The sequence below is a fragment of the Alligator mississippiensis genome, chromosome 8 (genome assembly GCF_030867095.1).
Source record: "Alligator mississippiensis isolate rAllMis1 chromosome 8, rAllMis1, whole genome shotgun sequence".
NCBI classification, from domain to species: Eukaryota; Metazoa; Chordata; order Crocodylia; family Alligatoridae; genus Alligator; species Alligator mississippiensis.
Window position 1 is genome coordinate 77164641 of NC_081831.1, and position 488252 is coordinate 77652892.

A 488252-nucleotide genomic window follows, 5' to 3' on the forward strand; every position below is an offset into this window, starting at 1 on the left:
AGTTTGACACCTCTGACTTTCAACTAATTTTTGTTCCTTTCTTGCCAGGAAAGTGGATATTCAAACTAAATTTTCTCATGATAAGCTGTATGTAATCTGTGTAGTTATGGAATGCTTCTCTTTAATGTCACAAATCAAGAGCAGATGTGCATTGTTCTAATAATGTTCTTCTACCAATTAGTTCCTGTGCAATTAATAGAAATTCAGAGGAAACATGTCTCTAAAAAGCATAGAGCATTTTTACATGTGCCCCAGTGGTGAAAGGCAGGTACTTTAGTTAGAGTGGCTCCAAGAGCCACTCTAAAGTCCCTGCAGCATCTCATCTATCAGGATCCCTGTGCTTCAAAATGGCAACAGGAACACTTTAAAGTTCATTGGATGACTCTTATTTAAAGTGTCCTCACCGCCATTTTGAAGCATGGGGATGCTGATACACAAGATGCAGAGGATGGCTGGAACATTTCCCCTTCCCTTATCTCCCCCACCAAAGGGCCAACCTGTCTTTTTTCACTATCAATATTACCTAGGGCACTTACAGAAAGCCGCATAGGTTAGATAAATTCCTCCTTGGGCTTTTTTAATGTCTGTACTTGGCCAGTATGAAAGAAAACTACATTTCTGTTGATTGATGAGGTCCAGTGAGAGAGATCAACTGCAGTTAAAAGTGCTCATTCTGTGCTAGCTCAGACAAAGTTACTGGATGCCAGCCTTGTAAAGTGATCTCTTGTACTTGGTACAGAAGAGTGTGTATGTGGTAATCTGTCATTTGAAGGGCTGTGGAAACCAAAAACCTGGAGTTATTTAATGTTGTTTTAAAAAGAATACCCAATGAAAAAACTAACAACTTTCCCTCCCCCCCAAGATATTTTAATAATCAAGTACTTGGGATTTCTGGTGAGCGGGGGAAATAACTATGATCTGTGTTATTGTTTATTCCAGATAGAGAAAAATGTTCCAAAATCTATTCAGAGGTTATGGTGATAGAAAAGTTAAAGGTATTCATTCTCTTCACTTACAGTCATTCAGTTTCTCTTGGAAGAGTCAGTGTTCTCCCAGGAGAAACCATGAATGTACAGATATTATATATATATTATTTCTCCCAGAATAAAGATGGCTACTCCAGGAGAAAAACAAATAAACAGGTTAAATCATGTCCAGGAGAGTTTCTTCTGGGAGAGCAAATTTCTGTACAACTGTTGCTTTGCTCAGAAGAGAATGTAGTCCTCCAACATCCCCTCCACCTTCCTCTCCCCTTTGTTCATGGAGACTCTGAACTCTGGAACATGTCCCTTCACCATCTCCACATTGTGCTTCAGGGAAACTGGCTGACCATGGGCAGTCTGGATCAGCCAATCAGAGATGCGCTATGCACTGTTGCTATCTGTCACCAGGCAGACCAAGGGAACCCACAGAGCACACTGAGCTTTTGCACCCACTCCCCAGCTCCTAGGCTGCGCAGTGTTAGCACTGAAAGCTCTCCATTTTACAGGGCCTCGACATATGAAAGTTAGTACATGTGGCTTTGGGAAAATTTCTCTACCAAGAGAAACTTGGGAGAAATTATTTCAGATTACTTAAGTGTGTATGCAGCCTTAGTAGCAGCTTCTGGATAAGGCAGTGCAACACAGGACTTTTTTATTGGCTACTCTTTTCAATGAGACTGAAAAACAAGCCCCAGAAGAATGCCAGGCTTCTACAGTTAAGTGTTAGTTTCAGTCAGGGAGAAGAGAACGTTATGGGCTCTTTGGCAAGGTGTCTTACAGGTAGGGAATGCTTCACAAGACCATAAACCACAGGATTCACATGACCTACAACTGGACTTTTTAGACTGGTGTAGAAGAGATGTTTGCTCCATCTGGGGAATGAAAGGTTGATGTTACTGAGGGACCTGTGTAATTCCTATCCCTACTACCTCCATATGTGCCCTCTGTTTGTTGTATTCCTAGTGAACAACTGCTCTAGTTTCCTGGTATAATGTGGATAGACATTTTTGCCATCCCTACAATAATGTGCTTCCTGCAGCCAATATGTGCACAGAGGGAGGCTTTTGTATTGCCAACAGGATGAGTTGGGACTTCTTTAACCCTCTTCCCCTCCCTGCCATTAAAGGTATAGAAGAGATAAGGGGATCCAGAAGCTGGATGGAAGTGGCGTGTGGCAAGTCCGTTCCTCTGGGAACACTAGAGATGAGATATTTATACCAAGTGCTGCCTGGTTATGTGGCCACTAAAAAATAGTGGATAGTGGAAACATTGGTTCCTGTAAAATAACAAGGGTACAGCTCTGCTTGTAGGCCAATTCAAATAACAGAAGGAAAATCTGCAAGAGAAACAAAACACATTGTTTGCAGGATAAATGGTTATATGCTGTTATGAAGGGAGAGAGAATATATAGTTAATACATTACCACAGCCTAGGAAGAATGGAGTGATTGTATGAAACTGTTGCAAGGTCCTCTACTCTAAGGTAAAATTACCCTCAGAAAGTGAGGAGTAACTAAACACTGGTGTGAGTTACACTGGTGTAACAATTGTGTATCAGCTTTCCAAGTCTTTTTCATTCCAATGTAAATGTTTGCTCAGTGCAAACTGACTCTGCCACCACTTTGTTGTTGTCTACTGAGGACAGCTAGCCTGGGAGAACTGATCCTGCTTCTGCTCCTGACTCCAGAATGGAGAGTGTATGACTCCACAAGAATTGTTGTGTGTCTATCTCAATGCAGTGAAGGGCAAGAAAGGTTCCCTCCATGTGTTCCCCAGGGCGCACACTGGTCAAAAGTGTGGGGGAGAATTGAAAGAACAGTGTGGGTAAATTAAGAGTATTTTAAACTGAAAAATAATAAAGCAACCCCTTAGGATTTCTTTAACAAATACCTATTCTGAATAGAAAGGAAAAAGGGCAAGTAAGTAAAAACAAGTGTTTTACTGGCTTTAAACTCAAAACTTCTCCTCACATCTGTCAGAAGAAATCTCTGCATCATGTTCCAAAGTAATTACCTAAGCACAGGTACAAGTTAGAGTGTTTGTTGCATTGTTTATTGGCATCTCTAGCCAGTTAAAAGTCTTAATGTAAGTGTGCCTTCAAAAGTACCCCCATGTGTCCAAGAGTTTTGGTCCCTTTTGGACGGGGGGGGGGGGGAGGGCTTTTTTTTAGACTAATCAAAATAAATATGAATACGGAAACAGAGAAAAGCCCTGATCCTGAAAATACTGTGTCAGACCATGTCAGAATATTTAACCTGCCCTATTATGTTGTAAAAGAAGTGCAGCACTCCTGCTGACACATCATGACATCACGTAAAAAAATATAAAGAGCATTATCCCCTAAACTGAACCAATGTTCAAAACCAAACTTCCAAATTGGACACAATGTTAACATTTTGAAACAAAATTAGAAACAAACAAACCCTCCCCTTCCCCTTTTCCAGGTGTTTGCAGTGTGTGGTATTTCAGTAATTTGTACATAATAGATCGTTCAGATTTTAAGCCATTCAGAGCTGAAATCTCTTGCATAAATTGTGAAAGAATTAACTCTTTAAGGGCATCGATAAATATGATATTGTAGAAAGCACATACAGAGCAGAGCAGATGAAGGTGATTAAGCCCAGGATTGTACACTCCCCAAACACAAATTCTGTTGTTTGACTTCCATTTAGTAACATTGAGGCAGTTGTGTTTGTTCAAATTTTAATTATAATCATTTCCCCTGTCTGATATTTTCTTTCATTTTTAATACATCTGATTAGTTCTTTAGGGCCTCCCGCTTCACTTCCTACGTGCAGATGAGAGCTGAGATACTTCAGAGCTTCAATACATATTTTTGGGATTGTTTAAAAGGTAATTCCTTTAAGGTATTGTGCATTAACTGATAATCCACCTTGCTTAGCGTGGCTGAAAAAGGACTAGTTGTAGGATAAAAAGGAAAGAGAAGTCCCATAAGTGAGAGAGTCGAAGTCCCACATTAAGGCTAAATTTTTAACTTGCAAATTATGCTGGGGAAAATATGGATATGGCTACATGACATGACATAATTATTTCTGAGAGGCCCAAACTAGCTGAGGATGTACAAGCTTACAGGCTAGGATCTTCATGATGCAACCTTGCCTTATGTAGAAATACCCATGCTAGATCTGCACGTTCTCACTCCAGAACTATAGAACCAGGAGTACATGGTGATACACTTGGGCTATTTAGCTATTGTGAGAGGCAGGGTTTATTAAGCCTGGCATAGCATGGCTATCTGGCTTTTAGTGCTTAAGCTAACTCAGGGTTGTTGGTTGTAGCCATGTTAGTCAAAGGACATAGGCAAGCAAAGTTCTTTGAGTAGATATGCTATCTTTTATTAGACCAACTAAATAGTTGGAAAAACTTCAATTCAGGGAAGGGTCTTTAAGTAGATGTGGTATCTTTTGTTAGACCAACTGAGTAGTTGGTCTAATAAAAGACATCACAGCTAGACCAACATGGCTACAACCAAAAACCCAAGAACTTCACTTCATAAATCTACTGGATGCAAAAGTTAATGGACTAAATATAGACATTGAATTTATGACATATTACAACCTGCAGGTCATCTGATGACCCCAGGTACCTGCCTACAGCAGGCCACTTTCATTCCTGCACACATTCCCCTTGCTTCCCACTCCCTCCCCTCCTAGCTCTACCTATTGTATTCCAAACTACCACTCATTTGCATTTTCACAGACCTACTTATTGTAAATTAGCTTCTTGTCTACCTTGGAGAACTCATAATACCAGCAGAGTCTCCCTATGCCTGAAGAAGGGTGTTTGTACCTGAAAGCTTGCAAAGAACATTTTTTCCAACTATTTAGTTGGTCTAATAAAAAATATATCTACCCAAAGAACCTTGCCTGAGCTAACTCAGGATTTGTTCATGACACTGCTTTGTACCATAGAGATGTATCCTGTATATAAGGCATGTAATGTGCCGACCCATCAACTATTATGTGTAGCAAAAGATAAGACTTTCAAACGCTACTATTGCTTTTTGCATGTCTGTTTTCAGGTACACACATTTAGACCTTTAAATGGGATCTGATTCTTTAGACAATAGCTGAGCCCTTTGAAAACCAAGCCCCTTTGACATACGTCAACTTAGGCATCCAAAAATGGAGGCATACCAAGTCACTAGTCACTTTTGCAGATCTTGGACACATCACTTTGTGCTTTTGATGGTGATGTGCTTTTCCATATGGCAATGTATTTGTGCTATCAGATCTCAAAAGAGGTCAGTGCTTTGAGACTGTGTTTGGAGCCAAATGCACTGTTCTCCAAATGCTACCTACTGAAAAATGTTTATCTCAAGCTGGTATTTCTTGGCAGCATTCACTGTAGCTAACATTGCTGAGAGTCTGGTGGCCTAATACCTTATGAACAGCTCCTCCAGGTTCTGATTACTCAAACTACGAACATGACTATGTGCTTTTCAGTTTCTGGCAAACCTAAGGATTTAGCTGTGCATCTTGCTATGTTTTAGGCTTTCCGTAAGAAAGGTTATTTTGGTATGTTTCCATTTCTAATTCAGCCAAAACCAGTAAGTGAGGTTTCCTCTGGTAAAACTTTGAATCTGACAGCCAGATCAAGTGGTCATGCTGTTACATTCTGGATACACATCAAATGAGGACGGACTGTTTCTACTGAAAAGAAAAGAGCAAACTCATATCATTACCCCGATTGAAAGCTCTAATTAAGGCTTATTGTTAAATGTTATGGTGAAAAGCAGCCAAGAAAGAAGATGTAGCAACAAATTGGCTTAGTGGATTTCAAAGAAACATAGGCCAAAATATTATAAATGGACCACATCCCAGCAATGGGAAAACTGAAAAGAGTGGGAGGTTCATAAAGGTGCGAACAAAGTAGAAAAGCTTTTGTCATCCAAGTAAACCCTACTTTTAGTATGTGTTACACTGAATGTGATTAAATAACGGCAAGGGTCATGAGTCAAAAAGGGCATGTGCATATGTCCATGTCTGTGTGTATGGGTAGAGCAATGGATAAAAGGATGGAAAGATATGCAGGACTTGTGCTGGAATTACCAAATTAGACTTTCTAATTCTGCAAAAGAAATGGGATCTGATGAAATTGTAATGAGCCTGTCTCATCATATACTATAATTTCTTCAAACAAGTGGCTGGAATGTTTTATTTTTAGGAAAAACACTGTAAAGTTGGGTAAAAGAGAAATTTTGTAACATATTTTAAGGTATCAGTTCTGAATACCTGTAAGAAAGCCCTTTTCAAGTCCCTTGCAGAAAGGTGTTATCTGGCAGCTTGCTCTCATGAAAATATCTTATGGAAACCAATGGTCAGGAACAGTTTACCCCGAAGAGCTAGCAAACAATGTCTACTATACTCCGTGTGGAGGCTGCCAGTTACCATAAATCAGTGAGATGTATCATGACCTGAAAAATATCATCTAGCTCACATCTAATGTAGTAAAACAGAGAAAAAGAAGTGCCCTCTCTTGCATCCTTTCACTACAGGACATGTCACCCACTGGAAAAGTGCTGAGTCCATAGATAAATGTGAAGCCTGAGTAACAAAAATAAAAGACAAAGAATTGCGAAGGCAGCTTGTGCACAACGCAGTGGCATGCAATGTAGGGAGACAGTAAATGAAAGTGAAAGCATACCCAATCAAGTTCTTTCACTTCCCCATTTCCCTACCCTGTTCTCTCTGCAGGACAGAGACTAGCTTTAATAATTTAATGTGTAAAGCAACAAACAAACAAGGTTGAACCATAGGAGACAGTTACGGTGTCTCTTGTCACATTGTCCCATCTTGTTCTATTTGTTACTACTTATTAAAAACCAAAAAACCCTCAGGCCTACTGAATCATATGCCTAGCAAAATGTATTTCTTAGCTTTGGCAACTCTGTTTAGTCAGAGCTCCTTCTTGGGACAAATGCCACATTAATACTTTGCTCTATTTTCTTTTGTGGGTACAATTATCCCAGCTTCATTTTTGCAGAAGAACTAGAGCAGGCTGAAAAGGTTGCAAAAGCCCGATAAGGATTACCCTGGCACGTATGCGGCGGTAGCCTTCTAGGGATCTCTTCAGAAGCCCTACTAGAAGGGAGGTACTAAAATTATGACTTGAAGCAGCTGGCTCATGGCATGTAGTCCTGAAACAACTGTCCTGATTTGGACAGGCTCCCATGGGGGAGGCTGAAATCCTGAGATCACAATGGGTTTGTCTATCTCACATCAGTCATGGGAGCCATAGTCCTGCATTCAGGGAGTGCGAGGCAGAAGAACATAGGGCTCCAGGAGGGCACCCAGGGAACCCATGCTTGTCCCTGTTTCTCAGCTGCCCGAGGCCCACATTGCTACAGGAGCAGCCTCAGCATTTAGCAGCTGCTGCCCAAGGAGAACTACAGGTAAGACACTACCCCCTCCCTCCCCCCCATCCCATCCAGTGCTCAGAATAATCCCCAACTCTCCCCTTTCCCCTGGGCACTGGAAGAGATCACTACTTCTCTGCATTGGAGGCCCATGATTAGACACTGCAGACAAGTCTGGAGCAGCCTCAGTGCATCAGTGAACTTCAGTAGGTGGAATGGAGCATGCAGTGTCCTGTCCCTGCAGAAAGCCACAGCTGATGCAGAGATACTTAGCATTGCCTCCTGGATTGTGACTTTTGAGTCTTGCCTCTTAAAGTTGCAACACATCCTTGTCCACAGTGCTATATATATATAACATTTCCCAAAGAGTCTCACAGAGCCATATGTTTTAGATTATAAAGTGTAGAGAACCCAGAATTTGGGCTACATTTTTAAAAAGAGCTTCTTTCCTGCTTGGATGTCTGGATAAAATGGCCAGATTTGGCAAAGGTCAGGTCCCTTTGTGCTCCTTTTGACCAAGATACTAGTCTCACTTGAACACCTGGCCAGTTATTTTGGAATGGGATTTTCAAACTACTCGGCTCCAAGTCCAGCATTCAGATAGATTCTCATTTATTTAAAATGATTATGGCCTAAGTCTGGAGTGTAATATATTCTTTCAGGGAACGTGAATCCAAACCACATTGCCTGTTACTTGAATCTAAAATGAACAAACCTATCAAAGGAATGGGGTTAACAAAAAAACTCGTATGGGATCTAACTTCTGAAATACTAGTTTAATTTAGCCCTTACCTGGTTGGGGATCATGTTCAAGTACGCATCTTGAGGTGAGTGCTTCATGAGAATTCCCTATTTGTAAGCTCAGCCATGTGCTAGAGGAATTGATCATATTTGTGTTAGTTTTTTGGCAGAACATCTAGTACGGGAGAGGATTTGTATTATCTGTTTGGTTTGCTTTGATGCTCTTGTTCAGACGGTTGTAATTCTACTGAAATGTCTTGTTGTTGGTCACATCTGCGTGTCTCTTAGGAAATTTATAAAATAATCCAACATGACAAAGTATGAAAAGGAATTAAATGGAATTTGTTTCTGAGACCTATTTTAAGTCAGATGTCATCCAGTACTTTTAACTACTAGATTATCTGCACACAAGTGAAAATAAAATCAGCCTTGATTCTCTTTTCACTTCTGCAGGCTTTCTTTTGGTTTCACCCAGTCGACTTGAGTGCTGTTATTTCTGATTTACACTGTTCTGAGTGGAGGAGAAGGAGGAAGCGAATCAAGCCCACTAATTTTCATAGGGGTCGCAATTACACCTGCAATAGCATATTTAGAATATCTGGCAATGAGCATAACAGAAAGCTACACGGTTCCTATGTCAACCATTTTTTCTATTGATGTTGCATGCCATGGAGAGCAAATTGAACAAAATGCAAAATGGTTATGAGCTGGTAATCCAAAATAAGGTTGTCATCCTTCGAAAATGTAGTCCTGCAAGGAAATTGTACTCTTCTGTATCTGTTTGAATATGGAATTGTAAGAAGAGTGCCACAGCCACAGGGTGCTATCGAATGGAAGTGGGGGGGGGGAGGGTGTTTTAAAATCTGTGCAATAAAGAGTTATTTTGGTCTTAGAGATAGACAGAAAAGGGTCATTCTGTTTGAGGGAGGATTTTGTTGTTTCAAAGTTTGCAAAATATTTTTCAAAACTTGCACATGATCTATTGACTTGACACATTTCCTGGTTATTGTGTTGCTGCATCTGACTTTTAGGAACGCAGAGATCTGAGAGCGCTCAGCTAGACGTCAACTGACTTAGTGCAAAATTTCAGAATGGATTCATATGTCTCTAGGGTGTTGAGACCTATGGAAGACATGCAGAAAAAATTGAAAGTGATGACATGAACTTGTGCCCTCTTCTGCTTTGTTTCAGGGAGGCATCCACACTTTGTGTCTTCAGGTTAATGTGGTGTCATGGTTGTGGCTGTTCAAAGACATTTGTGGATTAATCAAACGAAAGCTTTGCTTGGCCTTGGAGTTTGGGAGCTGGAATGTGACAAACCTGAATGACAAAAACAGAGAAACCAGGACAGGCAGCCTCTTCTTCTTCACAGGAGTCCTTGAATTTCCATTCCTATTATTATCTTATGATGGTGACAGTGGGGATTGGAGGTTCTGGAGGTTTGCTTAGGAATGGGGCCATGGGAAATAGTTGCATGAAAGGAATAGAATCAGCTTGCTTCATGGGGGATACTCAAGATGGACAGGAGTATGTAGTAGAGCAAAAAATCAGCCATTTTCCTTGTAAGAGTTAGTTGTTATTTTGAAACCTATGGACATGGCTAGGAAATAATGTCAAATCAAAAACAGAGTTAATTCAGCTTGGTGCAAAGGCGAATGAATGATGAAACACAACTGAGTGGCTTTATGTAGAAGAAGTTATATATGCGTCACACACCCCTGATTATGAATCATAGCAAAAATGTACACTTATAGCTTCTATTAAAATGTTTTTTAATGAGTTACTGGATGATATAAAAGGGCAATGGAAACTCTCATCTCTTAGGAATATGAATCCAGACTAGGCTACTCCACATTAGTCTGGAATTTGTTTAGTAGTCTATGTAAAAAGTGGTTCTGGACCTTACTAGATAGACACCTATACTGTAGATTGCTTGTATGATGTATGCTAACTCATACTCAGGTTGGCAGAATCTACAGCGCGATTGAAAAGTGAACAAATAATGAAAGCTGATTTTCTTCTTCATTTTTAGAAAGAAATATTTCATGGTTGTAGAAGCATTGGTGGCACAGCGTTGAGGGTATTTACATCCAATACATAAATAAAGGAATTAATTCCCTAGGAATGTCATTCCAGAACTTTTAGCTAGCACTAAAATTTATGTACATATTTTAGGAAGATTAAAAAAGAGAAACTTAATCAGATTTTATTCATCATAGTTATAAGAAAACTCCACTGATGATTGTAAGAATGAAAATAAAGTATTTCTGTCCATAATTAGTATAGTTTAACTTACTTTAAAGATTCTGCCTTTGATTTAATATGTCAGTTAATTAGGTAAAATAATTACTGTTTTGTATTAAATAGATATTCTAGGCATATAGTAGATGGTAATGAGAAAATTTAAGTATGAGTATAAATGCTGTGGAATATTCTTTTGCTCTGTGCTAGTACTAGATATAATATTATCCCATCACTTTCCTTTAATGGTCTCAAACATACTTTCCTCAACCATTTTTTTTCTTTCTAGACAGTGGCACTTTTTAACATTGCGTAATAACATATAGCCAAAAAAGGGGCAGAGAGGAAATAGCTCCAATCTTCATAAAGGAAGTTATAGGAAATATAGGAAATATTCCTTTTGGGCAGCTCCAATCTTCATATAGGAAGTTAAGAAACTAAGTACATGTAAGAATTAGAGGGTCTCAGCATTTAAAAGGAGTGTGTTAACTTCTGACACTCCCTTTCTATTCTGGTTTCAAAAAGCAGAGTTATTTAGTATTATATTAGCATCTTTTCTGCTGCATGGTCAGGCCTTAGCTATCACTTCTCTGAGGTGTCTCTATCCCTCAAATAGAAGCAAGCCTGAAGAAAAGTGTCTTTATTTAAACTTCCAAGGTAAAATCCCAGTCCTACTGAGGTCAGTGTCCAATATACCATTAAGTTCAATAGACAGGGATTTAAACTTCCCAAGTTTTCAAGAGGACTTGGATTTATATTTAGACTTTGGAGTTGGTGATTATCTTCACAGTGGAAGTTTGGTATCCTGAATAGGCTCAGCTCCAGGTTCAGACACCTGAGGAAGCATAGTGTGGTGCCTGAAAGCTCATTAATGCCCCTACCAATTACACAGTTGGTTCAATAGAAGATATTGCTCACAAAAATCCCTGCCTTCTGTGGCTCAGTCCACCCAATATTCAAACAAAGAGTAAAATATCCCTAGACTGCTGTTTCATAAGATTTGCCATTCCCCTAGATAACAAACTGATGACCTTGTCTAAACTGGGTTTAGAAAGGTTTTAGGTGATGTGTTAACAGCCTAACAGCTGAGGTGGGGGGAAGGGGACAGATTTTATTTGAAAGAAGCATTAATCCGGTTAGGTTGAAGAGTTGGAGCGAGTTTAGGCTCAATCTCAGCTAGTTTTACAAATATTAAAGTCGCAGTGTCTCGTCAAAATTAACACATTATAGCATTTTCTGAATCCTAGAGTGGGACAGACCAGAGCTGTTTGAAGCAGTAGTTACTTCCATTTCAAAATCTAGGAGAAACTCTGCCATCAGAGAGGATGAGTTTCATTGAGGTGGTGGTAAAGAGAGGCAGTTCCTTCCTGCCAATAAGCAACACCCGCTTCCCATTTTTAATGTTAATTGTGCCTCTCTTCTTGTCACAGCAAAGAGCCCTAAGGAAAGTGGTTGTAAAGACCTGGGAGCTAGCCTTTCAGTTTAAAGTGGCAACTACATGAAATATGCTAAAGGATATTTTTGCATCAAAACAACAAAACATAATTTTCTGTAGATTCATATTTCTACAATGCTAAAGAAATGGATATGAAGATATTTTCTTAAATTGTATATGTTTTAGCTACAGTCTGCAATATATACCTAATGCATATACCTAATACCTGAGCTCTTTGTGACTTTTAATGCAATACAGCTTATGTAACATGGATCACAATCGACTTTGTAGAACAATATCATATATCCTGGTTTTGTCTTTATTTGCTTGCTTGTGTGCTGGCGGGTGGGCCTTTAGCAACTTTACATTATTTCTTATCAAGTACTACTTCTGCTTTTCTGACAGGATCACTACCTGCAAGGAAGATTATTTTTATTAAGATGAATTCTGTCCCCTAAGACATCATGTATGCTACTTCTGTAGATCTTAGGACTTTTCAGCCTGTCAAGTTCTTTGGAAGGACTTTGAATATAAGTCTGATAAGCACACCAGTGTAGCTGCAACTTTTAAACAGAGCACAAAAGTGTTTATTTCAACAGGAAAATGTACATGTATGGTGGCTTATATTAATAGTGTAAGACATCTGGGTACTCTTTATAGATTTCCTAACCCAGAGGTCTTGAGAACTGAGTCCTCAAGTGTATTTGAGTGTCTACTGAAATAATCTTTATCTTCACTACTGCACAGATGTGCTTTGCATAGAACAGTAGGTGACTTTCTACTGCTACATGGATGAGGTAAATGGAAGGTATATATTCCGGTCCAGTGAAAAAGAAATAAAAGGGAAAGTTTACTTTGAACCTAGTGTGCAATATCAGTAATATTTTATTATTTTGAAAAAGAGACTTGGGGGCTTACTTCATATGTCAAGAATTTTATTCCTATCTGTGAATGTTTCCTTGAAGGAAGATAAGCAGCAGGAAGTCATGAATGCAGTGAATTTGCCACAGAATAAAGTGTGTGTACACACACACACACACACACACACACACACACACACACACACACATTTTTAGTTTCTTTTTTTTATTTCAAATTTCTGATAAAGAAAAATGGAAGGGGAGGAGGAAGCAAACTTTTGCCTTTTAGAAAAAAAATGAAGTCTATAATGAGGTAGAAATGAATACAGAATTAATAAAACATAGGTAAAAAATATTCAATATGTGGCTGCTGCAGAAAGGGAATTTTTGTTGCTGAAAGTTTCAGTGTCAGCAAAATTGTATACAAAACTGGAACAAACTACAAAACAGAGTGCTGCTTCTGCTTCAGCCAGGATGCTATGGTAGGAAAACACTTAGGAGCTGCAGTTGGTGCAGCGTTGTATGCTATAGTAGAGGCTGGCTATTAAAGGCTAGTGGGAATACTTTATTTGTCTATATATGGAGGGAGGACTTCTTTTTCTTCCTTACTATTTTTATTTCACAAGATTTCTACGTGATGAAGTTGTTTCTGCACTTCTCATTTTAACCCTTTAGTTGCAGTCCAACCCATGCAGTATTGTTTCTCTCTCTCTCTCTCTCTGTCTTTTCAATTCCAAAAGGTCAAATGACATGAATCAGACACAAAAACAGTATGGTTAAAACCAAAAAGTGTAATAATAAACTTTGGTCCTTTTATTTTCTTTTTCTTTTTTTTTTTTTTTTTTTAGGACTTTACAATTTCAAAGCCTAGAAATGTATTTTAAAAATGAAAGATGAAACTCACTCATAATCACCTGATTGCAGACTCTGAGGTTTTAAGAAAAACCTCAAACAATACAAAACTTTGATAAAATCATGATGCTGGCAAAACTGTATTAGATTCCCATTATCACATTTTGTAGTACAATAGGGATTTGTGTAGTCAAATTCAGTAGCTCATAAAATATAACTAGAATCTTGTGAAAGCAATTAAAAATAGTCTGGGTTTCTCCATTGTGTACTGCATTCAGGTAGAGCCCTGTCTTCAGAATTCATTGCTAGAAGTTATTTTATAAGCCCCTGTTAATTTGGCCTCTGTCATAAGAAAACTGAGTCCAAAGGAGTATCCTTAGAACTAGTGGGGAATTTTCTGTGTAAATGTTTGATTGTTTCGAGGTTTTTTCAGTATAAAATCTTGTTACAATGAAAGATCTTGCTGACGTTTCAGTTTTCCTGTAGCAAAAGCCAAATGCACCAATTTTTGGTTTGAGGTGAAATCATCCCTAGTGAAAGCAATTTGGTTTGTCAGACTACCTCAGTAACATTTCATCTGGGTGTACTTGGCACCGGTCTGTGTTGACGCCAGATTTATGACTCAGATACCTTGCTCCAGGAGGAATCAAAGCCCCAGACTGGCCACTGCTTCTTCCTTTCATTAACAGACACATTTTATCACTACACAAGAATAACAGATAGGAATAACGCAAGCAAGGCAAACAAAATAACTATCCCAATTCTATATCTACCAGTCCCAGGGTTCACAGAGGGCAGGTACATCTGGCCAGTATGTGAGCTTCACCCCATGGTTCTTTCTTGAATATCAGAAGTCAGCAGCCTGGAGGTCGAAGGCCAAGCCCTCTCCCCACCCCCAGTCAGGTGGGTGAAATGGGCTGGTGGTGTGCCCTCTGTCCATGGTGGCTTTGGATTCCCCTCTTGGGGACCCTTTGCTGCTCTGAAATCCTTCCTTTTATATTCTTCTTCTCCTCTAACGACTCTCCATTCCTGGGCATCATTGATTGGTTTCCCTGTGGTTGTCATAGTGTCCACATTCTGTCTTGTCAACATGTTCCTTTGTTTCCCAAACCCATTACATGCACACATCTTAATTTGGTCATTTACTGGTATCTTAATTTTGGCATGCCCTAGCCTCCTAATTTGGTCTGTCTACCAAAACCAGAAATCCCAGGGATTCTGCAGCTAGTCACTGTGGCCTAATGCCATGTTATCTCATGTTATGGGTATGCTGTTCAAATTTCACAGCTTATGTCCACCTGGCTGTTGGCCTGAGACACGGTGTCTGCCTTGAAAGAAGCTTTGTCACAAACAGACTTCCAATAGAAACCAATTAACTGTTGCTGTTCCCATAGACCATTGTTCTAATACACATCTACTTTACCTACAAGCTAATTTCTAAAAGCAAAACTCTAAATATAATTTTCTAGCTATCAGTCTGTTTGCCTGAGCTACCTCAAGGGACCTATTCTTCACTATGTCCATACACCCATTTCTGTCTGTGGGCCCTATCTCCTTCGGTGCACTGCAGTCCTAACCTCTGGCTGAGTCACTGTAGTGTATAATAGGATTCTTCTGACCTGTATTGTATGAGATGTCATCAGTTCAGGGAGAATCAGATCTTTCTGAATCAGTGAATTCAGCTAAAATAAATGCACCTGAGCTGAAAGGAGATGTCATTTTGTTTTTTGTATTCTGTACCTTCTGAGGTAAAACAAGCTCCAAAGCTGCTCTGAGGCAACTGCCATTTTGTGTTTCAGTTTGGATGAGAAAGACTTCAGTCAATTATTATGTTCCTGGTCTCTTGAAAATCACAGTCCTGATTCTGATGATAGTGGCTGGCTTTTATGCCTCTGTAACTCCATTGACTTCAGTGTCTTTGTTCCTGATGCATGCTAGCATGAGATTAACGTTAGCCCTGCATTCTTCCATCTCCGTCTGTTTCCTCATTTTGATGCAAGTTTAAAGGGCTAGGAAAAATATTCAGATGTTTGTATGTGTCTCTGAAAATTTTGAAGTTCAGCCATCTCTGGTTAAAAAAGAATGATTGTTTTGGGGGTTTGGAGGAACGCATAAAAGAGTGGGTTAAAGAGAATAACAGCAATATATCATGAGATCAGACAGACTTTTAAAACGAGTCTTTGGAAGAAGAAACAACTTCCTCCTGCTGGGTTTTTTTTAGATGTTTTCTCCCTCGTTCCTACATATAACATTCAAGATAACAAACTGATTCCTTGTTTACCAGGAGGGTAGACATGATGTTACACCAATGTGGGCATGTATTAAAGTTCACATTTGAGTATGCACAAAAAGAAGGGGAAAATATTGAGTGGTAAGGTTGAGAACAAATGTTGAAGTGTCATGAAGATGAGATAAAGATTAAGAATGAATATGGCCAAGGCAAGAGTAAAAATCTTCAGAGAACCAACGACCCTTTGGCTCCCCAGGGCAGGGTAGATCAGGGCTCGGGGGAATCTTGGCCAGGGAAAACCCTCTGAGGCAGAGGTTCCCCCTTTGTGGGCTGGCACCTGGATGAGGCTCTTCAACCCCATGTGGGCTGGGTAGCAGGGGTTAGGGGTGTGTGCTGGGCAGCCATCAGGGATGGCCCTGCTCAGCTGGGCTCACAATGGCCAGCAGGCTGAAAGGCTGCTGTAGCACCACCCGCTCCCCACCCCCTCAGTCTTTTGGCCTGGCCTAATGCAGACCTCTGGTGCCTTTCCCAACTGAAAACTGAACATCAGTTCAGTTCATTATTGCTCCAATCTATGCTACTTAGAGAAACCTGTGAAGATTGAGTAAATTCTGCCTCAGGCTTTCTGACTGTAAGTAATTAGTCATAGTGACTGAAGGGCATCTCTTCAAAAACCCCATTTTGGGGAGTCTTGGCTTTCCTGCTGCTAAGGCTTAAATTCTAACAAGATGCAAAAATACAGAAATTCTTAGGCGGCTCTGTTGAACAATATGTGGCAGCTAACAAATTTTACTTCACCACTGTGGTTTCAATGTCAGGAAGTCTAAGGCTGTGTGTAGACGAAACAAGGGGCATGTGTGCATGGCCCTTTAAAGTGGGTTAAATGCTTTTGCACTGCTTTAATGGCATCAGTGTTTGCACATGTTGGCAGTGTATTGTGCAGTAATTCCAGTTGCTGTAGCAAATTTGGCAGCATAATGCGCCTTAAATGACTTGAGGCGCAGCAAACTAAAACTCCTCTGAGGAGTTTTAGTTTGTTGCCCTACAGCCATGCAGCAAAGCACCAGCCTCCATGCAACTATGGGGCTCTGTAGGAAGCCCATGCAGGCAGCCTTGCAGCAGCCCAGGAAGGCAGGCTCCACCCAAGAAAAGCAGCGAGCCTGATTTTTTTTTCCCCTCTAGAGCCTGCCTGCCTGAGCTGCAAGGGGGCCCGGTGCTTCTCTCCATGGCTGTGGTGCCCCCTGGGACTGCCTGAGCCTGTGGGTGGGTGCTACCTGTTGGGGCGGGGGGCACAGCTGCCATGGAAGGAAGCACCACTCCCCCCCACAGCCCAGGGACTGCTCCACCCACTGGCAGCTCACCCTCCCCTCCCCCCTGCCAGAGAGGCAGGTAAGTTTGGGTGTGTGCATGACATGGGGGGTTTAAAGGGCCCTAAATTGAAGCAGTGTTTTTAAAAACCCACCGCTTCAATTTTGGGCTCCTGTTTTGTCTACACACGTCCTCTTGTACTAGTTAACTTAATGATAACTGGCAAGACATGACTCTTCTGAACAGTGCAGTTTACATCTCCTATTTAGCTCATGATAGAGGTTCTAAAGTGATGAGAGTAAACCAGGGTGTGCTCTATAAGTTCAAGGAAAGAACACCATAATCATGCCCATTTATCTGACTAATCAGATAAATGGGCATTTTGGTGTTTCAACCTGCTTTTTCATTTCCCAACTTTCAAACAAGATCAGTAACTAAACACATTCCTGACACTGATGTCTGAAAATGACTGCAGCACTGAAATATATTGTAAATGTTCTTGATCAGATACCTGATAGGGACTAAGCGTGCATATCTCTCATTAGAATCAAGCTCTCCTTATACCCTGAACTCCACCATGCTACAGCAGGAAATTGGTTAAATGTTTTCAGCATGAGAAAACAAATTAAAACAGAAATAAATTCTACTTCTTTAAATCTCCTTTCTGAGCCTATCAAATTTTCAAGCTCTCCTGTGCATATTTCTTCATGCTCAAATATCACCCCTCTGCAGGCAATATGTTTGCATAGGCAAATAATTGTTTTTTTTAGCTCTTCCTTTTTTATGTGCTATTCTTTATCCCAGGAATCACATACAGCATTCCTCTGTTTATATAGAGTTCTACAATTCTAACTCCCTGCTATCTTGGTCAGATTTCTCAGGCAAGATGAAAGGAGATGACTTGGGAGAATATCTACATTATTCAGACGAATAATCAGCATAAACTGCCCAAACTGTTCAGTGCCTCTTCAATTCCTTCAACTACTGCACTAAGATAAATAATCCTTCTGCTGTAGATGGAAGATCACTAATCCAGAAAAGATAAAATAGTGGGAAAGGTTCTAAGATAAAATATATGCTGACCTGAAACTCTTCAGAATTACAATTGAATCCTTATTCAAGGTAGAAATACAGCTGAACTATTTTCCTCATTGTGTGTTCCTATTACTAAGGTGATAACTCTTATAGCTTTGGTTTGGGAAATATGATTGGTCTGAAATTTGCCATATTTATTGCAAATTCAAGGTAGAGTTCTGTAAATCATGAAGAAAATGCATTGGTTTTGAGAAGCAAACTCATTAAATGACTTTCCTGATTTAGACTTGTTTTTCTATTGTTAATTCCTTCACTTCTGGGTAAAGAATGATTTGTTATGACATCTCCAGCTTTTCCAAGCAGTCAAATCTACATGAGTAACTCATATACTCAATATTGTTGAAGGCATAAGATTGTTATTTGGCAAAGCGGACATGTTTACAAATGTATACATGCATTTCTACATGTGCATGTAAAATCTGACATTATGAATTCCAGTAGGAAGTATGGGTCTAGCCTACCCACAATTGTGCCACTAGGAAAGATTCAGGCACTAAGGGTGCAGACAGAAGTGCAGCTCCTAGCTATGACTCAGAATGATGTTTGCAAAGTGTTCTGAGTTACAATGTTACCCCAAACCAAACAGAAGTTCACTGTTGGTTCCAGGGAGGTAGGGTATCAAGCTGCAGGCTGGTTCCCATAGCAATGACCAGGGCTCTTTGCCAGTGCTTGCTGTTTTCAGAATAGGAGGGGAAAAGGCAGTGAAGGGAACCTGTTCTTGGGGCTCCCCAGCTGGTGCTGATGGGTGGGGTGGGTGAATTGGAGGCCCTCCACCTCATGGGGGGATCCAATACACCTGCCCCACCCTCCAGGGGAAGCTAAAAATACCCCATACTGAACTCCTTCTGCTCCCTTTCCCCCCTCCCATTCTGAAAACAGTGACAGGCTGGGAGCTCTGCAGACACAAGTTACAAAAGACACTACATTTTGAAATTTTATCTGATACCTGATGCAATAAGGGGTCAGATTTTCACCTGATTGGCCATTTTTAAGCTGTCTGCAGCCGTGCACTTGTGTTTGGTCACAGCTATAAACTACTTTCTCTGGCCAGATTGGATGAAAATTGTCACTTCTGTCTGTATCCTAATTTTGGCTGGTAGCAAAATAGAAAGAAAAAAGTATTCCTATAGCTGAGGTTTGGCAGAGACTTTTCTCCAGTGCAAACAGTAGAGAGCTGCAAAGTTTGAAAACTTCAACTATATTGGGGTGGGCAAAATAGTGGATGTGGCCTGCAGTGGACTCCATTTCCCAGCTCCTCCAATTGGGCCAGTCTCCATGGAGACTCTAGAAGCAGCAAGGCCATGATGGCTCCATGCGCTGAGAGTCTCCATGAAGACTGGTCCAAGCGGCACTGGCAGGGTGCACAGGTATGTGGGGAGCTGCTCCAGGGCCAGGGCCGGAAACAGCTCTGGGCCCATGCTGTCACTGCAACAAGATCCTGAGGCAAAGCCATGATCTGCTGCCTACACGCCCCTGTGATGGGCATGGGTTCTGCAGGCAGGGGCACGCAGGCTGCAGATCACGGCTTTGCCCCAGCTCTGCCCTGTGCTGTCACCGCCACAAGATCCCAGCCATGGTTCCAGCCCCAACCCTGGAGCAGCTTCCCACCCAGTCACACACCTTGCCACCACCTCTTGGGCCAGTCACCATGGTGACCCTGGGAGCACGGGGCTGTCATGGCCCCATGCTGTCATGGCTTCCCTGCTCCTGGGGTCTCCATGGACCGGCCTGAGTGGCACAGGCAGGGGCTGCTAGAAAAAAGTCTGCCTTGGGCCCAGTCAGGCTGGGCTTTGCCCACCTCTGAGCTATATGGACAATAACAGACAGTGATACTACACCTAATGAAAAGGCAAAACTGTGGGAGTAGTCAGTACCACGCTGCACGGCATGGCAATTACTATCAAGAAAACAGTTGTTATGTCACAGGGCACTAGGGTTGTGTGAAACAGCACCATTTTGTTTCAACTTCCATTTTGCCGTTTCAATGGGACAGTGTTTCATTTTTAATTTTGTTTTGTTTTGAAAGCACTCTGCCGTTTCACTTTGTCAAAACTGTTTCACTGTTTTGGCGCTGTTTCAATGTTTGCCCATAGGCTATAATGGGGAAGCACAAAACTTCCTATAACTTTGTAAGTTTTTGACAGAGTTGGATGAAAACAGCAGAGATCTTAGCCCCTCCTGAGGGCATGAAGCATACCAAGTTTCAAGGAGATAGGTGCAGGGGTTTCTGGGAAACTACTTCAAAGTCTTGAAAGCAAAACTCATGTCACTTGCAAGTGTGAAGGCACAGGAGGGTGAAAACTGCAGGCATGGTAGCCCCTACTAACAGCATGAATCCTGCCAGGTTTCAAGCATATAGGTACAGGGGTTTCTGGGAAACTGTACCTCCAGCTGCTGACAAGCAAAACTCGTGACATGTGTGACTGTGTGTGTGTTAAGGCACAGTGGGGTGAAAACTGCAGGGATGGAAGCCCCTGCTGAGGCCATGAAGCCTGCCATGTTTCAAGGAGATAGGTGCAGAGGTTTCTGGAAAACTGCATCTTGAAACAGCCAGCAAAATTTCACACAGCCCAACAGGGCACCAATATCCCACCCAAAACCTACACTAATAATGAAGTTCTGGACAGTGTAGACCACTTCTGTTATCTCAGCTCAACTCTTACCAGCTCACTTAGCCTTGATAGAAAACTTGATGCAAGAATCATCAAAGTCTCTGTCACCTTTGCCAAACTTACGTCATGTGTCTGGAACAAGCTGTTAACCCTGAACACAAAAGTGTCCGTCTATCAGGCTTGTGTCCTCAGTACCCTCCTTTATGGCTGTGAAAGCTGAGTCACGTACTCCAAGCGGGAGTGGAGACTGAACAGCTTCCACATTCGCTGTCTCAGAAAAATCCTTGGAGACACTTGGGACCAATGGATCACCAACAACAAGATCCTTGAGAGGATCAGTCTACAGTCTTTGCAGACTGTGCTGGAAATTTTCAGGCTTTGCTGGCTGGGACACATGGAGTGTATGGCTCATAATCATCTGCTGAAGGCTTTGCTCTGTGGTCAATGCAAGAACTGCCTGTGGTACAGAAGAAGGCCAAAGCTCCAATACTACAACAAGGTCAAAGAAGGTCTCGTGAAATTCAGGATTTCCACCAACAAATGGGAGAACCTTGCCCACAACCGCTCAGTCTGGAGAAGCCAGGTCAAAGCTGGTGCAGTCCCCAGCAGAAAGCCCGGGATGAGGCCTGCAGGTGAGCCAGGAAGCAGTGTACGCATCAACCTCCATCTGATGAGTGGACCTGTAACCACTGTAGGAAGGCTTCCCAGTCAAGTATTGGACTCTTTTCCCACACTGCTGCCAAGCACCATTGACTTGACTGACTTCATCGTGTTTTCTTTCATCTGCCAAGATGATGAGGGCCATATAAGCCCACCTGAATAGTGGAATGTGTGTTAGCTTGCAAGGCCCTCATAGATGCATTACAAAATAAGACATTAATGTTAAAAGGGGTACAAATGGACAAATATTGGCTTAGAAGCATCCCTTTTTTAATGCCTTAATGTTTTCATGTTGGATAATTTGCAATGAATTTTGAAAAGATCTGAGACCAATGAGCTCAAGACATAAAACAATTTAATTAGGTAAGAGACTGTGAGGTGATGATGTGAAGAGACTAATGAATTGCAGAATATGTAATTAGGTCAGTTGTGCACATGGGGACATTTAAACTATCGACCAGTTTTAAAGTTCAGAGTGTCTGCAAAGAGGAGAGGATAGGTATTCTAATAGTATGGGGGGATAAGCTTTCACATGGGACATTTCAATTTCCAACCTTGTTTGGTTAAAAATTATGGAGGGCTATCAAGGGATCTTTGAAGCACTGCAGAAGCTCTACTAGAAGTGGACAGAGAATAACTTCCACCATTTCAAAATCAGTGTTGCAGTATCTTTTAACTAAGATTTTCCCAAACCTACTTGGAAACATATTAGGTTCAACATCAAGCTTATTTAATATATTTATTTTAAACAGCAAGCTTGCTGTTCTTTGGAACATATTAGAACTGTTTTAATTTGGTCCTGGGATCTTAGAAAACTGGTATAGACCGAAATGAATAAATATGCATTGTGGGGATAGAAAATATGTCTAAGTTTGAGCAAACGGGTTAGAAATTGAAAGTCTGTTGTTCTTCTAAATGCACTAAACTGTTTTAATTTGGTCTTGAAATCTCTGAAGGCAAGAGCAAATCAAGGTCAGTGAAACAATGAGGAGAGATGTGTCTAAACCACAATAAACTGCTTGGGAATTGAAAGAGTATATTACAATGAGACATGCATTGCTGAATGACTCAGGAGGGCTAAGAACGGAAATCATTAATCAAAAGGGAAGTTTTCTGCTTCATTGCTTTTAAGTGATGGTAATGCAGGTATTCCGATCTCTAGATTGTTCTTGTGGTATTGACACAATGGTAATTAACGACAGACATAAACTTCCTTCTATTTCAATGTCTTTAGGATCCCTTATCCTTGGTAAGGAACAGAATGTCATGGCAAAACATGTATTGTTCTATACTTCCAAGTGCCTTGCAGTCCAATCTTTATATACATCTTTGTCTAACCAGAAGTCTTTTTGTCACATGTAAATTAGATCAGAACAACGAATGTCTATATGAAATTAAAATAAGTGGCTGGAGGAAAGTGTGTTATGAGAGAATGAGTGCTGAAAAGATAGATAAAACCATACATTGGTGCCATAAGAATCCCAGTAAAACCTACTGATGCGATTCTCTAGGAAGAAAGCAAAAGGAGACGTTTATATGAAGATTAAAATTGCCCGTGAGTAAAAGAGTTCTGCGCCTTGGAATTAGTGATGAAAGGATGGCAAAGAAGACTGTTTGGTATGCAATAACAGTTCAAACAGTCTTCTACATTAATCTTCTGTGTCAGCCAGTTCCTTGATACCACATCTCCAGAGCAATCCTCTGCAGCATGAAGATATACACTCACAAGGAAAACTGCAACACAGAAAGGAACAGATCAGAAGGAGGGAGAGCACTCAAAAAAACTCATGTAATGAAAGTAAATAAAGGAAAAAATAACAAAGGGAAAATTAGAGCCTGCTTTCAACAAACTGATTTTTTGGGGGGGGGGGGAGGGGAAGAGGGGAGGAGGGAGGGGAAAAACATTTTTCCTGCTACCAGAGTTGGGTGCTTCCAGAAAGGGTAGGAGGAAATATTAGAGATAACGTCTTATCAATATTTAATTTCACAGCAGGACATTCACAGATAGATTCTCTTAGTTCTTCTCTTTTTTTATTTTCTTGTAAGAAGATTTGCAATGCAACAAAACGTATTCCTCCATTTTAAAAATACATCTCCCTTGTCCTGAAAGATAAGCCACTGTAGAATATTCTTTTATACTTGAAATCCCCTCTGACCATAATTAGCAAGTACACAGTAGCCTAATATAGCTGCATGCATTTCTAGAAGTATTATTTATCATTTCACTCAACAAGTGGAATTTACTGTACTTTACAAGATCCCAAAGGATACATTTCTTTTTTTCCCCTTCAGAAAAGGGCAGTAATGCTACAGCCTGAATAACAATCCTGAAGACTTCCTTCGACACGCATCTTTGACACAGCTCACACATACTGCTCAAAGGTATCTATTTACTTCTGCATATTGAAAACATGAATCTCACCACCAGGATTAAAAGCCAGAACTGAGTCTGCATATAGTTAGGTAAACCTGACTCTTTATATACATAGGTACATTGGAGGTTCCCATATTGACATTAAGTACTCCTGAGAAAAGTACACATACCTTTGCCCATGCCTTTATGAAGATTTGGTGTCTAAATCTCATGCTTGCCTGTTACTAGTACTTCTGCATTTTGCAGCAATGCATTTAGCTTTCTTCTTTCATCCTGACACACCTTACTTTACAAAGGTTACTTAGAAATGTTCAGCAGAAAGAGGTTAGGGTTAAATTGGTCCAGTTCACAGACTGTTCTTAATACAAATAGATTTTTAAAAAAATGTTATACATCAGAGCTGGGAATTTTTGGTGTGAATCTCCTGGGGAATTTTTTTTTTTTTTTTTTTTTTTTTTTTAGGGTGGCCACAACTATTTGTATATTCAGGTCAAATTCCTGGCTAGTTTTGTCCATGCTAAGAAGAAATGAACATTTCTGAAATGTCTAAGCAGTTCATTCAAGAAATGTTGAAATGAAGTTTAAGGAAAAACAGGTTTAGATTTAGCAAGTGTTGTCTGAGGAGGCAGAGCTGCTGCCACATATCCTGTTTCCCACAGTCCACAAGACCTTGGGTTTAATGCCCTTCTCTGCCAGAAAGCCTTTGAACTTTCATGAAAATGTCCCAGCCACTGGCACCGAGGTATTTAAAGGAAGTTTCAGTCTCTGCTGCTAATGCTGTGCTCCATGTTGCATAGGCTACATACATCATCCGTGAAACGGATGTTGTCTCTATAGCCTGGTAGTTGGGGTCCTCTCTTGTTAATCGGAATGGCACCTTTTCAAACTGGAGAGAAGATATGGACCACAGTAAATTTCATCTGAGGAGTGGGATTTCCTTCTCTCTCTCTTCCTAGCTCAGTGAATACTTTAAGGAATAATCATTTTTTGAAATGAAATACTGAAAGAGATTTAGTCTTAAATGATCAAAACCATTTTTTGGTTCAAGTCCCAGACCAGAAAATCATCACCTTGCAATTTAAGGATACCAAATCTAAAGGTATCTCAAAATGCGGCTACGTGGGCCAGGCTGTCCTCAGAATAAAAGAAAAAATGCTATAGGAAGAGACATACTGATGTCCCTTTTATACAGTGTTTGCAGCTCTAGACCTGGAGAAACAAGGGGGCTGTTGCAGTCTTTTGTCTTTCCTCTCATGGAACAGGCATACGGCTTAATAGTCAAACTCTAGTGACAGGCCAAAGCTACTGGAAAACAAGATTGTCCATAAGATGGCCCTCTGCCATGGTAAAGCTTCTGAGATAACCTAGCTATTAGTGGGTGTGTGGCAGTCCAGACCAGGCCTGTGGGGCTGTACCCAACATGGGGCATTGGGGGTTCATATCTGGGTGTGTGGCAGCTAGGGCTGGGCCCTGTGGGGCTATGCCCAAGCATGGGGGTTCTCCTGGGCTCAGTGTCAGGTCTGTATGTACATCATGGGGTGCTTCATGATGGGGTGCAGGAGCACAGCCTTGGGAGTCAGCTGCCCAGGTCCTGGGGCTTGCGCAGGGGAAACAGAACCCCCTCTCTGCCCACTACCTACCTGTGGCTGACAAGGCTGGAGGCAGGGGGTGGGGTTGGGGAGAGGGATTCTGCTGGCTGAGATCTGGGAGAGCTCAGGGTTGAGGTATACTATACACTTGGCTGGAGCAGCTGAGCATGAGCTGAGTGCTAATATGCCTCCTGTGGGGGGGGGCGGGAGGGTAGCCGGGGGCTGCAAAGGAGGCTGGGATACTGAAGGACAGCAACTTAACTTGAACTTATAAGAGATCTGGTACAGAAGTTCGATTCACTTGTCTAACCCAAAACAATTAGATTTGAGTGCACATGGATTGATCCAGGACTATCTTAGACCAGGTTCCGCCATTTTGAGACCAGTGTATGTGCATTGAACTTCTGTACAGTTATGGGTTTAGATTGATTTCTGATCACTTAGTGTAATGTCTGTACCTGGCCCTTGTCTGGTGGCAGTATCCCTGTGATACAGCAACGCACCCAGGGTTTTCCAGCACCTTCCACTAGCACCCTCCAGGGCTGGACTGGACCATAATCTTCTAAAACATAGGAGGTCCACCAAGAAGGCAAAACTGAGTCCATCAGTGCTTTTGCTGAGGAATTCCCAGAGGTACCTAGCATCTCTGTTTGCTTGAATCTAATTCTATTGCAAGAGAGAGCTTTCCACCTTAAAATATTGCTGTCATATAGTGAACTGCCTGACTATTGGGCATATTCAATGGTTATATCTCTACTGAAGCATAACCTGAGTACTCCTCCCAAAAATGTCATGTATAAATAGAATCACTATAAAACATTGCAGGCATGTGGGTTTGCAGAAGAGAAGATCACTGTGCCCCTCTGGTTTCCTGAATGTTAAAAGTCAATTATATCAACCTATCTCTGTTGTTTCTGGATCATTACACATTTTTCCTTTGGCTAAAAAACCCTTGTTCACAGAATGTCTAATTTGTGATCCAGTTACTCTAAATTTCTTTTAATGCTTTCCTGAGGTTTGGAGTAAGCAAATGTTACTGTACCATTAATTATTATTACTGTGTTGTAAACAGTCCATTTTATTTCATATACACTTTTATTTTGTATGTAAATGGGATAGATTGTTATTTAGAGCAACAAGTCCCTTAATCTAGGGTAGTTTTCAATCTTTCCATGCTTTTCCTAGCAGTCTACAGCCATTATTTAGCAATACACAAAGAACCAGGTTATTAGGTATGATGGCGCTGAACATTGTATAAGACCCTAGATATATAAGAGTCTTAAGATATATAAAAATAGTGTAGCTTTGGGACCTTTTGCCACTTATTGGGGTTATGATGCAGAAATTGAGTGGTATAGCATTAGTTTCTGCAAGCAGTTACTCTCAAATGTAATATTTGCTGCTGTGAGTATTATTATAGGTGCCTGCAATCTATTAATTTTGCATGAGGTTCAACATGATGCTTAAGAACTTTGTGATCTTGAATAAAGATGTTTGTTTTCTGTGTAGCAGATTGGGATCATTTTTTAAAATGCTATTCTGTATTTGAGTTAGAAAAAATTGAGTTCTACGGGTATTCTCTTTCCATGCATGTAACCTTCAATTACAGTTATTCTGAAATGAAATTATACCAGGAGGGTTTATTAATAAACCTACTGAGGTTTGAAATACAGGTGACAGTCTTCTCATAGCTTATTGTCAAAGTAATCAAAAATGTTTTCATTCATGTAAAGATATATTGTGATTACTGTATTTAAAAAGAGTACACATTGAGCAATTCCCGTGAAAATTCTGGGACCCTATACATTTCAAATCATAAGAATTAAGGCTCATATTTACCATTCATATTGTTTGCACTATAGATTTTACACAGATGTATCAATTTGAGCTCTTTGCGTAAGTATGATATCTTTCATTAGACCAACTAAAATAGACAAATTCTTTTTTGCAAGCTTTTGGATGCAAATACCCTTCTTCAGGTAGAAGCATCCTCTGCCTGAAGAAGGGTGTTCATACCAAAATCTTGCAAAGAAGAATTTGTCCAACTATTTTAGTTGGTCTAGTAAAAGATATCAGATTTACCCAAAGAACCATGTCTGCCTACATCCTTAGACCAACATGGGTGCGACAACACCCTTGATTTGACTTCATAATCCTAAACTACAGCTGTCCCTTTTTCATCCATATTTTGAATTTGGTCTAACTTATTGTAGTATGTACATGAAGCTCTCTCTTTATTCTGTTTAACTATTTGGCCTTTAACTTCTTTGTGAGCGAATTAGGATTTATTGAATTAATTTCTCCTTTTCTTTCACTCTCCGTCCCCAAAACTGTTTAAATAGTGAATTGTGTAGTGCTGTTGGTTATTCTCTGGGTATTGTAGTGCTGTTGGGTATTCTCTGACTTAGTTTCCCCACTAGTAAAATAGGAGACAATCCTATTGACCTATTCTGTTAAGTACTTGTAGGATCTACTGAGAACTAAGTGAAGGTGATGGTGGTAGGGTAGATTCCCTTTGCTTATTCTCCTGAAGAGACTTTCTTAATTTTCCTTCTGTGTTTAGGCTGCATTGTGATGTCCTCTAGAGTAGGTATTCAGTTCCAAACTACTTTAGAGCTGTTGCTCATTTGTCCAAGTACTATTGGCTCTAGCATGCGCTTTTCTTGCTCGGATTTCTGCTCCCTGCAGCACTTTATAGTAGACCTTAATTTTCACTTTCAGAGCTCCCTTCAGTCACCCACATACTCCTGATATCTGCCCACTTCTAATGAATATGAATGAAATGAAAAGCAATCATTCATAACTTAAAATAATTATTACAGAGCCTGATAGAAGTGGGAAGGTTTATATAAAACACTGTAAAGTATATTTTTAAGAACCTTCTCTGTAATTCTTTGAAGAACAGATGTCAAAATGAGATGCAGTAATTTCTCTGAGAAAGGGAAATTGTATTAAATTAGAGGAATAAAACTCACGAGAGGCAAATACTTAAATTCTTAAATTAAATTTTATACACTACTGTGCAGATGAATGGTGCTGGTTGAATTATTCATTCTGCATATCTCTGGACAAATTTAAATTTTTTATGGTGAGACGTGTCATGATTTGATAGGTTTATTTCTGGATTATTTATAACTGTTTACAAGGAATTTGGATGACCACAAATAAGATAGCACAGCTCTTGTCTGACATTAAATTGACCCAAATAGTGGCACAGCATACCATGATGTGTTTCAAAGATCCAGTTTGCAGTTCCCAAATTTTACAAGTAAAACTTTATTTTCTTTCTTTCTTCTCATGCACAGTCTCCCATAATGAAAAAATGTGAAGAGTAGTATGCTCAGTTTCTGTGGTACAGACCCACCATAACACAGTGGAGGAGAAACCAAAGCAACATCAAAGGACGTTAGGACGTAGGACCAAAAGCAGACAATGTAAATCACTGGGTTGTTTCATTTTCGGGTCCTCCCCCATAAGCCCCCCTCACATATACCAGTATTTAAAACAGATTAAAATTACTCATTATTGTATTGGTATTTACTGAGAAAAAATGGAAGGCTGTAAAATCACAATCCAGGGACATTAAATTCAACCTGAATGTAACAGAAGGGGTGAGCTAGTATTTCTATTAAGTTATTGTCCACCATCTAAAACTGGGAGAACATACAACTACTTGATGCTAAAACTTTACCTTGTCCCAGTGAAAGTGAAAAAAGAACACAGTTTAATTTTATTATTGATATACACATAACTTCCATTTGTAGTAATCTGTTAAATTGCATATGCTATTTTATTATTTTCTAATCTGGAAAAAATAGCACAACAGAAAACTCTCAGTAATTCCATATATCCAAAGCACAGGTAAATCATAGGGAGGGTATGAGGTAGGGCATGCACCCCCCCCGCAATGGACTGCCATCAATGCCACCGCCAGCTTCTGCAGGCACTCGCCACTTACTCCCACCGCCACTGCTGCTGGCTTCTGCGGGCAGTCGCAGATTGTCTCTCACAACCCTTCCTCCCCCCGCAACTGGCTTCTGCAGGTGGTCGCCACTTACCACCCTGCCACCAATGCTGCCGATGATGCCACCCACAAATTGTGGCCCCCTCCCCACTTTTGGGAGGTACCAGTCATTCACGATCCAAAGTAAATACAGTGGAGCAAACAGACATCAAGACAAAAATAACTACACAAATTATAAAGATGTAAAATGTAGGGTTATAACTTAGCCTAACAAAGAAGAGTTTGAAAAGCCTTGTTTTAGCAGCATCCCTTCCCTCAGCATTCACTGTTACAAAGAAAACAGTCTGTAGGTCATGTTTAATACAGGCTAAAAAATTCTCTCTCAAACTGAAACCTCACATGCAATTTGAATGTAAGAAGCTGGTTAGTAGCTATTTCCTTTTGTGTCATCATGGTGGCATTTAGATATTTCAGTGGTAGATAAAACATCACATCTTGATGTCTGGTGTCAGCATGTGGTACCAGTTCCCCAGTAGCTAATGTCTCATAGTGGTTAAACTGTGGAATGATACTTTGAAGTGCAAACAAAATAAGTCTGGTTTTCAGAGGTTTTGAGCACTTCTTGAGAACCTGCCTTCTGCCTAAAGCAGGTAAATCACACACAGTGCCATGTCATCTAATTGCAATTAAACTTTGCTACCAGCAGTTTAACCACAATTGGCTGACACAAGGCTGATTGAGATAACTCTTAAGTCTGTACTGATGTAATCTGTCTGCTTGCAATCCACTGATTTCAGTGGCACATCTGGGTGTTCAGCACTGCTGAGTATCAACCCCTTCCTTGTCAGCTACAACAGAGATGTGTGGTCTTATTTCGGGTATGTTCAAAGATGCACTTACTATCTTTTGCTTAGGCTGATCACATGGAAATCCTGGAAATCCAGGACATCATCTGACTCCCAGTCAGACTGCGCCCCACACTCCTACACCCATTATAATTCCCAATAGGCAGCTGGGACCAGCCTCTGAAATCCAGGACTGTCCCAGCTAAAACAGAACATCTGGTTACTCTACTTCTGCAGGATAATTTCAGCCCACAATGGAAAATAGACAGGAAGCAACATTTGAAGACTTCTTGCATTCTACCACTGTCCCAGTCAGTGATCTTTCATTGAGAGCCAAAAAAAAATTAATTTTAAGAAAAGAAAATCGGAGGCCATAGCTGAGGGGAGATGTAACTTAGCTCTCTGCAATGACTGACATCCCTGACGTCTCTAAAGTGAATTCACTTTCTGCAGATATGAATCAGAGCTCCTACCTGAGGGACTTACAGTGCCTGTTAATGCCAAATATCTTAACTGTTTTTTCTATTATAATCAGACATCTTTGCCAACTTCACAATCTCCTTGTTTCCTCACTCCTCCCCCCCCTCCCCACCCCCGAGGATTTGCAGGAGGCATCTTTCCCTCTCTGTGCATAGTCTCTTAGGTTTGGCCAGTTGCCACGAGGCTTCTGCTATCAGTTCGGTTTCATCTTAGTCTGTTTTTTATTCTTTTCTGCATCTGTGTCAAGATCTGATAAAACTGCCTCTGCCTCCTTAAATGCTCTGACTGCAGAGCCTTACTTTTGCATTTGGAAGACATTTGGAAGGGTGCTTCACTTTACATAATGCTTTTGGGACTCCTATATGGGATGCTGCATTTCTCCGTGCCTCTTCAGATGTAATTCTGCTAGGCACTGGAGTAATGTTGACCCTGAGTTAGTAAAGGTTTTGGTGCTCTCTTTCTTTTTTTTTCTTCTTTAATTATGGGGCCTTTGTCCTTGAATGAATGCAAACCTGCATAATACTTCATGGCCTAGTTCTTTCAGCTTGGGTTGAATTAAAAAAAAAAAAAAAAAAGTGCCTTTGGACCCAGTACTATTCTCATTGAAGTCAATGGGATTTGCATGGGATTGGGCCTGTGGCATCTATGATTCACTCTTACTTCAGTGATACTTCATTTAACAAAATGCCTTTGGCTAAGTCACTTTACAATTATTAAAAAAAGGGCAGGGGGGGAAACCCTCCACAATGAAATGATTTATGGATATAAATAGCAGTAAAATTCAAGCAAAAAAAAAAAAAAAAAAAAAAGAGAGAGAGGAAAAAATGAACATGGAAAGGCCAAAAAAACCCCAGATAAACTATAGAGGCAGTAAAGGAGAGTGGAAAGATATTCATTGAGAAGAGATTTTCTAAAACTTTTTTCAATAATATTTTTTGTAAGTCTACAGTGTCTTTTTTTCCCTAAGTTGTTCTTTCAGAGTCTTCCCCAACTAGCGTGGTCCCCTATCTCGCCTCATTCTTGCTGTCATCTGAATTTAATTCTAAATCTCCCCCTTGGGAAACGTTACTCTACAATATCATAGTAGAGTTAAGGGATGCTATCGTAGAAAATAAGTCTTAAATAATAACCTGTCCCCAGAAGGGAGAGCAGGAATAGGGGAGATGCTGTGACACAGGGTGGCTTAATAAAAAGAGAGTGCAAGTGAGCACATTCGGTCCCCATTACAAGAAAGAAGGGACAGGACCCTTAAAGGAGACACCAGACAGGCTGGAGGGCATGCCCATGACAGCAGTGTAAAGGAGGCAGAACTGCTGCGGCTGGGGAGAAAGCAAAAGCTCTCTGGCTGGAGCCGGAAGAGAAAAGACCCAGGAAGATTAAAATATAACAGGTGAGATAAGCAGGGGCACCTGGAGAGCAGGGCCAGCTAGGGTGGAGCAGGGAACTTCACAGGCAGCATGGCACCTGGAACAAGGGGAAGGTGTGAGCTCTTACAGGGGTGTGAAACCTGCTCAGGGAGATCTCCAACCTACCATTCCCCCATGGCCCTAATCTATAACATAAATATGGTTCTACTCAAAAAGGGATGCTGGCATTAGGGCTTCATTTTTATAGTGTCTTAAGGGATCTGCCCACCAAAATCTGACTCTCAGCCCTGGAAAATTACCCTAGATCCTTTCACTTCATGTACCATTGCTAATAGGGCAGTTCTGTATGGCAGATTAAGCCCTCAGAAATAGGTCTACTGATCCTCTTGACTTCAAATGAGCCTCTGATTGACCTCTCTGCAAAACCCACAGGTTGCACTGAGGCCTGAACAGTTCTAATAGATGGGAAGTTGAGTTAGCAAAAGGCTCCTCTGATGCTAAAATGATATCAACAACTCCTCTCTGAACTGCACCTCATGTTCAAGAAGAGTCTGAGTAAAATAGCAGCAAACACTTCTGTCACTGATTGTACCAGATGTATCTCTGCAGAGTTCAAGAGGGCCATTTTACACCTCTCCAGCTAGACCTTCTCACAGTAGACCTGCGGCCCTGCTGTTAATTAGCTGAAACCATTTTCTCCTTGTTTCCAAGTGCAGTGTTTTTAAGCATCTATGAGATCACCTAATTAGGGCAAATCTCAAATAGTCAGTAATCCACACTTCATCCAGATGAGCATCTAAACATTTGCATGGATATTCACGTTTTGGATACAAATATTGTAAGATGAGTAGGTATGAAAAAGTATCTGACGTGCAATATCTGGCCATACCAGGCACATAGGAAAGTGGTGTCTGCTATGCCCCTATCCATGCCAAACTTAATCATTAGCCATCTGCAAAGCATGCAGGCTTACATTTTTTTACATTGGCTGCAGAGTTCTGTGTGTCTAATTTGAGGTAATGTAGTAGCACCTAATTGGAAGAGCTCTCTGAAAATCAGGCTCCTGAAGATAGATCCTGGAAGTTGAGGCACCTAGAACCTTCTGAAGCCTTCTGAAAATGTAAATCCAAGCATCACTCAGGTTTTCCCAGCTACTAGCTTATATTTGCCTGGTTTACTCAGACAATCTCTCCACATATTCCAAATTAAAAGGGGAAATGCTGGGGTTAACTATAGAGGAACAACCCTATTTTATCTCAATAGTAGGCTAAATCTTCACTTTGAAACAGTGGGTTCGATGAGCTTAGGATTTAATTTACTCTGAATGCAGCTTGTTTGGTTTTAAATCAACTGTTCATTTCCAAGGGCAAGGAGAGATTGTAAACACAGTTACATTATCCTTTTGCTGTTTTAATTAAAATAAAGGCTCCTTCATTCAGTCTGTTTGCAGCAGTTACAAAGATTAATTTTCGAACAAAGATAGAGAAACAAAAAAATAGAAAAAGGAAACAAAAAAGAGAAAGCAGGGACAATGAGATGAACTTTATCTCTGGTTGTTGGCCAAGTCCTATTGTTCTTTATCCTTCTTCTTCCCTCTTGGGTATATCCAACTAGTCTGTAGCAATCACAGATGTTGACAGATTGGCAGAAGACTTCTGGCTCACTGACATCTTTTCTTATTTCAATGTCAGCTGGCTATAAACAATTTCAAAGTCTCTTTAGGTCATACAAATATCCAGAATTATTGTCTTAAATAGCCTTTCACTTAAGTTGGGTTATAGTGCTGGCCTGGGAAGTTTTAGAACCTGAACATAACAGTGGCCTCTCAGTCTATGACTTGGTTTTTTTATTGCAGAGGAAAAGAAAAAGAAAATTAAAACAGGTTTGAATATCCAGGGGAAACCTGGAAGTAAAATCATAGATGAAAAAACAAGCAATTTGTTGTGTCCCTAAATTATTATTATTGATCTTTTTGTAACATCCAGTAGACTCAGTCAGGTTCAGGGTCATATGGTGTTCAGTAGTATGCAACCACGAAGCATGGCTTGCATTCTAAGAGAATGAAAGACAATGATGATTTTTAATATACATTTGATGTACATATATATTTATACATGTGTATATGTAGCTGGCAGCAAGTATATTCTGTGGGATATAAGTTACGTTGCACAGCCCATTAGAAACTTTGTTCACCAATCTCACGGTACTAAGCCGGTACCATTCATTCAGTCTAGATAGACATGTATGAGTGGTGGGTCTCTCCTGGATTGATGGGGTCTGGTTGCCTATCCCTGGCTGTGCAGGCTTTATAAATCAGACATAAACCTCTGTTAGAGCCATGACCCAGCTATGGCACAGCCCATGCGTTAGGGCTATCTAGAATGCCCATATTCCTCAGCTTTCTGCCAGGAAACTGCCTGGTGATTAGGCAAGTTCCTTGCCTGTCCTTCATCAAAAGTTTATTGAACCTAGTGAATTTGTGGCAAATATTTTGAATTCATGTACAAACCATCCTTACTTCTATCTGTATTTTTCACAGCAATAGACATGTTGTGTGTTTTAAGAATATACATGGAATATATATTCCACACAAATTAGATTTTTAACAGACATATCCTTTTGAAATCATTGGTTTATTCACTTGTCAGACAGTTTATGCAACTGACATTTCCTTGAAGCTTGACATGTCTTCTTGTGAACATATGAGAGGGAAGACTGGTCTAGGAGACAAACAACAGGTTACCTTTGAGTTCACAACATATGCTTATTTTTATAAACTCCATGTTAATTTGAGGTAAGTAAACTACAGATTATAAGACGTCCTAGAACATCTTGAGAACATTAAGAGAGCAGATGTGTAGTTCTGTACCATGATTCAGGAAAAAACCCTCAAATATTTACTTAAACCATCTCAAATGTCCAAATGAAGTCAATACAGCTACTTGCATTCTTAAAGCTAAGCCTCCCTCCCTTTCAAGAACCTTGCTGGGTCTTGCCTTAAGACCTTTTATTCAAGTGGTACCCCTCTAGTTACCTGTGTAGTTTTGTTTTCTCTGGGCACATCTAAATGTACAATTAATGGGATTCAATAAACTTTGGCACGATATATTGCTCGTGGGCACTGCATTTACATGTGTGCCCAGCACCGCAGTACACTGAGCTGGGTTGGAGCAGCTGGCAGGGTGCTCAGAGAGTCAGTCTGTGAGCTGGGGGCTGCTCTGCTCTGGCTCAACATGCTGCAGAGGGGCTAGCTGGGGCACGAGGGTGCTCCACTGCAGGGTTGGCCAGTTGGTAGTCCCCACACTGAAGCACCCTTGTGCCCCAGCGAGCCCTGGCAGCATCTACACATGTGGTACTTCACGTTAAATCATGTTGCTGCAGGATAGTATTTGTATTTAGAAGTACTAACCTGCAGCAGAGTTAATTAGTTTACTGCAGCCTAATAGGACCACACGTGTAGATGTGCAGACTTTAATGCAGAGCTAATTAGGCAGCTCCACAGTAAACATCTTGTGTAGACATGCCCACTGGGTGCATCTATATGTGCACTTTACTGCAGAGTAGATTAGCTCCACGGTAAAGTGTCACCATCTACACAAGCACCAGTATTAGGAGATAGTAAACTACTTAACTCTGCTATAAGATGGTACTGTAGGGGACAGTATTATCTTATACAGGAGTAATGATGTGTGATTAAACACATATGTAGACTGTGACAGTGGGCGTAAGACTCCTTCCTGACCCTCCTGCCCAGCCAGCCCCTGTGTTGCCTGACACTGCCACCCAGAGCCTGGGCTGACCCCATGCCAGCCCGGGTCTGTTCCATGCTGGCTTAAATTGCTGCTACACAAGGCACATGTGCAGATGCTGCACCTGGGGGCAGTTTACCCCAGCTCAAAGTGCTGCAGAGTATATTGCTTCACCTTAATTGCTTGTGTAGATGTATCCCCTTTAACTTCATGGGACTAACTGATGATTGCACAATGGATTGTAAACTGATCAGAAAATTTAGGCTTGCAGAAAAAGGTTGTTTATAGAAACCATCATAGAGTTCTTTAAAGCAGTGCTTCCTTTTATCTTCCTGCTGTTGATTCCTCATTGCACCATTTTTAGTGGTCCATTACATTATTAATACATTTCATCCTGTGAAACATGTTCTTATTTAACCAGTATTTAAAAAGATAGTGCAAGCAACTTACTGTATATTTTATTTTATTAACACAAAATTACTCTGCTGTGAAATGAAAAACAAATAGCGCCTAGATTTAAGATAGTTATAATGTTATTAAATGTTTATTATTTTAGGTTGAATTTTATTATTTCACATTTACCAGTAAATTAATTTGTGTTAACTGATATGTATGAGATCCAAATCTTCATGAAAGGTTACTTATTCCAAGCTTTGTTTCACTATTCTATCAGTGTATCACTAATTTAATTAACTTTTAAAACTTCATTAGTCTCTACCCAAGTAATTTAGATGGTCATATTTTTTTCATCTCTTGGAAAAGATTATGGTACAAATGACAATTTTATTTTTCCCATCCAGAGTCCTTTTGAATAAGACATTGAATTCAGCTGGGTTCCATTTTAGAAAATGACTTTTTGTGGCAGAAAGTTTGTGAATTTCCCCTCATTTATGAACAGGTGGTAGACTCTATGGTCCACTGTAGTATTGAAAAAGTTATCTTTGGGACCGTATCTGTTATCATCGCTCATTTGGACATGTTACAAGAATGCAGATACACTTTTGTGTGCACACCTGTTGGGGAATTTTGCATAAATACGTACATGTAAAACCCTGACTTCATGCATCTGAAAAGGTTGGCCAATGTCACCATTGGCTTTACTCCTCTATTTATCTCTCTCTGTTTTACTAATACCCTAGTGTATAAGGCATCTTCTGCTCTTTGAATTCCCTTTTGTTTTGTTTTCTAGAAGTTTTGATGAAATATGAAGCAATTACATTTTACTCTTGGACATTTATCTTTTATGTTTGAAGAAGATTGTGTTTTTCTGGATCAACAGCTTTTTTCATAATCCAGATATATGGAAGTTATGTGTTGCCTTCAAACTTTTCAAACCTTATCCATAAGTCTATAGGAAATGGTCATATTTCTCAAGAGATAGTGAATGAAATATTCTTCAAATTGTCCTCTAATGTAATTATTTCGGTTTTTTGTCTAATATATTTGATATGTTTTTTAATATTCCAAATCCCACAAGATTGAAAAAGACCTGTAAAATATACTACATGCATTTATTCTCTACTCTAAGTGGGACATTGAATGAAATAACTTTGTTTGAGAGGACAAAAAATAAGAATTCAGACTGCCAGTATGATTTTGATAGACCTGTTTAAGAATTTTCAGGGGAAATACATTTTTCATCAGAAAACATCAGTTCAAGAAAACCAAAAATTTTTGCTGGAAAAAGTAATCTTTGACCCTTTCTCAATTCAAAATAAATAAAGAAAAAATTTAGAAACCAGTTTCGTTGGCTGTTTGCTCCATTTAAACATGATGTAAACAAAACTGTATCACCAAATCCATTAGATTTTCAGGTAATTAAAATTATCTTTCCCCAGCATTAGCCTTCAATATTCCTCCCACCCATATGAGAATCCCATTGCAGGATTATCCTAATAGACAAATCCACCAGTCTGTTTAAATAGTGTATACTCTAGAATACATCCTGCCCCGGATTATATTGCTTCTAGGTGGAATTGGAAAAGAATGGCAGCTGTAGCTTGTTCAATATGTTTATTTTATGCATTTAAAAGTAGGGGGAAATCAGGTTCAAGGAAGACTCAGGAGGAAGGAGGTATGTAACTTGATAGATTTGGCAGTAAGTGGGGAGCAGGAAATCACAAATGCTTTATTGGAAGGTCACAGAGCAGAATCGGAACCAGACAGTGGGAGAACATAATCCTAAGTAATGTTTTGACCTCAATGTCTGTGACATTTGATGATATAAAAACACAGCACCGAGCCTGTGCATCTCTGTTATCCATATTTCAGTGAGTTCTAGCTCATAATGATGAAAAATAGCAGCAAAGGGGGTGGAGTGAATGATGTTGGGAAGAGTATAATTGGTTCCTAAGGAGCAACATAAGATATGTATGTTGAGACAAAGGATTAAAAATTAAAGGGATGAATGCTGGGTTCATCCAGATACAAAGTGAAGCAAAAGACACGTTAAATGTGTGAAACTTTCCAAGAAACTCCATAAAGTTCAATGCAGCAAACGGGGGAAAAAGGGAGGAAAAAAACCCACATAGATTTAGTAAGGGAACAGGTTTTTAGTGAATGTCAGTCAAAGTAGTGATTCCAGGTGGTGTCGAGCTGCCTGAGATACCTCTAAACTAGTTAGCTTGGGCCCTAACTTGTTTCTTTATGGGTTTCTTAAACCCTAGCTCAGAGTGCATTCATTTACCTCTGCTTTTGGATGGATTTTGAAGATACTTCTTTTATCCACATATAGACAGTCCTGTGATCTAACCTTGGAAGCCCATTGCCTTCCTTCTTGAGAGAGCTTTTAGGGACTCATCTATTGTGGCTTTTAAGACAATAAAGCTCTATGAATTAATATATGTACCTACTAATTGGTTCTTTACCCAAGGCATTTCTGGAAATAAGGGTGTACATTAAAAGCTTTCTGGAGGTATGTCCAGCACAGCTCAGATTTAGGGACCCAGGACAAGCCTTTTAAAGGTATTTAGCTGTTTAAATACCCTTAAAAATCGAGGGCCAGGATTCTTCAGGTTCACCAAGATGTCCAAAAGTTTATATTATGGATTTGTATGGGATGGGTTGGATAGGGATGAACCTGCCTGAGGAAAGGTTGGACTAGATGAACTCAGGAGGTCCCTTCCAGCCCTACTTCTCTCTGGTTCTGTTTCAACACATGCCTAATTTTGAGTAGTCCTTTTAATTTCATTTTGATCACCCAGATGATTAACTAAAGTATGAAGTTAAAAGGGTCCAGTTGCCCCTGAGGAAGTACACTGATGGAAGGTGCTCATGAGCACAACATATTGGGTCTATAGATTATAATGCTTTGACCCATCACCAGTGTGATGCTACAATTAGCAGAGTAAACAATACACTAGCATGCATCCACCAATACATCTCAAGCAAAACTAAGGAAGCGATTCTCCCACTCTACTCGGCATTGGTGAGGCCACAGCTGTAGTACTGCATACAGTTATGGGCGCCACACTTCAAGAAGGATGTGGAGAAGCTGGAGAGAGTCCAGAGAAGAGCCACTCATATGATTGGAGGCCTGAAGAGCAAGCCATACGAGGACAGACTGACAGATATGGGACTGTTCAGCCTTGAAAAGAGAAGACTTGGGGGGATTTGGTGGCAGCTTACAAATATATCAGGGGAGAGCATCAGGGACTAGGCGAACAACTATTCATCAAAGTGCCCCAGGGGAAAACCAGGAGCAATGGTCATAAACTCCTAGAGGATCATAAACTCACCTGACTCCAGCTGTCTTTCCTGCCTAGTGCAAGGGGGCTGAACCCAATGATCTCACGATGTCCCTTACATCCCCTTACAATCTATGAATTTATGAAAAAAAGGTTTCAGAACGGATATAAGGAAAAACTTCTTTACGGTTCATGTGACCAGACTTTGGGATAGACTCCCAGTGGAAGTGGTGCAGGCACCTAACGAGATCTTCAAAAGGAGACTGGATGCACACCTTGCTGGGATTATTTGGCCCCAGCGGTCTTTCCTGCCCAGAGCAGGGGGGCTGGACGCGATGATCTCACTATGTCCCTTCCAGACCTAAACTTCTGTGAATCTGTGACCCTGTGAAAGCCATTATGGCCCAAATACGGTGTCCGTGAACCTGTAAGTGGCAATCAAAATCAAGTCATCTTTTGTAAAAGGAGCTCATGATGGACTTCCACTACATCCTTTCAAGTCAGCACCCTTGCCTGTCAGTCCCATTTGCTAGTAGTTTGGAGGGTAGTCTTTTTCTTTTTTTCATGCTGTGTATAGAGGATAAAATTAATCTTTTCCTCAGCAACCCCATTATCTTGGAACATCACTTTCTTTACTTTGTTTAGCATTCTTTGCTTTATGTTTCCTTTGAAAGATTAATGTATTTTATTTCTTTTCTGGCATATTCTGTTTGATCTCCTTAGCCTTTTAAGAAACCTTTCAGTCTACATATGAAATTGGTCTATGCATATAGAACATTTTTGGGGGAGTGGAAAGGGGAGTTAGTTGAATTTTTATTATTACTATTTTAAACATATTCTGCTTCTACAGATGAGATATATTTATTCATATAATTCCCATCTTCTCATGTCTCTAACATTTATCTGTCTCCAGTCATTACCTTCATTTCATGGCTATTTATGATCATATAATCAAGGGCCTATCAATATATCCTTTATAAACTTCTAAAATAAAAGTTTTTTGGCTAGGAAAAAATAACTGCAGCCTGAAAATTGGCACAAAAACTCTGTGTGTCTGACTAATGTTTTTTTTGGAAATAAATTAGATATGCTGTTTTTAAATTACAGAAACACAAAGCCCAAGACTTCCATGATTCTTATATCTTAATCACCTCTCAGAAATGAAGTATTGTAGGTATAATAATAAGTCTCTATTTTAAACTAATTACTTTTGGTATTTTTTAAAAAGAATGATGGAGGCACTTCATTTAGAAAAATTGCTGTCATGCTAGCAATAATTTATCAAAGTATCTACTAGAAGCAGAACTCATTTTTTTTTTCAATAGCACCTTAATACCTCTACCAATTCATGGCTGTGCTGTGCTAGCCACTATACAAATAATAAGTGAATAACATTGTAAAAATGTATGACTTTGACAGCATTTTTAATCAAAGTAGATTCCGATATATGGTATGGAGGAAGCCAGTATCAGTAGATATATATATATACAGAGAGAGAGAGAGAGATAGCTATACATCCATATATATATCCATCTATAGCTATATCTAAATCTATCTATCTACTGATACTGGCTTCCTCTGTACCATATATTGGAATCTACTTTGATTAAAAATGCTGTCAGAGCCATACATTATTACAATGTTATTCATTTCATATGTATCTATAGATATGTATCACTAATATACATATATGCATCACATATAACTCTATCTATCTATCTATCTATCTATCTATCTATCTATCTATCTATCATTTTTACATAGGGGAAATTGAGACCAAGAGGGAAATGAAGGGATGTGTCAAGGTCATCTGTCAGGACAGTGGCAAAATCACCCAGTGATCTAACCACTTAACAACTCTACTTTCTCAATGGCATGTCCCAAAAGGTTTGTGAAAACCCAGGTAGGAGAGAGAAAGCATGGCAGAACACCATAAGATGCTTCAGGACAGACTGACGTACAAAACTCCTAGTCAGTACTGTTACCCAATGATCCTTCTCTCTGTGCCCAATCACATGGATTGGATCTTCTGTAGACCCCGTTACACAACCTGGGTTTATAGTTTTGTCCACAGCTTAGAAAGATCACCTGTGTGGGGATTTCATAGATTTCATAGACATTAGGGCTGGAAGGGACCTCGGAAGATCATCGAGTCCAGCCCCCCGCCCAAAGGGCAGGAAGTCAGCTGGGGTCATAGGATCCCAGCAAGATAAGCATCCAGTTTCATCTTGAAGGTGTTCAATGAAGGCGCTTGAACAACCTCCGGTGGCAGGCTGTTCCAGACCTTGGGGGCTCGGACAGTAAAGAAATTCTTCCTTATGTCCAGCCTGAAACGATCTTGTAGTAGTTTGTGACCATTCGTCCTCGTCATCCCTTGGGGCGCTCTGGTGAACAAACGTTCCCCTAGATGCTCGTGATCACCCCTGATAAACTTGTAGGTGGCCAACAGATCCCCCCTGAGCCTGCGCTTTTCCAGGCTAAAGAGCCCCAGGGCTCTCAGCCTGTCATCGTAGGGTCTGCTTCCCTGACCCCTGATCATGCGCGTGGCTCTTCTCTGGACTCTCTCAAGCTTCTCCACATCCTTTTTGAATTGTGGAGCCCAAAACTGGACGCAGTACTCCAGCTGCGGCCTCACTAAGGCCGAGTACAGGGGGAGAATGACGTCCAGTTGGGACATCAGTTGGGATGGAGATATGCTATTACAATAACAGGAATTGTATTATAAGGCATACAGTTATTTATACACTTCTTCCTTCCAGCTTCCTTTAGAAAGCCTTGTAAAAGTGTAGAGAGGGCATCGACATTTCTTTCCATCTTTCTGCATCTGTCCCTGCTGCAGCCAGAATCATGCAATTTGTCGGTACAAATTGTACCATAAGGGAACCCATGTCTTTGGAGTCGTAACATTTTTACTTAATGTAGTTACATTGGAGATTGTTTGTTCCTATTTAAAAAAAAAGGCTACTAAAATAAATGAGAATCATGAGACCTTATGGCACGTCTTACTAGTAGCCTTGGTGGAGTGGAAGCAATAGAGACATGCTTTCTATAACCCAACCTACATAATCCAGGAGTAGGGTGGTACTGAAAAATTGTGTTTTTTAATGCAGCACTCCTAGCTGCAGTGATGGCTAGGGGTGGACTATGAAAGGTATATTTGCCATAGCAAGCTGTAGCATTGAAAGCTATTGAAGCAAAAGGGTTGTGTGCATAGATGCTCATTGATATGAGTAAAAGATTCATATTTTCACTTGAAAAATAGGAGACATGGCTGCAACTTTCACATGTTCATGTGAAAACAAAATGGTTGTTTTCTCAGACTAACTTTGCTTCTTGGATCAAGAGTTATGGAATTTTGTCTTCAAAGCCAGATGAATTATCTATGATAAACTCTTCCAATAATGGCAGAAATGCCACAGACAGACATTGCAGATCATGAGATGGGTGATAATACTGAACAGAATCAGTGAAAGTAATTTGTAAATAGCTATCAAGTTGACACTCCATGCTAAATGTATCCCTTGTGTATCTCCAGTGAAATCAGTGGAGTTGCATCAGGGTAATTTTGGCCTAATTAGTTTATTTATGAAAGAAAAACTACTTTTCTTAATTAACATTTATTATTGCTATGTTTGTATGAAATGAACATAAAGCATTTAGAATCAGACATAAATGCCAGATGCAAACCAGAGAAATAAATTTATACACAAGATAAATTTCACATGTAATTTGCAAACCTTCAGTATGCATGGTAGCACTACTATCGCATTTCAGTTATTGCTTTTCCATTTTGGCATTATCCAAACCCTGATTCAAGGGACTTTGGATCAGGATCCCTCTACATTTATTCATAGCTGTCCAACTAGAAATACATCACAGCTGCTAACACTGTTTGCATTTTGCATTGTGCGCTTCTTGCTTTTATATATGTTAGACTGTTGGAGCCAGATTCTCAAGGGGATGCTGTCAAGGATCTGGCTAATCCTACTGATCCCAAGCTGCCAGCTCCAGTGCTACTCATTATCAAAAGGGACCTTGCTTCATTGTAGGATTCAGTGCAGGTGATCTCTGTCCTAGCACATTCGCCTGATGACAGAGAGGTAAAGAGTGGTTAATACAGGAGTGGTACAGAGTGGTTAATGCAGGAAACAGTTGTGATGACAGATATTTCCAGTACATGGAGTGAATTTTCTATGGGACATCACAGAGCGTTTCACATGGTGTAAAGTAAAGCTAGAAGACCAGAGAATTAGTAAAAAATCTACAACATATGAACACTCACAAAGTCCAAGTCACTGGTACCTATTCAGCTAAGATACTGCTACTAGATTATCATAGATACTGCAAATGAGCTTTTGAAGATATTTGAAAAAAATAAATTGTTGATAAAGCACTTTCCCAGATGCAGTTAAGTAAGCCCAATAGATTTTAATTAAACATTCACATGGGTTCAGCAGCTATTGACAGTCTCAAAAATACCAATATTTTTGTTTCAGTCCTTGTAAATAGAAGTGTTTTCCATTAGTAATTTTAAGCAGCTTTATTGAATGGAAGCTGTCACTTCATTTCCTTACACAAGCAGATGTAATTTCCATAGCATAGAAATATTGTTATGTCAATATTATTTAAAAAAAAAAAAAGATTTTAAAGGCCTACTTTTAATTAGCTGATGCACTAAAGGAAATCTAGTAAAGCTTTATGGGGAACAAAAGGTTAATTTCCTATCCTGTAGTACTATCTTGCTAATACCTTCCATAATCCTTCAAATTTTGACTCCATTGATTTTAAAAAAAGAATAAAAATAAAGAATCTTGAAGCAGCTTCTGCAAAGTATAGTCAAGATTCATATTTACACTATATGCTAATACAGGCTTCAGTTGCAAAACTGATACCAGATCCCTGTACAATGTGCCATCAAAATCCTTCACCTCTTCTTTATGTCCTGCTTCTTGCTTTCTTGGGCTCAGTTACCAGATGAGGGATGGCATAGTCCTTGGAGATTCTGAGTACTACCTTCAACAGCTCTTGCTTTTAAATCAATCTTACCTTCTGTAGTGGGGGTTAAGAAAGCAATGACATTATGGATGTTTCTGTGGACTCCATTTCCCATGTCCATTGACTATCTTCATCTTAGGAAGAAAAAACCCCCCAAACTTCCCAGTGCTGATTGACAAGAAAGTTGTGTAGGTCAATTTAGTAAAGTCTTCAAGAACCACTATATGTCAGTATTTTCTAAATCATTGTTTCATCTGCTGAATGTCTGAAGGTCCCTTACTAAGCCATCCAGAGCAAGAGATCATGCACTATGTGTAGATCAGCTGTGTGCAAGTCTTCCACTGTCTTCACTGGGATCAGGGCAAGATCCTTATTAACTGGAGGATAAGAATTTATGGAGAAAGTTGCCCAACTTACACCAGCTGAACTCAATAGAAAGACTCTCATTGACTTCATTAAGAGTTGGAACAAACCTCGTAGGTCCCATCTTTAAAACTCCAAGGCAGGAAAGTACTTGCCTAAATCCTTTGCCGAACTGAGATTATAACAACAAACAAAAAATAATGACCGTCTTTTCTTCTCTCTTTTTCTTTCCTCACAATTATGTCAACCATTTTATATTAGCCTACTTATAATTTTGACTTTATTTATATTGCTGATGGCTATCAATAGGGTATGTGTGTGTATGCATGGATGCACTATACATTTGTCATACTTGATATAATTCAGATTTATTCATGTTATCATCTTGGAAAGCACCGAGCTCCTATGGAAATGAATAGGATTTTTCATGTTTTTAAAAGAAATCTTAATTGAAGTCAATTTATTTATTGACTTCTAGCCAGTTTTCATTTCACTGTATAGTGCAGCTTTCTAAGCTAATTTGAATAATTATTTTCAAGTAACAATTCATGGACACAGAACCAAATGCTTTGCTAAACCCAGTATTAAAAGATTAAATGCTTATAAAGATCTTTAAAACCTTCCGAGGAACTTCCTTTTTTTCAATTCGTCTGAAACATTTTTCTATTAGATCCCATAGTGGGAAAATACATTAATAATAGTTATTAACTAAGGGACTGGTCCTCCAACACTATTTTATACATGTGAGTTATCCCACTGAGAGTAGTAGAAAGACTTTTCTGTAAAATGAAGCATGTGAGTTAAGCTATCCTTCCGTTTCATAAAATCTACTCTAAACAAAGTTTTCTCTTGCAAGAATTGATCTATTCCAGTAATCACTGTATTCTTTAAAAAACACTGAAATCAGAGGATTTACTAAAACCCAAGACAAATGTAATGTCTCTCAGTTGCTGCTGATACTTCTAAGCTAGCATTCAGAATTATGCACAGCAAGCTACTGGACTGGAAGATAACATGTGTCAGGTCTGTAACTTTCAGTTAAGTATCCTTTGAAGAAATAAACCAGTTGAAATAAAACTAAATTAAACATCATATTCAATTTCTAGAGGCTTCAATCATGGAACATCTGAGGGTCAAGTAAAGTTCAATTTGAAACTAATTATGAAAAAAACCCAGACCCAAACCCCAATGAAAAAGGTCTCAGAGAAGGGTTAAATACCGAACATGTTATTATTTGAGGAACAAGGCATCAAATTCATCTGGGAAAGGAAAAGGAAAGAGATATCACAAAAAAAAAAAAAAAAAAACACCCAAAAAACTGAAAGCTGACTGTGTTTTTCAGCAAATAAATTTCAGCAATCCATAGAAGAGAGGGATTGATGTCGTTGCTCCGGTTAACTCCAGACATTTTTCCACCACTACCAGCGGGGATCCCCACTAAAATCGATACAGCAACTCTGATGAGTGAATCAAACATGATTTGACCTTGTGATGGAATGAATGACACCCGAGTCAACCAGGCTGGATATAGCTAAATAGTAGGTTATTGTAGTCTGTTTTCCTTAACATCATCTAACTAACTACTCTGAAACAAAGAAAATGGGGGCAAGTACCCCTAGTGTTTCTATTTGGGACAAGAAAAACTATAGAAAATTTCAGTGGACTGTATTTATTGAAACTCGGTGGGTGCGTTTACACATGTGCTTTGCAGCAGTTGACTAATTAGCTCCTCAGTAAAGCATCACCATCTACATGTGCTCCCATATTAGTGCATAGTAAATGAATAAACTTCACTGCAGGATAGCACTATCCAGGACAAGTACTATCCTATGGCAGAATAATTCACCCTACTGCAATGCCCATGTAGACGGTAACTGGGGCTGACTGGGGGATGAGGGTGCTACAGTGTAGGGGCTTCCTGTCACCTAGCCCCACACTGCAGCACACTTGTGCCCCAGCCTGCCCCTCTGCCACCCAATGCCACCACCTGGAGCCCAGGGCTGATCCCCCAGGCCCCTTGCCAGCCTGGGGCTGCTTTGCTACAGCTCAACATACTGCTCCTGGGAGAAAGAAACTGTGCCAGAGTTTATTTCTTTGCCCAAATGGCACATGTAGATGTGCCCACTGAATCCCAATAACAAAGTCTCCAATGGGTATCTTTTTACATGGCAAATACTCAGATACTAGAGCAGTGGACAACCCCAAGATCAATAGGAGGACAGGACCCCACTCTACAGGAAAGGCAAAATCATTCTGAAGAGAAATTTTCCATTTTGTACTCAGCAAAGTCTCTAATGTGAGCAAATAAGCTATGATCCAATCCCACAACTAAGAGTCAGCTTCTTTACCTCCTAAGGAACTTTAACAGGTGTTATCAAGCCCTCCTTCAAAACATGCTGGAGTGCTTTTCCCTTCTTGAATGACTTGCCATCTCCTTGCTTGGTTCGTACTTTCTAGCCATCAGGATTCTAGCATCATTTATTTAGGACTTGTCATGGTTAATAGGCATGTCTAGAAGACATATGGTACCCCTCAAGCACATGAGATAGAAAAATAGTGTAAACACTTTGAGAATAGTGTGTGCACATATGTTAGACCTAGGACATGAAACAAAAGAGAAGGTTTTCGGTCACACAAGCTATCTAGTTTTGGTATAAGCCTATTAGAGAACAAAGTAGCTCAAAAGATTGAGCTCTGGGTGGGAAATCCTAAAAAATTCTGATTCTGCTTCTCACAAAGACTTGCATGTTGACCTCTGACAAATGATTTGATCTCAAATCTGGTTTTTTAATTTGTAAAAATGGAGATAATCACATTTCACTCACAGGAGCACATTGAAGATTAGCTGTTAATTGCATGCATGCTGTAAATATAGCACATACTAAGTATTATTGCTGTGAATAATGATGCGTCATTCTAACTTTTCTCTATTGCTGTGCTTAGTTTATTAAACGACACTTTAAGTTTGGCACCTTGGGTTGTATAATATGTTACAGGAGTGCCTGTCTGGATTCTCTCTCTCAGAATCCAGGCATCTCTCCAGTAAGAACACAGATAAAGATTTAGAGAGAAAAATGAAAATATTCCTCTCCCTGAACCAAAACAGTTGTGGTAAAAATCACTAATGTGAGCAAGTTATGATACTTGTTGGTCTTTATTTATAAGGTTTATAAAGGGGAAACCTTAAAGTTCCCTGCTGTGCATTGTAAAACTCAATGTTCTATTCCCGCACACGAAATGCAATTAAAATGTGGGACATAGTATTCCTAGTTGTACAGTAATTAAAAATGGTTTTTCTGGCCCTTTCATCACATGGTTGGGAATGTTCATTGGCTGACTCACTCATGTCACCTTTAAAATTATTGACCTCAGAAGGCTGAACTTTCCGGGATAACATTGTAAGGCTGGTTGATGCACACACTGGTAGAGCACATTTCTGGTAGATCAACAGTGCCTGATAATTTCTTTTCCTCATTTGAAAAAGGAAAATAACTACTGTGTTTAAGTTGTTTTGTTCGACACTATTTGGTCTTGTCAGTATCTAAAAAATAATTTCTTATGGCCAAATCATATTATCTGATCTATGATATGTGTCTCCAATAAAGAACTTAATTGAAGTAATTAGGGCTTAATGTAATCTGTCACCTGTATATTTCATGCTATTTATAGGGAAACGGAACTGTTTTTGTCAGAGAAGCCTGCTGAAATGCCGGGGAAAAAAAAGTACTTGTCAACGTGAATAAACTCAAGAGCACGTCAGAAAATCTGTTGGTGTTTTAATTTCATATTTCTTGGATGAAGAGAATGGGCACCTTTATTTGTTAAAGTAGAGGTTTTGGGGTACCTTGTATAAAATTGTCTCTCCTGTTCTTTTAACGACGAAGAGTCCCAAGGCAGAAAGTCAAGGTAAACATCAGACTGGGACTCAAATGCAGCATTCAGTTATACCTCTGTAATCGCACATAAATTAACAGTGTCATTTTGGCTGGAGTTTTCAAAGGAATCATCAGATGTTGCCCTGCTTCATTTGGCTTTTTTTTAATATTGCAGTCTGAAGGAACATGGCACATAAATGTTATCTTCCCTCCAGACCTGTGTTAGTATGGTTCAGTGGCAATCCATTTGCTAGCTTCTGGGCTGTTCATAATAAATATTCAAAATCTTTTGACTTTTCCATTGAAAAGTTTTCTTGAAAACAGAGTAAGCCACTGTAAAAGCTATGAGAAACCTCTCTTGATAGGAAAGCAAAATACTTATTTTTCAAAGATTGGGGAAAATACCACACAAAACCTGGCAAACGAAGAGTTAAAATCCTGCCTAGACCAAAAAAACCCCCCCAAAAAGTCCTGTAGCTTCAGCCGGTATGGGAGCCATCAAGGTAAGAAACTCAAGCATCACTGAAAATCTGTTTTCCCAGAGGGCAGAACCAAAACCAGCAGCAGAGAAAGAAAGTTTATCCTAAATTGCATGTATCATTGGACTCTATGGGCATCTTTACACATGCTTTGGGGTGGAGGGTGGGTGGGGGGGTGGGGCACTTTATTTAGAGTGGATCTAAGAGCCTCTCTAATTAAAGCATTTGTAGCATCATGTGTATTTAGTGTTCCGCGCTTCAAAACGGTGGCAGGAGTGCTTTAACGAAAATTTGTTCAATAAGCTTTCGTTAAAGCACCCCCTCCACCTTTTTGAAGCACAGGAACAATGAATCCATATGACTTGGAGGCTGCTCAAAATTGAGCCTTCTCCAACACATGCTAATTAGCATGTGTCGGAGGAGACTTCTGGCACGTGTATAGATGCCCCACATGCCTGATTCCTCTCTTGATGGAGGCATTTCCACCAGTGCAAATGTCTGTATGATGGGATGGCATCAGGATGGTATAGCTTAGGGGCAGGCTATCTACAATTGATGCCAGAGAAAGTAGTGGTGGTCTGCCTGTGGACCAAGCTGTGTTATTTCAGCTTGCTACTTTCCAAAGGCTGCCAACCACTGGTGTAGCCTTTTATACCCTTTTAGGAGTATAACCATCTATACAACCCTTTAGGTGTAACCATCTATATAAGGTAAAGTTAAATGTAACCATTGATGTATGATGCAGGGAAGTAGGGAATGGAATCTGTTGTTATTTTTCATATGGAAAACATTGTACTTTTCTTTTTCCCCTCTGGATTTGGGTGAAGAAAGCCTTTACCAGATGAGACATGAAATCAGATTTTTTGGCTTCAGCAGTAAATCAAAGGGCTTTATTACACGTTACACTGTGATCCACACACATTTTGTTGGGTGTTAGTGCTAGCTTGAGTTAGGAACAGTTTAGGCCAGCAAGGTGTAAGTATTTCTACCCACCCCCCCCACCACTCTTCTGGGCTCCCCTCCTGTCCCCTGCTTCCCCTCCCACCTGCGGACTCCCGTAATTCTCCCCCCTTCCCCATGAGGCAGGATGGACCTATGGTCTGACCCAGTAAATGGCAGTTTTTATGTTCTTATGCACATGGTGTATTAAGGCTATTACTGTATTAATCAGGCCATTACTGTGAGCCCATTGATTTGTTCTTTCCAGTAGCAATTTTCCTTCCTCCTTCTCCTTTCTCTTTCTTATACTGATCTTAGAAAACAGCAGAAAATCTTGGGAAGTGTTCCTCATGACCTTAGGCAAAATGGCTTGTTTCTTTATGTTTTGCATTATTTAGGCAGAGCTAAAGGCATTTTACACATCTGTTATGAAATAACCTAGAATCAAGTCATTATTATGATTTCTGTGACATTAGCAGAACGTCAATTTACTTAAGGTAGTTTTGTCTCTGTTAAAGTAATTTAAGTCATGGACAGGCATTCCTCCTGCTTGTATTGGACAGTTAGTCTAACCTGTGATGAGCTGGGCAGTCGTGTTAGGGATCTGAGGAACATGTGCTGGGCTGTGAGGCAGGTGACCTCAATTCAGTTTCTGGCTCCACTATTGAACTCCTGGACCTAGAACTTTGGACAAGATTTCAAGTGTATTTAAGCACCTAAAGGTGCTGATAGAGGCCTGGGGGTATTTTCAGTAGTGTTTTGGGTCTTGTGTTGTGTCAGGGTTGGTGGCAGGTTTGTAAAGAGTTTAGATCACAAATTGCATAGGGTAATTCGGATAGGGTGATCCTGCCCCAGGCAGGGAGTTGGACAAGATGACTTCTGAAGGTCCCTTCCAGCTCTGCTTCTCTATTTCTATGAATTTCCATGGAGTATAATTTGTGTATCTGAAAGTTCCTGATCTACTTCTTGTCTGACTTGTCTGTCTGTGTATGTTTGAAGTTCTCTGTGGTATTAGCTCTCTGCCCTCATCTATTCATATAGTGCCTACTATGTTATGAGTACCTAGCCCCAGTCTCAGTGGTCCATAGGAGAAGTATAATTATTCTGTGGCTAACTTGTAGAGATAGTGGAGATGAATGCAGTTTAGATTCCTTTCTAGGATGATTGGTCCTTGGGCCCAGACAATATTTCTGAAAAGCAAAGTTTGCTTCTTGTGATGGACCCAAAGTAATCAAAGTAGATGTTTTCAAACTATTTCTCAAGGGAAAGATACCCCATGACAAACCAAGACTCCTGCTGTGTCATGTCTACAATAAAGTATCACCCATTCTACTTAACAAGGAATTTACCTTGGCTTGGTGGTGATTATGACAGAGTATTTTAATTTAAATAGTTAAACATATGAATAAATTCCCAGATTCTAAGCCCTCCTCTCAGAAAGGAATGTGCCCTAGCTTTTATTTCAGACTAAAGGGGAAACATTTGTAAGAAAACCTTGATAAAAGAGCAGCACATCACTAGCTAGAAGACCTAAAACATCCTTTTGTCCTGTCATCTCTTACAACATTATTACAAGTCATTGGAGGAAGTGCATCAAGGAGTGAAGTATAGCACATCCTCAGTTAATCACCTGTATTTATGGGATTCCATCATTGGCTTCATTCAGACCCATCCAGGAACCTTGGACAACGACTAGGAAGAGGTTCCTTTCAGTATGAATCAGCTTGGGCATGCATCTGTTTTTCAGCCTTAGCTAAATATTGCTGTCATCTAAGACATCACATAACTCAAAAGTTAACATTAAAGAGATATAACAATCACATTTCTTAGATTAAGTGTCACTGCTTTTGCATCAGTTTTCTTTTTCAATTTTTCTTCCTCAAGATCTAATTTTACCAAAATATAGAACAAAACCAAAATGAATGTCAGAGCCATCTCTTTATAACTTTCGGGATAGCAGTGTCTGACAAGTGAGATGACTAAAGTTACTAGGCAGTGTTCTCAGATTTAGACCATCATTATGTGATGTATAGATTTATGTTCAGACACTTAAATCTATGTCAGCTTTAACATGTTTGGTATAAGATGCATGAGAACCCAAAATAATATGGATCCTCATTCTCTGATGGATCTTATTTAATTGAAAAGTTTTATATATATATATATATATATATATATATATATATAAATATATATATATATATGTTGGAGGGGCTTTTCAAAGCCTTTCAGAACTGATGTGTTCGTCTTTCATTTGATGTTAAACTGAAGGAATCCAAAAGACAGCAAAAAAATGTTATATGGTTGCATTGAAAAAAAATGCCCAGAAAAGGTAAAACAGAGTGATCCCAAAGGTATTTTGACAAATACATCTACAATTCCAAAAGGTGGTTTATCAGAAATTTTTATGATGGGTTTATTCACCCTCTAACTCCAAGTTCCAGAAAAGGAGTTAACGTTGTCTTTTATATGCTTTCCCCCGCACCCTTCCGAACAAGAGAAGCAGGTTATTTCATTACAGACCTTAAATAAAAGACTTTATTACTTTACCTCTACCATATTGACATGTTTTGTTACCTTAATGTAGAATCCTCACCTCCCTGCAGGGAGTTTGACATACTCCAAGTGCTATATTATGAAGTTATTCCTAGAAGAACTCCTAATATAAAGTACTCCTACTGAGAATAGAATAACAGTCGGTGAATTAGTCTTCTGCTACAACCTACAGTGGTTCCTGCAAGAAAAAAACAACTCTTAACTTCTGCTGTGGGGAAGTAAATGTGTTCTGCCTTAGATGAAAATGCAGACTAGATATTTATCTATTGGCATTTTTCAGAAATGATACACAAACCATTCATCCACCCCCTTTCCAGTTTCTGTCTGACTACCAGAGTAATCTTTGTAGTCTTTTCCTGCCACCCGTGTCCCTCTTCTCTCTGTAAGTTCTATTGAAACTTTACCAAAACCTACAACTTTTTCCATCAGCACCAATGTCTGCCTCCGTTTTGTCACAAAAATTTTGAAACAGGTATCCTTCTTTCTTCCATGTTATATCTAAATTTCTTTGCTTCTGCAATGACAATGTAACAATAATTTGTTCCTTATCTTTCATCTAAATGTTGAAATTACTCATCTCCCATTTGATTACTTCAGTCTTCTAATTTCTAGCGCTTCTGATATCCACACCATCCCTCCAGTCCTTCAGAAAGACAGCTCCAAGATTATCCACTTCACTCACTATTTACATTATGCCCTGCATCATCTTTGCATTGCTCTACTACTGGTTTCCCCTTGAATATAGCATCATAGAGAAACAGGGGCATGGATAAGAAATTTGACCATGTCTCAAGCATTGTACATTGTTAGAAATGCCCTCTGTTGATTTCCAGTTCTGTTTTGCTCGAAATACAGTTCAGACTCTGTGACTTTTTCACAGAGTAAATAGGAGATGCTTTACCAAGTAGAGGACAGCAGATGATGCTGTTCTTTGCGTGCAACTTATGTATGCTATCTTGTCTTCATGCTGTTCTTCATATCCATTTGCCATTTACTGATTCATATCTTGCCTGCTTAGCCTGTTTTTTTTGGGGGGGATACTCTTCACATTACTCTTGCTGAATACATAGCTGACAAAACCACCCCAATCTAGACTTGCCATCGTTCTCATGCATTGGCTTGAGGAGCCTCTGAAGAAGACTATTTGCTTCCCAATAGCCATGTCAACTGGTGGTAAAATAATAATGACAAACTCAATCCAGGTCCTACTGTAGTTACTGGGAATCTGCCACGTCATTAAATAAGGGAAGTTATATAGAAGGAATAATGTCTGCAGACATTAGCCACCAGAAACCTAAAAAATATTTTCATCCCTCTTACATCCTCCATTTTTGTCCAGAAAGCGCACAAAACACATCTCCAAGATGCCCACTTCACTGGTTCCTCTCAAAATGTAGCATTTACAGAATCTTTACCAAAAGGTGTTTTGTGTTGCTCTTGTCAGGTTTTCTCTTGCATTGCACTGGAGAAATAACTGCTATTTCAAGATTTCAGTACAATTTTAGGGGTGAGATATTGTCCAAACCAAGAGTGAAACGATGCTGAAGCTTTCCCTAAATTTCACATTCTCCACTTGTCACTTCTCAGGTAAGCGGGGAGATACTGTAACACTTCCTTTTTCTCTCTCTCTCTCCCCTGTTTGTTGTTGCTTAGCTTGGTTTTGTCCAGTTCAAAACTAAGTAGGAAATGCTATTAAATTCTAATCACTTGGTTGAACAAAAGCCTGCTTCATAAATCATTCTTTAATAGCCTGTCTAAAATTTCTTTAGGGTGTTACAGCTGCATTGCAATGTTGCACAGCCAGTCAGATTCTAATTATTGAAATTATACAGCCAGCAGTTAAACCAGTAAACAACCCCGCACACAACGGTACGGTAATCCTGTGTCCGTTGGGCTCGTTCCCATTGTCTCCAGATTTTGTCATAGCCTTATCCGGTTGTATCATTTGCACGGTGTCACTGTTGTATTTGAAATTCCTGGAGAGGACGGCTTTGACCAATGGTGAATAAGCAATCTCGTTAGATCGCGCAGCGGTGGAGTGTGCATGAATATATAGATTATTTAGCAAAGAACATGAAGCGAACATACAAATGATTTTTTTTTCAATGTAAAGCACATTACAGCAACTTTTAATAGTGAGGAAAAAAGAGAAAGGCTAATGATGCTTTTACAGCCTGCATATTTTTTTTCTGGGTCATTGTTTTGTTTCCTTGATTATGTTATTTAATGCTAAATAATACAAGGTACTGTATTATCATTATTGCATTAGGTTAGGGAGAAGGAGATTTGTAGCTACAAAGTTCCTGTCGGAAAAGATTCTCCCCCTTCTGCTGTAGTCTCTCCCTCCTCTTTTTTTCATATTGTTTTCATATTTATATCACAAGGTTTGGCAGCCTTACAGTTCCACTCTAGGAAATGGTTGAAATATGGAGAAATCCTTCCCCTTATGGTATATAAAAACTTCTGCGCCTTCTAGCATCTAACTGTTAGCATCAAAGTTTCCCTTTAATAACCTACGATGCATCCTAAGAAAATGGGGAAGAAAACCACAGAAGGAAGGCGATCAGGAAGACAGAAGGTAGGACTGGCTATGTCTAGACGTTTGCACTATGTAATTAGGTGTATTGATGAGTTTTCCTTTCTTCGGGAATGTTTTAGTGACTGTTTCATCATGAGCTCTTTAGGATATTGCTCGTACTTTCTGTGACCTGCTTATTGGACTGAATTTCAGTTTCAGTCTCTCAGTCACACACTGGCTACAATAAACTCAGGCATTATCAGTTTTATGGGAGACAAAAGCTATTGAACAGAATGTGGGTAGATGGACTGACAGGGAAGTAGTACATTCTCATTTTTGTGGAGACCTATTTAGAGACAACAACCACTTCAACATATTGAATTTAATAATCTGGCTCAGAATATACATTTTCAGGGCTGACAAATGGGAGAGCTCTCTGTCGCATCCTCGAAGGTCTTGTAACAGAATTGTTGGTATGCTGTTTTCTCAGTAATTGTGTTGAGTAACAGAAAACTATGCTGCTGTCTCTATGGAGACAAGATTACTGTACTGTATGTGGTAGAATCATAAACGACCAAGTTTTCCTTTAAACATTTTCCTTTCTTCTCTCTCACCAGAAAGCAGATAAGTTAGTGGGTCTCAATCTGACATCTGGCACAGCACAAAATGTCCCTCAGTTGTCACGTTTTAGCCAAGCAGGCCCTTGAATTAAAGATAAGGTAGTCTTCATCTTGGAGATAATGCAATAAAACACCTTCGACTGATGGTCTACTATCACTTGTGAAACATTAGTGTCATCCACTCATTCAATTCAAGGGTGCTTTTAGTGTGGATGAAAGCTATGATGTGAGAACAGAGCTTGAGTATCTGGGATATAGTATAAACCTACTATTAAGTGACCTTTACCATTTTTATTTAAAACCTTACAGGTAAAAGAGTACTAACAATTTAGATACAAAATGAATGCCATGAAATCAAAACCGTTGAAAAGCAGAACTTTATTTAAAAACCTATCACCCAAGCTTTTTGAGACAGATAAACGCAACGCAAACTGCTTTACAGATGATTTCACCAAAAATGAGTCAACAAGAAATAATCATAGTTGCCAGTCAGCAAATTCCGTGCACAACATTTAAACTAGGGCCACTTGACGCTGGTCTCTTGAATGTGCAGTCAGTCCTTCTATGTCTACCAGAGTGCTTAGACATTCAAGGTGTGTTTTGCCTCCATTTTGTTTAAAACCTTTTTATTCCTAAACATCAATAAGGATGCTTACCTAATTTCAAACTTGATTCTGGAGCCAATTAAAAAAAATTTTGCCTTGAAGGCTTCTTCTGCAGAGAGTGTTTTTGCCTCTTTTGGGAATGTAGAGTTGATAGGAGAAGGTAGCCTTGTAGTTACAGTCCTGGGACCCAAGAGACATGGATTGAAATCCTCCTTTCTTTGTGACTACAATGCCTCAGTTCACTGTCTGTCAATTAGGATAATGATACTTTGCCTGCCCAGTTTGTTAAAAATGGAAGCTCGTCAATGCAGAGACTGTATGCATGTATGTTGCAAAGGGCCCTACATTTTGGTAAGAGCTTGTTTGCACTCCAGTAATATAAATAACAAAGATTTTGACAGGCTTGAAGTCGATTGACATCAATAGGTTTTGAACTGGATCCTAAATGTAGCTGCTTTATATTGATTTTATGTACGTTTACACAATATCTCCTGTTATCACCGTTTGGGTAATGTAAGACTGTCTAAGTTGCTTACAGTTGGCTCATTTGGCCAACAGCTATTTATCCAATATTTGTGGACAGTTAAACCTTTCATCCCCTCTCAACTGCTCTGTGCTGTGCAGTAATTTAGCTTTATGTTAGATATGGCTGGGAAGAGAAAAGCACTGAAGCTGATGGCTAATAGTGAAGATGAGTAGCAGCTGTCAATTCAGAGTTCCTCTTTGAAGCTGTGAACTTAACTGGTAGCTGAATTTTGATTCACTGCACTGGCATGGGTAGGAAGGTAATCTTTCCATCATGAGGAGTATCCAGATGTCTCTGTGAACTAGCCACAGATGTAATGTAGCCAAAGTGGTCCTTTTCCTATTGAGATCAACGGGAGGTGACAAATGGCTTGCGTTGTTTGCATGACTTAGGCTAGGTGAAGACATTCAAAAAGCCCAAGGCAGAATCAGTCTAAGTTACACAGTTTTCTGTAAATTTAGATTGGTATGAACAAAACACACATTCACCCTGGGGGGAGAAGGGGATGGGGTGCAATCTCAGACCAGGTGCTGCCATTTTTAAACCAGTTTAGTTTGCTAAACTTCTTTTCTGTTATGGATATAGACTGGTTTCCAATCACTTATACCAGTAAAAGTGCAAAGTCTGTACATGGTGCTAATGGCTGTTCATGTTAGCCATAAGGATCTCCAGGGGCTTTGACTGTACAGTTACTGAAGAGTAACAAGGGTGACAAAAAAGCTGGATATCTCTGAACTGGAGCTAGGGAGTAGGTGTCCTACCTATGCACCTCAATCATTGTATGACATTGAACAAGTCACTTAACCTCTGTCCTACCGTTTTCCCACTGTGAAGAAGGTTTAGTAGTTATTTGCCTCTCCTGGAACATTGTGATCTGTAATTATAAAAAGCTTGGAGATCCAGAGGTGAAAAGGGTACAGAAGTGAAACATGGTGAGGAATATTTTTTGTTGTTAGGACACTCACCATCAGCCACTACCATGGCTACAAGGTCAATGGGGAAAAGGAATAAAATCAGTTTCATATCCTTGGTAAATCACTCAGGACAAATGGATTTCTTTCAGCAGGACTGGAAAAAAGAAAAGAGCCAGATGTGTGATGACCACAGGTTTATCTTTGCCCAAGATTCTCCAAAGTCCCATGAGGTTACAGGTGAATAGCAAGCTGCACATTCATGAACCATTTCTATTGGTATGAATGCAAAATTCTGCTGCAAGAGTCCTGCATAGACTGAGGTCGTAACACATGCTTGGGAAGTCAGCAAGTGTATGTGATCATCTTGAATGCATCCGAGTATCTCAAACTCAAGAATTTTGCCCTTGATCAGAATTTGGTAATCTGCTGCCTAGGTAGGCAGAAACTGAGGCCAGATGACATCTAGCAAATGATTCAGTTCCTACACCTCAGCTGAAATCTGACCAGGGTCAGGACAGGCAACATTGCAAAAAAAATTCCCAACACTGTGAAAGGCATCCTGAACACTGTATTACTGTAGAAATTGGCTGCATTTCTTACAACTAGAACTACAAAGCAAACCTATTTATTGCCACCAGCATCTTAAAGCAGAATGTTTAATGGATCTCAAACTTGCAAACAATATTTGTGTCTGAAGATTTTAATGGGCCCATTCCAAAGGTACTAAAGTCAATGGAGTTTCTCATTGATATCACAAGGATTAGGATCCATAATGAATGTCCCTGTACTCAGTCCCTCTATTGTATGGATGCCTGGAGGTTGCTTCTCTTATGTTAAATCATTGAATGTCCATTTTTCATGAGTCATCTCTCTTGTTAAGGGTCCCAAGCAAAACCTTCATGGGCTTTTGCCTCTCAGGAAAAGGAACACGTATCTGAAACATAGATGAAATGCCTTGGGTTTTGTTAGAGAAGACAGTGTTCAGCCTGCCTAATAGTCAAACATTACTGCCTTCCTTGCCCTCTCACCCTCAATTCCATCTTCCAAGTGAAAGCCTGCTGACCTAACAAGGGTAGAAGACAGCCAAGAACCAGCAAGCCCTTCTAAAGCAATCTATCAGTTATCGATTTTAATAGATGTTCTTCCTTGGTGACTGATTTTCTTTTGTCAGTCATGTGCTGGTACAGTTGCCACCCCTGTATCTCGTGCCAAGAAATACAGTTTTGCTGGCAGCTCGGTTCTGCTCATACTTTAGTATTCTGTGAGATAATTTCTTCCACCGATTGGTCATTGACCAGGCTTATGAATTAGCAAGTGCTTAGAGGCTTTGCTTTAGGTACCAATGAAAACAAATGATGTGAAAAGCAGTAGGATGCCTTTTTGTTAGTGCTCCAACAGAGCAACTCAGTTGCACAGAATCCGCTATTCAGAAGTAAGTATTTCTACAATGTACGACAGAGAAAAGCCTTCTGTCACATTTAAAATATAAATTAGATGCTGGCTTTGAAGTCTGGTCAGATAGGACATAGAGGCTTGTTTGCTCAGGTGTAGAAACATAATTAGCCAGTGTTCCTGAGATCTTCTGTTAAGGTATTATTAATGCTGTCCATTAAGACTAGGCTCAATGTGGCATGTGGAGGTCTGCATTTTGGTGTATGATAGATGCTCGTGCATTTATTCAGAGTTAAATCTAACAATTTAGTTAGACTTAATGTGCACACTTACTCAGATGAGAATAATAGGATAATAAATCCTGATTTAAAAGACAGAGGGCTTGATTCTGCCATATGTTGATATTTTCCCATGTGCAAAATGAGTGTAAAATGGTCTGGTAGGATTTTACACTGCATATAATTTGTAAATTTTCATGCGAGCTATAATATCAGGCTGGTAATGTTTTTGAAGTATGGGTCTTTGGAAATTTTTGAGCTGGATGATAATTACATAAGGAAACAAATGAGAGAGACTAACCCTAACACAACATAGAGCGTTTATACACATGCCCTGGGAATAGGGTGAGTTAATTAGAGCACCTCCCAGAGCCACGCTAATTAAAGTGTCTGGAGTGTCTTGTGTATCAGCGTCTCTGCACTTAAAAATGGCAGCAAGGTTGCTTTAACTAAAGTTTATTTGACAAGCTTTAGTTAAAGCGTCCTCCCTTTCCCCCCCCCCCCCCCACGACCATTTTGAAATATGGGGATGCTGATACACAAGATGCTGGAGTCTGCTGAAGCACAGTAATCAATCGAGCCAGCTCCAATGCATTGTAATAACAGCATGTTGGAGCAGCCTCACTGCTCATGTATAGGGACCCATTGAAACAAAATATGAACTCATGTTTTCATGTTTCCATGCATACAATTGCACACAAATGCTGGTATTTTTATAGCAACTACAATTGCATGTACATTTGCAGAAAACACTTGCTCAAGGTATGGTCTTCAATTTTTGCACACACAGTTATGCACTTTTAACAAATGTGGCAAAAGTCTAAAACAAAAGGAGCTGCTCACCTTGGGCTGATTGTAAGTAAAATTAAAATCAAAATTGTTTAGGGAGAAATTGTAGAGACCCGTATGAGGTAGTGAAGTATGCTGAGCTTGTGCACAGATGATTGTGATATATTTTAAGCCAGTGATTCTCAATCAGAGTCTGGTGGCATACCGGGATGCCTTGCGATCCTTTCAAGGGTGCTACAGGTACACCATACTGTTAACACTGTTAGGTATTCAAACATAATACACAAGATAAACCCAGAGATTTCAAATAGGAATCCATAGTGTCAAAAACTTCCTGACCTGTTGTAGTCTTTCTGAGATGTTTGCAACAAAAGAATTGCTCTATTATTTTTCCGCAGTCAAATAGCGAGTGAAAATTACAAGCCACTATTTTCCATGGGGTGCTTTGAGTCTATCAAGGGGTAGCTCGAGTGTTAGTAAGTTGAGAATTGCTGTTTTAAACACTGATCTCATTTTGTAAGTTTTCCTTCCTCTGCGTTGTTCTGTCTTTGAGAGCTTGGATTAATTAGTTAAAGTACGAGCAAGAAGTACAGGGTTGTTTAGTTCTGTATGGATCAGTTAGTTTATTTTATATGATGTCTCAGAATTACAATTTCTCTTGCTGACTCAGAAGTTTGGCTTCCAAAAACATTACTCTCATTTTCGAATTTAGATACTTACTGTGATATATCAAATAGATTCTGATATATTGTTGGCTTTCCTCATTAACATAGGCTGGGTCAGGAACCAGCGTCTCTAATCAAGGTTGCCAACTAAGGGTTTCTTTTTTTTCCAATATTGCATTACTGCCAGATAATAAGTATTTAGTCCATTTCCTGCTATTCCTCTTGATTCAGAAAAGTGACAGTGACACATATTTGGGTTTGTCTTTGTTGGGTTTTTTTGTTCTGACCATGAAAACTTCATTGAATTTTCTCTAATGATGAAAAGAAAGGTCTTTGAAGAATTGCTTTCCAAATGCAGAATTTTATCTTTGGACTTGACAGCTACAGTTCGCTTTAGCAATGAGCAGTCAGAATGTGAAAAGGAAGAGCGGCTAGTGATATGGAGATGGTCCAGCTGTCCTCCTGAGAAAATTATGAGGTGCCAGGTGCAGTTTACTGCATTTTAGAAGATATCAAGACCCTTCCAAACATAAATTCAATTAACAACTCTTTTATAGATAGCAATCAACAACAGTTTGTATTTGGATGTTCAGAGGGGCCTAAAGGAATTGTGTGCTAACACCCTAAAGGAATTGTGTGCCAACATCCAATTAAAAAGAAAAAAAAAATCATGCAAAATACTATATATAGGCCTCTTCCTATTATTCTCTGCTTGTGGATATGTTCATGTTTATAAATTCCTCTAATTATTGTCCTTTCTTTTGTATTGTCTATACATTCAACCCACATTTTTCTTATTTTTTACTTTATCTCTTGATCCATCCTTTTACCTTTATAATGTTCTTTCATTCCGTCTTTTTTTCCTTTTGCACCCATAAGGTAAATCTTTTCTGCTCCCTTTCTGATTGCTTTCTCTCTCTACATTTGCCTTCCTTTCCATCTCTTCTCCATTCTCCCCCTATTATTTTAAAATATCCTTTTCCTCTTTTCTCCATATCATTCCTCCCATTGCCTGAGTAGCTCTCACCCTTCTCACACTCTCTGATTTTCTATATCCTATTTTATTATACTCAAAAGAAGATAAGTACCCTATACTGAGTATTATGGCACCATTTTCAACTATCCTAGTAAAATTATTGTAGGGTAATTGAAAACAGCTGCTTCTCTAGTTATTACTGAGTGATATTTTTTTTGGTGGGGGGGAAGGGAGTGAAACACTTCCATTTTCAGGATGAAAATAAAATAAAATATTTTGATCTAGAAAATAGTATAAATCAGTACAAAGTAGTAGCTGCCCTTACAATATTTTACCTTTTATATATTATGTCCAAATATCATGCATCATGTACTGTAATTGTTGGTATGGCAAGAAATAATGCAAAACTAATAAAAGTAAAATGACATAGGGAAAAAAATCCTTTCTGAAACTGTCCCTAGCCCGAGACAAATTAAGGTGGGATCAAATCCCTCCAGGATTTGGCCCGCGACACACACAGCCTAAAATTCCTTCTTGAGCTTTGTGTCCCAAGGATTTGTGTCCTAAGGATTTCATTTGAGGACTGCTAGGAGAGAAATGCAAAAGTGAGTGGCACAATAAGCTAACAGAGCTTTTAACAATGTCATTAATTTTGTAAACACTTGCTAAGTGGGTGGCCAGCAGAAAAGCCTCAACCCTCTCCACTGGCAGACGTAAAAGAATAACGGATCACACTGTTAAAAATGCTACGTTTAAAAATATTGTGAATTCCCCTCCTCCTGTTTCCACTCAGTCCAAATCTTAGGTTGCTACTATATCAGCAGCAGCAGCAGATGAAAGAGAAGGTATTCTGGCAGGATGTAAATCATGAGATCATTAACATTTCAGTCCAATTTCTCCCCTACTCTGTGTAATAATCCTAGCAGAGCTGATTGATGGGATGAAGGATTCTCAAGATTGATGATATGGGTTATTCCCCAGTATTTCCTCATTTTCTTTCCTCTTGTGTTAATCCTAGTCTCTGGTAGCTACACTTAATCAGTTTTGCTGTCACTCTTAGTGCTGTATTCTTCTAATATCAGATATTGTCATTTATATCTCTGGGTAGAAGTAGGTTAAGACTTACCATTTCCTGTACATATCTCCTAATATATAAGCATAAATAAAAGCTGCAATGAAAATATTAACATCTGGTGTTCCTATTGGCTTTATTCTTTGAATTGCGACCTTTCTCTATTGTGTTCCTATTGGCTTTATTCTTTAAATTGCGACCTTTCTCTATCCCTAATATGGCCCCTTTCCTCCTTATAGGGGAAGTAAAAACTACAGTGAGTATTTCACTGTTTAAAGTAGAAGTTGAGGGACTAGGGAATTACTGAATTCTTTCGGCGGGGTAGGGGGGGAGTCTTTTGTAGCCTCCTAATGAGGTGCATTTCTTTCCCATTCTAGGAAAAATCTGGGTCTCCACGATTCTTCTCTATGTCTATTAAATTACTCTGAACAATAAAGACACAAGATTTTTCATTATTTTATTAGGTTGCAATTTGGAAACGTCATAGTCAGTTCGTATTGAAGTCTGGGCTGATTTGTTTGGTTACGGTTCTTTGTGTTTTGAAATAAGCAAAAGTAACATTTTCATCTGCATTTGGATTCACTCAGAGACAGTCTATTTACTACAGATGTTGCAAGGGAGAATTGAGGGAAGTTCAATTTTTCAGGCCCAGAAGATTGATTTCCCAGCTGGGTTTTTTTGCAAGTACTTTGTATAAATAGGTAGTTAGCCATTTTAGTCCAAAGTCAGATAAAAGGCAGGGTAGAGTTGCACTGGAGACTAACTGAATTGGAAATGTATAAGCTTTCAGTCAGATTCATCCAGTGAAGTGAGCTCTTGCTCACAAAAGCTCAAGCATCTCTGATTCAGTTACTCTGTAAGGTAAATTTCTACCCTTTGTGCAAATAGATATATTTGCTTTATTGAAACAATGTATTGAGGAATGAAAACATTATTTTTTTCACATCCATTTATGACAGAAGAACTTCTGCCAGTTCTTGATTCTGTAGGTCATTATGTAATAGTGGAACTTGGACTCAAATGCTGCATGTTTAACTTCCATCAAGTAGGCACACACTTACACTTAAGTGCATTTATAAATTTTTGAGGGATTGAGGCTCTGGACTGAGAAATTGAGGTCTTTTCTCTGAGTCAAACGTAACATTTCTAATTAGAAGCTGCACTATTTTCCTGTAAGGTAGTCTTGTCTTGTCTTGCTAAACTCACAGATGCCTAACTTTATAGGAAGAGCTTTAAAACTAAGAAACTTCATCCTTTATAGTGTTGCTCATCCGCTTGGTTTATGATACCAACATAAACTGGGGAACATACCAAATTTTCAAGTCTACCTGCTAAATTGGACTATTTGTTCTATGAAAGGCCCCATAGAAGAAAAATACAATGGTACATATATCAAAATATTTGATCATTATCCATAGTTCTATAAAGTATACTCAGTTTAGGGTCTAGTACTAGGCTACTTCACAGGGGTATGCTAGTAACCTTGTAAAATTATGGTGTGGAACCCTGGTTACAGAAGAGCAAAGCTATTAAAAATACCACTACCATGAAGGGATGTTTCAGAGGATTTTCAATACTGGTAATAGTTCCCTTTAGAGATTATTAGTATCTGTAACAGAGCACAAGGTGTGCTCTGTTACTTGCAGAGGACTGAGCAGCAGCAAGGCAGTTTGCAGCTGGCTGCAATCCCAATTCAGCACAACTGCCTGATTGGGGGAGGGGGCCCAGCTGTGCCCTATACCGAGCTGGGCCCTGAACAGCAAAGGCAGCAGTATGCTGCCAGCAGCCAGAGAGACACCATTGGCTAAGCTGCTGCTCAGAACAGCTTGGAGGTAAAGGAGGAACTATGGGGATGGCAGTTCCTTGTCCTGGGTATGACAGAAAACTATACCCTGTTATGGGAGGATGGCCTGGAGGGGCTGCCTGTGGCAGGGTAGTCCTTGAAAATGTGAGGCCAGTCACCTCCCCAGTGAAAGGCAAGTATGGGGTGCCTTCTAACCCAAGCCCCATATCTCTGGTGGGTAGTAAAACCGAGCAGGCAGGGCCCAGACTCACAGATGAGTTCTGAGGCTGCACATAAGAGCCAGGGGTGAGGCTTCAGGGGAGTGGGGTCCTGAGCCCTGAGGAACTATGAGTAGAGCTCCTGGGGCAAGGGGATAAGGGATTATAGCCCAGGGAGGCAAGGGGATGGGTCTTGGAGCCCTAATCCCAGTAGTATGGGCTTGGAGCTGAGAGTGGGGCCTGGGGCTCAGAGTGTTGCTTGGAGCCCTGAGTTGAGATGGGGGTTGGAGCCCCAAGAGTAGATGGGGCTTGGAGACTGAACAGGTATGGGCTGGGAGTCCTGAGGGGAACTGAGCTGGGAGCCCAAGTGAGTGAGTGGCTGGGTGGCCAGATAACTTAGCTGGGTGTCAGGCCATGGAACATCTGCAAGACACTGTGACTATGAGCTCCAGAGGGGAGTTAGAGTCCCGTGTGGGACTCTGGAGCTTGGGTCCCAGTGTGAGGCACTGGAGGAACATCTGTGAGGCATGGGACATAGTGAGGGATGGTCAGAGGCATGTACATAGGCCCTTGTCACCAAGGCCAGTAAATGGGCAGCCTCCCACCGGTTTAACATCGTATAATCACTAACATCAAAGCGTGGCAGGTTAGGAAGGCGGGTGGTTAGCCCTAAGACAAGCAGGCAGGCCAACGACTGACTGGTCCCGGGACTCCCACTTGTTACAATATCTACCCACAGTATTGCAGCCTTAAGCTCTCTTCAGGAGCAGTCAGACTGTGTGTAGTAACCTCACTGGGGGTCAAATAGATCTGTGGTGGAGAGAGCCAATAAAAGCCTTTCCTCAACCTAGAAGTGTTGCATAAAGTCTGCACTGGGATCACAACAAGTGGAGTCGGCTCTTCATTGTCTGCTTACTGTGAAAAGGGTCTCTGGGCTGAGAAGATTGTTCCAGGATTATAGTAGAGGGCCGCAGGTCTTGGTATGGTCTAAACCCCTACATCAGCCCATAGTGACATCCTTTATCCTGGATGTGGGTTAGATTTCATTCCACCAGCTTTGCTGACTTCATCCATGTGGCTGAGTAAATATTACTGTTGGAGGTACTGTCTTCTCTACAGATATTGCTATCTGGAATAGGCATCCTTGTCTACTTGCTTGACTGTACATCATATTCAAAATCTCACCTGAAAACCTTTCTTTTTCCCTCTGTACCTTTACATTCCACTCTCCTTCCACTCCTTTGCCTTTTTGTTTCATTCTGAGTCATTATATTCACTGAAGCATTTTGCAATAGGGCCTGCACGAAACAAATGAAGTTCTGTTGTACCAAGTGTCACACCTCTATTCAGTATTTTATTGTAACAGAAACAGAGACAGGCTAGGAACTCCTGTAATTTTTTATCAGAAATGATGTTCTTATACATTCTTGCAAGACGTAAGCATAGATCAATTGTTAAAGCTTTTGGACTAGTCAAGCAAAATAGTTTAAAGAAAAAGAAAAAAATTGAATGTTACTGTCTTAGAACCATGCCTCTTGCTTTAAAAACAATAGACAAAGTACACTAATTAGTTAAAATATTTATTGGTGGTGTAATATTATAACTATGGTAATTAATGTGACATGTACTGACACATAATAAACTGTATTCCAGGAATGTCTCTGATGACAGAAAAATGTATTCAGGCTATAATGAGGGTAGCTTTGTAGACAGTCATATCTATCCTGCACCATTTTGCATGTAGCTCTGAATGGTATCAATTTCATCTTCAGTAGTTTTATTTGACAGAGTAGAAATTGGTCATGCAACTGTGGATATTACTCTTTTTAAGAGGTTAAAGGTTTCTTGAGATGGAGGAAAATGAGATTCGTATTTAATGTTGCATGGGAAGGCAGCACTTCTCAATGAGACAACAATTCTGGACGACTAGTGTTTAACAGTGCTTTGTTATTGCTACTTGACTAGCATTCAGTCAAGGCATGACAGCTTCTCACACATGTCCCTGGCACTCTTGCAAAGCCAGATTGCTAATCACTGGTATAATATGTAATGGCAGCACTGAATACTGAATTTCTTGCAGCACCCATACACAAGTACACATGCTGATAGCCTAGATGAGAGACTTTCTGATTAAGATAAACACTGCACAGAACATAGACGGGTCCTTTGCTTCTGCACAAGCTTTACGTTAAGGCAGTTAGTAATTCTGTCAACTCCAAAGAGACAACTTGGGACAACTGCTCAAGTTGCAGTAAGGGAAATTTAGCTTAGATATTAGGAAGAATTTTCTCACTAGGAGGGTAATAAAACACTGCAACAGGTTACCCAGAGACTTTGTGGAATCTCCATCCTTAGCGGGTTTTAAGACCTGGCTAGATAAAGCCTTGGCTGGGATGATCTAGTTGGGGCTGGTCCTGCTTTGACCAGGGGAGTGGACTGGAGGTGACCTTCTGAGATGATTTCCAACCCTATTTTTCTGTGATTCTATGAACTTCTGGGCTTAAAAGTAGTGCTATTCAGGACAGTAGGTCAGAACATTCAGTATCTTGCAGAGTCAAGCCCTCAACTATAAAGGATGTGAGAAGCCCTCAGTTGTACCAATGTTAGCAACATATAGCCTGTTCCCACACTATTGAAGTCAGTGACAAAACTCCCACTGATGACAATTGCAAGGCTGGTGCCCTTTGTCTTAACATATGCATTATGGGTAACACAGAGGTGAAATGTTATAAACCTATTACTTCCCTTTCCCCCCCACAAATATGTCCTAGGTTTCTTTGGTCAGGACTCATCCCTATATTAGCATCTGAACTTACTGTTATGTGACAACCTCTGCAGGTGGTAATGGGGTCACACTCCTACCCTTGGCTCTAATTGTATGTCTTGAGCCAAAGGTAAGAGTGTGCAATGGTATTAAGGGCCACTGTTTCTCAACAAAATCCATAATGAGGCATTGGTTACAATTAGAATGGTCGTCAAAAATATTTCCAGCACATTTCTTAATATTTTGGATGGATGTGTTTTTGCGGTGTGTTTTAGTAGCAATGATCTGTGCAACAGAATAATATGGATTTCAGAAAAATGCTTGGAAATTGGATCTCACGGGGCAGGGCGGGGGGGAGAGAGTACCCACAGTTTTGTGGTAGAGGGTGATGGGGGAGTGGGTGATGGCTACATGATTGATGGCAGATTTTAGTATTCCAGGGAGAGATTCACAATTTATTCAGCTGAAACAGGAAAGCTTTTAGTCAAGGAGGCAGATGTTTGTTGATGTATGTTTGTGAGGAATAACTACTGAAGTATTTCATCAGGCAGCCACTACGTTTGATGGATCTTTGTCTTCCACCGAGCTGCTTCAGACTGAAAAATAGCGGCAGAAGCTAGCTTCCTGCTCTTGACAGGTGGTTCCCGTGTCGTCTCTGTAGCCACAGGTGTCTGTATCAGAAGTGGAAATTTTTTTTAAAGATTGATAAGAACAAAAATATTGGCATAGCTAAACTGCCAGATATAGCATTCAAATCCTCCCCAAACAAGCTTTTGCTAAGTACACAACAGTGACTCTACCACAACAAACATTTGCAATGATATTTTTTTTTCTCGCCATAGATGAAAAGAGTGCTAATGAGCTTTTGATACAGTGCATCATAACATCCTTTGAGATAGCATGAGTAGGACACCATTTGTTTGGGAAGAAGTCTGCATAAAAAAAAAATAGCCTTTTGTTTGTTAATTGAAATAATTTCTGTACGACAGAATATGTACAAATGAGCCTGCAGGGTTCCATAACTGTGATGAACAACAGTTTTTTAAAATTTACGTTTAATGTAAAAAGAAACCTGTGGTGATATCAAACCAGAGATATGGAAAACTCCTTATACACTGAAGAGACCCAGGAATAGCTCCAAGTCAAGTGCCCAAAAGAGGGCCAGTCACAAAAAGAGCATAAGTAATAGAAGGGGCCAAATCTTAACTACCTTAGGATGGAAATTTGGTGCAGGTACCTATGACTCATTTAGGAACTCCCATTTTCTCAGTTATCATCATTTTTACAAAACTGAATCTGAAGAGTCTGGCACCAAGGGTTGCAGAAGGGTAATCCCTTAACCTGAGAACCAGCCTATCTAAATTTAGCTCCTGATTCTACCTTAGACTTCCTTTGTGATATTGGGCAAGCCATTAGGGTATGCTGATGCTGCAACATGCGCAGGGATGCCAGGGATTTAGCTAGCCTGGGTAAAAGTTGCAGTGAATACATAGAAACTCAGTGCACAGTATCTCCAGGAGGAAATATGCAGGGCCCTCTGCAGGCTCGCACAGCCTTCGCTGCCTTGTCTCCACTGACTAGGTTAAAATGGGTGCAGGTATGCTTAAGCCTGCTGCAGCTACACCTACCGCATGCAGTGAAGATATACTTTTGGCATTCAGAAGTGCTCAGTGCTGAAACACCCCCAGCGTGGCAGCTGCGGCCGGATTTTCACACCATGCTAAGCACCCAGGGTGCCGAACGGTTCTGAAAACCTATCTCTGATGTGGCAACTGAGATGGACATTTTGGTCCCAGCTACTTTTTGCTGAACCATTTTGAAAATCATGGCACAGAATCTCCCTGCACCTCAGTTTCCCATCTGTGAAATGGGGATGTTTTGAGGGCCAATTCATTTATGGCTTCATGGTACCACCATGGTGAGCCAGACCCTCCGCTACTCCCCTGGGGTCAAAGGCGAGATGGTGAGAGGATACCTTGTGTTTGGCCAGATGTTTGGGGAGATGTCGTATTTAATGTATTCATGAATCCATGACTTCTGCTGCTCATGCTCTCCCACAACCAGGGGATTCCCTCGGAAGCAGACTCTGCTACAACAGCTCTGCCTGTGCCTTGTTTTTCTTGACAGTTTAAACGACTAACCCTTTTCTAACGTGCTCATCTTTAATTAGTGCTCCGGGTTTCAGAGCTGACAGCTCCACAACTATATCAACAGTGTGGTTCAAACATAAGGATGATGCAAACACATTCCAATCACAGGAGTACTTTTAATAGACATACACCATATGGTTTCGTAACACTGATGATGAGTTTAATAGGGTGCAGAGCTGTGAAGGATTGACAGTTTTAGGGTTACTATACTTCTTCCTGCATATGCAACATATCTTAGACGATGTGACACAGCCCTGGTGCCGCCTCATTTTTTTCTGCCATCTGGGTGTTTTTATTGTTGTTGCATCTTCATGTGCTTGAGTTGTGTGTGGGTTCACTCCCCTTCCCCCCCTGTGATATTACATGTGATATTTTGGCTATCCCGCACACAAGCTCCCTTGGGAAGCAAAGCAGATGAGAGGTACTAGAGAGATTGCGGTGACATGGTTGGTCTCTCAGCCTGCATAGCTATTAGGCTACAGGGCAAGGAAACATGGCCATAGCATGCACCTTTGCTGCTCTCCTCTCCAAGTTCTTGGTAGACTTGGCACTAAATGGTCCTATGAGCTGTAAAGTCACTGCAGTTAGGCTCATCCACAAATGAGTCAATCTAATGCCTTCATCTGTGTAGCTGCAATAGTAGATGAAGACAGTCTACCCTTAATAATTTATATCTACACTTGCCCACTGTCATTCCTTTGATACAACTGAACCCATGAAGCAAGGACTTAGCAAGGCTTCCTTTGTAGAGACCCCTGTGCTCCAGCTAGCATGCTGTTGCCCCCACCCCAGCTTTGCATTCACGTGTGCACTGTGTACACATGTTGCCTCCCATCCCAGTTGCCCCCCATCCCAGCTTTCTTCTTTCACCAGTGGATCTAGACAAAGGACAAGTCTTGAACACCCCCTTCACCCACTCAGCAGAGGGCAGGATTTTCCCTTTTGCATCCCACTACTGTTGTATTTCTTTTCTTTTCTTTTCTTTTCTTTTCTAGTCAGAGCTTGATAAAACTTGCAAGTAGAGCTAGGGAGAAATAAATTATTAATAAATGCAAATAAAATCCAAGGTCTGTTGTTGGGGCAGAAATATATTACAGAAAGCCTGAGAGCCACAGGAGGGTTTAACCAAAGAAAATATATTACTGAAGTCATTATCAACTATAAATACATGGGCCTGAGGATGGACTCTTGGTATCTAATTTTAGCCTTCTAGAATATTTACTGATTATGGTCCACATTATGCTGAATTCATAGACTAGTAAGTAGTTGATTGCTTACTCTGAACGGATTAACTACAAACAGCTTTAGCTAGTTTTGTCTGGAGTTGTGCATTTTGCTGACATCACTACCTGATGTATAATCAATTTAAATTGTTCCATCCCTACAGAACTTAGGACTTTAACCTAGTCCTTTTTTTTCTGTTAGACTGTATTTAAGAAACTTTCACCTCTGCCTTTTGGATTTATGTACAGGAAGGCAAGTACTTGCAGATGTAGGATTCTGTTTGGATGCATTTTAACTTCACTTTCCAGATTCTGGCAGGCAAAGGTTGGAGAGATGAGCAAACAAAAATAGTTTGTTTGACCAAAAGTGTGCTTATAGGCAGCTGAAAATACTTAATGTTCAGTTTGAACTCAACTGAAACTTGGGTCCAAAAAAGGAAAAAGCAAGTTCGTGATATTTGATGTGGATATTTTCTAAATGAAATATTTCAATTTTACATTTTGAAGTGGTATTTCTGGACCAAATTTAACTAACTGAATTTCAGAATATTTTAAATTAAAAAAAGAGCCTCAAACCCCACACTCAGTGAACCTTTCTGTTTTAGGTCAAGCAAAATATTTCCTTCTATCTGAAAAGCACTTCAGGGTGGGCTGCATGTCAGCCAGAAAACAAACCTTGTTGTTTCAGGTTAACACAAACCAATTATCATGCTGATTTTTTTTTTTCCAATTCAGCCAGCACACCAGAAAAGCAGCTATTTGTATGGGTCTAGGTATAAGACTCCTGCTGAGGGTTGTGCAGAGAGGACAATCACAGGAAAACTTTCTAACTGACCTCAAGAAGAACAGAGGAGGTCATTCCTCATTCCAGCTCTATACCATAAAATCCCTGGAAGGGGAAAATAAGGAGTATAAGGTGCATATATGGAGGGGTAAGGAAGCAAATGCTTATTCATACATGCAGTCTTCTGCTTACTGGGCAGGAGATTTCAGCAAGCTAGAAGGCAGGTCAGAGAGAGAGAAAGAAGAGTGCACTTGTCTTTGAGGCTCTGCAGGAGCTGTCTGAAGAAAACTGAGCACTAGGAATGAACTGAAGAAAGCTGGAGTTGGCCTTTGAGTAGTAGTGCTTGACACAGTTTCTGGATGACCTCAGCTATAAGTGATGACTTTGTGTAGCAGCAATTGTGTGTCAAGACTCTTCTTCCATGCACTCCTCTGTCCTGTTGGCCTTGGCTCTTTACCCATACTACGTTCCTGCTTGCCTGCCACTGGACTCCTGATGTATCTGAAGCTATGACCCTTTCTAGGCTTTCACATAAAGTAGGAAAGTTCCATCAAGACCAGAAGGCCTTCAACTAAAAAAAAATCAAAACATGCTCATCCCCCTCCCCAACCCGCCCCCCAAAATCATTAAGGAATGGGGTCTACAAAATGGTGTGTTTTCTGAAATAGCAGGAGTCAATCACCTCAAAGCCACCCAACAAAAGAACAGAAGAGTCCAAAGAAACCCCACACTCAGTGAACCAGATTGAATGAGGTGCTTAGCTTACACTCATCTGGGCAGACAGTTGGGATCTGGTCTTTCACCAACACTTCCTTTGGCTGAAAATATTTTACAGCTTTTTCTTATTTCTAGTGCTTTCTCCCCCAAATCCAGCCAGTTCTGCAATATGCTACATATATATTAAAAAAAAAATCTAAAGGAGCACCAACAGACCTCAACTAAAGGAATATAAGAAAGGAGGCTTTGCAGTCTAGTGAGGAAAGAATTGTCCTAAGAGTCAAAAGCCTTGCTCTGTCAGTGATACCTTGTGAGATATTAGTCACTTCCCCTCTCTCTGTATCTGCTTCCCTTTTCTTCCCTGCTGATTCATTTGCCTTCCTTGTTTAATCAAAAGTTAAGTTCTTCAGGGCAGAGATTGTCACTTCACACTGTAATACAATAGGTTCCTCATCTCTGTTGTAGCTTCCAAGTGCCACAGCAGTAAAAACCATACTATAAAAAATATTAAAGTTAAGCCGGTATAACACAGGAGTGTGCTTGTGCATGCACACACACACACACATGAAAGTGAAATGGGTGAAGGAGGAGAAAAGGTGGAGATACAATTATCATTTCAGTCTATGGAGTAATGTAGGGAGACTTCAAAATAAATCACAAGGAATTGCTGGAGAGCTAAAGTCTGGTAGTATTCTGGATCAGTTTGTTATAAAAGGTGAGAAAGAATGAGAGCAATTAAGATGCTTAATATGAAAGTGTAGGTGGGCAAAGAAGTGGGCTGAAGAATGTCAGCTTCGTAGTGCTCCCAAGGGTGTATGACTGTATATGATTAGGTTTCAGGTGATTAATATTTGGTGGGGGGAGGAGGGACGGGGGAGAGAGGGATGGGTTTAACTTAAGAAGAGCTGTAGGGGGGTGTTATTTTCAGGTGTTGAGAACTGGCCAGACACTTCTCCCACAGTAACCAGAAGCAAGATCAAAGGGAGTGAAGTTAAGACTATTACTAAACACATCTGAATATCCCACCCTTGAGCTTTCCCATCTGAATATCCCATCCCTTTATATGGATTGTAGCTTCAGCTGAATTGAGTGTAAATGGCAGCAGGGCTGTTTATAAATAGGATCTTTCCCAGGAGGCATCAGGGGCTCTTTAAATATTTCTCTAGTGATTACACAAAAGCAATTTCCTCCTGTCTGGATGGGCATTTTCAGGGGGTTATAAACAGAGTGCAAGAAGTGGCATTAGTCGGTGCATTCCAATGAGTAGAGAGTAATTCAAAATCTTGCTTGATGAATATGCACAGAGGATTTTATCAATATAATCACCAGTCTTAATAGCTAGCCTGTGCCTGCACACTGGGTATTTCCTAGTGTGTTATAGATTAGTTATCAAAAGGGTAAGATAATGTGGTCTGTTAACTTGATGACATTTATAAATGACTCTATTGAGAGTGTACGCAGGAAAACAAAATGTCAATTCTTCAAAATCTAATGATGGCAAAAAATACCATTCCCAAAGGCAATTTTAGGTTTCTCTTCACATTTAGCCCTGCATAATGACAACATTTGACCTGACAAGTAATAGCAGCTGTTCTTTGCAGGCCAAAACAATGCAATATTCTCAATATTGACCATCTTTGCTTTGCAACCAGGTGCCTCTTCTCTAAATGAGCCTTGACTGTCCTCTCTTTTTAACCTACCTGTGCTACTTACAAACATACAAGGCCAGATATTCAGTTGGTGTTAATCAGGGCTTTTAGTTGTAAGCGCTGAGGCTCTGGCCCTTAGAACTCTCCTCTAAAGGTGACATAGGATGAACCATTCTCTCAAAAGTACTCTGAAGCCTTCAAGACTGTGCACCTCTCTTCCATTTTTTTTTTTTTCTTCTGTAAGTGACTGTTTGTAATATATGTCACTTAAAACACAGGTGAGAAAATGACCAAATAACACTGCTTTCGAGTATCTTTGAACATCATCTTAGCTTAAAATTTCAAGAACATGTCAAACCCCTGTTCTCAAGAGTGATGGAGGCACTTGCTGTCTAGGTTGCATTGGAAGGTGCGCTACTTGGGTGCCATGACAACATTCTCCTTTATGCAGTGGGAGTTTTATGCACCAAGATAGCATAACACAATGATAAAGGTAAAGATGGCCACAAACACAGAATGGGAAAATCCAATCACCACTTTTTTAATTGTCCCATTATGGCCACCAAGTGATGTACACTTTTAACTCATAATTTCAGCTCAAAGTAAAAAAAAAAATAAAAATATAATAATAATACTTGATAGTGTCCCATGGATTTTTTGAGCCTGTTTCTCCGTGGCCCTCCATTGCTCAGTAAGAAACACCACTGATGTGATTTTCCATCCTTTTTGTGCAGATTAAATGACCACATCAGCTACCAGAGGATCAGGCCACATGGGGTGCCTGTGGATGTGAGGGGATGCTGCTACAACTCATTATAATTACAGCACATCAGAGCAGACTCAATTAACTGAGTCCACTGGAGTGTGCTAATTATCATGCTTCAGCCAGCCTCCGTGTCTCGTGTATTCAACGGGGGTGCTTTAACTAAAACATGTTGAACAAGCTTTAGTTAAAGCACCCGCACCACCATTTTGAAGTGCAGGATGCTAAATACAGGATATGCTGTGGGTGCTTTAATTAGAGTGTAGAGAGCAGCTGTAATTAAAGTGCACACCCTTCCCCTAGTCCCCAGAGTACATGTAAAGATGCCCACTGTGTTTTCACAAATGTCTTCCCGCTATTCTGTGTGTTTCCACTGGAAAGTCACAGAATAAAGAACCCAAAGGGAAGGAAAATAAACCTCATGTTCAGAGCAAACACTTACTGCTGCAGTGCTCAGGAAGGAATATATACCCCACATTGTCCTGTCACTTAAGTACATTATGATTATCTCTCTGACCTTCTATTATAGCATCAGGTTCATCCTTTCTTGGAGATGGATAACAATTCCCTTAAAACAAGCAAGTTCTATGCAGATGGGTTCCAGCAATTCAATGCTAATCCTGCAGTTAGGTGGTAGATTCAATTTTGGAGACCCATTTAACTTGCCGGCTGTGCTGTTTTCCTAAGTGACCACAGGCCAATCAATTAGGTCCAGGTCCTCAAAGCTATTTAAGCACTAAAATCAATTAGATTTAGATGCCTAGATGCTGCACTTTATCTCCGCTCCCCATCTGTGTGTGTCCTACCCTATGTCTGAGGTGTGCTGAAACAATTAATATATGTATCAGTGTGAAGTGTTCAGATGCTCCAGTGCTTGGATCCACAGAATATCTACTGTAGCTAGAATTGGACTGCACTGATTTATATGAGCTGAACTGCTGACTCTGGCTAGTCTGCGCAGTGGAAATGGATTTTGTAGCTTCTCTGGCTAAGATGTAGGACTGCTGTACGTCACAGAGCTGTCCTGTGCTGCCACTGGAAATGTTTCATGCTGGAGGCAGTCTTTACTTGAAAGTGGAATGCAAAGGGAAAGCTCATTTTGGCTCTCCTTATTCATTCTAAAGATGCACCAAGGCAAATATAGAGTTATTAGATGCACATTTATTGGAGCCAATAACATAAATGTTTTTCCCTTCTTAATTGAAGCAGTCTTGCAACAACTGCTGTATTTCATGTCAACATCCACTCATTCCTTATTCTTTCACAGTGATTGCGTTGTTGAAAGATGTACCCTTTCATTCTCCATCTAATCAGTGCAGTTTTTCCTTGTGATTGATCATATTGGCTAAGTACAGACATTCAAAAAGCCCTGGGTAGAAGTGCTCTATCGCACTTTACTTAAAGTGCTTTAAGTTAGAATGGGAATAAACTGAACAGACACTGCCTCCCCCTTCTCCTCATCCTGACCCTAGCCTCTTGAGAGCTGCAGCCAGGAGCTGTAGTGGCCCAGATTTTCACCATGCTAAGAACTAGGGTCTGGGGGAAAAGGAGTCCCCCCCCACCCCTACCCCGACCATGAGGGGTCCCTCTTACAGTTTCCTGACTGGGGTCTTATGGGGGGACCAGGCCAGGTCCCTGTGCCAAGGGGACCCCCCCCTTACCCCCTCCAGACTCCTGGCCTACTCTTGGCTGCAGCTACGAAGAGGCTGGGGTTGGGGGGAGGAAGGTGGGGGACAGGGAGCCTCCCTGTTGCACAGATCTAACCCAGTCTCTCCAAGACCCCAGGCACCAGCAAGCTGTGAGAGGGCAGGGCTTTCAGCAGTGTGGCTCCCTTCCCTCACCCCCACCCCCACCCCATCTAAGCCTCCTCACAATGACAGCAATAAGATATAGCACAGGACTGCTTGGCTCATCTTTTCACTGGCTCTCTACTGCTTGGACCCAGCCCAGCCTGGCCCAGCCCCCACCAAAACAGGAGCCCACAAGCTTGGGTGGGGAGGGGTGTCTGCATGGCAGAGAGGCTGTTTCCCCATCTCCCACCCCACCCCACCCAACTGCACAGGGAGGAGATTCAGCCTTTTTTTGTCTCCTCTCTGTGAAGCAGACCAGCACCAGTTAAGACTAGCAAGCCACCCAGCAAGGGCCCTTGGGCCGGCATCAAAATGCAACCTACATCGAAGTGTGATGTACGTGGTACAGACATTCAAAAAAGCGTTGTCACCTAAAGCGCTTTACTCTAATACCACATCCATCAAGGGCTAACTTTAAAGTGTTTTAAAACTGGTGGATCTCACTCTAAATGCTGCAAATGTCTGTTCTGTTATGGCTTTAAAGGACTATTTGTGTGTTCAATGTACATTAAATGTCACATCTGTACCTAGCCATTGTCACCGATGATAGTGGTGCTGACATGTTCTTGGAAGGCACTCCTGTGATTAGGTCCATTTGGACCTATTACCAAGGTTGTAGGGGTTATACCAACCTACATTCCATCTTGTGATATTCCCTTGTTACATATTAACCATCTGGCGTGGTAGAGGCTGCCTCCTAACAGTTTTTCATAACAGCTCTCGTGCCAAATTTCTGTTCCCATGGAAACTATTGTAAAAGTGCTTTAAAATTTGAAAGGTGTTGCATTTTATGCCTGTAATGGGTGATATTTCCATTTTCTTAAGCCTTTCTATTTTCTTCCTTTTTATTGCTAGTTACTGGTGCCACCTGTCCTGAAAATTGCAAGAGGGAATTTGGTCATCATTTTTGGATATCAAACCCATGTCTCGGTTTTCACTTTTTCTGTGTTGGAATCAGAACTGTTAGGCTATTTCAGTGTGTCACATAAGAACCAGTACATTGATGGAGTACAGGCAGGCAGGCAGAGAGAATGGTATTTTCAGATGAATGTGTTTTATGTGGGGTTTTTGAGGGAGATTATTTTGAAATAAAAAGGCTGCTGCTACCCTCCGCGATTTGATGGGGGTTTAAGAAGTCCAAGAAACTGTCTTGATGGCGTCTCAAGCACATACAAATTTCAGGACTTATGACAGAGCTAGTTAGTCTGCAGTTGCTCAAGTTTTTTAAAGCTGTTGACATCAGATAATTGTTGTGAGCCACCGCCCTCTCTTTGGAAAACTTGTAGTATGTTTTCTGTTTCAAAATGAACTGCCTGACTGGTTTTTTTTCTTAGGTGTTTGTAGAGAGTTATTGAGTAGGACAATCATAATAGGAAAGATTCACCTCTGTGCTGATAGACTGAATGGTACTAGACCATCACCCGGATCTCACTTAGTAATAGATCCTGCTGCAACAGTTTTCATGTACGTGGGTGAATGTATGAATCTAACTTCTAGGTGGAACAGGAGTAACTTCTAGGTGTAACTTATAGAACAGGAGCAGGCTAGCCGCAAGACCCTTGCAAGTCAGTAGTGAAACAGTTACTACTGTAATGTAAATCATTGTATATAGATTGTTTTAAATAATAAAGAGATGTTTCCACATCACAAGGCTATATATATTATATGACAGATATGCAGGCTCTAAGTATTCCAATATGCCTTCTATACAAGAAATATATATCTCTAAGCAAAACACATGCCCATGCTTCCCTGCCCCAGTTTCATCATTGCTCTTGAGCATCTCTGATCAGAGCTGTTTCAGAAATACAGGACATCCCACCCCACACATAATCACTGCTTTCACTCTAGTAGCTAACTTTCTGCTTTCAGTTTGTCTCCTCTCTCACTCAGCCTAAAATGAAGGACCCCTTATAACTCTTGCAACTTCCAGTACACTTGGTCAGGCCTCACTGATCAGCCTACTCAGGTGATTCTAGACCCCTGTGTAAAATGATCCACTGGCTAATTATTGGCTTCTCTCTAGTCTCTGCATGAGCATGTTCATTATTATTATACCTCTGGTGTTCCAACATGAAAAAACAATTTGCTCTTAGGTTTTATCTAAAGGTGTGCTCCATTTGATCAGACAACCATTGAAGTTTTATAGTGATTATTAGCTCTGTGTCTCCACACTTTGGAATATCATCCCAAGATGCTCAGGCAGAGACTAGAGAGAAGCAAACAAGTTCCTCATTCAGTATGGAGTTTGCAGTCTGGCAGTGATGCACAGAGCAAGTCTCCAATCTCACACAGATTTCATAAGTTTTGCGAGGGCAGATTTCCCAAATCACCAAATTTGTATCTCTAACTAAAGGTCAACAACTGCTCCTTAATCTGTTCTGAAGCTGGGTTTGATATATGGCTGAAGGTCAACCTGATATAATTAATTATTAACCTTTATGAAATTTGTACAAACAGGGAAAAATATGTTTCTAACAGCCCCAGAGTAAAATTTAAGTGTTTTGATATCCATCAGAAGATTCAAGACTATTTAACTCTGCTTGGGATGTAAAATCAAGGGTTTCTTCTGCGTGTCTGGAAAAAGTGACCAAATTAACATGTGTGAAATTGCTCATTAGGCACTTGATCCAAAGCCCTTGGAAAGACCCCCTGCTGCCTTCAAAAGACTTTGTATCAGTCTCTAAATGTGCCTGATTTCTTGAACGAGATATGACATTTGGAATAACAGGTGCACATAACTAAATAACTGCCCAGGCTGTTTTGTAACATGAGGCTTAAATAACACTGCAACCTGGCATGGTGTTGAGGGAGGAGCACTGGAAAGGAACGTCAATGTAAAAACACAATGTACCCCTGTCCTTGGCCAGGACAGAGGAGAAAAGCATGGTATGGTGCCTGCACTTTGGTACCTGGGAGGCTCCATCCTCTAGCTGGTATATGGACCATTCTTCAGTCTTTGTTGGAGCTCACAACCTGCCTTTTCCTGCAGACATGACCTACCATAGATACTGCAGGTGGAAATGCATCTTCCCTCTAGCATGCTTTTCATTTCCACAATGCCCAGACCTTAGTCACAGCTGTATATGCAGGAAGCTGATCTCACCTCCAACGTAGCCCTTTAAATCAGCAGTGGTGACAGTCACATGCCACCTGCACCACAGACTTTGTCTACCACCCTTTAATACCTTGTCCCAGGCACGGTTCTTGCTCTTTCTCCTGGTTCTAGCACTCCTGCAATCTGTTTCTGGGGTATGAGCTCCGATTTTATTTTTCCTACCTGGCTTGATTCTGAAGTCTGGCTTCTAGAGTTGACGCTAAGCATTGGATTGGCTGCTCTATCCCACTTCCTGTCATTTTCTGCCTACTTCCTTTCAGAGAGTGTGGAATACACAACTCTCTCTCTCCTTCACCTCCCTATTGCAATCAGAAAATCTCCAGAGGTCCTACATGGCCATTTGGAGTTTGGATCTAGAGGGCACAAAATGGAGCCCACTTTATTCCCTAAATGAAGAGAATGACATTTGTCATTGAAAATACAGGAAGAATAAGCGTAGGAAGAAAATGCTGGTTAGCCTTCACCATGACTCAGATCTATTATATTTTTTTCCAATGCAAATCATGTAAAATACGATGGAACTACTCACGTGGGAATTTCCCCAAGAACAGGGGAAGGGCACCTACCCATTAAATGGAAAAGCAGTGATAGTCTCATCACATGGTGAAAACTGGCAACATTACGTCTGAGCAATTCAGTGGTCTTCATCTGAAATTTAAATTATTAGGAGACTCTGTAGACTCTTTCCACTGTGGCAGTAACTGCTGCTGCAAGAAAGGAAACAAGTTGGGGGGAAAATGTTGGAATAAAAAAAGAGTTCAGAACTACTTGGTAATGTACAAATGTATAGGACGCTCATCCAAGTGTGACAAGGAAATTAAAAATAAGGGCGGGGAGCAGAATAGCCCAGGTTAAGATTAAAAATAGAGCAGATTCTCTGGAATAGAACAGGACGATATATTGTCATCACAAAGCCTTGCTTAGAAAGATTAAGAGAAGGAGGGGGCTAGGGGTAAAAATCAACAGCGGTGTATTTTGTGAGTTAGCAAAAATATCTGCATTGGGGCTTCCTTTTAAAGTAGCCCGCTGTTCTCACCAGTTTCTATAGCCATGTTCTGTTCTGATCAAGTAATCTATACCCTGCATACGGTAGTCTTCATACTGCACCACTCGAGTGTACCATGTTGTATGCAGACCATATCTTGCTAATGATGGCATTGACCTTTGCTGACCATAAAAAAGGTGTTTTGTTATCAGAGGAGCCTTGGTGGTGCCCACACCTGCTCCCGGGGTGTTACACATGTTTCTCTGAGCTCTGTATTACCTGATGGGACACTTGCTTAACAAGTATGTGTCGGCACAAGTAACAGGAACAACGAACAAAAAAGCTGCTAGGCAAGATTTGGGGAAGAACTGATTTGCATGGAGATAGTGACTGTAGTATTTGATTCTACTCTGTTCTCGGTTGCTAAGAGTAGAGGTGAGTCTTTGAGGGCAGAGGGATCTCACAACAGGACTTGCTCCCATATGGGAAAGTGGAAATAGTCAGCTTTCCTTTGATTTCTTCCAGCAGAGATTAGCATTTCTCCTGTGCATCATAGAAGTGGCTGGTGGTTGCATCTCAAACACAAACCGTATTATGGGGGGAAGGGTGGGGATGCCTGAATAATTCAAAATGGAGACTGTTAACCTTCGCAGGGCTGTAATCCTGTCCAGGAGCATTCCTGACCTCAGATGTCCATGCTATAAAAGGGGGAAGCAACACAGTTACTCATGCTCTGTCTGCCCTAACAAACACTCCCAGAAGAGATGTGCCGTTCTCCAGTCCTGCCCTTCCCATCTCTGGATTCCTGGAATCTATTTGCTTCCTTCCATGTCACCTGCAGCTAGGTCTTTGTACATGAGGGTCAATGGTCAAGTGGTGAGAGGTGCAGTGGAGAGGACCCTATAAAAGTAATGAACAGAGAACCCAGCTTTATGGGCTGCTTTAGGGAGAGTCAGGTACTTACCTATGAAAAAGCAGCAAGCACAGAATAAATTCAATTTTTTGTGCTCATTTGGTGCTGGCTATCAGAACTTTGACCCCAGCCCTGCAAAGGTTATACACATGAGCTTAGTTTTACCCATTTCAAGGAGTTCCCCTGGTTGCAAGGGTCCACATATCATTCCTTGCAGGGTTCAGGCCATAGTTTGCAATAGGGCTCTGCAAAATTTCACCGTGTTTCATTTTGAAGTTGTTTCGATGTGTTTCGAGCTCAAAACAGCAAAATCAAAACTAAACAAAAAGCATCGAAACAGCTTCAAAATGAAATGTGGGCACTCAAAATGTTCTGAAAGTTTCAAAATGCTTTGAGTTTTGAAGCAGCCCGGTGGTGGGAGGCAGGGGGGTGCCAGGGCTGTACCCTGAGCAGTTCTGCAGCCCCATGTAGCTTAGCCTGGCGGGGAGCACAGCCCTGGCAGAGCTGATTGGAGCACATCCCTGGCTCTCTCCACCTCCTGCCACTGGGCTGCACTCTGATTGGCTCCACCAGCACAAATGGAGTGCAGCTGTCCCAGGGGTACGAGCCCCCAGATCTGTGAGCTGGATGACAGGAAGCTGCTGCTGCCAGCAAGTGTCACAAACTTTGCTTTCAAGACTTTGAGGTGCAGTTTCCAAGAAGCCTCTGCACCTATCTCCCTGAAACTTGGCAGGCTTCATGCCCTCAGAAGAGGCTACCATCCCTGCAATTTGCATCTGAGTCAGGCAACAAATTACAATGATTTCGGCGTTTTCATGATTCCTCATTATAACCTATGGGCAAAATGCGAAATGAGTTGAAACAGTGAAACAGTTTTGTCAAAACAAAATGGGACAGTGCTTCAAAATGACAAAATGAAACACTGTCCCTTTGAAACAACAAAACAGATGTTGAAATCAAAGGATGGTGTTTCTCACAGCCCTAGTTTCCAACAGATAGAACCACATAGTAGGAAGGAGAGTTATGCTATATTCGTAAGGGAAAACAAAATCAAAGGAAATTCTGGCAGCAAGATGGAATAATGAGGGCACTACAATGTACTTAAAATGATTGCTCTTTAAATTTAAAGGAACTATTATTCAATTTATGTTTGGAATACAATTTGTGCAATGAAAGCCTGGCCAAAAAGCCAGCTTTCAGCACACATGAACTGGGGATTTGGCCCATTTTTAATTCATAAGTGATATGAATATCCCTGCATATTTACCTCCCACTCTTTTTAGCATTTATACATGTTTAGTATAATTATCATAATTGTAGAAATTAAAGACAACCTTTAAGAATAGTATATTTTTGCTTTAAAAAAAAAGTACTATTCTGTTGTAGGGAAAGGCAGAAACCTAATTTGGAAGCAAACATCAGGAAGCGTTTTTCTATTTAAAAACAAAAAATCACCATGCTGCAATTACATAATCACAAGCATAAGTATATGACAAATAGTTTGGAATCAGTTGTGAGTAGAAACCACTACCAAATAAGAAATAACCACTCATGAGTAGAGTGTCTAATTGCTTTTCTCCCTGCCACTCCCTGTTGGTATAGAATTAGGGACTTCCACCAGCTATTCCAAACTGGGAAGATACAAAAAGAAGCAGAAAAAAAAGGCAATAAAGGATAAGCTTGAATTACTGTGAAAATGCAAAACTATTTGTTCATAATCTATTGCCTTGGCTATTTGATACAAGGTGCATCGACATGTGTGACTAAATTTAATGCACATTAAGCTAATGCACATTAAGTGGTTTTGGCAGGCATCTACATGTACAGGGGGTTGATGCTAAAGTTAGTGGCAAGTCCCTGTAGCCCTGCTATGTGCCCCTAGTGACTGGGCAGACCCAGCACTAAAGTTAGTGCCTGGTCATGTCTACGCGTGTGTTAATGTGCTTTAACTAACTGCACTTAAATTTGATACGTGCATTTGCACGTAGCAAATTTAGGTGCAATTAGCCTAATTTCACCATTTTGAATGTGCTTTAAGGGTGTGTACATGTAGATGGACGCCCGTAACAAGCATAAAATTGAGCTAATGCAGGTTAATGTGTCTCTTGTAGACATGTCCACAGAAACATTGAGGGTTTTAGGACTATAGTCTGATTTCAGCTACCCTGGGGGATTTCCAAAAAGAAACTAGCCCCAGACCTCCTCTGTAACCCCATATACCTCTTCCCTCTTTCCTCATCCCCCAGCAAAGCTTGTGAGTACAACTTTATGCATTCAGTTGAAACCAAGGGACATATAAGTGTGTACTTAAAATTAAGCCCATGCTAAAACTGTTCTGATTGGTGTACTGGAAACTGGCTTACTGGCTTCCTTTCATATTTAACTGAGGCAGATGAAGACAAAATGCAGCATGAGAAGGAACTTTGGGTTTTGGGGGTTTTTTGCTTGTTTTTTTTATTTCTAGGGAAGCATTAACAAGAATCTTGACCTCTTGTATCCTTTCCATGATAAAAGAGGATAGCATACACACACACACACACACACACACACACACACACACACACACACACATATATATATAGATATAAAATGTATTTATAGGAATTTGGAGGGGCAGAGTGGTTCTTATATTGTAAAACTTTTCTAGGTGTCTGTTTTAGTGGGCCTATTGCAGCTGTTTATTGCATGTCTATCAGATGTGATTCCATGTTTTGGAGGAGCTGTGTTTAGATGGGCATATTGTTGGAACAAATCTATTTAGCTCTGAAGTTTCAATGAACATACTTGGCCACATGCAGTAGCATATCTAGGGAATCTCGCCTGTATCCCCTTGCTTCATGCATTTCTCTGCCCCTGAACTGCAAGGCTGCAGTGCCCAAGCTGCCTGCTGCCTGCTTAGCCCTTCCTGCTGTCTTGCACACATTTCATTTTATTTTCATTGTCTGTGCCAAAAGAAGTGAATGCAGCCAACAGAGAACCTGCACAAACAAATTGTTGAGTTTTTTTTTGTGTGCTTTCACTTAAAATAATCTCAGGTGCTGTTATTGTCTTAGGCTAAAGAAAAATCAGGTATAATATATGATTTAAATTTACAGAGTTCTGGGAACTGTGCAGGGAGCTATGCAAAAAATCTAAGAAATGTTATATGAGACTGAGGTGATGCAGATCTTGTCCTTCATTTCAGTGCAAAGGGTTTCTTGTTCCCTTTGAGATCCAAGACTGAATGGACGTAAAATCACAAAGCAAAACTGATTTAACCACTGAACCCCACCTGGATTTGTTTCAGAACCTTGAAAAAAGGCAAATTGGGCATGGTATTGGTGCCAAGATCACAAGATGAGCCAGCTTAATTTGTAACTGGATGGTAGCTTCAAATTTGTACAGAACCCAAAGTGAGATGAGCGGTGTCGTCTTTGGACAGTTTCATGCATCCTTGTCTGCACAGTGAATTTTTGCTATCTACATTATAATATTTTAGGATATTTGATGCTTTTAAATATGAATGATGGACTGAGCAACTTGGCATGTGGTAGGAGTGAAGCTTTCAAAATAAGCCTTTTATTTCACAGAGCTGTGAAAACTGTGGCGCTTCCAAAAATCTCTTATTGTGCATTTTCCCCCCTTTTTTGAGTCTGGACTGTGGAGAGAATTAAAAAGTCCAGTGGTGAAATTTTTTTGCTCTAGCTATTTCTTGCTTCTCAGTCAAGTTGACTTCTTAGATGATATTGAACAGAATACTTATATTATCATGGGAGAGCTTATATTTGGCAGAAATAGTAGCCACTGCCTCTGCATCACTGTCATTGAAACCACATCAATTAGTTTGTGTCAACACCCTTTTGGGGCAGGGAGAAGGTGTGGGGAGAAAATCTTTTAAAATTTTTGCTCACCCAAACACAGCTATAAACTTTTTACTGTGAGTTCAATTTCTGCACCAGATTGCAGAAAAAATATTAACCTTTCAGTGTCTTTTATTCCTCCCCAAGCTGCATTTATTTGAATGGATTGCTTCGTTGCTGGCTGGCTTGGAATGCTCCGTAAGCAGTTGGTGGTCTCTTTGCTCTACCCAGCTGGGGTAACAGCAAAATTTAAGCCTGCATTTGTCAGACAAGCCTACAAGTGCGTGTTTGAGCCTCTTGTGAGCAACTCTCATCAACTCAGCTAATCTCTCTAATGTGATGGAAATTACTTTACCTGACAAACTCTGCTTTTGGCAAGGTTACTAAGATTAAAAGTGAGTGAATGTGAGTATAGGAGCAGAGCTTGGAAATAAATACTCGTCTAAATAGTTAAATAGTAGGCCTGTGCGAAGCTTCGGTTGCTGATTCGATTCAGAGGAGATTCGGCCCAATTTGGCGGCTGAATCTCTGAATCCAAAGCAAATCAGGAGACCCATTAATCTTTCCAAATCAAGTCAGAACCTCCAATTTGATTCAGAGACATTGCATGATTCAGTCATAGACACAGCTTTATATGCTTTTTTGTACTTCCGGTCCCCGGAGCACAAGGGGGGAGAGGTGGGGTCCAGCCCCCAGTTTGGCGACTGGTGCTTTCTGGGTCTGGGGGGAAATACGGGGTCCCCCTGCAACAGATCGCTGAGCCAGGGAGGCACAGCAAGGTGGTCTGCCACCGAGCATGCGGGAGACCCCCCGCACTCCCATGGGATGGTCCATCCCTCCCACTATCTCCACGTTCACGAGCTGCACCCAGTACCTTGAGGTACGTAGAAAAACAATAAAGCTGTGTCTATGGCTGAATCACTGATTCTCTGAATCAGAATTGAATCTTCAGATTCATATTCAGCTGAATCGAGTCAGGACAGTGATATGAATCAGCGAATTGAATCACTGTCCCCCAAATCTGAATTGAACACTGCCTGCTTCACACACCCCTATTAAATAACCACTTGGGTAAGGAAGCATGAGTAGAGTGACTTGTTTAACGGACTGGGTTAATTTCAAGGATAGATTTTTAAGGTGAAGCATAAAAAGTGCAGACTTTGGGTGCCTCATTTCTGGGAATAGACACTAGAAGCAGAGGATGCAGCCACTCTACTTGCTGCTTCCAACCAAATTCCTGGATGCATTTCTGCAGTGGCTGAAGTTTAGGATTGGAGACCACTCTAACCATGCCCCCTTCATGCCCAACTCTAGGCCACAACAGAATGTCAGGAAGCCCTCAAGACTCCCCTTGAGAAAATCACTGAGCTAGCTGACCAGTTCTGGTTCAGGCACCTCAGTCCTACATGTCAAACATCTTTGCTTGGTGCGTAGGAAAAACTCCAGATCAGTATAGGTAGTCGGTCCTGTACCTGCTGCAGAGACATTCAAATTTGAATGTGCTACTCTCTTCCTTTCAGTTCATAATAACTTATATGTATTTCATTCTGGTCTAACATCGTTAGTGCTGGTGTATCAGAAGACAGGCAGAAGATGCACCATTCCACAAGCAGGAGCATGGATGTGAAATGCTTATCTGAGGGGCAGTTAGAAATAATGGATATTTAGTGTAAGACAATGGATGGCTTGAGCCCAGAAGTGTTTGATCACTTCTGCTTTCAATGCTCACTTGATATCTGATTCTCTAAAGGAATATGGAATTGGATAATTTTAAATAAAACCGATTGAAATCGGTAATTCCTATTTCTGTCTCTGGTAAAGACGGGGGGGGGGGGGGGGGATCAAAACCAAACCAATCCTTACCAATTATTGTGAAAACAACAACAAATAAAAGTCTCTCCTGAGAGAATTTGAGAGGTCTTGTAGGCCAAGCATTGAGGATGCAAAGTTTGAACTTGTCATTTTTATAACGTTTCTTCTTGATGCTTTATTGTAGCTTCATCTTGACACCTATGACCTTAACAAAACTAAGCAGTGCCTATTTCTTCTATTCATTAGCTCTGTGTTCTCAGAACTCTTGCAGCTATGGTATGGGAATTAGTTTACTAATCTCCAGTGAAGAAGAAAGGAATTGAATCCATTTCTGTTTATTCGGTCTTGTAGTGCTAAATTTTATCCCCATGGCATTATATTCCTGTGGCATTTTGCAAAAATGAAATAATGGCACCCAGCATACACATTCTAGCCATTTTACTCTGTACACATAAAACCTCAAATTGCCTCTATTAAGTTCTAGCATATTAAATTACAGTTCATGATATTAGTTTAAATGTATAACAGATAAAGTACAAGCATTTTCTTGCTGAGGTCAACTGTGTTTGTTTGGTTTCTAGGTTTTACATTACAAATAATAGGCAATATAATTTAAGCAAAGCCATCTTGCATTGTTCAGGTTTCTGCACATAACTCTTAATAGGTCTATGCTCCATACTAAAAGGGGCTCAGCACTGCCTGGAGGACACTCAACTAGTATTGCAATCCATGTCAAACGAGAGCGCTTATCAGTCCTCAACCTTTTGTAGGTCTGGGCCCCATAATTATTAATATAATTAATTATTCATATTGCAGTCGCATGTAGGGATGGATCCTAAACCAGATCCTGTTGTGCTAGACACAGTACAAGCACTTAGAAAAGTTGCATTGGTTCGGTTTCGAAAGTTCTTAAAATATTTAGAGAGTGCATTTCAACCTCTGAAACTCCTGAGAGAAAAATGCTCTTGTTCCAAGTCATCTCAAAATATTAATGATGTTGCACTGCCATTAACATTAATACTTTGTCTGTATATAGAGTTTTCATTCAGTGACCTCCAAGCACTTTACCACAGGGGAAAATAAGCCCTGATTAATGGGAGGGAGAAGGGTGGGTGAATGAGGCGAAAGAAGGGAGAACTAGCAGGACATAAATTAATCTGTTTCTGAGGTGAGGTTGCTAGCGGTCACAAATATTTGTGACCGCTAGCTTTTCTGAACTTCTGCATCTTAATTTTCCAATTTACCTTTTAGAAGGCATGGTCCAGGGTGTGTTAACCCCAGCCTCCAATTTATGCTTATGCTCTGATTAGGAGGGTTCAGCACTCTTCTTCATTTCCATCCGTCTCATTTCTCTGCTGCTTGTCTATCTACTGTACAATGTGGTGTTACTAGGTGCTGGAGGGAGAGAGAGATTGTTGAACACTAGAAACTTTGACCATCTATCCTTCTCAGTTAAGCTTATGTCCTTTGCTCTTGGATGGTGAAGCCATGTGAAAAATGTGTAGCCTCAGGGGGGAAAAACAATCTGTAAAATGAAAAATTTTCTTGTTTCTTTGAAAAATCAGGAGGACTTGACAACAAATCAAGCTGAGATTGCATTATTTCCTATCTTACATTGTTACTATAATCCTATCTTTGACTCTTCAGGCTTTTTTGTCTACTTATATTAGGACTGCTACTCCTCTGTCCAAGACAGGTATGAATAAACATACAGACTGGTGGATCCAGATGTGCAGGCACATACAGTTTGTGGTGCCACAAATCTATTTGCATCACCACAAACCACACACCCAGCATGTTAAACCATGTGCAGCACTGCTGATTTGCAATGCTGGGCAAAATTTGCTACTGGGATTTCCTGGTAGCAAAAAAAGCCCCCTGAAATAAAGAAGCGGTGCAAAGCACACCAAAGTGGTGTGCACTGGCACAAATGCAGAGGTGGAGAAGCAGGCAGCTCAGGGCATGCTGTGAAGCCCCCTGCCCCCTGTGAGGCACCCTGCACCCTAACCAGCCTTCCCAACTGGCTGGGGTGCAGTGTGTCTCATGATAGGGGAGCAGATAGCCCTGGACTGTCCCCTGTCTCCGCATGCTTCAGTGCAGGGTCCTTGCTGCGGAGCCCCTGTATTGAGGCATGTGAAGCCCCAGTCTCAAGGCCACCTGCACCCCAGCCATCTAGGAAGGTACACAGTAGCTCTTCCTGTTGGTAGCCCTTTGGTGAGGCACCTTGTGTCTGCAGCACACAGAGCAGTGGGACAATGTGTCCCACTGCAAAGCACACAGGTAGGTGCATGCATTGGGGCACAAAGTGGCACAAATTTGTGCTGCTACTATTTGTGCTGCTGCAGCCACGTGCCCCTGCTCATGTGGACATGGCCACACAGTGCAAACTGAATGCCAAATTGATATGAAACGTTACATTTGTAATCTCTCCATCGTGCCAATATAAAAAGCACAAGGCAATTGAAAATCAGACCTCAGGTCTCTTTTTGGTTGTTGATCAATTAACTCTTAATCAATACAATGGTGTGTGCAATTATCCCTGAAAAATCCATTTGAACACAGGGAATATTTATTTTGTGATTGTTTACAGCTTAGTTTTATATGATCTCTGTGAACTTATACAGTCACATGAAATTGAATTTAAAAGCTAATTAGTAGTTCACAGCAATGACCAAAAGCATTTACCATTTCTGCTTGTAAAAAGTCAAGTCTTTCAGTTGGGAATTTCTTTATTAAACATGTATGTTACATTTAATATAGTATATTAATATTATCTATCTATCTATCTATCTATCTATCTATCTATCTATCTATCTATCTATCTATCATAGTTTATACCTATACTGGATATATTATATTATATACAGTATAGGTATTAGAGGTGCGTGAAGCTTCGGTCGCCAATTTGATTTGGAGAAGATTTGGCCTGAGTTGGAGGCCGAATCACTGAATCTGAATCAAATTGGGAGACTAAAAAAACCCTCTGAATTGATTTGGAGCCTCCAAATTGATTCGGAAAAGGTTCAGAACAAGATTCGGAAGGCAGTCTTTCAGGGGAACAGAAACTGAGAAGTGGGAGTGGGGGGGGGGGGAGGAATGGGGACTGACATCTGTAGCCAGCCAGTGACTATGACCTTTCCCTGAGTCCCCTTCCAATCACTGTTCTGCGGGAGGGACGTAGAAACAGCATATAAGCCTCTATCTGCAGGCTTTCTGTCCCTCTTGTGAGCTGTTTCTGCCTGAGCAAAAGAGAGGCGGGCAGCTGGCCCAGAAACAGGTGGGTGGGCAGAGAGCTAACTGGCACCAGGAAGGCCCCCTGTCACAGGCTACCATCCCTGTTGTTTTCATCCAAATCTGCCTTAACACATACAAGTGACATGAGTTTTGCTTTCAGTAGTTTGAGGTGTAGTTTCCCAAAAAACCCTGACCTATCTCCTTGAAACTTGGCAGGCTTCATACCCTCAGAAAGGGCTACTATCTCTGCTGTTTCTATCCAAATCTGCCAAAACATGACAAAGGTATAAGTATTTCAGTAATTCCCCATTATAGTCTATGGCCAAATTACCAAACCTCTCCGAATCAGTGCCAAATCTTCCAAAGCTGATTTGGCCAAATTTATTCAGGACAGTGATCCAAATCTCCATATTGAATCACTGTCCTCCAAGTTGGCCAAATCTAAATCCAAATCCAAACCAAATATTTCCCTATTTGCACAGGCCTAATAGGTGTGTAACCTTTAGGCATTTTGAAACCCACAGACAGTTATGAAGTGACTAGAATAGTTTGTCCTGCACACAAATTTCATAATGGTATACTTATTACTAATTATTAGTATAGCTATTTCAGTCAGGACTGTAATTGTACATTACTGGATCATTCAGTGTGGTAGGAATTTTATCGGTAGATAAGAGTCGTATATCAATATAACCTACTTGCTTTCCAGTGTCAGAATAAGCTATGCCGTGCTGTGACTACTTTTATAATATGCATAATATGCTATACAGCTTTTGCATGCAGAAAAGAACTTCACTGGTCTTAATTAGCAATCAATAAAGTTAAAAGAAGATTAGACAGACTAACCTAAGGGTGTGGACAGGCAAAGCAATTATGCAAGTTTTAAATTATACTGGTTTATCACAGATCATGCTCAAAGCAATATAACTGTTTTGTGGTACCATCTAGTGTCATTGTAGGAAGGGACAAGAAAACAATTACATTAGTTCAGCTGACAGTCTCTCTCCAGCTCTAAGCTCCTGCCCCTTTTAAACTGTAATTGTATATCTGTCCATAAACAAACTCTTTATATAATTTGCTAATACAATGTGATCCTAAAATTTAAAATTCAGCAGTGTGACATAGAGACATCAGAGTCTAGTATGTCAGGGTTAGTTGTACGGGCTAGCAGGAAGTTGATAAAATATCAGAGGCCAGTGCCTGGAACACACATTATGCTTTTGCCCATACAAATGATCAGAAACTGGTTTATACCCATAACAGAACAGAAGTTCAGCACACAAAAAAGTGTTTAAAAATGGTGGAACCCAGTTTAAGATTTGCCCTCCCCACCTACCCAAAGGGCAAAATATGCTCTATTTTCTACCAATCTAAATTACGCCACTTACAGAAAGCCATGTAACTTATGTCAGTTCCATGTCAGGCTTTCTGAATGCCTGTACGTAGTTTAGGAGTACAAAATAATCCCTGAACATCCATGCTTAACTGCAAACACAGCTGTAGTCTCCTTGGACATTTTTACACATGTACTAGGGGTTGGGGAGAGGGGGTGCTGTAATTAGAGTGGCTCCTAGAGCTCCTTTAAATGAAGCGCTCAGAGCGTCTTGTGTATCAGTGTCTCCGCACTTCAAAATGGCAGCGGGAGCACTTTATCTACAGCTCGTCAAATGAGCTTTATTTAAACCAACCCCACTGCCATTTTGAAGTACGGGGATGCTGATATGTGAGACGCAGAGGCTGGCTGGAGCGCATTAATTAGCACACTCCAGCAGACTCGATTAATCAAGTCTGCTCAGACGTGCTGTAATTACACCGCATCAGAGCAGCCTCTTTGCACTCTGTGGAACTGCTCACATGCATAAATATATTCATGTGTGTGTTTTCAGGAATGGGACCATTACACTGTATGGTTACGTCAATGCAAAGCCCTGAACTTGTTTGACTTTAAACTGTTAAGCCTGCCTTATTTTTATCTGAGTAACAAATAGTATACGGGTGCTGTGCTAATATGAGGCAGAACTGTATTGCTCCGATCACAGCAGTCCTGCCTCCTGGGCTGGGTAAGCGTTCTGAGTCTGGAGTATCTGATTGTTAGCTGATAATAAGGCACACTTCTATCTAAAAATCCCCACTAATTAAAATGCACCAATCAATATGTTTTTTATCAAAGACTAAGCAGAGGTTAGGCCAAGGTCTAATTTGGATACAGAACACTGAGTAACTTTATCTTTTCACTGAATAGGAGAAAAATTCAGTATGTTTTGCTGGAGGCTTTCTTTTCTTTTGTTTGTAAATAGATTATACTTTCTTAGAAAATATATTGAAGACAAAAGCTGAAAGATTCACTCAGCCATCTTAAAACAAATATCACATTCTTCTCCAGAGGACACACGGAAATCCCACTGATTAACTAACAGGATTTATCTGCCCCAGTGTGTCCTCAGGGGGTAATGAAAGTATTGAAAAAGGGTATCCTACTAGCCTTGCTTTAAGAAGAGTTGGAAGAAAAATGGATTTTCCATTAAAAAAAACCCACAATTTAATTTCCCCCCCCTGAAATAGAAAGGAACCAAAAAAAAAGATGGATTTCAGAATTCTAGAAAACAATTTTTAGTCCATTTAAATATTTTGCTACAATATCATCAGACTATTTATCCTCATTCTGTCCTCTTAAAACTTATTTTTAAACGTGTTTTGTATTTTTTAAATGAGTATACTTAAAAAAAAAAAGATATGCTTCAGTCCAAAAAAAGTAAAAAATCAGTTGATCAGTTTTTGTCTTTAAAAAAGAAATCAGAACCAACCTGATCCTACAATATATTGATGGCAGTAGGACAAAAGTTTTGGGAACCTCATTCAAGAATCTCTCTGAGGTAATGGGCAGTCTTCAAATGATGTCAACAGATGTAATAAAATCAAAGTCCGTGTTCTTTAGGATTAATTGTTGGGCTCCTGCATCTTCAGCCAAATGCTGATGGATTTTGGGCTTCCTTTAGTGTGGCATCAGGTATCAACTTCCAGATTTATGAGCCACTGTCTGGTATTATCACTCAATGGCCACGTCTACATGAGCGGCAGATTTAGTACTTGCTTATGCATAACAACTATAGGAAGCATACATAAATGCATAAGCAAGTACTGAATGACTGCACAGTAACTGGCATTAATGTACAGTAGTATCCCCGCATGGTTTTTTTCTGACACTACGGTGCAGTAGCTCGTTACTACTGCGCAGTAGCGTTGTGTCACAGTTAGTACCCAGCAACGCTACTGTGTGTTAGCAATGAGCTATTGTGCAGTAGCGTCTTGAGTAGATGCACCCACTGTGTCGATTCAGTCTACCCTGTCTGGGCATTTGTAGACTGCAGCTTTCAATCGAGTGCTGTGCTGTTTGTTGAACATCACATTTACACAGGGGGTTGTCCAAAAAATTCATCCTGTGATGTGTTGTTTCAGAGCATCCATCTCCAGATCTCAGTCTGTTCAGCCTGACCTACGCCTCTCTGTCAAGGTCATGCGCAATGGGGGACTTATTTGATGTTGGTATAAAACACTATAGTAGCAGGTCTGGCAGTGACTACCTTCTTGCAATGTCTCCTGTGAGTGCCTGTAAAGTGAAACTAAAAGTCACTACTAAGGCAATCAGACTTTCGATTTCTTTTAATAATTTTTTTTTGTGAATTATCATTGACCATTTTGTGATAAACAACACAAACTGCTGGGTTTGGAGCTGTTTATCACAAAATGGCCAATAATAATTCACAGAAATATATATAATCTGTCAAAAAAATGAGGTTGGCCCAGGAGCACCGTTAAAGAAATGTCACTGACTTCATTTTCAGTGTGAGCGAAACCCCACAATCAATACAGCCTACCTCTGTTGTTCTCAAACTGCAGTCCATGGAGTGCTTGCTTGCGGTCTGTGCAACACTGTCTAGTAGACAAGGAGTCAGCACTCTTAGTTTCTAGCTGACAAGCAACATTTAAAAAGCAGCTAAAATTAGGTTGACCATACGTCCAGGTTTAGTCGGGACAGTCCTGAATTTTGTAGGGCATCCCATCTGGTTGGTGATAATGGAAACAAAAGTCCCGGCTTGGCAACACCACACCTGCACTGCCTGGCCCATCTCTTCCTGCGCAGTGACTCAAGGCAGGGCGTGGGGTGTGCACTACCGCTCCTGCCTGGAGCGGGGATTAGCTGGGGGAGGGAGCAGTGTCCCGGATTTCCTTAAAAATAATATGATAGCCCTAGCTAAAATAAATGTTTCCTTTCCACTTAAGTGATTGCTGCAATTGCAACAGGGGATATTAAATAGCCACAAACCCCAGCAGTCTTTCCTGCCCAACTTCAGGGGGGCTGAACCTGATGATCTGTAAGGTCCCTTCCAGCCCCAAACAACTATGAAACTATGAAGCAGAGGAAGAAGAAACGTCCCTGAGGTAATCTCTGTGATGAACTGTCTCTCAGATTGGGGGTGGGAGGGAGAAAAAACTTCGGAGCTCGTGGACTCCCCTTTCAGTTGAAGAAACTGTACATAGAAAGCTGCAGTCTGAAAACAGCATCTGCATAGCGCAGTCATTGACTTCATTGAAACTCCACTCCCACCTCTATCATCGGTGAGATCACTACAGGATCAGGACCTGAGCGATGCACAGTGGACTTATCTTCGCCGTAAGAGCAGAGAAACCACAGCTCTCGCTGACATTGGTTAGAAATGTGGCTGATGTTTCTGAAAGCAGAGCCATACTGACTGGTGTATTCCCCTGCCTTGGCCATCTATCTTGTACAGTCGGTAGGTATCTACGGGGCTCATTTAATCAATCTTAGCTCAAGTATAATGGGGAGAGGGTTGTTCAAAGGCAGAAGATAGAATCCCAGGTTGGGGAAAAACTGCAGTCTGTAAGATTAAACTCGACCCACTATCCATGACAGAAATCTCCAGTCACAGGTGTGCATACATGATTTCTTCAACCTATCCCTTCCTATATATCATAGGATTTGACATCAGCTTTTGCATTTGCATTTTCCCCGCTGTCGTTAGCTGGGTTCTGTGAGCACTGGATGCTGTGAATCATTAGCTGACCTACTTTTTATCAGCTTTTATCTGGTGCCTTCTGGCTTTATCTGAAGATGAACTTTTCTCTCTCTCTCTGCTTAGTTATCAAAGATGTTTTCCCCAATATATTAGCAGAAACCAGAGGGACAACAACAACATCAAAGGTAGCATATGTTTCTTCTTTGTTTTGCCAGTTTTAGTTGCCTTTGAGCAACAGTTTGACATGTCAGTGATGATAAGGCAAGTTTTAAGCAAGATATTACAAGGAAAGATATTTTGGGGAAAATGGAAGTTTGGTTTCATAATGAAGGCTCAGTGTGAGGGGATGCTTGTACAGAGCCCCAGAAAAAGGTCCATCAGTACTGAGCAATATGTAGCATAGGTGCTGACTTTTATTTTTGCTGGGTGGGGGGGGCTTAAGATGATGGAGATGGACATGTGGAAAGTTTTATGCATTTCAGGTGACAGCCCTTTTCCCGGGGGGGGGCAGGGCCTTCGGGACCCCACGTACTCGGCACCTCTGATGTGTAGGATTAAGTCTCCAGGTAGCAGTATTTCATATAGTAGATGTGAGCAGTGTGTGATTGAGGTGTCACTTTCCCCTGTAAAGAATCACCTCCCTTTTATACTGTATAGTATAAAAGGAGCTAGTAGTTCAACCTACACTTAATCCTGTTTTTACTTGCTGATCGGTTTGTAAAAACTGAGTTGTTTAGCCTGAAATTTTCCATGTTAGGAAATGCATTAAGTGGCATTTTTCAAGACAATGTCAATCATTTCAGAGAATGAGGTTGGTAGCAAATAGGTCGTTTTGCCCGTAGTTTTTTTTTTTTTTTTTTTTTAAAGGTAGTGCCTTTGTGCTCAGGAACAGTCACTTAAAGTTTGGCAGAGATACCATCTTTGTTGTTCTTGTAAAATATATATATATATTTGGCTGAGTTAAATGTTTTAGAGAAAAAAATAATCTGTTTGATAGAGGATTTAGCTGCCATTTTTCTGAAGCTATAGTTTGCAGCATATGGGACAACAGGGGCTGAAGAAGATGGTTTCTCCTCTGCTTTGAATGGTCACCTGCAGGATATGGGGAGAAAGCATACTTAAATGGATATGGGATAAGAACCAGACATGACAGGGAGGGATGGCTATGGAAGAAGGAGAAGGTTGGGGAAAAGAGGCTGGGAAAGGAGAGAGATACTTTCCAGAGTGGGACTGGAAAGGCAAACAGACTTGAGCTTAGGAGCTGAAGGCAAATGAATAGACTGGGACTTGCTGGGCAAAGAGACTGGGAGCCCAGTGAAAGAATAGGCTGGAGGTAGATACTAGGAAGCCAGGGGAGAGGAAGACTGAGTTCAGATCCAGATACACGTTATGGTATACTCTTTTAATGGCATGACAACATATGTGCTAATTCCCCGACGCCTCCCCACAAGACATCTGCCTCTTTCGGCACACAGGAAGGACAATATTCATTTAACAACAAACTATTCAACTTTTGTTCTTGTTGTTCTGAACATGGCTTTCAGCACGCTATTCAAACCTCGCACTGAAGACAGAATTATTATATTTCCTCAAGGGCTTTTCTATAGCACTTGTCACTATACTATCTAAATGCGTGTGCCCAAGGATCTGAACTGAGGTGACACGGACAAACTTACTTCTGGCATTTCCTAACTTTTGAGTGCTTGAGTTTGCAACCTTAATGTTCTCTAGCATCAGGTTTTGTGTGTGATATGCTGAAAGCTGTGATTTCATTGCATTGATAAACCTCCATTTAGAGCAGGTAACAGGATTTACAAGCCTACTTTTGTGACCTGTTTATATTGTATATACACTAGAAACCACACAATACTGTATTGTTTGAACAAAATGTTGCACATAGTATATGATTGCGCTGGTAACATGATTAATATGGCTGGAAACTTACTGTAGAATGATGAATAGCAGTAGAATAGTAAGTGAATAGTAACAGCTCCCTGTGTACAGATATTTTTAAAATGAACTTTTGCATTCTACCCAAGAGAAGCATTTTATGGTAAAAATGTCACCTATCCAATCCTCAAATTGAGTTAGCGTGAATGTAAATTAGTACAAGGTTGGCATATTATACTCATAATGTATTTTAATTTTCTCCCTCTTGTGTGGTGAGCAGTTGGAAGCACCCAACCAGGTACCTCTGTGTCATTTTGCTGAAATAAGTGCTACCCCAGGGGGTTAATTTGGCTCTTCAAAAACTAATTGACTAGTTTAGAAGCTAGGATGCTTTAGCAGCGCTCGACTGAGAACCTTCTTTGTCTACAGGCTCCCAAATTTAATAAATTGATACACCCTGGTGAAGACTAGAAAACTAGTTGGAAGAAATGATTAATTCCTCTCACTTTGTGTTGTGGGAAACTTAGGAGCGCGGCAGATTTGTTGCCACTCTGAAAGCAAAAGTAGCACGTAACTTTATAGTTGATCTACTCTTAACAAAGCATCTTTTACTAGCATTACCCAGGTGAATCTTCCAAAGAAAAGCCATGCAACATTTATTGTGTTTTTTTTTAAGGCAATTCTTACTGCCTCTGGAAATTTTAATATTTTGTTTTCTAGAACAGAGGCAATGAAATGGAAACTTGCAAGTTATAATTTATTTGCATATTATAAAAGTTAATTATAAACATTGATTAGCCGTTCTGAGAGAAGAATCACAAGGCACAAAATTAAAAACATATTATTTCCAGAGGAATATGCTTTGGTAAAATAATCTTCCTGAATTAAAGCCAAGATATGAAATACTGTATAAGTATATCCATGCTGCACTAGACGTTATGAAATTGCACAGAAAGAAAAGCTCATATTACTGCAAAGGAAAAAAAAAATCCTACACTGTGGTTAATATTAAAAGAAATTAGCTTATTAAAAACTTTCATTGAATATAAATGACATTTTACACTTGTAAAATATCTTTCATCAATAGATCTCAAAACATTTTACATGAATTAATAAAGTTTCAAGTCCTCAAAGCTACATTAAGATTGTAATCTGTCTCAGAAGGGACTTTCTCACTATGTGTTTATCAACTGTGTTACACGTCTGGGTCCTGATTTTCCTAGGGGAATCTAGCCACTATTGTAATACAAATAAAAACTATTATTACCATAATAAAAGTAATTATAAAAAATCCTTCTGAGCAAGGTAAATATTCTTCCATTTTTCAGTAGAGAAAATATCCAGGTATCTCCTGACTTCCAGGTTGCATTTCAACAGACGATCAAAATCCCTATACCAGGGGTCAGTAACCTATGACCTATGGGCTGAATCCAGCCCGTGGAGCATTTTATCTGGCCCAAGTACATGAGGCTTCAGAGATATTTGGCAGTGGGTCCCTCAGCAGCAGTCACATTTTCCTGGCCACCACAGGTAAAAGAGCAGGCTGTGGGTGCTCTCCCTTGCAGCTACAGTGAAAGGCAGTGGTGGCAGCTAGGTACCTGCCCACCTGCCTGCCCACCTCTGACTTGTACTGGCTTAATCCAGCCTGTAGCCTTACAAGGTTGCCAACTGTTGGCCTATACAGCTGTAACCCACTGGTTACATATCTGCTCATGGGCCTAATTCACAAAGGGCAGGATAATATGGTTCTAGTATGTGTCTAAGCTTGAAACACTAACCTCAACTGTCATGATTCAAACTTTTAGCTCTAGAGGTACCTGATCCAGTACCTAGGGTTGACCAAGGTGGCAGTAATCACAGATTCCAGTTGTTCTAGGCCTCAGATGACTGTAGAGAAGTTCCTTTGTCCAGGAGGTATATGTAACCCACAATTATCTTCTACACCTGCCACACAAAGGATGCAAGTGTCTTACATATCCCAGTTCCAGTACCTTGCACTTTGATCCAGTGCAGCAATTCCTATGAATTAGAGCTCAGCTCCATCTAGTGCAGTAGTTTGTCTGGCAGTGTTCAGTAGCAGATGCTTCAGAGGAAAATGGTAAGAATCCCACGAAAGGCAAATGCCTGGATAATCTATCCCTCATATCGAGTCTCATCTTTCTGGTTTAGTTAGTCTAGTTGCACATTGTGTGAAAATAATCTGTTTTTAGCTTTTGAATTTCTCACGTGGTGAGGTCACTGAACATCCCCTTGCTCTTGTACCTTAACTACCTTCCCCAGATCACTCATTATATTGGATATTCCCCCTTTTCCCTCTCTTTCCCAAGGTAAATCATGCCAGCTTCTCTTCAGATGAGTGTTTTCTTCCTGCTTCGAATATTCTTACTGCTCTTCTCTGAACCTCATCTTGTTCTTTGCACTTTTTTTAACTACTGTAAGATAAAAAGATGTACACTAGCAGCTCCAAAGGCCCACAGTTCAATTGTAAATGTCATTCAAAGAGTTGTTAGAGCAAAGGCTGAATGGAAAATTCTCTACTCCTTCCCTAAAGTCAATGGATGGTTCCTGACAATACCCTGATACTCTAAGACCTTGACACTTTAATCACTTAGGTGTTACAAACTGGGTTATGGGTAGCTGAGGAGTGTCACCTGATAATTAGGTGAAGTTCAGGAACTAAATCTACCGGAAGCCAGGAGCCAGTTGAAGTCAGGGAGCACCATGAGCCTAGCTTTTAAAAGCTGGAGCTGGTGGGCTTGTTTCCTCTGAGATTGTTTGCTCTGATGATTGAGGTCTGCGTGGTCTTGGTTTTGGCTCAGAGTTGGCTGAGTTTAACTCCACTCTGTTTAACTCCACTTGTGCTAGAAGCTTGTTGGTGGTCAGAGGTGGCATTGAAGCAAGGAATATTGAGAAGAGTGTTGAAGCAATGCTACAGCCTTGTTTAACTCCCATTCTAACCTCAAAAGGATCTGTGATAGATCCGTTATTGGGAAGCACTGGTCACATACTGTCATGGAGCAGACAGACCTTAAGCATTGAGCTCCAGTATGCTGCTGATGCTCTAGTGCATGCTCACTTGGAAGCAGACCTTCAAGCAATCGTCCACGTCTTCACCGAGGCATACAAGAAAATGGGACTGACACTTAACATTCAGAAGACTAAGGTCGTTCACCAACAAGCTCCTAATGAACAATCCTCATCTCCAGTAATCCAAATCCATGGTGAGAATAGTGTTAAATATTTCCCATACCTCGGAAGCCATTTCTCACAGAAGGCTGACATTGAAAAAATCCAACATGACTTCAAATGTGTAAGGGCAGCCTTTGGACACCGGAAGAAACAGGTGTTTGAAGATCATGATATCAGATCCAAAACCAAGCTCATGCTTTATCAAGCAATCATGATTAAATGGAGCTTAAACATGGACAACCTATAGGAATAATCTAAAGTTGTTGGAAAAGTACCATCAACATTGGTTGTCGAAGATCTTCTGAATACAGTGGGGAGACAGATGCACCAATGGTACCTTCCTCCTGTAAGCAATCACCATGAGTATTGAGGTGATGATCATCCAACATCAATTTTATTGGGCCGACTATGTCATCTGGATTCCTGACTCCAGAAGCAAGTTTTATTCTCCCAGTTCATCCAAGGTATATGCTCAAGAGGAGGTCAGAGAAAATACTTCAGGAAATCCTCAAAGCCAACTGAAAAAAATACAACACTGATGTCAACTCATGGGAAATTATCACCCATGACCATCTCAGATGGAGGAAGAGTCTGATGAAGGGAGCATAGTACTTTGAAACCTCACAACAACAAAAGGAGATAGAAAAGTGGGAGCAACAGAAACAGCGTCTCATGGACCAAATCAAGAATCCAGCACCACCCACCCCATATAGAAACACATCTGAGCTCCACTAGAGTCTGTCAGTCCTGGAGAGGCCTCATCAGCCATCTTTGGACACAAAGATAAAACAATTATTGAAGATGATCATCCTCGACTGTGAGGGATTGCTGAAATAGAAGATTGTTACAGTTTCTCAGTTAGGACTGGATGGACCCAGGGCACTGATCCAGCTTTGCTGCCAGTGGAACTTATTTCCCTGAAGCCTTAGAGGAAGGATTGCTCTGACCATTAGATTGGGACTGGATGGACCCTGGGCCATGATCTGAGCTCAATATATTCAGCATATATGTGGCATTTCTTCTGGGAGTGTTTCCATTGATTTCAAATGACTGTTTAAGTTGACCAAAGTCAAACATATGTCATTTATAATATATACATATAGTGGCAACACATGTAGAGACAGGGCTCAGTAAGGGATTAGGGAAAATTATAGAGGTTGCACCTTTGGCAAAAAGTGATCCTCACTAATTGTTACTCTGCACAGCCATAAGCTCAAGCTCTCTTCTGATACTTTTTCATATTTATTATCATTCAGATATATTTTTATTCAGAATACATTGGTATATATTTGTATGTATTTGTATTTGGATTCCTGTTCAAAAAAGCTGACCTGTTCAGAAAGAGGGCTTATGTCCCGTTAATGTGCCCTAGGGATCTGGCAGCTAGGATCTGGAACCAACTTCCAAGAGAAATGGTGCTGGCTCCTACCCTGGGGGTCTTTAAAAGGAGGCTGGATGAACACCTTACCGGGGTCATTTCACCCCCGTACTCTTTCCTGCCATGGCAGGGGGTCAGACTTGATGATCTGCTCAGGTCCCTTCCGACCCTACTTCTATGAAACTATGAGTGTCAATGGAAAAATGAAAACTAAGCATTCACTGGAATGTTTTTGAATCAGAATTACTCTGTACAAGGCAAATTCATACAATTTGAAGTGCTTATTTGATATCTGTATGGGACACTGCCTGTTAATAGGTCAGGAAGAATTGTCTGAAAATTATCAAGACTTTTCGTTGCATTAATAAATCTGCTTTGTGCTGTAGAATTCATTTAATGCATTTGCTTGCTTACATTAGATAAGCAAGAATGTAAAGGGTGATGGCTGAGATACTCTGTGGGACCATATTCATCAGAAGAATAACAGTGAAATATTCATTAAGTTTAGAAACGCTGAAAAAAATAAAGATTCTTGTTTGCTAGCTAAATGTTAGATAAATATCACATATTTTGTGTAACTATTACTGAATTTCCTTTCCCTAAAAAAAAATCAACATTCTAAAAATATCAAACAGGATAATTACAAAATATAATTTGCATGTAAATACTGTATTATAAAGAGCCCGGTGCAGTGTTTTAGAGGGAATTGTTTATTGTCTAACCAGAAACAAGGAAGTTTAATAGTTCTTAGCTATTACCTAGTGAGTCTTTTCCAAGGAACTCAAAGTGCTTTACAAAGCATCATTATTCTCATTTTATAGATGGGTACAGTAAAGCCAGGATGGATAAAATAGGAAGGCCAAGAGTAAAATCCAAAACTTAATTCTTGAATCCCAACCCAATGTTTTATACAAAAGCCTCTATCCTACAACCATCAGAAACAAAACTCCATGAAGATCAACAGGTACTTAATGGGACCCAACTCTGTCTTCACAATACACATTTGATAATGTGCACATGGATGGTATTTGAATTCAGGGGTCATATACTTAACTGTAAAATTAAGCATGTTTACTAGGTGACTAGGCTTTACAAAGTACAGTATTCCAGATGGAGGTGGCAGGAAAAATAAGTGCAGTATTTTGGGGCTCTAGTGGAGATGACATCCAAGCCCCCACAATTGAACCAGCTAATTCAGGCATGGCTCTACTCTATACTGTGCCCTCTCCAGTGGACTTCATCTTTGCTAATATACCCTTGAGTAGGCTTGTGATTGTTTGCAACCTCCCTTCCTCCTTTTCTGATATTTTTAAAAATAATTGTGCATATGCGATTGAACTTGTGCTGCCGAACTTGGAATCCATGGCTCCTTGCTGAATGTTTGAGAGTGAGATAATTTAGAGTTAATGGCACCAAAGGCCATTTGTATTCTTTTGAATGCCATAGCATTCATTTCCAAGAGTCACTCAAAAGTGTCCAATCTGAGATGTCTTTAAAAAACTCTGATTTTCAGAAGGCAAGGCTTTGTGTGAGGGACACCTTTTATTAGACATACTGCATAGTTGAGAGGGGCATAGGCAAGCTTTTGAGTGCCACTGTACCCTTAAGTCTCTAAGGAAAAAAATAAAGCAGACAGCTGCACTAAATAATAGATAGGACAAAGGCTTGTGCAAAGCTTGATATGTAAATAAAAACAGGATATAAGAGAGGCTATCAAGTGGCTAACAGACCAGGGGAATGGAGGAGAAAGGATAACCTGACAAGTAGAAGAACAAGACCATTCAAGAGGACCCATGATTAGTGGGAATCAGATAGGTTATAATGGGCCATTAGGTAAACATCTACATTAAGTCTCTGGTTCTTAGTGTCCAATACGCTAATTAATTTTTGTTCCTAGGTTCAACTTTTGCAGGAGTTTTGTAAATATCTCTTGAGAATGAGGACTGTGAGGTCAGAAAGGGAGTGTGATTCTGCAAAAAAAGTTCTTTACCGGTGTTCTGGTGTCTCTGCCCTTTATCTTTTTACTATGATTGTTCCTTCTGCTGCACAGTTTTGTTTTTATTTTTGTCAAGTTTCACCCACAGAGTTTCCCAGAGGACATTTAGAGCACTTTATGAGGTATAGCACATTTTGGGTAGATGTGCAGAGGATCTGTGTGTAACACGCACCCACCAGTCGGCAGCAACAAGCCTCCGGTTCAATTTGGGGGTCTAAATATATTTTACCTTGGCTTTTGTTGCTGCCAGCCGGTGCCTGGCAGAAGGGTTACATGTGGGTTCAGATGGGTCCATCCTGGGGGATGTTGATTATTGCGGCAGTAGAGATGACAGGTTTTGCATATCTTATGAAGGCAGGGTTGGGTCCCATTAAGTGCCTGTTGATTTGAAGGGGGGTTGCTTCTGATGATGAATTGGTTGAGGTTTTGGGGAAGTCTGAAAGTCAAGAGTGGGGTTGAACTATGGTGGGGTGCTGGGAATGTTTCACCCAAGGGCTCGTCCATTCTGAGTAGAGTCTAACAGATGATCCTTCTTACCGGTTCATGTCTGAACTGCTAAAAACCAAGGCTGTGCAGTCAATGGAGGTTTTCTTGCAGTACTTTGCTGCAGGTTATTTGGCTGGCTCTTTTGAAGATATACTCTGCCTTTACCCAGCAAGGACACTCCAGTAGAGAAACAGTTTTCAGTTTGATAAGGTGGGTGTCAGAGCAGATGCAGTGGTGTCTGAGGGTCTCACTGTAGATTACAGCTTTTTTCATGTTTGGGGTGATTGCTAGTTTTCTGTTGCCTGAGGGGTTTTTTATGTAGTCATTTTTCAAAAGGTGCCAAGTATCTGCTCTGTGAAAACTGAGCACTGTCTCAAGTGGGCCATCCAAAAAAATGAAAGTACCTAAAGCCATGAGCCAATTTGAAATCTGAGGTCACTTTTCTGCTTGGACAGCCCCTTGATAGCTGATCCTATCCCTGGCTGCACAGCCTGCTATCAAATTTATTTTGCAAGTTTTTTACTTCATTTTACATTGTCTAAAAGTACCTTTCTTGGACTCTAAAGTGACCATTGTCAGATGCAAATGAAAATATTCTAGAAAAAACAAAAAGGAGTTTTCTTTTGCAGGTATACGAGTGGAGAGATGGCATGGAAATGAGATTGTTATCATTTAATTCATTTCAAGTAACATCCTTGTCTAGTTTTAAATGGTTAACCTACACACAAGATTAACGGCACCTTCCCATTTTGACACCTTTATTAGAAATAATATTGTAATAGATGAACAATAATAATATTGGTAATCAATGTGGCTTTGCACAGCTTGACTTGCAAATGATTAGATTGCTTTTATCATATAGATGTAATCTGGAAAATATCATGGAAGAAGAAAGGAAATATAATTAGGCAGCCTGAGATGCTTTGTTCAAATGTCACACTTTTAAAATAGAAATGCTGTAGAATTACTCACTTTTGTCTACAGTATGCTTTGAAGTCTATTATTTTGCCTGAGCAAAAATTCCCTTGGGTAACTCATATTCAGCAGGTGAAGTTTAGTGCAATGTGTTTGCTGGTGTAAATTAGACGAGATAAAATTGATCAGAAAATAGGCTGTGCAGCCATCTCATGGGAGATGTACTTAACTCATCAGGCTGCCTTTGAGTGGCAGAAATAAATCCCAGCTGAGGAGTAAAGGACTTGTGACCCAATAACATACTGCCTGACTGATCTTTTTTTTTTTCCCCCACAAGACCAAGCTTAGTTGTCTTGCAGTCCTTCATGCATGTGCTTAACTCCTTTCAACCCACTGATTTCACAGGGAACTACTCCTGGTCCCCACTTCTGCTTCCACTGAAGATGACGGAAAAACTCTTTGACTTCAGAAATGCATGCTCAAGTTTATAATAGTAGTTCTCAATCCCCACTACAGAAAGGATGTGGACAAATTGGAGAGAGTCTAGCAGAGGGCAACAAAAATGGTTTGGGGGCTGGGGCACATGATTTATGAGGAAAGGCTGAGGGAACTGGTTGTATTTAGTCTGAAGAAGAGAAGACTGAAGGAGAGATTTCATAGCAGCCTTCAACTACCTGAAGGGTTGATCCAGAGAGGATGGAGCTAAATTGTTCTCAGTGGTGACAGATGACAGAACAAGGTGCAATGATCTCAAATTGCAGCAAGGGGAGTTTCGAGTGGATATTAGGAAAAACTCTCTCACTAGGAGGGTAGTAAAGCACTGGAACAGATTACCCAGAGAGGCTGTGGAATCTCCGTCCTTGGAGGTTTTTTAAGACCTGGCTAGACGAAGCCTTGGCTGCGATGATCTAGTTGGGGATATTCTTGCATTAAGCAGGGGATTGGACTAGATGACATCTTGAGGTCCCTTCCAACCCTAATTTTCTCCAGCTCTTTGATTAAATGGCTCTGTGCTTTAGTTCCCCATTTGTGAATTGCAGGATGTACTGCTTCACTTTCCAGGTGTTTAGACAGTTAACTAAAGCAGCAGCTCTATTTCTTACTATGTATTTGCCCATCTACTAGCATAATAGGTCCTCACCTTCACTGAAGCCAATTCATGTTGTTGCAGTCACCGTGTGCCTAGCTCTCTTGATTTTAGTATCAGCCTCATGTTATTCAGTGTGAAAAGTCCCAGCTTCTGGAACTATGTGATTGCATCAGAATATCTGCATTTTAAAGTATGTTTCTAGTATTTTCCAGATGCAGAAAAAAGCAGAAGACAATGAAAACTATCTAAAGTCAGAAGGCAAAGGAGGGTGTTTAGCTTTTTTTTCAATGTCATGTTAATGGGAGGGGAGGAGAGGGGGAGAGGGTTTCAAGTAATTTTTTTTGCATGTTTGGGGTTTGCCAGACTATAATTTTGTAAGTTGCAGATGCTAACAATTTTGAAGGCTTGGGTCCCAAAAAAGTAATTGCAGCTACAATAGAGTCAAAAGCACTGCTCAGAGCCATGAAACCAAATGTAGGGAACTAGTGAGAACAAGCAGTGCTATTGGTTATGATATGCAGAGTAGCACTTGAAAACTGACTTAATTCCAGATGCATTTGATCTGGCCTCCATTTTCCTCAACGATTGCTGACCTTTTTGATTTCCTATAGGAAGAAAGTTACCTTTGGGGTGCACTTCGTTTAGGGAGGCTAATGACATTTTAAAAGAACTGCATATTTCAAAGCATGGAGTCTTTTTTCTAATAGCAGCCGTTTTTAGTTGAAAAAAGAGTTCCTTGTTTGCTCCAAGGTGTGAACTCCCAGCCCAAGAGCTTTCAGAGAACTTTCCCTCCTCTTCACATATTTACAGCATAGTTTGACTAATGAGGTCTAGAGTGTCTGGGATGCTGTGTAAGAGTATGTGACCCTGCAGCACCAGTTCATATAAGTGCTCAAAAATTTGCGTGCTTATTTTGTAACTGATTCCACATGGGGTCATGACAGTTGGTCAGATACTCATGCAGTCCTAGCTCCCTGGAGTCAGTAGGCATTTTGCTTATGTCAGAATGGCATGATGACACCAAAGGGGTTTCTCACAGAATCAAGTCCCAGGTGTTTATGTAGGGCCACTTACTGCTCCCTTACACTGAAATTAGTGCATCACTCCATGAGAGGTCAGTGGTCCACTTAAGTTGGTAGCCCAGTGGAATAGAAGGATTTGGGCACATCAGTTTCTAAAGTCAAGAGCACACAAGGGTATGACACCTCTGGCATCACACATTGCCACTTTTTGATTCTTCAGCCTCAATAACTGTTTGCAGGTGGTTTTCTCAGCTGTGGAGTGAGGCTTGAACTCCCTTTGGAGCTGTAGTGTGATACTTTTAGTCACTCTAGCTAAGTACAGACACTCAAAAAGCCTGAGGCTGAATTTATTTAATCTTCATAGGTTAGTCTAAGCTGTATAGATTGAACTGGTAAGCAAGTGAACACACATTCACTTTGGATTCCAGAAATGCAGGCACATGCCTGCAGTGGCCCAGGCCAGAAGCTAGAGGGTGCTAAAGCATGCCTCTGCTCAGCTGGAGCAGACAGCTTGGGTCAAAGCTAGCCTACCCACTTTGCAAGGATGCAGAGGAGGTGCAAAGCATCCTGGGATGCTGGAGGACTGTGAGTTAACTTGAATTGGGAGGGGATCTGGGACAGAATTTCAATAAACCAAATTAACTTAAATCAGTTAAGTCTGATACTGCATCTACCCAGGTTTATCTTAATCTGGTTTTGGCCATTTTGAAAGCAGTTTATGTGCACCGAACTTTTGGGCTAAGTAGAGATGCTCAAAAAGCCTGAGGTTGAATTGATTTAGTCTTCACAAGTTAGTCTAAGCTGTGTATATTGAAATGATAAACAAGTGAACAGGCATTCACTTTTGATTGCTGAAATGCAGCAACATGCCTGCAGTGGCCCAGGCCAGAAGTCAGGAGGCACTAAAGCACACCACTCTGCTCAGCTGAAGCTTTCATCCTGGGATGCTGGGGGACTGTGAGTTAACTTGAATCTGGAGGGGATTTGGGACAGAAGCTCAATATATTGATTTAACCAAAATCAGCTAAGTTTGATGCTACATCCATCCAGGTTTATCTTAAACTGGTTTCAGCCATTTTGGGAGGGTTTTATGTGCACTGAAGTCTGGTTTGGTTACAGATTTGAACCAGTTTCCAATCACTTATACTGGTTTATGTGTAATTTCTGTCCCGAGCCTGTGCCACCATAGTCTAGGCAAGGACCAGCTCCACTAAAATCAGTGGGACCACTGTTTTTGAAGACATTATTAGCTCTGTGATGAGGACATTGGAATATTGGCCCCTGGCCAGTATGCCATGTTTACTGGGGCCATGCACATTCTGCATGAAACTATAAGATCATCTGCCATCAGCATAAACACTAATAACTAAAAATAATATCTTATTAACATTTAGTTTTCAAGAAAAAATAGAGACAGACAGCGTGTGGGTGTTTGCATGTGTGAGACATGGAACATTCAGAAGTTTGAAGTTCAGCCAATTTGATGGGGGGGCAGGGGTAGGATTTGCAGAGCTCATTGCATTGACTTGCAAGACAGTGAAGTATAATACAACACTTTCACCTGTGTCACAGGTTTTCCACTTTGACCTTCTGTGAAAGGAAGGTGTGGGTACTAAGTAAATAAAGAGGAGAAGGCCAATTCTTTTGATTTGGTGGAGTAACAGCAATTTACACCACATATTCATTTGGTCTATGTTGCTAGGGAATGTAAAGATAGCCAGGTACTATTCTTGAATATGCTGGACTAAAACATACCTGGCATAACTGCATTGCTAGGTGTTCACAGCCAGCCTGTAAGGGAACTGAGTGAAAATGTGAAGGTGTCAGAAATAAAACTTAAATATTTAATTGTAAATAGACCCTAATTGGAGTAGCATTAGCTTCCTTGGAAATGGGGAATTCAGTAACATTCTACCCATTATTACCTGGGATAAATGCAGGGTAGCTCTGATTAAACTTCTAGCAAAATAATTATTTCAGTTTATGGTCTTGAAACGGGTGACAGATTTGTCTCTTTCAAGTGAAACTGATGTGTTTTGTGTTGTGCTCTCAAAAGGCCAATAAACCTAATTTGTTTTTCTAGATCATCTTTTAAAATTAAGAAACAAGAAATGTGGTGTTTGAGAAAGCTAAGTTTCAGTCCCTGTACTCCCAGGCATGAAACACAGGAGTACTATCTAGTTGCTGAAGATGAGATGTATTATTTTCTTATCATCAGAACTACAGGCATTTCACATGCACAATAAAAGATTATCCCACTGTGTATTTGAATTCTTGACATAGCTGTATTAATAGGGCAGAATTAATAAACCCTCCTTTTCAAACAATAGAGTTGTTCTAGATGTGCACTACTATAAATGGGAGCAGAATTGAACACACTGGTGAGCCTGTATTCTAGAAGATCAGCAAAATTTGTGAAATATTGTTGCTGAATCAGGGCAGTGGTAGAAAGACAGTTTGCTGTCTCCTAGCAAAGATGTATGAATATAATATTAGAGAACTCAAAACCATGACAGTTTCTGAGGAAGGCGAGTCAGTAATTCTTTGAGGTCTGTCAAGAGAATCTCTGTAGAACTTTTCTGATTCTTCTCTGGGTCTGTATACGTACGTACACCTCTGTGTGTGCGTGTCCCCGATTGCATGTGTATGTGCACGCGCATGCACGTGCAAACACAGAATGAATTCCAGTATGCACACACCATGCAATATGAAAATAACCAATCTGTAATTATATACGTAATGGTTATAGTTTATTTAGATATACAGAAACTTCAGCTGGTTCTTTTTCATTTTGTCACTATATATATTTTTCCTTGGTTTCCTGCCACTTTATGACTAGCATTATGACCACCATATTTAGCTCGATCAGCCTGGCAATTTGAAGTAGCACAGAATTACAATGTCTACAGAAATGGGCTGGCTTTGCTATACTCCAATTGCTCTTTGCATAGACTGGTAGCATTTTTCATCTTCATCACTGTGTTCTCAGGACAATGTTGTGAATTGTGACAGCCCATGAAAATGGCTCTAGTAGGTATCCCTGTAATTTTTAATTATTTTTTTTCTGACAAAAGTGCTCTTTTTGATGGAAAAAAAGACAGGGCTCCTATGGTAGTCCTCTTTCTTGGTATAGCCATTGATCTGTTTTCTAATTTAAAGTGTGTGCATGCAAAAAAAATAAAAATGTTTGGACTCAAATCAGTGACTAGAAATAAGGTTTCGACCCTGCAAACATTTCATACCTACAAAGCACCTTGGGGTGTGGACACACACACTAACTTTCTAACAGTTAAGCTGACTTAACTCCTTTAAGTTGACTTAACTGTCAGAGCATATGCGCATATGTGGAGCAGAGTTCACTTAAATGCAGTGCAAGATACTATACCATATATTATCTTGATTCACATTAGTTAAGTCAACTTATCTCACAAGATGGCTGCCACCATGTCAAGGAGCTGTATGTGTGTATGCTCCAATGAGACTTAAGTGACTTAGTACGTGTTTATATACCCCTTGAGCTCAGGAGACTGGTTATGTGCAGGGGTGTGTTCAGGGGCGGTGAGGTGGTGCAATTGCATCCCCCTTCTGCCACTGTCTCTGGCTGATCTGGACACAGAGCCCCAGAGCTGTTTCTGCCCTGCTCAAGCCATGAATGGGCTAAGCCAGGGACGGTGGTGGCGGCACAAAAGGCGTCTTTCCATGTGCTCCAGGTTGGGGGTGGGAGTGTTTTAGTTAGAGCGGCTCTTGGTAGCCACTCTAATTAAAATGCTCACAGCATCTTGTATATTCATCATCCTGTGCTTCAAAATGGCAGCAGAGAGTGGGGGTAGGCTTTAACTAAAGCTCATTCTACAATCTTTAGTTAAAGCACCCCCACCACCATTTTGAAACATGAGGACTCTGAATACATGCGACACTGAGCCTGATGGAGTGTTTTAATTAGCACACTCCAGCAGACTCAATCAAGTCTGTTCTGATGCATTTTAATTAAAAAGTGTTGGAGCAGGTGTTAGGCACGTGTATAGGTGCCCAAAGGTTCCTCCTTCCAGTGCCTGCTTCTGGCCAGCAAGAGACATCAGTGGTGGTGGGGACAAAGCAGGGGCTGGAAAGAGGAAACTGTACCTCTGCTGCTGTCCCCAGCTGAACCCAGCACCCCGCACTCTTGCTCCCCACAGCATCCAACTGGAGCAGGGCAAGAGCAGCTCTGAGGTTCCCACTGCCTTCAGGTCAGCCAGGGACAGTGACAGTGGTGTTGGCTTTGGGGGGGGGAGGATGGCTCCCCAGTGTGCCCCACCAAACCAAGGAATCCAGCCATGCCTTGCTCCATCCCTGAGAGGAGGTATGTCACACCCAATTTGTGTAAATCCTGGCTCTGTGCATGGTACTGTGCATAAGGCACTTTGCAGGATAGGAGGCTAAGTTAGTTGAAAAGTTCTACCATCGATATCTGTAATGAAAGGCCCATGGTAAGGAAATTGGGATGATACCAAAAAATACTTGAGATCACTTTTTAATTACTGTGCAGACCTTCTCAAGACATGCATTATTCATGGTGGAAGAAGCCAAACCAAATGAGCAAAATTCTGCTCCCTGAATATTCCTCTCCCTTAGTGACTGCATATGTCTTACTGGATCCAAACCAGCCTCAGGATACCATAGCATATCTTACACATCTTACCCTACAGGCATTCTTAAATATTTGTTACAAATTAGAGTTAAAAAGAATGCAGGGGGAAGGGGCTGGGAGGTGGGGGGGGGGGGCAGGGGGAGGAGAATGGAAATATTCTCCCTTGCAAAGGGTTCTGCCAAGACATACTTCAAAGGGAATGCAGTGTAATATGATTTGAACTAAACATAGACTGTGAATTCCAGCCTTTTTATACTCCTGTTGCTGCTGAAAAAATCCATCATGTTTAATAGAACGTTATATAGAAGTGAGTACAGATATCTTTGCTTCTGGTTGTGTAACAATGACTTAGGGAAAGAGAGAAGCCTTATTCATTTTAATACTCTAAATGCTTACAAATCAATATCTAAGTGACAAACGTATTTCAGGTCTACCTAGAGCTAAATAGCTAGATTGAGTGAAATGGAAGACAGGCAGTCTCTGGAAACCTAAATTCACATTATATAAATATACATGTAATATATAGTGTCCAATAACATCATTCACTGTGCAGTGAATGGCCTGAGGTCAATATTTAAATAGTGCAAGAGTGATGCTGTAGCTGAAAATATGGAAGAGGCAAGGATTTCTTAGGGTGATATATTTTATTGGCTCACCTATGTATTTGGGATAAAGTTAGACAAGCTTTTGAATACAAGACATAACCAAAGGATGAATTGGAGGAGTGATCTGAGGAAGAATGTCTTGCATTGAAAAGTATCTCTAACTTTATGACCTCTTGAGGTCCCTTCCAGCCCCTAATGTCTATGAAATGTATCCCAACTACATAGCTAGTCCAATAAAATATATCAATCTAAGAAATCCTTGCCTCTCGCATATTTTCTGGATCATCATGGCTACAACATCACCCTTGCATTATTTAAACATTGATCTCAGACTGCACAGTGAATGATGTTATTGGACATTATATATTACATTTTTATTTATATAATATAAATGTATGTTTCCAGAGACTGTCTTGTCATTTATCAATTAAAAAAAAATATTTTCATAATCTAAGCCTGTACAAAAGAGAGAAAAATAGCTGCTTTTGAATAACACACACACACACACACACACACACACACACACACACATACACACACATAAGCTAGTACTTTTCACTAACTTTGTGGCTTACCTTTGCACCTACTTTAAAGCTCCCTTAAATATATAAATGTAAATGAGTCAGGCCTTATCTGTCTTGTCTCAAAAATGGAAAAAAGAGAGCTTAAAATACAGAGTTCAAAGACTCAGCCAAGATTACAGGCTTTTAGACTTTTTATTCCTGTATGGCCTCTCTCTCTCTCTCTCTCTTTCTGTATACTAAATTATAGGCCAGCAATTAGTTTAAAGACATTCACCTGCTTTTTGGCTACACGTTGTCCTTAAAAATTCCCCTTTCACCTCCTACCTTGGCTCTAAAAATAATTCTGCATGCAGGTGGAATACCTTGCATAAATGCTTTGATGGCTATTATTTATTAGTTTTAAGGAGACACTTTCAAGAGTGATAATGAAGTAGTAAATGAAAGAAAACTAGCATTTCTTTTTAAAATCACAGAATCACAAAATACAACATTTTGCACAGGCTTGCCCTTTTTAGAGCATCTTTCTAGCATCAAAATTGCATATATTATTGAATATGATAGTGAACATTTCACACAACCTCAGTCACTATGCCACAATAAGAGCCTGCATGGATCACATGCAGAAAATCCGTTCTTTTTATACCAATGTTGGAACTAAAACAAAGACCTTACTCTGTTAAGAGCTCTCAGTGTTTTTGCTGAACTTCTGGCTATTTGAAAGCTGTAGCAATTATAGTTTCTGCATCCTGTTTTGCATAGTCTAGTAAGTCTTACAGTTTTGTCATTCTATTGTTTTTAACATCTGGGATCTGTTACATATTACATTTTACCATTAGATTTCCTCCCTTACAAAGTTTAGTTAAATAATATTTTAATGTATAAAGTGAAGCCCCAACCCAATTCAGCCAGAAGAACTGAGGATTACGTAGTGGTGTTATTTGTGTTTGGTAACACACAGAGCAGTAACTTTCCCAGGAGAAACTGAATATTTGTATGTGGCTGGAAACCCAATCAAGCCATTGTATGAGGCTCTGTATGTACCCAGAACAAAAATATAGACTATATTGTGAACAGCTGACAATTTAAAGTTATTGTATGAATGCCTATGGTTAATGAGCAACACTTTCATGACTGGTTGTGACCTAATTCTGACTGTCACAAAATGGTGCTATTTGAAAATAGGTAGAAAGTAAATGTTCTACTCAACCCTACTTCCTTTTTCCTGGCACAGAAAGGGCTGTTCTTATCTTCTTTTTCTTTTTTAACTTCTTGTTGCATGTCTTATTCTTCTGGACCATTAAACAGAAATCTTCTGGAATGAAATTTCTCTATATGTGCTATTGTTTAAATTTAAGCATGTTTTCTTTCAGACTGGTTGGAATTCATTGCAAGGCAGACCTGCATCGGCATGACTCAAGGCCTGTGTGAACAGCTAGAAGAGAGTTTTGTGAGGCTGTCTTATACCAGGGATTTACTTTTTCCACATCAAGACAGAACAACTGAGCTTTTGAGGTTGAGGTGAGATCCTTCTTCTTTTCCTGGTCAAAGACTGCAGTGTGCTTTTTTCCCAAGCATAGGGCAAGTACATTAAGGTAAACCCCAGACTCCATGTTGACTTCCTTTACATGCACATTGAGTCTCTTACTCCAATGTTGAGGGCTTAAACCAAGATCCCAAATTTTAACTAAATGAAATGGCTTCAGGTAGGCCTATGCCTGTGGATAAATGGGGGTTTAAGATGTTAAATCTGCTGGGGCAGACATTGTCTGTCTTGTTCCTTGCTCAAATGGGGCCCAGCATAATAAACTCCTGCCCCTCAATTTAGGCTATGTGATAACACAAGTAAATAAGGAAAATGAATGTAAGATGTTTTGGGCATTTTAATCATTAAAGACAGTATAAACTGCTTTATGTTATGATAATTAAATCAAATGCCAGGCACAAATGTCTTTTAAAAAAATAAAGCTGAGATGATTGATTGTTTGATGTATTTCCCAAACAAAGATTGTACATTGTGGTGGGAGATTTATGAATACGTTACACCAAATCCCCCTTTTTGCAAAAGAAAGTAATGGTGACAGCAGGTCATAGCAAAGTAATATCCAAGTTATAAACAACATAAGTTCAAGAAGCAATATGTTGGATATGAGTATTGATTATCCAATATACTTAGCTTAAAACAAGGCAAGAGAAATTTTTTATTTCTAAATATCAAATGTTTAAATCAACCGCTGCGGATCTCATGTGATTACTTTGACGTTTTCTTAAATGACAGTCAGGGTTGCTGTCTAGAATACAAAGGAATTACCATTCTTCTAGGGTCAGAACAAAGAGATTATAAATATCTGAACTAAAGGCAGACTGTGATCATGGTGGCAGTGTTGATTGTCTCCATTGTCCTAAAATATACATATTTTTGGGTTTTTTAGAGGCAGAAAGAAAGGAATCCCTTAGTTAGAGGAATAACAAAAGGAAACACTGAAAAATACATCCTGCCTTAGTGCGTCAAGCTGCCAGAGAAGGCTTGCCACCTCAAGATTTTTTATTTTTTTTTACAGACAATCAGCATTTTTTTTTTTACTGACAGCTGAACTTTTTTCCTGACATATGTTTTATATAATATAAATGTAACCCTTCTACCAGACTCTGGACAACAGTAGCAAGGGCTGGGTTCAAATTTAGAGGTTTAAAGCCACTAGAAAATGTTGGTTGTGAGTAAACATTTTAAGATTAGCAAAAAAATCTTGAGTTAGCAATGTTTTTTGACTTCAATAATGGTTCTATACCCAGCTGACCCCACCCCACAGGTCCCCTACCTACCCTGATGCTTACCTTGGGTCCCACACCCTGACACCCCTGATCGCAGTGTTCTGCTCCCCTCATCCTGGCATAAACACCTGCCCAACACCTCTTCTCACCTGCTGGCCACACCACCTTCTTCCTTGTACCTTTGAGGTGTTAGAAACAAGGAATGGCCCAATGGATACGTGATCAGAACATGGCTGGAGAGAAGGGAGGGGATTCCTGCTCAGGCATCAGGTGGTGCTACTCTGCTCTATCTGTCCAGCAAGCTTATTTTTTCTTAGTTGTTTAAAAACGGCTCCATTCTTTAATGGACTTTATGGACAAGCATTTGTTTCCCTATTTTTTACAGACTGCCCATACATTTACAGATAGTTAACAACCCTATGCTTGAGATTTAGCTCACTTCTGTGCTCATGTGGTCATTAGTTTGCCTTAAAAAAATTCATACATATCGAGCACAGTGCACAGTATTTACTTTAACTAACCTTCACCAGCCGTTTGAAAATGTCTTATGTGAGAGAATTGAGAGAGACAGTAATTCCACTGTTGTCATTCAAGGCTAAATTATAACCAGGGTCCCAGGATTACCTGAATGCTTTATGATCTCTGAACCACACTGAGCTCTACGTTAGCAGAAGCTATCAAAGGCCCTGGTGCAACATCCCCAGCAGCTCCATGTGCTAGGCAGTCATTAAACCATAAATACCTATCACTCTAGAACTCATCATTCTTGATGATCCGCATTTTTGAGGGGGCAGGCAAAATGCCAGCTCTGAAATGCAAACTGTTCATGAAGGAGAGTGCTTTTGAGAAATCTCCTGGGCAGATTTACTTCAGAGAAAAATGTTTTTGAGATTATCAACATATCCTCTTTTCATGTTTACAAAAGTTGCACATTTATGAAGTTGAAACAACTTTTTATTTAGCAACTTTAATTTAAAAAAGCAAACAGAGAAAAGCCAGATAAGCATTTAATAGTTATTGGAATGAAAAAAATTCAGTTGGGCCCCTGCCCACCCCCTACATGTTTTTAAGTTCATCAGTTTGTGCATAGTTTCAAGATACTGATTAAGTACTGAAAGATATATAGGAGAAGTAGAGTTGGACACAGAGGTGTCCAATAAGCCTTCTTGTGTATGGAAAGTTATGTTGGTTAATAATGGGACAGAGGACTGGACCTTAGTTTGGCAGAGAAAAAAAAAGGTGAAATAAGAGGTATTGTAGTTCTCTCTTGTAGTATATGTTACAGTATTGTAGTATGTAGTATTGTAGTATGTTACATTTCATATGAATGGTAGTTGATGCCATTGCTATTTTAGGTCCCAATTCTGCCCTGAGATTCACACAAGTGAATTCCTCATCATTTGAAATAATTAAGTCCTCTGATTACATCTTTATAACAATAAGAGCACAGTGTCAATGATTCTGTTCTTCTGTGAATCCCTGATATGATTTCTAATAATTAGAATTGCCATTAATTTGACTATGATGTCAGAAAGATTGCTACAGAATAAAATCAAATGATTTGAAAAAAACTATTATGGACAGTTAGTTTCAAAGAAGAGTATACAGAACAAGAAGAAAGTATTTGAAAAGAATGGAGTTGCTACATCATGTTATGTTCATAATAAATCCTAAATGAGTTCAATGAAACTATTTGTGTTAATAAAGTCTGGGTCATAGTGAGTACATGGAACAAATTTAACCTCCATTTACTTTGGTGGCTCTAGCCATCAGTGTTTGCCTTGCTCAGAGTGTACCTGCATGTATGTGACTGTCAGGTGGGAGCAGTAAAAATGTGAAATGTTAGCTTTTGATGTAATTTGGGACTAGGATGAATTTCCCAAGGGATGAAAATTCTGAATTGTACTGTGTTTGTGTTCTTTATTATGCATTTGTTTGTAGTATAATAGCACCTGCAAGATAGTGACAGCATGTAGGTAGGCACAGAACAATCCAACTTTGGCCCACCAGAGCTCACAGCCCAAAATGGGTGGGTGAAGTGGGGGAGGAAGAAGAACTGATAGGTGAAGGGCTTGCCCAAAGTAAGTGTGAGAGCCAGGAATAGAACTCACAGCTCAGGTTTTCAGCTGCTGGATTATATTGCCCATTTTATTCCTTCTTTATCTTCTAATATAAGACCTGTGTTTAAAATGTCCTCAATTATATGGATTTATCAAAAAATAAATAAATAAATAAATAAACACAAAACAAACAAAGAAAACCCTTCAAACTCTCCAGTACAGTAATCTGTATGGGAAATATTATTAGCCCCAGGGTTATCCTGTCAGATAGTGATTTGCTGAAACTCAATGTGTGAACGTATTTTGTCATCTGTAATCTATGAGGCAGATGTGAATCTGGCCCTCAAAGTAGTCTGCTGCTTGTGAAATATCTTTGGAAAACTCCTTAGCTTTGTGTGTCAATCTATTTGGTGTGAAAACGATGAGATTTTATTTCATGTCAACCATATTTCATACCTTTGATTAGGAGAGTACATAGTACTTACGCTAATGAAGTGCTCCTGCATAGCAGGACTAACGTGCCATGTTCAAGCTATCCTGCTAAACTCAGCTTAATTAGGAGTTTTCATTTACTCTCTTTTGTTTTCCATGACTGCAATTTTGCACAGGAGAGAATCAACTACATGAATCAGTAATTATCTTTTTTCTGTAAATTAATTGGGAGAAAGCTGGTGTGGCTAATAAATATGTCACTTTTCATCAATAATAACAATAATAATGGGCTGATATACATGGAAAAGAAAATATTTACCACAGAGCCTATTGATAACTGGGATCATGAAAAGCCATAGTTTATACAACCAAATAACAAGTAATAATGTTTGGTTAAATAACTGAAAATTGCTTCTTTTTATGCTTTTTTCAAGGGTTATTTGCTCCAGAAACTATTCAGATATTAATACAAGATCTGGTTTTCTGTCTTATCACTCTTCCCTATGACATTAATATGGTCCTTCCTTTCCTTCCTTGTTCGTGTCCTTGTGACAAGCTGGTCATATCTACATGTACAATTAATGCACACACACAAACTTTGAAGCATATTAATGCACCCTTATGCACCCTCCCTCCCCCGTCTCCTGGACCACATCTATAAATGCCTATAGTTTTGGAAGCGACAGTCAAAGAGGGATACTTCATTAGGATTCTGATTCACAAATTTTAAAACCAAAACAGGATCATTATAATCTGACCACCTGCTTAACACAGACCACTTGGCCCTGAGCAGTTCTGAACTTCCTAACTAACATCAGTGAATGAGACATTGAAAAGAAAGATATTATGTTATCATTTCTCATGAGCTTTCCCTACACTCAGTGAGGTTGTGCCTGCTGAATTAGGCATTTCCCTTGTCCACTTGGAGCATAGAAAAAACACACGCTTAAATATTTGGCCCTTTGGAAAGGCAGATGCATTTTTGTGGTTTTTATAAATGAATTGGCTTCCTGCTTATGGACTTTACTAGTGAAGAAGCTTTTTGCATCAGTGTCACTCTAAAGCCTGCTGCATTCCTCACCTCACAGCAGCCTAAGTTTCTCTTTCCTTGAATTTTATGAAATGCATCTTAAAACACCGCTCCTCCAGCTAAATCAAATACCAGCTGACCCCAGTGCTCCACTTACAGTCAATTTAAGTTTAACACAGCCTTTCAATCCCTGTTGGACTGATGTGTCTATTCTTTAGCTTAACCTTTGTTATTGAAACTTATACATTGCAGGATGCTATTTCCTTCCTATTATAACATGCCAATGTTAATGGAGTTCTTCTATGAAAATTTCATTGGCTAAAATTAATATAGGCTTGACTCCATTTGTACGTGGTTTCCCATTTCTACAACCTTTGTTGTATGGCAAAAGCCACTGTTACAGTAGCTAATTTGGGTTTAGTCATATAGCTTAATGGCTGGAAAGCTTCTCTGTGGGCACATCTATGTATTCATTAAAGCGCAGTAGTTACTGTGCATTTATTTTAGTACTTGTTTAATGAAGTCCTAACTGAATGCACAGTAACTACAGTTACTGCTTAGTAGCACTGGCACATGGTTTTTTAGTGACACTTGCTGTGGAGTAGCCTAATACTACTGTGCAGTAGCATTTTAACATGGTTTTTGCCCAGCACGCTACTGCACAATGTTATTAGGCTACTGTGCATTAAGCGTCTCGTGTAGATGAGTCCTGTGTAGGGTTGCTTGGGACAGACTCTGCAAAGTCAGGCTCTGAAAGAAGTACATTAGATGCATGGGTTGGACTTTGAAACTCTTTCAGTCTCAGATGAAGTATCAGATTCACAGTCAGCAATAGTGTTGATTTGGGAATATAATTTCTGTGTCCCCAGTGTTAAGTCATGTCTATTTGGGGACTGGTTATTTTATTGACTTCAACAGGAGTATGATCTTGATCAGTGGTTTTCAACCTTTTTCTGCCATGACTCGCTGCTGGGAGCGAAGTATGGTGGCAGAAGTGGTGGCCCAGGGGCAGGAGAGTTCCCGGCACACAGCGTGGCTCATCCTTTGTGTGCAGTGCCACTGGCATTGCCCCTGCAACCCTCATTTGGGTCATGACCCAAGGTTGGGAACTGCTGATATAGATCCATTATGTACTTCATGCAAATGCCTCACATAAAATCAAACTATAAAGCTGCATATTTTTATTTCCAATTGGTGGCATATTAAATATCTGCAGATATTTTATTCTTAGTATACTTTTAAAACCATTGATATTTAAGCTGGAAATAATTTGGCTATCAACTTCTCTTCTCCCACCAGTACTCTCTAAATGCCAGTACTCTTTGCCAAGCTGTTTCTTATGTTCCTGTGCTGCTAGTGTGCTTTCTTTAGACGGATTGACTGAGAGAATATTTTTTCCATCCTACGTTTGCCACACAGATTTTGTAACAGAATAACAGAACAAAGCTTACATTCCAGTCAAACTTGATCTGAGTGAGGTTTTTCCTTTTTTATTTACCTAGTTATCTCTTCATTTTTCTTTTCTGCCCTTGTTTGCTTTTGTACCATTATTTTGATATGCACATAATTAATATCACGCACAAAATATACATACATAAAAGAACAATAAAACAAGTATCTTGTGTGGACTAGCTAGACAGAGAGATGGGTTTCTTTTAGTCTGACAGACAAATAATCCTAGTACTTGTTTTTTAGAGAGTGTTATAGGAGCGGGCAGATTCTGCTCCTCCTACAGGGCATCTAGGTGGACTTGGGAACTCGAGCGTGATTCCATTCCACCCTGTTCAAGTCCTCGAAAATCTAGTCACTCATTTTATAATGCACCATCATCTTATCTTTAAAACCAAGTCATGGAAAAAACAATGAGGAAGAGGAGGATTCACCCGCTTCTGGCATTAATGATGTTTCAAGGAGTTGAGCGTGATGAAGTAGAATTTCACTTAGACACATAAGTGGATTTAGGTGCCTAATAGATAAAATAGAATCTGGCCCTTGTGTATGTGTGGGAAGGTTCCACATATACCCTCTAATCACAATGTAAAAGATTACTTTTTCCAGCCTAGGTATTTTTTTTCTTTGAAATCCTGATACTTGGTTTAATTATCTATTTTGCCTTCATTTTTCAGCAGCAGAGAATAGACCAGAAGAGCATTCAATAACCATCTATGAATTGATTATGAGCTCTTCAGCTAGGCCAAGGCAACACAGAGATGAAAAAAAAAATTCAATGTAAATCCAATTTAATTGGATTTCATTTGCAGAGGCTATCAGGTCATATTTTTATTGCATATGAAATGCATGAAAGTCAAATAAAGGTTTTTGATAACTTATAAATAAGTAAACATAGCACTTACATTAGGTCCCAACCCAATGAAAAGAACAGGAACAATAATAGAAATCTGCTCCTCTTAACAATCAATTAACAATTAGAGAGATGCCATAGGTTATGATTAAAAATAGATAGAGCCTTGTGCACACATATATATAGGGGCCATTTCTAATGGATTGTTTGTTTCTCTGTTTACGAGAAAATTAATGGCCTTGGCCTTTTCTTACTAAAGTCAATAGGAGCTCATTCGGGACCCAAATGGCTCCTTATCAGATGGTGCTAGATAGTTGTGCTATTCATTAGATCTTTTTTGTTCTGTTCTTGTATTCAACCACGTGTCTTTTTTAATAAACCATAAATGCAGAACTGGTGGCATGAATTCAATTTTTTCTCATTTTTGCAGGGAGCATAGGCATGCACTGGTAAGAGAAAAAGGATATGAAACATTCCAAGTTGGATGTGAGCAGATCTTCATGTGAATAAAGCACATTTTATTAAAGCTAAGCTTATTTCTTTTTTCTTTTTTTTTTTCCTTCAGCTAGTTCTCCTTGCTGTGCGCTAGGCAAGCAGCTGGCATTTTAATAGTATTGCCAAAGTAATCAGATGTATGGCATTATTTTTTCATGCACTTTAAAGGTAGCTCTACCCTGGAATAAGAGTGCATTACGTCTAAAGCTGGTCAGAAATGCTTTCTTAAAATTCTCTCCCTGCAAAAATATCTTGAGAAAATATTGAAAGCTTTTAGTTGAACATTAGACATTTCAATTTAGAAATGTCATAGAGATGCCTCGTGGGGTTTATTATTCTGCTGCCTCCTGTCGCCATCCTTCTCTATAGGTGAGATTACCCCTTTCATGAAGCACCCTGCTTTTCCCATTTATTGACTCCTGAACCACCGAATGCATCACAGACTGCATGCAGGTAGGGAGCACAGGTTGTCAAGAAGAATGAGGAAATGAGACATCTGAAATAAGAGTCCTGTGAGGGGAAAAAGGATTTCTGAATTATATATATTAAATACATATTTGGGGAGGAAGGGAGGAAACCATTTCTACCTGCTTAGCTTCTTCACAAGAAGCAAAATTATTCACAGAAATACAACTTTTCCCCCATTTCAATTAAAATTTAGTTTCAAACAAATGCCCAGTCTTCCATGAAAAAAGGTACAATAGGGGTGGGGGGGAAATCATCTAGATCATTTGTGATATATTCTTTGATTTGGCAGATTATCCAACCATTTCGCACATTTTACAGTGCTGTGTCTAAAATTGCTCCGGGTTTGATATTTACAGTGTCTGGCTACTTGTTCACCAGCTTATAACTTTTTTTGCCCTGTGCCAAGGAAGACTTTCCTGGACTTGTAACATTCACCTTCATGAAACAAACTACAATGTAAGGTAGACTAACTGTAAATGAAATAAGTGAAACTAAACAGAATCTAAATCGAAGCTTCTGGGATAATCTGTTTACTTTGAACAACTGCCTCCAAGCTTATTTGACATCCAGGCATTTGAAAGAACCTATAGGTCATTAAGAGCTTCAGAGTATCTCAGTAGCTATTATTCTTCTAAAAAAACTACTCATCTTATAAAAGGAAAAGGTGAAGAGCACTCTGGTTATGTTCTGCGGCAGTGCTGTCCGAAGCGTTTGGTCAAGGCTACTCTTTTGAAGCGGTAAAGAGGAAAGTAACAATAGCTATTGCATTTTCAATATACTATTAAGACAAATATAAAGAACAAAAAAACAGTTATATACCAGATCTGAATAACCAGGAATGCCAATGGGGGAAGCAGGGGGGGAAGTGACACTAATAGAAATCAAATTTTCTCTTTCACAGGTGATCCCATTTCTAGCAACTAGCACCACTTCATAATGCTGTCACTGAACTCATACAGAAAAGTGTTTCAGAAAGGCCTATTGAAGCTGTCTGGGAGAAACCGATGTCACACACTATGAAGATTTGGTGAGCAATTAAAAATCAAGACACAAAGCAAAAATTGCATTTGAGACTTGAGGGAGGGCAGTTGAAATAACATGCACATCAGGCATGCGTCTGATTCTTTATAGACACTGACAAAAACCCCACTGTCTTCATTAAAGCACAGTTCAGGATTGGCTGATCTCAAAGCACTTGACATCATTATCTCCATTTTACAGGTGGTGAAACAAAGGCACGTGGAGTTGATTGAACTCATTTGCTCATGTTACCAACTAGGCAATGGCAGAATCTGAGCACTCAGACTTCTGAAAACCAGGAACCAAATGCTTCACGTAGTGCCCGCACAACTTGACCGCCAATGGACATAGGGTAATGCTTACATCTTGAGATGTTTCAAGTGTCTGGGACCCCAAATCTTGAACGTTTTAATACATGGTTGTTACTTTAAGTGGTTGAGAGAAAGGTGGACTGTCTCTCTCCTTCAGCTCCTTCCCCTTCCATTCTTTGCACTATAATTTCCCCTGATACTTTCAGATGAGCCTTTGCTTTTTGTCCCATTAAGGCAGTAGTAGGGTAGAAGACTTCAAAAGTTAAAACCTTGCCCTTTGCTACCTGGCATACTCTATTTCTGCATACACAGTCTATTAGAGGGTTGAACACTTACTTCCCTGATCAAAGTCCCCTTCTCCCCCACCTCCTGCATGTGCCACTTCTCCATCATCTCTACTTAGCTACAGTCCCAAACCCTCTCACTTTATATTCCTCACTCATTCAGCCCCTCATTTCTTTCCCTTTTACTCCTAACAAGGGTAGAACTGAAACCAGCATTGAACCTCACCAAATCTCTACAAAGGGTCCAGCATCTTTCCCCTGTTGCCACCACAGTCACTTGGGCGGATGCTGTCTAGAAATCCTTGTGGTTAATCTGTGCTTCAATGTGAATACTAATTGATTGCTGCACATAACTTTTCTGAGATGCTGAGACCAGAACTGCACACAATATTCAAGACATTGGCACACAATTGATTTCTATAGTGGCGTGATGATGTTTTTCATTTTGTTTTCAATTCCGTTCTTAATGAGGCCCAACACTATGATGGCTTTTTTTGGTTACCACTGCACACTGAGCTGATGTTTTTTTGACAACTATCAATAATAACTCTCGGGTCTCTTTCCTGAGTCATAACAGCTGACAAACCAGTCCGATTTTCAGACTGCTGGTGAGCCACATGCTCAATATCTGTCTCAGTTTGGCAACCAAAAATGAAGGCACTCAAAAATCACTTGTCATCTCTGAAGGTGTCAGTCATTATATTTGTCATGTTATTTTTTGCATCCTTTTTTGTCCATGCATTTGATCTGTTTCTTAGTACTCCTCTCTCAGACAATTTAAGAATATTGTGTATAAATAAAGATCATGGCTATGAATATGTAGATACTTACAATATAAGGAAGTTCACCTTCGCTTAGTCCTTTTGAACTTGTGGGTTTCTAAGGTAGTAAAATACTTCCAAGTTGACATTTTTGGTTGTTAAACTTCTGGGACCATTAATGTCTACATTTTAATACACATCTGGTCCATTACTGTTATTTATGCATAGCATCAACTCTAATGATCATATATTTTATTTGACTATACCTCTGCTTTCCTCAGAATTAACACTATGATTCATTTTAACTGTAACAGATTAATGGGTACCTAATGAAATGCATAATTCACTTAGATTAATAATGAGAATTAATACAAGTAAACGTGTGCATCACAAAGTAAAATCTTCTCTAGCTGAAAAGTTATGCTTTGAGAAATGGTTCTATACATCATCTTTTATCATGAAATCAAAGAAACATAAACCTTAGTAATTGTTGTTTGGTACAATAGGGCATAAGGGAGGAATGAGAGAATCAAGGCTAGGTATTATCTTAACTGCTCCCACCTTGTAGCTAGTTAGCATTTGGCTTAGCTAATTAAAAGATAAATCTTCCCATGTTGTGTCCAAGTTTGGTATAAATATGAATTCATTGTATGCAATACTTAAAAGAAGGAAATAGATTTGTTGAAATGCTAGCAGGTGTGAGTAGCTGGTAATATATGCTCAGTCCTGTCTTCTGATATGAAGCAAAGCTCTTGGAAAATTATTGCAGGCCTTGATCCAACTCCAACTGAAGTCAGTTGGAATTGGATCAGGCATCTGTTCCATTTGCAAGTGTCTATATATGCATTCTGAATTTCTTTTGCTTCTATTTCTGTCTTGTATCTTACCCCTCTAGCTGCTTATTCTCTCTGTACGTTAAATAGATTTGTTTGATAATAATTCATAACTCCCCTTTTATGACTCGGCAGTCTTTTACTAGATCACCACAATGATATTCCAACCCAGCCCTGATTCTTCTATTGGATTCTGTCTCTGCGGACTCCTGCATTTGAGTAAACTTCTGTTGAAATCAGTATGAATCCTCCTGCCCTTGGACATCAGTGCTAGTGTATACCAAAATAGAGTCTAAGGATCATTTGACTCTTCACTAAGATGCAATTTCCTGAGTAACTACACTATTTAGCACAACAGCACTCATAACACACAGCACAGGGACTAAAGAATGCTATATCCTCTTGAAACAGCACAGAGAACCTAGCCAGCAACCAATCTGAGATAGAATTTGACATAAGATTTAGACCTTGATTTTCTTTCACTCCATAATTGGTAGCTAGGAGTGCTAAATGTTTTTTTTTTTTATATTTCATCTGCAATATGAAGGAAGCGTATGAAGTGTAGTGCCTGATACTTTTTGTTTTGTATCGCTTTTACTATTTTATGTCCTGGCTTTTTGTGCCCTTAGGTCTATTATTTCAAAGTGGAGCTTGGCCATCACTTTTCCAGATTTGCCACATTTTGACATGTTCTTCACAAAATAAGTAGAAAAATGTCACGATTTTTTTTTTACTAGCTTTACTTTACAGGATCACAGCCCCAGTGAAATGACTAAATGCATGGCTTGTTGTGCCTTTACATTGTAGTTCGAAAGCCTGTGTCCTGTTTGCTATAAACTGGGCACGTTTACATATTCGTTAATGAAACCATAATTACAGCACTTTAAGTTTAGTATCCGTAATAATACGTACTAACTTAATGCACTTTAATTAGGCACTACTGTGCAGTAGTGCCAGCTCATGCTTTTTTGTGACACTAATATGCAGTAAACTTAATTCTACAGCTCATTAGAGCAATAGCATGGTTTTTGCCTGCTCTGCTAATGCACGGTACAATTAGCCTACTGTGCATTTAGTATCTCGTGTAGACACTCCTACTGTCATAGGAAAGAAATTACTTGGATGTCCTTCAACGGAAGAAAGAATTGCCTGGATAATAATTCAATAATAGATTTTGACATCTGGCACTATATTTTAAAGATGTGAATGACACTATATGGCCTAATGCATGAGATTATAAGTCAAGTTCTGGGTCAGGACAAAACAGGTGGACTTTGAGAGTTGTAGTTCTCAGAGGTATGATGGGAATTGTATGTTGAAGCCAAGCATCCTGGGAAGGAATTTCAGAATATCTATGAAACAGTCTTCCCTTAGAATTGAATGAGGTCTTCTGTCGAGTCACAGAAGAGAAAACAAGGAAAATGCAAGACCCAAAATGGTTTCCTACATTTATAGGCCTATGATGCTGCCTAGGAAGTGCTAGAAAGAAATTAACTTCAAGAGGCAATAAAAGAGGTTCCTGATAGAGGCTTGGTGAACCCACAAGTGCTTGCGGACCCCACATTAGAGGATGATGAGTCAACTCTGTGGTGAAAGCAAGATGAAGACTGTTTAGTTCAGAATAGGAAAACTGGAATAGATTTGAGTGTGCACCCTTTCATTGTTATTGGCTGAGAGCTTCTAAAAAAAAAATAAAAGTTTTCAGGACAGTGACTAAGTTGACTTGTAATAAAAAAGACAGAAAGCATGGAAGAAAGGAAGATCTGTTGCTAATTTAATATGAGAAATGAGACACCAGGTCACACTATAAGATTGTAGAAGAGCAGGAAACAGAACGGAGATATATTGAATCCAGTTCAGTGCCCCAACAAAAAGAACATTCTCTCTTTTTTACTACTTATCCACTTATTTCTACCTGTTAGTGGCCAGTAGCATATTAGCCTTATTGGACACATCTGATCTCAAATTGTCACTCAGTGGAGTGAGGCACTAAGGGTATCACCTCTGTACTGTGCCAGGGAAAGTTACATTGAGGTGCACCATAGCTGCTCCCCATCTACTATCTCCCAGAATGGAAGTAATGCAGATGCCTAAGGGCCTAGATACATAACATGTGTACACTGGTATGACCTACTCTGGCACCTGTATAGAAAAGGAGCTGATGCATGACATCATGTGTAATTTATTAGAATCTAGTATAGAGTTACCCTGGGAAAAATTGGAGGTAAAGCTATACCGGACTAAGTGTAGGTGTCATGTCTCCACTTCAATCCTAAGGTAACTCTTTGTTCAATACTATTATCTGCCTATTGTAGCTGTTCCCACTGGCAGAGCTGGTCATCTTTCCACTCCAGATACTACTGCAACTTGCTTTAGTGTAGAAAACTAAGGTAAGTTATCTCAGACTTGATGTGTCATGCTTCTAAGCCCTTGATTTGGTGCTAGTTTTGCATGAATAAGCTTAGAAGGTCTATAGTTTCAGCTCTTTATATATCTAGCTCTATATTAAAACATGTATAGGCCAGATACAGAAGTTACACACAAACTAGTCTATGTGCTCAGAGATTAAACTAAACCTATAACCATACAGAAGTTCGGTGCATGTAGGCTGGTCTAAAAATGGTGGAACCTGGTCTAACATAGACCTGCATCAGCTTACAATCAAACTTAATCAACTTAGTTTAGATCAGTGCATTGAACATCTGTACCAGATCCCTGAACAATTCAAGTTAGATCGCTGTCCACCAGCATCCTAGGGTCCTTTTGAGTCCCCCCCCCCCCCCCCAAATAACTTTCCCTCTCACAGGGAGGCATGCTAGTGCTTGGCCTGCACTTGGCTGCTCTGGCTGAATGCCCAGCAGACCCCACCCCCAAGCCTATGACACCTATGGCCCCATGAAATTAAGGAACAAACAGCATCATACACAAAATATCTGTAAAGTAGTCTTTACCATTACTTTAACATGCCTACGTTTTTATCTATAGCACATGGTATTCAGTAACGCAGTGAAAATGAGTGGAAAATAGAAAGATAACTGTTTCATAATGAAATTGTTCTGACACATTCATTTCTATGTTGTGTGACATGGTCATATGTTAGGAAGTGATACATATTCATCTGTGTGTCTGTGAACAAACTGCATTTACATTTCACTGGCAGAATGCAGATACCAAACAAATGCAGATACAGAACAAACAGAAATGCAGATACAGAAAAATCAGCAGTGGTGTAATCATCTCCAGTTTTTCTTTATCACCAAAAATTACAAATATGAAATAGCTGAATAATGATGTGTTCAGTTTCCGCAACAGACAACCCAGAAAAATATTTGTCTTATAGCATCTACAGCATGCAACTTTTGTAGACACTGGTAAAGGGATAGATGCAAAGCCATTCTATCTTTATACACTGTCCCTAGGCCTCTGAGCACTTGAGAAACTACTGGCTGGAAGGATGGCTTGTAGTGGCAGCAGTGTGACCTGGGCAGGCTGTTCAGTGGCAAGAGTGGGGGCAGATGCTCTGCAGAAGGAAGGATTGGGCCCCTTGCAGCTCCAGCAAATGGCAGGTGGTGTTACGAAGTCAAGGAGCCCCCTTTTCCCTGCCACTGCTGCATGCCTCTTGCTGCCAGTTGCCACTTGTGCTTGAGCTCTGAGGGCCCTGATCCTTTCTTCTGCACCACCACTGGCCAGGCTGCCCAGCATGCCATGGCAATCCACTCTGGGGCTGTTCTGGAAGCCTAGGGCTGGGCATAAGGGAGGGTCCTCAGTGACATGGCAGGGGGTTGGCGGCATGCTTGTCCATGCCTAGTAACCAATCAGGGGTGGTCTAACTGTTCAGCTGTGCTTAGCAGCCTCTAGTACCATGGGGAGCCCACAGGGCATGCTGGGAGGCATGCAGAAATTCCCCTAACCTGTTGGCCTTGGCCAATGCAGCCTGCATGCCCCTTCCACTAAGGGTGGATATGTGTCCTGTTCACTCCCAGTCTAACCTTGGCCACTTACAGAAAACTGTATAAGTTAGATTGATTCCTCCTTGGGCTTTTTGAGCATTGGTACCTAGCCATAGTGTTTCTGGTCAAGGAAGTGGCATGCTTGCCTCACTGGCACACTCTCTGCTGCACTATCTAGTAGTGTAGGCATGCCGCAAGATCCTTTTAGAGGTTCATTTAGGGATACATTATCCCTTATTGAAAACATCATAAAGCACGTTAAAGAAATGCAATACAGCTCTCCTGGGGTGCTGTAGCTCTCTTCTGTACGACATTGCTTGCGCATTCTGGAATCATTAGAAATCAGCCACCAAATCAATGGCTCTCATTAGAAAGCAGTCTTTTTGCTTAATGCCATTAATTTAATCTGTTTAGAAATCCCTATTAACCATTAGTCAATTAAACTCATGACAGTTATATAGATTAGATAAACCTGCACTGCTATCTCAGGGAGCTCAAAATAGATTAAGTGATTATCATGTAAGATTTCATTAATTAAAAGAAACAATTTAGATACATTGTACCCTACACAGCTTATATGAGAAAGTATCTGACTGACAATAATTATAAATATACCAACTTCTATATAACCGCTGTGTAGTTTGGCAACATTTTTGTGCTGTTGAGTCCATGTATGACCTACATAGAATTGAAAGGAAATGATTTACTGAGGAAGTTTATTTCTCTGAAACAAATGCATTATCCCTAAGTCTGGCAATCAGGCTTAAATAGGTCAATTGTGTGAAATTATAATTGATGTAGCCTGCAGTCCTTTACTTATTTTGAATCTCAAGGTACCTGTCCATGGTTACTGGAGTAATCCCAGTACCGGGAGCAGCTTGCGTTCACATTTAAGATGTTAGCTTCATCCAAATGTTATGGTTGTAACTTTGAAGCACACAACAAAGTAACATGTACCACAAGCACCGGTCAATTTGTGGAAGACTATTATTCTCAGTGGTTAGAATCAGGGCTCTGCCATCTTGCACAGATCACTTAAGAGAGAGACCTATAATGAATCTCCAAAACAAATAGTCCCAAACTTGGGCAAGTGTGAATTTGACTCCTGCTGCTATGGATTCCTGTAAATCTTAACATCCTGTCTCCTATTTTATAAGGGTAAGTATGATTAGACCTCTCTTAAAGCACCATGTAAATCTTGGACATAATGGGCACATCCAGATGAGCATGGATGTGCAGTATGTGGCACCACGGATCCATCTGTGGTGCTGCACACCCTGCACATGCAGGCATACCCCATGCTACTAATTTGCAGCATGGTGGGGGAGTGTTGACACTGGAAGATCCCAGTGTCAGAAAAACCCCACACCTTTAAAAAAGTGGGGCGAGACACATGGCAGCAGCATGAGCTGTTGGAAACGGGAGCCTGGCCAGCTGGAGCCATGCTCTTGCTGCCAGTAGGCTTTGTGCCATCGGATTGCCATGGCTGCAGCCCCTGGAGGCCCTCAGCATCCCAGGTAAGGCTGCTGGTGCCAGCCCAGGTGCCGGCTTCCCTTATCCTACCCAGGGCAATGTGCCATGTGCCAGCGCACATGTGCATGGACATTTCCCAGGGACAAGCAGCAGCAAATATGTGCTACTGCTGTTTGTCCCCAGGGGAATGAATGTTTTCACTCATGGGGATGCGCCCAATAGGATCAATTGTGAGCCAGCCTATGCTCACATACAAGATAGGAGGGAAGTTTAAAGCACCCCCTGTTTGTGTTGACTTTTTTGGAGGTGCTGAGGAGGAGTGAAGTGAAGGAGCAAAGGAGAAGTATCAGAATGACCCAGACCATGAGCAGTGCAGTAATCTCGTCATTGAGATGAGATGGTTCCCTAGAAACTGGGCATCGATTGGGCTAGGATTCTCCAATCCTATGCATGTTATTTGCCTAGCTCATGGAAGGGGAGTAAGCATAAATAAAATAAACAGTTTCTTCATGACTCTCCTTGCTTCTATTGGAAAGCCAGCCTGCGAAGCAAAAGCTATATGCTGGAGGAAGGCACATTTGAACTGCATAAGAGCAAATGGATAACGTGACTTAAGTTTTTACTCCTCGTCATTTATTTTTCAAATAATTGTTTCCCCAATCTCCTCTGTTTTGTCCTGCAAACACTTCAGTTTTTCTTAACTCTGCCCATGCGAGTCAATGTAAACATGATGGTAAGTGCTTGTAGGCTTGGACCTATTTCAAAGAATCATAGAAAATTAGGGTTGGAAGGGAGCTTCTAATCCTTCCAAATTAGGGTTGGAAGGCATCCGATTCAACCCCCTGCTCAAAGCAGGACCATCCCCAACTACATCATCCCAACCAAGGCTTTGTCTAACCAGGTCTTAAACACCTCCAAGGGTGGAGAGTCCACAACCTCTCTGGGTAACCTGTTTTGCATTTTAATACCCTACTCATGAGAGTTTTTCCTAATATCCAACCTAAGCTTCCCGTGCTGCAACTTGAGCCCATTGCTCCCTGTTCTGTCATCTGCCACCGCTGAGAACAGTCCAACTGCATCCTCTTTGCAACCCCCCTGCAGGGAGTTGAAGACTGCTCTTAAATCTCCCCTTCAGTCTTATTTTCTCCAAACTAAATAGCCCCAGTTCCCTCAGCCTCTCCTCATAAATCATGTCTTCCAGTCCCCCGTACCATTTTTTGTTGCCCTTCGCTGGACTTTCTCCAATGTGTCCACATCCTTTCTGTAGTGGGGGTCCCAAAACTGGATACAGGACTCCAGATGTGGCCTCACCAGTACCAAATAGAAGAAACTAATCACTTCCCTTGATAGTAACCATCATTTCCTTGCAAGGAATAATCATTGCAATGAATAATCATTTTCTTACAATGGCTGAGCTAGGGGAGTAGGTGGTGGATGACTCCAAAGAGCAAGGTTGTATTACTGTTCTTTAAGAAATGCAAACAGCCATGGAGAATTATTAAAACAAAAGGGAATGGAACCAAATTGCTAGAGAAGCCTCCAAACTTCAATTTTGCTCCCAGAAAATAAGAATAGCAGCTGTTAAGGGTATAAAAGAAAATGGAGTTGTTGTATTCAGGCATCCTTGCCATCGCTGGAGAGCCCAGATCGTTCCCAGATTCCGCCTCAATTCTGCCAGCAAGCTTCCTCAGTTAAGAAACCGTGAACAAAACAAGAAGGACGCTGTCCGTAAAGACAATGTAAAAGAAACAAAGGCAGCAGCAGATGTCACTGTATCTCCAGCTCCTTTGCTACAGTACAAGCAGCTCAAATGTCTTTCAGGCTTGAAGAGCTGCAGCAGTCTGGGGGAAACCTCAAACTGTTCACTATTCTAGTAGAACCCTGCAGTTAGCTTTTAGGCATTTTTTTCTAGATTTCTTGTCTTTATATTGATGGCTACTGATACACTATCTTATTCCTTTCTACTGCATTTTCTGAATTTCACTTTTTTTTCTTGTGAATAGGTTTGAAAGATCAAACAATCCTGAAAAGGCGAGTCTTTCCATTAAGCTTTCCTTTTTTAGTTATGCTGCATCATTATAAAAGATGGATACACCAAATGCAGCTTTTGCTAAGTAAGAGAAACCTAACAAGCAAAGCTAGATTTGCTAAGAACTGCTCCTCAAACCCTGGTGATTGTAAAGATAAAACAGAATGGATAGGCTGTAGCATACAAGTATGAGATTCAAAATCCTTGGCATCTAAATATTCAATGCAGTTCTTCAGGAAACATCTTTATTTTTCATATTTTCATCTAATTTTTTTTAGAAAAGGGAGTGGAATATTTTCTCTGCACATAGTCACACATTCAAAGATTAAATAGACTATTTAAACCATCCCACCATTCTTCCAATCAATATTCATAGACTTGCAAGGGGGAATTAAAATATATATCAGTTTTGGCACAGTTGTGTTTACCACTAATTTGTGCTGAATTGTTGACATTACTCAGTGAAATCCCTTTGAATAAAATGCCCTCTAATAGTGATGCTTGCTACAAATAATTTTAATTTGGCATTCCCAAATTAACTAAGCAGTTATGCTCTAAATCGGAATTTGTTAGCTTTTGCAGTATGTTTGCTTATTATTAAAAAAGTCTGCCCTTTCTCTTTTCTCCAAGTACTTTTGCTTAGTGACATTTTTTTATTGCAGAAAAGTGTGCTGGGATGCACTGCTACAATTGAATTAATTTGAAAATAAAACCACTAAATTGCTTATTCGGGCCAGCTCTGCAAAAGACCTAGATGCTACCATACTCCACGTGGTAGCACTTACCAGTCATTTTTCAGTGCCTTCTGATATCCACGGATATGAGTTAGGCATCTAGGCCTGTGCTGTGTATAGGTTGGACTTGGTACCTAAAAATGCGATGTATAGAAATCAGCATCCTGAACAGGAAGCTACTTAAACTCACCACTAGGACACTGGGTAGAGCCAAGGCTGGTGGGATTTTGACTGGGATAAGCTGATGCTGCTCTTCTGCTTAGACTCATACTGGGTGCATCTACACAAGACGTTTACTGTGGGAGTTTCCTAATTAGCTCTGCAGTAAAATCTCAGCGTAAAATCTTAGACCATAGTAAATAAATGCTGCCATAGGTTAGTACCTGTAAACACAGGGCCCTGCCAGCATAAACTGCTCTGACCTGGCTCAATGTGCTGCCGTTCCAGGCACTTGCAAACGCGGAACTCAGAAATAATAAACTCTGGTGCAAACTGCATCAGAGTTTATTATGTCATGCTAATTGTACTGTAGATGTGCTCACTGCTTACCAAATAGAGATTTTAAGGAGTTTTTTCTTCTAAATGTGATTGGCACAGGCTATAGGGTGGTTTTTTGGGTTTTTTTTTTTTTTGCCTTCCTCTAAAGTGTAGGGCATGGGTCCTTTTGCCTAGGATCTCCTGAGTTATATATTAACCATCTGCGTACTTCCCTGTTGCTGCAGTGGTACGGCATTGGCAGTGCCCTTGTCTCCTCTGCTTTCACCAGTGGCTTTCATCACTTATGTAATGATGTAGCCTATAACACTAACCAGTATGCTCACATACCATGTTTTGTGCACCCACCTGGAGACATGCTGAGATCCCCAGACCTCCTTATCTATCCTCTGGCAATGGATAAGGTGCAGGAAACTCTTGAAAAGAATCATCACATGGATTATGTGTAGGAAACCATTGCAAAACGGATGGCTGAGTGGAGTCACAATTAGGACATGTGGTAGCATAAGAATAAGGAGCTCAAACTGACTTACACTGAAACCAAAGACAATGATGGGACCTCCAGAAGGGCTCTTGCCAGCTCTCCATAGCATAAGGAGCCAGGCAAGTTTTTGTCCAAATGATGGTGCCCACATCAAGCCTCCACTTTGTTGCAGAGCACCTAGGAAAATAAGGCCAACCAGGGCTGCAGGTCTGACTGGCCCCCAATCTCAAGTTAAAGCTGGAGTCTCTTTGTAATTGAAGAGGCAGACTGAGAGGGTGCTGCAATGGGAACCCATCCTGACTGCTCTGGGAAGGGGGCTTCAGTCGGTAGTTCCTTTTCTTGGGACGCAAGAATTAATTTGAGTAGTGTTGTATATGCAGAAGAGTATGAGGAAGGGTTATAGATTATTATTTTAAGTTTATTGCTCAATAGATACCTCCAAGGTGGGCAGGGGGTACACTGAGAGGTTGCTGGGCTGGATGCCAGCCTGACTGCTCATCCTCAAACTGATTGCACTGTGGGGCATGGGGTCCTAGGAAAGGGTTATGGGTCTTTTGGTTTCAATTTCTATGTAAGAACTCCTCATCCATGGCAGCACTTGTCAAACATGAAAGTGCAGCTCTCCTACCTCACAGTGGGTGCATCTACACGTGTGCTTCTCTGTAGAGTTGACAATTAGCTCTGCAGTAAAGAATCAGTGTCTACATTTGCATCCGTACTATCGTATTGTTGTACTGTCGGGGACAGTGCGATCTTACAGCGAAGTCATTTACTGCATAGAAATGCATGCGTGGATGGTGAATGGGACCATAGCAGGTTGAGCTGGGGCAGGCTGGCAGCAGGCTCAGGGGGTCAGCTGCATGGCTGCACATTTTTGGCACTGCCATGCCCTGGCCAGCTGCCCAATACCACCACCCAGAGCCGAGGGCTAACCCACCCCAGGCCTGATCCATCATGGCTCAAGCTGCTGTGGTCCTGGGCAGCCCTGAAGACACTGTATGCAAGAGCAGCTGACTCTGGCACAAACTCCCAGTTGTCTTTCCCTATGATCTTGTGAGGTCCCTTCCAGCCCTTACAATCTATGAAGCTATGACAAAACTGTTCCAGTTTTTTAAGCCTTATTAATAGCTCATGTGTGTTCAGGAAAAAGAACTCAGGAAAGAGCACCCAGTGTTCAGGCAATGCTCATAAGGTATTTCAGGAAGTACTCCCTGAAACTATTAAGGAAATGTGCCCGAAGTATAACATCCATAGCCACACGTGCAAAGGCATTTAATAATGAAAATGGAAAACACACTTCAAAACCCAGGCTTGCTCATGTAGCACCACAAGGCAATCTTAATCCTGTGCCCCTGCGGGTTGTCATATTGGAGAGGCTCTTGCTGGCTATTCATAATGTTCTAAAACAAGAGCTCCAAAAAAGGCCCTTCCTGGCTCTCACAGATACTGTGCAATGCACCAGCATACATTTATAGCATCAGGTGAGTGCTCTCAGCAGCCTATAGACTGATCATGAGACAGCCCCATCTCCTTTTCCATCTCTGCAGTCACGTGCAGTTCTTTAAGCAACTGGTAAACAGTTCATTTTTAAGGGAATATCTTCACTGCTTTCATGGTGCTCATGCACTCCCAAGCATGCCTGCTCCTCTTTAGAGATAAGCCTTAAATTTGGAGACAATTGTGTGTATAGGGCAACTGCACTGCAATAAATGTTGGCACTCTAAGAATGCTCTCAAATGCTGTGAGTACCTACCTCAGACTAATCACTGAGACTGTTTAGAGACAGCAAATTAAAAAAAAAGAACAATTAGTCTCTTAGCTTCCCAAAAAACCTCAGCATATTCATCCAAGTAGCATTAAGATACACATTTTATAACCGTGCTGTGTTAAATCCATATTTCATAAGAAAGCTATTTCACACACTGCCGCATAAAGTCAAATTCTTTCCTATTCTTCTCCTATTGCCCACTTTGAGATCTAGAGTACAGAATGGATTGAAAACTTGCCCGTCCCTTTGGATGCCTCCCATACATATTTCCCTAATCTTCAAATTTCCAATCTATTCCAACATCTGTTGCCAGTGCCACTTTTATTTGAATGCTAGGTCACCCTGGTTTCTGAAGGCTTAAATGTACTTGTGATGTCTGAAAATGGAAGGCCCTGTCATAGCCAGCGCAGCACTCCTCCACAAGGTGATGAACACCTGATAGGATTGGGCCCCCAGACATCTATCTCAGTTTGACTCTTTTTTTAAGAGTGACCAGCAACCTTGATTTCTTAGTCTGGATCCCTGCAATGCAGAAAGCCAAGCAGTCTACATGTAAAGTGAAAGTTATGTTTCTGTCAATTGATTTGAGCTGCTAACTGGAAAACAAGACTTCAGAAATAAAACCGAGATGCATACAAGGGAAAACAGAATAATAAATAGTAATGCATTGTCAGTGCCTTAAACATCCTCTTTCAGTTGTAAACTCCCCTCAGCTAATTTCTCTGATATTATATGGGCACATCTACATTTACAGTTAATAGGAAGCAATAAACTCCACTGCAGTTTGAATGGGAATTTATTGCTTCTGAGCACAACATTTACATGTGTGCCCAGGACCGCAGCACATTGAGCTGGGGTGGAGCAGCCCCAGCTGGCAGGGGGGTGCCAGAGGTCAGCCTGCCTGAGCAAGGCTGCTTCAAACTAATTCAACGTGCTATGGAGGGGCTGGCTAGGATTTGAGGGTGCTACAGAACAGGCAGGCTAGATGGCAGGCAGCTCCTGCGCTGTCGCATTCTTGTGCCCCAGCCAACCCCATCACCATTTATACGTGCACTTTGTTGCACATGTTTACTCCACTGTAGGTTAGTACTAGTGTTGGGCAGTACTATCCTACAGCAGAGTTAATTAGTGGCCTAATAGCACCGCACATGTATATGGTGATTTCATAGATTTCATAGACATTAGGGCTGGAAGGGACCTCGGAAGATCATCGAGTCCAGCCCCCCGCCCAAAGGGCAGGAAGTCAGCTGGGGTCATAGGATCCCAGCAAGATAAGCATCCAGTTTCATCTTGAAGGTGTTCAATGAAGGCGCTTGAAAGACCTCCGGTGGCAGGCTGTTCCAGACCTTGGGGGCTCAGACAGTAAAGAAATTCTTCCTTATGTCCAGCCTGAAACGATCTTGTAGTAGTTTGTGACCATTCGTCCTCGTCATCCCTTGGGGCGCTCTGGTGAACAAACGTTCCCCCAGATACTGGTGGTCACCCCTGATAAACTTGTAGGTGGCCATCAGATCACCCCTGAGCCTGCGCTTTTCCAGGCTAAAGAGCCCCAAGGCTCTCAGCCTGTCATCGTAGGGTCTGCTTCCCTGACCCCTGATCATGCGCGTGGCTCTTCTCTGGACTCTCTCAAGCTTCTCCACATCCTTTTTGAATTGTGGAGCCCAAAACTGGACGCAGTACTCCAGCTGCGGCCTCACTAAGGCCGAGTACAGGGGGACAATGACGTCCCAGGATTTGCTTGAGAAGCATCTATGGATGCAAGCCAGCGTTTTGGTCGCTTTACTAGCCACAGCATCGCATTGCAGGCTCATGTTCATCTTGTGGTCAATGATGACCCCCAAGTCTCTTTCTTCCATAGTGCTAACCAACATAGCACTGCCGAGCCTATAAGGATGCTGCGGGTTTTTTTTCCCAAGGTGGAGAACCTTGCATTTATCGGCATTGAACACCATCAGATTCTCATCCGCCCACTTGCTGAGCCTGTCCAAGTCAGCCTGGATCATCCGCCTGTCTTCTGGTGTGGATGCTTTGCCACAAAGTTTGGTGTCGTCTGCGAACTTGGCCAGTCCGCTTCTGACTCCAGTGTCCACATCATTAATGAAGATGTTGAACAGTATGGGTCCAAGGACAGAGCCCTGGGGGACACCACTGGTCACAGGACACCACGATGAGTGACTTCCATCAATTACTACCCTCTGGGTCCGACCCCGGAGCCAATTTTCCAGCCAGTGGATCGTGGAGGACCCAAGGCGACAACTGGCCAGTTTCTCCAAGAGGCGATCATGGGACACCAGATCGAAGGCTTTTTTGAAGTCAAGATATATGACATCAATCTCATCTCCCTTGTCCAGGTGATAGGTCACCTGGTCGTAGAAGGAAATGAGATTGGTCAAGCAAGACCTACCCGCAACAAACCCGTGCTGGCTATCCCTTAAGATGTTGGCGTCGGCCAGTCCATTAAGGATGGCCTCCTTAATAAACTTTTCTAAGATCTTCCCCGGGATAGAAGTCAGGCTGATGGGCCTATAGTTAGCCGGATCCACTTTCCTCCCTTTCTTGAAGATAGGCACCACGTTGGCCTTCTTCCAGTCTTCAGGCACTACACCAGAGCGCCAAGAGTTTTCAAAGATCTGCGCTAGAGGCTGGGCTATGATGCTCGCCAGCTCCTTGAGTACCCTGGGGTGAAGATTGTCAGGGCCGGCTGACTTGAAGGTATCCAGCTTCTCAAGATGTTCCTTCACAAAGTCAGCATTAATGGAGGGCAGGGGATCACCCTCACCCGGACTTCCTGGCCCTGTAGCGGGCACGGGCATCCCATGGGGCTGATGAAAGACTGACGCAAAGTACCTATTTAATAGGTTGGCTTTTTCCTGGGCGTCAGTTGTCAGTTGCCCCATCTGGTTCAGCAGGGGTCCACCGTTGCCCCTGCTTTTCCTCCGGCTCCCCACGTATCTGAAAAAGGACTTTTTATTGTCCTTGATGCTCAAAGCTAGCTGGAGTTCAGTTGCAGCCTTGGCTTTCCTGGTCAGCTCCCTTCAGGACCGGACCAGTGCAGAATAATCCTCCTTGGAGGTGACTCCCATCCTCCATCCTTTGTAGGCCTTTCTTTTTAGCCTCAGGATGTCTGCTAGGTCCCTGGAGAGCCAGGGGGGCTGCTGTGCCCTCTTGCTGCCTTTCCTCCGAGATGGAATAAACTTAGTTTGTGCATTGAGGATCGCTCCCTTGAGGAGCAACCACTCTTCTTGAACTCCCCTCTCCCTGCGGTCACGGTCCCTTAGGGCCTCACTGACAAGCCTCCTGAGCTTGTCAAAGTCGGCTTTCCTGAAGTCAAGGACTTGCGTGTTGCTGACTGACTTGCCAGCTTTTTGGCGGATGGTGAAGGTGATCAGCTCGTGGTCGCTGTCACCCAGCTTCCCATCGATCACTAGGTCACCGACTAGGTCATCCCCAGTAGCCAGTACCAGGTCGAGCAGCGCTTTGCCTCTCGTTGGCCCATAGACTTCTTGAGTCAGGTAGAGGTCATCCACGCACTAGAGGAAGCTCTGCGACCGCTCAGATTTTGCTGAGCGATCCTCCCACGAGATGTCTGGGTAATTGAAGTCACCCATGACAAGTGATGCTTTACTGCAGAGCTAATTAGTCAGATCTTTAGTAAAGCATTTCATGTGAATGTGCTCCATAAGGAGTAAAGTACTGCTTAAGGTGAGTGAGGGTATCAGGGATCATTATTAAGGTATTTTTTGTGCACTTCCAGAATTCACTCAAGATTTTCTCTAGGAAATAAGGAGGGATCACCTGCATCCATGAAAATCAATGGGAATATTAATTTCAGTGGAACTGGACTATCACCCAGATATTCTAATGGGGTCAAATGCAGAAGTTCCATCACAAGAAAACTTCTGGTGGGTGAAAGGATCAGGAGCAGGAGCAGAGTAGGTACTTAAATGAGATTAGTCAGTGGCAATTTTTTAAGATACATCAAATGAAAAACAAATTAGAACCCTTATGATTTGAAGCCAAAAATAGGGCACCATGAGCCATGGAGGTGGTTATGCCAGATGGTTCGAAACTTCTTGTGATTTGCTAACTGACAGCTAGGGAACTCATGCAAAAGCAGCCGTGTCTTTGATCTCTGCCTCACTCACTATAATGATGAAGCAAAGATTAAAGCCATATTCAATGTTTGCTTAAAGATCGACAGATGAAGGCCTCTTGGATTGTAAAAGTAAAAATAAAGCCTAGCAAAACCACAGCATGACCTTTATCAGTCCCATCCGTTACTGACCTGATTAAAATTTAGGCTTATCGGATGGTATGCTTGATTTTGGAAGGTTTTTCTTTTTTAATGCACACAAAATAATATACCATATTTTCTAGCATATAACATGCCACCCCCAATAAAACATTAGGGCTGTGCAAAATTTCACCCAGCATTTCATTTTGAAGTTGTTTCAATGCATTTCAAGCTCAAAACAATGACATTGAAATAAAACAAAAGCCTTCAAAACAGCTTCAAAAAGAAACAAGGGAACTCGAAATGTTTGGAAAGTTTCCCACTATAGGCACCTCCATCCTGCTTTAGATCTGAGCCTCATCCTCTCTGTGGCTCAGTTCCCCCATGTGTAAAATGGGACTAACAGGACTTCTGTGAGGTAGGGAGGCAAATACATGTTCAGACTGTGAGGTCCTCAGATCCTCTGGCATTGATGGGCCATAGAGGTACCTTACTTTTATTTTATTTTATTTTGCACTTAGGATATATATAATTGATGATGTTTAAACCTTATTTTATAAGGGACCTATAGTTTCAATTTGCAATGAAATCAATGCGTCTGCCACGTGCCTTTTGGAGAATGCAAGACTTAATTACAAATCTTGCTCAGACACGTGCCTGTGAAATTTAGCATGTTAATTGTCCGCTTCAAAATAATGTTTCCAATCAGAAGCAAATTATTCTTAGGTATCTCCATAGAACATTACTATAGCAAGTCACTCTCTTACCAGGTTATTAATCCAGAAAGTGCCTTGCAAGTAATAGAGTGAAAATGTTGAAGTATAGCAGATTCCCCATGTCAACATATCTCTAGTATATGCTGCTTAAAATATTAATCTTTTATCTCTGAATCTAAAGAGGCAAGTGCTCATTAAATAGGAGGTTTGGATGAGTAGTAGATGTGGTTAATTAGTAAAGTGTGACTTGTTTATGCTTCCTGAAAAATATTTGAATGGGCTCTGAGTTAATGATGGTAGGGAATTAATTGTTAATTAGATATATATAATCTTGTTATTTTCATGTTATGATTCAGAACTTTGAAAATTCAGCCCCAGTGAATAAGCTGAAATGTAGTCCTATTCTAGCAAAGGACACAGGTACGTTGGGTTAGTGCCCAAACTCTCCAGTTTCCCTAGAGTGGTTCTTTTATTGGCAACTTGAAAAGCAATTGTACTTCATAAACTTGTGCGTACACTCTCTTTCTCCATAAGGCAGGCTGCTCCTAGGATTTCGTAGAGCATATCTCTCTCCTGCAGACTCTAGTTCAGTGATTCTTGGGGTTGCCACCAGATCCTTTTAAAGCTGATGCATGCTATTAGCACTGTTACATGATTCACAAGATAAGCCGAGAGATTTCAACTAGGAAACCACAGCGTCAAAAATATCCTGGCCTGTTGTGGTCTGAGTTTTTTGCAGCAGAGTTGTTACATTATTTTTGTGTAGTCAAGAAACAAGTGAAAACTAAGAGCTGGCATTTTCCATGGGCTGCTTTGAGTCTAGCAAGGTTGAGAACCACTGCCTGCATGGCCACTTCCACTGCCACTATAATTATGATGTGAATTAAGGATGGGGTCATATGACCTAGCTGGGGTCACATGACCCCAGTGCTCTTTCCTGCCCAAGGCAGGGGGTCAGACTTCATGATCTATTGAGGTCCCTTTGGACCCTAAAAACTATGAAACTATGAAAGGATCCCCACGTGGCATGGAGACAGTATGAACTGGTAGGGTTTCCTGTGTCAAGTCTCAACACTTAACTCGATTAGATAGCTGCCTTAATACAAAAAATGAATGTGGAAGATCCTGAGAGCTGCAAAAAAAAAGCCCTTTGTTTTTTCCACTGATATGGAGATTTTTTTTTTCCATTAGCTTAAGTAGAATGTCCCTATTTAATAGCACTGAACCCTTGCACACCAAATGTAGATGGCAGTACACTGGAATTAAAGCTGTAATAGCATTTGTTTTGGAAAGTTTGCTGAAAACTTTGGAATTCTAGGATTTAGTTCATAAGATGTGAAGTCTGAATCATTTTCTTCGGTGATATCCTAAATCTTATGCTCAAAAGTGTGTTCTAATTAACATAATTTCATTTTAAGATTATGATTGCTGTGTTGCTTTAATGTCTACTATATTCTCAATTTAATGCTTGTTTCATTTTGAGAATTCTACCAATTTGTGAGATTTTCAGCCCTTAAAATAGATTTTATTGGTACATGCAGTATTTCTCAGTGGGAAAAAAACCGTTACTAGAGGTGGCTAAATATATATACATATTACTGTTTTACTGGCTTTACACAGTTACATATTTTGAAATTTCCTGATATTATTAGCCATTGAAAGGAGTTGGCCCATTCTATGAACAAATTAATTAAAATTTTTAACAAGCTCCTATTTTGAAACCTGTGTATCTAGCTTTCATATCACACATATTTAAGCTGTTTAAGAGTCTTCAGGGGCTGAGGTCTGTCTGGGAAGCACCATAAGTATCTGTTTCACCAACTTTTTCCTGTAGGCAGAAGTCCTTTCGGTCTTTCCTAGGAGCTCCTCAACACATTATTTTAATAGGATCATACGTGAGCCAAGCACGGTGACGTTCCAGTGGGCCTGGCTTATCACAGTCCTCCCAGAAACAATTCCATGTTCACAGTAAGTGCTCTAACCACTGGTCTGTTTTGGGGCAATCATTACTTTGAAAGTAGTGATGGGCAGCCACCTGCCCTCATGAGATGGTTTAGGCCTATGACTATGAGGAGAATAGAGATACCTTCCTGCAGCCTTGAGTAAGGCCTGTTTAGGGTGGAATCTAAGACTTGCTCTGGTTTTCAGTATTTCCTAGTGGCTTGAGTGGCTATGTGATGGGAGTGCGGACTTTAGGGGGCTCCTTGTTTCATGCATGAGCTGTTCTGGATCCTGTTCTGAATCATAGGGCTGGAAGGGACCTCAGGAGATCATCTAGTCCCACCCCCAAGCATGCCTATCTAAGTCATCCCAAGCAACATACCTGACTCTTCCTGTATCGTGAACTTAAGCAGCACCTTAACTCGGGGTTCTGGATTCCATTCCAGGGGCCAAAGGCCTTAAAAGCTTTGCACTTGTGTGTACAAACTAAGTCCTTTATTGAATCTGACTCTGAATTTGGAATTTCTGGCCAAGGTCCCAGCACCATAATACTCCAATATAAACAAGTCTTCAGCTTGATCTCAAAGACCTTCTCCTGGGAGGGAGGTGAATTGAGAGTATAATTGAATCATTAGACTCTGCAATTCAGTCATGATTAAACTTTGTATGCCTCAGCCAATATTAGGGTGAATTGCCCTTTAGGTCATGGTGCTTTTCCCACTGAAGCAAACCTGAGTTTTGCTGCAAAAAAACACTGAGACGTTTGGCCCTCAGATTGCTTACCAGTAAAAAATTCTAATTAGCAACGTACACGTGAGATTTGTACCTTGCATGTATTATACTGAAGAAGAAATAAATATGGGATTAGAGAAGTTGCCAACCCATAAAAGCTGGGAAATGGAGATTTGTTTATGGTAACATAAGTACTCTTTTTTTGTCTCTCTTTTTGCAAAGTGGGGCAGTTCTATTATTAAAAGGATGTTTGTCAATGTACAACAGAATATGCTTGCAAAGGTAACATCTCAATTCTCACACAGTGTTTTAAAAAGGATTCCATTTATCAATACATTTTTACAGCAATTTAAAATTGGATATATGAAAAAAAGAACCCCAAGAAGTCCCTGTGCCAGAAAAATGTCAGGATATTTTAATTTCTCCGTCCCAGTTGGAAAAAAAAAGTCAGTGATGCCTAAATCTAAGTTTTGCTTTGCATAGTGGGCCATATTTACAATATGGAGTCTGAGCTTAACTAATTTAACAGTCAATTTGCCTTTTAAATACTGTGTTGTGCCTTCTGAGATAAAGGATTAGTTGACATGCCTGTGTAAAGATAGGAGAAAATTGGTTTCCAAATTGGTGTTTAAATTACACAGGGTCTGAATTTCCAAAAGAACTACCAAGAATTCCAGGGAGGAAAGTGTCACAAGCAACAATAAAGATGCTCACTTATAAAAAGAAAATGGAAACAAATGAAGTGGCTTCATGGAGACATGTTATAAAAAATAGAGTGAAAACTTGGAGTGTTTAGAATATGGATGAATATGTTGATGTCGTTCTAACTTTTACAAATTATTGAAGTTACGAGTCTGTGGGCCTGAATGCGTTACTTTTCTGCAAGCAACAAAAATGCTGCTTGTGCTTTTATTAAATGTCTACAGTCATTACAGTTCTTCAAGGCTTATTTACCATTGATTAGGAAGCAACATGATGAATCATTGTGAAGAATTCACTTTATTTTTAGTGCTGTGACTAATAAGGTTACTTGACAGTAGCAACTTGATTTAATATGCTGAAATGTCAGGACTATAATTTGCCCCACCTTTTCTGCTGCTTATAAAATAGAAATGAAATTTTTAAAATGCAGTCGGGTCCTTTTGAGTTTACAATTTGATTACTGTATTTCGGTTAAATGAGTTCAAACATTGCCGAAGGGTTCAGGCATTGAGCATAGGAATTTCAGAATATCACTCTACATGCAGTAGCGGTAAACGGGCCTTTTAGGATTTTCTTGCAACAAACCTATGACCTCTTGACTTGAGTTTAAGAAACAGCTGCCGATACTCAATTGTGGGCAGGATGCAATATCCCTAAAATGACCCATCACAGCACATCTGGTCGATAACTTGGAGATCTTTACTGATACACAGTAGCAAGCAAGCAAGGGCTCTCACCATCCACTGTGCCCCAGGGATGCACACGGGAAGACAGACGTCTGGCCAGCACGCAATCGTCTTATGCAGGTTTACTGCTTCAGTTTGTGGTGGTATCACCTGGAGGAAGTTGCCAAGCAATGAACGCACCTTTTCTTTGTTTCTCTCAAGTGTTATACCTTTTGTCCATTTATTGCGTACCTACCTGGTGCTCATTCATTGGTGGTCCGGTCTGATGTACCCTGTCCAGCCAATGGAGGCACTGTTCACGTGCGTTTCATGAAGCGGGTGTCAGGTAATCATATAGCTGGAATCTATCCATCCCTAATTGGGAGTTTTAGGTACCAAAATAGGTTAATCCCTGTAGCTGGGGATTAGGTACCAGGACAGGTTAATCCCTGTAACTGTGCTCTTGTTTTTTGAATGCAAGGCAGATGGCGCCACTTCTCGAGGTTTGTTAGATGCTGTCTACTCCAAAAAACCCCCATCTCTGTCTCTGGAATGTGTGAGAACTGCCTTGTTGCAAAGCTGCTCCCCTGCTAGGCTGTGAGAGGCTGATTTTGCTTTCTAGCATGCTAGTTAGCCACACTTATATTGAGTAACAAGTAATAAGCACTAAATAAGAACTCTTACAATCTTTTCTCCAATGCCTAATGAAGGGTGTTTGTGCCCGAAAGCTTGCAATTAAATATATTTTTTTTTTTTGCAAAAATCTTGCTGGTTTAATAAAAGATATCACCTCTACTACGTGTCCTGATTGCCTAAATAAGCTAAAATTCTAAAAAATTGAAATTAGCCATCATTACCTACCTGTGCTCTGACTGTGCAAAGTATGAGACTCTCATTTGGAAAAACAGAAAAAGGCAGCCCAGTGTTTATGCCGTCTCTCCTGTATCCTGGAGAGGAATCCTATATTGCAGCTCTACCTGTGTTCTTGAGCATCATCTGGCAGTGTGCTGGGTGAGGCCTGCTCTTGTCTCTTCCCCTGAAGCTGGTAAGTACTGTATTTTCTTGTATCAACACAACCCAGAATATAATACATGCCTTGTTTTTCAAAGGCAGAATGGAGAAAAAAAGATCTTCCTTTGTAATAACTAACTGAGTAGCAGCAGCTAGGGGCAGAGCCTGCTCTTTGTTCTGTTCCCTGTGAGTCAAGTTCAGATTTTATTGTCACTTTTGCCTAAAACCAGCAGCAACTGGTTATTACCATTTCCCCCCACATATAAAGCACACTGCACTTTCCAGAAGCTGGTTGGGAGGAGGGGTGGGGGGGAAGATAAAGTACGTGGTGTATGCCAGAACATGTTGTAATTCTCACATTTTCTTCATTAGGGGTACAGAAGGGTCTATGGACTCTCAAAAAGGGAAAAGGAAGCAGAGAAAAGATATCTCTCTACAGCTGAGAGTTACTTTAGCAGCAGAATTTGCTCCCCTTGCTTCTATCTGTCTAGGCATTTATATTCCAATATATTAGAGCAGTACCTACCCCACTCCTGATCAGTTATTGCTTATCCCTACAACTCTGTATTACAGGGAAATTGTATCCTCGTTTTATAGTTGGGGAAACTGAGGGAAAATGATTACGATGACAAAAAGTCACACAGGAAGTGTGTAGGAGCACTTGAGTCCAAATCTTTTTTCTAGTGGCCATCTTTCCTTCCCATGATGTATTTGTTTCACAACTATTACCAGACTGAGGTAAAGCTGTTCGTAATGCTTCACGGTGTTAAATTATAAAGGTCATAGTGCCTGTCCTGTTGAAAGGACTGCAATGTCTGTGTAGAGGTGTAGTTTGTACTGCACCAAGAGAAAAATAAATAGTAGAAATGGGTATAGACAGGAAGGAACCTAAGTGTTTGGACACTGAAATAACATTACTGCTTTGGTAAAAGGGGCCTGCATAACTATCATTGAAAAAAGTCCCATAACCCATAAATATTAATTTACAAAAGTGGCCGTGCAAAGATCAGTAAGATGCATGAAGTTACCTCTACACACTAGGATTTACAAGATCAAAACAAGGCTGAAAAAAGCTAGGATTATTTAGTCTGGAGAAGATAAGATTGAGAGGGGATTTTATTACCATTTTCAAACACCTGCAGGGAGATTATGAAAAAAATGGCAATAGAGTTTCTTGATGGCTGAAGGGGACAGTGCTAGGAGCAATTGCCTCCCAGTGCAGAAGAGGACATTTAGGTTGGAGATTAGAGGGAACTTTCTCACTAGGAGGGTGATTAAGCATCAGGACAGACACCCTAGAGATGTTGCAGGCTTTCCATACCTGAAAATTTTCAAGAGCAGGTCAGACAGACATGTGGCTGGGATGGGTTAATTCAGGATGATCCTCCCTTTACTATGGTCCTATGAATCAGCAAAAAGAGCAGCAGAGAAAGTGAGAGGTACAGGCAAGGAAGAACTGAATTACCAGAAGATAAAGGAGAGAGCTGTTCAAGAAAGTAAGAGCCGAGAAAGAGAAGACTCTTGCCCAAAGAGGGGGATTAATCAGAAGACACAGGTAAGAGGATGGTGCTGATTGAGCAGTGGGGGGACACAGACTGATAAGCCTCTGGGGTGAGTTTATAGGACTCTTAAAATGGAGCTAACAACTTTAAAGGATCCTGGAATGAAAGATGGGCTTGGCGGAAGCCAATGGCTCCATTTCACCATCTTCTGCTTTCTCCTTCTGGACGCAGACTTTCTGCACTTGCTGGCACACCGAGATGTATCCTGTCTTTCTCTCGCAGAAATCCGGAGTATCAGAAGGTTAGGAGGACCTCAGAGTTTTATCTAATCCAATCCCTGACACAGGCACAGGCCTCTTTATTCCTAGACCACCCCAGAGAGATGCTTCTCTATCCTCATATTGGAAACCTCCTGGATACAGGAGATTCCGCAACCTCCCCAAGCAGCTTGTTTCACTGTCGCATGTCTCATTCACAGTTACAGAATTTCCTCTTGGGTTTAGTCTAAATTTGCTTTCCTGCCGTTTAAATCCATTGCTGCTTTTCCTGCCTTCTTTGGCAAGGGAGAATATTTTTTTTTTCTTCCTTCTTTATGGCAACCTTTCAAGTATTTGAAAACTGCTATCATACTTCCTTTAGTCTCCTTTTCTCCAGACTAAAGCCATCTAGTAGTTGAATAGACTGTCACTATATATAGTGCTTCTGTTACTTGAACCCAACTTTTTTTTTTGTGACTGCGTCATATTGATGAGTCACGCTGAGTTTGAGATTCACCATAACCCCATATTCTTCTCTGCAGTGCTACTATCAAATCAGTTATTCCCTGTTCTGTATCTGTGCATCTGGTTTTTCTTCCTTATGGGTGAAACTACACATGCAATTAATGTGATACAATAAACTCTGGAGCAGTTCAAGCTGAAGTAAACTGCTTCCAGGTGCAGCATCTATACGTGCATGCGGGACAGCAGTAATTTGAGCCAAGGTGAAGCAGGCCTCCGGCAGGCTAGGCTGACTGGGCATAATTTATGCTCCCAGTCAGCATCTACACATGTATTTCAGCACAGTAAAATATTCCTCCATAAGATAGCACTGTCCCTGACAGTACTGTGCTATGGCAGAATTAATTAGTTTACTGCATCCTAATACTGGCGCATGTGTAGACTGTGATGCTTTACTGCGGAGCTAATTAGTCTGCTCCACAGTAAAGCATGCACGGTAGATGCACCCTATATGTAACAATTCTATTTATTCTGGTTGAATGTCATTTTGATTGCTATAACACAGTTCTCCAGTTTATCAGGATTTTAATCCTACCTTTCACACCTCGCATGATCTGTACATTTCATTAGTACGGTCTCTATTCCTCCACCCAAGTAATTAATAAAAATGTTAAACAATGTTGGACCTAGAATAGGCTCCTCTGGCTGACCTGAGACCTTCTGCTAATCAAACATCAATCCATTATTACTTACTCTTTGCTTAGAGTTATTCCACCAATTCTGTAGCTGCAGAAAGGTCATTCTGTCTGGCCTGTATTTCTATGCTTGCTTATGAGAATGTTGTATGGGACTGCATCAAAAACCCTACTAAAGTCTGGACACATTATGTCCAGCACATTCTTGTCATTCATCAAGCCAGCTACCCTGTCAAAGAAAGAAATCAAGTTGGTTTGGCATAATTTGTTCTTGGCTTTATGTTGGCTGCTAGCATTCACTCCTTCAGTCTCCAAATGTGTACAAATAGACCTCTCGTATAATCCGTTTTAACACCCTCCTAAGTACTGAAGTCAATATGGCTGGTTGTCTCTATTTCTCCAGGTCCTCCTGTTTTTAAGATGAGCACACAGAATGAACCTTTCAGTCCTCCAGGACTTCACCTGTCATCTGCGACTTCGCAAACATTATTGCCAATAGCTCCAAGATTTCTTCAACTAGTTCCTTCAGCCTCCTGGCACGGCTGACTTCAATTCATTCAACTTTTTCAAAGCTCTCTGATGTGCTTTTTCCTCCCCATGCTCTGCAGCCCTTCATCTCCCTAGCTTATATTCATTCTGCTACCCCTTTCATTACCTGGTCTTTTTCTTCACACAAAGACAAAAGCAAAGGAGACAATGAATAGCTTCACCTTCTTATGCCACATGCTGCCTTTAGGAAAAACCAGCGGTAGAGAGGATTATTTTAAAATAAAACCAATTTGTACAAAATTAACCTTAAAGGCCAGGAAATGGTACACTTACCAACACACACGTTTTCCTTTAGCACGGTATAAGAGCACTTAGGGGGATTGCTACAGCTTAGATTCCTACAGTCCTCATTAAACATGATTGTTGCCGTGATTTCATACAGTAATTTGAACCGTAGGTTTGTGGCCTGTATTTGAAACTGTGGCAAACCAGTTTTAAGCTCATGAGAAATTTTTAGTATTTTTTTTAAACCTCAGCATTATACCAGGAGCCAAAACCAGTATATGACAGGGAAGAATGTGGCCCCTTGGATTCTGATCTGGGATCAGTTGCTTGCTTTGGCATGAGCACTTACCACTCCTGGCTACTCCAAAAATGTCCTTTCTGCAGCCCTTTACCCCCTGCTCCCAATTATCCAAACCAGAAGTTTGTCAGGTATCAATCCTCAAATATTTCATTTAAAAGTTATTTCTGAAGGCCATACTTAACAGGATGTTTCTTTTTAATTTTGTAAAGATTGAATTTTGTAAAGAGTCTACTTTTCATGCTTATAATTGATCCTCATAGGGATTTCTGTTAGACATTGTGTGTTAGGAATTCAGCCTGAAAGACTTTTGCACTGTTTCTCTGCAACACTTAGGGTTGCTCCTACTTTCTCCCAGCTTGTCAGGGAAATAAATGTAGCAGTTGCAATGCATACGGTGGTGACACTGCTCTATCCAACCCTAATCCCCAAGGCTGATTCTGAGTCTGTAACATCATGCTGCTATTCATTTTGGATAGGCAGTGCGAGGGCACTTGCAATAATGGCTAAACCATGATTATGTGCTTGTATTATCATGGCATATATCACGTCATATACCATGGCCTCAGTGTGTTCATAGAACAAAGAGTCTCTGCCCAGGAAAGTTTACAAGCCCTTGTGTAAGGCAACAGACAATAGATGGTAGAAGTGGGGGAGCACACATGAGACGGTGTGGGTCAGTGTGGTAAGCTTTGTTCCTGATGTACCATCAACCTAGCTGCCAGGTTTTTTTTTTTTTGGAGGTGTTTATGAAAAGGAGAGTTGTATGTGAGGATTTTGAAGGACATTGAGGGATCTTTGTGGATGTTGCATTCCTCCTGAACATGAAGGTTAGCGTAGGAGAAAGCACAAAGGCACTTGAATGTGAGAACCTAGAAAGAGGTCTGAGTCAAAGATGACACCCACTATATGGGCTGGAGATGCAGGCCGGGCAGTGGTGGTGCTCACAGTGATACAGAGAGGAGGTAACTACTTTCACTATAAGAGAAATGTGAACACTTCAAAATATTCATTCGGTTTCAGAAATAAACTTTTTGAAACTTCCCATGGAAGGAAGATTAAAAAAAAATCTTTTAAATGCTTCTTTAATTCATTAAAAAAAACCCAAAATCAAAGCCATAACCTGTTGGTTATCTGAAGTGTTGAAGTCCCTGCCTCCTTTGGGACAGTCTCCTGCTGCAGAGCTCACCCCTTAGAGTCGCAACTAGAATTTAGATGTCTGTCTGCCAGGGTCCTAGCTCTGTGGCAGGGACCCCGGAGGCCCTAAGAGTTTGTCTTTGAGACAATGTCTATCAGTTGGAGGAGTACAAGAGATTGAGCTTGGTTCCAGCAACCCCCACCTGTGTTCATTTGGAAGATTTGGCTAAATAACATGCGTCTGTGAAACACTCTGATTCCCCCCCCAAAATGACATCTCTTGGTGTAGCATCCTCGAGGTCACTTTCCAGCCAGCTGTAGGAGCAGGGAGGGTCTGGGGTGGGAAGGAAATTATGAACTCTGCCTCAGCTGTGTGGAAGTGGAGCTGACAACTAGACATCCTCAAGAAGACAACGGAGAAGGAAGCAAAGGCAGCAGGAGATGGGTCATGGCCTCTGTGGACCTACACTCACCTATACCAGCCGTTCAGTCCCAGCGGGTAAACTGAAAAGATGACAGATCAGAAATATCCTATTTTTTTCTCATTTTCTCCTCCTATTTAATTGCACTAGGGTGCTCTGCATTGCTAGCTACTGTCAGTTGCCTGGATGAACCATGCTGTTTCAGCTGAAACTCTCCCATCCCGTGCTTTTGTGGAGTTTAGCTCATGGTATTAATGTTCACAGCTATGCGCGGAGATTTGTCACTGAATTCCCATTAACCTTAATAGGTGCCACGTAGCTAAATCCCCACGTGCCACACTGAACACTAAACTTCCTTTTAACCATAGAGAATGTCAGGCAGTGAATTCGCCATGTGTCATGCTGGAAACGTACCCCAAGATGTTGTTGGTAAACAGGTTTTCATGGTTTCCCAGAAAATGCCCTGTTTGCGTTCCCTTCAGAGGTAGCAGAAATAGCTCCTTAAATAGGTAGTCACTATGGTAACTGTTTTAAAATATTGAAACAACATAAAATACACAAATCATTATAGTGTGTAACTTACTGCTGGCCTGATACTGCTCTGATGTATACACGTTTTCATGAAGCAGTCAGATTTTCATCATGAATATGTAAAGTGTGCGTAAAAGCTTGGGATATTTTTCATTAGGATTTCTCTCTCTCTCTCTTTTTAATCCTGAAATATTTACAAGTAGGTCTGCTCTTCTTTTGTGAAAACTGGTTTACGGTGAAGGACAGGTAAGGGTGTGTGTTTTAAACCTGACCGCTTAGCTGCCAAACAAAAGGACCTGAGGTGCTGCACACCAAGTTTTACTGGGCATTGTCACTGCATGTCTGGCTCTTTTAGGAAGCCTTAACAAGTATCACCTGCATCTGATCAGCTACCTTTCTGCCTAGACTAATCAAGTGGTTTATAGATGCCACCTGGAAAAGAAAGCTACAGAAAGCAAGGGAGGATTTTGTGTCAGACTCTGGAGAAGTCTTGGAGTTTCTGAAATATGCTTTGGTCGGCTTTGCTCTGCATTTGTGTAACAAACTCCGTCCCAAGGAGGAAATTTGGATCCAGACTTGGTGTGGTGTAAAGTCACTTGCACCTTGACTAAGGGAGACAGCCAGCAGCCTGTGGACTTCTACTGTCCCCTCTCCTGGGAGCTTTATCACTCCAAACTCTTCGTGTCATGAGGTAGGCCATGCTTTTTGTCAGACTGACCCTGTTAATCATTTTTGTCTTATGCTGTGCAGGTACGATCTGGGGGCTTCAGTGCATGTGTGAAGGGCCAGTCTGTCTGTATTATTCTCTTTGTGGTAGCATTGCTCTGATTTACCATTGCCTTCTACTCCTCCTAGGGGGTTAACAATATTTCCATCAGATGCAATGAGACGCAAAAAAGAGTCTTTTTTTTTTTTTTCCCTGGGGCAATATCTGGAGTGTTATGCCAGGTAGGGCCTCCTCTTCATCTTCTTCAGCCCAGGTATTTGCCTATGAAAAGTTGAAGGGTGTTCTGCCCTCCCGGTGCCAACTGACTTGCCTCTCAGGCAGCATTTGAAAGGGCAACTTGGGGGAGAGAAGGGACCAGGAAATCAAGTGCCAAGGAACCAAAAAATTATGTATAAGAGGTAATCTGCTCAAGTGGATAGATTGGGACCTTCAGGGAGTGACTGGTGGGAATGAGGGGTTGGGGTTGCACTTGCCTGGTGGTGGCAGAAAGAGATGAAGCGGAATATGTCAAGACCCTGAATCTCGAGAGACTTGACAGCTCCCAAGCCGTGAGGACACTGAGGAGTTGAAAGCTGGCCCCTGAAGAAGGAACAAAAGTGGGGAAAAAGGCATGAGCTGCAGGTAGAAGTAATCCTAGTACAAATAGCTGTGAGTTGAAGGCAGGGTAATGCTTTTTCTTTTCTGTTCCTTTTTGTTTCTGATATTCTCTACCAGAGTGAAGAAGCGAGAAAGCTGTAACCCTTAAGAAGCTCTCTGATATCTGAATGCCAAGTGATATGTATCATATGGCGCGTTCAGAAATGGCTGTTCTAAAAAAACCCCACAATGACAAAAACTCCCTTTGTAAGAACAAAATGTATTATGTGTATCATTTGGACATCCTCATGGATGCTATAGATTGGTTCCTTCTCCACAATGCTCAGCTCAATTGTGATCCATTTTTCAATCCTTTTTGTAAGCAAAAGTAAAAGGCCTTTATGATTCAGTCTCTAGTAATCAGTCACACTCTTCCTTCTAACCCCTTTCAAGAGCCTGAGAGTATGAACTAAAACAGGACTTGTGTTTAAAACATCTTATCTTAATAGCTTATTCTCTTCTGAAGTGTCAGAAAACCTTTATGAAGTGTGCGTGTATATACCTCAAGCTTCAGGGGGAGTGGGAAGCAATGAGGTCTTTTGCAAGGCTTTTTTTAAAGACACCTTTTCCTGAGTGCCAAATCTAGCAGCTACATTTGACTCTCATTGCCCATTCTGAACTATTCTGACATTTGTGATTTAATGGCTAAACTGCTTTTAAAGGTGATTTTAAAATAATTGCTTTGCAAAGCAGATGCTACTTTGAATCGTCCTAGTGAGCTCTGTTGTGCTACTGGAAGAAATGGAGTTACTCTAGATTTACGTTGGTACAAGAGAACCGTCTCAATGATATTACACATGTGAGGGGAAAGGATTTGGGTTTGTATCTGTAACCTCAGGAGAGTCCTAAATTTCCAATGAAAAAAGTAATTAAAACTTGCACCATTGGTGAGATGTGCTGCAAAGGACTTAACGTTCAAAACCCTAAATGGTTTAAGGAGATGTGATGAAAGATATTCAATAGACGTCCTCCAGAGTATTGTTTTTAGAACATCAATAACATGAGTGCTGCAACTAGTTCATAAAAAACGCTTTACAGTTCTTCCAGCAAACTCATGCTTGTCATTCATCTTTTGTGCTGCTGTTCCAGTAATCTAACTCAGGCGTCCCTCAGCATAGGCACACGCTTGACAGTATCTCATCTAACAATTTTGTTACACTCATACAATTGAGGTAATTTAATTTCAGAAGAGGAAAACTCCTTTGAGTTGAAGACCACTGGAAATTCCTCTTCTCGCCTTTTGTCCAGACCGGTCAGGTTGTTTTTGTTTTTGTTTTTTTTAAGTTTCTGGGCCTCCCAAACCTAGACCATGGCTTTTCTCCCTCCCCACAACCATCTTTCCCATCTTTGTCAGATGGTTTCAATGATGATGTGCGAGTAGCTTCCACCCCTTGGAGCTATTATTTCAAGCTGTCTACAGACTCAGATGGTTATCAGGTAACTGTCTGATTTAACTAAATCAGGTTTTTATTTACCTATACGAAGGACAGATGCATCTCTATCTACAGATGCATCTTTACGAAGGACAGATGCATCTCTATTTACAGATACATGCTTTATTTACAACTGCTACAATTGAGAGTGGAGGTTATGAACTCCAACAACCTAGGCCTATATCCTAATGGTTTTTGTATCTATAGGTACCCTCATGTTTCTCCCTCCTTTTTTGCATGGACGCAACCTGGAATCCCATAGATATGATTTAAAGTCGGCCATTGTGGAGTTCATTTGAAGAATGTCAGCCATTTGGGAGTTCAAAAACTGAAGTAGCTTGAGTTCATGTGTGAATTTAACATTTGCTTCTATACAGTATTCTGGAGAATGTGGGCCACCCCTCCTCCTCCCCTCCACTCCTGCTATTTTGTTTTGGGATATACTTTTATAAAATTCTCCATCTGGCCTTTTTCTAAACCTGTTGTATTGTCACATTCTTCTTGGTGTTTAAATTTTGCATGGGAGTAAATGTTAAATCTTAAGAAGACATTTTGGTGAACTTTATTTCATGCAAGTTTCTGCATAGAGGTACCGGCAAAGTTGGGGGTAAAGTTGTGCAACCAGGAGGACAGGGTTCAGAAAGAATCCATAGAGGCTGGGCTACAGGTGGATATTGTACAGTGCCTTGCAATGAGAGATTTAAGACTTTGAGCTATTAATGCCAAACTGAGAACTTAAGAGGTCCCGTGGTTGGGATAGCAGGAAAGAGTATGTTGAAGCATCAAGTTTTAGATTAGATGGCAGGAAAACATTGATGAGGTTTATAGGAATTGAGACCAAAACTGACCAGATCATGGACCAAACCGTAGCAGTGAAAATGATGGAGTAATAGGAGTTATTGAAGTGCTGGATGTTCAGGTGGAAGCAGATGAGAGAGGCAGAGACCACAAAAGATCAACCACCATGCCAAAACTATGCTCCTGCAAGCTGTTCTTAATCCGTTCTTATTTCTGTGGTCAAGATGGCCCCAGGTTTTCTTATCTTGCTGTAAGTATTTGTCAACCACTCCCAGAGGCTTTCCTGTTGCATGCTGCATGTGGTAGAGGTCCCTTGTCCGCTAGGTTGTTCCAAAATCTTCTTGCCAGTCCCTGCAACATTGGTTCTGTTAGCTCTGTATTAGGAGCCCCCTTTCCTTTGGAGCCATAGCTCATGATATTTTTCAGGGGATGTGTGTATGTCACGTGGCATCCATTCAACAGCAAGTGTTGGTGGATATTGCAGCTACTCTATTGACTGGTGGTGCATTTTATCTTGTGGCTGTAAAGACCAACGTTAGACTTGCAGACCTGGCCACAGTGGTCACAGGTGTATGTGGTGTTAGGGGCTACATTACTGCCAGGCTGTTTTCTTCAGTCATGCATCTGTTGTAATTTGAGCGACCATTTCTTGTTGTGATGTTGGACTCTGTGATTTGAGAAGGGAGTGCCACTTTCTCCTGTCTCTCTTGCTAAGGCCTGCCAAAGCAAAGCTTTGGGTCGATTTCCTGCTTGCAGGCATCTTTGAAGTGCAATTTTGGGTGCCCCACTCTTCTCGCCTCACCCTCCCCACCTATAATTTGCCGATACAGGATGTCTTTTGGAATGCGCCCATCTTCCATCCTGCGACGATGACCAAGCTAGCATGGGTGCTGCTGTTTGAGGAGTGCAGTGATGATTGACAGGCTGGCTTTGTCAATGTGTTGATGATTCTGTCTTGCCCCTCAATGTCAAGGATGCACCATAAACAGCATCAGTAGAAGCTGTTCAGCTTCTTTTCTTGATGTGCAAATGTTGACCATATCTCACTGCTATACATAAGGACATTGAGGATGCAGACTTTGTACACAAGCATCTTAGTTTTGATTGTGAGTTTTGTATTGTTCCAGACTCACTTGGAGAGCTTACTGAAGTGGTAGCTATCTATGCACATATGCGTGAATGTATGTATTAGATTCTATATCTTTCCCTATCCAAAAGGCTCCGAGTGGCATAACACACTTGGGCTGCTTTCTCCACCTCCACCTGTTGTATCCCTGCAACTTATACAGTCCCTTTTAGACCAGCAATCCTACCTTCAGGAGAATAGAGTAGAGATCTTGCAGAAGGAAGCGGGAATAGGATCTAGACACCCAACTTCTCTTGTCCTCACCAGTGATGGACAGGCATTGCCACAGGGCTCCTGTGGATTGCAGAGTCCATCCTGTGTTATGTTTAAATCTCACTGACTTACTTAGCAGTATATATGAGGCATCATATGACAAACTGGAAACTTATAAAAGTGTTTTCTGGACCACTGATAACTTGAAACTGTCCACACTTGGCAAATACTTTGGCAAATACTTGGAGTCGGAAAGCTGTTTGGATGGTCATCCATGCTTTCAGTCTGCTCCACATACTGTAACCCTTATGGGACCTATAGCTTCAGGGATCTATTGGCTATATATTAGGAAATAGTATAAACTACCAGTTCTGCAGTCAAGAAACTCTGTAAAGCCTCCAAAGTGAATCCTATGTTAATCCAGACTCCACATAGTCTGCTTAAGCGACTTGTAAAGAGGTCTCCTGAGTACAGGTTAGCTATTAACTTGCTGCAAAACTCTGCTGAATTCTGTTATCGCATGCATCCTAATGCATCTTTAAATGCACTTAACTCCAGCTCAGATAAATGGTAGAAATAACAAATGTCTTTAAAACCCAAGCCACAGAAAAAAAGTCTCTAGTTACTCCACACCAGATGATGTTTTAAGTGCACTTGTTTTGGAAAGCTACCTACTTTACAAGTGTAAAAGCCAGATTCTGGAGTCTTATCAGACCTCAACCTCTGATTAATTTTGGTGTGGTGTGGCACTTAAGCATGTGATTAAATCTAAGTCATTAAGTAGTCGCGCTGGGGAGAAAGGAAAAGAAAAAAAAAGATAAGGTTATGCCTGAGCGCTATGCTGGACTGGACCCACAGAGTGCAGCAAGATTATTCCTTTCGTAATTGTTAACTGCCTACATTTGCTGGTGTCAATCACTTCCTTTCAAAGGCCACAGAATATATATTTCATCCGCAGCCCTGTCGTCTTTGAGCAGGTTTTTCGGCTGTAAACATTAATAACTAGCTATAGAAAATTCATTACTAAGAGAATATTTACAGTAGGGGAAAATTGTATGCGGATACAATTGTTCAAGCTGCACGTTCTGCAGAAAGCTGCAAACGTTATGCCATTGCAGCTGTAAATGTTTGCTAATCAGCTTTACATAACCAACAAGGACTCGGTGCCTTCTCTCATGTTTTAAACAGTGGACATAGGTGCTCTAGCTGTAAATGATTACAGTGGCTTGCAGGAGAGCACATTACATGTACATCGGGGGAAATATGGAAGCTTGTTTTCCTTTGCCTGCTATCTATGCTACTGCAGCTGCCTAAGGCAATAATTACACAGCCACCAGTCTTAATTCATCCCTGCATACTCCGTGTGTGTGTGTAGACAAGAAATTACTTCCTCTTTAGGCTTACTCAGATTCTCTCATGGAGGGAAGAGGATGGATGAGAACTCATGACACCACTGCGGCTCTTAAATTGCTCAAAGCAGAAGCAGGTATCGAGCTATTTTGGAGTGAGTTAAGGTGATGGTGGTTGACACCTGGAACTGAGACACCAGATACATGAAGCTTATTGTCTTATACTGCAAGTTGGATTCAGAGCAATGTAACTGCAGGCAGCTCTGATCTGGTCTGCCCTGAAAACCCTCTAGTGTAATTTAGCAAAGTAAATTCACATCAGTGTGATTCATTTTTCTTCATGCTAATGAGGGTAAGCCGTCTCTTAGCATAGCCATAATGCATAGCTGACGTCATCCTCGTGTCAAAGACAGAGGCAGGGGAGGGGAGGGGTGACATAAGCAGTCTGGATACTTTCCAAGTTGCCATGTTCCAGGGGAAAGAAATATTTTACTCCAATGTGCTGCCAGTGATTCCAGTTCAAATTAAGTTGTGGGCTCCACTTACTTCCATGAAAGTAACAACTTAAAGGTAGGCAAGCATGGCTGCAAAAATCTGTGGAGCAGGGTTGGCCTATTACAATCGCCTCCCTACCAGAAGCAGTTCAGAAAATGCTGTTTATTAATGCTTTGGAACTACATTCCAAAAAAACATTGATTTTTTTTTTTTTTCCTTCCCTTTTCTTTTCCCAACTACTGGCGAGAGTACATTACAGAAATTTGTTCATACCTTGGCATTAAAGCAAAACAATTAAATATCAGCTTTTCTCCATGCAGCTGCAGCAGCATAGGTAAGCAATTTGCTGGAGTGGGTTCACATTTATTATTCTGTATGTACCAAAATATGGTTTAAGTAACTTGCTCAGCATCCCATAGGAACTCTATGGAGAAGACAGGGGTAGAATTCAATTCTGGATAGCATTCAACTGTCTTAAAAAGGATGGTCTCCTGGTTCTTTTTGCAGTTCCCTGCCTCATTCATTATGCACTTTCTAGTGTCTGTAGCGAACAAGACAGGAGTTCAGCAGAGTGCAGTCTCACTCATTTATACATCCTTGATTCATTCTTACAATGCAACCCACTGAAAGAGGCAGGGAACATAGTATGTGGTTATGTGATAAGAGCATATTATAATGTATAGGCAATAGGTACAGAATTAAAAGTGCACCGGCAAACTACACTCTGGCTTCCCATCATTTTTCAAGTGCTTGGTATTGTCTATATGCTACACTTTTTGCTAGAGCTGGCATAGAGCCATACTGGCCACAGATGCAGCCCCCTGCCGCTCCCCGCTTTTAGTTTGCAAACCAGCATATACTACTGTGAATGAAACAATTTGGACTTATTCTCATGACTCCTTTGGTATTACTCGAATATAACCAGGAGTCTGAAGTCTTTGCCTAGTGGGATGGCAGGCTGCCAAAAGGCAAAACCAGTTAAATTGCTTCTCCCTGACTTTTGCAAGCAGACACCAGTCCTTTGAGAGACATACCTTGCTTCTGCCTAGCACCACAATGTATAGAGGAGCAATATGACAGTGATTTCCATATCTGTTCAAATACCACTAAAGAATGCAGCTACAGGGGACAGGGGCTGTTTACTAGGACCCTCAGTCCCTGGCCTGAGTAGATTTTGGGGGGGGGGGGGGGTGAAGGCAGTTGCAGTATGATGTAGCGTCACACACCCATGTTTGGAGCAGCACCAAAAGCCAAGAGGGAGAAAATTTCAGCATAGGAATGGGTCGATATCTTCCCATGCCTTGGGGCTCACAATAGGATAACTATAGCTCTTCCTTTATCCTCTGGTTTTATTACTAACTAGCAAATTGCCCTTCAAGAATGACGGGGGGGGGGCAGGGATGGAGTGCCGCCACCCATCATCCTGCGCCACCAGCACCTCCCAGGAGCAGGGGGCGGGAGTCTTCATGCAGCTGCCACTGCTGCCACTGCTCTGCATCTGGCCCTACACTACACCCCTCCGGCTCCATGATTGGCCATGCACCAGCCACCCTCTTCTCCCCCCTGCTCCACATCTGACTGGCCCGCTCCCCTGGAGCCACACCCCGGCCACCATTTTTGGTGCAGCACTGGCTGGAGCCATGCGCCTCGAGCGTTATGGACAGACAGACACATAGACAAACACACGGACAGATGGACTAAGTCCTTTATAGATATAGAATTGGATCTTAGATATTCAACGGCCTTTCTCTCTGACTGGGAGAGGTTGTTATGGGGGTATTTGTTGTTGATTATTTCCTTGTTCATTTTTTTTTTCCCTGAAGCAGTCAATATAGCAGTTGAGGTTTGACTTTCATCCACTGTGAAGTGTCCAATCTGATGGGGGTTTTTGGATTTTTTTGGTGTTAATCCTTTCCTTGATATTGTCACAGGATGAAGTGCTGTTTTGTTTTGGTTGTGGAAATATTCCTTGAGATGGAGGTGGTGGGGAAAAAAAATTGATAGTTCTCCACATTATAGTATCTTATTAGAGGTTTTTTTTGTTTTTTTTTTGTTTTTTTTTTTTTTTTTACAGCCAGAAATGAAGGCATTTAGAGAAAATAGATTTTTCCACTTTGGTAAGTGTGTGCATGGATGGATTGATAATATTTGAGGGGTGACTGGTTCCTTCAGATTCATCAGATATTTGGTTGGAGCACTGTATGGTATTGGTGGTGTTTCTCTGATGGTTGTTTAGTGGCTGGGACAGTTATTCCTGTAGTGACTGGTTCTATTTCTTCTTTTTATTTTGGATGAATGGCCAGCAGAGGAATGAGGAGTTTGCTACTCTGTGGTTTCAAAGAGGTCTCCAATGGTAATCTAACCAGGGGTGGCTAGGGAGGAAAGAAGTCATCCAGGAGCCATGAGGAGAGGGTTGGCTATCTTTGAGAGGAACAGTGGGAAGGGTTAAAGCAAAAATCATGTGGGGAAAGAAGACAAAATCCTCAACAGTTTCGTTAGTGGGATTTTATAGTGATCCAAAATGACCATCAAGGGCATCTAGGATTTAATGGCCAGCCATCCTCACACTTTGGGTGCTAATTCAAAATAAATGACCCAATATGTCACTCAGTGCCTTTATTAAAAATTGCATCCAAAAATAAGGTTTTAGGAAAAAATGTTTAACTGCTCTACCAAGATTTCATTTTTTGATTAATGTCTAAAAGCTTTACTTGCAGTAACTGAGCTATGTTTATTGCTCTTTCAAAATATTAAATACTATGTGTAAAATTTGCACAAATTTCACTTTAAATGAGGATTAAATGTATAGGCTTGGAAGCTTAATGCTTTTATTACAATTCAGTGAAGGAGTTTCTATTGTAAATGACTATGCAATCATTTTATGCTCAGTTCATCAGCCAGGAAGCCATTGTGCTTTTATTAGAGTCCATCATCAAAAAATGCAAATGATATTAAATAGATTTGGGGCTGGTAGAAATTGGCTTATGTGCATTTGTGTCAATGGGGATTTTTGTAAATCACTTCTTAATGATACATCACAGCAAAGGCTTGAGCCTAATTGTTATTTAAACCAAGGTGGCCAAAGGGATGCCAAAAGTTCTTAATGTCAATTGGAATATGCTGTGATAAAATGATGCTTATTGTTGTTCCAAAGGGCTCTGTTGGGTTTGTGTCCAGTCTCTTTTTTTAAAATTAATTAATTAATTAATTTAATTATTTATTTTAGAAGGTCTCCAGCAGAGGCAACATTATCACGTTTGTGTGCAGAAGCAATCTTATTGCTGTATTTGCGTGTGTGTGTAAATTGCCTAACGCAGCAGTTCTCTTGTGCATAATGTGCTGCTACCATAGTACAATATAAATTACACTCGTGACGCAGCCAATGGTCACAAATTGTGTGCATCTCATAAGTCATGTTCAGTAAAGTAACTAGGGGTGGGTGGGAGGGGCCACCCCTGTGCGCCGTCTTGGGGGACAATTCTGGTGTCTCTCCTATTGCCAAAAGAAGCCATGCCCCAGAAGCAAAAGCCGCTTCCCTGTGTTGCTTTTGTAGCAGCAACCAGGTATGTGGACTCCCTGCTGCTGCTGCTGTTGGTTTAAAAGCAAGAGCTTGGGTGGGTAGAGCTCATGGCAGCAGCAGTGCAGCCAGGGACTCTCCTGGAGGTCTTGGTATGTGTAAGACTCCTGCACCCTCCACCTCTTGAAGCTGTGCTCTTCCCCCACTCCCCTGCAAGGCTGGCCCAAGGCACAAACCCTACTTGTTACACCTCTGGTCATGTTTTCCTTCAATCTCTAACCCTTGAGCCCTATTATTACTTGGAAATCTCAGCTCTTCTTAAAAAGAATAAATTTCTAGCCCTCATGACAGCTAAAGGAAGTTTTGAAACTTTCTGGGGGCCCGTCTAATCTTTTAGCATGTTAGAGTTGGCGTATGCTATATTAACTTATAACTATATGTCAAGTATTGGAATATGGGGAAGTGGTAATTTCACAACTTCAAATTTTGAGTAGACCTGAAAATGAATGATATACTTCAAATGACTCTGTAAGCACTCATTTGCAGCTTGTTTCCTTGATTCTTAAACAAGATCTGTGCTTCTCTTGAAAGAGAAGCGAAGGTGGGAAAAGGAATTTGGATTCAGTCAAGCATAACAGACCTGTCCTTTTTGTGCCATTCGCTCAGTCCAGACAACTTTTTAATAAACTTTTAATAAAACAGACATAATCTGATATCAACCTATACATGCGTGGTGCTACAAATAGGATTACACATACGTGTGTGTGTGTGTGCGAGTGTGTGTGGTCACATTATGGATTCATTCCAAGGTGCTGAATGTATAATTATCAATAAGATGATCCATAACCACATGGAATAATAAATCTCTCCTTGCAGGCACTCAGAGAAGTGACAATATGACATTCCCATCTTCCATCTGACCAGACTAATCTTACTTCATATCAGCACTTCCATTAGAACAATCATTTTAGAGCAGAGAGGGTAGAAGCATTCATATCTGTCATTTTTTTCCAATTTGTGGCATGCATAATCTATAATTTTTGAGTAATGGTCCAGGAGCCGCAAATAAAACACTGCCACAGTGATAAACATTACCCTCTGTTTTCTGAAGGTTTGAACTTTTGGCTATTTAGTTATTTCATGGGTTTTTTGGTGTTTTTTGTTTTTTAAAGATACTGACTTACCAACAAGTGTAATTGTCTGGGAACACCATTTTACATGTGATTGAGTTACTTAGAAGGTCGGGAGAGAATTCCAGGATTGAGGAATAATGTAACTTATCAAGCTAGAGAAACAGATATTGGTTCTATATATCTTCTTGATCCATCTATTCTATATTGGAAATATTGGTATGACTTTACCAACAGATGTGAAATGAAGATGTATTCATTTCTTAAACACAGACATGAAACAGAGGAAAAGCTCTAGGGTCTCTTGAAATGAGAAGAAAGGCATATCTTTAGGGATCATGTGCAACACTGACTTGTGTTTGGTAATGCAAATGAAGGCTCCAGCTCTGAATTTCTGCATGCTAAGTCTGTTGGGATCTGTGCAGTAGTTCCTACTACAACCCTCCCCCCCCCTCCCCCCCCCCCAAAAAAAACCCCAACAAAACAAAACAAAACTTGGATGGAAACGTCTCCCATCTAGCACAACCTTTTAATTTAAAATAACCTTGTTCTGCTTTGGGATGTAGCCAAGACTTTTCTAAATACCCTAGCCCAACTGCCAGCTAGTTCTAGGCATCAAGTTGGGGGGCTGCAGACCCAGGGTCAGGTACTTGCACAATCTGATGTGGAGAATTTGACTACATCTCAGGACATCTCAATGGTACATCACAGCAAAGGGTTGAGTTTAATTGTTATTTAAACCAAGGTGGCCAAAGGGATGCCAAAAGTTCTTGATATAAATTGGAATATTCTGTGATAAAATGACAGTGACCTGATGTCTTAGAGATCCCACCTGGAATAGGCATCTTGTACTTCCTATGCTTCAAGTTGCCATTTCCCCTATATAGGGAGTAGAATAATTGAGTTACAATGTGGATTGTGACAACATGCCAAAATTAAATACAAGTGAACTCTTCAACCCTAAAAACAAGAAGGAGTCTACCTCTCCAAGAACACTAAGACACAAAACCATACACCATGGAAGTCATTGTTATGTGTGCGTACAAGAAATAACCCATAAATACAAAAGCAAATGAAATTTCCACTATTCAAAAGCATCACACTGTAGCATTACCTAGGAATTGTACTAGATTGTATGTCATTGGGTGCTCGTGTCTCTGATTGACTGAAACAGAGCTCAGTCGCATACAGCTGTAATGAAGGATACAAACTTAAGACAAATTGTATATGATTTGTATTAGATGCTGGATTAAACCTACTATAGTTTCAGCTATAACTCTGTTTTCAGACTTCGTAGCTTTTGAGATCACAGTTTTCAGAGATGTCTTCTTTGCTTTGAGGTGGTTACTTGAGGTAGGAGTGTGAAGGGTTTCTGGCTCTTGGTTTGCTGTAGATGTGAACGAAAAGCCCCTTTCCTTTACCTTCAAGAGAAATACTATTCAGAGCCAGGTGATTTCTTTAAATGACTCAAAGTGGTCTTATGCCCAAGTATAGAACTCTTTGCTTTGTTGCAAAGTTTAAGGTCTGAAACAAGGATGAACTGCTTGTCCCAAACTACCTTTGCCTACCTGAGCTTTGGGTTTCACCCCATCTCTCTCTACCTCTGGTCTGTGAAGCTAACTTGGTTGATACTTCCTTTCTGAAATGATGCTACACATGCACTGCAGCTCACAGACCTAAAGGCAGAAGAGCAGGTTCCTTGCCCATCAGCAAAGGCCTATTCGCACCCTAGCCAAATACATATACTCAGCTTTGAAAACACAAACACACATTTTCTCCACATCGTAGCTATGTTTTGACTAGGAACCGCTGCTACATATATTAGCTGCTCATGTAGCACATTCTCATGCAGGTGTTTAGAGGTACCATGAGTAGTAGGCTCCTCCATCTTCTCAGTGACAAATAATTCTGATATTGCCTGCTTTAAATAAGCATGTCCCTTTCTCTGCATTTAATCATTAAGGTTAGCTTTCCTCCAATAAAATATTTAGAACTGGTGGCTAAAAATGGATGGTTTCTAGACTCGGTGAACTGTAATTTGACTGGTCATTAGTATGTGGTGTGGTTTGGAGGGGTTGGGGTTGTTTTGGGGTTGTTGGGGGTTTTTTTGCACTTCATCTTCTTTCCTGTACCTAGGAAAAAATGGAATTAAATGTGTTGCTACTTTCTCCATGTTGGGTCACTCTCAGCATTGATGTCACCAAAAGTACAAAAACTACGTATGGTATATGTATATTCTTCAGTGTCAATTCTGTATAATTTATTACAGTTGTGATGGTGAGTAGCATGTTTATTTCAGGTGCTTGCATAGTAAATTAGTGTAATGGTTTTCCTGGTCTAAACATGAAAATCAGTTGCTACAAGAAGCTTTTTCTAATATTTGCATAATAATAATTCCTCTCTGCCTTTTGCTTTTGTCCATTCCTTCTATTTGTTTTTAGGAAGAGGAAATGTATAGCCTCAGTCTTACTGTGTCCAGGGTATCTCAATTATCACTGCAAAAGTCACCTTCCTCCTTGAATTCCTTAGGTCTTGTCAGTCACAGGTCTGTATAATATTACCCTCCTTACATCTCTGATTGCATCTTCTCTTTTTCTTTGCCAAGCATATTGTTTATCTTTCTGTCCTGTTTCTGGGATGCGTGTCTGATCTTCCCTATATTCCTAATGAATTCCTCCATTATGTCTCATTTGCTCACTGCATGTCCCACATTGTTGCTCTATAGATTATAAATTTCGTATATGCCAAATTATTCCACATGAAGAAAGGGATAGTATTCCATATGGCAGATACTTAATATATTCCTATCTGTCCAGGAACCCTAGTGAGGGACCAGAGTGTCATTGCAATAGGCACAATATAAACAGAGAACAAAACCAGATCCTGCCCCAAAGAGAAAAAAAGCAGAGCAGAGAGCACAAGGGAACAGTGAAGCGATATCTGGCAGCACTGGGGGAAGTGGCAGAAATGTTTTCAATGGAACCTTTTGAAGGCAAAAATTGCCCGACCAGAATTTTTTACACAAAATAATTCTTGTTTTGTTTAAACTTTCATTGAGAATAATTGTCCTTCCCCAGGATTTAGTTCCTAGACAAAACCACAATGACTCCAGCTCTCTATTCAGCAGAGTACCCTAACCAGTTGAGTATTGGCTAGTCTCCTTTATTTCCATCTGTTTCCATGTGTGTTGGAGGAGACAAGGGAGAATTAGATGAGTCAGTTTTATCCCGATAGAGAATAGAATCAAATGTCAAGCTTCCAACGTGCATCAAATGGTACTGGTTTTCCAGCTCTTTCAGTTCAGCATGATGACAACAGTCAAGCAACTCATGCCATGAGACAATTGTTAACTTTTTCAGTGAGCATCATGAAAATGGAGTGTTAAGTGCAAGAGGAAAGGCACTGAGTGTCAAAGGCTGCTGAAGTGGAGGATGGAGTGTAGTAATTCCTAGCTAAAGCCTAGAAGTCATTAGTCTTTTCACTCCACTTGAGTCGTTCTCAAGGGGTTGGTAGTTCATTTTGAGAGGGTGCAGGATGGAATTAGAGAGGAGCACCAGACAGTGGCTATAAACACCACATTCAGCAAGTTCAGTGGATGAAAAGGAGAAGGGGGGTGAAGGGTGTAGCTGTTGGAGAGGCACTTGGATTTTTTTTTAAGGTCAGAGAGATTTAAAGTATGTTTGCATTATGAGAAATGAGACTATAAAAGAGAGAAGAGCTTGAAGGAGATTCAGATATGGCATGTAGTTAAAAGGAAGGTGAAGGTGCATTTGTGGGAGGAGGAAAAGGAAAGGAGAAGGACAAGTTGTTGTGTTAGCACAAATGCTTCCTGTACAGTATCTTGCCATTTTTTTCCAAGAAAATTTGAGCAATTTGCATAAGCTGTTGTTCTATTGTAAAGATTGATCAATTGACAAATGCAACAATATCTTGCAGCTATTCCCTTTAGTTATCTGACCCAATTGGAACCAGAGGCCAAATTTAGACATGACGTAAACTTCACCGTGTGTGGAGTTATGCTGGAGTTGTCCCATTTGCTCCAGTGGTGGTTCATATCAGTGCTTACATCGGTCTAATGTAAGATTACATAATACCAACACACTACTTCAGAGTTGAATTCTCCAGTTCTGAGCCCTGTTATGGTCAAAGATCTATCTGTGTGAACTCTTTGCATAGACAACAACTTCCTTTTTAGATATAACTTGTGCTGATTAGATTTATTTGCTAATTTATCCTTGTTAATACTGATGGGCTGGATTTCATATGCAGGTCAGGTCAACGAGTACAATTCTGCAAAGGGTTCACTAGAAGGTTCATTAAATTATATGAGGTATGTACAACGTTAAGATTTCATGGATGGCTAAATAGCATCATCCTGTTGTAATGAATGGGGAACACTTTCACTAAATTCTTAGAGGGTGGAAAATAAGAGGTATAAAGGACAGGAGGCCCGGTCACATAAACATAATCCTTCAGTCTAGACTCGCGCTATATACTCTCTCACCTCCCTAACAAAATTCAGTAGGACACAGTGAATATTGACCTCTTGCACTCAATTTTATCTTGGGGATATGTCAAGCTGTCAGGTGGAACTCCAAGGCTATATGGATTGACATGTAAAATATACAGAAGAAAGGTGACTACAAGAACATCTAAGTATGAAAACTAACCCCGAGTGTGTGTGTGTTAAATTTCCTCTGACAAAAGGTATCTGCAGGTTACATGACATTGGGTCTGAATATTGGCATCTTGGCAATGGTCCACTATAGATAATGATTATTAAAGCTTTTTTGTTGTCTCACTTGATTTTTGCCATTATCAAGGATCTCTGCAGTAAATCCTAATGGGCTAGTATTTGGCCAGGCCTCCCAATGGAGAAAGCATTCAGAGTTATTTCTCAAATTCTAGTTTCTAGCAAAGAAATTCTAGCATTAAATCACTTTTTTAAAAAAAAGGATAATTTGGTGTGAAATACACACACTCTTCCATGCTGCCTGAAAGCTGGAAGGATCCCCCTGGCCTGTCAGTTTGCTTTGTCTTCCAGAGCTACATGGGAATTGAGAAAAGCTATTGCCAGTTGTTCACTCCTTTACTACAGCTGGCCCAAAAGCCTCCTGGCCAAATAAACCTGGCCAAAAAACATCCTTGGAATAGGATGCAGAGTGGAGATGAGGAGAGATGAGGTATTGGAGAAGTCATTCACTGCCCCTGGCTCCTTCTCCTTCCTCCACTGGTGGTGATAAAGTGAGTGTCACCACACTCGTCTGTCAGGAGCACAAGGGCTAGAAAGCCAGCAACAGACTGAATGATCGATGTCAATAAGACTTTGGGTACCCAAAATAGGGCCTGTAAGGGCATTCATAGATGATGTAATTGGCTGTCTGAGCTTGAACACCACAGCTACAATCATCATTGCTGGACAAGCCCCAAGACTGCATGCTTGCCTTAAACTGTCCAATGCCTGTTCTGAGATGGTTAAGAGCAGACCAGACCCTGTGGGGCAGCTGCCAGCCTGAGGAGAGGATGCTGGTGTTGAGGATGAAGTTCTTTAGCTGTGATTCTTGTGCAGCATATTGCCTGCTCCCCTATGGGAGGTCCATGCTGTGGATGACATGCCATTTGCAGATTTGATGAGTTTATTGGCTTGAGTGAAGAACGGGTTCCAAGACTTCAAGTAGTAGCTGGTTTTCTACCTTGCAGCTACTAGGTTGGAGTGCAAAGGATGGTTGGATCTTGGGCTCTGAGGCTTAGAGCCAGGGTAGCAGCTTGTCTCCAGATGTTGAGGGGAGAGGGAGGGAAAATGCCTGAAAGAATTGGTAAGCTATCAACTGGAGTTGGCATAAGGCATCCAGTCATGGTCCTCATGATCCTGTTAAGGCTGGAAACCACTAACTTAGCATGCATGTTTTGGCCTTATACTGGTGTACAGTACTCAGCAGCAGCATATTCAAGTGCCAAAGTGGAGGTGTGGAGTGTTTGCACCCCAGGTGGTGCCAGCAAGGCAACAGATAAGAGATCCTCCACAATTAACTTAGTCCTTATCAAGGACCTCTTCCAGATGCTGGCAGTAGGGAAGGATCTGGTCCAACCTGGCTCCTAGAAAAGTGATGGTGTGACAGTGTTCAAGTGTTTGGTCACCCGCTACTGGTGCTACACAAAAGGCCAAAGAGTCAGTGGCAGTGTGGCCTCTTTCCCTTGTGAAGACATCTGTTTTAGTTCTAAGAATTCAGAGGTATGCTATAAGTTGCAGTTTGTTCCACTTCATGGAGAGGTACGTGGTTTTCTAACACCCTATTTGTTGTAGTCCAAGGAAGGGGCCTCTTCTAGTATTATTTTACTGTGGGAAGTTTTGGATGGAAGCAGACTTAGCTTAATGAGTTAATCCCGTAGTTACCAGATGGTCTTGGAAAGATGCCCAGCTACACGCAAGAAAAAGAGTTTACCCATGGTCCTTTAAGAAGGATTGAATCTGTCTCAGTCTTTCAATAAACTGAAGTAGCTCTGAAATACTATTGCAGTATGAAACAACCTTACTCTTGAATGTCACATTAGAAAGCTATTAGAAATAGAATTTCAGCTAACAGTATTGTAAGATTCCCTGCATTCAGCCATGCTGATAAAGCAAGAACCCTGTTGAAACAAAGAGAAAATCATTATAAGCCACTTTCCTCTTTATCAGCATCTCGCTGAATCTTCTTTATAGTGGACTGTACTTGAACATGACTACTCAAATCCAGCAGATCATGGTTGTCTCATTGGTCTTAATTTTTTTAATAATAGACAGGGATGTCTAGAGTGGAGAAGAAGTAGAATATGAATTAGTATTACTTTAGAGCTATTGCAGGCATATGCCTGAAACACCATTTCCTGGAGCACAGAGAAGATAACCAACCCCCATTGCCCCTTCCCCTACCCCCCCCCACCAAAAAAACCAAAACAGGAGTGATCGTTATATTCCTTTTATCCCTCTCTTATGTATCTTTTACCACCTGTAATATTGCTATCCAATTAGTACTCATAAAGACATGCTCTTTATAAATGTTCTGTGGCTCATGCCTGCACATTTCAAAGAAAAGGTGCAGAGGAAAGTTAAATGGCTAATGGAAGCCAGATAGACTGAAATTATTATTAACTCACACATGGTGTTGAGAGAGAGTTTTCTTCAGCAGAGCCCTGGAAATGTCACCTTGGCTAAGTATGGACAGTCAAAAAGCCCAAGGCTGAATCGATTCAATCTTTGTGGGTTAGCTTAAGCTGCATAAATTGAACCAATAAGCAAGTGAATGCTGGCTTAGAAATGGTATTTAAAGGTTTGTTTTTTGGGAAATGGCTTATAGGTATAGACAAATGAATGAAAAGGGATCAAGATGGGCAGCAGGAGTTAACTGATTTCTAAGAAGCTCGGGGCTCACACACAAATTTTCTCATAGCTCTGAAAACAGACAAGCTGTCTCACACAACAAGGCCAATGGATACACATATACCCTAAAAATTGAGGGGTCATGCTATAACATGAGATCACAGCCTTCGAGGCAGACAGGTTGTCTAACACAACAAGGACACACAGTCTGGGAACCAAGGGAGTATATACCATACTGCCCATAATACAAGATAAATGACACCAGCTACAAAGTCCCAAAGCTGGGGGAGGGGGGCTGAGTCCCAGTTCTGGAGCAACAGACCAAATTAGGAGAAGGCCTGGAAGGCTATGTGGACGTGTGACTACACAGAGGAGCCAACCAGCCACAGATGAAGAGTCATCAAAAGGAAGGAGAATACAAAAGCAGAGACTTGAGAGTAACAAAGGGTCCCCCCTTCTTTTTTTTTTTTTTTCTGTCCCTCCCTTTGTCCCAACCCTCCTTCTCCCTGAGAGGGGTCCCTGTCACTGTCCCCCAGGAAGGGTCCCCGAGACCACCATTGACAGAGGGCATATGACCAGCCCATCTGATACACTCCACTGGGGGGGGGGGAGGAGGCAGGAGTATGGGCCTTGGCATCCCACCTCCAACATGCTAACATCTGATGCCTAAGAAAGAGCCTCAGAGTGAAGACTGCATCCTGTCCAGATGTACTTTGACTCTGATGACAGCCCTAGGATTTGGTAGATATATAGAATTGCTTAATTGTTTGTATTGCTTCCTTTCTGTTATCACTGTGTATCAATCAATTTGCCTATTATCAAATGGAAAGGTTGTGCTCAGTCTCCCCTGGAACAAGGTATCTGTATCCTAAATTCAGAGCTATCAGTGAACAGATACTCACTTTTGATTCTGGAATGCAGCCACATGCCTGCAGTGGCCCAGTCCAGAAGCCAGGGGGTGCTAGAGAATGACTCCCTACTCCACTGGAACAGACAGTTTGGGCCAATGATAGCCTGCCCACCCTGCGGGGGGGAGGAGGGGTTGTGGGGGAGGTGCAAAGCATCCTGGGATGCTGGGGTATTGTGAGTTAACTTGAATCTGGAGGGGTTCTGGGTCAGAAGTTCTATAAATCAATTTAACCTAAATCAGTTAAGTTTGATATTGCATCCATCCAGGTTTATCTTAAACTGATTTCAGCCATGTTGAAAGTAGTTTATGTGCACTGAACTTCTGTTGTGTTACAGATGTGAACTGGCTTCCAATCACTTGTCCCAGTTTATGTGTAAATGCTGTCCATAGCCCTTGTCAGCAACAGCAATATGCTTTTCCATTTATTTAACTATTACTGGTTGTGTTGCCAGGTGAGAGCTCTGCCTAAGCACCCATCAACATAGCCCTCTCTTGGCATTTCCCAGCTTGAAGGATGCTCACACACCTCCAAAACACAAGGGAGCGGAGAGGCCAACACAAAGTTAACAATATTAAACCTTTTGAAGAAGGCTAATAATGGGGTCTGGCTCAAATTCTAGAGGATTTGGGTCAACTTTTCATTTATTAGATGTTTTGTAACATCCTCAAAAAAGTCCTTCTGTACATGCAGAAACAAATCCTACCTATCTTCTGAGATGCAGCAGAATATATGTTACAAATATAATAAAGCTAGTCTCGTTTTATGGTAGAGAATAAGGGAATGGGGCAAAGGGGATCCATTTTATGATTCTTTGCCATATGTCTCATTTTTTTTAAAGTACTTTAGCCTTCTTGCTAGCAATACCGTGGACATTTTGACTCCCATCCTTTATGCTTCAAGGCCAAAGTGTGCAGGAGAGAGGCAAGTAGAATGTCCTATGAAACGAAAACTGCAGTGGAGAAAATGAGCGAGGGCTGAAACTAATAGATGAAGAAGTGTTACTCTAATCTTTTGCAGGTTGTCACTGCGGTAATGTGAATTAGACCTTCAAATTAAACCTCTCTCTAAATGGCTCACTCTTTGTCTAGTGACACTGTAGTGGTTTCAGTCCTTGGGCAGCTTATGTTCTCTCTTCATCTGAAATGTGCTTGGGAGTCCTGACCTTTTCATTTCAACTTCATATTTAATTTGATGGCTTATTGCTTACTGGCAGAAGGCACTGTGATGATTTCCTACCATCTTGATCACACTTGCAGACCTTCTTTTACAGTAAAATAACTGCAGAAGCATGAACACAGTAAGACTTTTTTTTCTTCAAAACATTTAATCTGGCTCTTCTTTTCTGAGCTGTTTACCTTTTCCTCAGTTGAACTACTTTGCTTTTGTATTCTAAAAATAGCTGTCGTGACAGTTTGCAGAAAGCAGCCAGGCTTTTGCAAACTCTGAAATCCATCACTGTTTGCGGTTCAACTGACGTGTATTATCTTACCTGTGCATTCTTTGACATGGTCTGTGTTTGAGCACCTTTTGCGATTGCTATTCATGCTGACATGCAAGTTTTCAGGTGCCAGTATTATTTTAGTATATATCATTTTCAAAGGGGTGTGAGATGAGACCTTGTTCTCAGGTGTAAAACAATGAATTGCTTCTAAAGAGGAATTTATTCATAAATAAATATATAGAGATTGATACAGATGTATTAAATTATGTCAACAGGCAGCCTGCATCCATTAAAACTATCAACTGAACATATAGCTGGCCTCTTGTCAATTTTGCTATTTCTACTAAATGTCTTAATTTCTTTTAACCAGGTGGTCTGGTTGCTGTGGCAACTTTCTCTCACTGTGTGATGCAAGTTGTCTCTCAGCTTTTCCTTATTAACCAAAAGTTGCTCGTGATACTCTCTGCTCTGGTGATTCTGACAGTGTTTCTTTGCAAGCCTTTCTGTTGGGAAGTCTTTCTAAGAGAGCAAAGGGCAGAAAAACAAACAGGGATGCTTCCAAACTTGATGTTTGGCAATTCCCCAACCTGATCTTGATCATGTCAATTTTCAGCAATGACTGCAGTGAAATTGCTACATGAAGTAATCTAAAAGTACAATGTCTAAGATTGCCAAGTGTCCTGCATAACAATTTTTTGACAAATACAGTTGCTCTGCAGCTCAGTCACCCTGAAAAGGAAACAGCGATTGCATACCCTGGTAGTATCTGTAGACTGGCTCTTATCTCTTAGATCTTCTTACAGAGGGCACTTTCCATGCACGTGTATATATCTGGCATGGAGGATGGATAGGTCACTGCCACAAAAGTCTCCTTGACCCTAAACCAGTGGTGCTTAACCTTTTTGGCCTGCAGGCCGGGTGAGGAGTTCCTATGCTGTCCATGGGCCGGATCTGGCTGGTGGTCCAGATCAAACTTGGGGTGGTTGCAGCAGAGTCACATCTAGCAGCACAGAGGAGGGCAGGGGGTATCCTGCCTCCAACCTGGGCCTGTGGGGGGAAGGGGCATGACTCAGCTCCAACCCAGCCACATGGGGAGCAAAGGGGCTTGGCCCGGCCTGGCAAGGGGTGGGAAGGGGCTTGATCCAGCCCCAGGGGAAAGGGGGCATGGCCCAATACCATCCACCCCTATGCCATGTCCCTAGCCCCAACTTTATCCAGCTGTGAGGGCAGGGGGAGGGAGTGTGACCTGGCCCCAACCTGCTACATGGCACTCCAGGTTTGGAAATTTGGCAGAGGGGGAGGGTGACCACATTTATTCCCACTGCTCCCCAACACTCAAATTTCCTGATCTGTGGGAAGCCCCACAAGCTGGATACCTATAGAAAGTTGAGGTTGGAAGGACCTCAGGAGGTCACATCTAGTCCAACCCCCCAATCAAAGCAGGACCAACCCCAACTCTATCATCCCAGAGAAGGCTTTGTCTTAAACTCCCAAGGTTGGAGCTTCCACCACCTCTTGGGGTCACTTGTTTCAGTGTTTTACTACCCTCCCAGTTATAACATTTTTCCCAATATCTAACCTCAACTTCCCTTGCTGCAACTTGAGCCCATTGCTCCTTGTTCTGCCATCTGAGAACAGCCCAGCTCTTTTGAACACCCCTTCAGGTAGTTGAAGGCTGCTATTAAGTCCCCTCTGTCTCCTCATCTCTACTCTAAATAAGCCTAGTGCCTTCAGTCTTTCCTCATAAGACATGTGCCCCAGCCCCCTCACCATTTTTTTTTGGCCTCCACTGGGCTATCTCCAATTTATCCACCAGTCACATCTGGCCCCCAGGCTGCAGGTTGAGCACCCCTGCCATAGACCAACAGCTTGCTACATCCTTTGAGTTTGACTATACCTTGTACAGGTCTGTGGGCAAGGTCATGCATTCCTCTGCTGTAGGGCCCTTTCTGGGAAGTGGCACGTGTTCTGGGCTAACCCCCCAAAAGGTGTTCAAAGAGTATGAAGCAAGTGGGAGATGAACTCACAGGGAACCTTCTTTGGGAGCACTGCGAGTTTGAGGACCTGTAGGAAGGCCATGGCCTGGAGCCTCCATGAAGATGTATTCGACTTGGAATGGACCCAAGCATCTAAAAGCATGGGCTTCTACTACCATGAGCTAAAGCACCAGCTATGACACCTTGCCTGAATAGACAGGAACATGGAGTCTCACTCCTGAAACTCGACAGTGTATAGTCTCCCTAGAGGTTACCCAGGGCAAGAGTATAACACCTATGCAAAGAAGCAAGGTACCGCTGTTGCAGTCCTTGTCAGATTGTGTCCCTAGGGAACACACTTCTCATCTCACCCAGGGAGACTGATGAGGAGTGTTTGAGGGCAATCTCCTGGAAGTGATAGTAGAAAAAGCTGCAGAGACCTGAGAGAAATTGCAGGCAAAGAGTTTATGGAACAAATATTGTTGCAAAATGCAAATGACAATTGGTAATAAAACTGGAGTAAAAGAAGGACTGGAGATGCTGGCAGTTTTATGAAAGGGTCTCCATTTGTGGTACTGAGTTTCCCCATGTGAAACTGCTCTTTCTCTAAGAACTGTAACAGCAAATTTAAGGCACAGCACAAGTAATAGCTGCAAAATATAGACAGATTTCCCAGGCAGCCAGAAAAATAACACCGTATTGAGGCAGCTGGTCAGTCCTTTTCAGCACCAAAGGCCAAGTTGGAGAGCATGGGGACAAAATGAATATATATCATTGTTATATACTTGATAAACCAGACATTTAATACTAAGAAAGCATTTGTGGGGAAAATGCTGTAGGATGATGAATAGACTATAGAGAGCAGTGACATGTACCAAAGGGGCTTGTCCCTTTTTTTGTCTTTTACCTAGAGAAGGGAAAAGGTTTAAATATCTATAGCAGGGGCGGGCAATTATTTTGGGCGGAGGGCCGTTTATTGAGTTTTGGTGAGACATTGAGGGCCGCATGATAGGCAGCCAGGGAAGATAAATATTAATTTTCTAAATTTTTTTTTTTTTTAGGGTCCCCATGGGTCAGATAGAATGGCCTGGTGGGCCGTATCCATCCCCTGGGCCACATTTTTTCCCACCCCTGATCTATAGTGATTTATTTGTAATCTCTCACCCTTCCTTTGTTGCTGTGTTTATTACTTGCTCAGTCTGAACATTTTAAACAAGATAAAAGAAAATGGAAGAGATCTTTTGATGAGAGTCTTAAGGAATGCTTTCTTTTCATGAGATCTAGATTTCACTTTCACATTGTAATGCATCTGGCAGAAGTTTAACTATCAGATAATTACAGTTGTACACAGTACTCCTATTCATTTGTTAAACATGTAAGTTGGAAGGATCAGGGTATTGTATTTTTTTAGTCTAACTTTCCATTTGTAATGCATAATTGGGCTTATTGTGGTTTTGGGGGTGAAGGGTGTCCACTGTGTGCTCTCTAATGTAGGAATCCAAGCTGGTATGGACTGTTTTGGGCTATTACAGCAGACACTAGGCATTAGGACACTTATTTTCACCTAACACATTTGCTTCTGATACATTTAATCTACAGGGAGAATGTGTTTTGTTTTACTGTCAAGACTTTATCATTCCTGAATAATGTGAACTTATTAAAGCCACACAAGAGTGACACAAATAATCCCAAATCAGTGTTTGATAAACTCTCACTGACTTGTATTACTTGTATTCTGTATATGCCTTGTATGATGCAGCAATGCCTTTTTTAAAGTATTGCCAAATCATGACCATGCTCCAGGTCCTGAAGTTACATGGCAACTTTTAGCTTTAATTTTAAAAAAAAATCTAGCCATTGAAGAAGTGCCCTAGTTACTGTAATTCAAACCAAACAAGGTCAGAGAACCTTAAAACCTTAAAACCAGGAGTGGGCAATTATTTCAGACGGAGGGCTGCTTACTGAGTTTGGCAAGCCATTGAGGGCTGAATGACAGGCAGCCCAGGGCAGATGAATACTAATTTTCTAAATATTTTAGGGGCCCCATGTGCTGGATAGAATAGCCTGGCGGGCTGCATTCAGCCTGCGGGCCACATATTGCCCACCCCTGCTTAAAACCCTCTCAGTATCTTGTGCTTAGGCACAAGTTCCCTTGCCAAATGAAAGCAGTTGCCTGTATCCAACTGCCCAGTAGTAGCCTTGCCCAGAATATCAGATGTTAAAATGGTGAAGCTGTGGGCACATTTATGCTAGGCAAAGGGGTGTCTTCAGCTCATGTAGACCTACTTGAACAGGTTTTAAAACTAGCCATCTTGAGTACCAATAACTTTGTAGCCACACAAACGAAAACATTAGCTGCAAACATTGCCTGGGACCCCAGGTACAAACTTGGGCCGTTCACCTGTGTTGAACTCTATCCTGCTCTCGGCAAACAAGCAAGGTCACCGAATGCTAGTGTGAGACTGTCTCAGCAAGATGCAGCCACCCCTGGAATTTTAGGTGTACAGATTGCACACATAGGAAAGACTGGCACTTGCCTATTCTGGCTCTCTCACTAAGCACTAGTATTTACCTACTTTATTTGCAATGTGGCAGTGTAGATTTCTGTATGTAAAGGATGCAGGGAGCTCTCAGACTCCATTTTAAATAAGCAGTAGCCATCTGAAGCTTCTCTAGGACTTTATGATATAGCCACCCATGTCACATCCCCAGTGGTCTTAGGGAGGGATGCCCAGGCCCATGCCCTGCTCATTTGCTCCTCTGCTTGGACATACCAAAGTTGGAGGCACTCTCAGAATCATAGTATCAAAGAAAATGAGGGTTGGAAGGGACCTCAGGAGGTCATCTAGTCCAACCCCCTGCTCAAAACAGGACCATCTTCACCCGTATCATCCCAAAAAGCAGGTGGTGAGGGTAGCATCATGCATGTCCCCCACCGCCACTCTCAAGAATCCTCTCCAGTGTGGTTGGGAGTGGTGGCAGGGGTATCCCAACATCAGCTTCACCACCGTATTTCTGGGTTTGACGTGTATGAGCAAGAGCAGGCAGGGTGGTGGGATGGGTCACACTCTTGAACATCTACCTGATAAGACCCTGAGAAAGTGGGCAGTGAGGAGATGAAGTGGCCAAGCGTGGTTGCCAGTCATGCTATTGCATGACTAGAATTCACCCCAATGGTTCTTACCTTCATTTATTTTTTTAAAGACTTTCTAAAAAACTTGACCCAGTCATCATCCCTCTCATTCGGCATGTGTGTGTTTTGGCTGACTGCTCGACTTTGAGGTGGAATTTAATTAAATGCTTTGGCCTGTGGGGGCCTTTTGAGCTTTTTTGCAATTTACATTTGTAAAGGTTTGATTAGGAACATGTTTCTGGGATGGGGTCTGAAACCTACAGCCTTTTGTACTAAGCAAAGTTCAAAGACACAGTCAATTGACATATGTCTCTCTTTTTTGCAAACTGCTTCATTACCTGGGTGTGATCCTGACCATCTGTCACTTAATGCCAGCCAAGTACCAGCTGCAGTCATGGCATAGGTTCAGTAGCCTTTAGTATGGTACCTGCTGCTGAAAGCTCTGTTGCCGCTGCATTGGAAATCTAGAGTCCGGATGCCACAGCAGTCAGAAAACACAGAAGAGATGACACACACATTTTGGAAGGTCGACTGGGCCAGAGTTGCCATTGGAGTGGTAGCTGCAAGCACCTTGAAGGTCAATATTTTAATCATACATCCTGTTTCTAAAGGCATAGAAACATATTGTGTATAATCTGAAATCCAATGAAAAAATGAGCTGCATAGAGATGGCTTCCCTTTCCTTTTGTGGATGTACATTGAGGGGGTTTCACAAACTTTCATATTCCCCTAAGTAAAAAAAACTAACAACAACAACAAAAATAAAGCTTCACTTTGTAAAATAAGTCACATGCAACTTTAAGTTATACCATTGTAAGTCTTCACTGTGTTTCAGATAATTATAGAAACAAGTCCAGGTTTGTTCAGAAAACCAACTGGAGCAGATTAGGAAGTTTGAGAACTACTCACTCATGTGATGGAGATGTGAAGTCAATTGTGTTAACACAACTAATCTTTGCAGGTTGTTTATAGGGTATTTGGAGCAAAATTCCCTCCCGAGATGTGTCTAAAAAAAGTTTTGTAAATCAGGTTCATCAGTTCAGATGTTCCAGTAGCTCATGGAAGATAAACCCCCTGAAGTTTACTGCTGCAAAAGAGTCTGCAAAACCTTTAGGACTATTATCCCTGTGTGTTACCTTTATTCTCACTGGGGATGTTACAAAACGTTTGACATGAGAGGTTGACCTATAGAATATCCCTTAACAATTCCCCTGATAGTAACAGACCTTTGGCTCAGGGACTTTATGAAAGTGTCAAAACACTTGAGGAAAAATCAAGAACCCTGTTGTGGCTGTTTAATGGATGCTGTATGAAATACAACCTGAAATACAACTTTTACCCAATACAGTAGCATGAAAGGGGGATGGAGGTCACAGCTGCACTGGTGCCTATAACATATTGAGTCATGGCCTAGCAGGGTTTTGATCTCCGGATAGAGAATTACTTCTTAAGAAGTTAGGGCTGTTAGGTCAGGAAAAAGCCTTTCATCCCAGTCTGCTGGACAATTTCATCCCTTTTGCAGTGTCTTAAACCCAATCCTGCAAAGATGTACATGTTTGCTTAACTTCATAGATCCTGAGCTGTTCCTCAGCAGCCAATAGGACTTGACATGGCATGTGACATTAGATGCAGGATTGGGATTGTATTTGTGGTGTTTTCCAAAGACTTGTGGATCCAACAGAGTGCAAACAGCTATGCCCAAAGGAGTTAGGTGCTCCTATGAAAAATGAAACTGGAGTTGAAATATTTTGGCAGTTAAACCTCGTTTTTGTTGTTGTTCTGTAATGTCATGCTGCTCTAAGCTGGCCCGTAACAAATCAGTGGGTGTGTCTATATGAGATGTTTAATGCACAGTACCCTAACAACACTGTGCAGTAGCCTGCCAGGTAAAAACTGTGCTAATACGCTACTGCGCAGTAGTATTAGCCTACTGCATAGTAAGCATGACTAAAAAAAATGTACACTGGTGCTACTGCACAGTAACTGTAGTTACTGCTCATTTAGTGATTACTTCATTAAGCAGGTACTAAATTGAATGTGCAGTAATTATTGCACTTTAATGAATGTGTAGTCGCTCCGAGTATAAATTAACAAACATTATCACTTACTACTACCATTACCACCACCATCGCTACTCCTACTAATACCCAACTCTTGTCAAACACTGTTCTGGTGTTATCCACTAAAGGATAACATGTTTTTACAAGAGAAGGATAATTTAATACTGCATGTGTGAATGCAAAGATGAAAAGCACACGCCTACTATAGAAATGAACAGAAATATGTTGAAGTACAAATTGCCGTTGAAATGCTGTACTCCCGTTAGGTATAAATAGTACTATGGCATTATTAATAGATGCCAAGTTGTCTAGTATTCTTGTTCTTTCCCCAATATCCATGTCTCTTAAACATGCCTGAAAAATCCAGTTAAAGTGGCCCTTTTGAAAGAACAAGATCTATGCTGAATAGCCTGAAGTACATGGCACTTCTTTGAATACTCTTCTGAAGAGTGATTTAACCCTGCTATGTTCATTAAGGACCTGAATCCAAGTTTGTTACTAGTTATCAAAACTCTCTTACTGGAGTTTGGATCCTATCCCGCATTGGTTCACTCTGTTGACACTTCCCTTCTTTAGCAATGTTTGTGAACGTACCAAGAGTTGGGGTAGCTGGAAAAGGTTAGGTGCTAGGAGGTGGGCTTGTGGGGCCAAATGGAAAAGGGCTTGGATTTGGATGATAAATCTAAAAGGCAGGCGTTAGAGTAGTCAGGGGGAGAGGAAGATTTTGGGTGGCAAAGGCAGCGGTATTGTTGTAAGAGAAAGGAGTAAAAAAAAAAAAAGGAAAGCTGGCTTAAGTAAGCATCCAGAAATACAGGCCAGGGAGCACATGGCATAGTAGCTATATAAGAAGACCTGGCGATGGATCATTCCATCACTGTTTTTAAAAACATCCCCAGGCCATATCTTCACCGCAGTCCCACTGAAGTCAATCCAATACTAACTTCTGTATCTTCTGGTTGTAGACAATTAGAAAGAGAAAACATCTTTATCCATCTCCCGCTAGATCTTTATTACCTACACCACAGTTCCTAGTAACTTTACCCATGTCTTTTTTTTCCAAAGTCCTGAGCAACCGGGCTTCCATCATTACCCGGGGACTGGTCACCTTGCATTTGATAATATCATTATGCTGATGCAGTAGCCTAAATTCTCTCCTATCTGGTATTCATACCAAAAAATGCTTAAAGTTTTCATTGTATTCAATAGTTGTTAGCAGTATGCTTGGTTCTCTCTCTCTCTTTCTCTCTAGATATGTAGATGAAAGAATGAATAATATAACCTTGCCTCCATACACGTTTGCATGAGGATGTTCAGCATGGGTATCACTGCAGACATAATTATTTGTGAGCTTGAGCAATTCAGAATAGCAGCATTTAACAAAGCTGTGAACATGTTCTCTATTGCCTCATGCTTCTCTAAGGGAAGAATGGGTAGAGTAGCCATGACCCTCCCTTGGTTTTCAACAACTGCCCAAGGCAGTGAGAGGGGAACCCAGATGGCATCAGGCCACAATTTATCTTGCTTATCAATAGCTCCTATTTTTTTTTTCCTTTTTTCTTCATGAAGATGTCATCACTTATTTTCTTTTCATGGGTAGAGATGCCCCCTTATATAGTTGGGTCAGATGCATTGTATGGGATTTAGCCACAGAACACACTGGTCTTACCTTGGTCATGACTGGATGCTATGAGATTGCACCCAAGCACAGCGGTATGTGTAGGTATGACTTCTGTAATTGGGTCATATGTTTGCATGTCCATACATGTTGTGCTTGGCCTGAGACTACTGAAACTCCAGTTCAGATCAGTCTGTTGACAAAGCACTGGAAGAGGATAGGAGTATTAATAATGTCTTCCACCGCGGGCTTGAACTTCTGGCTACCTTCCACAGAACAGGAAGCTATTTTTTCTTCCAAAAAGACAGTGTCTCTCTAATGCAACCTGGATTTGGGCAGGTCCTAGCAATGACAAGTCTAAACTGTTTTCTGCAATTAAGACATTTTGGACTTTCATTTAGCACAGTCTGGGAGCAAAGTTGTACCATCAGCTAATATTGAAGGTTCCTGGACCCCCATCAATATGTTCTTTCCTGAGAATGTAGTGTCCATATTTAAAAGCATCATTCCATGAGAAGTTTCCCTAAAATTGGAAGAGAATATATCCAACCTTGATGCATTTTGCCCTGGGATCAACCACTTCAAAGTCCAGAGACCTTACTTGTAAGTGACCCTTCTTCTCAACTGAGGTACATCAATCCTATTAGTACCTGTTGAATGTCACACACTGAAACCGCTTCAGTGTGTTAACAAAATAATGTAAGGAACAAAGGTAGCATGTCAAAGAGCTACTTTTAGAGTGTTTCTAAAATCTGTTCATTGTCTCAGACGTATTAAAACCCCAATACTGTGAATCATTGCAGTGAATCAGACCAAAAAACCATACAGTCCATTGGTTCACTGGTTTATTTTGCAAGAACTGATGCTGGATAATCTATTAGGTTTTGTTGTTCTGTAACACTGAATTTCCTTTAATTCTTTTCACCTGTGAAAAAAAAGTTTGATTTCATTCCATATTATGCTTAAACAGGTACATTTTAGAGTCAGAATGGTGAGTGATTAGTGGGTAAAACTCATTAAAATAGTCTGGGTTAGAAATGAAGCATTATCTTCATACTCTTGTAACCCTTTAGTGTCAGTTAAAGGGCTCAGAACTGAGAAACCTGAACTGAACTCTCTTCCTCCTCACCCTGTCCAAGCATACCTCACATGGACCAAAATATATGATGAATAATCTCTGTGTCCACTTTGGCTTTTCTACATATCGTCTTAACAAAGCATTTTAGTGTCTGCATAACACCTTCAGTCAGTTTGCAGTAGCTGCCTTTGGATTACAGATTAAATTTGGTTTTTTGGGGTTTTTTGCCTAAACATTTCCTAAAATGTGTCCACTTAAAATCTTCACATACCAAAACTACCAGAAAAGCCCAAGGGCCCTGCACAGCATACTAAAAGCAAGGGAAATGAGGGTGCTGGCAATGTTCTGCCTTCCAATAGAAGAGGACTAACTGGTCAATATATGTTCAAAAGATCCAAGGAAGATTACTATATCCTTGCTGCAAAAATACCCAGAGTTTTAAGAATGTCATAATTGTTCTAGTTTAAAACTTTGAGAATAACATTGGAGGAAGGGTTGAAATGTATGGGCTTTATTTGTTTTAATTCCCTTAACTCCTGATTTATATAACCTCTTCAAATAATTTGGCTCTTTTATCCTCTCCTTTCCTCGATGGGTCACGTATCTTTGTATCCCTTCTGAAAATAAGAGGGGTAATACAAAAGATTACAACCTGTGCGATACTCCAAAGGCAAAAGTTACTGTACGATTGCAATTTCCTATGAAAGAAAATGCTCTTGCACTCTCAAAATCCACTTCGATAACAAACTGCAACTCCTGTGACAGTGAATTATACTGATAGCCAAATAATCAAATAGGACAGCCATTTGACAGTTGAACCTTTCTGCTGGTAAAGTGGTCTCTCTGGAACACAGTGCAAAGGTTTGCTTGAATTCTGGCATTTTCGCCTTCAAAATGGGGGCTGGGGTGGCATGGACACCAAGGTGCATGGTTGACAGCCCAGAGGTCACAAGTTTGAGGTCATAGCAAAGTGCTCATGGCATGGCCCTGTCAGATCCCAATGAATCTGCAAATTCTGCTAAATGCCTTGTTACAAGGAGAAGAAAAAGGAACGGTAGGCCTTCAAAATATTTTTTTAAAAACCCCATTGCTCTGTAGCCTTGACATTTAACTGCCTAAATCAGCCAAGTATCTTTAATACACTGTTTTAACAGAACAGAGTTCAGTCAGTTTTTTCTTCTTTGCTTTATTTAAAAAAACCCAAAAAAACAAAAAAAACTGGTGAGCTGGTCTACATGATGCTTTTGACGCACTGTGCAAAAGCCTGATATTCAAATACTTGTTTCCTATGGCTAAGAGAAGTTTGTTTATTGAAATATAACCCTGTTGTCATCCAGGCTTTCCAAGGTTTTGGGGACGAGCCGGTTCCATTATATCAGGATAACAACCCTGAGGACACAGAACTGCAATGTGCCTGGAAATCTGCTAAGTTACTTAATGCTGTAAAATGCAACTAATGCTCAGGACTGCAACTGTGTTCCTTAGGGCTGTTTTTTCTTTTTTACCTTTTTAATAAGACTGAATCTTTTTTCATGAATGCTAGCAGGATCTGGAGTGTGATAACATTGGAGTGAACATTATGCTTGTAAACCTATAACACTGTTAGTAAAAGGTTTTATGGGTTAGAAATATCGCTATGAGTTGAAATTCTAACACTAAGTTTTCTAAAGGCATCTGGGAGATGTGGACACCACATTCCTATTTACCATGAGGGCAGACATTGTTTTAAACAACTTTGAAAGTCTTGGCCAAACCCAGAATCATAAATTTGGGCGATAGTGTGTACTTAAAGCTCCTCAACGGATGTCACCTCCATCAGCAGGTGGCTTTGCTTTTGGTTTTTGTTTTGTTTTTTCAGTTAAGCAGTTTGGTATCCAGACCACATTGTACACGTGCCGTTAATTCCTACTGTACACGTTGCCGATTTTCTAGGGTACTGCCCTCCCAGCTCCGGTGCTGTCTGCATCAGCCCAGCCCTGTTTGTGTGCCAGATTAATTCAAGGGAACACAACTTTCCTAAGGCACTCAAAAGCAGAGCACCTTCCTCTGACCCCTCATATAATGAGGGCTAATTGGACCCACAATCAGCCACTTTGAAAGTGTTCTGCAGCTGTGCACATTTCATGGCATGGCTGTAAAGTGCTTTCAGGGGGCTGATCATAACAAATGTAACTTCTGTCTGCACCCCTAATGGCCAGACAGATGGGTTGCACTCTGTATATGGCTAAAGTCTATGAGTCATGTAACTGTTGTATAACTATGGCCTTATCCCACCCCTGCCAACTTACCTTGTCTTTTTATCTCCCTGCTTTTATTTAAATTAACAGAATGACAGAAGCGTTAGAAGAGAGAGTATCTCTACAGTGACTGGTATTGCAAAACTTTGGAACCAATGAGGTCTTTGTTCCTGTAATATATACAGTGTGCTCCAGCATGTGCATATTTGACAAATGCTCAGTGTGCTTAATTACATAACAGAGTATCTGTCTCAATTAGTTACCTATTGCTCCCCTCCTAACAAATGTATGTTATCAGCATGCCAGCTAAGTGCACAGCATCTTTTTGTCCCACAGTCTACTTTGTGTAACCTCTTTGTACTCTTTATAACTGAATAATTGAAACCAAGTGGGTTCTGTCAATTTTGAGATGGTTAGAGGCATGAGGCCCACTCAAGAACAAGATAAGGAGACTTAATGAGGTACAATAAGTTTTGTGCAGGTGGATTTTGCAGTTTAATGAGCGCTGTTTACTTTGGGTTCAGGTTAGTTCATAGTCTTTCTTCAGTTCTGAGGCTGTGTGCTTAAATGAAATACACTGTAGGCGTGTCTACACCTGCAGTTAATGCGACTGAATAAACTCTGGTGCAATTTTAGCTGGAGTAAACCAATCCAGATGTCACCATCTACACATGGGTTTAAGCACAGTAATTTACTCCACATTCAGATAGTACTTGTGTTAGGACTACCTGACAGTGAAGTAAATTAGTCTACACTGGCCTAATTGCCATGCATGTGTAGATGGTGATGCTTTACTGTGCATCAAATCAGTCTACTGTAGAGTAAAGTGCATGTGTAGATGTGCTCACAGTGTGTGTGTGTGTGTGTGTGTATGCACACACACATGTCCACAATGTTCATACAAGATTAGCATTACAAAACTTCACTGGGAAGAGGGAAGTGTGGAAGCTTCTCTACTCTATCTCCTAACACCCCAACACCATTTTAAACCACTCCAAGCTGACCAAAAATAATTATATCTGCTTCTCCCTGACATTTGCTCATCCTGCATTTGTTAGGAAGGCTTACTTGCATGGTGTAAGTAGCACTCTAACGTGATGGTGCATCTTATTACCAGTCTCTTTCCTCGTGCTCATTCTATATTTTTCCATTTCTCTGTTTCATTCCATTCCTCATAGTTCTCTCCTTGTATCACTATAACCCATTTTTCATCCTGTTTGGCATTTATATCTTGTGAAAAAATGTTTAAACATTTTACTGTTTAATTTTACTGTGTCAGACCAGGAGACACTTCTTCCATGTGTTACTACATTCTTGCTTTTGACTTTACTAAGCTGTCATTGAATGCCTTTTTTTAAACCGACTTTCTTAAGAAAATGTATGGCACTAGGAAGATTTTGAGATCGGAGAGATTGAAAGAGTAGTGTCAGACATGATCCTCTGTAAAAATTATTTTGCTTTAACTTATAATATGCTTTAAAACAAACACTTTTAATGATGTTGCAATTACTATTTGCTATAACCCATCAGTTATTGCTATAACCCATCAGACTTTCTCACAATTAATTTTTACAGGACTAGGAGTTGGACAATCAGATATTTAAAAGGTGGGGAAGGCAGGTTTTTGAAAGCAAATGTATGTAAAAGATGATTAAACTGAGTTCCATAAACACGTATGTACCTAGTTTTAATCACAGTGATTGTTTTACTGAATTTGATTAAACTAGTCACGTCAGCAAAGTTTAGCAAACAGTTATGCACATGCTCAAATCTTCTCAGAGGGTTTTGTGTGACTGCTGGAAATGGTAGTATCTAAGGAGAAGGCACTGATTCAGAGTCTGTTGAAATTAATGAGTCTTAACATTGAATTGAATGGCAAAATAAAACACAGCCTGATACTTCAGATGTTCATAGCAAAGTAACCACACTGCTGTATTTTTCATCTTCTGTATTTCTGTACTAGAAATGAGAGAGATGACAAATGAGAGCAGACACTGCAGTTTACACAAGGGTGACTGCACTGAATATTCAGTGCTTCTTAGTGGGCAAAAACTGTTGTCTTTCACATTTTTCTGCGTGTGTGTGTGTGTGTGTGTGTGTGTGTGTGTGTGTGTGTGTGTGTATGCATGCTAAGTTATATATGTCCTACTAGGGATTCATTTTTTGCTTCACTTTCTATGATCTAGTGGGATATGGAAAAAAATGTTGAGAACAAGCAGACTTGAGGGCTTTTAACTGTTTTTATTTTAATTTTTTTTAAGTACTAAGGGTAGGTAAACATGTGAAACTTGCATTGACCTTAGACTGACAGATCAATTTTAAGTGCTGAACTGTACACAAGTTCAGGAGGTTAGACTGCAGAAAAAAATGGCTGCCTGCTCTAACCTATTTCACCCATATGTGGACTTAGACTAACCAAGACTCAAGGTGGGAAGGTCCTTTTCCACCCCGTTCCCTCCCACCAGAGTGTTCAGCATGGCACAAAGTGGCACTGCACTGCAGCTCCTGGCTACAGCCAGGGGAAAGGAGCCCCCCTGGCTGAGCTGCAGCCCACCATGGGGCTGGGTCAGCTGCAGGCACAGAAAATCACCCTCCCTTTCCCATCCTTACCCCCCTCCTTTGTCCCCTGGCCAGGCTGCAGCTTACAGCTGATCAGAGGGAGGATGTGGGACTGAGATCAGAGGCTATCACTGCCTTGGGTCAGTGACAGCCAAGGGGGTAGGGCTGGCCTGGTGCTTGGGTAGAGCAGACAAGCTCTGCCCAAGGCAAGCACGCCACCCTGCAGGAGGCTCCTGGGATGCCAGTGAATGCAACCTAGCTTAATCCCCACTGGGATGTGACACGGATATTCAAAAAAGCACTCTAACCTAAAGAACTTTAAATCTGATAGCGCCTCCATTGAGAATTAATTTAAAGCATGATCCACCATTTTTAAAGTGCTCTATAAGCCATGAATATCTATTTTGTTATGGCTATAGTACGAATGTCTGTTCTTTCTGCATTCTTATAGCATAATAGGAGTAATGTCTATACCTAGCCCAAGTTGTACGAACAGTATATGTCAATGCAAGTGCAGACTTAAAGAGCAAATTTATATATGGGGGAAAAGACTGACGGAAGTAAATGTTTTCTTGGAATACCAGTAAGCGCAGGTTTTGTTTTTTTTTTCTGATATGACTTTGTTCAGTGCTTCTCTTTCTTCTTTCCAAAACTGCTAAAGCAGATTTAGACTTACATAAAGGCTTGTGAACAAAGATCAGGTTTATGGCCACATTAGCAAAAGAGAGTACCAATGTGGCCATAGCAGAAAGGAACTCCTCCCCTCTCCAGAAACTCAGTTCAGACTTATGAGAAAAACCTTGGGCGTGAAAACTGCATGAACTGGATAGAAAAATGCCATAATATTCTGCAGGAGATGCATTTCTATACAGTGCAACAAAGTTTTATTAACATAACCTAATATAATGTACTATATTTGTGTGTGTGTATATGTCATACTTGTCAATATATGCTACGAGTGGATATCAATTGTCCCTGCTCCCAGGCTGTCATCATTTGCCCATTTTATTTTTATTATATATAGTATATTTACATATAATACCAAATATATTTATATATAATAAAAATAAAATGGGCAAATGATGACAGCCTAGGGACAGGGACAATTGATATGCACTTGTAGCTTGTATTAACAAGTATGAAATGTCTTTATAGTCAAAATTCAAGTATTGACATTTTTCATAATCAGTTCCAAGCGATACCATTCAGCTTTCCTCAGTAAAACCACTGGTTGTTTACACTTCAAAAAATAAAAGACGCAACATTAGAAAACGAAGGTTGCAAAAATCATTTAGGAAATGGAAGAAATAGAGGGGCCTGCTCAGCCTTCCCGCAGACGTCCTTCTCTTTCCTGAGTCTGCCAATGAATTGCAGCATTGCACAATACAGCATCAACAATGCAGTGGAACTTGCTGGTTTCCGGCAACTTTTGATATTTCATAACTCTTGTTGCATGGGAACAAAAGACCTTTCAAACGTTTTTGCAAAAGGGTTGTCATCTTGTCTTTTTTCTAGTTTAAAAGCCTGTGGCTTTTGATCTGGGTCTGCTGCCTGCAGCCAAAAGTGACTCTCTAGTACAGCCTGGACCTTAGGAACCTGACTGTCAAAGCTGAAGAGTAAGAAATCTCTACAAAATATTGTGGCTTTGACAAAACAGCATACTTTGATTTGGATGTTGCATTTCCTACCCCCTTTCCCTCCCTCCCCCTGGCTTCATTCTGTGCACAGGCTGAACAGCGTTCAGTGAGCAGCTGTTTCACTTATGTCTATGCGTTATTTAGGGCATAGTTTTAAAATCCTAATCTAAGGACACTATTTATTTACCTTCCCTGCCAGCTTTTTTTCTCGCTCTTATCAATGAAGCATGAGTGCTTTACCAAAATTAAGAGCATTCATCTTCACAACGCCTCTGTGAGGTTAGGTGGGCAGCCTATCATAAACAAATATTTGTGTATCCTATTTCCTCTTCCAGATACCGTTCGTATATTCTTTTCTAGGTCAATATAGGTCTAGAACTGCTTGTGAACCAGATCTTTTTTCCCATGAGAAATTCTGGCCTCGGGAGGGAGAAGCACTTGTTGTGAAAGGGAACATAACCCCAAAGCTGCAGCAAAGACCCATTCTCCTAATGTACGTAGAATTGTTGAGAAATTCTCGGTGTACTTTTAAATTTAGATTGAAATAGCAACTAGAACATCTATCATTATGTATCAGCTCAATAGTACTAAATTTTAAGCAGAATTGATGCATCCCCAGGAAATGTTTCCATTTCATATAAAACACATCTGCGCATGAAACCATTGACTGATTTGTTTTATATTCTTCCTCCTCCAAACATTTCTTATCCCAATTCTTTCTAAATAGGCATTCTGCTTATATTTCCAGTGGGAAAAAATGGGTTAATAGCTATCAACATCTCTCCAGTACCTGAGTATCCAGTATTGCTGATTTTGCATGCACTGGGTAAAAGGAGAGGTCAAAGAGAGGTTAGACGGAAGCAGTATAAGAGTCCCAGTGTTGCTGGGAATTATGAAGAGACCTGTTTCTTTAAAATAAAAGGGAAAGACAGTTTACTTTTCTAATTTTTTCTCAAAAGTTTTATATACAGCTATCTGAGAGTAAGGGATTAAAGTTCTTTGGAGCTGAAGGAGTCTTGGGAAGAAGACCAAGGGAATTATTTATTATAGAGATCTGCAGAATGAGAGTGCATTGAGAGCAAATGGACAGATAAGTCTGAGAAAGATGCAGCAATAAAACATTCTGAGTTATAACCCAGGCACCCGGACCCTCTGCCAAGACTTTGAAATCCATTAAAGAGAAAAAGGATGTAAAATAAGTGATCCAGGGGCTCTGTGCATGGTGGGCTTGTTCTGTTTTGTTTCTTTCCTTTTCACCATTATATCTACCAAAAGAAGGAGAAAAAAAAATCATTCTCATTTTCCCTTTTCAAGAGATTTTTTTCATGCCTTGTCTTTCTAACTAGACCGGGATATTCTCTTGCCTCCCCATTCTACTACTTCCAGGGGCTTGATTTATCATTGCTGAGAGGCTTTTCTGCTTTTCCTATTACAATACAAAGGGGGAAGGGATGGGGGGGCAGGAACAGTCACATATCTGCAAGGGGCTGGTGACGAACAGAGCTGCCCAAATATAAGAAAAATGGAATAGGAAGTCAATAAGCTCTACCAAAACTAATTGAGTAGCGTTACAATTATTGACTGCCAGCAAATGAACACCAGTAAACGTTAGCCTTACTAAAAGTCAGTAGCATTTCTAGTTGCAATGCTATGCAGCTGATTTCATTCTGTCCCCCCTCCTCTCCCGAAGGCATGGTTTTGATTCCTTTCTCTGATACTGTATGGCACACTTTAGATCCATGAAGGAAAATTGATGGAAAAGGGTAATTATCTGGGAACTGTGTTTTTTTTCTTCATATTTGCAACATTTAAAGAGAGGTTTAGTAGCACAGCCACCAAGCTATGCAAACAACAGAGGAACTCAGCCATGGGACTGCTTAGGAAAACCACTGGATCCCCCTGATCTCTGGTACATTGAACATTTTGAACTGTCTGCCACAGCCGCCAAGAAGGCTGATAGATGTTGTCAATATGCTTGGAAGAAATTGCTTGCTAGGTGTAAAAGATTAGCTTCAACCCAGCCAAAGAAAGAGAGGCGGGTAGGAAAGGGGAGTCTGCGTTGTACTCTTGGTAAGCATTTCAGTTTATTACCAAGTTTGTGCCTTTTGACCATTAGTACGGAAGCTTTTCTGATGGGCCGAAATACCAGAACAGATGCAATGCCTTGATTCATCCATAGCAACGGTGGCTTTGTGGAACTTCCCTATATATATACACTGAGACTTTAATCATAAATTCTGCATTGAGTCATTCCAGTATAATCCAGGAGAAAACCATGCCTGTTAGGAACACAGTGCTAAGCAAACAAAATGACCTTGAAGGATAGGTTTCTAGCTGCTAACATTAATAATCAGCTATTTTTGTTCTGGATTCTGATACATAAGTTGGGTTTTGTACACGTTAGCTTGTGTTTCCTGCAGCTGCCGCACAATTACCTATGACTAATTTCATGACAGTGCCAAGCCAACGTGGTGGTCCTGTGGATAGGAGGACTTATCTTTGAAATACAGAGAGAATTATCTCCGAGGCATGCAATGCTTTTGAAAAGTAAATTCTATGCCTTGCAATTACAACTGAACTTTAGATTGTGTGGGTCAGTTCTGGCATTGCCTTGACTTCAATTCCAGGTGTCTTTGGAGGTGCAGAATTAGAACACGGGCACTTCAGCAAAAAGCATTTCTCTGCTTGTTGCTGTTGCAGCTATCACTGGGATAGGGCCAAAACAAGCATTAGAAGTTTTCTATAATGGTTTGCATCTCCTGAAACCTGTATGTGAATAGACTTGTGTACCTGCCGCATAAAGGTTGGTGCCAGGAATGTTGTCTCTTTAGACCCGTGTTTTCACATAGCATCTCCAGTTTTGGGGTTGTCTCCATTTGTTCGGGTAATTACCCCTTTTGCTTAAAGCTGTCCTATAGTCAGCAGTCTCTTGTACTGTGTTGGAATGAGTAATGGAGGTTGGGACATAGCTGTCATCTGGTACTTGTGGTAATTTCTAACATCTGTGTCTATCCTGTCAAATGTGGCTGAAATGTGAACAGCAGTCTCTCTATTAGGACCCCCCCCCCCTCCCCCCCCAGCTTCAGTTACAAGCGAGGCTAAATTTGTTATAGGATATTCACTTCAAAGTCTTTAAATAATATTCATGCTATTAGGAATTGTAAAGGGAATGGACACTGGTATTAGGTTATTTAAATTGTTGTGTTTTCCTCTGCTGTGCCTCAGTGGGAATGTTGAGTGCAGCACAAGAGCCATAATTGAGGAGTCCCTCACTCTCTGTGACTCTGATTGCTATTATAATTGGAATAATTTGCATTTTTATGAAGATACTATTATATCTTCAGGCACCATGACAGTACTTGATGTTGTGAAAGGCCTGAAGATCATTTTGAAATACACACAGAACCAATTTGTTTTTAACAAGCTGGTCCTTAACATAGAAAGAAAATGAGTTGTTTGGGAGCAAAAAACAAACCCCCAAAACCAGGGCAGATAGGGTCTGAAGAGGGGAGATATTTATAAACAGTGTCTTGGGGACTGAACTGTCCTAGATGCTTTGTCACACAAGGACACGTCTTGCTCAAATCAGCCACTGTGCAAACACATGCTGTAGGCTACTTCATGTCACCCATCCTAAATCCTAGCTTTCTCTCTTCTAATAAGAAATTTCCCTGTGGGCAGGTTATTATTCCATAATTGCCTGTTCCAGAAATCCTAGCATCTCCTGAAGCTGCCAGCTCTGCTGCCAAATTGGGGCAGGGTTTTGACCTCTTAAGTTAAATTCTAGAGTCGCTCAGTGGTTATGGTACTCGTGTGCCAGACTGAGGTTGTGTAACCTAACCACATAATTTCCAGTGAATGATTTCAACTGGGATTGGAAATTTAAAGTATCGTTCACTTAGACGTAAGGGTGGTTGAATTTTCTTTTAAATATCAGTTGGGCATTTTCTGATATCTTGACCAATATTGAATACCTACTCCACATACAGACCCAATGATTTTTCAGGAAGACTCTTTGTGCAGTAGGAAGCCATCCAAACTAAAAGTATTAGGGGATGGGGCATATTTAGTCTAGTCCATAGTGATTTATCAAAGGGACAAAACTCCTGTGTTAGTTTGTACATATGTAACATTGTCTATCAGCTGATAAGCATTATAAGGTATTGATAACTCTGTGCATTATTATTGTCCTTCTACATTCATATTAAAACAGTTAAAGATTATGGCATTAAAATGGTAATAATATGGCTGGAAAAAAGCTCAGAAGACATGAAATGTCATGATATTGATTCTTGTGATTATAATGAACTTGTAATAACACTTTTAGGTTTTATTTTATAGGTACTCGCCTCGGTAAGCATTCCAGGTATTAAATAAGTAGATGTTACAAATGTAGTCTAAAAGAAGAAATGACTTGGTTGTCTCCGACTCTAGCTGTTTATTTTTTTCCCATGTGTTTCAGCATTAAACATAATATTAGGATCTTTTGGAGAGTGACTTGAGGAAAACTCCTTTAATGCTCTGGACCTGTTTCCATCATGCCCTACATGGGCTACATATTACTATTACAAATGACCTAACACCGACTGATAATTCCCTGACTAATAAATCTCTGAGTTTTATGTTGCAGCTTTAAAGGTCCTAGATTTGATCTATGAAGTACAGTCCTTCTTTTAAAAAGAAGCAGATGACATAAGCAATAAACGTTTACTGATTGTTGCCATAAATATACCGGGGTCCATATTCACTTAGATTTAATATGTCACACTGGCAGTAGCACAAGCCCAAGTGTTCAAAATTAAAATCATGAGTCAGACAGCCTCCCATCTCCTTCTCCCCATCCCTCTACCACCCCCAAAACATTGTCCCAAAACTCAGGAGAGACTAAACAATTTTCGAGTGAAGGTTATTGGAGTTCTTGCTTTAAAGAAAATCTCATTTGCCTCTAGGAATTGGGACTGTTAGACAAATAAATACATCCAGAGTGTAGCATTAGACAATATTCGGTAGACTCTAGATACTCCTGAACTATTTGGATATGAGCGGGTGGGTTGGTGGAGGGAAATGGGAATATAGAAATGATGATTCATGTAGAAGACACATTCATCTCTGACTTGAGTAGAAACATGCATTTGGGAATCTCCTGTTGCAAAAGGCCCTTAAAGAAAGGAATAGAGACAAAGTTTTAAGACATTCATAATATTTCTTCAAAATATTATGTCTGTCTTCCTGAGGATGGGCACTTGGTAGGTGTTGCCTGAAGAACGTTGATGCAATGTAAATCCTCTAGGCTTTAAAATGTTGAGACTGACAAAACCTTTTGAGTATCTAGGAGTGTCTTCCACCACACGTTGAAACCCTCTGTTCTGCCATTAAAAGGCTTCATTAAAATACAATTAAAAGGTGTTTTAGATCGTTAAAGCTAGAGTGGGGAGAATAAGAGCCAAATATCTGCTCTGTGCTCTCTTGTAAATCTGAAGTTTCACTTTGGAAATCATAGACATTATTTTCTCCCTCTCATGTGTGTCAAAACATTTTTTGGTAAGAAAGCAACTCTAAATTACTTGATTAAATTCCTGAGCAGGATTGCAAACTTTATCCCAAATTATTTGCTGGCTTTTTTTCCCCCCTGGTTTGTGGGAGGCTGGTATGTCAGGGTCCCCTCTGCTTTTATTCTGTAGTTTTATTTCAATACTGCAACTGAAGAATGGAGATTTCAGTTACTAGGTAACAGTGACCTTGACAAGCCTATAAAAAGACCCTCTCAACAGAAAGCTGCCATAAAATTATGTGATCATCTCTTCTAAATGTCTCTATATGCAGCACTTTATAGCAATTATTAGGAAAGAAGCACATACTTCATTACCTGATAACTATGGCTATTCCTGCAGCACGTGAATTGGATTCTCAAGGCCATCGCCTTGTCTGAGGTTTCTGGCTGTAAAAGTCTCTGCACCAGCATCTCTGTGGCTATATGATATGATTCCTGGAGGCAGATATGGACACAAAACCCAAATCCCCAGGTTAAATAGTATTGGCTTGGAGAAATTCAAATCCAGGTCACAGTGTACAGTAGAGCACTTTCCTCGTGATAACTAGGTCAAAACTCCAGAGCCAAACATCAGAGCTGCTGGGTAAAACTCTCCTCATGATCTGGTGGCAGGTCCACCTTTTGTGAAAGTATTCTTTTGGTCATGGCATTTCCAAGAAGTATAACAAGGGGCTCCTATAGACATACTGGGAGCCTGCTCCAACATGCTAGAAATCCAGTGTATTGGAGCAGACTTGATTAATCAAGTCTGCTGAAGCATGGAAATTGTTGCTTTTCAGCAGTCTTCCATGTCACGTTTGTCAGCATCCACGCGTGTCCTCGTTCTGCAAAAATGGCGGCGGGGCACTTTAAAATAAAACACATTCAATGAGCTTTAGTTCAAAGCACCTTGCTACCATTTTTTCAGTTTGGGAATGAGCGGGCACTTTTAATTAGCACGGCTCACTAACTAAAGCACCCGGCACCACATCCCAGAGCACATGTAAAAATGCCCAAGAAGTCTAGTTATGCCAGGAAACCTACCAGCATTTAAGCCACCTTTTCTTAAACGCACGTCCACAGTAGAAAGAGAAAGAAAAGGAATTATGATTCCAGTATCATGTTGTTTCTCTTTTCATCCTAAATGTAATTTGCTTTTATAGATTCATAGATGTTTGGGTTGGAACAGACTTCAACAGATCGAGTCCAGCCCCCTGCTCTAGGCAGGAAAGAGTGCTGGGGACCCCAGCCAGATGCCTGTCCAGCCTTCTCTTAAAGACCCTTTTTGTAAATTTAGACACAATACAATTGAGGTCCTAATCAAGTCCAGTCTTTGAAACTCTGGTTGCTGCTGGAACTGGATTTATGATCCAGATACTTTGTTCTGGGCAGACCCAAACCCTCAGACTGACCACAACCTCTCCATTCAATAATAGGCTAATTTTATTGATACTCAGAGATAGCAGATAGGAATAATGAAAACAATTTTATATCTCCAGGCCCAGGGTTCACAGAGTCAAGGTACATCTGGCCAGTACACGAACTTCACTCTGAGAGTCTTCCTTGGATGTCAGAACCTCTCAAGAAAATGTTAGGTTCTCTCTTGACCCATGGGGTGGGTGAGATAGGCTGGTGATGTGCCCTCTGTCCATGGTGGCCTTGGGTTCCCCTCCCAGGGACCCTTTGCTGCTCTGAAATCCCTCCTTCTATATTCTTTTCCTCCTTTGATGACTCTTCATCTCTGGGCATCACTGATTGGTCTCCCTGTGGTTGTCATACTGTCCACATTCTGTCTTGTCAGCATATTCCTTTGTTTCACAAACCCATCACACTAACACATCTTAATCTGGTTCTTTACTGGTTTCTCCTAATTTGGTCCATCTACCAAAAGCAGAAATCTCAAGGGCACTTGGGCATTGTAAGCTGGAGCCAATGCTGCAGAGTCCCTTTATCTCTGTTATGGAACAGTGTGGTACATGTCTTCATTTCCCAGCCTGTGTGTCTGTGTCAGACACAGTGGGCCTTGAAGGTAACTGTGTAAAAACAGGCTTTTAGAAATCTATTAACTCTTGTCATTGCCCTGGACCATTGTTCTAATGCAGGGGCAGGCAATTATTTTGGACAGAGGGAAGCTTACTGAATTTTGGCAAGCCATCAAGGGTCACATGAATCTGTCTTGGGCTCCTTGTCATATTCATTTTAAAAAATTTTTAGGGGCCCCATGGGCTGGATAGAATGGCCTGGGCCCCCAGGCCGCATTTTGCCCATCCCTGTAATCTCATGCATATTTACCTAGAAGCCATTTCCCAAAAGCAAAAGTCTAAATACCATGTTTAGCCATCAGTTGCCATTTCTACAAAGGCAAAAAGTATTCTTTCTGGCCAGTTCCAGTTCTAGCACTATTTGTCTTCTAAATCCTGTTTGCCATTTCCTTTGCTTAAAATATTTTTTCCTCCTTTCCTTTCCTAAACTGCTAACCTTGTGTACTTTGCTTAAAAACAGCTGCTACTTTCCACCTACACAGATAGTCTACTTAGCGGTGAGTGAAAGAATATACCCGCCAAATCCTTTACCTTTCTTTCAGGGTCATTATCAAGCTTAACTACTCCCGCTTTATAAAACACGTTGTGATCCTTGGATGAAAGATGCCATCAAAGTGCAGTGCATTATCATCATTACAACCCATTTGCACTTTCAGAAGATTTCAAGAGAGTTAACTTTGAACTTCTATAACCAAACAAGTGTGTTCATCTATAATGGGGATGGTTTGAAGCATAGACTAGATCAAATCACATGAGAATTTTTCTGCTAATTTTTATTATAACACTGTTTTTCATGCTGTGTGTAATTAAAGGTCTGTCATCCTTTCTGTTATGAATCTCTCTCTGTTGGTTTATAAGTTGCCAGTAATACACTCTGAAAAGAAAAGCTGTAAGACAGGATCTTATCACAAGAGCAGAATCTTTCTAGATTTACTTAGAAAAAAATGGCCAAGATTTTCAAAAGTCCAACCTGAGGCCACCTTAAATTGGGCATGAATTTTAGAGGTGTGTGTCTTGCTATTTCCAAAATTCAACTAATATTAAGGTCCTTAATCTGGGCACCCAAGACCATGAGTTAGACTTGAAAATGTATTGGCTTTTTGTCAGTTTGCTTCTTTATTATTCTTTTTAATGGGAAGATACCACCAACAAAAAGAGATGCTGGTGTCAGAGGTTCCTTGTGGTACTGTCATATTAAAAAGGCTTAATTCCCAAATGAAATTTGCAGTCAGTTATTTTGGACTTTGTTATTAAAACGAAAAACAAAAAAAACAAAATGACTGAGGGAAAATAACTACCATTGCACTTGCCTAGCAATTAATTTCATTCAGAAATACCCCAATGACATTCAGGGCACAGTTCATCTGCATGTACAGGCATGTTTATTAAAAGTTTCCAAAGCGTGCCTTGCTATGAACTTTGAAAGAGCCCTTGTCGCAATGATTTGTTCGGTGCTCAGTCACTGAGACTCTAAGGGCATGTTGTGCTGCTGTACAGAGAATTTTAGCTGAAAAATTTATCAGATCCTTTAAATTCTGTGTGTGTTTTTTTTTATTCTGCCCTCCTTGGTGCTTCACTTGGTACTATATGAAAAAAAGAACAAACACATGTGAATTGGTAACTTCAGCTATCAGAATCCAATTACATCAAAGACCAAGGAATTCCCACTCCACTTCAAGCCAATATAGGGTCTCTTGCAACTCCTTTCAGTTATGTCTCTCTTGCTCTCCACCATACATGCAGCTCCCCCCTGTTGCCCCTCCCAAGATCTAGTGAGTTTCACCAAAATCTTATGTCACACGGAAGAGGATCAGGAATTTGGACAATTCTTGGTGTGTGTAAAGGTGGTCTGGAGAAGAGGAGAGGTTCTAAGTAAGATGGGTAGTTTTTTACCTTTCTCAGGGCTTTGTTACATGTGGTACTTTGAGCCACACAAATGTTGATCAGTGTTAGTTTGGAGCATCAAGTTTGGAGCAGTCCTACATTAAAGCTAAAAACCTTCTCTGACAGTCCTTGATGCTGCACAGCTGTGACTTGCTACTAGAGGGCTGACGAGATTGGGCCTGACTAGGAGCTGTAGCTGTGAGTTGCCACTACAGGGCTGGTGAGCCACGACAGGCTTTATCCCTGCTTTAGGTGGGGTGTTTTGGGTTGTTGGGGGGACAGGAATGTGAAACTGGGTGTCGGAGAGTTAACAGGGTGGGTAATGAAATGGGAGGGAGTAAAGGAAGGGCAGTGAAAAGAAATCAGCCAGCCACTGAAGGATAAAATAAAAAGTAGTAAGAAAAAAGAATTTTAAAAGAAATGAAGAAGTAGCAAACTAAAGGTCTCATGAGATTTGGGTTTGGGGTATGGAAGGTGCTGGTCATGCTTCCTGGGGTAGCTGAGAGCTGGGAGCAGTCAGGGAAGGCACTTTGGGAGGGAGCTACAGCCCCTGCCCTGGAAGGAAGCCCCAGCTCACAAGGACTTAAGCTGACATCCTCCTGGATGTCATCCTGGACTGATCTATGCCCTGCAACCTGTCTGGGCATAGACACCTTTCCACACAAGTGCTAAGCCCATATTGGCAGGTGGTCACTTCCCAGTCCACTCCCCCTGAGCTCCAGAGAATTGAGGAGAGCCACAGCTGGCCCCAGAAAGCCCCCAGACCTGTCCAGGCTCCAACAAGTCCTGTGCTCTGAGCTGGCGCACAGCTTTGCCAATTTTAATGAACTGCCATTACCCTCAGTTAATTGTAATTTTCCCATTGCCATTCCAGGCAGCATGGTGGCTGGCCAGTCAGTTCACAGGGCACAGGTCAGTGGTCACCAACCAGTGGATCTCAATCCACCAGTAGATCTTGGAGTCTAATCCAAGGCTGGGGTGGGGGGCTGAGTTGCTTGCGTGCATGCACGCATGCACCCCAACCCAGCAGGTCAGTCCGTGGGAGAGGGAAGGGGCGAGGGCTAGATTGATGCCTCTATGGTGAGGGACAGTGCCTCAGATGCAGAAACAGGGGTAAGTTAAGTGGGGCCACAGCTGGGTGGGACTTACCTGCTGGGGAGGTGTGCCCCCAAATAATGCTTTCTCCCTCTGCCTCTATCTGCCCCCCATCTTCCCTCCCCACAGACTTACCTGCTGGGTGGGAGAGGGGGGGGTGGCAGTGGAGCATGGTAGATCTTGGGTGGCTTCTAAATGCCAAAGGTGATCTCCTACTTAAAAAGATTGGAGACCACTGGAATAGGCCAATCTGAGAGGGAAGGGGTGGGGGAATTGTGGGGGAACAAGGCTGGGGTCCAGAGCGAAGCAGAATGGGGTCCACAGGCATGGCTTACTGTGTGGCAGGGGTTAGGTCACATGGGACTGTAGCCAGGGGGTGGTGGGCAGGGGTGGAGATGGCCCTGGAATAAAATCCTTAACCCTTGAATAGGCTTAGCTAGCTGGTTACTGAATTCATGGCCATGGCCCTGATTGACACCAGTCATGCATTGTGCACAGGACAGTGCCCTTGCCCTCTTGGTCAACTTCTGGGCTGCATGGGGAATCAATCAGCATTGACTACAACCCCAGCACCTAGCTAGCCCAGCATGCAAAGTTGCCCACCCCCAAGCTAGGCCCCAGAGACATCCCAAGCCAAGAACCACCCCCAAACTCCAAGCCCTCATCCACCACCTTCCAAAGCACCCTCCAGCCTGCTGGCTAGCCCTGTACTGGAGCACCCTCATGCCCCAGCCACCCCTCCACAGCACACTGAGGTGGGCTGGAGTAGCCCCCAGCTGGCAGGCTCAACCCTGAGGCCCCCCGATAGCTGGGGCTGCTCTACTCTGGATCAACATGCTGCAGTCCCAAGTACACATTCAAGTGGCATATCTGGGAGCAGTAAACTCCAGCACAGTAAGCACTGGAGTTTATTGCTTCAGATTAATTATATTTGTAGACACACCCAACATACTTAAACTATAACACTCACTTAAGCAATTTCCTGAATGCCCTTATTTTTTTCTGGAGTCAGGTCTTTTGGCGCACACAGGTTTCTTGAAGCTCAATAGATGCTTAAATGCTGCCAGGTGTTGGTGCCGAAAGGAGAAAAAAGTAAATGATCTTCCATGATCCATCCAAAGAAAAGCTGAGTTGTCAATTCTACAGGGAAGAATCACCCTTTGGTCCTTAAAGGCTCAATTCTTGGATTAAGAACTAGCAGGTGAATGCACAATCTGCTTTCTGCACTGATGTACTGCACACGCTGCTTTCTGCATTTCTAGGGCATGGTGCAGAGGCCCAGAATCTCTGAATTAAGCCTGCTATTGGAACTTCCTGGGCTATGTGCAAAGTATGTCCAAGAGAAGTGGAGTGGATGTTAATTTTTCCAGAGGCCTGGGAAGTAAGCCCTGGTCAGTGGGCACTCATGCTATGTACTCAAACTAGACTAGCATCTGGTGGCAGCTCTAACAGGGCCGCCACTCGCATGGATACTAACCCTCTGGCGTTAGCGAACTGCTTGGAACTGGGAAATCCTGAAAATGTTTTGAGCAGCAACGTGGACAAATCTATTTTTCTTTTCTGTTCCATCTACCATAAAGCTAGGAAGTAGCTTTTGTGAATTTTGGAACAGGGCAGAGTAATTGCCCTGGCCCTTGCACCCTCTTTTCTTGATTTTTCTGGCTCTGAGCTCAGCTGCTTAGCCCAAATTGGCACTGAGAGCTACAGATGCTTTTGCAGCCTAAAGCAGTTGCCTCCCTATTCACACTGGAGAGTGTTAGGAATGGACTAGGCACATTCAGTCTCTATTTCCCTAGTGTTTTATTTCATCTGACTTCCACCATATGCTGTGCATATTTGTGATTAATATGCCTCTTGAATATATGAGCATATTTAAGTAGAAGAAAAGAAAGGAGCAGGCCTAGTAAAATGGGGTTTGATTTTTTTTTTTTTCCCCCTCTTGCTTGCAAGCAAGGTACTGGAACAATCTTTATATTAGGATTTCTAGTAAAAACAAATCCAAAAGTACTTCTAAGTTTTTGGCGTATAAAATGAACTTCATCTTGAGGGGAAAGAAGCATCTTTTCAGAATAGTGGCACTGAATCTGGAAAAAACAGAAAAGAAGCAGACTTGATGGAAGAGGAGTATTCCCACTGGGCCACTTAAAATCAGTGGTGGTGATCAAAGAGCCTGTTCTTTGAGGTGTTCAGCCACTTCAGGAACCAGTAGAAATTTGAAGAAGCTCAGGGTCTCAGATGGCATTTAGGAACTTAATATTATTAGCCTGAAGGCCCTGAAAGGACAGAGGTAACTGGAACTGGGAAGTGACATGTAATGTTCCCCGAAATGTCCATGGAGTCCAGAGATGTCACTGCCTCTGCTTTGGATCAGGTCCTTTGAGCTTAGACCAAAGAGATATCACATTACCTCAAAACTGGGGCTTGCCCTGCATGGTAGTGTGTGTGTGTGTGTGTGTGTGTATGTATATATAATATGTATGTATGTATGTATGTAACAACTTTTTCAATAAAAAAGGAAAAGAAAATCTTACCCTTACATGTCTGAAAAGTGACAGACCTTCAGTGTTGCTTTGGTGACAGCCCGAATCATAAAATTCTTCTTTCCCTAAAAGCTCCTGAATTATCTGAGTCCTTTCTTTCTTCATGGTCAAGTTACGAACCAAATGGCCAAAAAGAAAAGTGCAGACAAACAAGTCCCATACACTGCCCTAGGAGCAGAACCAGTTCAGAGCCTTAGGCAGAGAGTTCGTGTCATATTCGATAGCTTGTGCCTGACTACGGATAAATGATTTGCTTGTTTAACTTCACGGGATCTTCTAAACGTGGCTGGGTCAACAGCTTCTTCCATTTGTAGGAAAAAAAATGTAGATAACACAAGTGAGTTACCAAGTAGATTCTTTGACTTTTTCTTTAGCACCAAGCTTTTACAGTAAATATTCTCTAGTAAATGTTGTTAGAAGAGGTCTGAGATGTATATGCATGTTTGAAGGATGATGCTACTTTCTGAAACAGTATCCATATGATCCAGGAAATACTTTTTTTACCTAAAAGAATTGAAAATTGATCTAGCTGTTTTAAATATCTATATCATAGCTGTGCAATTCCTATGTGTAGCTATGGTTTAACTTTTTTTGCACAGCTTGATCTAAAATGGTGACACAGGGTGGGTCTACATGTTCAGTAACGTGCTGTAGTTTGTGCATTAAGTTAAGCCAAGTATTAAATCAATGCGCAGTAACTGGAGTTACTGTGCAGTGGCACTGGCACATGGCTTTTAGTGGTGTGAACTGCATAATAGCCTAATACTACTGTGCAGTAGTATGCATGGGTTTTGCCCAGCATGCTACTGTACAGTATTAGGCTACTGCACAGTTGGCATCTTGCGTAGATGCACCCCCAGGGTAGGAAACTGGTCTGGTCAACTTGTTCTGAGTGGAGAATAACACTTATAGGTCCTCTTTCTCAGTTGCGACTAGATGACAGCTTATGTTTCAGAATAGAGATGTAAGCAGATGCCTGATACGATTACCACTAGACTGTGTGGGAGAAATCATCTGCATCAGTTTTCTGTTAGTTAATCTAAATAAAGTAGCAAATACTGATTCAGATGTGCTAGTAATAGGGCATCTTAGCTGCTGTTGAAGGTAGAAGATACAATAGAAGAGATGCTCAAAACAGTATGTATTGCAGGGGCAGGCAATTATTTCGGGCGGAGGGCTGCTTACTGTGTTTTGGCAAGCCATAGAGGGCCGCATGACAGGCAGCCAGGGCAGATAAATATTAATTTTTTAAATTTTTACGGGCCCCATGGGCCAGATAGAATGGCCTGGAGGGCTGCATCCAGCCCATGGGCTGCATTGTGCCCACCCTGTGCTGCATTGCCTTGTTATCAACCCTCTATAGCACACATTCCTTGAGTGCATAGGATGAGTGACCCATGGAGTAGTGTGTATTAGGGTTTTAACAAGCAGGCTTTGAACTCTACACCTCATTCCCTGCCCTTTCCTAACAAGTCAAATCCTGAGGTCAAATTAAAATTTACTAGGAATGAACATGGAATTCCTTTTTTCCCCCTTTATTTTAAAATGTTAAAGAGAATTTTTTTTTGTCTGTTGTCTTCCCAACTTCCTGCCCAGTCCAGACTGTCTCTTAATCTTGTTGCTGCGGATGAGTTATCTTGTGCCCCAAGCTACATTTTTAGCACACTCCCAGAAGGAAATGCCTAAAACTTTCATTTTGTCTATCTCCCATGTTCTTGGTTTCTGAGAACTGAAAGCACACATACTAAGTGATTAGCCTGTCCTATAGCAACAGAGGGGTTGGATGTGTGCCTCTTCCTGTAATAAATCCAGGGTGTCTAACTGATTGTTGTGCTAGTTTAGGGTAGCTAATTCCTGATATCAAGTGTGTGCACTTGATTAAAATGACACCTGATGATGTAACTCTATATATGAGTAGGAAAGAATAGCTGATGTTTTCCCGTGTCTCCCAGATATTTTACTGTTCTTGAGGAATATCCAAAAGGGCTCTCTAATCGGCTCATAGTTGATATATGCAAATCAATCACACAAATATCTGTGGACTTTTTCCAACTTGAATCAACAGACATGCCTTTTTATTTAATAGTAATAATCATTATAACTTACAGCAAAAGTACAGGATGAATGAAAGATATGAAGAGTCTTTACGATTTATCCCTTCAGTTCTTCTGCTTCCAAAATGTGACTCCCATCCCCTAAATGCCATATTTTCGGAGAACAAAAATGATTAACTTAATAGCAAACCTATTTTAGAGTCTGTAAAAAGCATTTATCTGGCCGCAGCAACCTCTTCTACTGCCAGTCATTATGAATGACTTAATTTATTCAGAAGGATTTTGGCAAGAATCAAAGTACAGTATCCTTAGATTTCATGTGGCTCTTGATACCCAGTAGCACCTGACTTCATATTGCTTGTACACATGCCTGTTTTAAAATGAAAGCTAAGTTACAGCAAAGCTTGCATGCAGGCTATCGACTGAAAAAAAAATGCTAGAAGATATCTTTCAAACTGCTGCTGACTAATACAATGTTCTTGCTTGTTATGGGGTTTTGTCAGATTGTTCTGATTAATCTCTATAGCAGTGCATTTCCTCATTCAGGGGGAAAAAATAATGATTTTGTTGTAACATCCTCAGACAGTCAACATTACAGTTTACTCATAGCTGAACTACCCCAAGAGCAGAATAAAAAGTGAATTGTGGCTCAGTCATAATTCCTCCCTCACTTGTTTGGATCGAGCAAATTACTTATTTAGAGCTGGTTTTGACTGCCCCATGCTAAACAGCCTAAAGAATAAGGATTATTTAATACTCTAAAAAAATGGTGATTAGAACAGCTAGTTTTATCACTTAATGAAGCCAAGATGATCTACAGAGTTTGGTCTCATGGAAGGTAAATTAAAAGGGACATTGGTTATATTTTTCCTGAGTGCTGTTTCCTCCCTTGAGCACATGCTTAGCAGCAATCTTATTACCAATCTTTGAGATCCTGCCTATTGTTTTCTGCAGTCTGATGCCGGAGCCCAGTTAGAAAAAAAACAGAGTGGTTGAATACATATTTGACCATTAGCTTTTGCACAATGCTGGCTGAGGCATTGTACGGTGGAAGGAGGAATCTGTTTCAAGTTTCTGGCTGAAGAAAACCAGAAAAACTACTGTGGGCTCCCATCCTAATGCCTTTTTTTATGACCAATACATCTTGGTATTTACCAGACAAGTCTACACAAGATGTTGACTGTGGAGTTAGCTCCGCGGTCAACGTCTCAGCATCTACATGTGCAGAACTATTAGGCTACAGTAAATTAATAACCTCTGCAGCAGGGTAGTACTTGTAAATACACATACTGTCCTGCTGTGGAGTTTTTTCTTTGCAGCAACACACATGTACATGCTGACCCAACTAGGCTGGGACACGGGGGCTGCCTGTTGGCTAATCCCTGCACTGAAGCACCCTCCTGTCCCAGCCAGCCCCTCCACAGCACACTGAGCCAGGTTGGAGCAGCCCCCACCCCAAGCCCCCTGCCAGCCAAGTTGTCTCCATCCTGGCTCAATATGCTATGGTCCTGGGTGAATGTGTAAATGCAGCACCTGGTTGCAATAAACTCCGGTACAATATGCACCAGAATTTATTGCATCACATTAATATGCATGCATAGATGTGCCCATTGCATGCAGGATAATTGGTAGTAAAATGAGAACCTGTCAAGGGCTACTTGGTTATATCCCGAGTAATTAGAAAGTTAGTACACTATTGTTGGTCATCCCATAATAATAATTAATGCCTCCCGTGCCTATGATCTGTATGAGCTACTTGCAGCCTGAATAAAGGATTTTAGCATAACCTAGAGCAAGGTTTGAGCAGCTCTGGCATAATACCTTTCTTATCCCAAAGTTATCAGTACAGGTGCCCCTCATGCCCCCCGAATTAACCCAGTGTTGAACTCCTTCAACAGATTAACCTCAGCCGTTTCTTCATCTTTTAATATTTTTTTAAAGGACCATGCTCTAAAGTTGCAGATGATTATGTTGCAAAGGCAGTGTCTATGTAGTTGAGATACTAGAGGAGAAAACAACAACTATTTTAAAAGATATATAGCTTTCCAAACCCATGAGGCTATATAACCTTTTAAATTCATAAAGAGTGAGGGGCACATACATCCTCATGCAAAAGCTGTCTCTCTTCCTCTGTGTCTAAAATAAAATAACTCTGTTAAATAAACATATTGATAGCTTTCACGTTTGCATTTTATCCCATGCCTAAGGAGAATGGCACTGAGTTTACACCCTGGTCTAAGGAAGCCTAGTGGGATTCATTTGCTGGAGACTGCATTCCTGATGAACTGCTCGTTGGAGCGCTAGTCAACACAATCCACTCTTTTTCAGCCTAAAGCTATTAAAGTTTAATATAGAGACATATTTCCCAGAAATGATATTATGTCCAAATATCTCATTTCAATTAAAAATGAAGGAGCTGGATTCAAAAATCCATGTTAAAGAAACCTCAATATGATATGATAGTCAATAAGGAAAGTAATTTACTAAAATTAGCTAATACCCTTGGCAGACATCTCTTCTGCGGTTGATTTTTACAAATGGTCATGTGCTTATGAAAGGGGAGCTTGAATATAATGCAAAATAAGCATCCTCTGTGGAGATGCAATAAAATCAATAGACTTCTAGGGCTCAGACCTGAAGTCCTCACTCAGGCATAACTTCAGCTGGCTTCAAAGTTTCACCTGAGAACAGCAGAAAGCGGGTCTTCATTTTGCACAGCTGCAGCCCAAATCACTCGATGGAGCTGCTGTAAATAATACATTGACACAGTTAAATAATGAATAATGGAAGGAGAAAGAAATTAAGAGCTGTAGGCAAGGGAGAAAGGATTGGTTTAGAAGTGGGCTGGAGAGTCAATGAGGTGAAAAGAAAAAGGAAGGCTGCTTCCAGATGGGGGAAGATACAGAGAAGACTCTTGCTCCATCAGCTGGATGAGAGCTTGTGTGGAGATGCCGAGAAGTCAGTATTCAAGAAGGGTAACAGGGGAGTGTTAGAGGAGCCGGGCAGGGAGTGATGCCGCAGAGAGCTTTGGAAACCAAAGAGGAAACCGAATTGTGTTTCTCCAAACTGAACGGTGTTCCTCCAAGGCCTTATTTCAGAAACACAGCTCTTGAGGCTCACTGGTGCTAGCATTCAGGTGCATGTAGGGGCACACGGTGATCTAATAACTTTCAACTGTGGGGATCAGAAGTAATCCCACTGAAAAGAATGGAATTACTTCATGTTATTAGTTTAAACATCTCAATCTGACCATATGGGCATTTTTAGCCAGTGTTACTACCCAGAATGTATACCAGTAAAATGAGATTCGACTTCAGCACAAAAAATGACTTAATTTTTCCTGGTGGTAAACTTGATCTTATCCCACAAGAAGCTAAGAAGAGCTAGACGAAAACAGGCATGGAAGCCCCAACAATGTAAAACTCTCATAGACTAACTCAACTTAGCAGGTAGATCTGTAAGAATAACCCTGCCTTCTTTGCACTCCCCAACTCTCCCTGGCTTCTAAAAGCATTTAGCTATACCGACAGAGCACAATGGTGTCCCTTGCCAGCGGTGTTTGAATTACCAGGCCGGTAAAGCTGAAGATATCTGGGTTGAGCGTTTGAGGAACTCTGCAGCCAAGATGAAAGAAGCAATAAATGTTGCCTTGGCTTTGGAGGCCAGGGCAAAGGTAGTGGCATAACTATAGTAGGTTGAACAAGGCAACTGCCCGTGTCTTGGGTGCCCAGCTACGTTCCTGTGCTATTGTGGGAAAGGAAGGAGAACACGTGTAAGAAGAGGAACAGGGCTCCTGAATAGAGATGCGAGTTTCCTTCTCTCTCTACTGTTGTTAACGTACCAGTGTCCTAAACTATTATGAAAGGCCAGGGTTTGCAACTTGATTTCCTTTATGCATGCAGTACTGGTCTTGTCAGTACAGTCAATCCTTCTAGTACAAATACGAGCTCTCTACCCATCTATTAACTGTGTGACAGCATGCTTTACAATTTTCTTCTAAATATTGTAATTAACAAAGAAGCAACACTTGTTAAATCTGACATAACTCATTCAGCAGAGTGCAACAATGTAAGTGCATCTGTATATTTGCATACTAAAAAATCTAAAAATACTTGTACAAAACCCCCCAAAAGGATACTTTGAATACATAACAGTACGAGTCTCAATTATATGTTTCAGCATGAAGTATTATGATCTTGTTTTTGGCTACATTCATGTGACTACCTAATTACAAAGCAAAGCTTTTTAAACGGAAGGCCTGATTCTGATATTTACAATGGGGTAATTTGGAAAGGATGCCATTAAAGTTAATGTACTTGATCGCATGTAAAAACTTTATGGTTTGTGGGTCAAACACATGCACACACACACAGAGAAGACTCTTTATAATTAAAAATGCATTAAAATTGAGATTTGCATGCCTTGAAGATTGGCAACGTGGGCACAGGGACTTTAACTGTCTTGTTGCTGACTTGAAGAAAAAAACTTACTTATAGTGAACAAATATTCCTACCATCTGTGGGCCATTCAGCATCCCACCTGAAATGAGTCTGCCTCAATCTTATTCTCAGTAGACAGATGTCCAAATGACAAACATGTCTAAATGCACCTTAATAGGAAAGTTTTGTATGCAGATTCAACAGCCCAGCTGGTTATTAAGGGATTATGGGAATGCCTTGCTAGAGAGTTAACTTAACAAGCACACCCAGCTCCAAGTCAAAAATAGGACAAGTTAGGGTAAGAGCTCACTGTTTGCCCAGTTTCTCTTTTGTAAACTGTCTTTAAAGCAGAATACTGGCTCATACTTTAAGCACTAAATTATTAAATTCCCCTAGAAAAACAAAATAACTGGGCAGCTTTGGAAAATTAAATTATTCCACCTTTGAATGCATATAGTCTGATCATACTGACTGTAACAGGGTTCTTTGCAAGCACAGGGATCTGCCTAACTGGATCCAGTTGAAGTATTGGCCAACGGGCACAGTCCAGTTACACCAACACATTTTTCTGAGGTTTTTTCTAATAACTAGCAAGTCTGTTCTAAGTAATGAGGATAGCGTGTATGCTATACTCTTTTCCTGTTTCGCTGCTGCATGGTAGTCAGTTAATTGCAGCTTAGCATGGAAAATGCTAACAAAGAAACAGGATATAATACAGTTTCTCTTTATGAATTGTATTTGAGGCCATCTTCCAACATTAAGAAATTCCCTTGATGCAGCACTTTTTAGATCACATCATTATTTATTTTCCAACATACTTTTAACTGCTTTCTAAAGAAGAATCATCTGAATGAAAGAGAGAGAGCTATAAACTTCAATTAAGGACATTTATCCATTTCTTCTGCATACAGAATTTGAACTGCGTCACATCTCACTTACAGCATACTTTATTTGCTTAATAAAGTACGAAGAGACTATTTAGGGTTTCTTATCTCTAAATTGCTCCATAAATGTAACATGACATCTGTTTAATATGGTTTTTGTGTGTGCTATGGTTTAACTCTAAATCCTTAGTTATGTGAGTACTTCCCTGGAGTCCAGATCTTGGTGCAATTTAATGGCATGACTTTTATCAATCATACAGAACACGATCCAATTCTTCCTTTAAAATCCTGTTCAAATCCACAAAGGAATTCAGCTTAAAGTTCCCATGCATGCAGCTACTATACCTTCATTTCAGTGGGACTCCCATACTTGGGAAGACTACAAAATTGATAAGAGAGGCTTCATATAATGCTTTCAAATACTATTTCTGGTTTGGTGTTTGTATTAGTGCAGGGAAAGTGCTCTGAGCCTAACTTTAGTTTAAAGCATTAATATTACCTTCATATAAAAAAAGAATTTTTGAAATCAGAAAATGATGTGTACATCTCCTTTACCCTACTCTCATTTTCATGAACCAACTCTTAATTAGGTGTCTTGTTTCTCTGAAGATAGTTTTCTTTATAGAAAAGGAGACAAAGTAAATCTTGCATTAGAAGCTCTGCGCCACATTTCCTTGGGGGCTAGCTGCATTGAAAATAACGGTGAGGTACAGATGTTACACCTATCGTGTTTTAAGAAGGCAGAAAGTGCTCTAAAGCCATAACTAAACAGACATGAATGGCTCTTAGAGTGCTTTAAACATGGCAGATTGTGCTTTAAGGGTGCAGAGAGAAGTGACAATTTTTGCCCAATTTGACCACAGCAAGCAGCTTATAGCTGTGACCGAACACAAGTGCATGACTGCAGACGGCTTCAAAAATGGCTGATTGGATGAAAATCTGACTCCTCATTGCATGAGATATCAGATACAGACATTTCAAAATGTAGCGTCTTTTGTAACTCGTGTCCGTGGACCTCCCAGCCTGTCACTGTTTTCAGAATGGGCGGGGGAAAGGAAGCAAAGGGAGTTCAGTCGGGGGGGGGGGGGTTGAGCCCCCCCAAATGATGGGGTGGGTGTTTTGGATCCCTCCTAAGGTAGGAGGGCTCCAATTCACCCACCCCACCATTTAGCACCAGCTTAAATGGTGCTATGGTCCCATTTAGCACTTGGGAAGCCCCAAGAATGAGCTTTCTCTGCTGCTTTCCCAACTCCTATTCTGAAAACAGCGTGCAGTGGCAGAGTGCCTGGCCATTGCTGTGGGAACCTGGTTGCAGGGTCTTGGCCCACAGATAGATTCCCCTCCCCCGAGATGGATGGATGGATGGATGGAGTATTAGATTAAAGGGCTTTCTGTCAGAGTGGTTTATCATATGTATGTGCTAGATCCCATCAAGAATTAACCTGGAGCATGATTGCCACCATCCCAGATGGTGTTGCACAGGGCTGCACTCTATCCATGGGCAGAGCTTGTTTGCTTTGCCTGAGCACCAGGCTGGCCCTGCCCCCTTCCTCCGGCTAGCTGTGAGCTACAGCCAGCTGGAGGAGGCCACGAGGGAAGAAGTCTGTGGTCTCCCTCCCCTCAGCAGCCCTGGTCCCATGTTGTGTGCACCTGTCTAGCTAGGGGAGCTGCAGGGGAGGGGTCCAGGGTCTCTCTCTTCCTGCAGCAGCTGTGGCCCCATGGTGCACTGCTGCCCAGCTGAGTGTGCTCCAGGGAAACGGATCCCCCCTCAGCTGCTGCCGACAGTCACCAGCTGGGGGGTGGGAGCCCGGGCTAGGGAGAGAGGCCGCTCTGGCAGTCTCCTGGGAGGCATGCAGGAGCACCCCCAGTGGCCATTGCAGGCAGGCTTTGAGCTCCCTCCCCACTGAACAGTAAATATCTGTTCAGTTCACTTGCACTCAAATTTATAGCATTTTAAGTAAAACATGATAGAGCACTTCCATCAGGGGCTTTTTGAATGTCTGTACTTTGCCAATATATATAAGTACACATATAACTTACGCAGGACTGCAAGAATGATGAAGATGATAAGAACCTTGGAAGGATAAATAATAGTTTCATCAAAGACAGCTCATACATTGGGAATTACTCTGGACATTCAATTGGCTCATTCTGTTATTGGTTGATGCTAGCTTTTAGTAAAGGGAAAGGAACATTAAGAGCTAAAGAGCCAATGCCTCCACTATCACCCTCATCACTTCAGCTGTATGTATAACATTGGTATTAGTGGGATTTGATCATCCATCCTAAAGAGCAAAATGAGAGCTGTGCTGCTCTGAATGTTATCCCTTTGAATGTCATTCAGAGAATATGTCTGGAAGAAGCATACATGCAGTGTGCTTGAAATCTCAAAAGTGCTAATTGCTAGAACTGTTCCGTCACAAAACCAGGAACTCAAAGCAATTCTATGTTCCTGAGGGTCCTTCTCTGTCTCCCTGGAGCTCCTTCAGGGCTGAACAGATGTTCTTCACTCCTAAAACACTCTACTGTCTGTAAAACGCAGTTGAGGCCATGAGGTATGTAATGTTTATCCCGTGTACACAAATCCTAGTAGAGCTACTTTGCCCATAAATCAGGTTCAAGGCAGCAAAAATACAAGTAATCCTTATGACCTACTGTTGTTCTGTCAAACTCTGTTCCCCCTTGACAGTGGAGATGAATCCACTAGAAATATATAAATCAAAAGGAATGATGCATGAAACTAGATCTATCCTAATTTGAGTTTTGCTTACACTGAGATTAGATGGGATTTGGTGGAGAATGTGAAACTAAGGTAGGGATAGGTGTTTAGATAACTAAGGCTGCCGACATATGTTACATTTAAGGTGCGACCGACAAGTTAATTGCACCTCAAATAGTAGTCAGCCACACTTGCAACGGACATAATGTGGAATCACTTTGTGGTTCATTTGTGTCATGCCTTAAATTGAATGTGTGACTGAATTCATTTCGAGGTCCTCGGAAAAGTGAGTGTTTTTGGTAACAGTTTAGTACTGATGTGATCTTGCAGTCCTTACACCCATGAGAACCACTCACTTCCTGAAGGCACCTCCACCAGACAGAAGACTTCAAAAAAGTTTGCAGTCTATAAGGGCCTAATACAAGGGCACTCTGGCAGCAGATCACAGCTCTGCCCAGCTCTGACCACGCTGTCACCATTGCAAGCCCTGGAGCAGCTCCCCGCACAGCCATGTACCCTGCCAGTGCTGCTGTGGCCAGTCTCCATGGAAACCCTGGCCCCATGCTATCACAGCACTGCCACTGCTAGGGCCTCCATGGAAACCAGCTGCAGCCACACAGGCAGGGGCTGCTGGGAAATGGAGTCTGGCCCCTGGCTCGATCCACCATTTTGCCCACCCCTGATATAATCCCTTACCTAAATATGGAAGAGATTGCAGAGTAAAAGTTTCTTTAACTTAAATTGAAGAACACTTAAAAATCTGTCATCAATGGCTGGTGTTCACTGAAAATTCCTGGATGCAAAGATTAGCTCTTGCCCAATATTACCACTACATGTGGTCTGTCTATCATGTCAGATTCCAAAAGTAGATGCATAATTGTAAGCCAAGTAATACAGGGCCTCAGAAGTGCAGGTACAACAAGAGGCCTTTACCTTTCCAAGGAGTTAACATAATAAGACACGACTTTGTGCACCCTTGCAAGTAATCACTCTATTTTTATGCTTATGCATTTATCCACATTTTCTTGCAATCCATTTGACAGAAGTTCCCATATTTGTAAGTATCTGAAGGTTAAAAGTGTCTTTATCCAATGTGTTAGTTTAAGTTAATTAACACAATTAATACATTTTTTCACATGCAAGACTAGAGCGGGTGGTGCACAGCAGGGAATTTGCCAGTTGTCACTGGCTTTACCAGGCTGTCTTCCAATTCCAACTATCTAAGATTACGTGAGAAGTTCAGCTGCATGCATAGTACATCAGTGCTGCCAGACACATAAATGCTAAGTTTCCATGCTAACTAAATTGAATGTGTCCCCCCAAGATGGCATTGACTGGAGTTCTAGCCTACACTTTGCCAAAGGAAAAATACAGGGTTGCATTGAAGTGCTCATAGATTTTTAAGACAGAAAGGATCTCCAGTCTGACCTCTGGCATTGCACATTTATAGAATTTCACTGTGTAGTTCTTGCATCAAGCCCATAACTTCCAATTGAGCCAGAGAATTTTTTTCTCATGAAGACATTCAATCTTTGTTTTGAGACATCGAGTGATGTCTAGCTAAATTTTTCTAGTGGTTAATTTATCCTCAAGGTTAAAAAAAGGTGCACTTTTATTTCTAGGCTGAACTTGTTTAGTTTCAACTTCTAGCTATTGAATCTTGTTATACTATTTGAGAAATCTCCTGATGTAGTTACTCAGACTGCAGTAAAGTCTCTGCATAAGCTCTACAGGTTTGAAGTTAAATTCAATAGATATTGCAAAGGAGCTGTACTCCTGCGGAGTTTGGGGGCTTCATAAGCCTGAAGTTTCCAATTATTCATGCTACATATTTTCAGAAAATTCTGGACATCTTGTAGTACAATGGAGAAAATTGAGATTAGAGCGATAGATAGATATTTTTAAAAGGTATCTATATTTATCTTGCTAATTAATGCTGGATACCTTTAGGAGATGGCTTTACATGATCCATGGAGTGTCTAAAAGATGGGAGTCTACAAGTAGTGATAAAAAACTTGAAGATGCAACCTCCCATAAGTATATCTCAAATTGTGGGTTTGACACAATTATGATCATAATTTTCCTTCTAGCCTTCCAATCTATGGATCTAATCCCCTTTTTTTCTAAATCCAGGGGGGAGGGATGGGGAAATAGGCATAAAGAAATGGAGATTTTCATCAGTGTGTTCTTCCAGCTATTGCCTTCTGATGAGAGCTGTTGGCAGCATAATGGTTGTTCTGCTGTTTTTCTCCAATAAAGAAGCAATTAAGAAGGTCAAGATACAAAGTGAGAAGTCCTGGTCCTGACCATGAATAAATGAGGGTTGGGGTCCATTTATAGCATTTACTATGGCATGTGTTTGTTACCTGTATTGTAAGGAACAGCCATATCTGCTACTGGTTATTAAAAGGAGTTCATTGCAGCTCTTATGAGAATACTGAATATTCACTTCCCAAACTGATTTGATACCCAATATCATCCTTTTCTTACTTCGCTCATCAGACAAGGATTGGGTCCTCTCACCTTGAAACAGGCTTGTTCCAGGCTTCTGAGCTTAGAAGAATATCTAATGAATGCATTCATTAGACATTTTTCTAAGTAATAAAGAAAGTAATTGGGATGTTAGCTGCCCCAGCATATTTCTCTGTAGATGTAATCTTCAGTAAAAAACAAGTGACTCCCTGACCTCTGCAGAATTACTAGTCTCCAAAATCCACTTAGAGCTCTCTCAGTTTGGGCAGCGCATGTTATCAGATCCTCAGAGCACAGATGATATTCCCTTCCACTCAGGTCCCTAAATTCTTATAATGAAATTGTTGAGTTTAAGCTCCAGCGGAGTTCAGACAGGGTCCCAGCTGCTTTGTTCTTCTTTAAGCTCCACTTAAGTCCCTATAGGTGGGTGTATGCAGTACAGTGCAGATCTCCAAGTCCTCCTTGCCTGGAGTGAATTCCAACCTGACATGATCTGGACAAATGTTAAGCAAATCCCAGCAAAACAAGTGAACCTACGTTGTGCCTTGCCAGATAGATTTCTGCGTGTGTGTGTGTGTGTGTGTGGTAGTAGAAATGGTAGTCAGAAATATTCCAATTTAACAATATTTTTTTTTCTGTTGGAGAATGCAAATTTCTCAAAAGCAAAACATTTTGCAGAAATGTCAGTCCAGATGAAATATCAGATCCGTGCATTCTGATAAGGACAAAACCTTTTCTTCCCACCCTTCACAGAAGAGAATAGTGACTATGTTGCTCTGTTTCAAAATGACTGGTCATTTCAGTGTTGTAGAAAGGCAGAATTGGAACGCAACGTTTTTCATTGGATTTATATGAAAGGCTTTAGTCAACCAGAAGTGGATTTTTCTGTTTTGGAATTTCCATTCTATTTTAAAAGAAAAACGAGGGGGGCGGGGAAAGAGTCTTATATAAAAATTTCCTTTGCAACAAAATTTTGTTTCCACCCAGCTCTTCTTTACTTGAGAGAACTGTACAGTATTGAGTTCTGAATGTATGTAGCCCAATCTTTTGTGCATTTGGCCACCTGAGTCTTCTCTGTTTGTGACCACAGCTCCCCACCTGCGTGAAAGACTAACTTCTAGGAAACAAAACTTGCTATCAAAGGAGAAAGGAATTATTATCACTAATTGTGTTGCACTCAGAGCTGAATACAGAACTCACTTCTTTTGCCTAGTTTTTCTCAACAATTGCTTAAATGACAGATATACAACACCCTTGCCCCTCACACATGTACAACTAGAAATGATTTAAGTTATTTCTCTACTGGATGCAAGGGAAGAGAGAGCATTTATTAATTCTGATTTCAAATGCATGTGAGCCAGTTGAGCACTATGGTTATTGGACGATAGAGGCACCTACACTGCTGCTATTAGCTCCTGCAAAGCAGTCAGACCCCACACTGCACTCCATTTATAAAAGAAGAAAGGATAGGTAGGACTTTAGAAAGCAAAAATATGATTTCACTGCAGAGAAACAATTCTGTGCTCATCTAAAGTGTAATGGAAAGTGGTTGGTGCTATATTCCTGAATGCATACAAACGACACAGGGTGAATGCTGATTTAGAGCTGCTGCCATGAATTCTCAGTGCATTTGGTGGCAATAGATGAAAGGACAAAAGAACCCGCCATCATACTTATCTGTACTTACAGTGCCTTGTGCCATCCTCTGACAGAAACAGTTCTGTGCAATAGAAGCTGAAACATATGAGTTTTCATTTCTTTGAGGGTAATTTTGTGACTTCTGGCTCTGACTTTGTGCAAGAGGTACAGCTTTTCACTTATGAAGCCTTTAATGGTTTGGATCTTGTGTATCTTTGTCCCTTTTGGCCATGGTAGTTGATACTATCTGATGGAACTTGATCAAACAGTCCATTGATGTGTTCTCTTGGGGACTGGGGTTAAGAAGTGGAGAAAGCTCAGCATTGGAAATTATTTCTGCTTCTCATCCCCTTTCCACTAGACCTATCCTGATACAGCATTCACAAGTCTTTGTGGTCCTTGTCTAGCATTTCCTAGAGGGGACAGGCTGCAACGGGGGAGTACGGTGTGTGGTAATGGTGATGTCAATAACATCGTACCAATCATTTCATCACATCTTTTATTAGGCGGTGAACACAAGACTCAAGTCACCCTCCCCACATAAATTGTAATTATTAAGTGTCTGTATAGATGGAATATACGGGGAGTGGAAATGGAGAGGTATTATCTAACTTCCCTACTCAAAGCCAGGGAGATATTCTAATCTTTATACTGGTTACACTGGCTCTCTGGATCTACATAAATCTACAGTTCTTCTTTCCCTCGTTGGTCTAGAGGCCTTCTGTGCTTGACTCTGCAGGGCTGATATGGAGGCCTCCTCCTGATGTTTACAGGGAAAATGAAAGAGCTGTCCTGGCATTTTGCACCCTTTTCCTTTATGGGGCTTATCTAGAGTAACTAGCTTGATACCCAAGGAAATGGGAGCAGGCACTGCCCGCCTCCAGGAATGTGCCCAATCCTGATTTACGTGTATAGGGGCTGTCTGTCCTGTTGATAGGGTGCCAAATACATGGTTAAATAATCCATAGTGGGATGCTAGAGCTGGCCAGTGAGTGCAGAACAGGTCCCATTAGGACCAGAAATAAACCAACTGAAGACTGGGCAGGGTTCTTCCCAACCACTTCGTCTTCCCACGTCTATGTAAATCTTCCCACATCCCATAAAACACCTGAGGGAGAACAACATAAAGGAGACAGAAGTTGGAATTCCCTTGACAATGGTTAAAAGAAACCAACAGGGTCCTTATTTTCACAGACTTCCCAGGGCTTTCGGAGGCTCATCAGTGTTAGATCTTCTGGAAAGTCGCTCCATGGTGGGAGCATTCTTGAGAATGCCCAAGATGTCGCACCTGCCTGGGTTGGACATTGAAGCACATGATATACCTGCAATCTAGTCTAATTTAAGGATGCACAGAGGCTGAGTCATGTGGCCCACATTCCCCCCTTTCTGCCTTGTACCCAGTCTTCTGTGCTTTGCACCCACTCTTCTAAAATATTATTTTAGGCCTTATCTATACCATAAGTTTACTGTGCTTGGAAACGATGCCCTCAAACATCCTGCGCTGCTATACACGGGCTGCCTCCTGAACCAGAAGCTGCGTAGCTACTTCAGCAGGCCATTGCAGATCATCAGCACACCCGAATAACATATCCAGGTAGCCTGCCTGCTCCACCATGGAGGTGTGGTTACCTTGCTTCCGATTCAAGAGGCAGCCTACACACAGCAACACAGCGTGTTTTGAGGGCACTTTTCCAGACAGTAAGTCTGTGGGCCAGTTGCTGCTTTATGTAGAGAGCTTTCTCAGGAAATATATTTACCCTTCTGGTACCCTGTGGAGTATCGCACGGAAAAATTGCCATGGCCACGTCTGCATGAGATGCTGACTGTGCAGTCGTTATTGCACAGTCATTTAGTACTTGTATACACAAGTACCAACTGACTGCGCAGTAACCGGCATTACTGCGAAATAGCATCTTCAAACGGCTTTTTGGTGATGTTGACTGTGTAGTAGCTCATTATTAGCATCATGTCACACTTTGTGCCACACAATGCTACTGGGCAATAGTAAAAAGCTACTACACAGTCCATGTCTCATGTAGATGTGGCCAGTAAGTCTGTGGGCCAGGTGCTGTTGTATGTAGAGAGCTTTGTTAGGAAATATATTTACCCCAATGGTACCCTGTAGAGTATTGCAGGAAAAAATTCCCATAAGTCCCTTCAACACTTTGTGAGGGAAATGAGCAATATTTTTTCTTATTTTTCTTAATTTTTCTTTTTTCTCTCTCTTTCTTTTTTAAGATGTGTTCTCCCTTGTGTGGAAAGAATAATGTTCATAACATTGACATACGGTTGCAGTAAATTACTATTGATTTTATCAAATGGCTCAGCTGCACTTTGGTGTGAAAGCAACCTCCAGAGGCATTTATTGCTTCATACTGTGTATTCTGCATTGATGAGAACCGTGTGTTGGGAATAGCACTCCTTAAATTGTGAAGAGTAAATGTCCCTGAGCAGATCCAAATATACAGTCAGTAGTTAATCGCACTGAATCCTGGGTGTACTTCATCACTGGCAACAGGTAGTTTTTCAAAATGCTAGAATTTTTAGAATAAAACAGGAAAAAAGTATAATGTCATGACCTAAATAAATGTAGTCTGTTAAATGGAGCATGTGAGATGAATGAATCTAGCTCATGTATTCATCTCTGCCTACGATGCCTAGTAATCCATATATAGAACCTTGCAACAACTTATAACTTGGTCTGGATTTATTCCTGTGCCTGTTACCCTCATTTCTATAGTATAGAATGAAGGAAAATATATACATATTTTGGGGTTGCACCTTATGCACTTAGAGGCAAACTGAAATGGCACATACTTATGTGTTTTTTCTCTTGGGGTTAACAGGATTACATTTAAAAAAAATGAGGCATCTAGTGACAGAGAAGCAGGAATTAAGGATCATAAAAATAACATTTGAAATGGTTCTCCAATTGAAATAAACTCCAAAAAAAATCTGAGCACTGGGAGCAAACAAAATTTACCAGCTGGTGAAAGAAATGAGGGTAGAAACAGGTGAAATAAACTGTAACATACATTTTTGTAAGATCAGTCAATGCAGGAAAGAAATGCCCTGAAGACTGGAAAGTGGCCAAGGTAATTTTACCATGTGAAAAAGAACCAAAGGACACAATGGGAAATCACAGATCAGGTAGTTTAACTTTAGCTCTGGGGAAAAAAGCTTAGAAACTATATTAAGAGATCAAATATGGGAACCCCTCGAAAAACTCAGCAGGATTTGGAGGACAGTCTGTTTCGTTTCACCAAAGGATATTCACTTCGGATTTCTTTGGAGAATATAGCTCAAAATACCATGTTGTTAAGAATTAGTCTTATAAATTTTACTTAGTAGTTAGGAAATGGGGAGGATCCATATTTGAAGTTAATACCTAGGGTACAAACTTGCTGAGTAAATGAAAAAGCTGCTTTATTGGATTGAGAAATAGCTGAAGGGCAAAGAGAATCGTGTGCATTTTATCTAAAAGGAAGGTGCACTACTTCTGTCAGCCTAGCACCACGCGTTTTGTTTGTAGCCATGACTTCCTCACCATGCCCCATTCTTTTGCATTCACTCTTATCGGTACCATTTAATAATCTGGAACTGCACGGCTGCATACAAACAGCGACACACTTCAAAAGGTCAGGTACTCTAAGCACAAGCTGCAATGGAGTTGAAACCAAAAGCTCTCTTCTGATGAAGGGGTGATAATCAAGGAAAGACTTATGGGACTCGGGAAGAAAATGCAAGTATCTTCAGTCCTTATAGGGATGGGTGAGATTTTTTGATCTTCTGCCAGGCTTGTAGGCAGATCTGCAGAACTTGCTGGAGTTAGTGCTTACAGAAGGGGGTGAACCCTTCTTTTCATGCTAGTGAAGAGGCAAGTTTCATCCTGGTAGCCTGATGTAAATGACAGCTAATCCCTTCTTTTTCCTAGTGGTAGGGGCTCCTTCCTAGGATTCCCAAAGCCATGCAAAAGCTAATCGGATAAGTGGATTGGTTGGGATTCGGTTATGCCCAGTGGTTCTGATATGGGCAAACTGTTTTACGCTGGGTTAGTAGACGAGACTGAGGTTCATATAAACTGTATGGGTACATCCACATGAGCGAGAACATGCATTTCTCCAGGGACAAATAGCAATGGCACATATTTGTGCCTCTTCTGGTTGTTCCCAGGCACGTCCCTGCACGTGTTCTCTAGCACACGGCAAATTGCACTAGATGGGGTAGACTCTAGAGGAAGCTGGGGCCAGCACCTGAGCTGGCCCCAACAGCTTTACCTGGGGTCATGGGGGTCTTCCAGGGCTGCAGCAGCAGTGATCTGGGCATATGCAGCCTGGCTGGCAGTCAGAGCGTGGCTCTGGCCGTCCAAGCTCCTTTTGCAAGTGGCACATGCTGCAGCCATGTGCACCACCCTGCTTTTTTTCTGGCCTGTTTTTTAGATACCAAGATTTACTGGTAACTAATTTTGCTAAAATGCTACAAATATGCAGCACAACAAACAGAATCATAAGTGCTGCATGCATTTTGCAGTGCCTTGAATGGCTTTGAGGCACTGCAAATCGCATCGCATGTTCCCACTCGTAGGGATGTGACCTATGTGTTTAGCATAAGGAAGCACCTATTTGTGATGCCCAGAAGTCTACAGTTATTTTGGTTTAAACCTAGCAGCAGTCATTAGCAGGTTTCAGAGTCCAGTATCCCAAAAGTAAACCTGAGAGTGGAGACAGACTGGTAAGATTGGATTGAAAATGCCTAGACAACTTAGTAACATGTATTTGGGATTCCTCCAATTTATTTTCAGAGGTTATAAGCAGGCTGGGCAATCTGTAGCTTGCAAAGCTAAAGCTCTCGTGGTATGGTGGAAGCACGGTGATGGTGCCTGTGGACAGATGGCAGGATTAAATTTGAGAATGGACTCTAGGGACTGGCTTTAGTGCCAGGTACCTGTTCTTTGCATCACTAATCAAACTGTGGTATTTTGACATTTAAATCCAAAGTAATATTTGCATCTGTTTGTTTTTTTTTTTCTCATCCTGTGCTACTAGCAGTATATACCAGGCTTGATCCTGCAAGTTGTAAAGGTCTCTTGTGAAATGCTCTTGAGCACTGCCGATTCCTACTGAAATCAGTGCTAACTGAACGAGTTCAAGCGCACAACCTTGAGATGAGCAAGAAGAATAAAAAGACAAACAGAAAATACTGGCATGTCCTGACATCCATGCATAAACCTAATGAAAACCAGTTATAGATGGCTTCAGCTCTTCTGGACAAAAAGCAACATTTTGAATTGATGTTGTGTTGGGCCCTGTGGAAGGCACAGAGCAGTCCCTATTGTGAAAAAAAAGTGTACTAGTGTACCAGAAAAGTATTGCTATTCCACTGTTAAAGGAAAGGATAGCTAAGTTTTCTGTAAGGCATGGCATGAAATGTATTAAATGTAGAATATTCAGCAGACAAGGATCCTTTGTTGGCTATTTAAAACTTGAGGAGACCTACATTTTATTTGCTGTTAATGCAGCCATTTGATTTCAGAAGCCTTATGGTAATGGTTGCAATTCAGTTTTCAAGTTTGAAGCGTGTGATACTTTTTGCCTTTTAAAGATGGCAACTGTCAAATCTGCCTCAGTAGGCCCTTTTGGATGTGGTTCTACAAAACTGCATATGGTATTTATAGCTTGCCATTAAGGATAAGTAAGTTCAGATCAAATAAGAACTGAGTGGAAATCAAGGATTCAAACTGAGACAAATTACCACAGGAAATCACTATGCATAGAAAAATAAGGAAGAAGATTACTAGAACTGTAATAGCCCACAGAGGCCACGACTGGACACTTGATTGTGCTAAGTACTGCACAGTTTTTAAGGGGAATAGGCTCCTCAGTCCAAAATGCCTACATCTTAAAGCACCATTTTTGTAATCCTCATTGCTTTGCTTGTTAAAGGGACTTGAGGATACGGTAGGACCCGAAGGGGCTCGGTTGCTGTTTGAAAAAGGCTGCTAGCAGCACATTGCTGGGAACCAGTAACACAAGTTACAAGAGTTTGATAATTGTGAAGGCAGCAGTCAGCGGGCTGCCTTTTGGTTCCCATTTCCATGGTAATGAAGTAACAGGCTTTATGATAATCACCTGAAATGTTATGGAAAAAGCCCTGTCCACCTCCTCATTGCTTGACCCTCAAGTACTTAGTAAATATGACTGTGTGTTTAAACAAGTGTGCAAAACCAAGCTAACTGAGCTGATGCAATAAAAGAATTGAGTGGCTCCCAAAGGGTTCAGGTCATCCTGTTTTCCAAAGGTAGCCCACATGGATTGCTGATTGCCCAGAGAGCTCCCGATTTTAAAAGCTGCCTTCAGCGCTTGTGGAGGTCAGCGGCAGTGGTATACACCTAGCATCTTGCAGTGTTATTCTCCAAAAGAGTATCCCCAATGCCTGCTGTTTCCCCTGCAGCATGGTCTGAGAGTCAATCATTTCTACCTCTGTTGCAGAGCCTGGGATTTTTTTTCTCCCACAGTTACAGTGTTAAAATGAAGAATTTAGAAACCGTCTTAAAAATACATTTGCTTTAGCTGGGGTGGGGTGGGGGGGGGAGTTATTTTAAGACGTTTGGAAGCAACAGCAAGGACACTTGATGTATCCCTCATATTTCTGGAGAGAGAGACACTGTGAAAGACTGTGTTTGATAGTTTTTTTCCCCCCAATCAGCTATCAAGTAGAGTCTTTACCGAGTTCTCTGAAGTGCTGCATCCTTACCTTCTAAATATTGTCTCTTTTAGTTTTTCCTTCCAACTTATTTCACAGCAGGCTCTCTTAGCAAGTCTACCAGGAGTCTAGGCAGCACTCCCTCAGAACCACGCCTGGGATTGAATTAAAGTTTGTTAAAAATGAGGGTCGATTTCTTCTTTTGGGGGGGGGGGGGGAGGTAGTTTGCTTGCTTGCTTAACTATCTACTCTCCATTTTTCCATTCTTATTCAGTGTTGACTCGCAGTTGCAAGTGCCTAGAGTGGTACAGCGTATCGGTGCTTTGAGAACATTGTTGTGAAATTAAAACTCAGCCAACAAAACAAAGCTAGAATCCAGGAGGTTTTCTGTTCATGCGACTTAATATTTCCCTTCCCTGAGTATAACTATTTTTAAGTGCCTAAACCTCCATGAAGCTTATTGTGCTTCGTGAGGAGACTGTCACACGTAATTCCCACTAACTCTAATGGAAGTTACATGCTTAAGTCCCCGGCACCATTTAGTGAAGCTACACAGAAGTCAAACTGGCATGAAAGCAGTAACAGCTTTGCTAGAGTTATTGAAGTTTGTTTCAATCTTACATTGCTAAAAAAAAAAATACAAAACAAAAAACCCCATAAAGAAGCACTTGCTTCAGTCTATCAGGAAAAAAAACATCTACTCGAAAATCTGGCAGGAAGCTGTGTGGTATTACTGAAATTGTGTACAATTTTGATGCTGTGGGTTTGGTTATCCCATTAAAACAGTAGGCTACCCAATCCAGTAAAGATACCCTTGAATGGTGCATATGGAGCATAATATTTTATGAGATTAGCACCACCCACTTTGAGACAATTTGTATAATTTGTAGTTTCTCAGACCAAATGGCAAACTATGAACAAGTGCATGTTGGGTAAATCTTAACATTCAACATTACTGGTGAATGCAAATATATTTTTTATGAACCAAACCACCTTAGCTTTATGCACATTTATTTCTATTTAGCTCATTCTCTGAACTGGTTCAAGTCCCCAGTTTGCAATCCCCCTCTCTACTCTCATTGACACCAATAGAAATTCTGGTGATGCAAAGCAGTCAGGATTGGAGTCAGTGGGCATGTCTACACATGCATTCATGCGCTTTAGTTAATGCACATTAAATCTAGTACCTCAGGGTGTTCCAGGGGTACGGGACAAGGGGTGCTTTAGTCAGAGAGCCACTCTGATTAAAGCTCCCATAGCATCTCATATAGCAGTGTCCCAGCACTTCAAAATGTTGGTGGGGGTGCATTATCTAAAGCTTGTCGAGCGAGCTTTAGATAAAGTGCTCCCCACCATCGTTTGGAAGCACAGAGATGGACACATGAGACGTGGAAGGCTGCTAGAGTGGAATTACAGCACATAGGAGCGGCTTCCCTGCTTGTGTATAGGCACCTCCCATTGTGAGGTACAGTAAAAGCTCTGTTATCTGGCATCCTCCAGGAATGGGGGATGCCGGTTAATCAAATATTCCGGTTAATCAAATGTGAACCGTCTGGTGCACTCCCCGATGTCAGTATGCCAGGGGACAGGGAGGGGGGCCCTGCGCAGGCTGCTTTGCCCTGGGCTGTGGGCCGAAGAAGCTGCAAGAACTCTGCTCGCAGCGTCGGCAAAACCCAGAAGTGGTACTTCCGGTTCCGCTTTTGCTACATCCCTCAGATACCAGTTAATAGAGTTTCCCAGCTAATAAAGTGCCGGTTAACATAGCTTTTGCTGTACTAGGAAAATGTGCTTTACCGTGTCTGAATGCACATTGACTAAATAGCACATTTTTAATTAAAGCTCATGTAGATGCCCCTTGTATGTAATTTTTTTAACTCTGCTCTGGAACTATGACTGATTGTTCCAGGCACTGTCCTGTCACACTAGTCCATGCTGGCTAGTTGAGCCCAGAAGCAGCACTCTTCCAAGGGTAGTTGGTCAATGAGCAGTTTATGCATAACACATTGGCAATTGTGCAGCTGGGTAGTTTTGAATGAGATTGTATGTCCCCAGCCTGCTTTTGCAGAATGGAAGTAGAGGAGGGAGCCAGGCAAAAACAAACTGGGGATGTGCAATCTCCTCCAAAGCCTCCCAGCTGTGTGACTTTCAGTACATGAGGGTTACTCTAGTTGCATTGACAGTAGAGAGGATGATGGTGCTAAGCATCATTGACAGCTGCTTGAAAACAGGCTGACTAGTGCAAAACCCTAGGAATTATGAATTAATGTGGAAGGAACCATGTGCGTTAGACCCAGAGACTTTTAATTCCTTTGCCCCATAGATACCCATGGTCTATTTAAAAAAAAAACCCATCCTAATGGCATAGAGTGAAACAGCCCCATCTGGTACCAGCTAGGTATTTCCTTAGATTACTAGATGTTTCTATCAATACAACACAAGGTGCTCACACAATGCATTACAGAAGCTTAAGTTATCTGGGAGAGAGAATGTAGACAGTTTTTGGCTTAGTTTTACATGTATTATTATACAAAGATTAGGTTGTACTGCTACAACCATTTTATATAGCAAAGTCCTAAGTCAGCCATTGCCCACAGTGCTAAAAAACAGTAGAGCTTGACTTTTTTTTGTTCTTCCTTCCCAAATACTTTCTCCTATCCATTAGTTGCTGCTATTTAAGACTGGAACCAACTAGTTCAAACCTTGTTGCTGCTCTTCAAAACTTGAACCGACCAGTTCAAACCAACCTTCTTGATGGGACTGGTCAAGAAATATTGTAGAAACTATTTCTTTGGGAAAGTGTTTTGAAAAATTGTCAACTTCCCATAGGAAATATCATTGTTTTGTCAAAAATGAAGCATTGTTGGCTAAGAAATCAACACCTGTTAACCAAAAGTCACTTTTCTGCCAAGGAAAAACATAAGCAGCTCTATTTTCATCTTTGGAGTAATTTGCAGTACCAGACTGGTAATGCCCAGTGGACTAATTCTACTGCGCATTAGTGCAGCTGGCAAAAACCATGCTAATGCACTAATGTGCAGTTGATAAGTCCAATGGACATTAAGCATCATGCAAAAAGTGTCCATCTGTGCTAATGCACAGTAGCTTTAGTCCAGTGGACATTAAGCATCACACTAAAAGCATTCATCTGTGCTAATGCGCAGTAGTGCTATTTAAGGTGCATTTAGTACTTGTTATTCCAGGTACTAAACTTAATGCACCATAATTATGGCTCATTAATGAACATGTAGATGTGTCCTTTATCTTTTATTCTGAGTTTATGGTTACCAACAAAGCTTGATGTGAATGTAACCTAATATCACAACAGAAGCTGCTACAACAATCATTCTTCACTAGAGGACATAGAGACTTCATAAAATCTACGCTGAAAGTCTGTCTCCAAATGGCAGTCCCTGACTTGCCTAAGTGCCTCAAAATATCCCTTAGATTGGTGTTGCAATTCTATTTGGCCTGTATTTGAAGGCCTGCCACCCCCAAGCAATGGAAGTTTTCTGGATTTTTTTGAGTGATGGCTTATAATAGGCATCATTGTTTATGGGGCTAGATGTTTATGGGGCTTGATCAATTGAGGACAACAATTCTGTGCCAGCTTCTGCCAGCTGCAAGCTGGGTCCTGGTTCCCAGGCCTGAGAGGTTGAAGTCATGTTCAGATGAGAATGCTTTTTATCTGAACAAGCCCCTCGGAGCTGGTTGAGGGTCTCCTGTCCCTGCTTCAACAGAAGTTTTATTCCAAGGCATCCCATCCATTTTAAAGTAGAATCTGACTTCAGTGAGCAGTGTGCTTAACAAAATATTACTGCATGGTCCCAGGGGCAGTGCTGAGTCCCTGCAAGGTGTAGGCAACTCCATCCCCACTGCATTTACCTCTGACAAAAGTCTTGCTGACTTCAGGTAGAGTGAATCCTTAATATGGGCTGGATAAACATAAAATAAGGATTGGTGGATAGGTCTTCAATGTGGATACTAGATCCTCCACCTTTTAGTAGCGGGGTGTGATTAACAGTTCTTTCCCCCCCTAATCTTAGTCAGAAAAGTGACTTTCATGATGCCTCACCTTCGTGTTCCCTCAGTTTTCACACCAAATGCATTCTTTTTCCACATTAGAGACTGTCCTAAAGGACAGCTTCCAGCTTCAACCTGAACGATGAAAGCCAGTACCTGCAGTCTTTGCTTTCGCCTCATCTCAGAAATAAAAGGCTCTGAAATTGGAAGAACTTAACTTGTAGTTTTCTGAATTGGACAGAATGGATTCCCACTCTATCTTTGCATCTGTATTTGGCACTATAATGTTAGTATGTTTGTATCAATGAAGAGAGATCTGCTGAAGATATACAGGGACTACATATAGTGCCACGTTGCAATCATTCTGTTGGCCAGATTAGAACTTGACGGTCTTATTTGTGTCACGTATGGCATTGAGGTGTAAGCCGTGACTGCTTAGATCGGTGATGCTCAACCAGGGTGCTACAGCACCTTTGGGTGCCTTGAGAGCCTTTCAAGAGTGTTGCAGGGTGCCACATGATGTTAGCACTGCAAGGTGTTAAACCTGATTCACAAGATAAACCCAGAGATTTCAAACAGAAAGACCACAACAAGCCAGAACATTTTTAACAGTATGAATTCCTCAGTTCTTTGCAACACATGAGTTGCTCTATTTTTTTTTTTCTGTAGTAAAAAATAAGTGAAATTAACAGCTGGCACTTTCCAAGGGGTTGAGAACCCATCTATTGAGTATTGTGAGGCCATATCTATATGGTAAACAGCTTCAAACCCATGTCCTCAGTCTCTGGAGCAGCTCAGTGTCCTTGGCTCCACTGCTTCAGTTTGACACGATCTATGCAGTGCCGTAAGTGGGTTAATTAGCAAGCGTAAATGAGTCCACTGGTGCAACCAGTCAGCAGGGCTATTGAGTTGACCTGAAGTGCCTCACAGCCATTGCCATGCTGCTTCTTGGAGAAGCAGCAGCCCAGCTTGAGGATGCCATTGTGGAGCTGCGTAGGTTTGCTATGTGGATTGTGGTCCCATCCCTTTGCACCCATAGTGCTGCTGTAATTTTGACAGCTCGCTCCGTTATGATCTCTTCTGCAGATCCTGAGGATCTAACAAAATTTGAAAGGCAGTTTCAATATAACCTGAAATGCTTCTCTTTTATCCTGTGTCACTCCATATAAATACCAAATTATATACATGGTCATGCTGGAATGGGGATGTAGCCATGAGGGTCCAGGGACCCGAGGGGGAGTCAAGGATCTTTGTGGGTAGTGTTGTTTATTTGACCAACTGCATCGTGGGGATTTAGCTAGACAAGTTTTTGAATGCAAGCTGACCTGATGAAGAACGCCTTGCCTTTGAAAGCTTGTCTAATTTTTATTCCAGCCATGCAGTGGGTCCAATGAAATATGTCACCCACAGAAATACTTGCTTCTCGCATTGTATACATGTTATTAACCAAGATCAAAGGAATCATTTCATGAGTCACCAACACCTTGATTATTCACTTTTTAGTGACTCATCTCACTGTGTGAACTTTTAAAAATCAAGTTACTGTAATTCTAGGAAAACACTTTTGGCTTTGAGATGTTATTTTCTTTTGTTTGCTTTCCAAGGACAAGCCAGAACCATAGGGTTTCAAGTTAAACAAATAGGGAATTGCATATAGCACTCAATATAAAGTCATTTCTCTATTGAAGGTCGGTGGTTAGAGTGTGAATAGAAGATGTGAAGGGGTTTTTTGTTTGTTTGTTTGTTTTGTACCATTAGAGCTGTAACGTGAAGTACAGCTGGGTGTCAGGATATTTCTGTTGTCCGTGCTAAGTGGTGAAACTAGAGACCAAGTTTTCAGCAGTGGCTGAGGAGTACTTGCTGTTGGTTCTTGAGTGTTCGTCTTTGATTGGCTTTGGTATTCCTCGAGCCAGATGCCACCTTTTTAAAGCTGGAAGGTGCTTTGTATAACCTTTGCCTGTGGAACCTGTGGCTCACAGTGGGCTCGTGTTGCAAAAAAAGACCAACTGTAGACTCAGAGGCATTGCACGGAAAAAATGCAACGAGCAGCCATCTCTCACCCTTTCTCCTCCCCACGCTCGCCTTCTTGGTTACAGGTGCAGGAAGTGGAGAGAGCAGAGACCAGGCAGTTTCATGGAGTGTGAGGTGTTGGGGGAATCATAGTTCTCTAGACAGGCACTGGAGTTTGCTGCTGCAGCTGGGGGAAGGGAACCTTCACCCTATTTTTTGTCACTGAATCCCAAGCCCAGAGGACATCAAAAATGCTGAATTCAGCAGCAGAAAATAAGGTTCACTTCTCTTCCAAGCAGCTCTGCTGCTGCTCTACAGAATTAGAGTTTGCAAAGAGTTTGCACTGTGTTGAACACGTTGCCTGGGCTGGCTATGTGTGTCATATAGGTCGACAGGAAGCTGTCAGGCACCGAGGCAAGCAGTAGCCCCAAAATGAGGTGCCCCCATCTGTAGGCACTACCAGGGATGTGTGCCCCACTTGCCCAACCCACATTACACTATTGAGCTGCAGTATTACGTCCAGTTTTGGGTACTACACTTCAAGAAAGATGTGGAGAGATTGGAAAGACTCTGGTAGAAAGCAACAAAATGATCGCAGGCCTGAAAATCAGGATTTATGAGGAAAGGCTGAAAGAACCAGACTGATTTGGTCTGGAGAATAGCTGGAGGCTATAGGGGACAGGGCTGGGAGAAATGGCCTCAAGCTGCAGCAGGAGAAATTTGGTTGGAGATTAGGAGCAACTTTCTGGCTGTCAAGCATTGGAACAGACTTCCTAGAGAAGCTGTGGATTCTCCAGACCTGGAAATTTTCAAGAGCAGATTCGACAGATTTTTGGCTGGGATGATCCTATATTGAGTGGGTGGGGGAGGAAGGCTGGACTAGATGACTTTGTGAGGTCCCTTCAGCTCTACTTTCCTATGATCCTGGCATTGGACTGGTGTATAGCTCTATAGCTTTACAGACAAGCAAGAGACCTTTCTAGGGTCAAGGCCTTGCAGTTTCCTACCCCAAGGGCTAAAAGGACCCTGAGTTAGATGCTGGAAAACCACAAAGTTCCCACCAAAGTTGTGAGAGTCTTGAACCTGTGTGTTTTGATCTGTGCTGCTGCTGCCCCACCCCTCTGGTGTGTGTGCGAGACAAGACTACCAAATTACACTACTGCACAAAGTGAGTGTTTGGCCTTCACTGCAGGATTTCTTACCCCCATCACTGCCCTCCAATTAATACTGCCCTATAACCCTCTATGCCAACTCTGCTACTGCTCCTCCAGCTTTTGCCAGGCTTTTGGGCAATGTGGCATGGAAACACCTGGCCTGCTCTCCCCAGGCAGCTCCCTGCAACGTGTGCCATTATAGCACCTAACTACTAGGTGGTGGGAGCCAGCTTGTATTGAAGAAATGCCACCTTTTGCTACCTTTTAGGCCTGCCTCCTCTTTCACTGTGCAGATGCTCAGAACATGTTCTAACTTTAAATCCACACAGATTTAAGACTAATTGTACTAATTGTCTCATGCAACAAGGCCCTTATACTTGCTTTCAAGTCACTGGGTACATCTACACATTTATTAACGCACAGTAGCTACTGTGCATTTAATTTAGTACTTGCTTAATGAAGTACTAACTAAATGTGCAGTAACTAGGGTTACTGTGCAGTTGCACCGGCACATGGGTTTTTAGTGACACTTGCCGCACAGTAGCGTATTAGCATGGTTTTTGCCCAGCACACTACTGTGCAGTGTTATTAAGCTACTGCACATTAAGTGTCTCATGTAGACATGCCCACAGAGTCATATATTAAAACATGCCAATGTAGCATGCACAGACTAACATTGAAGTATATTACATTAAAATCAGACCTATTAAATCTAACATTGAAAAACGTTATTTCCATTGTTATCAGAAAAATATTGGTATGGATAAGGGTGGGGGATGGACATTTGTTGGCCTTTTTATCTGCATTATACCTGCCCTAGGCTTTCAGCTTGACCTTCATGATGTTTCATTCCATCTAAAAAGAATAGCACCCTGTGTTATTGTGTGAAAAATTCGAACTTCACGCTGATGATAGCCTTATTTGATTATTCTTGGATGTGGCACTCTATTGAACCATGATATTTATTACAACTATTTTGCAGTCAATTCTTTGTCAACTACACCTATTGTACAAACCTGATAGGTTATAGTCACTCATCCGCTAAAGTCAAAGGAGTCATCTAACTAATTGTGCAATACCAAAAGCTGAAGCTGCAGAGTTTCAAAGTTTCATGTCAGCAAAAAAAAACCCAAAACCTGATTGCATGCATCTATTAATGTCATTAACAAGGTTGTGACCTTTAAATTAAAGGACTGAATACTAGTACCCTGGAGTTGAATGGGGGTGTTTATTAGTGGGGCTCAAATCTAGTCCAGAAGAAATAAAGACAAACTTTGGGTACCTAACATTAAACATCCAAATTCATAACTAAGCAACTGTCCACCCATTCTATGTACCAAAATGAAAAGGGATAGATTTGTCAGAGACCCTGAGCACTTGCAGGTTGTATTGGGGTTGACGCACTTTATTGGCTGCTAGGAATAATAGTAATTGGATCCTTATATAGCTTCCCAGTAAATAGTGTAGGAGTCTAATTTTAGGCATCTTCTTGCTTTGAAAATGTTGGCTGAACATTTAACACAAAGTCATTCATAGTGTTGGCTTCCACAGCAGACCTGTGTTATTTGGAGCCAGACCAGTGCTGAATTAAAAAGAAACAACATTGCAATAGGTAATATCTGTTTACACAAATGTCCTGACTGTTAATTCCAATATATATGTATACATACACTTCCTGTTTGTTGCTGGTGACTGTTTTTGATTCAGTTTCCTGTTTTGGTAGATTTCTCTCTCTCTGCAGTGATCTGATTTTGAATTTTGTGTCTCTCTCATGAAGACTCAATAGAATTATTTACTTTGTGTGTTAAACAGGAAGCAGTCCATCAGAGCCCATATCTGATATAATTGTAATTTGATTAAAATGAGATTGTTTGATGAATGCCCTGCTTTATCCTACTTCCCCCCTCATTCCCCATTTTCTTTTATTACCTGCTTTTAAACGATGCTTGAAAACCACAGATAGTTAGCCGAAAAGTCCATTTCCAGATTTACTTCTATTTAAATGCTGCACAATTGATTTTATTATATGATGAAACATGGACAGTTCAGATCCTACCAGTCTGAATGCATGCACTGGGGTAGAACTGGTTGGGGACTTCATTAAACTGACTGTCTACTGGAAAATACAGTTCCTGGAAAACTGAAATTTCCCATGGGGAAGTCTTCAGTTTTGTCAACATATTTTCGAGTGGCTCAACCCAAATCACAGCATCGTATTTTGCTCAAGTGACCCAAAGCTATTTCCTGAGAGAGAGTGCAAGGAAAATATTAAACTACATTTCCCCAACCTATTGCCTTGTGGGGTTGTAGCTGAAGGTCCCACTTGTTCTCCAAGCTAGGTTCCCTGAAGAAGTGTCTCTGCTATTGTATAATGGGTTTCAACTAATCCAGTTCTTTCTTACATGAGTACTATTGAGTGAATTTTGGTGCATCAATGGAGACGGAGTTTGGCTAGAGAGAGAGAGAGAGAGCAAGGCTAGGGCTACACACGCATTAGCATTCTCTCTGGTTAGGCTGGAACCGTGTAGTGGTCACTGTGGAAGTTGCCTTCCCTCCTGAGGCAGATGCAGCCAGGAGGACTCTCTGTCGGCCCTTCCAGTTAACCCCAGGTTCTAGCTGGATTCCTAGACTGACCACAACTGCCACCCTATCAAATGAGAAGACCCAAATCAAATGAGTCCAGATCACTTGCCATAGTTGTCCCATGGTCCTCCTGGGGCAATGGCATTCAGTGAGCAAAGACAACATTTTATTGCAACTAGAGTTTCTCCCGGTATGTGTAGTACCTCGTATTTTGAAGCCTCTCTCTGTAATGCCCAGCTCTCTTAGGTTAGTCATGTATTAAAAGGATGTTGCAAGGCAAGTTGGATTCAAATGCTCTTGAGAAGAGTTGGGCACTCAGGTGGATAGCTGCTCATTTTTGCTGTGCTAAAGCAGCCAGTGACCCATAGGGTGGGAAAGGAGGGCTGCCCCTCTTGGAGGTTTTGCAGCTTTAAGGACATGCACTTCTCTGTGCCCTTTTTGACTTGCTCCTTTCTGTGACCTCTTTAAATATGCTTTGGGAGACCCTGTGACTCTGGAATTGATTAAATTAGATTCTTTCAATTTTGCAAAAAATCCCTATGAAAGAGAGATGGAGAAGGGAGGATTGTAGTGACACACCTCAGTAATTCCGTTATCACCTTATTGCAGGGTGCCAAATAGCCTGAGATGTCTCAACTCACACTTTTTTCCTCCTGGCATAAATACTGGACACAGTCCTTTTAGTAGCCAAACTCCCGCAAACAGAACCAGGCCCCTTATTTTCAAGGGAGAGAAAGTGGAGTTGGCAGAGCAATTAAATATTTGACAATGTCTCTGATAAGGCCTTTCCTCCTTGGAGTTAGGAGGCAGCATCCCAATAATACTCTGCATCATTCCTAACCCCCCTGACACATGAAAACAAATCTGTAATAGATGCATATTGCATTAGCTGCAGACTACTGCTTCCATATGTAGAGCAGAGAAAATGGAAGGGAGGCAGATCCTTGTTGCTGACACAGTTAAGGAAAAACATCATGCCTCCTAATTGTGAAATGCAGCTGAGGACTCTTGCAGACTGTTGGTTGGCATTCTACAAGAGTCTATAAACACTTCTGTGAAAATGGCAAAATAGTGTTTGGAAAGGCATCGGCTAATTAAAGACAGCCCACAAGCTTTGAGCAAAGGCGGGCCATGCTTCAGTGAGCTTTTGAAAATATCTGAGGAGAGCACTGCCATGCTAGACAAGAAGGAATCGTATGCACTTTGTATTCTTACAGATAGATTTATAACGAACAAAATGACAAGGTTCCACATCAGCTGGCTTCTTGGATTAGGAACTGAATAATGAGAGAGATACAAAGTGGTGCCAGAAACCCAAGTCAAGCTGTGTAAATGGAAAATCCTTGGAATTGTAATTAAAAGTATAAGTATGGCTGCCTACTACATACAGAGCCTATAGTGAAGACAGTAAACAACCTAACAAATATATATGCTATGGTGAAACGTTGTGCACTATGCAGACTGAAGTCCTTTTGTAAAAAGAATAAGCTCATAGGACTGGTACACACTGGGCAGAGGCAGTATGTTGCACAGCCTCTAACAAGCCTCATCCCATCCCTCTATATTACCAGTAAGGGTGGGAAGATCTTAGAGTCAGTCTATATATGCCCATTCAGTTATCAGTATCTCTCAAAACTGAGCCAAGGCATCAGCTGGGTTGGTGGCTTCCATATCATGGGCCTCCATTGCAAGCACGTGGCTTACAGATGTTGCATTTAATTTTTTTAATTAGTTGTAGCATGGTAGCTCTTTGAATCCGTAGTCTTGGACCAGGTATACTCACCCTGGGAGGCAGTCCTGCTAAGCTACTACCCAGTCCTTCCTTCTACGGGTATCTGGAAGCCATAATGGCCTGGATACTTGTGTTCTGAGTATACCTAGTATTTTTCTGATCCCATCCAATGAAAGAGCTTATCCTTGCCAGACTGACATCCACACATTTGCAGAGTATGCACCTTCCCAACAAAAGTCCTCCAGCTAACAGATCCTGGAAACAGAATGAAGGTACTAACCTGTCACAAAGCTACAAACCAATATACCCATCACTTGTAAATAGTCCTTATAACTGTCACACTCTCCCAAGCCTTTTAATAATTTTATTATTCATTCCTATTATTTTCTTGGTAATGCCAATAAAGCATCAAGATGACAAGCATCAAATGCAACATTTCTCAGCAATGAGTGCACAATAACCTCTGAAAATCAATGCAAACCCTGTGGAAGGTTACCTGAAAGTTCTCTGTGCTTGTTCATACCATAGATGTATGCATAGCTGACTCCTAGCTGGAAACACAACTTACCCCTCAACCACAAATAGGGCTCAAGAGCATGTTTTTCCACATTTTTATAATATTACATCATCTTATAATAGTCTACAAACTAGAAATGGAACTTGAAAAGTAACTGTGCAATTCTTTTGTCATTTTATTTTTTCAGCAGTGCCTGCTGCCTTAATGGAGAGTAGGTTTCCATTGGACTAGATGCTGTTCTGATCCATTAACAACGACTATCCCTATATTGAAAACCTTATTTTAAATAGAGAACAGGCAAGGCATGGGGAGAAAGGATGCTGCTATCCCTGTGGAAAGGCATCTGAAACGCATCTCTTTTCTTCTTGAGTGCATTTACATCACTTAAGGTTAAGACTGTGATAGTGTACATGCAGGATCAATGCCTAAGGGCTGGTTTTGTAAAAGTATTTGAGTGTCCAAAGATGTAGTTGGGCACTTAGTGGCATTATCAGATGTATTGAATCCTTGTATGTTCCTAAATCCCAATAATTTGAATGTCAGGAACCTAAAATGCCATAGGCACGTTTGCAGCTGTTCATGGGTTATGTGACTGCATCTTTGAGCAAATAAATATCTTTGTGAATCTGGTCTTTGGGAAATCTCCTGAGGCAGTTTTACTGTGAAACAGTCTTAGTCTATAAACAGGCACATCTGAGGTAGTCCTCATTTTCTCAGATTTTAACCGGGATCAAAACAGGGGCAGCACAGCCATTTACACCCATGGCTCTTCCAAACTGTATTGCAAAAACTTTGCCAGTAACCAGTAAGAGCCCAGACAACCAAACAGGCTTGTCCCTGGAATGACTCTCAGATAAGTTCAATGACCTGTGATCAGTATACAAATATACCCAGTCATGTCCTGGGGAAAAAAGTATTAGCCCATTTTATCTTGCATACTTCACTGATACTTAAAGAGGAATAATGATCTCTTGTGTCTGTAGGATCCTGGAAAAAGAGATTTGCTCCTAGGAGAAAACCTCTTCTGTTTCCTCTGCTATGAAACCAGGCCAGGCAACAGCTTATAGCCAGACTTCTCTCTGGGAGGTGGGACATCATAATAGTGATGTCCCACCTCCCTGACCTATCCAAGTCAGTGGCTGCTGCACCCACTGACTTGGATAGGTTATGCATAGATCTCCATTTCTCTCCCACATACTGATTGCTCTGTCCCTAGGTGAACCACGCTGGTTCCACTTTCTAAAAGAAGCTCCTGCCACAGTTGCACAGCCACCTTTTGCCATGCAACCTGTCAAATGCAACACTCCTATAAGGCTGATGGAGTCCTCTGTGGCACATCAGACACATCCTAGTATAGTTAAAGAACACAAGATGCTAACGTTTTGTAACTAAATAAGAGAATAAAAACAAGAACAAAAGAGAAACAAATGTCAACCAGCCAATAAAAGTGGAAACACCTGCTTGTCAGAGAGGAACAGCTGTATGTGTGCAGCTGCTGCTGCTTTTACACAAACACTGCATCTATCTATTTAGGGTGGAATGGGCTCTTGCTAGGCTAGTAAGATTTATTTTCTGCTATTTAGAGAAGGATGCTTCCCCACCTTGTAGATTTACCCAACACTAATCAGAAGTTCTACTGCAAATATCAGACCATGAAACTTGTTCCTATTTCAGGTTTAATTGCATTTATTTTATAGAGAGAAGTTTTGGAAAGAAAGTGTTTTTCCTGTGGATTTCTGCAATAAATTATGGGAGAAATCCAGGCAGGTCCTGCTGAAGTGAGTAACAAAACTAAAAAGACTTCACTGCACTAGATTTTCATTATAGGTTGTGTGGGCTAGACTGCTTTTCTTGCACACAGTTCTGCATGGATTAGTAAAGATGCAGAACAAATTAGCCTACATGGAGCCCCATTCTGTCATAGCTAGACTGCTGCTGGTCCCTGAACTAGCTCGGAGTTAGGTATCTCTGCACTACACTGCAGTTTTGTGACTGCAATATAGACATCCTCAATGTCAAAAGTTATTGATTGGACTGGAGAGAAGCAAGTTATAGAAGAAGAAAATCAGATTGCTAGAATTTATGAATGTCAATTAACTTTTGGTATAATGTGCACAAATAGAATCAGAAAACAGAAAAAAAATATAAGAACCCTAAAATCAGATCATTCAGTCCTTATAAAATTCAACATCAATATATCCCACTCCATAAATGATAATAAATTATATGGGGTAGATATAAAAGATATAAAAGGCCAATTTCTATTACAGTGGCAAAGAACAAAGCAATCCTCTATAAAATACATTATTGGTAGTGGATTGCTCCATTTTTATTGGCCACATTTTAAGACAGTGTACATAAAGCCAACACCAGAAAAATCACTACATTTGGAATATACGTTTATTTATTTAATTAAAAATTGACATAAAAATTGAAGTCCCGTTAGCGGATGACACTATACTCTCCCCTTAACAATAGAATCAGTCCTGCATGCTTTTCACAAATGCTGTAAGTTTATTCATGCTAGTGACTTCTGTGTAAATCCAACGGGATACATCTTCAGTCATTTTTGTTTAGAGGGAATGTACATATATCGAGAGAAATCCACATACAAGCTCCCTTGAAAAGGAAATCGTGATCTAATCCAAAAAGCAGTGTACTTCTGACTGAAGAAAAACTTGATCTCATGTGAAGGACTTCAGTGTAAAGCGCCTGTTTCCTCAAGAGATTATACCCTTGAAATGCCTAAGTGCTGTTAGGAGTTTGTCAGGACAGCTTTGCATCTCCATGAGGCCCCGAGCCCAGATTGGTTGATTGTGTTACATTCAGGGAATGTTTAAGTCCCAGTAGAGGTCTTAGTTTTGTTCCCAGCTTTCTTCACAGATTTGTCAGGCAGCAAAGATCACATACACCATTTTGTGGCTAGCCTTGCAATCACACTATGACTTGATTTGCCTGTTCGCTGTGTACAGGAGCATTTGGTTGAACAGAATCCAAGCAGTGATCTTCCCTCTCTGTTATCCCTGTAGATTTTAATGAAGGTCACATTCTTGAGGGACCACTACCTCATTCTGTATTCAGCAGAAGAGTTAATGTAAGCATTCAATTAAGATACCGAATGCAATTTTATAGGCTCCTTTGGGTTTCCTATGCAGCCCAGCAATTCTCAACAGTTTTCACTTCTCTCATAGTCAGCAATGTATCTGGCATCAGCGTACCCCTCTTGCAGAATACTATAAAGCACATCCTTAGCAACACTGGATTCAGTGTTAATTAGCACTTCAGTTTGCTGCACACGGTACAGTCCTTATCTCTTCATCAGCATTCTGCCATCACTGGTTTTTATTGGCATTATCACATCATGAATTCCTAGAAAAAAAAGTTATGTCAAGTCTTCTGTGACCACAGACAGAAACAAACTGCCATTGTTTGTGAATTCATTTGCCTTGATAGCATCTTAATCATGCCTGTAATTAATAAGAAGGTGATTTTTTGTTACTGGAAAGCTAATGTAGCCTTTGGCAGGTTGTCTAAACAAGCATGGCATCAATGGGGTCAGACTTTTTACTAATCCAAGGTCTGGGAGATAGCAATACTGATAACTCTACTATATAGATGTAAGACACATTAAACAGGTAGAGGGACAGCACCAAACACGCTGTGTTAGAAGTCTCCACTGTAGCTGGAGGATGTAAAATGTTTGGCATCAGAGGGAAATTGTTGGCACTGGATTTATGACTCAAATACCTTGTTCCAGGTGGACCCAAACCCTTTAGACTGACCACAACTTCTCCATTCAATAATAGGCAAATGTTATTGATTCACAGTGATAGCAGATAAGAATAATACAAACAATTCTATATCTGCCAGTCCTAGAGCTGTCATCAGAGGGAAGGTACATCTTGCCAGTGGGCAAACTTCACCCTGAGGTTCTGTCTTGCATGTTAGAGGTCAGCAGCCTGGAGGTCAGAGGCTGAGGTCCACTCCTTGCCGCCTCCACCATGGGATGGGTGAGACAGGGTGGTGGTATGCCCTCTGTCTATGATGTCCTTGGGTTCCCCTCTCAGGGACCCTTTGCTGCTCTGAAATCCCTCTTTTTTGTATTCTTTCTCCTCCTCTGATTACTTCATTTCTGGGCATTGTTGATTGGTTTCCCTGTGGTCATCATACTGTCCACATTCTGTCCTATCAGCATATAACTTTGTTCCAAAAAAACAATCACATGCACACATCTTAATCTGGTTCTTTCTGATGTCCTCCTAATTTGGTCTGTTTACCAAAACCAGAAATCCCAAGGGCTCTGCATTGGCCACAGTGACTTAATGCCACCTTATCTCATGTTATGGAACAGTGTGGTACATGGTTTCAATTTCCCAGCCTGTGTGTCTGCTTGCTGCTTGCCTATGTCAGACGCAATGGGCCTTGATGGAAATTTTGTCACAAACAAGCTTTTAGAAATCAATTAGCCCTTGCTGTTGCCCTGGACCATTGTTCTAAAGCAATGTCCACTTTACCTACAAGTAAGTTCCCAAAAGCAAACCTCTAAATATCATTTTCTAGCCATCATACATCATAGAGATTTGTGAGCTGCAGCTTACCCCACTGAGGCTCTGATCTACAGCTGCAAAAGCTGCCCTGTGTTAGTAAAAGCCTGGGAATGTCTGGCTTTTAGCGAGACAAGACTACAGGCTGTTTATGATCAGAACCTCTTTTGCAAGCTTAGAGACAGAACTAAAGGTCAGTTACAATTCCCTTTGTACAACAAATTAAGATATAATTACACTTCCCAGTGATCTTCCATCCCATCTTAGGAGATAGGGTTTTACTTCTACCCAAGTCAGATAAAGGAACAAGAGACAGTTCTGTGACCTAAACTTTTGTTATTAACCCTCCAAAGCACAAGAATATATACTTCTCTCACTTTAGCTACCCACAACAGCACAATGTAGGCTCTCACTGTACCAGCAGGAGAGACTCAGGATGAAGGAAGAGGATAGGACACAGATTGGCAGTAGGTCACCTTGAATTTTCTGAGATCTCCAAAGTCAACCCCCCACCCCCATCTATATCCAATGTTTATATATGAAGTATTTTAATAAATATTCTCTAGTTATTCAAATATCTTTTTTTCACTAAGACTTTGGAAACTGGGCTAAACCTGTTTTTCCATGGATTGGAAGATGCAAATTAGCTTGGGGTTTCTGTCCTTGTAAAAATTACAGTTATGCAAGGCAAGATTTCTTATCTCTTCCCTTTTCCATCTGAAAACAGTACTTGCCATGTCCTGTTTCTCTTACTTCGCTGACCAGGATAGTTGTAACATCTATAGAGGTTCGCTCTGAAATCAGCTTTGTGGCAATCTACTTTAGCCACACTTCTGCAACTTAGAATAAGTCCCTTGGAAGTAGCCAAGGCTGATAACAGGTGGTTTTGGTGATGGACTTCTTCATTTCCATTGTGTACCTGGACTCATACCTCAGAGCTCATGTAACTCCCACCTTCCTTTCCTTTCTATATATAACATCCATTTTGGCTTGTCAGCAAAGGCATATTATCAGCATATTTCCTCACATACATACACATCTTTTTCCAAAAAATCAACCCCTCCTCCCCCCTAAATTGGAGTGCACGTCTTAAGCAGGGAAACTGATTTTATGCCCAGAACAGAAACATCGAACTTTGATTCCTCTTCCAGCTTTGATTCCAGCTCAAAGCAGCAGTAGCATTTCTATTTAGGCAGCTGAGGAAGTTAATTGTCTTAATGGCTCATTGTTTTTCACTTTACAGATTTTAATAGTTCTCTCTCCTTTTTAATAGTCTTTATGTTCCACTAATTGAGCTAACTTTCTTCTGGTAAGTTTGCTGTCTGGTAGCTGCTCCTGGTCTCCTACCTGCTGTTTCACAGCCTTGCAGTTTTTAGCTCTTCAAAAGTTCAGATCCACCCCTGGAGACCAGTTTTTAGGTGCAATTAGGATTTCAGCATTTTATTAAGCAGGAAACAGAGAGTGAGTGAACTGAAGTCTAAGCTCCATCTGTGTTCTATGCAGCCATAACTGCAAAAACCTGTTACCCTTTGTTCTGCCTTCCCAAAAGAAAGGTGCTTGTTTTATTTGGGGGCATGAGGTATGCAAGAAAGTGTGGTATTTCAATAGGATACTAGCTGACTGCCTACAATGCATTTCTTATCAAAAGGCAAAATATCAGTTGCTACGTTTATCTACTATTATGAACTTTCCACAAAGCAGATATTCACACTTGGTTTGGCCTAATCATAGTGACCTTGATAAACAGTTTCTTATTCTATTAGGTGACTGCTTCTGGTTTAATTTAAAGCTGATTGATTATATAGAGGCTTAAGGACATGCTGTTCATAATTTAGGCTTGTGCTAGGTCCATAATCTGCACCTGTCAAGGTGGCCTGTCAGTGACTAACCACCTCTGTAGCCTACACATGTGGGTACAAGGGTGATGCTCTGTCTCTTTCCAAGCAGACTTTGGCTGTCTTCAGTGATCACTCTCCTTTCCACTCACCTTTTCCCCCCCACTTCCTGGATATTTTGCTTCCATATTGCCTTGCTCAGTGTGTTTCCACATAATTCTTTGTCTGCTCCTTTCTACAAGGGGGAACACCTGGATCTTCCAGGTTTTACCTCCTGAATGGTGAGTGGCTTAATGGCTTGTGCAGTAAGTTACACCTTTGTACTTTGCTTCCTTTCCCAATATTGTTGTTTTTTCTAGGCTTACCCTACAAACGCTTAACATTCCCTACTACATTTTCTAAGCTATTTGTTTACCATTTCAATGAAAGTAGACAAAACCAAAACTGTGACAATTAGGAACATCTATTGTTTTTCTTAGAAACTTCTTGTAATTAGTATGTTAATTCCCTGAAAATATGACTAAAGCTATATTAGTGACTAGTATTACCATATGCTTCTGGGAAGGAAATAATTTACAAATTGTTTAAGAGTCTTCTGGGAGAAGAAAATAGAGGAGCTGATTTAAGACAGTGCAATGTCTTGAGAAAATTACACTATGTCCCTGTCATGTTTTTATCTATTATGGGGCTGTCTGCTTATGCATTTCCATTTGAAGAGTCATATAATTTATCATACAACTAGAGACCTTCTAAATTATGGTTAGCTTTTTCATCAGTAAGCATAACAGTGGAGTCCATAGACTTCTATAGGGGAATGCTAACCAGTAGTCACAGGGGGGAATAGGTGCTGTCAGCTTTCATTGTTACCGCCCATCACTTGACATCCTGTTTTGTGTTACATGAAGGGAATTTGTACAGCAATTATCTGATCTTAAAAAAAGGAAACTTCAGTTTAATCTGTTCTCTATGCACTTCTGAGCAGGGCATAGTGGCCCAAATCTGCTTTTGCAGCTGCTGGATGTCAAATGCTCCAGGAGATATCCTGAGGAAAGGTCATGGTATAGAAGAGCTATGACCTTCTGGGTTTGCGTAGCCCAGGAAACCACTGAGAATTTTCTGCTGGATCAGTCCCCGAGATTGCTTTCCCCAAAAGCACACACTGCTACTCTAAACTAGTGAATTCAGAGATAAGCAGCATGATGATGTCATAAAAACTCAGGGTCATTTGGGAGCTCAGGGAATGTCCCTGCCAGGTACGGCTTTCTTTTGAGAAGAAAACCCCTTGCTAGGCATGTCGATGCAGGAGATGACAAATGCAACTCCATGGAGAATCTCTGAGGAAAAGGAAATTAGGTCTTATCCTCCCCTCTTTGAACCTTGTTTATATAATTACACCTGCACAAAGTGGATGCATATCCCTATCCCTTTTTATATGCCTTTACGACCAATTTACGCCCCCCCCCATAAATTAATTAAATAGAATTTTACAAGGTTCAGCCTTAGAGTCTGTGTACCACATTAGTAACATAGGGCTGAAGAAGACCTCCTGGGTCATCAAATCTGATCCCATGTTCTTAGCTACAGACTTTCATAGACATTAGGGCTGGAAGGGTCCTCGGAAGATCATCGAGTCCAGCCCCCCGCCTGAAGGGTAGGAGTCATGTTGGTATAAATCCCCTGAGAACCATTCTGAGGTTAAATTGCACATTTAATCCACTATCTCAGTCTCTTGCTGTCTGACAAAAAATAGCAAAATATTCAAATAGAAAGTTGCCACCATTTATATCTTCTTTATCACCTCTAGCCTAATGGGCAAATGGCTGTGACTTTGTGGTTAGGCAAGCCTGGAGGGAGGCCTGTTAGGCAGCAGAGGATTCTATAGAGAAGATATGAAATGTGTTGGAAATTGCAACTTTTTCTTTCTTATGTGTGTGTATACACACATATATTTCTTACATATACCTATATGCTGAAACAAACCAAAGATAAGGCTAAAAAACCTCCCCTACACTAAGAGAGTACATTTTTTGAGAAATCAGCAATAGCATTTACAGAAACTGGTCTACATCCATGTTCTGCTTTTCTTTGCCTGACTATTCAGGCAGAATATTTTTCTGCCACCTCTTCTTGTGGAATTGTGCAGGATATACATATAACCAGGGTTGACCAAAGAATTCAGATGCAAGTTATCTGTACACCAAGGTTGATTTTTTTTTTTTTTTTTTTTTAAATATAAAGAGGGTGTCACGGCGGGGTCCTCGTGGAGGGCCGTGATCTCCTTGAGGCCCTCTCACCGCGCTACTTCGGCCCGAGGGCACCCTCCATTCTCGCCCGCCATGTCTTGATGGAATATGTAATAGGGAGGCTGCCTTGTGTTTCCTCAGGCACGTAAGCTCCTGGACCCCTCGCGGGTCTCCCCGTACAATGGGCGCTACCCAAGCACCCCAGCCTTATGGGCTATGCGTGGCTCCTACCAACCCCTAATACCACGCCCCAAGCCTCGCAGATGTAATGGATGTTGTCCGGTCTGTACGCCTGCTTCTCGGGCCTCCTCTTTACTGTGGCCCACTCTGGGCTCCCTCTCTTGTGCCCAGCCTCTTGCTGGGACTCTCGTCTAGCCCACTCTGGGCCTCCCCTGCCGGTGTGGTTCCGCTCCGGGACTCTCTAGCGGGCCTCCGGTCCTATGGGCCAACTGCACGGGCACCCTCTCTGACCCTGGCTCACCGCGCTGCTACTCCCTGTCTTCTCAGGGCAACCGCAGCGCCCTGCCTCAGTCTGAGGGGTGTTACCGCACTAGCCTGCGGACCGGGCTCGCTATGCCCGTCTCGAGCTTCTCAGTAATTGCCCCTCTCTCTAGGGCTCCTCAGTATGGCGCTCCCCCTCTTTGGGGCTCGCCGCACCCCCATGGGGCTACTCAATAACGTACAATGGCACTCCCCCTCTTTGGGATTCGCCGTGCCCACACTGGGCTACTCAATAATACCGCCCCTTTCTTGGGGCCGGGGTCTATGTTCCCCCACACACAATCCAGGGTCTAGGTCCCCATCCGCAACCTACGGGTTGCGCCCGCGACCCACTGGCCACGCTCCTCGCCGCCAGTTGCTCACGCACTGGCGTGCGAGCTGCGCCTTCCCTGGTGCTATGAAAATAATGCGCCCTCTTGGCGCTAGGGCACCCCACACTCTCTGGGGTCCCTGTGATTGAGGCCTCCTCCAACCCCTACAGCCTCACCCAAGCCTCCGGGCGTAATATACAGAGCCAAATGTAAACTAGAGCCTCCCGGCTATAACACAAACATAAAGCCCCCTGGCTAAACCATAGTGCCCAATCCTCTCAGGGCTATCATGAGCTGTACTTGCCCGTCGGGCTTCTCCCCATATCTCGGCTGAGGGAGCTCCTGTCTCTCTGACTGCTGGCAGAGAACTCCCAGCCTGGCCTCAGCCCTGAGCTTTATAAGGGCCAGGCCCTGCCTCCTACAGGCAGCTGGTTCCCCTTGGTTGCTCCGGCAACCCGCAGCTGCACTCGTTACCTGAGCAAGCCTCAGCTGGGCTCGTTATGTCAGGCCAGGGCACGCTCACTCGCTCCCTGGCAGTTTCTCCTCTCTAGGAGCAGGGCACCGAGGTGCCCTGCGACAGAGGGTTCTAAAGGGAAGAAAATAAAATGACACTGAGCCAGTCATAGTATATGCTAGACTTGGGTGATTTTATTTTTAAATCCTTCATGCCTCCTGCTTTTTTGGTGAGGGGGGGGAAGAGAAAAGTGCAAATTTGTTAACACCAAAGTTTTTTGTGCACTCAGTTGTGCCAAATTATTTGTTCTGACCCATCCTTGTCCCCCCCCTTACCCCTCAAATATCTCCAAAAAATCAAACCGATTGTTTTTGACATAACCTCAATGGCACTGCTTTCCTTCAATCCAGAAAAAACTCTACTCAGAAATGTATTTTAATAATTTTAAAAATGCTTTAAATAAAAAAAACAAACCCTGTTGTTTCAGGGCAAGGGCAGCTGGTTCACCAAATATTAGCTTTTAGTTCAACCTGCATAATTTATGTATTTATAAGTTTATTTTCAGAACTATTAGTGAGCCAAAATTCTGTGGTCCACCCAGCTCCAGTCCAGCAATGATCTGTACACGTGCTCGGCGGGGTTAGATCAGGCAATAAAAGTTGGCCCAATCTAACTTAGTACACCTGAAGATGTAAATTAAATTAGATCAGGCATGGTTAGCCTGATCTACCAAATGTTGTCTGTACACGTCTGGAGTACAGCCCCACCACTGGGAAAGCCCAGCTGCTTGCCCTAACCAAGGAGCTGTCTTTTTTCTATCCCTCCACCCCCAACCAGGATATTTTTGTTCCCCTGATCCCCCCCATCCCTGGAAGTTCAACCCCTCCCTGCCTGCAGACCCATCAGTCACCCCTGATCCTGTCAAACCCCTGGAGATCTGCTATTCCCCCCACCACCACCCTGATCTCACCCAGCTCTCTCCCCACCCTGACTTAGTGTTCCCACCATAGCTCCCAGCACCAGCAAATGTCTGCACAATCAGGACCTGATCTACGATCATGCGGCATACCACAGATTGGGTCCCGGGAACATCTACACATACCCTAAGAGGATTGGAGAAAGATCTTTTTTTGTGTATTCCAAACAATATGTTAGAGAATGTTAATACAGCAAGCAGCCAAATCAGGAAAGCCTAACTGGGACAATATGACGTGTGCAATTGCATCTCAATAGAGCCTTATTCTTGCAACCTAACGATAACTAAAATGTCAATGTTGTTAACTTTGCTGATCAGTACAGCAGAAGCATCCTAAATGATTCAGCGGGATTAACATTATTTAAATTTGATACCATTTTATGGTATAATTACCTTGCCATAGGGCTTAAAACAGTGTTATTAAAAGGGAATGAAATTAGCAGTTGAGTTGGAAACTGAGTGTTGCAAAATGTTATAGTGCTAATAGTTCAAGTATATAAAGTGGTTTAGCTATTACTCTTAACATGTATTTAACTATGCTTAGGCACCTTATAATGGCCTCTGATTGAGTGTTCTGGTTTGAATGACATTTCAGGAGAAGCTCCGGCTTTGTACATTCGAACATAGCAATGCTAGAGCCAGCTGTCCTACATAAAGCATGAATGAGACACCATAACATGTAAGAAATTTAGCTGTGGGATACTGTGATCCTGAAGCAATGAATAGGAAATGAGAAAACTAATAAAATATTTTTAATTTAATTTCAGAAACCTATCCTTCAGGGCACTCTGATGCGAGAATAGTCCAGCAAAAGAAATAAAACAATCAAAGGGCATTAAGTGACAAAACACAAGGCAACCTTCTATTTGCAAAATAATAGGGTTAAGAATATTCAGCCTCCACAATTATTTGATTAACTGAGCATCAGTAGGTTCTCCATCATGGATTATGGCAGTAAATAGCCTGAGGTGCCTAATATTTGTTAATATGTATTCATTGCATTCACCATGACAACTCTGATGGTGGTGCAATATATTGCATGTGCATGTGTTACTACTATACATTTCTGAATTGTACATCCAAAACACTAAACTGACGGTAGAGGACATTACAAAAGTAGCACTTCTAAAATTGTAGCATGTTAATCCTGCTTTTATTTTAATTGCTGAATTGTAGCTAATTTTCAACCTTATTAGAGAAAGCACAGCTATGAACCTGCCACCTATCACTCCAGAGTGTGTTCATAGGAAAAGAGTTAACACAAAAAACTCTTCCGTGATTTTAACAATAGAAGCTCTAGCAAGTGACTTGGTAGTACACTGATGTAGTAATACATGATCCTGCCAGCTTGTCCTGATTGTGCATTGAACATGCATGTGGTTCTCGGTATGGAAATCCCTCTTCACTTTGTGTTCTGCTCTGAGAACATAAAGTATGAACACGTGAGAACCCAATAATTTACAGCTTCTCCTCAGAGGCTAATCTTAAAAATAAGCAAACGTGCAAAAATGGGATGGTGTATTATCCTATTCAACTTAACTTTATTGTAAAAATAAACTCATGATGTGAGTCTACAAAATCATTATGCATTTGACCTTATTAAACTGTAAATAGAAGCAAATTGTATACTATTGACCTTAACCTTGGCTTACTGTACGGATGAAAGAAAATAATTGCCAACACTAGAAGAAATAATAAAATGGTTGCGTGCAACTCTGCAAATTGAATGGACCTTGGCTCGGTATTATTAGGGATGATTTACCCTACAGGAATGGAGCTTTATAATCAACAGTGAACAGGAATAATGAAGGAATGCTGGTGCGCTGGCTGTCTTAAAAGGAAAGCAGATGCATATGATTGTATAAGCAAATAATATGTCTTGCAGTTATTAAAGGCTAGAGTAAAACTAAAATGTGGAAGGATGAAAATGGAAAATTAAAAAGATATGGGTAACAGCCAAGCTTAGAATGAGGCCTTGGAGAGTTATCCAAATGGGAGTAACAGCACAGGATCAGACCTTCTAAATATCATTCCAATTAGAAAATAGACTGGCGGTGCTCCATTGTCTTCCGAGGAGAATATGCCCTGCTGAGTTTTGAAAGAAGTAACTGTTGAACAGCAGACTTGGAGAACAGCATGACGAATGTCCTCATCCTTTCATAAGCAGACAAAGTTATTTGGGTAAATCTGATATCTTTTACTAGACCATCTCAAATAGTTGGAATAGTTCTTCTTTGCAAGCTTTCAGATTTAGATACCCTTCATCAGGCTGAGGAAGCATCTGCAGTTGGTGTTGTGTGCTCTTCCTGGGTGGAATGAACAGTAAAGAAACCAGAGGTTGCTGTGCAAGAAATATTCTTTCCATCCAGGAAGAGCACACACCAACTGCAGATGTTTCCTCGGCCTGACAAAGGGTGTTTGTACCCGAAAGCTTGCTAAGAAGAATTTTTCCAATTATTTGAGTTGGTCTAATAAAAGATATCAGATTTACCCAAAGAACCTTATCTGCCTATGTCCTTAGACCAACAAGGCTACAACCTACACCTCATCCTTTCATGGCGTTTGTTCCCACTCGTGTCAATGAACACTTCATCAGTTTCAATGGAAGTCTGTTGGAAGGTCACTTTGTATGATGCTGGGGATATAGGCTTCTATGACGAACACAATCTGTCCTAGACCAACTGGGTCAGTAGGACAGACTTGTGACCATTGCTTCCAAAAGTGGAGTTGACCTGATACTCCACCAATTTGCACTGGACTCCATGCCAACTGAGCAACAGGAACAAAAAGTGTGTGTGTTTTCCGATCAAATGAGCAGCCCCTTCCCTTCCAAACGAACATGGAAACAAGTTTTGTTTTGTCCCATTAGTTTAATTAGCATGCACTGGTGTAACAGGGTAGAATTTGGCCCCGCTGTTTTAAATGAAGTGTGTGCTGCATCCGGCAGATTCTTTCATATTGCACTGCATCTTCATTACCGCATCGTTTAATTTCCCTCTGTGTTTTCAGCCCTCCTTTTCTCCCTTACCCAGGCAGAGGATATCTCAGATAATGTCAGTCAGGTGGGATACTTTGCTGCTTCCTTCACAGAAGCTGGCCATTCCCAAATGAACCACTTAATGGAAAACACCTTGATGAACATTTGACTCTGTGCTTTTAATATTAATGGCGCAATACAAAAGGAAAGATTTTATTACCACCACTGGCATATTGAGAATATTTTAGCAGAGAACCAATGCCACACAACATTTACTGCCCAGCTGTTAACATGAAAGGGCGCAGACTGGCAGGAAAATCAGTAAACAATTGGCCTTCCTTGCTGGAGTGATTTTCATGCCAAACACATGAAGTTTTAATTATAAGCAGTTTGAAATATTTATGCTCATTGCGTTTCCTTATTCCTGTACAGAAACAAGATAAAAGTCCTTTTGAAATCTGATGACAGAAAACATTTGATACCAACACCATGCAGTGGTGGAGCACCTAATTAATTAGTCTGAGTGAATATTTATTTTGTTGTGCTGTCTATTACAGTACTCTTTGCTTAGTGATGCCTCGGGCCAAAAAGTGTCATTTTTAAATATGGCTTGAAACAACCAAGCCAAAATAAAGCAGCTTGGGCTCAGTCTACAAAAGGGATCACTGCTGCCCTGCTGGGTGTTCCACGTTTAACTTTTAGGTACTCCAGTGGGACCTGCAACCCTCAGAAGAGGTGTGTGAACTCCCTGTGCAGTGTGTGGCAAATTCAGTGCCTCCAAATGGGACCCACAACAACCAGGATATGGCATTGGGGGTTATTTAAGGTAGCTAGTAGGAAAGGTTGTAGGAAGTGGTATCGTGGAAAAGCCCTTCTTGGGGTTGAAATGTTGAAACCCTGAGCTCTGGGAGGGACCTAGGTCAGATTGGGATTTGCTGACCAAAACCATCTCAAGGACCTAGCACCCAATTTGTCCCTTTCTTTCAGTGTATGATAGGTGGTCATGGTTGGGGTGAAGGGAAAACTGCCTATGCAATTGCTAAAATGAGAGAAACCAGGTGCCTACAGTATTCACTAAGAGTTCAGAGGATTGTAACCTTGGATTTAAAAGTCTCTGTGTGTATCCAAGTCTCTGCTCCCACTCAAACTCTGGCTCTAAAATGAAAGTCGCGCCATCTGTTCTAACCTTGGCTCTTACCATTTGCTCTAGTAGCATGAAATTGTGATAATTTTCCAAATGGAAGGACCAATTCAATGACTCTCCAGTAGTTTTCCAGTATCATCCAGGGTAAGGCAAGAAATTACTGTACCGAATGTAGGCAAATACTGGGATATGTGGCAAGTGGCTTCCCAAAAGGAAGTATTGTACATAGGGGGTGGGAGGTGCTTCCCTGAGTTCCCTCATTTATCAGGTGCTGTAAATTTGGTGCACTCTAAGTCAGTGGGATGCCATTAAAAGTGACTAGTTGTCTGGTGTTTCCTCATCTTTGCTTCACATTGAAAATGTGGACATTGGTGTGTACTTAATGTCATTCTGCTGAAGCTGATTGTACCCCGAGGAACACCCTAGGACAGCATTTTTCAACCCGTGGGTCATGACCCAAAAGTGGGTCACAAGAATATACGAAAAGGTTGTGAACAAACTTTAAAAATAGATTCTCCTTTAATGGAGAAAAATGTGTGAAACTGGGGCTTTTCCCTTGCAGGCAGCCCGTTGCTGTCTACACATGCATTTTGATGCACTTAATGACTCCATGTAGGATAGTACTTGTTAATAAATTTACTGCACCATAACGTGGGTGCACGTTTAGACGGTGACACTACTGCAGGACTAATTAGTCAGTGCAACTCCACAGTAAAGCACACATGTAGATGCACCCACTGTGATCTGCATTTCCACCACTACAGTGCTTCCGGTATCTGAACTATTTAGAATAAAGCTAGCTTTGCCTCTTCTACATGCTGTCCACATGGCCCACAGTAGCTCTATCACATGGCTTCACCCACTGAGACAACCTGAATCCAGGGGAGTATGTCAGCCAAAAACATGGGCTTTGTTCTCCCTTCCAGACACTTCCCCACATCCTTCCATCCCAGACACACCTGCAGTGGTTCCCCTCAGTCTATTCTCAAGGTTTCTGCCCACTTCAATAATTTTCCCTGGCTACTAATACAATATCACTACCTCCTCCTCCTCATGGTATGTTATGTGCCATCTGATATGCTCCCACTCCTCCCACCTCATGCTGCTCTAAGATATGTCCAGCAGGACATCGAGGGAACACTCAAAGGTAGGGTTCAAATGGATGCCCTCAGCCTTATTGCCACCCACTTAAACCGTGTGGGTTTGACAGTTCAATTTGGGAAAGGGAAAAAAAAGCAGAGCAGTACTGGGCTTGCTGTCTGCTACAGAGAGACTGCAAAGCCTAGTAGAAGAAAAAAAATCCAAAGAAAACATAAGGTGAAAAATGGAGCAGAGAGTGGGTGGAGTGAAAAGCAAATACAAAGAGGGACTATGAAAGGAAATCATCAGAGATGCCGAGGGAGAAAGATTAATGGGAAAAAATAAGTATGGTATCCCATCAGCTACAATCCAGTTCATCTGTCTGTCTTCATTACTAGCTACCTACAGTAGCTGCCCTCTGCCCACAGTGTCTCTCCATGCATAGACCCTCTGGATGTATAGGTACTGTAGGTGGAGAAATACATAATGTAGACAGTGTGCTTCTTCTCATGGTGTGTGTGTATATATATATATATATATACATATATATACACACCATGAGAAGAAGCACACTGTCTACATTATATATATATATATATATATATATATATATATATATATATACACACACCTCTCTACAGTATCTACCTATACAGTGACCTGTATCTTTTATACCCTACCTATGTTGTTCATATGTATGATGCAAGGTTGGTCAGGTCTCACTACAGAGTCCGATTTTTTACTAGTTTTAAAACAAATTGTTCTTCAAGTTATATCACCTTGGGGGGGAAAAAATAATCACTGGGCCACCTGGTTTGTGATTTCCCCCCAAATAGGCTGAGGATCACAGTAAAAAAGTTAGTATCGCAAACCCTCAAACTCTGAGATTTCCCTTCTTCGCCCATAAAGCATGCTATGTTTGATCTGCTGTATCACAGAAAATGTTGTTAAGGTGCTGCTTTTCCTCCAAGCTACAAAACCCACCAAACTGGAAGTTCTCCAATGGTCTTTACTACTCATTCTCCTGGATGATGTGCAATGCTGTACATATGGCACGGTGTTTGAATGTGAAATCCAATTGACAAGTTGTGCTTTTTGGCACAGGACAAATCAGGATGTTTGCTGTCTTATTGTGATTCATGTTAGGATGTACCACAGATGTCCTTTCCTTCAATTTAAAAATAAAAAAAATGAATCTATGACACCCTCCCCACCCGCCCATTCCCCACTTCCGTGCCAGAAAATGTTACTTTTGCTTCTCAAGACCTGGATCTTTGCCAGCTATCATGGCATGCAGGCTTGGGGCCCTCACATGGCTTCCTAAAAAGCTTTAGATGTGCTTGAATGATCTCTGTGTAGCAAAATTTCTGGGTATTTCTTTGGTGTTAAATCCTTCAGGACGTATTTTTCAGAAAGCAAGGGCAGAATAATAAGTAAAAGGGGCTGACCTGGTACCCTGCAGGCAGCTACAGACATGATATACTCTCAGTATGCCAAGGGATCCTTGAAGTGGAAGAATGTGGTCCTTATCAAGATGATTTGAATAAGGAGATTATTAAACCCCACTTTTAGCCATTGTATAAGGTCATTCTTCTCAGCCTCTGACTTTCCTTTAATTAAACTCCATTGCAATGTGTAGCTGTTAAAATATCAGTCTGTTAGACTTTATCAAAAGCATGAAGTTGTAACGCAGAAATACACTCACTAATGTCTCTCTTCCATTCAGCTTTTATACTCTCCTTACTGCTGGTGCAATGAGGCACAATAAAATATAGTACATTGCTTGTTCCTGCATTTCACTGATGTGAAAGCAGAATGCAATGAATATAAAAGATACTGTAAGCAAAATCATTGCAGAAAACCCTGAGGCTCATCATTTCTTACAGTGTTTCTGCTGCAGATTCACAGAAGTTTGGTTTTAAAAGAATGTCAAAGCTCCTTTTTGTTTTCATTTTTCTCCCCTTGTAAAATTTTTGAGTGAATTTTTAATGCTCATGGAGGGTGCGTGATGGACAACCTTGAAGGCTGGAGCAGGGCTGATCGGGTACCCCTGGGTGACAGGAGGGGAGCCATAGCCTGTTTTGCAGGGATTACCAGAATAGATTAAAGGGTTGTTGTCTTCATGCCCAGCCTTGGCTTCTGAGCTGTTCTAGCAGACGCTGGATTCAACTAGTGCCAGTTAGAGTTTTATCTGGGACTCAAAGTGAAAGCAACATATGGGTTTTACATCAAACACTTTGAGATGATAGTGATGTTTGGTAACTAACTGCTTAGATTTGAACTAATGGTGCAAATCTCCTTGCCCTACTTCTCTAGGCAACATTTTGAATTGTAAATTCAGGTCGGTGTTGCCTAGACTGTGATTTCAGGTTTATGGGGGCTATGTCTTTATCCACTTTATTTATCTCCTTGCTAATAGAAGGGGAACTGAAGGTGAAATGTTACCCCTGGGTGTTTGGATTACCCCTTTTGGTTTGCAACTCAGATTTGCCTGTATCCTTCCACTTCTTCAAGGAGGGAATCTTCCATCTTAGAACGCAGTCATCCATTTCTGCTTCTGGCTCCGCAGTCCCAATCATTTTAGACTCAAGCCACCGCTCACTAAACTCAAGACACTTCTAGGAAACCCCAGCTCTTAGTTCACACTATTTTTTTTTTTGACTGCTGCAAACAATAGAGTCATTCTTTTGTTGCAAAAACTCAAAAGGACCACAACATGGCTAAATGCTTTTAACAGTATGGATTCCTATTTGAAATCCCTAGGTTTATCTTGCGAATCACATTTGCACGCCTAGCAGCGCTTGGCAACCCATGGTACCTTTGGAAGGATCTCAAGGCACCCAAGGGGGCCATGTCCCCCAGGTTGAGAATCACTGTCGTAGCTTCTAGAGTTTCTAGTTTTGGTTTGTTTTTGGGGAGGAGGAGGAGAGCGCCAATATTTGCTCATGTGTCTGGGACAGGTCATGAATATAAAGACATTTGGCTTTGTGTGTCTAAGGGAAAGAAGATCTCTCTACTGCATTAAATATTGTGTTTTCAGTGTAACTTTTTCATTGGCCTTGTATGTGCCAGTTGCTACATCTGAGAATATGTTGTGTTGCTTCACGTACATTAAATGAATATGCCAAAGCGAAAGCCTCGAGCATGAATGAATATGCTTGGAAAAATCCTCATATGCTTCTGTTTGTGAGGCATCTGGTTCTTTGCACTCCCATTTTGTTTATTTTCGGTTGTACATGACTGCGCCAGTAGTTAAAACTCAGTGCCATGCATCAGCCTGCCGGGAGTGAGTTATGTTGTTTCCAGTGGCTCAGCCATTCACCATAACAGTTGAGAAATGTTGTCAGCAAATGTTCTGTGTTACCATCATAAACATGCAGATTATTCAAAGCAAAGAGCTTTTTTTTTTCCTCATCCCCCCCAGGGTACTTGGCATCAAAGAAAATGTAAGTACAGTGGAAGAGCTAACCAAGAGAAGGTGACCCTGAAACATGCCACAGTAGCTAAATCCTCCACATTTTTCCTTTTTCTCTTGGCATGTGTTCCAGGAGTCCAGTTTTGATACCCTCACTCATGAAAAAGCACATAATTTTACAAGCCGTCCTGCTGAATTCAGTGAAATGACTCCAGAAATGAGAAATCCTCTGTGAGAGTAATGAGGGAGGGTAATGGCAATTGTATCTTAGGGAAGAAACACTGCGACTCAATCGTTCTGCAGCCTTACCAATGCCCTCTTTCTCAAATGTAGATCACTCTCTATAAATCACAGGATACTCAACAAATCTGTCCCTCTGAAAAAGGAGCCCTTTGGTATTAGCATACTTACATAAGCTGAATTGAGTGCATACATTTTTACAGTCCCTGAAAGAAAACAATTTATTTCTGGAAAATCAATTAAGTTTATTTTATCAGACCTAGCTCCTTTCTGTGCTAATGTAACGGGGACAATGACAGTTCAGAGTGCTGCCTCACTTCTTCCCGGTGCCGTACACATGCTGCAAGATCAATATTCACTAAATACCATACCAGAATTAGGCTCATTTTTAAAGACCACATCTCAAATGAACAGCAGAGGGGAATTAAGGTTATCTATTGTCGACAGGTAGTGCGGGGAATGTGTTATCCATGTCTATCTCTAGGGAATTCTTAAGATTTATCAAAGACTTTTAAGGTCACAATTTCTTTTTCTGAGTCACATACTTTTAAAACAAAGCAAGTAAGCAGCACTCCCTTAAACTCTACCTTGCATTTCATCTTTTTTTTTTTTTTTTCTGACTGTTGACCAGACATTTATGTGTTAACCTGCCTAGCTTAATGTTAGGTTGCATCAGTCAAACCACGTTATGTCAAGCTAACTGTACTCATCTCTAGATCCAATTACTGTACTCCTTATTCACTTGCTCGTTCCATTCAGAGGCATTACATAATTAATTTGACATAACTGCATTTGTGTGGCTGTGCATATACCTTACTTTGCCTTTGAATGGGACGAGGTGATCATTTCTCTGAGCATTTTTTTGTCAGTTCTTCAGTGACGGGAATTTCCCTACATACTTTGTTGTGGGAAAAGTAACCTAAAAGTCCACAATGAATGTAGAAATGACTAGCACCACCTATTGATGAAAGCTGTACAGTTCAGAACGATTCCTATAAATATTAAATAGGCATACACCATTCGCAGCACAGTGGGAGAAAAAGCTTCGTCGTTATGATCTGCGTACATTATTTTAAACTAAAGGCTCAGTTTCGAGGAGTTGCCTCATGCCATGCCAGATACAGGATCTTATCTAGACACAGACAGGAAGAATCTAATAGCAAAGAGCTGGCACAGTGGGTCCTGTCCCACATGTCCCTGCTACTGGTGCAGCCGGCACACCTGGCAATCCTTTCCGCACAGCTGTTCTGTTGGCTTCTCGGCATAATTTAGAGCATCCTTGAGCCTAACTATGTGAAATTGGATCCAAGCAAACATATTGCAGCAGCCACATTTATTCTTTTCCCTTCAGAATACGCCAAACTATGCAAGGGGGTTGATCCAACACATTTGGCCCTGGCTGGGGGCAGTACCAAGAAGTTGCACACTCGCTGACCTGAGTTCAACAGCCAAGGCTAGGCCTAAGGAAGAAGTGCCCCAAAATACTTATTAACGTGTAAATATATGCCACTTCAGGTTTAAAGCTTGTTCATTTAGAGAATGCCACTGCCATTTGTGTGATACCGGAAAGGCTTGGGAGGGTGGCAAGGTAAAGGTGCAATATATAATGGGACTTGGGTGTCTTAAACCAAATTCCAACCCAAAGGATTTTTGTCCAAATTCTAAAACTGACTCCATAATTGTATTAGACGTCTTACTCTACATGAGTCTTGCAGTCCTTGAGAGACTTGGGAGGAGAAGTCTTCCTCCTACCGAGATCAACCGAAACTTTATGTACAACCAGAAACGTCTTAGACTTTTCTCATGGTAGAAATTAATATATGAACTCTATTCCTCCTTGTCATTTGTGAGCTATGAGAAAGGTCTTGGTTACATTGTTCCCTTCCAAGAAATATTAGAGGCTTGGACATCTACTCTTGTGATTACTGCTCACACCGTTTTCCATTCATGGTAATGATGCATCAAGTAGGGGGCAATTCTGTCAATGGCAGTTTGGTGTTAACATCCATGAAGCAAAAATTGCTATGGTATCCACTCCTTTGGTTCTTGCTAAAATAAAAGCAGTTCTTCATACTCGTTTTTAAGCATAAACCTTCATTCAAAGTCCATCTCTTTGAGGCTTTTTCTAAAACAATTAATCCAAGTAAAAAAGTAAATGAAAAATTTTGTGTGAAAAAGAGGCCACTATGGTATGATAGCAAGTACCTGAAAGATATATCTGCTTGATCTGCCTTGGCAGATCTCCACGTGTAGGTCTCAATGGGCCAATGGCTGTTCTTCCAATGGGAATCTGTCCACTGCCAGTTATGTCAGATTATATATCCCTGCAAACTCTTTGCAGGTAGTCAAATGCATCCTTTTATTTCAACCAGTCAGCATGCTGTTGTTTTTACCTTATCTACCTACACAGCACCATTAAGTTACCCAGCAAGTTATAGTTTGCCACAAACACTGCACGAAGCTCTGAAGAAGATTGGCAAGATCCTCAGCTACAACTAGGATCACACTGAGCTTCCTACACCTGCAGGCATGCACCGCGTGGCTCAGTTGATAGGAAGACTGTGCTGCATCATGGCAGATGTCATTTGCCAGAGGGGACAATGAGGGGCAGGAGTCATCCAAACTACAGACCCCATGAGGCACTGTGCTGCTGTAGACAGATGCAGATTAAAGTTGAACTGACACAAAAGAAAATGGTTTGGTTCAGTTCAATGAACTGGAATATTTCAAAGTGGGTCAAATCAGTGGAAAACAAAAGACCTTGTTTTGACTGTCCTACTGGAAATCTGAAGGATTTGGGCAGGTTTTAAAGTTTCTGACGGGGGGGGGGGGGGGGGGAAATCTGCTTTTGCTGAAATTGCACTTCGTGTTGGAAATGAAAAGAAATATTTAAATGAAAACTCCCTACAAGTCCAACCTAGTGGGACTTGATGGATATTTGCAAAGACCCTGCGCCTTAATTCACTGCTAACAGTTGCTTTGCTTCCTTAGCATCGACGTTCTGGTCCAAAGGCCATTGTTGCCAATGCAGAGGCACCTGCTGATTTTTAATAGGTTTTGACTCAGCCTGGATTTAGGTTATATTATAAACAGTAATAACATCTTTGCACTTTAACACATCTTCCTTTTCACAACACCGCTGCTCCCCGCAGAACAGTCCTTGGTGCATCAGGTTTACTTTCCTCTTTTCAGTTCTCACCCACCATCGCTTTTAGGCAAGCGCTTGAGTTAATTTCTGTGTAATGTTTGATACCGTACACAGAACAATGGAAGGTTGTAATGAATCATAAAAAGACATTTTCATTCTCCAAGAATAAACTGGATATAGTTATTGAATAAGACAGTTCAATGTTATTGTACCCAGGAAAATCTCATTGAATTGTAGCTAACAAAATCTTATGCCCACAACTAAGCATGACTAGGAATGAGATCTGTGAAGGAAAATAATGAAGAAATATTCTGAATGCAAGTTGAAGGATTTCAAAGATGCATTGAAACCAACTTTGGATTCAGTTTACTACAATAATTGCAACTGAAGTCTAAGAGACTTTCCTGTCATAAGTGAAAGGAGGAAAATGAACTGTTTGGTGGGATTTACAAATAGAACTTGCCAAGGTTGGTTTGCACCTTGGAAGTGGCCATTGACTAGAAAGTGGGGCAGACTGCATTTTTAATAGGGGGAGATGACTTCTGTAGCTGGCGCATAGATAGTTTGTGTTTGGACTTCTGTCACGTCCTCCCTTTCCACTTTTTTTCACTTCTAATCGAAAGACTTATTGATTTTTCCTGGTCATGGAAAGGAAACTCCTATAAATAATGAGGAAAAAAACAACTCTTATAAAAATAAATAACCAAGCACTGCAGCACGGCGAGATAAATGCTTAAAAACTGATGGCCATCAATTCTTCAATGGCACGATTCTGCAAACACTGGTCAGACAAGCAGGTGCTGAACTTAGCAGGACTCCTCCTCGGGGTAAAGGCCGCTAGTATAGTTCCAGACTTTGAACTTTGCTACACTCAGTGCTAGTCTGTGTGAATCCTACTGAATTATATCCATTTGATTGAGCTTGAGGCAATGCGAAAAAAACTCTTCAGGCATTTATGGGACTGGGACACAAGATACCCGATGATGCCATGTTCTCTGCAGCAGCCGAGTTTGCCAGTTCTTTAGTATGAATCCTTAAGAATAATTATTATTGATTTAGCTAGTACCATGGTAAAATAGAACAAAGCAGCCTCTGATTCTGTTTCCCCACCTAAGGGAAAAATGTGAGGAAGAAGGCATGGGGAGAAAACCCTGCTCTTGAGAAGCATGTGTTTGGGGAAAGCAGATTTTGCGAGCATAATGCTTCATCTTGCATTATGCTCACACCTGTATAACCTATATTTATCATTCTGTCATCTAAGGAAGGATTGGTTACATGGTTTTTGGACTTGGGCAATGCCACTTTTAATCACAGTGTTGTCGCTCGCGACTAAATGGAGAGTTCCCTCTTTTCAAGTTCAGGGAAACGTAAAGGGAAAGGATGTTCTGGTGGCTGAAATGCTGGTCTTGGCTGCCATTTTCCATTGGCCTGAGTTCCAGTACTTCATGAGCACAAAATGGGCATGTTGGGTTCCCATTCTCATGTGACGGTAGTCTGAACCTGCTCTGCTCTAGTATAAATGATACAATGGAGGCAGGGCATGGTGGCACTTTGAAGACTGGTTCAGAGACTCAAGAGCTTTCATGGGCAGGAACCTACATTGCTGGACATACAATATGAAGGGCAGCAGAGGTTCAATTCTCAGCCCTGGCACAGAATTACTTGCATTTTCCATGTCTCCTTTCTCCATCTATGCCAAAAGCTGATAATACTTGCTTAGCTCACAGAAGTGTCATAAGATGCAATCCATTAGGGTTGGTAAAATGCTTGATTTCCTTCACATGTTATATATAAAATGAGAACTGCAAGGTAATATAATACTATGTGCTACATATGTTTTTTTTCTTTTATTATTATTTCCTCAGCTATATCCCTGCTGCTGCTGACTTGGGCAAAGCAGATATGCAGTCTCTGAATGGAAATACCCTGTCTTCTACCAGGTCATGATTAACAGCAGCATCTGAGCTACACCAGGTAACTTCATTCAGATTTCTTCAGCATTATGTTCTGCAGTTTCTAGGCGTAAAACTTATTCTGCCAGGAATGCTCAAATGGTAGTAGAAACATAAGGGAAAAAACATTTCAATGGAAACCAATGTACCCTGGAAAATAGCTTCTCTCAGAGGTAGGATGCTGGAGTTAGATGGATAACAGTTCTGAGTCAGTATGGTCGTGTCTATTTTCCCATATTCTGTTGCAAATATATTGGGGGGGGAGGGGAATTAGACCATAAACTTCATTAGACATAGTCCAATCTCTTAATTATTAAAAAATATCATAGATACATAGGATGCCAATTTTAATACAATAATACAACAGTGTTTGGACAACCTAATTCTTCACGTCATTATAATGCTCAAAAATAATGATAATGTTATAAAATCACATTTTATCTACAGTATAAATACCAGCAGAGGTGACAAGAAGAATAATTAAGTTAAAACTGTTGAAAATTGTGTGTGTGGAGGCGGGGGGGGGGGGGGGAGGGGGTTACTAGAAAGTGTTCATATTTTTTTTTTCCAGTGGTGAAAACAGCTTCTTATGGGCATGAAATTTAGCAATAGAACAGTGCTAGAGCCAAGCCCAGAAACTGTTTGTGAATCTAATGCAGAATACAGTATACCACTAATCCTACCTCTGGTGAAGTCATTTAGACTTGGATTAGGTCCTACATGATATTTTGCACCATCTGCGTGGTTATTAGCTCATACATTGTGTAGAACTTCAGGGTTCAAAATCAGTACTTACGGCTTTAAAAATAGGTTTAAAGCAAAGGAGCAATGGCACCCCAGGGCATATGCTAAAGAATCTGTCACAAAGGAGGGGATCCATTATATTTTTATAGAGAGAAATCACAAGGTAATTCACTGTACTTCTGGGAAAGCATTAGCAATAAACCATATAGGAAATAACAGTGACATGAAGGAATATAATCGCATGATTACTTGAGAACCTTGAAAAAGCAGCGAGTTACCATTGTACAAATTATAATGACTGAGTGGACCTTGTGCTTGTACAACTGTGTTGTAAAGGGAAAGGGGTGTTATCTTTGTTGTAGTCTGAGCACCTTGCTTTTCTGATGATTATCTTGAAATAGTGCAACTGCTTTTTCGCAGCCTCTTTTTCTAGAGAGAGTTCTCTGTTTGATGATCAGCTTGCTGAGTTCCCAAGAAAATCCAAATGATATCCACAATCTTGAGAGGGGCCTGGGAAATACTGAGATGAAACAGTGAAATAGTTGACATTATTATGGTTAACATCTCTTGTATTTATAAAGGTGTTTCTATCCAAGTTTTCTACACCTGCTTTAGCAACTAATAACACCCCCCCAAAACTATATGCATACTTACATAGAGCTATAACGCATTATTTATAAAAATCAGCAGCTGCTCAGTAGCACACAGTAACATTATGGTGTTGTATTTGGGGAGAGGGCATAAAGAACAGTGTCTGGATCTGCCAAATGGGTTTAGTTAACTGGGATGCAACTATCTGACTTTGAATTTGACTTTGGCAGCAGGGATGCAACTCCAAGTCTTATCAAAATACCTGTTTCTTGCTGAAGCAGAAGGGGTCAGAGCCTTAGCTTTACTTTCATTCAAAGTGACACCTCGCTAGGGCATTGGCTTAGTACTGGCTGAGAGGGAAGATTGCCACCTACCTGACTGACCCGGCACAACCCTATTTAGCCTGTGAGATCTCAGAGGTTGTTAGCAGCAAGCAGTATGTTGGCAGGTGAGAAAAGCAGGGAACCACTGGACAAAACAGAAAGGAGGTGAGGCCTAGATTTAATTTTCTTTGAGAAACATACCAGGAAGCATGTCTGCTCCATCTCCGGGCACCATATTAGTGTTGTCAATTGGACCAGAGATACATGCGTCCCTTAGCACCCTGATGCTGCAGCAGTCCCCAAAAGAGATCTTTTACAATACTATGAGCAAATGCCATTCAAAATGAAGCAGCTTATGGTCTTTAGGAAACCAGGGTTATGCTGTGAGCTAGATTCAATTATTTCTGTATGGAAAAAAGCATAATACTTAGTGAACAGCAGCGAACGAAACACGGCGGTGACTTGGGTGAAACAAGACTTGAGTGAACATGCAAACACCAGAGCGACTCAAGTTCGTTCTTGTGTGGTGGAGCCTCCTAAATAGCATGCTGTTTAATTCCACTTAACCCACCCAGGAGTTTCACAGTGTAGTTCAAAACAATAGAGTTGGAGGGGCTGGACTGCCCTCTACCACTAGGGAGAGGAGAAATGTTGAGGAACTAGCGCGAAAAAATTGGGATATGCCATCTATTTGTGAAGGGGACAGGGAGATAAACTACCATCACGCCCACCCCCAATTTCAACACTGGTTCAGCTCAATTCCTCTTAAATAGTCCCGTTCATGATATTGCTGCTTAGGTACAGGAGTAAAAATAGCTTGATCTGTGCACCTGAACATTCCCAAGTCCCATCAGCATCAGGGTCCTGTCTGGAAATCAGGCTAATATTATTTAATAGCTGAGCTGTAATGTTGGATACCTACATATAGGGAAGATTAAACATTTTGGCTAAGAATGAATCATTCTTCTAGAGGTCTACTTGGTAGACGTGTTGGTCTGAGACAATAAGACAAACTATCTATACTTTTCCCAGAGCCTGACAAAGGGACTTTGATCCCAAAAGCTTGCAGAAAAGGAGAGTTTTCTTGTGATTTCCCAGTTGATCTAATAAAAGATATCATTTTGGAACCAAGAGTCCTAGTTTTTTGTATGTCATTCTTCTTGAGGTTCTTTCATCTGAAAATCTGAAAGGGGTTGGCATGCATTGACCAAGCTCACAATACCACTGTCAGGTAGGTAGGGGTTTGCGTTTTGTAGCTATGAAGAAAAGGTGACAAAATCTCCTCACATGCACATGGTGAAGTCTGCAGAGCGACAGAGCTGACCAAGCAATCTGGAGACCTGACTCCAAGTCCAGTTTTTCTAGACTGATACTCTGGTCCTTATTCTGAGCATACACCAATGTAAATTAGGGCTAGCAGAATTGCACTGAAGTCAATAGCATTCTTGTGACCTTAGGTTCTTCTCTTGCAGACGCTGTTTCATCAGAATTAACTGGACGTGTCTACATGAGCTACTGTACTGTAGCTCATCACTATAGCATCTAAAAAATAACTGTGCACTGCCAGGACTGAGCAGTACCAGGAGTACTGCACTTGCTAAAGCAAGTACTAAATGACTACGCAGTACCAAATGCACAGTCAAGGGCACGTGTAGATGCGCCCACTGTCTACTATCTTTTTTCAGCTGAGTATGACTTAAAGAGACTCAGACTCCACAGAAAAGCTATCTGGCATACTGTGGGAAGAAAAGGCAGTCAGAAAGAGAATTAATGGTATGGAGGAGCTTATAAAATTGCAACGAGTCACCTAAATGTGAAGGTGATCTACCTGAGAGGCAATCAGAAGCCAAGGATGAAACCTTTTAGAGGCCAAGTAGATGATAAAGATTAGTTAGCTGCTGAAGAAATGATATGATGGAAATTCTGATGGTAGTTTAATAAATTCAGTGCTGTATGCTCACCTACTTCAGGCTAGTGAAATAATAGTTTCAGGGCACCCTTTCCTCTGAATCACAATAATTTTGCCCTCCTAAAAACGAAAGCATAAATCCGCCCAGTAGGAATATCTAGATCTGAACAAATGCAAGTGATAAACAGATTATTTTCAACACTTAAAAAAAAAAGCCTGTTTGCTTTTAAAGTCAAATGAATGAGGCCAAGAACATGAAGAAGAACATGTTCCCAGCTAAGGTAAACAAGCTGGTTTGGGAAAACTAGAACAACCCACACTTTCTTTCTCAAATGTTCAGATACAGACTGGTCTGATAGTAAGTCAGTGGGAATTCCTAGTGTTTGCTAAGCATCCTATGTCAGGAGTGTTTAATCACCTTGTAGGGCTGAGCCCCTAAATATGTATTCATTTTGTTGCACCCAACTCTTACCTGAGACTATAAATTATTCTGCAGTTTGGGAATATGCGCCCCCCTTTTCCTTCCAAGGTTTTGAGTGAAGCCATGGCAGGATTGTTTCTTCCCTCTGCCTTTTTAAGGGAACAGCAGATTTTTTTTTTTCCTCCTCCTACAAAAATCATCATGGCATATTAGGTTTGTGGAGGGCTTTGTGGTCACTTGGTGAGCATTATGAGCAAAAGTCTCAATTGTGGTAAGCCGTATGGCTCCACTGATTTCAGTGGAGCTCTGCTGAACTACATCATCTGATGTTCTGGCTTTAATGGCTGAATAAAGGGCACATGGGAATAGTAATATCTTCAACTTCTTAAATATGCTGGGGTTTGTAATAGACTTACTTAGGATAACAGTGGTGGGTGCATTAGCTCATTTTTTGGTAAATTACCACTTTATCCATTAAGTGTATAGATCCATTAAACAGAGTAGAGTTTCACAGGGAAAATTACTAAAGAGAGAAGTATGTCTACTTGAGAAATTATTTCGATAATATACATGAAAATGCAAGTGAAACTTTAGGAAAGTCTATTCTCTGTGTGCAGTTAAATGATTTATACGGTGTATAATTAATATGTTGGGTGATTTTGGTAAAGAGGCTTAACTTTTAATCCTTCTTTAAAGATAAGAGCTCACAGGACTGAAATGTAAATTTGAGGTCTTGTTTTATGTTTGTACAATAATATCAAGCACTTTTCACTTTAGATGAGTATTTAAAAAAAAAAAAACAGCTAGGAATCCAGAAATCCCGAAAGGCCAATGATTACCTTATCAATGCAAGCAACTATATTAATACAATGCTGGAAGAATAATGTGTAACAAGAATACAATATTGCTGGATATGAGGTACAGCAGATGAGTGGGTACTGAAATTCATAGGTAACTTGGACAGCTAGTACCTGAAGTAACCAAATGTTGCAAAATGATTTATTTTTGGAAAAAGCCTTCCAGTTCTGGAGGGCAGAAGACCCCAAATACAGCAGAACTGCCAGGAAGTTTAAGATATAAACAGAGAGGCCAAAACAGATGTCAGCATGAGTGACTGGTGCCTCCTGAGTCGGGGGGGGGCACTTACCCCCCAAGCAGCTAGTCAGCGACCAGGGAGAGGGGTCCCTCCACAGCTGATCCCGCCAACCAGGGGGAGGTCCCCTGCACCTGATCCTGCTGCTGACTCTTCTATGTGAGCACAATTAGCCATGGGGGGACCACAGGGATCACTTCTCCCAGCACCCCCACTCCCCGGCTGGCGCTCTCAGCGGGGGCACCAGTGCTCTCACCTGCCCCCCCTGCCTGGGAATGCTGGCTGTCAGGGGGTGTACCAGTGCTCTCAGGGGTACATGTGCAGCCCCGTCCACCTCCTATGCATCGCCACTGGATGTCAAAGTTTCCTATGCCTGGGGACAGCCCGTTCTGGATAGGCAGAGGTTTATTGTGTGAATCTGATGGCCAGAGGTGTTGCTGATTGAAGAGGTCTTAGTAAACCGAACAGAAGAGCTCAGAAGTTTCTCTGTCTCCAGGCTGTGGAGAAGGATTACAACTGACTCGCACCCTCTTTGCATCAGTGCACACCCAGAGTATGTTTATGTGGGCTTCAGAATATCCTTAAAACGCATGTGCAAAAATGTGCTTTGTGATGAAGATATTTCCATCACCATTGCTGAAGCCTTGTATGAGTGTGGTGCTTCTTCAAGCAGATGCATACACACTCATAGTAGGGAATCATTCCAGACCAAAGTGGCCAAGCTCTGTGCTCCTCTTCAAAATTAAGGCTTTTTGAAACTCTGAAATGTTTCAGTGAGTGTTTGCAAACCGCAGTTCTCGTTTGCAAATAAATCTCAAATAAATCAAACCAGATAGCTTTAGTATCTTATAGTGGTTTTCAGGCCTCTTATCCAGACATCTGGTTGTTTGCAAAAGCTCCAGGTCAGAATTTGGACAACTTGATATGAATTCAACCTGGACTTTGAACTTTATAAGGTTCCCCCAAATCTTCTATGCCTATAGGTACTTAACTTGTATGTGTCATCCTAGTATCAACGATCTATTTACCCAATTGTAATGGTAATCATCCTCCATGTTGGCTACTACCTGTTCCTATTTTATGATCATTTCAAAACTGGGAAGGCTAAACAACCATCTTGCATGAGATTTTTGTGAATACAGATCCACGTCAAACTCTTCATATAAGCTTTTCTACTATGAATGTACACTGGAACCAACAAAGCATGTTCTGACCTGATGGATAGGCATGTGCCTGTAGATGGGTTTATCCTTGATCATGTTTTTGCATGACAATATGTACATGTGAACACAAGTGTGTTGCATGGCGAGGTCCTGAATAGACATACTAAGCTTCCACCCCATGGGTGACATGCATGCAATTTTATAATTAGAATTACCATTTCCTTTTGTTTATATTTCTTACATCTCAATTGAATGAAACTGTGAATTAGTGACTCTCTGACAATGTTCCCCTGATTAAGACACAATGGGTAAAGCAAGACACTTAAGCTAATGGGAGCAAGCAAAAGTCAGCCACATGGAAGAATGATGACCCAGTGTCAGTTTGCATTAAATTGTACATTATTAATATTTTCCCCCTTTTTAGGAGATGCATTTGCAAAGCTAGGTGCATCCCTGGAAAATGTAAAATTCTTAATATAAAAGCACCAATTTGTTGAAATAAGGAATACATGAATTGGCCAGAATTATGTATGCTATAATAGCTAAAAACCTAATATCCAGCTAAACCACAACAGGGTTTTTTTCTCCACTTTGTGGATGTGTAGGAGCTATATTTAAATGCAGAAGAATGGGTTTCCAGCTATGGATAAGTAACAAGCAGGTGCAGCTGTCTAAGTTTTGGCAGTGTTTGTTTGAATGTTGGAATTCATTTTTGTTCCTGATGTGTTTTTGCATCTCCTGCATTTGAGGTTCAGACTTGCACTGAAATAATACAAAGGAACCCTAAGACCAGAATTACAGGTTTTTATTTAATCTCATCTTAAAATAGACTGCATTTGACTTGATTTTCACATAAAACTACTTAGTGGGTCAAGCTCAGTTAAAACGTTCTCTGGTGTATTCACTTGAGGCAAGAAGCAACACCGTTTATATACTAACAGCAGTATTACTGCAACATTGTTTTTACTAACCATTGACTAATAGGCTTTGTTGGTTAATCACATCAAGCTGAAGCCATGCCTTTCTCCAGGGAAAATATTGATCGTTCATTGAGAAGGTTTTGTCTCACTGAGGGAGAGTTTTACCAAAACTGCCTACATTCACCTTTTCCTCTGTCTTCTGTGCTTAAATGAAATCTGTATTGAATTACAGACTTTTCAAATATTTCTGAAAATCCATGATTCTCTCCACCCAACACCACCACCTCCCTCTCCCCTGTAGAAATTCAATCTCATGGGATCGGCATTTACTTACACTATGACATGCCTTGCTTTGAACAAAATCAGTTATCAGTATCATAGCAACTGATATGGTGTGTCATGCATTCACTTGTTGTAGACAACACCGTCTTTTTCACCAATCCACAGCAGTAAGTACCTGCACTTTTCCTGTTGAGTTTCTACTCTGTGGAAACCACTAAACACGACTTGTCAGATGCTCCTTCCCCCCCTCTCCTGCCTGCCACACACGCAGGTTTTTATGAAGTTGCCAAATTCATAGTTCATTCCAAGTGCAAGACAGAAAGTAATATCCATTGTCGTGGATGACAGTGGAGTCTGTCTGCTCCATTATCGTATCATACATTGTGTCTTGGTTAGCACACTGAAAGAATGCCATTCATTAGGAGGTCTGCTTTATTTGCACCTGCTCAACTAGACTGTCTTAACAAGGTTTCTTTCTTGTTAAGACTGATTCTGGACATTATAATTAAGAACAATTCAGTGAGGTTAATACAAAATGAGCTTTTTTTTTTTTTATCATGCCTTCATTCAGCTCTCAGCTCAGTAAAGCATTTTTTAGGTTAGTGACATTGATTTGAATTTTAGGTGTTTATCGGACTCCAAAGTCAGGTGAGTCATGGATGATTTCAGGGTTTTTCCTTCCCTTTTCTTTTTTTATTTCTTTTAGACAATGTTGCCAATAATATGGCTTTTTTCCATAGTTTTTTTCAGATGTCACCATTCCATAGCATCAGCTCTCTAAACACTTCCTAATATTTTCAGTACATTTGAACATGCTCAGCATTAACTGGTTTGGTATTTGGGTTCCCTCCAGGATTATCTTTCATAAAAATGTGGGGCGGATAGGACCATCTAGGCTAAGCCCCTTTACTGAGGCAGAATAAGTATATCCAGACCAGTGGATAAGTATATCCAGGCCCACATTGCAATGCATGGGATGACCTGGTGTCCAAAAAGGCAGGATAAGCATATCCAGGCCAGTGGTGGCCCACTTTTTTTGGCAGACTTGCCACAGGTTAAGTCCTTACCCTCCCATAATGCCACTCTGATCCCTCTCCCCTCCAGATCTATAGCTGATAGGGCCTGTGCCCTAGGGTGCCAGAAAGGCTCTGGCTCCATTTCACAAGGTGGAAGGATCCAGGCCCCCTGCCTCCATTCTGGTGTCTCTCTTTACTGAGTGCTCAGGGCTTGCCTGCCATGTTGCCCGTGTCTTCTGTGGTATATGGTTGGCATCTCTGATCTAGACCATCCTTGACAAATGATGGTCTAACCAGTTCCTTAAACACCTCTCTCTGCCTGTGATTCCATAGCCTCCCTAGATAGCCTGTTCCAATGCTTTACTTTGGAGATTAGGTAAACATTTCTAGCTGTAAACTAAATCTTTTTGCTTTGGATTAAGTTGGTTTCTTCTTGTTCCACATGCAGTGGACCCAGGGAAACCACTGATCACCTTTAATCGTCCTTTTTAGAACAACATTGTATTTGGAGGGCTCTTACAATTTCATTGTCTCGTTTCCAGGTGAAGCAAACCAAACTCTTTCAGCCTTCTCTTATAAGAATTCTTCTTGTTCTCCTCTGGGTTTGATTTTTTTTACAACGTGATGTGCAAAAATAGACAGAGTCCTCCAGCTGAGGCCTTGCCAATGCTAGGTAAAGCAGAATAATTAATTACCTCCCATGTTTTGTGTTTGACACGGCTGTTAATATACCACAGAATAGGGTGTGTGTGTGTGTGTGTGTGTGTTTTAACATTTCATTCTTCAGAGTGAGTTCATAATCCACTACAACCCACCCACAACAGATCCTTTCATGTAAGGCTGCTCCCTAGCCAGTTATTGCCCATTTTGCATTGGTGCATTCAGTTTCTTCTTCTGAATCACAGTCATTTTGCACTTTCCTTCACTGAAGTTCATCTTGTTCACTTTGGATCACTGAGCCAATTTATCAAGGTCGGGTTTGAATTCTGATCCTGTTCTTGAAAATACTTGCAACCTCTCCTAGGCTAGAATCGCCACACTATGTATAAATAAACTTTCTACTCCATTGTCTGAGTATCAATGGACAATTTGGAAGAGAACAGGGAACAGAACGTACTCCTGCAGGACTTTAATATTCTCTCATTTTGACAAAAAAAAATTGTTTATGGTTAAACTTTTTAGTAAAAATGAAGCAAAGGAAGTCCTGAGTATCTCAGGGATTTTATATTGCTCTTAGGATTTCTCTTCTTCCTGCCCCACGCCTTCTTTCATTCCTCCTACTTGACACTTTCTAAACCCGTGCTTTAGAACAAGCTTTCTTCCAACTAAGCATGCCTCGATGAAACCCACTTCAAGTACCATCAGTACTGGTTTAGCATTAGCTCTAATGTTAGTCAAGCATACTCTTGAAGGACTGTCTCCACTGCATGCAAATTCTCTACAATCAAGGCTACTGACTCATGTGTAAGGCAGAGCTTGTTGGAGCTCCTGGCTCCCTGCATAGAGTTTTTCTGAAGAACGCACCGCAGTTCATGGAGGGTGTATTGCTGTCGAGTGGTCACCACCTGTGCGGTAGGCTTGGTGCCTTTAAATCCCGTTGCAGTCAATGAAAGCTTGACGGCACCCAACACATCTTGAAAATGCTCATCGGGTTGTCAAACTGAGCCCATGTTGATGAATATAATGCACACATGACATAAAGCAGTGTTTCTCAACCCCATTAGACTCAAATCACACTTCAGAAAATGCCGGGTCTTAGCTTTTGCTATGGAAAACTTTCACCATCCATATTCACTATGTAAAACTTTCACTTTTCATATTATTTATGGAAAAAATAATAGAGCAATTACTTTGCTTTAAAGAATGCAGAAAGACCACAACAGGTCAAAATGTTTGTGACACTCTGGATTCCTATTAGAAATCTCTGGATTTATCTTGCGACTCACGTGTCAGTGTTTTGCATGCCTCACAGATTAAGCAGCTCTAACACCTTTAAAAGGATCTTATGGCACCCCAGGGTGCTACAGCATCCTGATTGAGGATCACTGAAATAAAGAAACCAGAGATATTGGTCAAATGTTGTATAGTGCTTTTTTTCCTTTCAAGAACTGGCATTAGGACATTTATTTCATATAGGTCTTTGAGCTGACAATCTGTTTGGCTTTTAAGAAAGCAGTTGGTAAATTAGAGGAGAATGCTGATTTTTCTGGGTATGATGAAGCTAACACTTTCCGTCCACTCAAAAAAGGACATATTTTAGTGAATTAAAATTTCTGTCACTTTGTGACAAAGCAATACACAGTAGCGCAATGTATGCTCAAATGGGTGGTGAACCCATGGAAATCATTTGCATGAAGGCATCACCAGGGAATTGTTTATTCAAATATGGTTTCTGCTGGTTTGAATGAGTTTTGGTTCTGATCTTTGCTGCTATTTAAGCTGTTAGGGTTTTGCCATTGACTTCACTAGCAGGGGAACAGAATCGGAGCAATTTAGGCTAGATGATGCTATCACATTCTCCATTTCTGTCCCTATCATGTGGGCTACTGCAAGATTTATACCCCTTTCATTTTCACCTTGGATTTCTGTGCAGTTCCTTTGCAATTCTTAGAGAGGAACAAATACTCCCTGCTGTATCTTGATTGTATATGCATACTTCATCAAAGATGCCTTCACAATCCACGATAGCATTATGACTTGGTCAGAGGCCACAAATAAAGGCCAATATTTCTTGAAACATGTTTAATTTTTCTTTCTTGATTTCTTTTTCTCCTGCCTTCTTACAGGGTTTTTTTTGCTTACTGCAGGGAAAATAGTGTAGTATGCGCAAGCTTTTGTCTCTCTCGTTATCTGTATACTTATTGACATGCTTGTCTTATGTTCAGGCTCAAGGACATTTTCTCACAGTGTTTGAATGCCTTTGTGGTTGCTGATCACTTGGCATTTTGCTATTCCATTACTGGCAGGGTTTCAATCTATGTTTTTGCAAGGATAAGGGATGTTACCATGAAGTTAAATAAAAAGAAATAAGAGTTCATTAATTGTTCAGGTTTGGCTTTGTGGACTTCAATTTAATATTAAGATGCAGAATGTGTCACCTGGATTACTGCAGAGCAGCTGAATTAAAACGATGCAAACAGATAGTAGTGTTGGTTTGCTAGCAACGGTACTCAATTATTTTTCTCATTCTTACTTTGTGGCAACTTTATATTTCTTATAGAGGAACTTAATAAAAAGATCATGGAAAGATAAGGAAAGGACCACTGAGGCCATCTATTCTGCTCCAGCGTGGCTTTCTATAATATATATAAAATGCAATCCAGTCATGCCTTTTAATTGTCTCCAACCCAGGCTCAGGGCAGGCTTATCCTTGTCTGAACCATTTCATCATGTGTTTGTCTTCATCTTAGCTCTCCTAATATCTTATAGTGTTGCTGGTTGTAGCCATGTTGGTCTAAGGACACAGGCAGACAAGGTTCTTTGTGTAGATGTGATATCTTTTATTAGACTAACTAAATAGTTGGAAAAATTGTTCTTTGCAAGCTTTTTTGTGGGTGCACACTGCTCACAAGACAAGCACTCTCTCTCCAGTCTCTCAGTTCTAAACCTCACAGGGAATCTACAAGACACCTTTAGTGGACAAGCCTATGAACTTCATAAATCTACTGGATATAAAAATCATGGACTAAATATAGACTTTGGATTTATGGCACATTATAACCTGCCTGCCATCTGATAAATCCAGGTAACCCATCTGCATTTTACCACCTACTTTTTTTATCACCAGTTCAACATTCCCTCTGTCCAGAACCCACATACCTGTCTCACACCTGTTTTCTCCCATGGCTTCTGAACCTCTCTGCCACACATCTGCATTTTGACAGACCTGCATTTTGCATATTGGCTTCTGTTGTACCCAGGAGAGCACACGAACATCAACAGACTCTCCCTATGCCTGACAAAGCGTGTTTGTACCCAAAAGCTTGCAAAGAACAATTTTGCAACTATTTAGTTGGTCTAATAAAATATATCACATCTACTCAATGAGCTTTGTCTGCCTAATATCTTACAGTCATCCTTCCCTGAATGCAGTTCCTGTTGCTTGCAGTTACTAAGCTGCCCAGAAAGAACTGTGATTGATTTAGGTGGTAGTGATGGCTTCCATTATGGTGGTACCTGAGCCCCTGCCTCAGCCATAATCTCATCTCAGACATCAAGACAAAGAAAAAAAGTCACCTCTGTAATCTATGCCTCAACGTATGCAGCCTCAAAATGTATGAACTTGTGATTGTGCTACTGATATCTTACAAGCTGTTGATTTTAATTGCCAGTTTCTTGGGGCATGGCAAGTTTCCTCAAGGTTGAAAAGTAGGAAACAAAGTTATTTTTCTTTTCCCTTTTTAAGTGGAGTGGGGGAGAGGGACTGGTTGGAACTAAAACATTTTCCACTAGCTATAGTTGGTGAGGATGAGATGGAGAAATTGTGATGAACTTTTGATTGACTTGCTTCTTTTCTGATGAAAATGTGAAATGCCTAAGTCATTTTTAATCAGAAGTTCAAAATATGAGTTGTTCTTTGTTTGCTCGTCTAGATTTTTCCCTCTTGCTGAATGAAGTTTGGTTTGGGTTGGTAGCCATAGATGCATTAATTCATAGTGCTCTGATTTTAAATTTGGTTTTGCTGTTTCCTGCTCCCGTTTGGAACCTCTCTAGTTTCTTTCTGTATTATGGGTCTTTCCCAAAACACAAGATTGAGAATAATAACACCGGTGTTCTCTTCCTAGCTCTGCTACCGATCAGTGTGACTGTAGCAAGTCGTTGCTCTGTGCTATGGGAAGACATCTGCAGGGGTTTGATACTATTTCCATGGAAGTCAATGGTAATGCTTCCAGTGGAGCAGAAGCTGAGAGTAAAACAGTGGTGTATGAGAAAACAACCTACCTCAGCAAGGCACTATACTTACAGTGTTTTGAGACCCTGACTGGGAAGCCATTACAAAGTAGAAGTACCATGTATTACCTTCACTATGAAATTATGGACTTGGAAATATGGATACAGTAATATAGCACTTCTTTTTTTTTTTTTAAGCTTATGGTGTAGGGGAAGGAGAAAAATATTTAAGTTTCTTTCAGCAACACAAGCTGAATGAATGATAATTGTGCTTTGCTGTTTTAAATGTAACTGCTGAAGTCTCATAGTTGTGCACATTGACTAAAACTACTGATTACTTAAATGAAGTAAAATGTAAATTGCTTTGCACAAAAATTAAATACAGAGCTAGAATATAACCAAGGCCAAAGGGTTGATAGAAGCATGTATTGCAATTTCACAATACAAATAATGACACACAAGCCGTAATATCCTGTTCTTTTAAAGGTCGTGGAGAAGTTTGGTTTTTATGATAATATGCCTTCGTTTTCCATGAAGCCAATGCATAGCTTCACATCTTTCTGGCTCTCGTGATGGCAGTAGAGCACTATGGGCAGGAAAAATCAGGCTCATAGGGAAGCGGGACATATTCCAAGTAGTTATCAAGTGAGCAAACAAGGGCAGTTTGCAAGCACTTCACTGGGATCGAGAGGAGGAAGAGGAACCAGGCACCAGATCCTGCTCCAGGAAGGTAGGTGAGCCAGAGAGAGCCAGTGATGCCAGTGTGCTTGGCTTTCTGAGTGCTTGTTCGGTGGGCTACGTGTTTGGGTGTGTGCTCTGAGCAGCTGGGAGTGCTGCTGGCTGGTTGATGGCTGCGTGATTGCTACCTATGTCTGACAAACCCTAACAAAGGGCTGGAGCCAGTCCAGGCCCAGGACAGTATAAAAAGAGACTCTCCAATTGAACAGGGGCAGCAAGCACAGCAGTTTGCAAGCAGGTCACAAGTCAGTTTGCCAACTCCCTTCTTTGAAGGGGAGCCTTTAAAGTAAGTGCTTTCTTTAATTAAGTGCAACTACCCAACATATATTTGGTGTAATGTAAGTACTTAGATCTCATCAGTGAATCCAATGCTTAAGCTTCTTGTTTAACTAGAGGCCAGAGGAAGGGGGAGTTTGCTAGGGGGTTTACCTGGAAACTCTGGGCCTTGTTACACCTTATATTGCGCAGATTAGTGCTAGCTTGGCTTAGTGCTACCTTGGAGTTTGGAGCAGTGACACCTTAAAGCTAAAAAGCTTCTCTGACCAGAGGCAGATTAAACACACAGGCCCGCGCGGCCAGGCCCCCTAGGAAAAATCTCTAATGCTACTATGCACATGTATGTGGGTACATGCATGTGCATATGCTCAAGTGCATGTCTGTATGGGCCTCAGCTGGGATCCCAATCACCGTGCAAGGCTGCAGGAGGAATAACCCAACCTGGACTTTTCTGAATGTTATTGTCAGTGTGCCAGGGTGTGGGGGTGTAAAGGCTGCTTTCCACGATGGGGGTGGGGCAGGAGTGGTGGCAATAGTGTGAGCTCAGAGGAGGAGGAGGAAAGAGTAAATCCTTGGGGAAACAGGTGAGTTTGGACAGCTGAGGAGAGCTCTCAGCTCCACTCTCGTGCCCCTGCCCTTTCCTGCCCCTCTCCCAGCCCAGGTGTGCTTGCTGCTGCCAAAGGTGCCCAGGCAGTATCCTCTGGCTCCTGGCAGATGTTTCCTGATCACAAGCCCTGGTTCTCATGTGGGACTTCAATCATCCTGACATCTTCTAGGAGGGTAATACAGCAGTACACAGGCAATCCAGGAAGTTTTTGGAGAGTGTTGGGGACAACTTCCTGGTGTAAGTGTAGGAAAAGCCAACTAGAGGCCATGCTCTTCTTGACCTGATGCTTACAAACAAAATTGGTGGGGAACATAGAAGTGGATTGCAACTTGGGCAACAGTGACCATGTGATGATAGAGTTCAGGATCCTGAAGAAAAGAAGGAAGAAGAGCAGCAGAGTATGGACCCTAGGCTTTGGAAAGGCATACTTTGACTACCTCAGGGAGTTGATGTGCAGGATCCCTTGGGAGGCCAGTTTGAGTGGGAAAGGAGTCCAGGGGAGCTGGTTGTATTTTAAAGAAACCTTACTGAGGGTGCAGAAAAAACCATCCTTGTGCACAGAAATCTAGAAGACCAGCTTGGTTTAGCAGGGGACTCTTCAGTGAGCTATAGCACAATAAGGAAGCTTACAAGTAGAAGCTTGGGCAAACAACTTAGGAGGAGTATAAAAGTATTGATCGGGCATGCAGGGATGAAGTCAGGAAGGCCAAAGTGCAACTGGATTGGCAGCTAGCAAGGGGGATGTAGAGTAACAAGTACAGTTGCTACAAGTATGTCATGAACAAGAGGAAGATCAGGGAAAGCGTGGGTCCCTTACTGAATGGGGGAGACAACCTAGTGACAGATGATGCAGAAAAAGCTGAAGTGCTCAATGCCTTTTTCACCTCAGTTTTCATGGGCAAGGTCAACTCCCAGGCACTGCACCTTGTAACATGGTTTGGGAAGAGGTGAGCAGCCAACTGTGGTAAAAGAAAACGCTAGTGACTATTTAGAAAAGCTGAACGTATACAAGTCCATGGGGCTGGGTGTGATACACCCAAGAGTGCTTAGGGATTTGGCTGATGTGATTGCAGCACCACTAGCCACTATCTGTGAAAACTCATGGCTATTGGAAGTGGTCCTGGACAATTAGATAAGGACAAATAGAGTGTCCATCTTTAAAGAACTGGAAGGAGGAGGGTCTTGGGAACTACAGACTGGTCACCCCCCACCCCTCAGTCCCTGGAAAAATCATGGCGCAGGTCCTCAAGGAATCCACTTGTAAGCACTTAGAGGGGAAGGTGGTGATTAGGAACAGTCAGCATGGGTTCACCAAGGGCAAGTCATGCCTGACCAACCTGATTGCATCCTATGATGAAATGACTGGCTCTGTGGAGACAGAAAGAGCAGTGGACATGATAAATTTTTACTTTTGATACAGTCTCCCACAACGTTCTTGGAAGCAAGATAAGGAAGTACGAGTTGGATGAATGGTGGATAAAAAAAATGGCTGGATCATCAGGCTCAAAGGGCAGTAATCAATGGCTTGATGTTTAGTTGGAAGCCAGACTTGAATGCCCCAGGGGTTAGTCCTGGGACCATTTGTGTTCATTAGCTTCATCAACGTCTTGGTGTCATCCGCAAATTTGCTGAGGGTCTAATCCATCCCAGCTTCCAAGCTGCAAGGAGTAGTAGATACACTGGAGGGTAGGCTAGGATTCAGAGAGACCTAGACAAATTGCAGGATTGGACCAAAAGAAATCTCATGAGGTTCAATAAAGAGAAGTGCAAAGTCCTGCACTTAGGACAGGACAACTCCATGCATCAATACAGGCTTGGGGCTGACACTGTAACCCCCAGAAAAGGACTTGGAGGTTACAGTGTCAGCCCCAAGCCTGTACCGATGCATGGAGTTGTTTTGAATATGAGTTGAATATGAGCCAACAGTGTGCCCTTGTTGTGAAGAAGACTAACTGCACATAACTGATGAGGAGAGGCTGAGGGAACTGGGCTTATTTAGTCTGGAGCAGAGAAGATTAAGAAGGGATTTAATTGCAGCCTTCAACTACCTGAAGTGGGGTTCAAAAAAGGGTGGAGCTGGGTTGTTCTCAGTGGTGGCAGATGACAGAATGAGGAGCAATGGGCTCAGGTTGCAGCAAGAGAGGTTTAGGTTAGATATTAGGAAAAACTCTCTCACTAAGAGGGTAGTAAGGTACTGCAACAGGTTACCGATCCAGAGAGGTTATGGACTCTCCATCCTTGGAGGTTTTTAAGACCCGGTTAGACAAAGCCTTGAAGGGCTGTTGTACCTGGGGCTGGTCCTGCTTTTAGCAGGGGCTTGGACTAGATGTGACTTCCTGAGGACCCTTCCAACCCTCATTTTCTATATGTGGTATTTAAAATGGCACCATGGTGGCAACATAAATTTCATCTTATTGTCTTCCTGAAGTAGAAAACGCTTGAGCTAGTGATACAGCTTGGGACCTAGTGTGAAATCTTGGCCCTATTGAAACCCATGGGAGTTTTGCCACTAGCTTCAAAGGAAATAGGATTTTAGTTTTTAATTTCATAATTCATTGCATAATTAATATTCTGGCCACATTGATGTGATCACATTGTCTTCCACTGGCTGCTTCTGGAGGGAGCATCTTTTGAACTCCAGTGACAGAAGTCTGTGGCTTTGATGCAGAATGTCTTAGATTTCAATACCCACTGTGACTCGGACGTGCATTAAGACCTTGTATCGGAGCTAGGGCTTTAATATTCCTAACGTGACGCTGTATGATACACTGACCCAATGACAATGACTATGACCTTCTTCTATCTCCAGTGTCTACACTGTGGTACATGCAGTGTCTATGTAGTCTATGGCCAAAAGTAGTTCTCCTGCACTTCTAATGACAGAGGCTGTCACTGAATGCTTTGGATACAACCCTACTGAAGGCCTGTGGTTTGTAACTTCACGTTACCATGGTGCCCTGCTAATTACTGTTGTACTCCATATATATATATTTGGATTGCAACAGTAATTAGCAGAGCCTTTTATATACATATAAAATCATCTGGCCATTAATGTATTTCCTAATGAGACTCACACATTTATTTTAATGAGGAAAGGGACTTAGCTTAACATTTCTGGGAAAATAAGTGATGTTTGGCTAAGGAAGGTGAGATATAAAACGTGGGCCATATGTGATGCGCCAGATCCTCAGTCAGACTAACCCAAGCCAATAGGGTGTGAATTTTATTGTTTTCATATACTTGTCACAGTTCTGCATTTTTAAAGGATACATGCATTGATCAAAATACAAAGCTCATATTAGCTGTTCATTAAGGGCCAGTGAAAAAGAGTGGTGCTTTATAAGGAGCCCCATGGATGGTATGGGAGCTATCTTGCCTTTTACCCCTAGTCACATTACTTAGAATAGGATTATGAGGGCCATTCATTAACCTTGTATCAGAGGTGGTGATGTTTGTGCAGTGTTTTTAATGATTTAATCTCTCTCTACCATTACTGACCATTTTTCATTGCATTACACTAAAAATAGCAGGGGCGGGTTTACTACAGCGCAGGGCTTGCTCTCCCCAGGGTCAGTCCTTGGAGGTTAGCCATTAGGAAGAGTGTCGCATGCCGAGCAGAAGTGGGTGGAGCACAAATGCCATGGGACAAAATGCAACCACCACCTGGTGGAAATGCTTTTCAGCAATATCCGGACGCACCTTGTTAGCATCACTAAATTTGTCCTGTAGTATTACAGTTCTGATCTACAATGTGCTTATAGCCAGACTGAGGCAGGAAACAGTGGCATGAAGAGATGAAGAACTGCAAGTTGTGTTTTTTTATACTGCACAAAGTGGGATTTATTTTTCAGTCAATTCTTCAATACTTTAATAGAGTGATGCTCAACCTTTTGGGCCTGCAGGCTGGATGAGAGGTACAGGGCCAGTACATGGACTGGACAGGAGCCTGCCTGCCAGGATCAGGCCCCAGAGGCCCCACGCTGCCTCTGCCTGCTGGGATCAGGGTGCAGGGCCCTGAGCTGCCTCCACTCAGTCCCTCATGCCAGGATCAGGCCCGAGGGACCAACAGTATCCCACATGTTGGGATGGAGCTCGGTTCCACCCTGCTCACTCCGTCTAGCATGCAGGGTCACATTCACATGGGGCTCCCAGTGGACCCATAGGAAGCCCAGCGGGCCAGATGACAGGGCACCAGGGGTTGAATCGGAGCACCTCTGCCTCTTCCCAGTTTTGTTTCACTGAGCCAGTGCAAGACACCATAAATAGTTCCTTGGTGGAAGTCATACTGGCTAGAAGGAAATTTGCTATGACCTTAGTGGCATCCTGGGCCATACGGCTCTGTATACACATAGATTCATAGATTCATAGATGTTAAGGTCGGAAGGGACCTCAATAGATCATCGAGTCCGACCCTCTGCATAGGCAGGAAAGAGTGCTGGGTCTAGATGACCCCAGCTAGATGTCTATCTAACCTCCTCTTGAAGACCCCCAGAGTAGGGGAGAGCACCACCTCCCTTGGGAACCCGCTCCAGACCTTGGCCACTCGAACTGTGAAGAAGTTCTTCCTAATGTCCAGTCTAAATCTGCTCTCTGCTAGCTTGTGGCCATTATTTCTTGTAACCCCCAGGGGCGCCTTGGTGAATAAAAACTCACCAATTCCCTTCTGTGCCCCCTTGATGAACTTAACATAGGTATTGTGGTCATAGTTTCTATGGATTGCAAAAACCTGTATGGGGTATGGTCATCAGAAAGGAATAATAAAAACTCTCCATCCACCCAATGGTCAGTCTGAGAGGTTATTTTTTCCAAGGAGCGGGGCTGGAATTCTGTTAAGTGCAAACTTAGCCGGGGCATCTCTAAGTCCCCCAAATCAATACCAGAACCAACATCCAAAGCCAGTAGCACCTTCTAGGTAATTTAGCTTGCTGTCTTGCCTTCTCTATTGATTAAAAACCATAATCTTTTCCTCTGAGACACCTAATGGATGATCCCCTGAAATACATGCCTAAATTATTATCTGTCTCAGAGGCTCCTCTACATGGTGACTCATCATTCACTGTCATTATACAGCACTTGTTCTAATTTTGAGACCCTCATTAGACTTGAGATATCAAATATAGTATATGCCACCAACAGACGGTCCACTTGATTTGCGGCAGTAATTCGACAGTGTCAAGGGAAAACAGTTGCAGGGACAAATAAGAATCCCAAGTTGCAGTAGCATAAATCTAGAGTAACTCCACTCATTTCAGCAGAGAGCAAAGTCAGAGCAAAATTTGGATCAGAGGTTTTGTTTCACAAGCTTGTTCCAAATGGAGGAATAAATGTCTGCAAAGTGTCTGCAGTGTCTGAAAAAATACTGAGAAAATCAGAAAGCCATGAATGACGCTGTTGTGCTTCAACTTTCTGCAGCATCTTCGGGAAAAGGTGCAGAGAAACACATTAGTTTACTGCTTTAAAAGGCAACAGTTTCCTTTTTTTGTCATTGCTGTGGATGGAAAAGGTGGATTTGGGATTACAGTAACTCTTAGAGCATGAATTATTGGCTCCTATGCAGAACAGCAGAGAAGAAAAAAAGGTGAAAAATTATGTGACAGGAATGATAAGGTGATCCCTGGCTCCTAGGGCGAGTGAAACTCAGCGAGTCAGATGCTTTCTTCCAAAATTCTTTATATTGGATTTCTTTCAAGACATACAAACATAGCAGATTAAAATTAGAAAAAAAAAAAATCCCTTGCAACGGACAAAGGAAGAACTAGATAAAAAATGAGACTCCAGAAGTAAAAACGGTACTGGAATATCTCGAATGTTGTCCGTATTAAACTATTGTTCCTTACATATCATTTTCTCCATTGGGGACCAGTGTCTATTTAATGGATCTTGTTGAAATGTTTTATCAACATTGTTCTTTCGCAGGAAATGGGGTTTTCGAGTCAGCCAAATATCTACTGGCAGTGCTTGTTGAACAATTTGATGTTCTGTTGAAAAGCCATACCCAGTTTTCAAGCGAATGTATTTCCTCATTATCCAAAACATGAGGTTCGGGTTTTTCAATGAAAAGTCTAACATTTTCTGAAACAGAAAAAGAGATTAGCAGCAGCAAGCACAAAACAACATTTTGTCCAGTCTGCTACTTAAAACTGCATGTAACAATTTTCTGTTGCTTTCACTAGCCCTTGGGCTACTTCCTTATGTGCCTGATACGTGTTTGTGTACTCTTTGGGTTAATCGTGGTCACTGAGTGGTTGATCCTTGGCATTCAAAACTCAGTGTGTTTGGTCACATAGGCTGTGTCCAGATGAATGCAGTTGTTTTTTTCCCTGGGGACAAGTAGCAGTGCCAGTGCTACTTGTCCCCAGGAATGCCCATGCCATGCATGCTCTAGCATGCGGCAGGTTATCCCGGGTGGCGTAGGGGAGGCTGGGGCCAGTAACTGTGCTGGCCCCCCGCAGCATTACCTAGGGCCCTGGAGACCGCCTGGGCCCACAGCCACAGAAGCCTGGCTCTCTAGTTGTGCGCAGCTCACACTACACCATGTGAGCCATCCTGCTTTTTTTTTGGCATGGTTTTTTTTGACCCCAGGATATCCTGGGGTCAAGAAAGCCCACCATGCTTCAAGGCAGCAGTGCAGAGAACACCTGCATGTGTGATGTGTGGTGCTGCAGATGGGTCTGTGGTGCCACATAATGCACGCCCATGCTCATCTAGATGCAGCCATAGTGTCCTTTCTAATTCCTGCTTTTAAAAGCATAGATCTTTGTTCAGGACAAGGCCTGAAGAAGCCACTGAGTCTGTGAATAGCTTGAGCAGAATTTGTGAAATAGTAGCTCAATAAAAGGTAGACATTTAAGGTGGGAGAGCAAATGAATAGGGTTAAGGAAAAAATTAAAATGGTCCTTATTGTGCTGCTTCATATAGAAAGTAAAGCCTTTGTTCTCCAGCTGTCAGTCAATTAAAAATATTTTAGGAGAGGGCATTTTGTTTTGCATGAGCAAGACCGTATTTTGGAGAGGAAGGAAAAGAGCAGGAACCTGATTGTCACTAAGGTGTTTGCTTTTGTGCTTTTTCTGCTCAGAAATTTTTCAAGTTGCTAGCAATTGTTGCTCCTGAAAAGACATGTGATCACATGGCAGAGCCTCACCATGCTCACTTCAGTCTTGCTCACTCTCCGCAGGCCTGATCCAGAACCTGCTGAAGTCTGTAGAGGGGCTGCCAGCGACTTCGGCCACTTTTAGGTCAACCCTCATGGTCCTTGTTGTTATACAGGTTTAAAAGTCGGAAAGTTGGCATGGAAATTGTATTCTCTGTGTACCCCTGTCTTCTGCATGTCAATTGTCAAAAAGTTTTTGACAAGGTCTCTTGCCAAAGTCTCTTAATAAAAGGACGTGGCATGGGATGCGAGGAGTTTTCTTTTGTGGATTGAAAGCTGATTATAAAACAGGAAACAAATAGTAAGGTTAAATGGCCACTTTTCAGGATGAAGAAGGGTCAGTAGTTGGTTTCCCTGGAGAACTGTGCTGGGCTTAGTTTTACTCAACATTTTCAGAAATGACCTGGAAAAGGGAGTGCATGTGAAATACCAGTTTGCAAATGATACCAAATTATTCCAGGTAGTCAAATCCCAATCCGATGCTGAAAAGCTGCAGAAAGATACCACAAAACTAAGTGAATGAGCACTAAAATGGAGGATGAGTTTCAGCACTGGCAAGTGCAAAGCAATGCCTGTAAGGGGGGAAAAAATGCTTCAGCTATACATATGCAACACTGGGCTTTGAATGGGCCATTACTACATGAAAGGAAGCTTGGAGTCCTTATGAATAGTTCTCTAAAAACATTGCCTCGATGTGCAGCCGTAACCAAAACAGCCATTAAAATGTTGGGTGTCCATTAAGATTGGAGCTGAAAACATCATCATGCTGCTATATCAATCCATGGTGCACTGTACGCATACCTTGGATTCTCTGTGCAGTTCTGGTCTCCAAATCCAGAACGGATGCAGTGGAATTAGAAAGGTACGGAGAAGGGCAGGGGTATGGGACAGCTGCTCTACCACGAGAGACTAAAAAAACTCTTCAGTTTGGAAAGAAGACTGAGGGATATGAGTAAGTCTATAATACCCTGAAGGGACTGGATAAAATGAATAAAGAAGTGTTGCTCTCAGAGCCCTGGAATACAAGACCTAGAGGACCCCAATGAATTTAACAGGTGACGGGTTTAAAAGAAACAATAGGAAGTCATTTTTTTTACACGGTGCTTCGTTAACATGGGGAACTCATTGCTGCAGGGGGTTGTTGAGGCAGAGAGTATACCCTGGTTCAAAAAAGGGATTAGACAAATTTGTGGAGGACAGATCCATTAAATAGAAATCAGAGGATACAGCCCTGACATTTCTGTGATGGTGAATGACAGGGAGAGTGATGGGATGGACCACTCTAGCAGACACTCTGGGGGGAAAGTTATGTGAACAGGGCACATCTAGTGTCACTGTTGGAGACAGGATGCTGGGTTAGATGGACCATTTGTCATGGCACTTCTTAGGACCAAGCATAGTTCCTCTCTTCAGTTCCCTCTAGTGGCTTCTGATGCTGGAACCAGTGCGGTCCCCTTTTACCATGGGCCTCTGGAGACAGGAGAACGCACGGTCTTCTCTGTGCAGGCAGCTGAGGCAGCCCGCATCCTCTACAGGGCATGATCTGGTCCTGTGCATCATTCAGTACAGCACATCTTCCTAGATAAGTCATTATGCTGCACTTTCCCCTGGTTGGCAGTGATGATTATTCTTCATATGTCACCGCTTGGGAACTTCTGCTGGCTAATCATTCTCCTCTGCATGTTGCATGCAAAATCCTCCCTGCTGCAATCAGCATTATGCCTTATATGTTGTCCTATGTGAAACATCTGCTCAGTAATCACCATGGCTCTCTGCATGCAGGCACGAACAGAATGCCTAGCTTAAAGATGATCATTCTTTACATGTTGTTATGACTGAAACATCTGTTCTGCAATTATTTTTAGATCTGTTAATTATCCTAAGGATGGGAAGAAATATTTTAAATAGTAAAGCATGCCTTAAATAAGTGGCTGACCTTTGATACGGTAGAATTTTCCCTGCTGCAAAGGCAGAGTTTATGTGAGGGTTACCAATCAGTCTGGTTCCTCGTAAAGAAACAGCGCTGAAGCTTTAAGCGCTGTTGTGCATGTGAAGTATGCCTCGCTGTCCTTGCAACCTTCCTGCATTAATGTGACTGTGTGCTGTCTGGGGCAGGGACTGTCTTGCAACTGTGCAGCACTTAGTAAAACAGGGCCCTGATTTCTCCTGGAGTTTACTGTTCTTTCTTTTATATTACAGTTGTCTGTAATCATTTTAACCCCTATTTTCCCACATCAGCTGAAACAGCGCCCTCTATTAATTACAACTTTTAAAATGTCTGCCGTGAATCTCCGAACGACAGGACACCTATTTGGCTTGGGGTGTCGCTGAACCTTGCAAATGGCAAGCTGTGTCGAAAGGGTTGCCAAGGTTCAATAACTTCAGCGCGATTGTGATCCCCAGAAAAGTGTGGGTGGTGCAAAGAGATGTGGATTGGCACTAAAGGAAATGTTCATATTAAAGTAAAATACTAGGTTTTGTAGAGCTCATATCTGTAGCTATAACAATCTACAGAATCTTCCATTTTGATGAATAAGCCAATTAGGAAATTCAGTACTATTTTATTTTTATTTTTCCTCCCTGAAGATGAATTCAGTGCTACAGAAAAAAAGAAGAAAGAAATCTCGTTTTGGGTTTTATTCAGTAAAAACATAGTCCTAGTCCTATATGGCACAGAAGTGGCAAAAGCACTGCCACCTGGTGGCATAAGAAGCCATTTACTTGCCCATAAAAGAACAGGCTTGATTCTCCCCTAATATTTGATTGGAGTTATTGCCAGCATACATCTGTGTGAAAAGAGAATCAGAACAGCAAACTGAATACACCTAGGATTGATTTTAATCCGGGCTGCTGTGTACAAGCCACTCAGCTATAAATGAAAGTAGAAGTGGGCTCCAGTATGTAAAACCTTGAGATACAGGACATTGAATCATGCCTCTCTCAACATAAAGTTGCAGAGACACTTTCACCGATATTTTTTATTGCTAACGAACAGTTTCTAATACCAAGTTTCCCAGGATACGTTCCCAGGTTATGTTAATTCCAGGGTAACGGTAACATTTTGGGTGCCAATAAAGAGCGGTCATAACCTATATTGGCGCCAGTGTGCATGTTTAGAGACCTACCAGATGGCTGATGTTTTGATCCAATTTTAGAAAGGAAAAAAGGACAATGTCAGCTATCTATTAATAACCAATAACAACATTTTATGCATGTTACCATGCAATCTGCTCATAAATTAGAGGAAAAGGGATGGATTGCCATGACGTAACATCCATGCTCTCTCTGTAAAACACTTCTGTGCATCGCAATTCTGTCTGAATCCTACCTGACTGCAGCAAGTTGCAATCTGATCCCAGATGACAGGGTCCCAGTAAAGTGCAAACAGGCAGGTCCCTTCTTCACACTGAACTGTGGGTAGTTATCAAACTGCCAGGTCCTGCTCTTAATAGGGGAGCTGTGCACTTGAGAAATTGGTTATGGATAACTGAGCACTTGAATGATAGGTTCCAGATAGTGGTCTTTGTTTCCTGATATTAATAGAGAAAGAGTCTTTTAGCATTTGCTTCCCTGTACATCCCAAGTAAATCTACTGTCAGGTGGGTTGAATTACTCTGGATTAATAGCAGTGTAACTGGAAACAGAATTTGGACCCGCATATGCTCTGAACTCACTCTTAAACTCCACATAGTGACTCCGGATAGCGGGGCTAGAAAGCTGTTTAAGAGATTTCTGATTCCAGCTGTCATATGAACTAGTGGACTCAAAATTAAGGGCAACATTAATAGAGCCTTGATGGACTTTAAAAGTCAAATGCACTTGCTTATCTTTACAAGGCTCATGGGATAGTCAATGCCAATATTGCATCCAGTTACTCTGGTGCAGTTCTAGTGAAAGCAATAGAGAAGTTGAGATTTACCATCAATTATTTATCAAAAACTTATTTGTGAGATATTGTAAATTGATGATTTGATGTTTATTAATTAGCCACCAGAATAACCCAGAACAGATTTTGGTTACTTTGCATTCAGATAGACGTGGCCTGACTTCTAAATATATTAAACCCAGTTATGATTATTTTTGTTTCATTGGTGCGTCTTTACAAACTCCTAACTAATTAACAATGAGAGCAGTGTTTGAAAAGATCTGACTGCTTCACACCCCGCAAGAGCTCAGAAATCACAGTATCTAGCCTAGCAGTCACACAAATCCGTTATTTGCTTTAGCAACTAAGGTCATTAGCAAATTAAAATATATAATATTATCTTAGCTAAAGCAATTCTGACTAAAGAATAACTCACAGCTGCATAGAAAAGTGTCTTTAGAAACCTTAGGTTTTGGAATATTTCTCACAATGTGCCACCTTTGATGGAGATGTTTGTCTTTATGGCCTATATCAGGGGCAGCTACTATATTCCCCCCCCCCCCCAAGATCTTGGAACAAAGCAGGTTTTGATTTGGGCTCCCCCTCCCATACCCTGGTAAATTGAATTTCTTCTTCTCCTTGCAGCAGATTATAGCCCTGGTACCACCCACATAAGCTGGAGGTATCAGTGGGTACATCTAACATGCAATTAATGTGCAATTTCTTTGCAGAGAAAATTCAGGCTCATTAAAGCACTCTGGAGCACACATCCACGTGTTCACCCCTGTCTGGATCAAATTGAGCCTGACAGGAGCAATCCAGTCCAGGACTGCTACTCATGCTCTGCTCTGCATCCCCAGCAGCAGCCAAGGGGAGCTCCAGGCTCCCCCAGGTGGCAGGGGGCATGAAGCCAGTCCCAATGCCAGGGATGCTACCTGCCAGCCACATGTGGATTGGGAGGGATCGGCTCTCCCGGCCACATGGGGATTAGGTCCTAATTTGACTTCCATGTGGCTCGGATGCAACAGTCCCAGCTGCCAGAACAGCTCTCCCAGGCCTGTGGGGGTCAAGATGGGTCCCAATCCCTACATGGTGGGGACACAGCTGCACCTGCATTAAATTAGTCTAGTGCTTAGTAAAGCATCTTGCTAGATGGGCATGCATATGAGAGCAGGATCAGTTCTCTGCCACACTACTGCTGGCCCAGGTGCAGAACCTGGCTGTTATGCCTCTGGACATACATTTTCCAGCTAGGAGCTCAAATCTCATTGAAACTCTTTCAGACGGAGGCTCTTAACTCATGTAGACCTTTTCTGAAAATGTTACCTCAAACTATGTTACTGTTAGGCTTCCATCCAACAGCCTGGCCCAGAACAATGCTGATTTCTCTCAGCCCATTATTCACCCTTTTGGTCAAAACAGAAAACATTATAAAGGCACACAGGGGAAATGCAATCTGTGAGCTACTTACCATGACCTTATGGGCCACAGTTTGGGAACCACTGCCTATCTTCTTTGGCTGGGAAGGGAAATCCATAATATCTAGCCTAAAAGCTAAATGTAGTGAGTGCACCAGACAAACGGCAGGGGAATGCTATTCTTCTTTTTTGATATTCAAGTAGTGGTTTAAAAGACTACATAGCAAAGGCAAAGCAAAACTAGGGCTGTTTTTAGAGACATTTAGGGCCTGGTTCTACAAATGCTTATGCCCATGTGAAAAAGTGGCTCCATGAAACGGACAGAGAAAATGATTGTTCCCACTGAAGGAGGAGGATGTAGCATATTTCAAGGGATTCTTTTGTTACAGTTTCATGTGTCTGCTCCAATCCCATAATAGCTGGGAGCTAAACTGGTAATTTAGCCACTGGGTTATGCTTCTTTAAGCTTTCCAGTTTAGCTTCACTTACTACATAGTGGGCATGTCTACACAAGACGTTTACTGCAGTTGACTAATTAGCTCTGCAGTAAAAGATCACTGTCTACACATGCAGTGCTATTAGGATGGAATAAACTAATTAATTCTGCTATAGGATAGTACTGCCAGACATTAGTACTATCCTATGGTGGAATTATTTACCCTGCAGCAACACCTATGTAGATGCTGACGGGGCTGGCTGAAGCACCCTCATGCCCCAGCCAGCCCCTCCGCAGCACACTGAACTGGGCCAAAGCAGCCCCAGGTTGGCTGGCTGATTCCTCACCCCGCTGCCAGCTCAAAGTGCTGCAGTCCCAGGCGCACATATTAATGCTGTGCCTGGGAGCAATAAACTCCAGCGCAAAATAATCCGGAGTTTATTCAGGCACGTTAATTACACGTGGAGATGTGCCCAGTAGGAACAGAGCTGTGGAACAGTTGCAATCGGTCAGTTCTTATTTATTCCCTTCCTTCCCCTTTTTACATGGTATAATTATTTAGACTCCGGGCAATTTCAGGATGGATCTCTTAGATTCATAGATTCATAGATGTTAGGGTCGGAAGGGACCTCAATAGATCATCGAGTCCGACCCCCTGCATAGGCAGGAAAGAGTGCTGGGTTTAGATGACCCCAGCTAGATGCCCATCTAACCTCCACTTGAAGACCCCCAGGGTAGGGGAGAGCACCACCTCCCTTGGGAGCCCGTTCCAGAGAGTCATATACATATCAGCAAAATAAGTAACCACAAAGGAAAAATATAGTATGAGCAAACAACAGGAATTCAGCTGAAAGCTTTCACATTAATAATATACATCAGGCAGACTTGTGCTAGATTTAGAACAAACATTGTAGGTGTTGGTAGATATGCAGAACTCTTGATCAGTCTGATCTATCTACACAAAGGGAATGGGATGCTGATGATAGTGGTTGTCCTGTTCTTTCTTAAATCAATGTTATTCAAGAATATCTCTGTCAAAATTGAATATACTGGCATAAGTGAAAGGTTAAGTCATGTCCAATGTGCTTCCATTGTGTAGTTCTCTCCAGAGGTATAGGATTCTGGTTACTGGAGATAGGACTGAAGGACCTTGGAGCTGACCCAGCCTACATTTTGGGAACGTGTGGATCCAAAGTCAGGATTAGTGGCTCAGACAATGTTATATGCAAGTCAGACAGGATGAATCTAATCTCTAGTGAACTTTAGGTTATGATTCAAATCCAGGTCTAATTTTTGAAATACAAATATATATATATATATTTTTTTAAATCTCCCCAAGCAAACAATTGTTCTCCACTGAAATAATGGCTTGCCCTATCGTAGGAGTGGATAGGTAATGAAAGTTTTGTTAGTGACTTCAGGGAAGACAATGCTGATCTCTGTTTATAATCTATTAACAAAACAATATGGGTCTGATTCCACAAAGAGGGTTGCGTGCAGTGAACCATTGCATCTATACAGACCCAGTGTGACTTCAGCAGGGCTCTGCATAGGCTCCGAGGTTGTCTTTCGTTAGCTTATCCATATTGATAGGACAGGCAGGATTGTAAAGGAGAGGAGAATTTCACCTAATGAACAGCCTTATCAGTTGCTGGTAGGTGTGTTTATGTTTGCTTCTCTATGCTTCAGACAAATGAGCTGGAAAATAATACAACCAAGGTGTTGACATGAAAAGTAAGAAGTGTAAGTGCAAGTTATTTCAAAGAGAAGCATTGAACCATAATAATTCTTTTAACCACAGTCCATAACCTTTTTAATTGCACAGTGGAATGGGTAGTTTTGGTTGATTTGCAAATTATTCAAGGAAGAAATTATTAAAACTCTTGTAATTTGCCACTGGAAACCTTCTAAAGTATTATGCAATGAGTCATGGGAGGGTCTACCAATAAGCAGGACAAACAAAGCCTTGTAGAAATCTGCCCAAAACTTGCTGATAGCCAAGAACACTTGAACTCCAGACACCACTTAATTTATGAGACCGTCAATGGTCTTGGAAAAAGCACTTTGGGGCCAGCTCCACAAAAGTATTTAAACACCTAAGCTCCGATTAAGGCACACCTGGCTCTCAAAATCCAATGGAGTTAGCCTGAAAAGCTTTGTGCGTATGGGTCTTCAGTTCTGATCCACAGTTCACTTAAAACATGGGTCTTTCTAATGATTTCTGTGAAGCTTGGCTCTATTTTCAGCTCTGTACAATGGGTAACAATAGCTATTTAACTCTTCCACAAGGGAATCATGAGGCCTTGTGGAAGTTTGGAGTAAGGAATGTTATTAGGTGGGATTTCCACAACATTATTTATTGCTTTTTGTTGTCTGATCCAATAGATTGTTTTCAGAATTTTAAATTTCAGCATAAGATTTTGTCAAATATCAAACTCCATTGAAAAAAAGGGAAACAAAGTTATGTAAAATGTTTTTGATTTTTTTTTCTTTTTTTTGACCAGCTCTGTTTAAATGCAACAAATTTCTGTAAGCAGAGTAAAGACAAGAGAAAGGTCCCTTCTCCATTTACAAGAGGTAGCTTGGCTCTACCTCTTCTCAGTGGTGTTCCTCAGCGGTGGCAGATGGCAGAACAAGGAGCAATGGGCTCAAGTTGCAACAAGGGAAATTTAGGTTAGATATTAGGAAAAACTTTCTCGCTAGGACGGTAGTAAAGCATTGGAATGGGTTACCCAGAGAGGTGGTAGAAGCTCCATCCTTGGAGGTTTTTAAGACGTGACTAGACAACGCCTTGGCTGGGATGATGCAGTTGGGGCTGGTCCTGTTGGAGCAGGGGGTTGGACTAGCAGTGAAGTCCTGAAGTCCCTTCCAGCCCAAATTTACTATGATTCTACCTTAGTCTTGGGAAAGGATGTAGGATTTAAACATTTGCTACTTGCTGCAGTAGGAAAGTGTTTATGGCCTGTACTCAGGGGATAAGTTTGGGAAAAATATATCATGAGGTAAGGGAAGGGAGGGTTTCAGTGCTAACTCTTTCACTGGCTAGCTTAGCTTTCATTTACCATTGGTTAAGTGTGTGCAGACAGGTAATTGCTGAAGAGGTGAAAGGAAAACCCTGAAAAAATGTTGTGATGTAAAGCCTACCCTCCTTTCCCATACAATATCTGCTTTGCATTTCCAAACAAGTATTCCCAGGCAAAATATTTTTTTAAAGACTTCTTCATCAGTTATATAATTCCTTTCTATTGTACTTCATTTCTTACTACGCCCACCGTAAAGATATCAGCTCTGCTCATCATTAACTATTGCTGCAAATTGGTTTCCTGAAAAGAAAATGTCTCTTAAATATAACCATTTTAATTAAAATAAACTCAATAGGGAAATATCATGAAATGATTAAGTGTTGGGGAGTCATGATAAAGATGTCACACAATCCAGTAGGGAACCAAAGCTGATTGTTGAGTGAGTAAAGACTCTGCAGTGTGGATCTAAGTGTGTGTGGTATGTCGAGGTTTCATTATTCCTATCAGGGATAGCTATGTTGAGGTTGTTTTCTAAGTTCTCAAAAAAGCATCAGATGGCTCTTTATCAAAGGTATTGAAAAGACATTGTTCCTTCAATGTTAAAAAAACAACCCGATAGGATACAAATTCAACTGTTCAGGTTCTAAAGGTATAAATGAAAGAAAAATGTACCCCTTCCCCTCTGTAAAATATGCATAATTTCTTTTTCTAATATACATCAATACATTTGTCAGCCAATCAAAACTAATGTATAGTTTGAAAAGTTAAAAAGCAAACCAGCCAACAAACAGTTTGTAACATCCAAAGTCAGTGGTGAAGACTGACCACTGCAAGGGCCTACAGAGATTTGTTCTTTTTCGTGTCTTAAAGTGTGGATGCTCTTTTACGGTGTGGGCTAGTTGGTTTTGGCTAGCAGGTTTGGGTAACAATAGTAAGTAAGAGTGATTATATGGGGAATGGAAATTTAGTTTGAAAAAACACTATAGGATTGAGCTCTTGTTGGAAACCAGTACAAATTGATTCAATGGATTCTGGTCAATGGAAAGACCCTTATTACTAGAGTGGGACTTATATTTGGCTCTCATTGTATTAAAAATGCCTGGTTGGTGAATATATCTTGAATACCGGATTTTATTCCCAAAGTGTTCATTGCCTCAGTGGCAGGCTGAGTTTTGCATTTAGAAGGACTTCACTGCTTTGCTTTTTCATTGCCCATGTTGGGCAGAGTTGTAATCCAGTGAAAATTATGGGGTCAGCAGCATGATTGCTGACAAGAAAGCTTCTTACATGATGGTGTTTTCAACCTATCCAAATGAAAAAGTTCTCAGGAAAAAGAAATCATGGACTGAAGGAAATATAACAAAATGAGGAAAATAATAGAAAGCCAATATGTTTTCTGAGCAAACTGGAAAGAAGAAAAAAGAAGTGCAAAGTCTCTTGTCTACAAGCAACCATTAGAAGGCATCACTGTCAAACTGAGGGGATCTCAAAACATAGCTTCTGTGTGGAATAAAGTGACAGCCTGAGTTGACCTACTAAAGACATGCAAAATAATAGTAATCCACTCCTTTTCATCCTTACTAAAATATTCAAGCATACTTTTTTCCCCTCCTCTTTTTAGGATATATTTTAAATGACCTTTTTAAATGCTCTACAATTATAGTACGTTTGTATATTATCCATGCAGAATGGAGAGAAAGGGAATCCCGTGAAGTTATGATATTTTAGCCAAGTGCTTTCTATTTTCAAAGAATAATTTTTCACATTCTCTCTCAACCCCCTTCCAAATCCTTCATAGAAAGTATCTTAAAATAGATAAGAGATGTTCATTACCATCATCATTATTGTCAGCCTCTGTCAGCTCCATTACTGGATAAAGGTCTCTGGGGCCATCACTCATGGCCTTCTAACCAGCCTCCCAGTTTCTATACTAGTCTCTCACATTCCTCTCTTTTCCTAAGGCAATCTTACCTCTGTTGCTCTTTCTAGGCACTAGTACCTGTGTTAATGATCCCATCATGCAGCCTGTCCTCATCACCCTTAATATGTTTGTCTTCTTTTTTAACACTTTTGTCATGTTTATTGCTTTATTTTCTTGCTGTGACAACTTATTTTATTTTTTAATTCATGCAATCAATCCCCACTGATATTTTGTTCAGATTTGGTGGGCAGGATTAACATCAACTCCATGTCTTGAAAGACTTAGTGTCGTGGCATCCAACAAATGTAGCCTTCTGATGATGACTTGAAGGCAGAAAACAAAGTGGAAATTTTTGCTTTTTTGTTTCATTGATTGGGCTTCTCACAAACTTTTCTTTGTAGGATGTATGAGGTTCATATGGGAAAGACTGTAAACATTTCTTTCTGCAGAGGAGGAGTTTCCTTAGTATTATTAATAAAAAAAACGTGACTTACTGTAGGTTTACCTGAAGGTAAATGAGAGCAGATATTTGCCTCTACCTGAATAATCTAGCATTCCTTTAGCACTCACCTAAGTATCATTCTTAAATAAGCCTCTTTGGGTCAATATTATCATGTATCATCTACTCTAAAACAATAAGTACAATTCTGCATCTTTAAGCCCCTGTTATTTTATACCCCTCTGTCCCCCTTCTCCCCCACCCCAACCATCCCAGGGTACTGTTACAAGGAGAAGAGACCTGAGCTGAAGAGCTGCTTGTCTATCCTGGCTCCCTTCACTCTTCTTCCTTCCTGTGAGGACAGTGTTGGGTTGCTGGGAAGAAGGGAGAAAGGGTGCTTGTACACACCATGGGTTTACATTTTATAAACCTATTTAATTTAATGAGGATTTAAACTTGTTTATTTTGGAGTACTGCATCAGTGTTTGCAGACACTAGGCTTTTGAAAGAATTAAGCTTTGGAGCATTATGTTAGTGTTTGCACACACTAGGTTTTTTAATTAATTTAGGTGGGTGTCTGGCCAGCACCACAGGAGAGTGGGATGGTTCAATATTGCCCCCACCCCCCAGCCCAGGGCCCTCCACCCCATACCCCATGCTCCATGCCCATGCAGCAGGGAGCTGGCAAACCACAGAATAAAAAAAAAAAAAGCAGAAGCAATTCCAAGGGATGAACTACAAGAAAATCACAGTCTTTTGGTGAACAAAGATGCTCATTACATGTCTTTGAGCACCTTTGTGTTTGCAGGCAACAAATCCATGGATGCGACACTTTAATTCCCGGCGAGCCAAACTAAACTATGTCCAGGAGTTTTACTTTAATGCACAAGAAAGACTTTAAAGCGTCTAAAAATCCTGCTCGTGCAAACACATACACAGTTGGAGCGCATGAAAAGGCAAAGAACATGGCATGTATAAAGGCCCAAAAGCTCTGCATCCTTCTTAAGCACCCCAGTTTGCTACTCCAGTGGGGCAGACGGATAATCAGACAGGGGAGAAGGGAAAACTGGCTAGAGGGCTGGAGATTCCTTTGTGAGGCAGGCTGTAGCCCAGCCCCAAGCCTCCTCACTGGTAGTAGCCTTCTGATAGCAGCTATAAACTCATTTGCTGTTTAAAGGTGTTTTTGCATTTACCCCTCACCCCAGTCTGCTTCAGTCACAGAAGCAGATATTCAGCTGGTGTGAGCAAGCATCCCCCTCCTGCAGCTAATTTACACCGTAGTTATTAGGCCAATACCAGGCCTCTTCCCTGATAACTCACTGGCTCATGTCATAGTAGCTTCTGCATCTTCACAGTTTATCCCTGTGCATGTTGACAGACTTCTTTTCAAGGATATAGAGGCCCCAGGCTGGCAAGCTAGCCTGTTTCCACCCCCTCTTTTAAAAAAAAAAATAATAAAAAAGCCTGTCAAGTTCATGAGCCTATGGAGGCCTTAATTGAAATTAATAGAAAATGTGAAAGCAAAGGAAATTAGGGCAGCTGAAAAAGAAGCCCCAGAAGCAAGAGGAGATTGAAGTAGAGCAATAAGCAAAGCCAAGCCATATCTTAATTTTGTTGCAAATGCTTTCTCTCTAATATATAAAGTCTTCTATATAAAGCAACAAGTCTCAGACATGTGCCATCTTCTTAATGTGTATTATCATATCTGCTGCTGCAAAACTGGATAATCAAACAAAATCCCCATGTGCATTAAAGATATTGAAAAAGGAGGGGAGGGAAGCTCACAGTTTACTGAGAAAGATGGAATAGTGAATTGGTTCTTTCTCCGCACTGTCGTAACTCGATGGTGATATTCACTCTCGTGCAGAGAACTAGCACCAGGAATATGCATCACTTAAGTCTTTTGCATCAGACTGAGTAGCACTCTTGTGCGCTGGCTGTCCATAATCCCCACCCCCTCCCTTTTTTTTTTTTTCCTCCTGCTATTTGATTATTGAACCTCCTGCAGAACAAGATGAGAGATTGCTTTGCCTACAAATGGCGGGGGGGTCTAGATACAATGTGCAGACCAAGCCTATGGGATTGCAAACATGTAGAAAGCATGTAGACTGTAATATGAGATATATTAGGTAAGTGTTTGGATGAGGAAGGAGTCCAGGGGCCAGGCTGCCTCTTATGAAGCATGCTGCACACACACAGCATAAGGACAGTCCTTCCTAAAAAAGGTCTTAAAGTCCAAACATCAAGACAAACAAAAAGAAACAGATCAAATCTCCCCCCCTGCCAACCCAAAAGAAACCAACCAACTAGCCAAAAACCCCCTTGCCCAAGACAATGCCTTCCCAGGTTCCTCTTTAACTAACCCAGGAGGATGTCAGAGGAAGGGCTATATTATGAAAACTTCTTTGAACTTAGTATTTTATACAATGGTTTGGGAGTGAAGGATAAAAGCTCTTTGCTTGCCCTCGGTATTATTCTGCGATGCCCACTACTGTGGCTTGAAATCTGTTCTGTAAACATGGTTTTCATCCTGAGAAATTAACTTTGTGGGTCAGTTTGCCAAGGCATCCTTGGACAGAGCAGTAGCAGAGAAGTTCCAGCCAGGCCAGATGCCTGCAGTTGTGTTGTAGTTCATGTCACACCGCCTCGCAGAGCAGTCGGCTCGGTGACTGTCAGCTTTCTCCTTTCTGATGTCGTAGTCTTCATTATCTCTGCTTTCTGACCGAGCATGGTTTCAGCCTCTGACAGGGAGCTGGAGGCATGAGCAATCCCTGGGTTACTGAATATTGGAAGAAAATGTCTAAATGTGCACTCGATCGCATCTTGCAAATTAGTGACATTAAATACCTGCCCCTAACTATATGGCTTGGCAAAAGCCCTGTAAAGGACTCAAGACCCCTGTCCTGGGCTGAGTTTCCATGGCTAATTAGACAAAACTCTTATCCATCACTTCAGCAAACTTGTAAAGCAATGACTTGTGAATGATGGATGACATAAGAAATCATTGCCCAGGGTTTAGAGAATATGAGGGCTGAAGCGTTTTCTCAGCTTTCCTGTAGCAGGTAATAGGTTACTTGTTGCAACATGAAGAGGGTTCCTGGATAAACTGGAGTAAGCTAGCTGGAAATAATACGGAGCCATGCAGAGACATATATTTGACAGCATTTCTTCCACTTTATTTAGCACAGTACTCAGTCACAGTGGTTCTGTCTTCGGTGTATTACAAACTCACACTGTTTCCTATCACATTGTGCCTTTAAAAGGGTGCACATGCAGAGACTAACTCCAGTGCATACAGCCTTTTTTCAGAATTAAGTCCTTTTCAAGGATGAGTGCATGCGCTTGCTTGCTTTCCTTTCACAGACCGTTTGGCTAAATACATGGAAGGCCGGGCCGATGGGTGGAGTTACCCATTCCTACTTCTTTTAAAAAGGATGCATCCTGTCAGCTAGAGAATGGCTACAAAGCGATGCTGTACCATCTTTGTTGTGTTTTGCTATGTCAGGTGCTGTTTGCTGAAGGTTGCAATTGTTACCGCTTTATCTGGTAGCAGAAAGATGTTGTCGACTTGTTAAACATAAATTGTTTTACCATGGAAACTCCAGAAGCAGGCACAGCCCCTATCAACCTGCGCTTTTCTTTTCAAGATATTACTAACCAGCTCCTTAGTGTTCAAATTAAATAGCTTCCTCCCATGGAACCTCAGTCTTCTCTAAGGCACTTTGGGAAAAAGAATATACCTTGCTTCTGGTACAAATATGCAGTGCTGAAATAAGCACTGGTGACATCAGGCCTGAGCAAAAGGTCCCATTGACTTCCATAGGCTTTGGAGCAAAATGATCATTTTTATTACAACCAGTACAGATTCCAGAAACAATAAAGCAAATGTGTCTCCAACACTTCCCCACCATTCCCATTCCCATTGCTATCATTCCCCCCATCCTAGCCCACCAAAGCCTTCCATGTCCTGGTGCTGTCCTTTTACCCAAAGGGCCAAATAACAGTTGTCAGTGATTGATGGTGTGTAAATGTGAGGATCGGGGCCACAAGGGCTCCCTACCCCCTGGGGTGGGTGGCCACCATCATCTTTATCTTTGCAGTCTCATTTCAAGGACATTGGAAGGGTCTGAGCCAACAATTAAGCCCCACATTGATGATGTTTCTGGGCCTTATCCTCTGTTTGTACTTTCTAGCCAATCTGGAATACAGGCAGTCCTTGGACTTACGGCACAATTGGTTCCTGAAAATTGCGTCTTAAGTTGAAACGTTGACACACAGAACTGTTTCTCCCATAGGAAACAATGTTTTAAATGGGGGATTGGTTCCTGAACCAAAGCCCGATACCCTATTTTCACCAAAAATAACCCAGAATTTTGTACTCAATCAATTATAGATGAATAATATAGCTACATTAATGCATTTATATTGTAAATAGCAATCATATTGATTTGGAAGCACTTCTTTGAGGTGACTTTGCTGGACTTTTTGAAGGGCTCTTGGCTGGATCTTCTTAGGAGTCTTGGCTGCAGATTTTTCTGGAGTCCTGTCTGCTTTCTTAAAGAAAGTGTCCAAGCAAGTTTGGACAGATGTTCTCCAGGGACATGGGCAATGCAGCGAACTTGTCTGCTGGTGTGGCATTGCGTCAGATCAAGCATTGTAAAGTCGAAACCAATGTCAAAGTTGAAACAGGGTGTCAATTCATAAACGTAAGTGTGAAACGTTGTAACTCGAAACGTTGTAAGTCGAGGACTGCCCGTACCCAGTGTATTTCCAAAACTGTCACGCCACACACACACACAGAAAGACTTCTATTCTCCCATGCATGTCATAAGTAAATGCATCTGAGGTCTGCCATTAGCTTTGCCTCTGTTTGTCCAGAGAGAAATGAACATTCAAACACACCCGGTGCAGTTGGGCTTTATCCAAACACACTGGAGTCCATTGTAACCCTTCCCTTAAACATTAAGTAGGAAACCCTCAAGGAAAATGCAACTCGAAGTGCTCAGATCAGATTCCTCTTTATTCCATTTTTCTCTCAAGCAGGACTGATAGTCCCACATGTGGAGAATAAGATCCACTGTGGTTTGACCCATGATCTTGCCTTGAATTTTGGCTATATTGTCTCTGTTGGCCTCCGTGTTTAGAGGAATTGGCCCCAGGAATACTTTTCTCTTAGATGACTTTGAACGCTTGTAAGATGATGTTTTCATCTTATTCTTCAATTGCCTACGTTCCCACCTCCGTGCAAATACCACGTGCAGACCACGGTGGGTCCCTGTGTTTAGAAGCAAGCTATTCCCGCAGGTAGGGCAGTGAATGAAATGAAATGTGCATAGCTGATTTCTGCTGAGATCTTTCAACAAATTTTAGCAGCCAAGACCAATGAATTGCCTTGTATTCCAATGACCTACTAGTTGGATGCAGTAATGACGTCTGTTGATATGCTAATTGCCATAATAATGAGTGACACCCAGTATGCACTACCAAATAGTGTCTGTCACATTTCTACTTTTAATTATATACCTGTCTTTTTTCTGAAGCTTTTTTTTTTTCTTTTTCCTGGTCAAAATGGCCTGTAATGATAATCTTAAAAATAGGTAACTCAGTTTTTTTTGGGAAACACGTCTTATAAAGTGGAAGGAGAAAATTAACAGGAAATATAGGTTAGATATCTCAATGATGACAGTGATTTGTGGCCTGAAGTGATCTTGAAAACTGCAGAGAATTAGACCAAATAACCCAAGTTGCTCTTTTTGTTTCCGCTGTCTTCTACCATCAGTTTATCTGAAGAATTTCCATAAATGCCTGTGGGAATTTTGCACAAACCTCGAGGGGGAAAACATGACCCACCGATTCCAAGATGTAACCCTGTTATGCTAAGTATTTCTTAAAACTCTGCTTCAGCACTTGACATTGAATCCATGCTGAGGATTTTACTTTTTAAAATTAGATCTGCTGTCTTACATTTTAATACAGAGAGGCATCATTCCAGATATATTTACACGTCAGAATAATTCCCAACAGATCTTGACATTATATAGTGTTGTAAGCAATAGCTTATAAATGACTTAAACAAGGTTTCAGGGACGGTTTGATTTTTACTGCTCTGCATTTAAAAAAGTCACAATCTAAGCACTGGAACAGGCTACCCAGAGAGGTTGTGGACACTCCATCCTTGGAGGATTTTATAGACAAAGCCTTGGCTGGGATGATGTAGTTGGGGCTGGTCCTGCTTGGAGCAAGGGGCTGGACTAGATGTGACCCCCCTTGAGGTTCCTATTTTCTATCATTCTGTTGAAATCCTGTCTAGCAAGCTTGCATTTCACAGTGTTTCATTTTGAACAAAGTTTTACAATAACATAAGTTGCTACTGCCCGTAGTTTACATTTATAATAGGAGCTACAAGAATAACTTAGCTAGGGTGAAGTTTTTTACTGTTTTAATGTTCTTTAGTTAGGTTTCCAGCTACTGTTTCCAGCTTGCTCATCTGTTGTGTTACAGGTGTGAGGGCCTGGTTAAGTTCTTTAAGCAGTTACTGAATGGTGGTAAGAGTAGTGCCGTGCCTTAGATGTCGCCTAACACAAGTTCACGTATTAAATGAACAAATGATAAGTCTAATATCAGGTTTAAACATAACAGGTAAAGACAAACTGAGTACCTTGACCTTTATACCTGCATGTATGTAGCTTGTTTAAAAATAATAATAAAAGGGATATCCTTCCATGGTATTACCCACTGCATTGATGACAGTCCTGTGTTGCCATTTTGCAAGTTTATGTAGATAGAGAGGGAAATTCAGCCTAAACCATGTCCAAATGCTTATGAAATGCGCCTTTTATATACATGCATTCCCTTTTATGAGAATAGCGCTTGGTTAATGGTTCAATAATTAAAGGAGTTTACATTTTAAAGACTCCAGCGTTTAATTGGTTGAATATTAATCACCGATCATTTTCAGTTCTGTTGTGATATGCAAATTCTTGATGTCTCAGCTGCATTTGTTTTCAGGTATCAGTCGATCCGCATAATACAACATAACATCCTACAATTATTTCAATTAGAGGCAAGCAGCCTTCAGAGCATATTTGAGTTCATTTCTCTAAATGAAAGAGTTGCTGCTTGCCTTCCCTGATAGTAATGCCCAGAACTGCCGCTCAACACTGATCCCTGTGCAATATATAAACTCCTTTTTTCTCTGCCTCTGACTGAATTATGCTGGCATTTCTAGCAAAGGACAAATAGTTCAACTCTCCTGGTAAGATTTCATCTGGTGAATGGCTGCCTCTGCCTTCCAAAATGTGTCACCTTGTTTGGAGTATTCATTGCCACTTTAAATGATAGTGTGAAATGTAAAGTAAATGGGAGTTTGTAATGAGCAGAATCTGTTTTGCACAAGTGCATAACATTCAAGGGTTGGTTTGGTGTCCCCCCCCCCCATCATACTGCAGCTGTTACCTAGGCAGAAGAAGAATTTCTCTTAACCAGGAAGAATGAGCTACATAAATATCTGTGTTGTCTTAGGAAAGGATTGGCTGGCATGTCCTTAAAGCGATGCTGTTTCATAACAGCATTCACATCAGATGCAGGAAATATTATCCTTTCTGCCCACTCAGTTTCAGCCCCTCAGTTTGCTGAAAGTGGGGGTTAAATTGTCACAGAGGATGGAAGAGGAAGGGGGGGGGGAGGGAGGGGTTTCTTCTCAAGAAGGATTCTGCCTCTTCCAGGAGGGGAGCTGAGCTGCTGCATGGATCCGGCTCCGGGGCTCCTTGCTAGGGGTTAGCTAGAGAGGCACAGGTCAGGGGGAGCTCCATGGCCAAGTCCCAGCAAATGCCTTCACTTGTAGCTGCCCCCCCAGGCCGGGCAGCCCCGACGCCCCTCGCAGCGCAGGCAAGTAGGGGGGCTTGCAAGGACTCCCGGACCCTGCCCGGGGCGGCTGCAGCCGGCAGCACCGGGGGGCTGCGGGGCGCTGCCTCCTGATGCGCGGGGGTGGGGGCGTCCCTTGGAGAAAGGTACAGTATCCCGGGCCCGGGGGGGCTGCTCTGCGCCGGGCGGTGCGGTGCGGTGCGGTGCGGTGCGGGCTCGGGGCTGGAGCCGGGACGCCTGCCCCGCGCGGCGCGCCTTGCTCCGGCTCCTGCACCCCCGAGCAGCACCTGGGGGTGTAAGGCAACGGGGGAGGGGGGGGCTATGTGCAAGAGGGGGTGAGTGTGTGTGTGTGCAAGGCAGCAGGGGGGGTCTGTATGTAAGGGGGGTTGAGTGTGTATGGGGCAGCAGCGGGGTCTATATGCAAGGGGGGGCTTGAGTGTGTATGTGTGTGTGCAAGGCAGCAGTGGGGTCTGTATGTAAGGCGGGGGGGGGTTGAGTGAATGTGTGTGTGTATGTGTGTGTCCAGGGCAGCAGGGAAGGGGGGGCCTGGTGTGTAAGTGTGGGATACAGCTGTGTAGTGTGTGTGTGTGCAGGGCAGCGGGGCGGGGGTCTGTGTGTGTGTGTGTGTGTGTGTGTGTGTGTGTGTGTGTCCAGGGCAGCAGGGAAGGGGGCCTGGTGTGTAATAGTGTGCGTGTCCGTCCAGGGCAGGGGGGGGGGGGGCTGTATGAGTGAGTGTGTGGTGTGCGTGTGCAGGGCAGTATGGCTGGGGGGGTCTGTATGGAAGGGTGTGTGTGTGTGTGTGTGTGTGTGTGCGGGGCAGGGGGCCGGTGTGCAAGGGTGGGAGGGGGCGAGGGGGATTCTCTGCATCCGCGTGTGCACTGTGGGGAAACCTCGGCTCCCGCGTGCAGCGAGGACTCCTCTCTGCCGGCGTGCACGGGGGGTGCGTGTGCATGTGCGCGCGCCCGCGCGCGAGTGTGTGTGTGCGTGCGCAGAGCGAGGGGAGTCTGTCACCGCGCGTGCTCCCCCCCCCGCGCCTGTGTGTGTGTGTGTGTGTGTGCGCGCGTGTGAGCGGGGCAAGCGGCCGGCGCTGCCTCCCCGGCGCGCGTGTGCGCGCGTGTGTGTGCGCGCGCACGTGTGCCCGCGCGGAGCGGCGCTGCCCGCAGCACGTCTGGCCGCCGCCGCCGCCGCAGAGCCCCCGAGGTAAGCGGGCAGGTGCGCGGGGCAGCGCCCGCCGGGCTGCGGGCTGCTGCCGGGCTGCCCCGGGCCCTGTGGAGGGAGCGGGGGTGCAAGGAGGAGCCCAATTTTGCAAGCAGAGGTTTTGCACGGGGCGGGGGGCTGCGTGTTGCGGCAAAACGTTGCGGTAGTGTGTGTGTGTGTGCGTGTGTGTGTGTGTGTGTCGGTGCCCCCCATGCCTGGGCTCTGCCCCCTGCACCCCCCCTCCCATATTTGTGTGTGTGTGTGTGTGCCCTGCCCCCTTGGCTGCCCATCTCATCCCCCTGTCCCCTCTCCCCTCCATCCATCCCGCTGCCCAGCTCCAGACTGTGGGGGTGTCAGTGCCCCCGGCTTCCCCTCCCCTCGCCCCCGGCTTCGCACTGAAAGATGGCAGCTGGCTCTAGCCGAGGGCTCCTGCCAGCCACCTCCATTGTCAGCGCGGGGACCGGCTCCCACCCAAAAAGTTGGTCTGAGGTGTTGGCCAGGTCGGGCCGGGGGGGTTGCGGGGCTAGCGGGGCTCAGCTGGGCAGGGGCGGGTTGCTCCTGACCCGGGGGAGGGGGTATCCGGGCAGCCACATTCCTCCATCCCTCGCTCGCAGCCCGTCTTCAGGCTTCCCCAGGCAGCTCCTCGTGTGTCGCTCTCATCCTTTTGCAGCCGAGCGCTTAAAATAGGTAAAATCAGCCCAGCAACACTGCCTGTGTTGCACAAATCCAGCCAGCTCCCTAGCTAGGGGACAAGGTGGAGATGCGCATCGTGTTAAGGACGCTGTTCAGTCTTGTTTTGCCTTCGCCCTCGTTCCTTTTTCTTTTTCTGTCTCGCACTCTGCCTCGCTTGTACCTACATCGCGTCCGCTTGTGTGTTCAGCGTCCTTTAAATGCACGGTGTGTTTAGCGTCCCTGCGTGGCGCGGCGCTTATACGGACGGCGACAGGACTAGGGAGATGCGGGAAAGCTGGAACCGACTTTGGTTATCCTACTTTGTTAGGGAGGCATGTTTGTCATGTTGGAGAGAGAGGAGGATATTTGCAGAGCCTTGCTTTTTGGCGTGTCTGCGTGTGCCTGCGTGGGTTTACATTCTGCATTTGAAAGGATAGCTGCCTCGTATTTCTGGTCGGGTCGTTAAAAAAAGCCTTTCCGTGCTGCTTTCGGTTCAGCATTTCTAGCTTATCTTGAATGCTCGTCAGGGACAGCAGCTCAGCGGAGTACCATTTTTAACCCAAACGACTTTCTGGAACAATGACAACTGAAAAAAAAATATTTTCTCTTCTCTTTCCTTCTTTCTTTAGATTCTCTCTCTTTGTTCAGGAGCGTAAGGTTGCTTGCTGAGCACAAGAAGATGTTTCTGTGGCTCTTTCTGCTTTTGTCGTCCCCAGCTGCTTCTACAAATGCAGATGCCGACACCTCCGTGGAAATTTGCAACGTGTGCTCCTGCGTTTCGGTCGAGAACGTGCTGTATGTCAACTGCGAGAAGGTTGCAGTCTACAGACCAAATCAGCTCAAACCACCTTGGTCTAATTTTTACCACCTCAATTTTCAAAACAACTTGCTCATTATTCTGTATCCAAATACATTTCTTAATTTCACCCATGCGGTGTCCCTGCAACTGGGTAACAATAAATTACAGAACATCGAGGGAGGAGCCTTCCTGGGTCTCAGCGCACTAAAACAGTTGCACTTGAACAACAATGAATTAAAGATTCTCCGAGCTGACACTTTCCTTGGCATAGAGAACTTGGAGTATCTCCAAGCTGACTACAATTTAATCAAGTATATTGAACGGGGAGCCTTCAATAAGCTTCACAAGCTGAAAGTCCTCATCCTTAATGACAATCTGATTTCATTCCTTCCCGATAATATTTTTCGATTTGCTTCTTTAACCCATCTGGATATACGAGGAAATCGAATACAGAAGCTTCCCTACATTGGAGTTCTGGAGCACATTGGGCGAGTCGTCGAATTGCAGCTGGAAGATAACCCGTGGAATTGTACTTGTGATCTCTTGCCTTTGAAGGCATGGCTGGAGAACATGCCCTATAACATCTACATTGGGGAAGCTATCTGTGAAACTCCCAGCGATTTGTATGGAAGGCTTTTGAAAGAAACCAATAAGCAAGAGTTATGCTCCATGGGAACGGGGAGCGATTTTGATGTGCGCATTCTGCCTCCTTCCCAGTTGGAGCCTGGATACAGCACACCTAATGGCCACACGACACAAACATCAATGCACCGATTAGTCACCAAGCCCCCGAAAACTACAAATCCTTCCAAGATCTCGGGAATTGTAGCCGGCAAAGCGCTCTCCAACCGAAATCTCAGTCAGATCATCTCTTATCAGACCAGGGTTCCTCCTCTGACTCCTTGCCCCGTCCCGTGTGTCTGCAAAACGCATCCTTCTGATTTGGGATTAAGTGTCAATTGCCAAGAAAGAAATATAGAATCGATGTCTGAACTGGTACCGAAACCTTTAAATGCCAAGAAACTGCATGTCAATGGCAACTACATTAAGGACGTGGACACCTCCGATTTCATTGACTTCGAAGGGCTGGATTTGCTACATTTAGGCAGCAATCGGATTTCAGTAATCAAAGGGGAGGTTTTCCGCAACCTTACAAATTTAAGGAGATTGTACCTTAATGGCAATCAAATTGAGCGGTTGAGTCCCGAAATATTTGCCGGCCTCCACAATTTGCAATATCTGTATTTGGAATACAATGTTATCAAAGAAATTTTAGCAGGCACCTTTGACTTAATGCCCAATTTGCAGTTACTCTACTTGAACAACAATCTTCTGAGAAGTCTGCCAGCGTACATTTTTGCTGGTGCTCCCCTTGCCAGACTGAATCTAAGGAACAATCATTTCATGTATTTACCTGTAAGTGGCGTTCTTGATCAGCTAAAATCTCTTACACAAATTGATCTGGAAGGTAATCCGTGGGACTGTACTTGTGATTTAGTCGCTTTAAAACTCTGGCTGGAAAAGCTCAATGAAGGAATTGTGGTGAAGGAATTAAAATGTGAAACGCCTGTTCAGTTTGCTAACATTGAACTTAAGTCACTCAAAAACGAGATCTTGTGCCCTAAACTTTTAAACAAGCCATCTGCTTTGTTCACGAGTCCTGCTCCTGCCATCACTTTTACTACACCCTTGGCTCCAATTCGGAGCCCTCCCGGTGGCCCAGTTCCATTATCCATCCTGATCTTAAGCATATTAGTCGTGCTCATTCTAACGGTCTTCGTTGCTTTTTGCCTCCTCGTCTTTGTGCTTCGGCGCAACAAAAAACCAACCGTAAAGCACGAAGGCATTGGGAACCAAGAGTGCAGTTCCATGCAACTGCAGCTAAGAAAGCACGACCACAAGTCAAACAAAAAGGATGGACTATGTGCAGAGGCCTTCATTCCTCAAACCATTGAGCAGATGAGCAAAAGTCACACCTGTGGCTTGAAAGACTCGGAAACAGGCTTCATGTTTGGTGATCCCCAAGGGCAAAAAGTCATTCTGAGAAACCTGAATGACAAGGAAAAAGATTTGTTGCATGTGGATACCAGGAAAAGACTTAGCACAATTGATGAGCTGGATGAGTTGTTCCCTGGGAGGGATTCCAATGTGTTTATTCAGAATTTCCTTGAGAGTAAAAAAGAATACAACAGCATAGGAGTCAGTGGCTTTGAAATCCGCTACCCCGAGAAACAACAAGACAAAAAAACCAAGAAATCGCTAATAGGTGGTAATCATAGTAAAATTGTAGTAGAGCAAAGAAAGAGTGAATATTTTGAACTAAAAGCTAAACTTCAAGGTTCACCTGACTACCTACAAGTCCTTGAAGAACAAACAGCTTTGAATAAAATATAGGTCATGCAATCTTATTTCCTACAGAGGACATTTATTTAATGATGAAAGTGCCTTTTGTTGACTTTTAACTTCCAAATACAATATAATATTGGTAGGCATAGAGGCAGGTGTATCCAAGGGTGTCTGATTAACTGTAGCTGCATCTGGTTTGTCAAGTAGAGGAGAAAGTCCTTAATAGATTTTCCTACATAAAGCTCGTGCCCTGTGGAATCCTGTAGGGATACTGCAAACTCTATTGCCAAAGGGATGCTTTATACACATATTACACTGAATTTAACCTCAAGAGGCATATATGTTTTGTACCTTAAATGCAAAACCTTCGTCTCCTTGTGATTTGTTAGAGCAAACACAAGAAAACTGGTACCAGAGTTTGTACCTCAGCTGGGTCCTTCATCTTGCACGTGGATTAAGGTGGTGGAACTGGAGCAATCCTTTGATTTGTGGTGTTGTAATGGCACTGTTTAAAGATTATCTGAAAAGTAAAAAGCATGCAAAGAGAGAACATTCGATAGTATGTGTAAATTGGTTACATTTATGGCCTGCATCTTGAAACCACTGGATTTATAATGTTAAATTGTGCAAATATTTGTTTAGAATATACCATGCATTACATACCTATGAAATAAATCTGACCACTTGAAGCATACCTGTCTATATATAAAATTAAAAAAAAAAAAGAAAGAAAAAAGTTCCAACTGACGTCAACAGCATTTGTGCGATTTGAAGAAAACATTTGACATTTATGCAGAATCTAATGTATGACTCAAATCCAATTAAGACTAGAGGTCCTTCTCAGTTACATGAAACACCTACAACCCCAAAAGGTTGTCCAAAATTTTCAGTGCTTACTGTGTGAGCGTAGCAGAAATTATTTTTGTAATATAATTCATATTTATGAAATACTTTGTATACTAAATAGGAAGATATGTACTCCTTATTATGTATTTAATATGCCTGACTTGTTTTCCTGATCACAGTGCATTAATCATTCAATATAAATTAAAACAGAACAATATACCAAACAGAAACTGGTGATGAAATGTATAGCGTTATCTGGAATTACGTGATCAGGTCTAATGATAATAATAAAAATCGTTCTGTACTATTCTTGTGAAATTAGCATATTATCTTATTTCAGATTTGTTACCAATGGTGCATTTTAAAATAGAGTCATTAGTTTTTTAGTATTGTGTCTCAGGCAATGATTTGCCATCAGTTGTCTTGCTTTTCAGGGTTCTACAGCTTAATCTAAATAGTTTTCACTACAAGTATTTACAGGAGTTAATGAGTAAGGGGTAATACTTTACGTGTATATGCATTAATTTTCCATTCTTCTCTATCTGGCGGCTGTCAGTCAGATAAATTGGTCAGAACAGTAAACCATATGGCAATCGTGTTTCTTAAAGCCACATTGTAAAATGAATATAGTGATCTTGGTTCAGTCCAGAGTATTTTGTAGTCTGTATCTATAAAGAGTAAAAAAAAAAATTGCCTTTGTGGAAGTTGAATCCTGAATCGTTAAAAAGCAAACTGGTCAGGAGAATGGAAAATAGACCTTTTTTATTTTACTGAGAGATGATAACTTAAGGTCCAAGTGGGCATATTTTGGTAAAGCATCATACAGAAAAAAACAATGTTACTAGACTGAGCCAGAGTCCAGTAAAGTCCACAGGAATTTCTCCGTTGACTTCAATGAGCTTTGGCTCAGGTCTGTCATCTAACTTGCCTCCATAACCTTTTTTCCCCTCCACCTTTTCTAATCAATGCATAAATCAATCAAGCTGTAATAGGAAATAAACATTAATGTTTTTCATGAATTTCAAGTGGCAGGTATTACAGCAAGGCCCAATATCACCACTGTGGTTGAGGCTGTGTCAGCATTTTCCATGGTAAACCTCTAATTTCAGGGCTTTATAACACTGCTGTAAAATTTTATTCTGGGATGGTATTTGGCATACAGCCTGGAATCATTTTTTTTTAAAGAAAGTTTTAAAACATTCAGCGCTTCTTTACTTAAAGAGAAAGCAAAAAAAAAAGGATGTCTTTCACATTCAGCATCATTTGTTTATGCTCCTGTGATTTGAAATAGGTTTCTTTACTATTATATTATTATAATTTTTCCCCTTATTAGAAATTTAAGATTTTTTTTTTAAACAAGCAAATGGCCAGGTTGTTTATCTTTGAAAAAGCTGCTACTATCCATGCACAATAACTTATTTCATCCAAAATATCATAGGGATTTTCAGGATCCGGTTACTATGCAGTCCTGGTATAAAAGGTACCTAGCTGCCTGTTGACATGCTACACTGCCTAGGGCTGTGAAGAAAGTGTTTTAGTTTATTGTGTCAAGAGCCTGTGGATTAAGGCATCTTAAAGATGCACTGACATGATAGAACATAATGGCTCCATCAGCGGTCTGAGGATAATGGGTCATTGTGACTCTTCCTCTGCTCGGTGCTACCCAGCTTTGCAAATGTGTCAAGGTTCACTGGGATTTGTCAAGACACAAGGCTTTTACATACACTTCACTGCATCATGTTCTCTCTCAGACCCTTCAGCTGAAAGACGCGTCACAGCATTCATTTATTAAATATATACTTTAATGCTTTTTAAGTCATGATAAGGTCAGAACGTTGTGGGTGACTTTGACCTGAGTTACATGAACAGTTGTGAAGGCTGAATGCACCTTCGAACTGGGTTCAGGTTCCCCTCTTTTACAGGGGGTAACCTGTTCTCTGTATAAGGGAGGAAGTACTGTACCATCGTTGTCTTTTAATTGTACTTTTAAACCCTGGGCTAGTGATGCATTTGAGCACATGTTTAACTCTAATCCCATGCAGTCATGGTACTCTTGAGCTTAACGTTTAGCCACTGCTGCTACTTAAGTGACTTGGGCCTCTGCTACATGTTGTACCTATGTCTATGTCTGTATCTATATCTATCTAACTGTATCTAAATTTATTGTATGATTAACCAGCTAATTGTGTAATATCTATCTGTCTAGCTGTAGATCTATCTATCTATCTGTAGATCTATATGTACAGATAGATAGATAGATATTACACAATTAGCTGGTTAATTATACAATAAATTTAGACCGCCCACATATACAAAGAAATGACCATGCCATAAACATGTCTGTCCAGCTATGAAAAGAGCCAACCAGCTACAGAGTTAGTGCTTGAAAATACGTAACGACTGTATATCTGGTTTCTATCCAGCTTTAGTCTGAATATGGGACAGGGCCTAATCGAAGGGTAGTTTTGTCATGGACTTCAACGAGAGCAGGCAGAAAGGCATTGCCACGTATTATCTTGCTAGAGCCCAGGTGTAGAAACTTGCACTGATGATCGCTTTCCTCCTCAGAGTTGTCCTGTGGACTGCGTGGGCCTCGGTCTGATGAGCAGAGGCTCGCCAACATGAAAGGAGTCGCATATTCTGGATCTTACCGTAGGGATCTCTCATAGTGGTTTACATACATGGTGCAGTACCATGGCACAATGATGCGATTGAAAGAACATGGAAGTGGGCAAAACACTGTATTTCTTTGAAGATGTTGGCTTGACACTACCCGTAACGTAACGTTAGTTTGTTTCCTTCAGGGTATGCGTCCGGATAACATCTGTAGTGAAATGTTCATTCAAATCATTCAAATCAAATGCTGCTCTATCCTGGAAAGGCACTTATCCAGTGCTGCTAAACAGACCAGACCTGTCTGCACTATACTGGAGTTGAGGGGGTGGCCATGCTGTTAAAATGGCTGTAAAGACACAAATGCAGCAGTGCGGCAGTGCAGATGTTAACATAATGTGTTGTGTTTCATTGTATTATAAACAAGTTTACATTATTTTTTTATGGAGTCAATAAAGTGTAACGATTTCTTTGAAAGAAAGAAAAAAACCAAACCTTTGTGGTCAAAGTTTATCAAAAGGCAGCCATTATGATTCAGCAGCTCAAGACTATAAGTCAATTTGCATTTTATATTTAATTTTCCAGCCTGATAGTAAATACATCTGAAAGTTAGTATAAAAGATCTAATTTTTTTTTTTTGTTGTTGAAAAAAGCCATAAGTACAGTATAAATTATAAAAGGCATGGCCTTGTGAATAACATTAACAGATGTTTCAGACTTAGCAAAACACGTCTACAAATTGATGGTGGTATATCTATAATATCTTTTGCATGATTTGTACATTGATATTGTATGAAATGAGCACAGTGGGATATTTTTTTTGTTGCATCCAAAGAATTGGGAAGGAAGTATAACAAGAATGTATTTATAATCACTCTATTTTGAAATAAAGTAAAGAAAAAAATGTATTGTTTTTACCCTGTTTTGATCATTACTATTTTTAGATTAGTTTATAATACAAAATAGTTATCCTATCCAGTACAATGTAAAACACAGAGAAAAATTGTTTTAATGACATTTGTTTGCTTTCAAGATCAAAATATTAGACAATTTATTTAAACATTTGTATGGAAATATTAATAAAATTGTTTCGTACAATCATATTTCTGAAACTAGACTTTGTTAAATGCCTGTAAGCTCTTTAAGAATCTTTTCCAAAGAGAGACAAAAACTGAACCAAACCAAACGTTATTTTTGTATTCATAGTTTTTGCGATGAATACTTTTGAATATTTATTCATGTTTATCCCACTGTCCAATGTTTGACAAAATCCGGCTTAGTTTACTGGCTCAAGTAGCCCCACAGAGGTCAGTGGGATTGCTTGTATTAGTAACATGAGCAGAATTTAGCCTTTAGTCAGCTTCTGATATCTTCAACACTGAGTGCTTAAAGAAACAGCCATGCAAAGCTGTTTTGATCCCCGTCCCTTCTCATTAATCAGTTTGCTTAAAAAAAAAAAAAAAAATTGGAGAAGGAGAACCAATTCATCTTTGACTTCCTCCAAGCATCCATTTATATTCCTTTTCAAAATATCTTAGAATAATTTATAGATGAAAGTCAAAAGATACTGCTAGGTAGCTGAGCTTCCAAATGTAGATTTTTGTATTAAAAATGTTTCATGAAGTAGGGAAAATCTTTACGGGAAGGGAGCAGACCTGGGACAGAATTATGTCTAGATTAAACACTCCCCTGCTGTGTTAGATTTAACATGCAGCATGATGGTAACGTCTGAGAATCAGTGAGTGATTACGGACTAGGTAATTGGGAAGAGATACCGATTTTTCCATTGCTCACCGTCAATAGAATATGAACCAAAAGCGTCAGTCATGAAAATAAAGGCCAACGCCGTGGGAGTTCCTTCAAAAGTCAGATCTTGCGGATTATGCCATAAAATACATGTTGAACATAATTCCAGTGGTAATTATTGAAGTTGTTGAAAGTACTATGGGTATAAACATTTGTTTTCCAAATACAGCAGATCATTATCTCGACAGAGTCCCTAAGTATTCCTTGCACTGTCTGTAATGTATTTTTAATGGCAAAGCTAATTTATTAAACTTGTACTTTGTAGTGACTGATGCTGTGTTAAAAAAATAAAAATATGAAGGTTAATTATCAGGGACAAATTCTTCTCGAAGGACCACTGGTATAAGTCTAGAGTAACGCTATTGATTATTGGCATTAAACCAACGGCAAACATGAGTGCAGAAACTGGCTTTGTAATGTTTGGCATCGGTTCTTACAATGAAGTTTGGTTGACACCACTCCCATGCAAGCCCATGAAGAGTTTGGTTGTTGCTTTTGGTTGGAAAATGGCCAGTCCACATGCATAGAGATTTTGCTTCTACTGCCATTGAAGTCAGTGGCAAAAATAACATGGAGAGAATAGGGTTGAACCCAAAATGTCTTGCAGAACTGCCACTGTCTTGTAGTGAAAGTCATGCAATAATATGAGTGACCAAATATATTAGCTTGTTGTTTTACTCTGTACTTGTTAGTGTATACAGATTTGCCTTTTCTGTGGTTGCATGTTTTCCAGAATACCTACAGTAGGAATTTGCATTTGGAATATTATTTATATTTAATAACCTTGCCCAAAATGATTATCCTATTTGCGATAAGTGAAAAATGTTATCTTTAAAAAAGCAGCTAAAAGGGGCTATACAGTAAGGATCTTTATTACTATGTGTTATTAATTATCATTAATACTAATTATCCTTGTTTTAGATAATAGATGAAAACAGGACATTACGAGTACTGTTATTTATAAAATATCAATCCTTATTCACTGACTGCCACTGTATCTTATTGATTTTTCAGTTACTTTATATTAAGCTGTGCAGTAAGTTAACACTGAATATTTTTTTTAAAAACACAAACATATATTAGGCAAGGGGGAAAAAAAAGTCTCTTTTCTGTTGTTTGAGACCTGACTTCTACCAAATGTGAGTAGTTCAAATATGTGCGCGCACACGTCAGGTCTCTGGGCTTCTGTTAATCAACACTGATGTACAGACAACAATTTATGCCATCTAGCATCTGGCCCTCTGGTCTCTGTTTAATCACAAAAAAAGCCTGAGTGATGTAAGCACGAGTTTACGGGCCTTTAATGCACATGGCAAGGATCCCTTGTCCTTATATCATTCCTTAAGCTTACATTTCCCAGAAATGAGCATCCTCCCGTCTTCTACTACACCATCTTCCACCTTGCCATCTCATTCCCTGCATTGTACCCGCCCAGTTCTGTGCAATTCAGTGCTTGTCTCGGCAAAGGGCACCCTCATTTTTTGACAGTTGCAGAACCACAAGCGGCTGCAAAAACTAAGGCAAGTTGCAGTACATCAGCTCCTCTGCAATTTCTGACTCCTGTCAGATGATGGATGGTGCAATGCAGGGAAAGAACCTGCTTTTTGTAACTAGGAAACAATATAAACTGCCTTTAGAGAAGACTAGGGTTGAGCCTTTGAATCCTAAACCTTTACGGATATGCATGACTTTGGGGATTAGGAGATATTAGATACTAGGCAGAGTCAGAGGGACAGCTCTAGCTTCTCCACAGCTCTTTAATTTTGGAAAAGAGTCTGGGGGGAAAGGGAGTACAGTGACCGAACCCTCTGAGGCCTCACCTGGATCCAAAACCCATAGGTTTGGTGGCATTTTGAAGTCAGGTGTTCTAGACAAATATTTTGTTGAATCATATTTATGTCCCTATCTCAATATAATTTTTTGCCAAGTGGACTCCATGCCTGTCATTTATTTCCCAAAATTTTGGAGAGGATTCAGTTGAAAGGCATATCGGTGCTCGGACCTGAACAGGAGCTACAACGCGTGTAAATACAACTCAGTGAGGAACGTCACCGGGGCAGAGCTCTCTGATAGGTCTTGCAGATCACTCAACGCAAGAAACTGCAGGAAACAATGTATTGTACAACACATTTCCTTGCCTCCTGGTACAATTCATAGACTCTGTGTGTCCCTCTCTGCAGGATCTTCTTCTTGTATGCTGTCTGCAAGCGCCAAACAGGTCTCCAGGTTGCCAGCAGGGTATTTTGCAGTACCCAAAAATAACTTTTGAGGGGAGAGGGGCAGGGAAGAGAATTAATTGCCATTCAAAAGAATAAAACTTCTATTATTTTATTTTCAGTAATAGGAAAAAAAATATAGAGGCCTGCAGCATGGGCATGTGGTTGGGTGATTGCCTGTATTTGACTGACAGAGAGAAAACCCAAATAGTTGATAATGTACTTTCAGCAAATAACTTTCTTTTTCAAGTTATGGGCTCACTGGTATGCTGTAAACCCATGGGTGCAATGCAAGGCAGAATTTAGCCATATAGACCCATCCTAATTCTCCCTCTACTGCTCCTCGACTAGACATTGAACATGAGGGACTGAGCCTTCGCTTCTCTTGACTTCAGTGGAAGTTGGGCACATCCATTGTCTGCCAGGACTCGATCCTGATAGCCATTTCCTGCCACAAAAATTCAGCTCAGAAGCAACCGTGAGTCAATGGGATTGGCTGCATGAGTAACGCCTGACCCAGCTGAGAAGAGGTTTTCAGGATCTGGCTCATAATAAATGAGGATACTTGGTTTAGGGTTGTTGGTTGTAGCCGTGTTGGTCTAAGGACATAGGCAGGCAAGGTGCCTGCCTGCCAATACTCAGTTTAAATATTTGCTAGCTTGTAGCTTCTTTGCTCATTGTTTTGAGGTTGGATTTACTGCTCAATGGTAATATTTTCTTTTTGCTGTCATTACTTGTGTGTGACTAGTCCTCTTGAAATAAATGAGGCCCCCCCCCACCGAGGCAGAGCCCTCAGGCCAGTGCCCGGGTGTCAGTAACATATGGCAACTATGCATTCCTTGAATGCTCGTGTTGCCGTGAGACATACATTCAGAGCAATGGCATCACATGTCATCTAGATGTTATGGCTGGGTTTGGTCTAATAAAACGTCATTTCATTCCAAAGAGAGTGCTTTGCAGTAAGTACCTTGAGTCGGTATTTAACAGATGGGGTAAAGTCCTTGTTTTACAGTCTTGACTCAAGCAAGCCTTCCAGTAAGCAATGGGAATTTTGTTTTCTGAGTAAGATTCCCATGGTCAAAGCTTCTTTCTGCATTGCTGGTGTCTTGTCCTCCATATGATGTTGTGATGTCATGCTGACAGCCGCATGGTCCAGTGGTCAGAAGCAGTAACAGACCCCAGGAGCAGAACTTGAAGGTTTGAATTGAGAGCAATGATGCATGCACTCTCTCTCTCTTTCTCTCTCTCTTTGAGTAAGTACTTTCGACTTCCATCCTCAGCTTCTTTCTCTGAAAACAAGGATAGTAAGGCTTACACATTTTAAAGGGGTGCTTATGAGGCTTCATTTATGTTTGTAATGTGCTTTCAAAATGAAAGCACTATGTAAATGATGAGTATTATCAGCACGCAATCCATTTCAGAAGAGGAATACCAACCGGCATACAGAGTACTCTATTGTTCAGATTCAGAATAACCATTGAAACTGAATGAGCTGGGCTTTTTTTTTTTTCCCTCTTTCTACATACGTTTCCCTTTTTCGTAGTTTTGCAAATCTGTATCCTCAAACACAGCCACACAGCTTTCAGTAATGTGCAAGGCAATGTGTGTGCTTAAAATAGGCAGAGGTAAGTAAAAATGTGTTTCCTCCAAGGGGAACATCTGCAAAATAATAATAAAATAACATCCCCACCCCAAGAATACAAGATTGGGACCTATGGCGGTTTCAGCTTATTTGTCAGTACGTTGCATGGGTTGAGATGGGAATTTTGAGTCGGGTCATGCTTGTCTTATTCACATAAGGATTCCCATGGATGCCATATGTGCATTGTGTCATGTTTCCATATCCGCACTCTGTGCTGAATGGGACGGAAGCAACAGCGAGGTGTTTTTGTCTGCCGTCCCAGCTGCTCTTTGTGGGGGAAACTCCTGTCCACACAACCAGAGCCACACAGATCCCCCGAGGTAACAGAAGAGGGTGAGAAATGAGATTGCAGGTGCACATCCATTTACTCTTACCATGGCGCACACCTGTAAAGAAGTTCCCAGAATGCTGTGGGGCTTGGGTCTAATTGGTGGTTTGCCACAGAGATAAGTAGCAGACATTGGAGCAGTGATACAGGAGTTTGGGGAATAGGGTGCAGTAGCAACCATGGAGAAAATTCCTGCTTCCTTGACCCCTTCCTGAGACCCTAATGCACAGCCCAGCCACCTGCAGAGTACTCTAGGGGAACATTATGCTTCCACCGGTTAAATCTGCACTATAAAGTTATGGGAAAGGGAGTCCCTATTGTAAGTGGTAGCTTCTGTGCTCTGCAATGCAGCTTAAAACAGCTTGCAGAGATACTGTTTTGACTACTGAGATGCCTTATAAAAGCATTAACATTTTTTTCTCATACAAATCAAATTGCACATTATATAACTTATGGCTCACTATACAATATTACAAACAAGAATAGTGAACTGTCATCTTTTGGTAAGGATCTTTTGCGGGTGTATGGAGACAGGGTTGGATCCTAAACCTTTACTGACAGATTCCTGGATACTACTCAGTTGCAGTTTCCCGCTGTCCATAATATCTCTCTCTCTATATATAGAAACAGATATATATAGATATATGTATATAGATATGTATAATTTACATGATTGCCACACACATTTTTTCCCTGAGACGCAATGCTGTGATTCCCTGAAAGACAGTTAGAGGATCATACGGCTTTTTCTCCCTCTTTATCTATATTCTTATCCTTAAAGAACAATGAAAAAATCCTATACAGAAAAAAAAAAATCCACTTTGTATAACGCACTGAAGATGGCACTGTAGTAACAACTTCCCAGAGTGAATGATAAGATATGCTCATGTTTGTTGCTGGGATCTATGATTTTTAATTTATTTAGCTCAACAAATGTAACATCAAAGGTCAGTTTGATGTAGCATCACCTGACATTGCTACTATAATTAAGGCTGTATCATGGTTTCCATTATTTAGACCCATTTGCAGGGAGACTGCACCTCAGCCATAAATATGTGCAGTAGTAGCTTGCAGCTGATCATATATCTTTAGTAAAAAGCTATTATTAGAAAAAAAAAATCCTAGATCCTTCTTCACCCTCTTAGGCTGCATTTTGATGCACAGATGCAGAGGTCTACCCACTTGAAGCCCTACCGACACGTCAGTGGATCTCTGCAGAGGTGCAGAGGGTTACAGGACAGGTTGCCATCAATTATCCTGCTTCCTGCAATTTAGCTAGCATTAGTGTTCACTTCTTTTCATTCATGCATATCAAAAGAAGTTGCAGTGTAAAAATAAATGCAAGAAAGAATTAAAATCTAATTTGGTTAAAAAGCATTTGTGCTTTGAAGGTGGGGGGGAATAAACAGATACTAAACTAATGAAAACAAGGTAGTTCCAATGGCCAAACAGGGAAGTCCTGATTCATTTCTTTACCCATCCCTTTCAACGGTCTCCTGAAATCACATGGGAGTCCTGCTTCAGGTAGAACTTGGTAAGTAATTGGGCCCATGTGCGGTAATTATTTTTCACAGCTACTTGCATTACCTATGTCTAAGCATATTTTTTGCTGCTGTTAAAAAAGGCAAACTAAAAAAAATAAATAAAAAATCAATCAACATTTAAAAAAAATATATGGCAAACTCTTTTTTTTCCAGGCCAAATCCTCCTCGCCTTACTCATATCACAGTAATTGGGTTATTTGTTTGAACAAGGTTACACAGTTTTTTTTGAGACATAATCCAGGGTTAAGAGCCTGATTCCCACAGATCTGCCCCATAAGATCTGACATGGTCTGTTAAGAAACTTCTTTTTTTTGCCTTTTCAGAGTGCCCTAAATATGTACTTACATGCTGGGCAGTAAAAAGAAAGTTGTGTCAGAGCTCATAGACATCTATGATGGATTGGTCTTAGTCTGTGCTGAAGGACCAGCCAGCTGGCACATCACCTTGCAACTTTGTGCAGGAAGCTTAAGTTTGATTTCCAGTTCTCCAGCCCAATCCGGCACACGCTGACATTTATGGGAATCTGTCTGCGTACTTTCTTGAACTTTTAGATGAGGCCCTTATGGTTGTTCCCTCTCCTGCCAGAGATTGTTGCAGAAACAGCATGCTCCAAGCCTGGAGTGGTGGGAGGGAAAGAAAACAGTACTTTGCATCACTTGGCAGTGACTCCTCTGATCAATTAATGAGCAGTGTTAGTCTCCCAAGATAGTCTGAGTTAGTGTTCCTTCTTGGGAAGAATGATGGGCAGGTGGGGCATGGAGAGCACTGTTACGTGAGAGATTTGTAGAGGAGATGCATAGAAAGCAGGCACAGAAGCACGCTGTTGGGAAGCTGAACGCAGCTGTGCTGCAATAAGTCTGAGACAGTCACTTAAGGCCAAAGGCTCGAAGGTATCAGAGCCAGGCATCTGAGAATTTGGATCTTAGTGTAACTTCTTCTGGTGCTTCTTTATTTGCCCATGAATGTCTCCTGTCAGTGTGCAGAGCTCTTCCAGGCATGGATTAGCTGTGGACCCTGAGGTGTAGATGAGGGTTCACTGCTTGCCTAACGGATCCCCAAAGGTATCAAGACCCCAGGTCATGCCCAAGGACCCAGTCCTCACCGCTAGCTTCAATAATTTCTTTGCATATCCTTCCTTCGTCTCTCTTCCTAAATCAGTTCTTCATGTCCCACCCGCTCTCCTCCTTCAGAGATCCCCTGCTGCTGATCTGAGGGAGGGACACAAAGCATGCCAGGGGGGTCAACTCCCCATGTTGAACAGAAATCCCTGGGTAGCATTATTTTAAATGGATACCACTGCAGACTACGTAAGCACTGACAACAAGCATGTGGGCACGCTCTTCTGTAGCTCTACATCCAGTGCCTGCCAGGCTAACCCCAACCCTCACCCAATCTCCAGGAATAAAGCGATGTGTTTCTCCTCTAACAGATTAAGTCCTCCTTCCCCTTTCACCCTTGAGACCTGCTTCTGACTTGACCCACAGCGGTGTCTATCAGGGATCAGTGGAGCTTACCACAGGGAAGCACATAGGAGACCAGAATTACATGGTCTGTAGCCGCTTCCTAAATGTGCTTCATTCCCTGTGTATTCCAGTAGACTATTTTTTAAATGCATCCTTTATACAGTGCATCACGAACAGGAAACATGTTTAAAATAATGCGGGAAAATGAGATAGGCATGAATGAAGTCACAGGTGATAGGTGAGATGGGAGTTATACGAGAGGAAAATGGGGCTTTCAGGCAAAATTTGAAGCATCTTAGTATCCATTCATCTCCAGACACTTCCAGATAGCCAAGATCACTGTGGAGCTTGTGTAAGTAAATCAGAAAGGCACAATGAACTGAACTCTTCCATAAAGGTCCACTTTGACTGCTGCTTCCCGAAATTTCCGTGGTGCCACCTTTGTATTATTTATTTCTTAGATGTATTTGCTGCCCTTCCAATAAAGGCTCAGGGCAGCTTAAAAAGGACAAAATAACTTATAAAACAAACACACACAAAAATAAAAGGGGAGAAAGAAAATAACTTATCTAAGTCAGTAGCAATGTATAACTGCTTTAAGGAGAATGCTGTGGACTGAGGCTTGTGTTGGCTTTTGGTACCTGTGTGTTAGATTGGGTGTATTTTTACTTTTGTCTTCTATTGTTTTTAGAAAGACAATAACCTCGATAGCTAACTCTCTGCAAATAAAACATGGCTCTGGCAAGAAATGTAGTCATGGGTAAATGCACAGTCTCAGTCGAGCGACAAGGAGATGCTCAGCTGTCAGGATGTGCGTCGGAAAGGCGCGGTTGTTACAACTGCATTTATACAGCCCAAAAACCAACCTCTACAATCCAGAGCCCCTCTCTTTCAGTGATCATGTTGTCCTTCCCACCTTTCATGCAGAGAAAGGGGAAAAAAGTTGGTGGATGGTGGGCAGAAAGGTTTGCCTCTTCTGCAGCATCATTGCAGAACTTTCCCCGGTCCCTGCGCAGGCTGCAGCTGCTCAAGCGCAGAGAGATGAGCAGAACTGGAGAAGGAGAGCACCATGCCTCTTCGCTCTCCCTGTTAAGGCATTTGTTCAGCAGAGCACTTAAACATGAGCTCAACTGATGTCAAGGACTTAAAAGTTAAGTGCTCTGCTGGAATGAGAGTCCTAAATCTGCAGGGAATTCCTTCCAAAATGAAAAAGGATGGTGTCAGTAGATACTTTACTCTCTTCAGCAATGGGGCATCCTCTCCTGGCAGCTTGCGAGAAGCAACCAGTACTCCCCCACAGACAAGGGGGGCAATCATGGGGTCTGATGGCTTAATGCTTTGAAGAGCATTTGGGCAGATCTATAGGTTTGGGCCATACATAGGACTCCATAGGCTCTGGAGATCCATACCCCTCCCCTAATTCTCTTTGGATCCATGGCGAGTGGAAAAGCCAACTCCATCCCCTCCTCATGGACGTGAGCCAGAGGATATTGAGATGGGAGGCTTGATAAATACCCTGTTGGTCATCTAAGCCAAAGGACCAGCAAGAAATCTTCCACGATATAGGCTTCAGTTGTCATCACCACAGGTCCAGCCACGTTTTGTGCAGTAGCTACCAGGCAAGTCTTCATTTAGCACCATATTATCTTGTCTGTGTTAGGGCATGTGAGAATAAAAGTATGCTCCTCTTCTAATGCTGAGTCTGAAGCTGTGCTGGTTCATACAAACTGTTGATATATATATATATTTTTAAGCTGTACCCTATAGTTAAAATTTTATAGGCTGTGGGTTGGAAAGCTTTTGGAGACTCATTTTACGATATTAGAACTGGGTAAAAATGTAGCAGATTATACAACTACCCTGTTTGCTGCTGTCCATCACAGTCAGTAGGAGCAAAGCACTGAGTTTAGTCCTTTGCAAAATGTTATGCAGTAAGAAATAGGTAATATTGGCTTTTATAAGCAAATGCACAACAAATTCCAGTGATCACCCAAGAGCACAGATTCTACCATATATTACAAAGGGAAAGAAGCAGCAGATTCACAATTGCATGAATAATTTTAATAAATGCTTAGGAGAATATTTTAATACTGCAGTTCTGTCATTTATGTTCAGTTCTCCCTGATGGTGGTTTGGGTAAAAACCTAGGAAGATGAGTACATTGCTGAATGAATCACAAGTGGAAAAATTGTACTTGTAACTACAGACCATGTAACTCAAGATCCAAGCACCCTGCATATACAAGGGAGGGCTGCTGGATACTCAAACTCATGTATAGCTCTTTTAATACAGGTTGTGGGGAGTTTTTCTGTAACTGGTATGTTGCTTCTGAAGCTCAAAATTTCCCATTTTGTGATTAACATGTTCATGGCTGAATTCATGAATAAATGACTGAAAAGAAGATTGAAATTTGACCTACAGTCTTTCAAAATGCCTTCCTTGGGCATTGTTTATAATATTTATTCTGCGAGATCAAATGCGGTTTGAAAAGCAATGTGACAGGGAGAGATTTCAGCGCCTGAAAGTGAACAGCATCTCTTGCACAGGAGGAAAAAAAAAACAACCCCAAACACCTCCATGTCTCAAGTAGCAGGTATTCCTAAAGCATGTCAAAATCTGTGGTGGACAGGAGTGCACAACCCAGTCCCATTTCTTTCATTTTATTCTGCAGCAACAGTACTTGAAAGATCAATTCTGATCCAGAAAAGGTAGCATTTTGCGAGTTTAGATGGTAAAATCCAATGGACCTCTGTGCTGAGAAGTGCAGGGTTAAGAGACTTGAGTGTTGCATGGGTTTATACTGGCCCTCTGCACTGAGACGTACACAGCATATACCATATAGCTGATTAATATTGCAGCGGAGCAAAGGCACCACCCATCTCTCCTCCTCGGAGCATGGGCAGACCTCAGGTTTTGAAACGGGGGGGGGGGGGGGGGTGCAGATGATGTGGTGCGTCAACACAACCCATCATTTTCTCCAGTTACAGAATAAATAGAAGATTTTCTATTTGCCAGGGTCCAGCACTATATTATTTAGTTTAAGATCAAAGCAAAACTAAATACAACTAAAATATGTAGCGATTTGCTGGATTATATATTGTGTTTAAAAAAAACCCACAACAAACTAGGAGGAAAAGTCAAAAGATACTGTTTTATTATTCTCGTCATCATCATAGTTAAATGTACATCTCTTATTGAAATTCATAAAACCTACTTTTGTTGAGCATCTTGACAGTGCATCCAGCACTTCCCTGTCAGTCATTTCCATGCATTGGTTAGTATTCACCTGAGTTACTGTTACACCACCTGAGTGAAGGTTTTTAGCTAGGACTAAAACCAGTTTTTAGGGCTGTGAAACAGAAGCAAGATACTACCAGGAATGGCTAACAGACATCAAAACTGCAGAAGAAAGAAAAGCTTCACTGAGAGAACATCAAAACCATTGAAAAGGAGAGAGGGTTGTTAGCGCCTGAGATTAGCAGGAATCAGGTCAATTATAATGATCCGTGAAGTCGGATGACTCCTTCAGTACTGTGGGTACTTCTACACATGTTCTAACATGTTGTAATTAGACTGTGTCAGAGCAGACTTGATTAATCTGTCTAATGAGGTATGCCAGTACCTCACTGTCATGTGTATTAAGCAGTGCTGTAGCAAGCGGGGGCCGAATGGGGCAATTGCCCTGGGCGCCGAAGCAATGGGGCACCAATAGGTGTTGCCCAGGTGGGATGGAGCTGACAGCACGTCATTTGGGGAGGCACGTGGATGGGGGAAGGGTGGCTCGTGCCGCTGCATGCACTCCCGGGCAAGCATGGGGCGGGGGTGCCCAGATGTGTGTGCAGGACGAGGCTGGACTGCTACTGCAGGCTTTGCCCCAGGTGCCAAACTTCATTGCTATGGGACTGGTATTAAGCATTTCAAAATGGGGGAGGGGGTGCTTTAACAAAAACTCATCGAATAAACTTTACTTAAAGCACCCCCCCCTGCCATTTTGAAACACGGGACACTTAATACAGATTTTAGTTAGACCGGCTGTCTGGGAGCACATGTATAGACACCCTGAATAAATAGTGCCCCTCCCAGACAGGTGGTTTTAAAGTTTAGCTAGCGCAGGAATAGAAGGGGGTCTGCCCCTGGTCCTTAGTCACATTTTGGTTGTATATATGGTTATGGCTAAAGGTGGGAGGATATTTTCACAATTTCACACAAAAGAAAGAAAGGGGGGGGGAGGGGGAAATCATTTTTTCCCTTCAAAACTCCCATTTGGTTCTCAGGGTAGCACAGTTGGCTAATGCCATTCAGTCCAAAGGGTGGTCCACAAAAATCCACAGGAAAGTTTCTATTCCTAGTAGGGGGGAGTACAGCAGCCATGGTGTAATCCTTGATGGGGATACAGAACCAGCCCCAGTCTGTAACTGGCCACTCTCCTTGGCAGAAACAAGGCACCTGGACACAGTCCCCTTGGAGAAGCTAGAGCTAGTATTATCACTTTGAGCAGCCTTTGTGCTTCACGAAGCCTTGGTTCTCATGGGAACATATTGGACTCTATGCCAAGTATATTGGATTCTATTCCAGTAAGAATGGACTCTATTCCACATCATGCATGATTTGGAATAGAGGAACTGCACTGTCAAAAGAAACTGGATTTAATTCCCAGAAAAAAAAATAGGCTAAAATGAAATTAAAGTTTTTTTCTTAGTAGCCTGTGGGCAGAACTGGTTGGGAATGTTCCAGAAAAATAGAATTCATTAGAGAATGGTGATTCATCAAAACAGAAATGGCTCTGCTCACCAAGGCTTGAGGAGCTGGAGTAGCTGGAACCCCCCCCCCCCCCCCCAACTGATTTCTTTTAATATATTTCTCCGGAAAAAAAGAAAGAAAAAACAGAGTTCTTTGGCGTGGGAAATTACATTCCCCCGACCCCTGAAATGTTGGAATTCCCGGATAGGTTTTCGTAGCAATTGTCACAAAAACAAACGTTACCATTTCAGAGCCTACAGAAGAGATTCAATATAAAAGGCATTCAAACATGTTAAAGTATAATAATAATAAAAAAGAGAAAGTGGCCTGACATCCTTAAATGTCCTGTACTGCTGTCATGCAATAACAATGTGAGTATGTCAAGACCTGGCTAGACAAAGTCTTGGCTGATCCTGCTTGGAGCAGGGGGTTGGACTAGATGTGACCTCCTAAGGTCCCTTCCAGCCCTCATTTTCTATGATTCTGTTATTGTGATGGTAGCAGATCCTTTAGCACCAAATAGCACTACAAGATATTTAATATTGTTTATCTGTAATGCATTCTCTAGTTCAAATGGAGGCTTTGAATTCAAGTTTGAATTTCTCTAGTCTACGAAGCAATGAGTCAGAGCAATTATTTTAATGGCTTCTTCTGGTTTTAAAATCTACAACCACCTGAAAAACCACCAGTTCTTGTGGTCCTTGTTGAAATTAATTTCATTTTTTGTTACTGATATGTCTGGGATCTTTATTTTCTCCAGCAACACTCTTACGCTGTTGTTGGGTCTCTAGATTTCCATTTCACTATATAGGCATGTGCAATCAGTATGCTGTGTTACCTGTTTTGTAAATTTTGTAAAGCAATGGAAATTATATTGGGACCTAGAGTGGATGGACAAGCAGCTAGGGTTGCCATTTGCAGCAGGTGCTGTTATAGTGCTTCACCATAAGCTGGTGTGGGGTCAGGTTGAGCTGTTGGCATATCTCCATTAGCCACCTTAGAAGAGCTGCAGATGCACTGCATTTACATTTGTGAAACTTAGACAAGAATGGTTTTATCCCTGATTTGAGTAAGACCAGTGTAGGTCTCCATGCTGCACGTCTGAGCCTTTTTTTGATGTAGATTTAAAAACCAATTATGTGTATCCAGGCCAGGTGATAAACTTACGTTTCTGTCCTTCTCTCCCTTCTAGTTTATTGTGGACCAACACAGCTTCTCTTAGCCATATCAGCTGTTACACAGTGAGCTACCCCTGGTATGTCCTGATACATTGGATAAGGCCTGACCGATGAGGTCAATTGGCACGTCACCTTTGACTTTGTGTCTGTCTCTACATAAGCCACCTCTGAAAGATACAAGATCTTCTTTTATCCATGTAACCAAGGCTACGTAAGTGGTAAGACCAATGTTTACAACATCAAATGCCTTGTTTCGAGAAATGGAAAGCTCAACTATACCTGCAGCACATGAAAAATAAAGCTGCTGTTTTCCTTCCTGATTTATGAAATCTTCCACTCTCCTGAGTACTCCACTTCTGGCTGTCAGGGCTATGATACCCTTTGATGGCTTGGGCTCATGTGGTTGAATTTCATTTTTAATGTCAGTATGGGGACAACAAAGTAACAGTAGCTATGACTTAGAAGCATGTCTTTATTCGGTACCTGCTTTTTTTTCTTATAGCAGCAAATAGCTTGAATTCCTTATTAAAAGCTTGTCTCTGAAATGCACACAATAAATACAGGAAGTTCTTCCTTACAGTCCCCTCCCCCCACCATGTAATTAACAAGCCCATATTGTACCGTAAACCTCCTAAAAAGTGTTTTAGCAGAATTCCCCACCTTTTCATACGAAAATAAGTTTTTCTATGAATTTCCCCTATTTTTTACTAGCTTTCCCAGCATTTTCCCATAAAAAATAAAAAAGAACAAAAAACCCTTCTCATTTTCAACATTCAACACTCAAGCAAAATATCAGTGTTTCAGTTTCTCAAAAAATTCAAGAAAATATCATTTTTTTCAGTGCCAGACCAGTTGGGTTTTTTTTTTTTGTTTGCTTGTTTGTTTAATATCCCCACCTCTCCTATATTGATGAATATGAAAAAAGTTCTGTTTAGTTCAAAAATTTTCCAGGGGGAAAATATATTCCTGGCTGGCTGTAGTTATACATTTGTATACACCAATTAAATCCATTAATGTCAAGGAATTCAGTTGATATCTTCCAGCCAAACCCAATGAGGCCGGCAAATTTAGTTGGAAGAATGGAAGCCCTGATATTAATGAAGCAGTGCTTCTTACCATAATTCTAGTTTTCACAATTGTGTTCAGAAATGTCGATCATATCCTCACTTTAAATCAATTTTGACTTGAGAAAAAGGATTTGACGTAGATGTTAAAAAAGGATCTGAAAAAGCCCTTTCAAATGGATGCAATGGTGGCTTCCAGCCAGTTCAATGGAAACTGAATTGGGCTCCTTTTACCTCCCCCTGACGCTGCTGGAATCCAATGGCTTCATTTGCACCTGGGGGGTCAAGCTCTTCCCCTTTTATCTCCCCTTCTCCAGGTTGCATGTTGGTTTCCAGTCTGCTTAGTCACACATACATTTTCTAGAGTCTGATTTTTGGAGTCTTTTACTCATATGTAGCTCTCCAATGAAAACACAACACACTCTTTTAACGAGACATATGGACTTTGAGACACAACCTCCTCTTACCCTTCAGGACTAGATATGCACTTGATCCTAAGCACACATCAGTCATTTAAAACTTTACCATTAATTTCAGGGTACTTTAACCAGACCCTTATTGGGATAACTTTAAATAGCTGTTAGGTTTTTTCCTCCCCTCACATAATCAATGGTACATGCTCCCTTTGAAGTTGGAATCATTTTGTTCTCTCAAGTCGTTTGTAAACTTATTGACTTCTAATAGTTTGAGTAGGACTTTTTTTTGGTTTGTTTTTGTTTTGTTTTTTAATTGTCCATATGCATGGTGAGAACATTTCTTATAAAAATGTAATTTTGCCATTGTGAGAACATGAAATGGGAATGGATTTGGTTTTCAGGAGCTTATTTTACAGCTAGTTTCTGTTATACTATATCATGTAAACAGTGTAGAATTATGTAGCACGTGACAGCTGCGAGTGGTGTTGCTCTGAGAGCCACATGAAAGACCCTAAAGGAGAAGGGATCTGAGAAGAGTAGGAAAAGTGACCAATAAGAAAGGCTAGCATTTGATACTGCTGTTGTCAGTGCGTGTTGCAAATTCTATAATTCACTGAAAGACCATCAAGAAACCCATTGTTGCCTGCTAGCTTTCCTGCCTCCATATGGCATGTTAGATCTAGTGTGGTCTCCAGGATCTCATCCTAGGCTCCAAATAGGAAGTGTCTTTGATTATGATTTATGACTTGAGTTTGCATTGGGGCCTATTTCAGCCCAATGGCTGATATATTCAGTATTCTCCACAGCAATATCTCAATATCACAATGGCAGAATGGCCAGTTCTTCTATTTTTTCTGTGAACTGTGTGTCTGGACACATGAACAATTTATCACCGGGTGGGAGGGGGCAAGGATTTACTGTGTGTTGACTACTCTGCATGTAAGAATGGCCATTCACTGGTCTATCTATCCTAGCTCAGTGGGTTTGTCTACACATGCATTAAATTCAGGAGTAGTTTACTCATGAATAGTTGACTAGTAAGTAGTAAATGCTCCTGGGTAGGTGCCTACATGTGTAGGGAAGCAGGAGCAGATTTGCTGCTAATGGCAGCAAACTGCTCTTGCTTCCTAGGCCCTGCAATGGGCCCCTGGCACCACCAGGGGAGCTCTAGGCTCGCCCAGGTGCTAGCCCCGGGTTGACAGGGAGCACTGGGCTAGGAGACAGCTGACTCCTGGCCAGGGCTGGGACATTGCTCCCTGTCCCCGAGGGGATGCCTGCTGCCAGGACGTGGACAATGTCCCCCTGTCCTGCCAGCAGGGAGTTCCCAGCCCTGGCTCCCTGATCAGGGAGGGGGACTTGGAAAGAGCTGCAGAGGAGGGGCTGGTCCCAGCCCCCTGCCCAATCTGCTGGTGGGGCAGCTAGCAGCCAGCCTCCAGGTGGGACAATTTCCTGCCCCCAGCTGCTCAGCTGACCAGGAGCAAATTTGCCATCTATACATGCCATACTGCACAGTAATTACTTGGCAGTTAATTTGCTACTTGCATTTCAGGTAGGACATTAAGTGATGAGTAGAGGAAATTAATGCACAGTAAGGTTCAACACATGTAGACGATGATGCTTACTATGGAGTAATTAGCTCTACTGCACAGTAAAGTGTCTTGTGTAGATGCACCCTGAGAGGGGCAAGGTACTTCAGCTTAACTTCCATTTGCAAAAGGATAAGAGCATGCAGCCACTGCAGAGCAGCTGATGCACAGTAGAGCCCTGTCTCCTTGTAGCCTGCAGTAAGTTGTTTGTATGTCTTATACCCTCAGGGATCCTCTTAAAACCTCCTGTTCCTAGATGTAAACTATCAGGTAAGAATCTCATCTTCTATTCTAGAAACAAAATGTGGTAACTTTCTAGCCCACTTTCTGGCTGCAGAGAAAGAAGAAGAGGTTTGAGTGCCAGAATTGCAGAAATCAGGCATTAGAGAGCATCACCTACCGATATTTTCATTGTTCTGGTTGTTTCAAATCAACCTCATGATTTTGAGGAACGTGTTTTTGACTGTTGGGTGTGGCCAATACTAGAATGGGTTGAACCCCTCAGAGCCTTGGTGGTTCCTGACCCGTATTTGGCTCTGCCGGTTTGCTGCACCTCTTCTGAGGATGGGTCAAACAGCCCCCGGTTGCTGGATTCCCACTGAAACCTCTGTGCTAACTATTAAGCAGGAAACCTGCGTGGTCAGGAACGAGTGGGGGTGAAGATGAAGTTTGGCTCACAGCTTCCACATGGTCCATGTTGCTATGGAAACAATTGCCTTTGTCTGCACTGCCTATTCTATCTGTATATGTTTAGAAGATTCATCTCTTCTGTATATTAGCATCAGGAATCTAAAACCATGCATATTAATTAGTGTGAGAAAAAGGTAGGCAATAATGGAACCTGGGTATTCAAAGGATAACCATGTTACTGGGTGGCAGGTAACCACACCGCCAGCATCATGCAGAAAGTGATGAAAATAGAAATGTACTTTGAAATGCACTTGTCACCACCTCTCCAATGCCCTCTTTATCCTTGTGAGTGAGCCAATCAGTATAAAAATACTCCCCCTGCTCCCATCCACAATGGACTCGGTGAATCGGGGGCTTCTTTATGATCGCTTGTTACATTAATAATGCTCAAGCTTGGGAAGTAGATGCTTCCACTTAAACCACATTTTCTTCCACTGTCTGCAGTTTGTTTATAGGAGCAACTCTGTGATTGTTACCTAGGCAACCAACATAGGCATGAATTTGATTAGATATAGATTTGCAGATGTGAGCATAGTTACAAGCATTGCTGTGTGTGGGGAGGAAGCAGGAGGGTGGGGGGAAGAAAAGCTTGTACAGTTTGGGGAGTTATTTTCATTTTACGGAAAAGAAAAAAGCATCAAGGGGAAAAAAATATTTTTATTTAGGATTATCCTAGCCTGTCAGCTTTTGTTTATGCTCAGTGGGTGGTACCTTGTTCTTGCAAAGAACTCAAATTGTTCTGCATAGAGAAAATATGGAAAGACTCCAGTCCCATTCGTAGGAAGTTAAGGGAAAGTACAAGCAGTTTTGTTGTCTCCAGTGAAGCACACTGGTATTTTTAATGCTAGTACTCTAGAAAATAACTGCCCTAAAATGTGAAGACCATTTGGTCATATCTGTATAATAAAGCAATTGTACCAGGAGGATGACCTGACTAATGAGGTTGACAGGGTGTTAACTGATGGCAAAGTCTGGCCCAGTGTACTGATTTTTCTAGTGGGAGTTGCAGCTGCAAACATATGTTGAGCCTGTGAGTGGGGAAAATTAGCCTATTTTAATGTGCATTAAAGCATCATAAAAACCCCCCATGCGCTTTCACTAATGCACATTAAAATAGGCTGATGCGCCTTTTTTATAGTACCCCACAATGGAGGTACTTAATTTAATATGCATTAGCAAAAGCACATTAATGAATGTGTAGATGCACCCAAGTATGATCTATATTGATGAATGAGGATTTGCAATGTAGGACCTATAAGATTACCCTACTGAGCAAATACGAGAAACCCAATTAAGAATATGTTTCCTTTTAACACTAGTGTGAGAAAGAGGGCTAAGTCATAAAGTTCTGAAGAAAAGTTGGATAAGACAGGTTGGGCAATTCAACAGAAAGGAAAATCGAATTTCAGTATTTTCAAAAGAAAATGTCAATAGAAAATGTCAAAATTCAGCTCAGCTTCTATCTGCAAGGAATGTTAGAGGAATTCCCAGTTTATGTTCCAGTCTGGGCTACTCTCTAGTACAAACGAGTCTCGATATTTAACTGTGGTCATGATCTCTGGTTTGCAGTGCCCCATGGGTTTAGAACTGGGAACCAGATTTCTCCAGTTTATGTTGAGAGTGACCTTGGGTATGCTGAACTTTCCCATGCAGATCTGCAATTTCAGATCAAATGGACTCTTAGTATATGATCCGTTTCTTGAAAATGAATGGTTTGGACACCAGTGGATCACAGTTCTTTCCTCTCCTGTGATTTTTATAAGCTCCTGCTCCTGGCCTGAATACATTTTCTTTTCTTTGTCTCGCTCTTTTTTAAAATTGCGACATCCTGGTTACTCCAAATTTATAGCTGCTCATAGACACAGTATGTAATCTTCCAAGGTCTGATCCTGTTAGTCTGGAGAAAGCAGGGAAATAACATTCATGGATCCCAACTAGTAGTTCAACTTAATGGGAGGATCCCTTCTGGCATCACTCAGAGTTGGATTGGGCCCCCTTTTTTTTGAGAAAAATAAATAAGGAGATTTTAAGGATAAAAGTGAAGCCTAGGAAACAGTAGTCAAGAGTAATTAAAAGTCCATATCCAAAGGGCTAGGTCTCTAATGTAACTTTTTAAATTGCTTGGTCTTCTCAATAGCTGATCACTAAAAGGTGAAGGTATCTCAGACACTGAGAGACATTAAGGTTTATATCAGACATTTTTACAGATTAAGGTATCATTTTGCTTAACAATAACTTTAAAAGAGATACCGAGAGACTAAGCATGTATAAAAACCCCACTAAATGTAGAAAAAAAATTACCGTTATAGTGGCTGAACTTGCCTGGCAAATATCATTTTCCCCCCAGTGAATATAGCCGCTGCTTCTATTCTCGAATGACGTAGAAACAAGCTTTGATTTTTACAAAGCCGTTTGGTGTTTATTATCGTACAGTCGACAAAGTACATGAACAAATTCCACCCTGCCAGTGGATTACCAACAAGGGTTCGTTATCTGCTCCAAGTAATCAGATGGTATTGTTTCAGTACTGCGATTGGATGACTGCGAACTTTTTCAATGCAAACTCCTTGTGAGTGCACAAAACTTTCTACCCATGCCCAAAGGAATATTAATGCAAAGAGGAGGCATACCCAAGACTAATGCAAACTAAAGCCTCGTACAAAATTGTTAATAAATAGGGACTATCCATCTGATGGAGGTGATCAATCATTCTCCAACACTGTTTGCTGCATTGGACCAGCTCTAGTTACAATCTTTACTGGGCCTCTCCTAGCATACCTGGGCCAGTTAAAATATGCTAGACCACTCCTAGCATACCTAGGCCACTTAAAATAGAGTATTGGAAAGCGGGGGGCATAATTCAATACAAAATATTTCATTAGTGGCTGAATAAAATAGTGGTATGTTTAACTTTCATTATTTGAATTCTAGGTAATAACCCCTCTGCGGACATAATGATCCCTGTTTAAATATCCCTGGCCCCCTTCATATCAAAGACTACAGAGTTGTGAGATGTCAATAAATATTCAGGCTCCATAACAGTTATTTTCACTCTCCCTCTGGACTATCAGATTCAGCACAGTCTAACAGCGTGTGGCATCCATGCATCTCGATATATTTTACGCAGGGTAGTTCTTGATTTTCACTTAACAGAAATGGACTCACATAGAGGGTGATAAGTCACATGTTAACGATGGTTTATGTTCTCCAAGAAACGAACAAAGAAGCTCTGTCAGAGATGTAGATCTGGTACGTGCTAATCTTACTGAGCAACAGATCACATTGTTCTAAGGGTAAGCATACATATACAAATTCCCACCAGACCTTATGAATCGTGCAGCCTCCCACAGGAGAATATTATACTTCCTGCTTTTAATATATTAAAACCCCTGCAGGGAAGAAATTATAAATCGCAATTTTCTAATAACAGCAAAGCTGAGTTTGACTTATAGAGCTCATCTGTGAAACAGTAACCTATATGCTTTACAATGAAGGAAATGCGGATTGAAACACCAAAACGATGAGAGCATAACAGAGTTCAACCCCTCCCCCGGATCATCCGAGAGAGTCACGACCAAACTCTGTCACCTTTACTTAGGGAGGAGCACTGAAAACCACAAGGCAACTGGAAGGATAAGGCCTTGAGCCTGCAAGCACGTCTGTATGTACTTTGCTTTAAGGGTGTACATAAGCCTGGTGTCATCAGTGCAACTACCTACCTGCTTAAGGTTAAGCATACGAATAAGGTGTTTGACTGTTCGTGGTAATCAAGGTGGCAGAACTGGCCCCTTGCGTTTTGAAACGGTAAAAAATACCAAACAACGAGCGGTTCTTTTGGACCTGTGAATTGGAAGAGAATGACGTTTACTGGCTTCATCGACTCCCCACCTCCCGAATAATTCAAGATGTTCTACAAATATGCTGCACACTGAAAAAGAGGCAAGCAAGCCAATTGCTGCTTTTGTTTATGGCAGAATTATTTCTTGAGCAGATGAAGAATTAACATTGTGCAGATGGCGAGTAGATATGCCTAGATTTTACTGGTCTGTCCATTTATTGTTTGTATTGTGGTAACCCCAGTTGTGGAGGTATGCTAGACATCGTAGGAATAGTATTAAAAAAAAAAAATGTTCTGCAAAGAGCATGCAATTGAAATATAGGGTAAAAAATGACAGGTTGCTATAGAGAATGTGCATTTTCTATGCTGAATACAGGCTTTCCTTACTTATTAATAGACTTTTCTAATGTACAGGGCAAAATTGTTCATTGCTCGCTCCCCACAACAGTCAGATTTTCAAAAGAGCTCAGCTTGCATTTTTAGAAGTGCTCTGCACCCAGCATCTCCCATAATGACATTTTTGTCCATATTTTCAAAATGGCTCAGCCCAGTGAGTACTTTGATTCACATGCCTAAATTTCCTGAGGCTTTGAGTCTAAGGAAATTGGATGCCTAAATATCTCTGGATATTTTGAACCTGAGCTAATTTGAATGTGGCTCTTTAAAAATAACAGTCTGGGCTCATTATAATTCTCATTTCCAGGCACCAGGTCTGCAAACAGGGTTATCAGGGTGGACCACTGTGTGAACTCAGGGCCCCATTAATGTCATCCACTGTTAAGTCAAGGCCCACATACTATTAATTAGCATCATGTATTTATTGCATATTATAAAAGCAGACATCCTCAGATGGTGCAGGTTCAAAGACCTTTTTTGTAGTGTGTAAATCAGCACCTAGTGTTGGGCAGTCATGCGATATGTCACCCTAGATTGGTTTTAATTGGGTAGGAACCTTGGGAAGCAGTGGTCATTGGGAAGGATCCGTGTGAGCAGCCGCAGAAGGATGCTCTCTGCTTTGGCGTCTCATTACTCTAGCGTTGAGCCAGGTTGTTCCACTGAAACCAAGCACTGGTGGTGGCTGAGATGCTGAAAGGATAAATTGCTTGCATAGCGCTCGACCATCTCTGTTCCAGAACTGGTGCAGAAGTAAATAAAACAAGCTGAACATAAAGTCATATAGCCAACGACTGATTCCTCCTTCCCTGGGAAGCTGGCATGCAAGGTCCGAAACATCTGGTAGTACCAGACAAAGGACTATGAGAATGGGATAGCAACTGTATTATACAATGGAAAGTTTCTGTTCAATGTATTATGAAATATAATTAAAAAAAATCTATTGCCATTCCCTTTTGGTAAAGACCATGTAAGACATCTGGGCACTGTAATAATTAACAAGGATGATAATGGCCTACAATGCAGAACAGCAGTGAAAGCTATCTGATACTGTAATCTCTGCTGATTTACAAAAGCCATTTCCTAACCAGTTGCGCAAAAAAAAGTGAAAGGTTTTAAGTTACTTCTGTTAGCAGCAGCAGCAGCAGCGTACTCATCACACAGCCATAAAACTCCCCGTTATCATAGAGAAGTAGGGCAGGAAGGGACCTCTGGAGATCATCAAGTCCCATCCCTGCCCAAGACAGGATCATTCTTATCCAAACCATATACATATCTAGCCTATTTCTAAAACTACCCAATGTCCCCGTCACACAACTACAAAGCACCTAACACCAAGAACATTCTATATTTTTGACAAGAGTTAAACATTTAATGCTCAGGTGCTTTTATTAGTCCTGCCTGTTAGTGTTCATCATGATGAAAAAATGTTCTATTGTATTATGCTTAAATTCAAAGTGGTAAGCATCTCCTAGCTAGCTAAATGATCTGGTGCCTTAAGATTGATATTATCAACATTTCAGTTAATTTTTTAAACAAGATTTTGCAGGGCCACCTATCAAATGGTTTGGCAGAGCTGAGACACTCCATTCCCTTAATCCATTCATTTTGTAATTTGATTAAAATAATAAAAAAGAAAAGCAGGCAAGTTTATCTGGCTTGAAATAAACCCATTCTCATTATGCTGCTGTAAACCATGTTTATTGCTCCTTCAAAGATGTTTAAGTCTGCAGTGCCACCAGGAAAGACTCCTTTATGCCTTGGAATTAAGAAATCTCAAGTATTTCAACTTGGGAGAACAAAAGTACTCCGGTGACTTCATCTGGCTCTGCCCCAAATCAGGAGCTGTACCAAACCTTTCCATTTTCAATTTATGCAGCATTACAACAATTGTTGATAGGCAGATTAAATTGCTTTGAGGTATGCATTCTTCCAGCCATTTCCTCCTGTAATAAATTCTCCAGATACTCATTTAATAGTCTGTTTTTTTCTTTTTTTTGCTAAGAGAAGAATGAATTCTGAGAATCAGCAATGAATATGTGTCAGATAGACAGAAAGTGAAATGTAAACTAATGTATATGCTGTAATTTAGATATAGTGTGTTTACTTCTTTGTACGGTATTTGTTTTCCTGTTGGAAGCCTGGGTGAATGAATTCTGTAATATATGGGTATGAATGTATCTGGCAATAAGTGTGAATGAAAGGACCAGGATTGCTCTGTGTTTGCAGAAAACCAAGGGATTCCTCTAGCAGCAGTGACATATTATGCAGTGATATAAGAGAAATATGCCCATTATCATTGATTTACAGCTCTTGGTGCCTAGTCTATTGAAGTCAGTGGAATGGCATCCTCTTACAGCAGACATGATTAACTGATTTTTCCTACTTCCTCCCCATTTTTACATGACTATCGCAGACCCTTTTCACTAGCATCTGCTCTTCAATGTCTCATGCTCCTGTGAAGCTCTGTGAAATGAAAGAGGCTGTGTCTAGCTTGTTCCTAAAACTAAACCAGCATCCCCATTGCACACAGCCTGTGCTAGGTATACTAGCTGAGGTGATCAGGAGGGGACAGACAGCATTTATTTAAGCGGTTGGGGTCAGGGGTGACAAAAGGTCAGGCAGTTTGCATTTTGCCTGATGCGATGTGCTTTTCCAATGAGTGTTAATTGTTCCACCAAGCAAGTCTCCCAAGCCTCTCCATTGTACAAGGGCATGGGATGGCATGATGGTACCCTCGGGCCGAAACCTGCCTGCGTTTCAGTAGTGCTTTCTACAGCTCGTGTCATCTGTTCCTGTTTGTGTCTCTCACTGAGAAAAGCAGGATGCATATTTATTGTTTTATTCTCCCATCTTTTTGAACAGAGAAATCAAGCAAGCTTTTTGTTATAGCTTCAGGCTACCATTTGCAAACTGCTGGTTATCACAGTGTACTGTAACCTCAAGGTACTTAGAGGAGTTTCAATGACATCTTGTTTCAGTCCTTTAAATGTTACATGCTACTGGATCCTGGACAACTTATTAATGACTTTATCATTGAGGTAGGACGGTTAAAGCACATGAACGTCTATTGCTTATTGATCGGGATTTCTGGTAGGGTTGATAAGCCACAACCAAGATCAAGGCTCAGTTTTGGTAGGTCCTAAAAAAATGCCTAGGCAAGTCCCTGCCCGAAAGAGCTTCCAGCCTAAAGAGATCTGACTGGTGGAAAAGAAGTCATGGTTTTCTTCATTTTGGGGATGGGGAACAAGGACACCAAGCAGGAAGTGACTCACCTCCTTTCAGATTAATCCCTCTGAGTGCTGTATTATGGCTGTCCTTCCTTCTTGCCTGTTTTTGATGTGTACTGTAGGTCCAATCATAACTTTAATGCCTCTGGAGAAGCTTAATATAATGCAACAGAGGAGAAAGGACTGGACTTGATATGCCTGGAGTTCCTGGAGCTGGTGGGCTGTTCCTGGATCCAGTGATTTAATGACAAAACTTGCATATGGATCAGCAGGAGCAGAAATCAGTCTAACAGTACAGCTCTTGGAGCAGGTGGAAACCAGAAAATGAATGGAAAGAGGAGCATCAATCCTCCAGTGATTTTTAGACTACTCCAGTGATACTAAATGGATTGAATGGGGACTTGCATTTCACCAGGATAGATACAGCAAGCTCTCTGCTACCCAACCTGTCTCCCTTTCTCATGGACGTCTATGCACCCCCATGGTTTCACAGACTGTAAGGCCAGAAGGGACCTCGGATGATCATTGGGTGCAGCCCTCTGCACCAAGCAGGAAAGATAACCGGTGGGTCAGCTGGCCCCAGCAAGGTGACTATCTAGTCTTCTCTTGAAGATTTCCAGGGTAGGTGATCATCGTGCGTTTTAGAGCCTGAATTCATGCTGAAGCTTACAGCAGAGCAAAGGCTGCCTTAATGAAAGTAGGAGCCCTGCGCTTTGCCCCACTTCTCCATATAGGATCAGAGATGCCTGCTTGCCACACACTTGAGACTAATTGACCTTTCTATGTTTAATGGATTGGGAGTCTGCTTAATGAAGATGGTCAGAACTTGGCCCCGACTCAGCCCTCCAAAAGAAAGATGAGGATGACTGAAACAACCATCCCTATTAAGTAGGGATTTCCTGACGGTAATTAAACACACCCTGGTAAAAATTACAAAGGAAGAGAAGGCAGGCACCCCTTCCTCTACACCGGCCATGCTAGAAGCAAAAGACGTCTTCCTCTGATTACTGTAGTAGTCCATGAAGAGTGTGTTTCTCTCTTCATGCCCAGGAAGGGACCTTGGGTGGTTGCAGTGATCTTGCTCTGTATTACCCAGGATTTTTTCTTTTCTGTTTTCCCCCACTGTTCTCATCTTTGCAAATGACAGCATTGTTGTGACATTTCTTCTTCTTCGTGTCTTTATCTTAGATCTGTAGAGGCTCATTTTTTTTTGGTACAGTGCATGGCTCCTTTGTTCTTTAAGTCACTTTGTCATCATGTCTTCCAAAATTAGTATTAGGGGAAATCAAATTAATCTGGGAGAGGGGGGAGACAGCGAAAAAAAACCCATTTAAGTGAATATATTTCGCCTAAAAAGCATCAAGGTTATCAAGGGCATCTCACCACTGAAATTAGCCATTAAAGCAAGAGCTGGATCATTGCTATATCTCCAAACTCTTGTAGCCTTCGAAACTCAGGGTGTCACAATGCAGTTGTGGATTGCTAAAGATGTGAATGCAAAATGTGACTTTAGCCAGGTCTAAGTATGACTTCAGCTAATATACATGCCATTGTATTTGGTCAAAGAACTATGCCATTGTTTCCCAAGCAGTGGTCCACAAAGTCACAGTAAGTATAAGTGGTCTGCAGATCTCCCTCTTCCTCCCATTTAAAAGGGTATTGGGGAAGAAGAGGGGGTCTGTGCACTATTATGGACCTACAGACCACTGCTAACTCTCAGAAGTCTGGGAAATGCTGATATATATCACTTACCATGAGGCCTAAAGCCCCACACTGCTATCTAATTAGTAAAACTAGAAAAAAGCTTTATAAAATTACCCAATGGCACAAGCTTCTGTGTTACAGAATAATGCTGGATATCTTTATTGGCCTCAGAGGAATTCAGTGGACCCAATACAGGTGGGAAAATATTATTGTACCCATTTTTGCAAATGATAAACCTTAGCATTTGCTCTCATCTGCCCACCCTTGGTACCATATAGTTTGTCTCAGGATATCAGGGCCTAGGAGGCCATGGCTTCCAGTGTGGGATCAGTTGTGGTTTACACATGGCCTTAGACTCTTAGGCTCAGATCATTCAACATATTTAGACACCTAAATACCTTCAAAAATATGGGCCGTGGTCCACTTTGAAATCTGCATCGTTAAAGATCTCATCCAATGAATGTCAATTAAGCTTTGTTTGTTGTGTCAATGAATCAGACCCTAAGCAGAGAGCTTGCCCCTTAACAATGCTTCTGTCTTTTGTAATGGTTTCTACATATAGCTATTCCATTTTTTTGTGTTTTTTTTTTTGTGTAAGCTATTTCTGCTAAGATATGTGAACACTGGATGGAAAGAGGCTGAGCAAGCTTGGGTTACATGGAGAAGGCAGCGAATATATGCTCTGTATGGTAAGAATGTGAGATGCGACTGCCCCTTGGAGTCTTAAAGGACATTTGGGCTCCGGTCTGCATGTTTGTTGGCTTTTTTGCTCATTTAATGGCCTCTGAAGAAATCTGCTTTTGATGGGCCAGCTGTGCTTTATTTCATAAGAGGCAAATGCATATGGAGTCAAGTTTCCTGGGAGGTATTTGTCAGCGGCTGAAAGACATTGCTAGCTTTGTGAAAGAGGTGGTGTCTGGAGTCTCCACAGATGTTAATGTGCTGCAGCTGACCTGGAACAAGGGCTTTGTTTAAAACAGCATCAAATCCTGCCCAAATGTTGTCCTGATGGTTCACAAGGTAAGGGGAGGCCAGGGGAAAAGATTCTGGCTAATTATAGAAACTTGTTTTGTTGTCAGTGATGTTTTAAACTTGATGTATTAACTCAGCAAGGATAAAAAAAAAGGGCCAGCAGCAGCAATAATAATACAATGATGTTCTGTGGTATAAAGTCACTCTATAAATGAATGGACTCAGTCCCCAGCCAAGTCAAGCTGAGGAAAGGTGTGGAGCTAGGGGTCCCCAGCCCTGGGCTGGTTTCAGAGCTACTGCAATGTAACCTCGCTAAAAGAAGCACGTAGGAACGGCTGTGCACGCCAAGGGTTTTGGTTCCACCTGCCCTCCAACTCCCCCTTGGGAAGACTGTCCTATTAGCACTATTTTGCTCCTCCACCAAGGCTGCCTTTGTACCGAGTATCCAGACCAGAGCCCACTATGTGTCTCTAGATTAGGTAAAATTACAATTATGTCAAGCCCAACTATGCCAGTGTTAATTATCTCCAAGCTTGCCATTGAGAAAAAACAGGGAGGAGCATGAAGTTTATTACCTTTGGGATTGTTAAAGGAGCATAAGAGGGACAGATGCTGAGGGGTGACATTTCCAGCAGAGCCTACGTGGTACCTGCGACTGTCTGATGCTGTCAAAAAAAAAAAATTATTCCTGAATGACACTTGTGTTTAATGAGAGCTGGGCATCCGAGTCCCTTCATCACTGTTGAAAACTCCCAGCAAAGTCAGGGAAATCCTTTTACAACAGGTAGGTGCAATGCCAGCTGTTAGGTGCAATGCTAGGGATGTGCAGAGAATCTGGACGGTGAAGTAAATGTATTCAGAGGGAACCAGGTGCCACAAGGACCTTTGAAAATCCAGCCTCTTTGTTTCTTTGCAATCACTGAAAAAGAGCCTGCTTGGATGCTTATCTTGATGGGGTGATCTGACCCCAGCTGACTTCCTGCCCCTGGGGCTGGACCCGATGGTCTCACAAGGTCCCTTCCAGCCCTAATGTCTATGAAATCAATGGATCCACCACTCAGAGTCAGGGTGAAAGAACAGTGCCTTTCTGTGCAAGCAACTCTGCCGAAATCAGTGTCCCCTGCAATAGTCCCCGTTTCCTTGTCATGACTTCAAATGGCTTATCACATTTCTTTCCCAGTAGGCCTAGCAAAACCCTAAGAGAAAAACCACCTCTGAAAGATGCAAATGATTGAGAAGGAGATGGGGCATACAACTACTGTTGAGATAGGCAAAGGCATAGTGCTGTATGTGCATAGTTCTCAACCTTCTCTGCATTGTGAACCTCGGGTTGGAAATCCCCGATTTAGAAATGACAGGACCTAGACCTGGTTTAGAAATGACTAGACCTCAGGTTGCCTTGTGTCCTTGCAGCAGCTGGCCATTGACGGTGGCCTCTTCTCCCTGTTTTACCTGTAACAAGTTTAAGATCTTCTTGATGTTTTGGTGCCATAGTGCCTGGTACTTGTGTGATAGGGTGGCTTGTGCGGGGTTGTAAGAATACGTTAGACAAACATTTGTACAGGATAGTTTACATAGGGATGATCCTGCCTGAAGCAGGGGTTGGACTAGATATTACGTCTTGCAGTCCCTTCCAACCCTTCTTGTCTATGATTTTAGCAAAACCACTGTGGGAATGCAATGTTTAGCTCTTCTAATTCCTTTTGCAGATGCATAAACATAGGCCATAGATTCCCCAAGGGAGCAGTCGCACTTCATTATACAGCATCTTGGAGTACCCTTTGAAGCCGCTCCAGATGCAGTGGACGTGTCTACACATGGACCGAACTTTGCAGTTGGTACTGCAGAGTCATTTAGTACTTGCTTTAGCAAGTCCCAGCAACACGTGGGTCATTTCTGACTATACCACACAGTAGCAACAACCTACTGTGCACCAGTAGCAGCCAGTGTGCACATCAGAAGTGTGCCTCTGGCCCCCTAGACCATTTTTACACACGTATGCACCACAGTGCTGGGCACTTTGAAAGGCGGTGATTGTATAAGTGCCGATTAATCAAGTCTGCTCTGATGTGCTGCAGATCTTGTGTTGCAGAGCAAAAAAATGTGTGTACAAATGCCCCTAGACTCCAAGACCTAGCCATACGCTCCCTGCCCACCTCCACCTCCTCCTCATGTTATCCTCTTCTTCTGCACTGGGGAAAGTGCTGTGCTGCTACCCAGCATGTCCAGGTTATCCATGGTCCCACTGGAAGAGCTACCTTCTCGGGAGGGACTTTACTTCTGGCAGGGATGGAGTGCACTTGAAGTTGCATGCCATGAAGCAAGCACTTCTTTTCAGCCGAAACAACTTTATTGGTCAAGAGCTCTTGGCACCCCAAAACCCCAGCAATCCAGTGCTCCGGGAAACAGCCCCTACTATTCTTTCTTAAGCCTCTCTCTCTCCAACCCTTTCTTCCTCTCGCCCTTGTCTCTGCACTGCCTGATTGAAGTGGCTCCCCAGCACCAAGAACAGCAGGGCCTTGAGCTGAAGTCCACCTTGTGCATAGTATCAACACAGATGGGTTCATTGTTGCTGGATGGCCCATTCTCCTCTAATAAAGTCTTTAGGCAGCTGGCCCCAGCACCAGGGGGGGGCCAGACACAATTAACCCTTTCGTTCCCAGTATATGAGGTAGTTGGGAAAGCTGAGGCATGTAACTTCATTGCATCATGAACACATCGAACTCAGAAATATGAGAATAAAACCACAGTCTGTCAGGAGGGCCCAGTAAAGCTAAGATCACAAAGTAAAGATGTCGGAGTAAGGAGCTTTAGGGTTGTTGGTTGCTGGGTAAGAAGCTGATCTTGGGAGATACGAGACCAGTGTCTTGTCTTAGGCACCAGCTCACTCTTCCCAGTGAGGTGGAGAATATAAATGTAGGGTTTGAATGTGCACAGCTCAGGAGAGCCACTCGTGTAAGCAAGTCCATCTGGTCTCTAGTAAGTCAGTCTTCCTTGATACCGAGCTCAGATATATTTAGACACAGCAAGCAGCTCTCATTCAGGATTTGCTAGGGTTCTTTGCTGAAAGATGAATTATTCCTAAGGCTGAACACCCTGAAGGAGTCATCGTCCTCTCTGACGTTTGTTCAGGCTTTGTTCATAAACACTTCTCACCTGTGACAGTCCCTGGTAAATCTCAGACAGGAATTTCTTGTCTACTGTAAACAGCTTTTTGTTGCTCCCCGGAGGGCGATGTTTTTCAAATTTGGCATGTCTCATTGCTCTAGAGGCAGCATGATATTTATCCGGCATCTCCAGTGCAAGGAAGCTGCTCAACAGCTGACCACGCGAGATCCCACTGTCCTACCTGGGAATGAACAGGGGTCAAGGCAGTGGCAGAAACTCCACATTTTCAGTGTCTCAGTAAACACCTTTGGTAACAGGCCAAGCTGTTTTAATGAGGTTGCTTTAAAGAATGAGCAAAGTTTTCAGTACAGTCTTGTTTGCCTTGTAAACTAATGATCACTTCCTATTGGGCATCTCATGTGTATGGGCCTGTAGGAGGCTAGCTAAGCCAGGATCTTTGGTATTTCTTCTCTATCCAAGGATACTTTGCTCCTTGAAACAGGAACTCTTTTGTAGCATATCTGCCATTTTTGTGGTGGCTCTGCTATCTTTGCATCCCTACAAACAGTCTAGACATGTAGACACTTGCTTTTTATAACCCTAAAAAAGGTATAATTAGTACTACTAAAGTAATGTATGCTTGAGGCCTCTGTTAACTGCATACCAGTCCCCTGTCACTTGATGCACTAGGGCTAACAGCATTATGCTAAGTCCTACCCACCCTTGTTAAAATGCAAGCTAGGATAGTGCCATGACTGACTGACAGTGGAATGACTCCAGATATACATTTGTATGTCTGACAGGCAAGGTTCTTTGGGTAAATGTGATAGCTTTTATTAGACCAACTAAATCATTGGAGAAACCATTCAGCAGCATACCCAGAAGTGGACCCGAAATACTTCCAGTCCACTTCCAGGTCCTCTGGGGAGCTCACAGGGGCTCCACCCCGCAGCCCCCCAGCTCAGCGATCGGCCACAGGAGGACTCCAGGTGCCCCCCCCCAGACCCAGGAGGCACCAGTCACTGAACTGGGGGAAGGGGCAGGGGGTGTGCTTTCAAGGGGGCCCAGAAGTGGACTGGAAGTGCGTCTGGTCCAGTTCTGGGTCTGCTACTGGGTGTGCTGGGGGCTCCCCCGGCACTGCTGTGGAATGCTCCATGCACCCCAGCATTGCAGCACTCACAGGCCACCTGGTACCTAGAGATACGTAGAAAAAACATTTAAACTATGTCTATGTCCGAATCGCCGAATCTTTCCGAATCTCTCTGAATTGATTCAGAGGGTTCTGATTCGATTCAGAGAGATTAAAGGATCTCCCGATTCGATTTGGATTTGGAGATGCGGCCACCAAATTGGGCCGAATCTCTACTGAATCAAATCAGGGACCAAAGCTTCGTGCAGACCTAGTGCAAGTCATTTCATCTGAAGCAAAAGTGCCATGTACTGGAAACAAGTGGATCGCGTGAATCTTGGTGCTGCAGGGAAGCTGCAAAAAAGGATCAACAGTTTGAACCATGTCAAAAAATCCCATGCTTACTTTTGTTATCAATGAGCATAAGATTCAAATGACATTCAAAGGAAGTATACTGTGTGATCAAAGGTGCTCCCTTGGGAGGCCCTGAACTCTTCTGCATTTGCCCTTTGCATTTGCTCCTGTTGTAGCTTGGCTTCCTAAATCAGTGAGTGGGGTTTGCACTTCTGCGTGTTCAAGGAGACCTTCATTCCAGCACATGTAAAATCAGTCACTTAAAAAAATTCCAGTAAAATAGTGCTTGATTGTATCACTGTCTTCTCTTACCTCCGCTGCTGCTTCTACCAAGGTAAACCTAGCAATCATTGTCAGTGTCCTTGTTTAGTAAAGTCTTGGGTGCAGTCAAATATAACAGAATAAAACTTTTCTGCTCTGAAAGCAGAAATCATTTTCTTGTTGATCATCTTCCTCAGAGTTTTGGATGTTTTTGCCCAGGTTCTGATCAGAAGTTTCCTTTGCAGTAATCCATCTTTCCTCACGAGGTCATTCCCCCCAAGAAACTCTACAAATTAAAACATTTCCCATTCTGGGACAAGTAGAGCTTGTCTGCTGAATCTCCTAAGGGACTGTTTTCTATTCCATGCTGCATGATCAAATTAAAAAGCTTCTCCAAGACAGCTTGCCGATGTTCTGTCAGAGAATTAATTTGGCGCTGACTTTCTTTATCTATCAAACGATCTTCAGTCTGATTTCTCAGTCTTTCCACATAGGATAACAGTTCTTGTGACCTGCTGACCTCTCAGACTGTTGGGATACTCAATATGTTGGGTTTTTTTTCCAGTTTGCAATACCCTTCAGGCTCAAAACAAAATTTCCAGGGTTAAAGAACTGGCAGCAAGAGCAAGCAAAATTAGCTGAAGAATAGAGAAGCCAGTCTAATCTCATGCTTTCAGTATTTGAAAGCTGGCATGAAAAAACTGAAAGAGGAAAATATTTTTGTCCATTGCTATCTAAAAGAGAAGTCGTACCATTTGTTTGTAATAATCCATTATTCACAAGCAAAAGGCAACCCCCCTCATTGATTATTGGCAACTCATAGGTTCTTTCAGTTCCTAAAGTTTCCTTTTCTGTAGATTTATCCATATTTCTTGAATTGCTTTGAAATTGCATCTAATTAGTATTGCTTGAAGACATAGCTGTATCGAAAGATGGGGTTGCCTCAGTCCTGCTCTCGTTCTTTCAGATCTAGCAGAACTATCAGAAGAAATATAACCTTCTTCTGACTTCTTTAACCATATATTTTAGAAGCAGGAATACTGATGTCTTAGTTGGATGAACATTCACAATTAAGAGTTTCTGACGTATGAGTTAGAAGCAAACCAATCTGTTCTAAGACTATATATATATATACACATGATATATACAAGATATACTATGATATATATATACATACACACACGCACATATATACATACACACGCACACACATATATACATATAGATACACATATATACCCACACATATATGTATATATATGTGTGTGTGTGTGTGTGTATATACACACACACACACACACATATATATATACATACACACACACACACACACACACACACACGTGTGTGTATGTGTGTATATATATAATTTTTTTACTTTTTCGGCTTCACGTTCAACTTTGTACTTGATATTTAGCTCCAGAGAGAGTCCTATCTTTGTAAACTGTTGTCAGGATGACTTCAGCTCTAGCTATGATGACCTTTAAACAACGAAGCCAGTCAAGTTAGGCATGACTTGCTGAATTTGGAGTGGTAGTTCATAAAACAAAGGGAAGAGGTGTTGAAAACAAACCATGCTTTAAAAATAGAAATGCTTGAAAACTTTAAATTGGTTTCCAAAACTGTTTCATATTATTTGCATTCAAATGCATGAACCAGAAGCAGTGTTAACATGTAACAAGGCTTGTTGCCATTTATGGATATAGTAATGTAATGCAGTAATTTCTCAATTCTTAAGACCCCAGGACATTATGAAAAGAACATATGAATAACTAGATGTAAGAAAAGAGCATTGGTTTGAAGCCAAAGTTTTGCAACTGAAAAAGAATAAATGCAGGAATTCAGTGCCCATGAAAGGCAGCGGTTTAACATTCCCCAAATGGAAATCCTCTATTTATACGCTGAAAAAAGTAACATGTAGGCAGCAAAGCAAGTGTGTTCCAGCTTTGTAAAGGATGTACTTCCATGTTACTTCAGCTCTGTTAGACCCTGAGGAGGGAAGGTATTTTATTGTGAACTCCATTTAGTTCACAATGTAACTATGTACTATGTTTAATGCAAGAACAGGTGCCTAAGTGATATCCAACAGCCTGGCCTTGCCAAAAGATCACTTTGAGGATGGAAAGAGTGTTCATTCTCCACATCTATCCTATCTTTGCTACTTCTTTTTAGATGAAGGAAAAAAAAAGGTTGCAAGTTGTGGTAGTACTTGTTCACAGAGGAATTGACTGTGCACTAATGCCCGGATTGCAACCAAAAATGTGTTTCACATGAGCCAATTCTCTGAGGGTGTCAGCAACTTCCGAGTCAACCGAGCCCAGATTCAAAATGTAGACCTAGAGCAGAGATTCTCCATATTTCACCATTTCACTTTGCACAATTACTAGTGGTGCTTATTCATTCTGCAAGAAACACCCGAGACTTGTAACTTCATTGTATTTCCCAGAAACTCAAATCATATGAACTAGACTTCATCTTATCATGGCACCGTATCATTTGAATATCCTGTGTTATGAGGAAAGAGTGGATGGGAGACATCTCAGTATGCTGCCTAGGTCTAGAGCTGGAAAACTGGCAATATCTGTAGACATCAGTGAACGTATTCTGATTTATACCAACTGATGTTAGCCTCTGTTTTGTTAAAGACCGCTAACATTTCTGTACTTGATCAAAATACATCTCAACATGTACTATTACTTTTTTAAAGAAAAAGACTGCTGAGACTGCACAAACTGAAAGTAAATGATGAAAGAGAAATGATTATTTTTAAAATTACACCTTTAAGGAACATGTTAGTGTGGCTTCTACTTGGTTCAACTTGAATTTTTAAATGAGGCACTTACTGGAAAATTATACCAATTTTTACCAAAAACTATTATTTCAAGGCAAATATTATTAAAGCAGTTTTGGCCAAATCTTTTCTTGGTGAAAGCTTTTAAATCTTATGATACATTTTCCACTTCTGTTAGTTTTCATATCAGTGAGAACGCATCAAACTACATCATTCAATGCTAAGAAAATGACTTAAAAGTCTATTGAAATGAACTGCTAATATTTATAAAACTTCAATGGTTAAAAACAATACGAAATCATACACATGGAGCAAAATGTGGAAATGTGTCGAGCACACTGAAAGCTTAACTCTCCAAAAATCATGTGTTCATTTAGAATTAGTTTCAAAAGATATTGTCAAGTAGAAAAGAAGAAAATCATCCTAATCAGCAACTGATTACAATGCACAGTTCCAGGAGATTTTAATTGCTGTGAACAGTATATTTTTTTCACAAGTTGCAAGGATATTTTTAAACCAGATATTAAACAGATGATTTTTTGATGCGACAAGGAATCAAACCTATTGGGAAAACTTCAAAGTTTTCCATCACATTCAGCCAAAGAAAGCAAAAGGTAACAGTAGGTAGAAATGAAGGCCTCGATACTACAAGTGCTTTAGTTCTCTGCACAGCTCGGTGCAGGTTGATGTAGAGAGTACCAAGTCATCCATCATATCTTTGCAAAAGCGGGAATTTACCCAGCATGGATCTGAAGCCTTGGATTTTGTCACATGCAAACCCGAGCGAGTCGATTCATTAAAGTTTCCATCTTCAAACTCCAAGCTCAGATTATTTTTCTTCTAATTATCAAGACAGATTTTACACGGTTAAAGCAAATGAGCTGTCTGTCAGAATCAAGGATATTATGTTGTGCTCGTCATCTGTCAAATGTAATCAAGAGTTTTGTCTTTGGCATCATCGCTAGGCAGGTGTTTGTAAACAACAAATCCCCCAAACATCCCTTTTATCTGCAAAAAGCATTATGATTCCACAGATGTTCCCTGCTTCTCTCCATTACATAACCAACCTTTTTATGTATTAATTTTTTAAAAAGGAAACGTACCTGTCTTCATGCCATCAAATATTTGTAAACAAAACAGATTAATATCTGAAATTACAGTCTTTAGCAAATCCTATCAGGTAGCTTAATTGAAAGTAATAAAAATAAAATTTTTTTTTTTTATTCTGAGCAGTTAATCCCCAACAACATTTCATGCACTGTAAAAGTGCTGACTCGTTTTTTTCTTCTGTTGAAAATCCAGAATTCGCTACGTTCATTCAGGAGAGTTTTCTTCTATTTGCCTCTAGCTTATCAGCTCTATGACCCATCTCCAATTGGCCATTCACAACTTGCCCGTTAGCCCACAGTATCAGTGAACCACAAGGAGATGAAAATATATATATATATTTCATGTTCCAGGTTAAATCAGCCAAATCATATCGATTGAGCAGAACTCAGCCTTTCCAAAAACCATATCAACTGAGCAGGCAGAACTCAATCATTTTAAACATCATGTATGACGCTACAACTGGCGAGCATCCTCCATGCCAGGCTCTTGCCCTGGGACTTCAGATGCTCCCAGATCCATTGGCAGGCATCCTACATGCATGGCCAGGCCTGGAGGTCCTGGGATACAGATGCCCCCACCAAGATACTTGATCTGGGCCAAAAGACCATGGGAAGATGTTGGTTTGATGGAAGCTAGTCTGTCTAACAAAGGACCAAGCAATGAAATGGGTTTTATGGCCCGTTCTATTTTACCTGACTCCCGAATTCTTTCCACACCTGAAAGGTGAGAATGGCCCTGCTCCCTTTCAATAGGCCTGCATCTCTTAGTAATCAGCTGCTTTTCTTCTGCTAATTATGTGTCTTCTACCCCTGGGCATTTCTCTCGCTCTCTCCCACGGTTGTTTTTTACTATGCTCTGCCTGGCTCCTTGCGGTCAGACCTGAGAAGGAACACCTGGCATTCGAAAGTTCGTTTAACTTTATCCCAACCACATAGCTGGCCCAATAAAATATATCCCCCTAAGAAATCTTTTCCTCTTGCATGATTTTTGGACCATCACAGCTACAACATCACTCTTATGCTAGTCTTTCGTGCATTGCTAGCTAATGATAACGGTTTGTCCGCCACTGAAACAGAAGTAACAATCACAAAAGTTCAGTTGCTTTATATATTGCATATTTATCTCAGAAGAGCAGTTTTAATAGCAAAGAATCCCCAGATTTTCATTCATTTTAATTCCCAGGTAATAATTCCTAGTTTTTAACTGTAAAATTGTCAAATTCTGCTGGGCCTTTTCACTTATGATGTGATTATAGAAATTTTTAGGATCATCATTTTTATGATGTGATTATAGAAATGAGGCAGCTAACACCCAATACCTCTTAGCAAACTGGGAAAAAACCCCCCCAAACCCTGACACCCCCAGAATAGTAAGGGGAAAAAATTCTTTCCCAGCCTCATGTGGTGACCAGCAAAGCCGAGAAGCATGGGCTACCCAGACAAGCTTCACTCTGTGCTGCACCCTGGAGACCACAGGGCAACTCCATGCATGCGTGAGTCTATGAACTTTGCATGCGCCTTGCCTAGAGCCATGAGCCTTTCCACCCGCCACTTTATTACCAATGTAGAAATTAATGAATAGAAACAAACTTCCCTGCAGCTGAATCTCCAGGAGTCCCACAACCTGTGTTAGCTGGTTGCAATTTAATCACAGTTGAGACCTCTTGCAGGCTGCTAAAAGTCTAACGTAAGGACAGAAGAAGTGCTACTAGGTCAGCCCAATGGTCCATCTAGCCCTGTACCCTGTCTCCAACAGTGTGAGCACAGGATGATATGCAGGGAGAAGATTGAACTGGGTATCTCTAGAGAGATTTATTCCTTATTCAATACCCTTTCTAGCATCCACCATTTCTTGCCAGAGGAAACCATCTCCAACCATTTTGTCCAATAGCCAATGAGTACAACAGCTGCCAGAAGGGCTCTCAGGCTGGCTATCATTAGCCTAGCTTGAAGATCACTAAGTTTTCTTAAACGACAAAAAGTAGCTCAATTGAACCAGGGAGCTGCTGGGAGTAGGTGGCTTCCTGCAGGAGGCCCTGGTGCAAAGGGAAGATCCCAGGTAATATGGGTTTCCCACGCAGGGGACAGGATAGGAAGGAAAACAGAACAGAGAGGTTGACCTTGTGTCCCAGGTCCTACTGAACGCAAACCTGCATGGAGGCGATAGGATTTTACCGAAAGGCACAAGTGAACTTGCGTTAAATGGTTTTAGCTTTGAAGAACTAAAACTGAAGCTCTGGAGCAAGGGGCTTGAAGACTTGTGGTTAGAGAGTGCACAGACCGGTGAATTATTCCACTGGTTTAGTCATGATCCCTGCTACTATACTACATGTGTATCCTGCCCCCAATGGCAAAGCGTATAAAGGAAAGTCCATCAGTGCAGAAATACCCGTCACAAAATTCAAATGATTGGTATCTTTTCCAGAAATAAAAGCAATGTAATGGTCTAGGAGGCTTGAGGAAGGGCATCTTATGCCCCAAAGCTTGCCTAACGTATCTCCCATTGGTACAGTTGGCCCAGTAAGAAATATCACTGCAAAGCCCTCGCCACCAGAGGAAAATTAATTCATGTGGATAACCAAAATATTGGATAGCTACAATAAGGATCCTTTTAGAGTTGTCCATTCCCCTGGTGTATCCACATCGTACAGTACTGAGTAATCTATTGGCTCTGTGCTGTAGCTGAAATTAAGAAACATTTTTTACCTTCTGCACGAAGGAGATTCTTGTTACAATACATCTGAGGGTTACACCACGCTAGGAAACAATCCTGGTATGTAACTTGCCTGATTGCCTCTCTCCATATGTAAGGTATTCTGTTATTAAGCTGTGTACTTAACTGGTAACAAGGATACACTGGACAAAAGTGAAATGAGGGATCCGTACAGATTGGCAATGACAATGAGCCAAGTGACCGTATAGGACTAGAATAAAAAAAAAAACAACAAAAGAAACCAAACACTGAATCAAATGGGATCAAGTGTGAGTTTTTCGAAGCAGCCTATGGGTGCTGAAAGCTGCACTCCAAATGATTTCCCTGGGAACTACAAACATCTCAGCTCAAATGCCAGGCAGCCAGGGTGAATTCGTAGCACTCTCTGTGATAGCTGATGGCTGTCACTTGCAACATTTCGGTGGGATTTCGAGTGCAACTACAGTTGTACTTCCATGCTGGCTGCCGGCGGGTCCGTGGTTTTTAGTGACGCACTTCTGCATCTGCAAATAAACATTCATATTCCTGCCTGCAGCAAGAAATTGCATGTGCAAATATTGGTAGTTGTACTTCTAATTGCAGAGCTCTAATTGGTCATTCGCTATCTCATTATTAGTATTTGAAGCATCCCTTTTGCTGAAGGCTCATTAAGAAAACAGCATGCCTACCTCCAGACCCAGAGGGCCAGCTTTGACAATCAGGCCCTGTGTGTCTGGTTACAGACAGACAGCTCAGGGGAAAAGAAGGAAAAGCATGAGAGAGAACATGTTCACAGTCAGTTATAACTTATTTACTCCATCTTCGGGGTGTGTTTCAGAAAGATGTAACAGAGGTTGTGTAAACAGTGCCCATCTGTGAATCTGCCGTCTCTATCTACATTCTCCTATATGGGCAGCTGCCTTCTCTAGCGCAGCAAAATTTGCACACATGGTGTGGTCTGGAGGCCACATCTGGACATTTGCATTGTCCGATTAGAGCCAGGCTGTTTGTATGCAAGGTTTAAAATGACCTTATTGCTTGAACTACTCCCTCTTGCCCCACAAATAAGAAATTCACCTTGTTTGGCAAAAGGAGTATGAAGAGAGAGAATTTTATTTCCCCCCAGAATCATGTCTGAATGCTGACAGCAGAGGATCCTGACTGCATGGCTGGATCCTGACCAGCATTTCTAAGGCAAAAGTTGCAGTTTTAACCCTCTCACAGCTGCTGCTGAATTGGCTGTGAAAGGGTTAAAACTAACGGAGACAGTAAAGAGTGCATTGCACCTCCCTACTCCCCTTCCTACCTGGGAAAGAAGGACAGACCAGGTAGCCCTTATAACATCTGGTGCAGAAAAATCAGCTACTAAACTGAAGATGTACTCCAATTTTGGAGTGATGATTTTTGGGGGAAAGGTGCAACTATAGCAATACCCAGAAATAAATCATAGGTGCACAAGCCCCATAGGCTGCTGTGGTTGTGGAAGAACAATGCTTTGCAAGAGGTAATCAAGCCTTTCATTTGAGCTTCTCCTCTGCCAGGAGTAGCTGTAGTTCTGCTTGAAGGGAAAGAAAATCAGGCAATATAAAAGTCATTAGTGTGCTCAGTCCTGAGGCTACTGTCACTAAGGCTAGGAAGAGATGTTGCATTTAGCCCTGGGCAAATTGTGCCTGTGATTGTCCTAGAATAGAAATATCCCAGGACTGGCGTGTCCACACATCACCCTTTTAACCAGTGTTTAGTGAGTGGGTGAATGCACTGCTGTTTTTCTGCCACTGATTCAGGGGTGATCTCGGGACAGCTGTTCCGACACAGTTTGCTTTGTCCTGAGATAAACTATTATTAGTACTATTTATCCCAGGAACCTTCCTAGGATTTACCCCAGAACCATGGACACAGGCATCTAAATGATCACATTTTGTCCTGGGATAAAATGATTTGTGCTGGGACAAACGCGATGTCTGTTGGCAGCCTAACGTTCTCAGTTTTGAGACAATGCACCTAAGCCATCACCCCCTGAAGAAATGGGAGCATTTCTGCTGACTTCAGTGGGTGTGGATCAGACCCAAGGCAGCTCATTTCTGAAACTCTGCCCAAAGTTCTTGTTCAGGTCCTCAGTTGATGTCAGATGGAGCAGGCCCAGGTACTGCAATGGAGCTGCAATAGTGAAAGTTCTGGCTCAGAATGTTTTAATCTAAATTAGTATGAATACATTTCAATGCTTTCTTAACACCGGGAATAAGGACCCCGGTTAAAAAAAGTTAACTGTAACAATGTTTTGTTTATCCCCCCCCCCCCCCAAAATGCTGATTCTAACCTGCCATTTGTCCTACAGAAAGATAATTGTTCTCTTTATGACTCTTCTATTATTTATGACCTGATGATTTATAGATTTGAAGTTGTGGTTGGCACTGCGAGTTCCCCCTCCCCCACTTTGCTACTCTCCATGCCCTCCCCCCCCCAATCTCATTTTAACAATCTGTTTAATATCGATCGGAAGCCTGTTTAAGCAGCAAGCAATGTCATCTCTCAATGTTTTGCATCATTTGGCATGCTTCAATTATTGGCATTTATTATCATGAATAATTTACAATTCTGCTCTTTTAATCTGTCATTGATTGCAACCATCTTTTTCAAAATGAATGTAGCACTCCTGAGAGCTACCAGATTGACAGGCTTGGAGTGATGCCTTCTCCTTAGCCACTGAGCAGGTACAGCAAAAATAGCAGGTGCTGAAGTTTTTACACATTGCTCCACCAGGTTGACTTTGCCCTGGGTTTTTGTCCACTCTTTGGACAGATTTCCGGCTTGAGGCCCATGCATTCTGAGCACCAACATGTCTGCTGATGCTGCAAACAAATGGCTAGTTTTAAGGTACTCAAGTCTGGACTGAAGTCATGAACTCATGTCCCGGCCATCAGGTATTTCTATTTGCTGCTTATCTGGGGTGGATTTGAACAACGGACGTGGCAGTGAGAGGCTCTGGCCCATATCAACAGTATCATATGCTAATCAGACCTTCTGACTGCTGTATGCTCAAAACAAAACATATGTTCTAAAAATCAAACATTACTATAAAATATTTTAATTTTATTTAAAAAAATAATTTTTGTCCAGATTTATGGGGGGGGGGGGTTGAGTAGTGCATAGCAAAGCAATTGCATAACAGCTCAAAATAAGGTCTCTCTCCCAAAACCAGAGAGTAGGACTCAGCCAGTAAAGGTATAAAATGTATGCCTAATTAGTTACTGTGCAGTAACACACATGTAGATGCCTTACTGTGCAGTATGTACAGTGTGTGTGGGTTGCAGTATGTGCGGATTGACTTCAGACTAAAGTTAATCCCAATTCAGTTCACACACAGCGTTAATGTGCTTTAATGCCTGCGCATGTAGATGCCAGCCTATTCCCACTTATTGCACGGTAACTTTAAACTGGTGTAAATGAACATGTAGACACGGCCACTATGTCCAAAATATCCCACACTTGGACACCATCCATAAAAAAACAAATAACAGTAGAAAAGTGACTCTTTTTGTACTGTGGGAATCCTAGAGGCTAGGGTAATTACTATTAGATAAGTATAGTTTATTACTGGGAATTTTATAAGGCATTGAGATAGATCAGTTAGATATGGGAGACTTAGTACTTTGTACAAAGTCATTAAGGGAGTGTTTCACTTTGCATTTCCTGACTTCTCCTTATGTCTGCTGAGAGATTGGCATCTTCAGCTGAGATCACTGTAGGCAAGCAGGCCCACTATCACTTAGGGAAAATCAGTATTTTCAGAGAATTATATATTAATGATAATTGGCACTTATATGGTGTGGTTCAACCAACCTAAAATAACTCATAATACTTCCCAAGCATTACTTGTTCAGAGAACTCCCTATGGACTGCCTCCCATTCATAGGGATGGCACTATCCCTATTCTATTATTAAGCAAACTAATGCATACAAACACCAAGAAAAGTACTTCTGAGAGCCTGCAGTGTTGACCTCACCCTCTGCCACTGGTAGGGTGGGACATGAGGGGGCATGTGCCCCACCCCCCCTTAGATTGGCCACCACCGGTTTCTCCAGGCGGTCGTCGCTCACCACCCTGCCACCACCGCCACTGTGTGCACCCTCCATCTCAGGAGACACCTGTCACCCATGACTCTATGTCTCATAGTTGGCCATAACTCAAGAAAAATCTTTTTTTATATATATATATTCTGCCTTCCAAAAACAAGATGCATGTTTTATTTGGGGGGTTGTTTGCAAGAAAATATGGTAATCGTTATTCTCGACTCCATAGAGTAGACCAAGAGGGAAGATGAAGAATGTCCATCTCACATAGCTAGAGGTGGTTTTTGATTCCATATGACAGGAAGGATGTTCCCCATACTGCCATGCGTAGACCAAAAATATCAGAACTTTCAAGTACGTTTGGGATCACAGAATCCGAGTTAAATATTACAACTCATTATATGGTCACAAGCCATTAGCTTCAGCTCCAAACTGCCAAGAAATAGCAATTTGGAATTCATATGCATATGGGAAAAAATGTACTTGGAAAAAAAATCTAAAAATTAATCAGAAAAAATGTGCCTCATAGCAATTCCCTCTTTCCATTTTAACACCCTATTGCTTATGATGATGGTTCATTAGCCAGTGTCAAATATTTCATCATTTAATCCTCAGCCTGATTTGAGAATGGCGACATTACATTTCCATTCTGGCTAGAAGGAGGTTTGTATTTGCTAGTCTTGATTTCAAATGTATTTCATGCTAATCCATGTCACCAATTCATACTATTTCAAATATATGTTGATTCTTTCATCATTCTTCCCAAATATGAAATCTGGGCTTCAGATGAAGTAGGAAATTGTATAAAATAAGGTAATTTCTCCTTCAATAATTATTCCAAGCCAGTGTTCAAAGCTCGTTTAATGTTACATATGGAAATCCACAGAAAGATGTGGTTGGTACAATTAATGACTTTGGTGCCGTCCATTTTTTCCCTCTGTTCTATCAGGCTGTCAGAATAATTCTGTGTGCAACTAGCAAAAACTGAGCGCCTGTTAAAAGAAGATGACAAATATTTTCGTGCCTCAGTCCGTGTATGGTGATAAGTATTTGAGAATGACTAAATGCCAAAAAAAACTTTACTGCAGCTGCGCGCCACCCATTTAAACAAGTGGGGAACATTCATCTTGGTCTGGCTTGTGTTTCTATTTTGGAGAAATTCTGTTAAGGGATCAGTCAGACAGCATTTCATTTTTCTGCATTTACTTAAGCCTTAAAACACCCATCTGTTGTCCCTTAGTAAGTGGCATCCCAGGAAGCAAATGCATTCGCTCAAAATGTACAACTTTTCTCTATGGGGAGATATGCAACCCAGTGGGCGCACGGTTCATTTAAATATATTGAAAGCATATGGTACCACCCTGGGAGCCTTTCCTCAGCTGGACACACAGCATGAGAATGCATTTCACTTGCACTGCAGTGGGCCTGTGATCTCTTAATCTTCCTCAGGGCGAGTATACTGTCTCACTGTCTCTTTCTGCAGCCTCTGTACTCCCTGCCTGGCTATCGCCCCCGTACAGGAACGAGACTTCAGAGCTAAGCTGCCTTAGACCCCCGGTGCTCCCTTCCCAGGGCTGCAGGCTGGCAGGCACCTTGCATGCACAGATCCATTTCCAGGAGCATGGTCAAGGCAAACAGACCCTCTGATTTCCCAAGGGCACCAAGAACCTGCTGCTTTTCTGCTAGCTCGGGAAAAAATACCGAACAAATCAAAGCCATAAACACAGCTTTACTCCTGTAATAGTTTTCTCACCCCTTTAATGCTCTTTGGGCTTCGGCTGGAGCCTTGCAGGGCATCCAGGAGACTCTTTCCTCTTGTAGCTCCTGTCTTCCCCACCGGTCAAGGCATCTCCCTTTCTGTAGCTAGTTTTCTATTTCTGCTCCTAGTTTCTCCTCGCTTTCCTTCCTCCTCCCCCATGAAGTTGCTGGTGAGAATTACTCTCCTATAACTTCCAGGCTCTATGCTCAGGCGACTCCTTGCATAGCTTTATCAGGTCATCAGTGTCCCTCACCGGATTATGTCATTGCTTAATTACCTCTTTTGGAGTTCAGACTTGGTAAAAAGAGGTTGTTCTGGGCCACTGCCTCTTCTTTATTGAAGGCTGTTCCACTGAAAGGGATGATCGTTATCATCAGAGCTTAAGGACCTCCATTCTTAGCCCTGTACCATGCGCGCCAATTTTCCATGCTGCTACTTAGGCAAAGCAAAGGAGGCAGAATAAAAAATGTTGGAAATGGAGCTTGCAGCCTGACACAAGTTGTGTCCAAACCACAGCAACTTGTATGATAGATTGTGACTTTCTCACATCAGATTAGAGGTTTTTACCTTCTGAGAAAAATATGCAGTGCTAGGGGTTAATTTAATTCAAGCTGATTGCCAGTTAACTTGCATTACTTACCGTATTCATATACAATAGCTGGGACATTCCAAAAACACTCCACAACACAAATGTTCATCATTTAGCCTGCAACAAACATTTGTGGCATGCCTGGAGAAGAATGTAAAAATACATTAATAGACTAATAGTCAGATAGTTCAAGCTGCTGGAGTTTCGCAGTCAAATTTGAGTGGTGGATTATTTCCCAAAGCACAAAGAACATTATTCAGCTTCTTTGAAAAATCCTTGAAGTCCAACAAAAATGAAATCCGTTACTCGCTTGGATGATGGTAGGAGTACTTCATAGCTAGAGCTGTGCAGGAAACATTTTATTTCCATTCTTCAAAAATTGTTGAGATATTGATAATTTTCTTTATCCCAAATCAGGACAGAAAGGTGAAAACGTGTATATCTATATCTATATCTATGACCCTAACAGAGTTACACAGACCCTAATACCTTAATGGCTTATAAATTCTCTCTCTCTCTCTATACATATACAGACATACACACGCATGTATAAATGTATTCATATACATGTAATATATATACATATGCATACATTTATAGCTGAATATATTATACATATATATTCAGCTGGAAAAATATATATTTATGTATTTATTTATATATAATTCAGCTATAAATGGCTACATACATACATATACACATATATAAGATTTCAACTTTCTGCCCTGATTTTATATACAATGTGTGTGTGTGCACACAGGTTGGGAGATTTGTGGAAACCAACAGATTTTCACAATGTTATGATTTCAACAAATTGCCATTTTGGGTCTAAAAAAATATCCAGACCCGTTCTATTCACAACTGTTCGCTACAGGCCGCAGCAACATTAGCATAGGTGGCATTACATAGCGACTACAGGAGGTCCCAGACATTTGAAATTCAAGCTCCAGGCTTTGTTAATGAAAACGATCTCACAAAGTGTTGCCAATGGTAGAGCATAAAGAGATTAAATTAGATTTATATTTACATATTTTGGAAAACAATGAGTGGAAGTTGCTTTGATTACACTGTTTCATCCTAGGCCTGCAGAGTACCATTGCAATAAGATTAATACAAGCACAAGTCCTTCAGTATGATTGGTTTAACAATGATGATTACGGTAGGGATAGCATTTTGGGAAATGCATGCAATTATAGTAGCATGGGAAGGACTGCAGCCAAATAAACTAAAACAATGAACTAATGTTGATAGAAGAAACAGAGTCAAATTTGACCTGATGATTTCAGCTGCAAATATACAGTAACCGGATTCCTCAATAGATGCTCCAGAATATAATTTAATCTGAAGTGCACTTGAGAAATTAGTAATGCCTTTCTTTTGTTGCTTTTTTGACATGACAGAGATCTGGATAAGTATTAGGTTTTAATGCAAATTACCAAGATTGGGATGTCTGCAATTTGTCTACAAATAGTCTTCATCTGTTTAATCTCCTTCAGGCCTGTCACCTTCCATCTCATCCTCTGAGAGATGTTATAAAGGGGGCAGGAATGATCAGGGCACAGACATTATTCTGATTTCATTTTAAGAAGCCATTTTTAGACTGATTCTGGTGGTAAGTATTACAGAAGAAACTGAGATTGCACTTCCAAGTACTAAAGGATTCCAGGCACTCGCAATGTTTTAATCACAGTACAATAAAACCAGGTTAAATAGACCTTTACCTAGGACCCAGTATAATGAATGGTCGACCTACTGAGTAAAGTTACCCATGAAACTCTTTCAGTGAATTATTAGGATAGGTTAATACTACTCATCAGGGACACCAGGAGTTGTGCAGCATTTTCTGGAGAGGGCAGAAATTGGTATTAAGGACAGAGAGTGACGATCCAGTTTGGACAAAGCTTCAGAGGTGTTTGCCACCCAAATCAAATTGAACTTTTCTTTCAGTTCAGCGCTGTTTGATCACTTCTTTTTTTTTTTTTTTTTTTTTTTTAACATAGTCTTGCATGGTCATGTTTTGGCTGACCCAGAAATGCCGAAGTAGCACAAGAAATACCATCTCTTCACACTTCTAAATGGAAAGGATTTCTAAATGGAAATCCCTCACCCCCACAAAAGCAAATAAACTAATCTATTTTCCTGCTCATAGCTCAATCATGCAGATTAAAAGATAAGCTTCTGATTTTTCCAGGCAAGCATTTGAAACCGGCTGTCTTCTTTTAGTTTCGAAGGCTAACCCTGAACTCCACATTGCTTGATATTCACCCATCACTTGTTCACGCTGGGAATTTTATCTCCCTTACAACCCCCTCCTCCTCCCCATAGACGCACTAACTGAAAACAAGGAAATGTGTACGTTATTAACTGCATGTATAATGGTATGGTATGGCAAAAATTCTGCTTTTATACCAAAATAAATCCAGAGTGAGTGTGTGCATGTATGGTACATAACAGATGGCTATTGCAAATGTTGTTTCACTGTATACGTTTCATTTACAGCTTCAGCCCTTGCACATGGACCTTTTCAATTATCAGACTGTATAGTACAAGGGCTTACACAATATCCAGTAATTTTTGGCAGCTACTGCTCAGTCTTTCGTTGCTGCCAGATCTCTGGCAGTATAAGCTGAATTCCTGTCTAGTATACAAGAAGCACAACGTCCTCATTATACTGGAATTTAATACTCTGGGCCAGAAGGCTCTACATACAATGTACACCCAGAATCTCTCTCTAGCATTTAGGCTAAACAAATGTTTTATCTGTAGCGTATTGCAAAAAAGGCCGTAACTAACTAAATGGATAATGATTTATATACACAGTCAAACTCCAAAACCAATGCATAAACACAGCACAAACCAATGGAATAAGCTTCAACAAGCGACTCTTAAATATGAGCGTTATTTTACTGGAACACAATGCAAATTGGCACCGGACCATACACAGGGAAATCCTAACACGTTCAGTAACCAAGCAGGCACTGGCGTTGCAGTACACACTGGCGTGGGAAATGATTTCATACGTATGCAGCAGTAATCGGATTTCTGCTTACTTGATCATGCGCCACTGTAAATATTAGCAATACCAGAGCAACGCTAATACAAATGGGTGCGGTACTGGAAGCTTCAGGGTTTTACTTAACAAACCCTACACAACCCCCCGAAAACAAAAGGTCAGACTTTTCTCAATGGCCTGGTGCTGCCTCTAGCAAAGCAGCCATGTCCACCCCACCACCTCCACAGATCTACCGGGGCGTGAGTGTACCACCACCACCACATCAACAGAAGCCTGGTGAGGGAGACACCAAAAGTCCCCAACCTTTAATCATTGAGACCAGATCCTTCCGACCATAACATCTATGAATCTATGAATCCTCAAATATATTATCCCCCATAAGTTTCACATATTTAGTACCTGTGACGTTCTGGGACTACATCATTACTCTTCTCACCTAAATATTTATTTAACATAGGGTTGGCAAGCCAGTCTATTGATTGGTCAAATACTGTCAATTGATTGGTCAAATGACTGTGTATTTTTTGACCAGATTATAGCAATTTTACACACAAAAACCCCCCACCAAACATTTATTTTTGCAGTTTTCATGACAGAAATACTATTTTTTATTGTCCCTTAGTACATTTCTTAATGGAAAATGTCTGTGTATTATTCGGATCCATTGGCAAACTTTTACAATTTTGGTTGATCTTTGACTGGCCAATTAACTGAACTTTATTTGTCCAGTTAAATACCCAGCCCTAATTTAACACAGTGTTCTTGTTTGCAAAATAAAACCAACCAAAAAACCCCCACAGGTGTATACATACTGCTGCCCCTAGCAGACATACCAGGTAATATGTTACTAGACGTGCAAAAACATACATGTACCATTTCAATATTTTTTTCTGCATTTGTCCCTGTAGTGATAGTTTTATAATGTCAGGAGCAATTCTGACAATGGCAGGGACTGATCAAGACAACCTGGGGTTGCTGTCTTCCCTTAGTAGCTGGATGTCTGCACCAAGCCCCTGGCATGTCCTGGGAGGACCATCCACCACCCACCAGCTGCTGTTTGCATGTTTTGAGCCCCAAAACCATTCCAGTGAAACAGCTGCAGAAGCAGGAGCCCACGGCCAGTCTCAAGACCTCGATCTCTTGTGTGCTTGCAAGGGCTGGGTGAGCAACCCAAACTTTCTGTACAATGTCTGGGTGTTATTAGTTATGTATGAATAAGATTTACAGAAGCTAGTCTTATCTGAGCTAGTAGGAAAGAGTGATGAAGGATTTAAATGCTCAACTCTTGGTTGGCAGGGGGTACCCCTCTGGATTTACAGCCACGAACTCCCTACTGGAGTTAGGCAGACAAGGTTCCTTGGGTGAATTTGATATCTTTTATTAGACCAACCCAAATGGTTGGAGAATAGTTCTTAAGCAAGCTTTCGGGTTCAAAAACCCTTTGTCAGGCTAAGGACGCTGCAGCAGGTTTTTGAACCCGAAAGCTTGCTTAAGAACTATTCTCCAACCATTTGGGTTGGTCTAATAAAAGATATCAAATTCACCCAAGGAACCTTGTCTGCCTATATCCTTAGACCAACATGGCTACAACCTAAACCCCTGCTACTGGAGTTAGGCACCTCAGCCTGTTCAGTCCTTTCTCGCACAACTACAGCCAAAGGGCTGGTAGGAGACCCAGCTTCAAGCTTCTCCAGTGCCCGATTTGGAGTAGGAACTCAAATCCCCAGCTCTCACCTCTCAGGTGAATGTCCTAAGTATTACCTGAGGTGGGTCTCTTAAATCTTTTGTGAAGCCGTTCCATTCTTTATGGAAAGAATGGATTTAAAATCTGTCATTAGGGTACTCATATAGGATACTTGGATGGTTAGTGGAAATAGGCATTGGAAGTGAGCTGGAAGTCAAACCAGAGTTTGGAGCCTCTATATTTGGGACTTAGGTGCCTAAATCCCTTTGAAGATCTTGCCCCAAGTGTTTGGTCCCAGGTATCACAGGAAATGTAACTGAACCAACAACTGAACCCTGGAGACCTTATCTCCAGCTCGATCTTTCCCTAAAGCAGCCACCGGGGGAAGAAATAACAGTAATACCATTAATTAATAAATATGCACCGTTTCATTTCAAAAGGCATCTGTTCCATAAGAATTTGCACAACAAAAATTGCTTTCATGAGTTCAGAACATAAAAAACGTCAGGTGTATTACAGTGCTTTATAAGTAAATAGCAATAATAATGATAAATGCAGAGTTTAGATCAATATAATATAAAAGTAAGGTATCAATGGGCACCGCCATTTCTCAAGGAAAGCATTATGGCATATTCTAAGATTATGTAATACTATGAACCATATACAAAACTCAGCTCTATTAGAGATCTGTAATATGGAATATACACAGCTTTCTTTATATTCAAAGAATATAAAGGAACAAAGTCCCCAAGGAGCTATTAAGATATAGATTGTGAATAGGTATTTAGAATAATTTAGAAAACTCTACTAGCTTAATAGGACTGTCGATATATTAAGTTCAGAACAGTCCTCTCTACGCCACTGTATATTAATAGCACATTTAAAAATACATGCATTTTAAAACTGGCAAAACAAATTAAAACTAAAACCGAAAAGAAAGCAATTGCTGTAAACCACAAATTATGTGCTTCAGCAATAATTGTAATCAGAAAAACTGTGCAAAGGCTACATTATTCAGACTTTTCTCAGAGCAATGAACACTGGCATACCAATTACAGTGGTCTCCACCTCCTGAATGATGTTTGATAATAGAGGCCCTATCATCTCTAGTGCATGCGATGGAGGGAATGAAATTAGCACCATGGTAAAACCCAATTGGAAAAGGAGAAGCAAGAAATAAAACTGTGTCATGACCCCTCGGGGCACTGGAGAGTTGGGATCTTCAAGCTGGAGCATAGGGCATTCCAGTCTAACCTTCCTGGATGGCATCGGCATTCATTACTGCTGGAAGCGACTCTTGATATAGCTTGATGATGAGTTGCTTGCAATTTGGTTCTTCACTACACTGGCAGGGATGGAAAAAATGACCTGAGGAAGTACCCGAGGGAGAGGCTCTCTAATGCACACACATCCCAAGGGTTGCTCCATGGCTCTTGTCTTAATCTGCATCGCTTTTGTCCAAAATGTTGTGTTTGTTGCAACAGAGAGATGAATAAAACCTTTCAGAAGTCTAATTGAATAGAGATGCGGATTTTAGAGCTAGAAGGGTCTTGACCTGACTTAGCACCCAGACACGTAACACTTTTGCACCAGTTAAAACAACAACAAAAGTGGACCTCTAAAGTATAATTCACTGGAATATGGGATCAATTTACCCCAGGAAAGAGCAGCAAAAAAATACAGCGGTGCAGACTGCACTGGTTTAGGTATCGTATATCCACAGTTATCACAGGATAGTAATTTGCTGAATGCAATAGGTTATTATCGTTTGTGCCAGAAAGCTTGCGAAGAACAATTTTTCCAACTATTTAGATGGCCTAATAAAAGATACCACATCTACCCCCAAGAACCTTGGTAAGCCACTGCATACTTCTCTGCTGTCTAGTGATGAAGCAGTATTATAGTGTGAAGCTCAGTGTAAAGTAAGCTGCTGTTTATGAAAACTTATGCTATGCATTGTTGATTTAGTTATTCTGCAAGCTGCAAACCTACCCTGTCTTCTATATGATTCATTTGGGGTTTTTTTTTTAAAAAAAACCGCTTCAATTTAGGGAGAATTAAACCCCCGTGTTGTATACAAATGCCCATGGATTGCAGTTGCTAATGGAAGTTCAACAAGATGGGTTCAATTATGCTATGAATGTGTGATGCTGGCTCTGTGTGGGTAGGTATATGGGAGAGAACTGCACAGCTATAACTGAGAGTAGGGTTTGGCTAGGGTAAGGAATGGATCCTGGAAACCCCTACACACCTAAGTAGTCCCTTCTGAAGTCACTGGGTCTACTCAGTGAATAAGAGATGGTGACATAAATGCGGATTTGCAAAAGTGGGTCATAGGTGGATGAATGAACTGAAAAGTGCCCGACAGCCTGCGTGTCTCATTCACAGCACAGATGCCTTGCAGAGAATTTTTGGCAAGACCTAGACTGACTCTCAAAGCTAGGGAAAGCAACTCTAACAAAGTTAGTTGTCTCGTGATCTTGTCTCTTGAATCAAATTGTGACACTGCCTCTCCCCAGAAAAGCAAGCTCATAATTGTAAAATTGTCTGGCTACCAGACTTCCACAAGAGTGAAGCCTTCCAGCTTTCCATGTACATCTTCTGTCCTTTCTATCCTTTCTCTGTTTCTCTTTTTATATTAAAAATGTAAGGGATTTTCCCCTTTGCTTAAAAGCAAAGAATGCAGTAATTGTTAAAACTCAAATTCTTCAAGGTTTAAGGGATTTCTTTAATCAAACGTTTGATTTTTGACAGTTGTGACTGAAATGGTTTCATGAAGCTTTCATAGTTCAGTCCCTGTGGAGCCTTAGCTCCATTCAGGGTCTAATAATTGCTTGATAGTGCTTCATGGTCACAGCTTTTGATAGTGCTCCTCCCTGATTAGCACCAACAACAAGTCACGTTTCTCATTGTGCCTTTACAAGAAGGAAGGCTTATTATGATGATTGGGATGCTAATTCAATGGAACAATGCACAAAGAGAACAGTGCCATAGATTAGCATGTGGATCAATAGGCTCGATAATACCACCTCAGCACCCAATTCATTTTAACACAGCACAGACATTTCTCTCTTCCAGTTAAGTATGGTTTCAATGTTTAGTCAGCTGTCTTTGGCATACAGTGTGATCCTAGCTGGGCCTACCACATTGAGACCTTGGGAGACAGGTGTGTTAACAGCCTCCAAGCTAAACAGAATTGGGCTGTGGATGAGCGCTTGGATAAGGAATTTCCAAGAATTAGCTATGGGGGGTAGTACAGTTGTTACATTTAGATCAACCTAAATAGGTTTAGGTTGACTTAAATTCCCATCTATGCGGGTGTTCAGAGGGGTTAAATTGAGCAAAAAATGGTGGGCCCAATCTAAGTTAGTTCACCTCTTCTGATGGTAACTCCATGGGTTGGGGGGGCTAAAAATAGGGTTGGGGGCAGGTGGATAGGTAGAGCTCAGCTCCAGGTCTGGGCTCTCAATGCATACAGGAATACTCATGGATGGACAACATCCTCTGCAGGCCCACCAACCCTGTCCAGACCTGCTGACCCCTCTCCACCCCACAGATCCACCGGTTCTTGCCCCGACCTTTAGTTACTTACACTAGGTTCCCCATGCAGCCCCTGGCACTGGCAAATGGCCGTACATGCTGCTTCTGGTCTACGTTCATGTGCTTAAAGTATATGGCATGACTATGGACTGGATATGGAAAACAGCTAGTGAGATAGTTGGTGGCACAAGGTTGGTCTTTTTTTTTTTTTTTTTGATCCAGTGTTGAACAGAGTTTCCTTGCAATAGACTGACCCTATCACCTTGGGTAGGCACGGTCTTTCAGAGGAGATCAAAGCTTGACCCGATGCAGTCACTAGGGCTTGGTATTTTTCCAAGACGAGGGCCACTAGTAACCTTAATATTCATCCTACATATTGATCTGGGTGGCTACACTCTTTACTTCAATTAGAAAAAAAAATAGCCAGGCTATGCTTTTACTTGGTGTACAATTCAGCTACAATATAAATACAAAAAAAGAAAGATCAGAGGCAGGCCTGTAAGACTCTTCTCCACGTTACAGTCTAAGCTCTAGTGTAATGCTGATGTGCACTCTTCAGCAGTCTCCATGATTCACCCTGTAGGTGGTTGCATGTCAGTGGTGGGTGAAGCAATTCCTATCTATAGATTGTGTTTGAGTTTGTGATGCACTTTGGGATGGCTTGGAGGGAAAGGTGCTATCTAAAAGTATCGGGTAAAATGTGGTTATTTTATTATTACAGTAGAATGCTAGAAGCTGACAATTTCAATAATTTGATCAGCTCCTTATATTGCAAACCCCAGCAGGGTTGACTCAACCTTTTATACTTCTAAGGAAGATAAACTGACTTCTGTGAAGCTTGCTTTTTGCAGATCGTTGTAGTGCGCAGGTTTGTCATTACCCTGAAATAGAATAGTTTTCTGAAAGCATACTGTTAGGTTTACAATAATTTGGATTATTAAGAAGTATTAGCTTTACAGCTGAATACAAGGCATGACCTGTGGCCTAGTAATGCAGCTGACCCCAAGGCAGAATGATAGCTAGGCCTTTGCTTGTGTCAAGTAATCATTTTAACTGCAACAAGCATTTTCTGAGTTAAAAAGTGAATCTGTGTCTGTGTGCTAAAAAAAATCAGCTACAGCTAGAAGTAAGATAAGACAGAGAAACCATTGTTTGAGCTTACTGGTTGTGTCCTTGAGAAGTATCTTCTACTGTGTAAGGTTTTGCTAACATAATGTTACTGTTACTTAACTTTTAACTTTTAAAAAGTGCTAGTTCAGCTTAATAGAAATATGCTGTTACAAAGATTTGTAGAGCACCGCCCCAAGTATTGCTTTTTGTTAACCATATAGTCTTGCTTTGTTGTAAGAAGTATAAAAGATCGCCTCGCCCTTGAGGGGGGGGGGGGGGGCATTTTGCCTTTTGCTGGCTTTATGGTCTTTGCTCGAGCAAATAAACAGCTGTCTTTCTTTACCCGCGTTGTCTGTCAATCAAATTACAGCTAGACAGCGGACCTTAGGGAGGTTTCTCCCACCACAATTTGGTACCCCAGATGGGACCCGTCTAGCTTGACGCCTTTGGAGACCTCCATCCCCCGACACCCCAGAGCGCACCAGGTGAGTTCACCTATTGGGTTAGTCTCGGGAGGTGGACGGTCCCCTCAGGACCAATAAGGCGAGATCCTCAAGTCGGGTAAAGGAACGGTACCGGCGAGTACCTCAGGTCAGGTATGTTTTTGGTTTCTATCTGGTTTCTGGTTTTCTGGTTTTACCTCTAGAGGTCTCTGGAAGCAGTCTTTGAGGGTATCTGTCTGCTGATCTAAACGCTGATCGAGCCAGCAGCCTCGCCGAAAGGCAAAAGACACAGATATAAGGTAGAAATGCTGTTATAACGGCCAATGACTAGGGTCTCGGACTCAAGATGCCCCTCCTCACGGAGAAAGCCAGTGGGGTCCGAGAACACCGGTTGTTGTACGTGGACGAAACAGCTTCTAGGCAGGTAGGACTTAGGGAAATAAGACTGCTTGTGCTTGGATATAATCATGGGTTCCGGTCTAGGGAAAGTTATTCCTGATTCACCCCTTGATTTTATGATTAAGAATTGGAAACATTTGGAGGGACGGGCGGAACTGTCCAAGTCTCGTATGGCAGAACTCTGTTTAACTAATTGGACGTCTTATACGTCCCAGTTAGATTTGGGAAGACAATGGCCAGAAAATGGATCATTTGACCTAAATCGTCTGGCTGCCTTACGAAAGATCTTGGAGGACCTCCACCCTGGCCAAATTAGTTATTGGTATTTATGGGACAACGTTGCTAGCAAGCAATTAAAACCTTTAGCTTCCCAGACCCCTGCACCTTTTCCAAATCTGTTAGCTCCCCTTTTATATCCAAAACCTGCTGCACCACCGTCATATTCAGAAGATGATTACAGACCCATGCCTAGGCCCCCTAACCTACCATTGATACCACCCCAAATGTTTGAACCCCAAAACATTGCCCCTGGGCCGGCTGAGGGACTGGGAAGTCTTCGGGAGGCATCACCTCGATTGTCTCTCTCAGAATCCCCGAGTCCCAGATCTGGAGATGGGTCCAGAGATCCCTCTCCAGATTCCAGTTCCACTCCGATTTCAAATCGCACTCGTCAAAAATTGTCTAAGCCTGAACTTCAGTTACCTCTAAGAGAATACCCTGTGCCTGGCGAGGGTGGAGAAGTTATCAGTCACTGGACACATGCTCTGTTCTCCACCACAGACCTCTTAAACTGACAAGAAAACACCCCCAGGCTCAGAGATGATCCCAAAGTAGTTCTAAGATGCTTCAAAACCATTTTCATGACTCATAACCCCTCCTGGTCAGATGTCATGCAGCTTCTCGAAAGCCTCTTAACTATGGACGAGAAGACTCAAGTACTACGCCATGCTGACCAATTTCTAGCCGATCAGCCCCATGAAAACCACCCCATGCCTAATGGCGTGCCCAGGCAAAATCCGAATTGGAATTACAATCAGGAAAGGGGGCAAAATTCAATACGAATGCTGAAAGACAGCATTTTAGAAGGATTAAAGAAAGCAGGAGATAAAACTACAAACTGGTCCAAAGTGACAGCTACTGTTCAGGGTCCCGAAGAACACCCTTCAGACTATTTTGAAAGACTCTGTAAAGCTATACGTCAGTATGGAAACATGGACCCCGAGACACCTGCCACTTTGCCTGTGTTAAGACTTGTGTTCGTTCATAAGTCAGGTTAGCGAAGATATTAGAAAAAAGCTTCAACATAACACTGAGGGTGTTGAGGGCAAATCCATGGCAGAAATCTTAGCCATTGCTACTAAAACTTTTAATGGAAGGGAAGAAAAAAAGAAGAAAGAAAAACAAAAGGAAGATCAGTCCAACATTCGCATGTTGGCAGCAGTAATACAGCCCACAAATGCCTATAGAACCAATCTGCCCCGTGGCCCGAGGCCCTTTGTGCCTAGGCAACCGGGCCGTACCTACCAACCGTATGGGCCCAACGTATGTCATTACTGTAGACAGGAAGGACACTGGAAAAGAGAGTGCAAGTTAAGACCAAAAAGATCCCCAAGTGATAACCCTGAAAATCAAAAATTCAAGAACCCTCAGTTCACTACTGTTACCCCAGATCTTGCTCAAAACCAATGTGACGACTGACGTGATGAGGGAGATTCTACATGCCACTTTCTGCAACTATCCTCTGTCCAACCTAAAGAAGTCACCCTAAACTGCAGTGCTCAAGATCCCCTAATACCCTTAAAGATAGGAGAACACGTCTACGAGTGCCTGCTAGACACAGGGGCAACATTTTCCAGTATTTCCAAAGGACATCTTTCACCAAGTGAAAAACAAGTCACTGTTATGGGAATTGAGGGAAAACCCTTCCATTGCTCATTTTCACAACCCACGAATGTAAAAATTGGCCCCCTCTCAGCAGAACACTCTTTTCTTCTAGCAACTGGCCCTGTTAACCTTCTTGGACGGGATCTTCTTTGCAAACTACAAGCCACCATACAGTGCTCACCTGACGGAATTATTCTAATGTTTCCGTCCTCCCTGGTCCCAACGATAGCCACAGTGCTTGCAGTTACAGAAGACTCGAGCTTGCAGTCTCTTCCCCTTGTTCTAAAAGAAAGGGTACCCCCAGAGCTTTGGGGCCTCACCTCCAGCTCGGTGGGACTCCTAAAATCTGCAGATCCTGTCAAAATTCTAAATCGTACCAATCTTGAGCCACCTAAAGTACCCCAGTATCCTTTGAAAGCAGAAGCTATTGAGGGACTCAAGCCTTTAATTGAAGATTTTTCTAAACAAGGAATTTTAATTCCCTGTCAGTCCCCCTGTAACACACCTATACTTCCAGTAAAGAAACCCAAGCCTGGTCCAGACGGGAAACCTGTGTATCGTCTGGTTCAATATCTCAGACAAATTAATAAGTATGTCATTCCTCAACACCTGGTTGTTCCTAACCCCAATACTATTTTAACTGCAATACCCCCTGACACTGCTTTTTATACCATAACAGACCTCTGTTCTGCTTTCTTCAGCATCCCCATCCACCCTGAATCCCAATATCTTTTTGCCTTCACCTGGGGTTCTTCTCAACTGACCTGGACAAGGTTACCCCAAGGATATGTAAAATCTCCCAGCATTTTTTCTCAAATTCTTCACAAAGATTTGCAAGATGTTACTTTTCCTAACTCCTCATCCCTTCTAATATACGTGGATGATTTACTCTTATGCTCTGCCTCATCAGAAGCATGTATTCAAGACACCATCATTTTACTCACTGCACTAGCCGCCAAAGGCCACAAGGTATCACCAAATAAGCTTCAGTTTTGTAAATCCACTGTTAAATACTTGGGCCACATTTTGGAGTCTGGCCAAAGACGCCTGAGTGATGACAGAATCCAAGCTATCCTAAATATTCCCAAGCCTATAACAAAGCGTCAAGTTCGGGGTCTGCTGGGAATGGTGGGGTTCTGTTGCTCCTGGATTCCAGCCTTCGGAGAGTTAACCAAACCACTTGTACAGCTTACTACAAAAGAGGCAGAAGAGCCAGTCTTTTGGGATCATGAAGCTGCCCGTAGTTTCAGTAATATAAAATCTGCTTTAACTTCTGCCCCTGCCCTAGGGCTACCAGATTATCGAAAACCTTTCACGCTCTTTGTCCATGAGCGACTAGGAGTAGCCTCTGGGGTATTTACTCAACCCTTAGGCAACACCCAACGCCCGGTAGCTTACTTCTCTGCACAATTAGATCCAGTGGCAAAGGGGGGAGTAGGTTGCCTTCGTGCAGTGGCAGCAGCTGCAATCATAGTCGAGAAAGCCCAGGAATTAGTCCTCGGATATCCCCTTATCCTCAAGGCTCCACATGCAGTTGCCCTACTTCTACTCCAGAAAAATACTCAACATTTTTCTCATCAGAGAATGAACAAGTATGAAACCACACTTTTAATGGCTACAAACCTGATCATAGAGAGATGTAATACCCTGAATCCGGCTACTCTATTACCTCTACCCAGCGACGGGGAACCAGACTCTCATGATTGCCTTCAAGTTGCGGCATTTTCAGACAAACCCAGGGTAGATCTTAGTGACCTACCCTTAGACAACCCTGACTTGATTTTTTTTGTAGATGGCTCTTCAAAATTAGTAAATGGAGTTAGAAAAACGGGTTATGCAGTAGTAACTCCATTTGAAGTACTTGAAGCTGAACCACTGCCTGGGCAGTTGAGCTCGCAGGCGGCTGAACTTACTGCCCTTACACGAGCTTGTCAATTAGCATCGGGCCACTCTGTAAATATTTGGACTGATTCTAAGTATGCCTTTGGAATCTGTCATGCCACTGGACAATTGTGGAAACAGAGAGGATTTATGACAGCTTCTGGAACTAAAATATCAAATGTTAAACAAGTTAATGATCTCCTACAAGCTATAATGTTGCCAAAAACATTAGCGGTAATGCATTGCCCAGCTCATACCAAAAAGGGAGATCAAGTCTCAAAAGGCAATGCCCTGGCCGATGCTGCAGCTCAAACAGCAGCCTTACAACCACTATCCGCCCTAGCCTTCCAAGCTCAAATTCCCCAGTCAAAGGCATATTTGGGAATATTGCTAAAGCCAAAAATGTACAAGTCTGCACCACCTTTAGAACAACAGAGATGGAAAGCAGCAGGAGCCACCTGTGAAAAAGACGGAATATGGCGATTGCCAGATGAAAGGATAGTGTTACCTAAAGCAGCTCTTAAACCCTATCTGCAACAACTCCATCAAAGCGAGCATTTAGGTTGTGAAAAACTTGCCACTATCACTAACAGGCTGTTCTACGCACCCGGAGTCTACCAGGAAGCAAAAAGGCTTTTAGAACACTGCAGTATATGCAAAAGGTTTAATATCAAGGGAGAAAAATCAGGACCCCCTGGGGCCCGCCCCTGGGCTTATACTCCCTTTGAAAGACTACAAATAGATTTTGCTGATATGCCTAAAGACAATGGGTACAAAAACCTCCTAGTAATTGTTGACCAACTCACGGGGTGGGTAGAAGCTTTCCCCACCAGAAGAGCTACAGCACAGCAAGTAGTAAAAATACTCCTTAATGAAATTATACCCAGGTTTGGTCCTCCACGTATCATTGAAAGTGATCAAGGATCGCATTTTACTGCTGACATAAATAAAACACTGGCCAGCTGCCTAGGAATAGAATGGAAATTCCATACCCCTTGGCACCCAGAAAGCTCAGGACAAGTAGAGAGAATGAATCAGACCCTGAAACAAAAAATTGGAAAGCTATGTGCTGAGAGCCGGTTAAAATGGACTAAGATTCTCCCACTGGCCCTTATGTCCATCAGAACTACCCCCAGGAGAAAACTAAAGCTCAGCCCTTACGAGCTGCTGTTTGGACACCCTGTTCCCCAACATTTCCCCTTATTACCGGCTCACACTTCTTCTCTTTTAGGCGATGAAGAACTCACCTCCTATATTTTATCTCTACAGTCTCAGTTAAAATCTCTCCATAGGTATGCTGCTTTAAGCCAACCCCTCCCTGCCGATGTCCCAGCACATCGCATCCAGCCTGGAGACTGGGTGTATGTAAAAACTTGGAAACGGTCTCCCCTTGAACCTAGGTGGCAAGGACCGTATCAAGTCCTCCTCACCTCCCACACCGCCGTAAAAATAGCAGAGAAGGACAACTGGATTCATTATACTCATACAAAGAAGACAGAAGTTTCACCAGAGCTCAGGATCGGCTCCAACGCGATCTTCCCTGACCTGGAAAAGGGGAAGCCAGAAGAAGACGACGTGGGAGCACCGCACGCCCACCTGACCGCGACAAGGGTGAGCCAGAAGCAGACAAAAAAATAAAAACAAACACCTCCTGGACCTGCAGCCCGTTAGATAATATAAAACTCAAAGTAACCAAGGTCCACTAATGAACTGTCACCCTTTTGGGGTCCTGCCCAGCCCAGAAAGCACCAAACTCCAAGTACTGCATCCTCTAAACACTTTTGGATCAGCTGAAACCAAGCACTTTGAGACTGTAACATGTCCCAGAAGATCAGTTATTGGAGCTGCAGGGTTGTGCATACTGTTTGTGCTGATTTTGGTTATAATATGGTTTTTATAACTATGTTATTTCTAATCTTTCTCTTTGCTGGAGAAATAAGTCTCTCACAGGGGTCAGCTATAGCTGCCAGTTGCTGCAGATGTGCTAATCCTGGTGCCCGAGGTTTTCCTGTCTGGATAAGCGATTCAATCGAACTCTCTGATATAGACGGGAAGGTCAACATTGCCCGTTGGTATCCTCCCTCACATTGCTGTAGTTCGGCAGAAGTTCGGGTATTTACTTATGGAACAGAATATTGTGTGAAGCCTAGCCACCCAGTTTTCAGACAATTTGCAGAGTCTCCTCAGGCTAAGACTACTCTTAAACCTAATGTTGCCCACATCTCTGATAATAATATGTACCTCCAATATGTTGAGAGAGCCGCTAAAGCAGAAAACCAAAGTGATTGTTGGGTGTGCAGTCATTTTCCTCTACACACCCAAGGAGGCATTCCTATAACTCCCATCCCCTTGGGCCCCATCGAGTCACTTTTAAACCCCTCTAATAACCAAGCTTGGGACCAAAGTCAACAAGAGTTCCTTTTAGTAAAGCCTGTTGTTGGAGATTGGTGTTTCTATGTAAACTGCTCAGTATCAGACTGCATTAATTTAGGCACAAGCATATGTCACCACTATTTTAGTAGTTCTAGTGGAGGAGACTGGCGTAATAATAACACAGCAACTCCTACCTATTGCAGCTCTTACAATGATTTCTACAGCAGCAAAAATTTAACCAAGGGCACTAATCCTATCTGCACCCCCATCTCCTCTTTAAATAATACCTTGTGGTATTGTTTGTATACTGATACCTCCCGGGGACAATGCTTCTTCAATGGAACTGCAAATCCTTCCTTTAAATCAAAGGGTGAACGCGGGGTGCTAGGGTTAGGAAACGGGGGCCGAATACCTCCTAAGTATTCAAACCTCGCTGCTTTAAAAGAACAATACTGGGTCTGTGGCTCCCACACCTACCATAAAATCCCTGCCAAAGGAAAAGGTATCTGCTATCCGGCAATGCTAAAACCCTCTACGTCCTTTGCCACGCACCTTCCATGGGGCAGGTGGCAAAACAAGAGGGATTTGCAAAAAAGCCGTGATATAGTAGATAAATATCAAAAAACTCCGCTTACCAAAGGAGTGTTAGTCGGGTGTTCTTTAGCAGGTATACTCCCAGGAGTAGGCACTGCTTGTCTTGGAAGATTTACACTTTGCCTACAAGCTGTGATAGAAATCATGGCTCATGAATTCAGTGAAGGTCACAAGGAACTCTCGAAGGCCGTTGCTGCCTTGGCTGACACCCAAGAAGAACTCAGACAAATGGTAATTCAAAACCGTATAGCCCTTGATTTTCTCCTCGCTGCTCAAGGGGGAGCTTGCGCAGTTATCAGACCAGAATGTTGCGTTTGGGTTAACAGTTCTTTTACAATAGTACAAACCCACCTCAATGATGCAGCTGTCCATATCCAAAAAGCCAAAGATATAGCTAAAATCCCCAAAGATACATCTCTTAGTTGGCTCACAAATTGGTTACCTTCCCTTACAGGATGGCTTAGACCTTTTGTATTAAGCTTAATTGGAATTGTTATAACTATAATCTGCCTGTTGTGCTGTTTTCAGTGTCTATGCTCTCTAGGACAAGAGTTTATGCAAAGGCAAGTAAAAATGTATGGTCAGTTTGTACAAATATCCGGCATCAATCATCAAAACCTAACCCCACAAGAAGTTGAATACCTAAAAGTGTGTTCCAAAATTTCCTCTGAAAAATTGGAACAAAGTGGGGAGTTGTAGTGCGCAGGTTTGTCATTACCCTGAAATAGAATAGTTTTCTGAAAGCATACTGTTAGGTTTACAATAATTTGGATTATTAAGAAGTATTAGCTTTACAGCTGAATACAAGGCATGACCTGTGGCCTAGCAATGCAGCTGACCACAAGGCAGAATGATAGCTAGGCCTTTGCTTGTGTCAAGTAATCATTTTAACTGCAACAAGCATTTTCTGAGTTAAAAAGTGAATCTGTCTATGTGCTAAAAAAAAATCAGCTACAGCTAGAAGTAAGATAAGACAGAGAAACCATTGTTTGAGCTTACTGGTTGTGTCCTTGAGAAGTATCTTCTACTGTGTAAGGTTTTGCTAACATAATGTTACTGTTACTTAACTTTTAGCTTTTAAAAAGTGCTAGTTCAGCTTAATAGAAATATGCTGTTACAAAGATTTGTAGAGCACCGCCCCAAGTATTGCTTTTTGTTAACCATATAGTCTTGCTTTGTTGTAAGAAGTATAAAAGATCGCCTCGCCCTTGAGGGGGGGGGGGCATTTTGCCTTTTGCTGGCTTTATGGTCTTTGCTCGAGCAAATAAACAGCTGTCTTTCTTTACCCGCGTTGTCTGTCAATCAAATTACAGCTAGACAACGGACCTTAGGGAGGTTTCTCCCACCACATCCTTCGCAATGTGATCTTTGGGAAAGGTGAGGTCTAGTCTATACCATGCAGAGATTAAAATCACATAGCTGTGTTTATAGGAATAGCCACTGGTCAAAAAGACTTCACCCTCTTATTCTGCCCTCTCGCTTGTCCTACAGTGCATGCTGAGTGGTGATGCAGGGTACTTTCATTCACTTGGTGATATATGGATAAAGGTTTAATATGGGAAACTGCGGAGTGACAGCCTACTAGCTTAGGACTTGAAGGCCTTGAATACAAGTCCCTGCCCTGCCACAGTGGCACTTAAATCTAGGTCCAGCTTTGGATCCAGTGCTAACTTTTGGGCACTTGGTCCCATGAATCCTAAGTACCCAGGTTCCCCACAGAAGATGTTGCAGCATGAAATCCATTATAAGTCAGCATGGAGCTGGCTGGCAGGGGAATACGGAGGCCAGGGATGTGTCTAAAAGCCCACCTCCTCACCAGGTGCCTGACTCAGGGCAGCTAGGACTCACCTGACTTCTAAGTCTAATGCCTACTCAAAAAGGTCGATGCCTTTCAAAAACAGTTCACTCTTTCAAAAACCCTTCCCCGCCAAGCCTTTCCCTCTTTTTTTACATTATGCTCTAGTGGTTAGAGCACTCACTCCCCTAGGATGGGCAGAGCTCCAAGTTCAATTCCCACTTCTGTCTGAAGCAATCCAAACCTACAACTCCCACCTCTGTAGAAAGTGCCCTAAATGTTATACTATGGGCCCATTCCAGGGTAGGAATGGCCTCTCCCTCCTCTCAATGACAAGAAAACACCCTGTCTTGTCTTGGTCATCATTTATAAACAGCCTTGGTGATTCCTGTAGTATCACTCACCTGAGCAAGTGCTCACCCACGTGACCCAGACTTGTGCACTCCTCGTGCACTAACGCTAGGTGGCACTACAGATCTCTGACATTTGTTCCTTGTTCGTCATCCCGTTCATACTAAAGATGAGAAACCTCCATCATAGTTGGGGGCAATTGAATAGCAAACCGCCTTTTTTTTTTTTAAACAAGGCAGAAATAGAGATATTAATTTCCTACAGTGACAGCTAAGATGAACACAATTAAGGAGTTTACTTTCTAGGGACCGGTTGCTGAATTCTGCAAGAGGCTTTTGTGCATCTAATGTAGTTGGAGGGCTATGCCATCAATCCCTAGCTGACAGCCAACAGATGGTTTGTCAGCAGAATTTTTCATAGTTTTTCGGAGGGTATATCGTTAATGAAGCCAAATACTAAATTACTATTTCAGCTTCCTGGCATTATAAAAGTGCTTCGGCATACTGTAAGAGCAGTTTATTAGATACCCTATGTCATTCAAGGAAACTGAATGCTGAATCTGTGACATGGAAAATCTTAGCCTTCTCAGGTTGTGCGTGTTGATGATGCCTCACATTCTGCCAGACTAATTTAATTTGCTCGACAGGTGAATGAATACTAAAATATTGATTCGCCTCTCCAAGGGTAGGACTGCATCCCATATTTCCTGACAGTTGCCGGACCTTAAGTGCCACAGTATCAGGAACTACAAAACACTTAAAGCAGACTAAAGAAGCAGCCAATCAGCACTTTTAGTTTTGTGCTGTATGTTTTTGCAAGCATATTGCAGAGCTTGTCCATTGGGCAGCGACACAAAATCATAGTAGATTTGTGGGCAGTCACGTGTTAAAGTTCCCTAAGCCAGTGATGGTTGATGCCTGGGTATGACCGGATGGACCACTCTAGACATGCCCCATTGATGTGCTCTCCCTCTAAAGCACGTACTAATTGTCACTGATGGAGGCAGGCGACTGGGCTGGATGGACCACTGGTCTAACTCAGTACAGCACCTTCTTCTGTTCAGACGTCACTTCGAGCCTCAAAAATTAAATCAGCTGCTTTAGATCCAAATCTGACTTATGTGATGCGAGTAGTCCCAATGATGTGAATTATGCAGGATGTGGCATCTAGCTGTTTCTTACCTGACACCAGAGCAGAATTCTTACTGATCCATGCCCACTGCCAATGCTTTCAGAGGGGAACAGTGTGCTACACTCGCTTTGCACTCCTACGAATGACTATACAAAATACAGCTGTCATGAATTCATCTGAATTCCTCCAAACTAAAGCCCTTTCTGTCCCCCACCCTCTGCCCCGAGGAGAAAAACGCTTTTAACCATGACTAAACCTGGACAGTGGCCATTAGGATGTTGGCAGCATCACCAGAAACAATTGTCTTGAACTCAGATGGGAAGAACTAACAAACTATGTGAACGAGTAGGCCTATTTCCCATGTCATAGTTGAAGCACTTTTATCTCAGCTCTGTTAAAAGATGTTTCTGCAGATTCCCTTAGTCATGTGTGTCAATTTTATAATTGGCTGGCAGTTTTGTAAGTTAGAGGAGGCTAGAAGGATTTCTTGTGTGCTGTCAGCTTTGATTAGTAAATTCTTCTAACAGCCCAAGCAGGAGAGGGAATGTTTTATGAAGATGGAAGTGGCTGCTTCAGAGGTATTTTGCATTGGGCTGGGTTTCCTTTAGAACGATTGATTGGAAAATATCAACCACAGAAAAATATTATTCCTGGTAATGCACATTGTTTCCTGTTCACCAATCTCAATCTTTCTATTCTCTCTCTCCCGATTGCTATTGATGTTCAGGTTTTCTGTCAGCTGATGCTTTTTTAGATGCTGTTCTGCAAGTTGAACACAAATAACATGACAGCTTGCAGGCTACTTGTTGTCATGGTGCTCATACTTTGCTCTGGGCAATGCCATATACATAATATTACATCTCGGCTCCCATTTGCATCAACCAAATATTTTAACAGGAACATGATAATATCAGGATGGCAGGATGTTTATAACATTGCCAGCACCAGGAAAGCAGAATAAAATTGTGATCTGCTTCCACCTACACACATTCACCCCCTCCCAGGATCTGCGCTGCCAGACTTACAGGACTGCTGATTTCGACAGAACCAAATTACACAAGGGTCTAAACTCAATTTTAAAAAGTCTGCAGAATGATCTGAGCAGTCAGATCACTGACCATATGAAACACATGCTTTCTGTACTGGTTTCCTATCGAAGGCAGAATTCAAGGGATTTGTTTGGCTCTTCAAAGTACAACGCAGCACCTGAAGTCCTCCGAGTCAATTATAGCGCTGGCCAATAGCTGAAGCTCATCTCTAGGTGAGAAAACCTGCCCTAGAAATAATCTACTATGGAAATTATGGTTCATCTACAATGGGAACTAGCACTGAATAGCTCTTTTTCATTGCACAGAAGGAGCGCCTTGGTATAATTTTGGAGTAAACCAGACTGTGAAAGGGCACTCTTAGGACTTGCCTACATACACCAGGGGAATCTAGTGCAAGAAGCTTCAGTACAGCAGCTTATCTGCTTCATCCCAACTGGCACTTGGTAGCTGCATCCAAATTAATAGCTGCGAGGAACCACAGACCATGGGGCCAGGCTTCAAAATAGCAGCATCACCTGGACATAGGATGGATATGAGTGTTGTCATGGATGATCCTGCCAAGGACGGGCTAGTGATTCCACTGGACCTTCTCTGGGCAGTGCTATTGTTGGAGGGTCTAATCCACCTACCAAAAAAGCAAAGAAATTACCTATCTGTCACGGCAAAGTGGAATTCATCAAGATATGTATGGCTATAATTTACCAGAATGGTACCTCTTGCCACGCTGTTGGAAGGGCATGCTGTTGGAACGGTACCTCTTGAATGTTTGGAAGGGCATAGAAATTGCTAGGAACAAAATGTTTTATGGTTAATGTTTTCCAATCAATCATTCTAAAGTAGGGAAAAGTTCCTTCTTGAGGAACCACGGAGAGAGTAGCTCTGTGTCACAATGGCAGGGCCACACTAGAGCAGTTTTCGACTTTTACATGTCATTTGTAGATCTCAACATGGACATGCTCAAAGGTCGCTGTGCCACCAATGTGATGAATTTTAGGCAGTGGAGGCAGAGGTGCCAAGTACGTGGGGGCCAAAGAGCCCTGGCCCCCCTTGGGAAGAGAGCTGTCACCTGAGATGTGTAACATATTCATCGTCTTAATACCCCACTGCCCCCAGCAAAAATAAAACTTGGCACCCATGAATGGAGGAGTTAACAATGTTTGGTCGGTGTAAATTGTATTCTTGAATACCTAGCAGATGCTGAGACATATTCTTAAAATGTCCTGTTTTGTGGATTGAGAAAATGCATTGATGACGTTTTTACTGATGCAGAAGTGTGACATCTCTGGGCATGTCCTCACGAGCATGGATGTTTGGTTCACCGGGGACACGTAGTGGTGGCACACCTTGCCTCCTCCGAATGCGTCCTGTGTTGATAAAGAAGTCCTTCTAAGGCTCTACTGAAACAAATGCCTTGATGAGCTCTGTAGCCATAACAAATTTGCACTGATGAACCAGATTAATTGTTTGTGTGAGTTAAACACAGCATGTAATTTGTAACGTAAGTGAACAACAAAATACTTAGCTTTTTGTGAAAAGATATTCTTTTCTAATAGAACCATTGGGAGGTGAGCATAATGGCATGGTGTCTGCAAGACATGGTGGCTCTATCTTTGGGACTGAAAGGGTAGCCGGATGAGACATTGACTGTGAATGAACCACATGACTGGGGGATGGATTGACTCAGGCAGGAGGACAGGCAAGAGAATCAGGAAAAAAATGGAGGTGAAGGAGGAAGTTGTGGTGGCTGGCTAGCTATAGCAGAGGTTGTAACTTAGAGATAAGCAACACAGGACTGGGAAAGAGCATTAGCTCACAGAAAAGGAATGCCAGTTGTATATCCCAGCATGCAAAAACATCCCTTATAATAAAGTCAAAGGCAGTGATCCATACCCATCCCTCTATATGGCTTTCAATCATTACAGTAACTCAAAGAACTCCTGTAAGGAATATCCGCATGGAAGGACTGATTAGTCTCACACTGCTTGGAGTCCTCTTGTCCCATTGGTCATGTCAAACTCGAATGTGGCTCTGCTGGTAACTGGCACCAAAACACTGTCCAACTCTTCAGAATATGACCAGGTAGCTGTAGTTGTCCTTTAACTTTGTGTAGGTCACCCTGATCTGTATAGGACAATTCATGGCACCTATGTTCTGATTTTGTTCATAATTCTAGACATTATAAATTTTTTCGATAAGCAGAGCATTTGCATCCAGAAATAGAAAAAGTGGCATACCTGAAGGCACTGCCACAGCAATCAGTGATGCATCGGAATGGCTGGCTCTTGCTCAGCCTGCCTGTGGGTCTGCTTGTATCCATGTATCCCCCCTCGTTTTAAACGTATACTATACACTGTTTGGGGCAAGGGGTTGGTTGTTATTGTTGTATTTTTGTATAACACTTAGCACAAGTGGGTAATTGCAGGGTAGCTACCAGACAAATGCAGACAAAAATAAAGTAGTAATATTTCACTCCAGGTCCCCACGTAAACAAAATATGACAAAGAGAAACAAGAACAACCAGTAACTTCAACGCATTCAGGTTCATCTCTCTATCCATTTCTCTCATTCCCATGTGCTTACTCCTTTAAAGAAACAAGTACTATGCCAACTTTCTTAGGGCCCACAAAGGAAAATAAAATTGTGTGATCATTCACAGACCCCCTAGAAAGATTGAATGACCAATAGATCATATAGTCTAACCTCCTCCATAACACAGGCCAGAGGATATCACCCATAGGGTTGAATGGCAAGTATTTTCTGCAAACGGAGTATTTCAAAATAAAAGTAGCATTTTTTTTCTACAAAATGAGAAAAGAACATTTTTGGTGTTCAGCTTTGCAAAACCAAATTCATTTCAGTTGAACTAAGGGGACTAACTAGAGAAAATAAGTGAAAAGGGTGAAAGGAAAAAGATAAAAGGGAAAGAGATAAAAGACACAAGAGGCTGAAAACCAAAAACGTACATTAAACGGTTCAGCTTTTAGCTTAAAAAAAATCAAATATGAAAAATGTTACTTTTAATCAAAAAAGTGATTTTTTGCATGATCAAAAATAGATCAACAAAGGTCACATCAGAACTGCCATTCTGGGTCAGACCAATGGTCCACCCAGCCCAGTATCCCATGTCTGACAGTGGTGGAGGCGGATGCTAGAGGGAGAGACGGATCGAGAGTGCTCTCTCCTAGGGCTGTGAGAAACAGCATTATTCCATTTTGACTTCCATTTCACCGTTTTGAAGGGACAGTAGTTTTTTTTTTTTTTGTCATTTCATTTTGTTTCGAAGCATTGTTCTGTTTCGTTTAGTCAAAACTGTTCCAACGTTTCACCGATAGGCTATAATGGGGAATCATGAAAATGCCAAAAACATTGTCATTTCTTGCCTCATTGAGATGAAACTTGCAGTGATGGTAGCTCCTGCTGAGGGCATGAAGCCTACCAAGCTTCAAGGAGATAGGTGCAGAGGTTTCTGGGAAACTGTACCTCAAACTGTTCACAGCAAAACTCGTGACACTTGCTGGCAGCGGCAGCCTTCTCTCATCCCGCATGCAGATCCAGGACCCCGTACCCCTCAGAGAAGTCCAGCACAGCCCTGCAGCCCTTCCGGGGGTGCAGGCACCTGGATATGTGCACGAGATGAGAGGAGGCTGCCGCTGCCACCTGGGAGCAGCGCTGAAGCCAATTAAACCCAGCTTCGAAACATTTCGAAACTTTTCCATGTGCCCTCATTTCATTTCAAAGCTGTTTCAAAACCTTTTGTTTCATTTTGATTTCACTGTTTCAAGCTCAAAACGCATAGAAACAACTTTGAAATGAAACACCTGGCAGAATTTTGCACAGCCCTAATCTCTCCCCTATTCATTACTCTCCCTGGCATCTACTCTTATTGGCTTAGGGATACCACAAGAAACATTTCCAATCATTCTCTTCAACAGCCCTTAATAGATCTATGATCTATGACTACGTCTAGTCCCTGTTGGAGACTGGCTATGCTATCTGCCTCCATCACCTCCTGTGGGAATAAATTCCACAGGTTAACTACTCAGTGCATTAAAAAAAGGACTTTGTCTTGTGGATTTTAATTCTGTCTTCTACAGATTTCAGTGGGTGCCCCCTAGATCTAGTATTCTGGGACTTGGTGAACAACAGTTCCTTGTTCACTCAGTCCATACCCCCTTTACAACTCTACAGACCTCTATCGTATCTCCCCCCACCAGCTTTTTTTCCAAACTGAAGAGTCCTAGCCTTTTTTGTCTCTCCTGGTTTGGCAATTGCTCCATACTTCTGATCATTTTGGTTCATAGATTCATGAATTGCTAGGGGCTGGGAGGGACATTGTACATCATTGGGTCCAGTCCCCCTGTACTAGGCAGGAAAAGACAAGTGGGGTCAGGTGACCCCAGCGAGGTGACAGTCCAGTCTCTTTTTGAAGATTTCCAGGGTGGGTGACTGCACCACCACTGGAGGGAGTTTATTCCACAGTCTGGACACCCTGACTGTGAGGAGCTTTTCCTGGAATTGAGTCTGAAGCGTTCTTCCAGGAGTTGGTATCCATTGCTCCTAGTCTTCCTCAGGGTGCCCTGGTGAACAGCTGTTCACCGAGTTCTTGATGTACATCCCTGATGTAGCGGTAAGCCGCTACCAAGTCCCCTCTCAGCCTTCTTTTCGGTAGGCTGAAGAGGCCCAGGTCCCTCCGCCTCTCCTCGTATGGCTTATCTTGCAAGTCCCTGACCGTACGGGTGGCCCTTCTCTGGACCCTCTCAAGTTTTTCCACATACTTGTTGAAGTGCGGCGCCCAGAACTGGACGTAGTACTCCAGCTGCCATCTTACCTTTTCTAATTCTACAGAGAAAGGCAACCAAAAACCCAACTTTTCATCTTACTAGCTCTCAAATTCTGTGAAGATGAGGGCCATATAAATGACCTGACTGAACTGAATTGTGATGAAAAAGGAAAAAGAAGTAACTCTCTGTATATAAAAAATGAACACCTCCCCCACGTTCTGGTTGATTTTTACTTAATCTGTCTCCAGAAATAAAGATATTAAAGATGTAAACATGCAGTTTGTTTAGAATGGTTTGCCCAGAAAATCACAATACCCATAATTTACATTTCTAAGGGTATAAAGAGGCATGGAATCCTTTTCTTTTCTTCCACAAAAGCCCGAAATAGCTCTAAAGTTAAAACAGCCACAGAAGGAGTGGAGGTTAACAAATGATGTATGCACAGGTCTCTTAGGTCCAGTTAACAAACAAATCAACATCTAGGCACTGTAGCAGTAAAACAGCTTCTTATTAAAACATGAAAAGTCGTCAGGAAAATGATGTCCATTTCTCTAATTCCTTTCATTACACATTCTTTAGATAATGATGTTTCTCTTTAGATTTTTTTTTCCTCAATAATTTTATCTGGACATTTTCACAATAAAAGGTCTTGTGAAGATCACACCTGTGTTGAGCTGTTATAGTATCTCCGTTCCTATTAACCCTCCCTGCAACTGGTATAAAAGGAAAGACTGGGACTTACACACACAAATCCATTAACAGTGGTGACTACAGGATGGTTGGCAGCTAAAATAAGTAGCCCAAAGACTGCTCAACAATCAGGCAAAACAGAAACATACATTTCTTGGGCTAAACTAAAGATCATTGTCCTTTATGGTTAGGGACAGACATTATACATAAACCAGTTTAACTGATCAGAAACTGGTTTAAACTCGTAACAAAACAGAAATTCAGTGCACATAAACTGGTTTGAAAATGGCTGAAACTGGGTTGAGATAAACCTGGTTGAATGTAGTATCAGACTTAACTGATTTGGGTCAAACCGGTTTATGCAATGTCTGATCCCTACGTATATGACTCAAAATACTGGCTGAGCAAGGATTTCTGAATTAGGCCTGCATCAAGTAGTCATAAGTTTACCTTTCTTTGTGCTTGCCCAACACTTTTAAAGATGGAAATAACCACCCCCCCCCGCATTATAATTCTATTTTAATAATCCAAATCTGTCCCTGGGGCTCTACCAGAGAGAGATCTGGCCCCACCCAATACATAATGCTTTTCCATACCATAAAAGTCCTTATGTCCATGCCAGCTTTTTAATGAAGACTAGTGAGTAAAATATTGTTCAATTAAAGGATATTTTTATAAATATGGCATAATGTAAGGTCAAGCGCTTATAGATTTTTCTGACACTGAGTTATGCTGTATACTTCATGGCAAATCTGCAAGCCATAGAAAGATAAATGACTGGATGATGGTTTTGGTTGTCTTGTAAGGAGCAGAGATCATTATGGTAATTCTAGAGCGCAAGAAAGACTGACATATTTATAAAATAAATCTAAAACAAGATGAAAACTTGTTCTGTGGAAAGTTAAAGGGATTTTTTTACTCGCTATAAACATAAAATAATTCAAAGTTAAATTTAAGATTTCACTCTGCAAATAGCTCAATGCTTACAGCCTCTTTATTGTGGCACATACAATGATTCTTCACTTCACTGAGGTTATAGAGATGCATGTATTTCCTAAATACAGTAGGGCCTATGTGGCGGACATTTATTTTGCAGAGATTTTCAGCAGAACACACTCGATCAGGATTTTGAGTATGCATCTGATAAGGAGTATGCTCTGTCACCAAATGGGAAGGGTGAAGAATATTGAACGATAGAATCCTTTTCCATCATGCCTGCTAGCTGAAAAGCCTCAATAGAGCTCAGTAACACTTCCTCTAGAGTCCCTTTTCAGAAACACTAAAACAAGGTCATGAGTAAGGTTGGGTAGGAAATGGTTTTGTTTCTATTCCATGAGTATTTTAAATAAATAAAAAAGTTCCCTGCCTAAATAACGATGAAAAGCTTTAAATCTTGAAATTATTCATGAACCAACAAACCAAGAAGAAAATTACCTTGGGCCTATCAAAATGTTAGTTTAAATCATTTTGAAATATTTCATTTCAATTCAGATCTTTTATTTTTACTCTCTTACTTAATATTGAATGAAAAAGAAAATCTTTGTTAGACAATCTCAAAACTCTCTTGTCACTTCCCTCCACCCCTCTTTTTTTTTTCCCCTTTATTTTTGCAATTCCATGAAGCAATCCACATTACTGGCATTATTGGTTATTTTCAGGAAATTGGCATATTTCGACAAAAAGAAATGATCAACTATGTCCCAAACTGCTCTAGTCACCAATCTCACACAGAGCATTTGATCTCTCCCTTGGTTTTAAAGTTTGCTATCAACTCCCTGTGAATGCTGGGATTTGAGGGTCAGTACATCTAGACTAAATTACATGAGGGTGCCAATTCTGAAAATGAGTGGCACAGAGAATGTTCTGCCAACATTTCTCTCCTTTTGAGAAGCCAAAGGGAACTCAAGTCAAGTCCCTCCACTGATTTCAACTGTGGCAGTATCACATGGGGAGAGAAGTTGGCCCTTGACTAGGCCATTTCATAGATGCTTAGATTTTAAGGCCAAAAGAAATCTTGAAGATGATCTGGTCCAACCTGCTGCATAACACAATCCATAGAAATTCAACTCATAATTCCTGTACTGAGCTCAGGAACTTGTAGTTCAGCACATACGTAATGGAGAATTCCCTCGATGCCTCCAATAAGTTCTTGAAATGACTAATTACTCCCCCTGTTAACATTTTGCTCTTTGTTTCCTGTTTAAATTCTTCTAATGTGGACTCCCACCCATTAGATCTTGTTATGCTTTTATCTGATCCATTAAAGAACTCTCTATTTGGGAAAAGATCCTTCATTAAATATAACCGATTCATTAAACATTTACTAAAAATCTGCCATTACCAAACCAATTCACAATTCAGTCAGTTCCTTGAAGCATTTCATCTTATCTATGCTGAGACAAATTTAAAGTAAAATCACTCGTAATGATTGCTAACCTTTTATCCTTTCTGTTATTCTTAAGATTGTTCAACAAGCCAAATCACCATCAACTCTTCTTTACTCCAAATCTTAATTTTTTTCTTTAAATTGTCAGTTTTGTTCCCTAAAGAACTAACACAGCTTCCAAAACGCACTTACTTAATATCATCTCCGAATAACTCCATCAATTGTGTGCTTATACAATTCAGTTCATTTCCCCTTTGTATGCGCTTTGCCAAAACCAGCCCTTTCTAAAATGTATCATCCTGTTCAGTTAATTAAATTTCCACTATATTTGTTACCTTTATCTCTCGCTGAAATAAAAATCCATTTAGTCCTTAACCTCTTCCCACAAGCCCCTGCAAATTCATAATATATCACCCCCATAGGCCCTTTCCTAAACAAATACGATCCCAGATGTGCTCTTATGAATTATGCTTTTTGCCAGTTGAAGTCAAGTTTCAAGTGGAAATATTTTAACGCGCAACTGAAAACACTGTCTCGCTCATTCCTTTTTTTCACGTTATTTTATTTCTCAGGCACTGAGGCAGCACTGTACACAGCTGATTGAGCTGTACAGGTGCACTGAATTAAGCTGATAGTGATCAGCAAATATCCACCAGCATGTTCACTTAGCAAAACATTAAGATTGCCTTTATTTTATGATCCAGCTGTCAAGTGAATTCAGTTTTGATGCGCCGCTGAATGCTGAAGGCACATTTTGTGTCACAATCGGAGATTAGTAAGAAGGGAAAACATTTTTACAAGAATGGAAAAGTAAAAATATTCTGACATCTATTCTCTACGTTTTGAAAGTTTGTGCCAAAATTCATCAGTGCGGAGATTAAGAATTAAGTGGCTCAGAAGTGCTGTGGAATAAACAAGAGCGTCTCCGTAGACTCCTATCCTTGGTGATACATGTTCACGGCACGAATGTCAGCGAAAGATAAATATGACCCACTTTCCTGTGGCTTTCCTGGTGGCCATGTATCTTCAAAGCTCAAAGCCATCTGTCTTCTCAGTGCCTTACTACATCATCACAGTTAACATAGTACCTCTGTCAATAAAAATGGCAAGCACCAAATCCTCAATACCGAGGGCTGTGAGCTTGGAGGGTTGTGGCACGAAAATGGTCTTTATGCCACCTCCATTCTGAATTAGCCATGCACCACTGAATCATCTGTCCTCCTTGAGAGCCTCAATATTCAGATCTCCACAATCATAGCTGGGTTCTATATGCTCTTGAATTATATATATAATCAATTTATATACGAGAGAAGATCTAATTATATTGCAGTGCAAATGATGTCAAACTGGGGAATTACTTCAGAATGCTACACTAAATTTATCAAAAATTCTTGTTGTCAACACAATGTAAATCACTTTAAAAGGACTTTATGATTTATTTAATTTGGGGGGGGGGGGCGGCATTGGCTACACTTTTGCATTCAATACCATAGCTTCTCAACAAACCGATGAAATGAGTCTTTGAACTGGCAAATTGATCCTGTTTGGACATTTATTATAGCTGACTTGCTAGAGACAGACGGATGATAAATATTTCCAATATCTTTCACGGACTCTGCAGTCAGAAGGACCTAAACATTTTAAGTATTTCCTCCTGTTTTGTGCATTTCCTATAACCATTACAAATATTTCCATGATGGAAAAGGACTGCATAACCTTGTCTGGTGTCCTGGAATGAAATGCAGTGTAAAGGCTAATACAGCTAATACTTGTAGAAAAGAAGATTAAGCTTTATCTAAGCCAATAAACTTGATATATTTTCCCTACCTATTTCCTCTTTTTCCATTCTGAAATTTAAGAATACTTGTAATCAATAACAGTATGTCATTAAAAGGACTCAATGATCTGTGGCCATACACAGGTCCTAGTCAATATTTTATTCAATATATTTTGATTTGGGGGGGGGGGGGGGTTCAGGAGCACTAAAATACTAAAAAAAATAATTTCAAATCTTCCAAAACTAAATGTGATTTGACTTTTGTGGAGTTTTTTTTTTTTTTAAGGTTCAGGTTAGATTAAATATGTTGCTCAAATTAAAGCAAATCTTTTAAACAGCTCAGCCAAAATTATTCAACAAATTTGACCTGAATTTGCAAATAGTTTCAAGTCAGCTAAAAATTCACTCTTCAACGAATAATTATTTAAGGGGGAGAAGGGGCGGAAATCAGTTACCCACTTCTATTCCTGCCGTTGAATAAATTTAACACATGTGCAGCAAGGTGCCAAACAGAAAATATAAGAGTCATATTATGAACAAAAAAAAATGTTGGCTAAGCAAGAAATTCTAATCCTTGGAGAATAAAAAACATTGATAAAATGCAATTTTGGGTTGTATAAAAAAAAAAAAAATCAGCATTTATTCGTGAACGGTCCATACAGCTTGCAAGACAACAGAACCAAACCCCACCCTTAGTCTTAGAGTATTTTATGCCATTTTTTTTTCTCAGTCCATGTTAACCCTCCAAAACAGTTGAGGTTCAAATAGAAGTAGTATTCATACTGTGACCAAAACAAAGGTGCCGCCATCCTGCGATCTCTAAGTACAAAAATCAAATCACTCAAGCAGAAAGAAGAAATTATTATTAAATCTGTTTTTACTGATGTGCAATTTGGAACATAAGAGGTGAAGCAATGTATCCAAGCTTGCAGAGAGAGTTAGTTGCAGACATAAGAAGAGAACCCAGGAGTACTGAAACTCTGTTTAAGCCATTAGATAATTTATTGAGTATTCAACACCTTTTCACATTCCCAGCAACTTTGCAAAAGATTTGATTTTAGAAGATGCATTTACTACACAAGGGGCTACATCCTGGATTGACTTACATTTATTTCAATGTGGTTTTATGGGGTGGATGCCAGTGCAGCATTTGTTCTATTTAGTGATGTTAAGTTTAGTGCCTGTATTCAAAAATGCAGCAGACATTAAGTGCTGAGCAGTCAATAGCTCTGACACGTCCCTAATTGTTAGAATATCTCTGTTTTTATTCAGGGAAAAGGTGGGTCAGGAGACAGTGTTATTCTCATGTTTTATTTAAGAAATGTACGGGGAATCTGATCATTGTTAGAATTTAGCTCGGTAGCTGTAAATACAGCAGATTTGTAGCCCTCTTTTGCCTTCCACTGATTTTAAGAGACAGTAAAAGACTATAGAAATAATAATGAGTTTACCTCGTAAAAGTTAGTAGTTAAAATAATAAGCAGGAGGCTATAAATACAAATGCCCCTTGGAGATTTGATCCATCTGGGCTTGTTAGAGCATATCACTACTGCAGTTATTTTACAAACTGTGTTCACCACATTATTCTAAAATTCTCATTGAATGTTTTTTAAAAACCCAAGCATCCAACTTCTCTGCTCCAAGCAGGCCCAGATATTAGATTTAATTCTGAATTTCACAGTTCTTATACTATAAAAGGACTAAACTCAGGCCTGGACTCAGAAAAAAAAATGCAATCAAATGCAAAGTCCATCCCTATTCAATAAGCATTAAGATGGCAAGTCCTTAGCTTCCGTTGTTCTCTACAGGTCTTTAGTACCTGGCTTGGGCTCAAGTGCTCTTTTTCTATAAGGTTGCATTGTGGGATTGAGGCCAAAAGTCCAGATCCTAACAGCCACAGGCATGCAGGATAGGGTATCCCAACTCCAGCTGCCAAGATCACGAGTCCAAAGCAAACCTCTGGCTCCCAGCCCACAAACTACCGGGAGGTTCAAAATCCAGATCTGAATTTTACTTGTCATAACAATCTATAACATAAACTGAAAGTTATTATACAGTTTCTTTGCAAAGGAAGGTTTGGCTAGCGTTACTGATCTGCAAAACAGCTCTTCCAGATACCCCTGGCATATCTTCATTCGGCTGCTCAGCGTGTAGCATTCACGATCTACCCCGAAATTACCATGCCCTGTTTTAAGTAAGGTCTCATTCCTACAGAATGATCTCATTCCTACAGCCTCGGTCCAAAACAGGCGTTGAGGAGCATCCTGTAATGCTGGCTTTAGAAAGTTAAATATCTATAGGGCAGCTGGGGGTGTGGCATCTCTTGATAAGTGAAAGGTGTTTGAGATGAGCAACTGTTAAGGAAGGAGCCAGGTAAGTCAGTAACAAAAGCGATGCACGGTTCTCACGCACTTCTCTGCCTCTCTGGGCTCTATAAAGGCTCACAGGCCACTGAAAGCTCATAGACATTTTTCAGTGACAGCAGGGAGTAATAGTCCAAGTATACCAGGAAACTTATGAAACACCTGCAGGGGTGCTACAAGTGGTATTTGCTATGACACAGATTCCCTCTCCTCGTTACAGAAGGGGCTTTGGGTGGCAGGGGGGGCTGATTTGAGCATGTGTTGGAAATGCTTTGCTGGGCTAGGACTACAGCTAAGGAGTATAAACACACGGCCAAAGCTGGCATGATCTGTGGCCTGTGGAATAGATCAGAGGCATATCATATGCCTGCCTCAGGTAATTATTCAGAGAGAAATCCTAAACTGCTCGACACCACATCAACACTTGAACTCCACCCGTAAAAGAAGATTTACTACAATCTCTGTGCTTTCCGTGGGCTGAAAGCCAGGCTCATTATTAATCATGTTATCTTCATCCTCTCCTTGGCAGGTTTCAGATTGCCCCCACCTGTGGCTTTCCACTTTACTGATGCTCCCAACCATGTCCATCCATTTGTCAGCTTCTCATATCATCAGCCTTCAGCTTTCTTGCCTACTGGCCCACAAGCATGGCACAAGCTCCCTGCAAGGCACCTTCCATGCCCACATGATGCAGATCTTCCTAGGAAGACACTTATGCTGGGCTGCATACAGGGAATCAAAGTGACTTGCCTAAAAATTGTTCCCTATTCCCTTGTCCTTGTTTCCTCGACTGCCCTTTGGGTGTTAGCAATTCGGAGCAGAGCTCATCGTTCTTCAGGGAATGTACTGAGAATTTGGCAAGAGCTGTTGTAAATGAACGGTAACAACTGTTACAAGTAAATAATATCTACTGAATAAATCAGATAATGCCAATCTTCTCAATAACAGCACTACAATCATCTCAGTGATTTCCTCTTATGAGTGGCATTGCAGACCTGTACCTGTGTTAGAGACTGAACGTTTCACACCGTTTCATTTTCCAGTGGGAAGAAACCAGGTGCGTGTCAAAAATTCCTTTAGATTCACAAAAAACATTTGAAGAGCCTAAAGAAGACAGAATCCCAGATGAACAATTGGTCTGAAACACAGAGCTCCCTTTCTTTCATCCTTCTGCCGTTTCTGCTTATGATGCATTATTTCGAAGTATGAAGGAGAGAGAGATTCTTGTCACTCTCAGTCTTGTCAACGAGCCTGCTCTTTCAGATCATTCGTATGTGTGGAAAAGGACAATAAGGACAGGCAGAGATGTTAAAGGAACATTAACCTCCATGCAGAGAAAATGTAAAGGAATGACAATGTTGCAGAAATTATAGCCTGAATTAACTCCATAACAATAATATGGCCTACGATATAGAGATCAAGGACTAGGGAGAATCATATAGGAGGCAGAGAATTAATCACTTAATAATAGAAAACTTAAAATACCTGCTGACATGTATGACATTTGATAGATAGATAGATAGATAGATAGATAGATAGATAGATAGATAGATAGATAGATAGAAAAGAAACAACATGAGATTTTGGGGTTAAATTAAAAAAAAGGATTTATGTTTAGGTGACACTGGATGCAGCTACACAAGGCACGTTAATGCACAGTGGACTGTTCTACTGCGCATTAGTTCATCACGGCAAAAACTGTGCTAATGTGCAGTAGAATTAATCTACTGTGCATTAAGCATCACAAAAAATTTGCCTTTGCTACTGTGCATTAGTGCAGCTACTGCGCCTTTATCTGGTATCTCATACTAGAGGTACTAAACTTAATGCACAGTAGCAAAGGTGCATTAATGAACATGTAGATGTGCTCACTAACCTTCATAAAATGCTTGCTCAGCTACTACCCAAGCACGTTAGTACTGAAAGGCCTATGACACCTACATTTCCTCTGGTAATGTCACTGGCACATATATATTTCTTCAGTTGGTCTTGTATATAATCACCTGAGTCTTGACAGCGTTGATCTCTCATCTAAAACCAAGCAGGATCTACAAACAAACATGCTTAACCTCCCAACAAAAGAAAGCCAACAGGAGCTGTGCTTCCTTTTTTGCATATCTACTGACCCAGGTGTTAGACTACTCAGCTGAGATATAGAAAATCTTGTTTCAAATACCTTCTCTGCCTAATTTGGAGTTGGGACTTGTATCCACACATCCAACAGAGCATACTAACCATTGCCCAAGTCAGGTATTCTGTCTAGTTATTTCTTCTCCATCTCTACTGGAGGGGCTGTTTCACTTTGTATAACAAACAGCGGAGCAGGGCTCGAACTTGGATCTTCCAGGTGACTGAAGATACCACCATGACGTAGAGTCAATCTCCTTCTTTCTTTGGCTCAGTGAATATTTAAGTATCTTCTTCAAACCAGAAATAAAGAAAAATCCACCGCAGAATACCCTATAAGACCAGGGGTTTCTGGTCTGGATTCAAACCACCCTGGATTCAAATTATCTCTCCAAATCAAGGAGAGAATAGTTTTGAACTGAAGTTATTTGCTGTCTCTGGTGAGTGTTGCTCATATGAGGTGGGAAAGGGGTGCAAACTTTTCTTCCTCTTTCTTTTTTTTTGCATGAAAGGAATAACCTGGCATAGGCAAGGGACCTCTGGCTGAACATTTCCGGAGGACAGAGGCACCCACCTAAATGCCAAAGTGAGATGCCCAGCTCCCTTTGTGAGGCACTCCTCCATCCTCAGTGGTCTCTCATCAAGCTGGTGTCCTTGCACCTAATTTCATGGGTACCTAAATCTCCTCCTTCATCGCATGTGGCATCAAAATGCTTAAACCCAGGTTTTGAATTGCACTAGGCAACAGATGCTGAAATGCCTAAGTCTTCTGTCTCATACATCTTACCTCTACAATTGAATCTTACATGTCTGTGATGTCCAATTCAACTGTAAAGGTAGGATTGGCCCTGGCAGGCCTGGCCCTAAACAACCAGTAACTCTCACAAGCCCTCTGTGGCCAAAAAAACAGACCTTGGATTGCTCCCAGGACAAAGTCTTTTATTCTGGGATCCTACAGACATACTCACCCATTGCCACACTTTAAGTACCTGTGAAATACTTAAATAACACTTTTTTCTGCAGGACAGTTAAGTGTAATTTGAGTTAGCTGCCATTCAAGCTGCATGTGTAAACGACTATCACCCACCTGTTTTGGTGTGAGTTAAAGCCTGGGACAGTTAGACCTGGAATAAGTCTGTTTTTAGCCTCATGATGCAGCGGATTTCACAAAGGGGGCCCAGTGCACAAATAGGTAGTCATCATATCCCTTCTACCCATAAAATATAACATAGCTTGCCTTGTATTCTAAATTCTAACTTTCATTCTAAATCCAATCCTAAATTTAAGCTATAGGCAACTTCTGCTTTCTCTGTAACCATTCTCCTTTGCCTCCTTAGCATTGCCAAAAAGAAACAGCCCTGTAAATCATGCAAAAATGATGCCTGAATGCTCCAGTGGTTTGGTAATGGGATAGAGAGGGGCTCACCTCTACATTTAGGAAGTTAAATGCTAGGCATGCGGATGGACTAGAATTCCCTAAAGTAAATCTCATCAGTCCTGCATTACTTGGTATCGAGAAATGTTCTCATGACTTTGCAGACTAAAGTGGTAGCCTCGTTTCACTTTTCAGTAGATGTAAAATGCATCATTTGGTTAGACAAAAGTATTAGTAGTTGTGTTGTCCTTCAACAAAAAGGCTAGACCTGGTTGAAACTTTTAAAGGAAAATGGCCTGTTTTAAAAAAGAAACTTTTAATGAAAAAATTGGCATAACATTTATGGTCTTTTTTAACACAAAAATAGTAAACCATCCCAGTTTAATTTTTGGTTCACACTAAAACACATTACTAAATGGCTTGAATATGCTTCTGTTACTAAAAGCCTAGTTTTTCTTTAAATGAAAAATATCAATACAAATAGTTATTGGGGGGAAAAAATCATTTGGGGAAAAAGTTGAAAACTTGTTGAAAAACAAATGGGTCCATGTGGAGTCCTTTAAAATGGAAATGTCTGTGATGTCCATACACACACACACACACACACAAAGGAAAAACAACAAGAACCAAAACAAGACTTGACTTTTTGATGAGAGAGATACCTTCATGGGTTGATATAGCGAGGCAAGGAGAATAATCAGTTCTTCAATGGAAGAATTGGCATGTCACCTCCAGATTGGATGGGGCTGTGTGTGAAGTTGCTTATGTCACACTTGTCCCATAGATAAAGAGAAGACCTCATTGGCCAAACTTCTCAACATGGCATTGGCACATGCACTAAAATGCCCTTTTAGGAAAAGGACGTCATAAGTCTTTCCTGGAACCTGTTTGATAAAGAGTAATTTATATCAACTTCATTGAAAGGCTCTCTGCTTTGGGAATCCCTAAAGAAGAAACAGAGAAAGGAGTTTGGAGCATTTCTCTTGGTGTCCGAGGGGCTGGGTAGCAAAGTGAATGAGCGTTCATCTCTGCAGAAGACCAAACCGTCTGTGTACCTCGCTGATTGAATACGTGAATAGTTCTGTAAGTTAACGTTATCAAAGGCTGTTGTTAAACAAACACTCGGCTGAGCTGGTTTAGCTAGGGATGATCCTGCCTCCCTCGCATATCTATTTTCTATGATTGTTTCATTTGGCCATCAAGAACAAAAGAGGTTCATACAGGAATGAGCAAATCAGTTCAGTTCAAATAAAAATATAAGCCTATTCTGATCACTGAGCTAAATCTACCTAACTAAATCTGACTGCATTTTCATGTGCTTTTTGTTTCTTCCTGGAACTGGAATCAGAGGAGACAACATATCAACATAAAAACTGCACTTAAAATATTCCTGGCATAAATGAGAAAGGAGGCACCCGAGGCTGTATTAAAAAAATCCTTTGAACTGGCATTGCCAGTTCAAAATAGGTCTGGGTGGTTCAGATAAGTATCATTGTCTGAATTTACTGATTACTAATTTAAACCACACTGCTCCACCAAAATATGTGATATTCTCCCTTTATTAATTATATTGTTGAAATCCTCAAATTATTTGTTGCTGATAACATTTGCTGCACATTTATCTTCATTCTGTTTATGAATCATTCATGATCCATTCTTAACTTATACAAATCTATTTGTTCTCACTAAGCATTCTCTATATAGTCTGGACAAATAATTTTTCAGGCTCTTGTTTCTTCACGTTAACCATTTGAATATTAATTGCTGATGATTTGTGACATAAGCAATTACCTAAATCACATGAAATTATTTATGTCCCTTGACTGGATGATTCTGACTTTAAAAAAAAAAGAGAATTATGAATAAAGGAAGGTTTATAAGAGCTGCCAAACTGGATTAGGCCCATAGCCCACGTGGCACATCATTCCAGCACTAAAACTGGCCTGTACTCAATACTTCAGAGGATGGTAGGAAAATGCTGCCGAACCAGATGTAAGAAGATCCTAAGTCTAATCTCTAACGGCTCAAATCCTGAAACATGTGGTTTAATATGTTCTTATCCTTAATCATTTTAACATTAGATATTGTTGAGAGCCATAGATATGCATTATCCTGGTCATATTTTCTCAGTATCCTACTTCCTGACCTTGTCAAATAAAACATGAAAAACATTGCATTTTGGTACCTAACTTTAGTTGAAAAATGTTTGTGAAACTTTTAGGATTTACCAATGCATTCACAAATACTCAGCAGCTGCCAAAATAACTAGCTGTGTTTCTACAAATAATAGGGAACTGAAACCAGGGATTTCATTCATGAATCAGGGACTTCGAAAGTCTAAACAGCTCTAACAGTCACCATACCTAGGATGAGTTTTGAGGTGAAAAAAATTCTACTAAAACACTTAGTTACCTCTTAGTAAGTGTAAGGAGATGCTTGGAGTCACAAGGGCTTAGCTCAGCCACAGGCGGTCAGCAGCTAAGGGTGTGTATAGATGGGATATGGGTCCTAAACTGAAGCAGTGTTTTTAAAAACCTACCGCTTCAATTTAGAGCCCTTTAAACCCCTGTGTCATGCCTCTCCAGTGGCAGGGAGGGAAGGGCGAGCTGCCAGCAGGTGGAGTGGTCTCTTGGCTGCAGGAGGGCTGGCAGCAGCAGCTCCCCGTCGCCCAGGCAGCACCCACCCACAGGCACCCAGCTTGGTTGGTCCCAGGGGGCACCACAGCTGTGGAGGGTAGCACCGGGTCTCCGCGCAGCTCAGGCAGGCAGGCAGGCTCCAGGAAAAAAAAAAAAAAAAAAAAAAGATTGCCACTTTTTTTCTCTTGGGCGGAGCCTGTCTTCCCAGGTTGCTGCCAGGCTGCCTGCACGGGCTGCCTGCAGACCCCCCGAGCTGCAGAGCCTGGTGCTCTGCTTCGCAGCAGTAGGGCAAACTAAAACTACTCAAGCTGCATTTGCTTTCATTATCAGCATAATTTATAGGGCACAATTTTCCTGAACTGCAATTTTTGCTTAGTCTCCATTTCCCCCCTTTTCTCAGTAAAATAATCATGCACATTACTCAAAAGCAGCAGCAGGAAATTAACACCCAACGTCCTCGGCAGCTTAGGAATGGTGCTTAAATTGGATTCCTTGCTTACTAATTTCTTCCCATCCACTCTAAATATGCTGCCGATGCATGCCAACACCAACACCATTAAAGTGGTGCAAAAGCATTTAACTCACTTTAAAGGGTCGTGCACACATGCCCCTTGTTTTGTCTATACACAGCCTAATAGTCTGCTTGGCTGGGAGACTTGGAGCCAGCTGGGACTGATGACCAGGTGATAAGGGTGGGGCCATAATGAGATTTGAGAACCCCAGAAGACGACTGCAGCCTGGTGCTGTGAGCAAATACAGAGCTAAAATTGCTTCTCAAGAGGCTAGGGAATTTTGTTTACTGTGGTTCAGTTGATAGTTTTTTTTTTATGGTTGTCAAAGCCTTTCCTGAAAGGAATAAAAATGGTTTAAAAATTTGGAGTCAGAGCTGACTTGCCTATTTCAGCAGTGGGGTAAGTGGCCTGCTTACAGTGATCTAGTTGCAGTCTGTTGTAGCAACTGTGAGTTTGTACAAGTCTATGAGAGCCAAACAAATAGGTACAGCCTGAAAATATGACTGTCCAGTGTTTCTATAGCTAATCGTTCAGTTCTTTGACTTGGACTCAGACATTATCTAGAAAACTGGCTCCGCAACATAGGTGGCCACATTGAGAATTAAGCTCCATTGGCTTAAGAGGCTCTGCTTGGCCTAGGTATGATGCCTTGTAAGATGTTCTGGCCTTCTTCTGATGTGCAAACCTTGCCACCAGCTCTTTCTAGTGTCTGATGGAATTGAGAGACAACCATACTGTTGTCAAGAAAGGATTTAGCGTACCGACCAACATTTCTCCCCTTACTAAATGAGCCTTTATTATCCAGGACTGTGAGATATTGCTAAGACTGTATGACTTCAATAAATAAATTAGGAAATCCTCCTGCTATTGCTATGTGCAAGAGGCTTGGCTATTAACTTCCATGGTGTCAAAGTTTGTCACGTTTATTAATATGAGTTGTTACTGAAGTGGCGAGATGCAAGACTCCATCAAAAAAATTATGTTGGGTTTCATAAGCCAGTCTAACATTTACTGTAGGCATGGTGACTAACCGTGGTCTCTTTGCACAATCATGCACACATACCTCTCTTCTACCTTTTCTTAGTTTTTAAACATTTGCTTAAAATTAAGGAGGAAATTATGCCCCCACCCCCCATGTGTAAGGAAACTCCTCTCCCCACGTCCAACACAGAGGAAGAAGATAGATTTACTTTTTTTCTGCAGTATTATCCCTCCCACAGCTCCTATAGGGTGGAAATACTGATAGGATGAGTTGGCCAGAAAGTCTCAGTTTCCTAGCAAAAGTTGTCCCTTGGTGTTGAAGAATTGCTTGATCAGGAAGCAACATATAACATCAACTATTGGCCTGACGGTGTAAGAAGAACACTGCATATTCTCACTTGCCACTAGAAGCTGCTCTAAATTATACGTGTACACTCTTATATCTCCTCTGCATAGCACTCCTGCAATATCATGCAGTACAAACCTTTTGGCAGAGTATCTTCTGTAGCGATGATCACGTATTCAGGGCAAGTTCAATGAGATACCCTCATAGGATAGCTCTTTTGGAGTGGTTCTGTGAGGGATGGCCTCACAGTGTAGTTAGATGTGCACCTAAAGATGAAGGTAGGAGGCCTCTAAGTCATTCTGAAGAGTATGGGTGCCCAGTCTGTGATGGAAAGGTATGGAGGAAGCTCCATAAGGGTCCATCACTCTTCTGCCCATGGAGGAACATGGTGATCCAGCTTCTTAATGAGAAAACATTTACAGTCTCAAAACACATCTTTTCCTGCCAAAGGCTGTGTCATCCTTGTGCATTTATTGTGAGTGGATGCAAGTGAAAATATACAATCTCTCTAAATCTTGGTCTCTGTCTTGCTCTGTGGAGTACTGGGGCAGCCATCTACAACCAAGAGGCATATAAGGCCTAATGTTGCATGCAGTAACTGGCTAGCCCCTCTCCTATTCAAGCTGTAAGAAGGAAAGTCTCCCTTAAGAATAATCTAACAACTGCTTATTGTGACATGGAAAGAGTCAGAGATGGGCATTTCTAAATTCCCATTAGAATCGGAGATCAAAGATTTTTTTAAGTCAGCATTATGGTTCCTTTGAAATCCCGTGTCTCTGAAGTGCCGTCCTGAACAATGCCACTCCGTCTTATCAGCGGGTTTTACAATGAGACCCTTATTAGATTGTAATTGATTCACAGTGATCTATTCATTCTTAGTCAAATTAAAACAACCTTTATTGTAGGGGCACAGTTCATGCTGATGCACTTAATGCAGTATGTGTATAGACGAGTATTTCCATGATAAAAGTCCTTTTCTTCCCTCCCCACAACACCTGATTCATAAGTTCAAGCGTAACAAACTCACATCATGCTGAAACTTAGCGTAGGAAACCTCCCACCAGTAGAGAAGGTTAATGTGTGAACTCAATAACTAATAATAAAGATTTGTCCATGGTCCTCATTTATAAGAACCCAGAGGAAAGAGAAGCTTAAAGACTTAGAAACAGAAAGGATACGATCAAAATATCTGACTAGGTTGTTGTCCCTATTCTGTCACTCCGAACCCCCATCAATGCTTGCTGGGTGCCCCTACTGTGGGAAAGACCTTAGCAGGCAGTGGGCTAGTAGGCCTTTCTTCTTCCCCTCCCTCTCTCTAGCCCCAGGTAGGTACAACTTAGAAAGAGGCACGGCAAATGAATGATGGGGTTGTAGAGGGCAGGGATGAGGCCAGAGAGCGACGCACATCAGCTATACCCAGATGGTGTGTGATCCCTGGACAGCTGTAGCTGGCCAACAGAAATTAGTACAGCTTGCAGCCTGCTCTAATGGGTATCTGGGGATGGGTTTGAATAGAAAATCAAATCTCTGGCTCCTAAATACTGTGTTTAGCACCAGTGGGGACCAGCAGCATCTAAGTATACGGTGGAACACAGCCATAAGAGCTTATATAGAAAGGCCTCTTATAAAAAGTCACTGCCCCAATGAGATTACAATCTCAGTAGACAAGACTGAGTGATAATGGGAGACAGGAAGTACTATTACCTACTCTTTATATAGGGGAGACTGAGGTATGAATTTATTAGGTGACTTGCCAAAGGTCAGAGAGAGGAACTAGTAGCAGAGATGGGAACACATTTTGGATTGCTTCAGTCCCAAGAGAGTATTTCAGATATAGAAGCATCCTTTCTTTTGTAAGAGAGACTGCAACACTGGGTGGTGTCTGAGGGGTGAGAGGGGATCAGAGCTTCCTTCCTATCTTCTAGAAGGTATCTTGAATTGCAAGGGGGGCACAAGCAGAGCACGGGAAAGAAAAGGGCCCTGTAAAAGGGGAGAGACTGTTGCTAGTGCCTTTGCACTCAGACTTCAGCAGGAGCAGAGGGGATCAGAGGGAAGCAAGCAGAGAAGCCAGGGGAAGAAACACAACCAAACTGGAGGATGATATCAAAGTAAGGAGAACACAAATAAGCTGGGAAGGAAGGAGTCGTGAGACTGCAGGCATTAAGATGATGGATAGACTAAAGCACACCTTTTATTTCCCACATCTGGTATTTATCCTGGATTTGTGCTTTGGGCTGTATTTTTTAGCTCAGTGTTAATGGGAGCTGCACAAAGCCCAGTGCTTGGTGCAGAGAATGCGCTCCTAAATCTTATTTGTGAGCGTAGTGATTCACCTGTGATAACTCCCCCAGAATGGGCATGGATTACTGTTTTACAAGTGCAGAGGCTATTGTCAAGCCAACATCAAGGCTGAGATACCCTGTGCACTGGAGTTAGAGTTCCTGCAGCTACCTTAAGTTGGTTGCATTTCCCATCATGTATATTGTATCACATACTCTTACCAATGTAAAACATGACCTATTAAAATACACAGTTAGTGAGGATGGTGACAGCATCGCCAACCCCTAGCATTCAAAAGTCATCAGTCAGGCCTCAGGAAACCATGCTAAACTTCACAGGGAATATACAGAGGATGGGTGTTCCCTCTGCTGGGTCCCTGGTTTTCAGAGTCCAGCCCAGCTCTAATCCAAGTCAAAGCTGTTTCCTGGAAGGTGTTTTGTGCTACTCACCCAGGCTCTGAATGGGTCCCAGGAGAAAGCATTTTTCCTGGGGCGAAGTGCAATTGTTCAGAAATCTATGCCCCTTATTTGGGATAACCCCTAGGAAGGTTCATGGGATAAGAAATGCTATCAGTTCATCCCAGGACATAGCAAAGTGCATCTGGAGAGTTGTCCCAGGATTATGTCATTAAATCAACAGCAGAAAAGAATCATAGACACATAGAAAAAGACTATTGGAAGGGACCTCAGGAGGTCACATCTAGTCCAACCCCCTGCTCAAAGCGGGACCAGCCCCAACTACATCATCCCAGCCAGGGCTTTGTCTAGCCAGTCTTAAAAACCTCCAAGGATGCCACCACCTCTCTGAGTAATCTTTTACTACCCTCCTAGTGAGAAAATTATTCCTAATAACTGACCAAAACTTCCCTTGCTGCAACTTGGGACCCTTCTTCTTGTTCTGTCACCTGCCACCACTGAGAACAGTCCAGCCCCAACCTTCTTTGAAGGCTGCTATTAAGACCCCTTTCAGTCTCCTCTTCTCTAGACTAAATAAGCCCAGTTCCCTCAGTCTTTCCTCATAAGTCATGTCCCCCAGCCCCCGAACCATTTTTGTTGCCCTCCACTGAACTCTCTCCAATTTGTCCACCTCCTTTTTGTAGCGGGGGGGCCCAAAACTGGACACAGGACTCCAGATGTGGCCTCACCAGCACTGAATAGAGGGGAAGGATCACTGCTTTCGACTTACTGGCAACACATCTCCTAAGAAGCTGCAGCGCATTCAGCCACTCACTACACCCTAATGGGAAGGGCAATCTGTGTACACACCAGGCTTGGGACTTCGTTATTCTGAGACAAACATGGATGCAACCGGTCCCAGGGCAAATGCAACTTCTGTTACTAGCCCTTAATCAGCTTTGTTCCTATAGAGTTGAGGCATAGCAAGATGGAGCTCCATCATACCTGCTCCCTGCCTCTATGTGTTCTCATCATCCCTCTCCCCACCAGCTCCCAAAAGAGCAGGAATCAGTAGTAACACTCTTGCATCTGCAAATTATTCTCTATTAAGAGGAGCATTCATTGCTACCTGGCTGTGGCTAGTTTCTGATCTCTGTGCTGCCTCTGGTGGAAAGGGATGGTGACTATTTTTGATCACACAAGGCATCCCAGTTGCTTTTAGGGTAGGCTCGTTTCCACAAAATAGTCATCAAAAACAGTTGCAGGAGGCAGCTAAGAATAATTGTTAGGAAAAAAAAGTGAAACAGAACCTCAATCTACTTGTGTACATTCACATAGTCTACTTGTCTCTCAAGATGGCTTGTGTTTCCTATTACAAATATTTGTCCCACCATGAATTTTAAATTTTTTAAATGTACAAAACACATTAATACTTTGGCACATGCAGCTGAAAAGCAATGAAGAAAGAGAGACTGCTAGAAGCTGATCAAAAATCAGGATGTCTGTCCCATGGGAAGTTCCAATATTGAAAAAATATATATTTATTTCAAGTTGGAACAAAAGCTAGAAGTTTTGAATTTTCTTTGGGGAGAGAAATTTTGAAGAAGTGCAGTGGAAATATTTGGATTTGATATTTTCCAAGTGGAAATGGACTCTCTGACTGTCCTGGCTCCCAGGGATGCCCTGGGCTACCTTCAGCAGGGTGGGGACAGCCTGGGAACAGTAATCGGGAGGTTAGAAGTGGTGCTAGTGCCATCTTGAGCCAGGGCTCTGTTACCTATTTCCTCTTCCCTCACAAAAAGTGAAGGAAAGTTATCCTTGCACATACAGAGAGCGCTACTGCATGACAAATTTTCCAAGTTGCTGTATAATTTCTATGCAACTATGGCCTTTTCTGAGAAGAATTATTGTATTTATATAGCCTGAGGTATACACAGAGATAGAGGAGGAGATAATTTAAGATCTAATCCAAAACCCATTAATGTCAATGGAAAGATTGTCATTGTCTTTAATGGGAATTGAATTGTGCCTTTAGGACCTGATCTTGCACCACCGAAGCCAATGGCAACACTCCCGTTGCCAGTCAGCATAAGATTAAGTCTGTGTTTTGCCTTTGTATTAAGCTCTGAGCCAAAACTCAATGTTGCCAACAGCAAGACTCCCTCTGACTTCACTGGTCTTTGGGTCAGGCTCCACATCCATTCAGTCCCACACCTATACTGTGGGCCATCTGCCCGCTGAGACAGACTGATTAAAAATATGAATGATCTTCAAATATCATCAACAACATAGCTATCTGAAAACATTGCTCCTTTGGTGATCCAACAGTCCATAATGTTTGCAAAGTCGAATAGGGGGAGCATTTGGTACTATCATTTATCCCAAATCAGTTTGGTAGTATCACGTTTTGATGTTTATTGGCTCTGTTTCAGCATCTGAGACAACCTACTGGAATTGGATATTGGGTGTTTTTTTTTCTCTTCATCTTATTTCTCATTCCAGGAAAGTGAATTGATTTATCAGTAGGTATATAGAATTAATTAACCGCTATAGAAGAATATTACTCTCTTTCTATTGTTAAAATACAATTAAGTATTCTTTCTTCTAATACGTTTATTCGTCTTTCACTAGTACCTCACTGATCGCTGACAGCAGCTTGAAATAAATAGCAGCAAAACAGAAAAGAGTATTCATAAGGTATGCCAAAATTAATTTTGATATCATCTGAAAGATTTTCAATTACTTATAGAGGTCAATAGTTGATCTACTTTAGCTTTTGGGCATCATTTTTGCCCTAAATGGTCATTGATTTAACAAATATATCATTATTGTAGAAGCAGAATTATTCTGAAGAATGCATTCATTGATCAAAATACCTATTAAGGAACTTCCAAGCTCTCACTTGCGGTTAATTTTTTTTATTAATTCACAGACAACTGGCTTTAGAAAAATGCGTAATTCCTGAAATTAGATAGGCACATGGGATATGGGACAATTTCCACATCCACATTTGGATTTCAGCCCAACTCCAAAGACTAGCTCCTAGAAAACAACTCTGCCTCAAGATATGCCTCCAGTCAAGTAAAAAGGGTGCCCTCCCTCTGTTTACAGAGCTGATTCCAGAAAGGCCATCACTTTTACACATTTTTTACAGAACCTTGCATAACAAAACCTGACAGTAAAGCAATGTGTCTTCCTAAGACGGAGTGTTTGCTCACACTTGCAACTTGTATATCCCACCCACAAATACTTGCCAGACAGGAATCATATGAACCTGTTTTCAACCTAGTTTAGAAAGGCTGACCCAAGATTTCTGCAGGGCAGAAAAATGATTCACTTTCTTTTATAAATGCTAATGTATTATTTAAAAAGAAAGGACATTTTTGCATGGAGCTGCTAACTCTATTACTTAGTAAAGAGAAAGAGGATGAGTAGGAGAATAAAAGAGTAGAGAGGTCCTTTAAGTTCATGTCTGTTGTGGCTGGAAGCAGTGGAGACAGAGACTGCATAAGGTCAGAGCTTTAGGGCACAGGCAGAAATGACATTTCTCTCTTAATCAACTCCTTGATATTGCTCTAAAGCCATGCCCAAACAGAAGAGTATGGCTGCAGAGCCCTCCGATCATATGACAAATTAACCCTCATTGTATATGGGTTCAAATGAAGCCACTTCTGAGCAGAGTGACTTCATTCATTTCTGTCTGCTCCGGCTGCAACAGCGGTCTGGCTTGAGCACTTATCTCTGGATGGGAGGGGAAAGCAGGGGAGGAGACCCCTTCTGGGGTTTTCTCAAGTCTGGTAGAAAGAGTGGGGAGTGGACTGGAGCCTCTCACCTTGAGGGGGCTCCAATCTACCCACATCCCTACCCCAGTAGGGCTGAGAAAACCCCCAAATGGCCTCCCCTCCTCTTCTTTCTCCCCATTCCCATCTCGGGAAGTGAAGCCAAGGGAAGAGACACAGGGGAAAGCAGGGGAAGATGCAGCCTCTCTCCCTGGATTGGATCCAAAATGGAGCTGATTCTCCATCCTCATGATCCAACAGCTAACATCTGTTGCGTTGGGAGGATCAGTGTAACTCATGGTGATTTCTATGAAGCACCATGAGTTAGACCCGGGAGCTGCACATCTGTCTGCACCCTTAGAGGCACTGTGTAGTCTGTCCCAGACAGCAGTGGAAAGAGTTGCTCCCTGAAGATGACTGCAAGTCTATGGACTGTGAACTGTAAATGAGACTGCAAGGCTAGAGGTGAGAATAGCCAGCCAATACGAGGGAAAACTTCTCAGGAAACGTCACCATGGTGGGATTTGATGTGTTGATTCAGATTATTGTGTTCAAGTGTTTTCCTTGTTTCGGACAAGATATACTCCAGGCTACAGGAGCCTTGCTGCATGGCCTGGGATGGCTATGCTGGACACAAGGGAGGTTGTTGAGGCACTTGGGTAGCATGCATGTTGTGTTGTTACAGGGATTGTGAGAGAAAGTCCTTTAAGATTCATAGGTGGGTCACCAGCCCAACTGACTGGGGCTTAATGAGGTCTGTGGACTTGATTGGTCCTGGAGCTGAGGTTGAGCTAGGGGTACCTGGTGAGCCAGAAAGGCTGTGAGTGAAATGATAAATGAGGGAGGTTGCTGTAGGGTTCAGAGATGATCCTGACTGAGGCACACTTGAGAGAGTCTGGTGATAAGCAGAGCAGGGGAAGGCATCTGAGGTGTTGCTCCAGCAAAACTGAGGGCGAGCTCCCAAACTAATATATAAGACTTAAGGCATGGCAGGAAAGATAAAGGAGGCCACCAGGATGCCAGAGTGAAAAGCAGACCAGGGCTGACTGCTAACGGAGTGACAGCATGCATTAAAACACTGGGCCTGATACAGACCCTCCTGATGGCTACTACCCTCATGGCACTTCCACCATGTAAAGACAGAAGGGAAACTAAAGGTATAGTCAGGTTAGAGCAGAAATCAGGAGAAAGTCAGAAAAGAACTCATGGGAAAGTTTTAGCCTGACAATTGATTGGATCATTCTACTTATACCTCATCTGGGGACCAGTCCTTCTCCCTTCATAGTTCATGGCAAAACTCAATGATTTAAGACTAGTTTGAGTGGTTGATGGTAGACACAGCACAGAGACCCTGTTGAATCTCACTCAGGGTAGCACTCAATGGATCTTGAGCAGGTGGTAAAATTTAAGTGCATGCTTAAACAGTTTTGTGACTCGGGCACTAAAACCATATCTAGATACCTGCATATGAAATATGACCGAGGCACCTCCAGTTGTAATTGAAATTAACATGAGGTGCTCAGCACCATTGAAAATCCATCCTCTCCAGGTAATAAAACATGGATTCTCATGCCAAACTTTGGACAAACAAGTGCACACATTTTGGCCTTAGCATCTCAGTTCCTGGCTAGAGCACCTCTGGTCTAATCTCCACCCCCCCCTCCCCGGCTTCATGTTTTCATACCTGAAATAACTGTTTTTTCACTAGTTTGATTGCATTGCTTTGAAGCAGCCTGATTCCCAAGGCTAGTCATATAACCTCTCTGTGTTATTTTATAAAAATCTGTAAAGAAGCTCACAGAAGTACTATGAGGACTAATTAGCTACTGTTTATAAATCACTTTTCACATCTGAAGTGTTCAATATTATTAATTAATCTACCAAATCATCACTGAGCCCTTTGTCAACATTCTGCATTCAATTTAGCCCTTTTATGGTCTATTGCTTTATTTTATTTTCATCATTTGCACTCATGAACTTATGCACCTTCCCAGTGGCTTCCTCATTCGATGTTTCAGTGCTAAATTTTAAAATCCACTATTACAATGCATGGGTCAAACTTCTATTTATCTTAACCACGATTGCATAGGAAGGGCATTAAGGAGTTAATGCATGCTTAAAAGGTGCTGAATCCCCAATTATAATTTGCAAGGCCCAGCTTGCTGTGTAGCTCGCAGTGAGAAAGTGATACAATATGAGTCTGTAGTACTTTTACTGCAGTAGAATTTTTGCTTGCTTGTTTTGTTTTCTTAAATCCCTCAATGGTTTTAACAAGCACTACGATTGCTTGCACTTCAGGCTGAGCTGCAGCAGAACCTATGCTTCCTGGTGAAACCCAGGACTGAATCAAATCGTGATGAAGTTGCCAAAAAGTTACTTGACATTTGCAAATAAAAGTCATTGAACGTGAATAGAGGAATTGGTGCTGGCTTTCTATCGAATATGTAGTCGTTTTATAGGATGATTTGGCCAAGAGCTACATAGTAGGTCACTATATAACTTTAACTAATCTGATTTCTTCAACTAATGCGTGGGGATACAGGCTATATATTGCATATGCTTTTGAGTAAAAATTATTGGGGTATTATGAAGTTATATCACCCTTTTTTTTTTATAAGAAAGTGTTAATTTCAAGCAATTTTTCTTGTTTTGTCCAGTAAGAAATTTTGACACTTTTAAAACCAGTATGTTGGTAGCTTGTTTTATTTCAATAGAAAGTGTCAAACATTTTCATGCCAATGTTTCTGAAACCATAAGTGCATGAGCAGTGCGGATTTGATATGATTGCCATGCCATTTCTGGATGATATCAATGTCATGATATTGGAATTTCCCTTTGGGTAGAAATGTCCTTTTCAAAACATCTAATTTGAGATACACGTATACATTTTTATCTACCAGGTATATGCAAGCTTTTATAAAATAAAATGTAACATTGTTAAAACTGCCATGGAGGGATTTAGCTTTCTTGCTACTTTTTCCCTCCTAAAGCCTGCAGGTTCTTTTTAAGATGAAAGAAATTTTGTTGCCCACATGCGGTAAAAAGTAAACCATATCAAAATAACAAGATATTTCCTAAATGCAATACCAAATAGAGTGAAAGCACAAAAATGACCGGGACTGACACTTAGAATTATAGTTCTGTGAAGAAATACCACCCGACACTTATTACACAAACAAAAGTAAAAGTCCTCCGAGCACAAGCAATAAGTCAAGGAAGGTTAAATTAAGTCTTAGGCAGAAGTTTTACAGTTGCTTGAAACAATTTAATTTAGGTTGCCAATTGAAAGAGAGGGGCAAGAGCTTTTCATCTCTCTTGTGCAATTGTTGGGCCCAATCCTGCAATCTTCTTCACATGATTAATCTCTACCCACCAGATGAGTCCTACTGAAATAGGGATTATTTGCTTGAATACAGGTCTAGAATTGGGTTCTACATTTCAGTTTCTGAGAAATTGCAAAGCAGACTAATATTATTTCATTTAGCCTATCTTGGCTCATTGTGTGGGCTCTAAGGACTCATTTTTTTGGAGAGCAAATACATACCCAGCAGGGATAGAGACACAAGGAAAGGAAAAACCATCCCTGCTCCTTCTCTTCTGAATTTTTTTAATGCATTACAAAAGCTGAAAGGTTTGGCCAAAATGAGACATTTTTATAATTTCAGTCTGTGCCCCATGATAAGCCTGGATGGCCCAGGCAGAACCCCACCATTCCTGGTATAGCAGAGCAGGGACATACACTTCAGACTCAGACATGGAAACGGGGGGGGGGGGGGGGGGGGGGATCGTGTGCTTGCTGTCTTATTTGCCTGTGTTGGCAGGTATAAGGGAAAATCAGGTCCTTCAAACCACTGGTTAGTTGCCCCCCATAATACCCAAGTCATTCAGGCCATGGGGTGGGCTGACCAAATACATACATGCCTACATACTTCAAAATATAAAAAAATGCATTTTTGCCTTTCAAAGAGTCTTTTATTTTATACATCATCCACCTCTCAATCGTCCTATGCACACAAACTAATATATTCTGTCACTTTATTTTATATAAAATGAGTTAGGACAATCTATTTACTGCAGAATGCATCAATGCAATTATGCCTGGATTGTTAAGTTTACTACAGACATATAGCAAAGAGAGGCTGTTTCTACCTTGCGGAGCTTCCAATCAAAGTACAAGACTGCCGAGAGCAGTTCGATGCAACTGTGAGCCCCCAAAGAAACAGAGAGAGATTGCGGTGCCTCGTCTTCTCTGTGCTCAGACCCTGCTACAGGCTGCATCCAAAGAGAGCACATCCCACCTTTATCCTACAGTGGAGTGCTGAAAGTGCAGCAAGAACTTTATATATACTTAGATGCTGCTTTCTGCTGCCTCCTCTGCCTCTATAATGGTACATTGAGTATTATCATTGTTATCATTTATCCCTTCTCCTTTCTGATTCTTAAGAAGCAGATTATAAATGATTATACATCTTCAGATGGAATAAATCAGCAAGACGCCTATTGAGTCACTGGCTTTCTGCTGTTTTAGGTTGTCTTGGCCAAGGGCAGGATACAGTTGCACCTTGCATTGTTTTGCCATTGTAGGGGTAGGTAGAGTATCTGTGGTCAACTTAGAAGAACTCTGTATGGTGACTCCTGCCACAGGTGAGTCCAACAGTGTGCAGCAATTGAGCCAATAGTTGCCTTTCCTAAGGGACCAGAAGTCCAGCTGAGACCAAGGACCAAAGGGCATGCCAGGCAGATAGGGTGACAGCAAAGTAACCAGACTAGACAGCTGAGTACTGGGGTAATACAACTACATCAGCACAGTGCTTGCTGTACCTGGCCTAGTACACTGTGCTTATCTCTGCACCATCCAGGTGGCAGTTCTCTGTTGCTGACTCTTGGGCTCTCCTACAGGTTGCTTTCCTGGATTAGGAGCCTCTAGAGTCAACTTGAGTTATAGACCTTGGCAGGAAACTTAAGTATGATGAAGTACAGAATCAGCCCCAAAAAAGCTTTGGATCTACTGTAATTCTGCCCCAAGTTACACCCTGCTGGATCCCAGTGAAGTTAGTCTTGGGTGCATAAGTGAGGCAGAATTTGAAACTGTGCAGGCTTACGGTCACTTACTGTGAATATTTCACAATAAGTCACAGTCATTTTCTTCTAGAAAGGGGATCTTCCTTGACACTTGATTTGTCCACTGGAGGGAGATCCCAAGCTCTAACCACACGGCTGTGAGGCTGCTGCAAGGCTTGTGAATTCTGGACAACTGATGAGGACTCAGAGGCCCTAGCCTGACACTTTTCACAGCCCAAGGGAACGCGTCATGTTGTTAATATCAATAATACATGCATCTTTACTGGCAGTGTTTTCATCCTGTACACAGGATCTGGGAAAGATATGTGAATTCAAGAGCAAAGAAACCCATTGCACTTAAGCACTCTAAACTGAGAAGGTGTAACTATTACTATGTTTTATAAACAAAATGCAAACTATTTAGAGTGGATGGGAAGAAATTAGTAAGCAAGGAATCCAATTTAAGCACCATTCCTAAGCTGCGGAGGACGTCGGGTGCTAATTTCCTGCTGCTGCTTTTGAGTAATGTGCATGATTATTTTACTGAGAAAAGGGGGGAAACGGAGACTAAGCAAAAATTGCAGTTCAGGAAAATTGCGCCCTATAAATTATGCTGATAATGAAAGCAAATGCAGCTTGAGTATATATTTTCTCACATTCATGTTGCTTGAATTTCAAATTGAATTGATGTAAATAAAAATGCTTTGTGGGCAGTGATGAGCAGTTTTAGAAGGCCATTTCCTCGCTTTCGTGAGAGTGCGTCTGTTAATGAACTAGGTCTTTGTGCATTTCACTCACAGGAGACATTTTATCTGTAAGCTCTTGCACTGTGAAGCAATAGAAAATTGGTGAGTAACACACTCCTTTAGGTCACTTATCCTCACACTAAATTTTGAAAAATAAAATTACCTGGAGAGCTTTTAGATGTAATCTTCTTGTAAAGATATTCTTTGCCTTGAACTATTCATAAGAGCTTCTAGTTTATTAGAAATCACAAAAGCCTCGTAAGGATATAGTTCCAGACTATTATCAGCTACTCCTTCAATTCTATTCATTGGAAACAAATGAGCTAATGTTGGCAGGAGAGATGTGGTTGTGGATTCATGTAAAAAAAATATGCCTTTTTGCACTCAGATGCACTCAGATTTTCTCAATTTCTTAAAAATAAGCATGAGCCACGTCCTCAAATCTGAACTGCCTGCTTATTTCCATCAGAGCTGCCGTGTATGCCAGAAATAAGTATAGCATTAATGATGTTGATATCTTTACTTTAAACCTAAATAAGAATATTAGAAAGTGTTTTTTTTATCATTAAACAATAAAGTCAAAATCAAAATCCTTAAAGGCAGACCTCCCCCTTGTTTGCAGATCTCTGCAGACAAGCCAAGCAGATCTTTTTCCGAGTCCTTCTGGCCTATCACCTAGATCTGTACATTGTAATTTCACTTTCTCTGTGGGTTTACTGCTTGTTTGTGTGCCTCCCTTCCCCTACCTCATATTATATTATCATAAATAATGTCTTTATCCTGGCCTAAATGGTATCCTAACCTAAATGCTATCCTGATCAAAGATGGAAGATAGAATTGCCCAAGTAAGAACTTGATCAAATGAGAATTAGTTTAGCTTATAACAGATACTTCCCTAAGGATACAAATCTGTATGAATTTACTGAGGTAGTTTCAGAAGTATTGGCTTTCTTTAGGGCTCTGTGGCTTTAGGGACAAGACTAGGAACAATGGCTTCAAACTGTAACAAAAGAAATGTAGGCTGGTGATTATGGCTAAGTTCAGGTATTTGGGGAGGTTAGGGGGAGGTTAGATTGTGTTTATAAATGGCCGACCAATCCAAAGTAAGTTGGGATGGAGGGGCTAGTGGGGGCACTGGGGAGATGTGGAGCAGGTGGTATCCGTGGGGGGCAATCATTGGGATTGGAGATGCAGGCACCATCCACAGAGGATGGGGTGGGGGGGGCAGGAGGGGTCTGCAGGGAAGCAGGGGTTATTTTTACCCCCATGACTTCCCGGCAAACCTACACCTCCATCCCTCCTTGCCCTTTCCCCACTGGGACTTATTTGCTTAGCTCTGGCAGTGGTGAACGCTGATAAAACCAGTGGCACCCAGAGTAGTATGCAGGGTTGGAGGTTGGAGGAGGCTAGGTGGTCCATGGTGGAGGGGAAGGCAAGGGGCTGGGGGCTAATAATAACCCAGTGCTGGGTGGGGAAGGTGTGAAAAGTGCAGCTGTGGGCTGGGGTGAGTGGCTGGGCTTTTCCAGCCCCGTGGCTGCGCAGATAACTGTACGCAAGTTCCATGCACCAGTCTAACCTCGATCTAATAAGTCTGATACTACATCGATCCTGGTCTATCTTACATCAGGTTCTGCAAGTTTTAGACTGGTCTGTGTGTGCAAAAGTTTTGTACAATTATGAGTTTAGATTGATTTCTGAACATTGACACCGAGTCTAAGTGAAAGATCCTAACCGGGGCAAACCAAGTTCCATTGGGTGGCCATTTTGAACTCAATCTAACCTCCCCCCCCAGTGTCTACACTTAGCCTATGAGGGTGGTTAAACATTGGAACAGGTTACCAAGGGAAGCCATGGGATCTCCATCCCTGGAAATTTTCAAAAGAAAGCTAAACAGACAATTGAGTAAGATGGCTTAGTCCAGGATGACCCTGCCTTCAGCAGGAGGCTAGACTAGATTGCCTATGAGATCTCTTCCAGCGCTACTTTCCTATGAGCCTATGATTAAAATCTTCCATTATTTGCCTGCAGATTTGTGATGAGATCTACAGCATTTTAAAGCGTTGAAGGCTTCAGTCTGAACGCAATATATCATGTGTACTGTACTTCAGATCCGCCTTGACCAAAATGTTTAAGTGTATCCAGACTACTCCACTGCACTGCAGTCTCCTTGCTTGAGCTGCTAGGTTTCCTTGCTAAAGCTGTATTAACATTGCAGTGAATGCTGGTGGCCACATCCTCAACACCATTTCTTTCCATGGCTACACCAGTTTACATCATCTGAGGATCTAGCCCTGAAGATCTTATACCAGCTACCTTAGTTTTCATAGTCAAGTGGATAATGGCCCGTCTGGTTTAGTTTAAGCGCTATTATCTCCTGTGGAAGTAACTGAAATGATCTACACGGTTTCTTCCTCAAGCCCACAACAGTTGACACTACCCCGACTCTTGGTTTTGCAGTAATCAAAGGGGGAGTGGATGATTTGGAAGATTTATTTTATTTGTTTAAAAATGGTCATTTTAGCCACCTCAGTGTTGTTGTGCATGTGGTTTACAGTTTCCCTCCCCTTTCTTTTTTGAAAGCACAAAGACATGTAAACAGTGATTCTTAGATGAATCTTAAAACAGGGGAAATCAATGTGACCGCTGCCATCTTGGTGGTATAAGGGGCCTTTTTTGGATGTCTGTCAATCCCTTGGGGAAAAAGAAATGTTATCTTTTGGCTGTTTTCCTGACCTTTCCTCCAAAAGGCTGAGTGCCTCTAATTCCCATAGGCGTTAATAAGGATGATTAAGCGGAGGGCACTCAACACCTCAGGAGTCAAGCCAAGTAAATCCCATCTCCAAGAAGAAGAGAAGAACGCCTGTGCAGCCATCCGTATTTGTTCTTACATTGCTGCAGGGTCACAGTCACCCCTATAGCCATTTAAGGGAAAATACTGATGAGGGATACAGAAGAAAACACCGTGTTAAAAAAAAAAGAGTTTACAGAGTTAAAATGAAATGAAGCTAGGCTGAACAAAATTACAGCAGCAAAATTCATATGAGGAAGTCAGTGAGGTTATAGAGATGCAAATGAGGACAAAATTTGAATGATCCCTTATTATCTATTTTAGAATCTAAAATTGTATTCACTGCGCTAGGCTCATGAGACACACATCTCATTTTCATTAAGGTTTATCTGTCACCATTAAATTAATTTAAAGGCTGAACTTGATTAATTCAATTCTGTTTCTAATTCCAAAATTTTTATTTCAACTTAGTTAAGTTAAACACAACGCGTGGCAAAACCCTGCATGTTGTGATCAAGTTAGGCTCTTCCCTTTAATTATATGGCAGTTTGCTAATTTTCCAGTCATTTGAAATTATAGTGTAATTATAACAAAGATGACAAAGAAACACTGCTGAAAATGCTGTTGGAATTGGAAGCATCGCCCATGCAAAAGGCTTTCAGCCAAATGGACATTGTGTCAGCAACAACATTAAGGGTTCGTTTGCTCAAAATAGAGAGGCTGGCTTCAGGGATTCGTTCCTGAGTATGGCGGTAAAGCTAAACCCAGCACCATATAATTTGCTGCTGTAGAAGCCATTGCTGGTTGTCCCAGGAAGCATCCATAGGGTCTACCTTTTTCTCTGGGCTTCCACGTGTGGCAAGGGAGATCAAATCAAATAGGTCAGCAAAGACATGGGAGGAGTACCGGCTTGAGAATATGCTTCCAACCCCAAAGGAGCTCAGGTGCAAGGGATTGGCATGAATTTGACTCCGCAGGCTAGCAAAATGTGAGGCCAGGGTAAAGCTATTATTCCCAGCATCCTCGGTCTCTCCAAGCAAACATGTCTATTACAGTTCCTTGCGACTGTCTGTCATGTTGAGATCTAAATCAGGGGAACAATCTGATGGATGGATAGACAGGCGGAGAGGTAGATGTGACAGCAGAAAGATTTATCGTTGAGTTTGAGAGGGTCAGGTAGGCAGTGATGGGCAAAGCTACAAGTTAAACAGATTATATCATCAGGAAACCGGTATAGGTTGGAGCTGAGCTGGTCTAAGGACATGGGCAGACAAGGTGCTTGGGGTAAATCTGCTATCTTTTATTAGACCAACTCAAATAGTTGGAAAAATTCTTCTTTGCAAGCTTTTGGGTAAAAATACCCATCAGGAATCAGGTTAAATCATTATAGCACTAAATACTGCCATTTTGTGTATGCTACATGTATGCTAGAAACCTGTTTTAGTAACTAAGGTATCTGGCTTCAGAGGTAAGTCATGATAGACTAGGAGAATTCCTATTTGCTCTAGAACATTTTACATATGAAAGTCATGGCTAAAATAGCAATAAGTGACCATGGCATATGATTAAATGGTTTAACTTAATTAAGATAAGCAGCAATGAAGTACTTAATACAGACTCATTAACTCTGTATAACAACACCGTTACTTCTCTTTACGCTGATTTTGGTTCGACTGGAAAACTGTAACCATACATTTTGAACCACCGCCACTAGCAGAAAGATAATGAGGCAAACAGGACAGCTTCAGGAAGACGGAGGCCCAAATCTGGCTCTTTATGTTTAATTCTTTTGATATAACCATTCTTATATTTGTGTAAATGGCTGATGAATTTAACACAGAGAAAAATAACTGAACTTCACTTTAACAAGCACTGAATTATTAACTATTGCTCTTTTCACAAACTAAATACAGTACATTTTAATTGTAATCCTTAGGGATTTTCACTGGTAGAAAAACCCCTTGTGTGCTTCAGTGAGGCTATTCCCCAGAGAGCAGAAGTGCTGGAAAAGGGAGAGAGAATATGTAATGAACTGAACTGACCAAAATGAAAGTCATAACCAACACTCATGCAGAGAATAGGTTACCTTAGAAAGGTGTATTATTAAATAGGACCTGGAATACATAAAGCTTGAACAAGTGGCAAGAGGAAATACCTACTTAGTAGAGATAGTCATCAAATGATAACAATGAAGAGAAGCAGCAGGCTCGCACAAAATGGATTTGAAAAACTGAAGTTTATCTTACGGAGCAGTATCACACTGGCTTGTGAATGCTGTATGGCTAGTATAACAGCAAGCCACACCAATTTATCCCCGCGAAGGACCTGGCTGCATTTTGTAAATGCAGATGTACGAATGACTTTTGTTCACTGCCAGTAACATGGAGCTGAAACTAGCCAACAGTACAGAAGTATAGCTGGGAGGATGACAGCTTGATGTTGCTACAGACGCAAGAAGCAAACAACAGATGTGACATTAAAAAGTAGAGTAAAATACATCACTGAAATGATCTAGAGAATGACAAGGGAGAAAACATCTCTCCAGACAGAGAACATCATCACGTGGACAAATGCGGACCAAAAAATAACTGAATGATGAAGACCGAGCAGCTCCACATGAATTACCTTAGGGAGAGACAAAATGTGGTAGTCAAGTCAGAGCAGCGCGGGCGCAGAGAGCTGTAAATAGAGGAGGGCAGGTAAATTATCAAAGGGAAATGACTGACGGGATGCCTGATGCTATACTTATGCGCACGATCTGGCAACAGCATGCCTTGTGCAGTTCAGCTGCAAGCTGGGAGAGATAATAAAAGTTTAATAATTGTTTGTAGCTTTCACAAAGTGACAAAGAGGCCATATATTTGCAGTTTGATGTTGTCAAGTCATTTCAAGTCCGATTCATTGGAGAAGCCCATCAAAGAAGGATCAGTGCCCTGGCTACTTCTCCTACTGAACTGCAGCTAAAACAACGGCCGTTGGGGCGCACTATCTGAATTTTGCTTCGTTTAAAGATAGCAGTTTTTCTTAGACAATCTCTTCCAACCTTGCCTGCTATCCCAGGAGAGTTTTAATTTTCACACTCGGTAAACTCAATAACCTGATGCACAGAACTGTGGCCTTTCCATCAGTTTTTAATACTGGCTTCCCTCCCTTTCTCTTCCAAATGCAATTTACATAATTTAGCACTTGCACCTGCTGATCAGAAAGATTTATTACAGTTGTCAGAGCACAGTAAAGATTACAGTTTCTACTCTGCAGTGTGGCAAGAAATACAAGTGTTAGCCCAACAGACTAATTCTGGCACTGTATGGCCTTTTGAACGGTTTCCTAGAGTAGCTGTCCGCGGCATCAGGGACGTCTGTGCCTTGTGCTGCAGCTTGAAATCTTTGTATTAACACCACCACTGGGTTTATAACTGTCGGTCACTATTCTGACAGCAGGTCCACAAGCCTGGAGCTGGAGTAAGCACTGAGACTGATGAAGCTGTTCTGCCTGTACACTGGCACAACACAAAGCTGAGTACGGCTTACTAGTTTCACAAGGTTTTTGTTAGACAAGGCAATCTAGTGGGCAAATGTCAATCTGTGTCCATGAACCAAGATATGATCAAATGGCTTACAAAAGCAAGTACCAAAACAACAACTGCCCTTTTATAATCATTGTCACAAACTTTGTCACTAAGTTTGTTCCTAGGAACAAACCTTTTCCGCATAATCCTGTTTCTGTTCTGCCAAATATCCAACCTATTCCAAACGCTGATGTTTTGACTCTCTGAGCCTTTCTCTACATGGCCAGGCTAGCAAAATAAGCCACATTTAAAATACCAGTCAATATATTTTACCTACCATAACATGAGACAAGAAATACAGGCGAGGCTTAATACCTTTAAAAAATATGTGTTAGCTGTCATCCCCTAATTAGCTATTATATTTAAAAAATATTAAATGCTGTTGACTATGGTGCTTTAAAAAAAAGTAGTGAAATGCATTAGTTCACATGTTTTTGAGCACCCTATTTCTCTGGTCTACCTAAGTCCTGATTTAAAAATTATTGGATTTCACATTTCACTCGGAGGAGTGTGAAAAAAGACTTGGTTTGGCTAGAGACTAAAATTTCAGCGGCAGATTTAATATAAATCGGGGCAGAGAGCAGATCCAGCGATAGTGAGGGGAAGGCTGGGGTAGCACTTCCAATGAACTGGGGGCCAGATTCTGACATGCATCAGAGACACAAACGTCCTTTTCCCCATACCTTGCATCACAATCATCTGCACAGTATCCCTGAAGCGGGTGGCAAGATTAGCAGCACAGGATCTAGGAAACAGGTAATTCTTCCTTGAACCAAGTCAAGCAGGCGATGGCTACCACGCAATGATAAACCAGAGATGATTTTTGGAATGAGAAGATGCCCAAGGGCAAGCAGTGACCTTCAGAGAGGCTCTCTGTAAGCATCGGATGGAGGGCACCTACCAGGAGCATGAGGAGCAGCCTCTGCTGCAAAAAGCTTCAGGGAAAACATGACTGTGCAAAGGAGCTGCAGGTCTAGGAAGTACTTCAGTTGGCATTCAATAGTTGTATACATAAACTTATGCCCTAGAATGAAACTTTGTCTTCAACTATATCTTCGAGACCACAAGGAGGTAGAAAATTGGCCAGCAGATACAGGCTGAAATGGGGTACGCACATAGCTTCTCTTGCTTCTGTCTAGATGTTACATGGTTCTCAAAAGGCACATCTATACTTGCCCCTGACTGCACAGTTGGTACTAGGCAGTCATTTAGTATGTGCTTTAACTAAAGCACATACTAAATGCCTGTGCAGTACCCACCGGTACTGTCCTGGTGGCACATAGGTAATTTTTGACCCTACTGCGCAGTAGCAACGAGTTATTTATTGCACAGTAGCTCGTTGCTACCACAGAGTAGCGGCAGCATCATGGTTAGTGCCCTCTGACTCTACATCGCTGTAGCTCATTGCTGTGCTGACACAGTGTCTCGTGTAGACACACCCAATGTATAATAAAGGATTTGCATATAGGTAGGTTACACCCACTTACCTGGGAAGGAGGTATTTGCAAAGAAAGTGGATAAAAAAGGTTTGCATAGCTGGCATGACTTTTGCAAACCCCAAATAACCTGAGTTGTTTGCAAAACCTTAGACAATCTGGGAATCATTTCTTTCTCTGTATTCACTCCACTAAATCATTGCAAATTAATTTCTGCTGCTTCACTGCCTCCTACACCTGACAACCATTTGTCACCTAGTGACCTCACTATGTATTGAAAATGATCAGCCATTAATAATCCCCACTGTTGAACACAATGCAGGGTGGTCTCTCTTTTCTGTCTGACATAGCCAGTCACACACAGAAGAGCAGTTTTAATTAAAGTAATGCATTTTTTATAGTACCATAGCCATGCATGGCAATGTACAGATATAGACAGAGGAATGGTCCCTGGATAGGTAGTGATCCCCCTTCCTCAGTCACTAAGGATGTATTTTTGCTTCTACAAATTTTCCTTCATCCCAATATCCAACTTGATTTCCTTCCCATTATGTCCCACATTCAACTGCTTGAATTTTGTAAACAAGATTTCTCTTTAGACATGGAAATTTCCTTTAAAAAGGTGTTTTGGAGAATGGGCATGTTAGCCTTATGTTTGAGTAGTGTCTTGCTTCAAGAAAAAGGTCCCATTGCCTTAAATCAAGCCACACGTGGCATGAGATAACATTCAACATGAATACAGATTTCAGGTATTCAGCATGACTATGGCTCAGTGAATCAGACCTTATTCCATGAGTATTCTCACAGAAGTGGGAAGGGCATCTGTTATGCCAGACTCATAGGATGTGCCAGGAATACCCAGGTTAAAAATTATACGTATTTAAAAAGCAAATTCTTTCACATGCACTCTGAATAGTTTAGATTTCTGCAAGTGTTTAACATTTTAATTTTTTCTAAATCTACAAGCATAATTTATGCTGTTTCTATTGTCTTTTTTATGCTATTGGCAATGTACGCAGTTTAACTCATTTCAGTTTAGAAATAGTTGTCAGTGAGTTTCAATTCCTGGCTTCCAGGCCTTACGCAATGTTGAGTTTAGCTTTTTAAAAGATTATGGAAGCAGTTGAATTCATCTGGTGGTTTGTAAAGTCTAAGTTGTTACAAAACTTGTATTGCGACCTAAAAAGTACAAACTGTAAGGACCATCTAAGACAGCAGTTCCCAACCCTGGGTCGTGACCCAAATGAAGGTCATGGGGGCAATGCCGGTGGCACCGCACACAAAAGATGAGCCGCGCCATATGCCGGGAGCTCCCCCGGCCCCAGGCCACCACTGCCGCTGCACCCTGCTCCCAGCAGCGGGTTGGGAACCGCTGATCTAAGACGTGAAGTGTCTTTAGAGACACTTGGGGTAATATTTAAATAGCATATCTCAAAGGTCACCGAGGAAAACACTAAAAATAATTACATTGCCAAACATCCCATGCAGGAAAATCCAATATGGAAGCATTGCACAGTCAGAATTAATGGACAAAATGTAATTGCTTGCATACTGTAGGATTTTTCTCCTTAATCAAAGTTCAATAAATAGCTATACAGATAACACTCGGTGACATAAAAGAGTAGGGTATAGTCATCCTTGTTCCACTGTGTATTCATTTTCCTCTTACATTCCATTAAATAAACTTAAAAAGAAATAAAGCCAAGGAAGGGATACTAAATTTATTCTTTATGTTTGGATTATGTGGTCTGGAAGAAGATAGGAAAATTGCATATTATGTTATTAAATAAATCATTCTTTTGGGCTTTTCCATATACATTTGACTTTTTCTTTTAATGAATCCAGGATAGGAAAACAGTGTCGGAAAGCAGAGTGGATGGTATTGTAACAGAAAGGAGGCATTTAAAATCATGCAAATATTTGAAAAAAAACCCATTCCCAAGGCCAGACCCTTGATTCGTGCAGAGCCACAGAACTCTACAAAAAACACCAAATCCAGCCAATGACTGAGCTTCAGATATACAGAATACAATCATTTCTTTTTTTTCTATGTCATTTTATCATTCTTCAAGGAAAAGAGTTCACAGTAGACAGCCCAAACTCTAAGACCATTTCATCAAGACACAAAGTTTGCCCGTCTCCGTTTAATGTTCTGTAAATTAGTCACCGAAAAACCCATCACCCTGTCATGCGAGGGATTGCATCACCTGACACTGTCTGTTGCTGATCAGATTAGACGCACATTAATTTGGGACTAAATTGCCTCATGACCTATCGCAAGCTATCACACGTCACATAGCGCAGCGCCTCCATTATGTGCACTGACATTACTCGGTGATATGTCATGTTCAGGGAGCACCAGGCATTTAATTGCCTGTCACAACAAGAAAAATTAAAAGAAAATTAAAAGAGAAAACCCCCTTCTTTGTACTCTTGAAACTCCATTACTCTATAACGGGGCTCGGGGAAGGGAAAACTGTTTAGCTATTTGTAAGAAAACACTTCATTTTAGCACATTAATAAAACCATTGGTGGTGACTACTCTCACTCTCCGTGTCTCTCTCACAAGAATGATTTCACCAGGCGATTAGTGAAACAAAGGAAAATGAGATACCCAAACACTGAAAGAAATGCTCCCCCGTCCTTGTTAAGCTTTACCCCACAAACAATATTGATGTCCTTACAAGTTTCTCTATACAGGTAAATGCTTTGATCCATGCAGAGTAAAGGACCCTCGGGGACAACATGGGCCTCTCTGTTTTACCAGCTATAAGGGCGCCTCTACACGTGACGCTACATCATCGTAGCAAAGCACTATGGTAACGGAGCATCCATGGGTGTCTACACATGACCAGCAGTTACTTCACCATAGCGGCACATTTTCCCATTATAGTGCGCCACTATGGCGAAGTAGCTGCTAAAAATAAGCATGTGCCGCGCGTACAGCACAGTATGAGCAGTTACTACACCGTGCAATAGTACTTCCAAAAGGAAGTACTAAAGCATGGCACAGTAACAATGTCACTGTAGGGCAATGTGTTGATGAGCCCTAAGATTCCCCCATGTGGCTAAATGGTCGAGGAAGAGCATGGGGGTCTCTCAAGTTTGCAGCTGCGGGTGGTTTTATGGGCATGGTTTTCCCTTGAAATTTTTTGAAACTGCATTATTAACCTGTCTTAAGCACCCTTTCTGAACTGTTTTACCAACCTGTGTGACTGAAGCATGAGCCCGAACTAAACTGCTACATGAGGAAGGGGCGTTCACTTGGGCGATGGCTGGGCTCTAGCTTGGCTTCCATTCCCAGCCCAAGGAACATGGGTAATGCCATCTTCCTCCAGTCACTGAGCTAATGACTAGACACTGATGCTATCTCACTGCTGCAGAAGTTCAGCCTAAGATCCTGGGTTAAAATGCTCATGGAAGATTGAGGGATTTGTATGAACATTTGGTTGCAGTTTGTCACGTTCTCCTGTGTGAAAACAGGGGGTCAGCTGACTGCCGTCTATCGGTCCTTGATGTCAAATTAGACCCAGATACCACCCACTTTCCAACTTGACAGTTTTGATTATGGTTCAATGAGCATACACGTCCATTAGGGAAGAATTAAAGCTTCTGTCCTGTCCCATTGTCTCTCCCAGAGGCTGAAAGAGAGGAAGAGGACTGTGCATGCACAGATTAAGGGCAGAGAGATGTTTTGTTTTACAAAACAACGAACAAGTCAAGGGTTCAGGGCACTCATGACCTGTGAGCATTTATTTAAAAGGTACTTTTCTCCTTCCTAAGCCAAAGGGGTAAGACAAGAATTATCTATTATTTACAAGAAAAATAAATGGGGATTTTAAAGTCTGATGGGTAGGGCATTAAACACTAATTAAATGCTAATTGGTAGTGCATGAATTAAAGTACAGCGTTTCACCTCTAGAGAGCTTGGTTCAACTTTGACGCAAGTTACTAGTGTAAATGAAGCTGGTAGTGTCAGCCATCTACACACACTGTGTGTTTATTCCACATCATGAAACTATCTATCTGACAGCTTGTCACAACTGGCAGTCATCGCTAAAGAAAGGACAAAGTGTTAAGTTTTAATTTCATTAAAAATGTCCCAAATCCAAAATCATCCCTGAAAAGGGCTGGCAGGGGAAGTACAAGGGGAGCTGCTTGAAAAACAACAGCTGCACTGTCACTACGGCACAGCTACCTTTTTCTTAACCGTGACCAGTTTTTTAAAATTTAAAATGCAATGCAAATGAAGAGCTCCCCCTTACAAATCCTTTATTTTTTCTATTTTTCAGTATCCTCATTTAAAAAAACAAAAACCCAACAAAAATACATTTTGTTTGGATTTATCATTAAAGTCAACATCGCAGTAACCGCCTTGCTGTCCTGCTAAGATGCAGTAGAGGTTCACCCAAAGGGAGGACTTTTATGAGTGTGTAATACAATTGCATCCCCTTCCAGGTTTATGGAATTTGCACGTGGTGATGCAGATGTCATGTGACCTGTCCATGCTGCTCGGTTGGTAGAACGAGAATGACATTTTTTTAAGTGAATGTTTTTTGGCCTAACTGAATTCCCACAGGAGTAATATCTCTTTGACTAAAAGGAAAGTAGGGTGAGAGCAAACCAAGCACTGGAAAAAAAAAACCAAACTACACTGCTCTTGGAGTTGAAAAGGGAAGAAGCACTTGCCCCAGGAATGAATTGAAAAATGTGAAGGAAAGGGGCTGTTCTGGGTTCCTCACTCATGGGGAAAAAAAGCCAAAAAACAACTTATGTACGTCTTAATTTTAAGTGCATAAGGATTTCATGGGACCCTCCCTGTGTTAAAGGTAGGCACCTGTGCGAATAGCTGCAGGTCTAGATTTGTCTGCAATGGTCTGGATAAGGATGATCCTGCTTCAGACAGGGGGTTAATCTATGAAAATGATTTATGGGGGATTCTTCCACCCCCACTTCTCTTTGATTCTAAGTCCATCAGGAACCAACTTTCCCTTTTTATTGTTTTAAAGGATAATGTCATTTTTGACATAGGCATCAGAATATAACAACCTTGCAATAACATCCTGCACTAATAGAGGCTTCGGGATTTCACCCAGCAATTCTTGTAGTAAGCACAGGAAGCTCTGCTTAGATTTTCTTGTGCTTTTAATTTTCTTGTGCTTTTCATCAAAATCAAATCTGGAGTTACTTTTTCTTTCCTTCTTGACATGCAATGATCGCATCAGGTTTCATACTGAATATAACATTGCAGCGCTCTGCCCACAGAACAGGCTCAGGTGCCCTGCATGCTTGTCAATTTGTCTCAACCTGATGCAGAGGCACTAGGTCTTGCAGTAGGTGGAAAATTATAAGACAGCCGAGATTGCTTCATTTATCTACCACGGTACTTTTATCACCGCCATAATATCTGAGAACCGCGCCATTGTTATATCATCCCTGGGAGACAGAATGATTATCCTCTGGTTGGAAGGAACTGCAAGACAGGGTAGATCAAGGGACTTGTACCAAGTTTACAGAGCAAATTTGTGGCTGAAGAGGCAGAGAAGATTAGCTCCAAAGTCCCACTGTATTTCCTTACTCCTGTTGGGCTATCTTTTATACCATGCGAGGCTACACTACTCACTAGAGACGCTGCTCGTACATCACGAAAAAAGTGCTATTCTGCCTACAGCAAACCATAGTTTTTTTTCACCCGGTTAAATCTTTCCTGGCAAATAAATTTCAGGCTTGATATTGTGTCTGGGACCAGCTGATTGGTTTTTTGGGTTGTTTTTTTTTTTTAGATGGCCAATTCAAGTAGGGTTTGGCCGACTGAAACATACTTTACCCATATGTTTTATTATGGTTGTCTTGCCATGAATAGCTTTTCAGGAAAACAACAGAACTGGTGACTTATGTTAGAGCCTGGGCTAAATTCAGTCCCCAGTGAATTGGTGTGTATGTCACAAAAAGCACTTCCAGGGCCTTAGCAATTCAGTGAATTGAACACAGTTTGTCACCTGTCTCTTATTCAGCAATTATCTTGATGTATTTATTAGGAACTGGGCAAAAGTTTTCCCAAATGAATATCTGCCATCAGAAAATGCTGATTCGATAGACATAAACTATTTCATGGTGATGTATCATCTCCATCAGAATTTTACATGGGGATATAGGTCATTTGAGTGGAAGGGATTGCACGTGTCCTTGAGTTCAGACAAACACATTGTATAGCATAAATCATTTCCCAAACATACCAAGCTCACTCATTTTTAGCTGGGAAATTCATAGTCATACAAGTACAACCATCCCCTAGCCGCCCCCCAACCTGCACCCCCCCCCAAAAAAAAAAAAGCAGCACTGGGGAGGACCTCAGGAGTTCATCTAGTCCAATGCCTTGTTCAAGGCAGGACCATTTATGCCTTCACCAACCCAGACAAATATGCATCCATCCAAATGTTTTGTTTTGACATTACTGAAATGTTTGATTTCATTTAGATTTTACTGTTTCAGCTTTTATTGTCTAAAGTCCCTTTTGAATTTATTGATTTCACAATAGTTCAGTAAATTGAGGAAGAAGAAGGAGAGGAAAAACAAAAGAAAACACAACTGTTGAAAACCAAAATTTCCAGATGTTTCTTACATGAATTGATAATCACTGTGCAAATAAGTAACATTCATATGAAGTCAGTAGATTAGATTAAACCAGGGTGTTTTATAAATGATTCTGGTCTTTCATGGAAGATTGTATTTGGGACATCTTTATTGCAACTATAACTTAGCACACTGTCCTAGCATCTGAAGAATAGCTTTAAAAAATGTGTCCTTTTAGCAGAAGGCAGAGATATGAATATTTAACTTTCCTGGTTTCTAATTTTATTACCCAGCAGAGTGTTAAGTACCACTTTGATGTGAACATCAACCAAGAGCAAATTATTGAGGTACTAAACTTATTATCACTATTGTCCTGCTCATAAATTGAATGGCTGACTTCTGCTTTCTTTCCACACGAGTCCTCCTCTTCAGTTTACCTAGTGCTTTCTGTATTCAGGCCTATAAGTCAGAGAATAAAAGATGCTCTAGTTGGCACAGTCCCACTCTCTATGGGGTATATAGTCTGCATTGTATCTTTGGGAAAGATGCAAAAGACTTGGGCATGAACATTAAGTCAGATATTTATAAATACTGTATGTATATCAAATATTTATATGCAAACTCCAACTTTTTAAAAGACGCATCTTTGAATTAAGTTTTCTATAATCTAACAGGGCAAGGAGAATTTGTAGGCACATTTGGCCAAAGTCCACAACGTTCAGTTTTCTCATCCAGGTTGTACAATATATATCTGACGGAGATATCTAAATCAGCAGAGCTGGGAAATGGGAATGAAGACTCCTGAGTTTGATGAGGTCCCTGCTACACATTCAAATGAAGGCTGGACAGAAACTAGCTATAGAGCTGCACATTTTCAAGCACTAACTTTGTAGTTGGATGGCTCTTTTATAGCTGGATAGTATTTTTTATTGTGTGATGATCACCCTGCATGTGTGGCCGTTCTAAATTTATTGCACAATTAACCAGTTAATTGCATAATATATGTAACATGTAGCAGGTGCCTTAGTAGTTCAGCCACTGAGATGCCAAGTAAACTTGGGTAGGTTACTTTACTTCAGTTTTCCAAGCTCTCTGAAAGTACACACAGAATCCCTAGTATATGTTTTTCAGGGAGTAATGGGAAACTTAAATAATAGATATTTGTCAGAACTTGTTGGATTTTGTGCTAATAATAAATTAATCCCTTTTTAAAATTTGCAAATCATTTGCAACTGAAACATGATTTCTTGCCAGTACATCTATTATATGCAACTATTTAAGTAAAAGTTTTGGACAATTAATTTCTAAATGCTATTATTAATTCATTCTAGCTTAATTTCAGGTTTCCAGACTGTTTGCTATTCCTTATGAATGGTGATCTAAATCGCACTGGATTTTTCCCTTCCCCTGCTCCTTGAACAGATGACTGAAATACTCTAACAAGGGAACAGAGACCAGCAAACAACAAATAGAAAATAATGAATACTCTGGTTTCTGCATGAATGCCTTTGTTCCAACATATATTCAGGTATTCATGTGCAGCACAGACAGTCCCCAAGCAAATACCCAACTGTATGGATGCTCACAAATAGCAGACACCGGGCTTCAAGAGGGTCACACACAACAGCTTTGGGGGACTCTCATGAACATTTCTGACACTGGTTCTTCATCTTCCTTTGGCTCTGCTGTGAAGGAAGGGATTCTAAGTGTCTCAGGTACAAGGTAAAAATGATTTACAACAAAGCGCAGGAGAGTTATTTCTGGTTATCATCGGACACAATGTAGAGAAACACGTGCGGATCTAGCAAAACACTCAACAAGCCCCTTACATTTCTAGTTGTCATATTCATTTTTTTTTTAATTTACACCTATCACAAAATACAGGGTTTTAATCCCTCTCCGCCTGTTCGGTAAATCTGCCAATTCAAGTAAGTTCTTGCCTTTGAGGCAGAGAGCAGACAGAATTTTTCATGCTGTAAAATCTGTGCCTGGCACACAAATCCACAGGACCATGCTTTTCTATCCATTTTCTTCATTTCTAACTGAGGATTAAATCAATAACTTGCATCTTATAGAGGCTATATACTGCAGTTGTAATCTGTTCGGGAACTCTGACAGCACGAACACTGCCATGCCAGGCTCACATAATGTATTGACTGTATCAGTGTTTGTTTATTTTTTCTTTTCACCAAATACCCGCATTTTTAATCAATGGCCTCTTTTGGTTATAGAATGAGAGATTAACTTGAACCTATTAACAGGCAACTGTATAAGCCACATTGACTAAGGTAATTAAGCGTATAAGGATGCAGATAGAAAACTAATGTGATTTACAAAAGTGCCTAAGCAAGTTAAGTACCTAACGCCCCTGGCAGACATGCAATTAAACATGGCAGGAGGCACGGTTGTGGGATCAAGCATCAGATCCCTGCGTGCGATACTGCCGGTGCAGGGGGAATCCCAGATCCTGATCTGCCCCCGCCCCGCATAGGCAAGTAGCAGGCTTCCACAGCTGAGCGCCCAAATTAGCTGATGCAGCTTCCAGCCGTAGGGGCACACCGTGTACGCTGATCTGGGGTCCAGTAGAGCCTTTGACTCCAGCTGCACCCCAAAGTCTGGGAACACCAATCTGCTGCTGCTCCCAGCCTTGCGGGCCCATGACTGTTGGACCATCAGAGCCCTTGACTGTTGGACCTCCAAGGTTGGGAGTTACAATCACCTGACAGCACTCTCAGCTTTGGGGGTGCATGGGTGCCAAAGGCACTGCAGAGGCTGGGAGCCCCAAAAGGCCTGGTCACACTTTCAATATTACATATATTTTGTGAATTGACTTTGGCTTATCTCTTGTTTTATCATGCCATTAATTGCAGTCATATTTGGCTGGGTAACTACTCGAGTTACGATTAATGGGTTAATCGCATCTTAAGTGTAACGCACACCCGGGGCTTCACTTTCCACGATCTTCCCCAATGAACTTTGTAAGTCTAGCCTTCCCTGACTTTTGGATGCATATCCCATTCGCCTGCCTGTGCTCCTAAGTAGAGCTGTTATTCTGGCTTTAATGTTACTGTTTTCTTTCAGAATATGCTGACCACATAAAACTGAAACTTTCCCATGAAGCTTTCAGTGATATGAAACTAGTTCACTGCAACTTTTGACAGTGACTTCAAAAATTACAGTATTACAGTCAGAACAATCCAATCATATTGAAACTGAGATATGTTTGGAATATTTATTTTCACCAAATATATCTATAAAGAGAGAGAGAGAGAAAGAGAGAGAGAGACTTTCTTTCCAATAGGAGGAAAAAGTCAAATCCTATATATAGAATTCAACTTTTCTATATATAGAACTCAACTTTTTCCTCCTATTTGGGAAGAAAGTCAATTTAGAAATTACACAATTTCCCATAGCATAGAAACTCCAAATTTTGAACAGTCCTGCTTTATACATAGCTGTTTTTTTCAAAATCCCACCTGCTAGAATACACCCAAGTTGAGAATATTTGAAAATAAAACAGAAATGACTATTTCATTCATTTAGGCCCCAAAGCACTTAAGCATGCACAGGGTTTTTAAGCACATTGTCTGTTCCCATCAAAGTTGATGGACTTTCCTGAATTGGGACTACGTATAGAACTACAGGTACTGTTAAAAGACACCTTTCTTGTTGCGCTATGCTTGACATGATCATACTATTTCATGCTTTAGATGATTTAATACCACTGCAGCTAAGCAAACAAAGACATCTATTTTGTTGTTATAAATTGATTATCCAGTGGATTTTGATAAATCATCTCCTTCCCTCTGTATAGTGGAATTACTGAATGTTGAACATGCTCGAGCTACTAAATAATGCATTGAAATATGCCTCTCATATTTATGTGGATGGGAGCTTTGTACTGGGCTTTGACTAAAGAATAATCATACCCTCTTTTTTTCTTCTTTTACAAGCTGCCTGTATGTAACGCTCTATTGTCAATGTGAACCAGATACACTGGCGAATGTGGCAATATGCCTTGTTATTTCACTCAAATTATTGAAGACATTTAATGAATTTGGGCTTTTACTTTAACATAGGTAATATGTCACTGCTCATTCATTCATTGGCAGCCATTGGTCTTGAGAAACCACGGGGATTGGTGGGTTACCAGGTACCAGTACAGCTTCTTGAGTCGCTGAGGAATCTGAAGCATGGCAGGCAGACCCACTGGCAACTTGCACGTACAAACTTGGTTGAGCTTGCATTGGCATGCTGAGCACTGTTTTGTCTTGCCTGCCTCTGTTGCCTCTTCCCTAACTTATCATCGACCCTCTCCACCTCAAAGTGGTATAAGGTTCATGGTGGGGCTTTCCACTTGCAGCACTCCAAACCAGTTGATTCTCAGCATCTGCAATCGATACTCAGCTCACAAAGGTTTTCCTTGCAGACATCAAGAAAATAGAGTTTTGGCTGTCCAAGTGCTTCGCCAACAATCAGGTACATATCAACTTCAACTTTTGATATGAATTCAGGTTCATATCAAATGAACAACTGCTTGATTTAAATGTTTTGTGTCTATCTATGCCGGTAATAACCATTATACACATCTTAGCTTGCGGTGATGCAAAGGAATTTCTGAGCTAATGAGTTAGCCCTTCCAGGGTGCATCTACACAAGATACTTAATGTGCAGTAGACTGATTGATTGTGCATTACACTGTCATGGCAAAAACCGTGCTATTATGCTAATGCACAGTAGTATTAGTCTACTGCGCATTAACTATTATGAATAAATAGTGATCACATTAATACACAGTAGGGAAGTCTACTGCACATTGATTTAGTACTTCTTTTTGCAAGTACTAAATTTAATACATAGTAGGCACTGTGCATTAATGAACGTGTAGATGCACCCCCAGTGGCCATTACTTTCAATGGAAAATTCAACTTGCAGCAAGGTTAATGCTGGAAAATGCCATAGGCGAAGTAAATTAGAAAAGATATTGTGCAGCAGTAGGTCACTAAAGTTCTGAAAATCATTCTGGAGAAGTGTGCAGAGCAGGAATTTTAGAAACATCAAATGCCACTGGGATTATTAGCAGTCACCTAGGACCTGTTTATAATCCCAATGGGAAAGAGTCAATGATGTTTCATATCTGAATGGCTCTTCAGTTGATTTTCAAAAGCACAAAAAACAATGTAGTGTAAAATGATCAAATGTCCAAGGGAGGCAGTAGGTGCCTAATTCCTTTTAGCTGAAATATTAGCTAGACACTTCATCTTTTAACAAACATACTGCCCTAATTCACAAGAAAATATGGAACAACAAGTTTTATTTTGTAGGGTTGCAAATTGCTGTAGTAAGCCAAGAGTGCAAATGGTTTAGCACTATCACTGAGGGGGGGGGGGGGGTACATATGTTTTTATTTAAGAACTAAGTGATGGTAATGCTAGTGGAAAGGGTATCAAGATGATAATTATGGAAACATTCAATTAAGATAAAATTTGCATAATAAAAGCTTCTGTAATGTGGTGCTAATTTTTCTAAGAGAACATGGCATTAATCAATATGATAGTCTTTGTGGGGAATGGTTTTCAGAGGCCCAAGCTAGTAGAATAAGCCTTTTAATGCTATGTTTTTATCTACTGTTTTGGGGGTGTAGATTATAGTCGTGTTGGGCTAAGGACATAGACAGACAAGGTTTGTTGGGTAAATGTGATATCTTTTATTAGACCAACTAAATAGTTGGAAACATTCTTTGCAAGCTTTTGGGCACAAACACCCTTCTTCAGATATAAGGAGAGTGTGTGCTTTGGGCCATGGGAAGTTTGCTTCTAGTGAACTTCCTATGGCCCAAAGTTCATCAAATGGATCCAGACCATGCCAGGACAAGAAATGTAAAACCTGCCAACACATCTCCACCACCACCACAATAACTACCCCCCACAACAGAACCATCCCCATTCCTGGATCTTATACCTGCACCTCCAGAAATGTAATACATCTCATCAGTGCACTAAATGCCCTGATGAAAACTACATAGGAAAAACTAAACAACTGTGTACCAGAATGAACACACACTGAAAATCTATCAAAGACAAAATAGGCAATGACCTGTGGGTGCACACTTCTCACAAGATAATCACTCTCTCTCCAATCTCACAGTTCTAATCCTTAAAGGGAATTTACAAAACACCTTTCATAGATGGGCCTATGAACTTCACTTGATAAACCTACTGGATACAAAACATCACAGACTTAGTATAGACACTGGATTTATGGCACATTATAACCTGCTTGCCAGCCGATAATCCCAGGTAACCTCTCTACGTTTTACTACCTACGTTCTATCACCAGGTCAACCTTCCCCTCTTTTCACCCCACACCAACCTGTCTCACATCTATTGTCTCCCATGGCCTCTGATCGTCACTGCCACATATTTGCATTTTCACAGACCTATATTTTTTATATTGGCTACTATTCCACCCAGGAGGGCACACAAACACCAGCAGACTCTCCCTATGCCTGAAGAAGGGTGTCTGTGTCTGAAAGCTCGCAAATAATTTTTTTTTCCAACTATTTACTTGGTCTAATAAAAGGTATCACATTTACCCAAAGAACCTTGTCCGCTTATGTTTATCTAATCAAACCCAAGTGTGAAAAATGAAAATTGGCACTTTTATATGTGTTAGAACAAGTCAGAACAGCCAGGGATGCATCCTCTGGCATCTCTAAACCAATGATGATGAATGCCAGTGAAGCTATGACAGGGGATAGATCCCTGTATTATACCATGTTCATATTCTTTCCCTCTAAAGCAGTGGCGACATGTAGGCAGTGCATGGGGGTGTACATGCACCCCCTGAGAGCGCCAGTGCACCCCCTGATCAGCTGTGCTCACTGCTTAGGCAATGGGTAGCAGGGGCAGGCGGGAGCAGCAGTGACCCCCCTGCAAGCGCCGGCTGATCGCTGCAGCCACTCCCACAAGCGGCTGCAGTGATTGGCTGTAGGGGCACTCCCTCTGGGCAGCATGATCTGCCACGGGCTCCCCCTCACCCCGGGCAGTGAGACTGGTCTCAGGGAGGCACGTGCCCCCCCTAAGGCAGCACCAATCACCCATGCTTTAAAGCATCTGCCACTGTCAGAGATAGGTTACTGGGCTGTTGACGATGCCTAGCATTTCTTATGCTCTTATGTAATTCAGTAGAGTCAAGTGACTACCTTACTCCTGATGGATTTGCCACATTTGCACTAATGAAAATGATGAGTAGCTCCATTCATGCAGTGGAATGACAATGATGTAACACTAAGTCAAATGAGGTCACCATCAGGCGACTGACAGATAAAGTGCTTAACACCCATGATATCATTGCAGCATTCAACGGTATTTAGCCATACCATATAAGAAGGAAATATCTTTCTTTATGTATGACTGACTGCAGTGGAGCTTTGACCCAGGTAAACAGACACTTTGTTAAGCTCATTCTGAATGACGTAAAACTAGATTGTGCTCAATGACAACATCGTGCAGCCCTCTGGGCTTCTTTAGCCCATGTGGCACAAATCTGCCTATGGAAAGAAATGGCTTTGTATCAAGATTCTTTTACAGATACAGCAAAATCCTTGCTTTCTTATGAGATGCAGGGAATATAAAGGGTACCTTTTATTTTCCAAAATCACTGTTTCTGTCCAACATTGTAACTAAGGGTATATGATCAGCGGACCAGCACCATCTAAGGATGGCAATCACCAGCACTGCCAGCCCTGCACCTCCAACTCCTATGAGCTGCCACTGCCTCTGGCCCCTCTGGTTTCATCCATGTTGTACCATGAAAATGCAATTTATCAGAAGTAACCTTGCCTCTTTATTAATAATTCACCTACTGCTCTGCACCTGCCATTCTGGATAGTCATGTAACTAAGGCATGCAATGCAGGGAACGTGCCTAAGTCTCTTGCTTGAGATGGGAGTGCACTAAGCGGAACGGAATTCAAATCTCCCAAAGGAACAATCATCTATACCTCTTAGGATTGTGTGCTCTGATTCTCATTTATGCTGTAGAGTCTCCTTCCTTATATAGCTGGAAATGTAAAATGGCTTCAATCCCAACAGCCCAAGTGTAAATAAAAATATGGTCTGGTTGGTTTTGGACCTGATTTCATGATCCTTCTGAACAAGAATGCAAACTTTTAAAATGACTTAAAGCTGGGAGTACACTAGTTTGTACATATGAGAGGTGGCTTAACTTTCCATATGGCTTCTGTGGTTATTGCCCTTCTCCTTTGGAGTGAAAGAAATCGTTGCCCTTTAAGGACCTTCTCCGGAGGAACAGCCTTGATCCATTTCGTGTTAACAGAAGCCGCCAAGCGGATGACAAACTTGGACACTGACCTTTAACAATGCATTTTACGTTGTCATAACAAAGGAGGAAAAGCACTTCTCTTCCATGTACTGCCTCATGCATCGTTCTCTTAGTGCACTTTTACTGTATACATGCCTTAAGAGCACGGCTGTCCAAGGGGTGCACAGAGATCAATCACTTAATGGAAGTGATCTGCAAGTCCTGGTGGATTAGCAGGTGGGAAAGTTGATGATGCCATACTGCAGTCTCATAACACAAGAGGTTGCTTAATTTGAGCATAAGAATATAGTATAAATCAAACTTAGCTTCATTATAAAGATTCAATTAGTGAAGGCCAGGCACTTACTGCCTAATGAGTTCTGACCTTGATTGGCTAAAAATTATATATAGCCCCTTATTTGTATTATATTCCCCAGACCCCTCCACTCCCTAATGCTGGCCTGCTTATTTATTCATTTACCTGCTGTGCCTTGTCCTTTGGATAATAAATGCTTCGAATTGGGAATTATCATTTAATATACTTTTGCATAGCACCAACCACAATAGGGCCCCAACTGACTTGGCTTGTAGACACTACTGCGACATCAGCACTAATAATAAAGCAGGGCTAAATAAATGTACCGTGTACAAGTACATAGAAGATGTGGCTCTTAGAGATTACATCGCACTTAGAGCTTTTGTCAGGTTGTTTCACTCCTAATTTGTTTGGGAAATTTAGAGATTTAATATTCCAAAAAAGATCCTTTTAACTGGGTTAATTAAATATCATATAATTGAATAGCAAGTGGCATTTGAGTCTGCTAACAGATATCTAATTTACAATTTTGCTAATACCAGTGAAACAATTAAGCATTCCTCATGGTTTTAATGAATTAAAAATAATTCCATCAGTCTCTTTAAAGGTGCCTTTTTAAGTTAATTTTAAATCAATTAGATGACAGCTAGATTTATCATTCCATCATTACACCTCAGTTTACCCCTGTCCTTAACTACAGTCATTTGTGACCTTTTATCTTATAGCACACATACTTGCCCCAGAAACAAGTCTGGAACCTACAGCACTCCATCTATGTGGCTACTTCTCCTCATTATCCATCAATTTCAGCTAGTATTAATTAACTGAGTCAAGATGAGATTTAAAAAACTGCTTAATAGTGGCCTAATTCTTTTTCACTGAAGTCATTGGTATTAACTTCACTGGGAGCACAGTTAGCTTATCCCTCTGGAATATCCCACTGCTTGCTATAAATCAGTTAGCCCATATCCCCATTCAGCTACAGAAAATGGGTCGTATCTTGAACCTCTATACGCTAGAATAGCTTCAAAGGAGCTACACCGATTTGCACCAACTGAGAATCTGGGCCACTATTTTAATTTATTCTTTTCTCATTGAAATGCGTCTCACTCTCAGCTGCAAAGAATAGACTCTGATATGGCTCTTACTCACGCCAACATAACTCAAGTTGATTTCAAGAGACTTGCTCTTTGGATACGGTAGTATCAATGAGAGGAGAATCATCCTTTTCTTTTTTCAGTCTTTTGGGTCTGCTCCTCTTTCAATAGCAACATTCTCTTTCTCCAAGTCCAGAAAGATTAATGCCAACTTCATCACTATTTTGTCCTGTTTCAATTGCTCAGGAGTGGCAAGGCTTTGAGACTTCAATGTGGGGTGAAGAGTAGAAGGCTAGACATGGCATACCACCCTAAGACTAGGACTGTAGACAGAACATCCCTCAATACAAAAATTAGCAAATTAGATCTAAATTCCACTGAGTGAAAAAAAATGCATTAATAAATACATACTGTTTGACAGCAGCAATGACAGGTAAAGAATAAAACAGCATTCAGTTTATTCAACAGCTGTTTTACTTGTCAATTAAAATGGTAGAAGGTTCACACCAACTTTTGGCTCAAGGGTTTTACTTCAAGTAACTTTCAATTTCTATTATGTATGTTACTGTTGCTCACATTATAATATGTCACTAAGTTGACCCTTCTTTCAATGGGATCTCTCTTCCCTTCACCAAATCCCCCCCCCCCCTTAGTGTTTATAGTCTTCTTTTTGTATACTCCAATGTATGACAGCAAAAGCTACAAAATATTAAGGCAAGTAGTTTAAATTAATCAAAATACTCCAAACGCCATAGATACTTCCAAATATTGTAAAATACTTGTAAAATCTTGGGTAAGTTGAGTATAGTAAAATTGATCTCTGTACTGCCAACCTGGAACCTTAGATACACTGATATATTCTACAGAAACCAATGAAGCTAGGCCAACTACACCACAACTCTGGTCCTTTAACGCTAGTAATATTTTTCTCCTTACATGTGAAAGTAACTAGTGACTTCTAAGTTAAATACTGTCAAAGATAACTTGAAAAACAGGAGGCTATATAGATCAATAGATTGTCACATTTGAAGTAGACAGCAGTTGTTTTTTCTTACCAGCTCATCCCTAGGAAGAACAACTTTTCATGTAAATACATTACATAACATTCTCACTGAAGACCAAGACCAGGGATCACAGAAGTCACTAGAAAGATTTGCATTGAGATTTGGGCATTTGAATCAAGAGTCCAGAATCAAAGAATCCCTTTCACTTCCATGAGCAGAATTTGGAAGATGCGGCATGAGGACAACGCAGCAAGAACTGCTGGCTCTGGGCATATTTCTCTTCCCCCTTTCCCTTGCAAGGCCATGTTCTCTTCTCCGAGTGCAAAAAAGCAAGATGGAACCAAGGGAGCTGCCAATGTGCAACTAATTTTGTAGTATGTTAAGCAGAATCAGGAGGATATCTTCCAGGAGATACCTGTTTTAGTGCACACCAGGATCTTAGGAATGGCAACTGTGGGCTGCTTCTAGACAAATGCTGGCCTTTTAACATGTAAAACTGGCTTCTAAGCAGGTTCAAGATAGGCCATGTCTACACAGTAAACTTATCGTACCTGAAAGAAGTGCCCTTAAGTATGCTGGACGGTTCTAGCTGGGGTGCCCGTGAAACTGGAAACAGTGGACAGCAGCTGCATCCCCTGAATGACAATATAGATATATCCCCAGAGTGACAATGACAATTAGCCTATGCTAATGAGTCCATTTATGACATAGCTCAGACACAGCTACAACACCTCTTGTTTCAGAGGTAGCCTGCTCAGAGCAGCTTGTCACATGTGAGGAGACTGCTGGTGGTCAAAGTAAATTTACCACAGAGACATGGTCAGAGACTGGTATCCTAGAATTGCATCTGCTGCCTTGCATACTTCACTTCCCTTTTGCTGGAGTAGATTAAGCAGCAGAGATCTACTTACTACCAGTAAAATCCACATTGAAGCTGGGGAGGAGTTGAGGGACCCCAAGACCATGGGGTGACCATGAGGTGACACCATGGTCCTAGTGGATCCTCAGACATCTGCATTCACCAGCTTACTCCCATTTGGCTCTGAGCCAGGGACTCATTAGGAAAGGAAAGGAAAGGAAAGGAAAGGAAAGGAAAGGAAAGGAAAGGAAAGGCCCTCCCAACTTCCACCCTTACTTTATTTGATTAACAAATAATATCTATCTGTCAACTTATGAGGGTATTCTGCCCAACAAAGGACCAAGTAGAAATGCAATATATTTTTAAAAGGTACTAATGCTACTTCCAAAATTACTTAAATGGTCACATGTAAAAATATTTTTCCTTGTGTTGTCTCATAAAGAGGAAAAAAAAAACACGGAGAACATATGCTCGTCCATGATTTTAAAGTTCATCTTAACCTTCTACTAGGAAAAATAGTGTCATACAATTTAAAATATCTGGGAAGATGTTATAGTGTCTTTAAGAAAATACTAGTGATCTAGAAACTAAGCACACTCTATGACAGTGATGCATTACCTTTCTTTCCCATGTTGCCATAGGACCTGAGCTATTAATTTTCCAGCTATTTTGCTAGTGAATCACGCTGATGCTTTGTAAGGATTTTTCTACTGTCTAATTATTTGTCAGACCTTGCTACATAATTCATTATATGCCACCCTTGTAGTTCCACAATAAATGAAAATTCCATATACTGGCTGATTCGTAGAGTTACAAGAATAATAACAGTGGGCTTCAAGGGACCGGAGATCTATTGAGCCATATGTAGCCATAAATCCCCAGTTCAAAATAATGCTAACACTGGAAAGACGGATTTATGTACATGTATATTATCTGAACAGATTGTTTCAAGTAGCTAGGCTGCTTTTCCCTATTGTCCAGCATTACAAATAAAAACATGCACTATGTTAAAAGTTCATTGCCCATACTGACACATATTCATAAAAAATAAATAGTATAGGTCCTGATTCCTGCAGTATGAACCAGCATGATCATTCAAATTTCTGTGGATGTCAACAAGCCATATCCATTTAGACCAACTGAAGATCCATGTGTATTAAACTTTGGATACCGGATCTGGATTTCACAATGGATTTGAAGAAATGGAACAACTGCTACCACTGGAAGACTCCATTTTCCATTACTCGCCCAACAAATCATTCAGCACTCCTAACAATACATGTTTAAACCTATAAACCAGAAGCACTTACTTATGTATGTGCCTGGCTAGAAGCACATAAGTAGTTCTTCTGAGTTTAATGGGGTCATTCTCACATAAATAATTACATGCCATTGGGATAAGCCTTTAAGACACCTAATACATTCAATAATCAATCAAAATCAATAGGCAGTTATTTTCCTAATACAATTAATTTGAAAAAAGCTATCAGTATTAAATGAACATAAAGAGATGACTTGTTGAAATCACAAAAATCTCTTTTACTTAACTGCTCTCACCACGGACCCCTCAATACTCTTGATGTCTACCAGTAGGTTATACAAAACAAAGTTTGTACAAGACAGACAGATGAGTCAATGCTGAAGGAAGAGAAATCCACGCAGCAATTAAAATGAAAGGCAAATTTTAAACAGGGAGAAGTTATATATTGCTAGTATGGTTCCAATCTAGCAAAGCACTCAAGCACATGCTTAAAAGTAAGGTGGCAAGTTGTCCTGTTGAAATCAGAAATATTATACATTCAATCAAAGTGAGAACAATAGTGTTTCTGATCCTAAGGGCCTACTAATCTGCCTAAAATTAACAATACATTTCAGTTCTTTGTGGGATTCGAGTTTGGTACTAGACAAAAATCATACATAACTGTGGCCATTCTTGTTGTTTTGCCAATTTGGAAAAACCCTGGAATAACACAGTACAGACAAAGAAAACTTTACCTTCATTATTCAAATGAATAGGTAGGGAACAATTCTTTATAGATCAAGTGTATTTAGAAATGTATTTCTCTTTATATATTATTTTTTTTCCTTTTTCTTCCTTTTCCAGGTTGTGTTTTTGAAACTTTCCGTTGCTGTTAAAACTGACAGGGTCAAACCTGACCCATTTTACAGATATTGGAAAAATATGAAATTTTATTTCCTAACTGTATAGTGAGCTTAAAAAAAAGAGTAAGTCAAATCATTTTACTTTGTATTAAGCTAATCTCTGCCAATTTATTTTCCTTCATACTGCAGGTACCTCTCTAGCCTAAAATGTTCTAAATCCTAAGCACTAGACATTTGGCAGTTAAGTGCAGTTGTACAGTACTTGTAATCCAACAATATATTACACATTAGCACTGATTCTCTTATACTCCGGAAACACTTATACTGATTATTGAAATACCCTTGGGCAAATTTGCCTAAAAATAGACCATGATGGCAGAGTCCAGAGATTCAAATGGTTCCAATTTGATGTACTCTAGGATAAAAAAAAAAAAGAGGATGTTTCAGACACCTTACCCATGTGTAGCCTACCTGCTGCTACAAATTTCCCATGGGGATAAGCTTTAAAATCATCAAAATCAGGAACTGAGATGATGAGCCTACATAGACTCGTAAAAAAGTAGGGCTGGAAGGTACCTCAGGAAATCATCTATTCCAACCCTCTACTCAAAGCAGGATCATCCTCGACTAACCAATCCCTGTCAGATGTCTAACTTGCTCTTGAAAATTTCCAAGGGTGGAGACTCTACAGCCTCTCTGGGCAGCCTGTGAAAATGCTTAACCACCCTCACAATGAAAAAGTTCTTCCTAGCATCTAACCTACATTTTCCTTGCTGCAATTTAAGGCCGCTGGTCCTCATCTGATGCCCCGTGGACATAGGAAATAAGCAGTCTCCATCATCTTTATAACCACACTTCAGGTATATGACGACAGTTATCAAATCCGCTCCTCCAGACTAAATAATCCCAGTTCTTTCAGCCTTTCCTTGGAATAGAGGAGAAGCATGGTCCCTGCAACAGCTTTGACATCCTCCACTGAAAACTGCGCACCTTGGAAGCCAGCAGACTTTTTCTCGTGGAAACCTGACTAAGTGGAAGCATGACTAAGCCATCATCACGCACTGGGTGCATCTACCCAAAATGCTTTACTGTACATTAAACTAATCTAGCGTGCACTAAAGCGTCAGTGTCTAATACATGTTCAGCAAGTACTGTGCATTAAATTAGTCTAATGTGCCATTTTCTGGTACCTACCGATACAGGTACTAGAAAGTGGGGCATTAAACTAATGCCCCAAAGCGCACATGTAGATGCTGACTAGGAGCAAATTGCACCCAGTCAGCCTAGGCAGCAGGGGGCCACAAGGGTGAGGAAAGCTATCCCGGCTTGGCAGGACACTGCCTGCCAGCCATGTGGAGATCAGGACCCATCCAGATCTCCATGGGCAGGGAAATCTCTCCCAACATGCCTCCCAGCCATGTGGAAATTGGGACCAGCCCTTGTGCCCCCTGCCAGCCTGGGGCTGGCACCCAGGAGCTGCCCCTGGCTTCTGTAGCAGGGCAGAGCAGGGCAGGAGCAGCCCTAGACTGATCTGTTCCTGTCAGAAACAAATTTGCTCCCAACAGGTGCACCTTCAGATGTGTGCAGAGGGCACAGTTTAATGCACCTGAATTTTCTGATAAGAAAATTCAAGTGCATTAATTGCATGAGTAAATGCACCCACTGAGTACTGAGAAATAGGTTCTCCCAGTTACCAATTGCCCTGCCTCCCTGCTGACTTCTTTGGAACTTGGGAGTGACCACATAGGTCACCAGATTTCAGAATGAAGCCCTTAATGAATTGAAAATGCCTGGCATAACTGTACCCCAGAACCTAAGTACTCCTAGTAAAAGCCGAATAAGACCAGAGGTTTGAGAGCTAAGATACAAGTTGTTCCCTGGACCTGTGCTTCCTATCAGTCCTACCCTTTCCCTGAACTATGCCCTTGCTGGTCTCAAGGGATGAGATTTTTGCATTATTATTATTTTTACTATTACCGTGGTTGCACCAGAGAGGAACCCAAAGGTTGAAAACATTGTCAACAATCTACAAACTCCTCACTGATATAAACCCTAAAACTTCAGAGCCCATGAATTGATTTTCTTTCATTCCTTGCAGAAGGCATAACTGTTAATGAAGTTGCCAGGTCTGTTGAGATTCTAAAGATTTATTTGTTATATTGAACATAATGTCAAGACAGAGAGTTATTGGTTGCTTTACTCTGACAGTTTTATTCATGGCGCAGAATACTGGAACTTATGGAAGCGTAGCTCATTCAATACATCACTTCTGAAACTTAGTTAAGAGCTTCATGCAAACTTAGTTTAAACTGAACTCAATTTTATGTAATATGCAAATATGCTTACAATTAAATTGTCTTAAAATAATATAAGTGAATTATTTTATCACATAACTAGACAGTGAAAAAAAAAATCAAGGAATTGTTTCCTTGTATTAGTGTACTCTCAATCCAAATAACTCTCTTTCATTTATATCTTTAAATATATTGAGTCAGATTTTGGCCTCAACTTCAGCTTGGGGAGAGCTTCACATGGAGGGGAGCAGATTTCCTATCTCTGGAGAGTAAGGAGCCAATACAGGTCAGCAACTGTCAGTCAGATTTATTTATACCATGGCTGTGCTTAAGTGCACTAACGAATATCAGAGCATCATTGTGCCAGGGGCTGCACACGCGCATGCGCAGTAAGAGAAGAGTTTGCTGTTGAAATAGATAAGACAGTGGTTTCTTCTCCCAGTTTCACAGAATGGGAATAAAGGCACACACAGAGCAAATGACGTTCCCAGATCACAAAAATGAAATACGAATCCAAGCCTGGGAGCTATACAACCATCCTCTTCCTCAAAACCATCCTCCCTGGCAACTCAGCTTTGAGGAGCTGAATTCCAGATGCCTAGACCACAGCCACTAGAGAGTGGTATATTGTAAGACAGCCCGAGGGACCGTCTCTTTCTCCAAATCCAATCCCAGCTCCAGAGCACTCACAGAACAAAGTGCTGGCAGTTCATTTTTTAGTCACCCATGATGAGCCCTGGTCTGTCATGGTGCTCCAATCACTATATTTGGCATCCAGCATTGTTTCAGCTGTTCAAGTTGCTCCAAGGACAAAAATTGTTCAGAAAGGGCAAAAAATGTCATTTAAAGTTAGTTTAAATAATTGACATTTAAACATTTTCTACAAAAAAAAAAAAAAGACAAAATGAATATTACATGTCAAATGTCTAGCATTTGGTATATTCTCCACTCTGAAATAAGGACTGCTTTATTTTTATTTTTAATGACAGAACATTTCTGGGAGTTTGGTTTTATTCAAATTCTTTCCAAAGCACAAATATCTCTTCATCTTTTTCATAAAAACTGTCCTGTGGAATATTCTTAAAATGATGAAACACCATATTGCAAGCTCGTGAAGCTAATGAAGACCCTTATTTCAAGTTTTTCTTCCACTGAAGATGGGGCCCTTATACCTTGGCTGCAGAACCACATCTGCTTGTTAAGAAAAAACTCATAAATGGGAACTAAGGGGACGTGGGACCATCATCACCATGACCACCATGATCATCATCTATCCCAGTCTGCGCACAGTCTACAACAATAGCTCTCAAAGGTGTGATTGGTTGCGGGTATGTTCCTGGATGTCAGTGAATAAGAAGGATGCCAATCGACTGTTTTCACAAACTGTTTCAGCGCTGATCGTTTAGGGTAGAGTTTCAGTTCATGAAAAATTTTGTGGCATGGCTTTGAAGTTTCTTTACCATTACCTAACCATTAGGCAATAGTCATCCTCTTTCAATCATACCCATAGGCGTTCCACTTTGTATAAATAATTCATATTTCCATAGTTTCATAGTGCTTAGGGTCAGAAGGGACCTAAACAGATCATCAGGTCCAACCCCCTGCCCCGGGCAGGAATGGGTGCCGTGGTCATATCACCCCAGCCAAATATCTGCCCAGCCGAGCTCTCACCTAGTATATGGGAAACCCACATCCAAGTCTCTGCTCCTTCTTGACCAGAATTTCTGTTCCAGACCTAAAAAAACCTCCTGACAATTTTTTTCCCCCAGAACCTGTGTGTGTGGGCTCTGATATCTTGGCATTTTTCCGGTAAAAAATTATCAGTTTGAACATTAGCAGCTAAAAAGTCACCTAGCTTGACTTTAAAGCACAAGCTAATTTGAGCTTGAGCTTTTTGTGGGTGGATGGGAGTTAAATTAAGAACAATGCTTGAACTAGACCTTCAGCTAATATTGCAGTAGAAATATCACACTGTCATGTTAGGTAGGCAGGAGCAAGGTCCTGTATGTTTACTAGAGAGATAAATGTGTTATCAGCAATGACACAAGAATGAAGCCTAAAGTGCTCTTTCAATCCTTTCTAGCACTAAACCACTCTCTCTTTGTATAAGCATCTTCCACCTTTCACAAAAAACTATGGCCCAGCTAATGAAAAGGGGTGAGCTATTTTTGTGTGCCACATCTTTCCAGTGCTGACAGCGATATACTTTAGGAGGCCTGATTTTTAGAACATGGGAACTAAGAACTTTCTAAGAAAAATAAGTTTCTATAAAGTGCCTTAAAAACACCCCCAAATCATAGAAACATAGGGCCAATAGGAGCTGCCGCAGTCCAAGGCACTGATTCTCATCACAACCACTCATGTTTTATAATTTCTCTTACACTGATCAAGCTCCACCTTAAAACCTTAAAACAAGTAAGGTTTTTACCTCTTTGTCATTAGACCTTCTCTGAAATCATGCCTGCAGTTTTTAAAACATAAACAAAAATATATGAACAGAATCAACACACTGCATAAGTTTGACAGTACACATTTGCCAAAATAAAAAGGTAGGAAATCTTCCTTTACAGCTCTACACTGGAGAGATAAGGGTGATGCGGTGAGGCAGGAAGGCTTTGATGAGTGTGCAATGACTGCCTTACTCAAGAGTGGAGGACCAAGTTCCAGGAAAACCTTTACACCCCTCCACATCACTATGTCCTCTCTATTTGCTCTCTACTATCAGAAACAGGTTAAAAAATTTAAAGAATTAAAAAAAATCCTTTGTTTTGTAGCCTTTTACTTCTAAAGCCAGGAAGCGTGGTTTCAGCTCAACAGGAGGAGAAGAACATGATGATAAACACATTTAGGACAGGGAACACAGTCAAGTGTTGAACACAAATCAGCAGTTCATACCTTTAAGATTGGCTTGGGATCTTCAAAGGCAACAAGAAATCAATGGCATCATTCCTGCCCCAAAAAGGGATGGGCTTTGGATCAGCAACAAGACATCTCCCCCTCACTCAGAAAATATTTCTGCCCACACTCAAAAGGGTTTGGTGAATTCATGGGGCTTTCCCCTTTTGTAACCAATACATTTCTACTAGGAGCGTGTGAAGCAGGCAGTATTCAATTTGGATTCGGCCCAGTTCGGGGGTCAGTGATATGATTAATTGATTTGGATCGCTGTCCCAATTCAATTGAGCTGAATCTGAAGATTCAATTCTGATTTGGAGAATCAGCTATTTGGCCATAGACACAGCTTTATATGTTTTTTCTATGTACCTTGAGGTACCAGGCACGGCTCATGAATGCTGAGATGGTGGGGCAGATGGACTGGCCCACAGGAGCATGGGGAGGATTCCCTGTGCACTCCACGGCAGACCCGGAAGTGGACCAGAAGTATTTCCAGTCCACTTCCAGGTCCACTGCTGAGCATGTGGGGACCTCCCTGGGCTCCCCTCGGAGGCTCAATCCGCCCCCCATCTCAGCATTCATGAGCCGTGCATGGCACCTTGAGGTATGTAGAAAAAAACATATGAAGCTGTGTCTGTGGCCAAATCGTGGAAACGCTGAATCTGTCTGAATCAATTTGAAGGCTCCCGATTTGATTCAGAAACATTAATGGGTCTCTCCTAACTCAATTTGGAGATATAGGTGCCGAATCAGGCCGAATCTCCTCCAAATCGCATCAGCGACCGAAGCTTCACACAGCCCTAACTTCCATCACCCATTCAAAAATGCCTCTTCTGTTGCAATTTCTAGTTGTAACTCTTCCTGGAAAAGAGCAGGTACCCCCCTCAGCTCTACCACCTGTTTTCCTCATCCCTGAACAGGCCCCAGACTCCTGAAGTGCTTTTCAATCTTTCCCGCTCCCTTTGAAACCCTTCAGCATGTCATGGTTACCCCTACTCCACCTTTCACACCCTCATCATCCCACAGGTCCCTCCCTTTGCCTTCATACCAAGTCTCAGTGCCTCCTGCTCTCCCTTTCCTTCTTGAGCACAGCCCCTAACTGCTCTAGCCTGTCGGTGACAGACCATGGGGCAGGTGCAGGGGGAGGACGTCTGAGCTGCACAGTGTTTCTGGCGATAGATCACTTATTCAATAACAAAAAAAAAAAATGCAGTTTTAGGGGCATCCCAAACCATTTACAAATGTAGGTCAACTTCAGTAAGTAACTTTGGCTGAACAAAAATGGGAGAAAACTCCAGGAATAGGATAAATCAACATGTGTAGATTTTCAGACTAGATTCATGTGGGGACTTAGTTATCATGGACAAAATTAAAGGACAAAGAAAATGGCAGTGGACCACTCTTTCCCCCACTGGATAAGGTACTGACTTGGCATGTGGGAGACCTAGGTTCAAATCTCATCTTTGCCGGGTTCTTTAACCTTGGCGCTCACTCGTCCGACCTGGCAGCATTTGCTATTACACGGTTGGTTCCACACAGATGTCACCGACAAATATCTGGTAGGTATAATTTTCTGTAACACTGCTCCCAGGTGATCGGTAACTCAAATTTATACTTGGTATTTGACAAAGCATGCCTAACTCGAGACAAAAAATAGGAGAGTTGTTCTGCTGCAATTCAATGCATTATTTTTTATGTGCACCATTCACCACAGCCAAATTCAAACGGGGCAGCTCTGTTCAGTAAAGGAGGAGTTTGCCTCCAAGTATATTGTTACCATAATAATTTAGAGCATGCCTCCCACCTTTACACTACCAGGGGGATAAGTGTTTGTTACAGAATAAAGTCATGAAACTGTCCTGAATCAGTGCTAGACTAATCTAATGCTATAGAGATGGTCAAGTCCTTGGCGCCCAGGTGGATTGAAACTATTGGCAACTGACAGCAAAGACTTCTACAGATAGTGCCCACACCGACAAGACCACTGCGGAGAAGAGAAACACTTGCATTAAGCTCCTTCTGGGCTGTGCGCCAGAGTTTGGCAGAGTGCATAAAAGCAACAGAGCTCCCAGCTCAGCAGTCAGTCAAGCTTGGATTTGGTGTTTGACAAGGAATAGCTAACATGAGGCGAAAACAGAAGAGCCATTTTCCTTTGATTAAGTGACTCAGGGTGGTGCAGCATCTTGGGGAAGAGGTCATTTAAAGAGACAAAGACTCATATATTTTTTTTCTCAGTGGGAATGGTGCTAGCCAGCGTTGGGAGCAAACCAAGAACCATCAGTATAACAGCATCTGCAGCCACCACGATTTACAGAATATTCTGTGAGACGATTATAAACCCTGATGCGAAATGTCTCAAATGCACCTGACAGATTCATCATAAATAATAAAAAACAATGCACAAATGTGGTTTATGCCTTAGGGGAATAATGCCATATTATTTTCACTTGTGGGTTATCAACTGTCACTTTAATTCCTGGCCTCTGGTCCCTTCAAGTCCCTCCTGCCAAAACAGCTTGCGGTCCACCCCCATGTAAATAATGCTGGCCTCCTGCACCCAGATGATTTCCAGGCAGCTGATGCTCAACTGCAGGACCCGACTCAATAGACATGCTCCAAATATGTCTAAATCCGCTGCAAAATGCAGCCAGAAGGAGAAGGTGGTGGTACTCCCCTTTCACCCAAGGGGACTCGCATGGAAGTGTAAATCAGATTAGATTCCCTTTTCTGCCTGAAAGAATCCAAACCCACATTCCCCCCTTCTCCTGGGAGAACATCCTAGTCATTGTGCTTGCTCTACGGTGGGGATTTCACAATTTCTCCTATTGAAGGTGATCTGTTCTATACAAAATTCTTAGCTATTCACTGCAACAGGAACTCGAATGCAAGCACATCACAAACCATTATAATTAGATGACTTAAGGCAGGGGTGTCAAAGATGTGGTTCACAGGCTGGGCTCAGTCCACAGAGCCCCATCATCCAGCCTACGGTGCTGCACACATATCAGACTGGACGAGTCTTGGACTGGCATGCACTGGACTGGCCCATGTGCTGCACACACCAGGCTCAGTCCCATCCACTGCACGTGGTATGCAAAGCTGGCTCAGCGTACATGCTGCATTATGGGGCCTGCACCAGCCCAGCACTATGCGTACTCCATGGGCCCAGTCCAGCCCACACCACTTATCTGGCCTGTGGGGTCTGATGACTTAGATATCAATGACTTAAACTATCCAGATAATATATATACAGATTGGACTAACAAGTCTCAGTATTTCTGTGTTCTTGCTTTGCTTCCAGTTCATCAGGTGAAGAGGAGAAATATCTCCCTTCAGACTACGCTTTCCAGCTTAACTATGGCTCTGCAGCATCTCTGCTCCAGCAAAGGACGTTAGAAGTTTTTCTCTAGTTTTAGAAATACTCATTAGTCTAAAGCCATATGAGATAACTACTGTATTACTGGAAAGGAAGTGCAAGTTCTTTGGCTCACAGGGGTCTTAGAGTCCTCATCTGACTACAGGTTATAAAATGACAAGTGATAACACGTCTGAAAACAACACATCATTATCCGCCCCTCAGATAACCAGAATTACCTTTTCATAAAATCCAAGGCAATTTGTTTCTGGCTGATAGCAGGGACTAAAATACATTATGAGCATTGCCATCAAAGCCATGCCAGGGTTGTCCCAACGGTGCCGTTTCTGCAGAACCCTATGGGCTGCATGAAAGGGGAAGGCGAGATGCGCAGAGTACAAGCTGCCTTCTGCGCACTGCCTGGCTTTGACAAATTGTTCAGCTAATATCAGCAAATGGTTCTTCATTTCATCCTCAGCCGAGGAGAAGGATAACAGTCTGGGGAGATACAGCCAATTCCAAACACTGCAGATGACAAGCGGCACATATTGTTCGTGTTTTCTATTGGCCAGCTGTCAGCGGACACGGCCACTGTTCTTTTTCGGACATTCTGTTCATATAAATACAATGATGTATGTGATCTGTATAATTCATAGTCCTCCAGCATAAAAAAAACCATGTCCCCCAGATATTTCCAATCTATGAGGATTCTGCCATTACAGACACACATTACAACTAAGACAAACAGGAGAGAGGGGCTGGATGGCTTTTCTTTATAATGAGTTGTGTCTACACATATATACATATTCAAACTAGCCAACTATCGAGCCTTGTTTCTTCCCCTTGCTTCTGGGCCCAATCATGGTACCCAAGGAACAAACTCAGCTCATCCTGGGCAAAGCATCTGCCTATCATGCCTTTTGCTGAGGAAGCACCTAAGTGCCATGATCGAACCTTGAGGTACCTGAAAGTATCTGAATTAAGGAGGTTAACTATAGCTTTTTAAAATTTCATTTGGTGCCTGGAAATTGTGTTGACCGACTACAGAATCATAGTTGGAAGAGGGTCTCCCTCGCAACTCTTTGTCTGAAGAGTTCGCTCTTGCAAGATGCTGAATGCTATGGGTCCTGATTCACCAAAATACCTAAGAACATGACTTTTATCTTGCCTAAGTTCCCATCGACTTCCAGAAGAGAAAGGGAACTTCAACAAAAGCCATCATATGCTTGGATCAGGCCCTCGAGCACCTGTGCAGGAACAAGACCTGGATAAGCAGTCTTGACTTTACTACACACAAATGAAGTATAATGCTGCTAACCATCCCTGTTTCAAAACAGGCTGCAAATCCATACGGTATAGCTTATAGAAGCTGCCAGCTCTAATCTAAAAGATCTTCCTGTGGTTACCGCCCACAGTTAGCATAACATCATACACACTGGGCCCATCTAGATGTGCACTTTAATGCGCAGTAGCCTATTTGACCGTCCATTAAAGCATCACATAAAAAGCCGTGTGATTATGCTAATGAGCAGTAAAATAGGCTACTGTGCATTAAGCGTCACTTAAAAACCACATGCGTTACTGCACATTAAGGCAGCCTAATGTGCATTTCTTTAGTATCTCACACTGGAGGTACTAAATTTAATATGGATTAGAAAACGTGCATTAATGCACTTGTAGACCCGTCCACAGGGCATCTTTCATCATTCTCTTCCTTATGCCAGGTAGATGCTCCGTGGTCTTAAAAATGCCCTTTACCTTTGTTCTCTCTTCTATTTGTGTATTCTGACTTTGTCTGCATATCACATCAAGCATAATTCTCACTGTGCTTCCTCTAGAGCTTTTATCTTCTGCTCCAAGTTTCTTAAATGTGCTCGTGTTTCTCTATGCTTGATAGTAAACTTGAGTCCAAGACTTTCTTTTTTTTTCTTCCAAGAACAGAGGAAGCTCCCAGTCAATTCTCCCCCTAGTAGGAAATAACATGTAGCCTCTTGCTCCCTGACATAGATTAACACACATTAGTCCACTGGTTCTCAAAACGTTTAAAGTCGAGGCACCCCCGAGAAAATGCCAGATTTTGCTTTTCACTGGGTTTTTTGTTTTGTTTTGTTTTTTTTTTACTACAGAGTGTCACGGCATCCTGAGAAACACTGCATTCATCCATAAGAGCTAGCTGTTTTAGATTCACTACCATCATGCAATCTGAATCTGATTTGAGTCCATGCATTTTTGTCAGTTTTCCTGGAGTCGTATGATTTATGTTCTATGCTCAGTTTAATAATCTCTGTATAAAGGCCATTCAGGTTTAGAAAAAAACCCCCAATATTTGCAGATCTGAAATCAAAACTTTTAAGTTAGTTTCTCTCAAGGATTTTTTCTCAGTCACTGTTTCCAAAGGTCTCCAAATAGCACTACAGACCACTACTGGCTGTGGGGGAAAAACACATTCAGATAGGTTTTTCAAGTGATTTTGAATAACATATACACTAAGAAATGGCGGGTGGGTGAGGACACATAGGAAAACAAAACACAGGCGATAGAGTCTAAGAAAGGCACAGCATCATTCTTAACTTTAACAAGCAAATTTATTATTATTATTTTCCTTCCTCAAAATATGAGGCCTTTATTTTGGACCAGTGAGGGGCTAAGTTGCCTCTGACCAAAAAAACAGTATCCTAGTATGAGTCTCTTCAGCTCTCTTTCCAAATCCTTTCATTTTCCTCTTTGCAGAAAGAAATGAATGCATACATGAACAGACCTCAGCCCTTGGAAACTTAAAGCCTCTTCTACTTCCTCTATGTGAACAAGCACTAATAATACATCTGGCCCCTGTGCTACTCTTGCTCACCCTGGAAGTCCACGAAAAATTGCAAATGTTCATATAATTTTGCCTTGCTGCTCATTAAACCAGAGTCAGCTTTTAGGATGTGGGGAGAGAGGTGAAAGAACCCAACAGATATTTTGCTAAACTTTCATGGAATAAATATCCCTTCCCAATCCACAAACTGGCAGTCAATCAGACCCGCAGTACCTTGGTAGCACTACTAAAGCAGCAGCTCACTTGCAGGTCATGGTGGGTGCATTTACACATGCATTCATGCATCTTGGATACTGTGCATTTAAGTTTACTACTTCTTTAATAAAGGACTAAATAAATGCAGTGTCTAAAGTTACTGTGCATTAGCATTGGTGCATATTTATTTAGTGATGCTTACTGCTCATTAGCCTAATAACACTACACAGTAGGCTATTAGCATGGGTTTTACTATCATGGGTGTTATAGGCCAATGCGCAGCAAGCGTCTCGTGTAGATGCTCTCGGTAACAGCCACTTGCTATATATCATGATGATACTGCATACAAAAAAAAAGAGGCACAAAAGATCATTAACTATGCTTCCCCACAAGGACATCAAAGAAAGAAATGCCTGCCCCTTCCCATCCTGTCCCTTTAAGTATATAATCTCCAAATGCATCTTGATTGTGGAGGAATGTGGCCTCTTATTTTCTGCCTCCTCGGGGGGAACAGAGCAGCTATTTTCCTCCCGTCAGACCAATCAAACATGTCGTGCATTGGGATGGAGGCACTTCCATTGAGGACAGTTTCATGCCATGAGAAGGATGCCAAATTCATCAACAGCGTGATGCACTGCTTTCCTAACTTGTGCATGGGACATGAAGAGAAGCAGGAAAATGTTCTCCGGCAGGTTGGAGAAGAGGTAGAATGTATTATAATAACCTATTTTATTCCCTCTAAATGCAATGTCCAATTATGGATTTTACACTAAAATGATCCTTGAATGTCATATTGCTCTACAGAATCCCGAGGGGAAAAAACGTACGTTTGCTTCATTTCACGCAGAGCACTTTGATAGTGTACGGCTTGAATGCTGAAGAGATTATATTCAGCTCATGAACTTAGATGGCCCATAACACGCGTGCTTGGGTGGGACCAGCCATGCAGGAGGTTTTGCGACTCTTGCTGTGCTTTTAGTGGGTCAGATTTGGAATAGGCAACACCTCGACTGTATTGTGCAGGAGCTGCCCGTTGCCAGTGGAGAGAAAGCTCTGACCTCGGACGAACGATGGAGAGACAGCGAAATAAAGTGTGACTTGACATTTCGTGTGTGAAAGACAGAGTGCACCAGGACGTTTCCCTCTTGGGAAATCTCTTTTCACCGGAGACGTCGGGTTTAACAGGGTCCGGGACCCCAGTCTGCCCTACGGAGAGGCGCACGTTCTGCTTGGCATACGAGCGGAAACCTCAGAAGCCACATCGGTTATCTACAACGAGAGACTGGAGCATTCCCCAAGTTCAACTTAATTCTTTTTGAGGCTGTTTATCTAGCTAAGCCATGCTGACACGGGATGTTTTTCAGTATAAGAAGATTTAGACACCTATTTGCGACCAGTGTCAGAGAGGATTCTTGCATCGCTAGCTTCAGCGCAGGCTGGGAAGCCATGCAGCCTGGGAGAAGCGGCTTGCCATGAATAAAGCAGTATATCTTCACTTGTTGTCACTGCATGTCATTCCTTGACATATTCCCCAAAGAAGCCTCGCTATCCAACAGAAGCGAGCATGGGAGCGCACTGTGACTCTGTGTTTGGGAGTTTTATACAAGGCTTTTCCTCTTTGTTCCTTGCCAGTGCTTCCCTAACACTGCATCTGCTTCCAGTTTTTTTTTTTTTACTGGTTCTTCGCTTCCCTGACTCTACCATGAGTCCCCTTATCGTCTGAATTCATCTTAAAGATATACGTGATAGATGTCAGGCAGGAAAAGGCTAATCCCTGGCCGTCGAGTTCCCAGAGCATTCAGTTCTTTTCTTCGGTGCTGGGATAGTAACAGCAATCCACAGGAGGGAGATCAAGTGGCAGATCCTTAGCTCTTCTTTCAGGGAAGGCTTGTCCCCCAGGTAGGTATACTTGCCCCATCATACTTGCAGGTACTATTATAACTCATGTATTTTATAAGAACACCCATTTCTCTGAAGTCACTGTTTAACATGTACAATCAAATGAAGGACAGGCTTACAATTCCTTACTTGTGTTACCTGAACCTATTCAGGGGATCAGAATAGAGACCTCTGTCTTTTCTTCTCTATAGAATTGGGAAATTCATCTTAAAATAAATGCCAACCGAAGTGAGCAACTTGGTAGCTGGAGCATTAGCTTTCACCTCCCACCGGCCCTCTCTGTGGAAAAAGGTAGAGACATGAAGATATCTGGTTTGGCAGAGGGGATTTTGGTTGTAGCCGTGTTGGTCTGAGGACACGAGCAGACAAGGCTCTTAGAGTAAATGTGACATCTTTTTTTCCAGCTATTTAGTTGGTCTAATAAAAGATATCACATTTACCCAAAGAACCTTGTCTGCCTATGTTTGACAGAAACATTTCCTTTTTAAAGGTCTTGCTCTTCTACCTTCCTATTTTAGGTTTTTTTATACTGTCTTCCCTTACCCCAATATAGGAACCCCACACAAAATCGAAAGCAAAGTCCTCGGTGGCCTTCATAGAGCCATGGGCATGTCTCCCCTTTGGAAGTGAAAACTGCTTCGAAGGTATTTACTGTGCTTTTTTATATTATGAATTTCCATTTCTAGAGGTGGAGGGTAGGATTAATTGGATTCCAAAAAAAACCCCAAACCCTTAACCCAGCATGTATATTTGCATTTTTACCTCAACCAGAGCATGCCTTACATCACTCTTGGGCCCTTTCTTAAGTACAGCTGTGATAACAAACGAGTATCACATTTACATAGCAAAAACAAATGCATTTCAACTACACTGGCAAAACTTCACAGATGGAATTGTGGGTAAAGAGAAAAATTCATGCAAATGGCCCTGACCCAGAGCAGCATTTCCAGACACAGAAAACAGAAGAATTGGCTCCTCTAAGTCTTCCAGCCACAGTGCTTAAAATTACCTCGGGCCCTACAAACTCTCCCACTTCACTGTAACCACAGACTAACCTCTGAATGTGCCATAGACAAGTAGACATGAAATGTGTTGCATTTTGAAATCAAGGACACTTATACTACTCAAAATGTTCTGTTATATTCCTTTTCCATTTACTCCTTATAATAGGATGTATTGATGCAGCACAATACAAGTAAGGAATTGTAAGCCTGTCCTTCATTTGATATTGCAGTTTAAACAGTGGTTTCAGAGAAATGGTGGTTCTTATAAAACACATGAGTTACAATAGTACCTGCCAGTACAGCAGGACTGTCTTCCAGGCTCCAGCACAGACTCGCTGTACCTTTAACACTGATCTCATGTCTTTGTGTGAACTGGAACTTTAGCTAAGTTTTTAAAACTTGATTTCCTTTTACAAAGGAGCATAATTTGGGCACCATGCTGTGGACAGCCATTAGCGATGCAGCAGCTTTAACAGATCAGCTTTGACAGTAAAATAAATCCAACAGCCTACAGCCGTACGGGGCAAAGGAAGGAGAGGAGCCATGCAACAAAAATCTTCAGATAAGCTCTACCAAACACAATGGATATCCTACAGGGAGTCGCTAAACCTTCGAGCAGCAGACTACACTGTAAGGACACGCGCATTTAAATCAGGGGGAAATCCTTAATTTGTAGATTAATGATTGTATATGTTAATTAGCCCTGTAAAATACTTTGCACATTAGATTATTTTGAGTTGTTTGGCAGCGTTTTAGGTTTGAGTAAAATTAGACCCTTTTGTCTTTTCTGTTATTTGAGAGAATGACAGCAGACACCGGTGGATTTTCTCTTCTAATTAGCTGTACTGCAGCAAGATTATCAAGTGCAGTGACTGCTAGAGGAATCATTCAAAGTGAATTCAAGACCTCTTGGTTTCTTTAATAATTAATCATCTTAATTGCAGAGGGGACATTGTGACTTCCATTTACAACAGGAAACCCACAAGTGATACAAAATAAGGGAAGTGCAATTAATTTTTTAAACTTTAAACTTTTCCAAAGTGCACCAAACATTTGGTGTCAGTCAAGATTATATTTTGGAGAAGTAATGGGAACATTAACCTTCTACACAGGTAAACTCAGAAGGGATATTTTCAGTGTTATGTGAGTCACAGTTGGTGCTCGCGTTATGAGGCCCGCATATTTCTTTTGGACGTATGATAATGATCCTTTACCCTTACACACCAACTAGCAGCCGGGTAGACCAAAAGAGGTCATTTTAAACTGCTTGTGGGCCCCCAGTGTCACTGTGCTTGAATTTTTTAAAAGGGAGCATTGCCCTTATAGTTTACAAATTTCTACAAGCAAGGGTTTTGCCATAACTACTTTGCAGCACAGAAGAATTGCACAGATAATGCAACGATAATTTACAAACTATTGTGTAAATGAAGATGGTATAGATATGGTTGTACCATTCGGATCTGATATCCAGAAACACAGAAGATTTGTTTATAGCCCTACAGAGAGATATAAAACAGCTAAATTCAGAGTGAACATTGTACTATGTCCACTGGGACAGGGGTGTTAAATGCACAGTAATCTGGCGGGCTACCAGATGTTGGGAGCCGTGGCCAGTGGGGCATGGCCTAATGCACCATTCCAGGTTCCTGGACCCCCAACAAATATGGACATCAGGTGGAGGGGGGAAAACAGCAGCTGGTAGATGCATGCCACTGCCAATACCCCACCTAGGCTGCTGGCCAGCCCTGGATCTGCACTGCTGCGTGATCTTCCACCTATCCTGCCACCCAGTCCCCAGCCGCACTGCTGCCAATTCCTGGATCTGCACTGCTGCCCAATCTCCCCTCCCTGCTGCTGCCAGGTCCCCCATGCTTGCTCCTGCTCAATGTCTGACCCATGCTGCTGGCCCTGGCCCCAGACCCACCCACCCACCACTCCATGGATCCAGGGCAGGAGGAGCCCCTGTAATCTGGATCCAGCCTGGGGTGAGTTGGACACCTGTGCACTAGAAAACGACTTTTCTAGATGCAAATTCCAATCGGATCCCAACAATTATGCTTATACAGTATGAGAGCAGTCACCTATGGTTCAGACACAAATCAAACCTACTCTACCGATTATCCTATCAAAGTTTTGTAATTACCAAATACTAGAGGAGATATTTGGAGCACCCTCCCTGTCTCCACAGCCACTGCACCACTTAAGAGATCCAAACACTTTTCAGTTTGCAAGCAAGTTACAAACAGCAAATAAATTATGCAATATAAGGCTCCAATGGGGCTAGGTCATTCTGAAAACAGTTTATATAGTGAGCTATATACCTGCTTCAGTTCACAGGCTAAAATATATTCACATTAAATAGTCACTGAGTATGTTTGAACAAACACATTTGTGAAGATCTTGGTTTGCTCATGGATTCAAGATCAAGCAAAGCCTTCCATTTAATCAGTATTTTCTTTGATACAAATCATTCACTCATCCATATCTATTACTGTTCATAACCATGTTTCAATCAAACAGGAGTCTCTATTTGTATCAAGGTTACCGCAAATTCATGATTGTAGGTGATGCATAATTTGCATTACATTTGGGTTCAGGCATCTTCAGAGAACGTACATGTGCAATCACAAATGAACAAAGGCTTTTTGTCTCAGATGAATGCTGAAGTTTTGATTGAAGATATATGGAGGTTGATGCGTGATTGTTAAAGTTTTTTATTAAAATGTATATCACTCAAGTTCTTGGTGGAGAAGGCCTTCCCATACTGAATTATAATATCTTTATCGTCTAATGGGAAAAGGGGAAAGTGGCTTCTTTAACCCAACACTCGATGCAGCTCTTTCTAAATTATCCCTACAACTAAAATAGCACTTGAGTAAAGAACTTAAAAGTGAACCTGAAAGCATTTCTCTAAATGATCTATTTGTAGCATTAGGAAATGAACACTTCAAACAGGAAGGGTTAGGAGTGCCTTGAGCACACCAAGGATTTTAAACATAACTTTCATTTTTATTTTCAGTCTTCTCAAAGAGTGTTGGGGGGTGGGAGGGAAGGTGTTTTATGTAAAAACTGATGAAAAAAACATGAGTGAGTATAAACAGAATATCAAAAAAGCGACGCTCCAAGACTGAGATTCAGACAGTTCAAAAATTATCAGCATAAGTTGCTTCCTCCCCTTCTAGCAAGATGAAAGCTAAACATATAAGGGCTGATCCGCACTGGAGCTGCACCGTAAACACCCATTCTAGAAAATTACCACATGGGCTCTGGAACTGCCTGGTAATTAACAGGTACAAATCTCCAACCTACTTGTAACAGGAAGGTAATTAAGGAGTAGACTGTCCTAGTTATACCACCCTGCAAAAGATGTCACCTTATGTTACAGACCTACTCACCAAGGGCGTAACTTAGAGACAATGAGCTTTCACAGAATTTCTCTAGCAAAGTGCTTATTAGTGGTGATAACGTGTGGGAAAAGAAAAGAACCCAGATCGACTTCCAGAACCCAAGTTTTATTGCTGGGCTGCCAATTAGAAAAGAGAAAAAATATCTCCAAACATCACCACTGCATTGCTCAAATGACCAGCAAGGAAGCAGTGCTTTTCATTTCTTGGTGACTGCTTTAAATTAAGTTCAGGTCAGGAGAGATCTGCAGCATCACCATCTGCAGACAAGACACATTAGGGATTCAGTTGTTTGGTCCCAGTTTAGGCCCATCAGTGAACAACCATGTCAGCACTACCTTTAGGTGGCTGCTTGGTGGTTTCAGCAGAGCGGGCAGATGCATCTTTACTCCTTTCTAGGGCACTTCTCACCCCTGCCTATCTGGCTTCTGCACATCAATATGCAGATACATAAATAAAGGGGGGAAAATGCAATGGATAAATACCCATGCTTCTGCAAACAGGCCCCCTACAGTGAGCAGCTCACATGGCATAGCACCAGCTTTCACCCTGTGCTTTGGGTGGTGGCTTCTTAACTTCTCAAACAATTTCCAGGAATACAGACATGTATGCTAGGTTGTTTTGACATGTTCAAAAGGCCTGAAGAGGAATCAATCTAAATTACATGAATTTCTGTAAATGGGCTATGTTAGATCAGTAGTGAGCAGTACACACACTACCCGCCACCCCCTCCCTTCCCCCAAAGGGTGAGCCAGGCTGCCTGCACTAGCTGAGGGCAGCAGTTTGGGAGTCCCCTACAAGCCTCCCAGTAGGCCCTGTGGGCTCTTTAGGCTGCTGGAGACAGCTGGGTACAGCCAAGCACCTGGGCCACTGATGATTGCCTGCTGGGCATGGGCAAGAATGCCCCCAACCCTGCTTGCCCTGGCTTGGATGCTCAGTTCTCCCCCTCCCCATGCACCCCCCTGCCCTAGTACCTTGGGACCCTGTAGCTGCAAGCCAAAAAAGCCTTGCAGCACCCCAGATATCCACATCCCAGGTACCTGTCAGCAGTGGCTGAGCCACAGAGGTCACAGGGTTGCCTCTGTGCAGGCCCAGGGTACCTGGCTCTGGCCACTGAGATGTGCCGTGTGGGAGCCAGGCTTGGGGCCCATGGGGCTGTGCCTAAACATGTGGGTATGGGGGTCCCTGAGTGGGTGTGCAGCAGCCAGGGCTGGCACAGGACCTCTCCTGGGCTCGGTGCCAGGTGTGTCTGTCCGTTGTGGGGGTGCTTTGTGATGAGGTGCACTGCAAGGGCATAGCCCAGGCATACAGCTGCCCCGGCTCATGCAGAGGACACAGTCACCTTCTTTCCACCCCTTTCTGCCTGCTTGTAGCGGACAGATGGTGAGAGGCAGGAGGCAGTGCTGGGGAGAGGGGCTTTGCTGGCTCAGTTCTGGGAGAGCTCAGGGGCAGGGTCTGCTGGGTGCTCAGCCATAGCAGCCAAGCACAGGCCAAGTGCTAGCGCACCTCCCTGCAACATGGAGGAGTAGCGGGGTCACAAAGGAAGTGGGGATGCCAGCAGACAGTGATCTAATTTGAATTGATAGGGAATCTGGTACAGAAATTTCACTCATCGATCTAACCTAAATCAATTAGATTTGAGTGCACATCAATCTACGATAGACCAGGTTGCACCATTTTTAGACCAGTCTATGTGCACCGAACTTCTGTATAGTTACAGGTTTAGATTGGTTTCTGATCACTTAGAGCAGTACAAGCATAATGTCTGTACCTGGGCTTAATTGCCATTGAGGCTGAATAAAGTTGGATTAGCACATCCATCATCTTTAAGATGGCTGGATTCATTTATAGACAATGACCCACCTGGTAAGTCACTAATACCTTGCAGCAGAGCCTCAGCTGGTGTAAATCAGCACAGCCAGGCAGTGCACTCTAAGTTATACCAGCTGGCTGACTTGCCTATAGTGGGACTGCTCATAGGCATTAAGGCTGCAGCAGTCAGGCTTTGGACTATTGTTTCTGCTGCTGCCTTCCTCCCCAAAATATGCATACAAACAATTTACAGTTATTATTGTCCATTTCCATCAAAAATGATCTTAGAAGGCAGAATGCCCCCACAACGTTGCCGACTCGCTTGAAGTCGTGCCGAGACTCAGAAGAGGATGTGCTTCATTCCAGTCCCGTTTCTTTCAACCTGAGCTAGTCCATTCATGGACATGGCTGCTGCCCCAGAATTTGCAAACCCTTTTTCAAGCAGCCAGTTACACAGACCGTCTGAGTCCCTGACTTCCTTTTAACATTTCTTAGGCAAAATAACAAAATGCAAAACCCTGCTGGTATGCTGAAGAGCAGCTAAGTATAGGCCAAGAACAAAGCAATTGTACTTTCAAGGCTGTGCACAATCCCCTTGTGCTCACTGATTGCTACAGCCTGTCATCTCCTGTTGACGATAAGAAAAAAGCCCTTCCAAGGCATAAAATTATGCAACCAAATATAATGGACAACTTTTTATCCAATGGATTACTATATTCAAACCAAAGTTGACCACAGTGATAAAAAAAAAAACACACATTCATTTGTTAATGTGTGCACATCTACTTATGGATAATTTAATGTATTAGAAAACCTATAAAGGAAGGCTACATATTTATGCATTTGATTTGCTAGAGTAGATTTGGATTCTAACATTTAAATGCTACTTTGCAAGCAGCTTGAACTTGAGACTTGTCCCCCTTTGCAAAAATGTTCATTGCAGTGCAGTCGTTTTTGCTACCATTGTACATATTGTTGATCCAGACCATTGACCTCCCACAATGCTGTGAGGGAAACGTCACGCAACAATTATGTTAAATCACTTGAGCTGCGACATGCCTGATATTTCAGCCCTGAGCCTCATTTGAAGAGAGACTACAATGGCTGATGAGTTCTCTGGAGCTCACAGATACTTTTCAGTAATATACTTTCAGTAATTTCACCCACCCACCAAGACGTGAATAAATATTCCAGATGCATGTTCATTTATAACCAAAGATGACCCCATCTCCTGAGTTGACCAGGGTGGTCCAGAATCAAAATCTTTTTAATTAGTGGGCAATACCAGTTCCACCTGATGAGTATGTCCACTTGGACTGTGGATGCATTCACTTCATTATGACACCCAGTCTGTCTTTCCAGCTAAGTGGTTTGTGGTGATAAACTCTATATAGGCCCCAGAGTATTGCCTGTAAAAATCACATCCGTTTTGCTGTAATGGAAGGATGTTGCCATCAATTAGTTGTTATTCCAGGTGCATTATAACAGATTACCGTTATTACGCATTATTTTGCATTCACTTTTGTAAGACGCCCCTTATCACAGCCTTCAGGCAATGCTGCATGCACTTTGGGCACATGGAGGGATGGGCCACATCTCCTTTCTATTTATTGTTTACAGTGATCCAGCTGGATCTTTTTTTTTTCTTCTCCAAGAATACTTTTTCAGCTCATTTTTCAGCTCTGCTGCTAGGAAAACACCTGCTGATATAGGTAAGTCTCCCACTGGGATATGAATTTTGCAAGGCCTGAACTCAAGCTTTTCTCCAGTGAAAATAAATGTCCTAGCCCTCCCCAGAGAGTGTCCCTTCCCCCTCTTCATTCCACACCAGGGTGCTCCAACTCAGATTATAAAACTGCTTGGAAAGAGCCTAGCACTTGGTAAGATGCTAAAGGATGTGCTAAAGCAGCAGGGTAACCATGCTGTCATAGCCAAGGAGGCTGGAGAAGGCTGTTGACATGGACTGATTTTGCTTGGAGTATGTGGGGTCGGCGGGGGGAGGCACTGGAAGTTATAGGCTTTTTGGAAGCTTGCCCTTTTGTGAGGGAAGCATTGTTAATGTGGCACTAATCACCCTACCTATTCTGCACTGCATTCCCTAAGCCAAGACACATGGGTCCAATCCTTCTCTCTCCTCTGTGGCACGTGTCCAAGGAAGACAGGTCTGTACCTCCTTCTCCTGAAGGCTTTGGTATAAATGGCACAGTCTGGCCCTTTGTCATTAAGCTCAGGCAGGGGAGCGATGTGCTTATCTTAAATGTGATTTGTTTCAAATCAATTTATTCTTTTCTATCCCTACTATTTTTGAGAAGAGGAGATGACGTCATCTGGAAGCATTCATTTTTTCAAGTCTCGCCATCCATATCTATTAACTGCTCCTTTGTATTGCTAATGAGTCTAAACAACACCTTGAGGCAAATCTTGATTAGCAAGTTAATTAGGAAGTTCCCAGCAGGCTCTCTGGGTGACAGCTTACTCCCAAACACCAAACAGTAAGATTTATTCAGATTGAGCCATCAGGTTGAATTAGAAAAATAGACAGGTTGGTTATACTTGTCAAACTGATCTCTGGCCCTCTCACTTCTCCTATCCTCATCATCTCTTCCTTTAGCAGAAATCCTAAGGAAAACCAGTTTTGGTGCAAATCCAGCCAAATACCAAGTTCTGCTATCAACTCTGTTTATTAGATTTTCCCCTTTTTAGTGTGTGCATACACAAACACATCTTTATGCACACCTGCAATTCAGTGATTCTGGCAAGTGCTAGAACAACAATCCTAGAAGAAAGGATAATCTAGTAGTAGGAGCACCAACTTCATACTTAAGGCCTCTAAACTGTCCTACAGTGCACTGAAGTCCATATTTTGGGGGTGTTGGTTGTAGCTGTTTTGGTCTAAGGACATAGGCAGACAAGTTTATTTGGGTAAATGTGATATCTTATATTAGATCAACTAAATACTAGGAAAAGTTGTTCTTTGCAAGCTTTCAGGTGCAAACACCCTTCTTCAGGCTTAGGGAGAGTCTGCTTGTGTTTGTGTGCACTCCTGAATGGAACAGAAGACAATATGCAAAATGCAGGTCTGTGGAAATGCAAATGCATGGCAGTGAGGATCAGAGGAGATGGGAGACAATAGGTGTGAGACAGGTAGTCCTAATCCTCAAAGGGAATTTACAAAACACATTTCGTAGACGAGCCTATGAACTTCACTTCATCAATCTACTGGATACAAAAAATCATGGACTAAATAACCCCGCATAACCTCTCTACATTTCACCAGGTCTACATTCTCCCCTTTCCCTCCCATCCGCCTGTCTCATACCTATTGTTTCCCATCGCCTCTGATCCTCACTGCCACACATTTGCACCAGCAAACTTTCCCTATGCCAAGGGTGTTTGTGCTTGAAAGCTTTCAAAGAACAATTTTTCCAGCTATTTTTCAGTTGGTCTAATGAATGATATCACATTTACTCCAAGAATCTTGTCTGCCTGAAGTCCATAGGTATTTTTCCATCGACTTTAGTTAGGTTTGGATCAGACTCCAACTACGGAAGGACAGAGTTTCAAATGCAACACTACTTAAGGCCTGATTCTGTTGGTGTCTGACCAGCTGAAAGTCTGGAGCTTCCCAACTAGCAACAAAGACAAGCAAGCTACACTCCCATCAGTGCCCTCACTCTGCCATGCCAAACATCAGTCAGTGTCCTGTTTTTTACATCCATACAAACACTAACTTAAGTCACAGCATCTTCAGTGTTTCTCTAATCCTCACAGAGTTTTGCCACAGTGCAATCGTTTCAGAGTCAAGAATATTTCCTTAAGGGGTCTTCAACACATACATTGTACCTCAGCATCTATACTAAGCAGAGCTCTGACATAGGAGATGACACAGCCCGAGACTGTGTTGTAGATTATGATAAATAAGCAAAGTTATTGGGACTTGGTTTAACCCTTTCACATTTCTATGGTGAAGACAGGAAAGGTTCAACTAAAAAAAAATAGTAAAACAATTATTCTGCAATGCATATACCAGTGATGAAGCACTGAAGCAAGAAAGCCAGCTTCTCAGATCAGGGATGCAAGCTGATTTCTTTGTGTACATAGGTGAGTTAGGAAGGTAGAATATTTATCAAAACCATAAGCCTTAGATGAATAATTTTCCTCATGGATAATATTTATTCTTGTTCTTTAAGGGATGGATTTTTAACATAAAAAGGCCAAATTCTGCCCCATTTATTCATATCGAGTACCATAATATTTTAACCTGCGAGTAGTGCCATTAATTTCAATGAGGATATTTCAGAGAGTAAGCTATTACTTCATGTGTAAGTCATTACTGACCATGGGTCCTTGGTAGAATCTGGACATGTCTGAACACAGAAGGGATTAATCAGTTAAATTGGTCAGAAGGATGTCTGCCTCTTTGTTCTGGAATCATTAATTGCATCTTTTCTATTAGATCATTTTCCCTTGACTGAACCTTATTCCTAGATTAAACAAACTTCAACCCAAAAGCTCACATTGATTTTAAATTACTGGTATACGACACTGCAGCTTTTAGTAAAAGGCTGAAGACAAAAAAAAAGTATTCCTTGATGGTGTCCAGTTCAATAAATGGCAAGCATTCATTTATTTTTGTAGCAGCAATTTATTCTGCATTTCTGAAAAGTACAATAGAGCTAACAGACTTTTGCTTAAATAAGCAACATTTTTGCTTATTAAAAAAATTAGAAGTGCAATGAAGTAGAAAAAAAGACATGACTAAATCCATGCCAAAACAAAATATTGTCATTTCCTTCAACCAAATATTTAGTTTGTTCTTAAAGGAGGCAGTTTCTATCGATAATGCAAGTGGTAACTTTTCAAGAAAGTAGAATCCTGTTTTTATAAACCCCTCATTTATGAATCATAGAAAGTTAGGGCTGGAAGGGACCTCAGGAGGTCACATTTAGTCCAACCCCCTGCTCAAAACAGGACCAGCCCCAACTAGATCATCCCCAGCCAAAGTTTTTAAAACCCCAAAGGATGCAGCTTCTACCACCTCTGTGGGTAATCTGCTCCAGTGTTTTACTACCCTTCTCGTGATTTTTTTTCGAATATCTAACCTAAACCTCCTTTGCTGCAACTTGAGATGGTTGCTCCTTGTTCTGTCATCTGCCACCACTGAGAATAGCCCAGCTCCATCCTCTTTTGAACCCTACTTTAGGTGTTCACTTCTGCAGACTAAGTAAGCCCAGTTCCTTCAACTTCTCCTCATAAGTCATGTGCCCCACCACCCCAACCATTTTTGTTGCTTTCTGCTGCACTCTCTCCAACTTGTCCACAACCTTTCTATAGTGGGGGGGGGGGAGGGACTGGACACAGGACTCCAGATGTGGCCTCCCCAGTGCTGAATAGAGGGGAAAAATCACTGCCCTTGACCTACTGGCAACACTCCTACCGATGCAGCCCAGGATGCAGTCAGACTTCTTGGCAACAAGGCCACACTGCTGGCTCATATTCAGCTTCTTGCCCACTATAACACCCAGGTCCTTTTCTGCAGAGCTGCTGCCCAGCCTGTCACCCCCAACCTGCACCGGTGCATGGGATTGCTCCCTCCTAAGTGCAGGACTTTGGCACTTGTCCTTGTTGAACCTCATGAGATTTCTTTTGGCCCAATCCTCCCATTTGTCTAGGCCACTCTGAATCCTAACCCTCCAGCATATCTACTACTCTCCCCAGCTCGGTGTTATCTGCAAACTTGTTGCGGGTGCGCTCTATGTTATCTTCCAGGTCGTTGATGAAGACATTGAATAAAACCAGCCCCAGGACTGACCCCCTGCGGCACTCCATTTGACATCAGCTGCCAACTAGACATTGAGCTGTTGATTACTACCCTCTGAGCCTGATGCTCCAGCCAGTTTTCTGTCCACCTTACAGTGCATTCATCCAGCACATACTTCCTTACCTTGCCTGTGAGGATGCTGTGGGAGACGGTATCAAAAGCCTTGCTAAAATCAAGGTACGCCACATCCACCTGTCTCTCTGCATCCACAGAGCCAGTGACTTCATCACAGAAGGCATGACTGTCCTCTAAATCCAAACCATCTTTGCAAATAAATCAAGCCCCATACATTTCTCTGGCTTTAGAAAAGGTTGTTGTATTTTCTTCCCTAATTTATCTCAGTTCATAGAATCATAGAAGTCGGGTCGGAAGGGACCTTGTAGATCTTCTGGTCCGACCCCCTGCCTGGGCAGGAGGAAAATGGGCTCAAATGACCCCAGTCAGGTAGGCATCAAGCTGCTTCTTAAAGACCTCCAGGGTAGGAGCCAGCACCACTTCCCTTGGAAGTTGGTTCCAGATCCTAGCCGCCCTGACTGTGAAGACATTCCTACGGATGTCTAATCTAAACCTACTCTCCAACATCTTGTGGCTGTTATTCCTTGTTATCCCGGGGGGCGCTAGGGGAACAAGGTCTCCCCCAAACCCTTCTGGTCCCCCCTAGTGAGTTTATAGACAGTCACCAGGTCCCTCCTGGTGAGCCACCACCACCATTTTTCAGTGTGGGGATGCTGTTACACGTGATGGTGGAGTCTGCTGGAGTGCGGAGCCTGCTCTGACAAGATGTAATTACAGTGCATCGGACCAACCTCCCTGCACATGTATAGGTGCCCCAAAATGCTAGGACAGGCTCTTTGTGTCCTGAAATCACCTGCCTATGCCAGGGTTGGTTGTGGAGTCTGTTTGGGGTGCGGGGAGCCACAGGGTGACAGTACAGGCAAACTTTCCTTCTCAGTTAACCTGCCCACAGCAGGGACAAGAACTGGAGGAAGGGACTGGGAAACTTTTGTTTTGGGAGATGTGTCCTGATGGGAAGCGAGCATATCTGCAGCAACCCTCCTTCCAGGAGCAAATGGACAAGGAGTGGTGCCCTCCAGTGACCCAGAGAACAGACATTTCAGCATAACCTAGCCAAGGAGGTGAGCATGGCTTGCTTCAGGGTAGCGGCTTCCATTTGTAGTTAAACAAATGTTCTGAGTTTCACCTGAGACTTTAATAGAATTGGGATGATTCTGCCCATTTTACTGATGCTTAGCCTAAGAGAATGGTTTACATTCTGATGATGAGGACATCATACAACAAATAATACAAGGTTTGGGCTTGTTACACTACAGAGCCATCTCTGTAGCACTTCTGAAAATGGACGTGAAGAAGGCCACTATAATTGGTCTATCACTTCCATACTGATAATTTTATTCACAAAGGATGGATTGGAAGCTAAGTACTAGCTGATTAAACTTTTAGCACTGAGTGATGACTTCTTGAGCCTTGGACAGGCCATCATTTGTTTTCTGGAGAACCGCTGGGGTTCAGTCCCTAAAGGAATAGTTGGAATCTAAAATGAAGAACCACATAAGGAAGAGGATAACATTGCCATTCAGTTCAATCAGTTTTTTCCATGGAGGATGCCTAAACCTACCAGCTAACAACATACCCAAAATGAAAGGAGATCATTTTCAAAAACAATTTCCCAATTGCTCTCAGGAATATTTTATAAATTGCTCATAAATTGTAACTGATTCTTAACAAGTCAATTTTAGTGTCATCCACACTGAATCTCTGTAGCAGAAATTCTCCAGTTCACAACTGATTCATAAAATGTTCACAAAGTACAAACATAAATAATTTTCTATGACATTAACTTCATTGGTAAAAACAAAGAAATGATCACGCACTTCACTGAGTAGGAGTAAGAATAATTGATAGTAGTACCTCTTGTATTAGTACTGATAATGTGACTTCATAAACATGCTGACAGCAGCAACAGCAAGTTGCAAGTTATTAATAAAGCTATGAAACGCACATAGTGGTTTTTCCTCTTTGCATGCAACTGTGCAGAAAACTGATGCTTACATAAATGTTGATCTCCTGTGTCACACTTTCATTTAAATTCCTTCATTTCTTAAAGAGGAAAATATTAGCATGGGGAAATTAACATTGTGAAATAAACTTTAAGTGTAGGCGACAACATGTAACACAAGATTTTAGACTATATGACTGAAAGAAATGTGGTCATCTCATTTTCCCCACCTCTGCTCTCCCAGTCTTAGAGGGTCAGATTAAGGGTATAAAGGACAAGGCTCTGCATCATTCAGTTCTACCTATATGGGAAGGAAACCAGCCACATCTATAGGGTTACCTTAGGAAACAAACAGCGATTTGTCTAGTTGACTGGAGCAAACAAAAAGGGTCACACACCAGAGGTTGACTTATACAGTTTTAGTCTTGATATGTTGACGCAAAGATGGAGGGCTGCAATAACAGAGAAGGCAGAAAAGCAATGAAGGTGAGAGACAGGGAAGAAATTAGGTGAAGGAGAACTTGGGCACCAGCCAAGAACAAGACGAGAGGAAAGAGAGCACAATGAGCAGTGGGAAATCGGGTTTAATGATATCTCACTCTCTCACAAAGGAGCTATTAACAAAGGTGAGGGTTGTGAATGTGGCAACGTTGGCCCTGGAGTCTACAACAGAGTTCTGAGTGCCGCGGAAAGATGGTAGCACAAAGCAGAAGCAACTGCCTCGTAATATGCAGGGTGAGACGGCGTTTAAAATAGTAGTAGGGCAACCATTCAATTTAAGTCGCACTAAAGACATAACAAGGGTCTACGTGGAAGGCACTGCAACAACAAGTCATGCTATATTTCTGCAAGCTGTCTACTTTTAGTGCAGCAAGTAGGGCTGTGTTAACCGAGGGAAGTAAATCTTGATTCCTTTGAAGCCAAGCGGAGTTTTGCCAGTGACTTCAGTGGGGCTATTTCCATTGTTATATCCCTGTTGCTAAGGAAGTGTTTTTTTAATGTTATTCTACACATATCCTATATTAAGACCCAGACTATTAACTCTCTAATTAACTGCACCAGGGCACAAACCTGTAATGTCATGAGTATTTGGAAGCCTGAAGTTGTTTTTATATTACAGCAATTTTTCTTTAACAAAAATACAAGGAATTTTGTCCTACAAACACCCTGAATGTAGACTACTGATATCTTTTTTCACAAGAGGAACTGCTAGGCATCCCAGACCAGTCTCTAGAGAGTTTGTATAACACTGCAAGATCAGGCTCTTCATATACACATGAATATTGGCATTGTTTGGACCCTTTTACAATTTGCCAATAAATAAATGTTACATTAAATTATGAACAGTACCTGTTCATTTTGGTTTAAAAAATGTCTTGGGTCTAAGCCAAGGCCTAATGAGATCAGTGGAAAGTTGCCTTCTGATGTCAACAGCTTTGGTTTTGGCCCTTGGTAAAGGATGAATTGCCTGTAGCATGGTTTTGTCCTGAGTGTGGTGTAGAGTTTATCCTGTAATTTGGGATTTCTGGTGATTACATCTGGCTTTGACTGTTTCCATTGAGAACATAAGAAATAGATATGGAAACAGATATATGATAGACAGCACTGCTGTCATTCACTGTGACCTGGTTTAGTATTCCTTACAGAAATCTGAAAGTCTCTTTCCACCAAGAAAGTCAATAAAAAATGATGGTTAAGAGATTGTGCAGTTATAAGAGGTAAAAGATTCTGGGAAATTATATTGTGAACACACTTGAAATTTATTGTAACATGAAGCTGCACCATGTGTTTGGAAAAAGATAGTATCCTCCCATATTTTTAATTACAGAAGAAGGGAAAACTTGGCTCCTTGCCAATTTAAATCTCATGCTGCAGCTGTGAAGATACACACAAAATGCATTTAGCACATTGCATTTAGTTTATTGAGGAAAGATCTTGAAGTTCCTGCAGTTACTTAAATATGTACCTTTAATTACCTACATAGTATCCATAGCATGGCTTGAAGGAGGAAGATACACTAATCTACTAGCATTACATTAACACACTTTTAAAAAGTTGCAAAACAGTTTTAAAGTCCAGTCGAGATATTTTAAACTCAATCTAGCTACTCTAACTGAACAGTGTGGAATGTGCATACTCTTATTCCAAATCTATACTGTGTTTATTCAAATCTAGGATGACCCTGAATTTAAGACAACTCCCCAATAATTAGATTCTATATATGGAAAATGCATAAATTTAATTTTCCAAGTATAGAGTCTAAGTATCAGAGGTTGTCTTAAATCTACCCCAGCACCCCTCCCCTCATACACACTGCTACAGCAGGGCAGGTAGTCTCTAGCGGGGAGTCAGGTGGGCTACGGTCTGCATCCCGCCTTCTTCTGCCTGCAGCCTTCCTGCCCCTCTGCCATCTGTACCGTCCCAGCTCCCCATAGCCCCAGCCTCTGCCTCTTTCCCCAACCCCTACCCGCCAGTCTCTGCCTCTTTATCCTCCTTTTCCCTCCACTTACTGTCAGAAACTGCTGGGGCTCTGTTCTGTGCCCAGAGTACAGCAGGTGGAAGGGCAGCCCCCTGGCAGCCATACAGCGGTGTCAATGCTGCTGGCTGACTGGGCAGGGAGCAGAGTTTCTATGTGCTCTCTGCCTTGGAGGAAATGCAGCCTAAACTTGAGCTGAGCTGTGCCTGACATTAATGGGGGTGAGAGGGCAAGGGAGGGCAGAAGCTACAGAGGGCAAATGGAAGTGGAAGCAGGTGGCTACTGTGGGTCTGACTCTGACCCCAACCAAGGCTCAGGGCCAGAGTCAGAGCAGCAGCAGCTGCTTGTCCCTGTCCCCCTCTTTGTACATATATCTAAGACAAGGGGCTCCCCGCCAATGCTGATGGTGGGAGGGAACTTTGTCTTAGATGTGAGTAAATATGGTAATAAATGAGTATTCTTTAATTAACGCCGTGATTAGTGGAGGTCCATTATAATGAAACACTGGTGTTGTCCTTGTCATTTACACTTACGGTAGCCTTGCTGACCTCTGTTTCCAGAAGCCATTGAACTTGCCTCACTTCTTTATTTTATTTACTGTTTCTGATCACTAGTGTGCTTTTAGTGCAGCTGAATACAGTGAAGACAGATAAAGCTTAACATGCATGAAAAGATAAAGCTTAACATGTATGAAAAGATAAAAGGACACACCTTTGTCATCAACAATACCAAGAAACGGACTAGATTTGAATTTGGCAAAACACCATGTACAAGGCCCTTTCCTTTACACGGCCTTACAAAAGCTATGGAGAAAAAGCAAGGAAACCTAGGAAACAGGACATAGGTACAAACAAAATTAATTGCTGGCTTATTAAGTTTCAAGGGCAGGAATCACTGGAAAGGACAGGAAATGAATGGACTCCTGACTCTCATCCCTTTACCACTGGCAGAGCACAGAAATTGGACAGCTGGGATAGATCATGGAAACCAACATTAAATTATTCCCTACTGGGGGGTGATGGCTTAGAAATGGTATTTTAAGGTTTGCTTTTGAAGAATTGGCTTATAGGGACATACATATGTATTAGAATGCTTCAGGATGGGCAGCAGGAGTTAATTGATTTCTAAAAGCCTGGGTCTTGCAAACAGTTTTCTGAGCCTTCAGAAGCAGACAGGCTGTCTAACACAAGGCCAGTGGATACACACACTGCCTGGGAAAGCTGGGGCATGTACCACACTGTTCCATAACATGAGATAAGGTGGCAGCAGCTCACAAGGCCCCAGAGGTGGGGGGGGGGAGGGAGAGTTTTCTGGTTTTGGGGGAACAGACCAAATTAGGAGGACACTGGTAAAGCCCAAAATGAGGATGTAGGCATGTGATAGGTTCATGAAAATGGAATGTGCTGACAACACAGGACAATGTGATAAACACAGAGAGACCAATCAGTGACAGCCACATATGGAGAGTCATCACGAATCACCAGGAGGGAAGGAGAATACAAAGGAAGGACTTCAGAGCAGCAAAGGGACCCCTGCCCAGGTCCTAACTCCTCCCCATCCTCCTCCTCAAGATGGTCCCCATCCCTGTCCCCCAACGAGGGGTCCCTGAGGCCACCATGGACACCATGGTCAGTCCCTACCCAGAACAAGGTATCTGGGTGCTGAATCCAGAGCCAACAGGGGCAAAGAGGAGTTACAACACAGTAATGTATCCAGGCTCCTGATGGAGTGATAGGACTTGAATGAAACACCTTATTCATAGCCAGAAAAATGTTTTAACTATACAATGCAGACACCAAATGTGTATGGTTTTTTATCTAATGGTTCTCTGCTCTTATCAGACCTTCACTCCTATCTGATGTTCAGGACAGATTAGAAATTCATACTGATTTAGTCTCTCCCACTGGGAATTCTTCTAGTGTGAGGGACTCTCTACCCAACACAGAACCACGATAGCCCCAACTGGAAGTTGGAGGGACGGCAAGTCAGTTGTTATGTTGCCAAGGTTGAGGTAAAGTCTGTGACACAATAAAAGCAAGAAAGTGTTCTTTCAAGATAGTGTTGTCCAGTGTACCCAGAAGACGCTGGACAAAAACAGTTCATTACACTGCATATTTATCTCCACTGTCCTTCCTAGTTTGAATACCAGGGAACACAGTAGTTTTTAAGAGCCCAGAGGAAAAGAGATGTGGTGTTAGAATTTAATTCATTTACCATCCCCCTTCCATCCCTCCGAAACTAAAGACAATCACCAGAAAAAATAAAAATGCAGACATGTATGTCTCTGTAGACCTGTGATGGATTTGTCGAGTCTTCACAGTCTCGAGGCAGAGGCAGCAGGTTTTTGTCAGAGCTGTTCAATAGTAATAGCTAAGAAAATTACAGAACTTCTATATTTATGTTTCCTAAACATCATTCATTTCTTTGCCTTTTTTTTTGGTCTTAGACCCAAAATTTATGCTATCAATATCCATGGTGCAGTTTCTACCTGTGACAGGGGTTGGAATTGCTCAGGATATTCCTATACGGATCTGGACTGCCTTGAATTTAAAAGGCGTTTTAGATTGGGCTTATCTCTGTGAATTCCCTCTTCCCCTTGCCTCCCCTCTCACCACCATCACTCACAGTGCCCTTCTTGGGCATGTCCACACAGAGCACGCTCATTTTGCTATCAGGTTTAACTAGTAAGTGGTCAACCTCTTCACATTTTTTCTGGTGAACCCAGGTCCTCAAACCTGGTGTCTTTGGTACCTTGACTGCTGTACTGTCCCTGAGAGCATTTCCTATCATCTACTTTATTTCTCAGTTTAGAAAATGCCAAAGCTGTTGCTGTTATTTCAAACTTTTCTCATGCTCACAGACAATGGATTATACTTCTGTTTGCTAAGAAGGAAACTCCTCCACACTTTTCACTCAAATTGAAATCATCTACTTCCAGCTGTCACTTCATCTACTGTAGCCTGAGTTTCAAGACCTCTGTCATTAAATCAGTCTGGGGGCAGAACATCCCCACCACTGCTCTTTTGACCCTTATAAAGCCAGAAGCAGTGTTTCTCTGCACAGCAGATAACCCTACTGCAGCATTACACTATTTGTACTCCTTTGCCTTTAGCTGCATCTGACTTCTGGTCTCAAGCAGATGATAAAGCAAACCTTTAGGCTCTGCAAAACCTCATCTGTCAGTTGCCAGATTCCCTCAATGAAAGCCAAGTCCAGGGTGGTTTTGTTCTGGTTTCATTTTTAGCTGAATCGCCATTTTTTTGGTGGACATGTTTGCATGGGATTTTCTCTTGCCCACACAGTCATGCACACCACCTTCCAGAGGACAGGGAAGGAGATAAGTTTATCACAATCAGCAGCTGGAGCAAAGGCTTGAGAACACTCTTTCTCCTTGTGGATACACGGTCACCTAAACCGAGGGTCACGATATCCTGTATGTTTTCCAGGGCAAGAGAAATGTTGACACAAAAAAGTCAACTTAACCTCATTCACTAAACGGCAGTACATTTAAGTGACACTAGCAAAAACTTAGCATTTGGTTGAAGCAACCAAATGAGCTGTCCAGCTTTTCGACAAGCATTTGTGGTAGCCTGGGACCCAATTCTTCACTATCACACTGTCATTTACAGTTGTACTTGGGGGTAATAAATCTACCATCAGATTGGAACAGTAGCACTAACTTGCATATCGCTTGGGAGTTTGTGGCTGTGTGAAATGCAAGGCAGTCGAGGTGGGGGAGGGAAATAACAGACCCTAAACGCAGTCTCAAATTTGTATGTGTTGCTTTTATTTTCGCACCACATTCATATGTGTTGCTTTTATTTTCGCACCATGTTTGAATCAGTGAAATCCATGCCCTTTTCTTCAAAACAAGCTAGTCACTTAGATGTGGTTTTTCAGACCACCCAGAAGCAAGTCAAAGGGAATAAAAGCACATCAATGACAGTTTTGCTTCTTTTTAGATTTCCATACGCAGCAGCTGACAAAATGATGGTACGCGCTCCTGACATTTTACCAATGTTTGTCATACTCGTCAAGGATTTGTTGCAGGAGAGCAGCAACAGAAATAGCAATGTGTTGACAAAAAAATGACTTGGTCATCATGGTGCCATGAAAGCTTCCCATAATAATGTCATAAAAATGAACTTGCAAGTAAAGACATGGATGCACGATACCAGCTGGTGGAGCTCATCCTAAGAAATGGTTCAACTAGTGATCCACCAACTTCTTTTGGACTTACACCACACAGGAGAGACTGCATTGCCTGCGCTGTGCTAGTTCATATTTTTTTCATTATAGGGGATGGGAAAGGGTACACAATATAAGTGCTCCCAATTTTTAAGACCAGAAAGGACCATATTAAGCATATAATCTGACCGTGTGCGTTACACAATCTAGAGGATTTTGTTTTAACCCATTAATCCATTCAGTGGAGGCAATTACTCTTTTTAATTATGTAAGGGAACAATATCAACTCCAGTAGCTCTAGGATGAACTAGAGAAAACCTTTTAATTCATACTGAAATATGTTTTAATTAAATACTTGTATTAATGATAAGCTACCATGTCTTTTGTTTACTTGTTCAAATGGCTAATCTCGTTCAAGTCACAAGGAACATCTTGTTTCCACTTTCAAACTTTCTAACTTCAGCTTCCAGCCAATGGATCTCATTATGCCTTTGTCAGCTAGTTTAAAGGGTTCTCAAATGTCATTTTTTCTCCCTGTGTAGTTCTTTAGATCCCGATCAAGTTGCCTTTAAATGTCAACCCTACGCTTTTCTTTGATGAGCTATGTAGGTTGTGCTTGTTAGCGTAAAATGTGTTTGCCACTAGGCTTGACACTAACTAATCTCTACCTTCAGGAGCAGTAAACAGCCTATAAACCCAAACCTTGCCCAAGGATTCACAATGAGTCATAACCTCAAGGAATCAAGGTTCACTTCTAAATCAGAGACTTTTTGAACTTGGAAACCAAGGAGAGCATGCAAACATCTGCTGACAAAAAAAGAAGCAGCAACTTTATGCTATCCTAAAATTGGAAACTTTGCATCTGTTCCAGCAGAAGCGCTGCTTTTGCCCAAATAAATAGGGGTTTCACTTGATTTTAAAATCTCTCAAGCCCCATATTTGATGTTCTTTTATTGCTTAATGAGAAATAAGTGCATGCTAGCTGGTAGCAGAAGGCACTGAGGAAGTTCAAACAGACTTGAACAGGGCACCGCAACTGAGTCTCAAAGCCAAGGTTGCATGCTCCAAAGACAACAAACTTTAACAAAACTCCTACAGGCTAGACATTTCACATTTGATCTCCTCTCACGTTCATTAGAAATAGCATAGGTACAGGCCAGACTCTCAGCCAATATACTGTTGTGAGTGCATATACAATTCTGGTGCTTTGAGATCTGAAACCTATTAAGAACAGCATCAAAATGAACAAATGGATGAAGGACAGTGTCAGACTCAAGTGTGGTAAATACCAAGCCGTCTTGCTTTCAAGCCACAAGGAATCCTCATTCCCTTCCACAGAGTAAATTCATAATTGAGTCTTATTTGTATGCATTTACTAGATATTCATGAGCTTTAACATTTCTATGAAACAAGATCAGGAAATTAAAAAATATTGAAATAAATGACCTGTCTCTGTCCACAAACATGACTTATGTGTGGGGATATTCAACAGTTTGGGGCTGCCAAGTATTTGTATCCTTTTTGTTTTCTGTATATGGGACACTTTTATTTATCTGCAGAAACAGCTGCCACTTGTTTTTTTGTTACGCAGCCAGAGGGGAGGGGAATATCTATTTCATCAAGATGTATCTTGTCAAAATTACTGTCCAAGGACACTTAAGCTTCTGTGGGAATTAGTGTGGTATCTTCAAACTGCACAGCCTCTGAAGCTTAGATGCTTCCTTTGCTGAGGAAACCAAATTACTGACTTAGCAATGACTACATCTATCATAATTCTGCAAACAAATGAAAACAGGTGGAATTGCACATATGTTCAGGTGATCTTTCAGCAAATCATCGGTTTGAAGATACTGAGGGAAAGCTCCATGGAAAGGTGGGTCTCATTCCTCCCGGATTATTAACCTGGTAAATGAAGCTGGAATTAAACACATCCAGTATGGACTTGTATAAGTACTAACAATCAAAAAAGCCTGAGGCTGAATCTTTTCAAACTGCAGGTTAGTCTAAGTCAGGGGCGAGCAATTATTTTGGGTGGAGGGCTGCTTCCTGAGTTTTGGCAAGCCATTGAGGGTCACATGACAGGCAGCCGGGGGCAGATAACTATTCATTTTCTACATTTTTATGGGCCCCGTGGGCCGGATACAATGGCCTGGCAGGCTGCATCCGGCCCGCAGGCTGCATTTTTCCTACCCCTGGACTCTAAGCTGCATAGATTGAACTGAAAAGAAAGTGAACAGTCATTCACTTTTGATTCTGGAAATGCAGTCATGTGCCTGCAGTGACCCAGGCTAGAAGCTGGGGGGCACTAGAGCATGCCTCTCTGTTTGGCTGGAGCAGACAACTTGGGTCATGGCTAGCCTTCCCTCCCTGTAAGGGGGGGAGGTACAAAGCATCCTGGGATGCTGGGGGACTATGACTCATCTTGAATTTGGAGGGGATCTCGGACAGAAGTTCAATAAATCAATTTACCCTAAATCAGTTCAATCTAATACTACATCCATCCAGGTTCACTTTAAACTGGTTTCAGCCATTGTGAAAGCAGTTTATGTGCACTGAACTTCTGTTGTGTTACAGATTTGAACCAGTCTCTGACCCCTTATACCAATTTCTGTGTAAGTTCAATCCCTAGCTCCATGGGCTTAATGCAGTTGCTGGACATGTTCTAGTAACATGGCCAATGCAAGCAGCAAGCTGAAAATCCCTAATTGGTCTTCACAGGCTTAGAAATGTAAGGAGACCTAAGCAATTCAATTAAGTTCTACAAGCTTGGGCTAGCAGTGAATTTAGCTGGAAAATCTTGCAATACATGAGTCCACCATCTGAAAGTTTGTACAGAATGACCCACTAATGAATGCACTGCCAGATATACAACAGCTTTTCAGCTGGGTCGTGACTCATACAAGTATGTGTAGTGCATTCAGACTGAGATGCTGAAGCACAAATAGTATAATGCTGCAGTAGGGTAATCTGCTGTGTCGAGAAACACTGCTTCTGGCTTTATTAGGGTCAAGAGACCGGCGGTGAGGATGTACTGACCCCAGACTGGTTGAATGACAGGAATCTCGAGTCTCAGGCTATAGTAGCTGAAGTAACAGCTGGAGGTAGATTTGAATTCGAGTTACATTTGGAGTGATTTCCTTCTTAGCAAAAGGCATTTGTTTAACACTTCTTTCACGAGAAGATGGGCTACCCAGAGTAATATATTAAGTATACATGTGTGTGTAGGGCTGATACCTATAGTTATAATCATCCACATCAACTTCAGCTGAAAAATCTTTCCTTGCAAACATTTCACAGTGCATGACTGGGGATAAAAGTATCTTACAATAAGGCCTTTCAGAATGACACTCAAAAATGGATTCCTTTTATATGACTGTAACACAAAATCAACATGTTTGGTATCAGTTGTCTCTTTCCACTGTCTGCATTACTGAGGGCATTAGAGATCAGGAATATGAAAGTGTGTTGTCTACATTAATAATATCCACTCCCTATGGTACTACATGAGAGAGAGCAAGAGAAAGAGAGAGATAGAGATCCGTTAGGGTCAGCAGCTGTGAATGATTCAGTTAAGATGTTACCAAGCCCAAAGATATCAAGTAGCACAAACCTCTCTACTTTCCATGCCACAATTCCAACGCTTGAGGAAACAAACCCATACGGGAACTGTGTGCGAGATGCTGTTGTAAGGAAAGGACAGGCAATCAGGCCACACTCTGCACCACTATCCCTCTGAAAGCAAGTTGAAAGTAGCTGTGACCTAATGCACTTTACTCAGGGACATGACGCCAACTGGCTAAACTTCTGAAGAAAGTTGCCAGAAAGGGGAAAAAAAAGCACTCACAAATTACACTGGGATGAGCATCATTTAGAAACTGATGGTGAATGATGTGGCAATACAGGAAGGGCAAGGAAAGCCGGGAACTATTCAGATGGACCCTTGAGACCTGGGAGTTCCTGCTGCTCCATGTGCTGGCTTTACTTCCCCGCTTGGAGCACAGCCAGGGCAATGGCCATTCAGTCACCTGCCAGCTGTCATACATCCAACCCACACGACAGTGGCAGAAACATGGAGTTTGGACTTAATGCAGCAAGTATTAAGCAAATGTACAGCCTGCACAGTTTACTATGGGAGCATTAGTACAGAAAGGCTGATCTCAGACTCCGTCCATTTTAGCTCAATGCCACTCTCCAGGACACACTTACACATATGATCACAAGTGGATGCAATTGAGCTGCTCGTGGTAAGAGCTGTGCAAGTCTTTATACACCAGTTAAGTCTTTAACAGGGAGCATAAAGGCTGCTCAGTTTTTCTGCTCTGCAGGGTGCAATTTCACCTAGAGGTGCAAGAATAGATGTGGTTGGAGTGGGGTGCCAGATAGATGCAATGGCATGCTGCTTGGATCCTCCTGCTTTTCTTTATGTGTCTTTGCTCCCCCCACATGCTGCAGAAGAGAAATGAACAGCTTCCCAGTGTTGCCAAAGTTTGTATCTTATTTATATTTAAATCATGTCGTGTTCAGCCTTCCCAGCAGAGCTAAGCAAAACCCTCACTTAAAATGCACAGACTTCTCCCACCTCATTCTTCAACACAGGTGCTGTGTTTTTCTCACCCAACAGCCTTGCTTGTTTTGCACAAACATTTAGCAAAAAAAAGGGTCCAACTGGCTCCTTGGCATATGGTCTTCTGTGCCTTCAAGCACCTGTTGATCCAGGTGTTGGCATATTATATACAGTTCAGTCCATGCCGTGATGCATTTAGAGTTACTAATGATCGCTCTGTCTTTAAAATACAGAAGCACGGATTTGTGAAACACCATATGCTGTCACTGCTGAATACATAAAAGGCCCAATCCTCAGCCTTACTAACTGGGCATAGCTCCCATGGAGACAACAGGACGATGCTGCCTTGAGCCAGTACTAAGGAGCAGGTCCATAGGTTTTAACAGGCAGATCTTTAGTACTTTACAATATAGTGAAGACTTAAAGGAGCTGCTTAAATGGCTCTACCATAGCATACATCATAAGTTATACAAAACTTGTGAGACATAAAGTACAGTTTCAAAACTGCCTGGTTGGGACTGATCCTTACATACAATCAAAAGGGAAGTAGGGAAGGCAAGGTTGGTAGGAGAGGGCGCATCAGTCCTCAGCTCTCTGCACTCCCTGGGTGGTTTGGAGGATTCAACTGAACATGGGGACTTGTCTGAGGATGGTGGTACAAGACTGGCTGGTGGAAATTTCATGGATGTCATAAAATAATACAGCTGTGAAGGACCTCATGAGGTCACATCTTGTTTAACCCCCTGCTCCTGAGGTCCCTTTCAGCCTTACTGTTCTGCGATTCTATGCTCAAGGTAGGGACACCCCTGGCTAACGCCCCATATCACCATCATTCAATGTTCACTCTCACTTTCAGCTAGAGCAGTCTCAAAACATGTCCAGTGCCAATTTGTCCAAGTGTAGTATATAAAGGGCTTAGGGCCAGATATAGAGCAATTCAGGCACTTCCAGCCTCACCTAAGTCCAGAATCGCAATTGGACCCTCTACCCCGAGCCCTGCCTCAACTTAAACAGGCACCTCTCTTTTTTAACATTACATTTTCATAGGCACCTTGTGGGCACGCATGGTTCTCCCCCTTGATCTCTTGAATCTTAACAGCCCTGCAGAAGCAAGACATCGACAGTGCTCTCGTGCCCTTGGTTAACCTGTGGTAGGTTAGGGTGTTCCCAGTATCTTTGGGCCAGTTGCCTTGAAGGTTTGCAGCATGGTTGGTTGTTTAGATCACTTGTCTGGGGTTATTTGTGTAGGGATGAACCTGACTTAAGCAGGGGTTGGAGCTGGATAGGACCTTCTGAGGTTCCTTTCAGCTCTACATTTCTATGATTCGATGCCCAGAACTGCCTCCGGCCTAAGTAGCTAGACACCTCACCTCCCCCAGTAATGACCAGAAACCAGAGAGAGGAGCTTCTACATTTGCAGAAAGGCTTTATCTAGTAAGCGTGCCTTATACACCAATAGGAGAACTGGGTCCTTCACACAACACAGTGCTCACTGGATACATCTACACATGCAATTAATGCTATTTTGGCTTGACTGCACAGTAAATTTACTACAGGCAGTAAAACTTACTGAGCAGTATACTCATTTACTGTGCAGTAAGCACCTGCACATGTAGATGGTGGCGGTTTACTGCACAGTAGATTAGTTTACTCTACAGTAAAGTGTTTCATGTAGACACAGCCACTGTGTCCTTTTTAAAGATGCAGCGGGAGGAGGCATTGAAAACACTGGGTATGCCCAGCTTCTTATATAGTAGCCTGGTGGTTAGCGCACCGCTATTATTTTGAGACCCCCTTTGAAATAAAAGCTGCAGCAGCAAACAGGATGTGTGGGACTGCAGCACTGCTCCAGTGTTGAATGCAGAGCCTACTGCTTTCTCAGTCGTGCAGTCTTGGGGGCAGATTCTGGGCATCACTGAAGAGAGAAGGAAATAAAGTGGATCTAGGCTCTCTTTCCACCCTCATGATCCTCTGTGCATGCTCTGCCACCATGCCCCCTTTACCCCACCTTCAGCCAGCACCACACCCTGATGACACCCCTCCCTGCCGAGGAACCAAGGCAGAGGTCCCACTTGCTCTGCATTACCTAGGGAGTCTCTTCGGATAGGGGAATTCTCTGCTGCCTCTTTAAAGACCAGCTTCACGCCTGCTTTTCTGTCCTGAGGCAACATAAACCAGGCAGGAACTGACCTGGAAAAAAAAAAATCTAGCCCCAATAATATATTAATTGAGCTGGGGAAATGCAACCTTAAAGAAAAATATTCCCAATTGTTAATTCTCACTATAGTGTAGTTATGTTAGCTCATTGAAATTTAATTGCTGAAGGGTTATAAGAGCTTAGAAACAGGCCTAGCATCTGTCTCTTTTTAATGTCTCAATTATCACCACAATAATTTAATGGCACCATGCTAGAGAATCACCATTGACATGCTAATGAATGGCACCATGTTCATTTGCATTAGCTCCATTTTCAAGAGGTTATAGGTTGAAGGCAGGCATTTTATGCTTCAGATATCACGAAGGCAAGCCGTGGCACATGCGTCCCATTTTGCTTTTATAACTGAAATTACACATCTTCAAAATGTTCACTCAACAGTGAACTGCAAATGGGTTAAACTGTGGTCAATTACAATTATGTACTCCGCTTCCCAAGATCAAGATAAGTAACATGAATCTTTTCAACCCATTTATTACTTAATTTGTCTGCCAGCATTCACAGCTCAAATTCACTTCATCGCTTTGTTTCGAGGGTTTCCCCAAGACGGATGCGTTTGTCGTCATTTGCTTTTTAATCAAACGTGCCCATTTTCTTGCAATATTTTCCTTGATTCCCCTCTTCCCACTGTTTCAGATTTACATACGTGGTATTTATTTCTGTCCAACTATTCTGCAGCAGCTCTAGCACTAACCCGAACAATCAGATTTATTGCCTCTAAATGATTGCAATATGAATTAGAGCCACAACAGATGCAGTGATGTATATTTAAATGATATGTGGTGCTATTTATTTGTTGGCTTCCAGCACATCACACACAAAAACAGTGGGGTAGCCTTCTGAGATCAGTTAAATGCTGGTGTTGTCATAAGAATTAATTTTGCATGGAATCCTGCATCTCGACATTATTTTTTTTTTCCAGGAGATTTCTTATCTTGGCAAAATGGGGGGAGAGGGGAATACAAACACGAAAAAAGTAACATTAATATTAATGTACACTGAGAAATCTTTTACAAGGCATTTTATCCTAACAGTGTTAGCTCTCAACAATTTGTTTACACAGCTCAGTGCTGCCAGGCGCATGGATGGGGAGGATGTGATGTTGGATGTACGTACAAGAACTGATCCAGATTTTTGGAAGGCACCTCCAGATCTCCTGGTGTTCTTGGTACAGCTTGCACTACAAAACATTTAATTGAGCAGGCCTGGAGAAGCAAAAGACAGCATTCTCCTGCCTCTGTAATTGGATTAGAGGAAACTCAATTACTTTGTTTGTTACATATATTTATTGCCTTGTTATTGTAATAAATTGTGTATCAGATGCGCTCCTATATTTTCTCTCCAAAGACGTACGGTACAAAGCAACAATTATAGCACAGCAGCATTTGTGTCACTATGAACTGATCAGAGCACTAGAAGTGCAAGTCTCTCTTCTCTCAAACACAACTCGAAGCCTGGAAGGCGGCACGCCTAACCCTTGGCTCTTCTCCAACTGGGAAGCCAGTTGTCCTTTCTCCTTTTGCTCTGGTTGCTACTTCTTCTCCTGCAGGAGGTGGTACGACCCCCATCCTCTCCTCTGACCTCCTTCCCAGAGACCCCACTCTCAGCAGCTGAGGTATGCTCTTTGCTATCTCTTGATACGCCCTTGAGCTTGACCTTTCCTAGTATCGTCCCATGTTGTTCCTAAAGCCAGGACACCCCTGCCAACCAGGTCCCACACTCTCTGGATGCTCCTTTGTGTTTAGACTGCCAATTGTCATCAACCAATCCTCTAGTCATAGCTGGGAAGGTCATGGGTCCATTTATTAACCCCTTCATGTGTAGCAACATGGGGGTAGGGGAAATAAAACCCACTTCTTCACTGGGTATTACACGACTCCTGCAGATCAGGGGGCTCTATATCCCCTGCCAGGGCTGTGGAAAGCCATTTTCTACTCTAGTAATATGCCAAGGGTTCTTCATAGGAAGAGATGATCTGATGCATAGGTTAATCTACTCAAATCTCAGTGTTCATCTGAACCTGAAAACTGAGTGGGGACTGAAGCATTTTTCTCCTTGGGTCTGCAGCATTTTGTGATTGCCTCACAGGTGTTTTGAGCCCTCCCCCAGTGATCACTCCCTGGATCATTGGGTTCTCTGAACTGCATAAAACTGAGGCAGCATTGTGGTGGATAAAAGAGGATGTATCATCTCCTGCATATTTAAAGCCAAAGTAAGCAGGGTGACCCTTCCCATGTAAATGATTTAGAATTTCATTGCCAGAAGAGTTAATAGATCTAGAAGTAATAACAATAGGACATTTTCAAATCTAGAGATACTGAAATAATAAAGGACGCTGTATCAAGAGGGACAAAATATGGCTCATTATATACTGTTGTTCTAAAATGGAGTGACTGTCAGTATAATTAATTTGGGGTCTCCTCGCTCATGTTTACCCAGATTAGATTGAACCATTAATTAAATTATTGTTCATGAATATTCATTCTACATCATAAACTTCTCTTAACCTTCAGAGGGACGTAGTTAAAATCTGCCCATCCAGGTTAATAGATGGCTGTGGGAAGTTGTAATTGGATACAAAACTGTTCACCTCCAGGTGGCTGCTCAGAGCCTCACCCAGGTCAGGTGTGATGAGAAGTTCATGGGTTTTCATATTTGAATCGATAATCTTTTGAACTAGAAGAAATTAGTCATTACCAGGGAATGGCTGGATAGTGCTCCGTTAAATTGAACTTGTGGCCTTATCTCCTTTCTAAGATCAAACTGGTCACAAGAGCCTATTAGAAAACCTCCAAACAAAATATGGCCCCAAATTAAGATTTTTTTTATATCCCTCTCAAGAAAAAAAAAAAATCTAGTTTGGCTACAAGTACTAACAAAAAACAGGGCCACGGCTTTGGAAGATAACCTAAAGAGGAGAGACAAGTTGTCTTTGACGGGCTTCTGCATTGTTCCTGGACTCTGATATGCAAAAAACCATGCCTTCACTTCTCAGGGCCATCAGAAGTTGTCATGAACACCTAATCCACTCCAGAGATTTTAAACAATAATACATTCACTTGAAAAAAATCAAACAAAACCTTATACGTTTCTTAAAAGGCAGTCTTATTTTAACAATGTGTATTATACACCCACAGCTTCATGAGATGAGATTTGTAACAGTTTCTTGGGCCATTTGTCTATGGGACATTCAAGTGGAAAATACCAGGTGATGATCACAAGAAAAGAAACTAAAAAAACCTAAACTTGGAATCATATATATGCATGTATTTTTACAAGTGTTTTCATAAAATCAAGCAGACCTTAAAGGTTTGGCCTAATAAATTTCAATAGGTTTTTATATTGCATCTTTTATAGCATGAGAACTAATTTTCATGTATAACACTGCACAGCTATAATTTTCTTTTTTAGTTTTAGAAGCAAGCTATTAATGCCTTTGAGATGATCAGGATCCCTGATTGCATTATGAATTTCAACAACTGTTTTGTGACAGGCTTTTTATCTCATAATTCAGACGCTCTCGAAAAGGCTACTATCCCAAGATGCAAAATTAGTAAGGTTACAGTATTACTGGAATACCATAAATAATCCTCAATATAAAATGTGGAGCCTGGATGTCTGCTGCTGCTGTAAATAGCATAGCACGGCGGAGCTCTCTTCTGCTCGGCTAATTCAGAGGGGTTTGTCCCACATTACCTAATCAATGGATAGGCATACGCGAGACAGATCGATAGCGCCATACTATTTACAAAGCAATGATTAGAAATGCACTCTGTATACCAGCTCCCAGTTTGTAACATTAAGGCATCCAATAAAGTGTCATGGAAAATGCCAAAGTGCCATAAAACATTTTAAAGGTCATTCCTAGCACAACGGTAACATAACACAGGAAGCTAAAGAGGGGAAGTCAAATGTATCATTCTTTCAAAGGGAGGAGAAAATTAGGAGTCACGTCAAGAGTAAAACAAACCTCTGACATTTCTAAGGCGATAACGTCAATATTTGTACAACAAAAGAAGCGAATGTTTCCAGTAGAAAGCCACTGTAGGTTTCAAACCTCATACGTTCACTAACTGAATCATATTATGACATGTGCGCCCAATTATCCATGCCCCACAAAAGGCATCCACTTTGAAATGCAGGTTTCCTTCGATCTTTAATTGGACAAGACATGCAGAGAGTCCTATCCTACAACCTGTTAGTAACTCAGAGTAAGGTTTCTCAAGACATCATATAGGGCAGAGGTTCATGGCCCCTACTGATTTCAACTGGACATGGAAGTGCCTCAGCTCTTTTCAAAGTCTTGTATTATCCCTAAGTCACCATTGGGGTAATAACAACTTGTGCTTCCTTCTGCAGTAATATGCATGCACCTACACATACACAGCTTCTCTCCAACTCCTAAAAGAGTCTATTATATAAAAAGCTCTTTACAATGCACTTAATCAGTCAGTCTAAAGCTGCCCGGGCACACTGATCTGTCACTTGCTTCATCGGGAATTAAGGTGAGACAGGGTGGTCTGTCCCCTTAAAAGGGAACAGTGAGCCCTGTTGAGTAGCTGTGGGGAAGCTGCTAATAAAAGCGCGACTCACTGAGAGCTTAAAAACCCAGAGAGGAGAGCAGAGGAGGACAGTGAAGGAACAATTTAGAGAGAAGCCAGCTGTGAATAAAGCAGCTTGCCACAGCGAAAGGCCAGAGACTGCTGTGCTGGGGCCAGAGCTAATGGTTCCCCTTTGAATGCCCATAACAGAGGGTCAGGGCTTGATTTTTGGTTTGCTTATTTGCCTATTGATTTGCAGTTTAAAAACAATGTGCAAATGGGGAGAAGTGGCTGAAGAACTCCTTATGGAGGAAACACGCCTGCCGGAGCCAGTACATGAAGTAACCCACTTACAGGAGGGTACTCAGCAAGCACCTATGCTGGGAGCCCCGAAAATCTCAACAAATTAGGTCCCCCCAAATCGTGAGTATGATATCAGTCAAATGTGTGAGTCATGAGGATCAGAAGAGGGTCATATTTATTAACATGATTACCCTTCCCATATTGTTTCATGCCTCTTCTTCAGAGGAACGTGCAATGATTATTATTACTGCAGGCATTAAGGGGGGTTTTATTCGGCAGCTTTAATTATTCAGGGCTCGATGTAAACATACGTGCGCCACTTCGGCCATCCTTAAGCGATTCGAACGTTACTTTGCGTTTCAATCATTCAAGAAGCCGAAGCATGCGTTGCTGAACTAAGCCCCAATTTATGGCCTTTAAAGTAAATCCTCTGAACTGATTAAACCCGTCCGGCAGCTTTGCCTTGTTAGAATTTCAGCCAACACCAACCAGCTTCTCCCCGCGTCCTCCCCCACATACACTGCCCTCTTATCGCCGGTGCTGGCTGTTAGGACATGACTGATATTATCTGCTTTTCATCAGAAGCAGATTAAAGGATCTTTAGTTGGCCATCAGAAATACTGTAAATTTAATGCTGATGGGGAAAATATTCCCCAAGCGATGCCCCTTTGACCTTCCTGGCAACACAATTGTTTCATTAAAAGATGTGAGAAAATTACAGGTCTGACCTCTATTTGCTGTGCATCCAAAATTTGCATTAACTTTGCTGAGCATTTGCGAGGCAGAACTGGGGCTGGGACAATCATTCGTCATGCTGCTGTTTTCTTGTCTTATTAAAAGAAGAATTTAGATCGCCGCCTGCATGAAGAGGAATGCAACTAAATCGAGTTAATGAACAGCACTACAAGAGAGACACAAGTCTACATGAGGAACATGTTAATGGTTTGAGGAGTTGCTCTGGAAAGCAGTAGAGAGAGATTAGATTAAATCCAACTCACTTAGTCCAATAGCATTTAGGCAAAGTCAATTTTTAATGATAAGAACGGGTGCATCATTTTCTACACTAGTTACGTGCAGAGAACGAGCGTAGAATATGCCTGTTGCATTTAGAGATTAGCAGGTTGCAACTCGAAACACTTCAATTAAAACCCATTTGTTATAGTGCCAGCTAAAATGAGGCACAAGGCAAGGGTTTGTGGGTAATATAAGCGGTGAACTATTGGCCAGAGATTTGAACTTTTATGAAGAAAGCTCTCCAGGCTGCCTTCAAGGAGGCTATAATCAATCTCCACTGCATGTCCGCTGGGCTTTGGAAGAGAAAGAAACCTGAAGGATGCCAATATTTATATTAAGGAAATTCAATTCTATCTGACAGTGACACTCAAAAAGGAAGAAGACTTTTTTTTTTTTTAAAGCAGCACACTTCAGCGGTTAATTTTGCTTTCCCCCTCCATTGCAATTGCTTTATTAAATTTAATGAACTACTCCCTCAGCTCTTCCATGCAGCAGTGAGCTTTGAAGCAACAAAAAAGAGGGAGAAAGGTTTGCCTAACTATGCCGATGGGAAATTTTGAAAATCCTTACATATGGAAGTCCCTTTGCAGAGATGCTCATATATAAACATCTCCATTAGTTTGATCAGATACTATTTCTAGCCCAGTTCATCTGACAAAGCATTACTTTTCTTCTTATGTGTAATCCCATCACATGGACTTTTTTGTTGTTGTTGTAGCTTATTAATTCCTATGAAAAGTTATAGATTTCATGAGGTTTCCAATGTCCTCTTCTGGTGGACCTGTGAATGTTACAGGACTCTTTGTTCAGGGAAGACTTTAACAGAAGGAAAAAACAGTAAGAAAAAGTATGATGTAAAGTTCAAGCTACATTGCTGGTATGTCCAGACATAATATTCTTCTCCCCCTCAAACAAAATTAAGAGACTCTCCTTCCGCTTCCAAATAAATGAGAACATTTGAAAAGCATGCTACTACTTTATAATCTCTCATTTTGCTGTTATTTTCCACTCAGTTAATAAATCGACCCATGCCCACAAGCGCATAAAGAGCAGAAGGGAAAATGAATTCTGCGTGAAACTAAAATCACCAAACTGAATCTCACGCACACTTAGATTTCTCATGAGGACTGAGAACATATTTTCAGGTAGAAGTGATTAAAAGAAAACTTGGAAGTGTAGCTGTACGTATCTCGGCTACTTTGCTGTTGTTTGTTCTGTTTATGTAGGATATACAGCAATGTCTCTTATGGGGAGGAGAGTGTGTGTGCCAGGTAGCAGGTGGGCTGCACAGCTGCTGTGGCTATAAAGATTGCAGGCTCCTACTGGGGAACCAGCATTTTAGTGAGGTTTTTTTCCTCCCCTGTACATTTTGTGGATGTCACCTGATTTCACAATTTCAATGAAATCCACAAAAATCACAATTTGAGCAGGTCCCTAACTATAGCACTGGTGATTAAAACCTTAATATGTTGTTAGCTGGCACAGTGAAGAGTATTTGCAGCATCAGTTCCTTTTCCCTTGCATTTAACCTCCCTAATCCACATACAGAATATAGTTGGTGGTACACGCACATTGCTCATTCCTTCATTTGCATTTGTGTTTTCACCTTACTCCGTGTCAATGGATAATATTAAGTTTGTTTAGATTTTCCTGGACCAGGGCTAACCATCAACGCTAAAAAGCACATCCATCAGGGACGGAGGCATACCCATGAACTCATAAATACATCTGTTTCCTCTGAATATTCAGAAAACAGTTCTGTCAATATTCCTGCCGGTAAACTCTGCAACTACACTATTGGACGTGGAAAGTGCCCATAAAAAGGGTGGGGGAAGGGAGAGGCAGGCCACTAAATGCAAAATGAACATAATTGAATTTTAGCAGGAGTTGTTGGTGTACTCGCCCACCATTATAATTGATGCTCCCTTACAGATCAGAATGGGCAATACTTTAGCTTTGGCAGGGCAACTAGAGAAGTTTGGCTACCTCTTGTGCCAAACTTATTCTGTTTTATAATTCAGTTCCCAGGGTTCTCAGAC

At 41.5% G+C, this 488252-nt stretch overlaps 1 protein-coding gene and 1 long non-coding RNA gene across 3 annotated transcripts; both read left to right on the top strand.

Moving 5' to 3' along the window:
* Positions 1-64756: 64756 nt before the first annotated feature.
* LOC102563999 (uncharacterized) lies at positions 64757-326365 on the top strand. Of its 2 annotated transcripts, XR_009464020.1 has the most exons (6): positions 64757-64843; positions 114942-115089; positions 124029-124154; positions 124349-124499; positions 261528-261636; positions 326107-326365. It is a non-coding gene; the product is annotated as an uncharacterized LOC102563999 (long non-coding RNA). The 2 variants fall into 2 exon arrangements; XR_009464019.1 differs by lacking the exons at positions 261528-261636; positions 326107-326365 and having other exon boundaries at positions 124349-126437.
* SLITRK4 (SLIT and NTRK like family member 4) lies at positions 303808-312083 on the top strand. The gene is made up of 2 exons (XM_019492854.2): positions 303808-303902; positions 305201-312083. Exon 2 carries the CDS (start codon positions 305251-305253, stop codon positions 307762-307764), a length of 2514 nt encoding a protein of 837 aa, XP_019348399.1. The 5' UTR covers positions 303808-303902; positions 305201-305250; the 3' UTR covers positions 307765-312083.
* Positions 326366-488252: the final 161887 nt, after the last annotated feature.

Bases quoted from the DNA above. Each gene is read 5' to 3' on its own strand.
- SLITRK4 (XM_019492854.2), top strand. From the start codon at position 305,251: ATGTTTCTGTGGCTCTTTCTGCTTTTGTCGTCCCCAGCTGCTTCTACA.